The sequence below is a fragment of the Plectropomus leopardus genome, chromosome 10 (assembly GCF_026936395.1).
Source record: "Plectropomus leopardus strain MGB_pleo_1.0 chromosome 10, ASM2693639v1, whole genome shotgun sequence".
NCBI lineage: Eukaryota > Metazoa > Chordata > Actinopteri > Perciformes > Serranidae > Plectropomus > Plectropomus leopardus.
In genome coordinates, this window is record NC_142185.1 from 28,018,925 (window position 1) to 28,569,170 (window position 550,246).

The window sequence follows — 550,246 nt, forward strand, 5'->3', positions numbered from 1 at the left end:
GTAGGCGCCGTCTTAGTGTCTGGTATCGAGATATTACTGAACATCTTTGGTCGCTACAGTCTGTCAGTTGGATCCATTCCTCGTTCTTCCACAGGTCAGACTTCTCATCCAAATACAGTCGCCTCTGGCTTCAGATATCCAAGACAGGGACGTCCAAAATGCCAAAGTCAAGGCTTCCAAACAGCAGTCCACAAACCAATTAGTGATGTCAAGGGTAGTTACGTTCATTATTTTATACAGTTTATGGAGCTCTCACGTCGTCCATCTTTATTATACAGTCTATGTTTCTTAAATTGGTATAAAAGTTAACTTGAAAGCTCGAGGCAGGTGTTACTGTTTGAGGTTTTTATTTCTTTTTAATAATAAAACATTAAATGTGTCGCATGACACAACATTTTGCATGGAAAACAATGCGAAGACCTTAATCATACATGGTTACAAATTTGTTATAACATGACATAACTCCAATGGGCATACTTGCAATGGTATATATATTTTTTGAAAATAAATCATTTTAATAGTGCCTATCCTTCTCCACCGGGAAAATCAAACCAAATAACCTGCCGTGAAAGCCACGCCGTACCGAGGGTACGTGACGGACATTCCTCACTCCAACACATACTAGTGACAAGATTAAACTCTATGTGGAGGAAACAAAGAGAGGGCATACATAGTTCAGTTGTGGCATGCTGGATGTCCATGTCACTTCAAAAAGGTGGCATCAGGGGATGAGAGCTGCATTGACACGAGAGCTCAGTCACCACTTGAAAAGAGGACCGATAAGAAGTCACAAAGAAAATTTAATGTAAATTCTACTTTGGCCTTTTTCATGCTTAAACTAGCCAACCCCTCTGTTTTTCTTTGTCCCATCCAAAAAAAATGACAGGTGCAATAATATACTGCACACTATATTGCATTAAGTATGTTACTGACATTACAGTACACCTTTTATATAAATATTTTATTCAATATGTTGTATATGTGTATACAACAAACACAAACTGTATAGTGTAGACAAACTCGTTGCATATATGTATGTAAAATTAGCGGTACATACCAACAGTTCTTGATAGACATAGCCTACTACATGCAGTTCATCGATGCCATCCTCTCCCCATGCAACAGATGGGACAACGTACAAAATAAGAGGTTGAAAACAGAAGCGACAAAGAAACTAAGTTGCTAGAATATTCTTGTAACACATCTGAAGAGGGGGAGGGGGGGCAAAGCAAAAGTGATCGGTATCAGACGACATCACGCACGACCCGTATACGAGAGAAAAAAAAGGACGAAACGAAAAAATAAAAAATGAAAATAAAAGGTGGCTACAGAGATCTAAACAGAGATGTACATTTACACACCGGTCATTTACAAAAATAAAGTCAGCCTTGGAGGAGCCAGTAATCTGGAACTGCAGGGCTGGAGCAGCAGCCAGCCCAGCATGTAGAGTTTGTAAAGAGTGGAGGATGATTGGCTGTAATGAGGACAGAACATCAGCCCCAAATACAGTGGTTTCCAGCTCCTGTGTGTGTGTATCGAACGCCATTTCTGTTATTAACAGCTTTGTACAGACAAATAATGTGCTTTGATGTGCTGTAAGAAGAAATTATCACGTGTAATCCCAATAAACTCAGAAAATTAGAAATCAATTCTTAATAGTTGCAGTTTTAGCAGCACACAGCATCTACTTAATATTCTTATCTAACAAAAACTACTAGGAAAATATTTCAAACAAGACAAATGCTATAAAGTGATCAATCGGATGGAGCCGTGACAAACTGCTAACAGTCGGGATGGAGATGCAAAACAGAAAAGTGCAGTGGGTTTACCGTCAGGTTAGCTGTGAGTGTGCTGTAGCCTACAACATGCCCATTCAACTCCCAACATCAGTGCTTTTCAGCGTACACAGAGTGAATACCCATACCTTGTTTCCTTATAGAAAATACATGCATGTGATTAATTCAAGGTATACGTACTTCTTCAAAATGACATCAGTCGAAGACCTTTGGGGGGGTCTGAGCGGAGTTGATTCTCTCGGAACAAATGCTATCACAGTGAAAGCTTCGATGGATTGAATCAGAATCGGGTTTGTTTTTGAATCAGTTCGTCTCGGGATGAAAAAAAGACTTTGGTCATTTCAGAATGAGTACATCTGAGAGTGTGGTAATTCAATGGGTTATGCTACGTGTCCTCTACGTGGATGTATCGGGTGGGTGAGGCACCTTTGGCCCAGTGGGGACTGGGAACCTGTTTTTGCATGCCGGGAATCAAGGTCCAAACAGGCACGTGATAGGCCAAGATGATCAGTACTGGACTCTGCATGCTGAGCTAGGAGACAAATCCTCTCATAATAATAATAATAATTATAATAATAATATCTAGTCATTTAAAAAGTTATGATTTTTAATAGTCATTTTCCCTAAGTTTTATACAGTGAAAATGTTACAATATAAGCCATCTCTTGTATAACTGCTGCAAGAAGAGAGAACACAATAATTAACCTTGCCCATGCTTTAGTTTGCTGAACCAAATAGGGATGCAGCCAGTATAAATGTCGCCTACTGGTTTTCAGCCATGTTGTTTTCTGGCTTGAAGTAGACGCTGCCGTAAGATGGCTGCCAGTGCTGCAGTTATAGACCATCTGGGTCAAAGCCTCCAGCCTTGCCTCGTAGTCCAAAGAAGTCAGTGAGTGAGGGACAGAGGCCTACAAGGCCTAGAGATATTCCTAGAGCCCACGCTCTGAAATAAGATTAAAGAAAAATAGACTTCAGGTTTTTCTATTTACCAGAGAAGGCGGACTGAACCGCTGGTGGGACTTAGATAGTGATATGTATACACCATTCCTTACAGCGCTCTCCCACCCACACACACATCTGCTTATAAATGTGTGTGTTTGTATGTGTGTAGGGAGCTCCTCGCATTGATTGCAGTGGCGGTAATTAGCACTTCATCAACTATGATTGCAGGAGCGATCTGCCAGCCTCCAGTGTGTTTTTATCAGCTGTAAAAAGCGACAACCCCCCCCCCCCACCACAAACTTTGTGTGTCTGTAATTGTATGTGTGTGCATGTTGTAGGCAAGACGAAAAATTTGGATTTTTTTTGTATATATATGTTTGTTTTTATGCCACATCTGTGTTTTTAGAAAATCACACAACTCCCTTGCAAAATGTTTTTTATCTTTTCTAGGTTACTCGACAAAGAGAAAAGTGTGTGACTGGAGATAGAAAGAGAGGGAGAGGGGAACATACTCGTAAAAAATAGAGGACGACAGTCCAAATATTTACTCTATCTATACAGTCTCTATCCCAGAACATAGCTGGTGAACTGTGGTATAGAAAATAGATCTGAAGGTACACAGACTCTGCTGCAACAGGGCGTTATAGAGAGAGGAGGAGGGTAGGAGGAGGGTGGGGGGGGGTTTCTTGAATGAACCGTCAGCAAGCAAAGTACCACGAGCGTTATTCACATGAATTCTCACAGTTTTAGAGGAATCTAAAAGGCATTCCTTGATCAGAGGTCCTCCTCCCTCCTGTGCTGGAGAAAACTCAGCCGCCTCAGAATCCGTGCGCCCATGTTGAGACAGCTGGAGAAAAAGGAGGGCGAGGTGGAGAAAGAGGAAGGAGGAGCGAGAGAAGAAAAGGAAGGGGAGGTTTTCGCCTGGATCTGATCCACAGAAGAAAGAGGGTCTGGAGTCTAGTCGGGAAAAAAAAAGCCCTGCCTCCGTCACGTTTCCCCCCTCCCCTCCGCACGCACGCGCACACACACCGGTCAGGTGTGGCTATGTGGCGGGCTTGTCGGGCTTGCTTACAGGTTTACCTCCGTTCATCACTGCCGGCTCACTTGTGCTTTTACTGGGAGGAACTGCCGCCTTGGGCACTGTCTCTCCAACATCATGCAACGATGGCTCTCTGTACATGGCAACTGGAGGAGAGAGAGACAGGAGAAAAGCTGTTAGCAAGAACATCTTCCCTGCACTTTTGAGTTTACCTGTAAAAATATTTAAAGGTCCAGTGTGAAGGATTCAGGGAGAAATATTGGTCGAGATGGAATATAATAAAAAATATGTTTTCTTTAGAGTATCATCACCTCAAAATGAGACTTACTCTGTTTTAGTTATCTCAGAATAAACCATTTCTATCTCCAGAGGGACCGGGTCCTCATCTACAGAGGTCGCCATGATGCATCGCCATGTTTCTACAGTAGCCAAGAACAGACAAACCAAACACTGGCTCTAGATTTGAGTTTTGCGTCGTTAGCAGCCCCTTTGCAACGAAAGCGTCAGCAAAACTACTTTATTCAGTGTTTTCCCTGGTTTAAATGACTTTTGTTTTGGAAAAGAAGAGACTTCTGTGGATAATTTGGCTCCCTTTAAAAACCTCCTGAACGTCTGGATCTTAAGTTATCAAAGGAAAAAGGTGAGCACACATTAGCAGGTTCTTGGCTAGCAGCCCATCCCCGAAATACTAAACAGTGAAAAACATTGTTTTGAAACATGAAACTTTTTATCCAGTGTTTGTAATGGTTGAAATCAGCAGGCCTGTTTGTTTTTAAGAGGAAGGGGCATTTGTGTACAATTCAGCTCAAGGTAAAAAGACTTCCTGAACGCCTCCATCAGAGATAAGGTCAGCACACATTAGCAGGTGCTGGGCGAGCAGCCTGTCTCCAACATGCCAAACAGCATTGGAGAAACACTGAATTTTAACGTGAAACTGCTTTAGTCTTTTTTTCTGACGGTTTAAATCACCTGGTCCATTTGTTTTGGAAAGGAAGAGACCTCTGCAGATAATTCGGCTCCCTCTGAAACATGTGAACACTGAAGGAATTCTAACCGGGAGAAGTTTCAGCTGGTTGCAATCTACAGTCCCTACAACAAGATGCCACTAAATCCCCCAATATCTTACACACTGTAACTTTAAGATGCTTTAATCCCCTATCAATACTTAATGTTTTGCCTTTTTTTCATAAGTTGTTAAATAAAATTCCTCAAAACCTTCAAAGAAGACATCCTGCAATTTATAGATTTTAAAAAAAGCTGATAACACTGTTTCCCTTTGGGCTTCTTGCTATCATCCTGACCTGCTTCAGTCTCCATCAGGAGACTGATTCCTGAATCTAAGCACATGCTTTCCAACAAAACAGCAGAAAGTGTCTCATTATCGTCCACTTTACAACCACTAGACTACAGCTGTCTTGACAGGACACTTCAACTTGATTCCATGTTTAAATGATGGGACGCAATCAGGCTGGCGGCAGACGAGAGTGACGGTGGCATCTGCTGGACTATCAACATTTCATACTGCACTTACAGAGCTGTCCTGCCTCCAACACTGCATGCTTACAGCAGCAAAATAGAGAATCAATGCATTAATACAAAAACATGTCAAACATGTATTTCACACGCTTGTACAGTATCATTACTGTGGGGATCCTGCCTTATAGTATGGGGCATCTGTGTTGCAATTTAGCAATGGTAGTTGTGCTCATTGTTTTCAACTTTTACTGTTTTTCACCCAGATCTAATTATGTTTCCACTGAAACATTATGTGTCCTGCTGCAAAAAGGCATCGTTGTTTACAGTAACAAGGTCTCTTGCAATGTTGACAGCTTAAAAAAATTCCTCCAGGCGCTAAAAAGTGGAGAGAAAATGAGGAGGAGAAGTTGCCCCTTGAGTCCCTCTGAGTAAGTACAAACGAAAGTGAGAGCTGTTAAAGTATGTTTTTAAACTGCTTATACTATACTTTTTGTATTACGATTTTGTTATCTGACTTTCACCTGTTTTTTTTAAAGGTCACACAAAACACTGAATTATTTAAATAAATCCCTTAAGGCAACTGGAAGCCGCCCAAGCCTAAAATATGAGAAATATCTGTCGCCATCTCAGTGTAATGTTTGTATTCTGGAAGTTGTGTACCTTGCACAGCTTAGACTTGACCTTTTATAGGATAACGCTGGTGATATTCAGTGGTTTTCTTAATTTCAATAAATTCCATGAAAAGACGAAAACCAATATTATGTGAGCTCATCTTTCAATTCATTCCAACTCAGCCCCAGATTAATTGGAGACTAATAAAGATGGAAATCTTTAGAAACAGATCATGAAAGTTCACAATGATTAAAAAAAGAAAAAGTCTCAGTCATTTCCTAAAACAGCTGGGCATAAAATGGAGGAATTTTTGCTTTTGTAAGGGACTATTTTAACTTGCGGATTAATAAACATTTGGCGCTCTTGTATGGTGTTAGAACAATGACAATAAGTCTTGGAATCAAAAATAAAATTTGGCATTGCAAAATGAAACACTGCTACTACAGACAGAACAGATATTAGCTAAGTTTTGTTTTTAATGTAAAACGACTGTCATGGTTGTATTTCTTTACTCGGCAGAAGTGAAATAGTGTGGGATTGATAAACTACAGTACCCATATTTATCTGAATGAACTCTTTCAATTGATACTGTTTACATAAAGAAAAACACAGAATATCACCACAGCTATCCTGAAAATGACATTTTTTAAAACTCATATCTTTTTTTACTTAAAATAAATAATACCATAAATTAGCTCTAGAAAATAGCTACGCTTACGACATCAGATATTGTTAATTATCACTAACCCTCTGTGCAGTTTTAAAAATGTTATCTGATCTCACTCCCTCTGAGTGTTTATCACAGTAAAATCACAAGTCTCGTCACAATCTGATACTATAGCAATTCTTCAGACAATGATACGATATTTGCCGAAATCACAAAGTCTGCCACAATTAATGTTCACTTCCTGTCAATTCAGAGGCCCGATATCAATATGAGGTGATATCAGTTAATATCGTCATTGTCTTTTTCTTGGCTGCTTGCCGTCGTTTGCCTGGCGGAGGGCCGTTTGCACAGTTTAAATGTGTAGGAAGGAGTTGTGCTTGGACAGAAAAGGTGACACGGATGTGGCATGGCAATTTCAAAATAAAGGCATATCTCAAATCTGATAATATATATCAACATTTTCACCAACAACATTTGATTGTTGGTAATCAAAACGACATATTGATCTACGTTGACATATCGTTACACCTATATTGTAGTACGTACCTTCTAATGGCTTGGGCAGGAAGTGAGCAGCTGGTTTTGTTTTTTTCACTCGGTTCCCCTTCATGGCTTGGCCCTCTTTATTGAGCCCTAGGAACCAAGCTCTCCCCGACTCCTGTTGTCTATACAACATGGACGAGTAGATCACATAGTAGTTCTCAAACACCGACTCTTTGAACTTGCACTCTGCTGTAAAGAGTTCCTGCGGAGACAGACACAAGCACCAGACGCATCATAAGAACAGGCTCCTTCAAACCAAAAACAATACATGGAAGATTTCATCTGAATGTAACACGTGGAAGACATTTCAGCGGACTCAGATAAATAATTCATGGTTCATATTATGTCCGCATGAAACAGATGTCAGTTCATATTTCATATTTGAACTTTTATGGAGGTCACCGGGACAAATGCCACCGTTATGCTTGCAATGTACAGATAAATGTTATGGCAGGTGCAGAAACTGCCTCGCCAGGTGAAATGGACTTCATACCTCCACCTGTCGTGGAGAGGATTAGCGCTGCAGAGTCCATCTCGCTATAATCATGTCTCAAGCCGGAGCTAATGACCTGCTCCGATGAAATGCAATGCTCATTCTCTCCTTGGCCTTAACCTTGACATCAGATATGAGAGCACTCGTTTAGTCAATTAGCTCGTGTTCCTGGCAGAAAGTATATATTGTTAGGCACTGACCCCTACACCTAGGCACTGGAAATATCAGCACTTTCTCCTCCCAGATGTCTGAGCAGACACTCCTTGTTCCTCAAACATTGTTTTTTAATTGGTAAAACCTAAATGTGATTATTCTTTCCACATACTATCTCGTCTATTAGCAATTTGTCTATGACTGCCTTCTGAACTTTGTACGAATAATGATAGAACTAATCAAGTGACTCCTCCATCCTTTACACCTCAATCTGGCAATGATGAATGAACACCGAGGCTCCACATCTCTCTCTGCCGCTGCCCATTCATCTCCAACCAGAAGGGTAATAAAAAGCGTTTCCACATTGTCCGCCCTGCCGGGCTAAAAATAAAGGCATTCATCGGGGTGTATTAATCAAAGCACACTCATCACAATGGAGAGTTTCACCACATCTGTTGTGAGCAGTTCACACTGAGCCGGCTCAAAGAAGTACTGACGGTACATGCAAAAATCCTCTGATACTTCCTGAACTCCTGCGGTTCTCAATGTCAGGGTCTTTGAAAAGACTCTCGAGGGAACCAAAATAGGAAATACTTTAATTTCTTTGCAGTAAATAAACAAAACTGATATTGTGTCTTTTATTGTATCTAATGTCATCTTTCAACCCACAGTACATTGTAAATTACTTTGTGTGCTTAAGTAAAATGAACTTATCGCACAGGGTCTCTGATGAAGATCTTAAACATAACTTTTGGAAGTTGTATTTCACTTCACTTTAGTTGTGTTTAAATGAAATAGGTAAATGTGATAGAAGATCATGCTACAAATATAGCTTTAGCCTGTGTTGATGGGTTAAAACCTCTTAACCAACAGGGCGCTTTGGTGCGTAAACAAGTATTTCACTGTTGGGAAGATCCCCTTTCAATAAAACTAGGCTGTCTATGCAGTAGAAAGACAATAATACTTCTTAAAGTATTTGCTAAATGACCACAGAAAACAGAGAAAGGATGATATGGCTCAAGAGGTAGAAAAACCACAACTACCAGAATGCACTGCTCTGCACCAGACCAATAAACACTCCCGCTGGTGGGTGATGTTTGAAACAAAAGTGGCCGGCTTGCAAGAAATGTATCTCCTATTACAGTTAAACAGTGAACTAAAACATGTTTCTGAAAGCATTTAGTCATGAAATAGGAAACTCAGTAACAGAATCTTGGTTTATATTTGATCGGCACTGCTAAGTTTTACAGTTAGATCTCAGTTTTATTTACTTCCGTTTTCACTGTCATCATAGGAGCGCCTCTTACGTTCAGCACCATAACCGGTATCAGTAAACCAGGAAAAGCTGTTTGTGCTTTGAACACAATTCATGCCTAAACTGAAACTAAAATTACACCTTTTTCCTGCACAGAAAGACAGAACGTCCAAAAACTGCATGTATGCGCTTTATCTTTCAGCCACAGGAGGCTGTTGTTTATAGTTACATTTCTAAAATACTATCACAACTACAGCTAAGCCCTTATAGGAAAGCACAAAAGGCAGAAAATGCTAATGTCCCAAAGACAAGTATGAAAAATGGTTTCATGGTTCAGGAGAGCAGGACATCTCTGACCCATCAGATGATCCTGTGATGAGGTGTTGGGTTATCTTTGAAAGCCGGGGTCATTTATAACCCCACAGTGCCAATGCTGGGCGTCGCTTTGTACATGTTTGCGCATGTGCATTATTTGGGCTTGCAGATAGTTCACACATGTCTCAAATATGTGCTTTTACATACATGGATTTTTACTGATATCATCAGGCATCCAGCCCCAAGCTCATCTGTTACAAGAGAAGATATAATTGTTAATGTTAATTTGTCAAAAAACAGAAAGGGCACAGCTGGGTAGCATTATTTTTAGCATTTTTTAACATTAGTAAAATTATGTGTTTTTTGGGGACTATATTCAGCTGCAGATTAATATAAGTTTGATGCTTAGTAAGTCAGCACCAGGATGTAGATTATCAGATAGTCTCAAAAAAAATTAAATAAATAAATAAATCAACCAAACAATCTATGGAGGCATAAAGGGACAGTTTTTTTTTTTTTTTTTTGCAGATCGAAAATTTTAAGTTTCAGAACAAAAAATAAATGAACAAAGAGGTTGCTCATTTGCGATTGGTCAAATTCAGATCGAAAATGCAATTGCAACATTTGTCTGTCAGTCATGACAATGCAAATCAAGGAATTTCATATTTCAGTTTCAAAGAGGTGAAATAAGAAATAAATCCATTAATTCATGGTTGTCAAAATTAAATTTTCCACTGCTGTGAATTCAGTAGTGTTTCAATTTTCTGCAGTTACTGCTGCCTGAAATGCCTGATTTTTAAGCAGCTCCTGTAAAAAATTTAAATGCAAGTTGCGATATTTTAAGCCATTTTTTTTCTATCATGACAAGAATTTTTAGAAATCAATTAAAAAAAACAGCAACATAGGATGCACATCATATGGTGCATTTTCAAAAATCCACAAGGATGAAACATGAGGATTCACGAGGATCTGCTGAATTTGCATTGATTATTTTGACCGCAACATCGTAGGATCCTGGAGCGACTGATATAAATATTCAGTGGCTGTTACAGTTTAAATACTTATGTCTCTTATTTGCTTCAACAATAAAACATGTTACTGATTGTGAAAGTAGGATTTATTTATGTGTTTTTAAGTTTTTTTTGACAACAGTAGATGTTTTTAATGTATTGATGGCAATAATAAATGTATAATATATTGGCAGACTTCTTCTTTAAGTCTCATAATGTCTTGGTGAAGTTTTTACAACTCCTGGATGGTTACTTTAGTCCCTCAGCTGTAACAGGTCACCCAATAAAGAAGGGCGGCCTGAATTTCTCCACTAACAACAACAGCTACAGAAATGAAAGTAGAACTAGAAGCTCAACAAACAGCAGAAATGCCACATAAAAGAAAAGCCCATTACTAACACGAGTAAGAAGACCAACACATCTAATGTTAAAATCAACACTTGCTCTCTCCTCATGTGCTGCAACCCATTCATTTAATGAATGCTCACCGAATTCAGAGCTGAGAAGGGGAAGATGTTTAAGAACAAAGTAACGAGAGAGAGAAAGTCACAGCTAAGTGAAGACTACAAGAAGACATGCGCTTCCTCTTTCAAAAAAACTGGGACACTGTTCCTGAGGGTGTAAACAACACAAACAGAGCAGAGACGGAAACACACAGAGAGGAGAAACAGCTCCATACCTGGAGACACCTCTTCTCCTCCATCTCTCTTTCTGTATCCACACTGTAACTCTGCCGTACAATGACTATCTATTTATTTATTTCTGTGTGTGTATGTGCTTGGACTTGCAGAGGTGTGTGTGCACTTCAAGATATCAGTGCATGTGTATGTGTGTGTGACATGTCTGCTGTATGCTTGTCAGCTTGTTGCACAGGGCAGACTGCTGGCTTGCCCGACAAGAAATGACTAGCCAATCTAGTAAAAATCTGGCTGCCTTGACACCAATCTGGCACCAATTTACAGATCAACAGCAGCAGAGTGGGGACACACACACACACACACACACTGAGGAGTACTTGAGGCCCATGCGTGGGTGGTTGTGCTTTGTTTGTGTGTTTGCTCACCTACAGGCTCTCCTACAATGTTGCATGTTTTTTTTTGGTATGAGCAACATATTTTTCTCCTGCAGACTCCACATTGCTCTTCACTGATTTATTCTAAGAGGCTTACGATGTTTGACACCATCCAGGCGTGGTTTTCTTGCGGTGTTGTTTATCCAAACTGACCCCAGAGTTTGAGTTTCAAGCCTGCCTTTTCCAACCAGTTTAGGCTGATGCTTGTTTACCGTTTTTCTCTGCAGCTTTAAAATCCATCAAAACTCAACCCAACAAATAATAAAGAAATACACCATTTCAAGATTTTAAAACCAAATAAGGCAAATTAATTCAACATTTTCATACTTATTTCAGCTGCCGGTTGCCAAAGGTTCTGTTTCACATGTAAAATGTCGTCGCTAGAAATTATTCTGACAGGAATTTCCAGATTAACCGTGTATACCGATCTGATAAAAATTGCATTAACGTACCACAAACTATTTAATAGGTATGTAACTTTTTTGATTTGTGCAAAGTGGATCTGCCCACTGTGAAGCCTCTAATCTGCTGGAATTATAACATATTCATTGAAGGCAGCGTAGAAAGAGAAGACATGGTTCTGTCTGTTAATACAATTTAGTGAGAAATGTAAATTAAACCCAGATTATTTTCTGTGGTTTCAAATACAGATGTCTCCTAAACGCCTCTCATGCAGGCTACTGCCAATATCAATGTGATTGTTATGACCAGCGACTCCAAAATGCAGCTTGTATCGATGTTGCGAAACTTTGTGGAAAGAGAAAAGAATATTTCTGTATGCAATTGTTTAAATATACATTTATAAATATATATTTATTAATATTTTTCCTTCATGATTTTCCATGTTTTTCTCTCTCACTTTTACAGCAATTTTCAGGTCATTTCTTTGTTACTTTTTACTGATTTTTCCTCAGTTTGGAAGATATTTCATGCCAAATTGTGTACTTGGTTTTTGGGCACTAATATTTTTCTAAAAAGATTTGCACCATCTTCCCAACCTGAGTGAAAATTCCTTTCAATCAGGCGAGTCTCTTTGATTTTATGCTGAATATCGGTGGAATATTGTTGTCCATGTGAACGCACCTACTGAAAGTTCATTAATCAAATTACATAACTGATAACTCTTTAGCTCAATTTCCCCGAATCTCTCTCTGTCAAACTAAATCTCCTGAATTGAGTTAAATTTAACTTTAACTTTAAAACTTTAAACCATTAAATTCATTACAAAATATTTGTATATTCTCTTTGTTTAGCAGTGAACTGCAGACCAAGAGAAATAAACCCATTACACATTTTTTACACCCAGATTGTGACCTAAATCTTTACTGGGCTTTGCATGCCGCAGGTTTGTCTCCCACTGAGAGTATCGACACATCTATGTAACATTTCTTAGTGTGGACTGTGTGTGGGTTTGTGTATGTGCATGTTTAAAATGTGCCAGGGGAGCTGTACTGGGCCAGTGTTAAAGGGTCTCTGCCTTCAGGGAAACTTTATTGAACACTTAAGTGCTTCTGGTGGCCAAATACCTTAAAGGTGTTTAGTGCTTTTTTGATACCCTGTCAGTTAAAAAGGTGTATTTTTGCTCACTTGCAATAGAAGTGGTGCAACAACAGCATTAAGGCGACTGTATGCAAATAGTCTGACAGGAATACATTAAAATAAAGTCATATTTCATCCAGTAAACTTACAGTGAGGCTTTTGGGTGCAGTCTGCTGGTTTATTGTGTTATGGCTGCAGAGATGACAGCTTGTACTTGTCCATGGACTTAAATGAATAATGAAATATAATGTCTCAGTCTACAGAGTACAGAGGCGGATGGAAATTCTCTGCATCTGTATCCATGATGCAAAAATACAAAACTTGATTAAATTGCAAAGATAACTGTGAAGAAAAAAAGAAAATAAAAAAAGAAAAGAATAACTGCTATATAGTAGTTTGCCTCTGTGCACAAATGAAGTTGCACTCAGTTTATGTCCATGTCTTTGAAAACATGGATGCTTCACACACACTCTCGACCCGACAGAAGATCTTTACGATCAGCACAGTTTCAAGGTGGACGCCCAGGATTAGTGTCACCAATTCAGTAATTGACCAAAGGTCTCCCCTTCTGTTTCTGAGTTATGTTGAATAATGGCCAGAAAAGTGCTTTTGCAGAACATTATGATTTTGACATTACCGAGTTACTGTCAAAACCGTGTTTTAACCTTCAACCACTAAATTCTAAACAATTCATTCTTGAGTCCAAGTGGACATTTGTCCCAAATTTGCAAAACCTACCTCAAGGTCCACTTCAGATTTTTGGTTCATGAGGATGAGATGGGGGCAAGGTCACAGTGACCTTGACCTTTACCCACCACATTCTTTCATTGTTCAGACGAAATGGATGTTTGTGTCAAATTAAAAAAAAACAAAAAACCTTCAGGTCTTCTTGAGATATCTAGTTTATGAGAATGAAACAAATGCAAAGTCACAATGATGTTTACTTTGACCTATGACCACCAAAATCTAATAAATTCATCCTTGAATCCAAGTTAACATTTGGGCCAAAGCTGAAGAAAGTGCTCTTGAAATATTGCATTCACAACAATGAGACAGATGTGGTCACTGTCACCTTAACTGTGACCTATGACCACCTAAATCTGATCAGTTTTGAGTTTTGAGAGTATTGAAAGTGTGAAATTTGAAGAAATTACCTCAAAGTGTTCCTGAGATATCCCATTTACAAGAATGAGACAGATACAATCACAGTGATCTTTGACCACCAAAATCCACTAAAACTTTTGCGGCAAATTTGTAGAAATTTCCAAAGGCCGTTCTTTTGATACCGCACTCAGAAGGATGGAGAAGACAGACAGACGCACAGACGCTACAGTTATCGCTGGCGCTGAGGCATAAAAAGAATAAATTGAGTTGTTTGCTTCATTTTGGGAGTTTTACATTAATCATTTCTGTTTTAACATCACTGTCCGTCTTATCAGCACTAACAGCAACGATTAATTTACAAGTTCTTAAAATGTAAAACACAGACTTGACAATTCATAACAATAAGTTAAAATGGCTTTTCTCCAAGTTATTCATGAAACCTGGGATTATTTGCATGACAACATACACTAATGCTGTCTGCAGATTTAAGTATCTGTGAAGACAAATAGCAAAGTCAAATACTGTGACTTTGAAGCTCAGCCAGCAATCTCCTTTACCATGTTTGGACTTTTGCCCTTTGTTTTCATTTTCTTTCAGGCTGAAATCTGCAGCTTAATCTTCATAAAAACATAGCATAAGTGTTGTGTATTGAATACAGCCTTCAATTTTGTAGTTTTTTTTACTATTGTAATGAATTTTTATAATTTTCATAATCTTTTTATGTCAGAATTTGGCTTTCCTGTCAACATATACAGTATACTACCAGTCACGTCACCTGTTTTCAGATCATTCAATTAAAAAAAGAAAAAAAAAGAAAAGTGAAACTGTACACTGCCTGTGTACAAAATCCATCCAGCTGTTTACCGGTGACTCTCCTCATTTGGTCGCTGTCTCCTCTTCCTCCTCTGGGTTTGATAATCAGACAGGTCTGCTGAAGCCCCCATTGTCTGTGCACACTGTGGACGTGACTCTTATACATATGAGAGCGGTTTAGCATTGTGAATGCAGCTCAGCTTTCTGGAGGTTGACCTTTTTCCACGGATTAATAGGTTTTATGCTGGCAGCATTAATAAACAATTTCTTCGTTTCCACAGTGGGGTAGTGAGCAGTCACTCTGCATATTAATGTGTGTCGCCCCCCCTCTCCATACGAGCCTCCTCTCACCTACTTTCAGGCGGTCATGCTCGGCAATCACGACCCGTTTTGTGATTTTTTTTCCCTGAAGGATGTTTGTTTCAGAGTGACTCTCTTTGCTCTCTTGTCTCTTAAAGCCTATTCACTCTTTTTATTTCAAACTCCCACTCTCGCCATCTGTCTCTTTCCATTTGTGTCTTTTTTTATGTTTGATTTTTCCACACAAACACTATTCCTCCCGGATCTGCCCCTTCCCCTCAACCACACTGCTTTCAATCTCCACCTTTTTGCCGATTGTTCATCCCCCTTTATTTCCGTTGCTGTCTTTTTTGCTTTGGCGACTGGGGCTGATTATGTGGGGCTGAGCAGTTTTGGCCCTCACGTTGTCTGTGGCCAAGGTCAATTATGGCCTTCCCTTTCAGAGCAGGGAGCCACTGATGTGGAGCGCCGGGCGGGGGAGATGGAGTAGGAAGAAAATCAACCGTTTGGTGCCTCAGAAATGATTCGATTTGCCGCTGGTGTGAAAGTGTGTGCCGTGTCCGAGTCTCACTCTCCCTTTTCTTCCTCAATGTCACCCATGATTTTCATAAATATTAGTTTGATGCTGGGTTGAATTATTTGGCAAACAGCGCTCTTATTTGGATGTATGGATGTGATGGGGATGCTCGGTTGACATTGACATATTTTCAGTTGAGTGGGTTGTTACGGCAAAAAAGGAAAGATGGTCTTTTCATAAAACTGGGCTGTCTATGCAGTAGAAATACGTGAACAATCTTGAAATTGGTGCAACATGACCAGAGAAAACAGAGGAAAAGGGCTGTGGCATTGCTTTGCCCGGGAGCTGGAAAACCTACAACTACCATAATGCACTGCACAGCACCGTCCAATGAACACCCCCGCTGATGGGTGACGTAATGTGAGCTTAACCACTTAACAGGAAACAATATCTCGGCTAGTAACAAACATTCTTGCCTTAGAGTTGAATAGTACATTAAAATATGTTTTTGAAAGCACTTTAGATGAGAAACAGGCAACACAGCAACGAAATTTTGGTTCATATTTGATCAACGCCGCTTAATTTTATTTTTTGATCTCCTTTTTTTCAGCCTCCGTTTCTACAATACAGCAAACAATACAGCGCCAACTTCATGCTTACTAATTCTCATAGAGCCTAACCATGCACTAAAATATGTTCATGAAGACATTTTGGATATTAAATGGGTAAAATAGTAACCGAATCTTGGTTTATACTTGGTCAGCACTTCCTAGTTTGACAGTTTGAACACACTTTTTTTTCAGCCTGTTTTGTTACAATACAGAAACCAATATCGCCCCCACTTCTTGTTCACAAATTTTATAACACAGACAAACCAGGCACTAAAATATGTTTCTGGAGACATTTTGGGAAGGAAATAGACTCAGTAAAAGAATCTTGGTTCATATTTGATCAGCGCTGCTTAGTTTAACACTCTGATTGTGTTTAGTCTGAGTTTCAGAGAGAGGGGTGACCCTGCATCAATTTAGACCAAACTCCAGACGAACAGTAAAGCTAGACACGGCTAATCTTACCTGATCCTACCAGCTCCCAGATTTCTCTACTCATCTCTCAGCTCAAATCTGCCAAATGACACAAACATATAAGCTAGCTCTAGGGCTGTTGCTCCAAAGCAGGTCACAGGTCCATTCTGAATGGACTTGTGAATGTGTTAAAGGAATAAAAATAAATAAAAGAATAAATAAATAAATATATAAATTAAATAAAATACTTTGGAACTGTACTTACAAAGTACTTATTTGTAAGTACAGTGAATTTCCCTAGAGCTTTTTTTAAATTTTGAATTTGAAATTGAATGTGGCAATTTAAGCTATGTTTGGACCTTGAACAATTGATAAAGGAGGCTGGCTGGAGCAGTTTGGATCAGTGGGATCACTGCTCCAGACTCTCTCTCTCGATCCACGCCCATTTTTTGTGTCTGTGGTGGCGGGCGGAAGAAAATGCAGCGGATCCTTTTAACAGTTGCCTTTTTACACATCTGGCAGTTTCTGACAGGTTAGTGAAGCATTTTTTCACAACAAAGAAAAAATGACTGAAGAAAAGAATCTTTCTTGTTTTGTGACAAGATAAAGGAAGAACATGATAAAAGCATCCGGCTTGTCATTGACATTTGACACACTTACGACGCAATCAACACACAATGTGTCTCAAGCCTGCTGCCGTCGCTGCTCTGATCTTCAAATCAAACTGATTATGGTGACTGACATCGTGCATCATTCCACAAACAAACCACCTCCACTTGCTTTTTTGCCTGCGTAAACAAAAGACACTCTTTTTGTTTGTCTATGTGACGGCGTTTGATTAGCCACAATTACGGCCGCGGCACCCGCTTGTGTGATTAGTTTGACTTGAGGCTGTTTTTATGTGTGCCTTGCGAGCAATCAGCGCGAGGCTAAACCTGGACCGCTGTCAAAATGTTGTGTCTAATTACAGCAGCAAACCAACCAACCTGCGGTGCCGCTCACCTGACGAGGAAAAAGGGTAATTAATTACCTTATTGAGGCGACTCAGGGAACCATGAAGGTAAAACTGTTTGCCTTCTAATCGGCTCAGCAACAGAGTTTGTTTCAGCATGAAAAGCATGTTTAAACATTCTTTCAGGGAACAAAGGTTATTAGGTTTAACAAATGAAGCAGTGCAATTAAGACATTTGCTCTCTTTTGTAGGCAAGAAGTCAACCAAGTTAGTGCTTTTTAAAAAAATTCCATCTATTGCTCAGGATGTATTGAGTTGTATGCATTGCCTGCAGTGTGTGCTTGCAGACAGCACACAGACCTCCCTTCCTGACAACTTGGACATAATAAGCAGCCATTTGATAAACTGCTGCTCGCCGCTGACATTCAATAAATCTTAATGTGAATGATAAAATGAGTAACGATGGGGTTGAGCTTGTGCGTCGTCCAGAGGGAGTGTTTATTTATATGATATTAAACATGCCAGACGGTCTCATGGCTCACGGTTTTATCATGTAAGACTCCTTTTTCATTGCCTCAGTTTGCTGCATGTCTGCCTATCAATGGATTGCCCTGCTCAGTTGTTTTGGTCCGCCTCAGAACCAGCATTAATAGTTTTGATCCTAATCCCTACATTTGCCACTACAATAGCCAGAAGTTAATTCTCTTGTGTAATGTAATTGCTGGCGAGACAGACCAAAGTCAGGATGTAGGATTTCCCCAACACATATCGCACATAACGGATCGCCGCTCTGACCTCTCAGTGACAGCTACGACAGTTTTGGCTGTTTCTCGCTGTAATTGGAATGTGAGCGGCGTCTCAGCCAATGCTGTTGTTATGCATCATGCATTTGTGCCGTGCACTCAGAAATGCCCGTGAGTCCTCAATCAAGGATAGAGAGGACACTTAAAATACAGTCGGGTGCTCCTCAGGATCATTACGGTTCATCCCAAGTGTCTCTGCGCTCCTTCCTGCTCGGCTCTGCTTTCAGCTAAATGCTGTCTGGAGGGGAAGCTCTGACAGAAGTAATTCACCAAAGGGCTAATTACACCATACTCATAGCATGGTGTGTCCTGTGTTTAAAACTGAGCATTTAAATAACGTCCTGTGCAGCTACAGTACAGGAGATTCACCCCTTTTCCACCCAAATTGGCATGTGCATGCAGGATCTTTGAACATTGGTAAATCCACTAAAGGCTTTAGACTGCTTTTCCATTGCCAGTACAGCACAGCTGTGTACACGGCTCTACAGCAGACAACCGTGTGTGTTTTTTGGTGTGTCTGTTCCAGGTCACCCTCAGGCGTGAGAACAGATACACAGGAGAGAGCAGAGTGGAAACTGTGGAAACTTTATGGTGGTTACTTCTTTTTAAATATATCTCTTACTTATTCAAGTCTGTCTTTCAAACTCGGTAATAGGTGGTGGTGCGTCATTTCATCTGCCAGTTAAAGCGCTAAAATTAGCTTGTATACTCAGGTGTTGTGTTTCCATCAATGAAAATCTGAGCTGGAAGCGCTAAATATCCGTGACTATTTCAGAGTCTAACTTTGGAGCGTTATTTGGCACCCTTCCCAAAAAGCTATGCAGACATGCTTGGTATCAGTGGATGTCTTAGGTTGTCCAGATACCACTACCTTCCAGCTAGCTTAAAAAATGAGCATGCCATAGTGTCTTAACCCTTTAACACCTGGATTAACATCAGTTTTCTTGTGCAGCATTAAGACTCCTTTCACTATCATTTAAAACTCTAAACCCTGAGAAAATGTGTTAGATTTCTTTCTAAAACACAGGGAAAATATATAATGTAACTTGGCAAGAAAAAGACAAAGAAATTATCTGAAAATTAGCTGGGAATTATAAGATATTATGGAAAAAAAATGAGGGGAAAATGTCCACATTTTTTTGGGGGGGGGGCACTTTTATGAGGTTATTTTGTTGTCTTTATGCATGTATTTATCTATGTATTTAATTTTCTTTATATTTGCTTATTTCAGTTATGTTCTTGTAACTATTTACTAATTTCTGCACATTTTGGGGTCATTTTTTATTAAGTTACTTGTTGCCCTCTTCCCATGAGGATAAGCACAATAATATTTTTTCCCTTTGTAAACAGGATTGGTATTGTGTGCAACACCAGCATGTCTTTATGCTCAGATTTAACGTGCTAAATTTATACATATATCAAGCTCAACAGATTACAGCTGTCTGTGTTTCTCAGAGGAATGTCAGAGGTTGTCACTGATGTTAATATTATGAAATGGGCACAATGAGATTATAATTCACTGGCAGGGGTCACAGTTCAGCGCATAATCTGGGTGCTGCATTACATAAATAGGCATATCTATTTCTGCTGGCATTTTGAACAGTTTAACAGGTTATATTACACAGTTATCACCACGTGTGTGTGATGACGGCTGTAGATAAAACCAGTTATTGGAACTGCCGTGTGGTTAAACTGAAGACCTGAACAGCTGGACATAAAAAGCTAAAATGAAGCTGTGATTTCTTCAAAGTGCCTGGTTTAATATATAATAGGATTGAGGGATTTGGTTACAGAGAGTCCTGCTTTCCCATTTGTTTTTTGGAAATCTGACTGTAGAGGGGCCATTTCACAGTGTCCATCCCTCCTGAAACCCTGTTGACAAGCAGCCAGAGCACTCAGCCTGAGTGTCTGCGCATGAGGGGGAGACAGCAGAGGATTCCCCGACAGTCTGTCTCTCTCTGAGGATCAAATGTGGCATGGCTACAGCTGCAAGGCTGAGTGATTCAACCAGTCAGCCAGAAAGGAACTGCAAAGCCGACCGGCCTGCCCATCAGCTGCCATGTTTGATTTGGGGGAAACTGTGCTGAATGAAGTCAATACTTCACCTGCAGCTCATGAAAATCCAGCTGTATTGTGTGAAGCTCTTTTTTCAATACATGTCATCTGTCTCATAATCAAAACTGGCCAAACTCAATTTATGGAGAAGAATACTAATCAGATCCTTTCTGCAGCATCATCTCTGGACAACAGCTCTAAAAGTGTCGATTCACAATTTTTAATCAATTTAAATATCACAGTGAGAAACTCCCAAAGGTTCGCTGATAGTCTTCAAAAACAGCATTGTCTGCATTTTTTCATAGAGGTCATTTTCATACAGGATTTAATCAGTTTGTTGAGACTGACTGCTGTGTCAAAAACTAAATGTCAACTGTGACTTCATTTAAAGAAAGCTCTATCCAGTTCAAAACAATTTTTTGGCAGGCAGGTTTCCTTTATTGATTTGCCCAAAAATTGAGCAATATTTTCAAAATGTTGATAAAACACAATTGCGAGATTTCATTGAGTGACGTTAAACGACTTCTTTCGCAATGACATTTCAAGAAGCATGGTGATGGATGTTCAAAACATTAGCAGGTTTATTTCTATTGCAGCCACCACACTAGCCATCATTGTTTCCAATTGAAGGCGACGCAGGCGTGTTATGGAGCGATAATGGAAAGGCGGGCCCCTTATATGTGTGAGCAGCAGCATACGAGGGATTTCCAGGAGGAATTGTGGATTTTAAAACTTCTGAATGACACGCTCAACTTTTGAAGAGTTATACAATGCAATAACACCTCTTGCAGCACCTGCTGCATCATGCCCGAGGGAGCCAGTGTGACCCATAAAAAAGCCAAAAAAGTGCTTCCATTGGATTTTTGCTAAATATGGCTTTTTTGAATTGCTTGAAATACCATCTCATGCAAGAGTAGAAACTATTTTGTGATATATGGGAGTTTTTTTTAAATTGACCTATTTCCATTAGGTGTATTTTGTATTTACAGTTTCAATTTGCACAATATGAGGGTTAATGGAAACCCAGCTAAATGTGGCAAAAAGGACTGATACATTTCTTTAGATATCTCTAGTTGTTCTCCAAAAATTTGGTCTGACAGAGCTGATTTAAAAAAAATATTCCTATCTATGGAAGGGATGAATAAAAAAAGTTTTGTTTTTTTTCAGTTGCAGCTGCCTGGAAGAAAAAGAAGCACCACTTGTTTTTTTACCACAATGCCCTGATGATGGAGCAAATCCCTGCCTCCAGCAACAAACCCTGATTACATCTGGTCACACTTTTTACACCGAAATCTACAAGACAACAGTTACATTATGAAGTGCTTGCTGTGTAGATATAAACAGCTCATTCTAAGGTAACAAAAACACGATGACTGTCAATATCAGGAGATGATACACTAAAGACAACCCACTTAATATATTTTATTCATCCCACACACTGAACCTTTAATCTTGAAAGTTATGATAATGAAATTACCAGTAGGTGCATTAACGGAGAGAGAAAAGAGTAGGTAATGAAGAGAGAGGAGGAGAGAGTGGGAGATTGCTTATATCTGAATTGCATTTAAGTTATCCCTATTAGTTTGATAGTCTACCGGCTTTACTTTGTTAAAAATAGTTTTATCAACAAGAGCTGTTTTTTCATTATTTTTGCACTGGCCCCAACACCCTAAAGAATATTAAAATGGAAAGTAACTTATACTTTGAGTAATTTATTAACCATGAAATTTTCACTTTCACTTGAGTACATTTCTGAAATGGTAATTGTCAATTTTACTTTTTTTGTACTTTTTGTCATTTTTTTAAATGGGATTAGTTGTACTTCTACTTGAGTATAGTTTTTCCATTACTCGACCCACCTGTGTAGGTGCCTCTTAATCTGAGCAATTTGAAAAGTGAAGTCCTGTTGTTTGCGGTAGTTGGGGACAAATAGGCAGATGTGTAGAAGACTCTACTGGACATATAGTATGTTACAAGAAAATGTGTGCAATGGTTTTAATCAGCTGCTTGTCTTTTTTGTTGTTTTTTTATTCTGAGACCCATGCAAGTGGAAGCTTCCTTTCCCTGAGAGCATGTGCACGTTTTCTAGTACGAACAGACTTCTAGCTGTAGAGTGTGCGTGGGTGTATCACACAATAACGACTTCTGACATGCCGGCCTCTGCAGTGGAGCCACGATGGAAAGTACCGTAACCACGAGATCATACAGTACAAGCATTTACATGCACAGGTCGGGATTATTCCTACACTGCTAGTAAGAAGCTATTTCCATGCAGAATAAATCTCACACACACACAGATGTCTGATTAACTGCAGAACAAAATATTTCACAGTTTTGCATGAGGCATGACACTTATGAATAGTGCCACTTTTAGATGATGGATTCACCGTTTAACACGTTTGCACACAAACGCACCTGTCCCTGAATTTGTGGCGCTCCCACAGTATCTGATGTGTTGCCTGACTCACAGTGAGAGGAGTCAGTGGAGAGAGGATTAGCTCAGATTTAGGGGAATGAATTTTCATGATTTACAACCTTTCTGTACGAGCTGTCGCTGTATTGATTTTTACAGCTCCAGTGGTGAAGCTTGATAAAATGTTGCTTTCATTTCAGGGGTGGAAACAGGAAAGAAAGAAGCATTCTTGTGGAGGAAAAGAGAGGGCTGTGGCTATTACATCTGCAGGCAGGCTATTGAGGACTTCTTTGTCGCAACACAAGAGCCCCCCCCACCCCATCAGACACACACACACACACACACACACACACACACACACACACACACACACACACACACACACACACACACACACACACACACACACACACACACACACACACACACACACACACACACACACACACACACACTTTGATCCAGCTACAGAAAACAGCTTGAAACAGATTCGAGACTTGAATCTGCAACTCTGCAGGCACGACACAAAAGTCCGTCTAAGGTTTGAATACAATCACAGCAACCTTCAATTTTATATTAAGAATCTTTTCTTGGTGTTAAATAGTATTAAGAAAAGATAACCTTCGTTCCTAATCAATGCAATACAAAGATATTTCACAAACATTCTTTAGACTTAAATCTGAAAATCTAACGGTGACCATCTCCTGCTGAACACCGGCAGCATCATGCTAAAATCAGATTTTTACTCAAACATCATTCCAAAAAGTTGTTGAGACATTTTACTCAAACTCACAAATATGAAACTGGTCCCTGGAGCATCATGGATATCTGTATTTTACTAACCTCAGTGTGGTATTTTCACCATCTGATATTTGATGTTCCCATTTTTAAGAGAAAAGAAAAATCCCACACACTGTCCTTTACTTGCAATAATCTTTTGGCTTTACCTGATCAGGGTCTAGAGACTAAAACATTGTATTTCTAGAATAAGATTTATTGAAAGTGCAGGACAGTGTGCAGGAATTCTTTCTTCTCTTGCCTACAGACGGTTTCTTTTACACACCTGTCTACAAGAAACTGAAGGTGTGCATGAGCCTTCATAGTTAATATTCCCATTTTTCTAATCTTGTCACTTTTTTAATATTAAAAATTAAAAATAACTACCCTGGGCAAACTGAAAGTGTGTGTTGGCAGAGACAGGAAGTCACTTCGGGTTGTGGCCTTGAAATGTGATCTCACTGAAGCCGTTTCTGAAAGTTTGCTTAAAGTACACATAAAGAATATACCTCCAAAAGGTTTAACGGGTTCATCTGGATTGGCTGAATAAATCCAGCCTAAGCAAGAGTTATGAAACAGATATCCAAGAGGATTGATAAGTGCACGATCTGACATGAGTTTGCAAGCGATCCGCATCCAGTTAGTGTTTTGATATTGAGTTCCTGAGGACTACTTGTTGCTTTACGAGCCCTCATCCCTCTGCCGCTCATTTGCACATTACACTGCTCTTGAGGCAACGAGCACAAGTGTGCCATTTGTATTTGCATGGTGCTTGACATTTGCACACTGCGAAAGCAATTAGGCCAGAACTAGGGTCATTAATACAGTGAACAGGCTCGATGTGTTTGCTCTGATAGCTCCTGCAATATGTATTCGCAGAGAGATGACAATGATGCCGTCTATATTTCCACGTACTGAAATATCCTCTGAGGGTCTTGCAGAGGAAACAAAGATGAGAATCTGAATTCCCCGTTCCTCCTACTCTTCTTCTGTTTCTCTTTAAGTTCTGCGGCTCGCTGGCGTAAACACACTTACACTCACAAACAAATACATGCATAATAAAAAATGTGTCTATAGCAGCCTGAATCTAAGCAGAATAAAGGGCCACTCTTTGAATAGGCACATCTCAAGCTGTTTCAAAGGAAAACAAGAGAATACAGGCAACAGCAAGGAGACATGAGACATCAACAGACGCTCGTAGTGCTCGGTATGAATAGATGTTACTGGGGCCAATTCAAGGTAAAAGAGGAGGGGAGGATCACAGGTTAAAAAACAAAAGTGACTGAATCAGTGAAGGATATTAACTGCTGGCATGAATAGAAACTATTAAAAGGGTAAATATGAGGGTTAGAGTCATCAGTGGTGAATGATTCAAGTCTGTAATCTACTTTAAATCTAAAAAATATATTGCACAATACAGCTTTTTTTTAAGGATCTGGGAAGGTTGCTTTTTTGATGATGAAAATGAACAACCTCAAGATTTTACACCAAAAAATTTGGCATTGGTTGCTAGGTGACCGTGGACTGGGGTACGTCCCGAACCACGATGACGGTCACTGATTATGACTTGTTGGACTTACTCCCAACCAAATCACAACTGCTCCCAAAAAGTATTGTGGTGGTTTCTGGTTGGCAAACATCATCATTTGTATGTACGGGTGGGTAGACTATGTTGGCGGGGAGGTGGGGACTAAACAATCTGTATTCCTTTATTAATATTAATACTACTTTTTCCTTTCTATTCTGCTGTGTATTTGTATGTGTATATGCGCTTACACCCTAATTTATTTATTGCATGTGAGGCACATTCAGCCTATATTGTATGAAATGTACAATACAAATAAAGTTGACTTGACTACTGTGTGATTGGACACATAAGCAAGAAATGTGACACAACTATGCACGATGGGCATCAACGTAATTAACAGTGAACTGTCAGTACGGGTGGTAGCTTATAAACTGAACTCTAAAAAGAAATTATTTGGTTAAAAAAAAATAATACAATGGTTTGCATTAATCTTTTTTAGTAATGACAACTTATAATAAAATCACATGCAACAAGCACACTACATTGAGTTAGGGGAATTATCCTTTGTTTCACAATCCAAGGCATTTTTAAGTAGCGCTTCCTTAATAACAGAGTAAAACATACATTTTTTATGAAGAAAATGTCCTTTGTGTGGTCGTTGTTTGAACTGCAGGTCCCTAACACAGTCTTAACTGTATGAATTTGTCTAGCCATTTTAAGTAAAGGTGGAAAAAAAATTAAATTATCAAGCCAGTTTCCTTAATATGACTAAAACTTACATTTAGTTTGAACCAATCACACATAAATTTGAGTTTAAATAACACACAATATGAAGTTGTAATTATCTCATCAAAATGATGTTTGCAACTTTAAAGGTTATCTAGATCAATAAATTAGAAGTTTTATCCTGCAATCATGCATTAAATTTGGCAGTGAAAAGACAGGTCCACTGAATTACTTTTTAGAGTGTGTTGCTGTTACATTACTTTCAATGAGTTCCAGTTGACAGAAGTTGAACAGCTGCGAAATGTTTTAAATTTTTGCTTTGGCAAAAGGTCACAGTTGTCTCCAAAGCAACAAGACGCTGTCCTCCAGTCGGCTCATTTTGTATTTGCACTACTTTTTATCCTTTTGCATTTTGATAAAAGGGATTTGATAAAATCATTGAGTTAACTGAAAAAAATAATTTAAACTTACTTCTACTGAGAAGATAATGGGAGCACAAGAAAAAGAGGTGGTCAGTGCATCCATTCAACCAAACAAGGGAGGTACAGGGTGAATATGTTTTGGCCCAACAAATGCAGGACATGGACAAGTAGATGCATTTTGGATATTTTTAGATGTCTGCAAACCATTTCATGATCTAGTCAACCAGGTCCAGTCGTGTGTTGCTTTCGCCAGAACAAAAAAACGCTGGAACAAACAAACGCTGCAACAAATTTGGGACCTGAAAGGTCTTAAGTTGAAGGTTTTCTGTCGAAAATATATAATTTCTATCAAGCGGCCCACCATTAATCAGCCACTAGAGGCCGGCACCAAAAGCAAGGCAATCCCCATAAACCCCCATGTTAAAGTGCCCATATTCTCAGCAGAAATAAACATGTTTACATCCTGGTACAAATAAGGGTTTTAGTTTTTATAGCTAAATTCAACATTCATGACAACTGGAGGTGAATTTTTATAAAACGCACTCGTTTACATTTCATCAAGGCTTATAGTTGCGCATGTGTGAGGGTGGGGCCACTGGCTGTTTGTGAGGCATTGCTACTGTTTATGAATTGAATCCACCCCTTGCTTCTCCATGGCTCTAACCTGTAGTCAAATTATGGTCACTTTTGGCTCCAAAAAATACCAAAATGGTAACGGCCAAAATGCTGAGCTCAAGGCTTCAAAATGGGTAACGTTGTAACTACATCTATTATTTTATACAGTCTGCTCTCCAGAATGAATGTAAATTTTATCAGGGTTTGCTGCATATTATATCTGTATAAACTATTGAACAATGAGTGTTATTTGACTGTGTTATTCATTTATTAAAAAACTTTCATTGCAGTCCTTTTGACCATTAACTAGCTTAAAGTCTAGTTGTTCCCTCTGCAGCAGGGAAGGCTTAAGGACAAATCCACTTCTTACCCTTCTGACAGCTGCTGTTAATGTAAACTTACAGTGTTTTATTTTGGTGACATCCTGACAGAAAGTAATTAGTAAGCGTGCCAATCAGATAAACAAACAAAAAACAATCTCTGTTATTTTCTCTTCTTGGTGAAGAATGTTGAAACATATTTTTCACATCTCTATCAAAATTAAAAGTAATTGCAGAAAAGGCCTTTTGATGTTGACTTACAATAATTTCAAATGGCCTTTAAAAGCAGGTTACTTTCATTTTTAATTGGATTCTTATCTAATAATTCATGATTGGAAGCATCTGACTCAATAATACGAGTAATCATTTTTCGATTACCACGCAGCATGTGTGGAAATAAAATCTGATTACTTGCGGTAATCAAAACTGCAATTTAGCGTAACTTGGAACATCGCTTTATTATATATCTAACAATTTAAGCACTTAGTGTAGCAACTGGGAAGCCGGTGGAGATATTAACAGGAGGTCTCTTGGTAAACCACAGCACAGTGCATATGAATAGATTAGATATATATATTTTTTAAATATAAATGAGTATTCCCAAAGATATATCTTTTAACCCTTTGAAGCCTGGATCATCATTAGTTTTCTTGTGCTGCGTGTAAACACCTTGTACAAGCTATTTGACCCTTTGAAATCTAAACAAATTGATTTAATTTCTTTGAAAACATGGAGGAAAAAATGCAATGATAAACATGAAATGTCCCATAAACTGCAAGTAATTAGTAAAGGGTGACAAGAAAGAAAAACGTCTAAAACTATATTTATGATAATTCTATAATTGAAATAATGTTTTAGAAAGAAATTGGTGAAAAATAATTTCTTTTTTTTCAGGTCATTTTCTTGTTTGTTTTTTACTCTTGCTTATTTTCAGGTATACTCAGGTAATTTTCAGGTCATTTTCTTGTAACTTCTAAAATAATTCTTTACAAATTCTTAGGCCATGCCCCTTGTTGCATTCTCCCCATGTTTTTGGAATAAATCAAACCAATTTGCTCAGGTTTCAAAGAGTTAAGATGCTAATTACAGAACGACAGAGAAGACAAAAATTACTTCTGCATTTAAGGATTTCTTTAACCTGCTATTAATAAGTGATTATTCCTGTGTGTGATTCCACAAGACTGATGGTTTTGTTGGACGATGTGCATTTACCTTGCTTAAAATGGTAAATGCTTTTAGTGGAAAAAACAATTGCCAAATGGGGGCAACATGCAGCAGTTGCCTGCATGCTACACTGATTATATTGACCACAGCAGGGCTTTCCCTGCCAAACACACCTCCGAGTTCCCTCTCTCTCTTTCTCTCTCCATACTCTCCCACCCAGTCGATGCAGTATTTGTATTCTTTCCAGTCTCCTGCTCTCCCATTATCTGTCAGCAGAACATAATTTATAGCTCTCTCTGCAGCATCCATACCATGCGACTAACCACTGTTTTGTGTGTTTTTGGCCACTCCATTTTAATAAAGATGTACGGATTACCCCACATGGATGAGGGAGATTCAATGTAAGCTCTAGCTGACGGATCGATAGTTGGCTGATGGCCACCGTGGTGGAAAGTCGGCCCACTCAGGGAGAGAAATACAGCTGGAACACGCCTCTATGAAGATACAGATCAACATCAGGGATGCAGAAAAGGGATTTCTGGGAAGTCCACATAAGCTTGCGTGAGCTTTCAGAGCAGCCTGTATGCTCACTTCTTTCAGAGTACAAAAATAGCTGGTAGAGTAAAGGACAATGGACGTCATGCAAGAAACGACATGAACAAATCTCCTCTTATTTGTGCTTGTGTCCATGATTTGTTCTTATTTTGTTAGTTCCCATTGATTTTTGGGATTCACCAGTGTTCTCTTCTTTTTTCTCCTCTTGGATAAGAGAACATTTTTTCGAGAGGTCGAGAGCACTCTTACAAAGATAAGAGAAAACATCTCCTTTACGAAGGCCACAAATCATTGCCAAGTGCAAGGAAAACCAAGTTTTACATTTCAGGAACATTTAAAGAATGCATGAATGTCATTTAATCAAAATTAGATTATATTTCAAAATATTTACAATGGCAGTGAAATACTAAATCCTGCTATACCTGGTGCATGGATCCCAATAACTGTGTGTCCCTCTGCTGACCAGTGCTGGAATCTAACTAAGTACGTTTACTCAAGTACTGTACTCAAGTACAAATCTGAGGAATTTTTACATTAGTTGAGTGTTTTGCTACTTTCCCTTTACTCCAATAAACTTCAGAGGGAAATATTGTACCTTTTTACTCCACTACTATTACAAATTTAGATTTCTGTGCACAAACTATATGAAAATGTACAAGTGCAGCTGAAACAAAGAAAAAAAAAAAGAAAATGTTGCTGCATGAGGCCCATTGTGAAGCACTAAGGTTTGACCATCACCAAAGCAATTCATCAAAAATAAAGCAAAGAATCCAATGGTAAAATGGAACAGAGAGCTCTTCCCAAAAAACAACCAAACAAAAAACCTTACGAGAACAGCATGTCACTTGAGAATTAAGTTTTCATTCTGGTTATGTACATGAATGTACGTATATGCACTGTCCCATAACACACATGTTAAAATGATGTGCAAGTATGTTATTAGACACCTACAGTATGTTCCAGATTTCCAAAAAAGAGCAGAATCGTAACCCAATCATTGATCGATTGGTCTGCAAGGATGAGACCAGAAGTCGGGATTAGCAAGGAACATTTCAGTCACAGATGCTGAAGGAATCGTCCATTTATAGCAAACAGAGTTGGCGGAAAAGGTTCTGCTCTCTAAAGGAGCTCTAAAAGAATTCAAGCAGCAAAGAAGGTTTTGCTGGGTGAACAAAAACACCCTTAACAAACACATATACGGAAAGACGCATGGCATCTGACTAAACGCACACTCAGGCAGAGCTGCCTCTTCGCCTGCATGTCACGGCCTGCAAAACAGCTCTGCTCCAAGTGTCATATAACTATACCAAATCGGGACACCTGTGACCAAATTTGTGTTGAAGGAAACCTGTCTGAGCATTTATGACATGTGCAGTGATGCACACATCCTTTTAAAGGCTTCCTAAACTGATAAACATATCAATAAAACTGTCTCTTAGAAAGTTACAATAACTATTTCTACTAAGATGTCAAATCTGGTCTGACAAATTTACTGTCTGGACATTCGAGTCTGGAAAAGTATGGGATTTTGTAAAAGCGTCCCACCTACTGGTGCACAACTTGGCAGGTGAATGGTGACATTCTGGAGAGTGAGTGTTAAAAGACTTCATGATCCACTATGTATCCCCTGATATTCCTCAGGGCACGTTCAGCCACTCCGCTGCTACGCTGCATATCATAAATATGTGTCATGTAAACCAGTGATTCAGAAAACAGCTGCACTTGCCGACTCTTAATTGCCTTAAATAAACAGGGGAATAGCAGAGTGATTGAGGAGCACGGGGAGCTGTGACATTAATAGACCTTAAGTTGTTGACCTGGAAAGAGATAAAGGACAAATCAGCTGTGTTGTGCATTTATGATTTATTGTTCAGAGAAGCATAATCCCCAATGATAAAGCCAAACACACTGTGGGGGGACTCCCTGTTTTGAGCTGGGTGACTCACTGCTGTGATGCACAACTCTTTTTTTCCACTGGTACATCCCCAACTGCAACTCCAAACTGAAAGGATTCTGCCAAATAATATTCTGCTGGCATATGTTTTCCTGCAAGATTTTTTAATAAGCTGAGAGAGTCCATCCATTACTAAGCCATTAATAACCACTGATATTAAATGGCTGAAGGACTGGTGTGTCTATTCTTAGCTTCTCTTGGCTCCGACCAACAGTTCACCAGTTCAGCTTTGACGCCTACCTCCGACCTTGTTGTTCATTAATGCATGAAGCTGCTCTCCCTCCAGCCCTTATGACCGCCACCCTTCTTGACTCTAACACTGCATTAAAGACAGAAGAGAGCATCGCTTTGGAAATAATGAGCCCCCCCCCCACCTTGACTCTGAGCCCGACACTCCTCTGGAGGCAAAATCTTCTGAGTAATTACTATAGGTACCACAGATCTGTGGCAGTGGTTAGATTTGAACTGAGTATCCTTGTCTGCGTCTGCTGTTTCTTTGTTTTATGTGTGAGTCTGTTTGTGTGGTCAAAGACATAAACAGAAAGTTTTTAGGGAGCATGGTTAATGCCTGTTTTCTGTGAAATTCATTTACAGGTGCCACCTTTAAGAAGCAGGATTTAAGTTATTTATCAGCTAATGGCTACTCTTTTCACATTTGCAAGAAGACAGTAATCAAGAAAATGTTTGAATAATGATTTGTTTTTTTCATGTCGAAATAGTTGCAGATTTTATGTAATTTCCAAACTTGAGACAGTTGCACACTTGTGAGTAATTAACATCTAAACGCCAGAGGCTCCATTTGCATTAAAAAGTACCTTGGATGCTCATGAAGCCCCACCTTCATTATTTATCCTGCCATTAAACATGCATAGAGCTTTGAAAGAGATCATTTTCATTCATGGCACAATGGCAATCAACACCAATAAAACACCTTCACATGAAGCCATCTGTTCAGCAACGGCGCTGTATTTGGCCTAAACATCGATTAACAAATGAACACACGTGTGTTTGTACACACTTGTGAAGAGGTGACATTATTGTGTTGATGTCCATGTGTTTATATTTATGCTCTTCATTTGCAAGCACAGAGCTGGAATAACTATTCATAACTATATACATTGTCTTTTTTTTTTTCCAGTTTTACATTTAAAGGGGCTCTATGTGAAATCCAGAGTGTATGAGTTATCTAGATACAGGTGTGTTTTTGTGCAAAAGTTCACCAAGGTCGTATTTCACTGTAAGGGTTCTATTGACTTTATAAGCTTACCTATCAATAAAAGGGATCCTGTGACATTGTCAGTGAGCTTGCTTGCTAAAAGAAAGTAAACATATCTGTCTGTTGGTATTTAAATATGTGTATTGACATATGCGGGTATGTATACATCTTTATATGTGTCCATGTTGCATATATGTGTGTCTCTGTGTATATGTATGTTTATATGGAAATATGTATATATGCAGTATTTGTACTGTCTCTATACTATTCAGTGGTTCCGGTTGTCACAACAATCCAAGCCTATTTGTTTTCACATAATAATTCATAGCCTAATTCACTTAAAAAAAAACCCAAACATATTTATTTAATTATTATTGTTATTATCGCTGTTATTGTTATTATTATTACGATTACTATCATTATTAATAATATTATATTTCATTATTTATTTATCCATTTATTAATGATTTTTTTTCTCTTAACTTTTCTGGTATGCAGAGAGGTTGGATGTGTGTATGCTCCAATGCTTGGGTGTACATTTGCTGAAAGCATAGAAGTAAAATAAAAATACAAAAAAAACCCCCAAACAAACAAAATCCACATAGAGAGAGACTATACAACCATTAAAAAATCCTAATCTTTAATATCCTAATTTTCTGTGATCTCACACTGAAAGGTCGTCTTAATATCAGGCGAAACAGAACTTTCCACCCATGAAATGCCAGGTCTTTGCAAGACACCTGAAGATGAAAGCTAGGGAGCAAAGTGCATCCATGGTAGGATGTCCCTAACAGGCAGAACATTTGAGAGCAGCATTAAAAAATGCTGCAAAGGGGGTTGGAAGATGAATAAGAATGTTGGGAAGAAAATATCAAATACCCGAACCCAGGGGACTCATGGCTTCTCAAAGGACTCTCTTGGTTTCACACCACTGACTCCTGAATAAGCTGCTCTCTTCTATTCTTCCCTCCACTTCAGCCACCGCCATGCACTTTCATTAACATACTGATGCACACGGAGGGAGCCCTCACATCAAGCGCCTTGGAGCTTTCATACATTGTGAATTGGGCACTACAGGAAAGAGATGCCCTCAGTCGTCTGTGTTCATACCGGCTGATGATACAGCCTTTAACAAGTGAATCTAAAGCTGCTGCACTGCTCCAGACTGGTCCTCTCAAGGATTCCATTTCTAAAAAGGCCACTCAAGTGATGTGGCAAGTCAATTTGACAATCATGAAAGGTAGCACTAACAAGTGCAGACTCCTGATAAAGAAAGCCTGCAGTCAGAGACGCCAGTGAAGAGAGAGAACGGGGAACTAGCTCTAAAGAAAGTCAGCCGACCATGAAATGCCCAACCTTTACACTTGAGAGATGGTGGGAGACTGTATTAGCAGGACAGGAAAACAACAACAAAATCAGCGCCAGGGAGTTGCATTCTCTGGCACCATCATTTCATCATGTGTAACAAAACTATACAATGCAACTCTTCCTTGTTTGCTTTTTGGGGGATTTGCTATCACAGTTGCTAGAGAATAATTAGGTTTTTATGTTTTATCTCATTTGAATTTGTCTGTTTTTGCATAAAGACTTCTATTACAGTTACAGAGAGACTAGATTTGGGTCAGTTGATTGTTTCGCCGGTCCGGTGCCGTGTACGACCTTTAACCGGTTTGATTTATGCAAACCCGCTCACCGGCATTTGTCATTATATCACATTCTGGCACATTTAAAAAAAGCTTAAGGTTGTGTTGTAATTCGATTGCAAGCCACGGCAGCCAGTGTGGGCAACACAAGAGAAATCAAATTTCAGCAGAGGGGGGAGCGCGGCCAACATATTGTTTGTTTACTTTTTGGGGTAATGAGAGAAGACATGACAAAGTTAGTCTATTAAAGGGACTAAAGCTCCACCACTATGGCAACAGCCAAGGAAAGGGGTGTCCTTACTGGCTGCAGGCGCTGTTGTGAGAGGAACTTTTGTCGGACGCTTTGTTATTATTTATATCTGTCGCTCGCTTTGAAAGCATTGCAGTGGTCGAGGACCAGCTGATTCATGAACTTGAAATGTGGAATTATTTATATTAAACTTCCTTATTTCTCTACAGAATTCTAAACACATTGTCAGATTGCTGGAGGAAGATCACCGTGGAGCTGAAAGTTTCTGCTGAGGTAAATGACCATGCTAAAACAAGCTAGGCTAACATTACTTGCTGTTGGCTACATTGTATGTAAGTTACAGTGAATATCACAATGTAAAATGTGTGTTTTCTGTTTACAAAGTACAAACATAGGAGGGTAGCAATACATCTTTTGAGTGTTTACGTCTCCAGTCTAATCTTTAGTCTGATCTCGAGTCTGATCTAGAGCGCACAGCTGATAGCTGTGGGGTTTCTTTACATTAAGAAACAGAAGTGCATATTTAATTGATTCAGTGTGGACAGACCACTCTGGTGTTTTGCTATACAACGTGATATTAGACACTTGTTTTCTGTTGGGACAGGGTGTCATTATGTTTCATTTAGTACTGACTGCTGAATCATGTGGGACATAAACCTGTCCGATCCTGTGTTGTCTTACAATAAAAGCGGTTTAAACATTTGCACACTGGTCCAACCCTTCCAGAAACTACTACAAGTCCTGTTTCCGGTACTATCTACAACAAGCTCTCCTCTTATTACATTTCAGAAGAATTGTCTGATCCAGGGAGCAGCCTGGAGGAGAAATTAGCTGCGAGTTTATTGGCTTAGATACAAAAGGAGCAGATTAAAAAAGAGGTGAGATGATTGAACTCTCCTTTATTCCGCGGTGTGTCCTTTGTGCCGGGCTGCACAGTCACTTTGATGCTATCTCTGTCATTCGAGCCGCACGCTGTGCCTTGGGTGCCTCACACAAAAGAATATGATGCACTACCAGAGGCCTTGAATGGGCTTTCCATCTATTTCCTGAAAGAGTGGGACTCTCCTTTTGATTCACCTCATCTGTTTAAAAATTGGGTGTCACTCATTATCAAAGCACGTCATCACTGTAAAAGCTTTAGTAATGTATTATTGCGAAAGAATAACAACTGACCAAGTGAATTCTAGTTAAAAAATGACCTGGCTTCAGGGAAATGAGGCCATATTGAGAAAAACATGTTTTCCTGATAAAAACAGGTTGTTTTTCTGCAGATTTTCCTGATATACTGTGCACCCCACCGACCCCAAGCAACGCATTCTTCTGCTTTAATATAACCTTAAAAGTAGTTTCTGATAATGTGAGTGCTCTATAATCAAATGCCCTTAATGGGTAGAAAAGGTCGACTGTCAGACCCTCGCTTGCGAGGGAACAGAGTGATAACGGTAGGAATGGTTGTACCTTGCTTACAGAGGAGCACAGAAGAGGCAGAAAGGGGGAGGAGGAGGTGGAGGAGGAGGAAGAACATCTTACAAGGCTGCCATTACCGGAGTAATTCGCACACTAAGGAGCAAAAAAAGACCTCTGAGTGGGTGGCTGGGTAGTTGAGGTCTGATCAGAACCTCCATTAGCACAGAAATAAGCTGCAAATGGAGCAAGGGAGCTCTGTGAAGAGCAGAGCAGGGCAAACTGTGCTGAAGGAACACATTGCCCTGGATGGGCTCAACGAGACCCACTTCACAGCAATTCTGCTTGGACTAAACATGTCCAGTGGATAAGAACAACTAAAAAACACTTCATGATAAAAGGTCTCTGAAGTAACATTATCACTTTGACGAAGACTGCTGCAAAACCAGGACTGTAGGTTAGCTTGAATGCCAACTAGCAGCAGCATTTATCAACTATGAAGCAGATCTAGCAATTAATACCCGAATGTGAGTTTTCACAGCAATAATTATCAGCCTAACCATTGCTGATCAACTTTTTTTATAATGTGACAAGTGGAGTAGCATGAAAAACTAAAAAAAAGCATGCACAGACAATGTGTGTGGACAAACAGGTACAGTGATCACAAGGTAAATCTATCAAACAGAGATATAAAGGTCAACAGTGTGTAGTGTCTTAAATAGTGAGTCAGTCTGCATTTGATAATTTTGACTGCTTTTCACTTTACACACAGTAACACAGAATACCAATTCATTAAACAGAGAAAATTTTGGCATGGATATGTTAAATCTGTATGTCATTATGTAGGGGAGACATCAAAACTTTGCTTTTCTAACACAAAACCACTTGGTTACTGCTAGGAAAAGATCATGTTTTGTCTTAAAATACCAGTGTTTGGTAGAACAAAAGCTGCTGAAGAAAGCAGTGTCAGGTTGCTAAAAAACAACTACATTTGGCAGCACAAGAGTCGCTGTAAAAGTGGGGACATGTTGTTAAAAAACATCCTACGTTCAGCAGAAAAAAGTCACTCAAAAAGTGACAATGGGTCGCTAAGAAGCACCCAAGTTTAGCATTACAAAAGCTGCTAGAAAAGCAGTGGTGGGTCACTAAAAACATCCACATTCTGCAGCACAAAATGTGCTGGAAAAGCAGCAACGAGTTTCTAAAATACACTAATGCTCAGCAGCTAAATACACACTCCTGTATGGCAGCACTAAAGCCACTGGAAAAGCCAGGAGGGGTTAATAACAAACACCTGAGTTCAATGATACAAACGCTGCCGAAACATCTTTCACCACCAACAGCTAACAAACTCAGCTCATAAACAACTTAAGAAACGCTGAAAACAAACACATAAGACGTACAAATGTAACAATCATGTGGTTTGCAGAAATAAATAATGCCAACATTTTCTTCTGGTGACTGGGCAGTGTGTGCAATACCTTGAATTTTATAAAGACAAATTTATGACTTAAACAGCTTTAACTATTTATGTATGTGCTGGGCATTAATCAATACAGATTCTAAATCAGTTATCTGCACTAATTCTGTAAAGAAAGCAATGGACTACACAAACAGATTATATATATATTGTATGCATGCACATATAAACAATCTAAACCTTTTTTTAAACTCTTTTTCACAGGTACATCTTTGTGCTTTATTTGCAGTTTTGTAAATTTCAGTTTAAATACACTACCTTGGCTTTTATTGTCCTGTATTGTAGGTAAAATTTTAGAAAAGTATAAAGTATAAGTATAAATGTAATTAAAGTGTATATATTTATAAGCATTACATATGACAGTTTGTGTATCTGCGTGTGTGCGTGCGCAAAATGGAAAAAGATTGTGTGCAATCAACAAATTGTGCTAACTATACCTTCTTGCATGTTATGCGGTATAGTGTACCCATAGAATATATTAATTCATAATCCCTACTGCTCCACTCCTTAACTACATCCATAGGATTCTAGGTCAATCCTCCTCAAATGAATTTCATTTCCTGGCTTAAGTCAAGCAGTGATTGAGTATTAGAGAATTCCACTGGAATACTGGCCATTGTACAGTAAGAGAAGTAGCCCCTCTAAACCTCCAAGGTAATGAATGAAGAATAAGATGGCAATCCCTGCTCTGCGCTCTGAGGATTAGAAACATGAGGACAGAGGGAAGAGGAGACAGTGATTCTGATGGATACTTCTGTCTGGGAGAGGAGCAGCACTCCCAATGTTCCTCCCGCTGATTGATTTGAATGACTGGGAGAGGACAGAGTGGAGGAGTGAGACAAGAAGCACTATCTGTGCCGGGCAAAGTCTTATCACCCCCTTGGCTGTCTAGCCTGCAGAGGCCTGGTTTATTTTGGAGAGTTAGTCAATAACAGTGGGTGACCACAGAGCAAAAAAGAGTGGCTCTAACTCCGGTTAAAAACAGCTCTGCACGTCAGACACTTAAAGGCGACATATTATGCTCATTTTCAGATTCATACTTGTATTATTGGTTTCTACAAGAACATCGCTTTTCATATTGTCTGTGCTGGAACACCTGTATTTACTCTCTGTCTGAGAATACAGCTCTTGTGTCGTTAAGCCCCCTCCCAAAAATATCCCAGTCTCCTCTGATTGGTCAGCATTTTCAGGTCTTCTGCACCTCTGTATCATCACTGCAGCCGAGTGAATGATTGTCATCACTAGTAATTCTTCTCAACACAACTGGAAACATTCCAGCAGGAATATAATTCAAAAATTGATGAGAAATAACAACTTAAGCAAGATTACATGTTTCCCCGACTATAGCATGTAGCTACATCTACATTAGCAGTGTACTTGCTACAGGGTAATGACTGTAACGGAGAAAAAGAGGCCCTTCAGTTACATGACAACCTGACATCGTCCAGCAGGAATATGACCCAAAATTGGGGAGAAATGAACTACATCAGCCAAGATTACATGCTTCCCTGATGTTAGCATGTAGCTACATGTAGCAGTGTACTATCCGCTGGTGAGTGACTGTTATTTAGTGGTTATTTCTTCCATTAAAAATAACCAATAAAAGATTCTAAACCTAAATGTTCAGCCAGAATATGAGCTGTATGACCTGAAATTGCAGAGATAATGACGTTAGCATCTTTATGTATGATAACACTGTACTTGCATCCTGTGAATGACTGTGACCTTCTCCTAATAAACATCATTAAGAAGAGCTTCTGAACACAAGCAGATATGCTCTAGCAAGAAAGTGATCCAAAGCTGGGGAGAAATTAACAACATCAAGATTGAATGTTTCCCTGACATTAGCATGTGGCTACATGTAGCAGCATACATGCAGCTAAAGAATGGCTGTAACGGAGTACGGGGACATTTTCTCCTATTACAATTCACCAAAAGAGCTTCTAAACACAACCAGACATGTTCCAACAGGAATATGTTTTGAAATTTTGGAGAAATTATCAACATCAGCAAGCATGAGCACATGTTTCCCTGACATTAGCATGTAGCTACATGTAGCAGTGTGAGCTGATGACGTTCTGTAGATGAGTAGAAAAAAATGTTGAAAACAGAGTATTCACAATGGTGTGAAGCCTGAGGTTGCTGCTCACAAGGATTATTTTTACATACTTTTAACTCATTTTTTTAAACTTTGGCCATGATTAATATGAACATCTGACATTATATCATGACACATAAATGACAAAAAATAATAAAAAAGTGCAACAGGTCCCCTATGAGATATCGTTTATATTATTCTGAACATATTTGTCGCAGCATTTCTATGCTGAACATATGTTTAAGTCATTCTTTTGGAATAACAGACATAAAGATTGATAGTTTGTAATAAACTAGTGTGGAAGCAGATCCCACGTGAGAGACCAAAGTATGTGTTCCTCCTGCATTATGTCACCTGTTGTAAATGTTTTTCTCATCTGGAATGAAAACTCTTGGGGCATTTAACCTGATGAAAGAAAATCTGTATGCATGAATTTCTCCTTAATGGGATCCCTAACCTTCAGTGAAATGCAATTATCCTTTTGCAAATGTGGTAAATATCTGAGGCACGTTCAGGGACCCTTATTGGAAAAAAGGGTCCTCCTTTCCGTGACAATACATTTTTCCACATATCCATCTATATTTGAATCTCATATTTAAAACACACATAATACTGACACAAAATTGCCTTGAATCAGGTCAAATATTTAACATTATGCGTAGTGACTGTGTGTAATGCAGCTTTTTGTATGTCCTCATGTTTAATCCTTTGAAACCTGGATGGACATTAGTTTTTTGGTGTTGCGTTCAGACGTCTTTCACAGGCATTTAAACCTTTGAAACCTAAGCAAATTGGTCACGGCACCTTGAAAGGCAATCTGCAACTTGAAATGTCCTGCAAATAGCAAAAGATAAGTAAAAGGTGACAAGAAAATTAGCTTTATAAAAAGAAAGAGCGAGAGAATCATAAGAAATCATAAAATGACAAATATCAAAAAACATATATAATTATATATTTACACAAAGGTTACAGGGGAAAACATATTTGTTATTTTTATTAATATTTATTATTTTATTTTAATTTTTTTCCCAGGTCATTTCCATTTTTGTTTTTTGAACTTTCTTTTTTTTCGGTTAATTTCAAGTAATTTTTTGGTAATTTTTTACTAATTTCTTGTTTTTTGCACCCTTTATTGTTAAGTTGTTCATTGCCTTTTGTCCACGTTTATAAAATAAATAAGGTCACTTTGCTCAGGTTCCACAGGGTTAAACCTAATAAGTGCATTTTACAGACGTGTTCATTAATATATCGAAAGAATAGAAAAGCGTGCTTACTGATGTGTACAGATGGCCCTCCCCGTTCATGGCGATGTATAACCCTGTCTTCACGGACTGAATGGCGACGACTCTGAGGCCCACAGGAATAAGGTTGAACAAAGCTGAAAAACACACACACACGTGAACATACAAACACACACATAACATAAAAACATCAGCAAACATCATTACCATGGACAGACCTAACCATTAAGCAAACTTTAAATACACTGAAACGTGATGGTGTAATTCATCATCCAAATGCAAGCTGCCTGTCATTAATGCCTCACAAAGCATAGATAATACAATTGCTAGCTGTTGCATTTAGGTAATCTCTAAAGATGAATTGCAGCATGGATGGCGAACGTGACTAGCCTAGCATAGCCACGGCCGCCCAGAGCTACCTGAGAAGTAGCTGTAATTGGGGCCACCACTGGTGCGTGGCAGATCTAATAGGCCTTTTGTTGTTGCAGCAGACTCCTTGGGCCTGGTGGGTAATGTGTTTGTACTGGTGAGAAAAAACAGGACTGTGACATTAAGTGTGACTATATGGGAGACTTAAAGGCACATCATGACCTCTGATGACCCTGTAAGTAATTGGTATTGGCAGGTTTTGAGGGAAAAGCTGTGAGAACTACTGCGTGACCATTGGTTTTTGGCCAGTTTTGAAAACGTCAAATTTAATGTGGAGCAGTCAATGCCAATGCTTGATTTGATCTTGTAGTTTTAATGATATGATCCATCTCTGGTGCACACTTTATGTATTGCCCGCTGTTTCAATAAGTCCCCTCAGCCTATCAGATGTGACATGTGCCACATCTCCTCATGCTGACAGGAGTTAAGTGACACAATGTGGAGTGTCAGGCTAGTGTTAGCACCAAGCACTGGAATCAAATTAACCACCTAGCCTGGAGCGCCAGAGGAGCAGTGCCAGAACAAGCTAATAATACCCTTTTCTCCCTGTTAAGCCTACTGTTTCCTGGTCCACTTTTCCTCTCAGAGAGGAGGGTGAGTCTGTGTGATACTATAGCTGCCATTTAAGGAGACAGTTTTGCTCTAAAGGCTCAAAAATGACGGAAAGTTTGAGAAGCATGACTTGCTAGTTCATTTCCTGCACCTGAGGGATTTATCTACAACAGCAATTGAGCAAGGCACTTCCTGCAAAAAACCCTTTGTGCACAAGGAATCCACCTATACAGATTTTAAAGGAGCTGTATGCGACTTTCTGTCCTCCTCACTCTCTTTCCCATTTTCTCTCTCTCTTTCCTATATATCATTTTGTCACCTACTGTAATTGATTTTTACGACATATCGCTCTTTCTGAGGTTTCTACCATTCTTTCTTGGTCAATGTGAGGGTCTAAGGACAGAGGGATGTTGTATGCTGGAAAGCCCTCTGAGGCAAATTGTGATTTATGATAATGGGCTTTATAAATGAAATTGAATTGAATTTGAAATTCAGAGCGTGTCTATGATTCACAGGCTGAGTTGGGATAACTTGCACATGGCTCTCGACGTGGAGGTGGATGCATCAGTAGCTGGCAGCTCTCGGTGCTAACAGGGTGAACAGTGTAACAACAGCAGCAGTGCTGACAGAGCTAACAGTGTTGACCTGGAGGGGGACCCGAGCGTAGGCCTCTAAGATGTGCACTGAGCTTTGAAACCAATTTTCGTAAATCTGTAAAACCTCTGTAAATCACAGACACTGTGACATGACATCACAACCCTCCCGAAATGACCCGTTTTACTATCAGAATTTGATCGATTTGGTGCAATAAGTCAAGTCAAGTCAAGTCAATTTTATTTATAGAGCCAATTATCACATAACATTTTGAAAGTTTAAAAGAGATGCAGGATTAAATAATTTTATCCCGATTCAAGTTTGTGGAGCGCTAAACTGGAAATGCCAATCATACGGTTAATTTTATACACGGCAATTGAACGTTTTTGGCCTTATGCACCACTGAACATACGGAATGAACAAGGTCCCGCCTCTAATGCTATATCCAGTTCTCCTCAAACATCCATGCTGCAGGGTGGACATTACGCTTCTGCAAGGCTGCTGTTCCACCCCTGTGGGTATGGATGGCATTATAAGCGGTAACCGCCATATGAGCACAGAGCAGAGTGACAGCGTTTAGCTCGCCAGCGGAAAAAAATGGACACGCAGCTTTACCAGCTACCACAACAAAGAACAGAGAGGCTCAGATTACAACACACAGAGGTAGCATGACAGTATCTCTGCTCAGGAAGCCTCCAACATAACTTTCCATGGGAAATAGCGTTTGCTACTGTATCAATGTTCTGAATACATGAGGTTTTACGAAGTAATAGTAATAATAGTTCCTCCCATGCAGACACTTTCTTTGCACTGTTTAATTAATTATTTCTAATTTATTTAAAATGCCAAACATCAGCCCCAATAATTGACCAGGCCAATAATCTTTTGACCTTTATAGGAGGCCTACGGTGGCAAAAACACAAAATACATGAATGGCCCTATCTAGAGCCAATGTTTGGTGTGTCCGTTCTGGGCTACTGTCAAACAACATGGAGGACTCTGTGAGAGAGGACCCGCTCCATGTTTCAATGTAAATGGCTCATTTTAAGGTAGCAAAAAGACAACAACTTTTATTTTCAGGTGATTATACTATCATGAAAACATAGTTATGAATACTATATTCCATTTCTGCCGATAGATGCCCCTAAATCCTACACACTGGACCTTTTCGTACCAGTTACAGTGTCCTCTTTTCTTCACTACTTCCTGACAGCTATCGAGTGTTCGCTCTAGAAGGCCTACAGTCACTGTTAAGGTACTCACAGGAATTACTGCTGTCATCCTTGGTCCCATCAAGAGAGCCATCGGGGTTCATTTGCAAGTAGTATCCCTGCCTGCAATATAACCTGGTCACTATACCCTTGAGCTGGGGATCTGCAGGAGAGATAGAGGGAGAAAGAAAAGGGAGAGAAACATTAAGAATCAGCAAAATAAAAAACAGCTTGTTAAGAGGACTACTACAGCAAAGCAAATCAGCTTCAAGAAATTTGCTTTCACACAGCAAATATATTGTATTACGTTGTTTTTAACCAATGTGAAAAACCGAGCAGAACTATTTCACAGTGCTCCTGTGTATGCTCACAGGCAAATCCCACTGCCAACTTTGTGGACACATAAGCCCTGCCCTGCTCAGAGATAGGCCATCCAATTATAGGCAGCAGAATTAATCTGTGGTTGCCTGACTCCCATAATGAACCCAACAGCACCCTCTCTGGGTCCTTAGTGTGTAGGATGTGAAAGCGTCCCTTCCAGCTGACCCAACGGGGGAATTAGCCACATATCTACTGTAAATAAATCACTGCGGTGGTTAAATTGCTCAGCGCCGCTTCAGCTCAGCCAGTCATGTTGCAATTTATGTGAAAAATAGAGTGAAAATGTAAAAAAGTAAAAGAAATTTGAAAGGATACATTTTAATAAACTGGCATGTGGCTGCACATTTGGGATGTCTCTGGAAAAGTATTGCTTATGTGCTCAAGCAGTGCAACAATATTTCTTCACCTGGGTGTATGTGTGCATTGTGTGTATGTGCACGTACACGGACAACCACAGGGGTCATATACCATCAACATTAGTCTTATTGTAGAGACAGCCATCACACCAGATTTCATTCTAAGAAAGCCCTGGGGAGGTGAACAATCAGCTTCACCTGAGCCCTAACCCATGCTCCTTGCAAGCAACTGTATGTGTGTGTGTGTGTGTGTGTGTGTGTGTGTGTGTGTGTGTGTGTATGCGTGGGTGTGAGAGAGAGAGAGACAAAGAGAGAAAATGAGAGAAACCGAGAGAGAGCATGGCCACAAAGGAGAACTCGAGAGGTCTTGCTAAGGGCAGAGAAAGGCTTTTTTTCTCCTCTCGGTGTACAGCTCAAGGCAGTCTCTTCTGAAATGCCTCTGCAGGGCGATCACATTAGGTAGCTCTGAGACCTTTCCTTGCTGCCTGAAAAGGGGAGAAAATGCCTCTATGCCAGTGTATCCGAGCAATACCGCTACAACGGCATTCAACAGCGCTGCTTTGTTGCCTCAGCAGAACAATGAAAAGGTGGCTAAAGCAGAATGTGACTGTCAGAGTGCTGCCGCGACACATTGAGCAGGCTGACAGGACGGTGACAGTATCTCTGTTTTACAATAATACTCAGTGCAGTGGAATCGCCAGCGAGAGAAAGATGTCACTGCGAGGCCACCATCCTTTCACTGTTTGCTATCTGATGAACTTGAGTAGCACAAAGAGGGATTCACTCATTTGTGAACAGGACACGACTGGTTTTCCTGGTATTCTCCTGACTCTGTTAAACACCTGCAATTTCATGCCAGGGCTGCAGCTGACGCAAATGTTTCATTGAAATTACGAGAAACGACTTTTTAAGCGATTTCACTGTTGCAGACGAATTGGAGGAGACTACAGGGAGGCGCAAGATGTAAACAAGTCTCGGTTCTCTGGTACTGTGGAAAAGGAGCTGGAGATGTGGAGTGAACAAGAGACTGTTTGATTCTGCGTGCATCTGATCCACCAACAAACTCTTATTTTAGTGAGAAATCCTAGTTTTTGAAATAGTTCTCCACTCATTCCCAGTTTCCTCCCGCTGAAATAATGCAACTAACCAACAGAGGCGAGTCAAGGCGACAAAATGTAAAGTTTGTACACAAATACAGTTTAGTCTTTGAAAAATGTATTAAATTAGAAAAGAGGACCATTTCCTCCAGTGAAAGTCCTAGTAAGTCAAAGTTGTAGCTTTATATCTCATAACGTTTATATCTCATACAAGCAGTTTTTTTTAAAAAATCATGACTTATTTTCATTAATATATTTTCTTCTTTACGGCAGACATAGTTTAGTATTTGAAATGTGTGAATATAATAAAAAGAACTCCAATCACAAGTTTCCTGAGCCCAGTATGACACCTTGAAACATCTTGTTATGTTCAGGCAACAAGTCCAGAACCCAAAAACATTCGATTCACAATTCTAAAAATCAAAAAAAAAAAAAAATCTTACATCAGAGAAGCTGGAACCAAAAAATGATTGGCTAAATAATGACTTTACTGCTCATTGACTGCCATGTTGCAATCTGGTTGGCTTTTTGTGAGTTTGTGAAAAATAAAGCAAAATTTAAAAAGTAAAAAGGGAAGTATTAGAAAACTAAAAGGGAAACATTTCAATAAAAATGTCTTGTACAGTATATGGGGGTGTCCATTGGGACATCTCTGGAAAGCGTCCTTGTGTGTGCTCAAACTCAGACGATCGACCCTAATTTTCCTTCAGTACACTAACTGATTCATCTACTAAATGTTTTTGCACTTCTGTACTTCATATATCAGAAACTTAATCAGTGCCTCATCATAGAGACAGTTCAAGCCACTTTAGAAACTATCAGAGTGAGGGAAAAAAACAAAATTCAGAAGCACTACTGTCTTTACTGTATCACTCTCTCTTTTCATTATTTCTGTCTTCCAGACACTGCAAATGTTAGTGGCAGATCAGAACAATGGAAAGAGCTACATTATTGATTATTTATTCTCCTCCAATCATACACCATACAGTATATAACCTTAAAACCACACACATATACGATATAATCTAGAGCGAGCAGGAAAACACAGTCACACAGACAGAAATACACCCACGCACACACACACACAAGCTTTAAACACACTATTTCACATGGATTTTTAATGACTACACAATTCCCCTGAGCAAATACTCTTGTGCAGACACACAAAGTTGGCCAACCTGCGATCGATTAATGACTTTGATCAGCAGCATTTAAACAATGAGCGTCGCAGAGATTGATTCTGAGGACAGATCTGTGGGGGGCGATCCGTAATAATTAAAACTGCATAACTGGTTGCTGGCTGTGTGAATACTCCCCTTGTTTGTGTGTGTGTGTGTGTGTGTGTGTGTGTGTGTGTGTGTGTGTGTGTGTGTGTGTGTGTGTGTGTGTGTGTGTGTGTGTGTGTGTGTGTGTGTGTGTGTGGAGGTGAACTTGGCTCCTCCATCATGCTATAAATCATGTGATGCTGGCTGTGTTCCCTGGGGCGAGCCAGCCAGTATATCTAACACACACACACAGACACACACACACGGATTCCCCCTCCGAGCTTCAGTGTTTTTTAAGCTGCAGCAAGACTGAGCTGAAATCTGTTACATTTTAGCTAATTTATCAAACATGGATACAACTCTATAAAAACACATAAAGCAACTGAAAGAATAAGTTTTACTATATATAGTTGTTGACATATGGTTTGATTCAGAATGGCGTCTGAATTAATACTTCTTGAATTGCATCACACCCTCGAGCACCCAGCGCATTATTTATGACTGACAGTTTCACATCAGACATTCATGTATGCTAGTGCATACATTAGGGTGACATAATGGGTTTTGCAATTATTATAAAGCTGGCAAATCATCGATGCAATTCATGTTGAAGGTCAAACTTACTCATGGGTGTTAGATTAAATGTTTCCGATGGATTTGAGGTAATTTATGGTCTTGCGTACCGAGATTCATTGAATATCCCACAGAGGCACTCTCATTTATTGTGCTTTGTTTATAAAATATTGAGTAAAGAGAGGCAGTTTATCAAATCAGGACAAGAAAACGAGAACTATGAGAACGGGAGGATGGAAATGTTGTATGCAAAGATGTGAATTCAAGTGTTTTGAGAATGACACAGCGTTTTCAGCTCGGTCAGACAGGCTTGATACGGTGTATGCCCTCTTAAAAAGGACTGCTTTGCAAATGTCTCTGTGGAATCCCCAAAGTCGAGAAGGTCCTTGACTCATTCGCCTCCTTTATTCTGTTACTCACCGTCTTTTTTCTCTCTGCCTCTTCCTCCTCATCTGTCCGACTGTTCTACCTCTGTAACATACCCAAATAATATCCAGTATCTTGGACTTTCCCAGCTACACTGGTATTCGATTTTTTTAACAACAGAAACACTGTAGATGCTATTTCTTTGTTTCTAGGGAAACGGAGTGGTGGTTTGGCAGCAGCAGGGGGTTTCCTTGGAAAACAACAAGCTTCAAAACCGTTAGATCTCAAATCGGGTCACTCTGCAGCAGAAGTCCTCTCTGCATATAAATTGAACTGTCATAGAAAGGTTGTGATTTCTTTTCTTTTCTTTTTTTCTTTTCAAAAGTGGCCTCCCTGCTGCTCCCTCCCTGTCTTATTTTCTGTTGTGTCATTCCTTTGTGTGTGTGTGTGTGTGTGTGTGTGCACAGACACATGTTCAGCTCAGTGCAAAGCAAACACAGAGTATAAGGACACACATGCGGGCACAGCTGCAGCCGCAGTTGTAGACTGCTGTCAGCCCTGCCCTGCCTGACCCACTTTAGATGTTTCTGGAATAAGAGAAGGGCTTTTCCAGCCTGCGAAGGAGAAACCCCTTCATTCTGTTGTCATGCAAAAGTAGATCAAGCCACCACGCCTTTCCCTTTCCTCTTATATCAACAGCATCTCCGACAATAACTCATCTGGTGCAGACGGCTCTGAGACATGGTTGGTGACGCACTGCTGTGCGCTGTCAACATGCTCTGGAATAAACAGCCGCTGCGCTGGGGAAAGCATTCATCTCAAATAGGCTTCATGTAATCTAATGGTCTGATCTATGTAACATGATCTAATGATCTATGGATCTAATCTAGTGAGATAATTAGAGCCAGAGCGCTGAGATTACGGACGAGCCCCAGCTGGATGTGCCCACAGCTCACTTACTGGGTTTGGGTGTAATAGGATTTGCAACTCACATCTAATCCCTTAAAAAATCTGTGTGATCACTGGCTCCGCATCTGCTATCAAAATGCATGGGTGATTTGAAATTAAAGCTGATATGACGGCGAATCCCAGCATATTCCCTGAAGTGTTGTACGAGGACAGGAAGCCACATCTGTGCATTTTAATGAAGCAGACAACACTTAAGTTTTTACATGTTGTGTTGTTTGTGAAGATGGGGATAATGGCTATTGACTTTTGATACATTTTCCTTGAATTTGATCAAAACACTGTCTCACAATTTATGTCAGTGCCAATCAATACGGCCCGTAACAATAGCTAATCTAGTGTCTCTCAAGATCAATACACGAAGCCAAAGGGAATACTGGTGTTAGAGTACATTTTCAGACACCTCCACTGCTTCACTCTGACAGATCTCAGCAGGAATCTGAATGTGACTTCAATATATAACCATACGCTTGATGGTTAGAAGGCTGCTCTGTTCTCTGCAGGATGAGCTGTCAAAGGGAAGCCCAGAGCCTTTCTCACCTGGGAAATGAAGACAACTGTGTGTGTCTGCACGCGTAATCACAACACATATGCTCGGTGGCGCACTCACAAAAAGTCCTTCCAGAGGCCAATATTAAATTAAGCACACCAAACAAGCCATTAGTCTTCCTAAGCTGTGTGCTCTTGTGATAATTTGGTGAATAAGAGAGAAGAAGGGAGGGGAGAAAAGTGTGTGAGAGGTGTGGTGAGGAGAAAGAGTGTGTTTTCAAAGCAGCCCGCCCCCTCCGACAGCAAAGATATCACTCTGTAAAGATTTTCCTAATTCCCATGTGAGGGTGAAATTAATGGAGTATATTCCCATTAGGCCTCTAATCACAAATAACAAAATTAAAGCATGGAGAAAACAGAGTGCCCTGTGTTCTGATTAGAGGCTCAAAAAACGAGGACAAATCACCCATTTTTAAAAACGGCTTCCCCTTTCATTTTTGTGTTTCTTATCTTGCAGGCATGCAGCCTCACCAAACAGTTCACCAGCACTTGTGCGGGCACTGCTACTGTGGATTATCGTCACTATTCGAAAGGCTCGGGGAGGCCCCTAAGTTGCTCTATAAAATGGCCGTTGCAGGTGTGATGCTGTCAAGTCATTTCAGGGTCGCCAGTGCAGGTGTGCATATGCCTGACTCACACATCCATTTGGGCCAAATCCCAATTGTTTACATGCTCAAATATACACAAAAATTAAGCCTTGTGTGTTTTCTCTATTGCTGTGGCCGGATATTAAATCCCTGACCAAATGACAGCATCGTCTATCCCCGGCTCTGCTGTGGGGGCTGCTGGACACCACAGATGTTCAAATGAAAAAATAGATGTGCCACAAGCCAATTCCAATGTGACAAGAGGAGGACAGACAATTAGACACACAAACACATGTACACAGGGGCAGAAGCAGCAATCTGGAGGAGAGCCAATTATAACCTGGCATTCTGATGCAGCCTGACCCATGTCCAGATGTGCTACTGTATAAATCCTGTTGTATGAAAGTCACTTTAATCCATGTAATCACTAAGGGCTAGTGAAGGAGACATTATCACTCATTTAAATTCCAGCATGAAGACACAGAAGGGTATAGGTATCAAAATGGCTCTTTGTGAACAAGATGAAAGACTAAACGTTGCTTTTTTGTCAAAAACAAACACTGTTTGACATGCCTGTCACTAAATTGTGCAAATATGCAGTTAAATCAGTTGGAGTTTCAATATGTGTGATGCAACAGGTTTGATACCTGATGATTCCAAGCAGGAGCATACAGCCACCTTCCATCATTCCCTAACAAGGGGAAATAATTGGAGTGATTTCTTTCCTAACCAAATTATCCTAATTCATTTTTGGAAGAAAAAAAATATTCTCGCAGTTCGCACTGAATCCAGTTGTAAAATTATTGTTCTATTGCTCTTTATCAATCCCAGATTGTCACATGAGAACAAAAAAAAAAAATGTTCATGACATTTTCATAAGTGGAACAGAAATCAGCTGCAACAGTAAGAGCTGGCCCACGAATTCGTGGGAAAAAAAGAAAAAAACTATGCGAGAAAAAGATTATGTTTGAAAGGCATAACCTCCATTCCGCTGGAGACATTGACCTTTCTGCTTGCATATAAATGAGTTTCATTTCTAGCTTTTTATGTAATATGTAGTAAGCAGTTCTGGTGAACCGTGTATGTGCTTCATAACGATCAGGCCGCTTTTCAGAATTGCAGAGGTGACAGCTCGCTAAAGCTGTCTTAACCATTTGGTACAACTCATCAGGAGGCTGTCAGCTACCTGGGATTGCATGGAAATCAGAGGCAGGTTTGTTGCTTTCAACCAGTTGGCCCAGTGCACAAAACATACCGCTCTTTTCCCACGAATTCAACTTTTTACGCACGGATGTGCAATTTGCCACGTCTATAAAAGATTATCATTCATTTCATATCACCTTGTGCACTTTAATGAGGCAATGCAACCGTGGTTATCAAAGGTCTAATTAGAGCTATCAACCAGTGGTTGCATGTATGCACATGTTTACACTGACTGCGCACAAAAAGCAGCCACTTTGCACACTAAAGTTCCCAGACCTTGTCTTCGTAGTCTCCGTTTCCTGAGGCCGAAGATGCGCACTTTAGAGAAGATGTCGACCAGGTTCCCATTGCAGAGCCCCTTGTTCTTGTTGGGGCTCTTTCTCCGTCGGTTAGTCGAGGGCCGGTCCAAATGCTGCTCCCGTGCCTGTCTCTTCTGTCTGATCAGCCCACTCGCGATAGCAGCAGCCATGGCTCAAAATGTCACAACTGCTCAGGTCCAGTCTGCACACGGAGCACAGACTACACAAACAGCCGCCTGTCAGAGCTCGCAGCCCGGGTCACAGTCCCATGGTGGCGGCTAAGTGGTCCGCTCCGTGATGTCAAGTGTCAAATATGTAATTTTTTTCAGGAGCTGGTTTTCTGTTTTGTCCAAATACTACATGGTAACCTCGGTTTTAAAACAGCTGTTATCATCACTCGAAAAATTCTTGGACATGATGGTGAAAAAAAGATCAGTTCATGCGTAATTCCATACATGCATCAGTAACCATAGTCTTGATGAATGCCAAACTCACGCGGATTTCGGAGGATTATTCATACCTGCACAGTGATGTTTTTGCTCATTGTCTGTGACATGTTCAGTAGCATCGCCTCCTTAAATGTCCAACACCGGCTGCAGCGTCCTCACAGCACATTCACCCACTCTTTTCCTCCGCGTTTCCTCTTCCTTCCCCCCAGACAAGCTTGCTCTGTCAGAAGCCGTTGTTTTGGGGGAAACGGTAGGGGGACGCCAGTGCATGTGCGCCGCCAGCAATCAAGCAAAAATACAGGCACCTCCTACGAAGATCACCACTCGAGTGAAGGCGCAGCAGCACCGGGCGAAACGAACTCCAAGTTTGTGAGGAGCGATCCGCGACTGCGAGCCTGCGGTGACCGATCAACAGTCACACGTTTGGGAGATGGAAAGAAATAGAGTTATAAATTGATGCAGCAGGCTAAATGAACTTCCAACTACCTGCCGGATAACATATTCCCTCCACTGTATTCCACACTCACAACACAGGAGGCTAGGCGCGATAGGAGCCAGGAGGGGAAAAAACATCACCAAAGCTGATCTAAATCCCGCGGAGATGACGTCTGCATTGTGTGACAAGCTGCATACAAATATATAAACTTAACACCCCCCAGACTGATCAGCGGACCATTTTCCCCACAGAGTCCACAGGCGTGGGTAGTTGCATGTATGGCGATCGGTGCGTAAAGGGAAAGCAACGCCACTGCTGTACAGCACAATTTATTTTCCCACGCTCAAAGGAAAAAATAGGAAGCGATTCAGTCTTTATACCCCCCCAGATCAACAAATCCTTCCCATCAACAAGTCCTAACCACTCGTTAGTACACGCCTGAGTGGAGAGGATGCCCTCCCCCACTTCCTCCCTCTCGACCACCAAGCCCCTGCTTGGAGGGGAATGAGCAGCCGGGTGTTGATGTGACGTTATGTTAAGATTTTGAATGCTTTAGTTTGAGCTCTTTATTCAAAAGGCAGCTGCTATGAAACACTTTTTGCAAAATAACTGGAATTCCCCACAGAGACGATAATACTAACGACTGTCAGAGTGGCATTTTTGAGTCATTTTCAATGAAATGTGCTTGTTAAAAAAAATCTTTGTAGATGATGATAACTTTTGATGTTCTTCTTCTAAAGGGAATAACTGGTTGCTGCACATGTGTTGAAGAAACACATTCATATGGTTTTATCTCTTCAGGCTGCGCGCTCCATTTGCTCCGTGTTGTTTCAGCACCACGGACAGCGCCGCTAACATAAGCACCACACACTCATGGAGGGAAACGTTTCTTTCACTCGGACATTATGATCTTCACTTGAACGACCACCGGCAGGATGCTGAACCACAAGCAACACGGCTACCCCCTCAACAATGCTCCACTCCGCATTATCCCCGCATTTCCATCATGCATTCTCGGTTCCACACAATAAAAGAGACCCAATAATTGATCCTTCTCTTGTTTTAGAGGGTGGCTAATATCATCTTAAGTCTCAATCACAGGCACAGAAATTAAAACTCAAGAGAGCCATCTGCCGTTTGTGGCTGTAATTAAACATTTGGGTTCATAGGGGACTGGAGCGGTTGGGTTGTATTGCTTTATTGGTGAGCGTTTGCTCTTCACATGCACGCCAGACGCACCTGTTGATATCCGGCTGTAACGGACGTAAAAAAAATATAGGATGTGTTGAGCTGGATCAGCTATAGAGGGATCATTCATTTAATTTCTATCAAAACAACAAAACATGTAAAAGAGTATATGTCATTTAAAGACAGAAGATATGGGAAATTATAGCGCTGTCGCTGTGTAGCGACTTAATATATACTGCCTATAGCATTAAATGCATATCTTATAGATGCTTTTTGAATTTAAATTAATCAATGATACTGCTGTTTAAAAATCATGCTTACATGTGCACTGATGCCCTTTCCTGTCAATTCACACACCCCATCCGACTCACTCGAGGTCTGCCTGTGTGCATGAACATGAGTTTATGTTCCGTGGCTGTGCAGAAGCCCCCTGCTGCTCCTCGGTGCTGCGTGCAGGAGGCTCCGTCTGCAGTTAACGCTCCAACCAGCAGCGGACACTGTCAGCTCAACAATGGTCCCTCACCCGCAGCAACCTGCAGAGCAGCACTGTCACAGCACCGCTTCTTGCATAGGATAAAAAGCTTCTGTTTAGCTCTTCAGTTATGATCATACAGGGGGCGGGGTGCTTGAATTGCTTAAATGTAAACTCTCAAAGGAAAATGAGGGGTTACTGAATATTATCTTGCAGGTTTAGCACATTTTAAGCGGTAGAATGAGACTTTTTGTGCATTGCTTTCTAGATAATGCCAGCATAACAAACTAGAGGTGAAATATAAATAATATATGTTATGAATATGTTATAAATAACATGAAAGACCTAACATGAAAGTGTATGGTACACAATGAATTTGGACTGCAGAAAGCAGTTTTGAATCTGTATGCAGAGGCATACATTGGGGTTTGTATGCTTAACTAAAACAAGTATACACATGAATTCTACAAATGTGGTACTCTGGTAAAGACCCAAACAACATATTGGGGTTTTGGGATAATGAGAGGAGAGGAGAGGAGAGGAGAGAAGAGGAGAGGAGAGGAGAGGAGAGGAGAGGAGAGGAGAGGAGAGGAGAAGCTCTGTGGCTTTTACCATTTTCAGTCTCGCAGTATGACTTTGAATGCATTGACGGTCAGACAAGCTTGCCACACATCTTGAACTGTAGCACAGACATGCGCATGCAAAAACCTTTCCACAGCACACAGTGGAGGAGCAAAAATAAAAACAGCATTCATATCAAGCAGAATACAATGCACATTTTAAAATCTGACAATTGAAGTTTACTTAAAATATACAGTATATATATATATATATAGGAAAAGCGATTTACTTGAAAAATTAAAGTTAATATAATCATTGGTCTTAATTTATGTTTGCTTTATATGTAGTTAACTTAAAGATAAGTTATATTTACATAATTTTGTGAAGTTGTCGCTACTTAAAAAATGAAAAATCAATCTATCAAAGTTTTAGCGACTTCAGTAAATCAAGTACACTGTACTATATATCTGTATTCTGCTAGTTGCAACCTAGTCGAATATACTGTATTTGCATTTAAAAATGCTAAGAAGACAGGACTTGCAGATCTCCTAACTTGATCATTGGCAAAATCCTCTTTGTGATGATCAAGTTAAGTCAGACTAAGTTAGTTTGTTGAAGTTGTTAACACTTAGGAAGAACAAGGTAATTTCACTTGTCATTTTTAAGTTGTAACAACTTCATAAAATTAAGTACATAATGGTAAATTTTAAGTAAACGTAACAGATATTAAGTAAACATGAATTTAGATTTATAGTTTTATTTACTTTCCTTTTTTAAAGACAATCAGCTTCAAGATTACTTTGAGTAAGATCAACTTATCAGATTTTACAGTGCAGCCTAGGTGTCAAAAAGCACACTAAAACCCTGCGGATGAAGCAAAACAAGGGCGCACATACCTACATTTTTTTTCCTCCTACATGTGAACGTATGAGAGTCCATGGCGGTCCCATTCCAAAGCCCTCCATAAGCCAAGACCTTTTACTGTGACTTCTAATGCCCCATTTATACTGCCCCACCTCAGAGCTAACACGGTTAGGGTGAACTGACAGTCTGCCCCGAGCTGTTCACATTCATTTGTTCACTTTAAACACTTCATTCTTTAAGTTGAGTCACAGAGAAAGGCAGTTAAGTTAACGCATTTGGACAGTTTGTCTGAGACTAGCCACAAATGGAAGAGGACTAAATGTTGCCTTAGGAGCTAATTTGTAAGAAATGAGCCTGTTGCAGATAAAGGCATGTGCAAAACCTTCAGTGTGTACTCCTCTGTTATCAGTACATTCTTGATACTGAATATCAGAGATCATAACACCATGCACAACATGGAGATGCACAGATCGAGCAAAGCAGAATCTGATGCAGACTTCTGAAGCCACAGCCTCATCAGGTCAGAACATTTTAATCCAATCTCCTGCGAGGAAATCACATTACTGTTAGTTAGATGTCCTGCTGCAGAGGCAAAGCAAATGTCACCCAATGGAACCGGGATAAACAACCCATTTGATTATTGCTATTACTTTGCCTCGGGGCCGTGTTCTTTTATCACCCATCCTGATAGGAAAAACAGCGAGCGGGACTCAGCACTTCTCGGAGCCCAGCGAAATAAAAGGAGCTTAACTTGATTCAAATTACACTGCATTATCAAAGACAGACAGTTAATTTAATTTGAGATGAGTAATGATTTTGCTTAGCAGGGATTTATGTCATTTTCTTTTCTTTCTTGTTTTTCTCTCCCTCCCCATGCTTTCGCTGTTTAATCATCAAAAATCACAAGTCCATCTAGTGGAGCAATAAAAGCTTAGAGAGCCTGCTTATGGACTGAGTATTCTGCAGCGCGTGTATGTGTCTCATTTGTTTTGATGAGGCTAATAGTTTGAACTAATCAGAGGGGCTAAGACAGACGAGTGCACATCAAGGGGTTGTAACAGGGAATGAAAATGGAGGTTCTTTGTTAAATGGTCACAAATTAGGAGTGAACATTAAGGCCCTGAAGGGGGCTTTTGTCCAGAAAGATCAGGGAGTCCTTATAAATCATGCTCCGGGAACCAAGATAATCTGTACATTTTACGGAGATGGACAAACACCTGCTGGGCACAAAATGGTTTGTCCTTTTAATAGTGTTGGAAAAGTGTCCGCTGAGAATTATTATAGTGGAGTAAATCAAAATATGCTCATAAAGAACATTTAAAAACAAGTGATATTGGAAAAAGCGGTTTTGAAAGAAAAAAAAAACTAAATATATTTACAAATCAAAATTAAAAAAAATGTGTAAATTGTAAATCGCGCATTGCTACAACGATGGCAGCGCATGTAGATGCAGCAGGCTGCAGCTCCTCAAATCCTTGCTACTTTTTTGCTGTAATTTTCTATTTCTTGACTCCATGGCCCCCTCTGCTGAAGCACAACTTTTCTGCAATAGAGAAGCACCTATCAACATCGGGAAAAGTTGTGTGGAGTTTGGACTGAATGCAGCAGACCACGAGAAGATCCCCACCAATCGCATACGCCGAGCGGCCAGTCAGACCAGAGGGGAGAAATGAACTGAAAGCGCCGGACGAAGAAAGGGAGTAGAGCCGGCATTCTCCCGTCACATGCTCAAAATGACATACTTAATATGAAGTTATGTAGGTTAAGTTTAGGGTGAGAAACATGACGACGACGTACCTTAACAGAACTCATATTTCATGTGGTTTCAAACAGGACACAAACACAGGTCTACTGAGGGAAAGTCCTTTGTTTGACTCATCCACACAACCTTACACAAACTATACTACTTCCTTCTTTACTCCTGTCCGCACTGGTCACATGATCACAGCCTTTCTAATCAGGTGGGTTATATACAAATTATCGGCACATGATTATGTGGGTTATATAAGAATTCTGGTGCATTACTTTTCATGGTGGTACATATGATGAGTGCATGAGAAGAGACGTTTTTTTGTTTTACAGAAGGAAAATAAACAAAAGAAGTCAGGGAATCGAAGTATAAAAAAACAAAAAGTTCGGATTGAATTTAACAACAATGGTGGAAATGATACTGCAACGCATTAAAAAATAAAAAGGAACAATGCAGATACAATTATATTGCAAATCAAGAAACAAAAAGGGACGTATTTTACAAAAGGCAACAAAACACAGAGAAACAATCAGGTAAACAGATGAGGAGCACAAAAGAGCGAGGTAAGGAGCAGCCTGTGCATAATTACATCCTGTGGAGACTCAAAAACAGGTATAAAGACGAGTCCCATCAATGAGACAGTCAATACAAGCACATACTGTGCAGCCGTATTCAAAGCCACATACATTTTTTTAAATTCTTCTTTTGTTTTTAGAATCACTAGTTTTCAAAAGACAACACATGTCTGGCTGAATTTGGGGGAAATATGTCTTAAATTATTGAAAAGACTTGAGTCTTGACTTTAAATATTTTCCTCAGTGTAAAGACCATAAAGCTTTGGTGAAGGTCTGGTAGTATATATACATTACTGTGAGGCGCTGTAGAATAAGATGATTTTACAACCTGAAAAGCTACTTGAAGGAGAAACGCAAAATATCGCGATGCTATGCTGTATCGATTTTTCCCCCTTACCTCTAATGTACACTATATACAAACTTAATTGAAAATTTCTTTGAAATCGAGATCTTTTTTGCAAGGCAGACCTAATACAGCAAACAGAAGAAACTTAACCAGACATAAGAGACGATCACAGATGTTACTAAGTGGATCAAAGCATTAAAGGTTACATTATATTAATGCAAAATCTTCCACAGGTGTTTGCCTGGTTTGAGATTTGGTGACTGGACAGGCCAAACTTTATTATTGACAACATTTACATACTCATTAAACCATTCAGTGAGCTCTGGTGAACCCTCCCTCTATTATTAGTTTTTTTAAAACATTTTGTCACCTGTCTGTATATGATGCCTTGTATGAGTGATTCTAGATTCAGGTGATGCAGTACTGAGGCGGTACTGAGGCAGTACTGCATTTCCTCTGGCTATTCCCTGCAGCAGTCTGATAACATGCAGGTGAATGAATGAGCAAATGAATGAGCTCGCTCAAGTGATCAGCTGAGAAGCAATCCTTAAATGTTGCTTTATCGCCAACAAGACCGCTCCCGCTGCACCATCCATGAATAATATATTTGAAAAGGTTTGAAAACAACCCCAGAGAGATTTAGTTCCGAACGAGCCGGGAGACGATACATTAAGTCTCGTGCTCGCAAACCTTTAAATCGCTGGTTCATCATCTCATGCAGTGTGTCATAAAATAATTTAAATGTACATCACATAATTGCCGCTAGGTGTACTAAATATGCCACCAGAGAATATGTATAGCATCATTACAATATGTCTCTCAGTTGTGAGCGTGATGGAGTGTCGGCCCCCCTCCCTCCAGGGAGGAGATTAGAGTGGGCCTGAGGTGTGGAGCCCTCCGACAGAGACATTAATGAAACACAGTGGCTTCAAACTGTGAGATCCCCTCACAAATAGCTTAGTCCCAAATTAAAAAAAAAAAACAAAACTTAGTTAACACTTATGTTGCCATACTACAAACAGTGGCCGACAAAATAAAACAATTCTATTACTTGAGTCAAAGTGTAGATACTTCCGGTCAAATATTACTCCAATAAAAGTGAAAGTTGCTGAGTCAAATTCTTACTTGAGTTTAAGTGCTGGAGTACTGGCTTAAAAAAAAAACTACTTAAGTATTCAAAGTACTTATTTTCAGCTCAATGCTTCCAACAATGTTGAATATTGTCACAATGCATTTACAGAACCCAATGACTCTAAACTGTACTGCTTGTAGAAGCTGTAGAATGAAAAGCTTGTTGAATATGCTGCAAAGCCTATATTTATACCCATAAAAACACACACTGACAAAAAGACCACCACTGTCATCGTCTTCACACACGACGCTGGCAGTATGTGTGTGCTTTGTAGGCTGTGATGGAGTTCGTGTGCAGTCAACAGGGCAAACATTTAAAACAATACAAATCATTCTCCATCTCAAAAACTTCAAACATGGACTTGAGGTATGGCCATGGGTGATCTGGTGGGAAATCTTCATCGTCATCATCATCTGCTGCTGTAGGCATTACTAACACCGCATAACCAAATACAAGCGCCTGCTGATGACCTCTCCTCTGCCTCTCTACTGATGAACTGCCCAATCTGTAGCGCACGTGCTAGGTAAAGGTACAGGAACGCCACTTTGACAAAGAAGCCACATGCGGAACTGCATGATCACAGTTTTTGGAGTTTTGAATTTTAGAAAATAAAAATAAAAATATTCAGATGACTTCAAAGCAAATGTAACGAACAAGAGGAGTCAAAAGTATAATATTTGTCTTTAAAATGTAGTGGAGTGGAGTAATACATTTACAAAAAAAGTCCTCGAGTAAAGTACAGATATCCAGAAACTATACTTAACTAAAATACTCAAGTACATGTACTTCATTACCATTACTGACTACAAATGCAGTGAAACAAAATCAGCTGCAATGCAAGACCTGCACTCCTGCAAAGTGAACAAACCAGGGCAGCTGGAGGACAGGACTGCGGGAAGTTGTGGGCCTCTTGATTGAATTGTGAGTTTCTCTGCTGATAAGACCAAAGCAGTAACCTAATTAAGTTGTCTTGGCAAGTATAACTTTGGAAAGAAAGGTCAATATGCAAAAAAAAGAAGAAAAAAGCTATAGGCTTTTATATGTTGCCGGAGGCTTTTTTTTGCAATCGACTCAGACTTTTACGCATTTAAAGAAAACCTGATTACAGCAAGTGAAGGGAAGCCAAATTGGATACGAGTGCCAGTGATTAAACACAGCCCTGTGGCCCCCTCACCAGCACTGATTGGTTAACTGCAGAATAATAGCCCAAATCACAAACAACCCACTTATATGGTGCATTATTTGGGATGAAGCGAATTGAGGGTATTTAAGGGCATTAATATGAGCAAAGAGACAAATACAAAGAGAGGGACGCAGAGGCAAAATAACAATTCACTAAGGAGTCAATATGCTGGTCACACACACATCCTCTCTATCTGTCTCACACACGCACGCACACACACACACACTGCTCCATCCTTTGATCCTATTTTAAGTCTGCAGCAGTGAAGGAATGTGCCGTGTCAGCAGCACTGCAGAGCGAGGTTCCTTGGAGAAGCCCTGGGCAGTTTGGGAGAATATCAATTAGTCCGAACTCCTCTGGCAGGGCCTACTTCCGGAGCTGAAGGCTGACACCAAGTGTGTGTGCAGTAGGTGTGTGTGTGCAATATTGTTTATTTCACAGCAAGCAAATTTGCCAGTGCACGGGTGTGTAGATAAGCAAAACGACGTGTGGGTGCCAACTTGCAAATGCACGGAGTGTATAGGTTAGCACATTAATATTAATACATTTCTGATGCAGGTGAAAGACCTGGGTGTATTTCGGTGCTGGGAGGTTTAATCGAATGGTAATAAGGGTGATGTCGGGTCAGGCCGAGCTGTGAATTCAGAGATGTGATATGGGGGAAATCAGGTCAGTGGAAGCCAATTTGAATGTATATGACTTGTTCGTCGGTCATCGTTTTTTTATGTCTGCAGCACAACTTGCAAACATTGTACCACGACCGCAGGTCAGTTCGAAAGGATGCATACTTTAAGACAATACGTTTGTCAAAGAAAGTTGCGTTTCTGTTTTATCTCTCTAGCGGAGTAGCCATTGACCTTCAGGTGTGGTCAGTGCTGTTTTTCCTAAGCTGGCTCCCCAACAAGCTGCAGAGGAAGCCCACGGGTCCGTCAGAATCCCTGTCTACATTTGATAGCATCAACACAACTGAAACCAAACACATTTTACGACATTTCACAATCACGTGCATAAGCAAGTCTTATATCCTCTGAACAAGCCTAACTCATATGGTAAGAAAGATGAACAAGCCACATAAGACAGAAGAGAGACATTCTAGATACAGGAAATTTCTCCCTACACACACACACACACACACACACACACACACACACACACACACACACACACACTTACTCACAGTATCGGCACTTTGAGTTTTCTACAGCATGCTATACTATAGATAATGGTGCAACATTAGCATTTTCTTCACTTTCTTGCTGCATCATAGCGTTCTTATGACTCTGCCTGTTATTACAGGCCTGTGTTTTTTGAGTTTACACATTTGATATGTTGTTACGCTGGAGTGGAAGAGTCAAATGGCTGAAGACAGATTACAGCACTTAAGTATGTAGCTGGCAGAGGATTAATTGCAACACAAAATGAATCACTGCAACAAATCTTTGCATGTGAAGTAGTAAAGAAATATCAATAGTGTTTATGACATTCAATACAAAACATAATATCATAATACTCACACCCACTTATTCTACTGAACTACTGAAACAAGATGTGTAAGGATAATTTTGTTACAAGAAAATGATTCAAGACAACAAATAATGATTCAAGTGCAGACATTATGGGGAGCTACGGCCATTAAGGTATGAATAAGAACATTGATACAGTTGATATACTGAATGAAAGTGGTATTGTTCTTTTTTTCTGCTTGTCAGTAATTTTGGGAGTTAACATATCTCCCAAAATGCCTCATTATTCCTTTAAAGGGGAACACCAGCAAAATGATCATTTTGCATGTTATTTCCATGGCCTAGAGAAATTCAAGCAATATTTGACAACATGACCTGCTCTCTGTTAAAGCGAGAAACCAGAGAGGTAAGTCTCAAACTTGTGATGTTATCAAGTATAAAGACGGGAGCTGCTCCACATACAGTGAGTTGGAGCCTGATTTTGTGGACCCACAGGATGTTTGTTTTATTCTACTGTAGTGTTTTCAGTTATGAAACACAAAATGTACCAATAAACTCAAACTGCTCTCAGAGTGCATTTTTCTAAATTTATTGTCTATGGAACAGCTCTAGACTTTACACTCAATGACATCAAATATGTGAGTTCCTGCAATATAGTTTTGGATTTGGAGGGCATTTGTTTATGTTCACTAATATTTTTGGACTGTCTTAGACCATAGAAATAACATGTACGCAATATATAACAATATATTGAATAATAACCCGTTTAATGATACCTTTCATGTCACCTGATTCTGCATTAACTACAACAACTGCAATAATACAAATAACACAAAGCACAGTACACCCTTCACATCACAGGAAGCTATGGACTTGATTCGCTGTTTGTAGACTTTGCTAAATGGGGATTTACTCGTATAAACTGGAAAAAATGTCAAATACAAAACTATGAATGCATATAATTTATAAACTTTCTTTTATAGACTTTAATATGTCTATTAAGTGTGTTTTATATCGCTTCTATTTTAATGTTTCCTTCCTGGAGGTCTATTGAGGTGAGCTCATATGATATGCACCATAGATCTCAAATGGGACAGCGTGTGAACGGGACCTCAGACAGCCACCTCTGATTGAGAACAGCAATAAAGTTTTCCCCGAGAGACAATGAAAGACTAATGATGTCTGGAAGTGCGGCCCCAGCTAATGATGGTTAGCGTCATAACTTTGGCCGCTGTGACCCCCCTGGCCCCGAGAATAAAGAGAGAAAAAACAGATGATACCGTGCCACTGCGGAAATAATGTGTGCGTGTGTGCGTGTGTGTGTAGTATGTTTGACTGTGAGGAGGAGGTTACAGGGGGACAAGTAGTGCAGTGATTAGTCTGAAGTGACGGGGTTAATACTCCAGTATGATGGCAGTCATTAACTGGCAGACATTACCACACACTCAGACACCCATTAACGCTGACACAGATCTAATGTCACCAAAGCTCTGAACACATTGCATGCTTCACGTAGTGTATCTTAGACTCCACTCAGTCTTATCAGAGGTGCACCGCAGTGGCGCTGCTGTTAGTCTGTGATCACTTACGAGAAAACAAAATTAAGTCCCGCTCCATGTGATCTCAAAGGGTCCGAGTTAATGGAACCACGTCCGAAAAACATCATCATCTTGCACTGGATCTCCTCACAGCTGTGTGATTTCACCACTTTAATTTGTTAAAGATGTAGCTGTATGAAAATACGTCATTGTCATATATTTATTAAAATTGACACTGTATCCACGCAGCAGTACATGAAACAGTCTGTGAATGAAATCATCATGGCCTCCTCCTCATAGTGCTTTTAACGGCATTCATACATGAACGAAAACAACCAATCAGAGCCGAGGAGTCAATAATGTCAACAGGGTTCCCATATTTTCATGGACAAAATTTCCTAACTTTTCCATGACTTTTCAAGGACCCATAATACTTTTTTTTCTTGCCCCACTCAGTGTTTTTAATGCAATGAAGAAACATACGTGATGTTAAACTAAACGCTGTCACCCATCGATGCATATTACAGCTATGTATGTCAAAAGCTGCACCTTTTGTTACATTACATGGAGGGTTATTACTTTACTTTCCCAAAAAAATTCAGTTATTTTTACTAATTCTATGACTTATCCAGGCCTGGAAAATATGATTGTTTCCAGGTTTTCCGTGAGTCGATCACTGTTTACAAACTGCAAATGTCAAACTATGACTGATCAAATACAAATCAGGCTACTGTTATGTTGTCTATTTCTTGCCCCAAATGTGTTCATTAATGTATTTAAGTGCACTGTTTACCTGTAAAATGAGAATGTTTGAGACCCGGCTGATATGATGTAAACAGTCTAGCCAAAACAAAGCACCGCCCGAAAATAACTTTCTCTGTGGAGTTTGGATTATTGCAGAAAATAAGTTCTTTGGCAAATAAAGGTTTGTAATATTTAAAAGTTTTTCTCAGCAAGATACTTTTCTCAAAAGAAACACCACATTTATGATTTATTTCTGCACCGCTGAAACTTTTCTTTCTTTTTTTTTAAGGAAGTTGTTAAATTCTAATGTGGACATGACATTAGTGATGATTTAAGACAACATGCACCTGTTTTTTCACAAGTTTTCCATATTAAGACCAAATTAAAAAAGTGAAAACCTTAAATAAAATAAAGTAAGTGCTTAGATGGGTAGGATGGTATTTAAAAGGGCTGGTGTAATGACACTTTATCTGGCCCTACTATTTACTAACAGGACTGGTACTGTATTCATGCTTTTTACCAAATCAATTTACTTTCAGACATTCACCAGGTAGCCAATATTTTCTGTAGTATTTTATCTATAATCGCTTTTGTTAATTATGGTCAACACACTCACACCCTTTTTTAAATACAGTCACCAAGAATCAGCTGTTTGGGGATTTGTTCATAAGTGGAGAAAATACCCCCCATTTGCTTTTTTTGCAATTTTTTAGCAAAGTTTGGCTCACAGCCAGCATAAACACAACAATCAGCCAAATTATGTACCGCAGGCACTGATCAGATTCTCCTTAGAAGACAAAATGCTGCTCGGTGTTGACACAGCAGACTCGAAGGTAAGACAGCTGATGCTACTGTTGTCTGAGGTAATGCAGATCACTTGTACCTTGCAGATAGATGTATAATTGATGTCCAAAGTAAAAAGTGATGATAGGAACTTTAGGGAAAAGAGACATTTATCGTCTCGTCCATATATCAAAACAATGTACAGTGTGGATAAAAGTGCTGTCAGCTGAACAAAAGTGCCATGTTCTGTTTTGCTGGTGAAAAATAATTATTAAATATGTGCGTTGAAATAAAAAATCCTGATTCTACAGTCCTGATGCTTCATTACAATACCACTGAAAAAACAAATTAAATTAAACAATGGCCTATATGACACATTAACATAAATATGATGGAACCTTTTTTTGTTTTTGTTTTTTTTTTACAATGTAAGGAACTCATAAAAAAGACCTGTCATCACTCTGAGACACTGTCATATTCATACTATTTGTTTATGTGTGTATACAAACGTTTGGAGACATAATTATATATTTTATCTTATGGTTTCAAGTATAGAAAAATGTCTTGGAGATCAGCTGGGTTGATGGTAAAATTGCACATAATGTGTATTTTTCAGTTGATTAAAACTTACCAGCTCTTCATATTAACTCACTGAAATTTAGTGACATTATGACAGGCAGCAGTAAAGCAGCATAAAATATACAGTCTGCCAACACAAACCATCATGCCTCCGCAGGTTCACTATAATCACTATTCAGATGAGCGTGGAGCCGATTGCACCGCTTGCAAAAAAGAGCAGCTCACTGGCTGATTATGTTGCACACAGTATTAATTATCATGTCGATGATGCTTTTAGCTAGACGCTAAATTATTAACGTGACACTTACCCGTGTTTAGTTTGGTTGTGAGGAAAAGAGTTTAATGTCTAAACTCTCAAACTTTCAGATAAAAACATGCATTTGCTGATCAAATATCATTTTCTACATCTATTTATTATATTATTTATTATTTCATACAAACTTTACATTATCTGCACCTATGGAAGTTTTACCAGCCTTGTCTGCTGTTTTAAAATGACAGAAGCTGTCATGCTTAAATTGCTTTATTACTTATAAATTGCTTTACTACTTTTCCGCCACGAGAGGGCAGTACCGAGCTCAGCAGGACACTGCTGCAGGATCACAGTGTGGATCAGACAGAGGAAAAACTGATCTGCACACAAAATATCCTGAAAAGTTTTCTTGCTAAACAAAGATTGCGAGTGTTGTGATGGCTTCTGCACTCACAAAATACAAATTAACTAAATGGATTTGCAACACGCAGTCTGAAAAGATCCAGTGAATTAAACACAGAATTCAGGGAAAGTAACAGTTTGTCATGTTTGTATAGTGCTTTATAACGACTGTAACCACTATATTTAGATATTGAATCTTCCGCTGGTGAAACACAATAATGAACTGAAGTGCAACCCTTAACAAGAAACAAAACACTTTGTCTTAGGACAACCAAGATGCCCTCAAGTGGCTGAAACAGGCTACATCACAGATGCTGTGTGTGGACGTGTGTCTGACATTTTCATCCCCTGCTGTCCACCTCTAAATCAGTTTATCAAGTCATCAATCAATCAATCAATCAATCAATCAATCAAGTCACTCATAAAGGTTCTGACAACACGATGAAAGCAGTAGTGAACTCTAAGATATGCCCTAACCAGAGGAAGTGACGCTGTGTTTCGAGCAGTAACTAATATTAGAGTCAGCAGTGATGAGCAAAACCTTCATTGAAGGTTTCTGGGTGCTGCAAAAGACTCATTGATCTCTTACTGATGACTGGCATTTGATACATATACATGTTCTGTGTAAAACTGATAAGATTGTGAGCAATGTGTGAATGAGATGGATGCAGAAAAAGAGCAGAATAGAATGAAAGAAAAAGTTAGAAAAACAAAAATAGAAAAAACTAAAGAGGCATTTGTTGTAATTTCCATATGTTATGCAATGTGGGCACGTAGGACTCTATGATATATAGATCAGAGCCTCAGGACACACAGTTTCCAATAGCGGTCAGTGGTGCAGTGCTGCACACACTCACTGAGCTGGTCACTTTTAAAGTGAACGGGGGAGCACGGCCAGATGGCATCCTGTTTTTGTGTTTTTGATTTAGTTTAGAAAGCAGATGTTAACCTTTAACAATCAATCACTGACTCCCCAACTGCACCACATCAAAACACATCAGAATTTAACATGTGAAAGTTATCTCACTTTTATAGAGATTTTTTAAGCCCTCCTAGACTTAACTTTCTTTCTGTGGCAGTCTGCTATAGGTTAAAGGGACAATTCACCCTAAAATCAAAAGTAGGGCTATCTATTTATCAGACTGTTTTAGTGTGTGTTGCTGAGTGTTTGGGATATCAGCTGTTGAGATGTCGAACTTTTCTTAAATATAATGGAACTAAAAGGTGCTCAAAGCAGCAAAAATTTAATTTATACACCCAGCAGCAGTGTCTCTTTCCAGAAATAATTTCCAGAAATCCACAGACCTCATTGTGAGCAGTTTAATGTAAAACTATTCTTTTTTCAGCCGAGCTATAACCGCACTGCGCAGAGGGAAATGTGCATGTACTCAGGGCCTAAAGGCTCATGTTCGTGACAGCGACAGATGTAAACATTAATGCGTCTTCCTCAGCTGAGCTGCAACGTTAGTTAGCTCAGTGGTGCTAGATGAGCTAGCTGAAGATGCACGCTTTCCTCTGCGTTGTGATTGATTGGCAGGTGTTTTTTGGTAGAAAGAAAATAGTTCCTAAACGAAACCACTCACAGCAAGGTCTGTGGATTATTTTGAGTAACTGGGTCACAATTCCTGGAAAGAGACATTGCTGTTGAATGTTTATTTTGGTGTTTTGAGCCCCACAAGCCAAATGCCATCTAGCTCTATTATATTTGAGAGAAGAAAAGACATCTCTGAGGCCGATATCTCCAAACTCTGCAACTCACACCAAAATAATCTAGACTGATAAAAAGCACGACAGGTAAGAGGAAGAACTCTTTTTTTTATTTTGGGATGAACTGACCCTTTAAAGCTCTATGTTGTGGAGATTAGGAGAGAAAGAAGTCCCACAAGAAAAGCAAACGATGCAGAAAATCATAATGCGGAGAATCAGCACAATAGACAGAACAATACCAAAATCACAGGCTAAACACCAGCGTTTTCTGTTCATGCCCCAAGGGCGTTATTAACATATATGCAAATCAGGATAGCGAAATAACGACAGATATGTAGGCTTTATTTAAAAAAAGTAGGGATGAGTACCTTTAAGCTGTTTTTTACTCTGTGTCAAACTGAGAGATATAAACGAGTGGAGGAAAAGATAAAAAAGCCCACTGTCAAACAAGAGTGTTTCATTTGCATGTCTGCTGTTAGGGCCTAATGAGAAATGACACATTTGTAATTACAGTGGACTATAATTAGCTAGTGTGTAAGTGAGATGCCAGAACCCAGGTCTTTATGACTGGGTTACACATGGAGGGGTTAAAACCATTTAAATGTAAATAGAAAATTACTTAAAGTTCATGTGAAGAAAAAAAAAGCTGTGAGATTGTAATTTTCTTTCCACATGAAACAGACTGTTGGGGTGGGACTTGATTTGAGAGCTCAAAAAATTGGCAGGACAAAGCCTGCAATGTGGACACCGATGTTGGCCTTCACTGTACCGCTGAAGCTCACTCACCTCCTCCATCACGCCTACTTACAGAGGAGGTGGAGGAGGACGAAGAGGAGGGACATGTTTTTATCTTGGGCCTCGGGATATATAAGATCGAGGTTTTGGCAGAAGAGACAACTGCAGATGATGTTGATGATGATGGCGTTGCAACTTGACTTGTCTCTGACCTTAAATGATAGCTCCTGCCCATCAGCCTAAAGTGATACTCCAGCCAAAATGTGTTTTTGAGAAAAAAACATCTTTTTACTAATTTGTCTACTTCAGAGGTTGTTGAAAAGAAATAGTAGTTTACTTATTTGGAAAAAAATGTGTTTTTCTTAGATACAACTTTTGAGTATTTTCATTTTAAACCACTTGTTTCTTTTACTCTACTACATTCGAAGGGGAAAATACATTTTAAGCCATGTCATTTATCTGCAGTTATCTACTTTACAGATTCAAATTATACTTCCATAACTTGAAGGGCTCTCTGAAATTCAGAGTGCATGGGTGCGTTCCCAATCGCATACTTTTTCTTTTTACTTTTAACTGGCTCTATGGCTGCCCTTACAAAGTATGCACTGTTGCATGCAGTATGCACACAATCAAGACATACTACTTCTTCATAATACTGCATCCTGAACTTTGACCCTTTCTCATATAACTGTTACCATGGAGATAAAACAAATCGCCACTCGCCAAACAGATGAAGATTAACCCGGAGAGCTCTGCTATTGTTACTTAACAACGTCTAACTTTTAAATTATAACTGCATTCATTGTGGATTCTAACATTATATGTTTATTTTACTAGCCTACATATGCATTTCTATATCATTGTTATTTCATTTATTGTTGTTGGTGGTTATCCGTATGATTTTTTTTGTTCACTTAAAGAATATATATTGCTATTATTTCCATGTGACTGGTCATCAGTCACTTGAATGCACTTTTATCCATCTTTACAGCTTCTGTCAGCTGTCAACCAGCTGTCAAGATGTGACAAATCTGCAGCTGCGCAGAGGATTGTGGGTAAGAAAAGCCAGAAAAAATTCTGCAAAATCTGATCTGATGTAGTAGAACATCTTGGTATTTCTGGCACACTCCACCTGACATACTACGTACTGGGACCTAAATCTTTATTCTTGCATACTAAATACTGTGGTAGTATGGGTAATGGAACGCACAAGAGTTGTTTCGACACGGTTCTCAACAGTGAGGCTGTCGGAGCTAACTATGTTTACTAGGGGGCACTATCCGAAACTAACTTCTTGACTCACCAGACAAGGGGACTAAAATCTACCAGCCAGGCATATTTTTCATTACCCAAAGTGATAAACTGAACCAAAATTATTACTCATCACCACAGCTTCAGCATGTGAATAAGTTCTAATGCTCTGTTTGTCTTGGGCTTTTATTGTGGAAGGTGCAAACTGAAGGAGTAAAGTTGTAATCTGCTGCTGTAGATAATGTGGAAGGCAATAAGATTTTGCCATATTGGTCCCGCTGCCAACTCATAATCCTTGGTTACACATTAGCCTAATGGTAGCTAGCAGCAGACGATGGCATGGTTCAGTAAAAAGTGTTGCAAAATCGCACATCTAAACAATGTCGTGGCACCTCTAAAATTAACTAATTTAGATTTAATCTTCAAATGAAAAATATACTCTAATTTGGTCCTTGGCGGATGTTAAAATCAGACCCTGCCAGGGAGTAACTACAAGATATCAGCAATAATCGCCATATGAATGTAGTATAAAACAGCAGCATGAGCTAGCCAGAAGGCTGCATACATGCACTAACATGCACCAAAACAAACCACAGAGAAGCTCGAGCAACAACACGCACAGATGTAGCATGACTTAATTTTCTGCTTAAGACACCACTGTATCTTTAAAAAGCAAGTAGTGGTTTGCTCAAACAACTCAGGAGTAAAGTTGTTAAAATCAGCTTCACATCAAACACCTACACCATTAAAATGCTGCTTAAAAGTCAACAGATCAACAATAACACAATATGTCCATTAGTATAGTGCTCTGAAAGAAGGCATTCTGCATTTTTATTGCTTTTACTTTTTAAACTTACTATATTACACTTACTACACTTAGTATTTCTAGCTGGTAAGTATTTACTTTTATAAAATGTTGAATTTAGCACTTTTACAATACTTGTAGGAATACCAAAATGTTTAAATACTGTATAAGTATACCAAAAGAAATCTGAGTTCTTCTGTATTTACCACTCTACAACTCAACATGTATGAAATGTTCATTGTTTTGCCAAAATACAATAAAACTATCTCCTGCCGGAGCTTCTGGGAGGACAAAGGAGCAACAAGAAGCAGAATAATCTACATTTTTAAGAAAATCCAAGCTATTGGAATATATCGAGCATAAAGATGGACAGTAGAAAAGTTGCTTGATGCTACAGCAGCAGCTCCAGGATCTACTGTGAATGTTTTGATGCTTGAATCGACATGAAATCTTAACAAGCTTGGAATCTATTGTGGCCCCATGAATTCAAGCTGACTATAGCTGCTACTCCTGGTGGAGAAGAGACCTTTCACACACAGTGTGCAGGCCAGCAACGTGTGAGTATTTGACGAGAGATTTGGGGTTAAACCTCATTTTTAAGGACAAAGAGAGGCCGGTAGGTTTCATATAAAGGCCGCCCAAAATATGCTGATCCCATTTTATAGGGTGAAATTTGTATTTTTACCCCAGAGTGCAAAATAGGTCAATTTCAAACAAGCAGCGGTCTTTTTTATCTTGCTGGCTAAACCACCGGTGGAAATAACATCACACAGTGTCATCACTGCAAAGCATTGTTAGGGTGATGCAAAACATGTAGCAGGTGACTGAGGCAATGGCGTGCCCATATCCCAGAGGATGCATGTTTTTTTCTGTTAAACCGTTGTTTCAGTGTTTTTCCAGCCGATAAAGGAGTTGACCTTTCGACACAGCTCTAAAAATAGCAACATTCTCAAACAAAGGAGAGCTCATGGGATAAGTAAGACGCTTGTGAAGTACAGGTGCACACCAATGTCTGCACTCACAGGAGCTGATACACACATGCAGGCACATTTGCGTGCACACACACACACACACCTCATTGCCCTCTCCATCAGCCCCCCTGACACCTGGTCAATTTCTGCTCAGGGAAATGCGCTCCCTTCCTATCGACGAGCTCGAATTAGATTGGTTTAACTCATCTGTCTTATAGAGAGGTCGGAGTCTTGTCTCTCCACAGGCTAACAGCAAACACTGGTTTTTGTCGAGGATCAATCGCAACTGCTAGCATGCATAAATGCATCTGTTCACGGGATAACAGCGTGTTGGTCTCACTGCAGCTTTACTGCTGAGATTCTGGTCATTTCTGCTGGGCATGAATAGAGTTACTCTTGACGCTCAGCAGTGAGGGGAAAGGTCCTTCAAGGATCACCGATCAGCTTGCAAACCCAAAATAATGGTAAAGAATCCTCTGTTGATGGCACTGGTAATACCCCTCGTTCATATGCAATAAATGCACACAATAAATTTTATGGCAATATCTCTGATAAAATCTAAAATGTCTTTTGTGCAAAATCCACCTTAAAGCTGCACTAACCAATATCATTTTTTTTAACATGTAATATTAACAGTTGTGCTTATAAAAACAAGGCTGCAGAATGATCACCTGACCCAGCAGTTCCCTCATCTCTACAGATCATTTTAGAGTCTGTCATTTCAATGTGGTCACTTCACGGCTGCAAATTTACTGTTTTGGTTCACTGTTAATGCTCTCAGCAAAATGCTTCCTGCAACTGGTGTTTTTTATTTTTTTCAACAAAATATTACTTCAGTTTTGAGCAAATCTGTAATGGAAACCCGCCTACTGTTATCAGCATTAACGCCGCACGAGCTCTGTATAGAGCAGTGGCAATAAGCTAGCTAGCAGGATACCCAAAAAAAGGACCCATATGCATTAACACACACACATGGCTGGACCACAACAATGAACAGAGAGGCTCAAATTACAACACACACAGAAGTAGTGTGACTTCACTCTCTGCTTAGGACGCCTGTACCCCACTCTGCCTCAATCTATATAGCAAATAGTTACTTGTTGCTATATTAATGTTCTGCATGTCATATGCAGAGCCCTCAATGTCAGCGTGTCCACAAAGAGACGGTTGGGACAAAAACTAGGTAGGCCAGAGCGAGGTGAATCTAATCCCCTGAGTCACACTATTCCATTAGCTCATGTAACTCATCTGTTGATCCACCACACAACAAAAGTCAATTCAAGTCTCTCACTCTGCCTTTGTGTTTTGGTCTCTTTCTCTGTTTGTGTGCACACTGATATACACATTTGCAGAGGGACATAGGGAGGGATGGTGCTCCTTAAGAAAACTAAAACAGACTCTGCAGTGCAAGCACACCGTTGCTAAGTAACACACAGGAAGCTCCCCGAAGTACACTCCAGTTAGTTCAATGGCTTGTCACAAGCCTACACATGGTGCACAGGTAAACACACTGAGTCAAGTTTGCTCATCACTCTGCCAGAGTTCTTTATACCTATGGTAGGTGGAGCAGTAAACACCCTCAGGCTGATTTTTTTGACAACATTTACATATGGGCGTACACCATCTTAAAGTATATTGACACCATAAATTTTGGTGACATTAAGTGTGCAACAAAAAAAGCAAGAGGGGGGGTAAGGGGAGAAAAATGTGAACATAAGTGAGAGAAAAAACGAAGGAGAACGAGTGAAGAAAGAGAGGGAAGGACAGAGGGAGGGAGGGAAAAGAGAACGGCGCTGTGCTGCAGCAGCAGAAAAGCCAGGCCATGTAATTTATGGGAGCCCATACTCATAAAACATGAATCTTGTCCATGAAGTGCTGAATCATTCGCTGTGCGCACCCACTGGTCCGCCTCCTGCTCCCACATATATGCATGCGTGTACACAAGCAAATATGCACAGTAGGAACACACACACACACACACACACACACACACACACACACACACACACACACACAGAGTCAACCCACACTGAGTCCATCTCCCATTCACACACTCCAACATGATCCTTCTCTGCATGAGGCAAACTCAATATCAAAACCTGCGCAATATATCTTATTGACAAATATAACATGAACACATACTGCCAGCTCTAAGTTCTGTCTGTCCGACTCCTTCTTCTACTCCCCCACTCCTGCAGTACCCAGCCCACCCACCTACTCCTTCCTCCGACTACACTTAATGTGCTAGCCAGAGTATTCCCAATAAAACCATTTTATTATGAGCCCTCTATCCCTTTGGGTTGAATTGAGTAAGTGGCTGAGTTCAGCTCTTAAGCTCAGCAGACACTCAAAACGAGCGTTTGCTTTGACTTCATCAGGATCCTGGTGCAGCATTAGCCCATTAAACACAATGCAATCTTTAGCACTGTACACACGGGACTAGTATTACCTGGGGACCTCGTGTGGTTAGGAAATAACCCCCCATGTCTGTTATTCATGTGGCACATTTGCACAAGATAACTTAAGTCTGCATTTTATTCAAATTTACTGACAGGTTCCCCTCAGATATGATGCATACAGGCATTTGTTTCTCCACTATATAGAAGACGGAACCGATTTTGCCACATACTGTCATATGTCATCTTTTCATCATCTTTTGAGATTTCGCTCTTTGAATTGAGGGTCTCCTAAATGCGTCCCGAGATGAGCGTCCTGTACCCAAAATGCTGTCAAAACTTTCATAAAGGGATGCATTGATTAATCGGTCAATATTCACCATGTTGACTGTCATTGGTATATCAGCAAAGAAGATGACATTCAGCGATGGCAGTGGCCGATGTTTTCTGTTGTGTCACATCAGTTTTGGGCAGGATAAAAAGTGGTCAGGGCTCCAGACTAACAGCCACTGACTAATGAGCAGGTACAAGAAGAGTACCATGACTGTTTGGCATATGGGCTTTGTCATCTCACTGCTGTGTGACGAGTTGGCTAGTAGCATCCAGTGTCCCATCCAGAGATGATAAAAACATGTTTGGGACTAACAGAGATATTCCCGGGATGAAAGGACGCAATAAACTCACTGTTGTTGCCTAGGAGGAGGAAGCAGCCTATAGTTTCCCCAATAATGCTACATCGTGAACAACAAATCGGCAGGAGGAGAGCTAGTTAAGCTGAGCTGTTAGCAGCTGGTTGAACTGAGTTACATTATGATGCATTCAAGTCTAATCAGTAAAAATGAGTATTGGGTGAAGGTAAATTATAACGTTCTTATGAATTGTTCGATGTAATCTTGTAAAAATTTGTTGATGTTTTTACAGCTATATAAAACAGATATTTGAGAGGGAATTGTGATACAGTAAAAATGCTTTTGAAGCCATTTTCAAAGATGTTTTTAATGTTAAAGAAGGTTGTTTCATGAATTTTTTTGTAAAAGCTACAAATCAGTTGAAGCCTGATGATGTGAGGAGCTGCAGCTCTACCAGGACTTTCAAAACCCCCTTGAAAAATACGGTTAAAAGCTGTTAGGCTGTGTACTCACTGACGTCAAAATATAGTAGGTAATTTACTGTGGAATTTTTACTTGACAAATTATGGACGTGGCAGATTCGCACGGGATCACAGATGACCTCTGCAATTATTACAAATTATCAGAGATTCCCAGGTAATAGTAATCCCGTGCGAACTGGGCTTCACCTTTGTTAAGTGGGTTGGGGGAAACCATCAGCTGGCTACTGCTGTTTGTTTGTCTTGGATCTCCCTTTACTGTATGTCATATTCTACTGCACTCACCACAGATACACAATGTATAAGGCCCATTATGCTCCATTATTTCCAGAGTTGAAAGTAAATGATTGGCGGGAAACCAAATTGGAATTAAATTATTTGTTCTACAGTGTCACAGTCAAAGTCTGCTGCCAATTAGAGAATGAGTACAAACTCATAAACTCAATATTTATTTGGCATGCTGCAGAGGGGGAGTTGTTTCACTTTGGAGCTGTCCAAATGTTTAATTTTCAGCTTATTCATGGTGAGCATTTTATCACGAGCATTGTGTGCAGGGGGCGGCGTTTCTACTGAGGAACAAAGCCAAGCAGTGAGTGCGGGAGATCCTGAGCGTACGCAGCAAAGATGGGAAGTTTCTCTCTCCAAGGCAGCACTACAAACATGTTACTTCACTTATTATTTCTGCAGGTTCTTGCCTTCATCTCTATACTTCAGATAAACGTGTCAGCAAGAAATGCTAGCTTTGGTTCTGGCCTTTAGTGTCCAACACACCGGCTAGTACAGTAACAGAGAGATTAGAGAGCGTTCACATGCGGAGGGCACACATTGATCTTTGCTGCATAGTAAACAGTGGACACTATGCTGAATATTCATGACCCTCCGTGCACCAAGGTGATGAGTCTGGAGGTGGACAGGGGAAAAACCTGTCATTGAGAGCGCACCAGGGCATCATGGAGGGCTGTAAATCCCGTGGCCGGTCCACTCCGGCGCTCACCCACCCTCCTCCCCCTTGCTCCTTCATTTTATAAGCACTGCAAGGCAAAAAGCATCGTTCCAATATGTTGATCTAAGGGAGGTCACTCATGCACAGTGCAGGAAAATACACACTAACGAGGTCAGAGTAAAGATGAGCATGTTTTATATATGAGAGGCGCTCGCAGGAAGTGGATGAAAAAAGAAAAGGAGAAAATCACAGGGATCACATGAGGGCAAAGTGCTTCTACCAAACATCTAAGTACCAGAGGTGGACGTACAGGTTGGCATGGATCAGCACAGGCCACCCAATCTGACAGCTTGCCCACCCTATCAGATTCAGAGGAAAATTTCACGAAGCAACGTTTGGTGCCATTATAGCACTGTAGAAGAAGAGGGTGCAAAAATATAAATAAGCTCCAGTCAAACCTCAAACACTGAATAATAACCTAGATACTAGACAAGTAGTAATTTGAGAAGTGAGTCTCCTCATCATTCTCTCATCACCGATCTACTGTTTTCATTTAACGTTATTTTCATCTCGTTGCCTGGGCATAAACTTTTTTTAAAGTTTTTTTTTTTCAAATTGTCAACATATACACTGCAGAAGAAGACGGCGCAAGACGTCAATAGAACTGCAGTTAACATACAGTTAGAAATGTAACTCACATGACAATATTCACAATTTAAATTAACTTTATGAAAAACCGCCAAAGGAATACAGATAATCAAGGAATAGATACATATTCTGACTTTGACCACTTAAAAGAAGCACTGAACTTAACTAGTCTGTCTTTTTTACCTTGTTGGTAAATCTGATTAAGTATACTTTGGTGCTCATGATTTCCGTAAAATGAAGAATCATGTCCATATGGACAAAATGTATACATTTATATTTTTATGTATGATGCTAAGCTGCTTGGAACTATGCAGGGCATTGCCATGGTTACTAAGACAGTCTTGACCACAAGTGATTGGCTTACAGTTATAGCAGCAAGATGTCAAATAAGAGAAGCATCTGGAATAGATGACCCCCAAAAGTCGAGTGCCAGATATACCAGGAAACTGGTATGGCACAAATCTACAACCAGCTTGGCAAATCACCTGAAATCTGTAAGAAATAAGCTGTCTTTTTGGATATTATGGATAACGTGCAGCTTGCATGATAACAGATATGTTAGTTGTTGCGTTATTTTAGGTGCATTGATTGATGTCCTCTCTCATTTACACCACCATGTCTCCCACCCTAAACTCTGATTAATCTTGGATATTTATCACTGAAGCTTTGATGCCCAAAAACTGGTAATCGGGACAGCCCTGCTACATTACCTCATCCATTCAGATTTTTTAAAAATTTCAGGCAGACAGAGAGGGAGGGAGAGTAGCAGTGAATGGGACTGAGTACTGGTGGCAAGTGCTCACAGTCTGTCATCATGCTTTTACAAGCTTCAAAATGTTATTTATCGTCTAAATTTGGCAACGAGAGTCTAATATTCTTAAAGCCAAGACTGTATTTAATTTTTTCAAAGCCAAAATGACAAAAATGAGATGTTGACAATAATCCACATTAATCTGAAGATATTTGTTTGTTTCAAGTAGTAATTTGAGGCATATTTAGTCTCCTTATCGCTCCACACTGATCTGTTTTCCTCTGCCCTTATTTTCACATCATCAGCAGAGCCGAAACCTTCAAGTCTTTATTTCAAACTGCAAACATACAGTAACAAAAGACAACACCAGAATCACACTCATACAGATTAAATATCAAGAAAACAAAACGAAAAGCATTGTGAAAGCAGCAACAGCTCATCAGTCGTGAGTCAAATGCTTTTTGTTGATGCCTGTTGTATTCTGATATGAGTACTAGGAATACTAAATTTCACAACCAGTCCGCCAGGACTTTATCCTATAATTTATGTACATATATAAGCTTAGGGAAAAAAAAAAAGGCTCATCCAGGTTTTTTCCAGGCCCTTCCATAAGCCACGTTCTGGATCCACCACTGACGGCAACATGTGGTCATAAGCTTGTTTTCTGCTTTTCAATGCATTAACGCTTTTAGTTCAAATAGAAAAGAAAACTGCTGTGGATAATTAACGGATCTTTCTTCTGCCTGTCACTGACACTGACTCGTATATTTTAAATAAACACCTCTGATCGCTTTAATTCAGCGAGGTGCTGCAATATCGCGGTCCCTCCCTGTCACCACTTATTCTCCGTTTAGCGTGAGAAAAACACAGGCCATTGTCTTCTGTGTGTGACCGCTGTGTGCGCATTGTGAGAGTGTGACAGCAACACTTTGACATGTGTTATCTCATAACCAGCAGGTAATTCATCATGTATACAGCCCCAATAGAGGCCCAGTCCTTTGTGTTAAAAGCCTCCTAAGAAGACCTGCACTACACAGCGGTGTAAATCACCAAGACAGAATCAGGCCTGTAAGAGCTAGCCTCGGCTTTCAGAACGCTCCTATCTGTTTTAAAATATCCTCTGGCCTTCTATAATAAACCCCCCTCAATTACAAACAGCCTACTTTGAGAGGCACCTCGCTAAACAGTCCAGCACAGTTCATACTGAACTCAAATCTGTGGACTGTAGAGATTGGTGCCTTTAAGGGCCGGAAAACATCCTAGAGTTTACTTCAGAGTAAAAGTTTAAGAAGTAGAACAAATGCAGATACTGGAACTTTTGCTGGATCTGGGATTTTACCCGATGTGAAGCACAAGAGCATGTGTGTGAACCTACGTTATACTGTGCAGGTCTTAGGGATGCACTGATAGTGACAATTTTACCAACGTCCGATCTCGTTATTTGTTTATTTTGTTTTTGTTGTTGGTATTTACCTTTAGTGCCCGGAAAACAAAAAAATCTTCATTATTAACTGAACTGTTTTACTAATTAAGTAAGCCCTTCATTACACTGCCTTTGTATGAGCACAAATGTAATCATAAAAATGTATGAAACAACCTTTAATATAACCTTCAACATTCAACACATTTTTACTATAGCTTAAGGCTAATTTCCTCTGAGGCGGACAGTATATTCTATCCAATCTGATCTAATCTAATCGAATCGCCTTCCTCATATCTACCTTTATATCTTTATATATTATCTATGTCATATTGCTTTGAATACATCCATAACATTCTTCTTTAAACAGCTGTATTTACTCAAGTTTCTTGCTCCAAACTAAATTTTACAAACTTACATTTTAACACATCATGATACCATTGTAATTTACCTTCTCTCAATACTCAGTTTAACTGATAAGAGCTTGAAGGCTTCATATTGTAACTGGGTGCAACAACTCGTCCCAGCCACTTGTTGCTAACATTATTAACAATAATGTTAGCAACAATAATGATTAACAATCATTAAGTAGATCTTCTGCCAATTTCAACACAGATTTGTTGTTCACACTTAAACATAACCAAAGAAAAAATAGGATGCATCGCCTGACACATCGATAGAGGGTTTACAGCATTATTCATCCTGAACGCGTTCTGGGGAAAATCTCTGTTCATCCCAAATAAGTTTTCTATTGTCCCCAGAACGCCCTTAGTCTCAATCACTGATTTTTGGCCTTCACAAAATTGAGTGACACATCAGAAAACCATCAGCTTTATGGTGCAGGCGTGGTTTGCATGTTTTTTTTACGTATTACTTAAATAATTACTAAAGCTCTGGTGCAGAAGACATGGTAAGCTGAAAATCAACAGAATGTAGATACCTTAAAGTGCTCATTTTCCAGTTAATCTGATCAGCAAAACCTGAAAATGCAAAACAATAAAAAAGATAAGAACCATTAAATGAGTGTGTAGGTGCGCAGGGATTGGAAGGTGGGCTGGTGAAGGGCGCTTAGCCAAGACTGCTCCTGTGATGTATGAGCATCCTATATCCAACTCCATATGTTCTCCACGTGAGAACAGGTTCACGGACAAAATGCCCCATTTAAGCATGTGGGGCTGTTGATCAAGGAGAACTTTCTAAATTAAAGACTTTGCCAAACACATCAGGGCATTAAACAGTGCTTATTGCTCCTGAGAGGAATAAATACAGCATTGTAAAGACATGTAGAGCATTAGAGCGAAGTGCACAGTCAGAAAGGGTTTACGTGTTTATCACCGAGTCTCCAGAAGAAAATGTTTGCAGTGTAAGTTTCACATGTATCGTGTCAACATTTCTAAAGGGATGGCCCATATGAGCTGACTGTGGCAAGCTACAGACCACTGTTTGAGACCAACAAACACTTGCATTTTAATGTAGTTGCTGTTTTTCCAGCGCCTTTTTAGCTACACTTTTTTTTTGCGATCCTGTATTATTTTTCAACTGCAGATAGTGCCATGAAAAGCTGGTGTTTATTACCAAGACATTGGGGCATTTCCTGCTGGGATAGTCGGTTCCTCCAGGATTTTGTGGGCTATTTTTGTGATTGTTGCACCCTGAATTGCCTGATTTCACAGTAGCATTTGTAAAAAGTTGCAATGCAAGTTGCAATATTTTTAGGCTTTTTCCATCATAAGAGCTTGTACTTGTTTTTTAAAGTTACAATTATACAGGATGCATTTTCAGAGCCAATGCTGGCGTAAAATAAAACTTTAATTTTTTTTTTTTGTAATCTTAGCTGGTTCAAAGATTTCTTCGCTTCTTGTGATTTTGTGGTTGCTTTTTACAGAGACATTGCTGCATTGCCAGGATTGTGCTACTGAAACTGGGTATTTTAAAACCACACATGATCTTTGCTTAACAACAACAACTTAACCACAGCATTGTTGAAATATAAAGAAACGTAGCTCTGAACGTATCGGCTAAATAATGATATACAAATGTAACATATCCATGGCTTACAGAAATAACCAATGCAAATATTAGGGTCGGGTTGTGTTTTCTCTCTTTTTGCATGTCCATGGCACATCATGCGTGGTGTGACAGCTCTATGTTAATTTCTCATGTGATGTACTAAATTGTACTTGTAGATACTTATGGATTGTTAAAGCTACCTTGAATTGAATAGGAAAGTCTTTAATCAAAGACTCTGTTCCATCCTGTAATTAAATGAATAAAGAGGCTCTCCAGCTTTTCCAAGAGCCTCACTTAACCTGCAGGCAAGCTCCCAAGAGGCTTGCATACCTCCTACTCATGATGTACTCTCCCAGGGTGCTCTCTGTCTCTATCTCTCCATCAGTATCTTTCTCTTTATAAGTATCTATGTACTGACACAGATTAGCTATGATTGCTCAAGACAATATATTTTTAAGTATGATTACTGTAGACAAAAGTACAAATCCAGCTGTACACACTTCACTTCCGGTTTAAATGCTCAGGAGAATACACCAGCGTGACCGAAAATGAGCATGATTCAAGAAGGAAAGCACAAATTAAAAAATACAGATTTTTACTCTTACCTGTAGTGCTATTTATCAGTCTTGATTGTTTTGGAGATATTGGCAGTAAAGATGTCTGCCTTCTCTGCAGTATAATGGAGCTAGATGGCACTTGACCGGTGATGCTCAAATGCCAAAAGGAGTTCATTTGAAAAATTAAACAATGTCTCTTTTAAGAAATCATGACCTGGCTACTCCACATACCTTGTTGTGAGCAGTTTTATTTTAGGAACTACCTTCTACCAACCTACACCCACTAAGTGTATCACCTCGCAGAAGGCAGCGTGCGTCTGTTCATCTACCAGAGGCCCATGCTCGTGACAGCGCGAGATGTAAACATTAATGGTGTCCTCCTCGGCTGAGCTGTGATGTTAGCTAGCAGTGGATGCACACTTCTTTCAGTGCGGTGATACAGTTGGTTGGTATAGTTTGGTAGAAAGAAAATAGTTCCTACATAAAACAGCTCACAACAAAGTGTGTTGATCATCTTGAGTAACCTGGTCGTGATTTTTGGGAAGAGACAACGAGTTTTTCAAATGCTTTTAAGGCTTTAAGAGCAGGGTGCCATCTAGTTCCATTATATTGGAAAGAAAGCAGACATCTCTTGAGCCAATATCTCCAGCACTCTGAAACTCACCAAAACAATCTAGACTGATAAATAGCATTACAGCTAAGAGGAAAAATACTGCATGTCTGATTTTGACACGACCTGTCACTCTAAGTCTTATACTGTGTCCATTGCCATCGCAGCGTCTCTCACGGGAGCTCAGGGACGTTCTGCCTCTTCACTGCGTCATGATTCACGGGCAACAGACCTTCATCCCTTAGAGAATATGACATATCCTCATAACATAAAACCACCAATGTGTGCACAAACAAGTAAACATACTGTCAGATGTCTATGACTGTCATTCAAGCCTTGGGATATCTTCTGCTGGTGAATTAAAGGTGAGTGGACCAGCTGTGTAGTGCATTCTATCAAAATGATGATGCCTTTCTGATGAGCAGTAAAACAGTTTTATACAGCAACTGCTGAGGCATTTGATATAACACTTATGGACAGTAGTGTAGGGCAGTAACGAGGGGTCCGTGTACACTATTATGAGGAGCCCGAGTGCACACTTATGACGCACCTAAACTAGCCGTGGTATAATCTTAGCGCCTCGTCATCACATGATCAAATAGAGACTTGACATTGGCTTAAAATACAAATTGCCCAGGATTCTTTATTGGATGAAAAAATCTAAACAAAATAAGAAAATCTTCATTTAATTGACTGTTTTTTTTATGTTATAGTTTAATTATAGTTTATGTAGAATAAGCTATGTTATAACATTTTTGTCATAGACTGCTACTATTGTACAAAAAAAAAAAAAATACACGATGGAGATGAGATTTCCTTTTCAATGGAATATATTGCAAATGGCACCAGGGGTGGAAATTAACTTTTTTGGCAGGTAAGGAGAACAAATCTAGCAGCCACTTATTTTACCAGCATTTGGCTGGTGGCTGGTGCTAATTTCCAACCCTGAATGGCACCAATTATTTATAATGTGAGTTCATCTTTAAATACAGAAATATTACTAAAGTGACAATCTAACTTACTCCTCAGGTCCCATTTTCTGCCCATGTCACTAGAGGGCCAACTTCTCTATGGGCACCCTCACCCCCATTGACCCCAGCGCAACCGCTCTGCCTGCAAAGTCTATATTCACACCCCTGCTTATAGATATAAACTGTAAAGAATGCATTTAAGTCACTCTCAAAGAAACTTTCGCCAGCGACCCAAGTTTTCTCTGACTATGGTCCCTTCATAGGAAGAGAGCAAGTGACAGCGATGATAACTGGCCATCTAGCAGTCTTTTCAGATGGGCACAGAGGGGTGTAATGAAGCATGGAGCTGCTGATTTCAAATGGTAATCAACGGCGGCTTGGAAAATGACAACTAGACAAAGCAACTCCCCATCTCTCTTTCTTTCTCTCTCTCTCTCGACTGTCAGCTATTACAAGAAAATGCACCTGCAGATACAGGAATGCCTTTGATGGGAATATAACATGACAAAGCCACAGGCCCAAACTCTAAAACTCTAAAATGTATAAATAATGCACTGAAAGGCATTTTAAGCCTCTTAAATTCTTGACATTCATCACATGGCATGAATTACAATGTCAAAGTCTGTAACAGACGCAAGGAACGTACCTGACATGTCTAAAAAAAACTGAAAAAAAAGTTATGTATTAAAAAACTAAGGGCTGCAGATTGGACCAGATAGAATTCAGATAGTGAAGTTCAGCACCATGGACAGCACCACCGCTGTACACGACCGGGAGCTCATTCAGAGAGGAGAGCTTCCTTCAGCAAATAGAAAATGGTAAATGAACCGCATTTACATAGCACTTTTCAAGCTTAGCAGGACAAAGCGCTTTACAATGCCTCTCATTCACCCATGCACACACACACACACACACACACACACACACACACACGCACACGCACACACATACACACACACACACACACACACACACACACACACACACACACGCACACGCACACACAAATGGCAGAGCTGCCATGCAAGGTGCTGGCCAGATGATATTACAATCTATAAACTGCAAGCAATCTGAATGGGAAAGACTATAGACTGAAGGATCTCATGTTGGAATTTACAACTCATGTTTTTTTGGACTAGATTGTACAGCAATGGGAAAGAAGCCAAATTATTCATAACTCTGCACACTGCGTGTGATTCTGCACTGCTTCAAAAGCGCTTAGCTCACCGCGCTTTATCCTGTTCAGGAGTAACAGATCTACAAAAATACAAACAATTACAAATGTGTAGATGTATAAGCATATTATTTAAGCTAGGAGGTCACTACAAAAATACAAACAATTACAAATGTGTAGATGTATAAGCATATTATTTAAGCTAGGAGGTCAAACGTGTCTTTTCATAACACATTCCAAATATGTTAGAGAACATTTAGAGCTAACGTTGGTTTACGTGGTGTAGTGGTTAGCACTGTCGCCTCACAGCAAAAGGGAGTTTGCATGTTCTACCCGTGTCAGCGTGGGCTTTCTGCAGGTTCTCCAGCTTCCTCCCACATTCATGCAGGTTAGGTTAATTTGGGATTATAAATTGCTCGTAGGTGTGAATGAGAGTGTGAAAGGTCTCTATGTCTCGTACCCCGCCCCTCGCCCAATGACAGCTGTGATAGGCTGCGACCCTGACGAGGACAAGCGGTTATGGACAATGAATAAATAAATAAAGCTGGGTTAGTTAGTTAGTTAGTTCTTTCATTGTCATATTTTGCACACTTTTTAATGGTTTATAGTGAGCATCAGACTGAGCATTAGGTGTGGTACTGTGGGTCCAAATCTACAGTAATCTACCAGTCCAATCACAGTGACAAGTTCTTGAAGCAACAGAAGAACTTTAAATCAATATTTCACCTTAATGAGCAAATGCATATTGATTACTCATTCCACGTGTTACATCAGGAAATTGTTCTTCTCACTTACATCCAGGAGCAACGAATGCAAAGCAGAAAAAATGTTCATGAAATGAAGGCAAACAGCAGCAAAACTATATCAAAGGATGCATTTCCAAATTCTCCCATAACTCATGTAGCATAAGCAAGACTCCATTATAAGTTTGGATTTACCAAAGTGACACAATAACACCATAAAAATACCAACTGAGGCAGTGGTGGACCAGCTGATCGCTCAATCTGCCAGACAAAGTTACTGTTTATGTCAGTGGAGTTTAGCCATAGAGAGCACCAATGACTTTCACTTTCAGTTCAGCTTTCAATACCTAGTAAAAATGCATTTTGGGGGGAAATAATGAGCATATGGCTGGATAAATGAGACTTGGATGATACTGAACAAGTTGTGTGAGAGCATTTAAATGGATGTTTTGATATAGTTTTGCTGTTGTTAAACCCAGACCCCTATAACTACTAATTATCAAGAATCTTCTCCTTTTTTGGATTCTTTGTTCACCAGAGGCATGCAAAAAACAAAGTTTTCTACACCAATTCAACAGAACAGTGAGTTATTGATTAACAAATGATCATTTGGGGGTTGAAGTATCCCTTTAAGACAGTTTGACCGTTATTTCCAAGAATAAAGATAACAATGTCATTTTTAAACAGGAGCAGCAAAAGTTAAGACATAATGACAAGCAGTTATCCACATCCGCCACCCAATATCTAAATCACAAATGCACCTGAAAACACACTCAGATATATATATGCAAACACAGCTAACTGATTGGGCAAAGCGACTTTGGTGCTGATTGATGGGTTCAGATAATCAGTCAGCCATGGCGGCAGTGCCCTTCATCAGTCACTCTGACTACACACTGGCCACAGGGACCGATTAAGCTGTGACACCCATAGGACACTCAGAACTCACCACAGCGGGAAGGAGGGACGAATAAAGCTGTGACATCAATGATACAGGAGTGGAACAAATGAAAACTGTGAGAACTGGAAGACCGACAGTTTGTGACCTGAGACGCTGTGGCATCCAGCTTTCAAACCACAAAAGGATCAATGACATATGACATAAAATGAGCCCATGATAGCACTGCCTTGGACAAAATTGACTTTTGTATTTATGGACAAGTATGGACAAGTAAAGCTGTTAGCAAATAGAGTTAAGATGATTACCAGAATAAATGTTGGAATTGTATGTTTCTGCAAACCATGGATATTTGTACATTTTTTATATGGCTGATATCTTGAAACTTTATTTTTTAATTTAACGTTTTGACAAAACTGTGGACAATGTGTGGTTATATTTAGGCACAAAAATGACCTGGTTAGGGGTAAAAAAAAATCCCCAAAACTCTATAAAAAAAAAAAAATCAACTTTTATCACCAAACACACTGCTGGAAATGTCCCTGATTTTCATGAAAGAGGACCCATGTTTGTTGCTTGTAACACTCCTGGAAATGTCCTGTACTCTAGTTTGAAAAATACACCCTTTAAGTCACTACAAACACAGCTGGAATTTTCCCAAACTTAGGTTAAAAAATTACTTGCTTCTGTCGCTACAAAAATGGTTGGCAATGTCACCAGCTCTTGTTGAAAAATACTCACTTCTGTCATTTCAAACAGAGCCAGAAATGTCCCAAACCAACAAAGAAATATCCTCTTTTGTTGCTACAAACAGAGCTGGAAACGTTTAACCTCTCGTTAAAAAACACCTGCTTTTGTTACAACAAAAATGGCTGGAAATGTCCCAACCTCTTGTTGAAAAAATACATGCTTTAGTCACTAAGCTACAGCTGTAAATTTGCCAAACTTATGTTAAAAATAACTGCTTTCTTTGTTGCTCCCTTTTGTCACTACAAACACTACTGTAAATATCCCAAACTCTTTTTCCAAAAAAAAGAAAAAAAGGTTTTGTCGTTTGTTGGTTTTGCAGAGTGGTCTTTCTCCTGCTTTGCAGCTGTCTCGCCATCCACTATCCCCTCTTGATAACATATGAAATGTAAAAAAAATAGCATCTCCATGGTTTCAAGAACAACGCCAACATTTTATTCTGGCCACTGGGATGGTGTATGCCTCAACATGTACACCTGCGTGCAGGAACACACACACAAAGTGGCAAAGTACAATAGCCAGAAGGGTTAAAGTGAAGCAGGGAGCTGTAAAGAATCCAGTCTTGACCCATATTTTGACCATACTATCCAGGACAACCTGCTTAGCTTCATCCAACTGCTCTCTTATTATATTGTAAGTGGGTCTTGCCGTTCAGCACACAAATACCACTCAGTGCTTCTCAACATCCACAGATACTCAACTCTAATATGCAAAAACCTCATCTCTCATTCACACACTCCACACTGACACAGCCATCACTCATACACACTCAGCTTCACTTTATACTGAGTACAATGTGTGTGAACCACAAGCAGAGGAGAAAAAGGAAATGGACAACCAAATTACAAAATGCTTTCGTCACTGACAATACTGAATAGTGGTCTTTTAAAAGATTTCTATTTATACCTATGTATTGGTGGTTATTTTGTTTGTATTGGGAAAAAAAAGTTAAACAGCTGCACTCAAAAGACCAAAAACACTAAATAAATGAAGATCAAGTGATAATGACAACAAATAAATTATTTAGCAATTATTGTGTATACCCTAATGTAGGTCCAAGCACAACAACACATTAGGGCACTCTGTATACAACATCAGATGGTTGGTAAAAATCCCAGCCAAGTACATCATCCCCAGAAACTATTTGGAAAGTTTCAGTCTGCTTGTTGACGTCAACATGCAAATAAGAAATAGGATGACAAGTCCAAAACCCCCAATAAATAGAAATGACTTTGTCTGGACCTTCAGTGTAGTACAAACCCGATGTGGTCTGACACCTCCTCCCGTCTCTCTGGAGCACCGCCTTGTGTTGACTCTAAACAACAGATGGGCATGAATATGTCAAGTGGTTCTTAAATGCTCGACGATGTGCTACTGTAGCAGCACATGTGTAAGTGTATTCATGCTCACACACACACACACACACACGCGCGCACGGAGAATCCCTGACACACCTCAGGCCAAGGCCAAGAGCTGCCCCTCCACCTGCTCCCCATTAAACGTCATCTCTCACATTAGCGCACAAGAACTGTTGCACTATGAACCAGTAAAAATAAAATCAAGACAGTACGTGTTTCTGAAATTTTAACTGGTTTAGATCAACAGATACAGATTTAACTGCAGTCCGAAAACCAGGTCAGAGACGATGCTCAGGTTGGAGTTTATCACAAAAACTCTTGTTATCTCTATGCAACTTGATGAAATCAGTGATAAAACAGTGCCCATGGTGTTTGCAGGAATATGTCCAAAGAAATGATCAAAGCAATTATAGCAACAGAATTTTCACATCCATTTTATACACATTCAAGACTAAAAGTTTACAACACACTGAGCACCTAACCAAACTCAAGATTCCTATTTATTCAACTCAAGACTATGACTGCATGTACGGAGTAAAACGTAGCCTCAGCTCTACGTTAATTGATACCTCTCTGATGACTTTTAAGAGGGAAAATGTGAAATTCAGAGCGTATGAGTTGTCTAAATTAGGGTCGACAGATTATCGGCCTGGCAGATCATCGTAGCCTTTTGCCCATTCTCATTATATATTATTTTTATTGTAAATGCATATTGATTCCAAATATTGGTTATTGGTCTCATTAACTACTAATATCGGCATCTGCCCAGAAAAAAACAATATTGGTCATGCCCAAGTTTAAACACGGTTCCCAGCATGAATGTGGCTGAGTCCATCGCTTACCGGATAACAGTACTAACTCCATAAACAGTGCTAAATAATCACAACAGTGCTGACAGAGCTAACGGTGTTAATCAAGGGGGAACCAGAAGATGGGTGCTTGATTCAGTGACAACACCGTCCAGATATCAGCATGAGCACAGTTTTAAGCAATGACGATAGCCATGCACAAACCAAAAGACCAGATTACCACGACTAACCACAAAGAAGCTCAGACTACAACACAGACTTGACTTCAGCCTCTGCTCATGACGCCATTACTCTGCTACATCTTTACATAGCAAATAGTTGTTTGCTGCTGTCGTGATTGTCTGAATGTAACACACAGAATAATGTAGTCAGGACACTGATATTTCTAACTTCAAATCAGCACCATAATAATATCTATATGTGATACCAAACTGACCTTTAGGGCATAAAAGTTTATTTTTTTCATTTAAAGATAAGTTTAAAACGGCTTTAACATGACAAGGACAACTTTTTTTCTTGGTTAGTAGCAGAGAGCAGCAGAATAACTCTGACACTGACAACATGAGAGAGTAAGAAGAAGCAGCCAGTACCCGTGTACCAATACTGCAGAAAAAGGGGTACTGGAACTGTTTAAAATATCCAGTATCAATATGTATCAATAAATCAATATTTTTAATGGCACAAATACAAAACCTTTAATTAAAAAAAAAGACAATACCAGCTGAGTAGCTCACCTGGCAAGCTTAAGGGCAATTCCTGCTCAAAACTGAAGGTAAAGGAACAAAGTTCCTCCCTAAATCCTGCATCAGATAAAGGAGAGCAGTATATAAGTAAGTTTTCAGAATGTCAAACTACTATATAATATGTAAAAAAAAAAAAAAAAAAAAGAAAAATAGGTAGGTGGATATTTTCATATATAACTTGTCTGTATCTGTAGAAAAGCCAACTTGAATTAAAAAGCTGTATTTTTTGTAATGTTATACATATATAAATATAATTTTTGAGGACATTTCAAAGGGAAGGTTTAACAGTGTCTTCAGTCCTTGGCAGGCAGAAATCACAGTTACGGTGTTTTTGGATTGAACAGCAACATGTGCCTGTGTTTTGCACACAGATAAATGCATAATTAAAAAAAATATATACAAGCAGATTTTTTAAAAATGGACAAAATAAGCACCCGACAAACTGATATAATTCATTCCTCAAATGACTACTGAGAATTCAAAGCAAAGGCTCTGGAAAAACCTAGAAAGGTTGCTTGAGCTGGGATTGTTTTGAAAATCAATCAATGGTCCATTTTTTCTTTTCTTTCACCTCAAACAATTACAAGGTCTGCATCACCTGGATGTCAGGTGAAGACACCAAGACATCTCCTTGCAACTATCACTTAAATTTGATTTGATTTAAAAATTTATTTCGAACACGCAAAAAAGACAAAATGAGAAATGATGATACAAATTCACCCTAGATAGGCATTTTCCCCCAACATTTTGGGAGGACACATATAAGCAGAGGTTCTGGGGACCCTTCCGCATTATATATTAAGCATCACATGTCATTTCCTGCCTTCTGGTTAATTTTTATGCACCAATTTGTAGTTTTCTGCATGAATTTATGGTGGAAATGTCATCTTGTCGTCTTCTTGCTGCAGTATGGCATATTGCAACCATTGCTTTTGAGTTTGCATACCATCAACACCTACAATACTGAAGGCACTGTTGCATCAATGAGATGCGCTCTAGCAGTTTGTCAAAATTTAAGTCATCTGCTACTTTTGTGTTTTTATTAAGGGGGGGTGTCTCACTACTACCCCCCACAATCGTCTATGATGTCCGCAGTATGGTGGCACCATTACTTCCCCTGGGTATGTCTAAATGTAAGGAGGACCGTGAGGACGAACGCTACCTGTCAAACCAGCGGCAGCTTCAGCGTTTCCTTTCCTCCTCTCAGCCTCAGCACTTACAGCACATTAAAAATATATCACTGCTACAAGATTTTCTGACAACACCATCTGTTCTCTGTTGGCCATGATGACGGCAAAACAGGTTAATGGTTAATTTACTGCTTTTGCATGATAGAGAGACCCCTTCCTGAACACACAGCACACCCAGCCGCTGTGAATACAGCGCCGGTGAATCATCTGCCGTGGAGACGCAGTCTGTCGGAGACATTCAGGGCGCCACTTTCTGTCAGCGAATGAGGTATTTAGAGGAGGTGATTGCAACTGTTGTGTCTGTAACCCTGGGAAGGCTTCTCACCTCCTGGAACATGATGAGAGCTGACTCACGGGGTGGGAAAATGGCATCTGATAGTCATCTGTGAATTTATCACTTACAAGGCAATTTGGGATGTTGAGATGTGTTGCTACAGAAGATCCCTCTATTTAGGCTAAATCCGTTTTTCTACAGTTCAATGCTTAAGTCCACCCAGGTTGAACCAATGACACACATATTATCCTAAAGGGATAGTTCAGATATTTTGAAGTGGGTTTGTATTTGGTACTTATCCATAGACGGTATATTACAAACAGTAGATTTGTCTCGAATTTGGAAAAGCAGGCTGGAGTCCAACACAGAAGCCAGTCGAATATGATTTGGCTGTTAAATACAAATATTCAACAATTCGTACTGTTCTCCATACAAAGTTTTATAATCTGAACGAGGGATCAACCGAATATTGGCCTGGCTGATTATCAGGGCAGATATTTGGCATTTTTTTGGCATTTTGTCTATTATCTGTATTGGAGTTTTATTTTAATGATTGCCTATGAAATCAATTAATTAAAAAGTGTGCGTGTTACACTCAACCAACAACAGGGAAGGCAGTCTGCAATACATGCAAAGAAAATGTCAACATGGGAGGAACTTTTATTATGTAAAACCTCAGGGAGCTTTTTTTATTCATTCATTGTTTATTTAAATTTTCACTGAACTTTATAAAAAAGAACTGCAGGGAACTTGTATATAATGTTGAAAGTTTTAGTTTGGATTAACAACTGCTAAAGGCATTTAAACAAAACTTTGTGTTGGAGTTTGTTATATTCTAAATTGCAAATTTTGACAGAAATATTTTAATTTTTATCATAAATGCAAATTGGTGCAAAATATCAGTTATCTGACTAATTAAGTACTAATAATCTGTATCAGTATCGGCCCTGAAAATCAATATCGGTCAATCCCTGGTGTTCAGTGTGACAGCGGCATTCACGTAATATATTATACAAGCTAATGGCGCTAACGATGGGTCATGAATGTGCAACAACATTTTTTGCCAAAACGTCCGCAGAAGTGCACTGGTGTTTAAAAGGAGCAGGTAGAATTTATCAAAAACACAAAATAACACAAACTGATCAAAGCAGCGGTGGATAAGCAGCTCCTGTGGCCAGCGCGCTAAAATGACTGCTTTTCTCAATGGAGTCTGGTGGTTTTGACGAGAGCACAGGCTGTCTGACAGAAAGGTAAAGCAGTGAAAATACTCTCAATATAGAATATAAATAAACTGATACTGATTTTTTTAGGGTCTTTTTTAAGGTGGCTAAAATACGTGTTGTTACCAACCCCCACCTTCAGCAGTACATTGCTTAGCTTCTGTGTCGGACTCCTGTCTGCTTCTCCAAACTGAGGGCGCGCTGACTGACATTAACTGTATGTAATACACTGACTATGGATAAGTACCTCATAAAACCCCACTTAAATAAAATCCACATAATAATAAGAGCCCTAACCCCCCTGGCACAACTTCATGGTTAAAGGACTTAATGTCCTTTTTTCACTTAGAAAAAAATTAAGCACACAGTCAAAGGATCTGTGAAAATACTCCACAAAACTTGGGACCTTTTCTCTCCTATATGAACTCTCGAACCTTGATAGACACTTAATCTGATCACGGGCTTCATGCATGTATGTTTGCTTTTTTGCTATTTTTTGTTTGTTTCTTTGTTCTTGTTTTATCTTTTTTCCCCTCTTCTTATTCTTCTTTCTCTCATCTGTCACTTTATGTGTTATGTGCCCAATAGACCATGTGGATGAGAGGATGACCCCAGAGTGAAGGGCTTGCAGTATACTGGTTGATGTTATGTTTGTTTATGGGTAGGGAAAAAAATTAACATTTCAAATATCTGTCAGACTTCGGCTTTGCGATTAATATCTGTACTGTCTATAACATGTTTTGTTTAATAAACATTAAAACCACAATACTATACTACAAAATCACTACTACTACACCACTAATTTTGTTAATACATCATGTCTGATGAAGAATTTGTAAGCATCTCTAGAGTTCAACCCTTCATATGCCTGCATTTGCAGCGTTTCCCTTTCCAGCTGTTTATCCACAGCAGGAGCGAGTGTGCAGGATCAGAGGGCTAATGAGTTAACACTGCAAGGAGGGTGAGCAATCTGCTATACCTGGCATTTACCGGCTCTAAAGGTGTACCTGCAAAGACCTATCAGACACATAAAAGCGAGGCTAAGGTGTGAGGGGGTAAAGAGGAGCAAAAGGGAGGGAATCTGCACCAGGATGATAGTAGTACAACCAGAGATGAGTGTGTCAGCGAGATACAGAGTGCTAACACGAGACACAGAGTTCATGGAAGAGACAGTGGACTGCAGGGAGACTTCTTAACAGGAGCTGGCCCTCTGACAGTGGAACCAGTACGGTTCCCTGTTGCTACCATTATCTGCATGTAAAGAGGGCTTATTGTGGTTTAGCACAGCTTTCTTCTGGGACACAGGAAAAAGCTGCTGAAATGTTTCAAATATTAAAAGGAGGGTAACAGTGACAAACAACGACTTGATCTGCTGTCTGAGCTTGATTGTTTGGTTGCCTTTGTTCACATATCAAGAGGAAAAAACAGTACTTTCCTCATTCGAGATAAAGACGCATCTGATCTGAAACACCTGGTCAGATTGCTTGATTTAAAACTGTGTCACAACAAAATCCCGGCAGGGTAAAATCTAAAAATGTGTTTCACAGCTCTTTACTCTCAACATCAATAGCTCTTACTCTACAGTAAGATTGGGAAATATGGAGTAAATCGCTTACCATTTAGAAAAAAGAATCGAGCAAATTGCTGCAGCCTAGCTCTAAAGCATTGCGGTAAGGCTTTCCACTGTGAGGGCTACAATTCAACCCTTTGAAACCTGAGCAAATTGGCTTGATTTCTTTCAAAAACATGGAATGATGGTAATGAGTAACAAAAGAAGAAATTACCCAATAAGTAGCCAAACAATTATATTTTTTTAAAAATACAAGAATATTACCTGAAAGTTAGTAAATAAATAAATAAATAAATAAATAAAAATTTTAAAAAGAGTAAATTTCAAAAACACACTAACACTTAAATCACCTTAGAAAATTATAATAATTTAGTAACATAATTTATAATATGTTATTATGGGGCATCTGGTAGCTCAGTGGGTAGTGCGGCCGCCCCCTGTATAAAGGTGCTGTCCTTGCCGCATCTGCTCTCTCTACACCTTTCATGCTTAATGTCTGTCCTGTCAAACAAAGGCAAAATTCCCCCAAAAATCTTAAATAGATATATATAGAATATAGCTTTCCCCCTAGGTTTTTAAATTTTTCCCATGACATTTCCCCCAAGCTTTTTTAAAAATAATTTTCTAAATCTACTAATATCTTGAACTTTGTGAAACATTTATAACCTTGTTGTTCCTTCCCTTTTTCCTTGGTTTTTATTTATTTTATTTTTTTAAAAATCACACTAATCTACTCAGGAGTCATAGGTTTAAATACTTGTGAAAGGCACCTGAAAGGAGCACACAGAGAGTGATGTTGCTTCAGGTTGCAAAGGGTTAACGCTCCTAGGACTGAGGGTGTGTCTTGTGCTCAGTAGCGCAGGATGGATTTCAAAAACGTATTGTCTAAATAAATTCATGAGGGCAGCTGCTACACAGTATTTACTACAGGTCAACAAACATTTGTATCTGCCAAAGTAACTCTGTTAGATTATCTGAACCAAACAACAATTGAGAGTTGGAATATTGCCTATCTAAATGTTTTTTAAAACAACATATGCTACATTATTAAAACCTTAGAGAAAATGGGCTGACTCCCATCTCACCCCTTTCCCAAAGTGAAGCCTTTTTTCCTCAGATCGAGGCAGAGCTGCACTCGTTCGCCCCAATGCAGTTTCCTTGTACAGTCAACATGAATAAGGCATGTGGGGTGTACGACAAGGCCTATCCTCTGTGTCCAGTCACTTATCATTAGGGAGAGTGACACACACTAACTGCACTATGTCATAATTAGACAATACTCACTTCACTTGGAATCTGGAGGAATAACACTTGTGACAAGTTTCTACCGCGGGGTAAAACACAAGCAAAGGCTGCTGGACTGCTCGCTGCTGCCGCAACGGTAAAAAGGACCCTCAACTACAGTAGCGTTTTCCCCAAAACAAAGTTGTTTTTTGAACTTATTTTTAATCATGTTTATTTCAGGGTTTTCTAACCATCAGCTAGAAACTGGAGGGTGGGCAGCAAGGACACATGAAGGAGTCTTCCCACTGAAATTTGATTATCTACAGCTCACATTACAGTCTATGTTATGTCAGAAAGTAGTGAAAATATCCATCACAACACTGTTGTCCCTGAGAGTGAAATATGCTACACATAAAAAGGACAATTTCACATAACATTAGCAAATACAAATAACAATATAAATATAAAAATACCACACAACATTAATAAATACATACGCCTGTATGACATATTAATGCAAAAACATTAGCAATACATTAATAGATACTATAGACAACTCCAGGTATGTCTGTCCTTTAACCATTTTTTAACATTTTTTCTCTTACATTTTCAGTGTCACGTTCATGCTGGCGTGCACAGTCCAGCTGTTCTGGCCTGTGCCGGACAACAGCAAGCTTACTGTGGCTCAGACTGTCACTTTCCTCAATCCCCGGCTGCAGCTGAGGCTTTCTATGGGGCGGGAAAGTGGCTGGCGACCCCTGATAATGACAGGTCGAGATTGACTTTGCAAGGCTACAACAGCAACACCTCATCCAGAGCTTTGCATGCACATACTTCTCAGCTAACATAGACGGATGGTCATAGACGGGAATGACCAATCTGAAGCATTTACATTAACACGTCATGACCAGCAGAATGGGACCGGGAATATTAAAAATATGCTGACTCAGCTTCTCCCAAGGGCAAAATCTCCAGTCCAGCAGTCATTATATCAATGATTGCAAAATAAATATAACAATACAATTCACCGGCAGCACACTACAGCAGCCTTAATGACAATTTAGGTCCTGATTAGGCAAAGAAACCTGCAAAACGAGAGGCCCACCACGCTGGCATTTTTGTTGAAGTAATGTCCGACAAATTGTAAGAAATGAATCAAAGGTTACCAAGAGAATGACCTGAAAGTGATCTGAATATTGGGATAAAAAGGGGGTGACAATTATTACAAATTTATCAAAAAAAAAAAGTTCAGAAAACTATAGTATAATCAATATAATTACTAGTTTTAAAATTAGTTTTAAAAATAGTTCGGGACATTTGGTCATTTTCCTGCACTCCTGCAAAAACACTAAGCCCACAGAGCTGAAAAACGCAAGGCACGTAGCAACGCAAGGCAACACAAAAGCAGCGAGCAAAACATGTTACTCTCATAGAATTCAATTACAAAAAGCCCCCCCAGGCTGCTAAATCATGCTCTGTCTTATCAAAGTAAACAGTCTCTTAAAACATTTGAATAAAAACATAAAATTATGACGCTAGATGTAATTTATAAACTGGCAACGGAAAGTAAATGGCCACATCAAAAATGTTTTATTTTATTTGCACACTGGATTCTTGCCTTTACTCTAAGAGTTAAAGTAGAATTAACTGAGAGGAAAGACTGTAACATGTAACACTGTCCCTGGCCAGTCCCAAACCAGCACGGCTACATGTTGCACCATTAAGACCAATGTGAGGTTTTTCTTGTACGTCATTATTCTGTGCAAGTCACCATCACCTGCGTCACCATCAACACTGGCTTCTTATCTTGGAATGAAGCTCTCCCTGTACTGTAAATGGCACACTAAAATGAAATCATGTATCTCTCTGTGAGAAAGCGCAGCCACAGGACTTATTATATTAGCCCAGGTCTGAGTCTCTTCCTTCCAGGAAAGCTTAAGATTAACTCTGACTCAAATACAGTCTTTTCATAATTTTGGTGCTGGATTATCAGCGCAAAGAATGCAAACTGTCTCTTTCTCCCTCTGCTTCTCCATCCTCTGGTTTTCTCTGTGATAGAAAAGCACGCAGGCAGAGTACACAGTGTTTTCCACTGAATAAACCACATGTGTCATCACAGAAGATCCAGTGTGTGATCAGCGGAGGGAGGCGAGAGGCACAGGAAAAACGTGGAAAGGTTAAGTGTACACAAAGATATTGACGAGTGACTCAGAGAGAAGAAAGAGGAGTGGAAAGCTGTCGGACAGTAAGGCATGACTAAACAGCGAGAGACGGGAAAGACGGAAAGAAGAGAGGCACGTTGGTAGAGAGGGGTAGAGGTTGAGACGAAAGAGGGTTAAAGTGAGAGACAGTGAGAGACAGAGAGGTACAGTGGTGTGTCCCTAGTCCCTCTTGTGTCTAGCTGCACTAATCAGCAACACAATGTCCCCCTGGGTGACTTAAGCCCCTGCAGAACAGGACTCTGGATGTCAACAACCCACTGATCCCCCACTTCCTGGTGGGAAACTGGGAAATACACACACACACACACACACACACACACACACACACACACACACACACACACACACACACACACACACACACACACACACACACACACACACACACACACACACACACACACACACACACAGATGCGCAGGCACTCGAGCAGTCACACACTCGCTCACTTTGCACCATACACTCCCACACTGGGTAGCGCAGGGCAGTGTAGGGCTGGCATCAATACAGTATTATCAGGCCCATCAGGTGACAGGGCTATTCTTAGAGTTTCCATATGCACCAAAGAGGGGGGAGATAGAGAGGGGCTGGGGAGGGAAAAGAGAACGGGGAGGAGTGTGCGTGTGTGTGTGTGTGTGTGTGTGTGTGGGTGTGTGTTTTATAAAGAGAGTTAAGAGTGAGAGGGAAGGGGAACCAGTGCCTCTTTTGCTAAACTGCTGAATTAAAGGGGAAGTCTGGCTTTTTTTTCTGGTTTATCTAACAAAATTCTTGCAGGCCAAATGTTTGCTCAAAGAAACACCGGTTGCTGAAATCATTCCTCGTGTTCAGTGTGATCCACTTGTAGCACAACTGCACTGTAAAAGATGGATGACAAACATTTGTTCTGCGCAAAACTGCATCCTATCCTACTGTCTATTCACGGTCAGGATCAAGAGGAGGAGTGATTATGACAACAGAGAACTCAACTATATCTATACTTTATATACTATATAAACATATATTATATATAATATGCATACTATACTTTATAAAGTTAGCACACTTATTTTGGACGACAATGTGTGGATGTTAAAGCTGACTAAAGTACTGTATGTTCAGATTAATAACTCAAAAGTTACAACATAGCATAGTGATAAAGACCAGACTGGTAAAAAGTGCCTATTAAAATACGTTTAAAAAATATATTAATAATTGTAATCACCTCATCTAATTAGTAAGGAATCAGTAGTCAGATGTCAGATTTTTACGTAACTGAACAGCCCTAGGCTTTAAGCATAACTATTTATTTTATTTGTCTTATCTGTATTTATTTACCATAAGTGGAGACTCTCCACAATCTACAAACCGAGAAATGTTGATCTGTTCTGCTTGAAATACCCATAAAAGTTAAATACCAAAAAACCTAAGTTGAGATGATTTAAAATTGCATTGCTAAAAATTTCTTGCAAACCATAACATATTGCGAAAAGCTCTTGATTGTTTGGTTGGCAGCAAGCTTGGCAGTACAAAAAGATGCACATATGAAAAGTTGCAAACATGAAAAATGTTGCCTTGCAGGCATGATTTAAATTAGTATTAGAACAGATGCTGACATTGTACATGTCTCCAATCCACAAATACATTAAATTTGTACATAACTAAGTAGCAGATTTCACTTGACACTTTTTTTTAACATTTCCTTGATATTATACAACGACAACAACGACAACGACAACGACAACGACAACGACAACGACAACGACAACAACAACAACAACTGTCAGTTTGATTTAGGCATAAAAACCACATGGTAAGGAAGAGACTGTGTTGTCTCTTAAAAATACCCATTTTTTATGGCACGGTGAAAACGCATCGTTGCCTCTATAAAGAACCACCACTTTACATGGCATTGCTCGGGCAGTAAATGCGACGATGTCTTGGTAAAACTCAGCCACTATTTTTGGCAGCTAGAAACGCAGTGATGTTTCTGTAAAAAACAACCTCTTTTCATGGCACTATCCCCAATGGGAAACAGCAACAGGTCCCTAAAAAACACCCACATATGGTGCATAAAAAGCTGCTGATAAACAGCAATAGGTTGCTAAAAAAATCTGGTTTTGTTGTTTATTGGTCTTGAACAGTGGTTTGTTGTGTTCTGCAGCTTGACAGGTGTCTTACCTATTTGTCAAACCATCCATCATCCCCTCCACCTCCAGATGACAAAGTCAGCTTGTATACTACGTCACTTTCAAAATAATGATACATATGAAACTAAAAAATTAATGTTTTTGTGTTTTTCAGAAATGTACAATGCCAACATTTTCATGTGGTGAATGGGAAGTGCAAATACACTTGCACACAAGTACATGCATACAGAGAAAACTCACATACACAAACAGAAAAAGAGAGGGGGGACTAATGTAATATTCTCCGTTAGACAGTGGTGTAGAAGCTTTGCTGTGGGGAGAATCTGCACTGAAACAGATTCATCAGAGCTACAGTGCTCTGGTCTGGAAGGATGCCATTTGTATCTGAAGGCAGAACCTCCCCGCTACTATAACTCACAGAGCATGCACTCACATAAATACTGAAATGAAACGTGCCCTCTTAGACAAACTGCATGGCTACTACACTTTGATGTAGGACATGAGCGAACAAGCCGGCCGCCTTGCATCGCAATACACACACATACTCAAGTTACATAAAGTACGTGCGCATGCACGTATGCACACCAACACACACAGAACATGCACGCAAAAACACTAATGGAAAAACATTCTCTCTTAGTCTTGCCCGCTCTCTCTTAGTCCCTGAAAGATGTACAAACTGTGGTAGCAAAAAGAAATACCCATCCTGCTGTGAGAGTGCTCCACCTTTGCCCACAGTTGCTGTGCTTCTGGTGTCCACTGTCATATTGTGTTATTAGTAGCCGACACTAAGCTCATAAACAGCTAAACTAAGCTAATCCGCAATGGGCACGGTACATTTCACTACAAATATTTGACTTAAAAAATGTAAAGTGACAGTGGTGGTCAACACTCCTTATAGTCCCCACAGTCTGTTTTGTATGTTCGCTTATAGAGAGCTCAACTAATGAAGCAAACACAAGTAAATTATGAAACATGTTGACCAATCTGACAACACAGACACTGCATAAAACAGAATCTGATGCCACTTAAGGGCACCAGCGATCAGATCACAAGGACCTTGTCCTTGATTAAACCACATTTAATCAGATTTCACACCAGATTTCTCTCTTTGCTGGGTGTCAACATTGTTGAAAAAGTTTGGGATAATGTAAGTTCACAACTCAACAAAACATATAACATTGACCTTTTTACATATTTTATTGTGGAAAAATTACATATAAATTCTTTAAATAAGCTTTAACAATACCTATGAAGGAGAGCTATGAATTTTGCATGTCTAAATGTTCAAATATGCTGGAGTGCCTTGGAGGCCGAGTGGTTGCAGCACACATTACTGCAACATCTCAGGTTTTATTCCAGCCATAGGACCTTTGTTGCATGTCATACCCATGTCTGCCATCTATCTTATAAATGCATCAAGAGATAAAAAATACAAGACTTTAAAATGCACAGATTACATTCAAAAAGTTCGTTACTGACACCTTGAATCTAACATTGCAGTTAATTAATGTTAACATGACCACAGCAGATTTTTGAATTACTGTGCAGCTCCACTCTAACATGATACAGTGGCTGCCTGACTATCCAGACTGTGATTGGTTGATTTGTTCCACACTGATCAAAATAAGGATGGCCAGTTTAAATAAAGATATTAAATAAAGAAAAAATAACAATTCAATTTAACTAACAAAAAAAACAACAAAAAAACAAAAACTATGCACCCACAAATGTTTGATGACTCACTGTTTAAAGCATTTCTTTTAATAAATAATTCCTGAACATGTGACAGTTGGCTTAGACTGTTGGCCACAGCTGTGGCAACACCAGTGTCTGTTTAAATTTAATGTTTTTGTATGTATATGTGCACGGAGCATAATAGTACCTGTTGTGGGTGTATTTCAACCCCTACATCTTTGGTCTTTATCTTTTCATCTTTTACCTTTCGCCTCACACACGGCTCTCTGAGCCATACACACCGTTTCTTCACAACTACTTCATCTCTTCCGTTGTATTTGTGAAATTCTGTTCAACTATATGTTAATAGATGAAGATAAGACTAGTCTTGGCCGAGACGTTCTACTTGGAATAATGGGAGCCTCGGTATGTTTTCTAGTTGCCAACAGTCAGTGGTGATAAATCAGACATCTGAGCCAAACACCCCCTTCCTCTGCTGTGATGGATGACGGGGAGACGAAGTTGACTTGAGTTCAAAACAAACGGGCCATAAAAAAACAATTAGCTATAATTAATTCAGTATTTTGTCAACTAAAATAAAAACATAAAAAGCAACAATAAAAGAGGTTGCAAATTACATGAAGGGTTCAGAGAAATTTTGTGTACAAACATTAATAGTTTACAGCTACTGTACAAATATGTCAGGGAAAAGAAAAACTTTAATAATTTCATAATAATAGTATCTGCAAAAGCCAAAAATTCTAGAATAAGAGTCTCAACCGGTGCATCAAACATTATTTTTTGCTTGCTGACTCTCACTTTTTGTTACATTTGTGCTAAACATGCATATTTGTTGTTAGCATACACATGCTAACTGAAATACATTTAGTCTTAGGTCTAACTATGCAAAGTTACAAAAAACTATACTGTATTATAAACCAAAAACACATAGTATCCCTGCTAATACTATGTTATCTTTTTTTTTTTACCTATTATGGCATTCTATACTAACCATGTATTTTTTACTAGTAATATACAGCTCTGCATGACAAGAAGACCTAGAACTGAGTTGCATGTGCATCTGTACATACATACATGCGTAAACAGGTGCACATGCACCGATAAAAGTCGCTGCTGCTGTGCTTCAGCTTTCCTGCTGTGTTTATCTCTTTATATGCTGCTGTAATCACTGTAACCACTCAGTGAGCAAACACAGTGACTGTTCACTGACTCTATCAAGACAATAAGAGAATATATTAGTAAAAATAATCAAATTTATATGCATGATGCTCTCACTGGATGAATGAGGAATACTAACTCTTTTTCTGCTGACAAGGAAACAGAGTTTCTGAGGAACACAAGACCTGACAAACTGGCCATTGAAATAAATATAAGTCAGATTTCATAAGTCCCCATTATGGACAATGTACTCTTTAATGTACTTATATTAGAACATCTATTTTACTTTGTAATTTCACATGAATGACTTGCTGGTAGATTATCTAAAGCCAGGCCTCCGTAGATTCCTGCTGGTTTTCATTTAAACTCTTTCACCACCAGAGTGAGCACAATCAGGTGGAGTAAAAACGCAGCAGGACCAGAATTGTAACGCTACATGGACTGTTTACTTTTGGCACGTGTAGTTTCCGTTCACAATTCAAAAGCCATGTATTCCTAACAGCATTACTGTCTGTCGAGTGAAATCTATTCCTATTCACAGTCTTTCAATAAGTAAAATGATCATCAAATGCAGTGTAATTACAATATCAGCACCAAAAATAGAACAAGTCGAGGCTTGCATCCTGCATATTTGTTAGTGGAAAGTGTACATGGTTTTAAGTTCTGTTTTGTTGTTAGATCCGGTGACAGTTAAAACCCTGTTAATCACTTTTTTTCCGAATAACAGCCCTCCCATCACGTCTTACGATTTTCTTATATCTACAACTTTCCTGGTCAATAAACTGAACAGGCATCAGTGAAATAATATCTGTAATATGTTTAAATATGTATACACTATGACAGGGTTTCCCAACTGGTGGGTTGCAGTCGAAAATTGGATTGTGAGTCCATTCTGAATGGACTTCAAATGACTTGTAAACATGTCAACATTTTATAAGTACAGTGAATCTCCAGGGCATAGCTTTTACTTTGAAGTGCCATTTCTTGCAGGCTACAGTTCATCTAGTAGAAAAATCAGAGCTGGTACTTTTTAAGCACACGATGGTTATCATTAGCACCACTGCAAACCTATGACCAGCTGTTGGTGCAGGCGAAGTTTTAAATCATGATGCCAGGCTCAGTGGTAGATAACTGATAGCCATCAGCAATGGCAATGACATTGTCTATCGGCCCAAACCAAATGTCTTCATATGTTATATGACACGTAGACATGTAGATGCTATCCCATTTTTGTTTTTTCAGAAATGTTCCCTCAGTGTGTATGTGTTGATTTGCAAATGAATAGGAATACATTACAAATACACAAATAAGCACATGGCTTACAACTTTTCAAGCACTCCACTTTCATTGAGAAATCTAAGCTGCAACTCTGCAAAATGTGGAGGAGGGTGGATGAGGCTCTTTTCAGAATATGCCGATTCTCACATAAAAGCACACACACGTACAGAATTACCACTACTTTGCTTGCTGCTGTACTGTTAAGTTATTATATTCCATAATGGTTTCACTGGCACACACAAAACACAGCATGCACATGGCTTCAAAAGGAAACGAATCACTTCCTTACTGTTAACTTAAAAGCCTGCTATACCATGCGTCCATACCCACAACAGGCATTAAAAGTGCTTCCCGCTCCATGTTCTGAGAGTGGGGGGGTTAAAACCATTATAAATTTAACAGGACAGAGTGCAAGCAACAGCTGTTGTACTGTATTCAACTGTACTGGGCCAGCATGGCCAGACCAAACACACACATGCATGCACACATATGGACTCTTAAACAAACTTGCCGTGAGTGCTGTATGACAAAGCTTGTTTTATATTTGATGTGAGTTTTGAATGTGGAAAAAAATAGATTATTTTTAAGTGCCTGCTGTTCCTTATGGAATACCGGTGAAACATTGAGAGAAACATCAGGCAACACAGAGCTCCATTCAGACCTATAGGCAGCACATGTGGGAAGAGAGGACAAGTAATGTGCCAGTGTTACTCAACGAACTGCCCGCAGGCCAAATGTGGCCCTGATAGGGTGCCAGGTGGCCCCCCAACCATTTTCTAATTCACAATAAAAATAATGTAATTCACAGTGGGGTTTTTTATTGTACTTTTAGTATATATAAGGTGCCAGAGTGTATAAAACAGTACAAAAAGCTTGTTTATCACAAAAAGTGCCAGTGAAGTGCCCTGCATCCCCTGAAAGAGGTCCTAGCGGAGCCTCTAATGCCCTAGAAATGTCCTGAAGTCCTAGAAATGTCCTGAAAGCTGAGCAGCGTCCTGAAATCCCAGAAACGTCCAAAAATCCTAGAAATGTCCCAAAACGCTAGAAATGCCCTAAAATCCTGGAAATATCCTAGTCCTAGAATCATCCTAAAATCCTATAAACATGTGTAGGACTACTGCAACTGGGCCCTGTCAAGTTGAGTATCCCTGAAATGTGCTGATAAAATTAAGATAATACACGTAGCCTAGATTTTATGAGTCATACAAAGATATACACGCACACAAACACATATATATACTGTACTCACACATTATTAACCCAGACTCAATTACACCTTCTATTATTTCCCAGGCACAAACAAGTGTAGACTTGACTCCAGGTGGTAAACGATGGCACTCCAATTAAAAGTGAAAAGCAGGGCACTGGGTTTCTGTGCGTGCATGTACAAACATGCGTATATGTGTGTATGTAATATAGTAGAGATCTTTTGTTCCTGTGTGGGTCACCCTGGGTGAGGCTGGACTCAACAAAGGCATCGAGGTGTTGAATGAATCCCAGGTGAGTACAGGTGGTTCACAGCACAGGTGGAAATAAAAAAACAAGTCCTCGGACACAGGGCCACACACACACACACACGTGCATGTACAACCACAGCTTTCAGTGAAACACCCTTCACAGTTTGACTTCCTGCGTGTCAGTATTTCTTCTGTACCCCAGTCACACACACACAATCATGCACGCACACCTGCTGTACCTGTAGCTAGCCTTTTGCTGTGACAGCAGTAGTGAATTCATTCACTGAGATAACCACACAGGGGATTGACTCGGCTGGTTAAAAATAACAAAATACAAGGGGAGAAAAGTGTTCTGAGAAGGACAGAGACTTTTTATAAAGCGAAATCATCGTATCATCAAAGCATCACGAGCTTGTGTCTGTGTGAGAGCAGGTGGGACTTCCAAGTCTGGGCATGCCGCTCAGTTATCATCTATAGAGGTCACGTCTCCCCAGGCTGACTACAAACAAACAGCTTTTAACAGCTGCAACATCACTGATAGCAAAAAAAAAGCTAGCATTGAAGCTGCATGGCTACAGTAAGGATAATGTGGGACAGGGAGTGCAGTGCGAATCAAGGCCAATGCAGCTAAAGCGCTCCATAGGTTGTTCACAGGCCGTCTGTTTCTTAAGCATGTTTGCCACATATAACCATTGCATGCATTGCATCAATAAATAACACATTTCTGAGCCATGACAATTCTATTATGAATATTTCACTGTATTGTGTGGGTTTTTTTACATTACACAGTGCTGAATAGTTAATGCTTCTCCAGCCTTAACCAAGGCCTCTGCGCAAAAAACATTCAAACCCAAACAACCTTTAGAGCAGAGATTGAAGTGGCAAGTCATCACTTGGCCTTTGACACAAGTTCACATGGAGCATATGGTGTTGGTTTTGTAATCTTTATGCAGCTACTGTGCCTCGTCTGCTCCTGGGAACTATGACCTTGTTTTGTTAAAAGACTCCCAAGATTAAACATTATTAACATTGCAGGAGCAATAACTCTAAATTAATGCTAACTGATCATTTTTGGGCAGTAACTGCCACTGCACTGCAAGCTGACAATGCAGTTAAAGAATCTATGGAAACACTGTCGTCCTCTTATGCTAGCATGCATCGGTGCTCTGCAAAAAAGCTAGCTTATCAACCCAACTGCCACAAGAAATGCTTGGCATTGTGCATTTCAGTAAACCACGAATATGTGACGTTGCATGTTACTATGTAGTGCATATGTTAAAACCATAGTCTGTATATATAATGAATGTAGCTACCGAGAGATCACCCATTGGTTTGTGGACTGCTGTTTTTAAGCCTTGAGTTCGGCCATTGCCATCTTAGCTTTTTGGAGCCATAAGTGACTACATTTGAGGTTGAATCTGACTCAGATTGTAGTGACGCTTTGCAGACAGCCTGTCACTTAAGCAGCCCCACCCTTAAATATGTGTAACTTAAAGGCCTAATAAAATGCAAACAGTGAGTTATCAAAAAAATCATCTCCCAGTCATTTGTCAAGAATGTTGAAATTAGCTATAAAGACTAAAACTGTTTTTTTTTTTTATGAGGCTATTGATATGAAACAAATGAAATGTGCAAAAGTGAAGTACTGGTGGTTTGCAGAAATGTACAATACCAATGTTTTTTTTCTTACAACTGGCCTGCACTTATACCCCTTCAAGACTGTTTCTTTTGGAAATGATCAGGTTTGTCCACACACCCTTCAGTTGCTGTCACATTCATGATAATCAGACAGAAGGTCACCTTTACTAGTACATCCAAACTGGGAATGCACCACAGCTAGCGATACCTCCAGCTTAGCTGTGCATTCATATGAGCAGAGTAATGTTAGTGGGAGGGAAGCCAGCAGGGCTGTCCTTCTTGTTACTGCATTAAATTTTACTGCACTGTTTACTCACATCAACACAAAGATAAATGCCAAATGACATTAAAAAAAAAATGTCTTGACATTATTTTGAACCTTTTAATGCCATTCAAAGTTTATTAAATCTGTTGTGCAGTCACAACCAATCCTTAGAAGGAGCAGCAGTGTGATTTATAGCCATGCTAGCAGCATGGCTCCAGGCAGGGCGATGTCAACCGGCCTTTGCTCCAAACAGATGTCTATTACTGAATGAATTAAATTTTGCACAGACATCCATGTACCACAGAGGATTACTCCTATTGAATTTCGTGTTCCCTTGACCTTTTAACTAGCGCCACCAGGAGGTCAAAGTTGTAATTTGTCTAATAACGACATTCAGCCTCAGCAGTACTTTATGTTTAGTGTTTGCTATCAAATGCTAACAGGCTAAACATGTTGGAACAGTCATGCACATAAGCAAAAATAATTGATATATGTTATTGTTATGCTCTATCTGTGGCTGTATTTCTGACTAACTTGTTGCTTTTTATCTGCTAGTGTGTGTGCATGTCTGGTGCTTTATGTTTCTGTGTGTGTATGCGTGCATATGCAAATGAGTGTGCTCCACGATGCAATGACCATTGGTGGATGGCGGCGGCTCAAAGCAGAGGGATGTCTTCCTCCACTCGACCAGCCACCTGAGTATGCAAGCAGCTACAGAGTGATGTAATTGTATCCAAAAGCTGTTTCAAAATGAAAGAATGTTTACATGATTTGAGAGGAATTTGTATGTTTGAGAAAATGTTCGTGAGGAGTAATGCTAAAAATCATTCTTTACAGTCAAAGGAGTTCATCTATGGAACAGCTGTAGTGTGGAATTGAAAGCATGTAGGACATTTAATGAATTTAAACACGTTTTTAAAACAACACAATGAACGGATATGGGATAATGGAAAGGAGCGGGGAACTGGCACAGTAATACAGGGTACAAGATAGGTAGGTTGCTTTTGATAGCATGACTTTGTTTTCTGTTTTGATGTGTTTTCGTTGTTTTGTTATTTGTATGTGCTTATTCATACTGATCTGTTTTTGTTTTGTCTGGACTGTTTTACTCTTGTTTGATTTGATAGAGGTGTGTATGGTGAATACTGGGGCAAAAACTGGGAATATTCATGTTTAAAAGAAGGTTTTTTTAAGGAAATTGCAAACGGGGTTAGAAATTTTATTTTAGTATTATCGTCCTCCTGAATAGTTACGTTGTTTACTGAATATGTCCAGTGGACATTCTGGTGTTGTTTTTCTTACTTATATGTTCTTTCTATTTTCCCATTTTATACGGCATGTTTGAAATATAGATCTAAACAGAAACAGACATATGGTAGTTTGTTTTACTGGAGGTCAACTGGTCACTTGATTTACAAATGGCGGTGGCAGTGGTGATGATGATGGTGGTGGGTCCTTCTTTATCTTGTCCTGTCAAGTATGAGATTGCTTGGAGGGAGAAAGCCCCTTAGCAGACCCCTCAAACCAATTTTCAATCCTATTTGCAATTACAGTCTATTAAAAAGTAGGTTTTTTTACGAAATACTCATTATCCATGTGGGATGAAGACAGCAAATCTTTCCTTCGCGTCCCCCATTCAGAGTTGCCTGTAGTATTTTTTTTCATGTTGTGTATCTCGGAGCAATGGCTGTATGAAGCGCATCATTTAATGCCTTCCAGTATATGTTGCCTTGCTCTATACATCACATTGTACCACAAGGCAATAAGAATGGGCCTGGACATATAGCCCCCTATCTTCTGTGTGATATACTGAACCATAAATAGGCCATGATCCTTCTCTCAGCATGACATAATGTGGATAAACTGGCGAGAGTACAGACTGTCCACACAACATATATCAGTCACGTTCATATTTACTGGGTTACAAATGCCTCGTGTTGTGTGTCATTGGGTTAAACAATGAGGCGGCTTCAATTTGTCAACTCGGTTAATACTCAGGAACATGATCTGACAGCGGTGGACATATTTATGACAGGATAGTGCCATGATAGACAAAGTAACATTTTGCCTCATGTGTTGTCTATTCAGCAACAAAGACATTTGATCACACACTCACATTAATAAACTACACAGTGTTGTTAAATGACAACATGCATATCCAGCGCCTCTCTACACTGATGGATTTTTTTGCTTATGTTGTCGTTCTACTACAATACCATTAACCCTCAGGTGTCCTGTCTCCCACTTTCTCCTTTATTACTAGATACTATAACAGTGTTCAGTGGTCTGTTCCTCCATCTATTTTTATCCCGGCACTTCTAATAAGATCAGCTCAAAACACATATTAATAAAGAGAGTCTGAGGAGGCAGTTTTCTGAAGAGCTCAGCAGCAAGGAGTGGCGTGGTGCAGGGTGTGTGTGACAAAAGGACCTTCGCCGAGTGTCCTTGTCAGTTACTCTTACCTTTCCTCGCCATCAACGTTGCTGCCAACGTCTCACATCAATGGGGTAATCAAATAACGACCGGCGCGAATCAGTAAATCTGACAAGTGGATTTAGCCTGGACCCGCGCGGATGGGTGTGCCACGAACACGGAGACACTAGTACGTATGAACTAAGATTGTTTGTGATAGCATTAGACAACAAGCATCCCAGAGTTATTTATGCGGTGAGGGTTTTCATGATGAAAAATTCAAACTTTTAATATCAATGGCGAGAAAATTGCAGTCGACTCAGTGCTTGTTTTAGATCGTCACTGACAAATATTTTGCTTCAGCTATTGTAGTCATGGAAATAAGAAGGGAGGAAAAAAACAAAACCCACAATGGTAAAAACAAAAAAGAAGTATTACTCCAGGAACATTAACCTGACAAAATGACATTAAATTGGATTAATGGTGACGGAGCGGTTTGTTTTCTCAAATGAAAAGCAGGCACACAGTGAATCTGACGAACCTGCATGTTCCTTAGTCAATTTAAGGCCATTCAAGCTGCTAGACAGTCTAATTTAATAATTAACACTTTCATAGCTGTGAAACACTTCTCTTCTGTGCTACAAAAAAAAGCCCTGAATAATAAAGTACAAATCAAATGTCTTGTGTGGAACTTTTTTCCTTCATCAACATTCTGTCTGAGACACAACATGGTGGCTTGCCATTTTTTTTTTCTGATCCAGACGGTTCAACAGTGGCTCAGCTTCCCTGTCAATGCTCATTTTATTACAAAGTCTGCGATCTGGCATATTTTGCTCTTGCATGCATTGATCCATAATTGTCGCACATCCCCATTCCAACTCTATTCTCACTTACTCAAAAAGACTGCTGATTTGGTTAGCGAGAAATGCATGCACCCCTCCGCTGTCGCAACCTCCTTTGTCGGTGTCAACAGAATCTAGAGTTACTGTGGAGATATTAGGAGACCTTTTCTTGCTGCCGTGGTGCGTTAGAGGGCACCAGGAGGACATTTGGCCCCCATCAACAAGACTTTGGCATGCAAAAGACCAGTCCTGCTCATTCTAAAAAGGATCAGATTTTACTGACAGGTCATTTTGGAGCAGGTCTAGGGGAGCCGATGTCGCCCTTGCACGGTAAAGTGATACAGCAGGAGGAGGAGGAAAAGGAAATAAAGTGCACCACAAACAGATAAGAGGAAGACAAGGAGCCCACCGCGGAGGCTGCGGAGGATTAGACTGTTGGCTTAAAAAGGCAGAGAATCATCTCAAGGTAGCATTCAAATATCCAAGGCTATAGTCATCTGCAAATATGCGCCAAGTCAGAGCTCATACATACATGAAAAAGAAACCACGAGACAGTTAGTTATATGCTGTGTATCCTCATACAATGGTTCATATGTTATGTTACGAATTAACGCCCAACTAGTTAGGTTAGGTTTCGGAAAAGAATCGTTATTCACAAACGCAGTTTAAAATAACTCAATACAATCTTACGCTAATCGAGTTGTCATATTGTTTATCACTAATGCAATACAAGTTGGATTTCAAACCATTTCACCATCAGCACAGGTTGCTGATTTAGACTACTTTTTAATTTGCCACAATGTTTTATACTGACAAATACCTCTTTGCATGAAATCAAACCAGTTAAAATTTGTACACCAATTGCAAAAACAGGAATCAAGTTAACTCTAGTTATAGTATATAAATAATAGTTTTTCTTAGGTTTAAGTACAATGAGTGAAGAACAAATGCTTAAAGGAAATCAAGAGAAAGTCAAATCGTTGACTTCATCTACCAAGTGCCTGTGTTTTGCACTGGTAAAAACATACAATATGTAGCCACTACATGGCATAAACCTAGCATGCTGACAGCCCAACAGCCCTGCTCTTTTAAGTTTTATAGCAACAGAAAGGCAAGTGAACAGCGGACGTGCTGAATGCCCCGAGGAGACAGATGGAGCAGTCAGATCAATCAATCACAGGAGTTGGTTAGAGAAAACAAGATTCCAATAAAATGAACTAGTATACAAAAACAAGTACAAAGCACATTCAAGCCAAAGAATACTCAACTCAATAAAATTCACCAAACAAATTTCATATGGATCATGTTAACATATAATTGCGTTAATTATAGATCTTTTACTCTTGAAACCCAGGCATGACACGCTGAACTCAACACGCATTCAACCTGGGTTTGACCCATTCATGAAAGTGCTGTCAAAGGTTAATCCCTCGGCATCACCGTTTGGAGACTTGATTGCTCTACAGCAGATCCACACCTCACCTCTAAACCCCATGATTACACCGACTTACATTACACTGATAACCAAAAAGTTAGTGTGTCAGTTAAGTTTTTCTCTGGGATCCCTTGTTTTCTAGTAATCTGTATCTTGCTTTTTATCTTAAAAGGAATAGTTTTAACACATACTTATTTGCTGCTAAAACAATAAATATCTTTGCAGTAAAAACGGAGCTGAAGCTAAGACGTGGTTAGACTAGCTTAGCATTAAGTCTGTAAACTCTTCCCGTAGTTAAAAACTATGCCCACCAATATCTCAAATGCATGGTAGTTAAAAAGTATCTTGTTTCTTGATGTATCTCTTCACAAACACAAATGCATACCTGAGTTGGATGTTATCAGCCCATTAAATGGCCATTATGAGTTGTTTTTTTACCTTATAGATATGGGCCTGCCACAACCAGACCAGGCCATGACCAGTTTGTTAGGTTTTAGTTTCATTTGGTTTAGGTGCCTACAGCAAGTGGTTAGGTTTATAAAAATATCATGGTTGGGTGTTACAATCAATTTTACTAGCGACACAGGCCCAGGTCACCTGAGTGAAGTCCTGTGTTTGTTTGAACAATCGACAACTGCTTTTATGCTCTTTATACTATGTCTCCCATCAAAAGGCTGATAATGGCCTTCTGAACCTAATAATAGGTGTGGCAGGTCACTTCTAATCCATGTCTATGACATTCATCACTACTGATAGCTGCCATTTAATGACTAATGACAATTACAGTAGTTCAAAAGCAAAACAACAACTTGTAGATCTGGAGGAAATTAAGTGTATATAGACACACCAATTGTTCCATCACTATCCAGTATCCAGATTATAGAGGACTTTCTCCAGTCAGCTTATTTCTTGAATGTCATGTAAACAAGAAACACGTTTTCCATAATTGGGGATGGGGTCTGGTTAACTTGTACCACCAGATTTGTTTCGACCTCATCAGCATAAAGTGTTTATCGTAATTCCGAAGAAGAGAGAGGTGTGAGATAGAGAAAAGTCACATAAATCTAAGAAAATAGACAGAGAAGTTCAAATTCTGGCAACCCGGTTTTAGCAGTGCATGTAGAAGTGTTTTTAAATTACCAGAAATGTTGAAGTATTGCTTTTAGTTTTGTTGTGTAGTTGCTCACATACATCTCTTAAACTTGAACAAAACTGTCATGAAAGCTTAACAGTGGTCAATTTGCACCCAACCCTGGTTAGAAGGAAGGTTGGCATGTTGAGACGTTTGTAATCACCTAAAATCTTGGGTTTCACCCACATTTCTGAATTCTATAAAAGGACAATTAATGTGTCACGTGATGCAAAGCGCTGCCAATTATTATATTGAGCACAGAGATTTGTCATGGGATGGCTTCCATCCCGTGACAACATTAATTTACCTGCAGAGCCATTCATATTCTATGACATTTCACAAGTGATCGCTTCTCGCCACAGTGTATCCATCACTGCTCTACGCCAGCCATTTAGGAGAACTCTCCACTTTATAATGAGAGGGTTTAAACAGCACACAGGTGCTGTATCAACTGTATCAATAGCCCGGTTTGAACGATGTTCTCGCTTTACACCACAAGCGGGGCAGTGACCTCTGTGAGCTGTGAAGATACTCTGACAAAAATTTGACTCCTTGCTTCATTGATCGCTAACAAAGACTCCTCTTTCTGTCAATCGGTCATGTGATTCTCCAGAGCAGCAGGAGAGAGTCACCCTTTACCTTTCCTCTCTCATTTGCCCTCCCCGGTCTCTACTGGGAAACCTCACCACCTATCTCTCTATTCCTCTCGTTCTAAATTTAACATACGGTGAGGATAACGTACAGACTATTATTTTACACTTAAAGCAACATTAACCCACAGCAGATGTCATTATTCTCCCATCTCAATTTACTGCCAGTGGATTGTATATTATTTCATGAATGAAAAATTCAATATGAGGTAACTTTGTCCCACAATCAGTACATCTAGTGTAGAGTATTATAGTATTCCCCACCGTGAGTGCTTGAATGGTTCCTTCCCTATTGATCTCCTTGGAAATAGTGAGGAAGATATATCACAAAGATGAATAGCATGGGTAGGTCAGATAATTAGGTCAGCAGCTTAATGTTATATTCGGTTTCCCTAAGTGCTTAAGAGATTCTGAAGCAAACCACACAGTTTCAATTACAGTGTACTAGGAGGGATTGTTGGTTTCAATTTTCATCTCAGTTTCTCCGTCACACCAAAAACATCCCAACACAAGATATACACATACTCGAAGGAATGGTAAATTGGTAAATATATTAGCTAAAAATACTGGTGGAATATTTGTGCAGTTTGTCGTCTTTTTCCAACTTGTTCAGACTCCGACAAAAGAATGCTGACCTTAGCTGAAGTCAGGAAAATCTCCTTGTGTAACGACTTGTGTCAAGGCTAGTATAAATAAACTGCGTTATCATTCAAAAAGTAATTAAATTTACTAACAAAGAAATGAGATTCTATCAAATGTATTGCAACTTCCTGTTGACGTGCAGAGCTCTGGCAGTAAGTTTACAGTTCGTGTTGCGCCATTTAAGCATGGATGTATAAAGAGAATTGGATACAGCATTGGAGGTAAAAAAGTTTAACTTTCATGTGAAAAATTACCTAGAGCTCTGTCCATGCATTACACATAGGGAGGGATTAATTTGCAAATAAGTTGAATAAGTTTAAATAAATTTAACATTTAGACCAATTATTGCAGATTACCCTAAAAGTGTTCATCTGTGGAAAAACATGTCTCAAAAAATGTGTTTTGTACATGAATAAAAAAAGACACAAATGGGACAGAACAGAATTTGGACACGGATTTTTTATCAAGCTGTACGCATTTTCTTTGCAATGAGAGACTCAAAGTAAGGAAAAAAAGTATTGTGTATTTGTGCTCTAGATGGTTTTTACAAACAATTTTCATCAAGATTTTTCATTTTTACCTACATTTTTTAATATTTACAAATAGATAGAATAAAAGATAAACTCCCTTTAAATAATCAGCCCTGTGCAACTGAAGGGTTTTTTTTTTTGTTTGTTTGTTTTTAATTATTAACATCTGTTTAACATAGGTACAAAATCCAGGGAGCTACGTTTCCCCGAGATTTTTTTTTAAAAATATCGATTCAGTTGTTCAGTCACAGATTGATGGCACTAGTCATGAATCATGAATCTGTCATGCATCACAATATAGCAATGTGCTAATCAGCTCCTCTGATGGAGTCATGGGGAATGGAAGGAGTGAGGATGAAAATGAGCAACATATTTCTGTAAGCTAACGCCTGAGACTTTGTCAGAGTATAATTACTCAGCAAAAAGGGATTTCACTTGTACTCAGCTCTAGCCAGGGTCCTTGGTTATTGCCTGGGCAAGGCACTGTGAAACACCTTGGCCAGACCTCTCTTTTTCTCTCTCACTGTGCTGTAGTGTTATAACACACTCCCACATTCACACTGCAAAACTGTCCTCGCGCAGAGATGTTGCTACAGGCTCAGGGACCGTCATTAAAGCACCATGTAAAGCCTTAATGATGCAGCAGAGAAAAATGTCTATTACACAGAGGAGTTTCCAACAAAAGCACTCTGGACAAGATTTACTTAGAAAATGGCACAGAGCAAATGTGCATCGAGTTAACGTTCAAGTTCATGAACACAAAAGAGAAAGGCCTCCCAAGAGGGACAGCAGCATCAGTTGTGCAATACTGGTTGGAAGACACTGACTAATTATTTTGTCCTGCCGATAGTGGCGTGGAACTTATCTATGCTCTCTTCAAAGCCAAACTCCATTGACAAAAACAGTAATTACAGTAGTAAACCTCGCTGAACATGGGAGCTGCTGGTCTACCGCTGCCTCCGTCGGTTGGTTTGTTTGTGTTATTGTTTGACTTTGGTGTTTTTAAGGTTTATATCAGAGTCACCAAAGTCACACATTAACACAAAGTAACTGACTGAAGTTGCAGTAGACCAGCAGGTCCTGCGTTCAAAAAGGTAAAATTACAGTTTTTGTCAATGAAGTCTGGCCTTTGAGGTTTAGCAAAAAATGCATGTGTTCAGGAAGTACTGAGCATAGAGTTATTTGTGGAAGGCCGCAAAACTAAATCATCCACTGCCAAAAATAGATTTTAGGAGCTGGGCTGGTTATACGAGCGCTATTGGAATATACATACCATTCAGTTATTTATAGTGTACTTGGGGCAGAGACAGCGCAGCAGAACATCAGGCGAATTAAAATTGAAACTTAACCGTTCATTCTGCTCAGTCTTAAAGATTACTTTAACTTTTAAACAGCTCCGCTCATCCTTCCATGTGATCTGATCAACTGTTGATAGATTTAAAGATCAATTATACATCCTACAAGTTACAAACTGCTGCTGAGGAAAAAAAACACATATGCTGTCATTCTGTGGGAACCACTACATGGGGTAAGAAATACATGATTATTCTGGGCGGTGAAAAATTCCTTTAGGTCATTTCTTTTATACCATTATTGAGGTTTCTGTAAAATAAAGGATATTTCACATTTAATTTCCCACCACTACCACTTTTGTGGCTTGTGCAAATCCAATCAAAATAAAACTATTCTAGTCTAACTACTGATTGAAAGGTGGAGAGATGCAAAAATGGCCATCACAAATTGCATAACTTTAGTAAATCCAGCAGAATACACAACTGCCATTAACATAATCCCACCTATTATTTACATAATCCTCACCTAAGCACATGCCACAAGAGGACGAGTGCAAACACGAACGCAACTGACAGACAGCGACTCTATTGTCCTGTTGCCAGATAGGACCAACCTACAGGTGCCCAACCATCTTGTCATTCTGACCTCCTCTTTCTTTACTTCCTTCAGCTTCTTCAACACATACATAGCTGCAAAACAGAAGGCTGAGTAAATATTGTCATTTTTGAACAAACAAGCGTCCAAAAGAAGAATAACAATGCCACTGTATATTGATGGGAAAACGTTGTCCAAATTTGGGTGACAAACTTCCCACTTCCCACTTTCTCCATGCAGCAGAGGCATCAATCAGTCTTCACATCACATCTGGTGATTCTCTGTCTCTCTCTTAGATACAATACACTTTTATTTGTTAATTTCTGATGTGTTTTAACATTGGTTTTAAGCCATTGCATAACTATTCTACAAGTAAACTTTAAAGGAACTCTGAGGAGAGTTGAGTCTATTGAGAGCGTCACAAAAGGCAGCCTTGATGTTTGGTCTTGGAACCAGTGAATCGTGACTCTGTTGCTATAACAGCAGGTCTATCAAAGTCAGTACTTTGCTAGACATTATTACAGAGCAATTCTTGCATCATCACATGTTGGGTAAGATGTTGAGGCCTGACTGCAGATTAACTTGTTGGCTGTGAATGTCTGGCAGGTTTTCAGAGCTCTGGATGTCTCTCTTGTGTGTATGTTCTTATGTCAGTCTGTGAAGAAACGTGAGGACAAAGCTAACCAGCGCAGTAGCAAGACGACAATGTTGGCATGTGGTTTTTGCAAACCACACAGCTGATGGTGGATCATGTGTCACCCGGGCAAGACTACTGCAAAGAACTGTTTGAGACACAAATAAATTACAAACCAAGTTGAGTTTTAGTAAGTCCTTGCTGTGTTTCTATTGGCTTTTTAGGTTCCAAACATGAGTGTTTTGAAGCGAACTGTCTGTGTTTTTCCAGTTACTTTTTAGGCTCCAAACATCTGCGTTTTGTAGTGACTTTTCTGTGTTATTTGAGCCAATTTTTGTGATCCAAACATGGGTGTTTTGTAGCAACCTAACAGTGGTTGTTCAGGAGCTTTTTAGGCTCCAAATGTCTGTGTTTTGTAGCGACCCACAGTGTTTTCCCATTAGCTTTTTTGGGCTTCAAATGTGTGCTTTGTGGTGACCCATCAGTGGTTTTTTTTTCTGCTTTTTTTTAAAGTTTTTTTTTTAGGTTTTCAGTGTGTGCACAATGCCATTTTAAGCTCTAAAGGAGGGTGTTTTGTAGCAACCTGCCGTTTTGGGGATTTTTTTGTTATTGTTTTTTCCAGCTGCTTTTTAGGCTCTGAACAAATATGTTTTGTAATGTCTCGTCCGCTGGGATCATGGCACTATAAGCTGTTTGTTATTTTACCAAGGAATTGCTGCTTTTCCTGCCGGGATTATCAATCAATCAATCAATCCTTTATTCCAAACTCTGGGTCCACATAAAAAAAAAGGACAAAACATCACATACACTAAATAAAATAAAATCATGTCATAAAAATAGTTCAATAAATGCCAACAAAGAGACAACTACACCAGTGTCTCCACAGCTGAGACTGGTGACGTGTTGTGCTATACCTTATGTCAGTTCTGTTCCCAAAACCAGGTACTTTAAGCTAAAACACCATCCTTTCCTTGTACCTAAACCTAACTGCACATTAACCCCAGCGTTGTTGGAACATAAACTTTCAACAAATCTGTTACATACATAACATAAAATACATAAAATGTTACATAATGGTTTTCAGAAATGTAAGATGTCAACATTATTTTTTGGCGATAGGGTTGAGCTGACAGACCACATGTACTTCAGACTGTTTTTCACACAGGAATATAAGTTATTCCTATCGAAGAGAAGAGAAGAGAAGAGAAGAGAAGAGAAGAGAAGAGAAGAGAAGAGAAGAGAAGAGAAGAGAAGAGAAGAGAAGAGAAGAGAAGAGAAGAGAAGAGAAGAGAAGAGAAGAGAAGAGAAGAGAAGAGAAGAGAAGAGAGAAGAAGAGAAGAGAAGAGAAGAGAAGAGAAGAGAAGAGAAGAGAAGAGAAGGAGATTTTGGTGTCACTGTAGATCCACAGCCATGCATCAATCTTCTTGGCTTTCTTGCTTGGCCTCGAAATAGGTTCATATTTTATGCAGGACAAATAATACGGAATAAACTCCAGAAGCATTGCATACATAATGAAATAACCTCCTCCTCCTCTTTGGCATGCTGCTGCATAAAAAATAATTGGAAGAGTGGACCACACACACATAGACATGCAAACATACTCTCTCTCAAACACACACGCACTACAAAGTGTGACCTTCAGGTTTGATCATCTGCAATGCAGTGATTAGTTTTATTGGTGTGGAGGCAGACTGCATTGATAAGACTTTTTCCCCTTGCCCATATGGACTTCACATCATCTTCACATCATATGTCGCAGAATGTCAATCACACTCACACCGTGAATCCATGTGATATCAGCCTGAATGTCCTGCATTTAACCCATCATGATATCTATACAGCCTTTAAAAGGACAACAAGATTAATAATTGTAATTATGTGTAATTATGTCAAGACTCTTAACCAATAGCTCCGCAAGCTTGGACTCACCATGCTCTCCTTCAGTCTTTAGTGCCTTGCGTAAACGCCGCTCCACAATTTTAGCAAAAGCTGCTGCCTCCATATCTGGCTGCAAAAGCCTAAATGGAGTTCTCTCAATGTATTTTGACGAAAATTAAATTTAGAATATCCATTGCACTGCTGCTCAGGTTTTCACACCCCTCATGATGTCCCACAGAGCTTGACACAACCTTTTAACCCAATCACACGACCACTTTCTTCCCCATACGTCACCTGTCACCTACTTGTGAAGACCCCGCCACCATTTCCCGACCAGAACCTTCCAACACGCAGATAACCATATCCCACAGATAGCACCGACACTTCAGCTGGCCGAAGGTAAGAAATGTCAAGTGCTATTGTGCAATGGCTAACAAGAGTGCTGCAGGGATGACATTTTTCTATAGGCCAACTACGCTTATGTCTCTCTTTTCCCCTTATCAAAAAATCTACTGGACTTTTGCATTGGGTTTTGGATCACTGCAGAAAATAAGCTCTGTATAAAACAAACATTTATAAAAAATACACATTTTGTTCAGTAAGATTCACAAATAAACACAACTTTCGCATAAAAGCTTCAAAGTTCAAGAGTGGGGTATTTACTGTTGCATTTTTTTGTCTGTTCAGCTTGTGTTAACCACAGACCTTATTAAAGGCTTCTAACCAAAAACCTATTTAAAACAAAACACTGACTTTGAGATGAGGGAACCAGGACATGCTAAAATGCTAATGGGTTTCTGGGTTATAGGATTAACTACTGAGGTTCTGTATGGTAATTGATGAAATGGCCACTTGTTTATTGCCTGCATGTTATGCGACAGAAATCGAGGCCGTGCACGGAGTCCCCAAACAAAAAGGACTTTGGAAAAATGTTGTGCAGCTGGTGAATTTAGCAACATGTTTGTACTGAAGTGTTTTTACTATGTCCCCCGGTGCTGTATCTGTCTGCTCTGTGACACACTGTAACTGAGTGCTTCGCCGTCTCTAGCCTAGTGTGTATAACTGAAAACAACTGGCCTTTCTGCGCAGAGAGCCGAGCACTCACCACCACAAACAGGTTACTTAGTCACTGCCCACCCCATCATCTGCCCCCCTGCTCCCCTCTCTCTGTGTCGGAATAAAGGACAACAGCCACAGGGGGAGGACCAGCCTAAAACTGTGGGAATTGAACTTCAAGAGAGGGATGTGCAAGTACAAAAATAAGAACTTCCAAAAGGTCATCATAAAAATGTTGACAAAGCTGTGTAAGTGCCCAGGACAAAACACGAATGCAACAAATTGTTGGGCTTGCCGGTTGTGATGAATGAGACAGAAGCTCTTTGGCTAATGCCTCTTTTTTTTTTTTTTTTTTTTTTACAGCAAAACTGTTTGGAAGTGTTTCACTGCTCCCAAACAATGTACACAAAAATGAATGCATACGGAGAGTGAGAGAGGGAGAGAGACACAGAGAGAGAGAGAGAGAAAGCGAGAAGGGGAAAGACAGAGGCAGCAGCAGCACAATACTGCCTGCTGCACTGCAGCAAAATCTACACAGCATACCGTAGCCACCACACAACCTCCAGCACTGCACAGAACAGACCCCTGTACGGAGGGAGAGGAGTGATAGAGTGATAGACAGAGTGAGGGAGACAACGTGCATGTGTGTGTGTGTATGAGACTGGGAAACACAAGACAATTGAATGAAAACAGAGGAAGCAAAATGTTGTTTTTGTTGTTGGTAAGTGCTTTTTCTTAGATATTCAACAAATTACACAAAGCAATCACATCGATCAAAAACCTGTGTGTGTGTGTGTGTGTGTGTGTGTGTGTGTGTGTGTGTGTGTGTGTGTCTGCGTCTGTGAAAAAAATATGCATGAAACGTGACATACTGCAGTTTGAAAGAGTCCAGAGCAACACAACAAACAATGGATGATGCACAAAATTAGGCCGATTTCCGCTTTAAGTCAGGATGCAAAACAATAAAATGAACACCTCAAAGCCTGTGAGTCTGTTCTGTTGCAAAGCTCTGTGTTGACAAAATGTTGAAAAGTCACCTCAAACAGCTGCTCATTAGACACAGCTCCTGTAAGCGGGTATTCAGACTGAAAACAGCGCTGCGTTAAATGAATGCAAGAATGGGGGGGGGTCATGTTTTTTCAGGTACCGGTGGCAGTGAGACAATAAAACAACATCCAGGAAATCCAGTTTCAGTAATAGATCCCTGACTCTGATAGCTTATCATACACCGCAATACTGAGCTTTATAATGTTATAAGGAAGGATTTTACTGCTCTGGAAAGTTATCGTGACAGCAATTAATTTACTTTTCCTCATAATGAGGTATGGTAAACTATAGAGTTACAAAATAATCTACCAAGAATTTTTGCTTTTAGGTGTTTGATTGGCACAGCACCTCTATGGATGTCACATTAAAGATGTGCCAGCTTTTACTTTTTTGCAGAGAGACCCTGCATTTTTTTTTTTTTTTTTTTCCAGCAACCTCTGCACTCTGCTGCACCGGCAATCTGGCCTCATTCAAATAACAGAGAGGGCGGCACATTGCCTCAGCAGTCAGGCCGTTCTAATGCACTGATTGTACGCTTTCCTAAGAAAATTAATTCACAACAATTCGTACATAGAGCAGGTAATCATGGGCAAGTATTTGAGGATAACCCATGCACTTAGGAAGGCTGAGATCACCTGACAAATGCGCTAAAGGGAATGAAGCAGGAAGCGGTCCTTTAAGGAGGCAGGTTGTGGTGGTGGATGGATCACAAAACACAGGACTGCACTGCAGGAGACCAGTGTTCAGAATCATGAGAACTTTGATTAATTTCAAGGTACGTTGTTAATATGTTTTTTTTCCTTAAGCTCATCACAGTAACTTTAAGTGCGTAACATCATTTGTGGAGCACTGATTCATAGGATATCATAATAATCTTTGTGTTAGAATACGCTGCAGCAGTAGAGCCACAACGATTAATCAATTACTCGTTGACTATTGAATTATTCACCAACTAATTTGATATTTGATTCACTGGTTAAAGCAATTTTTTAAGAAAAAATAGTCATTATGATTCCAGCCTCCTAAATGGGAAAATGTTCTGGTTTCTTTACTCTTCTATGACAACAAAATAAATCTATTTTGGTTGTGGATATCTAGTCAACATTTTCTGACATTTCTAAGACTAAACAACTAACCAATGAATTGAATAAAATGATCAACAGATAATCGGTACTGAAAAAATCATTAGTTGCAGTCCAACTCAGCAGAACTTTCTGCACTCTGGGCTAAATTATTGCGAAAGGGGAAAAAAAAAGTTCATCAACCACTGGATATCTATCACAAACCTCAAAGTGAACTTCAAAGAAATTCAGCACAGGACGCACCATTCTGAGTGGCACATTATCTTGGTATCATGAGTGGCTAGAAAGAGATACAATAACTCTCTTTCTAGCCACTCATGGTATCTCAGATAGTCACTCAATATCATACTGAGGGACCATCACCTGTCTACTGAGACACCTGAAAAACACAGAGCGACACTGCAGCTTGGACCAAGAAATTAACAAGAGTACAAAATGCTCCAAAACCAAAGCGTATTTCAATATTTACTTTGGGAAGAAATGCTGATTGCCATGGAAGCAGAAAAATACAGTATGTCAGAGCAGGTCACAGCCTGAGGGAAAACAGCAGAACAACAAACTGTACTAAGCTCCTTCAAATTCTGACTCCTCTTCTGTTTATTTATCTCCTTTTTCGTATATATATATTTTTTACAATGTCTTTGTTGAGGTTATTCAATTATAACAGATACTACATATAATTTAACAGTCTTGGTTGCAAATATGGTATACCATGAAATGAAACCAATAGCAAAACTAACAAAAAAAACCCCACAACAACCCATCCTCTGTCTTTGCTTTTATTGGTCTTTATCGACCTTTTGTTTGAAAAAGTCCATAAAGCTCGCCCAGATACTTTCAAACACTGCCAGTTTTCTTTTGGTAATATATGCTGGTCTTTCTACAGCAACACATGTTAATTATTCCTTAATATATTGTTTTATACTTGGCTTGTTCACATCTTTCCATCCGTTAGCTATTGCTCTCTTAGCTTATAAGACACACAAGTCTATTAGCGCTCAGTCACTCTTCTTGGTAATAAAAATCACCCTTTTTTGTACAGTTAACACCATTACACGCAACAGGTAAATATATGTGCAAACCTTTCTTGTCCTCTTTCTTAAATTACACTGCGAACCTTAAACATACACATAGTCATAATAAGGTAGAGAGAGAAAGACAGAAAGAGAGGGAGAGAGCATCCTTCACAGCTTATCCCATCAGTAGGGACCACATGATGGACAACAGTAATAAATGAGCTACAGGCCAACAGTGAGTCATGAAATTATATCAGCAATCAATCATAATCAAATCATTAAAATGTACTTCCAGCACAGGCAAGACGCAGGCCAAGCCGACCTCGCTCTGTGTTTCCCTCCACCAGTCCTCAGCGCTCTAAAACAGTACAGCAGCAAGCCATCACTTTAGCAGTGTGCCTCTGGCTGTATGATTTGTAGTAACACGGTGGCTCAATAACACACACAGACTGAAGACACACCAGTGTGTTCAGTCTGGTGTGTTTGATAAAGGTTAAAGACGCCACATTCCTGTCATCGGAGCCACGGGGAACGTGACCCAACCTTCTCGCCGTACAGCGCAACAACATGCTAATGTGACTGCATCATATTCCAATCCTAGATGACGGCCTGGAAACAATATCACTGATAACATGGACTCACTGTCCTCACTCTGTCAGCCCTTAAACCCCCGTCGCTGCTGATTTTTCTACTTTAACATCAGGTGAAACATTAACAGCCTCTATTAGCATATAAATAAAAAAAATCTCTTTTGTCTGAATCAAAATTACTGTATCAGAAACTAATGACTCCTATGAATGTTGATTTCTTGTTGCTCGTGTTGTATTTTTGGCATTATCCACTTTCTATAATCCACTCCAGTGGTTTGTCAGATTCATTTTCTACAGAACTTGTTTATTTTCTGTGGGATTTATTTCATCTCATCTGTATATTTTCCATTTCTTTTACTTTGCATTTCTATCAGACCCCATCAAGCATGAAGTTTGCAGACTGTCCTCATCCTGTGTACCTGCTGTGCATCATGTTCTCAGAGCTGACTCGACTGTTTATGATTACATCCTCAAAAGGAATAATTCAGAACCAGAATGAAGCACTTTTTTGCCACTTGCTTTGAGTATTATCTGCGGATTAATAGGAGCTTTATACTATGTTCAGAGTATATCTAGCAGCTAACAGCACATACAGTGTTAACAACAGCAACAGTGCTGACAAAACTTAGGTACCATAAAACTTCAATTAACATCCCAGGCTATTATTTGCTTAAATTACTGAACTCAAAGAGCTTATATTTGTGATAGGCGTTTGGATGGGACGGCCTTTTAATTCCATTCACACAAAACTTTTCCTCAGCAAAGATGGAAAATACAATCAAATTATATATTTTTAACCTTTTGAGACCTAGGCAAATTGGCTTTATTTTATTCAAAAGCATGGGAAGACGTTAATGAGCAACAAAATTAATGACCCAGAGGTTAGCACCCTTTGAACAAAAAAAAAAGTTTATGATCAACTTTGAGTCATGCCGCAGCTTTGGCAACATTATGCTACTTCTTTGACTTCCCCTTTCCTTCTTTGTTTAGAGGGAAAAAAAATAACATTTCATCCCGCTACCTTGAGGGGAAGTCATAGTCAGAGAGTCTGAAAATATCACCATGAAGATAGTGTATTTTCTTGCCGAAAACTATACAGGCCTACGGCTTGTCATGCTGAAAATGCATGTTCATAATGTCACTAACTAATTACACCTTTTCCAAATAAAGAGATTAAATAAACATTATGACCCATATGTTCTTTGCATGCACACACATTAGCAGTGTACATGATTAATAACTGGCGACACTTCTAAAATATTTATATGGAAAGTTAATGAAGACTCATTAATTGTTGTGCAATCGTTTCACAAAAAAAAAAAACAATACACTATAGTATATATTAAATTACACTTTCAGGAAAGTATTACTCAAGTATTTGATACATCAATCCAACTTCTCGCCTCCTGACACACATTTCAATACCTTAACTCAAGGCAACAGGTGAAACTGAATACCAATACCTGTGTTCTCTTTTTTTCCCCAAAATTTTAAATCTGTGCATCACTGGCTAGAGCTCATTGTAATCATTGTTATGAATGGCAATGTCAGGGGTAGCTAAGACAATAAAAAGTGAGTCAGCTGGGTTGACATGACTGAAAATAGGCCTGTGAAACTTACAGTGGAACAAGTGGGAAATCACAATAGTTGAGACCACTTATGTGCACGCATCAACGCACTCATCCATTTAAACACACCTCACAAACACTTGTTACTGGTGCATTAATGCCTCCCTTCAACAACCAGTTCATGGGGACTGTTCATATCTGTTTGTCTTGCTGTAAAGCTTGGTCATGTAACATTAATCCATTTTGAATTTATATGCCTTATTGTTAGAGCCTACACAACACACACCTTCACAAGCACACACTTAGGTCAAAATCTGCGGCCAGAGGGTGGTCTAATGTTTGTGGGCCGATTGACAGAGCGACCTATAAAGCTGCTGGTCGTGGCTCACAAATGCAATTTAAAAATGACATTTACAAAGAACCTGTATTTAATGTTGACTGGTCACACCATGGCCAATACCTGGTCTACTTAATAAAGTCAGAATCATTTTCCTTTAAAAATTAAATTTTCACGAAACTGTTATCTACATCATCTACAAAAATAAATACCTCACATTTCTGGATAAAGCTACCTGTATGCATTGCTAAGTCCTGGTCATCTTAGGTGACACCGTGATGACGGCCTCCAGGAAAAGACATTAGCAAGATACTCTTGACATCACTCAAAATAAATTGGTGCATGCTGCCTGGAGGATTTCTATCTGCATTACCTTTCAGGCTATTTACAATGATGTGGTCTTCTCAGCAGCAGCAGCTGCATTAGAACTACAGTGTGACTGTACTGGAACTGTGCCAATGGCTTTGGTGAGCTGCTGGTCATAAAGGAAACAAAACCAAATACACTTGTATTGTGGTAAATTGTTTGTTTTCAACACGAGCATAAATCAATGTGACTGTGTTACAGTAATACACATATCTCTGTAAGTTATAAAACCACAACATTACTTTGGCTTGGATCCAGATCTGGGATAATACTGGAGAGGAGAAGAGAGGAGAAGACTGTTGCTGTAGCATGAGAATAGAAGCAAAGAACAACTAAAAACAAATTTGTGTGAGAGTATATGTACTGAGAAAGGTATAAGAAAATAAAAAGCCTTGGGAGATGGTGGAGTGAAAGTACAGAGAGCAAGATAGTGAATGTTGAAAGGCTAAGCAGCTAGTCTACAGGAGGCAGAGTTTAAGCCATACATTGTCTAAAAACATTGAGTGTGCAGTCAATCACAGGTTTCTTTGAGGCACTCTAAGGTCTTTTTGTCAGTTTTTGGGAGCTTGAGTAGATTCTGAAACCTGTATCAGTGAGGAGGAACATCATGTTACGACTGCCACACATGGATGTCTAAAGAGAAGGGGATACGGCATTGGAGAAGGGGCTTAGTTCATTCCTACTGAAGTAGTACAGTGGCGCATAGAAGCCAAAAATGTTGCAACTTCTAGACTTTATAATCCCAATAGTGAAACAGGTCATTTAAGACGGATTGTCTTTTCCTGACACAAGAAATCAAACAAAAGTCAGAGACTGTGTCATATGAAGTTGCTGTGAGATGTAAATTCACAACTTCTCAGCAGAGGAGAGAAGATACTGTTATCTCAGACACAGCGCAGAGTTCCTCCCCCTCTGTGCTGCTGCCTGCATGTCCACAACAACCTGTGTGAAAGCGTGAAAGGCAAGAGCACTCACTCTGCAGCAAAATATGGGGAGCAAACTGTCCCCTGACATACACTGCACTGCAAAGACTAACCAAAAAACAAAACAAAAGAACAACTGCTCAACTTGAAGCAATTTCAGCCGACTGAGGAGCATCCAAATTCTGATTCTGAGGACTTTCAAGGGACAGCCCTACATGCGGGGGACCCGAAAGTTGTAATAACACAGTTGGGCATCTACGAAAATTCACTTTGAAGCCCTGTGCACTGTCTGGGGGGCCTGCAGCAGCAAGAATGAAAAAAAGTTTATGGTTAATTGCAATGAATGGCGCCTTCTTGCATCAAAGAAAAACAGAAAAAATGGTGAATGGTCAAGGATATCAAATCAGGGTGAAAATGTGTCCATACAGAACTGCTCTTTACGGAAAATCTCTGTATTTTCCATCAATGGGCCATGTCGATAATAAATCACAGCTTTATGCCTCTGATGACCACTCAGATCACACCTTTGCAGCTTTTTAGATTGTGTCATGTTGACTTGTATAGCTTTGATTATAGCTCTCTGTGGTTTCTTTCAACAGAAGCTAAATACTCCCTTTAAAAAACATCTCCACTATAATCATGTCAGCTTTCATCTATAGAGGAAATGTCAGTGGTGAGAGGATTATTTAAAGTTCTTAACACTGGGTCAGCGGTGTTGCCACTGACTGAAGACAGCGCGCGAACACAAGGAGGACGCTGAGAAAGAAAGTGCAAAAATTCTTGAACGTTTTGTAACAGTTTCCCTCCATATGCACCTGATGAAAGAAAACTATAGCACCATAAAACTATGGCATTTAAGTTCTTAGAAATATATAGAAACAGGAACAAGTATGACGTTCAAATACTCATTCATAGTAGCCACGACTGTGTGGGAGTCTGGTGCTGGGACCAATTTCAGACCAGTTCTCACTACATTCTCTAAGGACCCCACTGTTGCAGGTGAGTCACTGATCTCAAACAGAGCAAAGTTTGCCTCCTGCTGTTGTGGTTTCTGAGGTTTGGATTTTTACAGTGAATGAACAAACTGCCATAAATAATGTAAAATGGGTTATCGTCACAGAAAGGGAATATTTTGTGCCTTCTTTTTTTGGTTTACTGGAAAACAAATGCATATTTTAGAATTGCTGAACATCCTCTCCATTAAAAAATACACTTAAAGATATTTTTATAATGGACAAACAGTCACTGCACAGCACTGCACCACTGCTCAGAGTTAACCATTTAGAACTTTTGTTGTTGCTCTGATAAAACAAAATTTTCAAAGAAGCCATTATGTATTTACCAGAAAAGCCTACAGAGCCAAAGTCACGACATCATGTTCGATCCTCTCTGTCCTGCTGTCATTACAGATCTCTCTGAACTAGCCAAGAGCCCTCACTTCGTCATGAACCCCAGGGGGAACTTAGACCATGCAGCAAAGTATCGCTATATTTTAATTTCAAGTATTGTTTTGTATTATATAAATTATTAATATTGCAAATATAAATTTATTTATTAAATATCCCAAAATGGTCTACAGCAATGTTTCCCTACTGGTGGGTCGCGGTCCAAAAGTGGGTCTTCGGTCTATTCCTAATGGACTGCAAGTGACTTGTGAACGTGTCAAGTTTGTGAGAAACTCACTTAAGAGGACCCCTTTGTAAATATGAAAAGAGTATTTAAGCCAACAAAAATACAGCAATTCTTATTTTTGGGTGATTGAAAGCAAAATTTTAACTATTATATTATTTATTATTATTTCTGCCAATAGATCCCCTTAAATCCTATTTATTAGTCATTTAAATGACACTAAATATAATTAAAATATTAAATTATATAGATTATTTTTTAAATACCATCTTCATTTAAATATATAGAGTAAATTACAACATACTGCTGAGTAAGGCTCCTTTCTTAGGCTGGATTTTTAGATTAGTGTTTTTATAAATTACATGGGACTTGAATGAGGTTCTCATACTTCTGAAACAGAACTTCAGCTCTGTATGGTTATTCAAGACACTGATCTGCTAATGTCACTGCATTGGCCCCTGATACCAATGACTTCTGATTTTATTATTTATTATGGTATTCATTACATGGCATACTGACTGTAGTGGCATCAAAACAGTATTGATTATTTTGATTACATTACATTACACTGAAGTGTCACAGCAATAATTGCATTCCCTAAACTCTAAGACAAAAGCTCTCTCTTGAGACAAAAGCTATTCACACACCCATTAAAATGTTCTCATCTACTTTTTCAATGTTGACATCAGAGGTATTTCTGTCACGTTAGCATGTATGTTTTTGTTATGGGGATGAACTTCAAAAAAGGTATCCGATCTCCTGTACAACCGCGCACAACTGTTCAAACTTTTGGTCCCGTAAATCAATAAGCTCATAGTCTAAGCGCGTTATTCTCTTTTGCTCTTCATCTCTCTCTCTCTCTCATCACTTTGTCACTTTATTGTAAAATCACAGCACAATGCATCATCAGCCCTCAGCAGCTCCAGCAGAAATCACAGCAGCTCCACAGCAGTTAAGTGTCCAAATCCTCTGCAGTCCTGGTAGTGGTGAGCGTCAAGACGAGTCATGTGTTAGGGAGAACCTAACACATGACACACACACACAGACACACACACACAGAGACACACACACACACACACACACACACACACACACACACACACACACACACACACACATACACACACACACACACACACACACACACACACAAACCACACCTTCACTCACAGGAGTGTGGGATATGTCACACAGCTCCTACTATTAAGGGCAGAGGATGAGCCAAATTACAAGATGATTTATGAAGCCTCCAGAAGACACGGGGAAGAAAACCATGTGGGGAAAAGCACAAGTTATACTCTCCTGCTGTGATCACTATTTTGAGATGTACCTCAATTTACCAGTGTTCCTAGAAAATAATAGAGCTTTGAAAATTATGTATGCCCTCATTAAAGACAGCTATGAAACTACTGAGGTCAGTAACACCAGGGAGTCCTTGAAATGAATGTGATAGTAATTTAAAAAGAAAAAAATTAACTTGCACCTGTGTCTTCAATTTTAAGATGAAGTTATTACAAGTAGCACATCCGCTCTGAACTGCTTCTCACTGTATGAAAGCCAGCTTTAGTGAACGAGAAAATACTGGGACTAATTAGCTCTACACTGCAATATATCCTTATTTCCATGTCTCATCTATAGATCATCAACCACTGAAGATGTTGAATGGTTGCCAGTGACATACAGCTTTAAATTTGTAGCAGAGATCAGAAATCAGAAATACTTTATTGATCCCTGGGGAAAATTGTGGTTCATTACAGTCACTCTGATGCCAGCATAGAGAATTATTGCAAGTAGAGGTAAGTACAAGCACAAGTATATAAAAATAGAAATGTAAAAACAGAAGTACAGTAACAGTAAACAATTAGCACAGTATGTATATATTTAAAAATAAAGTATCTATAGTATGCTGAGTATATGAGTGTATAAAAATGTAGATGTTAGAAACACAGCAATAGGCAGTTAGCACCAGTATGTGAATATTTAAATCTATATAATGTATTTAAATATGAATATATAACATAGCCCAACCCAATCTCCAGAATAAATGTTACCATTTAGTGCATTATTGCAAACAACGGATATGTAAGAATTGTGCATTACTATGTCAAATACGTTGAAACTTTACTTTAGGAAACGATAACAGACATTTTTAACAATTTGTGTAATTTTATTGACCAAACAACTAATCGATAAAAAAACTGACAATGAAAATGTTTATTAGTTGAAGCCGTGTAGCCCTATGTGACTAAAATGCCATCTCCTTTATCATTTGAATTATTCAGCAAAAAAAGTTGAACCTAGCTAAACTTTTGCCGGAAAACACAAACAATCATCCAGCACTAAATGACGATACAGTGAAGAAAGCTCATATTCCTGGTAGATTACCAACGTGAATGCTCTAGTTTTACTGTTTACCTCAAGATTAGCGTGAGCATAAAGAAACTGTTGCCGTGATCATTTTTCAGAGTCTTAAAATCCTGTGTAAGAGTATTACAGACTGCAGTGTTTTGGTGTTTGAGCCTTTAAATGGATAGATCATTTACTCAAACTGGACTTCCTGGGTTGTATTTCATGGCATCACCTCTACCACTGGGCTGTTCTCATCCTTAACCCCATCTTATACTAGCAATGACCTAAAATGATGTTTAAAGTCACTTCAAAGTAATTTCTGGTATCGTTAGATTACAAATTAATCTCAGTAAAGCATTTAAGGATTATGGTCAACATATCACTCACAGTCTCAACAAGCAATTTAACCGACTTTATATGACTCAAAATGATCGAGGGCGAGAAAATCCAAAGGCCTGACAATTGAGAAACAATTCATTGCATTGTATGAACTTATTCATTAAAATCTGACAAGAACGTGTCAGTGCCCGTCAGCAATTTCATCCCTCTGGGTCAAACATTACCTTAAACAGCCACAGAAACAACGCTGGTGTCAGAAACTGTGAAAAGGAAAAAATGCCATCTGCTTTTGAGCATCTGAGGTTTCTCAGTGTGACTGCTTAAATTAATACTGCTTGTACATTGCATGTAGACAGCCTAATAAAACAATACATATAAAACATTCTCTCACAAAGCTGTCTTATTCTGCCAAATCAGCATCCTTCACAGTAATCACACTGTGATTCTCATTCAGCCACACAATGTTCCTCACAGCAACCTTTCAACACTGCGGGTAGCAAACTGTATCTATGACTCAAACCACAAGGCAATCAACTAATCATCGCTCCACACACAACCTCTACCTGTAGTTCACTCTGTGGACATTTCTGTGGCCTTTAAGGCTGCAACAAATATGCCTGGTATTCAACACCTATCCTAACACCTACTTGCTTAAAGCAGAGAGTGTTGGTGTGCACCAACGTTTTGAGCAAAGCAGAAATGACATATTTTTAGCTTCAAATGTTTTGACACATTTTTCTGGGAAAGGAAGGATGCATTACGTGTTCTAAGAAAGAAAGGCATAAAGACATAACCTTTTAAAACGGTTACCAGGGCAATCACAGTTTACTCAAAACGACAACATTACCTCTAATGTCTTCAATCTACTAAGAGCAAGTAACAATAAATGTAGCCTTTTTGCACCATTAGCTAGAAACACACGAATCCATCCTCTGTGTTTTACCTCCATTTGGAAAGACTTACAATTTTACCGTGTTATTATCCGATATGCAAGCCAGTATTGACCCCGAGCTGACTGAAAATGGATAACATTAGTCAAGTTGGCTTTGAAAGCAGACAGATCAGGTCAAAAACAAGCTCTCAAATAACAACGTTCAGTCTTAGCTCTGCAAAAACTGACTCCTGTCTAGTTTGCGTAAGCTTTTTTTTTACAGTACACACACACACAATGTTTCAACCTGCAGCCACAGATTTCTTTGGACAAGCCATAAACACATCACTGAGTACATTTACATGCACACTTATATTTCCCTTTTATTTCTTTTGTGACAATTTTCTGAATTGGATATGGATCATGTAAACAACATATTTCATTTGGATATTCAAAATTAGGCATTTTTCTGAATGAAGCATCTTCTTATTAAGAGATGTGGGATATGCCAAGATCATCAGGGTTTAAGGGGCATTCTTTAGACATGTATACAGCGCATTCAGAGTATGCGTCTCAAAATTTTGTGACACACGACCTCTTGCCTGTTTACTGTCAGCTCTGTGTGTTGCACACCAACTAGCCAACAGTTTGCAAGACTGGGTGAAAGATATATGCCTAAAGGAAAAGTTTCTGGTGGGAAGGAGACACAGACCTACTTTAAAACATTATTAAAGACTTGAATATCAACAGGTTTTTGGATATGCACAAATATCACATTTCCAACCTATTTAAGAAGGTGGTTGAAGAGATAGAAGAGGGAGGCTGTGTTTGCAAGCACCAAGAAGTCCGCCACTGATGAAAAAACTCTAATATGATGCAAAGAAGCAAATTATAAGAGACTCGAGGCAATGCATGTTTCCATCTTTTGACGTAATAAACGACATACAAGGGCATGTTAATCTGAGTATGCATAGCTGTATGTCAACAGAATTATAAATGGAACATTAATTTTCATTAGCCATGTAAACATCTTAACAGGAATATAGTCTTTTTTGGAATGAGGAAAAAATTGAATATTTGGTGCAAGTAATCATAGTCACTGACATATTAGAAACTTTAAAATTTATATATCAAACTTCTTAGCAAACAGTTAACCCTTTCAAAACTGGAAGATACAGTGAAACATTCATTTGTACTACATGCATCAGGCGACTTGACAAATGTATGTCCAATATTAAATATCTGTTTAGCTCTGTTTTGGACTCTACCAACTGGGAATATCTGGTTGCTATCAAGCTACTGTGTCCACCAGCTAGTTTCTAAGTTTGTCCGTTTTATGTTTGGTGCTGAGCAGGAGTACAGTGTAGTTTTAGGAACAGTTTAGTACTTTTTCGCTACTGCCTGCTACTACTGATGCCAATGAAAACAGTGAGACTGAACCAAAACAGTAAAGCCGTGGGCCATAAAATCAAAACAATAGCTGAAAGACGCAGAGTCGGGGCATAACTATCTCTGGGTGCATCACTGTGAGCAACACTGTCATACTCATAAAGTCATTAGATCCATTGTTAATACAAAGATCTTGATTACAGCAGCTTTAAAGCCAATAATACAGTCACAGTTCAAAGCTGAAATAAAGACAATAGAGCATAATATCACTGTTTTTACGGCACAACTCCATGATGTCTTTTTCCAAAAGTGTAAGATGTATGATAAAGACATGTCATTACGCAAAGCATCAGTGCATTTTCATTTATGCGTGCACAACCCCAGTGATAAAACTAATTACAAATGTTTAACATCAGAGTATCAGACAAACAAGAGATGTTATCCATCCCAGAACCTGTGAGAGAACTGATCCATTTCACGGTGTCTCCCCTTCAAGTGAACTCCCATCAGGCCTAACCTTGAGGGAACAGAGAGCAGCTCCGTGCAGCCATCCACCTCCAGTGGCCAGTCACCCTTGGAGGCACCCTGCCAGGACCGCATGTCCCATCATTCCTCTCACCTCTGCAAACACGAGCATCTGGGAGGTATCCAGAGCATCCTGGGAGATGCTTCATGTAAATTCAGATTTATTTTCCACAGCGTTAATCCTAGACTTCCACAGCCCAATTTCTTTTCTTGCCCTCCTTTTCCTTCTCATTCTCTCTATACATACACTGCATATATATACATTTGCCCTCCTGTCTGAGCTGATTTGTATGTAAACTCAATTGTCTCTCAGAGGGAGGTAGAAAAGCAGCCAGGGACTTGAATCTCATCACCTCTGCAGGTCATATTTCTCAAGAGTAGGACAGAGAAATTAATTCACTGTGGAAACTGATGATGCTGCTTCCATTATCACGCCCAAAAAAAGATGAGAGCAACACAATGTTTTGTTGTTGACCTGTGACATGCCTCCTGCAGCAACACATAACTTCTTCCGTAGCGTAACAGTAATCACAGTATTTCTGATTTTTTTTTGCACTGCCATGAGAAGACAAACAGTCAAGGTTGAAAATTAATTTTGCTTCATACTAATGCCGCACATGTATCCTCTCTTTCTGTGTTCAATTGCATCGGGAGGATGTGTGCACTCTGAGCTATTTTTAGAAACAAAAGGTTCATCCATGTGACACAGAGTCCTGTTTTTAGAACGGCCTCTATAAAAAATATTTGCAAAACTTGTTAACTGTGATATGCCACGGTCTGCATCAGAAACACCACTGCAGTTTTAGCCATTTACAAACTTACTGCAATGTTTCTGTATGAAACCTAGCAACATGCCGCTGTGGTTGGAGGAGGATATTTTTAGCCAGCCCTGCTGTTATTCTAATTGTAGGAGTTCTTGTTTGAATCTTACCCATCCCCTTTAATTACACTGCTGTTTCTTTGTTACCACAATTTAAACTAGCGTGGGTATGTTGCACAAATGAATAAAGCATCTCTTAACTGGAGAAAAACCCCCAGCCCCTTTTGAGATTCTCAAATGGGTATGATTTTGGGAAGAGCTGAATCTGAGATATATTGCTCTTGCTCTGAGGTGAGAATTAGATGGAGAAAAGACACCAGCAGCATAAACTGAGTTATTAAAATGCATATGTAATTTCAGATTACACTATGGAAGTCTCTGCTCAGCAAAGAGCAGTGCAAAGTAAGAAGAATATTTTACACTGAAATATTCAGAATTCAGAAACTTGATATGACAGCAAACACAGCATTTAGACACACGAACATGCATTTTCTGAAGGGGTCATTCAATATGCTGGCACAGTCAAAAAGGTAATAGCAGACTAATCATGAACCTGTCAACTACAGTTGAAAGCCACAGATTGTATAAACACAAATTTTTAAAACTGTTGCCATTATCCAGACTAGGGAAGTTCCTAACAATTAATTTCCATGACATTCAAACAGAAGTTTAAACCTTTGACAAATTAACTAAGACAACCAGAAAACAGTAAAATTTAATCTGTAAGGTTAGACATTGTCAAAAAAAGAAAAAAAACGGTATAAATCATAAGAGCTCTTTAAAATTGTACACATTTTTAATAACCAAATTGTATTTTAAATGCCAGTGAAATATGTGGCACTTGGCATGACGCATTGTGAACATTGCTCATTATCCTGCAAAACATGACAACAACTGGCTAAACTAGTAAAGCACGCAGAGTGAAAATCTCCGCTAGGTGGCCACCCAGGCTCATCGCAGCCACTCTCGGCAATTCTTGTATTCGAAATACAAGAATCGAGCAGATGCGCCACAGCATCCAAGGAGCAAATACAAATACACGCCATATCGAGTGTTCTTCAAGGGACTGTATGTGAAATAGGCTTTAAAAGGCCTACCATATAATTATGAGGATGAATGCATTTTAAATGACTAAAACATAACCAGAAATCTTTGATCCATGTCATTCATAACTAAACTTTTAATAGTATTAACTTTGTCTGTAGGCTTCAGCACAACAAAGTATGACAAACACAAACACAATCGAACAAACCAAAAAAAACGCATTGGTAGAGGGATGAACAATAGCAAATGTTTTTTTCCTTAATCAAAGCTCACAGCAATATATTGCATATACTTTGACAGCAATGCATAGCCTATCAATCAATCAATTAAATTTCACATATTAACCCTAATCTCTACTTATGCATTGTTTTTATGATTTTATCAGATACAATAAATTTACATCCACAGATTTCTATCTGAATAGTGTATATGTTACAAATCAAAGAAGTTCCAGAGCTCATAGTTTCCAGCACCAGTTCAAAGTATTAGTCTTAGTCAGTATGGTTGGCTGGGCCAGAGACTCAAATTAATAATTTTGGGTCACTGCTTCCTGTGTGTGAGGTCAAGCTACAGCTTAGGGTTAAAGCTCCAGTATACCCATGGAGCAAACAAGAGCAATACAGCATTACAGTGCTGAAGCTTCGGTTCGGCCTCCTGGCTCTGTCACACACAATAAAGCTGAGTTTCACTTGATACGCTATGAACCGTCCTCACGTGGATGGCTGGGTGTTCTGTGACCTGTGCTGTCACTCTGCTGTCAATGATCCGCTGCTGCGCTACTCTGAGGAAGCCACCTACTGACTTCACACACCCACTGCAGTTCTGCTCCTTCAGCAACCTGGCTATGTCGTCCACATTTACAGCGTTCAACGCTTTATCCAAGTACAAAGCCAAAGAAATGTCAGTGAGCACTCATCAATTGTGTGTCGTTATTACGTGGCGGTTCACAACTTAACTTTTTCCTCTAACGTTTACCACCAATTGCCTTCATTAGATCCCTGTCATTCAACGCAGCTATATGACCCTTCCAATGACGTTCACAAAGTTTTAAGATGACATCTATGTGGTCATTTGCACAGTCATTAATGCTACTCAGGCTTCGGGGTGAAACTTACTGCGTCTCCATCCCTTCCACTCTGCTAGTTCATCACTTAATTGCCTTAATGAAGAATGTTCACTCAGAGACATGCACCAATGCTGGCACATGAGAGTGAACATTCAGGCCAGTTGTACGAGACCACCAACCCTGCCGACAAGCTACCACAGCTAAAACAAGAATTTAGCTAAAAAACAGTGATTGTGTGCAGTTGTTGAAACTTAAAAATTACAAGTTTAATCAAATCAATCTTTCTATGTTTTAGCAACTTCAGTAAACTAAGTGCTATATGTCTGTATTCTGTTGGTTGCAAACTAGTCAATCATATTTTTCTTTTTTTAAACATGTTAACAAAACAAAACTTGCAGCTAGAACTTAATCACTGGCAAAATCATATTTGTGATGATAAAGTTAAGTCAGACTAACTTGGTTTACTGAAGTTGCTAATACTTAAAAAGAACAAGGTAATTCTCCACAAAACTCCACAAAATTAGGTAAATGCAGCTAATTGTTTTAGTAAACTTAAGAATTAGATATAAAAGCATAATTTAAAATAATAGTTACATTAACTTTCCTTTTTTAAAGCAATTGGCTTCAAAAATAATTTTAAGTAAGATCAACCTCTCAGACTTTAGTGTATTAAGACTAAAAGGCAAAAAGCAAAAGTACAGTCTTTACATGAGACATGTTGTTGTGTGCTACAACTCTGACCCAGCTTCATTTATATCAGAAAGCAACGGTTCAAATTATCGAAAGACTCTTGAGGTAAAAGTGACAGCTTCTAAATAAGAATATGGAGGATTCAAAACTATGTCATTTCAATACCATACTCTAGTACCCATTAAGCTAAGCAGAAACAAAGCAGTTATGGCATCGGGCTTCCACATAAACCCATATGGTATATTTCAACAAATACTCTGTGAATATATCACGTCCATCAAAACAGCTTAGACGAATGCATCACCACTTAGTTTGAAATAACCGAGTGAAGATTTATTTTACGCCCCCATTTCTGTAGATTGAGCGAGATAGAGTGGTAAATGAATTTCACAATGCAAGAAATTTGAAATGGATGCACACAGACCTTAAGAATAATAATGGAGCAACACATAAATGGGAGAACAACTCTATGCAGAAATATCATTAAGTGAAATATTCTATACTTAGATGGCCTGATGTTAATCAAATACAGGAGGCCCATAAACTTTACTAGTGTAAAATATGAAATCACTAAATCATTAAGCTGTGGTACATTTAAATGTGATTAGTTTAGAGTAGAAGCCTGACATTCACAGTCTATTCTGGCTCCCAACTCGTCAAATACTGCTGTTTGGACAAAGACACCACCGCTAACAACGTAATATAAAGAGATGGAAAGTCTACAGGGTGGGTGGGAGGGGAGGTGAACGCATCCAACAAATCCCAGATTTTCACCTATGAATGTTGAGACAAACCATGATGTTTTTATCCACACCTAACCACATGCTTTTGTTACAAAAGGAACTTAACATAAATATGAAGTGTTTTATTAACGCAAGTTTATTTTGAGAAAGACTGTGTGTGCATCTAACAAGCAGAAACTGTACATCTCGTCTGAAAACACCAGTTGCAGGAGAATACCTAGCACATCATATGTTGATGTGAAAGTCCCATGGCACCCAGCTGCACACCAGCTGACTTCTGTTTGGTGTATATCATGTAAAGTTAACAACTGGCATTCACACCCAGGTCAAGTATTTGTAGGTATTCATCAGCTGTGGCTCCGATTGGCAGTGATGGAAATACAACACTTGGGTGAACACACTAATTTTAGCCCTTTTACTGGCAATATGCAATGATGCGCAACCACAAAATAGGCTACTGTCCATCTCTGTTAAAGCAGCACCCAAACACTGTTCCAAATTAGTCTGCACCAAGTTTGAAAGAGAGAGTAGCCACCATAGCATTTTTGCTGGCTTCCATGCTGTTTTATTGTTTACCAACCTGTTTTCTGTCCTGTTCGTGATGTCAAATGTGACACACTGATCAAAAAAACAGAGAGGCACACTCGTCTGCTGAAAAACGAGTTTATAGCCTGTTTTCAGCAGGTTTTCATTTTTAAAAAAAAAACACCTACACACCAACTAATTCCGGTGGCAAAGGGGTAAAAGCAATGCAAAGGAACAACAAAGAGGCACAAAAAGACCTCAAACAGATACAAAACTACAAAAAGATGCAAAACGACAACAAAATAAAGAGGCAAAACCACCATGTCTGTGTGTCATGCTCCCATGTAGGAGAGGAGGTGGGGCCCCTTGCATATTGGTGCCCAGGGCCGCATTGTCTCATTATCCGCCCATGCTGGTAGCTCTGACCCAGCTAGGACTTCTTTAAAAGTCTAATTTTGTTTATAAAGAAAAGGTTTTTGTGTACAAACACAGGTGCAACTTCTAAAAATAGAGAAACAATCACAAGCACCTATGGACAAACTCTGCACACACATGCGCTCATACTAACAGCTGATACTTAGACACAAAATGCTACAAGATCTTGCCCCCACTTTGCCTTTAACCAGTAAAAATCAACCTACAATAGGCAAAAAGCAGGTGCCATCTGCTGGAGCAGAAGGCGCTTAAAGAATCAACACCATGTTTAACCTCCTCAAAAGCATTGGTGATGTGCGGTGAGTCAGCCAAAGTTTACTTTTAGCTCTTGTGTGTGGAAAGAGATACAGATAACAATGTGTGACTTATAAGACATATGTTTTTATGTTGACAACGACTGGCAGTCTTATTGATACAGTTGGCTTAGTCTCTCTCTGTGTTCTCTCAGTTATGTTGTGTTGCTAAAAATACAGCCAAAGAGCTGGAGCACTATATCTAGGCCTTTGCAGCTCAGGCCTAGTGAGCATACTGGAAACACCTGCCTCTACTGACAGAGGGCCACACGGTAGATTCTCTGTCCTACTATGACAAAAGATGCTACAAAAGGTTGTTTGAGGCACCCCTAAAAACAAATCTGTTGTGCGATTTGTTTGACAGTGTAAATTCAATGAGTTAGCAGTTTTAAGTCATAAGAAACAGCACTGCACCCCGCTGACACACTCTACATCTCGGCCTATTTCATTTCCCAGTAAACTACTGGCTCTACCTGCTGCTTCAGCACAAACCCTGACGACTGTGCCCACACCATCAGTTTATAATTCCTCAACAGCCTCCACAAGGTAAACATGCACTACTCTCACTGTGAAAGGCACACGGCTTCAAATCTCAGACACTTGACAGTGAGTCCCAGCTTTGATCGATCGGCTGCATGGCGTTGAGCACCAGTTAGGAAAGTTAGTGTCTTGCTGCGGCTTTTCCACTGAGCAGCAATCAGTCAGTTATCACCCCAGAGTCTACTGTGGCTTAGCTCCAGATTGTGCCTTTCGTGTAATCAGCTTTTTCTTTTCTTTTTTGTCTTTTTGGGGGTTTTTTTACATTTCAAACCGTTGCACTGATAAATACAACCACGCTTTGGGAAAAGAAACTCACAGGTTGCGTGACAGTACTTACCAGTGTTTTGGAGACATTTCTAGAGTCCTTAAAGGTCCTTTAAACGTCGACAAAATCCGTTTTCAACCGTTTTTGGCTCTTTCCTTGTTGCGACCGTCGATGTAAACATTTGCGCCCGCCTAAACATGGCTAACGGAAATGACATACTCCGGGCTCCGAATCTTTTTTTTTTTTTTGATGAAAACAATTTATATATATTTTTTAATAATGTATTAACAAAGTAACGAACACGTGTAGATATAAAATACGTTTTAGGTAAATATATAATTATTCTTATTTTGTGTTTCTATGAGGCAGGCGGGAGATGCCCTTATGCCACTTCCTGCTAATGTCAGGGTGTTCATTTGGCTAACACTTAGGTAAATTTGCAACTTGGGAAACCATCTTAAAATATATTTATCGTGTAACCCGCTTCATATTTCTGTCCACGGTGTTTAAGGGAGTCTCAGAAAAATCTAGAAATGTCTACAAATTTGCGGTGAGTGTTTTTAAACGACCCGCGAGGTTTTCGCAAAGTTAAGCTAACGTTAGCTTGAAGGAAAACAGCTAATTACCGTTAGCTTTGTGACTCCGGTGTCGACAAAAAATGGTGATTTATTGCTATGTGAAAGGTACAAACTGGAGCTGGGGAGACCAAATATTATTTAGAAATAAGTTGTGATCTGTCAATGATAGTATACAATGTTTTAAATTGTAATTTATTCTTATGTGAAAGGTACAGCCTGGGGCTGGGGAGACAAAAAACTATTTAGAAAATAAATTGTGTTGTGTTAATGATAGCATATAGTTTTTACAATGGTTTAAATTGTTATTTATTCTTATGTGAAAGGCACAAACTGGGGCTGGGGAGACAAAATATTATTTAAAAATCAGTTGTGCTGTGTTAATGATAGGAAACTGTTTTTACAATGTTTAAATTTGTAATGTATTGCTATGTGAAAGGCACAATCTGGGGCTGTGGAATTAGAATGGTATTAGAATATAAATTATGTTGTGTAGTTGATAGTAAACAATGTTTTTGTCGTTGCTCCCGCAGTGTCAGCAAGGCAAAATAGTCCTGCTACAGTATGATGATGATCTACTATACTGCAGTTGCAGTGTCGAGGAACTGTACTGCTGCTGAGCACATCATTTTCAAACCCACAACATGAGGTAACAAGTAGCCCGCTCTACATGCTGTCCACCTGGGGCTTTTCTTTCATACCTACAGCAGCCTGTTGAAATAAACATTTATTGCTCACTGAAGCTCTGCAATGTTGCATCTAATTAGCTGAAGCATACAGTATAACTAAAAACTGTTGGTGTGATTATGGAGGCAGTGCTTGTGCATCGCTTTTCTACACAAAAAAGTCCAGAATTCTGAATCGAAACGATGTCGACTGCTCAGTGCAAGATTTGCATTAGTGCAGCAGCTCCTTTCTACATGCCCTATTCGCACCTCAGCTGCCCTGTCTTCTTTAACACAAAATCAACTCAAGTGCTCGTATATAATCATATTTCACCAGGCCCCGCATGATGAATATTGGCCTGCAACAGCCGAGGGGATAGACATGAAAGAATAGTCTGTCTCCTCCGGCTGGCTCGCTGAAAACATCGCGAGTAGCCCATTTAATCGAGAAGTGGTGTTGCAGAGGGGGGAATGCTGCTGCAGTAAACCCGAGGATGGAATAATCTGGTTAGGGGGAATCACGTTGGACAGAATAACTGTCCGTGGATGTGATCCACTGAAATAACATCTAGCCCCGTGTCTGTGCGTGTGTGTGAGCACTATTTAAAAAGTTAGGAGATCATGGTGCCGTGGTGATGCAGAGGGGGGCTTTTGTGTGTGTCTGTGCGCTGCGCGTCCCCAAACCTGGGCTCGCCGATAGTAGCTGCACAGAATAAGTTGTTCCCCCTCCCAGCGCCTCTGCATGATCCACTCGCTGCATAAATATGATTGCAGATCTATCACCATTACAACAAACAAACGAATAACGCAGATCCACACACACACTGTCTCTCTCACACACACGCACGCACAACGCCGGTTCACAGCGAAACGGAGGAGTAGGCATAATGGTGATGAGCTTACCACTTGGATTCTTGTTTTTCTTAAGACTCTTGCCACAAAGACACTGCAGCATATGCGTTCCTTTGCTGAAAATGTTCCAAAGAAACCACATTGATTTGGGCGAAGAGCAATCCAGTGGCTTAAACACCCAGATATAGATGAGATCCTTGCGGTTGCATAATAACACAATTGGATCAGTTCTCCAGGACAAGGCTACCAATTGTACCATAGAAAAATAGGTATATCCAAGTCCTATGCGTTTTCATTCACGTGGCAAAATATTCTGTCAGACTTCGTAATAATGGTGTGTTTTCTTCTTCTGGCGTATAAAGGATGCCTCCTCAAGTAGTCGATAATAGAAAATATACTCTATAAATTGCATGTGTCGCACCGGGAGGAGACGGGCCGCCAGTAAACAAACACAACTAACGTGAAAACAGTAAAACACGGTGGATTTCCGCGGAGAAAACCATTGCCTATTAGTTCATCACTCTGAGGAGAGGAGGGTGGATCTGCACAGCATCAAAAGCCAAGGGAGGATGCATCCTATGCACAGACTGCTGCAATGATAGCCCCAACAAAACACCACATTGCCGAATCAAGTCCAATTCGTTTCTCCTGTAAACCAGCTGCTTTGGCGAGGTCAGATAACACCAACCTCAGTTTTCATTTCTTATAGTCCCACACTGCAACGTTCCTGTTAAAGCCAGGTTGTTGGTGCGTGTGTGTGTCCGTGATTCCTGGAGTGTGCGTTTCTTCCCGTTTGTGGGGTATTTTCCTCAAGCCTTTTTCAGCACCACGCCACTGGCATCTCCAAAAAGTACGGTGCGCCTATACAAACATTTGCATGAATTTCCTTCAGCGTCGGACCTCTGTTAGAAATAGACGGGGAGGAGGGGTTAAATTGAAAGATTGGCTTTCCATTACGTAAACACGTGGTTTCTGCGCCGTCATTTCAGTGATGCTCTCGGAAATTTTTATGATCCGACTGAGACTATTGTCCCAAGCCTTTTTCAGCTTAAATTCTTGGAAATGACAGTGTCTAAGAAGTGGGTTTTCTGCATGAGGGCATGTGTTCACTGCACGTTAGAGATCCTACATTTACAGCCCTTGTCTTTATACAATTTCTACTTGACGTGGCATTTCTTTGCTCTCAGTTCTTTAAGTAGTTGCAGCTTTGTGCATCCAGATGGGTGTTAACCCAGAAATTATGCACAAAAGCTCCAAAGTCACAGGTGTCAACTCTCACCTGCGATAGGTTGATGGGGATGCTTCCCTGTGCTTGTGTCAAGTCATCTAAGCATTAGTGAAGCAGAGCTGCAGAGTACAGATCAGCCTATAGGGCACTGCAACAGATCACCATTACTCCAGCAAGCTGAATCAACTGAATCTATTAGCTGCAGAAAAATATGCATTCTTAATAAAAGTGAATGGCAAGGTGGCTTTATTTGTATGGCACATTTCATACAACAAGGCAGTTTAAAGTGATTTACAGTGCAATACCATGTGAATAAAATGAATAAATAAAAATAAATAATGTATTCATTATAAAAGTTAGTGGCAAGGTGCCTTTTTGGATATCGCAAATTTCATGCAACAGGGCAAGTGCTTTACAGAGCAATAAAATATAAATGAATAAATAATCTATCAAATACAAATAATATAAAACATCCTAAAGGATAGTGACTTATAAAAGAGTAAAGAGAAAAGATATAAAATGTCAAATTAATTTAAAAATAAATTAAAAAAAACATAAAAAGTACCAAATGTGCAGAGAAGAGATATAAAGATAAAAAAAAAGATTATTTAAAATAATTCAAAATCATGTTTAAAAGGGAATTTGCAGTCATTGGAGTGGAGTAGGCAGTGTAAAAAGGGAGCATTTTTAACTTTGATTTAAAAGGGGTTTAAATCCTTGCCAGATAGCAACTTGAATCATCTCGTGAAAACTTGGTCTTCTACAGAATATATGGCAAGGAACACATTTCAGAGCAAAATGATTTATAATTTGTCTTAATAAAACATTCAGATGAAGTATTGTATGTTTACCTTTACTGGTTGTGTTTTGTTCACCTTTCCCCGAGGACAAGGGGCAAGCTAGTGTTGCTCATGACAACTGTTTCCACTGTATGACTAGTTTTCTCAAAGGATTTAAAGGTTTTCCATCACAGCATTAGGGAGGAGAAGACATTGTTCTCCCCTGATTATGCCTGCCCTCAGCAGGCAGGGGTTGTGCAAAGAGAAAGTGTTTGTCTCTGGTGAATTGACTAGACGCACACACAGGTTTTACATCTGATTTCAGTGGTGTTTTTGCTGTTTGATGTTAGTCGTATTGTATGTGTTTTTCATACTTCACATTTAAGATTTAATCATCTGTCAGCGCCAGTCCCTCCCAGCACAAATGGCAGAAGTCTGTTTGTCTGCCAGTGTTTGGAAGTGGACCCATTTGTTGCCCGATATAGTGTTGACCCCACTCACAGGTGTTAGATACTGTTTGCCAGTAAGCCATCTTCATTAGGCTTCGGTACAAAAAAATACAAATGACCAGCATAATGGTCCCAGTAAGAACAAATGACCTGTTTGGAAACTGTATTTTTTTTCCTTTTTCTTTTAATTTTGAATTTATTAGTGAGGGAGGAGTATTGACTTCACACTTACATGGTGATTTGCTATAAATATGAGCTTAAACTGGAAACCACATATTTTTCCTCTGGACTATAGTGCTGTTTGTCAATCTAGATTGTTTTGATTTGAGTAAAGATATCAGCTGAGATGTCTGCCTTCTCTTCAGTGTAATGGAGCTAGATGGCACTTGACTTGTTGTGCTGAGAGCGCCAAAATAATATGTTTGAAAAACTCAACCGGTTACTTAAGCTAATCCACTGACTTTGTTGTGAGCAGTTTAAAGGAGGAACTATTTCCTTTCTACACTCGCCAGCCGTATCACTGCGCAGAAGAAAGTGTAGATCTACTGCCACCTCACCTCGCACAACTAGACTAGTTAACGTTAAAATAGAGGCACGCTTCTGTCTGTGTGGTGATTTGGTTGGCAGGTGTAGCTCAGTAGAAACAAAACAGTCCCTATATTAATCTGTTCATAACAGGGCATGTGGTTTGTTTTGAGTAACTGGTTCATGATTTCTGGAAAGAGACATTGGTGTTGAATTGTATTCACGTGTTTTATTGTTTATTTGTTTCTTTTTTGTTATTGGGGATTTTCTTTGCATTTTGAGTAGAGCCAGACCCATATGATTATGATTTGTCTGATATCGTCTGATTTTATCATTGGGCTTAAATGGTATGGATTTAAATGTTATCCGATATGCACAATATGAAAAGATTATTTTTAACATAAAGTAATGCAGAAAAAGATGCTTTAAGTAATTTAGAATGATCAAATGTCCAATAAATGTTGCTGCCTCAGTGCACTGATGTCTATATAGATATAGATATATAACACACAGCAACTTATACTAAAATAATCTAGATTGATAAACAGCACCATAGCTAAAAAGAAAAATTTGTTTTTTGTTGGTGGGTTTTTTTAAATTTATTTTGTTGTATACTGCCCTTTAAGGAAAAAGGCTGATCCATTCTTATAAGGAAAGCAGCGCTGCAGAGATCACTGTGTTGATCCTTCCATTTTCCAAGTTATCTAAAGCCACCATGTATGTAACATATATCACTTTGACCTGTAGTACTTTTACATTATTTGTGTGTAGCATGTAGAACCCAACCTCAGGGTTCAACCAATTTTTCATAATTATGTCTTTTTACGGCTGGAAAGTTACAGTTAAACACTGGGCGGAAGAGTTACAATCAAAAGCGTCCTTTATCCAATGTAACGTTGAGTGAGCTAAAGCCCAGGTTTGAGTAAACAATATTAACCACAGCACAGGAAGCTTGATGAGAGACTGGAGGGGTTCATTAGTGGGGTTGTGTTGTGTGTTCATCTCTGAATTACAGCTTTAATCCACTTTAATGACCTAGTTTTGTGGCGCCCAGGTCTTGTCAGTTGTCTGTGATAACTGGTTCCTCTGGGATGTGGGCCACTTTGAAACAAAATGTTTCCTGATTGACTTTCTTTATACGCATTATAATTTTGCTGTGTCACTCTTTAAAGGCCAACTGTTAAGAATTGCTTATTGATTTTGGCTGTCAATTTTTCAATTACTGATACAGTTGCACACATCGTGTACCTGCTGACACATTTAGTGCACATAGACACTTATCAGGTGCACATTCACACAAAACACCCACACACATACATCTAGTACACCACCTCAGACAAGAGGTGCAGTTATTTAAGTAATTTCCACGTGTGTGCTGTAAAAATACGTCCGCTTGTGTCCTGTGAGGTCAAATTGACTCGTTGAGGAATCAGCACAAGTCGGAGCAGTGCACTGCGGGCTCTCCAGCTCTCTCCCTCTGCTTCGGCCTCTCATGTCATCCCGCCTATCGATCTGTCTACTGTAATGTAAAGTATCATCGCACCCTGGAGGATATCATCTGACAATTTTGTCAGGGATCATTAGAATACTTCTATTTGATTGCCCAGGCTGCGGACGGCAGGAAGTGGCTCCCTTGTGAGTTTTTAACAGCCTCTTTTTTCCTGATGGGGAAAAATAACTTGATTTAAGATGCACAGAGATAAATGGACTGGTTCCAGTTTTACTCGTGGTCTCTGTGGTTTTACTGTATTCATTTGAAAGACTCATACACGGGGGAGTGTGAAGATTGCATGAAGTGCATGAGTGTTAGCATTTAGAAATATATAGACGGATTAAGGGCTGGGCAATATATTGATGTTATATCATTATTGTGGTAGTATTTTGGATACCGTCTTAGATTTTTGATATGGTAAGTGTTGTCTTTTTCTGGTTTTAATGGCTGCATTACTGTAAATTGATGTAGTTTTCTGAAATTACCAGACTCTTCCTTTACCCACTTAAACATCATAGCCACATTATGGATGATGATTATTTATCAAAAATCTCATTGTGTAAATATTTTGTTAAAGCACTGATAGTCAACCCTATAATATTGTCGTCTCAATGTTGACATTGAGGTATTTGGTAAGAAATATTGTGATACTTGATTTTCTCCATATCCCCCAATCTTAGAATGATTTATATCCAGTGGTGGAACATAATTTACTCAAGTGAATTACTTAATTTTGAATCTTTGATACTTGTACTTTACTTAAGTCTATTATTTTCATGCCACTTTATACTTCTAGCCCACTACATTTCAGAGGGAAATATTTAACTTTTTACTTGAATACATTTATTTGAAAGCTTTAGTTACTTTACAGATTTTTGGATAAAAAACATAAGAGAATTTTATAAAACTTGATGTTTTGTTAGAAATTAAACTACCCATTACTTTGTAGTACAGCTCAAATAATGAGTAAATTAACCATTTTGCAGATTAACTGAGAACTTACTGGCACCTATTTTTGATTAATATTAAAGTCAATTTTTGATTTATTTTGAATAATTTTTAGTTTTGGGGTGTTTTTTTTTCTGTATTTATTGGGTACTTTAACTCTTAATTATTTAAGTACATGTTCCTGATAAAACTAACTTTAACTTAAAAAACATTTTATGCAGGACCTGCAGTCCAGAGTGTTTTCAGATTGTTATTAGTACTCTTACTTAAGTAAATGATCTGAATACTTCCTCCACCTCTATTAATATCATATTATCAAATGTGAAAAATCTGAGAATATAAAGTGAAGTACTTGCTAAACATGGCACTTTAAACTATTTCTTACATCAAAAACACACCAAGAAGCGATAAAGTGCAGCCTGTAGCGAGCTGCAGTGTCTATGAAAAGCTGTGACAGCTCTGAGCTGCGACTGTTTGAGTCTCTGTAGTGAGGTGCAGTCAAACTAAAAGCTGGGGGTAGTTTATTAACTTTTAGCAGCAAAATTGCATTCAGAGAGTCCTTTGACTCCTATGACATGTCGATCTGCTGTATGTTACAAAATATTTCATCACAACTAAAACATGTGACATGATCATGTTGCTGGGCTGCAGATGGCTTTTATTATGCACCTGCCTGGTCTGTTTTTGTTGTTAGCAACAGTCTGGGCATGCACATAGTATATTAATAATTTGGGTGAACTCACCCTTTAAAGAAGTGTGTTTAATGAAGGTTTAATATGAATAAGTTTGAATCAGTTAGAATATTTGCTGCGTTATGTTTTGGATTAGACTGACTAATACTCAGATCAGTTTAAAAAGTTCAGTGGTGGCAGTAAGCATGATGAACATTGTTGAGATAATTGGAGTATTTTATCATTATTAATTGGTGATTTTAAATTATAAATGCCTTAAGCCAATAACCTTAACATGCTCTTCTGAAATAGGTGAGTGTTTCCTCCAGATTAAATCAATGATTAGAGGTAGCATAAATAAATGACCCTGGAAACTATACAGTTTTCACCACAGATTAATAAAGTATCATGTATCCTGGATAATGATTTAAGAGATTTTATTTGTTCTAAAAGTGTGATTGTGATAGTTGTTTATAAGGGAGTGTGACAAAGGAAATCAAACCAGGCGACGTACTGCTGTGTAAATAATAGCTGTGTAATATAATGAAACATTTTCAACAATTTAGGCTTTTAAAAGTGACGTCTCTGTGTCGTTAAATTAAAAAGCATTAAGTTTCACAGTCAGCTCGTTGTGGGTTTTTTTTAGAAACTTGTGCACTGGCCCAAGCCATGACCAGCGCTTTAAGGGATTTCTAGAATGGGACCACATGTAGTATCTGTGTTCATCCACTCCCCCTTAGCCAGCGAGCCCGCAGCCAAAACGTCTACCAATCAGAGACGGACAGTTAGCTGTGTTTGGCATTACTTTGAGCAAGTGTTCACTAGCGAATGAACAGCTGCTGTGAAGTCATGACCAAAAACTTGATTCACACTAGGTTCAAACTGCAAAACAGCATGCTGTACAGCAGTAATTTACCAATATCATGTTAATCAGAGTTGGTAGATGTGCTTCACATGCATAAAACACATGCAGTGTGGGCCTTCTGGACAGCTGATCTGTTTAACACATATTAGCATCCAGCTTTGATTCCTTGTCAGTTACTGCTCGCTTTTACTTGGCTAAAACGCAGCGCCATATGTGATGTTTAGACACCGGCTCTAAAACCTTTCCAGCGCACCCACATTGTGACTAATAGGGCAAAAGACCAATAGAACAAATTGAGGAAGCCCACACACATATTAACCAACTCCTCTTTAAAACACATTGTGACCAACAATTTTCATTATTGCAAAGAGATAAGGGCAATGACACCGGCTCAGTGAGGATTCAGGCACCCTCGTCTGTATGGCAAGTCAGCCCACATCCAGTGAATAAAAAGTGTAGAGTTGTTAGGGTACAACAATTTTAAACTTCGATGCTGTAGTAGTATAAAAAATGATACTTGATAGCATGGCAAAAAGAAAAAAAAGTCCTGTGAAAACAAGATGTTTTAAAAAAAACTTTTATTATTAATAACAAGCAGACAGTGCTGGATCAGAAAAAGTCACTGAGCAAACGCCTCCAGGTTCGTTGTGGATTCGTTGCTGGAGAGAATCTCGTTACAGCCACAGGTTGAGGACCAGTTGACTTCCTCCCTTGTTGTTTTTATCTGTGCAGCCGTGGGTTGAAAATCTCTTTGTAGATCAGTTTTTTATAATAGCTTCAGCACTTTCAATACTTTTGAATGTATAATTAATGTATAATCAATGGAGGTGGTTCCATTTCAAATATGTGGTATCAAAAAAGTATCAATAAATCAAATAGAGTGGTAGTAATAGAGTGGTGCAGGAATAAGTCCTAAAACATGGAAATGAGTTGGCATTTTTTGCACTTCTGGTTTCCTCATCTTGAAGTCCATGGGTTTTTGGTTAAATGCCTGAAATAAGATCTGTCGTTAACACGGGCTTAAAGTCCAGTAAAGTGAATTCGGAGATTTGTTTCAAAACACATTATAAATGTTGGAAACTGATTGTTGAAAAACCTTTACTATATAGTACTGGTCATTCAAATTTGGTCAGGTGTTTAATAACACATCTTTCTGGGATGTGACAAACTCAGAACACATTTAATTAAATCATTTTACACGGACTTTAAGTGATTTTTTTACGTTTTGTTTAAATGTTTTACATTTTGGCTAAATGAGACTACAGTACGTTATCACGCCAGCACGGCTTTACAGCCTCGTTTTGGTGGCAGTGTTTAAGCCACATGACCGTGTTCTATCAGTAGTTCATTTATAGCCCAACATTAGCTTTCGCTTTTGGCAATTGTATTTACACTTCAAAAATCACAAAAGTAGTGTTTGTTTGTAAAGATTATTTCGCCAAAGGAAACTTGTAAGTGTCATTAACTTTGGTTTGCCACAGAGGTTACTTTCTGCACTAATCCAAAATCCAGTGGAAAAATACTATTGGTGTTTTGTCTTGAGAATCAGGGCAATGTCCAAGTTGGCCTACCAAAAAAACATCATCCCTGCAGCACTCTGTACAGTATATTTATATCCACCAGGATATAAATCATGTTGCCATAGCCACAAAATGATGATCTGAGGCCTGTATCCAATTTCTCTCCTTTTATATGTCATCTATGTAAATGTCATGGTATGCAATTTAAGTTAAGACAGTATGGAAACAGTATGCATGACAAAAAATAACTTCACAACTTTCAACAACAAGAAAATTCCGACTTTCAGCATTTAGTAGAGTCATATACAACTGAATTTTTACAAAAACGTAAACTTAACCAGCTGCTATCAGTAACGAATAATTCTTAAGTCATATCATCAATAACAGATTGCCTATCAAGAATCTCCCCGTTTCCTCCTGGGATGCTGTATTAGTTTTGGGACTCATTTTCTCCTCCCACCAAACTTCAGAGCCAATTTCATAGCTGTTCAATAAACTCAATTTTCAGAAATATTAGGAACAGTTTGAGAAATCATCAACTTTGCATCGATTGCAAGTGCTTAATGAATTGGTTGGTGTTATTTGAGTGTCGCATTTTCAGTTCCTCTGACAATAACAATACTTCACCTGCAAAATGACAGATTACAATTACTCACTGTGTATTACCTTGAATTTGTGAAAAAAAAAACTTTGGTTACGCACAAACATCGACAGTCAACATAGAATCCAAAAAAGCCCAACGTTCTTTATAAATGGAATAAATTGGGGTCAACATTTAACAACAGCAAAACTATATCAAAACTGTAAGAGCTGTTGCTTACAGGAACACTTAGGACATACTGCTAGTAGGGCTGTGTTTCATATTGTAATGTTTTATCAAAAATGCATGTGTTTAGGGAGTCCTGACCATACGATATGACAAATAAGACTTTGCTTTACTGTAGAAGTTGTGTTAGAGTTTATAATCAGATGTTTTGATATAGTTTTTTGTTGTAATATACAGATGCAGTTTACTTCAATTCATGAAAAATATTTGCCTTTTTTGGATTCGTTGTGGAGTCATGCAAGAAAAAGTTTTCTTCCCAAATTTAACATAACACGGGGTGAGTAATTGATATACAGATGGCCATTTTGCAGATGAAGTATTCTTTTAAAGCTCTAAGCTCAACCATGGTTTCAACGCAGTCTTCCAGTATTGTCTATATTTGGAGACATCTGTCACAAAGGTGCGTGGCTGAAATATAGATGAAGATGGATGTTCTGAGTTTTGCTTTGGGGTGCGCCAAGAAGTGCCTTCACCGACTAGTCACCCAAAGCATGAGGAAGGGCCTGCAGTCGTATGAAGCAGTGAACAAGTGAGCGGATATCAGTAATGAATGCTACAGTGGTCACTCTCATGCCAAGCATCGTTCGGCGTTGGCAACTGCCCTTCCTCTGGCCTTTCTCCCCACGCCCTCATTTAAACTTTACCAGAAGCAATACATATACACACACACACACTTGCATGTTAATGATGAGCAAGGCCTAAAATAAAGCCCACTCTCAAATCATGCCCTTTTAAAATCATCTCTCTGGGAGTTTCCTGCCCAGTGAGGATTGTCATAATCAACATATTGGCTTCCTTATCATGACAGCTTTCTTTTTTTAGCCTCTCTGAGTTCTCTCCTGCTTTCCACATTAGTTTGAGCCTTCTGTGATTCTAACAGATTTATTTTTGCAGTAAAAGTTTTCTTTAATGGCAGTGAGATGCATTGCACTACTCTAGATGGCTGCTCAAGTGCAGTTACATAGTCAAGCCCATGAAGCCATAGTTAACCCGAACATACAGCCATGTGCGGTCATGCGATTGATTGGTTCCTGCAGTGCCAACAAGATAATCAATATTTCAGCTATTTCACCCCCTCTTTAGCCACTGATCTGCCATGTAGTCAACTGTTCTGTTCTGCTCCATACACTATATTTATCCTGCACATCTCGCACTGACAGTAGAGGCAGGATAAAACGTTATCTTGTACTACTTGTACCGGAATAAAATGCAACAAGTAGGTGGACAATAAATGTGACACCATCAGGTTATTTTGGGTACCAGGCATGAGGTGGATGTTTCCTCATGAGCTACTTTACTCCATGCTGGAGGGTGCAGTCTTTCTCACCACTTGACCAGCCAGGTTCAGTGAGTGTGGAAACAATCAAACTGGCTTGACGTCATTTATAAACAGAGATTTAGCAGGTTTATTTTTAACTCTGTTATGTTTTGAACGGCTTCCTTTAACATTTTGTGGTCAATAGTATACATAGATGCATAATATTCTAAATGCTTTTTGAAATAATGCTGCCTGAGGGTGACGGTTCTTTTGTTATGCACATAGTAGGTGTATTATATCATGATATAGTCACAGCCAGTGACTTTATGACACTTGTTGTCTTTGAATGAAATGACATGGCTGACCTCATCTTTTACGTGACAGCATACCGTAGCTCTTTCAAATGAAAGCTGTTTAGCAGCCAAATATTATATTTCAGATTTCTGAACCTCACAAAAGCACCTGAACAGTCAGCAGTACACTTTTCAAATAAGTTCAATCAGCCTCCAGGGCTGAAAAATGAGGCCAACATGAAGTGCCTAAAACTGCAGTTCCGTGAATGGCCACTTGAGGCTCCAACTCCAAAAGCAAGTCAATTCCCAAAGACCCCCATATTGAAATGCTACAGCACAAACAAACACAAAAAACGGCCTCTATTGCTAATTTTGCCCATCATGATAACTGTACAGGGTTGAATTTTTATATAACTCACCCATATACATTTTATTAAGGCTTAAAGTTACTCATAATTAATGGTTGGCCACGATGAGTGACCATTCTGTCGTTCTTTTTACACAGAGATCCCACTATAGGCCCATTATAAAGTCCCTTCTTTATGCTACCTTTGCATTTTGATGTAAAACCAAACAATGGCTCATTTTTGACCTGACGAAGATCCAAGTGGGATTGAAACGCTGTCTTGAATAAACTTGTTTGGCATGGAGTAAGTGTGCAGGCGATACCTTGTTTCTTCATTCAAGTTTTTAAAAAGCTTTGCACCTATGTGATGTAGAACCATTCTTTTTCAACCTGTCAAACCAAACAATGGCAGCATAATGCCGCTCCAGTGGCAAAACGTTGCAATAACAGTCATTTACCATTCCTGTTATATTGCGGCTGATCTCATTCTCTGCTAGGAGGGTGAGGAGCTCCAGAATCTCATTGCTTTCCAAATTTGCTAACGTTTTCACTGTCCTTCTTTGAGTTAGCTACTATCTAGCTAGCTGTTTTATAAATCTCCCATGGTGGGTCACATTTATAAGTCCTTGTCAAAAGGTCAAACCCCCATGATACCATCCTGCCAGCTGTCTTTTTTACACTTAACTTGTTTTTGCGCTGTTACCCCATATTGCACAATTGTACCTTTTATACAGAATCCACCCCACGCTCCTCCACTGCTCCTCCCTCTTGTTCAAAGTTGTTCATTTCTGGTTAAAAAATATCAAGATGGCGACGGCCGAAATGCCAAACTCGAGGCTTCAGAACAAGAGTTCACAAACCACTGGGTGATGTCACAGTGGCTAAGTCCATTGTTTTATACAGTCTGAAGTTAGCTCAGAAATCTGTGACGTTTTTCACACATTCAAGATTTCATAACATGAGAATATGCTTCGGAAAATGTGAGGTAGACATACAAATAATATATGATGCATTCTTGTGTAGCGCATACACTGAACAATTTGCTCCAAAGCTGCAGAGATCCAAAAACCTGGTTGAGTATATGACTACAGGCATAATATCATGAATATTTTGCATCATTCAGAAAATCTTGAGGAGAACAAGGGTTGAGTAAACACACAAAAAACAACATGTGCTTACTACCAAAACAAAAAAAAATAATTTTCTTGTCAGAGACAAGATAATTTTGAAAAATTGCTTGTTTTAAACAGAGATACAAGGATGAGGGACCTTGCCAGTAACTAAGACGCTGAGATGTTCAGAGGAGGTGAAGTTGCCAAGGGAAACAAGAGAACATTTATAGTTGTGAACAAAACCAAGGTTACATTAAAAAACACAAATTTGAGCATAAATCTACATTTTTTTTTTAGCTTTCTGCAGTCGATTAGTCCAGCATGTTCCTGCACTCGGCCTAATTTGTTATCCTCATAACTCATTCCACTGTTATGTAACAGCACTGTGGGTCTTTTTTAACTTGTAAAGACTGCATCTTCCATTATTTATACCCTTTCATAGCACAGATCTATCTGGGATATAGGCCTGTATGGGTTTGAGTATTAGAACGGGGAAAACTTCCTGCGTTCAGGAGGAAGTGCAGCATGTGTGCGCCAAACTGTTGTCAAAAGAGACACTTTTAGAAGGATAAAGCCTATTTCCGAGTGAAGGCATCCATTCCTCTGTAGCTCAGTGGCATTAATGGAGCAGCGGGGCCAAAAGTATAGTGCCTTAGAGTCGTTACCTATTCTACCATCCATTAGCAGAAAATTGTTTTGACTTTAAAACTACTTTCTATAAATCAAGTGTGAAGGGTTTTCAGATGTTGTTAGAGTTGTGGTTTTGTCACTGTTAACCAGGGGAGCTGTATAAGTTAAGTCTAGGTTTCTGCGCAAAGAAAGGAGCAGAAGAGGGAAAAAGTAGGAACTACTACCACATAATAGTCAAACATGGAATGACAGTGTTTTTTCTTGATTTTCTGATATGATTAAAGATTATGTAAAGTGCACTCTTTCATCCAAGATAATGGCATAATAGGGTCAACTCTTCTGGAGGACTAAAAATGACTTTATTATCAATAAATAGATTAATTAATTAATACAGGAATAAATGTGGAAATAATTTAAAGTATGAATAAATACAGGGTTGAATAAATATGGAAATAAAAAATATATTTAAAAAAATAAATGAATACATTGATAAATGTTAAAATAAATATAGAAATAGGTTAATGCATAAATAAATAAATAAAGGTATAAATTGATAAATAAATGTTAAAATAAATATGGAAATACATAAATGAATAAAAGTTGATAATAAACAGTACGTAAATAAATAATGCAATAAATATATTCATTTTGTTTCTACATTTTTGTACAGCTATATTTATTTATTCATGTTTTGCTTTGTATGTGCGGAAATAAGGTAAATCCTAATCTCTGCATTTATTTCTTTATTTAGGTATTCATTTCAGAATTTATTCATCCTTTTATTTATTTATTTATTTATTTCTATATTTTATTTTTTTTGTATGTGTTTATTTCAGCACTTTTTTACATTTATTTATAACTTCATCTTCTTATACATTTGTTATTTTTGGTCCTCCATAAACTTTAAAAGAAGTAAGTAGTGTGCCCAGAGATGTCTCTAATGCCTGTTCTATTTTTAAAAAAGGTCAAGAGGGCGTTCATGAAGCTTCATCAACACCAATCGGACAGATGATCACCAAGTATGGAGAGGGGAGCTTTTAAGGGTTGAGGAAAGAGCGTCTGTTGGCGAAAGCCCCCTGGCCATTTCACAGCAGATCACTTCTGAAGCCTGTTGATCTTAAAGGTATGAATAAAGTGTTGCATTTGAACCAACTAAGTGTTCATTTACGATAAATTGTACAACTAAAACCATATTCTTCCATATTTCTGGTGTGATTTTGCAAAGATCTAAGAGACCTCGTCAATTGCATGTGTCTGTTTAGTAACCCTAACAGGCAGGCTTTGAGCCAGTGTGATGCAGCCACTTCCAAACAGGATCTTCTCGTGGGACCTGTTACCGTAGTCACTTTCCATCACATAGATTAAGAAAAAATACTTGATCCTGACCTTGGGGAAATGCACAAACTGCTGCTGCTGATCTCACTGTGATTGTAGCCACAGGCATAGAATCAAAAAATATGAGCTCTGAGGAAACTCCTGGTATTTGTTTCAATCAGCGGAGACGGGGTGGCCAACAGGGGAGACGGGTGTTTCTTTTCAATGGCCATAGTGAAAAAACAGCCCAAAATAGAAAAGAAAAATGTATAAACAAGTTGAAATTTACTTAAATTACTGGATTGGATTCCTCATCAAAGAAAAATCAGACGAATAATGATTGAGTTTAGTTTTAAACTGACAAATACATACAAAGAAAATGCATTGTGGATATTGGAATAGCATGAGAATAATTTTAAAAAATTACTTTTGGCTGTATTTGACCACCTTTAGAGTGTTTTACTCTTGCAATAGCAGTAGTTTTTGTTTCCCCTTGTCTCTGTCACACTTTACAGTATATACATTAACCTGCATCTTTTCCATTAAATATGCTCATTTACACTTTAGGATTAAAAATAGCTTTGTCTGAAAAAACATTACACACATATACACACACACTCACACTCACACATAGTGTTTCTGTTATGCTGATATTTGTATCAGGTCTTCCTGTACTTTTCCCTCCCAAAGAGACCAACTTATTCCCATAATGGTGCAATGGAAGATCCACCAGTGCACCAGTGGGACTTCCCTGGAACTGATAGCATCCCCTGCCATTCAGGACATGAAAACAAGCTTCATTATCTTAAATACTTCATTATCTTGCTTCTTAATGGATGATGATACATACAGAGCTTACAAAATAATATTTTTAGATAGTACACTTAGTATGTTTAAAGCATGTTTTTTTAACCACATCCAGTGACAGTAGATATAATTGAGATTTTTTCACAGTAATCAAAAACATAAGGTAAAAGCAAATCTCCACATATAAAACACAAAATAGTTGATTGCAAGACTGTTTGTCCCCATTAAAATGAGACATTGGTGATTTAACCAGTTGATTCTAGAGGTGGAATTGGAGATGACCTAATCAAGTTGTGACAAAGTGGGGTTTTTTTTGGTTATGAAATGGAAAGTCCAACAACATCAGTAGTAAATTTCCTGGCAAAATATAAAAGAACATCCCAGACAAACTCACACCAAGTTTACCGAAAAGTATCAATGGAGGGAAGGACACAAGAACATTTCTGAGACACTGAATATTCCTTTAAATAAAGTAAGGTTAGTCAAAGGGGTCAAAAATGAGCACAGCTGTAAATCAGTTGAGAGCAGCCTTTGCTCCTACATGAGTGTTCGCATGAGAAAGTTCAAGTTGTTTTTTTTCTGTGTTGCAGGCTCTTCCTTTTCTAGTGTGGGTTTCCTCTGGATGCACCAGTTTCTACAAACTACAGGCATGCAGGTTAGGTAAACCACAGTAAAGACTATACTTCTCAAAACATGATAGTTTCAATAGCCGAGCTCCACTACAGGATTAGCATGTGCTGGGATTTTTTTTTTTAATCTTAAAAAAAAAGAAAAAGAAAAATGCAAAAAGAACAAAAAACAATAAAAATATGTACAATGGATCTTTTCAATGATGGAGCTGTACAGTTTTGGGCAAGAATGTGCAAAATATTAACTAGGAAATGTGCAATGTTTCACAATATAAAGTGTATATGTATAAAGATGAAGGTTCAAAAAATGTCTGCAAACGTAATGCATATAGACAGATATTGTATTTCCGTTATAAATAATATTGACTTGAAAGGGGGTAAATACAAAGAATTAAAAAAAATAAAAAGAATATTTTTTTTGTATCCCCACTTGAGGCTCTACTGCATACATCAACAAGGATTATTATATTTTTTTAAAATGCTATTGAAAAAGGAACCTCAAAGAAACAGCGTGGGAGATGGAGAGCCACCTAACTCTGGGTCCTTATGTTGCCACATGTTGTATTTGCCATCTGTCCCATCAACACGTCTCTTCTTATACAACAAAGTAACAAACTGGACTGGAAACATTTTATTGCCTATAATTCTTTCATGAGGGCTCTTTCTATGCGCTGAGATGTGACCGTGCTGGGGGAACAATTAATTGACTTGTGAGGGCGTCTGTGGGGAGATGTCAGACATGAAGAATCACCCTTTGCCGTGGCAGCTTTACGACAGCTCCTACAGTTATATGCACAGCTGTATTATTCTGTAATATACTCATAAAAGTATATGTGTGCAATAATATGCTAGTTGGCTGCACAGATAATGCCTTTCACATTTTGATACCAAGTTATTTTTTCCAAAGCACACTGAATTTTTCTAGCATTAAAATCAATGTTTATTATGGTGCATGAGAAAGTGTGACATAATGATCTATTACAGTTTCATGAGTGCGTTGGATGTTCATTCTGGCGTAGGGTTTTAATTATTAACAGTTAGGATCTCAGTTAGGACGGTTGCACGGAAAACCGTCATAGCCAGCTGTAGTCAGGAGGGGGCAGTGTTTGCATATAGATGTTCATTCATGAAGTCACGTCGCCTCAATGGGATTCATTCAGCAAATCTTTGATGATGTGCTGCGTTGTGTTGCACTATCCCGAACATATATCTGGTACTTTACGTGAACAGAATTTAACATGACACACTGCATAGTATATGCAGTGCTATGTTGTGTATGTGTTAGATTTAATTTAATGAAGTTTTATCATTTTATATTGGTTAGATTCTCCCGGTTATGATAAGGCATCAACCTACAGGGTGAGGATCCTTAAAAAGTCTTAAAAGGCCTTCACTGGTATTAAGATGTCTTAAGTTAATCTGTCAGTCTTTAAAATGTTTGAAAATTATTATAAATTGGCCTTTAAAAAAAAACTATACCAAATTCTTCCTCCCAATAAATGTCATGTTATATGTTAAATTAAATATTTGCAAAATCATCCCTAACTTTAAATAATTAATGTTGGTTCCTGTTTTTTTTCTTGAGTTTTTTGTAAAATTGGTCTTAAATTTAATTCTGAGTGACGTTTTAAAAAGTCCTTAAGAAGTCTTTGAAAAGGCTTTGAATTTATTAATCTTAAAAATCTCACACATCAATCTGTCAGAAGTCTTAAGACATGAGTCTTTTTTATGTTGCATTATAAAATTTCAAAATATTTGGTTACATCTTTTATTATTGCTGTTGTTTTAAATAGACCTGTATTTGGGAGAAAAAAAATAAATGCTAGTTCAGGATTTCTTTTTCTTTTATTTTGGTTATTGTAAATTTGTTCTGAAATTTCATTCCAAGTGGCATTTTAAATAAACTTTCCTTAAGCTGTAGGAACTCTTAAGTGTGGCTGCCAGCACATTTTCTGTGGGTGTCTTTTGTGTAAACTGTTTGTAGTGTTAGTTTAAGTTTCTTAGTAACTGTTACCAAGGTTGTAATTGTCTGCGTGCAGCAAGATGGAAAATACAGCAGAGCCTTCATGCCCTTGACCTCATTAATTCAATCATGTTTTTCAATTAAATGTAACAATTCTGCATTTGATTTAATTATTCAACGATCAGATCCGCTCAACTTAGACTCTACCGCAGAGTCTGATCAGTGTTCAAAAATTATCACCTTTTTATTTTCCTCGCAGGCATGAGCAGTTTAAAATAGCATGAACACGTTTAGAGAGCTCGGCTTGTATTCCAGTTCGTTTTCAGCTTTGAACTGTGTGAAACGGAGTCTTCACACAGCAGCTCATTTTACAGTCACTCTCTCGGCACCCGCCTCGCTAATTAGCCTATCTCTATGCCTGTGTGTGTTTCTCTGTGTGGAACTTGCTAAACACGCACATCGTTTGAAACCATTCATTCATCTCTGCTCTCTTCAGCTGCTGTCATGGCAACCTCGTATGACTGGCAGAAAACAGACCGCAGTGTCTGAGCTCCAGTCGACCTGGACGCTTCAGAGCACGAACACACTCTTATGGGCCAATGAGTTGTGATATCGAGGCATCAGGGCGGCCGCAGACCGTGAGGTGAGTCTGAGAGGCCTGAAGAACTGGGTTATCTAACAAAGAGTCCACTTTCATGTTAAAAAATCTGGACCACAATGCAAAAATGGTACGTCACTAAAATATCTTGCAGTATCTCACCTTCTTGTTTAATGTTTTGTCTTGACAGGACCATGACGTCGCATCTGGCATATCAACCCCTGCTTCCTGCCGGAAACAAATACCTGCAGCAGAAATGGGACAAGGCTTCATATGACTTACACAGGGGAAAGGTGAGGAGACCTTAATAACCTGCTATTACTGTTTTATCCTGTATTTTGAATGTTTTCACAAACACCTAGAGCTTTTATTGTAGTCACAACTTTAAGGACCAGTATGTAGGATTTTGGGGGATATATAGGCAAAAATGGAACATGATATAAGAAGTATGTTTTCTTTAGTGTATAATCAGTATTTTTATGTTTTCGTTACTTTAGAATGAGATGTTTATATTTAAATAGGGAGTGGGTCCTCGTCCATAGAGATTGCCATGTTGCACCACCATGTTTGTACAGTTGCCCAGAACGGACAAACCAAACATTAGCTGAGACGGGGCCATTCGCTTTGTTGCTTCAGCCACCAACTGCAGCCCCTGTCTGAAAAACACTGATCCGTAATGTGAAATTGTCATTGTTTTTATTGGTTTAAATCAGCTGGTCTGTTTGTTTTGGAGAGGAAGAGAACTCTGCGGATAATTCGACTCACATTTAAACCTCCTGAGTATCTGAATCAGAAAGAAGGTGAACACACAAGTTTTCGAGGTTAGCGTCTCATCTGCAACATGCCAAACAGCTTAAAAAAAACCCCTGCTATGTTATGTGAAAGTGTTTTATCTAGTGTTTATACTGTTTTAAATCACCTGGTTTTGAAAACGAAGGGACCTCTGCAGATAATTTGGCTCCCTGTAAAAACCTCCTGAACAATGAACACTAAAGGAAATCTAACCTGGAGCAGTTTCAGCTTGTTGTAATCTGCAATCCTCACCACTAGATGCCACTAAATCCCCCCGAATCTTCCACACACTGGACCTTTAACCTATATTTCCGGTTAGTGTGTGTTGGAATTATTTAGCAATTTACAGAAACCTATGTGTTTCTTTTTTTTATTCCTAGGTGAAGTCAGCAAAACCAACAATAAACACAACTCCACCAAAGACCTACAGTCACCTGGCTCTCAAGCTGAAGACCCAAAAGGTTTTATCTCTTATGTTTTCAACTCAGCTCACATCACGTCCACAGGGTGGCAGCAGATGCTTTAGTGCTGAAATAATCCAGAAAAGTCTCAAACTATTAGAAATAAAAAGCCCACTGAATGATTTTTTTTAAACTTCATCTCAAAATAGAAAATTGTATTATCGAACCTGAATACTGTGTTTCAATTTCGTAAGCTTGAAGAGGAATGGACGATGAAGATTCAGAGGGAAAACAACATGCTTATGGAGAAAATCTCACACATCATGAGAACAACTGGAGGAGTCGACAACAGGAATTATTACGACAGGAAAAGGTCAGTTGAGGTTTTGGCAGAACTGTCAGTGTAAATGTACATATTTAAATCAGCCAACTGGTTGTATTGCCAAGGAATACGGTGGCCCTTGAAACTGAAAACCCAGGTGTAAAGCCTGTGTTTACTCTTTGTTGTAGCCTTGGCAAGGAGAAGCGACAGCTGGAGCTGCTCCGCATTACCAAGGAGAATCAAATGATCCTGCTCCGTCTGAGCCAGTGCAGGTCTCACTATGATGTGAGGAGCTGGCATGAGGACTGGCACAAAACTCTCAAGGTGATGGACAGCATTGCACGTTACCCAAGAGGAAGGGCGAATCGGCAAAAGGTTAAAATGTTTTCTTTTTTTAGAACACCTAACAATCATTTATTCAGCACAATCTGTCGCTTCTTCACTCATAATGACCTCCTAAACTGTATTGCAGGATCTTTAGTGAATAGCATAACAAAGATGTTTTATGTGCAAATACCAGGGACAAGAAAAACCCACCAAGAAGCGCAGTGATTGTAATAAAGAACAAAACGTCAGCCCTGCAAGCAACAAGGTCAATTGGAAAGTGGAGTCTGAAGAAAATGAAAGGAGGCAAGAAATCAGCAAGAAACAAGGTACCGTGACCAAGCTACAGCAGGATGCACCGACGTACCCTGAACAAAATGCACCTCAGAAATCCATCTCACCAGATTCACCGGAAAATCCTGGCTCTTCCGACACCACTGAACTTACAATAGACAAACCTCATACTGCTGAAACATTTTCCTCTCCTGATGGATCTGAAATGTCCAACACTCATCCTCACACACCTAGAGCACTGGAGCAGGAGGCTGAAAGTCCTGCAGAGGGATAAAATGAGACTGAAGAGACTGTGTTAGTTTTTAAAAAGACAGTCTTAGCTCAAAAATAAGTGGAAGTATATATTGTATGGGACTTACATGATAATTGGTATTAGATTAGTCCTAAACAGAGCAGTAGTATTACTGTATAGGCTGTGTAGCACATTACTTTGGTAGATTACAGTGTTGGGAACGTCACTTTTGAGATATAACTTGTTGCAGATTACTAGGTACCCTGTTAAAAATGTAATAAATAATGCATCTATTTTAAGTACTCCAAAGTAATGTAATAAATTGCCTTTGGTTACTTTTCTAACAGATGTTTTAAACTGGGCAATAAAGCTGCAAAATGTTCAGAAATAGGCTATGCCAAAAGAATACATTCCTGCAAGCTGTAGGTCAGTTAAAGTTACACTAAATTATCTTGAGAACATGCAGCCTATGTATGGTCATGAATTGTTACTTGTACTTCATGGATAAATGCTTTAACATCCACAGAAAAAAGTGATACAGTTGAGTAGTTGAGTCTCAACTAATAAGGACTGTTCAAATAAAGTGGAACTACACATTTTTACTAAAAAGTGTATATTCACATCTAATCCCTTTGTAATCACCAGTATTTTGATTAACTATAATTTAATCGCCTTTTTTTCTGTTATTGTAACTGATTGCAATTTCTTTTTCTTTTTTTGTAGTTTATGGAGTGTTCATTTTTTATGAAAGAGGATAGCATGGTGCAAAACAGGAAAGGCACTTCAGAAAAGAATTTAGGCAATGGGGAGGGAGTTATGTTTTTTTATTTGGCTAAGGGGAGGGACATGCAGCTTTGATTAATTTTATTTTGTATTTAAATACCCTCAAAACCCCAAAACCTGTAAGTGGGTTTAAAAGGATCGTTTTCTTTACACAGAGGCAAGAACAAAATAAAGTTGTGGCTTGTGTGGAGGTTAATGATGTTTACAACAATAAAAATACATTTAAAGAAGAAGAAGTCATACCCCAGCAACCCCCCTGCTCTGATAAATAAAGTATTGTCCCTTAGTTACACTCAACACTTGAGATAATATTCACAGTTAGAATGATTTTCAATATGTTTCTTTGATAAAAACAAATGAATTAAATAAACAAGGTTACAAAGTGCTTCACAAATTGCATGAATATAAAACGAAGAAATAAACAGTTACAATAATTAAAACACTGTTACGAGCTAAGAAAAATATTGTACACAGACGTAAAAACAAAATAAAGTAGTGGTAGCTCTGGAGGTTGTCATAATATTTAAAAAAGAAAAAAAAAAAGGAAAGAAAGAAAGGTGACACCCTTCCACCTCACCTCCAGCTCCAATAAATAAAGTACTGACCCTCAACACTTAATATTAGCAAAAATAATTATTTACGATTTGTTTCTATGATCAAAACAATCAATTAAATAAATGTATATTTTTATATTTTTATATTTATAAATTTATTCCACATTAGGACATACTCCGAAAGTGAAAAAAGTTGACGCGGAACTGTCTATCTTGTTAGTTTCCTGCCGGGACAGTTTTGCAGAACGCTCGTTGCAGAAAGAAGCCGCGGATTTGATTTTCGTGCAGCTAGCGAGCTAGCGCCCGCTGTTCTCTGCATAGTTTGACACTCAGCTTTTCTCCGTCTCCAATAATGACACGCTTCTGAGAGTCAAACTGAAAACATTAACAAAAACAAATCAAAATGAATCTGGACAGACTGAGAAAACGAGTGCGGCAGTACATCGACCAGGTAAGAATTACGGTTTCTTTGAGTTTCCAGCTAGCGTAAATGCTAGCTTGTGGAGCGTTAATGGTAACAAACCTTCGTAGCTAACGTAAAGCTATCACCCAGCCACCCATAACAGTAAATACACATTTGAGTGAGTCTTGTTCTGTCTTTGTTTTTTGTTTTCAGCAACAGTATCAAAGTGCTCTGTTTTGGGCCGACAAGATAGCGTCTCTTTCTCACGGTGAGTGCCGTTAGAGCTGTTCACGTTAGCCAGCACGTTAGCGAGCTTAAATCTTTCACGTAAAGTTAGAAGGATAATTTTATTCAGACTGGTGCTCTATGTGGTGATCGCTCGTGTTTGTTGTCATTGTTACACACGGTCACAGCTGAAAAGAAACTTTTTTTCCAAGTGGTAATGGCAGATGACAGAGAAGTCTGCCAACAGTCGCGATGTTGTTGTTCATCAGAGGACTCTAACATCAGAAACTGACGACTTTAACTCTTTGTTTGACATGCAGAGGATCCACAGGATATCTACTGGCTAGCTCAGTGCCTTTATTTGACCTCACAGTACCACAGAGCCTCCCATGCCCTCCGATCACGAAAACTTGACAAGGTAATAAATACAGGTTTAGTTCACATGTTACGCATTTGTATATGTTCTTATTGTTACTCTAAATTGTGTATATCTCTGCTGTTCATTGTAGCATTGCACACATGTTTATATTTTTATATCTTACATGGTAGTTTTATACATTGTATTGTAGCATAAGGCACAATTTATATTTTACACACTCAGCACATGATCCATATTATATTTCAAATGTACGCACACTAGTGCTAATTGTCCTTTACTGTAGTTCTTAAATTTATATTTTTACATATTTACATACTCAGCATATTATTATACATATTTTTTTTTTATTTTTTTTTTTACAAATGTTGCCCATTGTTTACCATAACTGCATTTCTGTTTTTATATACATGTGCTGGTACTTATTTGTACTTTCTATAATTCTTTACGCTGGCATCAGAGCAACTGCAGTGAACCACAATTTCTCCCTGGGGATCAATGAAGTATTTCTGATTCTGAACAGAATGACAAGGTTCATGACAGAAAGCAATGTGCAAATGAGTTGCGTGTGAGTGTGTGTTTTTCGAAACCAAACTGATCATAATAGCCGTAGCATAATCTCACTTGTCTTCTCGCACACAGCTGTACGGAGCTTGTCAGTATCTTGCTGCTAGGTGCCATGTAAGTAACTGGAAAACACATGCTGTATCGCATCCATGTTTATAAATCACAAAATATAATCTAGAGAAACCTGTCAGATATTGCCCTTGATTTAGATTAATGTCTTTCTGTTTTGTTTTGGTTTTTTTTCTAGTATGCTGCCAAAGAGTTCCAGCAGGCCTTGGATATCCTGGACTCAGAGGAACCAGCAAGTAAGAAGCTGCTGGACAGGAGTGTGAAAGAGGACAGTGGGACACCAGAGTTAACCAAGGATTGGGACATGTCCCCTGCCTCTGTGAGTCTAAACTGCCACTGAAAGATTGGAAAATACCAAACACAGTGCATGATTTTTGAGCTATAATTAGATTATAGATTTTGGACTGGCTTGCTTATCAATGTTGCACGATCTAATCAAATTACTCAGCTGTATTGTCTTCATCTCAACACTTTTTTTTTAAATAGTCATTTTTACTTTTGTGGATGCTGCAAATATGTAGCTGATTTGTGCCAGTATTTTTTTCTTTTAGAGTCTTGATTTTTTTTTTTTTTTTTTAGCCATATGCAATTCTACTTCCTACAAATAACATTCACCACCAACTACAGTTTGGTAAAAGTGATATACATTTGCATGAAACTAACATTAGCAATGATTTTTTCTATTTTGTTAAAAAACTGTCTACAGTTTGATAATTTTGCTCATCAGTATTTATTGGCACAGTGGTGAATGTTTGTGTGGTGATGAATTATGGCGTTTGTTGTAAAGCACTTTGAGTGGTGGGAAGACTAGGAAAGTGCGATTAAAAATGCAGTCCAATGACTATTTCACATTGCTGGTCCAGTCTTGTTAATGCCATGGATGGAGCTCTAACTATATATAAAGTTATGAGAAGTATTTTTGAACATTTACGTGAGACTTTGACCTCTGCCCTCTTTCTCTTCTCCTTCTTTTCTCTCTGAAATATTTCAGATCAACAGCTCCATCTGCCTCCTGCGGGGTAAGATCTATGATGCCATGGACAACAGACCACTGGCCACCTCCAGCTACAAAGAGGCCTTGAAACTGGATGTGTACTGCTTTGAAGCCTTTGACCTTTTAACGTCCCACCACATGTTGACTGCGCAGGAAGGTGAGGCTGATCTGTGGCGAAGATGTGCACTCACCTATAAAATTTTATCTACAGATATGTGCCATTTATGATAATTTCACTGACTTGTTAAATAGTAGTTTGTACAAAATGTTTCTGTGATTTTTCAACAGAGAAAGACTTCCTTGACTCACTTCCTCTGAGTCAACAATGCACCGAGGAAGAGGAGGAGCTTTTACATTTCCTATTTGAGAACAAGTTAAAGAAGGTAGGGGGGGATTTGAAAATAATTTGTTTTGCTTGTGTTCATTGATTAATTAAAAGATGGGGCTTCTGATAGTTTGTATATTTCTTATTGTCCATTAAGCGCAAGACAAAACCAGATCAAGATCTCAAATACAAAAGTCCTGCCTTTATCCTTTAATATGAGTTCATAGAGAGCTAACAACCAAATGAAGCTCTCCAGTGTTGCCATGCTTCAGGGTTCATTTGTATACAGTTAATATTCATTGAAATGCAAATGCCCATTATGAATATTCTGGCCTCTTTTGTCCTGTTACCTCTCTCTGCCTTTTTCATGACCTTGCTTTATTTCCTCTCCCACCTTCTCACATTTATACCCTGCACTCTTCTTTTGCACACGTGCACAAACACACACACTCTCTTCTCCTTCCCACTGCAGTATAACAAGCCCAGTGATCTGGTGGTGCCGGAGATGGTCAACGGTCTTCAGGACAACTTAGATGTAGTGGTGTCTCTTGCTGAGAGGCATTATTACAACTGTGATTTCAAGATGTGCTACAAACTCACATCAATGTAGGTGTCTTTAGGTTTACTTAAACGTTTTTTTGTTCGTTTTTGTGCGTTGAATTCCTCTGCAAATTATGTAGAGTTTTGCGAAGAGCTGTTTTAGGACATTTGAGTGCATTTACATGTACATGAATATTACGTTTATGATCAGGTTTTGGAGTATCCAGTTTCTGTGTTTGAGTATATAAACACCATATTTCATTTATGAAAATCCTAAATGTAAGCTTACCATTACCACTTAGAAAAAAAGGGGGTGTGTACGCAGAAAGTGAATAGCCTGATTTCGCTGTACTCATGTAAATACCATATCCTGAATATGATTACAACTGGGAAAAAAAGGTTCTTTATGTAGATGTAACCACACCCTATGATGCCTAAATCCATCATACCAACCAACATCATACACTGTAAAAATCACACAACAAGGATAATTCTCAATTTATCTCAGTGCACATCTGTGGAGCTGTAATATATTAAAATGCCCCCCGGACACAATAACACTCACTGCATCAGCTCAGGTTTTTAAATAGCAGTGATTGGAAAGTTAGAATATTTTATTTCGGTTATAATAGATAATTTCATTCTTTGTCACCCTGTACGCATACTTCCTTGTTTCACCTGGAACCAGCCACTGTTGCAATACAAACCCAAACCCAAATCCACATCATTTGTACAATATAAACCTCATCTAGTGATCACATCTGTCCAGGTCAAATTAATCACTATAAGTGAATTATTATTCTAACCAATGTTTTGACATTTTTATGTTTGTTATGGTCATATGAAGTGATGAAACAAACAGCTTTACTATTTAGTGAATCTTAATCGACTGTTTTTAAATACAGTGAAGCTGTTTCATTAGGCTACGGATCCATCAGTGACCACCGGCATTATCAGTCCACCTGATGAGTCCAGCCTCAACCACATGTGCTTTCTTTTTCTGTCTCCATCACAAGCAGCCATAATCTTTAAGGAAACTGCTTTTTTCATTGAGAGGAAATTACTTTCTTTTTCCTGTCATGGTTTTAACGTACAAGCACCACCAGCTTCAGGTAGTCAGCCCAAAGCAAACATGTTACCATTCAGCCAGTATCATGGGAGTAAAGTTTAAAAATTAAACAAAAAAAATAACAGTTATGAATTGTTTTTTCATAAGTTGTCATCGTTAATTTAAAAAAAAACTAACACTATAAGTGGACTTCTTGATTAGCCTACTGTAACTGAATAACTAAAACAGCATTAGTATATGAATGACTCTATGCAAAGCGACAAATTGTTGCAGATGTTTTTGCACTTTTTCCTCTAGTACTGTCGAATATGTGTGGGGTTTTTTTGATTGATAAATTATAGTTCATTTAGATGTTTGACTTATGACTGCCTGGGAAATAATGAAGCTTTATGAAAACATGAACAAGTTACTGCAGTAGACTTCCTGTTTAAAAAAATGCATAACCACATACTGAAGCTCTGTTTTTGTGTTTCAGGGTGATGGTGAAAGATCCTTTCCATGCCAACTGTTTACCAGTCCACATAGGAACTCTGGTAGAGCTTGGAAAAGCAAATGGTAACATACATGTAAACGAATTATTTTTAGTTTGATTTAGTGGCCTTACAATGGTTGATAAGTTAATGTTGTTCAGTAAACATTTATTGTCTTTTTTTCCCCTGCAGAGTTATTTTACCTCTCGCACAAACTAGTAGACTTGTATCCAAACAACCCGGTAAGTGCTGCAGCTTTATCATCTTCCATTTATTTCCCTGTTTGCATCATTTCCAGTGCACCATAACCACATGAAAATGTTTTTTGCAGGTTTCCTGGTTTGCTGTCGGGTGCTACTATCTCATGGTCGGCCATAAAAACGAGCATGCTCGGAGATACCTCAGGTATGTATTTGCACACTCAAAAAGAAGCATATCCTGCTTGATGTCACATTGAAGGTAGTTTATATTTATTTATTATTGTGTATCATATGTCTCCTGCAGCAAAGCCACCACTCTGGAAAGGACATACGGTCCTGCATGGATTGCCTACGGCCATTCATTTGCAGTGGAGAGTGAGCATGACCAAGCCATGGCTGCGTACTTCACTGCAGCCCAGCTGATGAAAGGGTAGGTGATCCATCATATCTGTCCTGTCAGCCTACACTGACAGTTTTTCTATTTGTGATGACACTTGATGTCTCCTGCAGGTGTCATTTACCCATGCTTTACATCGGCCTGGAGTACGGTCTGACCAACAACTCCAAGCTGGCAGAACGTTTCTTCAGCCAGGCTCTCAGTATCGCTCCAGAAGACCCATTTGTCATACACGAGGTGGCGGTGGTTGCCTTCCAAAACGGAGAGTGAGTCATGCAGCCACAAACTCACACAATTTAAACTCGGGCCTGTAGTTTGACAAAGGTAGTATAAATGTTATTGGCAGCACAAACTGAAGTTGGCACACACCGGTGGTGTTTGTAAAAGCTGGTTTTAATGGACTCTGGAGTCAGAAGTAAAAAATGAACTGTTTGTTTTGTCCATGTACCAGCCATATAAGTGACTGTCAGCAGCTGAAATATAATCACAGAACGACCAATAACTTGCTTCACAAAGTCAGGAGCTGTTGCATTAGTTTTTTGACTAAAAGTCACATGACTGCCTGAAAAAGTTACATAAAATTACTGCAGTTTACATGGCATTACCATCTAATGAGGAGGATTTAAACTACCCCTCATAGGTTCAGATTACAAAAGGACATATTTTCTTTTATAACTGCTATTGTATCTAGCCATGCTCATACTTTTAGTTTGATTTATGAGGGTTATGACATATGTGGATTAAAAAAAAAAATTAAATTCACCTATATTATATTTTGGTGGCAGCAAAAAGGTGACAAGAAAATGTACTGAAGTAAATTAAGTTATTTGCATTTTTTTCAAGTAATTTTCTTTTTTTGGGGGGGTAATTAAGTTACTAAAGATACTTAATGTAATTTTTTTTACGGCTCATTTGCTCATTTTGGACTAATTTTTTGAGGTTCTCATTTCCTTCCTTTTTGAAAGAAATCAAGCCAATATGTTCAGGTTTCAAGGGTTGAAGCTAGGAGAGCATCTGATTAAAAGATGAGTTGAAACAGTTGCTACACAAACACAGGATACACAGATTGCAATCACAGTTGTATCTGGTTTATTTTACTAAGAATTCAGATGTGCTGTAAGGATGTTTTTCACTTCTACTGTTTCAGCTGGAAGACAGCAGAGAGGTTGTTTCTTGACGCGATGGAGAAGATCAAAGCCATCGGGAATGAGGTATCTGATCGTTTGTTGAACTGAAATGTCTTGAAAATGTGACCAAGTCTCTGTAATTAATTAATGTCTGCTTTTTGTCATTTTCTTTAAATTGAAGGTCACTGTGGACAAATGGGAGCCTTTATTAAACAACTTGGGCCACGTGTGTCGGAAATTGAAGTAAGTATGGAGCCAGTTTGAGCAGCTTTCAGTTTGAATGGTCTTGAATTGGCCCCCATAGGAGAGTGGGTTGCTCTTGCAGCTTTTCTATAAATGGCATCATGGATTTCTTTGAGCTAGTTCATATAGCTGTAATATGGGAGGCTTAATTTATCCCGAGTGGATGAATAAACAAGAGTGTTGTCTTCTCTAATTTGTTCATTCCCCTCCTTATCTTATTTTCTTTCACTTTCCTCCTATGAGCTATTTTCAAAGATGGGCTCCTCTTGTGTTGCATTCACTCAGCATAGGTAGGGCCCTCATTGAGAATTTATGAAAAGACCCTTTAATGAATTATGCATAGCCACCACTCGATAGATATAAGGGGCTCGCAGAATGTGTGTACAAGTGGTTGTTTTGAAAGGTTTGGATAGTTTTCATGCAGAAAGAGGGTTTCGTCCTTACAGAGTGATTGCCTCGCAAAGGTCTTTGGTGCATCATCAATACATCAACGCTATGATGTAAACAGATGAAATCACAGTCGCACATGTGTGCAAATGGAAAAACTTGTAGCATACTTTGTGAAAATGATCTTGGTTTTGCTGACCTTAGATCATAACAGCATCAAAACAGTCTTCAGTCACTTAATAATTATTCCTGTGCAAAGGTTCGTACATTTTCAGAAGGACTATAACTAATAATACTAATTTAGATTTAGCCATTATTTGTTAACTGACAAATCTGGTGTGAATCAATGACTGTAGACTTTGTTTTTTTAGATATATCAGCTGTTTTTGTTGTCATTTCATGACTAAACATAGTCATTTTCTAATATTAAGTGTTTATAATTACTAAGTCTTTTAGTGCCCTTTAATGTTCTGTTAGAAAAAATGTATATCGTCACATTTCTGCATGAATCTGCTTATGAAATTTAGTTAAATCCATTAATATGGACTTGCGTTGTATATTTGTTTCCGTAGAAAGTACGACCAGGCTCTGGAGTACCACCGTCAGGCTCTGGTGCTGATCCCACAGCACGCCTCCACCTACGCTGCCATAGGATACGTGCACAGCCTCATGGGCGACTTTGAGAGTGCTATCGACTACTTTCATACGGTATTGTGCCTTTTCTTCAGTCTGTTTTTTGCTTCTTCTGTAAAAAGCGTGAGTAGTGAATATTTGGCGAGAACTACCGATACAAAGGAGAGTTGATCGCCTCCTTTTCAGAGTGCGAGAAAGAAAAGGAGTTACCTTTGAAATTAGAACTTTAAAGAAAAACAGTCTCATTGGAGGTCAATTTGTTGAAAAGATAGCTGTCTTTATTTTAATTTAGAAAAACAAACCTGGGATCTATTTTAAGACAAAATAAATGCTTCTTACAAGTGCACCCGCTGTGAAAAGCTGAAATCAAAATAAAGACAAAATGAAAAAGATGTTGAATTGTATAGATTTTTGGTGGCGTGGAACTTTGTTTTTTGTTTCAGTAGTAAAAACAAATTCACAAAGGGTAAAAAGAAAGCATGACTTGTGATTGGTAGATTGATTTTTCATTGTTATTAGATGATTTGTGAAAAATGCTCAACATTGGTTTCTTCCTGTGCAGGCACTTGGACTGAAAAGGGACGACACTTTCTCTGTGACGATGCTCGGCCACTGTATTGAGATGTACATCGGTGACACAGATGCCTACATAGGTGGGATGCAGCTGTGCTACAGTTTCAGAATTGTTGTTTATGTCTAAAAATGATTTTACAAGGCTGAGGTGAAACATCTCAAACTCAGAATTCAGCTGTAATAGTGTATCTAAGTGCGCTTTCACACCAGAGCTGTTTGGCCCGCTTTAAACGGACCAGAGTTGGTTTCCTCGGATAGCCTGCTTCAGTTGGGCAGGTGTGAAAGCTAATCCAAACTCTGGTACCAAACAAGTGAACTCTGGTTCGCCTGAAAACGTGGGTCTAGGTTCGCTTGCAAGTGAACCCTGGTGGGAAATGCAAACGGACTATCCAGCGAAACCAAAGAGAGGAACTGACGTAGAGCGCAGTGTTTTTTGGGTAGAAAACAATTAGGTTTGAACATCAAAGTAAAAACAAAAACCCCAAGACTGCATAAATTTGGTGTTGCTCTATTGTTTTTGTGGTGAACAAGCCGGCTGAAGAGGATGGATTTTCATTTTCCATCTCGGCCGATCGATGGGCCGGAGTTTCTTCTTCCTCATGCTTTTTTTCTTCTTCGTTTCGGGCAATACCGCCCCCGCCCCAAACGAACAGCTGTTGTAACTGCGTGACTTTGTCCAGGCAGTTTGTCCGCCTTCAGTAGTGCAGTGTGAAAGTGAACCAAACCAAATGAAGGTGTGAAATTTTTCGAACCCCTGGACTATCCTGGTGTGAAAGCGCCCCAAGACTGTTTTTTTTTTTTTTTCTGATTTACTCTCACACTGGGGTTGTTAATTTTAGAATTGGAAGTGGGAGTGGGGGCTGAACATGACTCTTTTTTTATGCTTAAAATGTTTGACTGTAGAAATGTACATGTGGTGTTGCCCAAAATGTCAATTTGTTGTTCTGAGACACCAGCTGATACATACTTGTTCAGTGATCAGTTGTCGTTTGTTTCCTCATAGGCACAGACATCAACGACAAGGTGCGAGGCAGCTTGAACACCCCGGCGCTGATGAAGATGCTGAACACATCAGAGCCCAGTGAACTTCTGGCCACCCCGAGACTCGAGGACACCAGCATCACATCCTTGGAAACGCCGCTGTCAAATCAGGACAAGATGATGCTGGAGACGCCTCTGCGGCTCTCTTTAACCCTCGAGTGCGATATGTACGAGAGTGACGTGATGTTAGACACCTTGTCGGACACCAGCACGTGATCTCACCCTGTCAGGAGGTGGAACTGTCGTAGCAGCAGGTTGTCAAAGGTTCACATATCCAAGCCCGAGGACGACTATCAAACCAAAACTTCAGCACCAGTCCTCCACCAAAGGTTTCCTGTGGATTCCCCCTCTTGTGCGTCAGATATGGTTGTTTCTGTAAGTGACTAAACATAGAACGTGCTGTTGTGAACATTATGAGTAAAAGTGTGTGTGAATTTATACACAGCACCTGCTGTGCATCATATTAATTTTGCAAGAATGCACTTTAAAAGGGGAATTAACACGTGCCTTTGTACGGGGTTGAGTACTAGGTTTAGCATCGGATCTCGGGTTAAGCCTGAAGACACTGGGAACATGTGGCCCTCTGACGCTTGATTGAACGGAGCAAACACAGCCGCACACCTCACTTCACATCGAAAAGACTAAATTCACTTATTACTGCCTATGGCAGGACCCTCCGTGTTGCTTAACCTGTGGATTTACAAAGTGAATAAAGAGCCAGCTAATTACAGTTTTTGGTGAAAAGAAGTTATTAGCAATTCCTACAATAAACCATGCATTTATCTTAAATTATTTTACTATAGCTGTGTTTTGTGTTAAAGCCATTCTTCAATGATTTCTAACTCTGACCTCTCTGCTAATATCGTCACCAAGCTGATTTTCACCGGCTCTCGGTGCCCGCAACCACAGACACACAGACAAAAAGAAGCAGATCAAGACAGAGACTCCGCCTCCTCTTTCTCTCAAAATCAGACCAAGATTCTGCCTATTTCTCTCCCGAAATGTCTTCAGAAACATAGATTTTCTACCTCTTGAGCAAAAGCGAATGCCACAGCCCTTTTCAAAAATATTTGCATCTTTTTACTGCACAGACAGCCCGGTTTTCTGAAAAGACCATCTTTAGAGCAGTGAAACACTTCTTTTAATGAAAGTGGTTGATTTGTGAAACCAATACTGACCATGTTTTTATGGTAAAAGGGCCGGGACATTTTTAATATTATCCTTAATTTTCTACCTACTGTTGTAATATTGACACAGTCTCTGTTGAGATATTGTAGGTTATACTCTGGTGTCTCAATGGATGAGTTTCGTTTTAATTTAAAACCAGCATGACATCTTGCCTATTTAGTTTCCCACATGTTAACCACTAAATGATTTAATTGATGATTAAAGGAGTAGAGTTAATCATTAACAGGGTTCTAATGGGCCCTTAAAAGCTCTTGAATTTTAGGGGGGAAATCAAGTCCTTGACAGTTTTTGAAAATAGACATAGGTCAATAGAAGTGCTTCAAGTTATATATTTTATGCAAGAATAGGGGAAAAGTCATTTTGGTATTATCTGCCATCATTTAAACAGCATAACTGAGAAAAGCTGACACAAAAGGTGAGGTACTGTTACTGAGACTGTCATTTGTCATTATAAAAATCCTCAATGTTTTAAAACAGTAACTATCCTTGATGAATATTTAAACTATGCCATGTTAGGTCCTTAAATTTGGGGGAAATTGGCCTGGAAAGTCATTAAAAAGCTATTGAGTTTAAAGTCTGAGAAGGCATGGAAACTCTTGATTTTACAGTTTTAATACTTTTTTTTTTACATTTATCCTGATATCTGCCCATACATAAGATAATTTTTACATGTTATAGAACTAACCCAAATATTAGTCTTTTCCCTTCCCTTTAATGTCCATCCCTCCAAAGACAAATGTGCCAGGTGATGTGCATGTAGTGTGAAAGACTCAGACCCTCCTCTCAGATGTCATGCTCCTGTTTAGGGGAGGAGTGAGGTCTCTCTGCCTCCTCTCCGTCTCCTCTCTGACATTCACACACCACACACAGTATTTCTGCACTTTACCTCCCGAACTGGTTTCCCCAATGGAGAGCGTCTGTTGTACCTGGAGGAGAGATGGGCTGTACTCCGTCTAAGTCGGCCGTCATTTACACCCAGGACAAGGTCTGCCGGGACTTGGACACCTGTTCCACTTTTGTCCCCAGCCTGAAGAGCTCTGTGTCCACACCGGAGAGACCTCGGCTGTGTGTGGAGAGCTGCAGTGGCAGACAGGCTTTCCTCAGTGGTGAGTTTATGGTCCGTTTCTTAAAAAGATTTTTTTTTATCCTGCCTCTAATGCATATGGTGAAAGTATTAAATGCACTGTAGTGATCTATCCTTTTTAAAAAAGTTTTCTGCATTTTTTTAGAGTTTAATGTCTAATATGCTCTCCTAAAAAAAGGCAGTCTATTTTAATCCAGCTTTGACAAAAACGCACCACATCCAGTCTCCTAAATTAACATAATTTCTTCCTCAGTGGTGAGTTTATGGTCCGTTTTTTAAAAATAAAATACTGCTTCCAATACATGTGATGAAAGCGTCAACCAGGCGTTTAAGCACTGTAATGATCCATGTTTTTAAAAGACGTTTTCAGAAGTGTTTGTGAAAATTTAATGTCTCATATGTGCTCACAAGAAAATACAGTCTATCTTATAGCAGTTTGGACAAAAAACATCAGATTCAGTCAGCTAAATGAACCTCTTTTCCCTCAGTTCCCTGTCGGGATGTCCTCGGGCGCTCAGTGAGCCGGTCTGAAGGCTGGAGCTCAGCGGGCAGCGTCACCGCCGGCAGCTCACACTGTTCGGATCAGCTCAGCTCGAAGCCCCGCAGCCAGACTCCGGAGCTGCACGCTGACACTGAAGGGACCGCTTAACTGACAGCAGCCTGCACTAACAGACTGACTCTGGGACATTAATTGATGACCACAACAAGTGGGACTATTTTCACACAACAGTGTACTTGTTCGGTGCAAAACTGTTTATTAGCATTCTGCTTTCATACAGCGATGCAGCGGAGGGACACTGCTGATGTCTGATGGTAAAAATAAATATAAATAAATAAAAGCGTTTTTGAAATAAGTGTTTCATCATGGCTGTGATTATTGTAGCCTATTTAACACTTTAAAGTTCCTTTAAAATAATGTTTTTTTAAAAAAATGCAATGATATAATTTTATGAGAAATCAACTGTGTTCATAATTCTGGTTATTACGTATATGACACTTAAAAATTCCTTTTAATGTCAAAAAAATGTTGGACCAATTTAATTTTTACTAGTCCTCAACTTAAAAATGTGTTCACAATAAGGGTAACAGTAGGCTAAAGCTTAATTTTTATGAGGAATAAACTTAAAAATGTGTGTTCGTAAATATGGTAATTAAATACTTAATTACCATCATTATAAACACACGTTTTAAGTTAATAACCCTTATAAGTTAGTTTTTCACATTATCTAAAAAGAAATTCTAAATTATGTACTTACCATATTTATGTTAATTACTGATAAAAAATTATAGTTGTTCCAACAATTTTTTTTCACATTTAAAATGCATTTTAAAGTGTTTTAAAAGTAAAGTGGTCATGTCATAGTCATCTATGTCATGTTGCATACTTTGTTTTAAATATGAATATCTGGTTATTAGAAATGTTATAGACAAGCATGAAAAGTAACGAGGTTTCCTACATGTAGGGGAGACCGGGGTTGGTTGGCACACAGCTATTTTCTGGTCCTCTGAAAATCTTTCTTCCTTTTGTCACAGAAACAAAAATGCAACATATAAATGTTTGCTTCTTTTCACCTGCACTTTTATGTGTGTGTGTGTGTGTGTGTGTGTGTGTGTGATTGTGTACCTTAACCTTTCTTTTTCTGCTGGTTCGAATATTCTAACATAAATTATGCCAGAGCAATACAGCAAAGAATGGAAAGTGTGCCAATCAACCCTGGTCTCCCCTACTCAAGTACTGTACAAGTACAGTTAGGTACACGATGATGTACTTCACTGTAACCATTTACTTTGCAGGTTCAGATTCCTAATATGAATTGTAATCAACAAATAAATGTACTATTACAGGTTAGGATAACACTTTGTTGATTGAATATAGTCATTAAAATCATCCAAACTTTATCAGCTGCAACATTAAGGTGACTGATAGTCAATTAACCTGTTAAGAGATTTTAGAAACGAAACAAAACAAAACAAAAAACAAAACAACACCTTGGTAGCATACTTTACTTGTGTAAATAAGTAAGAAATTAGATGGGCAATATGACTTTTACTTGAGTAAAAGGACTGAATACTTCTTTCACCACTGGTTGTTGAATAGCCTGCATAAATCTTTAACTCCAATACACTGTTTGATTTTACATTTTAGTTAACCTTTATCTAACCAGAAAACCTGCTGAGATTAAAACCCATTTTTCAATGGTGTCAAGCTAGGTGGCAAAAACAATGAGTTGCAGACAAACAATAAAAGACACATAGCACAAACTATGCCAAAGAAATAAACAGAAAAACAATTATTTTTTTTAAAAAAAACATTGGTAATACAGTCAGCTTTCATCCTAAAAACAAACCAAACAACTGATCAAACCATAGAAATAACAAACCATACAAACCAAAAAAAACAAAAAAAACCCCAAAAAAACCAAACCATAATAAGAATCGTACAGTTATAAAGAGCAATGTATGCCCACTTTCTTCTTAGTTTTGCCTGTAAAGCTGCAGACTGCTCCAAATTACACGATATCAAAGCCACTTAAATCTCGCGATGTTACCAAACTCGCGCGAGTACTCAGCGACTCAACAGGGGCGAGAGGGAGATGGAGAGAAATGAGGTCTGAAAAGGACCAAATGACCGCGGGCAAGGAGAAAAGCGTCGTGGAGATACAGTTTAGAGACCTCCCCAGAGAGCAGGAGAACATTCCCGGTAACCTGAAGCAGAAAGAGGAGAAAAAAGAGGTTTTTACGAAGGTGGGTGGCCGAGCGTTTGCGGTGTGTCGCATTGTTTACGCTGCGTGGAAACAGACATGGAGGAGGCATGGAGGGAGGTGGGCTGCTTTCAGCACCGCGGACAGCGACAGGAGGAGGCAGGACATCAGGACATCGTTCACATCCTCCTCACACTTCATCTGATAAAACACTGACCATAAGAGATTATTACAATAACGTCCAGTTCATATTCTTACACCGTCCACACGCCTTCTCAGCATTTTACGTCCCGTAATCCCGGTTTTAGGATCCCAAATCCTAATCTGACAGTGCACAGTTGCCAAGGCGTCATGTGAATCTTAATAATGCTGCAGCTTATTCTCTTTTCCAGTATTTATTACACTGTTGGATAATTGTCGACAGATTATCAGCCTGGCCGATTAACGGGCCGATATTTGGCAGATTGCCGATTATCTGTATTTGCATTTTATTTTGATGATTGCTGGTGAAATTGATCCATGTGCATAATACAGTCAACCAACACCAGGAAAGGCGGTCTGCAGTACACGCAAAGAAAGTGTCAGCATGGGAGGAACTTTTACTTTGTAAAACCTCAGGGAGCTATTATTTTTCATTCATTTTTTATTCAAGTCTTCACTGAACTTTATTTAAAAAATGTTGCAGGGAACTCGCTGTGTATGATGTTGGAAGTTTTAGTTTAAATTTGCTAAAGGCTTTTTTAAAAGGTTTTGTGTTGGAGTTTGTTTCATTCCAAATTATAAATTTCAATAGAAGTATAATTTTCATTTTTATTGTAAATGCATATAGGCTCTAAATATCGGGTATAATGGTGGTTGCAATCTGCAATCGTCACAGCTAGACACCACTTAATCCCCCTAACAAAATATCAAAGTCATTTTTCATCAGTATTAATCAATATCTGTGCTGGCATTAGACCTGTCCTGAATTTTGGTCACCTGATGCCATGTCCTAAATTCAACAAAATATCATCATCTAACAACGTTGGTATCCAGCTGAGCAGAGACTTTTTTTTAAAATTTATTGTCCATCTTTTCTTTAAAAAAAAAACATAAAATCAATCAAGCCTTTGTCTTCTTTGTGCACTGAGCACCGTGATTGGCTGTTAAACACTATGATGTCACTGCTAAAATAAAAAATGACTCTGTCCCAGCTACATAAACCAACCAACACGGTAAAAAACAGAATCAAACATTTTCTAAAAATCTGATTGTTGTAGTCGAGCCATCAGCCATTTGAAATGATTTGGATTCTTCACTGTTGGTTCCAAAAACAGATTAAACATTAAACATCTACAGCAGGCTGTGTAAATCCCTGTTCTCCTTTTAAGAGCGTGGAGCAAAGGAGTGATGCAGTTTTTTGAGTTTTATCCCCTAAATTTGAGCAGAGCTTTTTCCATCTTCTCTGATATGTGGAAGCAGCTACATCTAAAGAATTGATGCTACTACAAAATGACCTGCACTGCTAACAAGGTTAAACTGAAGAAATTATATATTTATATTTGATTACAGGTGGTGATTCGAAGGCTTCCACCTAACCTTTCAAAGGACCAACTAGAGGAGCAGCTCAGTCCGCTTCCCTCCTATGATTATTTTGAGTTCTTTCCAGCCGATCAAAGGTAATCACGATAACGCTAATCCTCATACGTATGCGTATGATACTAAATCTTGTTCCTTTATTGAGAAATGTTATGACTTCTCCCTCTTTTTCTTCCTCTCCACAGTCTTTACCCCCACCTGTTCTCCAGAGCATATATCAACTTTAAAAACACAGAGGACATCCTTCTGTTCAGGGACCGATTCGATGGCTACGTCTTCATTGACAACAAGGGTATTTCTCTTGATTAACCTCAGTTTGACTTTGTTGGACATGAACACACAGTGTGACATGTTCTGCGATATTAAATGCAAACAGCGATGTGTTTGTTTTGCAGCTACACAGGCTGAGTTTTGTAGACGGAGAGGTGGCTGTAGAGCTCTTGTTGCCATTGTTACTGTTTGACGGCGGGTCTGCTAAATGATGCGCTGCCTTTTATTTCAATATTTGCTCAGGCCAAGAGTATCCTGCAGTGGTGGAGTTTGCCCCCTTCCAGAAAATCTCCAAGAAGAAACTAAAAAAGAAAGATGCCAAAGCCGGGAGCATTGAGGAAGGTAGTGGAACAAAAAGCTTGAGACATTATTTCATAATAAAATTTCAGAATTTCATCCTCGTATACAGACCAGCAGACATCATAATTTGCTTGTTCCTGCATGAGTTTAAGATTTACAGAAAACCAGGATTTGAATATTGAAACATGCTGTTATGATGTACACTCATTCTGGTTTTTAAACCCCCCAGACCCAGAATATAAGCGGTTCCTGGAGAATTACTCCTGTGATGAGGAGAAGTCAATGGCCAACCCCGAGACTCTGCTGGGAGAGATAGAGGCTAAGACCAGAGAGCTTATAGGTACAGCACCATCTCTTTTTTGTCTATTTGATTTTCTTTTTTTTCTGATTTTTTCTTTTCTTTTCTTTTCTTTTCTTAAATTGTCTTTTATTTTGCCATGTATTCTCTTTTAAACTGTAAGTCTCATTTCTTTAATCTTTTGCTTTCCTGTTTTTAGGAAGCTTTAACACCTTGGCTAATTCTGGCATTTTTATACCTCGTGTATTTATTAGTTTGCACTGTCCTGAAAACCTACCATAACTATCAAGATTCATGTAAATTTAAACTAAAAAGCTGAACTTCTGTTTATCTATCCCTTATTTTTCATTTATTTTTTTAAAAACTTTTTGGTCGATTTCAGCCAAACGGACAACACCACTGTTGGAGTACATCAAAAATAAGAAAATTGAGAAACAGGTAAGAAAAAATGCTTACAGAGAGGCTTTGCTATTTGTCAGCCAGCTTGTATCACTTCTTGAGAGAGAGAGAAAAGTGGGCGCCATACTGTTTCTTGTATTGTAAACATGAGGGCTAAAAAAACAGAGATCAAATAAGCAGTGCTGATAAAATTTAAACCAGGATTCTGTTACTGCTTCTTTCTTTCCTTAAATGTTTTGAGAAACATAATTCAGCTTACCGGTTCACCAGCTGGCCGCCATATTATTTCCTGTGTCAGAATGGACAAACTTACATTACGTCACCCACCGCTGTGAGCGTTTATAGATCTGGTGTCGTGCACTGCATTCTGGTAGTTGTAGGTTTTCTACGTCTTGAGCACAAGTGAATGCCACAGTCCTTTTCCTCTGTTTTCTCCAGTCATGTAGCACCAGTTTCAAAAGTATTTGTGTGTTTCTACAGCACAGAGAGACTAGTTTTATCTCACAGTTAAATACTTGTTTACATTAAAAGAAATTACACACACATTGCTTTGAAAAAAGTGAAGAATCTTATCTAATGCATCACTTTTTGTAGAGAATACGGGAGGAGAAGAGAGAGGAGAGGAGAAGACGTGAGCTTGAGAAGAAACGGCAAAGGGAGGAGGAGAAGAGAAAGCGACGAGAGGAGGAGAGACGCAAACGAAAAGAGGCAGAGAAGCAAAAGAAACTGTCTGATAAAGACATTAAAATCAAGGTAATCACGAATAATTGTTTTCATACATGCTTAATTCATTGTTTGACTGGCACAGCAGCATGTACTTACGGAGCTTTTTCCTGTTTTATCTGCACATCCAGCTCCTGAAGAAAAGTGACCGGGACGATGACGTGGATTCTGACCGAATGAAGGACAAAAGTGACATCGGGGAGACGGACAGAGGCAAATGGGAAAAAGCTGGAGGACAGATGAAGTCGAAGGACCCCAAAGAAAAGTAAGGGTTCTGGGACATTGTTTGAGATGGACACTATTTTAAAAATTGTTACCACATTACATTTGGGCACACTCAGGGTGGATAAACAAGTCCAACTCTCAGTGAGTGTGTCCTCTGCTAATGTGGATTGCTTTGTCTTTTTAATCTGCTCCCTTTCAAATCTGAATGGACCTTTCAATTTAATATTGCTTTGGATAAATATACATTTATATCTGCATCTTGATAGTGTAGCATAAAGAGAAAAAACTACAAGCATGAGCTGACAGCCTGGCAATAAAAATATTATTTTTATCCATTCAAATGGATAGTTTTGGATTGGGAAAGTATTAATATCTTATTTTCTAACAAGTCATGAAGCAATTAAACTTACGATATGTCATTTTCTGCCACTAGGGGTCTCTCTCTAAGCACTCTAACAAAAGATGGAGAAATGCCATCATTGCAGTCAGTTTCTCCCAGTTAGATTTCTTTCAGTGTTCATTGCTCGGGAGGTTTTTACCGAAAGCCGAATCTGTTCACCTGAAGCCTGAAGCAAGAAATGAAATGCAACATTTTGAAATAAAGTGCAACATGTAGAAGTTCAGGCTGTGGATCTCCTAACACGAACAGTGTAGAATATTCAAGTGACTGACTTTGAATTGTTCAGACTGTGTACAGCACAGGGAAATAAACTCTTAGCAAACCGAGAGGTAGCGCATTTTATAGAGCGGTATCGTCTCCCTGAGGGAAGAGGGACAAAAAGACTGGCAGAAGGATGACCTGCAGGGTCATTTACAATATTTAGGACTCGGGACAGTAGCCTGGAGCTGTAAATATCATCTTGTTCTGGCAGATCAGCAGTCAGTCTTGCGTGCGAGGTGCACAATTCAATGTTATAGTAGGAAAAAAAACATACTCGTTACTGTAAAACCAAGACTTCATTTGACTTGAACACAGCAAACCTTGATGAGAGAGCTCCAGCTCCAGAGCGACAGCTGTGTGCATGAGTCACATTCAACATAGCCTACACCAAGCATGATTTGCCGGAAAGAGGTAGTTTGAGACGAAATGTGTAAAACACAGATGTAGAATCCATAATTTATCTCTGTCATGTTGGTAAATTCATTAAAATGAAACTGCACAGACTGAAAGTGGTCAAATTATCTCACATTATGGCACTTTTTGGTATTGGCAATCGTACGTCATGCAGATCGAAAAATTATCTAACTGCTGTGTGATACTAATAATAATGTATGTGATATCTACGTCATCTCCTCTCTTCCCTGTAGAGGTCAGCCTGAGAGTGACAAGGAGCAGCGAGAGCAGCACGGCCGCAGACAGAGAGATAAGGACCACCGCGGGAAAGACGAAGAGAGGAAACGACAGAGACACCACTATGAGTTTGACAAGTTCATGCGCCGCAAAGATGAGACCAAATGGGGGAAGGGCTACTGTCAGGACCGGGCCAAGAAAGAGGGGCACCATCACGGCTACTCTTACTGTCCCGACAGCGGAGACAAACTGGGGAAGGAGGACAGGGACGACCTGGGTAACAGGAAGGAACGCCTCCGAAACAAGGTGAGCGAGAAGGTGAGCATGAGATGGGGGGGAAGGTGACGACTAATTGTTTTCTTTCTCATGATGTGAACGTGTTCATGTGGTTTAGATGCTGGTTGATATGTTGTTCTTTTTCACAGATATCAATCATCAGCTCAGGCTTTACTTTCAGTGGGCTTGTGTCATAGAAAGATCACTGTCAAGATGAAGATTGAGTCACGAATTAAAGGTCATCAGGCCAATGCAGAAGTAGCACTTAAGTAACCGTATTAGAGTCAGCTTTTTCTTAAATGACGTATGTGAAAGAAAAGGTTTCTTTGCTTCAGTTTTACGTTTATTTACATACGTTTTTTGGAGCTGCTGCAGATTCAGACACAACAACAACATGCAAATATGGCAAATGTGAAAAAAATCTGTCGTCAGGATAAAGTCATGTCTGTGATTGGCCGAAATATTACAAAGAAATATGACATTAATCTTTAGCTTTAACATTAGTTACTTTAATATTACTTTTATAATAGCAAACACACAAAAAAACAACACACAAGAAACTGAACTATTTTTCATATAATACAGGCAAAGTAGAGCTTTTTTTTAAAAATCACAGCCTGGGATATTTCAATGATTTGCCACTGCATTGACTGTGTCGGTGCACACGGAGGAAATAGCATGTATTTTCTCCATTTAACAAATATGGAAAATAGTGAAAATTCCGAATTCCAAGGTAAAAGCCATGAACGACACGCAGAAACACAATAATGCATGTTTTTATGCTTCGATGGCTGTAGGATAAAAAATTGCACTTTAAATGGGTTTCAATGGTGCAGTTTTTGATTGTTACAATTACAATTTACACCTTGTATTTTAGACTTATTGTAGGAGCTGAGGTGGAAATTCCAAGATTAAACAAAAATACACAATCTTGCCAAAATGTTTGCCATATGCCAAACTTATCACAGCAAACAGCCAAAATGATCAAAAAATGAAGAGTGAAAAGCACATAAAATGCATAAAACAGTCCCAAATGCTTAAGATCATTATCATTAAACAAAAGCTTTAGTCAAACGGATTGTTTGGATCTTTTGAAGTGGAGTTGTATGAGTTGATAGTCAGTGTATTACATACAGCAGATATCAGTCAGCAGACCACCAGTTTGGAGAAACAGGCAGAAGCACCAAAACAGAAACTAAACTGTACTGCTGTGGATGGGGGGAGCAAAAAAACCGTTATAGAGTACCATATATTTATAGTACATTCACTGCGTTTTCGTCAGACAGCACTTTCTGACGAGGGAAGCCTTTCACAGCTTCAGTTCCCCATTTATGTCTCATCTCTTCAAAGCCGCCAGACTCTGCTGACAAAAAGAAACATTTTAGCTCACTGAACACAGGAGCTGCTGCTCTTTCACTGTTTGTTTGTTTGTGTTTGTGTGTAACTTTGATGAATCCGAGCTGACCCTTTTAAATACAGTGACTAACATACTTTTTGGTGCCCCAAACAATTGAAAAACAAATGACACTAACAATTCATACCAATAAGAATATTTACAATTCAAAGAACATGAGCAATAATAATAATAATAATAATAATAATAATAATAATAATAATAATAATAATATCAGTAAAATTAAACACAATCAAGACAGAATGAAATAATACATTTAAAGACAAACTAAAATAGATGACATAAAATAGACGACATCACATCAAAGCAAGTCTATAAAAATGAAAAAACAAAACAAAACAATAGTATCTACACAGTTGTGTCGTTAATAACTCCCTTTAATAAAGGTAATTATGTCAACATTTTTCTACCATGTGTTCACTTAAAGCCCAGTGTATGCTGGGATACACTCTCGCTCTGCGTGACTCGAAAAAAAAAAAAAAATTGGTGAGTAAAGAGGGTGAACGATATGTATATTCAAAATGTGTGCTGCTTGTCTCTCCCATGTCCCTGCTCTCTTTGTCTCCCTGCAGGACCGTCCCGCCATGCAGCTCTACCAGCCCGGCGCACGCAACAGGAAGCGCATGAGCTCAGCAGGCAAAGGCTACGACTGCATCCCTGTGGGCCACTCACCCGAACCCGGGACGGAGCACTGCTTCGAGGCCGTCACCGTGGCAACGGGGCTGGAGAAGGGGTTCGAGAAAAGCAAGGATGAGCAGTGAGCAGTGTGGATGTTTATAGAAAACACAGATGAATTATTCAGCCTGCGTTGATGGTGAGGGGTTATCAGTGAGCTTTTAAGAATAATTTAGGGAGAAATGCACTTCAAAAGCAGCTTTATTCATTAGATGTAACAGAGTTCAGAGCTTTGGATGCTGGTTAATGTTTTTGTTTAGCTGGAGCACGAACATTAAATATTTTAACTGCCTCACTGTTTAGTATTCAAAGAATTCTTGGAAAAAAGAAAGAAAAATACTGAAAACAGAGGCAAATAATGATAGTTATGATAGCACAACAGTCAGTGTCAGGCAGTCCAGTGTCATTCCTTTTCATGTTTTTGAAGTGTGTCCCTTTAAGAGGCAGCTCACCTGTCGTATCCATCAGCTGTTATCTGGTCGAACGGGACCTCGTCCTCTGCAGCAGATCTTGTTACTGAGCCTTTGTAGACTCCACTGAACCTGGATGTTTTTAATAATCGTATAGATTTTATGAAAATGACGAATAACATAAGTTACAAATAATGGATGTAGAAACTTTTGCAGATGAAATCCTGTGTGTATCTTCGTGTGTGACGGTGAGCGAATGAGAGACAAGAAGAGTTATTATTGATGAAGCAGACAATTCTTTGGATCTTTTTCCTAGTTTTGATGCATCTCATTACATTTGGTCCATCTCATTCTAAGGTGTCATTAGGGTTGCAGCGATATGGCAGTTTCAAGGTATACCGTGGTATGAAAATTGACGGTTATCATGCGGTGTACGTTTGTTTATCCACGGTATTGAAAAAAGAAAGGAAATAAAATCTCACCTTTATTTTAGTTATTTTAAATAATTAGACCTTTTACACATACTTTTATTTCAAATATAATCTCTAGTTACGATATTATGCTCATCGTTTAACCCTCATGCCGTTGCAACCCTTGGCGTCATACAACAGAGATGAGAATTTCTGATCACCCATGAGCCAAGAAGAACACCTTCTCTACATTTCTGTAAAGCATTTTGTAGGAATAAAGTTGCAAAGTATGACGCCGATAAGAGAGAGCAATTAATTTTCTATGCCATGTGCATGATTTTCTATTAATTATACCGACGTAATGTACATGAGAGCCACAAATGTTGATCCTGTCTGTTTAACAAGCCTTATATTATTTTTACACACAACACAGCATTTGTCTATCATACCTCTTGTATCATTTTTTTCCTTTAAGTTCTCAGAAAATAAAGCTCTTGTACCGTTAGAAGAGACTAAATCAGTGTTTCCGTCATTCTGGTAGTTCTTTGACAGTTTGGGTGAGGCAGCATTTGTCAGCAGCACTGCTCATAATGCACATGTACAAATGCCAGATATGAATCAGTTACAGCCTGCAATATATGAATAAACAGCAGTGTTAGCACACGTGGGTGTAGACATGCCTAGTTGTTTCGTTAGTGATATTAAAGGCAGTTTATAGAAAGCTACACCGGGGTGTAAATATAGACAGTGCAGGAAGTGCAGTTGCATGGCATGGTCCCTAAAGGGAAAGGGAAATATGTCTGCGTTTAAGTCTTTGAAATCTGGAGCAACGTCACTTTTACGCGAGTATTTAAACCTTTGAACCGTGACAAAATTAGTGTGATTTCTTTCAAAAACATGAAAAAAGGGCAATGAGCTTGATAATAAATGTTCTGCAAATTTCAAGATATTAGTAGACTTAAAAAAATATTTAAAAAAAATAGCAATGAAAAGCAAAAAGCTAGGGAAAAACTATAGTTGTAACTATCATAATTACATATTTAAAAATATGTTACACAATTCTTATATTTTTAAGCACTTTTTCCAGGTAATTTTCTTGCTTACTTAAACTTCTTCACATGTTTTTGAAAGAAGGTTTCAAAGGGTTAAAGAACTCACAACAAATTGAAATCAGTGCCTTTAGCTATATAGACAACTAAAATATAAATGCAACACTAAAGTTTTCCCTCCCATTTTACACAGGTTTAAGTTAAAGATCTTTTTCATGCATTCAAAAGATAAATTTCTCTCAAATTTTGGTCGCAGTGTGTGTTACTGAGCACTTCCCCTTTTCTAAGATAAGTCATATATTATTATACCGGCTTATTACTACTGGCTCAGGACTCAGCGTCTTCACTTGTACGATCTGAGCTCAGCCACCTGGACAGCTGATGCAACAGTCGGTTTGCACAACTGAAGAATTTCTGCACAAACTGTCGGACACAATCTCAGGGAAGCTCAACTCTACATTCGTGATGCAGGTTAAATGTATTGCGAAATTAATGTAAAAAAACATTGGAGACGACTTATGGCAGTCAAAGGAGCACAATGGACATGACTGCAGTCAGCAGACCAAAGACACACTCCCTCAAAACTTGGTGCATCTGTGGCATTGTGTTTTGTGATCACACTGCTCTTTAAAGAGTGGCCTTTAAGTGTGACCAGCTCAACGCAGACCTGTGTAATAATGCTGCTGTTTAATCAGCCTCACATGCAAGGTGGATGGATCATCTTGGAGAAGGAAAAGTGCTCACCAACATGAAATTTAACAATTTGACATAAAAATTTGAGATGAATGTCTCTATTGAGAGTATGAAATAAAGTATTAGATGTTTTGCTTAAATCTGTGAAAAGCTGAAGCAAATACAAAAGCGTTTAAATTTCAGAAAGCAAACCTGTCTTTATCATGGTTTTCTCTTAGTGTCGCTTTTTTTTTTTTGTAGGGTTAGGGTTAGGGTTAAAAAGTCAATAACAGGGTCCTCACCACAGCAGTCGTGGGTTTGATTCCAGCCTTAGCCCTTTGCTGCATGTCATCCTTTATCCCTCCCCCTCTACGCTTAAGCTGTCCTATAAAATGAAGGCAAAAAAATCCCCAAAAAATCATCTTGAAAAAAAAGGTCAGTTACAATCTGCAGCAAAATGATGCTTATTCTACATAAACTTTAAATAACCTGAATAAAAAACAGTTAAATGAGTACTTCCTAATGTTCTTCGGTATATTTTGTCTATTTAAAAATACACAAAATTGCTGTGTAATATGCATGTTGATGTTGGCAATGTAGTCTCAATAGTGCGTGTGTGTGCTTCATAGTAAGTAACCAGCGTGTACTAAGTCATTACTACCTCAGGCCTCTGAATACAATTCAAATTTTTTTCTCTCTTTCAGTGTAAGTTGAGATCAGAGTGATACAAAGGACTGTTGTAATTCATGCTTTTTTACTACTCAATGTTGACGATACTGTTACGCAATGCTCTCTATTGCATTAATGTGAATAATCTCGCCGGCAGTCTGAAACACTGTAACCCAGATAAAGCAGAACCATTAAGCATCAACAGGAAACCAGCAGCTTAAGAACACAACCTGTGAATCTTGTGAAAAAGAGTGTGATCTTCTCACTTCACTTCAGTTAAAAACAGAAACCTTCATATGTTTGTGTGTATATATATCTTCACAATGTGGGGACTTGGCTGTCTAAAAACAAGCTGTCTTTTCTTTCAGGGAAAACAGAGGCCATCCTTTTTGGATCCAGAATAAAACTAGGAAAGACCCCAGAGATGAAGGTAAAGGTTATTATGGGGACACAGTGAACTATTTAGGACTTAAATTAGACAAATATTTATCATTTGAGGCCATTGCAATCAGTGTCCTCCCTAAAATCTGCCAAAAGATTAAATTCTTGGCAAGAGAGTCAGGGTTGTTCGACCGATCAACACCAAAGATGTTAGTAGTTCAATGTCATTTTTTTTTGCCATACTACCACTTCCTGCTTTATTAGTACACCACAGCACAGGAAAATAAACCCCAGAGTGCCAAAAACCAGTGAGTCCGGGTTGTGTTTAAATTCCCTTCCTGCACTCATCTTCATTCAGCACATTTTCTACAACTTGATTGTTTCCTGTTGATAGAAGAGTCATATAGATCTAGTTGCTTACGCATAAAATTGTTTAATATGACATCTCCGTATATCTGTCCAACTACATTAACAATCACAACGACTCAACAAGATGCAGCTCTGCAGATTTTATTATGTGTCCAAACTGCATATGTGTGGCCAGAACCATGGGGTGTCCATCAAACCATCCGTCACATTCTCGTGAACGTGATATCTCAAGAACGCCCCGACGAAATGTCTTAAAATTTGGCACAAACATCCACTTGGACTCAAGGATGAACTAATTTAGTTTTTGTGGTTAAAGGTCAAAGGGAAAGGTCACTGCTGTCATACATCTGTGTCATTCTCAATAATACCTTGAGGGAATTTATATATCTGATTGATTATCAGCTGAAACAGATGCGTTGGACGGATTGACCAAAAACTGCAAAAGCATCCCTTCACACTTTCTAACTTGCAAAATCACTTTTCTTTGTGACGTATTGGTACTAGATCTTCATTAGGCTCACTCTGAAATGATTGTTTTGGTGGGCAAAGGTCACTGTGACCTTGCGTCTGACTCATTCAAATGTAATATCTCAAGAAGGTCAGTCAGTCAGTCAGCCATTTTCTGTAACCACTTGTCCTCGTAAGGGTTGTGGGGGGGCTGGAGCCAATCCCAGCTGTCATCGGGCGGAAGGCGGGGTACACCCTGGACAGGTCGCCAGACTATCGCAGGGCCGACACATACAGACAGACAACCAGTCACACTCACAGTCACACCTGAGGGCAATTTAGAGTCACCAATCAACCTGAGCTGCATGTCTTTGGACTGCAGAAGGTTTTGAAAGAATTTCCTCAAATTTGGCACAAATAGCCACTTAGACTCAAGAATGAACTGACCTCACACAACATGTGCTGGGCCATGAGTCAAGAGTTCACACGCTAACAAGTGACAAAATTCAACAGAAATGTAATAGGATAGAATGAAAAAGTCAGTCAGTCAGTAAATCTTGTTTATAGAGCCCATTATCACAAATCATGGTTTGCCTCAGAGGGCTTTACAGTGTACGACATCCCTCTGCCCTTAGACGCTCACATCACCCAAGGAAAAACTCCCGAAAAAGAACCCCTGTAACGGAGGAAAAATGAAAGGAAGAAACCTCAGGAAGAGCGGCAGAGGATGATGAGGGACCCCTCTTCCAGGACGGACAGACGTGCAATAAATGTCGTAAATAACAAATGAAATACAATCGTGGCAAAAAGGAAAGAGAGTGATCCCAACTCAATGGTCAGCATCACTGCGCCATCATTATGTTGAATACTTTTCTTGCCATTACTCAATCCCATAATTCAGGAACAAAAGAGAGACTTTTGGTCAGATACTGATTTTGTGAAACTAATCTTAAAACTATGCTGATGGTGTAGATCTTGTGTGCTGTCAGGTTGAGGATGTGTGTGAAGCATCAGTGATTTGAAACTTCTTTGCAGCAGCATTTGAAGCATTGTCAACTGCCATGTGAGTCTGGACAGACGTGGATGTTATCTGTAACAGCAACTCGCCTGGTTCGCAGGGACATACAGCTGCGAGGCAGTTACAAAATAGGCAAAAATACCTTTTTATAAATGACTGCAATTAAATGGAATAAATTTTCAGTATCTCTGAAACTGATCAAATCAGAGGAAAAACACTGAGCAGGCTTTGAAGAAATGGCCAACAAAAAGTCTCTCAGAATATGAAGCTTTTTTTTCTGTACGTAAGTGTACAGAAATAATAAATCTTGTCTGTCTATGTGCATATATATGTGCGTATATACCTTATATAGAAGTCTTCTTTTTTCTTTATCTTTTTGATCCAATTTTTTTTTACGATGCATTTGTGTGCATGTGAAAGACGTTACTTTATGACAAATTTCTGTTTTTTCTCCCTATTTCAATCACTGCCATGATATGACTGATGATGAGTAGAAGTGGAACTAACGCCCCCCTCCAACGTGTCATAATTTCCCAGACTTTCAGTGTCACAGATATTTAACCCTTTGAAAACTGGATTGATGTCAGTTTTCTTGTGCTGCATTGAGACGCCTTGCATAAGTATGTCAACTTTTGAAAACTGAACAAATGATTGTTTTTTTTCAAAACATGGGGAAAAAGGCAGTGACCACTATGGCAAGAAATGTCCAACAAATTGCAAGAAATTAGTAAAAGGTAACAAGACAATGATTTGTTTATTTTCCACACTTTTTATGTCATTTTTTTATTCATTTTCTTGGCCCAAAAAATAAGCAAGAAAATAGTGCGTAACAAGAAAATTACTGAAAATAAGAAAAAAAGGGTTAAAATAAAAATAAAATAAAAACTGTATTTACTTTATATATTCTTCTTATATTTTTATGGAATATAATTTTACATATAAAATTATTTTAATTATAAATATAGTTTTTGGACATTTTCCCTATTTTTTGGGTCATTTTCTTATCCACCTTCTCTTTTTTTATATAATTTGTACTTAATTTCCTTGTAACCTTTTGCTAATTTCTTGTAATTCTTGCAAGGAAATCAAACCATTTTGCTCAGGTTTTGAAAGGGTATAACAGCTTGCAAAAGGTGTCTGAACGCAGCAAAAGAAAACTGATGTCTCTCCAGGTTAAACATTTTACAATGGCCAGTCTTCCTTCATGGACAGGTATAGTCTCATGGACTTGAAAAAATTCAAGAACCAAAAGGAAAAGTGCAATCATGCAGATGAGTAAATGTGTGTGTTCCCCTTGCTGTTTGGGGAGTTTTCGACATGTCATTTCCAAGACTGAACCTAAACAGTGACTGTTTACAGCAGTTGGTAAGACGAAGATTGTCACATGATCAACTTCCTCTCCCTGCCAGACTGTAAAACATTCAATCTCATTTCCTCTGCATTGCCACCATCTGTATCTCCATCTGCAACCGTTGCGCACGTTGTGACTACCTGCCCCTTTGTCTTATCTGCCTCTGTGTTCATAGGTGAGTGTTCAACTGACTTTTACTGAGATTTATCAGAAATGCTACCCTTATAAACATTATTGCATTTTAATTATTGATTTGAGATAGACCTAAACTGCTCCACATGTTGATTGCTTGCTGAAGCACTTACTACGTGTACTTCTAACTTATCAGCAAAAGCACTTTGGTCAGCTTTTGTTGTTTTTAAATGTGCTGATTAACTTAATATCATAAGTCAAAAGATAAACTGAAAGATAATGTGGTTTTTTTTTTTGGACAATATTTTTTTAAATTCTGTTTTTAAGGATAAACACAACAAAGTGATCACAAGAATAAAACATCTGACGTAGACACCCAGAAAAACAACTGCACACTTACTTTTACTTACTTTTCGGTATGTTTTTTTAAGCGTGAATGTAGAAATAGCAATGTGTTATCAAATGTAAACATATGTCAATATAATTGCATGGTATAACTATACTTACAGTAGGTTAAAGAAATGCTTGGTTCCATTGCAGTGATTTCACAAATAACCGTCCAGGTAGAAAGAATTGAAAATGGATCAGTAAACAAATTTAACAAAAATAAAACATTGCAGCCCAAAAGTTTCAGTTGAATTATTATCATTATTGTAATGAAATGTTTTTTTCTGATAAGTTACCAAAAAGAAAGTATCCTACCGTTATGATCATCCTGCTCCTTTTCGTAGTAATAGGTACTTTCCATTACAAAACTTTCAGTGAGAATTTGAATGGCTCATCACATTGATTTGTGGTAACTCTCCCCACAGCGCATGTTTCATGCTGAGGAAACTGTTTGTCCCCACACCATGTGCACCATGTGTCAAAGAAATGGCTTTTTTTATTCCTTTGGGGTGTTGTTGAACTTTCTCATTATGTATTCAAAATCCCATTAAGCTTCTGCTCAAATTGGAAACTTTTTATATTATAATTATTGGAGGTTGCAACTTTCCAAACACTTTCATGTGTTGATTATGCATGAGCCACATGCAGTGACAGTTGGCAGTCTTAACCACAAATCAAGCATGTCTTTTTCCTGTGTGAACACTCCACCCAACACATGTGTTCCTTGCACGCAAACAACAACATAGAGGGATGGTGTGCTTATATGAATGCTGCAGTGTCTGCTTAACACCTTTAAGATGAATCAGTTTTGCACCTCTTCATTTCCATGAAGAGGAAAGTGCAAGTGGCAAGCAGGTGACAAGGTGGTGGTGTATATTTCCTCATGTTTTATGCTTTTTATTCAAATATTACAGGATAATTACATGACATCAAGGCAGTAATTATATACTGGGGATGTATTTATCAGGATACTGGCATGTATCAGGTGGACGCGACAGGTGCTGTCCTTTTGTTGTTGCTCTATTACGTCGAAAACACTGACAGAGTGGAGCTATTTGACGATTTCGGAATGAGAACAGGCTGTTGAGTCATATCTGCCCCTCACTCCTCCGAAACCCCGGTCGCTCTTCCAAATATTGTCACTTCTGGGTACAAAAAAAACCCCAACCATGATGGCGACAGCCAAAATCCCAAACTCGAGGCTTCAAAACAGCAGTCCACAAACCAATGGATGATGTCAATAAAGCAATGTCCATTATTCTGTACTCTCTACAGACAGGCAACCACGCACTGCCGCCCCCCAAAAAATAATTTGCAAATATAATAAAATCATTTAAAAAATGTAACAAATTGAGATTATTATCTTCTAGCAATAAAATATACAGCAGCTGTGTGTGTAATTTGACCAAGTGTCATTGCTGTACCCTTGCAGAAGCTGATTTTTGCCCCACTGCAGGTACAAGGACGCCCTCTGGCAGATTTGGTCTCCCCCAATGTTGACTGTATGGCTACGGCCCTGCATGAATGCAGTATTTAAGATGTACATTATATATTTTCAAGAGTAATTTGTAAGAAAAATGACGGCTCTAACACAAGTGTCACAAACCTTTTTGCAAATCCTGACACACAGGTGATTCCCATCCAGTTCAGTCATGACGGGGAATTCCAGCACCTTCAGATTGGACAACACCACCCGGGCCATTTTTCTGAATGGAACCACCAGCATCGTCATCTCTGTCATCTATATGATCGTCTTCCTCATTAACCTGGTTGGAAACGGCCTTTCCATGTGGCTCCTCGTCTTCCGTACCTCCCCAAAGAGCCCTTCCATCATCTTCATGATCAATCTCACCTTCACCGACCTGGCACTTGGCGTTGGGCTACCCTTTCAGATCGCCTACCAGCTCCAACATTATAACTGGACTCTGGGACCCAAAATGTGCAGGTATTTTTATTTTATTTTTTACAATTGCAGGATGATTGAAATATGGATGTCCTACAAATCCACAAAAATGTGAAAGTTTTGAACTCTTGTACTTTTTTGGTCAGGCCAAACATTAATGTCACAGCTACATCCACAGTTGGAATACAGTAGTTTGATATTTTGGCAAATACACTTAAAGGATATCATATATATACTAATTGGAACAATGCAAGAATGCTGCAGCTGGCTTCAAACAGGCTTCAATGTCACCACTTGGGGCATTTGTACATCATCAGTTAATGTCCACTAAAAGGGTTTTTGCCACTGTTAGGCTCAGATTGTTAAGGGAACCTGACAGAGATAGACTTTTTTTGTTGAAGAGTAAGATCCTTTTTAAACAAACAGCCCGAAAACACTATCTCCAAACCCACCAGACTCCATTTAAATAAACATTTGTGTGTTAAATGTGTATAGAGCCGGCATATTTTCACATCTGACTGGGTAAAGTAAGGGTTATTTCAAGCAAACCAGCGTTGGTGATTGTTGGAATAGCCGAAATTCAAACCAAGGTGGCTTTTTGTGAGTTTGATTTTGTTTCTGTTAACTTTGAAGTGTGTTTTCACAATGATAAAATTACTGTTTGTTTAAATAGAGCTTTGTGGATTTTACCGTAATGATTTTGAGGCTGTTTTTGGTTAAACCAGAGGGATCCTACTCTTTAAAAAACAGGTTTATCTTAGTAGTGATGGTTTCCATAATGTCAGACTTAGAATAACAATCTGAGTCTGTCAGTGGAAAAATTAACCACTTTCAGTTGACGTAAACTGATGGTGTACAAATGCCGCCATATTTACACTGCAGCCCATTTTGCGGCTGCCAGTTGCTCTTCTGGACCAGTTTTAAAAATTGTTGTTCCAATCAGTCAGAGGTAAACACAAACATGTCCGAAAAAAGGGTAGGGATTGAAAAATATTGACATTACTCTTTAAATGAGATGATCATTTAAGATCTGAGACAGATCTGTTAGTACAATATGAAGCAATATGAGGCTTCAGCCAGTCTGTAATAAAGAAAAGTGTGAAAATGACAACAAAAGCTGTGTCTGAAACCGTCCCCTGTCACGGATATGGTGCACTACATAATGTGTTCGCCATTTTGTAGTGATGTCCGAATTCTCTACTGTTAATTTCATCAATTATATAGTGCACTATAAAATACCCACAATGCACAGCAAATTAGAGTGTACATACAATGTACACTACATTCAACTCCCGTCTACCACAATGCAATGCGGTCATGTATTTACAGGAGGAAAAAAAATCCATCATAGTGTCTCATTTTGTTATTCCCTATATAGTGCACTATTTCATACACACTACATAGTGAATAGTGAGTGAATGAATTTGGGGACGGTTTCGAACACAGCTAAAGTCATGTTTGCTTCAGGGTTGCCTGGCAACCAGGGAAGACAATAGACAGACAATAGACAGTCTCTTAAACGGCTCCGCTTGAAATAATCCAAACATAACACCCCCATAAAACCACAACTGACCGTTGTGCACTTCTATTTTTGTACAAAGCAGATATAACATTACATAGTGAGCTTTGCAGTTACTGGAAGTTTGATTATGATATTAGATATTACTTTTTTTAGAAAAATGACTTTAGTTTATGTTAACATCACCTTTTGGAGTATAAATTGAGAAAAAGTCTTAAAGTATCTGATATTTACAGTACTTATGCATCAAAAATTGTTTTATTATATCATATGTACTTAAGTTTTGAAAAAGTACAAGTAAATGATGCTGATTTTTTTTTAAAGCAAGCAGTCAGAATTTGTAGAATTACAAATGCTTTTTTTCATAATATGTACACCCCTTTAAAAATTAGGCCAAGCCGAAAAGAGAGAAGATCTTGTTCATAACTTCAAGGATGTAAAGAACAAAATCCAGTTTTTCCCTCCCTCCCTCCTTTTCTATAGTAAAAAAAAATGTGAGGGATGCAATTAGCAGTTACAGAAGAAATGATCCATTCGTTAGCAAGAAGTTAGTAAAAAGTGCAAGAAAATTACCTGAAAAAAGGAAAAAAAGAAAGAAAAAGTTTGAAAAAACAAAACACTTGGACTTGGCAAAAGTGCTTAAAATTATAATATTTCTGTAACTTAACTTTAAATATGGAATTATGATGATTATAAATAATTTTTTTCCAAGCTTTTTTTTTTTTTTATTCCTACACATTTTCCCCTTGCTTTTTTAAAAAAATAATTTTTAAAATCTGTTAATTTCTTGCAGCTTGCAGGATTTTGGATAGTTGCTCATTGCCTTTATTCCAATGATGTTTTGCTCACTTTGCTTCGTGATGAAAGGTTTCAGTACTTGTGAAAGGCGCCTGAAATCAGCACAAGGGAAGTGACATCGCAGCGGGTTAATGATCATTTTACTTTAACTTTAACTCTTCTTCTGTGTCTCCACCTGCAGTTTCCTGACCCTCGTCTTCTACACCAATATGTACTGCTCCATTCTGACCGTGATGGCCATTAGCATTGACCGCTACCTGGGCATCGTCAGGCCCATGTTCTTCAGGAATAACAGAGGGAGGAAGTCCATTGCTGTCATCAGCTGCCTCCTCATGTGGGGTTTAGTCCTGTGTGTGCTGCACCCACTGATGACAGACCTGACCTTTGAAGTTCCTGAACTTGGGATTACCACATGCTTCGACATGCTGAAGTCAAATATGCTCCCCAGTAAACTTGCCTGGGCGGGTTTTGCTGGTGGCATGGTGATTGTCCTCTTCCTCTTCCCTTTCTGTGTCACGACATTCTGCTACGTCAGGGTCATCCAAAAACTGACCAGAGACTCTAAGACAGCCCAGAAAAACAGGGCGGTGCATCTGGCTGTCATTGTTCTCCTGGTGTTCACCTTGTTCTTCGCTCCTAACAACATCCTCCTGTTAACTCACGCTGTGCTGAAACTCTTCTATGGGAAGTCTCTCTACATGGCCTACAAGCTGTCTCTCTGTTTCAGCTGTGTGAACAGCTGCCTCGATCCTTTTATTTACTATTTTGCTTCCAAGGATTTTAGACAAAAGGTGAGACAGATAATGAATCTGCAGAGCCATAGCAGTGCAGACTCAATGAAGCTGGAGCATAAAGAAAGTTTGTACTCGGCACATTGCACCTTTGAAGGACCGGAGAGAGAAAACAGCAAAGTGTCGTTGATGCCAAATCACACCAGAGCATAGAAAGACAGAATGAGAAAGAAAAAAAAAACAATACAAAAGACCGTGACAAAGGAAGTGAGAGAAAGAGAAAAAGTGTGTTAAGGGTTGCCTTGAGTGTGTCAAGCGCTTGTACAACATCTAACCATTTCAAAATCTTTTCACTTCAGTTTTTGTTAATGTGAAGTTCAGAACAAATGAACATGAACAACAGCTGAGCCGTTCTGCTAATTTAATTGTTGTTATTCTCGCATTATTCTACACTGTATGGTATTTCAGAGTATGAAAAAACATTTGTTGTAAATATATTTTAATATCTGCCACAAGTTTCATAATAGTTATTTAGATAAAAGATGTAGCATGCACAAGTGCAAATGAAATGTGAATAAAACATTTATATTATATAAGTCTTCATAGACCAGACATAGAAAAGTTTTTTTTTAACTATTTTTTTTAACTATGAACTGAAACAGTTGACTTTTCACCTTTATCTTGCTTTAAATTTCTGTTCTCATTTTATTTGTTTTATTCCTTTAAAAAATAAATGCATTATTATCATCATTTATAATAATTATTATTATTATTACAACAGAAGAAGAAATAGTGCTTTAATATTGCACTTTTTTCCCTCCACTTTTTTATTGTACACAAGTAAATGAACTGAAATACGTAGAAAAAACAAACAAAAAATATATAAAATGAGGAGACAGAAACTAAAAAACAATCAAACTATACATTTTCTAATGCCAATTTTGTGTTTACACGTCTTGTTATGACCATTAGTAACTTAAAAGTTCTAATTGTAATAATTATATATATATATATATATATATATATATATATATATATATATAGCTGAAATTCATTACTCTATGACCATTTTTCTTATGAATATGGAATTTTCAAATATAAAATGTTGTACGATATTAAACTACATAAAACATATGTATTTTAAAATTAATCTTGTTTTTTCTTTCAGAGAGTTGGCAACATCAATCCAAAACATTCAGTAAAAATAAGTGAGAAAGACTCTCTTTTTCAGTCCACAAAAATCATATTTACATTAATATTCAGCTTGAATCTTCCCTACACTTCTTCAGAATTAGGTAGATCTACAGCACTAGAGTTTCAAAGAAGTATATTAAAATTTTCTGGTATGGCATTGAAAACAAAAGCACAGTCCTTTGGTTTTGTGGGTATTTAAATTTAACCAGAAATGACACGTTGTCCCCAACAGCTTTATTTAACAAGAAATATGTACAAAATATGTCAGATAAACAAGAACACAAACATGCATGACAGCACAGATAATTGGCATTCTACACAGAACATAATAAATAATAATGATAATAATAATAATAATAATGATAATAATAATAATAGTAGTAATAATAATAATGATAGTAATGATAATAATAATAATAATAATGATAATAATAATAATAATAATAATAATAATAATAATAATAATAATAATAATAATAATAATAATAATAATAATAATAATAAATAATCAGAATATCAATACAAAAATAGAAAAACGGACAGAAACAAAAGAAAAAAATAAACAAAAATAATTAATATTTATTTCACATCGAGGGGTTTGCCAAATAACTTTTTGTAATAATAATACTGTAATACTAAAAATCTGTTGCTTTTTAAAAAAAAAATGTTTGTAAGACCAAAGATGAAAGTGTTGAGTGAAAGAGTGAAACGTTGAACTCAATCAGGTAAAGATGGAGAGAGGGTTGTGAATCTAAACATTTTTGTTTACATGGATGAAGAATTTCCCCATTAAAATAAAAAAAAATAATAACACGGTTCACTTGCATACAGCTCCTACAACGCATGCGCGCATCACCCGCTCACGTTATGAAACGTCATCACGTCAGCTCGGTCACGTTGGTCGGCGTAACAAGCCTTTAGCACGCAGCAGTTCGTCACAGTTTCTTGACAGGAGGCACTGGCGCAGGTAAGATTTACTGTACACTGCTATTGTACTGTAATATAACGCCCATACAGTCCAGCTTGTTTCTTTTAAATGACTTTGTGCATTGAACCGAGTCACTTTTTTGGGCGGTGAGCTCGCGAAACCGAAGGTTACAGTGAGTTAACGTGTTAGCCGCGAGCTAACATCAAGTTAAATGTTAAAGTATGCTAGGTTATGTCGTCTGTTATATTTATTATTTCCTTATGTGAGTAACTTTGGCTGCTTTAGAGAGGTCATATTGATTTGAAGTTACAGCAACACATTGGCTTTGTACACAGTCGTTTGGAAAAGCTTTTACTTTATTAAAAGGCTAATTTAAGCTGCAGTCATACAGTGGGTGTAACTTGGGTGTCTTTCCAGAACAGAAGCTCGTTGTCTTTTTTGATGCTTGATTATATTGTAAATGAATGAGAAATATTGACCAAGGGCTGCAACAAACGATTACTTTTATTATAGATTAATCCTTAAGTCGTCAATTAACTTGAGGAAAATAGAACAAAAATGACCATTAAAATGACCAGAATACAGAGTAGTGTCTTTAAATTCCTTATATTGTCCAAAACCAGTGAATGTTTGGTGTTTTTCCTTTATGAGTGACAATGGCAGGGATTAATTGCTATCAAAGCTGATGTTATGTAGATTGACTGTATGGACCTGTCCACTATGACAGAGCTGCACAGCTGCAATCATCTGACTCTCTATAGCTGAGACATAAACTAGGCCACATCTGTAATGTTTAACTCTGTTCACCACCTCAGGGGCAGTTAGACCAGACGGCCACCATGGTGCTGAACCCTGTCATCTCCAAGCTCGCTGGTAAACTGGTGGTGCTGGCGAGTGCTTCTCCCAGGAGACTGGAGATTCTCAGCAATGCGGTATGTGTTAAACTCATAGGAAATGTGTCTATTATGACTGCTGTGAATACATATATTGTGCATATTGAGTTGAGCAAGAGCAAGGTTTCTTTTCTGTGATCGACTCCGCTTTAGGATCCAAATATCTTGACTTCAGCTATTTTAGTCAAGCTGTCATGTGAATGTGTGCATCATATAAACGCTATTTAAAAACTGTCACAAAGTTACTGATTCTTATATACACAATAACAATAAATCAAACAGATTTAGGTGTGTATGTGGCAAGCTCACAACAAAATACAGTTGAGAAACTCTGGGATAAATTAATTATAAATGTTTTGTCTACTCATACTATTTTTTATCTATCTGTGATAATGGTTTCAGTGAAAATAAACATAATGAGAATGCAGTTTTTTTTCTTTATAACTAGTCAGATAAATCAGCCCGACAGATTGCAGATATGTCTGCATCAATGCAACATACGATTTAGAAACATCATTGCTGTTCAAAATGTTATCCATCAAAGAGTACAGAGGGTTTTTGTTCAGCTATGTATCTTTGTCACAGTTCTTTTAAAAAATTAAAAACGTTTTTGTCGTTATTATGGTATAGTGTAAAAAGGATGATTCAAATATTCAAAAATTCAGTGTGGGATGGAGTTGATGTGAAAAACCTTTTCTTCACTTTAATGAATAAGTGAAAAAAACACAGTTAGCCTTAGTGGTCTTTACTTGAATAAATTAGTCAGTTTGATGAAGCTTTACAGCACAGCATGTGTGCATGGACAGAGATATTTTGAAAAGTACAAATGTACATGTGTAAGTTCAAAGTACAAGGAATAATTGCAGTTAAAGTGTTTTTTGGTATGTCTCTGTGCACACATGATGTGTCAAACGCTTCTCTGATATCAGCTTTGTTGTAATAAAATTATATACATGGTTATATTTGCTCAAACTTACACGTCATACAGAATCCCACATAATACTTTGGAGGAATCAAAACAGTGTTATGTAATACAGACTTTTGGAGTTAGGACATCTACAAGGTCCTCAGTATATGTCAACCTCCAGACAGCTGCAGCCTTCACACATGCATGCATGCTGACAGTCAAGTACTGTGAAGCCTTTTTGTACATCAAACCATAAACATGAATAGTGCACAAATCACACATTTGTTTGGTTTTTACCACAGGAGTATCATATCATTGTTTCTTTTTTCTCTCCTATACTTCAGGGCTTACGGTTTGAGGTGGTACCATCCTGGTTCAAAGAAACACTTGATAAGAGACTTTTCAAGGCACCTTATGAGTATGCTGTTGAGACGGCCAAACAGAAGGCCCTGGAGGTGGCCAGGAGGATGCCCTTTGTGAGTTAAGCCCCTTTTTGTATGACAGTATACAGTACTGTGCAAAAGTCTTAGGTCATCTCAAACTTTGTTATTTTAGCAAGGTAATGATGATCAAACATGTTTATTTCTCAGTAGCCTTTTCACTAAAATACAACCAGAACATGCAGGAAATATAGATACCTTATTAAAATTACAAATATTTCAGACAAATAACTTCAACAGGCTTAAATTTCATGTATTTAGTGGGACCTCCCTTTCTACTTAGTATGTCTTGAACTCTGCAGACAATATGAGATTTACACCACTAATCTCCCGGTGTATTTACACCAGGTTGCATTAAAAACAAATCTCAATATTGATTGTTTAAGCTACCTTTTCTTATGGTTGTACAATTCCATGTTTGCTCTTTATCCCTTTTCTTCATTGAGCCTTGCATCAACAGCTTGTGACATGTTCTGACTTTTTGGTGTTTTAATGCATTGTACATGTCCTCTATATTCTTTGTATTTTAACAAAGAGGCTGAGGTAAATAACAAATCTATGGGGGCCTAAGAGTTTTGCACAGTACTATACATTAAACTGTTGACTGATATATCAATAACATATCATTTGCTTCAGAAACACCTGAAGACTCCAGACATAGTAATCGGAGCAGACACTATAGTGGTAAGAGGAAGGAAGCTTTACAGCATTTTATCTGCTTACTCTCTGCGTTGTATATTTTTATATATTATTTATATATATATATATGTTTAGACTGTTGATGGCATGATTCTAGAGAAGCCTGTGGATAAAGAAGATGCTTACAGGATGCTATCAAGGTGAGTAACACTTACGTCATCTAAAAATTTGAAACAGGAAACAAGCAGGATCTTGTTTACAATTTTTGTCTTCTTTATTTTTCTCTTCCAGCTTGAGCGGTAAAGAGCACAGCGTCTTCACGGGTGTAGCTATTGTCCTCTGCCATGAGAAAGGGAGTAAGTCACAACTGAACACTGATTAGATTTACAGTCTGTTTTCTTTAGAAACGTGATGAACAGTTAAATCCTTTGCTGTACTTTTTTATTTTCTGTTTCCACATTTTTTGTCTTAAATTTAATGTTAAAATGAAGAGTTTTCCTATTAAACCTGGCCAAAGTTTCTAGTAATGAGGTAAATGTATACTTAGTTTATAGCAGTTTTTTCGACCCTGGCCACAGTGTGAAGTCATAGTGCACCAGACTTCCCTTTACAGTCATCTGCTCCTGCCACACTACTGCAAGTGTTTGCATCATGTAGTGCACACTGCTACATGTTGATGCCATTGTTCATTTGTCCCAGATTTTGGATTATATTCCTGGTGGAACAAAACATGCTGTGTTTTAAAGCTTTTATCAGTGATTTTTTTGTGGTAAAAGGAGTCGCTATACTCTGTTACAGTCATTCCTCAGGCTACAAAACATGTAAAAATGTTCTATGAAAAACTTAAAATACAAGCATGAACCTGAAAAATGAGAATAATAGGTTAAATGTCCAGCATGAACATTTGTGAGGAAAGTAATGCACTGTAGGATTTCAATTTAGTTTCATATATATATATATATATATATATATATATATATATATATATATATATATATATATATATATATATATATATATAGGAGGGCCTTATTGGTTAAATGCAGTATTTACAGCAGTGGACACATTTAATTTTTAAACCTCTCCTCTCCTCCAGACGAAGAAGTGGATTATCAGTTGATAGACTTCTACGAAGAAACAAAGGTGAAGTTTGCTGAGCTCTCAGATAAAATGCTGTGGGAGTACATCAATAGCGGTGAACCCATGTGAGTATGAACTTTCACATATATGTAATAGCTATTGATTTCTCTTGGTGTAGTAACGGAGCCGAGCATGTGTCCACTCAAGGTCAATTCGTGGGTAGAAGCTTCACGAACCTGTTGCTTTTTGGACTTTGATGCTTTGAGTTTTGTTCTATCTGTGTTTGCCTTGTCTTGTTTGACCAGGAAACGTGTCAGCAAAAAATAAGATCATTACTTAGGTCAGTGAGAGTGCATTGTTTGATTAGTTCTGCATTTGAAGAAGAAGAAGAAGAAGTACTGTTTAAACAAGCAAACCGTGTGTGTAAGCGTTTTTGTATGAATTTGGTGTAAGCGTAAATGTTGTGGTACAAGTGAGATGTCTGTGTGTGTCAGGGACAAGGCCGGAGGCTACGGCATTCAGGCTCTCGGAGGGATGCTGGTGGAGTACGTCAACGGAGACTTCCTCAATGTAGTGGGTTTCCCCCTCAACCACTTCTGCAAACAGCTGGACCTTATTTACAACCGCTGTACTTCCTCCTCGGACCAAGAGCGTGCGTCTGTCCAGATGAGCCACAACAGCACTCCCACCACCTCCATTCTCCCTCAGCCCGCACCCAGCCAGCCAGCCGAGTCCAGCCGCAGACCCAGCTCTTCAGCCAAACACAGCCCCTCATACAGCCCCAGACCCAACAGTCCATCTGGCAATCATGCACGCCAGAACAGCTCTTTAGACAGTCCTGTCCATAAGGTTAGTGTTTCTTTGAGCGCAATCTGTCATCTTTTTTGTTATTATGCTTAAGTAACCGTTTCTCCCTTATAGATAAAAAGGAAAGGCAGTGAAAGTGAAGAGGATGAGAGCTCCTGGACGTTGGTCAATAGCCTGTCTAAACACACAGATGACGCAAACTCTGTTAATGCAACATTACCACCGATGACCAGCAGAGGGCAGGCCACTGGGCTCAATCTGACAGAACAGGAGGACAGTGAGCCAAAAAAAGAGGACTTGCAGCGAATCATTGATCTCATGGATGGATTCAAAGCCTCAAAGGTAATTATAGATAACAAGGTGTCTGCAGGTACTGAAAAAGTTTTCAATTCAGTTTTATAACCATTAGGCCTCATATGTCATTTAAAAGTATCACTTTTGAATTTGTTGAGTCTTAACTGCCACAGACATTTTACCTCATTTCATTTATCTATCTCTTAATATTTGTCAAGATGAGTCAAGCTCCTTTCTGCTGAAGTCCACATTTCTAATGTCAAAAATCTTTAAACCTACCACTTAACCTGATCCTGTCTTTTCACTTTATACTTGGGCTTACTTATTGGCAAAATAGCAGATAAACCTGACTCTAATAACCATGTTCCTACATAAAACCTACCTCTGCATGGGACCACACATCTATATACTATTAACCTTTTAAACTTACCTGCAATGCTTGAATAGGAAAAAGATGATTTATCCAAAAATCCATTTTAAATATGGTTAAAAAATGATCTTAAATGGTGTTTTCATTTATAGGTCAGAGGTCCATAAAAGGACTTAATATGCACATTTTCAGGTTCATACTTGTTCTAGTAGAACCCCAAAATAAATATAAAAATGCTCAATATAAAAAAATCCGTCATGATCTGATGTCATCCTGTAGCCAAAGTCAATAAAACGGAAATAGAGTAATCATTCCGGTCTAAAACCTGAGATTTTTGCTAACAGGGTTTACTTTTACATACGTTAAACTCATGTTTAATTCAAACATCCCACATTATAATATTATTTATATGACCAAAATTCTGTGGTTTTCATCTACATTTGGGGATATAACCATGCGGGGAGTGAAACCTATAATCTTATGAACCTTACTCACATTAGGCTCCATTCTATAATAAATTAAACAGCAAAAATAAACTATTTCCCATTTTTCTAGGGACCCATTGGAACTCTCTCACATTGAGAACCATTGTTCTAGAGGATGTTAATATAGCATTTTTGTTCAACGTCAAGGAATAGTCCAAAACCTAATCTGCTTTCTGACTGAAGTAGATTAGAAGAATTCAGCCACTTTCATATATGTGCATTAAATATAAAACGACACTTCAGATGTCAGCCTATCAGGCATAAAGATGGGGAGCACAGGAAAAAAGTAATCCTAGAAGTTAAAAAAATCACTTCCAATAGCACCTCTAAAGATCACTCACTAACATGTTGTAACTTGTTTGTAATATCTGTCCTAAAGTCCCTCAGCAAGCTTTGATGTCTTTGGCGTTACGTGCACGACTTATTCTTACCATTTTTCATGTGTTTCTTGATCAACACAATATGCAGCCATCAGGACGTCTAAAATAATATATCGCATTCATACAACTAAAATTGCACTTTTCTGCTGTATCCTTTCTGCCTTTCCCAAAATATTCCAGGCACTCTTCACCGCGTCCAAGATGTGTGTGTTTGACCTGCTACAAAGCAGACCAGGGCTGGATGCAGCACAAGTGGCTCAGGAGATCAAAGCCTCAGTGAAGGGCACTGAGTGCCTGCTGGAGGCCTGTGTGTCTTTGGGACTGTTGAAGAGCAAAGAGAGAAGTTAGTCAGCACTCATCTGTGTTGAGATAGCATTTAATATTTAACTCAAAACAAACTTCTCATATGTTTCATGGTGTCTGTACGTCCAGCATGTCAGAAGCCAGTGTTCGAGAACACAGATCTGGCCACGCGGTTTTTGCTGTCAGACGGTCCTTATTCGCTGCGGGGCTACATCCTGCACTGCAACGACACCGTGTGGCCTCTGTTCTCCCACCTTCAGAGTGCTGTGCGGGAAGGAGTCAACCAGCGCGAGAAAGCTTTCGGGAAAGCATCCACGGATATGTTTCAGGTAATTATCTGCAAGTTTAGCCTTGGATGTATAAAATGTGGGGAAAAACATTTGTAATATTATACCGATGCTGTCTTTTTTAATTCATTTGTTTCTATTTTAAGGATACTTTCTACAACAGTCAAGATGTCCAACTGAGATTCATGACTGCCATGCACAGCATTGCTAAAGTTACTGGAAAAGCTGTAGCAACGGCCTTTGACCTCTCCAGCTTTAAAACTGCCTGCGACCTTGGAGGTAAGGAGAAAACGTAAAGCTTTAATGGTCCAATGTGAAGGATTTAGTTAGTTAGTTAGTTACTTAGTTACTTAGTTAGTCAATCTTTATTGTCCCAAAGTGGGCAAATTGTGTTGCGGCATAGTACTAAACTTAAAAAGACACAACAGACATCAGAAAGAACACAGAACAACAAGCTCAACAGCACGACATCGATGACAGGCAAAAACATCAAATCGAAGGATTTAGGGGTACATATCAGCAGAAATAGAATATAATACAATAAGTATCTTTCTGTAGTGTTTCACCTGAAAACAAAAACTGCTGCATTTTTGTGGACAAACTAAACACCGGCTCTAGATAGGACCATTTGAGTTTTTGTGTTGGCTGCCGTGGTAACAGCCCCTCTGAGATCAGCAATGCCAGAAAAACACTTTTTTAAACCTGAAACTGCTTTATTCTGTGTTTTTCTGGCTTGAGTCACCGTGTTTGTTTGTTTTGAAAAGGAAGAGACCTCTCCAGATAATTTGTTTACCAGTAAAAAAAAACTCCTCACCAATGAACTCAGAAGGAGAAGTTTCCTCACTGCTAGATGCCACTAAATTCCCCAAAATCCTACACACGAGACATTTAACATTGTGAGTAATAAACCAGTCTTTTAAATGCCTTTTTTTTTGTTTTTTTCAAAGGATGCACTGGTGCAATGGCCTACGAGTTTACTAAAGCTCATCCTGGCTTGTCAGTGACAGTGTTTGACCTGCCTGCTGTTGTTGAGATGAATGACCATTTCCAGCCGCTCCACAAAAACACCAGGGTGTCATTTGTAGCAGGTGTGTATCTGCATCAAAATACAAGCTCGACTGTTCATGCTCTAATGACAAAAAGTTGTCTAACGCAGTCTCAGATGTATAGATTTAGATTTTTATTTCGAACATGCAAACTAAGTACAAATTTTAAATATAAGAAAACAATATCAGAACACCCAGCAGACATATTCAGTAAACAACATAAGTATTTCTTGTCTGAATAGAAGTTGAAGGAAGCAAATACTTCAATCAAATCCTTCACCTTTTTATAATTTGTCAATAAACTTGATATTAAACATGAATATTCCCTCTTTTCCGCCCGAGTTTTCTCACACATACCTTGATCAAGTCTAACAAAACTTAAACATTCAAGACAACACAAAAGCATCCCCCGAGCATGTGATAAGACACACACAACAAAAAAACCCAAAAAACAAAAACAAGATACAACAACAAAAGAAACAAAAGAAACAAAGCACGCAACCAACTCAACCTGCATATCTAATATCCTGTCTTACTGAGCCACTTCCCCTTTCTGTTTTTGTCTCATATCCCCTCAGTTTTTTTAAAAAAATGTGTTCAAAATGGTTGAATGTTGTTTTCATCTCCACACTACAGTTTTCCCGTAAATTAACAGCTTGAACTGTGAAAGAATGATATTTAGCAGTAGTTACACCAATACACTATCTGTTTCTTGAACATACAAATTCCTCTCAAATTATGTAAACTTTCTTTTATTTGAAACAACTTTTGGATGCCTTTTGATATCAAAGTAACAACTCAGTCACTCTGTGACCATAACGTATTGCTTTGTCCTCGCTATATGAACAGGAGACTTCTTTGAAGATGAGTTACCGAAAGCAGACTTGTACATCCTGGCAAGAATCCTCCATGACTGGCCTGATGAGAAAGTCCATATTCTGCTAAGTAAAATCGCAGATGCATGCACACCAGGTAAAACTCATCTTTTTTTTTGCTACATATTTTCACTGAAAAATGAATACTTGCATTATTCAAATGTATATTTTATATATAAGCATGCCTAATGTAGCACTCTCAGTGATAAACAAGTGATACTTCAGAGAAGGAAGTTATTCATTTCTTTAGTGTGAGTGTGGAAGCTAACGAGGTGCCCACATTCTGATAAAATCAAAACTAAAATCAGCTGATGAGTAGTTTGGTTTCAGCAGAACCGCAGCTGTAATTTGATATCATCAGTCTTCAAACACATCAAATTCAAAAGGTGTTTTTGTGACATGTGAAACAAGTAGTCGGCAAATTCAAAGCCAAGCCAAAATACCAACTTGGTATTTTTGTTTTCCCCTTTGATCCCTATTCTTTGCCTAAAGCAAAGGAGTGCAAGGCGATAAGGGATTACCAAACCACAACTATTGTTCTTTAAAGTCATACATCTGCATACACATCATGCACTTGCACCATGCCGCCAGGCTGCGGGCTCCTGCTGAGCGAGATCTTCCTGGATGAAGACAGAAGCGGCCCGAGTCGCGGGCTGCTCCAGGCCCTCAGCATGAGCGAGGGGAGACAGAGGAGCGCCACAGAATACACTCTGCTTTTGAAGAGCCATGGTTTCGTATCAGCACGTGTCAGACATACAGACAGCCTCCTGGATGCTATGCTCTGCATCAAAGTGTGACTGACAACACCCTCAGCAACACTATAAGGAAGGTCTTGTGATATACTGTACACTGCAGGTAACCTTTGCCAAGTGTGAGTCTGTAATGTGGTGAACAGACAGGTTAGGATATCGTTTTGTATGTCTTAGCCGACATTTTATAATTTTCCTAGAAACGAAGGTTTTGAGCAATCTCTTCTGTTGGGCCTTAGGATGCGCGGTGCTCGTAGCAGAGACCATGTTGGATGGACACACACCCTACTCTGCTCTGCAGTCTCTGAACATGCTTGCCCAGACTGAGGGGGTAGAGAGGACAGAGGGCCGGTATGCAGACTTGCTGCGCAAACATGGATTTGGGGACATGCGTGTGGTTCGCACTATGAACTTCCTTGATGCTTTTATTGCCATTAAAATGTAGCATCACAATCATGCACACAACTACTTACGTGTCTCATTTGTTTGATGGATGAGCTTTGTTCAGTTTTCAACCTTTAAACTTAAAACCACAAAAGGTAAAAACAAATTTCACTTACGTCAAAGCTCATGTGTAATATCAGGAAATGCAGACACAAATAACATGCAACTCTTTAAACCTTCTGTGATATGATGCAATGATATAGGTAAAGCCTGCAGATTTAATGATGTCACCCTAATATCAGATACATCTTGCTTGTGCTGCAGCTGCTGACTCAGTATCCTTCTTTAACTGCTGTACAACTGTGAGAAACTCTACACTACAGAAAGAAATGTTTGTTTATGTATACATATACATGTACATTCCCTTAAATTTCTTATGTTTTCTCTTAATTTTCTGTTAAGAGAAAAAATAAGAGACGTCAACTCCAGATGCCCCTAATGTTCCTAAGCATGCATTTTTTTTCTGAAATGTAGTGGAGTACAAGTGGCAAGAGATTAAATACTGAAGTATAATAAAAGTGCCTCAAATTTGTACTGAAGTACAGCACTTGAGATGCACACTAAAAGATGCTAGTATGGTAGTATTTCTTTGGCCCGCATATTTTATAACCCAGTCATTATTACTCTAAAATATATAATAATCTAAATGTGATTATATGATATTCATGCGTTCTTTCTCTCATTAAATCTTCTAAATCTCATTTTCTTTGTCTTAATATCCTCTTAACCTAAGAGAAGGGCACAAATGAGAAGTGCCCTTTAGTGAATCCCATAAATCAGTGGGTACTAACAGAACAAGAATAAATTGTGGACACAAACAAAAATAAGAGAACGCATCCAACACTTGTTTGTATGTTGCTTCCTGCATGAGGCCCATCAGCATTTAGGTACTCGTATTTGTTTATTAGAGGGGTGGTTAGGGTGACTTTGTTTTGTTTTCTTACCCTTCCCAAAGTTACAGATATTTTCCTGGAGCCTCCCTGATTGACTTGGGGAAAAGGCGCGACCCTCCCTCTACCAGGAATTAGTTATTTGACTTAAAAACCCTAACCTTTGATGTTAAAGTGATTTTGATGAAATATTACTATTTATACACAGATTTGGTTATGTTTTTTTCCTGACAGGAGTATTTGTTGCACATAATAAGTTAAAGGGCTGTCACAAATGTGAAAATCCATTTCTCATTTCTGTTTTTACAGTTTCTGGCAATTATAAATGGTGTGATTTTGGTGAATTTGTAAAGAAAGTATGCCCACCGAACCCAACATGTTTTCTTCAACAAACTGGGGATAAAATAAATACAAAATACAGCCGTTTAAAGTTGTATGCTTCTCCGCAAAGCCAAAATAAAAAAACACAACTCCTTCCCCAGTGCTTTAGAAATTATTTGACATGCCTCCCCCTATTTGCACCACCCCCTCCCCTCTCATAAATAACAAACAATCCCTTAAGACAAGGGCTGCCTATACTTGTGCATCCATTGTACAGTTAAAAGTAAAAATCTTTCCAGGATTGCTTTGTGTGACTTTCTCACTCCACTAACTCTGAATCTGTGGTCAGCGGGACGACTGGAGAGTTCATCCTGCCTCTTACACATTCTCGAGTGTCATTTCATGGTGATGCAATCTGGATGCAACGAGAGAAAGATGATTAATGAAGAAATAAAAATCCAAGCAGCGTTATCGCCTAAGTGGGATGTCATTTTTTTGTACACTGATGTTTTGCGTCTCCCCTGGCGAACATGACTTCATGTTCACTTGAACTCTGTAGGAGGCTGGTTGGCGGAAGATGACAAGGGTGGCTGAGCCTTCTCCAATGGGGCCCTGTCAAACATACTCTGAGGCATGGGTGGAGCATTCGTCTCGGTCTTGTATGCGACATTTAAACACAGCGTACACTGTGGCCACATTTGGTGTGTTTGACCATAATTGCCCCTTTTTTGCAATGTATGATCAAACTGACTACTTATCCCCTGACGTTAATCTATCCCAAATTCTGCAGAGAAAATACTTTGCTTGTCACTGTTGTATTTACAGTAGACGCACCTCCTAAGTGATATTTGATACTCTGGAAAAGTAACCTAAATATTTATTTTGCAGTTGAAAGCATTGCTTTAGTGTCCTGCTGTGGCTGTAACCCTCCTCTAGATGGCATTGCAAACCTGCAGATCCCTCCAGAAAACTCTGAGAGTTCCCTGTTATTTTTTTAAAGAAATTGTTATGCATCTCTGCTATATTTCCACAAAGAAAACATGTTTCAAAGTGAAATATTTAAGAAACTATGGATTTTCAAACACTTCAAGAACCACTATGTCACACACAGATGACATGTTCAGGTAAAATGGGACCGCTTGTAAGGTAGGATAGGACAGTCATATTTGTTTGTTTTATAAAATGGTTAAATCCATTTATCAGTTCAGTTAGTAATTCATTAAATCATTAATGTACTGAAAAAGATCATCCAAGTTTTCTGCCATGCTTTCACTGTCCTTGTGCTCTCTGTTTTCTTTCAACATTGTCTACAATTGACATGAGTATGTGCACTTGTGCGTGTTTCACAGTGACGGCTAATTCTGGAGTATTGTTAGGCTGACATGGACTCACTGCATCATTTTTTAAATATTTTTAAGCAACAAAAATGTCTAATATGACAGAGTGGCATACAATAGCATACATCATGATTTTATAGCATCTGGTAGCACAAAACCATGCTGGTTTCACTTCAGGAAAATGACATTTGTCATTTGTCAGTGACAATTGTAAAAGGCAGGTAAAGTGTATTGTGAAATAGTTGGATTATAAGTCAAACATTGAATGAAATATAACATTCTACACCTAATGTAGAGGGGGGCGATTGGATTTTTCCATTGAAGTTTGGATTATTGCAGAAAATAAGCTCTGTGGCAAACAAAAGTTAATGACACCCGTTTTGTGATGATTTTGAGTTTGATTTTTGAACTTTTCTAAACATTTTAACACTCCAGGTTACCACCTCTCAAAGAAAATGCTTTTGAATGGGATTTTTATTGTTTGAAGTAAGGTCTGTGGTCATCACAGGCTTAAGAGACTTTCATGTTTTGTTCTACAACATAAAATACGTCAGTAAATACCCTGCTTCTGAATTCAGAGGCATTTAAATGTCTGTAAAAAGGAGGTTGCTGACAAGTGGCTTCACATCCCTCAAGGTGTCTGCAGCCCCTTAACAAGTCTTAAATTCAGTTTTACGATTGTTAGGCCCTAAAAGTCATTAAATAATTTTAAATTTGAATTTGTTAAATTTATTATTATAGTTATTTGCTAAAGATATTTTATCTAACTTTATCTAGAAAAATCTAACATACTCTAATCACCATTTTCCTACATAAAACCTACTTCTGCATGGGACCACATACTTACCTGCAACCTCAAAGTAATAAGAAAAGATGTTTTGTCCAACAATCAGTTTAAAATTTGGTTAAAAGGTATCTTAAAATGCATCAAAATGCATTAAATCTAAGTGTCACATTTAGTCATGTGACCATGGTGTAGTTTGTTTATAACATCAGCTTTTTACTTCTGGCCGTTTATTCATTGGGAGTTCATTTGTAATGATTACCTCGCTGAACTAAACGTGTAACTACCATAAATGTTTATTTGCTACAGAGCTTATTTTCTACAATGATCCAAAATTCAATGGAAAAATCCTGTAGGCTTTTTGACAAGGGAACCAGGGCGACACTTACTTCCACATTGGCCTACAGAAAAAAAAAAGGTCAACCCCTCAGCACACAATTAGAGCAAATCAACATGTCACATGACTCACCTTGCAAATTCTGGGACAAGTGATTTTTTTTGTTCGACCAATCGAAATGATGTAAAGCACATTTGTAGTAACAATACAATACCATGTGATGGGCTGCAAAACTGCAAAAGAGCCCAGGATGTAAAAAAAATTCTGTCCTATTTTACCTGATGTCCCACATTACCTGACTATTATTCAACAGGCTTTGTTTACATCATTTTAGTTAAATGTATCGTCTGCTTTTTCAAATGAAACACTGAACAACTGAAGTCATGACATGATGTGTTTTCACTGGCTGTTCGACAACAGTAAACACAACATGCAGTCCCCCCGGTTCACAAACCCGGCTTATCCCCGCTATCAACATATGGAAGTGTTTTCAAATCGCTATCTACTAGCAGCAAATGGTCTTAAATCAGTCATTTTAATATCAAAGCACTTAACACTAGAATGATGATTGCTTGCAGGTGGATATCCATGCTGCTTGTCAAGACTGCATTTGAAGAAAATGACTGAGCTCTTATCCGACACGTACAGTACAGCCAGTGTTCAATAGGCAAGATCACATTACAGAAGATTACTTTGGAGTTTCAGCAATTTTCCCAAATTACACTGGCCTTTGGTCTCTGGTAAACTTGATTGACTTGAATGGTTTTCATTAGAAAAAGCCTTGCAAAGGCTTTGCTGTTGATGCTCGTACACAAAACGTCGAGGCATTTTGAGGGTGAGCGGGTGCAGATGGGACACTGGAAGTGAACGGATATGGAGATCCTTTCATGGAAACGCTTCATTGTGTTTTAAGGGAACACAGACTCTGCTGTGCCGTTTGATTTGTGACGCTCATCTGTGTTTCATGGGCCTGACGTTCTCCTGCTACACAACAACTTGGTGCCTCTAAAAAGAACCGATCAGCAATGCTATGAGAGTACTGAAACTATTGAATCAATTCAGACTTTCACAGTCATTGCAGTAGGAAAGTATTGCAGTATATGGTGTTTTGATGCATTCGGTGTGTGTTAGCAATAAAACAAACCTTATGCGATTTACACTCAGTGTCATATTTGAACTTCACCCCACCCTCCCCCTGTCTCTCCTCATCGCAGGAACAAAATCTGAGTAATGGAAATCAGTTAGATGTCACAAAGAGCCTGAGCGCAGACTGACAAGAAAATAGCCATGAATAACATGACCACCCTTATTACCCTTCTAGGAAAATACTTAGAGAGGGATCCAAAATGAAGAGTAGTCCGGATACACTTTCACTGTCACAAAGAATAAGAGCTATTTATCCTGGCTGGAGATGTAGCCTATTCCCACATTCCCATCAGCTGTTTGGCTGCTTTATCCACGGCCTCAAAGCTGAAATCCAACATGCATATCTGCAAAGAATTAAAGGATAGTGTCATATATGTTTCTATGCATGTAATACGTAACCATACATATAAAATGCACACATTAACCCTTTGAAACCTGAACAAATTGGTGATTTCTTCAGGAGAAATAGAAAGAAGGCAAGACAAAACTTAACAAGACATAAAATTAACAAGAAATTAAAAATGAAATAAAACAAAAAATAAAAATACACAAAAATACCTGAAAATTAGCACTTAAAGTAAAAGGGAAAAACAAAAACAAATAAAAAGTACCTCAAAAAGGTATTGAAAATTGAAAAAAAAACCAACATGTATGTAAACTTTTTTTTTCTGTAAAAATTTTTTTTTTTAAATATTTAATTATAAATATAATTTTCTGGACATTTTCCCCATTACAAAGTTGTCTAATAATCCCCTCACTTTTTTAAAACTTAAAAAAACTTTAATTTTCAGATGATTTTCTTGTCATCTTTTACAATTTTCTTGCAATTTTTTTTCAAATGAAATCACACCAATTTCCCCTGTTTTAAAAGGGTTAAATAGCTTGTGAAAGGTGTGTGAACGCAGCATAAGAAAACTAAAGGTTTCAAAGGGTTAATTCCCAAACTTGGCAACATAAACTTTTAAGGATATTTTTTTTATACCTTTATTGCATAGGACAGGTGAAGTGTGAAAGGGGGAGAGACAGGGGATGACATGCAGTTAAGGGCCGAGGCCGGAATCAAACCTGCAGCCGCTGCAGCGAGGACTTACCCTCCATACATGGGGCACCCGCTCTATCCACTGAACCACCGGGCGCCCCATAAACTTTAATTCTGATGGCTCACTGTTACTCAAATGATCTCTACAGCGCACATCTACTGGAGAGAATTACAGTTAAAGTAACACTAAAGGTAATCCTCAGACTTTTAGAGGGTTTTCTTGGTTATCAAACAAAAACTGTCCAACATTACCTGACTTAACCCTAATGAGATTTACGAGGCTACATGAGTTACTTTGTGATGTAAACATCACTGAAGTTTCATGCAGCTGTTATTGTAACCACTTGGGGGCAACATTGGCTTAAATAAAAAAAAAAAACTCCACCAGAGGCTGATTTTATCAAGTTGTATTGTTTGTTGACACTCTTATCAAAGTGACAGGAAAGAACAGACAATTTCACTGCTGAGATGTTTGAATTCTTGCAAGATATCCATGTCAAACTTTTGCATTTTCTCAGTTGAAAAATAAATAGTATGATTGTTTATACCGGAAGCATCCCTGTGACTTTGGGAAGGATACACAGAATCCAAATGGTTGCATGCAGAATAACAAACACTCTCTAATCAGTCCGTTTTCTGAATTGCCTCTCAAAACTGAACTCATGCTCGGGCACCTGTTTCAAAGAACAGGCTTGTTTATCAAAGTCCTCCTCTGTCAACAAACAGAATAAGCGCGATGATGGCTGGCTCCTCAACCCACATCTGATTTCAGCAAATGTGCTATTGTTCAAAGTGAGTTGTGCTTCATTGATTTGTTTCAAGGCAGAGGAAAAATAACCTCAGGGCTTCTACCAGTTAGAAATAACAATGGAGTCCTTCTCTGCTGTTTGTAGTTTTTTGGCCTGACATCAGTAGTAGTCGAACATGGAGGGATTTTCACTGCGGATTTAACTGCTGGTTGGGACTGTGGAAAAGAGAAGACTACTTGGGGCTTTATGTTGGTGTTTTAGATTAGTAAATTATACAGTCATTGAGCTCTTATATTACAGTGATTCAGCAGAGATTTTAAATTGATACATGTCTGCTTTTCTTTTTGGCAACTCTCATGATTTAAACATTTATTGATTTGTTTGACTTTAGAAATAGTCGCTCAATTTGAGAAATAACTGCCTTTTTAAGAGTTAGCTCTATACTTAGCCGAGAAGACTTCCATGTCTGTGCTTTAAAGCGGCTCTATGAGAAATCAGAGTGTATGAGTTGTCTGGACATGGTTCTCAACATGAATGTGGCTAGCAGCTAATGACTTGTTTCCATATATGTTGTGGTTGTGAAATAATCATAAAAGATACCAGATGACAAGATGTTTTCTGTTCATTCCAATGCAGTTGCTCGCCTGCCGCACGCGTCAAAGAACTTCTGAGCTTCCAGTTGTACTTTTGCAATATGTGGCCACGTGAACAAGAGCAGCAGGGTTTACACGAGTTCACATTTGGCTCATACACATAATATTGTGATGATGTCATGGATTTTTGAATTGTTTTTCTTGGCTTGAGGGAACTTTTACAAATATAAAACCTCCATTGATCCAAAATGTCTTATGGAGAGAGTCATAATTTACCTTGTTTGCAGTTCAAGGCTTCCTGTCAAAAGTTTATAGACGTGTCTTTTCAGCCAATTGTCGTTCCGAAGTTGGCAAATATCGCTGTTTTTGCAGTGCTTATGGTGTAACGTCCCCACGCTTAAAGCCACCATTTGTGAATGCGGCTGGACAGAACTGTTCACAGCATCATATACACTCAATCAGTGCCAGCATGTGTTTGTTGACATCCCGGCATTGGTAGCCATGTGCTTTTGCTGCCTAAACTTGACCACATGCAGCTTAATCCCACCATGTGCTTGTGTTGAGATCAGGGTAGTGGCATCCCAGAATTTGAACAGCAGATGCAGAAGGATACCAAGAGCGTAATATGTATACCTGAAGTCAACTGCAATGCGGCAATATGTTACGACTATTGCAATGTACTGCTGTGGATGAGGCCGCAGCAAAACATACTTTAGCCACCTAAAAGTTTACACTTTATTTGAATATTTGCTTTGATTTACATTACACAATAGCTGGTTGAGGCAGCGGCAGAAGTCTGGTGTTATTGATAAGGGCTGTCTCACGGCAAGACAAAGAGGTAAAAAAATATAGCATATATTTAACTACATATCTATATATTGTTTTTTTTTAGGTGGCTTAAAACTAATCAGTTAAGGCAGAGTTTGCTCGGTGCTGTTTGATCATATGTAGGCCTATGTGACGCTGCGTTTTTTACAGATAATGTCTTGTGATTTGGTTTATGGTTGGAACTATTTTTCGTCAACTGCGGAGTCTCCACTGGTTGCCTGGCAACCCCATGGCAACGATAAGACTACGGGAGTTACAGCAGGTTGTTCTTCCGAAAAAACACAACTTGCTGTTTTAACCATTCTGTTTTGTATATAGACTAAACAAAATGTAGCTTTAATGCGCAAATTAATTAGCTTTTGAAGTGACGGAGCTTGGCTAGCTGTGTCCTCTTGTTTCCAGTTTTATGCTAAGCTAAGCCAATAGCCTCCTGTCTGTGTGAGAGCGGTATCAATCTCCTTCCAACTTTTTGTGAGTAAGCATAGATTGCTTTAAAGTACACGACTCCCAACTTTTACTCTTACCAGCCCAGGAATATGTAAACGTCAGCAGCGTAATAGCAGACACACCACCATTCAGCTCACAATCAGAGCCCATTCGGCCCCCGCTAAAAGCCAACAACAATCTCATTAACATATGGAAATATTTGTTGCGGTCAAATACTAGAGACTGTCTCCCCTTCCTGTCTCCATGTGATGTGTGAGGTGTCACTCAGAGATACAGTAGGGGAGGAGACTCTCTGTGCTGAAATGGTTGGTGACAGGGCTTTCATCCGACCCACTGAGGGCTCTTTGTTGTTATTTTGGGAGCTCTCATGGGTGCAATCTGAGAGAGCAGCAGACAGACGGGTCTCATCTTTGCATGAGCACACACACATGCGTGTGCACACATGTTCGACAGAAACGCACGTGCACACACTAACAGGCACCTGCATATACAACAAAAAAAATGAATGGCACTGTCATGTCAATCAAATTGGCTGCTTTTTGGGGAGGTATGTGTACATATGGAAAATCCATTAATTGTCAGTAATAAAGACATAATTGGAATATTTCAAAACAGAGGAAATATTTGTACCAAGCGCTGCAGTGTCATTTGTATGAAAGCCCATTTATGACATAAGAAAAAATAAGAGAAGTGTGTCAAAATAAATTAAAAATAATTATAGTCAGCCAAAACTTTAAGACAATAAGTGGGAATTTTGACTTATAACATAATTTTTATATAGTAAGACAAAATGTGACTTTCTCATTCATTTGGCTTACTTCTGATTTTATTTCTATAATTTCTTATAAGCCTTTTAAGTTTTTTCATGTCTAAATTGATTTTTTTTCTCTTCAGTCTCAATAGTGAAAATCTTCCATTTAAAGACCTACATGAGCACCAAAGTTCATTTTGATGTTCTGTAAGATGTGTTATTTGTGTTATATGTTATTGTATAGTTTTCTGACATCTTAACTTCTAAGCCATGACTCGCTATAGAGAATGAAATATGATTTTGAATTTTCGCACTCCAGGTTCCCTCGTCTTGAGGTCAGTTGGTTTTTGGTTAGACTTTTATGTTTTAGTCAATGACACAGACACACAAAATACATCAGTAAATACCCCACTTGTGAATTTTGAAGCTTCTTATGTGTTGTAAAAAAGATGGTTGCTAACAAGTTGCTGAATAAGACTACAGAACGTCTTTACACCAAACATGGCTTTGCAGCCTCTTGGTAAAGATGATGGAGTTATTTGACTGTGGTCTAGGTTACTTATGGCCTAATGTAGCTTTTAAGTTTAGATGAATTGCATTTACACTTAAAAAATTGTAAATGTGGTTAATTTCATAAAGATTATCAATATCAATATTGCAACCCAATGGCCAAAGTCCTGTGAAGCCAGCAGTTTGGAGGAAAGGAAAGAAACAGAGCTGACCATTATCAAGATGGTTCAAGAAGCAGCCTTTTCTCAAGAAATACAGTGCCTTCAGCGTCAGGAGACGCAAGTCAAAGACAAGGCCAACAAATTCCACAAGCTATGTCCATTTCTTGATGTCCAAGGAATCCTCGCCGCGCAGAGTTCAACTCCGAACTAACAACTTCTGGGCGCGGTGGAAAAGGGAGTACCTCCTAAATCTCCAATGCAGACAAAAGTGGATCAAGGACACAGAAATGCTAAGTCAGTGATACTGTTTTCCTGCGGGATGATGTGAAACCACGAAACCACTGGAAGTTGGGTTATCGAAGTGTATCCAGGAAGGGACAGACAAGTGAGAAAGCTCAAGTTGCTTATGAGTGCCTCGACCCTGGAAGGAAAGGGAAGGTGCATCTCCAAACCTGTTCACCTGGAGAGGCCAATTCAGAAGACAGTTACGCTGTTAGAGGCAGACTGACCCAAATGTCTAGAAGTCACTCTCTGCCATCCAATCAGCTGGTGCATAGTTTCAAATTTACATTTAATTATTGTTTTTATGCTGTATATTTGTCTTTCTAAGCTGTTGAGTGTAACTGCCTCTCATAAGTTTAATTATTATTGTTTGGACTGTTTATCTTGGTATTTTGGTTGGTTAATAGTAATAATCTGAGAGGTGGAACTAATCATCGCAAAACGTGTGTTCACCCCAGAATAAATTATACGAACACCTGTGGAGCATTGCGCCAAAAATATGGCAGAAATAAGGGAACAACGACCATGGATGTATTATGGCAACAGCTAAGCAAATAAGAAACGTGAATAAAATAATAATAAATAAGAAGAATACAAGGAGAAGGAAAAGCACGGAAGATTTAGCCTCTCTTTCAGGATAAGCAGCCTATGAGATACTGCATGTTTGCAGTAGTTTAATATTACAGATATATATTTGTTTTACGCAATCTTAATGCTAGGTGTGTTTGTGTGATTTTAAAGTTCAGAGAAAATGTTTTACAAGTGAATAAACACTTAAAGGAAAGCTATAAGTTATTCTGCATTATCGGACATTTATACTTGCATTTTATTTTTTGTAGTTTGTATTTTTTCTCCTTTTAATTCAGTTCTCACTGACTGGTTTTGAATGGACTAAACCCAGTATTTTAATCAAGGCCTCATGCTTTTTTTGGAGGGTGATACAGTTATATTAAGATAAAGACTATCTTGCTGAAAAAAAACTGCAAGTAGTATAAACATTGGTTTGTCACGCTGCTTTTGTTTAGTTGTTGCAATAATCCAAAATCTAATGGAAAAATCCCACAGGCTTTTTGCTGAAGGATTCAGGGTGATGATAACTTCCTGTTTTTCCTACAAAGGTTACAGATAGATTTTAGGCCTGGGTAAAAAAAATCGATTCATCAATACATTGCAATATGTTTTTTTTCCAATTCAATATCGATTCATAAAATCCTGAAATTGATTATGTCCGCTGTAGTGCCGCCCCGCTCCTGTGGGGGGCGGTGTGAGTGTGATTGACGTTGTTCAGAGGCCCCGCTTGACCCCCAAACAACATCTGTTGTTTATTCATTAAAATGGCGACAGTGGCGCGACATAGTTCTTCCTTATAACACACCCATGGTCAAAATCAGCGCCGACAACATTTAAATCCGACGTTTGGATGCACAGAGTCGATCGTAGTTACGTCGTGCGTGAGTCGGTGTTGAAACACTACAACAATACGACGAACCTGCGTGATCCGACACCGATTTGAACCGACACCGTGCAGATGTTTTGCAACCTGTTGCTAACGCTAAAGCTGCGGATCACACACAGATGCAGGTAGATACATCTGCATACATGTTTATTACTTTTGTCAAGTTCTTCTCAGGCAAAAATGTGCACATTTCTGTACTTTAAATGTATTTTAGTTTTATTTTTAATTTTCATTTAATGAAGAATAATGTAATGGTAAAATAAGTTTTGTTGTCAGTTTGTTCTAAAGCAATACAGATAATGCAGAAGGTATTCTAATAATTAATCTGGGTATTTATGACATCAACACACAAAACTGAATCGATATCAGAGCAACTGGATCAATATCGATTCGAATCGAAATTGAACCGAATTGTGACCCAAAGAATCAAAAATTGAATTGAATTGTGAGGTTCTTGACAGTACCCAGTCCTACTTGATTGTCTGTTTGGAAAGTACATTTTGAAAGGTTATCTATCACACAGGTAACTTTTTTTTTACCAGAATACTTCTGTGATATGCTGAATCTCCGCATTTTTGGTGTCATTTATGGGCACTGTGCTCCAGGCTTTTGTATTCTGTTTGTATTTAGCATAAAACCTTATTATCTCAATGAAATATACTGAAACTAATGTAGCTTGGTTGGTTGGTTTCAACTATCAGTCCCCTCGACAGAAAGTCAAAGTTAATTTTGGACTCTTGGTTATGGTTTGTTCTGCCGTAAGTGAGATTTTGATACTTTGAGCATTAAATAAAAAAAAAAAAAGTCATTCACTTACATTATGGTAGGGTGGCAGTGATGTTTTAGAGGGGGATAATATAAAACTGTGGTGCATAAAACCAAAAAAAACATAAAAACCAAAGTTATCTGCATGGCTAGATACTACTAGAGCTGAGTGAGAAATGATGCTTTTTTTGGTAATTTGGGTAAATGGACCCTTTAAAGAATTAAAAACAGACAAATAAATCAGCATATTCCTCACCACGGTTGTGCGTTTGAAAATTACACTGCATGAATGAAAATGAAAGTCTCCAGTTAACAGCTTAAGTCTTTTTGATTTCACATTCAAACAGTAACAACGATCACAACCTCTGACAGTGTAAGATGCAAAACAAATGTTTAGCCTATCAATGGCTTGTGCCGATAAGATATTTATGGGGTTGACAAAGTTGTCTTTGTGTCTGTCTTGTTGTCTGTTATCACGAGTTGAAGGTGCCTCTGCGGTGGCCTCTGACACAGATCACAGGCGGCTGCTGTTTAAAACAAGTGAGCAGATATATTCCTCTCACTGTGCGAAGATGACCCTTGCTCTTAACCCCCTGCAGCAGCAGTTCATCCTCCAAACAATAACAATCAATTCCCTCCACATCTGACAGAGCCGGAGAACAACTTATAAATGATATGCATCTCCTGCTGGTCCCATGGCAACCGCCTTGACTTTATTGTTGCGTTTCTTTGATCCTGCCAAGCTTTGATTCATTTCTCTTTCACCCTTTTAGCTAAACATATCATGTGAATTTGAAGCTTTGTTCCTGACAGTCCCCGTCTTACCTCGCTCTCTCCACAGGCTCCTGACGCCTCCCAGAGGAGCCGCGGAGGAGGAGAGGAATTCCACTGGATTCAAAGACTTCTCCGGGTTTCTTTTGACTCTTACGCCTGCCTTGCCTCCCCCCCCGCTCCTCATGTTGACCTGTTCCTCATGATCCCCTGCCAAACCATCTTCCTGGCCCTGAGGGACTGTGGCTGCATGTGTGCAAGCATACGCATTACATGGGTGCTTTTATTCAAGACAACGGTAGGTTCCTCTGCATGTCCAGACCTTTAATTTGGTGAATGAGGAGAATGAACTTTGCTCTTATTCATTGAGTGTTTTTCATCAAGTCTGTTGACAGAGCTGCAGATAAGTTGCCAGATTTTTTTTTTGCAAAATTCTAATAGATTCCTTTGAGAAATTTATTACAGGCACTTTGACATGGTTTGGAGACTCGTCTTCAAAAGAGTGTTGGACATGATATCTAAAGGACTTTCACCAAATGAGAGCGTAATGAAAAATGAAAAGTGTGTGTTTTCTCAGTGCCATCTGGTTTCAATCATGGCAATATCCTAAACATGACCAGTTTCTTGAATCAGCTACCCTCAGCTTGCCTCCCAGATGTTAGGCACTCATTATTCCAGTCAGGCCTCTCCGACAGCTACACAAAGTCTAACTTTTGCACCAGTAGAAAAGAAGTCAGCTATGCACGCATTCACTTCATACTCACTTTACAATTGCTCTTTTCACTGTTTAATGTGGTTTATAATGGTCCAGTTTCTATCACAGGTCATGTGATGTAACCTTGTCACTAATAATACTTCAAGGAACGTGTTTTTAAGTGTTGTTCAGCAGTCAGAAAATAATCCAAATATTACAGTTTTTGCTGCTCACCTTAATTTATGTATAACTTGAACCTTGCTGTTAGAATAGTTATCACACAAAACATTGACAGAAAATAGCCTGTAGACAGTAAATGTAACTTCATAGTGACTGGCGTGCTACAGTGTGTTTGAGTCTGTAAATAATAAGGGGGTTGGTCTGACTTTTAAGAGACCTCCTCCTGGTTTTGTTGTTCTTGTCGCTTATGCAACTTTTGGACTCCACTGTACCCCCCTGCCAAAAATACATTTAGGCCAATGTTACTGTCTTTAAGAGGATTCGGGGCCTAAAGGTACTGGTATCTTGTGAAACTTGACAGCCTAAGGCGTCCATTGGTACCGACCATGTTGGCATAGCTTGTTGGTGAGGTGGCTGATTAACGCTCTGAAGTTGGGTGAAATTGTGGTAAGGGGGACAGCTTGCATGGCCATTTTCAAAGGGGCCCCTTGAACTCTCAGCTCAAGACGTCTAAATGACTAAGGGTTCTTTGAGTCCCCACAAGTCTCACCTAAACTTGAGAAGCCTTGTTCTTGTAAATGTTTTGCTCCTTACAATCAAGGTACTCCTTCAGAATAAAGCTGTATATTTTCTGTACCAGTCTATTTAAAGAATAACAAATCATCTCACATACAAAGATACATAAGATGTTCAGATTGTTGTCGGATTGATGTGGAACTGAAAACGTTAACTTTTCATCTAGCCTAAACACCTCAACACTTTAATCAAGTTACTGAAATTCAGGTATGGCTTTCGGTTTTGGTGTGCCATCCTAAATTTTGAAAAATGTCTACCACTGGTTGGGATCAATAGCATACTCAAATCCCCAAATTTCTCCCCAGCTCACTGCTGATGGTTTGAAAGACTTGTAATTCAAAAGGAAATGTGAGGTACCCAGTAAGTCCTGTGTTTATAGTTTTGGAGGTCATTCTTACAGCTTATGTTAGTCGCAGTCAGTAGGAATGATAGCCCAAACTACAAAAATAAGACGTGTAGCATATCACTCCACCAGCCTTCAGTACTCTGTTATTTTGTATCTGTATTTGTGAGTTGGCAGAGGATGTACTGAGCAGGATACACAGTCCCATAAATGTGTCAGAGTAATGATATCGAGCTTTTACCTGATATGTGAAAAGCCACAACGTAGTTAATTTGCTTGCATATCTTTATTACCTCATGTCGGTTTAAGCCGTTAAACAACATGTGACATGAACTCCAGGCTCCATGAAAGATCTAAAGCTTTTTACACAGCAATATATCTTTTTAAAAATGAATTGTTCAGCATAACAGCCATTAACAAATTAAACTTCTGTATGGTCTATATGACTGCGGGCCTCAAGTCAGCACAGATCAGCACCATATTTCCCATAAACTCCTAACGGCTGCAGAGAGGGCGTCGCCTCTAGCCAAAAGAACCCAGACCTAACATTTACAGCCTTACTATGTGTAGTTCAAAGCTATTAAAACACATCATTTCATAAACTCACACATTTACCTCCATGGACAATGAATAAGAAGAATCTTGTTATCAGCAGTTTTATAGGAACAATTTTTTTCGACTGAACTTCTCCTGCAAACCATGTCCCCGTGCAGATGAAGGCGTGCATCTGGAGCAGATGCACGCTTCCTCCTGCATGGTGTTGCGGTTGGCGGTTGTGGTTTGGAGAGAGAGAAAACAGTTCCTGCATTAAACTGCTCACAACAAGGTCTGTGGATTATCTTGAGTAACTGGGTCGTGATTTTTAGAAAGAGATATTGCTGTTGAGTTTTTCAAACATGTTTTTTTGGCACTTTGAGCACCACAAGATGCCATTATAGTGCCATTATAATGACGAGAGGGCAGACATCTTTATGGCTGATATCTGCAACACTCTGCAACTCACACAAAAACAATATGTATTTTTGTTTTTGGGGTTATTTGTCCCTTCAAGGGCACGCAGTTTCATTTATTTACTTAAGTGTGGCTCTCTGATTTCACACTTTTTATGAGTATAGGAGGTGTTGCATACATGTTTTCTTCTAAGGAAGTTAATACAGCATTTTTAAATGGCCCTGCACACCTGCACAGGTGCTTTCACGTATGTTTGCTAGTGAAGTTGGAGTTGGGCGGAGCTGCACATGAAGTAAAATCACATGTACCAATGAGAATGATAAAGGTGTGAGTTGTGGTGCATCAAAGATCAAAGCCAAAAGGAGTCTGTACATCCCCACAGAGTTAAGAGAGGAGGTCTGATCAGGCACAGTGAGAAAAAACCCACCTGTGTAACAGTACCATGAATGTGTCGAGCCTTTAAGATAGATTTATTTCTTAGAGTGATAAAAAAAAGATGTGCACATCTGCAAAACAGCTCAGTCATGTCATAGATGTGCTCTTTAAAGCAATGCAACAGAATCACTGAATCACTTTATGAATGCACTGAATCTCTGTGCACCCACACGACACTGCAGCAGCTTTTCTGCCACAAGTGCAACATAAGTCTGAGGAGCGTTTGTGACACTGATGGGGAGCTACTGGAAAAAGTACTGCTTTCCTAATACTCTTTAAGGGTCATAAGTCATTTAGATATATTTTAGTATTTTATGTTGTAAGTGCTCATAGTGCAGCATTTCAGAATGAGATAAAATAGATAAGTAAGTAACCGCTTTTACTCTTTTACTCTCATTGTTATAAACACTAAGTAACTTGATGAGGATGATAACAGTGATGAGGACCAATAAGAAATGATAATGACAGACTCAGTACTTGACATGAATGTATAAATCCAATAGACCAACTCACTTATTGACAGATTTCAGCACCTGATGCAGGGTTCCCAATGAACCTTAAAAGTCTTAAAAGATATTGATTTCATTAATCTAAAACTAAGCCCTTAAGTGGTTTTAAATGTCTTAAATTAATCTTAAATAGTCTAAAAAAATATAACATGGGAAGTTTGGTTTGAACTTTTTTTCTAATGTTGCTTTGTAAAATCTCAAAACAGTTGATAACATCTTGGTGGTGTAGGTGTTCCCTGGTTGCCATGGAGAAGTGCAAATTCAACCAAAATTGGCTATTTTAAATAAGATTTGACAGCATGACTGAAACCAGTAAAAGGCAATGTACACGAGGTTCGGTTTATTTTATGCAAAAGTTTTTCAAACGCAGCACGATGGGTTTTCAAAGTTGTAAAATGCTACACGTGAGAAAAAAAAAATCACCAAGAAAACGTGCAAACAAACACTATGTATTTTTTCTATTCCTGTCTCCACTTTAGGGAAAAAAAGTCCCGTTTCATGTTACAATTAACATCTGAATAAAATGTTAACCCTCAATATTTTTCATCCCTCTTTTTTTATATTGTAAAATTGGCCTTAAATTTTATTCTGAGTGGCATTTAAAAAGTCTTAAATCTAACTTTGCCAAAGCTTAAGAGACCGTGTAATAGATATTTATTGTTTTTTTTAATTTATCCTAATTAATCACTGGATGATTCAATAAAAAAAAAGATCTTTCAAAACAAGCTGTGATGCAGATATTTTCACAAATGTGCCATCAAACGTATCAGATTGTTATTGTTGTATCAGTTTTTCCTTCCATTGTGAATTAATATCTGAAAAAACCACAAAGCACTTAGGCAGACAGTTGGAAGAGTACGACCTGGAATTTATTGCTTATTAAAACTCCTTAGCCTCAATGACAACCATGTGTGTAACGCGACAAGTTACAGCAGTAATGTGATCGTTGCTTTTCCACGAGTAATGAGATAAAAGAGAAGAAGCGGACAGTGCTTGGATTAGTTGAAACCGATATGTCAGTGATGAATACATTGAACTATGTGTAGTGTACAATTGCCTAATGGGTTACACGAAACCACAGCTGTGCTGTTTTACGAGCTGAAATTCATCAATATTGGCAAACAGAAAGAAGTTTTGATGTGATGACCCACATCTAATGTCGACTTCTTTACAGTGGAGCTGTCATTACTTTAGACCGTGAGATTGGATGAAGAAGAAGCAAAGAAAAACCGTGTAGATTCGATGAATAAAGCAGAAAACCTTGGACAGAAATGTTATCAGATACAAACCTGCTACAGTACCTCAGTGTGAGAAAGTTTATGTACTCAGGTGTCAGAGCCTCCTAATGATTGGCAGATTTTGAGAAAATGCTGCACGTCATTACGATGAAGTCTTTGAGCGTCGTCGATAATTTGATCACACCTGACTCTAACAACCCTGAACTGCTATTAGTCAAATTGGAAAGTCAATACTGAGTCTACCCTCTGCACAGCTGGTGCAGTATGAGTTTAAACCAATGGAGGGCAGTATGACTATGATGACAGGCATCGTCACAAAGGCTAAAGCCCAAATAAGCTCTGTTCAGCACCCTGAATGCTGCTGTTTGGGTGTATAGTGCATGCTGTATAAAGTAAATGGTGAATTTGGTGGATTCTGCCATTCAGATGTGACACTCTAACAAGTTTGGCTCACTGGGATTATAAGTGATGAATAAAAACGGGGGGAAAAAAGATTAGGTTAATTAAAAACATTTTGTGATTCAACCCCAAAGTGTGTTGCAGTAACATTTTGTAAAAATGTATTTTTCTACACACACTCCTTGTGTTTAACTTTAGTAGGTTAACTCAAAAGTTGTTCCCTTTTACAGCTTTTTTCTTTGATCTGATAGATATCAGAGTGAAAATTCACTTATACCAATATAATATTCCATTTAAAATGTTGATGGATCACTAAAGTTCAAAGACAGAATTCACAGATGAAACGTGGTCATTTTATGTTTTAAGGTGCCACATTTAGACATTTTCTTCTGTTTTCTAAATCTTTTCACCTTTTACAAATATTCTGCCTCCAGGAATAAACTGATCTTTCTGACTAATCAATGTTTAATTTTTTTTCATTCAACCATTTTTTTTTGTTTCAAGCAGTGTTTGAAGAGCAGCAGTGGAGCCTGGGGATGGATGGGGGGGAGCAGAGCCTGGACGGCAGACGGCACCTGAGAGCGAACCTCAAACCTTAGGGTAAGACCCAAAACATGACCTCTGCAGGCAGAGCAAAAACACAAAGAAACAAAGACTTTTGCAGGGATTACTAGGACACAAAGGGGAACCACTGTAGTGCAGCAATTTAAAAAAAATAGTTTCACATGATCCCTGATTAATAATGGGGTTCGGTTGTGTTAATTCACGTCAGCTCCATTTCTCTTCGCACAGTGATTTTTACATCCTCATAAATGTTTAGTTTAATCATAGCACTTTTTCCAGGTCCAACAAATAGCTCAATTTCCTTACTTGATTATTAATTTAGTGTAAAATAACAATACGTTTTCTCATCTTGCACACTCACACCCACACTGAGTTATTACTGTACCTCTTCCTCTGCGTTTCTCTGAAGAGCTACAGCAAACAGCTGCCTGATTAATAAGTTAGGTCCTCTAAATATGGCTCAGAGTCATGTATCTTTAAAAACGACTTAATAATGGTAATCAAGATTATCAACAACGTACCAATTATATCTTTACACTTTCCTCTCTTAATTATGTATAGTTCTCCTTCACCGTGGATAAAAGGGCTGCTTTCTCGGTCTCAGGTGGATTGTTCATCTTAAGTGTTTATGATGGTGTATTTGTATCACAGCTACGCTGCGCTCCCTTAAAGTGGCAGTGAGCTAAAAGGGGCCTGCGCCTCTTTTTTTTTCGCACATGTGAATCAACCACAATGGTGGAGTTCCTATGTTTTATTTATTGATACGTTTTAGTGGGGGAAGACCTAGCGTTCATTATCATAAAGGCCTCTAGACATCAAGTCACACACAAAAGACCCAGCCGTCTCGCTAGTCTCTCACACGCGCAGATCAACACATGCACGAGACGAGCGGGCCGCTTTGCTGCAGCGACTCCTTCGCCAGCAACCATTGGTAGCTTCAGTGACAGAAGCTGACAGTGTCAAAGTATCTTTGTCTCTCGCACATAAACTGTCCCTGAAGCTGTCGTCGTGAGAGAGATGTAAAACACAGGCGTTTTTTTTTTCTTCATGGGGGGAAGTTGTTTTCATTCCCCCCTTCTAGTTTTTTTAAAAAATATGTCATATCTTTTCTGTCAGGGCCCTGGGGCGCCTGGTGGTGCTCGTGTTAGAGGAGGAGTGTAAGCATGTGCAAACCCAGCGGAGTCTGACCATATTGTACCTGCGCTCGTCTTCATCTTCTTATTTTGTCAAAAGCTCAAAGCGGCGAATTTTCAGACAGCCGTGTTGTCATCTGATCTGTGTGAGTGCGAATCTTTAGGAAGACAGCCAGTAGGAACAGATGTGGGGAAAGTGGGTAAAAAAACTCAATATGAACCCTGCAGAGGCCTTCCTCTCTCTCTGTTCAATTATTTAGAGTCAAAGAAAAGAGGCAAGAGTAACATATTTCCACAGAAGCCACTGTGTTCGGCAGGAATGAATAACATATTTATCTAGTCTCATCTTTGCCAAATAGCCGGAAATGGAAACAAATACCTTCAATTGGATTCTTGGCTCTGGTGTTTTCCTTCGGCTGCTGCTGTGTGTACTCATGCAGTCATATTGAAAAATTCCTCAGGACCAAAAATTATGGAAGTGCTGACAAGCAGAATTTTTCATGGTATCTAGATCGAGTACACTTGGCAGTTTCAGGCAAAGCTTATCCTCTCTCGTCTCATGTGATGGGAGGGAGAGAAGGAGAGGGAGCGAGCGCAGGAAAAAGTGCTCACCTATTTAATTTGATTAGAGATTAGAGGAGGAAAAGAGTCACATTTCCTCCCTGGCACGTCTCTACTTGGCGCACTCTGAACCTGATTTTATAAAGAGATGTCACAGCCAAGCACCACGGTAATGCCTGTAATTACTCTGAACTCAAATAAATAAATAAATTTGCTTTTCTTTGTGAAAGTCTGACAGGTTTTCCAACATCCTTGACTGGAAAAAAAATGTGTGTGTGCATGAGCGTGTGCTGTGTTTGCGTGTGTGTGTCTTTGTGTGGGTGTGTTTACATATAGTGAGGCACTTGTAAAGGAGAAATTCAGACAGGATGAAATTTTGACAGCTACAGTATAGCTTGTTTTCCCCTCTCTTCTTTTTTTGACTGTGATAATCTCCGCTCAGCCGTGCGCGCTGAAGGCAAACCTGCGTTTGAGACTGATAAGGTTCGAGGTGCAGCTTTGTAAATAATAAGGTTAGAGTTTCTACACAGTTGCTGGTGCTGCGACTGATCTCGCTCCTATTAGTGACAATTGGCTGTGACCTCACCTGCTCACCCATGCTGTCATCACCGAGGTGTATCTGCAGCAGCAGTAGCAGGCGATTAGATCATCCACTCTGGTCATAGAAGGAGACATCCAGACAAATGCTGCTCTGCTGAACCAAAGGAGGTCTGATGCATGTTGTCATGAAGGCTGGCTCCCTGACTTTTGATATTGTTCAACTGCAAAAGCAGTTTTATATTTGCCGTTTTAGAGGAAAAAAAAGACTCTGGATCTCTAAAGCTCACAAAGAAACCAGCCAATTTGCATATACAGTCATACTATCGCTTGTGGTGGCAAAAGATGGCTCGATTTGAGCAGTGTATTTGTTAATTTTAGCTTTTTAGCGAACTGTTTTAGTTTTTCATTCATTACTTTGGCCTCACTGTTTTAACCCGTTGAAACCTGAGTAAATTGGCTTGATTTCTTTCAAAAACAGGGGAACAAAGCAATGAGCAGCTTAAGAAATAACCCCAAAATTTGCAAAAAAGGCACATGGGCTTGCTATTTCAACTTTTTTTTTTTTATTACTTTCAGCCAACTATTTTAACCATTATCTATTACTTTTACTAGAGACGTTTTAAATGTTTTGACTATGGCAACCATTTATCAATCAGCTGACTTTTAGCCAACCGTTTAAGCTTTTTATCCACTACTTTTAGCTAAGTATCCAAACATTTATCCGTTTCATTCAACTATCTATTATTACTTTTGTGTCGGAAACCATTTCAAGTGTTTATTCATTCCTTTCAGCTAACTCTTAGGACTGTTTGTTTATTTTATTTTGTGTTTTTGCGAACAGTTTCGTTTTCTCTGTTGACTTACTAACTAATGCTAATACTCAGGTGTCTCAGCTCAATTTGTGGATACATAACCTCTTTTTTATTTTTGTTTTTAAATTGGAAATTCTATTTTGAGTTACTCCACAATAGTTATGTTACCCCTGGCAACAGCGGGAGTACCCCCTGGGGTACAAGTAGGCTACCACGGGTTGGGAATTGAATTACGTTGTACAGGTTTACATAAAGTGGTCACTCATCATGAGAAGCAGTACTCAGTCTGTGAATACAGTGGTATATTATATTTTTTTAAATAAACTGTAATAATGTCATCGGGGTAATTTCCATTTGGGTTTGCAGACAAACTTATAATAAAAAGGCCTACTTTACAGACTGGAAAGTGGAGTTTAAAAAGCATGGGTATTTATCAGTTTGTGGACTCCTGTTTTGAAGCCTGAAGGTCGGCATTTCGGCTGTCTTTTTTGGAGCCAGAAGTGAGTTTATTTTGCAGAGGAGCTGGTGCCGTGGAGGAGTGAGGGGTGGATTTGACTGAGAAGCCGTGGACACGATCGGCAGGCAGCTTGTCACTCAAAGCGGCTCACCCTTAATTATGTGGAATTTAAAACCTTAATAAAATGTAAACGGGTGAGTTATAAAAACATTCATCCCCGTACAGTTGTTATGAATGTAGAAATTAGCAATAGTGACCAACCCCCTTTTTTTTGTACCAGGCCGTAAACATGTTTATTTCTGCTGTAAGGTTTGGCATTTTAACACGGTCTATGGAGATTGACTGCTGGAGCCGGCCTCAAATGGTCCTTAAAAGAGCTGCAGTTTTTGCCGCCTCTGTGTTGGCTTCATTTTTTGGCATTTTTCCGGCTCTTCATTTCCAATATCTCCTCTTTCAGTGAAAACCAACCTGAGATTTCATCTTGTTTGTGAACAAGCTTTGTCTGTTTGGTGTATCATCTCATTATATTCATGGTTTTTGTTGCCCTGGCCATGATTTTTGAAGCTTCCTCTTGGAAATGTGCGGCTTACGGTCCAGTCATTTCCTTTTTTTAAAATTCTCTTATTGGCTGAGGGTTAAACACCCAGAAACACCTCAACCACAGCAAAATAGTAGGAAGATAAAGACAGAGAGCAGGGTGTCTGTAAATAAATACACTGGCACACACTTCTAGTGGGTCATAAGTGATGATTGACAGATGTTTTGTTTGAATCAATTCATTGTTTTAAAAAAAATATCTGCATAGTATACTTTAAAAAAGGGATGCCGTCAGTTACTAATCAAAAGCTCTCCTGTAGTTTGAAGTCAAAATCCTTACAAAAAAAATCCTTATTTTTGCCTGTTTTTAGGGTTATCCCTTTGCTGAACCATTAGAGAAAGTGGAAAATCGAAAGGACCATTTCTGTTAAATTACAGTAACACCTTATACAGAATCACAACCTTTCTACCGAGACAACACATCTGCTTTCTCCCTCACCTCCCCATCACTGCCCTTCATCTCTGAGTGACAGTCATGCTGATATTCAAGGCCTTCCAAACCGCTCTCTCCCCCCATCATCTCGTATCTCTGGTCAGCTAGTGTCAATCAGCAGCTCCTCGCACAATTTGGCAACAAATATCATCATGCTCACAATGCCTCTGTATCCCATGAGTCCCTCCGTATGCCACAACGGTGTCAAGCATTCACACCTCTCCGGCAAAGCAGATGTTCAGGATGCTCTTTACCGTCATCGTCAGGGAACTGCAGCTAGCCGTTTTTTTCCCAGACGAAGCCCTGCTGTATTAATTATAGATGGTGAAACAATCTTTAAACGTGTTCATTAAAGACAACGCTTTCTTAAAAAAACATCTCTTTCAAGCAACCACCCCTCCCTTCTGCCCTATCACCGTATTCTCTTTCCTCCAGTCAACTAGTACGTGTGAGGGGAAAGAGAGAGACAGTGCCTCAGCAACCTTGACTGGAGACAAGCAGGAGACACATGCGTGACTGGATCGACTTCGCCTGTGATGGCTGTTAGCTAGCTTTCCTCCAGAAGCCGCCTGCCTGCCTGCCTGCCTGCCTGCTGATGTGCTATTACTCGCTCTGGAAGAGATGCTTGTGTGGAGGATGACACATTATTATCCTTTAATCTCGGTCTCAGCTTGTTGAGCATCAAATTGAAATATCCTGAACAGATGTAAAAACACATGTGAGCCTGGGCGCGCAAGCTGTGCTGCGCTTTGTTTCATCTATCCGTGATGTGAGCCTTAAGGAGAAGCTTTTTAAAATTTCATCACTATTCAAAAGGATAATTAATACGTACCCCCAGGCTTTGATTATGCGATACCCAGTGTGTAGTGCTGGTGTTGCCATAATGAGCCACTCATCAGTGCTCTGCCTGTGCCTCCAACAAACATACAGTTTGCATAAGGTACTTAAGATTCTGCTACGGCACCATCGTGCTTGTGTATGTGTGCTTATATGCACCTGCGTATATGTAGCTTCTTGTGTATGCATGTGAAGTGCGAGTCCCCTTCTAATTTGCAGCACAATGCTATAGGTTAGATCCCACCGGTTGTTGCAGTTTGTTTACAAGAGGACCCCTGTCAGATTGTCAGCAGATAGCTGGGCCCTTTCTATAAAGCCTGCCACTGCCTACACCCACACACCCCTCCCTCACACACACACACACGCGCGCACACACACACACACACACGCGCGCACACACACACACTCTCCAGCTCGTTCCAAGCCTAAAAGCTGGCGGTGGTTGTCAGCGAGTGGGTGCCGAGGCGATGCAGCGGTGAGATGGACAGGCAGGTGGAGACTGACAGGCCATGGAATACGAAGGGGAATATTGGGAGTTCACACATAATGAGACCTGTCAATTTGAATGCCTCAAGGCTTAAGCAGAGAGCAGGCCGCGGCTGACGACTGAGGCAGCCATTGCTTCTCGGGGAAAATATTTCAGGGTAATCTCTCACCCTTGACCCCGACCGGTCTCTAAACAACGCTGTTACCACGGCAATTACTCCGTTGTTGTATGGATGTAATGATGGCTTTTTGAATGTCACTGACAATACAAGCTGTTTTTAAGAATGACCTGCGTGTTTTATAGGGAAACTTATCCGATTTTCAACCACCTTGATATCAAAATAATGTAGGTAGTATGTGTTAATGGACTCTGGTAAAGTTCTCTCTAGATATCCTTCTTCCTCTATGGCGAAACTCTACCATATGAAGCAAATCGATGCAAAACATGTTGACAATTTCGCCGTCTCTCGGGCTGTACTTATGCATTTTCATATTGCCCGCCAACCATGACGCCACAAGGAACACACTTTCAAAGTCAGACCAAAATCCAGTCAAATGCAGTTCCATTTAGTGCCCTGTAAAGCTGTAACCGCGAGATTTTGTGAACAATACTTTGATCAAACGATAAAACCTAGCAGTGCTGATCAACTACAAACCAAGATTCCTACATTGAGTTACATAATTCTTGCCTCAAATGTTTTCAGAAACATGTTTCTGTTTACCGTTTAGCTGTAATACGAGATCTTTACCTGTCAGCCAGCTGCCATTGTTTCTCACGCACAAGTTTGCATTACGTTACCCACCAGCAGGGACATTTATTGATCTGGTGCAGGGCAGTGCATTATGGTAGTTGCAGGTTTTCTACTTGTTGAGCAAAAGCATCCTTTTTCTGTCTTTTCTCTGGTCATGTAGCACATACTTAAGTATCTGTGTCTCTGTACTGTGTAGACAGCCCAGTTTCATATGAGGACTCTCTTTATATCGGTGAAATACAGGGTCTCAAATTATTGCCCACCAAACACCAAATGCTAGATTTTCTTTTTGGCAAGTAAAGTTGCACCAAAATAGTTACACATTGAGTTGTCAGAGTTTGAAACTCGGGGGAACAGGGACTTCCTGTGGTATTCAGGTGCACCTCGTAAAGTTTGAAATGTATTGCTTTGTATGGCAAAACTTGTGGCCGCCCATTATGGTGCATTCAAGTGTATCGGTAATTTATATATGATTTCTTTTGAAACATGGTAAAAAGGCACTGAGCAACTCGAGAAGAAATGACCCCCAAATTAGCAAGAAATGAGTAAGAAACTACAAGAAAATTACCTGAAAATTAACAAAAATAAATAAATAAATAACAAAAAAAGGAAATGACATGGGGAAACGTGTAAATAAAAAGTAAATACTTTTTTCATTAGCTTTTTTCTCTTTTTCCTCAGACATTTTCCCCTAGCTTTTTAAAAAAATCTCTTCTAAATTTACTATTTTTTTGCAATTCATGGAACATTTCTTCCCAAGTTTCTCATTGCTTTTTTCCCCTATGTTTTACAAAGAAATCGCACCAATTTGCTCAGATGTCAAAGGTTTAAGCAATAAAAATGTTGATTTTTGGAAATGGAAACCAGTTAATTATTCATTCAAGAGACCTGTTGTTATTTTCTCTATTTATATTTTAACTATCACTAATTTATGTATTTATCAGTAAAATACACGGGGTGTGATGTCTTTCAAAAACAGGGAAAACATTTAGAAAATGTAGATAGAAAGTCATATTTAAAAAGCTAGGGGAAATGTCAAGGGAGAAAAGAAAACATGTAGGGAAAAACTAAATAATACATTTTTTTAATTTTCTTTTTTCTTTCTTCCTTTTTTTAAACTATTTTTTTTGTACCTCTTACTAATTTCTTGCTAATTTAGGTTAATGTCTTCATTCATTGCTTATTGCTTTCTTCCCATATCTTTTAAAAAGAAATCAAGCCCACGTGCTCAGAATTCAAATTTATGTCGGCTTATATTTTCTCTTCAGGTATATATCAATAAGGGTGCATCTGTCCCCGTCAAACCGTATCCAGGTGCACCTTTCTTGTGTATCGGCCTGACAGATAATAGGACATCACTGTCACAGGAGCAGCATCTCCACTGACTCCTATTCCCTATACAATGTGCTGCTTCTGCTTAAAGATACTCGGGGATCCTGGGCCAAAGTAGTGGGGTATATGGGGAATAGAGAATGTCATCAGAGATTTGCCCAGGGCCTCAGATAGCCTGTGATGGCGCTTTACCCTGTTAGGAATTTAGCATGTTCACCCGGCGCTGAAGTGACACCCGAGAGGGACACTGGGACCTGCTGACAGCAGACGGACCCGCACAACTTTCTCTGTCCTTAAATCCAATTCCATGCTTGACACCAGGCAGAATTAGCTTTGGACAGGTGAGTGATAAGTTCCCTGGGTGCTTTTGCCAAATAGATCTGAGCCATCTTGCAGAGACACAGAGTCTCAGGTTTAACCCTTTGAAACCTGAGCAAATTGGCTTGATTTCTATCAAAAACATTGGAATGAGGCGATGAGCAATGAAAGAAGAAATTACCCCCAAATTGGCAAGAAATTGGTGAAAAGCACGAGAAAAATAACCTGAACTTTGTAAAAATAAATAAATAAATGAAAGTTTTTAAAATGACCTAGAAAAGGTGAAAAATTGTAAAAATGTTAGCAAGAAATTAGTAAAAATCAGAAAATTAACTGAAAACTAATGAAAAAACTACAACAAAGTAAAAAAAACCTTAAGATTTCTAATAATAATAATGATAATAATAATAAGAAGAAGAACAATTATTAAACTTCATATATAGAGCACTTTTCCTACAAAGAATGCAGCTCATAGTGCTTCACAATAAAATAAGTGCAACAGAAAAAACAAGAATGAACAATAAATGATAATAATTACGTTACATAATTTTAAATTTGTGATCATAATAATTCTAAATCCTGGACTTTTTCCCTTTATTTAAGAAAAAAAAGATTTTCTAAATCTGCTATTATAAATAGTGTCTTTTTTCCATATTTTTGAAAGAAATTGCACCAATTTGCTCCAAGTTAAAAGGTTTAAATTAGGGCTGTGTCCATTAATATCTGTAATATCTCGTTAATCCCCGGATGACATTCGTGTCATTCGTGTCCCTAGTTTAAATACTTGTGAAAGGCAACTAAAAGCAGCACGAGGAAAGTGATGTCTCTCCAGGTTTCAAAGAGTTAAGTTGTTCCAACAAAAGCAAATTGAGCTCTAGAGCATGCAGTATCACAATCAGTGTTAAGGATTTCTTTGATAAAGCAAGACAGGCATCTGTGTCTGTTTAAAGCGATGATCTTATCATTTACTAATCAATAGTTCTCCTGCAGCTTAAAGCGGATAAAATATACATTTCCCCCCGTAGAGCATAGGGCTGAGAAAATCATTAGGTTTGGCCGTGCTGCTTGTTTTCAGGGTTACTGCTTTATTGACTTGTGTAAATGATCATTCACCGGGGAGATCTTTTGATTTTGAAAGGATAAATAATGAAAGAGGAAACAATCAGAAAGGAAAATTAAACGAACACACGTGGAATCCCTGATTATCATGTTCCCTTTTCCCCGCTTCTTCCTCTCTCTGCTTTTTCCCTCGTCTTCCCATCGCCCGCTCTCTCCTCCACTTCTAATCTTTGAGTGACAATCGTGGTGATACTCAAGGCCTTCCAAACCCCTCTCCCTCTCTCCCTGCATCCCCTGGTCTCTCTGGTCAATGGGTGTCAATCAGAGCTTGGCCCTCACGCAGATTGGCAACAAGTATCCTCGTGCTGAGGAAACAATTATGACCGGGCTGCGGTGAAAATGGATTCCCGTGTTGACTCTCCACACTGCACTGCTCCTCTCCCGGCCGACGGGGTCCTGCCATGGGAAGCAATTATCGCTAGATGCCAGCTGACAGCCCGATTCTATTGCCAGCGCGATCAGCCCTCGTCCTCAGGCTTTCTCTAGGCAAATAGTATACTCAACACTCAAATCAAACCTCTTACCAACCATTGGCTTCTATCAGAGAAATAGATGGTTCCCTTTGTTCCCCTGGACAATGCGGTGGGAATAAGGCGTATACAGAGGCGGACAATAAAGGGGTGTTTTGATTTGGCGAGCGCTCATCTCAAACTGCTCCATCTCCCTGGAGTCCAACCCTCAGAGAGGCCTTTGCAAGGGTGGCAAAGGAGGAGGAGGAGGTGAAAGGGGATGTAGTGAAGCTCTGTGCCCCAAAATAAAGAAGCGAGAAGCGAGTGCGAGTGAGAGAGACAGAGTTTAATGAGTGCCCGTCATGATAGAGTGATGTTTGTAAACGCTCCTTCTGCCCTGTAATATGGATCTGCTGTTGCATTTATTTTATTGGCATCACACTGTTCCCAAAACACATGGGTGTGGGTTTTGGTTCAATATTGGTAGGGAACCCGTTTTAAAGGGGAGGTTTGGGACCCTCTTAAGCACCAAACACTTAATGTCCTGCATTCTCGTGAGTTTTTATGTCGCAGTTTGTGCCTTTTTGGCATCAATTTATGTTGGTAATGTCTTTAAATTTGTCAAAAGTCCACTGCTAGTTTCAAGTTTTTATTAGAGAGGGACAAACACACATGTTGAAAATATAGAGGGGGTTGTGGTGTCCCCTGCTCACCCTCCCGAAACCTACACCGAAGGTCAAACGACTCGTAATCCTCAAACTTTCCAAATTCACCAAAGATTTTAAAAATCATTGTAAGCCTAACCAGATACTTTACAGTCAGATATGTATTTGTGTAGATGACTCTAGAAAGATATTTTGCAGTCTATGCAAGGCAGTAATTATAGTATATATTAAAAAAAGCAATGAATGCAAAAATTTGGTATATGGGTAACCGTGCTCCGCCATCCAAAATAATTATTAGCAAATGTTATCATAATCATCAATAATCTTAACAAATTGCCATTGTTAACATAATACTGCTAATATTCTATAATATTACTGTTATTGCTAATATTGCTCAACTGTTGTGGGTAGGTATAATCAACCATTGTACAGTTTCTATTTCATTACTTTCAAATGTAGTAAAAAGTGAAAAAACTGAAACGTAACATAAGTATTATCACTAAGGCTATATCACTGTCATTTTTGATGGTTTTTAACTGTTGTATGTCATAAAAATGTCATAAAGACGCAGTGATGAATCTTCCTATAGGCACGGAGACAGACAGTTTTTTTTTTTGAACTTTCAAAAGAATCAAACATAAGAGAAATGTGGAGAGGATGAGAGTAGGAGAAAATTAAAAGGCAAAACCGGGGAACATTTAACAAAAAACAAAAGAAATTTGTAAATTTGCACATACCATTTTCTCCTTCTGTTATTGTAAAATTGTTCTTGTCAGTAATAAATACAATAAATATAAAAGATAATAACATATTACTTGAAATCAGAATCAGCATAAAAGATTTGGGTGGGGAGAGGCGCCAGGGGAAACTTACATAGGGCAGCGACTGTGCTAAGTCCAGCACTGTAAAAACGTCATAGAATAATAAGTCATAAAATAGTATGCTGGCTGCCTAAAATGGCAATCATTAGTCCAATTTTTGACAACCCCGATCGAAGATTTTTGTTTCAAAATGCTCTCGCAGGACAACCACTGCTCAACCCAGCTCCGTTTTGGCAAGGTGACGGAAACATTAAAAAGTCCAAACCTTTGAAAAAAAGGTTTTCGCACTCTTACATCTGTGCTGTGTTTCACTTTATTCTGAGCTTTCGCTGTGTCAGACCTTCAGAGCAAACATCTTACCTCGATTGTTGGGCTGCAGGCGGTGACTGAAGATGGGCCCCCAAATGTTAAACGGGTGATTATTGTCCTGAGTTTATGCACTCTGCTGTGATGATAATTTGGCACCGGTGTCATTTCCAGTTGCGAAACATTATCACGACTTAAAAAGGTGTAAATGGAATTAAAGAGTTTAAAAAGAGTACAAAATTAAAAGTTATTCTCACTGTTACGTGAGAACTCTGAAGGCTTAGATGTAAATAACTATGCGTAAGCAATATAAGCGTGTTAACTTGTGATCTGTAGATTTTTAGTCCGAGTTTTTGAATTGAAGATTCTGGGATATTGAATTCTCGGGGAAAAAAAGATTGATGTGATGGCTTAAGAGGATGAGTGTAAGATGAATGAGCCTAAATTAACGAAAACGGTACAATTAATCGTTATAAAAGTCAAACAGTCATCTGCCACTTTGCTTATTAATTGAATAAACACATCAAGGCAAAGTTCAGTCAATCCTTTAATCACTTTAATTAATGCACATTGTTCCATTTTCCTCTCCCTCTCTTGCTGGAGCTCACTCTTTCCCTCTCTCTGTGTACCTATATTTGTGAAATAATAAATTAATTAGAATACACACTGCCACCAACTAATTATCATGCAAATAAAGCAGCAACAAAGCATAGTGGGACTGTTAATCTGTGCCAGATCGTGGGTGAAATTCCCCAACGTGCTCAGAGATGTCCACCGTGCAATTAGAGAGAGGAGTGACTTGGGATGGGGTAAGAGAGGAGAAGAAAGCGCGGCACTGAAGGACGGGAACGGCTGTCACTTACTCACTGTCAAATTAATTCTGTCTTCTCTCCCTTGTGCCTTTGTCTTTGGAAAAGTGGCTGCAGTGTCTCTCCGTTATTTTGTCTTTGTCTCCCTCTGTGTCTCTCAGTATCTGAGGAAACGCAGTGCAAACGCTAAAAGCTCTACCAGCACAGCATAAAGGCTACTATGTTCATTGCAATCCTCAATGCAGAAGTATTTGATGGAACGGACAAAAAAGTGACGATTTTGCTATTTTTAGGGTCTAACTGATATTAAAGCCAACATATTAAGGTTTGTTCTAGAGATAAAGCCTTAAGGGCATCGTTGCAATTGAATACTAATGAGTTTATTCCCTGGAAGCGTCCATGAGCTTAGAACATTTTCAAATGGAGTTACTTACTTACACTTACGAACTAGCAGTAATATCCTCGGAGTTATACAACAAATCTAATGACAAAAAAATATTGTTTGTTTCTGCCACATACAACAACACATAGATGCATTTTCCGATCAGATAATTATATCAGTAAAACTGTCACAAATCACCTCTGAGCATAATAAGCTGTGGTTTTGGGCATAATAGGTAAGGTTTCAGCCCCAAATGACTTGGTTGAAGGGAAACTTTGCTGATTTTCAACCAGCTCTGTGTCATCGCAGTGTCTTAAATTAGTGCACACACTGGCTTCCTCCCTTTGGACAGGTTTCCAGTGTTCTTTTATACTTGCTAATATTTGCCCTATTTCATGCTGCTTGGAGACAAGGACAGATTAATGCAATGATTTTATTTCACAAGAAGATGCCAACAGCGAAACAGCTGACAGGTCATGTAACTGAAATGTTTGCTACGTCAGAAACTATTCGGAAAATGCGTTTTCATGTTCCTTTATGTGCATCAACTCTTTTTTAACAAAAACTACCTCAAGGGAATGTCAAAACGCGTTTGTGCAGAAACGTTTTTGTGCAGTTGAGGAAGTTTTGTCAAATTTGGCTGTTCTCAAACAGCTTTCTGCTTTTTGGCTTCTGTCTCTTGCTTCTTACCATTGCGCTGCTGTAATAAGTGAATTTCCCAATTGTGGGATTTATAAAATCTCGTCTTATCCTATCTTATGAGACACTTTAAAATACACATAAAAACCTTTATGATAACATAGCTAATGTCAAGTCAATTTTATTTATAAAGCCCATTATCACAAATCAGTGTGCCTCAGAGGGCTTTACAGCATGACATCCCTCTGTCCTTAGACCCTCACATCCCATATTAAAGTTGACTTTTTGTCGCTATCAGGCCTTCACTTTTGCTCTCGACATACATTTGTCATAGTTCATATGGCTGCTGGGGGCCTTTGTCATGTAAACAAATCTTTTTGGCCATTTGAGAGGATAGTCTTAAAATTTATTTGCTGTCTTTTTATGTGTATCTGGATTAGATAGTTTTTAGATTATGTATCTTGATCATTTTTTAACTTTTTTATTTATCTATTTATATTACCCTAATTATATATTACTATCTAATTTATCTAACTCTTCTGGTTCAGTGCGGTAGAAGTATATTTGTTTTCACTTGAGCTGAGGAATTTCTGTATTTTTAAAATTGCCCTTTACATATGTTTTGTGTATTGCCTTCAGGATAATAAAGCTGAAGTTAAGTTGGGTTTAGTCCAAGTTGAACTATTATGCACTTCATAACTGAGTGTGCCCTTAATGTTTCAAGGTGGAAAGTGAGGGTGTGTAGGAGATTGTGTCCTGACACAAACTTGCATTGGCATCATTAACTGTAACTTTGATTCCTGACTTGGGCCATGCGTTTTAGTCGTCTTACCTTACGCCGCTAATTTGTAATATCCATGATATTTGGCTTACATTAAACAGTTATCTATACACAGTAACATTTTCCAAAAATCCGGTGATCATTCCCAGTATTCCATGCCTAGCATTGCCATGTGCAGACAGGAAGTGAAGATTTTGAAAACATTGGTTCTGTATGAAAAAAAAAAGTTTCCCAGAATTGGCCAATTTTCTCTGCCACAGTCACCTGACCTGCTCCACTGGCTGCAAAATACACCAACTTTTTGCAATAAGGTGGTCTATTTAAGCAGTCAGTATTTACTCCCTCTTTTGCTGCTGCTGTGCTGCTCATTTGCAAACTCCTCTGCAAACCGATGGTTCTGCAGATGCTGCTGGTCATATAACATTTAATAAGCCCCTTATCTACTCCAGCATCCACCTGTAGGCTCTCCAGAGTCTGCCGTGTGCTCAGTTTATGCCTGTGGGCATCAGTGGGGTCAGAGCCTAGACGGCAAACATCAACTCTGCATACTTTTGACTCACATAATAAATCCATTCCACATGAGTCGGCTGACTGAACTTATGTTTAAATGCATCCACTATAATCCCATTACCGAGCATTTTAAACTGGACAAAGAGATCCAAAGAGGGATTTGTAGTTGATAGCTTGTGTAGTACCGGCACTGCAGCGCTGTATGCTTTGTTCTTTGTTTATGAAGCCCTCCGTGGATTAAACAGGCACACACCAAATGCATCACCTGCTCTGTCAAACCAATTGCACTTTCACTGAGTGCCTTCAACTTTCAGGCATTAACCTACTTTGGGAAGTTCTCACAGGTAATTACTTCCATAGACAACCCCCACACAAAGACAGTGATAATCCGATAAAATAAGCTGCGAAAAGGACCTTGTTTAAAAATTCAGACCCCATCTTGATTCATCCCTGGTGAATTCAAGGCACACATCAAGGGTGCTCTGCTCGGAGAGTTAAAAATCAAAGAAAAGAGCCAATCAGATGCACCCTTTTTTTATTCCTTAGCGGCGATGTAGGGTAAATACGCCACAAAATAAGAAAACAAACAAGAGCAAAAGTGCCTTATTATCAGCAGCCCCATTATCATAACGCCCTAATTTGCCTAAATCATGTCCTTATTAGGCCCAAAAGTCTCTCTGTCCCCCGTGGGTAATGAGAGGCCAGGCTGGGATTCTTCTCCCAGTTCTGACATGTCTTTTATTACCCTTACACTAAATGGAGGCAATGATGAACATTTCAGTCGCGCGATTACTCGCTGTGTACCCTTGATGTCAAAGGGGAAAAGTGGTGTGCCCTCTTTTAATATTTGATTGTTTTTTTTCTGTGTAATTTGGTCCAATTCATCATTTGAGCCTTTCATTTGCTTGCTCTGTGACATTTGTCTAATGTGGATGTCCTGATTACTGGACTCTGATATTGTGTTAGCCTTTGATATCCAATTTCTTCTTGTCCCAATTTTGGCCACAGAGAGTGCAGAAAACTTTCCCCTCGCTCCGGTCCAACTTTTGCTAATTTTTTCAGCGAGCGTATTTGCAGTGCCCTGCAAATGACATGGCTAAATTATTCACGATTTATTCACAAAATGATGATAAGGGCATAGCTAGATAATCTAAATGTTTGTTTTGAGTGTGCTTTCATTAGTGCATGTTTTAGAAATAGCTGGAATTCTTGGAATGTATTCTTGAAAAACACATGCGAGCTTTGCCGGGCGGTTCGAGCTGTAAGCAGCAGTGCAGGCTCCCAGTGGCTTCAGAAAAGACAGCAAACCCCGATGCACATGTATCACAACAATTAATGTTAACCGGAGGATTGAACCCAGGACATGAACCGTCCTAAACTGCTTGTCAAGCACCCCGTGTTTAACGTATCAGCGGCTATTTTGCAGGGAGAAACATCAGTCTTGTTATAAATGCTGAAAACAGAACAAATTAGTTTGTAAACAGCTTCGAAAGGATAAGGAAATTGTTTTGCCACATCGAAAGGAAAGAAAATCTTCAAATTATTCGCTCCCTGTGTCTGTCTCCATCTCTTTTATTATTTCCAAAAGAAAAACAAAAAAAAAGCCCCATCAATTAAAGTTAAAAATGTGAGGGAATCACATTCATTATTTTCATTACACACACCCACCAAATTGCATCAAGCTTATGAAATATTTCTTCCTCCTGTTCAAAGGCTTGTTAGAGCTTGTATTCAATTACAGCTGTGGCTGTAACATGCTGTCAGGTCTCTTTAGCCAATCATTAGTCAGGGACTATTCCTCGCCGCACAGTCGGCCCGGGCAGAGTCAAGCCAGCGAGCGAACGACAGGCCTAATTGTTGTTCGGTGGCTAAAGGTCGGCTAATGAACCAGGGGGCTGACGAGGCTGTTGGTGCGAGGGTGGCAGGATGGGGTGGGGTGGGGTGGGGGTGGGCAGGCTGAGGGCTGCTCTCAACACACAGAATTTGCAAAACTTTCCTCAGATCAAAGTGGGGAAGAAGCAGGGCATTTTAGGAATTTTTCAGCTCCAGATTAGGTCTGGCTGAGATGTAGCTTCGAGATTTTAAAAAGACGGGAAACTGAGGGAAAATATGTTTGCGTGTGTGTGTGTGGGGACGGGTAAGAGTAAATCTATTTCCTGTATTTTGCAGTCAAAAAGAGACTATTATTTATGACTGTATATTTTGTTAGAGCAAATGGAAAACCATTATTCTGATTTACAGCCACCGACATTTGACCTCCTGCTAAGATAGACTGAATGGTTGCTATTTGGAAGGTTAACAGTATTTATTTTATCTCAACTAAAACATGAATTTTATCCCATTTTCTCCTCCTGGGTGAATTTCTGCATGACATAAAGCAGTGTTACTCAAAGTACGGCCTGCGGCCAAATCTGGTCCCCTATGGAGTGGCCCCCCAACCATTTTCTAATTCACAGTGAAAAATAAATGTGATTTACATTATAGGGAATTGTTTTGGACTTTTAGTATACATAAGGTGCTGGAGTGTATAAAACAGCCTCAATTTTTTTTTAAATAAAAAAAAAAAACAGTGGGGGATCCCCCACACCCCCTGATAGACTAACTAGCTAAACCCCTACTGACCTAATATGCTAGAAATACCCTAAAATCCTTACAACTGTCCTAAAATCCTAGAAGGGACCTAAAATCCAGGAAATTTCTTAAAATCCAAGAAAAATCCTGAAATCCTTTTAAATGTCCTAAAACCTAAGAAACATCCTAAATTCTAGAAATGTCCTATAATCCAAGAAATGTCCTAAAATCCTAGAAAGGTGCTCAATTCCTAATTACTAAAATTCTAGAAATGTCCTATAATCCAAGAAATGTCCTAAAATCCTAGAAGCATGTATGGGGCTGCTGCAACTGGCCCCTGACCTCCTGCCATAAGTGGCCCCTAAGCAAAGCAGGTTGAGTATCTCTGACCTAAAGTCCGTCGTGCAGGTGAGCTCTCTCTCTCTCTCTCTTTCACATACCTTTCTACAACACTGCAGCTCCGACCGCAGCCCTTTATTCTGTATGACAGGGCAATGACGTGAGAATGGGCCGGGGTAACGTGCGACTACTCTTTGAGCCCTATTTTGGCAAAGAAACAAAGGGAAGCTTAGGTTAGCCGAGACAGTCACAATGCTGTTGATTCCCTTCAGGCTTCAGAGGACGGGTAGCATGTTGTGAGAACCTGCCATTGCATTTTAAAGCTGATGGGGCAGAACTACTGTACAGTACCCACAGCATCCACCCGCTCTGAGCGAAGTCAGGAGAATATAGAGGTTTTGATTTAAACTAATGACTGAATTGATCTGAGGAACAAGACGGCAGCCGCCATACCAAGGACTAAAGGTTTAAGTTCAGTCTTTGCTCGTTTTAAAAAATACCGCAGAGGTATAAAAACACGTATTAGCTTGTGTTTTGATTCTTCAGTCGCAGTGATCAGTGATGTCCAAGACAACTGATGAGGCGCGTAACACAAAAATCTTGCACTTGTGCAGTTTCAGTGGGCCCAACCTCTCCTTTAATACTTCCACTGTCAAGCATTTAAAAATAAAATTTATTCATCTATTTAACCGAATCAAATTTTAACATTGGAGATAAAACTAAATTCCAGGCATCGTAAGAGCCATTCTTGCATTGTGAGTCAGCTGCACCAGGTGATTGTATGTTCAAATTTAGCCTAGTTATCACATAACTGTTTACTGATATACACATCAGAGATTTACACATGAAATAAATAAATTTAGTTGCACAAACTAGTTCTTACATAGAGTTAGTCCAGGGCGAATTATGATTTGTGATAATGGACTTTATAAATAAAATTGACTTGACTTGTTGCTTTATATCAATATAGTTCGATTAACTTGACGTGACTGTTGATCAAAATATCTTCTTGACTTCTTTACAAAAATAACACAATATACCTCAAATTAAGGAAACTTCATTCTATGCGAAAAACATTAGCTTAAATGACCAAATAAAATAGGGTTAGCATTATCAGATACTTCCTAATCATCCTTAACAGCATTAATATTAAAAACAGTCTCTCTCAGAAAAGAGAGAGACTGTTTTTAAATCATCATCTGTTTTCTTCAGTATGTTTGGTCCCAAATCAGGGACCTTCGGGGGACTCGGTCTATGCAGGCCTTGCCTTTGAAGACCGCAAAGGCCGTACCCAAAGGGTTGTTAAGTGCTCCTTGTTGTCCTTGTTAATATTTGTGTAATTTAAGTGAGTTAAACTCAATACTTTAATTTAAAAGTGTATGTTTTTTTTCCTAATCTGACAACACAAAATGAATCTTGTAAAAGGTTGGGTTGCAAAGGATCCTGCCATTTTGCCTTCCAAATTTAGCTAAAAGAAGGCCCCATTTCTTGGCCCCATTTGAAGGACCCCTCTAAATGGTTGGTTGCACCGCTTCAAATGCAACCTTTGAAGGATGCGGCCCCTATCTATGATTTGTTTCCTATCGGTCTGGTTTTGCACCCATTCCCCGCTGTTTTCTTCAGTTAAGAAAGCAATAAAGACCAATCAGGGCAAAGTAGACGAGATTAAGAGTGGGGATGTTATCTACCTACATAGTTAGCAACCTTGCTATTCGTGACGAACAGCAACAGAATAAAGATGGCAAGCATCAGGAGATGAAATCAGCTGTTTGAAGTCAATCTAAGGAAATAGCTCTTAAATTGCCACATTTCTTTGATTAATGTAAAAATCATTAGATGAATTGCTCTTAACATTATGTCATGCTGAGTGAATGAAGAGACACGAAATAGCGGAAAAAAAGAAAAGTATTATGTATTTCTAATGAGTTTCCTGGTTTACCACTGGGCGGACTGGGATTTTTTAAATTTGATTTAACATAGTTACTACTGGTTGCCAAGGGCCACAACCGCACTGATTTTGCAATTCAGTCATCGCCAAACTAATATGAAAATTGTCAATCTGAGTATTAATCTAGTCTGCTGACAGCTCCTAAAAGTTTTCAGTCAAATGCTCACGGTGCTTCTACATAAATATGTACCGAAACTTGCATCTTCCTGAGGTGTTTAGATTTTCCACATTTACTCAGCCCAAACAGCAGGCCTCGTTGTGAGTTTGACTATGTCACTGCATTTCATCAGAATACCCCAGACTCACCATCAGTCTGAAGCAGTTCAAATAGCTCAGCTCAATCTCTCAGCAGCCGGCGCGGAGGCACGAGGCCTAATAAGCACATGCTAAATGTGATAAGCTGCTTTGTAGCTGCGTTTTGCCTGTTATTTTTTTCCACCATTCTTTTCTTCCACCCTGGTGATTTACTCACTCCAGGCGATGTGTGCTTTCTGTTCAGCGTCGACGTATACACACCACAGAGCAGTGCAAATAGATTTCTGTCTCAATTGGTCCCTCGGTGTCACAGTGGAAAGATACTTGGACAGAAGACAGGGTGAAAAGGGATTTTTATGTTAGAAATATTCAAGTGCTAAATCACAGTGTGTACTCTGAGGAGGTTGAGTTTAGTATTTTTAAGAGGCCCCAGTTGGAAACTGTGACTGGAGGCTGAATCCAAAAACGCGATGCAGCTCAGCACCACTCATGAAAATTCATTCACAAGTACCTGTGCAGAGGTCAAACCCAAGTTTGGGAAATGTTGCCAAAACATCTCCCACACATGAAACCCATTTCTGTCATAAGGGAGACAGATAAGTGCCATTTGGTTTCAGTTACAGCCTTAAGAGTAGACATAGATGGAAAATGTATCGCCTGAAAAGTTGTCTTACATTGATAAAATACAGGGATACTCAACTTGTTTTGCTTGGGGGGACATCTTTCCAAAATGACAGGAGGCCTGGGGCCAGTCGTGGCATCCCCATACAAGTTTCTAGTATTTTAGGACATTTCTAGGATTTAAGGACATTTGATTTTAGGACATTAATGGGATATTAAGACATTTCTTGGATATCAGGACATTTCTAGTATTTTAGGATGCTACTAGGATTTGGGACGTTTCTGGGATTTTAGGACATTCCTTGAATATCAGGACATTTCTAGAATGTTAGGACATTTACAGTATTTCAGGACATTTCTAGAATGTTAGGACATTTACAGTATTTCAGGACATTTCTATGATTTAAGGACATTTCTAGAATTTTAGGACGTTTTTAGAAGTTTAGGACATTTATAGGATTTGGGACATTTATAGGATTTTAGGACATTTCCAGGATTTCAGGATGTTTTTAGAAATGCAGGACATTTATAGCATTTTACAACATTTATAGGACTTAGGACATTTTTTAGGATTTTAGGACATTTTCAGGATTTCAGGACATTTCAAGGATTTTAGGACTTTTCTAGGATTTTAGGATGTTTCTAGGATTTTATTACATTTGTAGGATCTTAGATTTCTAGAAATTTAGGATATTAAGTACTCAGCAAGGACCTCTGTCGGGGGGTGTGGGGGATCCTCCTCTGGCACTTTTTAATAAAGATGGTCTTTGTTGATGTTGTTTTATACACTTTGGTGTCCCACATATACTGAAAGAACAAAAACAGTTCCCAGTGTGAATCACTTTATTTTAGAGTTAGAAAATTGTTGGGTGCGGCCACCCGGCACCCTGTCGGGGTCCAGATTCAGCTTGCGGGCCATGAGTTGAGGATCACTGCTGTAAAATAGTGTGTGTGGTTTTAAATGTATGCAAGTACTCACATCGCACTCGTGCTTTTTGGAGCACATAAAGACAATGAGCCACTTATGAGTACAGCACTCTGGCGTCTCCGTCCCTCTTACCAAGGGGCACTCTGACCAGCTGGTGTATTGCACAGCCAAAGAGATGAAAAGCAACCCTCCGCAACTCGCCGGAGTGGTACTGATGGAACCTTTTAAGAGCAGAATTGCTCCAGTGAGTGAAAACATGGCCAACACTCTGGCTGATGTCATATCCCAGCTGTTACCTCAATCAGAACAGGTCCCACCACGACTAAGCGAGTCTCAGTGCGACGCATTCCACGTAACGCGCAGTTGCTCGATAAAGCACAGAGAGCTTTTTGAAGCTCCGTGTCTCCGCTGGTACTCTTGTGACCCCGCTGCCAACTACCAGGTCTCCAAAGGCCTGCTGGTTAAAAAGAGCCGGGCTCAATCAGCACATGCTTAGACTGGTGATGACTCCCCTCCCCTTGTTGCTGTTAGTCTATCACTGTTCCCTTGTATCGCCCTCCATTTTCCGTCCTCCGTAACAGACGGCACTCCCATGCAGCTGTTGAGAGGTTGTCCCTGATGTCATCTTAATAGTGCCCTGCCCCCTCTGTTTAGCATCCATCTTTCAGCATGTGTACCTAAGCATTTTTGTTTGATGACATCTTCTTTGTGGTTTTCACAGTTCAGACCGTTGATTGACCCCTTTCTTTTTGTGCTTGTGCTACTATGAGGAATGTTGATTGTGCAGCGCATTGTGTTATAATGGCATGAGGGACTGGGAGTCCGAGTCAGAGCAGTGAGTTTGCTGTCTTCTCGTGTCAACAGCCATTTTAGCCTCCGTCTCACCGAGAAGGGCACCACATGGCCAGCGCACGCACGGAAAGGACAAGCAGTTATTTGGTTTTGACAACTGGTGCCAGTGAGACCTCAGCCTGACTGTCAGTGTGTGTGTTTGTAAGTGTGTGTGTTTACGAGAGTCTGTGAATGTTATTGTCTGAGGTTTCCAGAGAGAGTACCGGAGCAGAATGGCCAAATACCATGTATACTCTTTTTCTTTCTCGCCCGGGGCAAGGTAAGACATGTTAGCATTCATAGACACAAAACACTAGAGGCCAACTAGCTGAAAACAGGAAGGAGAAGTGGACAAATGACATGCACAGCACAGTACGCCTCATTCGGGGTCACGGGGACAAGGAGGTGGAAGACGGCGAGAGAGTAAAGCAGATTTGTTTGTGGATATGTCTTAGTGTGCATTGCGGGCCGACAGCTTGTTGTTTCACCATTAAATGAGAGGCATTGTTGTTTTTCTGTGTCATCAAGTATTCAGCACTAACACTCGATGGAGTGTCACGTCAGAGATACAGGTAAAAGGAAAAAAAAGAAGAAGAAAACAGAGACAGAAAGAACTCCTGTCAGCGCTGACTTGATTAGGTATCACAATCTAACAAAGCAGAGTTTACTTATTTACACTAACACTCCTCGACAGTTCCTGCAAATTCCTCCAATGTATCCAAATGCAACTGTAGAAAAAAATCCAAACCCCCAAACAAGAGGAGACTCTATTATTATTTTAATTATGCTCTTTTTTGTTTCATTTCCCCCAGCTGAAAGTCAGTAGAGGAGCGTGTGAGTGAGAGAACAAGCGTTGTGTGTCTAGTGTTAGGAAGCACCCCAGTGATTCTTCAGCAGGTACAAAAGCTGGCATGTAGGAAATAGCTCTTATTAAAGTCAATACATATACATATTCCTGATGCATAATTTATGGCTACTTCTGTAGCATTAGAGCAAGCACTGGAGAATTGCTTCACACACTACCACAGTTTGGGATTTTTCAAAGCGTTTAGAAAAAGGTGCACAAAATATGCCAAAATCAGGCCGAGGATGAAAATCTAGTTTGTTTTAGAAAAGCATTGATACTGTTCAACTGAGGTCAATTCAACACTATTTAAGTTATAAGATGGTGTATTTATCTCACACATTTTTGTAAGACATTTTTAAAGGTACTGTATGTAACTGTTTACATCAGTTTTATGAACAATGGGTAAAGGGATTGTAATGTAACATAAAACACAAAAAATCGGACCTTCCTCGATATTCTAGGTTGCCTTTAACAGCCATAGACTGTATACAAAACATAAAAGAGCATTTCAACCCCCCCCCCATTGTGCAAACAAATGAAGTGAAAATATGGATACAGCCGTTGCCCTCTTGTGCTGATGTCATTTGAAGCTTGAGTCTGCGTAATAGTGATCTCCGATTAGCACACACAGCTGTCAATCATTTCGTCAAACACCCTTTTTGTATCATCAAATAACAAATAAAACCCAAGCTTATCAGAAAAAAAGAACCTATAACAAACATCGGCTTGATAAGAACTACCTCAAATAACAGAAACCATCATTGGGAAAAAAATTATTATGTGTCCTTATAGTTTTTAGTTTGGCCCTGTCCCATTCACTAACATGGATGGGTTTTTCTAGCTTCTGGGTTTATTTCCATGTTATGCAGCCCACTGAATATGAGCAGCAATGTTTCATTGGTTTATGAAATTGCTTTTCCCAGCTTGAGAAAAAAAGTTTTACAAATACGAAACCCTCCATGGATCAATAATTCATAATAGACAAAGTCAAAATCGACCTTGTTTGCACTTCGAAGTATCCTGTCAACAGATGTCTCTTTTACAATAGTTGTCTATTGGGAAAAATGTTTTTTGAACGGCAGGGGATTCTTTTGCTGCAGTACCCCAAGTGGCCACTGGAAAAAATTGACTGCAAGGCTGAGCAGTTTTGTGGGGGTCTAACCCACCACAACAAAGAGTTCACACATGCTGTGTTTCCATTCAGTTTTTTTTCACTTTTCTTGTCAGATTTTCTGAAAGTTTTATACAGAAAAAAGTTTCCATATTATGCTTATTTTCATTTCATATTTGTGCTTTGGGTTTCTATGAGAATATATTGACATACTTTCATGTTCAAAAAACACTTTATTTTCCTCATTTTCTGCCTGAATATACTTGTATTCACCCTCTATCTGAAATGCTCCATTTTTGCGCCTGTCTCTTTAAGCCCCCCCTTCCGAAAAAGCCCAGTCTACTCTGATTGGTCAGTGTGTCCAGGTGTTGCGCAGTTGTGCTCTCTGTGTCTCAACATCATCACTGCAGCCGGGGAATGACTGTAACATCACTGTAGCAGCACTTCCTAGCTTTATGTATTATAGTTGTGACATCACAACTTGATGGAGGTCCTGACGGCTCGTTTAAAGGTGTTTATGAATACAAACTGTGTGCATTTCTTTGTGGATTAAACATTTTGATACTTTCATAGTATTTATATAGCACCTATAACTGCTTTATAATAAAAGAGGGACATGGAAAACTGACCTTTTACAACATGGGACCTTTAATATAAAGTAACTCACTAGATATTTGATCTTTTTACAAGTACTGCATGAAAACTGCACAGAGGAGAAGACTGTTTCCATTTTGGTATAAAGTAAAAACATACTTGTTCCCATCTCACGTGTGCGCCGTGTCAGACAACAGGTTAATGGGGCAAAACAACTCAATTAAATAAGTCAACAGTTTGTGGTTCCCATCATTAGTGGTGTAGCCAAGCAGGCCAGAAATATTGCACATTCCAGACTAAAGCGGGCCATCTGGTCCCCGAGTGCACAAAACATCTCTTTCACATTAAGTGTTTATTGTTTTCTTAGATTGATGCCGTTAATATCAGCCTTTCAGAATGACAGATTAGCATCACCTCCTAATCAGCGCTATTAGGAGATAAATATCAGTAATTTAATCACTGCAGCAATTTCTTTTACAATAATAAGATTTACAAATGCAAGCGATTAAGTAATTAGCTTACATCTCTGAAGATTACAATCCCCTGGACTTTGGTGCATCTGGTTATCTGAAGATTACGCAGTTTTAGTTCAGTCGGCTGCCTTCTTTTTTTTTTTTTTTTTTGTGAGTGAGGTTTGTGCTAGACCAAAGCGTAAAGCAGTTTGCAAATGACCCCCAAATCCCTTCAAGTGATTTTTTTATTCTTAAGTGCACCATTTTTTCTGAGTGGACATGCAGCACAAGTAGTGCACACAAGGGAGATGAATGTCTCACATTTATTTCAATTGTAAAATTATATACGCTTGATAAAATAAAGCCAGGCTGTGGGATGACATATCTAAACAGTTATCAAGGATTTCTTTGTTGCCAGGAGAACACTGGCCCTTGGGCTACTCCTGGCTTCGACGTTCTAAAACTCTACCTTTTTTATTTACTAAGTAATTTGTCGGTTAGTGTTAATTTCCTAAATGCAACATAAAAGGAGCGCCGTGCGGTGAGAAAAAAAATTAAAGGGGAAAATCATAAAAACAGCAGAGAATCAGGCAAATTGCTTCCATGTGTCTGTGGCTGCCAGAGCTAAAGGAAGCGGAGCGCTGCCTAAATGCCCCTGACCCGCCGAGACTGGGCCAATTCAGTTTGAAAGGCCCGGCTCTCTAATGAAGGCCTAATTTTTATTGCCACTCCATTGACTTCAAAGCAGTTCAGGTTGCCAAACATAATTTCACTGGAGGTATTTTCAGGTGCACTGCAAATAGTTCATAAATAATTTCCCCATTAGTCCAGGCGATGCAGTTTTTGGGTGAATGTTTCGTCTGTTAGGTCCCTACCACACCACTCCTTCCCTCCTCCCGGCCCTCGACACCACCACCACCAACAGCACACCAAGCAACAGCCCTGCATCCTTCCTCTATCCCTGCACCCCCGTCAGCCCCTAACCTTAGTCCTCGAGGAGCTTAAGGAGTCAAATACCGCTTAGTGGCTCTGTGAGTTTTCTGTTGAAGCAATGAGACAGGCTGGCCATGGCTTGGCGCTGTCAATCCTTTAGTAAGGAGCCCCACAGCCGCGGAGACACGGCTCTACCATTACAGGATTAGTGAATTAAAATAAATCCGACCCGAAGAGGCCCAATCACCATTGGCTTATTGGTTGTGACCATGCTGTCACTTTAAATGGCTACCTGCTATTGTGCAGGGACTGGCGTATGAGATGCAACATTGCCACAGTTTGCCAGGCTGATCAGGGGAGTGTCCAGCAGTGGAGGCTTTGTGCTCAGAAAATCCATCTGAAGCAGCGCTAACCTTATGAGTCATGATTTGTGACAATTTTAATGAATTACAGGATTTTCCTGAGTTTTGCCCTGTGACCACGAGCGGAAGAAATGGTGCAGAAAATGAATCCATGGATGGAAATGTATTGTTAGCTCATGTAGTAGGCCAGTTTGGGGTAGTAAAAAAAAAGGTCTGTGTTCAAGCTCATCTTAAGCATGTTTCTACACCAGAAATGGGCATTTGAGGTATCGTAACCTGTACCTAGGTAAACTAATAAACCATAATAGTGGTGTCTTAATAAAGTCTTAAAAGGTTGCTATGGCACGTAAAACAAACTTTTTTTCAAGCTGTTCAACAACAAAAGCGGATGTTTCACTGCGTTTACAGCGATTATTTAGTCAATAAACATGGGTGTTTGTTAATGACCTGTGATAGTGCCCCACAAAAAGTGCTTGTTTTTTACAATGACGTTTGTTGCTGCCAAGATAGTATCCCAAAAACATTTTTTTTTTATTGAGACATCACTAGGATTGTGCTACCAAAAGCAGGTATTATGAGCTGAAACAATATTTTCCTTACCACAACCAAGTTTTTTTTCTCCCTAAAGCTAACCACATGTTTACCAGATTATTGTTGAAACATTAAGTTTCAACCTTTGCGCTAGCTTAACAGTGTAACATTGTAATTGTAACATATCCGTGGTTTGCAGTTTCGTACAATGTCAACATTTATTCTGGCGATTTGGTTGCTTCATTGTGACACTCATTAAATCTTTTCATTAGCAACTGAAATAGACGAACATCTGCACTTTGTCAATTTTACTGTGTGGTTCACAGTGTAGTTTTGCAGGCTGCCATTTCTTAAAATCTTAGTTAAGTGAATAGAGAAATTGTAGTCACTATTGATGGTAGCTTAACTATTTAATATAGTGAGTTTGTGCAGGATGTCCTGTTTTATCCTCATGATTATTATCTCTGTGGTGTTTGAACTCCACCTTTTTGTGTTGGATCAATTTGCTTGAAACTTCATCAGGTATCCACAACTTTGCCAATGGAAAACCAAAAATGAGTCAAGTCGAACTGTGCTGTACCATGCAGTGGAACAGCCTGTTCTCACTGTGAACTCGTCAAATGCGTCCGCTCTGTCAGTGCTTTCAGTGTAGAAGCGTGACGCTAAAAGCCGCCTTCTGCATCCACCCGGAGCGCGGTTAGACCGTGTCAGATAAGAACGCGCATGCAGTGTCATCCTATCATGTGCATTTGTTGACATCATGGTAATGGCATCCCGGAGCGTAAACAGCTGACACAGAAGTATATCTAAAATTTCATAAGTAGACGTGGAAGGTACAGACAGATCAGCACCATGTGACGAGCTGGGATGAGAATGTATTGAGTGGAAATGTGGCATTAATGAAAAATTGGCTGTGGTTCAGCAGTGGTCATCCACTGATCGCTGGGTTTGGGTAAAAACACCAAATACTGCAATCCATTTATGCAGATAGCTTTAGGTGCTACTACAGTTAAGTTCTTATTTCAGTTTCTGTTTATCATACTGAGTGTGATCACACTGCCGGTGACCTCTGACCTCGCTGTAAAACGTCTGGGGAGAAGGAGAATTTCCCAATAAGGATCAGCATAGTATCGCATTACTCCAGTATGATCATTAACATTAACAATAGCCAGCCTTTTAAGGTGTACAGAGGCGCCTATCCAGAATGTGGTGTATTCTGTCATATCAACATTTTAATGGTTAGTGAAAGCCTCCCAGGATCCTGCAATCACAAGCCTAATTCAAAACAAACTAATAATAAAAAGAATCGATGCCATCAAAGCACATATGTTTCCCATTTCCAGACTTTCTCAGAGAAGCAGTGGAATCTTGTGGGGCCGTGCCTTGACTTAGCAAGCCGTTAAACTAGTTTTTCCCTTTGTCCAAGGCTCTGTAAAATACTTCATAAAAAACTATGAACCTTTTGATAGGTAATAACGCACAGGAAGCTGCACGGGCCAAGATGAGTTGGACAACTCTGGAATCGACTGGGCGCCGAATGTAAATCTCACAGACAGGAATACCAAGCCCAGTGCCCATTAACTGCCCCCCCCCCCCCTTCCACAACAACCCACATTTCTCCTCCTTTTTTACATTTAGATGTTATTATTGTTCTATAATTGCGTTTCCTTCCCTGCAGCAGACCCGATTCTTTGAAGAGGAAAAAATGGAACACTTCTTTATTTTAAGCAGGCAGGTATTTTTCAATAAGCTGGGATGTTGTCTTTGTACACATAACATGTTTAACGTGAAAACAGGCCATAAATCACAGCAGTGATAACTGATTACTCTCAACCCCTTTTCTTTCTTTCTCTCCCTCCCCGTCCATATGTTTGTTCTCCATTGCTCAGTTTATCTATCTGAAACCTCCACCCAACGCCCACCAATTCTGATCCTGTATACTTTCTAGTTATGATGTTGAAATGTGACAGTGCAGGCGTGTATTTTTCCCCACTTAAAGAATAGCATGGGATCAGCCGATTAGATATGAGCAGATGGATCTTAGGCCTTGTCCATATGTACATGAGAATATTTGAAAACATAACCTCTTCTTTGCTTTTGGCCATCAAAGTACTCTAAATTAATGTGGTTTGAGCTCAGGACAACTGGTTCTGTTTTAGGATGGATTTTTCCTTTGGAATCATGCAAATGTTTTGCATTTTTTTGCAGATGTTTTGTATCCTTAAGGTCTCACAAACATGTTGCCTCCTCATAAAACATCTGCATTTTTTAAAGTATTTATCCAGCATAATTTAGCTGACAAATACATTCCATGTTTACTAGCTAGCTCCTCTTCTTTGCCTGTGTTGGTGCATAGCTGCATTTCTCTGCTCATTACCGCCGCCTGTAGATCACTGGAATAGTGTGAAGCCACTGGCAGTACTGGTTATTGGGTCACCTGCATGGCATCTACATCCCGGTGCATGTTAGGCTGTTGTTATTCAGTGTTCGTACTTTTACCTATGAAAAGTAATGCTCTCTAATTTGTATATAACCCATTTAGTCGTTGGATCACGTGACCTATGCACTGCAGTCTGTCCTCCCTTATATGATGGGAGTAATGGAGAAAGTCAGGTGACACAGTATAAGGAACATTAAGGTCGGTGCAGGGTGATATTTGGGTGGATGGATGTGTCAAACAGGCACAGGACTTTGACCCAGGAGACCACTGTGTGTGTCCCCTGTGAAATAAAAAAGTAAACATTGAGTTATTTTAAGTTACGTATGTTTATCTTCCCATTATCAAGTTATGTTAAGTATTTAACATGATGATGTAACATGATGAGGAAATGCTTGGAGGACTTATTGTGTGTGCATCAGACAAAGAAAAGACGGACAAACTAAAAGAAAAACAAAATGCGTGAGATTAGAAACTCCACAAGGGGACTTACATTTTTCCTTTTTTAAAATGTATTTATTATTTTTTTGTATTTAGTTACACCACAAAAAAGTTAATATAAGACAATTAATAATCAAATATGTACATTGTGTAAAAGATAATAAGAATCCGTTTTTTTGTTCTTGAATGGTTGCCGTTTGGCACTCCATGTTAAGATCTTGGAAGCTCAAATGTTTTAGGAAAGTCTTTTTTTAAAAATGAAAGTGAATAATTGTGACCTTCTCTGAAAGATTTACGTCTTCAGCGGGAATGAGTGGACTTGGATCTGAAAGCCACAGGCAGGGTGGTGCAGCCGGAAACACATTGTTGGTTTTGGTATTTTCATGGAATTTGCTAACCATAAAAAATTGAATATGTTGAGCCTTACCCTTTAAACACTTCTCTTGTGTTTTGAATAATGGTCGCTTGGCAGTAATGTCATGCTTTCTGAGGTAAATGGTGTAAAACATGTAAAATCACACCATCACATACACATTAATACGCTAATTCAAAATGTATTACTAAATGCATTATTTAGCTATTCAGGCTAATCAGGTTAGTGAGGAGCATAATAGCCATTCAATAGTCATTCATGAAGGAATCCGGATAAATGGACACATATATAAACAGCTGTTGTTCTTCCTGCTTCTCACATTGCTGCTGTGTTTGTCTCTGTCAGTCTGGTGTTTGGGATCTGATCAATAACACAAGACTGATGTGTCTCATGATTCATGACTACAGCCGCTCTAATTCCCTTACACACACAAACCTTCATTAATGAGTTGTTATTGGAAGAAAGAGAGCCCTTGGTATCTGTTAAACACACATGGGTCCTCTTAATGAGCTCTCTCTCAACACACACAGTCGTCTCTCTGTCAGCTCTTGGGCACAGTCCTACCCCGAGGTTCAAACTAACCCCACACGCCCCGAAACACGGCGGAGGAGTGTCATTGTTCCACTATTTTCGACGAAAATGTTCTTACAGTTGAAACCATTACCTTAACCCAGTGATACTTCATTTATGGCCTGTGGGCCAAATCTGGCCCCCCGATAGGGGGCCGAGTGGCCCCCAACCATTTTCTGACTCTCGATAAAAATAAAGTGATTCACACTGGGAATTTGTTTTGTACTTTTACTATCCATAATGTGCCAGGGTGCATAAAACAGCATCAAAATACAACAATGTCCTAAAATCCTAGAGACGTGCTAAAAGCCAAGAAACATCCCAATAGCTGAAAAACATCTTAAATTCCTAGAGATGTGCTAAAATCTGAGAAGAGTGCTAAAAGCCCAGAAATGTCCTAAAATCCTAGAAATGTCCTAAAATCCAAGAAAACATCCCAATATCTGAGAAATGTCCCAAAATCACAGAAATGTCCTAAAATACTAGAAAATTCCCCAAATCCTAGAAATTTCCTAAAATCCTAGAAAAGTCCTAAAGTCCTAGAAATGTCCTAAAATACGAGAAATGTCCTAAAATACGAGAAATGTCCTAAAAATCCTAGAAACTTGCATACGGCTGCTGCCACTGGCCCCTGGCCCCTGGCGTCTTGTCATTTTGTAAAAGTGGCCCTTAAGCAAAGACAGTCGAGCCTCCATGTACCTTGAAGAAAAATAAAAAGCACCTGCTTTGGCTGCAGGGACTTTGTTCCGCTCTCTGCTGCTGGGATTGAATGGGTCCTTGAGTCAGTTTGATTTTTGATGGATGGAGATGTGTCCAGACTGGCTCTCTGTGCTCTTGCAGGCCCTAATCCAGGCCCCAAGAGGCCCCTAGCCGTGTCCTTCATCCAATTCCGCCGACTCCCAACAGGAAATGAGGGCTTCAGGGGGCAGTGGTAAGGAGACGGAAGGCTGAGTCACATGGAGGGGCACAGACACACAGCACACCCAGAGCAGATGTTAAAAAAAGAAAGAATCCAACGATAATATTTAATGGATCGCTGATGGAAAACAAGGCAGTTGCCAAGAAACGCATTTTCTTTGTCTTTCTTGCAATTTCTTTTCATTCTTTTGACATAAATCACTTTGTCTGAACCCAACACGCAGCTCAGAATTTACACCCAGGAATTACGCCGACAAAACATTTCAGTTCAAAGAAGGCTTAAAAAGTTCAGGGGGCTTTTGTCTTTGTGAGAGGCAACCCCTCCCCAAGCAGAGGCAGCCATTAGACGATCCGGACATAATTAATCAGGGAGAGCAGCACGACACTGATCTGCATCAAACACTCCCCATTTCCAGATATCTCCTCCAGATTTTCCACTAACACTTTCTAATCATAAATAATCACACACACACAAAAAAGACACTCAATTAGATTAGTCTCCAAAGTCCTGGCATTGTGGGGGGAAAAAAAAGACATTCCTCTGGTTCTTTGCTAACTATCAAGCTAAAGCGTAATTGCTCTCTGGTGACTTCATACCAGTTGCAAGCTCAGGGTTTAACTTGCCTTATTAGGGGATTCTCAGAGCGGCGTCGATTGAGTGTATTGAGTTTAGACTGACTAGTATGAAAGAGGAGATTGGAATCAGAAGATTAGATTGGCCCTTGTTTTCGTTATTGTGCGTCATGTTGTGAAGTTATCATCTGTAGCATAATGATGTCTGGAGTTTGTGGCCCGCAGTTTGTCCATTAGTCAGTCGGGTTTTCGGGGGAAAAGGCTCTAGTGAATAACAGCGAATCTTCAGATGCCTACTGAGAGATTTTATGATGCTGTAGCTGCATTTGATATGATATTCAACTTACATGTTTAATCCATATGATTGACCAGTATGGCGGTAGCCTTTAGCTTCTTCTTAGCATAAAATTAGCATGTTTTTTTTCTTTAACACTTTGAAACCTGCGCATATTGACTTGGTTTCTCTTTAAAACATGGGGGAAAATGAGTAACTTCAAAAGAAAATGTCCAAAAATTTGAAAAAAAGTACAAGAAAATTACCTAAAAAATTAGAAGAAGAAAAAATGTGGAACTCCCCCAAATCCTAACAAAAAACAATGAAGTGACTTTTAAAAAATGCTTAAGTAATGATACATATCCATTAAAATAAATTTAATATAATTTTCTAACCGTAAATAAAGTTAGTTTTTGTAAATTCTAAAATCATTTTAAGGAGCACTTCACTCTCTAAATGACTGTTTGTATATCAATTATTCACCCTGTGTTTCGCTTAATGACAGAATCCAAAAATCCTTGATGAACTGAAGCAAAAGAGGCTCATATTTAAAAACAAACTCTTCAATGCCAGACTCCGTTGACAAAAATAGTAATTTTACCTCGCTGAATAGCGGAGCTGCTGGTCTGCACTGCGTCAATCAGTTAGTTAGTTTGTGTATTTGTGTCAATTTGGTGTTTTAAAAGGTTAGTTCGAACGCTTTGATTCAGTTTTACTGTTGTTCAATGCAAACCTCAATGACTTCAATCCATCAATAATTTTTTTTTCTGTTTTCTTGTCATCAGTCATTTAGGGGATGAGGCATTCCTTCAACCTAACCAAACCTTCACCTCAACGTTGTAACATCATAAAAGTGACTTATATATCAGCGGCGATTTGTAACAGTTTTGCACTGCACAGATAAATAATGTTGTTTTCCGAAAGAGGCATTAGATCAAAAATGATGTGTTATTCTAGAGGGCTGGGCGGACAACATATTTGTAGTTCAGAGATAAAGAGAGTTTTAAATTCTAAAATCTTATATCAATTCTTGTTGTAAATAGTTTTTTCTACACCATTACATTTTAATTTTAATTGGAAATGACAGTAAATACAGTGCAGACTCATCCTTTCCCCTAATCATCTACAAACAATAAACCCCACTGTAATTTTAGATTTTTTCAAATCTTCTACATTTAAGTCTTTTATCGTGCCTCACATGCCGTCTCTTTTTCTAATTTATTATCAGTACGCCATTAGAAGAGCTACTCCCAGGGAGAGCTCGAACACGTCACCAGATCCAATCAGCAGTAATAGGAGTGATTGGAGTGGGTTTGGAAGGGGTGTGGGATTGTTATTGGCTGGTAAAGGAATCAAGGAATCACTGCGCTGAGAGGAATTCCTCCTCCCAAACCCCAGATTTTTGTTTCTTCCTCTGCCAACTGAGATTACTGCATAAGGGTTTTTCTCCCTGCCTCGTCCCCCCAGTCAAAGAAATTGCATTGACCTCTTCTATCTATTGCTTCCATATGCGAGCAGTTATCTCTCTTGCAAATGGAAATGAGACCCAAAATTGCAACAAATGGGGCCATGCCACTGAATGCAGATGTTCTCTGCTCCTCGCCCAGAGTACACATGCCCGATCAAATTAACTTTAACCCCTCCGCCGACAGAACAGACATCTCTTTTACAAACCCCGCGCTCCGGCAATTTGTTTTGAGTCGAGGCCCGAGGAACAACTGTATGTCCACACGTGGTAAATAAGAAGTGATGGTATCAAACACCTGGACCGGGCTGGAGGGGCTCTAAGTCTTCCCCCTTTTTCGTGCATGGGCCCAGTTTGGCCTCCCGGTCAGTCCCCTCCATTTCTCCCTCTCTGTGAAGGGAATCGGCTGTTTGACGGGGAACACCTGCTTGTGGGGTGATTCTAGGGGGTCGACGCTGAGAAACTACAGTGATGGAGGGATGAAAGAACAGTGAGAGAAGGGTAGAGGGGGAAGACTGTGAGAGGCTAACAGGTGCTTCCTCTCTGGGACTCTGGGAAAGGCGCTGGTAATGTATGTAAATGGGAGCTTCGTGCACATATCCCTTCATCAAGTCTCTCTATCGCTCTTGCGCTCTCTCTCTTTGCACTCCCCCCTCCTTCTGAATAATAAGAAAGCCCTATAAAAGTGGCCTCACAGATAATTTACCAAATTGGTTAAATGTTGCTGAGAGCCTGGAGTGTTAATATGCTTCCATTCAGAGCAGGCAGAGGTCAGAGGAGTCACTGGTTAGCAGGAAGCAGACAGAAACAACAGCGCTCTGATGATCCCATCCCACACAATGCCCTTTAGGGTTGTTCTGTAATGACCAGCATGTCTGAGCACATTTACCACTTCGTATATCCACACTGGGTATGAACTGTTTGTTGATTCACACACATACACTCGTGAATGCCTTGATGTTTTTATTTTTGTACAATTTAAAATTCACACAGTGACAAAAAATAACACAATAGAGTGCAGGGAGCAGCAAAAAAATGCTCTTATTGGCGCCTCCGCCCTCCATGTTAAAGAGGAACATTTGTTCACCAGGTGGGAAAAGCCAGACCATAATTTGGCACCCCTGAATCTTATTGAGAATTGACTTCTGCAAGTAAGAAATTTCAGAGGATAAAGATTTAAAAGCTGGCAAGTTGTGTAACTTTCTTGCACTGCGTATAGACACCTCTCACAAGCTTTAAACCTGGGGAGGTTGTGTTTGGTATCTTTCAGAAAGATGGGGGAAAAAGTGAAAGACAAACTTGGTAAGAAATGCTCCACAAATTGCAAAAAAATAAATAAGAAGAGAGAGGATGATTAGAGAATTATCCAAAAATAGGGAAAAATGTCCAGAGCTTTATAATTATATTCATTTAATAAGTAAATTATGTTACAAAAAACAAAAACATAAAAAACAATTACATATACTTTTTTTTATATTCAGTGCTTTTTATGACAGTTTATTGTTTGTTTTTGTATTTGTTTTCTTTTTTTGTGCTTATTTTCAGGTCATTTTATTGTAACTTTTATGCTTTTTTTGCTAACTTTTGGGCCATATCTGGTTAAGTTGCCTGTTACCTTCTCCCCATGTTATTGAAAGAAATTAAGCCAATTTGCTCAGGTTTCAAGGAGTTAAAGTAAGTCTTGAAATGCTCAGGAATATTAGATTCACTTGAATGTATCTTATAAGTTAAAACACAAATTTGAAAAATATTTATGTCCTAAATTGTAAGAATCTGAAGTTTCTGGAAAGGAGGAGCAGAGGAAGTGTAAGGCTCTGACCAAGTTGTAATCCTAACAAAACGTTGTTGGAGAACCAAAATTTTGTGGATAGAAGCAGGAAAAGTACTTGTTACAATATGAATGATAGAGATAAATTAGACCATGATACAAAGTTAAGAGACAGTTTGTGGTAATAAGATGACAAAATGTCCCTAATATACTAATCTATTTATTTATTTTTCTTCTAACACAATCGATTTGCTCTGTTCAACTCAAACTCTCCTCAACAATAATTCCTGAGAGTCTTGTGTTTGACACCCGAGGCATCTCTACAGACTTGATTATTATTTTAGATAAATCCTTGGCTTATTTTTTTTGCCAAATCATTTTTTTTACCACTTTCATTTTATTTTTTTTAATATTCAAAGATAGTTTATTTAATTCGATTCAAGTAGTCCAGACAGTTAAACCAACGTTATCATTTTTAATCAGTGAATTGAAATTTAAACGAGAGAGTTGTGTCATCTGCAAACATTATTGGAGAAAGTATATTTGAGACATTAGGAGAAACTATTGAAATAAATAAGGAATAATTGTGGTCTAAGAATGGACCCCTGTGGGACCCCACAGAGTAGTTTGGTATTTGATGCTATTGTTGTACACTTTATTCATTGTCTTTTGGTCATTTTGTGTTTTTTTTTTAAATTTTTGCATTCATACATCTATAGTGAAGCTATTTTCTTTCCTCCCTGCCACCATCTGCTCTCCTTTAGGGACCCTGATTATGGCTAATGAGTGTTTCCAAGCCCAGTCCCTCATCTATTTCCACAGACCCAAAACACAGAACATGTCCCTGCTATTTCTCCACCCGTGGCCCTTTCTTTTCTCTTCCACACACATCCATCTCTCTTCATTTCACACAGCAGCAGCATCACAGGCGGCTAAATCCATCCCATCATTTATAAGGCTGTCAGCTTAATGCACACAAATATTACATACATGTAGAAGGCATGCGGAATTGGAACATACAGGTGCTAACTTATTTGCCTGGGTCTGTTCCCGGTCCGGGCTAATGAGGAGCAGGTGAGTGGCTGTTGCTTTAATCAAGTGGAGAGTGGGCCGGGCACAGATTTGCAGCTTGTTGAAAGGCCAGTCGTACACATGGGCTTCATTATGGGGTTAGGGGAAAATCAGTCAGGAACAATTGTTTTCCCACTCATGCTGCTAAACTGGAATAGTTCGCTGTCTTTGTGTCTCTCTCACACACACACACACACAGTGACACACAGGAAAGCATGTGCTCAGAAAGATGATGGATTCAAATTTGTCCGCTTTTGTCTCTTTACTAAACACAGGCTTGAATCGGTGTGACATTAGTGACGACAGACTATTATTAACTTTGCCAGATAACAAAGTTGCAAAATAATTAAATTCAAGACTTCATGCTGGTCTGTAGATTTAAATCTCAAAAGTTTTAACATTTAAATGAATGATCCTACAGCTGTTGTAACATTTGCATCAGAAGAAAAATAATCTCATAACATCCTTTTTTTAAAAGTATACCATTAAAACTAAGTGAGTTAATGCATTTTTGTTGATTCACATACCATAAAGCCCCCGTGTGTAGCATTTTTACCTCACTATATATTTGGCAAATAAATATTTATTGCGTTATGGTAAGCTATAACAGCTGTATAAAAATGTTACTAATTTAATTTCCTGCAAACTGCGCAGACTGATTTACGGCCCAAAGAGGGAGCTTTAACGGAGAAGAGGACTGACTAACTACCTTAGATGGAAAATCAATTCATGCACACATCTGCAAGTGCTGCACAGTGTTCAAGCCGAGTGATGAAATTGTAGTTGAAGCCTACTATAATTCTAAAATTAACTCAAAGATGAATAAAGATAAAAACTGTTTTCCGGAGGAATTCCTTACTCTTCTGTATGGCTGTGCTGTAGCCTGTTAGCCAAAATGCATAGCTAGTTGAATATAAGAAATTACAATTAAACAAATTATTGTACATACCTAATTACTGAAAACTGCTGAATAAGACTTCTTGCTACTTCTGTGTGTACTGTATTTGCTTGGCAGCAATACGCTAGTGGAACCCAATGCATTCACAGTCACAGGAAATGGGATGTATGTAGTTTGTTTGCCATGTTTTGGTCGGCACATTGTGTCAGCATATGTATGCCATAGGCAGGTCTACATATAATACTGTACATAATGATGTTCTTCCCTTTGGGTGGCCAACTCTTTCTTTCTTGCTCTCTCTCTTTTTTGTCTGAACAGCTAGATTGACCCATTTTTTCTTAATTGACACTGGGCTGAACAAATATCATCTTTTAACTCCTTCTTTGGGCTCAGTTGCTTCATTTAACAGTGAATCTGCAAAAAAAGTGGCAAAATGGATGAGACCATAATCAAGTGAGACATGGAGAAATTGTGGGCCAAAATAAGACTTTTGACCAAAACTTTTCAGACCTTTTTAGTGACTTGCTGCTCAGAGTAATCTCAGTCTTGCAGTATATTTCCCTCCTCTCTTTTGTTTTCCATGCAGGCGGAGGCATAGACTATATAAATGTGTAATGGGTGTGGCTACCATCATGTTACCTTTTGGTTTGTGGATTGTATTTTGAAGCCCTGAGTTTGGCATTTTAGGCCGTCGCCATCTTGGTAAACATGTTTTCATGTGCTGTAAAGTTGGGCATTTTAATATGGGGGTCTCTGGGGACTGACTCGCTCTTGGAGCCAGCCTCAAGTGGCAGTTTGAGGAACTGCAGTTTTTGGAACTTCTCTCTTGGCTTTATTTTAGGGGCCCGCAGGTTGACACTTATGATTAGGGAAATCAGCATCACCTGGTCATTTTGTTGGAGGCCTGTTGTAATGTAAGCCTTGGTGAAAATAGCCCGTCAAAATAAATGCATTGATTTAAGTTACAGCAGGAAGAGAAGAGATGAAATAGCAGAGTGTGCAGGTCCAGGTGGAGAAAAACAACTCAGTCTTTTTGGATTTTTTAGAAGTTAGCCTATGTGGTAACTTTTTAATAGTGGTTGAAATTGCTTGTTGATTTATTATACATGGCATTTCCACCATAAATTGATGCAGAAAAAGCACAACTTAGTGCAGAAAAATGCACCAGAATGCAGGAAATAAAGTTTTTGTCTGTCAGACTCTCTGATGGGAGGGCCCCTCAGACCTCTGTTTAATATGTGTCCACCCAAAACAAACCTACGCCCTTGTATAATATAAAGCATTAATATATGACCAAAATTTCTATTTTGTACGATTCTACAAAATACCAGGATGCCAGCGCCATTTCTTTTGTCCCAGTCCAGCCCTGCATTTTATAGGAAATCAATACTTTTCAGGGGAAAAAATGTAAAGTGGTTAGCTTGCATGTGACTATGTTCACAGTGTACATTTTCTTGCCGACCCAGCAGGAGCCATGTGCACAAATCAGGGGCTGAGTTTAAGTCATATTCTAAATAATTATTGCTGTAGAGCGCAGTTTGTCTCAAACCAACAAAAGCATATAACTGGATGTTTCCTTTGTGTTGTTTATTTGTCTTATCTTTGCAGTCTGTCTGAGTGGATGATGGTTAGATCCATCTGTGGGACAGCTGATGTGAAACACTATCACGGGACTCGAGTCGCCACCAGAGTCATCAAATTTCAAATTCGACTGGTGGTAACTTTGAGTAATCAGTTTAAAGGGAAATTTACTGCACAGAATATATTCAAACTGACTTCTTGACAAATTCTGTGTGCAAGATTTGTCTCACTATGAATCAAGCTTTGAGTGACTAAAGTGGGATAAACAAAAAGGAAACAAATTATGTTGGTGGGCCACAAAGAGCTGTTTGTGATTTATGGACCACTGGGGAGGTATAAAAGCACATTCACACAAATTATTCTAACAATTCAGACAAACGAGCAAATAACTTCATGTTAGTCTTGACGGGGATATATGACCGTTTTGGAGAGTTCCAGCATGGAGCCCCTAATTTCCAGTTTAAATGGAGTGATTCTTAAGAATTATGACGTTAAGGGACTACCATGAAACTGAGGAGGCCTGTGTTTAAAAAGTTAACATCTGCATTTGATGAATCGCTACAAATATGCTCTAAATATGTCAAGTAAATAGTTACTTTAGTATTTGATAAATCAACATTTGATTCACAAATTTGTTAGATGTGGTCCTTGCTTATATTGCCACCAAAATAGGCACATAAAAAGCAATATTTCGAGGAAGATTTATTAAAAAGTTGCGGTGACAAATCCTTATATTTCTGATACACACCTTATTTGTTATGTTGCCTAGACAGAGACAGTAGCTGAATATGTAATACTTTAGTTTTGTTTTTTTTTTTTTAAAGTAAATATATACAAAATCCACAGAGACAAAAACCATCCTCGTCTGTCCTCTTTCTTTTCTCCTCGTGTTGGTTCCTTGAAGATTTTTCATCATCCCAACTCCCACAGCCTCAGCAAGGCCACAGAGCTTTTACCCGCCGCTTTTACTCATGCAAACCAAATCACTTTTTCTGTTTACCTTAACAAACTCACTTCGCATTTCAGTGTTTTTAAGTATTTGTATTCACAAGAGGAATGTGTACAGCAGTGCTGAGTCCAAACTGTAATGACTACTCAGTGCTAAAAAATCCTATGCGTTACCCCGTAGTTGAACTTTCTCGGGTGAAATTTAGAGGAAGTGTGTGTGTGTGTGTGTGTGTGTGTGTGTGTGAGAGAGAGAGAGAGAGAGAGACGATGTTTGTAACTCTGCATGCATACATGCATGCCGGTGTGTGTAAAACTCTTGGCATCTAAAAGTTGAGAAATTAAACTCGACCCAGCTCTGCATCTGCAGGACTTCGAGTGAACTTCGGAAGGTCATCTCGGAGTAAACGCGAGGCCTGGTTTTGCATAAAACTCGACGGCTGATCTATGACAAAGCTGCTTAATGTGTCACTCCACTGACAGGCTCCCATCAGTCCTCATTAAGTCCAGCCGTGTCAGGGGTGTCAGCTGGAGTCTCTCACCATACACCAACACCCCTGCCATATGAAAGCAGGTGACAGGAGGAGTTACTGTCAACTCACACCAGCCCCTCTGTCAGCCGTTATGACTGGAAAAATACGCCGCAAAGATGCAATAACAAAGAGCGTTTTGGCCGGTCATCGGCACAAAGCAGGGAACAATTAAGAGCGTGTTTTTTTTTCTCGCAAAGGTCTTTTCTCAGAGGCAGAAGGCCGTTAAGTTGTTTCAGAGACACCCTGCACCTGTAATGCTGCTCTGTGAAGCGAGGGCAAGCGTGGGAGTGTGAAAAGAACTTCTCTTTAACCTTTGACCCATGACCTTCACACTGTTTCAAAGTGTAAAATGGGTGGCAGAGGAAGACATGGCTTTGCGTTTGATGAAGAAAGCACAGGAGAGTAGGGGAAAATAAAGGAAAAGCAGCAGTTAAGGTGATGCTTGTTAGCTGCGCCGGGAGAAATGTGATAGCTGTGTGACACCTCCAGCTTTCTGTGTCAAAAGGTGCAATTTTATTTGGATTTTTATGGTTGTTTTAATATGCACAAGGGAGTGTTACTTGCAAAATGAAACAGTAGACAAGCTTTCCATAGCACTATGCTACGTTTTGTTTGCGTCGTCATTGGCTCGGATATCATTCAGTCGGTGAGATGGAGCCGCCGTCAGAATGTGCCTCTGTGTTGCCAGTAGGTGCAGCTGTAGTTCAAGTCAGCAAAAGAGTGAAAGAGACGGGGGTGGGGGTGATGTATGGTCTGAGTTAAGTTAGAGTTAATTGAGGGATGATATTAGCAGACCATGAACATTTTTGGAGAGCTGTTTTGGAGCTAAACCGTCTGTACCATGAGGAACTGCACCGCTTGGCAACAGACACATTGAGGGGGACACTGGGAAACATTTTCCCTCGTCTCCCATTGAGCCTGATCAGCTTTCCAAGTACTGAGAGAGAAAACAGACGCTCTTGTTTGATTAGTGAGCATCAGTCCCAGCTTTTTCACTTGCAGAGGAATCCTGAGTAAAGGACACTGACACAGTTAGCTCTTAACACATTTTGTTATTTGGCATCGCTACTGTATCTGACACACGAGTAAACCTGCAGGGCTGAAAATGAAGCCAATACGAAGTGCCAAAAACTGCAGTTCCTCTAATGGCCACTTGAGGCTGGCTCAAGAAGCAAATTAGTCCATGTTAAAATGCCCAGCTTTAGAGCAGAAATAAACATGTTTACAGTTTTTGTCTACATAGCTAATTTCAATTTAGGACAACTGTACAGGGGTGATTTTTAAAAAAAAATAATTTACCAGTTTATGTTTTATCAAGGCTTAAAGTTATCCATAATTAAAGGCAGGCTGTTGGGTGCCATTCATTGACAAGTTGCTACCACGGCAACATTGTTTGTAAGGTAATGTGACCATGGTATAACCCTAAATTTACACAATATAGATGTAGCCAACACATACTCAGTCTCAACTCATCAAATACTGATGTTGGGTAAGTGGCCCGAAACATTACAATATAATCTTGGACTACAGGGATAGTGTGTCAACTTATAACATGCATTGTGTCTTTTCAAAATAAACTTCCATTTTCACAGGAAATGTCCAGTTTCTGCTGATTAAATATATGCAGTCTGTCTTCAGAATAACTTAGACTGTAGGTTAAAAATGTTTTCATCTTAATAATGTAATCTTTAATTTAAGTGTAAGCAACAATAGCACATGGTTAGGTTTAGAGAGAAAGATCATTGTTCTGCTTAAAATAAGTAAATTTCTTACAAAAGTAATGTAACATCACGTTACATATGTCATATGACATACATCAGTAGCGTAGCATGCTGCACATACTACCACAGTGATTTGTTATTAAATATTTTTGCTGATTTTCGGTTTTCACACAGGTCATACACACCTGTCTCCAGGTGAAAGTCCGGAGAAAGTCTCTCGCTTTTTATTCTCATAATCACCAATAAAGGGCACCTCTGTGCCTCAGTATCTGACGCCAAGGGCCCCTGACCGAGTGTCGAAATTTGATGAGCTGGGAGTGAGACTGCGTTGGCTGCTGTTACTTTTTTCAGTGTTTTCAGCTTATAAAAGTTAATTATCATGCTTTGGTCACCTAAAAAAGTCGTGTTCTGTGTTTGGTTGTTCCACCACACCCTCTGAGAAGTCAGATATTCAGTGTTTTATATTTGGTACATTTTAGTTAACTGATTTTAAGCCTGTTTTTCACTTGAAAATGAGCATTAGCATCATTACAGTTAAAAATAGCTGTATATACATCATGATATCCAAGTCTGGTCACTTCTGGCTCAGAAAAACCAAGATGGCGATGGCCAAAATGCAGAACAGAGCATTATTTAACTTACTTTATCACAGAAAGCATTCATTTAGTCGCGGTGCATGTGTGCGTGTCAGGTGAATTTCTTTGAGACTGTAAACCTCCCCAGAGTAGGAAGCTTCACCAGCAGGGTCTGCTAGTCGTCTGAGCTCGTCCACTTCCTGTGAGTGCAACCACACTTCCTGTTTGGCTGGTGGCCCTCGGTACAGTCCTATATGATGTATAGCGGACTGAGCAGCAGAGTGTCTGTATAGGCTCCTACGTGTGTGTGTGCCTGCCATGCAGACCGTAAAGCTGTCTTAACTTAAGCAGTGATTAATACACCCATCACTTTCTAAACGCTGCCTGCCTGTTCTCCAGCCTCGGCCTCCACACAGCAGACCAATGTTTGCCTTTCCCAGAGCGCCCTCCCTTTACGACAGCGCGGGGTCAGAGGGAGAAAAGAAGCATTCTTTAATTTGATGATTAGTCTGCGGACTCTTTGGGGTGAAAGAAAAGGATTGGCCTCATTAGCTGTAATTGTCTAATTGCCTTTCATCTAAATAGCGCGTAATTTTCACTTCATGGATTATACAAATACCGTAAATGCACCTCTGTGTTATTTGTGTATCTTGCAACTCACCTCTGTGCGAAAAAGCAAATTCTGCTGTCAGGGCCTGCTGGAGTGAGAGACGAGTGTGTTTAAATAGTGAGAGGAGTGGAAGGATTGAAAATTAGACTGAAGGAGGTACAGTGACCAATAGAGCTGTTGAGTACTCCCATTTTAATTTTTTGCTTACCATATCGTTCAAATAACTTCACATAAGAACGAGGGACTCGCTCTTATGTGAAGTAATTGTATGACAATACTTAAGGTTTAAGATATGGACACTTGGTTGAAATGTTTCAGCTGTCTGGGGAATCATTATTATCTGTCAGTTTGGTATGGTGGATGACATCCTTTGGATTTTTGGTTAATTTCGTCATCTAAAGTTGTTTAATGTATTTAGTATTGGAGCCTGACTTTGAAGAGAGCATAGATAAGTTTCACTTTTGAGTTAGGTTTTAACAAAAGTGCACGTGTTGGGGAAGAACTGAGCATATGAGTCCATAGATAAGACTTGGATTATACCAGACGAGCTGTGTGACAGTTTGTAAGCAGATGTTTTGCTATTGTTTTGCTGTCGTTAAATGTAAACCCCAATCAATCAATAAATCAATAAGTTAGCTGTTTTCCATGGATGCATTTGAGCAAACAAAGTTTTCTTCATGAATTCAAAGTAACACAGCATGACCCTCTGATAAACATATGGTAACACAGCATGATATACACATAGAAATTTTGTCAAATGGGACATTAAAAAGGCAACTAGAGTTATTTTTTTAAATCTCAGAGTTAATGTCAGCGCTCACTGCTGTCATTTCCACCAGTAAAATTGATAGTCAACAAAAAAAAATGAATCTAGCTGCTTTTGTCAGCATCTGTTTGAAATGAAGGACCATTTGTTTTGAAAATCGCCACAGTTTTGGCAGTATTTTTCTTTTACTGTTTACACTGCGTACAGCACAGTGCTCGATAGAAAAGACTGACAGGCTGCAACTTAAATTAAAGGGACAGATCTTTGCAGAGGGTCAGTTATTTCATTGTTGTGATGAGTGTTTTATAAGCTTTATTTGTAACTCGGACCCTGGCTGTGCTATGGTGTGTGTGCAGAGGGTCGGGGTTTGGAGGATTAAGACAGACATGAACAGACCAGCGTGTCACTGTATACCGCCTCACTCTGAGTCCCACCTCCTTGTGTGTCACGACCACAGGAGGCATCATCCCTCCGAGGAGGATCTGGCGCTGTAAGTGAGCAGTCTTTCCTTCATTCACACCCCCGCCTCCCTCCTCCTCTCCCCAAAACAGAAAACACACTTATCGTTGTCGGGGCCACCTGCCAGCGCAGGCCTGTCCTCTGTGTGGATGTCTGTATAAGCCCGGGATTCTGTTACCCTGTTCCCCAGGGAGGCCACACTCTGCTGTAGGCAGCAAGCTACTGATGGACTGGATGCTTGAACACAATGACATACAGGCGAGTCAGTGACAGGAAGAAGTACATCACTTATTATCTGAGCAGATACAGAAGCACTAGTGTTAAGTCCCTCAACACTTCCGGGTCCGCTTTAGTTCCACTTTTGGTGCTTAAGGTGATTTCTCAAGTAAAAAAGGGAAACGTGACACTGAAGTTGTTGTTTTTTTGCGGTTATGCATGACTTGATTGAATTAGGGCTGCAATGATTATTTTGATAAGCGATTAATCGGTCGATTATTTTTTCAATTAATCCATTAATCGGATTTAAAAGAATAAAAATAGAAAAAAAAAAATTCCCATCACCACCCAACAGTGCTAAAAGTGCATAAACAGGCAGTTGCGGAAAAGTGTCAGTGCAACATGATGTGTTTAAGTGGCAAATGTTATACCAGCAAAACAGCAGAGCGATTTTTTAATTCATTCTGAGTGGCATCCCTATCATGCAGTCTCTTGTGTCCCTCTGAAACACTGCTGAATGGGTACTAATAAGAAAAGGAAAACTGTCGGCGAGTAACATCACTGGCATGCAGTCAGTGAATCGGAGGAGAGCTGCCCAGGTTTGAGTTGATTTACCATCAGTGGGCCTGACTTTGTTCACTGTGGCAACACTTGCTTTTATTTGAAGAGACACTGGAGGAAAGTTGTTGACTGAACGGAGGGAACAGAGTTGGAAACAAAAGCAACTTGACAGAAAGCAGAGAAATTGCATTTTCTCTGCCAATATTGTGAGTATTTGAAAAACTGTTTCCCTGCGTGGATACACATTTGAGATTGTCAAAAAATCAACTCAGCGTGAAGGATTGATGCATTCTCCACTTCAGAGATATCTTGAGTTAGTCGGCCTTAAACACAGTCAGTCACTGAATGTTCTTTTCAAATGTCATGTTAGAAAAGCTGGGAGGATCATAGTCATAAACAATCATGAATTATACGGCACATGTCAGGACCTCATTAGTGGTTTGTGTTTCTGGGTCGCTCTGTGATGTTGTGGTTAATTCTGTTTATACAGTTGTTAGAGTGCAGACTGATAAAGGACGTTGATGTCTCTTTCAGAGAGTCGACATGCACATACTGCAGCTCCGAAGACGGAGACAAACATAATCTCAGGCTTCACCTTTTAGACCAACTGTCAAATGTGATTGTAGGAAAGTATTCGGGGGCTATTTTCCTTCATTTAAATAGAATTATGTAATCACTGTGGATATCCAGCAGGAGTACATATACGTAAGAATTATAATGACTTTTGCATGTCTGTATTAGGGAACTCTCAATCTCAGAGGTCTGAGTGGGAAATGCAGCCCATGTGCTGAACAAGGCAGCAGGGATAGAGTTGATTGCATCACAGGATCATCCATTAGTGCTGTCATCTGGAATCCACCATGGGACCACAGTGCAGCGAGTCGCTCGGCTGGACCGGTTCATTTAGCAGCACGCAGCATTTACAGCAGTGACAGTCTATCAGCAGGTCAGATGTGAGGGAGGTTGGCCGTCGTCTCTGAGCGGCACAGCGCTCACGTTTTGATTGAAGCATTTGTTACCTTGTGATTAGAGAAGCACTAGTACTTTTTTTATGAACACGTTCCTATCCCGGCTTGTCACATGTTGCCGTTTTGTCGGTGGACTTCAGCATTTACACGTTAGGCTCTTGGCATCCTTCTGTGTCAGCTGTTCACGTTCCGGGATGCCGATACCATGATGTCACAAAATGCACATGGTGGGATGCGGCACGTTTTTTATGTTTACACAACAACAGCACATAGCAACCAGCACCGAAATGTCAACAAATGCACATGCTGGCACGGATAGTTAGGATTAGGGAGAGGAAGGGCATGGTAAGTTGTAGAAACATTTCATTCATAGCAACAAACACCGAGTTCCTGCATGACAATCTGGTGTTTGTCGGACCCATTGACCATCCTTCCCGCCCGCCCTTGAACGACTATTATGTCGATATATATATATATTTAATAACGACATAATACACTTTTTTTCTTTCCTAACAATCATCCCCTCTTTTTCCAAATTTTTACTACTTTCTTGCAATTTGTGGGACATTTGTTGCTAAGTTGTTCATTGACTTCACCCCCCATGTTTTTAGAAAGAAGTCAAACCAATCTGCTTAGGTTTCAAAGGGTTAAATTGCTTGAGAAGGCGTCTAAATGCATCACAAGAAAACAGACGTTGAGCTAGGTTTCAAAGGGTTAATTTAAGGGGCCTTAAAATAACATTGTAATACGAACAATAAATGTGATTTTTGCATACCACAACTGTATCAGCTTTACTGGACTGTAGTGATAATTCTAACATTAGTTTATTTATATATATATATTTTCATTTATTCTGTAAAGGTCCATGCTGAATTTTTTTAGATGGCATTAGAAATTGTTCTATATCTGCTAACAAAAGCACTGCTAATGGCATGAAAAGTGCATATATTACAGTCCTTGCTGCATGCGACACTTCATACATGTCGTTTATAAATTCCAACATTTCATATATTCTTTGTAGGCAAAAAAAACCTCCATTAGCCACATTTACTTCATTTCTTCTCAATGAATTTCATCCTTTTGTCAGCTCATGAGCAGTAAGCTGCTCGGCCCGCTAACGAGGTTCTAGTGGCTGTTGACTTGAATAACAACATGTTAGTTACTGAGTGCAGAGAAGAACAAAGACCTTCTCCTCGTTACTGCTGGTGCCTGATTGTTCTCAGCCTTTTCTCTGAAGACAGCTCCTAATATCATCTCATAATCTGCCATCCTCTCCTCCAGATGCCCCCGCCGCCACGCGCTTTTATGTCTGACTGTCGTTCAAAGACTAATCATTAATGTGATTTATTTCTCGCTGTGTATTATTTTGTTCCTCTAATTTGTTTGGGTTTTTCAGCACGGGTGTAAATCAGAATCAAAGCGATTGCCACTGCTTTTCCCTGTCACCTCTGTTAATGGCCTGTCTACTGGAGGCTTGCGCTGAGAAGAAGCAGACCTGCTGTCTACCTAAATCACCTTTCCATCCTCTCCCCTCATCGTAAACACAAAGAGCCCATTGGCTACAAGCACAAACACCTTCTCTGACTGACCCCTGAGCTATAAATCAGCAGCTCTGGGCAATCGCAGGGCCCAAAAAGTGAAAAACTGGCGCCGCTAGAAAACAAAACATTAATCACCATTCAGTTTGTGAAAGTTTTGATGCTGAAAATATTTTCCCAACAATATAGTTTGACACTTTTTAAGATATAAATGGGAACAAAATGTATCCCAGAGATGAGGAGGCTGAGTGGAACAATAGAGCGGGGATGATTGTCATCTGTCCGTCATGTGAGGAAGGCGAGCAGCTTCTCAGACGGCGTGATGTGTAATGTGATTGGACAGAGCTGTGACAGCGAGCTGTGACCTTCAGCTGCCTGCTGACTCTCACCCCACCTCGTGGGGTTTTGGGAGGGATGCCAATGCTACTGATCAATGGGGGCATTGGCACTCATCATGTCAAATCCACTCCTTGTCCATTTCCCGTCTCTTTTGTCATCAGGCCGGCGCGTTCCTTCCGCTAGTCAATCACTTGGAGCTGTGAACCGAGCTGTTCGCACCTTAGAGAAAGAAGTGGTGTTCACCCTCATTTTTTTTTTGCCTTATATGTAGTCAAGTTTTAAGGCTTTTTCATCATCTCAAAGCACTCTGCAAACTGTACACGCCAGTAGTACACACACACGCCAGGAGAGAATTATTCGTGGAGGCACATCGCCACAGCAGCCCTAAATGAGAATTTCACCAAACAAACACAATCAGGCCCCTATTACATTTCTCTTTCATGATGCTGAAAGGAAATGCAAACGAGATTAGATAACACAAAGGCCACAAGGCTCATTTCTCTCCTGCGTCTGGAGATGGCTAAATGCTCTAATTCCCCTCTCCGCTCAGCTCCTCAGGCCAAGTCCCCCTTTTGTTGAACCCAAACCAACTGCATTAATGTAATGTAAAATTGCCTCTCGCAGGAACGTTTTTGTTTTTTTTCTAGCACTTTTTTCCCCTCATCCCCAACCCTCTTGTTTCTGTTCGACTCTAAATTAACTGAGCACAAACCACTCTGGCTTTAAGTGGGCATGGCATTGTTTTGAACTGTGCAATTATGCTGAGATCTGTCTGTCTGCCAGGGGTTTTGATTCATGGTGCAGCCTTGGCAGTTGGAACAATCGGAGGAGTCTGAACAGGATCTAATGGATAAGTTTGGACTGAGAACAGGCAGCGAGAGAAAAGGGTGCTCAGCTGAGGGGGCCTTAACGTCACAGCTGCTCGCCGTCTCACAACGGCAGCGATAAATGGCAGCTACATAACTTCCCTTTGATTGGAGCAATCAGCCTGAAAAAGTTTCCCATATGTAGCCGAGCTGAGGGGGGAGCAACAGGAGAGAGCAGGAGTCGGCTAATTTAGAAGAGGCTGATAAAAACAGCGAGAGAAAAGAAGAGTGAGAGGCTGGATTTGAGAAAAGAAGTGCCAGGGTTACAGCCAGGACACAGGCCACAGGGAGGTTAGTATGTCTGGCTACAATTAGCCAGTCACAGGAGAGATTGAGATGATGCTTCGGGGAGCTATTGGTCCTCAGTCATTAGTGATTATTCAGTCAGAAATTACCGACTCTGAAGGCAACGTGTGGCCGCGTCTGCTAGTTTACTAACACATGTTTCCTTCCTACAGACATTCAGGGAGCTCCAAATGTAAAAAATACTTCATACAGGAAGTTTTTTACAGACATGTTTGTGGTTTTGATTTCCTCAATTTTCATATGGCGACATCGATAGCCTAAAATGACATGGGTAACACTTTCCAAATTACCGAGCGTGCATTTAAAATTGAACTTTGTGGCATATTTTGCCCCATGTCCTTCCTCAGTTTGCCAAATGCCATTCTGCCGATTTTCAAAAGCATGGCAGCGGTCTGCGTTAATGTGGGTTTGCTTAGGAAATCTTATTAACTCTGAGCACTTTATGAGATGTGGTTACGATTGTTTAATTAAATAAGCATTAGGGGGTATTTTCAAACTCATAAAGAAGTTATTCCATTTCCTCTGCTTTCAACAATCCCTGAAAATTGTGTGATAATTAAAACCCTGTAAGTGTTTCATAACAGAGAGCACATTTAGTGGCTGACACTCTCATTTTGCACAAACACATACAGTTTGTGGAGAAAACAAGCCGGCCACAATATAATCTTTGTCAGTCAGGAGTTATTCTTTAAATTATGTTGCTGAAATGACCAAAGTTAACTTAAAAAAGAAAAATGCAGCACTGAAAGAAGGCACATAAGCAAAAATGCACTCATCTCCTGAGTCTTTTATCAGGGTTCCCACGGTCATGAAATACCTGGAAATGTAATGGAATTTTACTATCACATTTTCCAAGCCTGGAAAAGTTATGGAATTAGTAAAAATCATTAATAGTTTTTGAAAAATTGTGGAATTTTTACAGTTATCCTCTATGAAAAGAATTCAAAACAGCTCTAAAAAGATACAAAACAACTCCAAAGAGATGCAAAATTACCCTAAAGACATAAAAAAACAACCCTAAAGAGATGCAAAAAGACCCTAAAAACCATGACATGACCCCAAAGAGATGTAAAACAACTCCAAAGAGATGCAAAATGACCACAGAGATGCAAACAACCACAAATAGATGCCAAGCAACCCCAAAAGACATGAAACGACCACAGAGAGACACAAAAAAAACCCAAAGAAACACAAAAAGAAACCCATGGAGATGCAAAATGATGCCCAAAGAAACCAAAATGACCCCCAAGAGACACAAAAAACCTCACAAAGACACGCAAAAAATCCCACCCCCAAATTTCATGCAAAAGGACCCCAAAGTGACACAAAAAATGCCTAAAGAGATGCCAGACAACCTTTAAAGAGATGTGTGCCAAATTGCTGACATCATGTTTGAATAGAGTTTTAATCCAATATGTTTGAAAAATACCAATAGGACAAGAAAAAAAGATATATTGAGGGTCCTTGAAAAATCATGGAAAAGTTTTGAAATTTTGTCCATAAACATGTGTGGGAACCCTGTTTTATTAATGTACATTATGACACCATGACGAACACAAAACACACAGCAGAACTTTTAATATAAACCCACATCCACTCTGTTCTGGGTTTTGTCAGCCCCTCAGTGAGCCGTCGCTTATTTGTTTGTTATTGCAGCTGATGTGTAACGTGGCGAACAAACACAACATCTGCAACTTGGCGCGCTGTGCAAAGTACCTTCAAAGCCTCAATCATGCCGTATCCAGGGATTACGCACTTACACTCATACTCTGGCACACAGATGTACACAGTTTGTAAGTTGCTGTGAAAAGCAGGCAGAGTTGAATGTGAGTGCTAGAGCTGATGATTTTACTAAAGCCATAACAGTAATAATTGGGAATGATCATGTGGTTTGCAAGCCGTTGTGTGCTCCCCTCAGCTCCACTCAACATCTAAGAGACCCGACCTGCAAAAGTTGGAGCTCCAGATGTGGCTGCAGCTCTCACCCCTGCACGCTCTCCCACACCTGATTTATATCCTGCTCCCACAGCACTGCACATGTGAGCACACACACAAACACACAAGTGCAGAGACGGCACATGCACACACTCCCACGCCCCCTGCGTTAGCGCACGCATACACGCTCACGAGCACTCGCAAATAAAAACAAGAAATCAATGTAACCTGTAATTTTTACAGGGCTGATTTGAGTGTGTGTGACAGGCCAAATCCAATAGCTGCAGCAGGGCTGACAGGCCTGACATGAGTCTTGCCTTGCCGGCCCCTCAATTATGCATGGCCCAATGTTTCCCTGGATCTTAATTGAATCACACTGTCTCAAACTTGTTATTTCTAATTTGTTGCATTTGATTTCTGACATCAGCGCTGCTGTGTCATGAATTATGCAAACAGGAGGACCTTTAATTGTGAGTGTTATTAAAACAAAACTAATTGCAGATGATTAAAATGTGACTAGGAAGCAGGATGTCGGGGGCTTCACCCTGACATGGCTGCGCTACTACTGCCAAATAATGATTAGGTCTCACGGCTGTCTGAGCTGTTGTTGTTTTGCGGTTGCGACTGTAACCTTGGGTGGAACATGTCGCGTGGTTTAATGGAGGGACATGATGCAGTCTGTCTGTGGTGGACTGCATGCTGCGCACAGGGTCGTTGAAACGCACCTCATGCACTCTTTTAACTACACACACGCTGGAATGTAGACACACGTTCGTATATCCACACAGACCGAAAAAGAATGGGTATAAATCATTATTTTAGCCGAATCAAACAACTTTTCTCACTTTTATTGATTATACTTGATGCATTTTGATTAGTTCGTCTTCCAGAAATTGTTTGACTGTCCCCTAAATACATAGAAAATTGCTTTCGATATTGCCACCTCTGAGGCTGACAATACACACACATTGACGTAAAATGAGATGCCCTTGGAATTCATTCTGTTTGTCAGGCAAAAGTAATAAGGTATTTTGATTAGATACATGAAAGTGCAACTGAGAAAGGCACATAAAAGTAGAATAAGTCAATGCGCTTGTAACATTCCTAAAAGATTGCCAAATAATGACTTGATGTTGAGAAACAAAGAATTTAAAATAGCGTTTTCTCTTTTCTAGGGTAAGTAATAACCTTTTTCTCTTGCTGTTTTAGCCCCTATTTATGCAACAATGAGCACAGCATGATTAAAAAATAAGAAACCATGTAAAATAATTGTGCAATTATTTCAATAAAGTCAAAAGCATGCATGTGTACATTTTTTTAAGTGGTAAAACGAACCCTCCCGCTCTGCTCATAAGAGATGTAACAATTGAATTGTGCCTGCAGGGCAACAGCTCAGCACCTGACTGTAAGGTAGGGATCCTCACGGCTGTGTTCCATACGGGACGTCGGAGATGTCTGGAAGTCATTTCCACATGCGAGGGGGGGCGGGAGGGGAGGGCACACTTTAGTTTCATGAATGCTCAATCAATTCAATAGGACAGCTTAACTTTCTCTTTCCCTTCTCAGAGCACATTTATAGGCCCACAGGCGTTCTCGGGCTGCATTCAAAGGCTGACTGCGCCTCGTACAAAAGCAGGATAATTTCACCTTTGGGGGGCAACAGCTGAAATCTGTAGTAAGAAGGGAAAAATAAAGGAAACAAAGCTAGTCAAAAGGTGTTTTTAGTGCTGAAAAATATGTGATCATGCTTCCTTTTTGTTGGGTGTGCGAAATGACAAAAGATTTATCTTGAGGCTGTTTTAGCCTGACTAGCAGCGCGGCCGCCAATGTTGGTCTGCACGCTGCAGGTTTATACACACAGAGGATGAAGCCCACTGAATCCTGTTTTTTTCCTGTTATTCCACAGTGAGGTTGACATTTGTGGTTTTAAGTGAAATATCTCAAAAACAACAACGATTGCCATTAATGTTGTGATAATGGAACTGTCATGACATCAGATTTTTACCACATCGTTGCAGCAAAAAGACTTGCCCATAATGATATTGCAATATCTACAGAAAATTCTGCATAATAATGATGATTTTAACTTGGTTTATTGTGCATTTTCTTATCTTTTTGTTGTATTAATTTCACCTGATATTCAGGTGTAGGAAGGTGGAGAGAGTGGCAAAGTGAGAACGGAAAAAAAGAGAAATTATTTAAGAGGCGCCAAAATACTTAGAGGATATTATCATATGTGTATTATTAGCATGATATCAATATTTTATATTTATATATGTCACGCTTGCTACCAATACCAGTATATTGCAGCATCCCTAGTACATTCAGCTCATGATAAATTGTGTTCACTTTGGGGGTTTCCCGAATTATGCTCTTGTGACATCATTCATCATATCCTGATACAACAGTTTTCATGATATCCAGTGTTTGGGGTAACTTAATACAATACATACAATACTTAATACAATAATATATTACTTCATGGAGTAATGAAGTAATAAAGTGCGTTACAAATAACATTTGAATAATAGTATTACATTTACTATATCATGTATGTTACCACCCAAAAATTAAAACATAAGAGGAGTTCATAAAATAATGTTTTGTGATAAATTTAAATGACCAAACAATAAATACAAGCACAGCTGCAATGATTAGTTGTTTAATCAATCGGTCAATTGGCAACAATTTTATCTGTCTTTTTCTGTTTTTCTATATTTTTTAAATATATATTTGTGTGTGGTTTTTTTTTTTTCATTTTTAAAAATAATTTTAAGTTTTTGAGATATTTTGTCAGTTATTTTTATTTTTAGATAATTTTAAGTTTTTGGGGTGTTTTTCAATATTTAAAAAAAAATAATTTATTTTTATTTTTAATTTAAATTAAATTTTTAGATATTCCTGCACTTCACTTTGGATACTTGAAGTACTTTTTTTCTGAATAGACTTAATGCAAGACTTTTACTTGTAACAGAGTATTTAGTATTAGTGGTATTAGTAGCTTTACTTAAGTAAAGGATCTGAATACTTCGACCACTGCCCGCCCCAGGTGGACTTTGTTGCTCTTTATGCTGCGTGATCTGATTTTTGCTTTGTACATGTGACATGTGAGCATGTTAGCATATTGCTATTAGCATTTAGCTCAAAGTAGCAATCTGCCACATTATAGCTTCACAATTACAGCGTCACAAGTTCGGCTGTAGATTAAAGTCTTAAATTCATTCTCCAGGTATTTTAGCGTGTCATATTGTCATACCATGAATCCTAGTTTGCTCAAAATGTCTATATTTTCCAGGAGAAAACAAACATTCGGCTCTGATAGCTTCCATTAGGAAAGGACAGTATAAGCTGCAGTCGAGATGACACAGCATCGGCCTCAAACTAATTCCATCGAACGCTGAACATTTGGTAAAATGCTCTACTCCTAGCTAACACAATCATCTATAACCAGCCCGGGTCCGGGAGATGAGGCAGGGAATATATACATTTCCCTTGAACTCCCAAACCCTACCTGTCAGATGCTTGTGTCTCAGCCAGGGCCTAAAAAGCTTTATCCACATTATGTATGCATGCTAAGCAGCGGGTGACGTGACCTGCCAATTCAAAAAGTCTATCTTTGCATAAAAGTCTATGTCAATAAGGTGCCTCAGTGCTTGGGTTTCTGTCTATATGATAAAGTAGCTAAGTATATTTTGCCTGTGCCTCCAGGATGGCTGCAGAACCTTGTCTGTGGAGATGACAATTAGAGTCACTTTCCACCCAGGTTAGGCCAGACAGGCCCTGTCAACCAGCAGGAGAGGAGAATGGGGGGAGACAGAGAGTAATATGTGTACCACTCTGATTCTGCTTCACCTCGTGATCCTTGCACTGACCACGAGGGGAGGGGAGGCGGCTGAGGCGGGAGAGGAGGAAAATAGAGGCAAATGCACCTCAGCAGTTACTGTGGATCTATTTCTAGTTTTAAAATGGTTATGAGCTGTCAGTGAGTCATTCTTATATTTTTCAGTTACCATGTTTCTCATATCGGCTTTCATGGACTCTCAATGTCCTCCGACCAATAAAAGTGCCAGAGGTATCATCCCTGAGATTGTAAAGACGCGTGATATATGATCGAAACGGAAATGATCCGGCGCAGCTTGCATGCGACACACCGAGCGCACCGTGAGTGTGTAAATTAAACATTCAGTGGAGCTTTTCTGTGTTTTATTGCCACGCAGTCCAGCCAAGCAGCCATTACAGTTGAAGTGCAAGCGATGATCTCAGATCAGCTTTTGAATCTGACTCACACTCAGCCCCAATGTCTTCTTAACAAATCTAAAGCAGAGCAGGCTGTCAAACGTTTTGGCACAGCAGTACAACTGTCAGGTTGGAGTGTGTTCGAGATGTGCTGCATGCCTCTGTGTTGCCCCCCCCCCCCACTATCACCATCACCTGAAAGGATTAATAATTTACATGGGATTACTCTAAAATTCAGCCATTTGCTACAAACCTGTGTAACACTGATATGTTGAACTGTCATAATAGCACATCATTCAGAGTAAACAATCATCGCCGCACCAAGAGCTGGAGGTAAATGCCTCCTTCTGAGAAAGTAAGATGGAGGAGGAGGGGAGGTTTTCATTCCTTTCTCGTGGTTTCCCATCGAGTGGCTCTCTGCGCGCTGAGAGAGAAAGAGAGAGAGGGAAAGAAAGAGAAAGCTGTAATTGCTGTCAGTCTCTCCTGAGCACAGCCTTAAAGGCAGCTGCTGTTTCACAGCTGAGGAGTGAAAGGAGTTTGGGCTGTGTGGCTTCCCCTCTAGGCCTCTGGAGGATTTGGTGAGCTCTTTCCCCCCCTCTTCTTGTTTACCTCTCATTGTCAACAACGGCACACAGTTATTAGGTGCAGGGGAATCAGAGGGCTGAGAGCCTATCGCACCCAGAAACAGAGACACGGGTAATTGAAAAGATTATCCTCAACATGCCAGCTATGATTTGGGTGGTTTTCAAGTGGGGAAAGTTTCCCTCCAAAATATTGCACACAAATATCAAAACACAAAAGGCTTTCCCAAAAACATCAATGCGTGGATTTTGACATGTCTGTGTTTACTCCAGATGCCTTGTCAACCACTTTGGCAGATATATATTCATCCAAGCTCCTCGACTTTTCCATAAAGCAGCTTCTAACCTGACAGACTGTACCGTCATTTTATTTGCATTTAGTGCATGCCCCAAATACAAGGTGTTAGCTGCCCCAATCCCTGACTACACCCCGCTCAGACAAGTCATGTCACCAGCAAAGACCTACCATTAATGCATGTTTTATGTGCCGATGTGTTAATCTAAAAATATGTTTTTTAATATAAATACTGCACTTCTATTCATACATTCTTGTATGCACATATTAATGGTTGTTAATTACGAAAGAGCACATTCTCTCCTGCCGTTTCTGCGGCTGACTTAATCCCTCCTTATTGGCAAACATTAGAATTCACTTTAAGTGTTGCCCACAGAGGTCAGATCCCCTCTTAGGGTGAAAAGCTGCAGGAAATTGCCTGCATTAGGGAGATGTATTGGTGTGAAAAGATCCCATGACATGCTGCTGAACAGGTCAGCTCTCTGCTATTTGTTCCTCCCTGCGTTCCCTCTCTCTCTCTTTCAGTCTTTCCGCTTTGGAAGAAGTAATAAGATTGTCTAATTAGTCTACTTGCATGAATCCAGTCTTTATTAAGGACATTTAGCAAGTTTCTTTAAAGGACTCTGTCTCGGGATCAGTAATCGTCTGAAGTGTTTAATATATGGATTTAACATCATGATTCACGCTAACTTAAAGGGACAGTTCACCCCAAAATCAAAAGTACATATTTTTCCTCTTTCCTGGAGTGCAACTTAATTGGTCTGGATTTTTTGGTGTGAGTTGTCAAGTGTTGGCGATATCAGCTGTAGAGATGTCTGTCTTCTCTCCAGTATAATGGAACTAGATGGCATTTGGCTTGTGCTCAAAGCACCAATAAAACCTGAACACACACATTCACACACACACACACACACACACACACACACACACACACACACACACACACACACACACACACACACACTTGAAAAACTCAATATTAATGTCTCTTTCCAGAAATCATGACTCAGTTACTCAAGATAATCCACAGAGCTTGTTGTGAGCAGTTTCATGTACTTAGTCCTCTTCTTGCCAAGTGAGAAAAGACTTTGAGGTTTCGACGCTATTTATCTTGATCTTTTGCGACCTTCTGAGCCTCGCCCCACGAAAGTTTCATTTCTCTCAGCTCGCCTTCAACTGTTCTGCGCCAGGTGTTCTTTGGCCGTCCAGCTAAGATACTTTTTGTTGCTGTCCCCATCCACAGCAGAGCATGTCTTAGCTTCAGTGTCGGACTCCTGTCTGCTTCTCCAAATGTGGATCATGCCGACTAACACCTGCTGTATGTAATCGGAAATCGGAAATATCCCTTTAAAGTGGAGAAGGCTTGTTAGGTTATTCGAATAAGACGCAGCAGTAAAATATAAGTGGCTTTTGGAAAATTTTGTTGGACGGCATATACGTGGATTCAATCCCTTTCAAAACAAACCAGCAGAGGCTGCGATGTCTTTTTAAAAATCATATTTAAATCAGCTTATCTAAACAGGTCAATTTGAAGACTTTTTCTCTCTGCAACATCTGAAAACACCGGCCCTGAGATATTTCATTCATCAATAGAAATAAAAAAAAAACTTGCGCCCTCAGATGTTAATCAACACGTTTGAATTAGTTTTGAAAGTTAATGAGTTTTTAAGCAGCCTCTGGGACTGCCCGTCAATAAACTACAAACTCATTTTATTTTCTCTTTCAAATTCCCATAAAGAGTACTTCCCCTCCAATGCTGCAAAGCTTTACTTTGAAATGCCTCGACTTTGATAAGAAATGAATTAACGCTTTGGAGAAAGGCACAGTGATCGCGGGATGTGTGATGGGGCTCCTCTGCTTCTATCTGATACATATTCTAATTGCTGAGTGCTGACCCCCTACTCCCGCTGATGAGCAGCCGGAGAGATTTTGACCTTGTGGTGTGTGTGAATCGATGGGAAGTTGATAAAGCCAAGTTCATTGCTGCCTAACATAAAACAAAGCTGATTTGTTTACCTAGCTAAGCCCGCGCGTGTCAATCCCATTACGGAATGATTTATAGACCAGCACCCAATGAAATTGTTTAAAGCAGATTAGGTAGAGCCAACGATCACCACTAATATGACAAGCTGATATGCTGTGACAGGTAACCAAGCAAACAAGTTCCTGAAATTCAGATTGAATTAGAATCCTAATAATCCTACAGGGAGCAGCAGATTTAATCAGGAGAGGAGAGGAGGAAAAGGGAAGGAGGAAAGAGGGATGGAGGATGCTGGTTCTCCAGCCACATGGAGGGGGGGGGGGGGTGCCTCCTCTTTTGTGATTTACTTGTCAGGAAGCATCACTCAGAGTGTGTGAAAGAGAGAGAGTGAGGAGAGATTAAGAGATGGTGTCTCCATACTAATATATAACCAATATTTTCTAATCATTTTCTCATAGATGCCCAATTTCCATTCTCTCTGTCTTTTTATACATACATTCATCTGTGCGTCTGTGACTGTGTTTCGGAAATTAATTCAGTTAAAAGTGGTATTATAATATCAAATATCCCAAGAGAAAATATTTGTTTTTTTTAACCCTGATACAATATGCATGTGGTGTATTGTGTTACATATGAATGCGGTGCCACAAATAGAAATATTAATGTAATTTAATGTGCAAAGACTCCACTAAAGGATACAAGGAGCCGATGTCCCTCTCAGAATGATAAAAGACTCCCTTAATGGTATGGATATTGTGTTCCAATAAAATCTAGTTTAAGGTCATAGTACAACTGGAACATCAAGTATTTAAAACAAGAAAAAGTAATCAGAGGATGTAGTTTAAACCCCACTAATATCTCGGAGAGTTTCTACATATTCATCATTTGTCTGCTCCACACACACTGTCCTGTTTATTTGAAAATAATGAGAACAAAATGAGGAATAATACTTCTTTTCCTGGACATGATTGTATCTAAATTATGGTATTAATGTTTAACTAAGGTGTATTGTTTGGACGTTTGAATATGCATGATAATCATTACATTTCGGGGACAGGAATTTCCCAGATTGTGCTACAAACACACACATATATTATGCATGTTTAATATATCTGGTTCTCGCAGAACACAATTAAAAACTTTTGATAGATATTATTCTTTCAGCTGAATATTGGTCAGCGCAATGTAACCAGATTAATCTGCTGCATTTGTGCATCTTGTGGCTGTGTTTTTGTATTTCATACACTGTAAAAATCTGGCAAGTTGATCTTACTTTAAAAAAAATCAGGAAGCTGATGGCCTTAAAAGGAAGTGAGTTAATATAACTATTCTTACATTATGTTGACTTTACATCTATTTGTAAAGTTTACTGAAAATCTTGTTATGTCATTTTGTGATGTCAGCATAAAAATAACAAGTGAAATGAACTTTTTCTAAGTGATAGCAACATAATCAAACCAAGTTAGTTTGAATTACCTGAACAGTTGTGTTTACTTGGTAGTGTTTAGGAAACTAACAAAGATTTATTATTTTGGAAGATTATTTTCATTTTAATAAAATGCCAAACAGAGCATCTCAAGACAAGGCGAGTGTTTGTGGAAACAGACAACTAAAACAAATCCACTTATATTAAAAATCTTTTAAACTGGAATTATTGAGACTAAATCCTTCTCTTTTACTTTAGATTTCAACAGTACTTCATATCACAAATATAAATACTCAGTCAAGCTTCAGCCAACTTGCAAAATAAATGAAACACTCCATCAAACTTGCATATTATGCACATGCCTGGAGCTAAAATAAACAAAACAACACTGTAGGTGTTAACCATGTGCTTTATATTTGTTTTCTGTTGGTCTCAGACTATAATCACACTTATATATTCTTAACCATGGTAACAAAACAGCTTGCAAAATTTACAGATATACTAACTCCTTCCCATGCGAAATCCTCTTCATCATGACACAAACGCATAAAACATAAAAGACTGATTACCTCGACTAACTTAAAAACTTGAGTTGCTAACAAGTTAATTTCACTTGTCATTTTTAAGTTGCAAAAACTTCATGAAATTAAATAAATACATCTACATTTAAGTAAACTTAACAATTACATATAAAATAAAAAAAATAAAACTGATAGTTTTGTTTACTTTTGTTCATCAATCAGTTGGTTTTAGAGATTTAAACGTGTGAGTCTGCAGTGTACTGAAAAAAATGAGCGATATTCTGCAGCGTAATCGTTGATAAACCTATAAAACATAGATTTATAACAGACTTTTCATGTATCACAAAATCTTGAGAAGCATTTTCATATCACAGACACAAACTGTTATCAAAACTTTATGTCTCTTCCACATTCGGTTGATTAAACTTCCTTCCATAAATGTCAGCAGTCTTCCTCCCTGTGATGAAGGGACATGGGGGGGGGTGAGGGATGAGGGGAAGACAGAAAGTTTCAGATGGGGACCTAATTAGGGAGCGCACAGCCCAGTTCTCTCCCCACTCCTAATGAGGGGGTTTGTTATGGCGCGGGCGAGCGGCAGTGTGTCACGCCGAGGCCGAAGTGGAAGAGTATAGAGCGTGGCGCGACCGACAAGCAGATCCCCTGCGCAGTGTGATTCTTACACCTGCAAATCCCCAACACATTGAAACCAGGCCTCGTTTGATGTGCTATTCTTTTCATGTTGAAAAACGGGAGGGACCGAGGAGCAGGGACCTAGTTGAAAAGAGGCAGGGGGGCTTGGGAGGAGTGCCGGGGTCTATTAGACGTTTTAATAATGTTAATTAATGAATAATAGGGTTTGTAATGAGCTACCGGCTGCATTTTATTCATGTGATTATCTCACCCGCTCTCTAATTCTCTCTATGAGCACTGTCAGGGGAAGGCAGCGATCGAGTGAAACACAAACACACAAAGTTGCACTTGAAACTGCAGGAAAAGAAATCACAAAAAAAGCGTCGCAGCTGAAGAGAGGTTTGGTACAGATTAGGACTCAGTCAGAGGTTCGGTGGAGCAGAGTCCTGAGGGACCCAGCAGGCCTCGGATGACTTATAGACCTCCTCCACAGGAAATGAGAGCATTATCAGCCACCAATTAGGCCAAGGGGCTGATTTACACACACACCAGTGCACATGTGCATGCAGAGACACACACACATGATTTATAGGAGTTAAACAGGTGGGTCTGTCTTTTTGCACAATGCTCCCTGCCGTGCGAGAGTTGTCCAGAGTGAGGGAAGGAGCACGGAGAGCATGTGGATCGACTCTCTCTGTCTGTCTCTCTCCGAGTCTTTCATCTTTCTTCTCTCCTCGTGCCTGTCATCCGCTCCATCCCTCAGTCTGAGGCGGCTGAAGAGGCACAGAGCAGCCACTAGTGGGCCCCAGGAAGACGTCCTCACTCCTCCCACCAATCTCCCCCTCCCTCTGTCGCTCTTTTACTGCCTCAGACGCACAGTCTCTTGGCTGTGGGAGGTGAAGAAGGGCCTGTTGCCAGAGACAATTTCAATAAAACAGAGTTGATAGTAATTAGAAAGACTTTGAAAAGACTATGGTTTGGATACAGTCAGCATATTAATTCACCTTTTTCAGTGCAAGTCTGGACTGAACTAATACAATTTTGAATATATATACATAATAAGTTATCATAAATCAGTCGAAATTTCACTCCAGTGTGTAAGATTTAGGAGGATTTATGGCATCTAACAGTGAGGATTGCAGATTGCAACCAGCTGAAACTTCTTCCGGTTAGACTTTTTTCGGTTTTTATCTGCAGAGATCCCTTTCTTTCTAAAACAAACACACTTAAATTGGTTAAAAAAAACATAGAATTAGGCAGTTTTATGTCATAAATCAGTGTTTTTCCTATGTGTGTTTTTGGCGTGTCGCTGACAGGCCGCCAGCCCAGCAGCTGCTAATGTATGCTCACCTTTTCTTTCTGATATCTGAAGATCCAGATGTACAAGAAGTTTTAAAAGCAGGAGCCTAATTATCCACATAAGTGCCTTCTTCTCCAAAACAAACAGACCTGGTGTTTTAAACCAGTTACGTTAAAAAAAGTGTTTTTCCAACGTTGTTTGTCACAGAGGGGCTGCTAGCTTATATGGTAGCTGTCACAACTTCCCATCTGTCAACCAATATAGTTATATACTGATATTTGGTTGAATTTAGGTGATGACATTATTCAGCATCACAACATCGAGTGCCAGCATCAGTTTGACCTAGAAGACTGATGACAGATGACTTTGATATTTTGTTTGTTTAAGTTGTGTTTTTAAGTAACCACAATCCAACGTAACTTTGATATAAAATAACAGCATTCAATTTTTAGGTATGGATCCAAAACCCTACGTCTGCAAAATGCCATAATGTTAACATCCACACAACGTGAAATTCTACATTGTTAGACATTTAAAAAAATCTGTAAACCCAATTTTCATTTCAACCAAAGCTCGCTGTTTTTCTGATTTAAGAGTCCAGCGTCTTTCTGATGTCATTCTGATGTCCGTGCACATCGTGGATGAGGCTCTTATATAGATAGGCTCACTTTAAAAAAACCAACATTTCTTATTTTCTATAATAATACTCTTGAGAAAACATACTTATATATTATCTTCCATGTCTGCCAATATACCCCCCTAATTCCTACACACTGGACCTTTAAGTGTTTATGATTGTGAAACTTTGACACTGATGTTTGACAAAAAACATAGGCTGCAAACACACACACACACACACACACACACACACACACACACTCTCTCTCACACACACACACACACACACACACACACACACACACACACACACACACACACACACACACACACACCTACAGCACCTGACACTTTCCCTGCTAGCCCAATTCCAAGCCATTTCCACCCCATCTCCCTTCACTTTCTATTGATTTTAAAATCAATAGCAGCTCTGCCGGAGCTGTCTGTGTGAAAGAGTGCTGCACAGAACCTGCTTTTTTTGGTAGAAAGAATTTGAAACTACAACTGGGGGCTGAATCTCCACACTTCAAGGCATATAATGATGGAAATAAATTAATGAGGTCAGTCTGGTAACATTATCTGCAGTGACTAAGAAAAGAAGAGTGAACTGAAAGCAATCACGGAGCTCTTCCTTCAGACGGAAAGATTCCCAAAGCTGGCTCCATCTGTTTGCTCTGTGGTTGTAATGAAGTTATCAGTGGGCGTTGGACTCCTATAAACCCCCATCCAGGTCTGTAAAGATTCTCATTAAGCCCATCCTCATTGTGAGCCACAACACAAAGTCAGCCAACATTGTTCCCGTCTTTTCTTCCTCTGCTACTCCGTCCCTCTCTCCTCTTTCTGGGAGCGGGAGAACAAAAGGCAGCCTGGGTCCCAATCAGCGCCTCATGAAGGGGGATCCCACTCAGGTCTTAATCAGTGCTCTGTTTAATAGAGCAACACTTCCCAAATATTATTAACCTCATCTGTCTGCATTAGGCCCTAATGGCCTCCCTCTCTGCGTATTGTCTTTGCAGCAGCTGGTAATGTACATATATATTAATCCACTCTCTCTTCTCCTCCGCCGAGAGATTGCGCAGCGCCATCAGAACAAACGGTGCCCTTCAGAGAGCGAGGCAGACACAGGTTAGGAAGCCACTAATTAAATGTCAGACTTGACAGATTAAAATTATGAAATTTAAAATCTGCAAGTGGCTCTTTGTCATTGTCAAATTAAGGGGTGCACTGTGTGATGAAGGGGAAGGGGACGGTGAGCTCTAATGGATTGAAAGGGAATGTGCTTTAGCAGCAAGCAGCTCTCAGTGAATAAAGATTCGCCGCTCCTGCCTTAGGTAGCATGGCTGCATGTTGAATTCCTCCATATTCTCCCAAGTCTGGAGGTTGAGAGGTCACTGCATCGCTGCCAAGCCCATCCTGACCACTTCATTTAGATTTTTCATTCCTCTGGCAACACAAATACCTGGCCAGGAAACCAACGCTCCAGGAAAGCTATTCCACCTTTGGCTTTCTGTATCTCTGCGTTAAGCACAATGTATGGAGACATCAGCAGTCGTTTTTATCTCCTTCATGACCCATCAAATCATTGAGCTTTGTGAGGAAATAGCTGATGGGAACTATATCTCTAAAAATATGCTGGAAAAGTCACGTGGCTTTGGGGTTTTAAAGCATTTCAGAGGCAATCATCTTCCAGTACAAGCATTAACTTAAAAAATGTATGTAAAAATGTAAAAAATGTACCTATTTGGAATAAGTAGGACCTGAAAAGTATAAAAAGTAAGCATTGAGTTTGAACAGTTAGTAACTTTTGAAAGGAAAATTCATCATAGGTGGAAATTGTGTGTAATTAAGTGTTAAACTATTTATTTCAATGCCTGAAAAATGTTCTTTAAAAACAAAATTAAAAACATTTGTTCAGTGTTTTGTAACTCATACTCGCTTGGGTTCATTGTTCATGTCAATACCTGAACATGACTGTGCAAAAACAAAAAACTGAAAAATCATGCAACATATCTAAAAGCCATGTGATTTTTTTATTTTGTATCTCTGAATTTTCCCTGCTCCGTATTTGAAGCTAGGAATTTCCTCTTTTCGCTAGGAATTTTTTAATAAATAAGTCGGATACAATCGGGCAAGGATGATTGTTGGGCATTAGTGCTTTTTCCCTTCTTTGTTGGTCCAAAGTAGTGGGTGGAAAAGTGTGACCTATTACCCAGGGCCCCCTAGTGGGGGGCCTTAAGGTTGGTTTTGTTCACAAGTTTTTATTTCCAAGTAACAAGTACCAAGTAAATTATAATTGGCTCAATAAATGGATTGAAAGACAAATAAATAAATAAATAAAGCTAAATAAATAAATAAAAGAAGCTCGTCATCCATCTTATCCCTTAAAACATGCAAAATAGTTTTGTCTGCCCATGCAATAGGATTCGCCTTTAAATGCAGAGAGAGCTAAATAATGCTCCTTATACTGCTAAAGCACCAGCTCACACTTTCCCCAAAAAAGAGAAATTGGGGTTCCAAAAACAGAGGAAGGGTGGGGGGCCCACAGACACTGTTTATGCATAGGGCCCAGAATTTGTTGATACGCCCCTAATCATTATGTGCATCTCTCTCTCGCTCTCTGTCTCCATCAGCTTTACACGGGCTGGTACAAAAGATGGCTAACATGATGAATAAACTGATACCTACTCTACCAATACGTCTAACAGATGATATACATTTACAGTCCTCAACATATAAACATTACTTTAAAAAACTACTTTTTTACTGAGTAAAAAGGTTTTTTTTTCTGTGTAACTCTGGTAATACTAATGGCTGATTTGCAGGTGTAGACTCTGACGTGGGGGTGTAACTCCTGTGGACTTACCTGCAAGTTGAACTTTTGAATGACAGGAGAAAAGGTCGATACCTTGTCCCTGCATTTTCCCACTAGATTTGCTCAAAGCAATAATATTGCTGAACCTGTCTAAGCGTGTTTTAACCACCTACACACATACGTCTCACACAGCGGGCGTCTCAGAGAGAATCTGGCAGAACATGCTGTTACCGCTGCAATTATAAGTCTTTATTATAGTTCAACTGTTCTATATTTTCCCTGTAATTTTAGATTGTTTCATGGATTTATTGTAACTTGCTTTCAACTCCCCCACAGTACGAGCTCAGGCAGGGGTGCTTCCGGATATTACCTAGAGATACTGATGATTTAATGCCGAAGTAGGTTTTTTAACGCTCATCCAATGATCAGAGTTTAAAGATTTTTTTCAGCCTTGACCTGGTCTAAGTGCGCTTGGCCCCGACGAGGTCGAGGGCACCTGCTGTAATAAAGCTCGGTACGTAGCTGAGGCAGCAAACACTCAACAAGGATCAAAACGCAGGCAGCACGAGAAGTGACAAGATCCAATTAAATTTAATTACTCAAGCTGTAGTTTCATTTTAACTGACAATTTTGATTAAGGTAGCGACACACACTTAGAGCTAAAAGCAGAGGCCAAATCGTATCAGAGTAACACTATTAGTGTACTTCGAACCTTGACGAGCTAATTGGGTTTAATTAAAGCAGAGCCGAGAGGACTGTAACGAGTTCAATAAGACGGAGGAGCAAGTCGGACACACGGCTCGGTTCTGAGTTGTGTTGCTGTGTGTGTGTGTTTGTGTGTGCGGGGGGGGGGGGTCATGTTGTAGGTGTTCATTTAGAAACCATAGGGAGTCTAAATCATGTTTTACACTTCATCGAATTATAATCTGTGTTTTTTTTTTCTTGCATTACTTTTATCTGTCTTTTACTGTTGCTTGCAGGGGCGGAGCAGGGGGTGGCCTCCGGGTCCTCCAGCCCTTAATGTTACGTCAAAAGATCTTTGCTTTTCCCCAAGAAATCTAATATAATTGAGTCTATGTTCCTTTGTTGGTTTAATTCAGTTCAGGGTATTAAAGACCAAATCTCGGCAGTGTTTGGGATTCCTGATTTGCAGTCAGAACGGTGGTGTTTTTTTATGGGATAGGTTCAAATGGAGCAGCTCAAATTTCATTCTGTAAACTCTACACCTGCATAGTATAAAAACAGTAGGTTCAAATAGGTTTCCTCATGAGGAATTCTGTACTATTTAAGCCAAATTCCTACCCTACCTGTGTTAAAATAAATAAATAAATAATAATACTAATAAACTGAAAATTGTGACGTTAAAAATCCTCATAATTTGTTGAGTTTTGGTTTCAGAATAATGAAGACAGTTGGAGAAAAAATAGATACAAAATAGGCTATTCAGGAGGATATTTTTATTACTTGGCAACTGTCGTGTTTTTGCCAAACGATGTACAGTTTTTTAGTTATTCTATTATTTCATATTGGTTGAAAAATTAGGATTTTGCCTGATGTGAGCCTTGTTACCAAAACGTCACAATAAAATAATTTCTTTTGCAAGTTGGACAGTGTACCGGCGTTTGTCTGCAAATTGTGTCCTACTCGTCCCTTTCCTCTTTTGAAATAGATGTTTTGAAACATTAGCAATGTAACTTTTGCAATAAGTACTGTTGTTCGTAGAAATAGCTTCGTCCCGAATAGCTAGCTGTTGGCAAATGATGTGTATGCTTTAACAGTACTTGATTGCAGATGTTTTATTCAGTACCCAAGGAAGTGCAGTGCTGAGTGTGAAGTTTAGATGAGCAGTTCCCGAGAAAGCTGCAAGCAGCAGTACCAGAGGTCAAGTATTTGGTCCCACACATTTTGAACAGGGACTGCACTAGTTGGTTAAACGTGATAATAAAAGTGATCATAAATAGCCCCAAATAATAGAAATTAGTGCTATGAATTCCAGCTTAATGTCATGGAGCTTCACTGCATTATCCCACTGAATTACCACCAAATGTGAGATGACACCTTTAAGACTGGATGGTGTGTGTTCGAAAGGTTAGTGGGGAGTGTGAGTGGCAGGAACAGCAGTTAGCCTAAGGTGCTTCACTTTCATAGTCACATGCTCTGCTCTTAACACACACACACACACACACACACACACACACACACAACTTTACACAAAGAGAGACACATCTTCCACAGGGATGAGGCTCATCTGCCTGCCCTCTGGTGCTATACACAGTTTTCAAAGCACCTGCAGCATTTGTTTTCTCAGAGTGTGTGTCAATGAAAGATGCTCCAGCCTATTTGTCAACTTACGTGCGAGCAGGTTTGTTCTTTTGGTTGAGATTTTTCCTGTTATATAGGTTTCTAAAATGAAAAGGACTGGCTGCATTCAGGTTGCAAAGGTTGTTACCCAAGAAAATTAAGTCTATTATTAAGCCCTTAAAACACGTTTATTTTAAAATGGCAAAAAGATCTGCAGTATGGTGATATATTTTCATTAGTTTGCAATAAAAATGTGTGTATTTTTTTTTTAAATATATTTTTTTTAATGCAACAGCCTGCTATTTTTTGTTATAGATGCAGAAACGTATGTAGAAAATCCCTAAAACAAAGGATTTTGCGATGGCAGTTGTGAAATTTCAAAACTGATACTCAAGGAAATGTGTGTGTGTGTGTGTGTGTGTGTGTGTGTGTGTGTGTGTGTGTGTGTGTGTGTGTGTTAATTTTTTGTTTTACATGTAGAAAGTTATGCAGAAAATCCCTAAAACTAAGGAAGTTGCATTGGTAATGATGATATTATCTTATTTCAAGATTGTTACTCAAGAAAAATGTAGTCTATTATTAAGTCCTTAAATACCATTTTATTTAAAATGGTAAAAAGATCTGCCAATATGGTAGATGTTTTCATCAAAAAAAGTATTCATAAAAAAAATTTAATTTAATGAAGCAATCTGCTTAGTTTTTGGGCTAGATACAGAAGCTTATATAGAAAATTCATAAAATAAGGGAATTTGTGATGGTAATAATGACATTATTTTTATTTCATCATTACTGAATAGAGTTATTCAATTTTTATGTATTTTCTTAATGAAAAGGAAGTCTTAAAAAGTTGAAAAAAGAGGCTACAAAATATTCAAATAATGATGTTTTTGCAGGATATCTGTATCTGTGACTGCACGCTTGCTTGTGTGAATGTAAATTTGTTGTTAATCTTGGTGTTAATCCTTTCCCATCTGTGCCGGTACCACTGCTGCTCTTTTGCAGTGGTGTGGGTGGGTGGTATGTGTGTGTATGTGTGTGTGCAAGGGGGGGGGGTGGGGTCAGCCAGGTCAGCCCTGACACCATCTTTAACTGTTATTTACTGTGATTCCACGACAAGACAGATACCAGCTCCTACGACTCCACTGATGTATGTTAAGCGCGCTCCAAATTACCAGCCTGATGGATCTATTGATGGCCCATTCCAACCTGTCACCTAGTCTCCATCAGCCTCTCAGTTATCCCCCCGTTCCTCCTCCTCTCCCACTCCCCCCCTCACCCTCTTCTCCCCACCCTCCTCGCCCTCCGTCCCTGTGGGTCTGAATAAGAAATGAGGAAGCAGGCAGATAGAGACCTTTGTAACCCACTGTGTGCTGCCTGCTACAAGACAATGGCCACCACCGACGCTGTTGCAAAAGTTAAGCAGGTCTGTGTGAGAGCACAGCTGGAGCGCACACATTCATGCATGCACAAAGACGCACACGCATGCACTCGTCCCTGGAGAGACAAGAAGGGCAATGTAGACCATGACCGTGCCTGCTAACAGCCGAGTCTTATCACATCCTGTCATTTATTATTCTCTATACAGGCTCCTGCTCCAGATAGTAGACCCTGTCATAGGGGAGATGAAGATCCCAGAGGTATCTGTTACAGGTCTTGTAATATGCTGTCACCTGTGTGCTACACTGATAATATCCTGCGAGCATTGATTGAGGGGGAATCCAGGTTAACACACTCATAGGATCGCAAACTAAAATGATCAGGGGATGAAAAATCAACTCTTAAAAGACTTGTTAGTGCTTCAAATCAACAGCTACTCAATTTCAAAACTCCCCACAGGCTTTTCCAAAAAAAAAAAAAAAAAAACCTAACACAGTGTTTCAGAGTGGAGCTGATGATGGGCCCTATGGTCCCATTAGCCGAAAGATAAGATGAAGATGGTCAATACAGTGTGCATGTGTTCTGGTGTGTGTAGTTGCCGGGGTCTGCTCTATCAGATAAATACCACACTGAATCTAGTTGCGCTAATTGACTCTCGCAGGCATTACTGGGATTAAGTTAGCAAGCGTCCAAAGTTCATTACACAGATAAATGCATCTCTTAGCCCGCTAAAGAGCCCTCGTGCAAACTTAACTCCCACACAATGCAAGCAACAAAAAGGAAAAGGTTTCTCGTGTACAGAGGAGTTAAAAAGGTTCAATCGTTTTGTTTGTTATCGCTTCTGTGTTCAAACCACCACTGGTGGAAAGTAATTACTCAGTTACCATTTAAAGGCTCCAATAGTTAAGTATTTCTGTTTATACTTATATGTATGAAATATTGTGTTTTTGTTTTTTGGGGTTTTTTTTGTACTGCACTACGTTTATGCTAGAGTGTCAACATATTTATAAAATATGTTGGATTTTATGGCTTTGGCTACTCTGCAAAGCAGTAAGAGCTTCACCTGGACCAGCTGCAAGTTTATAGAAGATTAAAATAGAGGTTAATGAATCAGTAATAAGATAAGAATCTAATTATGGTTTAACATATAAGTCTAAGAAGAGCCATTTTGCGTAATTGGTACTAATTTTGAAACTTGCATTGTAATATTGGTGTCTCCACTACTGCAAATCACAAGTTTCCATAGTTATGTTTTTATTAATTTTTTGTGAAAGGCGGGACTTTGAGTGTACAATATGTTGTGAAAAGCACTAACGTGAATATTGCACATACATTTTTCCAGGTCCTGCCTTCACCCCAAATAACAGCCATACAGGTTGTCTGTGCAAGCAGCTTTTTACGAACATTATTTATGTTTTTTGTTTGGTGGTAAGGTTTAGTGGCTTCTTTTACTAATAATTATGATGGCAACAAAAGAGAAAGTCAGTTATGTAATATAACAGTGTATCCTCATACAAGGGTATGTCTTATATCTCAGGAATTAGAGTCCCACGGATAGCGTCATCACATAACGTGCTTAAGACCAAGTAATTACATAGGTTAGGTTTAGAAAAAGACACATCATTTTTTCATGCTTGACATAAAACCATGTTCTTAACATAAAGTTATGGAGTGGGTTTCGGAAAAGAAATTTGGTTGGGCATTGTCACATTATGTGCTTAAGATATAGTTATGTGCTTAATCTAAAGAAAAGTGGTTTAGGTTTGGGAAAAGAGACATGGTTTGGCATCATTATGTTATGTGCTTAACATAATGTCACATACTTCACATAAAGTTTTGAGGGCCAGGTTTAGGAAAGTTAAGTTACGTAAGTAAGTTTTCGAGAAAGAAACATGGTTGGGTGTTGTTATATTACATGCTTAACGTAAAGTTACATACTTAACATAAAGTTGTGTAGGCTCGGTTTATGAAAAGAAACATGGTGACAACGTACCTTAAAATAACAAAGTTAATTTAGTTTCACAAAGGACACAAACACCAGTCTCCTGGGTGAAAGTCCTGTTCAGTTTGACCAATCCACTACCTTCACCTGCCTCCTGACATGGACTTTCACTCTTTATACTACTTCCTTATTTACTCTTGTCAGCAATTTGTTAAGTAATTGTACTCTTCCCGATTACATGGATTATGTACAAACTACAGGCTCATAATTGCATTGGCAACATACAAAATGTGGTGAATTACTCTTTACATACCAGCAGGTCATGAGAAAAGCCCGAGTATCAAGAGCGAGAAAGCTTGCGTGAAGCAAACACAGGACTTTAACCCAGGAGGCCACTATTCATGTCTTGTGTGAACCCAAAAGTCAACATAACAAACACAACCCAAACCATGATCTTCCATGCAGTTCTGGTGCATACCTGCCACTATTTCACATTTTAAAACACCTGTTCAAAACTTATTATTAAAACATATATATGTAATTTTGGCAGTCATTAGCAAACGGCCAATTCTGTTGTTTCAGAATGAGGATGTGCTGCACAGATCTTTCAAACTGAAATGATCCCCAGCTGTTGATTATTTTGATGTCATTATAAATCCACGAAAAAAAGCCCTGCGATGACATGTGAGTTGATTATGGCAAAGCAATTTAACAGGTGATCTCTGATTGCATTCAAAACACTTGCTCTCTCTTCCCTCTCGCTCTCTGTATATCTGCAGCGATGAGTGACACAACAGCAGGTGCTCGGAGAACCGTGGCGAGTGCTTTCATTTTGCCACTTATACGACAAATTACCCAGACAATGGACCTGGCGAGCCGGGACCCTAATTCAATTCCAACTGTTGACTCTGGGCATTCGCCTGCATGCATTCGCAGGCCTCGGGAAAAAAAAGGAGAATCCCCTTCGCAAAAAGAAAGAAAGAGGGAAAAAAAGATAATCTGAACACAGTCAAACAAAATGAAAGGTAATATTCATTATCTGGCCGAAGATAGCAGCAGATGAACTGCCCTAATATAAGCACAAATATGATTTAGGGATTTCATGCTTCAGACAGTGCACTACTCAAAGTGATTTGGATCAATAGTGTTTGCTAGCCTCGGCAGAAACACAACGAAAAGGAAGAAACATACATTTCACAAGGAGGGAGTGAGCGAGCACAGCACTGGAGCTGTAGTCAAATTTCACTGGTGTCAAATTAATTTCCGTGTTATCTGGAAATTCAATTAGAAAGGACCCCCCCCACTCCCCCCACTCTCCTCCCTCCTCTCCTTTGTGAGTAAGAGAGTGTCGGACATCCCGGTGTGACAGATTACACTGCTCAGAGTGCATATCAGGCCGAAGTGTTGAGGCCCACTAATCCGCCCTCTAATTCTCAATTAGTGTAAAATGAGGCCATAAATCACGCAGACAGGCCGATCGATGGAAACGTTGTTTTAGGAGTGATTGGCAGCCTCCCCAAAGGTTACTGTTTAAGTTGGTTTAAGGTTACAGCTCTCTCCAGGCTGGAGGGAGGCGTGTGTGTGTGTGTGTGTGTGCGTGCGCGTGTGTGTGTTGGCTTGGCTTGTGGTTGGGAGGGCTGGGGGGGTCGAACTCAATCTATATGATGCAGGGCCTTGGTCCTTTGGGGATACAGCAGAGGGACAGCACCAATTTTTAGCCCATCAGCCGTCCAATTTTTCTCCTTTTCATACCTGCTGTAGCAAATGAGAAACAAATTAAATTTCACCCCACTATCTCCACAGAAACCATTTAAATCCTTTATGGAAACCAAATTGTCCCCAGACAAATCGCCCCTGGTTCTGTGGAAATACACTATGGCGCTGCAACCGAAATAAATTTGTGTCACTCTGGATATGGCATTGTCTGTAATGCCATTCATTGGAGGATCCTGGTGAAAGAGAGAGGGGAATAAAATAAGGGGCACTTTTGGAGGAACAAAAGGGGTGAAAAAGACCCCCGGCTCCACATTCTCTTTCTTACTCTCCTCTCCCTCTCTCTGTGTCTTTCCATCCTTCTCCTCTGCGCCCACTTTTCCCCTGCGTGGTGTTATTAATTTTCGGCCAGAGTTTTTGCATTCATGAGGTTGAGATTGAAATGGAAATGAGGGCTGGCTGAGTGAGCAGCCTCAGCAGTGGCCGCGGCCAAACGGGGGCCCCAGTGCGGCACGGCGCACCACTGCTCAGCCCGACACGTGTCAGAGATGGAGGGGGACTCGGCGGCCACCATCCAGCCTCTCATTCCCCCAGATTACCAGCCCCTGACATCAATCACTGCATCAGGGAAACAATGCATAAAATGGCCCCAACAAGGGCGATGAAAAATTACTGACGGTGCAGGAGTGGAGTGTGTGGAGGGGTGGAGGGAGGGAGGAGACCCAGCGCCATTCTGCCTTCACCAAGCTAGACGATTAGTCACATTCACAAGGGAGAACGAAAGAGGTAGAGGAGAGCACGACAGTGAGAGAGGACATCAAGTGAAATGAGAAAAGCTGTTAAAAAAACAGAAGAGAAACCAGGTTGCAAAGTAGGAGGCCATATTGACAAGCCAACAGTTGAAATTGCTCTAATGAGGTGACAACAATGTGTTCCATCTGAGCGCAACTTTTGATATTAAGCTTAATTATGTAACAGAGAGAAGCAAAAGGTGAGAATCAAGCTCTGAGCTTTTCAAACCATAAAAATCTTAATAAAACAAAACGGTTAATTAGGGCTAGAGCACCTCGTGGTACGAGGACCCGCTTGGAATGCAAGGGATTATCATTTTTCTGCCAAATGAATTGCATTTTTGGAGGTCTAAACATGCTCAAAAAACTCATGAAACTTGGCATGCACGTCTGGCCTGGGCGAAAATTTTCATATTTTGGTGGTTTCCAAAATGGGCGTGGCAAAATGACTCCACAGGACCTCCCAACGTGAAGCCCCAATAGCCAGTTTCACCTACAATTACAAAATTCGGTACACTTATGTATCATGCCCAGACGCACAAAAAGCTTCTTGGACCCACCCCCAAAACCCAACAGGAAGTCGGTCATTTTGAATTTTGTTTTCCTCGTACGTTTGCAGACTTGTCCTACAGGATTACCCCAATCGATTTCAAATTTTGGTGTGTACAATCTTGGTGCTACAAAGTTATCAAAGGTCCGTACAAAGCTTTACGGTTTTCCTGTGGTGCGGCGTAGAATTTTAATGTTTCTGTATAAAACAGGAAATTATTGTAACTCTATTGTACTTTGTCCGATCTGCCTGAAACTTCATAGATTTGATAATGGTCCCACCTCGAACACATGTGTATGACAATATTCACTATCCGTTATAGCAACACAGAGTGGCCACTGGAAATATTTTTTTTATACTTTAACGATCTTGTCCTACACTATTAAACCCAAAAAGTTAAAATTCTGTCTGTGTTCTTAAGACCTTCCTGATGCACACAGTTGGGTCAGGAGGTTTGGCTCAGTATGTAAATCAGACGGTTAGTGTGCCTGAGGTTGCTTATCTGGAACAGGTGACATTTGACTTTTATGACATAAATAAAATAAAATATTGGCTGATATATGTGTCTGTTCTGCTGATATAAGTAATTTATAGCGTACCTTGCAAAGAACACTTAAAACAGTGAAGAAACACATGTTGTCTCCTTTTCTCCTGCATTGTCATGTACTGAATACTAATTTTCCCTGCTAAGGACTTAGTTTATTATCAACCTGATTCTTATAACACTCGAGTTTGCTATACAAAGGTAAATAAAATGCGGAAAAATAGGCAGTGTGTTTGGAAGTTTGGCTCAGTGGGTAAGTAAGTTGGTTATTGTTTTTGGGGTTGCTGGTTCAAGTCTTGTTTGGAACATTTGACTTTTATGGTATAAATAAAAAAAATATCAGTTAATATATGTCTGCTCTGCTGATAGAAGTCATCGATGGCATACCTTGCAGCAAACACTTAAAATAGTTTAAAAACACATCCTTGTCTCCTGCATTCTCATGTACTGAATACTGATTTCCTGCTAAGGACTTAGTTGATTATTGGCTTGACTCATATATTGATGATGTTTTCAAGCGTTCACTGCCAATATAGAGGTAAATAGAACGTCGAAAATATTTAAAGCATCTGGGTGCTTGGCTTGGTGGGTAAGTCAAGGGGTTGGTGTACCAGAGGTTGCTGGTTCAAGTCTTGTTTGGAACATTTGACTTTTATGTTATAAATAAAATAAAATATCAGTTAATATATGTCTGCTCTGCTGATAGAAGTCACGGATGGCGTACTTTGCAACAAACATTTAAAACAGCTAAAAAACACATCCTTGTCTCCTGCATTCTCATGTACTGAATACTGACTTTCCCTACCAAGGACTTAGTTGATTATCAGCTTGACTCACATATCAGTGGTGTTTTTGAGAGTTCACTGCTAAAACAGAGGTAAATAGAACATCGAAAATTTGTAAAGTGTCTGGATGTTTGGCTTAGTGGATAAGTCAGGGGGTTAGTGTGCCAGAGGTTGCTGGTTCAAGTCTCACTTAGAACAGGTAATGTTTAATTATCAAAGCAGACAAATACATCAGCCACTATTTAATTTTATTTATGCCATAAACTATCATTTGGCTGTAGATTAATACAGTTTAGACACTAATTAAGATATTGCAGAACAAATTAAGCACATAAAGTTGAGTGAAATAACGTTTTTGGCAAAAAATCAGGTGAAGTGGTCCAAAAACAGGTAAAACCAGTATCGGCAGTGACGTCTGTCGAAATCGAAGAATATCGGCCTGACTCATATATCAGTCAAGTTTTCGACAGACGTCACTGAAAAAAACTTGACTGATATATGAGTCAGGCCGATATTTCTGGATTTCGACAGACGTCACTGCCGATACTGGTTTTACCTGTTTTTGGACTACTTCACCTGATTTTTTTGCCAAAAACGTTATTTCACTCAACTTTATGTGCTTAATTTGTTCTGCAATATCTTAATTAGTGTCTAAACTGTATTAATCTACAGCCAAATGATAGTTTATGGCTTAAATAAAATTAAATATTGGCTGATGTATTTGTCTGCTTTGATAATTAAGTGTCACCTGTCCCTAGGTGAGACTTGAACCAGCAACTTCTGGCACACTAACCCCCTGACTTATCCACTAAGCCAAACACCCAGACACTTTGCACATTTTCAACGTTCTATTTACCTCTGTATTGGCAGTGAACTCTTGAAAACATCACTGATATATGAGTCAAGCTAATAATCAACTAAGTCCTTAGCAGGAAATCAGTATTCAGTACATGAGAATGCAGAAGACAAGGATGTGTTTTTTAACTGTTTTAAATGTTTGTTGCAAGGTACACCATCGATGACTTCTATCAGCAGAACAGACATATATATCAGCTGATATTTTATTTATACCACAAAAGTCACATGTTCCAAGTAAGACTCGAACCAGCAACCTCTAGCACACTAACCCCCTGACTTATCCACTAAGCCAAATGTCCAGACACTTTATGTATTTTCGACGTTCTATTTACCTCTGTATTGGCAGTGAACTCTTGAAAACATCACTGATATATGAGTCAAGCTGATAATCAACTAAGTCCTTGGCAGGAAATCAGTATTCAGTACATGAGAATGCAGAAGACAAGGAAGTGTTTTTTAATTGTTTTAAATGTTTGTTGCAAGGCACGCCATCAATGATTTCTATCAGCAGAGCAGACATATATCAACTGATATATTATTTTATTTATACCATAAAAAGTCAAATGTTCCAGGCCAGGCTTGAACCACCAACCTCTAGTACACTAACCCCTTGACTTACCCACTAAACCAAACATCCAGATACTTTACTCATTTTTAACGTTCTATTTACCTCTGTATCGGCAGTGAACTCTTTCAAAAACGCCACCAATATATGAGTCAAACCAATAATCAACTAAGTCCTTGGCAGAGAAAGTCAGTATTCAGTACATGCAAATTCAGGAGACAAGGAGACAACTGTGTGTGTTTTTTTTTAATAATAATAATTTTTCAATAACTTATATCAGCAGAGCAGACACAGATATCAGCCAACATTTTATTTATACCATAAAAGTCAAATGTCATCTGTTCCAGATAAGACTTAAACCACCAACCTCAGGCACACTAACCACCTGATTTACCCATTGAGTCAAACCTCCAAACATTTTGCATGTTTTCGATGTTCTGTTGAATTTGAACTTGCAATCTCGTGGTTTATGAGTAAGTGTTTTAACAGAGTGAGCCAATGCATCTGACACTCCCCCCCGTTTTACCTTGAAGATAGCTCTTTGCTTTGGACAACTAAATTCAGAGATCAGTAGTTTGTAGCATTTTATTTGCGAAAACTTCATCAACAGATTTTTCTTTGCCAATTTTGGGAGTCAGAAATTAGTTGCATATCCAAAATTAACATATTATCACAATAAAAAGTTGATGTGACAAACGTTTAAACAGTTTCCTCTTTACACCCTGAACAGATATGAAGCAACATAAGCATCCCTTTGGAGTTGTACTTTTGGACTCTCAACAAAGGTAAGTCCAATATTCACTCTCCCTTTAGCTCTGTTTTTGTCTCCAGCAGCTCCTGGGGTAAATATCTGGCTTTTTGACTTTCAGATCATCCTCTTTATTTAGCAGATAGTCACAAACCTTCGTCTGCAGTTTGTGTGTGGCAGATAGTTTACAGTTGCTGCTGATGTAAACATTGCTAATGAGAGCAGTGAAACTGAACTAAAACAGTTATGTTTCTGGCCTGACACAGGGACACCAGGGTGGGCCAGGGGGGGCACAGCCACCCTGATTCAATTGCTAGAAGTCAAACTGTTATTTGTAGCAATTATAATCTATGAACATCAGATCATTTGTATGTGTGGAAATCACCAGATGTTCCACAATATGATATTATCAAAATACTAAAATAAGAAACCAATAAGTATAAGTATGCGATTCTTAACTTTTGGATATAATTTTGAACTTGCCTATAAACTTCAACAACATAATCAAATTCCTGAAATTCAGTTATGGCTTTTGGTTTTGGTGGCCACCCTAAAATTTTCAGTAACTCCACCTGGCCATCCCTGGCCTGAAAATCTTAACCCCTAAACCTAGCAGGTAACTGCCGAGTTGGGTAATAATTCTCTTTTTATGTCACTATGAGCAATCCCCTTCATATTACAGATAATCATTTGATCCATGGATAATAAAACATTTTAATTGTAGCAGCTTAATTGCGTGCAGCATTAGAAAAAAATGTCAAAAAACAATTTCATTAAACTGGTATTAAAAGTTATTGTAATTCATTTTGGGAGAGGTCTGAATATGTGTTTAATTATTTTGAAGAGACCCTTTTGTGTCACATTGACTTTATCCAGATAACACTTGCTGTTTTGAAAGGTCGCGTCTTTGGTTTTGCCACGAAAGGGAGGGGGGGTCACCTTTTTTACTACGGTGTCACCCCAGGTTCACGTCTAACCCAATCATGGCTGTAATTGATGACATCACCTCTTACGGGTCCATTTTTGGGCCAGTGGAATTCCATTTCAGCAGTGCCAGACTGGTCTATTATTATGATCATTATTAACTGTGTGTTCTTTTTTTTCTTTCTTTCTTCCCCCTGCAGTTGCTCGGTGTCTGCTTTGTGTCCTCCACAGCGAAAAGCTAATGTGCTGAAAGGCTGGTTCTTGTCTCCTCGAGCTTATTGAAATCATGTGAATGCCATTTGTGCTTAATCCTTCTGGGTGTGCCATAAAGAGAAGAGAGTCGGCAGCTCCTGAAGAGAGATGAGAGGACCTCAGGGGATTCACTTTGCTTCGCCTCGTCTGCCGAGAAAGAGAGGGAGAGAGAGGGAGAGCATTAGACAACTGACAACCTAACCAAAATACGTCTCATAATTTGATTAGGTTACAATGACAATCTTTATTTATAGTCGGTCTCAGATGCAGGGAGGGGGGGCGGGTTTTTTTGTAGATTCATATTAACTGGTGCTGGTTTCATGGCTGGAATCTAAATAAAAATAATGCTCATGTAGCTAGAGGCTAATTACAGACAACAGCATGTCCATCTGACGCCTGGCCCCGGCTGCTCCAAACACTCGTTCGCCTCATTAGGTTTGTGATCACTCATTTCATTTAGCGCGGGGTCGCCTTCCCCTCAGAAACCACAATATCAAGTCACTGGAACACCTTCCATATGCATGAGAATTACATCAGAGACGGCGCTGTTGTCGAAGCTTTTGAAATAATAATGCGGCAAATGATAACGCCTCGGGACGCTACAACACCTCATTACAGCTCAGAGTAGTTCTTGTAAAGGAGAAAACAGGCTGGAATGAATAGGAAACATGGCGGCGCTTGAACAACAGTGGTATTTATATTCATCCGTTTACATCAAATTGTTGCTTCCCCACAAAGCCTGAAACAGCAGCGGGGTTTTGAACTCAGGGTTAATGAAAAAGTCCCCGGCGTCAAGTTACCTGCTCGTCTGCAGGCGAACCCCCGTCTGTCGAAACAAACATTTCATTTGTGCGCCACATGTTTCTCAGACAAGACCCTAGTAAAAGTTGTTCAATAAATTTTACCGTCTGTTTTACAGACCTCCCCTTTCCCCCCTGTGTCATTTTTTTAATTGAAAGTAGATTCTAACTCGGCTATAAACATCATTCCACCCAATCAGAGCTGGTTTAGATCAAATGGTTGTTTCAATGGGCCGCGCGCTTACAGATGCCTTCAACCTCGCCTTGTCTCCCCGGCTCTCGTACTGTTAAACACTCTGGCACTCTTTTAAGGCTGGGAGATGGCTGTCACTGTATTTTGTCAGCAAAGCATAATATTTCTTCAGGAGTTCTGAACCTGGCACTCAGCGGGGTAGAAATGAAAATAAGGCAGTACATAAACGGAGGGAGTCAGCCGTAAATCACCTAACACGCAGAGGAGGCAGCAGGTAGACGCTCTGCTGGCTGTCACAGCACTCCCCTGGAAAGCAGATTGGACAACAGCCATCATGCTTTAATCAGACTGCACATAATAGACATGTCCCCGCTCTTTATGACACACACATATAGCACCGCACACACACACACACACACACACACACACAGGCGCGTGCACGCACCAAAGAAGTGAGCTTTCAGACTTTTCCAACTTGTGCTATTTAAATGTGGCTTATGTTTGTTTGTTTGGGTGTCAGAGGTTATTCTTTTGTGGTATCCTAAAAGCGATCTTTGAAGCTTTAAAATTAGCGGTTCACACACACACACTCACACACACACATTCTTCAAAGGTCGGTTCTCTTTACTGTGATATGAAGCTGTTTTTTTTTTCTGACATGCTGCGTGTCAAACGATAATGTTATTGTTGGCAAGACTCTTTTATAGCGGTATAATTTTATTCTGACTTTTTCCTTTCTTTTTTTAATTAAACAGTAGATGTCTCGCATGGCTGTGGGTTTGCAGCAAAGTGCGGTTTGAAAGCTAACACCAAACAGATGGGGAAGTATTCATATTCTTATGAGAGCACAATTATGCAGACCACTGAAACAATAGAGGACCTCATCTTACCCCGCGTGATAAATTGTCTCAATGAGCTCAAACACGGAGGTTGTGTGGAGATGAAAGTGCACTGGACTCTTTCTTTTTTCCGTTACATGACAGACAGTATTAATACAGAATCTGCTTCTCCGCTTATAAACCAGGAAGGATATTCTTATTTTCAGCAGTTTCTACTTAACATCGCAATGTTACTTGTCAGAAAAAAACTATGTACAGCCTGGAAAAAAAAGAAAAAAAGGAATGACATCCCCCGTGTAAACCCAAACTATGTAATATGTCATTTTAGTCAAAAATAGGGTTTGAACAAAAAAAAAAAACATCTGCTGCAACACCTCCTGAGATGTTAGACTTGAACAAATCATGCAGGGATGTGACTAATGATGCTCTCATTATGTGGGTGGTTTATTCTAAGGCACTCGAAGGCTGTCTACTGAATGATTAGTGTTGAACTGAAAAGCGTCGCTGATTGTGTAGAGGCTCTTCTATGGCAAGTGTCCTACAGGTCAAAGCATCAAATTTAGCTTTGAATTCATTTTTTTGTTTTAATTCTCCACCTGCCACCAATGTATGACTGCACCTACTTAACTAAGCACTTAAACCACTTTAGGAGGGTACCTCAATTAAAGGTCTAGTGTGTAGGATTTAGGGGATTTATTGGCAGAAATCAAATAAAAATACAATAAGAACATTTTCTTTTGTCTATAATCACCTGAAAATAAGAATTGTCTATTTTGTTCCCTTGAAATAAGCTGTTTATATCCACACTGGGAAGGGGTCTTCGTCCACGGGGATTGCCATGTTGGACCTTCACGTTTCTGCGGTAAGTCATCTGTGTTGTTTTGCTTTTTCATTTGTTTGTTTCTTTTTTCTTTTTGTTCTTAATTTGGCCATCGTACTTAGTAGCCCTTTTGTACCAAACAACATAGAAGAAACACTGATTTGTAAAATGAAACTGCTTTATTCAGTGTTTATACAGGTTTAAATCACCAGCTACTTTGGTTTTGGAGAGGATGACACCTCTGCGGATAATACGGCTGCCAGTTAAAACCTCCTGAATGTGTGGACCCTAAATTATCAAAGAAAACAGGTGAGCATATATTAGCAGGTGCTAGCAGCCTGTCTGTGATGGGCCAAACAGCATAGGAGAAACACTCATTTTTAACACGAAACGACTTTATTCAATGTTTTAACCAGTTGAAATCACTTGGTGTGTTTGTTTTGGCGAGGAGGAGACCTCTATGGATAATTCATCTCCCAGTAAAAACCTTCTGAACATCTGGATTTTAAGTTATTTTTAAAAAACAAACAAACATGAGCACAGATTAGCAGGTTGTGGCTTACAGCCCATCTTTGACAAACCAAACAGCGCAGTGAAACATTTGTAATTTGATTTGTAATGTGAAACTGTTTTATTTTGTGTTTTTACAGGTTTTAATCACCTGGTCCGTTTCTTTTGGAGAGGAAGAAGACCTCTTGGATACTTCGGCTCCCGTTAAAAAAAAACCCCTGAATGTTTGGATCAGATAAAGGTGAGTACACATAAGCTCGGCTATCCATCTGACTCTGACATGCTGAACAGCATCAGAGAAACACTGATTCTTATCATAAAACTGCTTTATTCATTGTTTTTACCAGTTTTAATCTCTGGGTCTTTTTGGAGAGGAATAGACCAGAAAAAACTTCTTGAACAATGACCACTGAAGAAAATTTAACCACAAGTTTCAGCTAGTTGCAATCTTCAGTCCTCACCACTAGATGCCACTAAATCCCCTTAAATCTCACACACTGTTCCCTTAAAACCATCTTAAAAAGGTACCACAATTACTGATAGACATAAAATAAAAATGAAAATAAATCTGGCAGTGACGAACAAAACATGCAGCTTTTTAATGAAGTGCTTTTCTAATGTCGCATCACCTGAAAAGTGACAACGGCTCCGCAGCGATACACTGGTCCCTGAGGGGGAGGGAGACAGATGCAAGCTGATTTGAGAGCAGGCACCGGGGACGGAAAACCAAAACCAATTGAGTTACAGCTTCATTACATAAAGCCGGAGAAGGTGGTTTAAAGTATATGAATGATAACCCAATATATCGGACATTAGCGGCACAGATTGACATGTGACAGAGGGAAGAAAGGAGCAGATGGTTCAGCCCGTCTCTCGGTGTCTCGCCTGTAACATGGTATATCTTGTCGAGGGGCGAGTTTTATTGATTGAATTCCTGCCCTCAGACATGGGTCCTATAGCTACATGTGTCAGCACTGCTACTGGCTGTGGGAAACCCGACACCGGAGCACAGGTTGTGCAGCAGTGTGTGTGTGGGGGTGGCCTTTTATGATCAGCCAGTCCCATCTGTCATCTTAAATAGTGTTTTCCTGTTGTCTTTCGGAATAGAGCCTCATTAGCACTTACAAATAAGAGTGGGGACATTAGCAAAAAAACATCTCCCTAAATTATCTTCTTAGTTTTTTGTTGTTTTTTTCACATTTTGAATCTTTCATCAAATTACAGCTGAGATTCTTAAGAGGAAAAAAGAAAAAGAAAGGCTTTATTCTGCGGAAGATGAAGAGGTTATTAAAAAAATAATTTGAGAAAAAAGCCTTGGATGTGATCATGTTGTTTGTGTTTGTGTTTTGTTATCCTGTCAGGAGGGTAATTGCTGCGGTTGCAATAGATTAAGGTCTTGCGAGAAAACACGAGTATTGAGTGGACGCAGTCGTGCCGCTAACCACATTTTAATCACGCCAGCACAGAGTGACCCCGCTCCCGCAAACAGACCACTTAATTGCACACAGAAGGCTGCAAAAATGTTTCCCTTCAACAAACACATCATCACTGGCCGTAAACTATGAAATGATGTTATATAATGATAAGCATCATCAGTGATCCAGCGCAACCCAAAGACCTTTCTCATCAATTATCTGTTATTGGAGCCTCTGTATCCTGTGTATTGTGATATTCGTTTACGTTTGATGAATGTTGCACTCGGCGGGTGTTTTGGTCCCCAGGATATCTTTCTCCCACTGATGTACTTATTAATAATAAATTGAGCGAGGAATGTGTGAGTTCTGCCTCCCTCCACTGTGATTATAGAGACAAAAGAGTGTTTGAAGTATCCATCTTAATACAAAGACACTTTATTAGATAAAGCTAACTTGCCCAAGACAAATAGTGACGCCTCGGCGCTGGAGTAACAGCAGTTCTTTCTTTGCCTGTCTCTTTTTCTTCCCCTCAACAAATGATGAATTTTTACCCATAATTTCATCACACAGTGATCATTGTAAGAAGGGCAAGACCTCCGCAGTGTCAGGTGAGGAGAGACCAGAAGGTAGGATGTGGTCTGAGGTGAGCTAAATAAGTTTCCTGCAGTGTAAACCACCAGAGGTTTTCTGCAAAGTCATATGTCATTCATTCATATTACCACATTTGCCATCGCCCGCCCTTAATTCCCCACCTCCCCTGCTGTTCTTACACTAACAATACATAATCGTCATGTGTCAGACATTCAAATGAAAACACAGAGTGTTATTTATGCCTTCATCGCACCTCTTGGATATGTGTTTTTTCTCTCCCGCTCTATCAAAGAGCAGTCAGTCACCTCAGCCATATAAATCACCCTCGAGCTGCACTTTGTGAAAACATGCCGATTAAGTTTGTGCTCCGTGGTCGGCCGGGAAGGCAGTAAATTTCCCTAGTAACAAAGTTAACATTGATTCAGATATAAGCACTTGTCCGCGTGTAACAACGATAACCTTTTAGTAGATTTGGAAAACATATTTGACACCCATTAAAATAACGAATGATTTTTCTCCTCCCCAGAGGAAGACGCAGAAGGTGTGTTTGGACAGGAAGGAGGAGGGGGGGGGTTAACACGCCGTGACTTCACCTCGACTCTGCATCTTGAGTCCTCCGGCTCTCCGGCAGCCTGGGATAAAAAAAAGCCCAGAGCAAACTGGCCATTAAATCTTAAATATGAGAAATTATGTTGGGATTTGACAGCATTAGGAAGCAATAAACTGGACGACATTAACCAAATAATATCCGTTTTCATATAAATAAACATCTGCTGCTCTATTTCTGGTGGATATCACGTGAATCAGCAGACATTCACTTCACACTTTGACTTTTTTTATGCTTTCGCAGATTCGTTCAGATGAATGAGAGAAGAGCTGAGCGGTTTGTCACCAACGTTTCACAACGTGCACATTGGGCAAGTTTTTGAAAAAGTAAGTATATAAGTTGACAAACGTCCATTCACTCTGACACGCCACAGCCGCTATATTTCACGTGTTGTCATAGAAAATGATTTGTGATGCTGATGATGGTCAGTAAATGGGATTTACTGAGGTGCTTGTAGGAAAATATATGGACAAAGAAGCTTGAAAAGTGAAAATGAATTCCTCTGATCTCACATTGTCGAGGAGCTAAACTGTGGAACAAGGGTGTAGGTTATTTTTCATTATTAAGGGGAACACGTAAATACGGGGGGCATCAAACACTGAATTTTCTGCATTCTGGTGATTTTTTTTGCACCAATTTGTACCTTTCCTGCATTGATGCATGCTGGAAATATCTAATTTTATCACAATAAGCGTCCTTTAATGTTTTATCGGTGATGGTGGTGATGATGTTGGGGGTGATCGTCTTCTACTCGGGGGGGCATAGCCATCGATACAAAGTTTTATGGCAGCTAATGATCGATCAGACGACCAGCAGATGTGCTTGAAGTGAGTGGCTTCAGCAAAGAAACGCCATTTAAAACGAAAACTTTAAATTTTTGTAGCAACGTAGTTACTGAATTTCAAGTTGTAATCCCTTACACTACTACTAAGTAAGTCATACTACCAAGCATGATGAAAAGGTATTGTTTTATCTTATGTAAAAATTAAATTAACAGGCTTTATAACCGTAACAATTTACACGTCATGGAGGTTATTAGATAAACCTGTGTTTCGCACGGCAAAGCTTTTATGTGTTTTGTATGTGCACAAGCTGTGTAGTAGCTAATGTTGTGTTTAATGTCTTTAAAAAGTGTCTTAACTCAGTGAAACTGCAGCTTCAGTCTTTCATGATTCTGTGCTGTTCAGACCATTTTAAGTGTATACATAAGAGAGTATGTACGCGTGTCCATTCTTTTAGAGTTGATTTAGTCAGGAATGTATTTTCATAATGCCACGTTCAGGTTAGCTTCGACTTCAATGAGTTATGACAAGAAAAGCTCATAGTCTTGAATTTGTAAAAGTATCAAAGAACAAAAGAAAGAACAAGTATGCTTCTCTCATTTTCTTCTCTCCCAAAAAGCAGGAACACATGTCAGTTGGTTGTGTGTTCTTCCCGAGGTAAAATATTTTTCCTAGCAAAAGCACCAAAGTGACAACTCCATCACTGAAAGTAGTTTGTCCTCTGCAGTTCAGTGAAAATATTATGAGAAGCTGAAGAAGCAGAGCTAAGGGGGAGGGGGCCGGGATGAGTGACGGACAGCTTTGACACACCGGAGTACTTAGACAATTACTAACAGTTTCTGCCAGTCACCACATCTGACACAACACAAACACGGCGAGGATAATTTTACATTACACTGCCGGGCACGGGTCACTTTAAAGGAACACAGGGAAGCCCGTTTCAGCTTGCATTTCAAGGCCAATCATCCAAATTGGCCCCACAACACAACCGGCTGCCCGAAACTCACTCTCTCCCTCTCCACCACACAGCTCCCGTAACAGATGATAACCATGAAAGCGAGACAGCGAGCAGATCTTTGAAGTGCAGCTGTCAGTCAACGTGTTTCCAGAGTGGGAACTACGAGGGTAAAATGACGTACAGGTGTGTGAGCAGTCCCGGCTGGACCCCACCAGGTCAAACTGGACAGACGAGGGGAGCGGAGGGTTGCTGATAGTGAAACAGGCTTTGTGGAGGAGCAATAACATGTAATCTACATGCTGCAGATTCAAATTTTCTTTTTAATTTGTTGTCTTTTTTGTGCTTTTGCAGATTTGTTTAGATGAATGAAAGAAGAGCTGAGCGGTTTCCTCGAACGTGCCATGAGAGTGACGAGTGGTGCATGCAGAAAAAGAAGCACATCAGGCAAGTTTTTGAAAACTTAGTTACTCTTCTGGAAAAAGTAATTATATAACTTCACAAACGTGCCTTTAAAATTCTCCTAAGCATTCACACCGACGTGCCTTAGGCTCCATATTTCACTCTCTGTAGCTTATCTATGGCCACATACAACAGCTTCATAGCTTTATAACGTAACAGATGAGAAACCTATAATTTAGTTATTTTAGATGTTTATTATTGGAAACTATCCTGTAATTTTTTTTTCACTTACTACGCAATGATTTTTTTTTAGCTTTAAGGGAAATTTTCATACTACATTATACTACACTACACTATTTTACTATACAGTTTTTATAACCATTTAAAGTATTTTTCTGACATTCAATTCTATGATTTTTTTCCCACTTTGTGTGTAATGACGCGTCTCAACAAGCTATTTTATGTCGTTTTCAGCAGTTTTTAGGAAAAGTCAAAATTTGACTTTTTCAATCTTTTTCAATTTTTTCGACATTATGACGTTTTGGGTCTTTATTTCGATATTGTAGACTATGTCACTACAAATTATAATGTGTCCATTTCAGCTAATTCTTTGACATGTCAAAATTTGACATTTTTCGACATACTATGCTATGGTATTTTTTGCCATTTTTTGGCATGCTAAATTATGATGTTTTTGTTCTGTTTTGGCCTTTATTACCACTTTGTTTACTATGACGCATCTCTACAAGCTATTCTACGTTGATTTCAGTAATTTTTAGGAGCAGTCAAAATTTGACTTTTTCGACATACTATACTATTGCCTTGTTGGCCATTTTTTTGACATGCTAAATTATGAGGTTTTCGTCCCTTTTTGGCCCTTTACTCCCACTTTGGCCATTTTTTGGACATCGTAAATTATGATGTTTTCAGCTGTTTTAGGCCTTTATTCCCACTTTGTATACTAAGACGCGTCTCTACACGCTATTTTATGTCGTTTTTAGCATTTTTTAGGCGCAGTCAAAATTTGGCTTTTTTCGACATACTATACTATTGCCTTAATGGCCATTTTTTTTGGACATGATATATTCTAAGGTTTTTTGCCTTTTTTGGCCATTATTCCCACTTTGTGCGGTATGGTGCTTCTCTATAAGCTATTCTGTGTCGATTTCGGAAGTTTTTAGGAGCAGTCAAAATTTGACTTTTTTGGACATACTATACTATTGCTTTTGCGGTCATGTTTTTGCCATCCTAAATTATGATGTTTTTGTCACTTTTTGGCCTTTATTCCAACTTTGTATACCATGACATGTCTCTACAAGCTATTCTATGTTGATTCAAGCAGTTTTTAGGAGAAGTCAAAATTTTACTTTTTTCAACATACTATACTATTGCCTTTTTGGCCATTTTTTGGACATCCTAAATTATGATGTTTTTGGCCCTTTTTGGCCTTCATTCCCACTTTGTATATTAAGACGCGTCTCTACAAGCTATTTTATGTCGTTTTCAGCACTTTTTAGGCACAGTCAAAATTTGACTTTTTTTCAACATACTATACTATTGCCTTTATGGCCATTTTTTGGACATGATATATTCTGAGGTTTTTTGCCTTTTTTGGCCATTATTCCCACTTTGTGTGGTATGACACGTCTCTACAAGCTATTCTACGTTGATTTCAGTAGTTTTTAGGAGAAGTCAAAATTTGACTTTTTCGACATACTATACTATTGCCTTTTGGCCATTTTTTGGACATCCTCAATTATGATGTTTTCAGCCATTTTAGGCCTTTATTCCCACTTTGTATACTAACACGCGTCTCTACAAGCTATTCTTTGTCATTTTCAGCAGTTTTTAGGAGCAGTCAAAATCTGACTTTTTTCGACATACTATACTATTGCCTTGTTGGCCATTTTTTTGACATGCTAAATTATGATGTTTTCGGTCCTTTTATGCCTTTATGCCCACTTTGTGTGGTATGACACATCTCTACAAGCTATTCTATGCTGATTTCAGCAGTTTTTAGGAGCAGTCAAAATTTGACTTTTTCCGACATACTATACTATTGCCTTTTTGGCCATATTTTGGACATGCTAAATTATGATGTTTTCAGCCCTTTTATGCCTTTATTCCCACTTTGTATACTAAGATGCGTCTCTACAAGCTATTTTATGTCGTTTTCAGCAGTTTTTAGGAGAAGTCAAAATTTGACTTTTTCGACATACTATACTATTGCCTTTTTGGCCATTTTTTTGTCACATCATAAATTATGATGTTTTCAGCCCTTTTAGGCCTTTATTCCCACTTTGTGTGGTATGACACATCTCTACAAGCTATTTTATGTCGTTTTCAGCAGTTTTTAGGAGAAGTCAAAATTTGACTTTTTCGACATACTATACTATTGCCTTTTGGCCATTTTTTGGACATCCTCAATTATGATGTTTTCAGCCATTTTAGGCCTTTATTCCCACTTTGTATACTAACACGCGTCTCTACAAGCTATTCTTTGTCATTTTCAGCAGTTTTTAGGAGCAGTCAAAATCTGACTTTTTTCGACATACTATACTATTGCCTTGTTGGCCATTTTTTTGACATGCTAAATTATGAGGTTTTCGTCCCTTTTTGGCCTTTACTCCCACTTTGTGTGGTATGACACATCTCTACAAGCTATTCTACGTTGATTTCAGCAGTTTTTAGGAGCAGTCAAAATTTGACTTTTTCCGACATACTATACTATTGCCTTTTTGGCCATATTTTGGACATGCTAAATTATGATGTTTTCAGCCCTTTTATGCCTTTATTCCCACTTTGTGTGGTATGACACATCTCTACAAGCTATTTTATGTCGTTTTCAGCAGTTTTTAGGAGAAGTCAAAATTTGACTTTTTCGACATACTATACTATTGCCTTTTGGCCATTTTTTGGACATCATAAATTATGATGTTTTCAGCCCTTTTAGGCCTTTATTCCCACTTTGTGTGGTATGACACATCTCTACAAGCTATTTTATGTTGTTTTCAGCAGTTTTTAGGAGAAGTCAAAATTTGACTTTTTTCGACATACTATACTATTGCCTTTTTGGCCATTTTTTGGACATCGGAAATTATTATGTTTTTGGCCCTTTTTGGCCTTTATTCCCACTTTGTGAGGTATGACACGTCTCTACAAGCTATTCTACATTGATTTCAGTAGTTTTTAGGAGCAGTCAAAATTTAACTTTTTCCAACATACTATACTATTGCCTTGTTGGCCATTTTTTTGACATGCTAAATTATGAGGTTTTCGTCCCTTTTTGGCCTTTACTCCCACTTTGTGTGGTATGACACATCTCTACAAGCTATTCTATGCTGATTTCAGCAGTTTTTAGGAGCAGTCAAAATTTGACTTTTTTTCGACATACTATACTATTGCTTTTTTGGCCATTTTTTGGCCATCTTAAATTATGATGTTTTCAGCCCTTTTATGCCTGTATGCCCACTTTGTGTGGTATGACACATCTCTACAAGCTATTCTATGCTGATTTTAGCAGTTTTTAGGAGCAGTCAAAATTTGACTTTTTCGACATACTATACTATTGCCTATTTGGCCATTGTATGGACATCCTAAATTATGATGTTTTCTGACGTTTTAGGCCTTTATTCCCACTTTGTATACTAAGACGCGTCTCTACAAGCTATTTTATGTCATTTTCAGCCCTTTTTAGGTGCAGTCAAAATTTGACTTTTTTCATGTACAATACTATTGCCTTTTTGGCCATTTTTTTGTCACATCATAAATTATGATGTTTTCAGCCCTTTTAGGCCTTTATTCCCACTTTGTTTACAATAATGCGTTTCTATAAGCTATTCTATGTCGTTTTCGGAAGTTTTTAGGAGAAGTCAAAATTTGACTTTTTCGACATACTATACTATTGCCTTTTTGGCCATTTCTTGGACATCGTAAATTATAATGTTTTTGGCCCTTTTTGACCTTTATTCCCACTTTGTTTACAATAACGTGTTTCTACAAGCTATTCTATGTCGATTTCAGAAGTTTTTAGGAGAAGTCAAAATTTGACTTTTTTCAACATACTATACTATTGCCTTTTGGCCATTTTTTGGACATCCTCAATTATGATGTTTTCAGCCATTTTAGGCCTTTATTCCCACTTTGTATACTAACACGCGTCTCTACAAGCTATTCTTTGTCATTTTCAGCAGTTTTTAGGAGCAGTCAAAATCTGACTTTTTTCGACATACTATACTATTGCCTTAATGGCCATTGTTTTTGGACATGATATATTCTGAGGTTTTTTGCTTTTTTTGGCCTTTATTCCCACTTTGTGAGGTATGACACGTCTCTACAAGCTATTCTATGTTGATTTTAGTAGTTTTTAGGAGCAGTCAAAATTTGACTTTTTCCAACATACTATACTATTGCCTTGTTGGCCATTTTTTTGACATACTAAATTATGAGGTTTTCGTCCCTTTTTGGCCTTTACTCCCACTTTGTGTGGTATGACACATCTCTACAAGCTATTCTATGCTGATTTCAGCAGTTTTTAGGAGCAGTCAAAATTTGACTTTTTCGACATACTATACTATTGCCTTTTTGGCCATTTTTTGGACATGCTAAATTATGATGTTTTTTGCCCTTTTATGCCTTTATTCCCACTTTGTGTGGTATAACACATCTCTACAAGCTACTATATGCTGATTTCAGCAGTTTTTAGGAGCAGTCAAAATTTGACTTTTTCGACATACTATACTATTGCCTTTTGGCCATTTTTTGGACATTGTAAATGATGATGTTTTCGGCTGTTTTAGGCCTTTATTCCCACTTTGTATACTAAGACGCGTCTCTACACGCCATTTTATGTTGTTTTTAGCATTTTTTAGGCGAAGTCACAATTTGACTTTTTTTTCGACATACTATACTATTGCCTTTTTGGCCATTTTTTGGCCATCTTAAATTATGATGTTTTCGGTCCTTTTATGCCTTTATGCCCACTTTGTGTGGTATGACACATCTCTACAAGCTATTCTATGTCGTTTTCAGCAGTTTTTAGGAGAAGTCAAAATTTGACTTTTTCGACATACTATACTATTGCCTTTTTGGCCATTTCTTGGACATCGTAAATTATAATGTTTTTGGCCCTTTTTGGCCTTTATTCCCACTTTGTATACTAAGACGTGTCTCTACACGCCATTTTATGTTGTTTTTAGCATTTTTTAGGCGAAGTCACAGTTTGACTTTTTTCATGTACAATACTATTGCCTTTTTGGCCATTTTTTTGTCACATCATAAATTATGATGTTTTCAGCCCTTTTAGGCCTTTATTCCCACTTTGTGTGGTATGACACATCTCTACAAGCTATTTTATGTCGTTTTCAGCAGTTTTTAGGAGAAGTCAAAATTTGACTTTTTCGACATACTATACTATTGCCTTTTTGGCCATTTCTTAGACATCGTAAATTATAATGTTTTTGGCCCTTTTTGACCTTTATTCCCACTTTGTGTGGTATAACACATCTCTACAAGCTATTCTATGCTGATTTCAGCAGTTTTTAGGAGCAGTCAAAATTTGACTTTTTCGACATACTATACTATTGCCTTTTTGGCCATTTTTTGGACATGCTAAATTACGATGTTTTTGGCCCTTTTATGCCTTTATTCCCACTTTGTGTGGTATAACACATCTCTACAAGCTATTCTATGCTGATTTTTGTCATTTTCAGCAGTTTTTAGGAGCAGTCAAAATCTGACTTTTTTCGACATACTATACTATTGCCTTAATGGCCATTTTTTTTGGACATGATATATTCTGAGGTTTTTTGCCTTTTTTGGCCATTATTCCCACTTTGTGTGTTATGACACGTCTCTACAAGCTATTCTACGTTGATTTCAGTAGTTTTTAGGAGCAGTCAAAATTTGACTTTTTCGACATACTATACTATTGCCTTTTTGGCCATTTTTTGGACATGCTAAATTATGATGTTTTTGGCCCTTTTATGCCTTTATTCCCACTTTGTGTGGTATAACACATCCCTACAAGCTACTATATGCTGATTTCAGCAGTCTTTAGAAGTAGTCAAAATTTGACTTTTTTCGACATACTATACTATTGCCTTTTTGGCCATTTTTTGGACATCCGAAATTATGATGTTTTCTGCATTTTTTGGCCTTCATTTCCACTTTGTATACAATGATGCGTCTCTACATGCTATCATATATCGTTTCCAGCAGTTTTTAGGAGCAGTCAAAATTTGACTTTTTTCGACATACTATACTATTGCCTCTTTGGTCATTTTTTTGCCATCCTAAATTGTGAAGTTTTTGGCCCCTTTAGGCCTTTATTCCAACTTTGAATACTATGACGTGTGTCTACAAGCAATAATATGTTGTTTTAAACATGTTTTTGACCTAACCAAATCTCTCTTTCCCATCCACAATACTAGAAAAGGCACTGGCTTCCCATCTCCATGACCATCTACAACTAAACCACCTCTGCGAGAAATTCCAGTCTGGTTTCCGTACTGCACACAGCACAGAAACAGCCTTGGTTAGAGTCATCAACAACCTGCTAATGACTGATGATGCTGGCTCCCCATCTCTACTCCTCCTCCTCAACCTGACTGCATCGTTTATACGGTTGACCACTGCATCCTCCTTAACCGCCTGCAAAGTAACATCGGCCTATCTGGTACTGTCCCGAAGTGGTTTTAGTCATACCTTTCAGGACGGTTAGAATACGTTGTCATGGGAAACGCAAACTCCCAGATATGCCCTGTTACCTGTGGGATCCCTCAAGGATCGGTCCTTGGACCGACCCTCTTCACCCTCTACATGCTTCCCCTCTGCCACATCATCACCCAGCCATGGATATCCTTCCACCTCTATGCTGATGACACCCAACTATATCTCAAAGCCAACACAACCTCCACTAAAGCCAAGCCACTGAAATCCACTCCAACCACCTGCCTGGAGGAGGTAAGGGCATGGATGAACCACAATTTCCTTCAATTAAACAGCTGCAAAACTGAAGTCATTTTAATTGGCACCCCAAGTCCAGTCACCTGACATCATCACCATATCCTTCTCTGGCCGAGACATCCACCTCTCAACAAGTGACAAACCTCGGTGTTAAAATCGACTCACATCTAACCTCTGAAGCATACATCAACAATGTCTGTAAAACCTCATTCTACCAACTCAGAAAGATAGCCAAACTCCACCACTCTCTCACTCTCCCTGATGCTGAAAAACTGGTCCATACCTTTGTCCCCTCCAGGCTTGATTACTGTAATACACTTTTCATCGGGATCCCTAGCAAGAGCCTCCAAAAGGTCCAGTACATCCAAAACAGCGCGGCTAGGACCCTGATGAGAGTGCGCAAATATGAGCATATCACACCAACCCTGACATCCCTACACTAGCTTCCTATTCCACTCAGAAGAGTACAAACTCTCTCTGCTGACACATCAGTGCATTCATGGTGTTAAGAATTCTTCATGTTTAGACATGTTTTTATGCAGAGACTTTCACTTTAAAATTTCACTTTGAAAGGGCATTACTGCCACTTCCGGTTTTACGTGTGTTTCCCCGAGTAGCACCATTCTTTCTGCTGCTCTCTATGGGTGCAGATGTCATTGATGATTTCAGTTTTAATGCTGTGAGACGTTTATATGTTATTATGGTGTTGTAATGACAGACTTGTTTTACACAGAAAATTAAATCTGAGTGCTAAGCTAATTAACTAGATTGGCTGGCTTGTTCGTGTTGACTTAAATGAACAGTTAGGTTGACAGTAACACTATGCAAATGTGAACTGGTAACAACTGTTTATATGTAGTATTAATCACAGGAAGAGGCAGATATTAAGTTTGGGTTAATATTGTTTAGAAGACAGGAAAATAACAGCAAATGTATGTCTTTGCTTTGTGTTTATTTCAGATACTATATTAAAAAAATGCACCGTTCTGTAAAACCCATAATCTGCAAGTAAAGTTTCAAACTCATCTGATGACTTTGTGTTCTCTGACCATAGCACCATATTGGTCAATACCTCCAAACAGCAGTTTCAGAGGTTTAATCCTCAGCATATGGCGACGCCCCCTCCTATCTCAAAGAACTATTCACCCCTCAGACCACGACGAGAAAGCTCCGCTCCACCAACACCACCCACCTCCATCCCCCCAGGACCAAGCTCCAGACTATGGGGGATCGGGCCTTTCACTCTATTGCTCCACTCGTGTGTAATGCCCTCCCTGACCACCTGAGGTCACCACAGAGCACTGACTCCTTTAAAAAAAGACTGAAACCTTTTATCTTTTGAAGAGCTTTTTATACCATTGCCTAATCTCGTGAACTGCTTTCTTTAGTTTGCTGCATATCTGTACTTAGCTGTTGCCTTGTTTTTAATGTTTTTAATCTACAGTAGTGTCCCTATACCATGTCTGTACCACTTTGACATTTTGCTGAAAGTAAAGAGCATTATAAATAAAATCTATTATTATTAAGTCAAAATTTTATGTTTTTCCACATACTTACTATGGCGTTTTCTACCGATTTTTTTGGCATGCTAAATTAGGACGTTTTGGGCCATTTTTGACCTTTATTCCCACATTGTATGGTAAGATGCATCTCTACAAGCTATTCTATGTCGTTTTAAGCAATATTTAGGAGCGGTCAAAATTTGACTTTTTTCGATGTGCTATACTATTGCCTTAATGGCCATTTTTTTGACATGCTAATTTATGACGTTTTTTTTTTACCTTTTTGGCTTTTCTTCCCACTTTGTGTGCTATGAAACGTCTCTACAAGCTATTCTATGTCATTTTCGGCAGTTTTTAGGAGCGGTCAAATTTTGACTTTTTTCGCCATACTATACTATTGCCTTTGTGGCCATTTTTTTGACATGCTAAATTATGAGGTTTTATGCCTTTTTTGGCCTTTATTCCCACTTTGTATACCATGACGCATCTCTACTAGCTATTCTATGTCGTTTTCAGCCATTTTTAGGAGTGGTCAAATTTTGACTTTTTTCGCCATACTATACTATTGCCTTTGTGGCCATTTTTTTTGACATGCTAAAATATGAGGTTTTTTATGGCTTTTTTGGCCTTTATTCCCACTTTGTATACCATGACGCATCTCTACAAGCTATTCTATTTCGGTTTCAGCCATTATTAGGAGCGGTCAAATTTTGACTTTTTTCGCCATACTATACTATTGCCTTTGTGGCCATTTTTTTTTGACATGCTAAAATATGAGGTTTTATGCCTTTTTTGGCCTTAATTCCCACTTTGTATACCATGACGCATCTCTATAAGCTATTCTATGTCATTTTCAGCCATTTTTAGGAGTGGTCAAATTTTGACTTTTTTCGCCATACTATACCATTGCCTTTGTGGCCATTTTTTTTGACATGCTAAAATATGAGGTTTTATGCCTTTTTTGGCCTTTATTCCCACTTTGTATACCATGACGCATCTCTACGAGCTATTCTATGTCATTTTCAGCCATTTTTAGGAGCGGTCAAATTTTGACTTTTTTCGCGTTACTATACTATTGCCTTCGTGGCCATTTTTTTGGCATGCTAAATTATGACGTTTTTTGGCCTTTTTTGTCCTTTATTCCCACTTTGTATACCAATACGCGTCTCTACGAGCCATTCTATGTCGTTTTCAGCCATTTTTAGGAGCGGGCAAATTTTGACTTTTTTCGCCATACTATACTATTGCCTTTGTGGCCATTTTTTTTGACATGCTAAAATATGAGGTTTTATGCCTTTTTTGGCCTTAATTCCCACTTTGTATACCATGACGAGTCTCTACGAGCTATTCTATGTCGTTTTCAGCCATTTTTAGGAGTGGTCAAATTTTGACTTTTTTCGCCATACTATACTATTGCCTTTGTGGCCATTTTTTCGGCATGCTAAATTATGAGGGGCTTTTTTGCCTTTTTTGGCCTTTATTCCCACTTTGTATACCAATACGCGTCTCTATAAGCTATTCTATGTCGTTTTCAGCCATTTCTAGGAGTGGTCAAATTTTGACTTTTTTCGCCATACTATACTATTGCCTTTGTGGCCATTTTTTTTGTCATCCTAAAATATGAGTTTTTATGCCTTTTTTGGCCTTAATTCCCACTTTGTATACCATGACGCGTCTCTACGAGCTATTCTATGTCGTTTTCAGCCATTTTTAGGAGCGGTCAAATTTTGACTTTTTTCGCCATACTATACTATTGCCTTTGTGGCCATTTTTTTTGACATGCTAAAATATGAGGTTTTATGCCTTTTTTGGCCTTTATTCCCACTTTGTATACCATGACGCGTCTCTATGAGCTATTCTATGTCGTTTTCAGACATTTTTAGGAGCGGTCAAATTTTGACTTTTTTCGCCATACTATACTATTGCCTTTGTGGCCATTTTTTTTTTGACATGCTAAATTATGAGGTTTTATGGCCTTTTTGGCCTTTATTCCCACTTTGTATACCATGACGCATCTCTACGAGCCATTCTATGTCGTTTTCAGCCATTTTTAGGAGCGGGCAAATTTTGACTTTTTTCGCCATACTATACTATTGCCTTTGTGGCCATTTTTTTTTACATGGTAAAATATGAGGTTTTTTATGCCTTTTTTGGCCTTTATTCCCACTTTGTATACCATGACGCGTCTCTAAGCTATTCTATGTCGTTTTCAGCCATTTTTAGGAGTGGTCAAATTTTGACTTTTTTCTCCATACTATACTATTGCCTTTGTGGCCATTTTTTTTATCATGCTACAATATGAGGTTTTATGCCTTTTTGGCCTTTATTCCCACTTTGTATACCATGACGCTGCCTCTATAAGCTATTCTATGTCGTTTTCAGCCATTTTAGGAGTGGTCAAATTTTGACTTTTTTCGCCATACTATACTATTGCTTTTGTGGCCATTTTTTTGACATGCTAAAATATGAGGTTTTATGCCTTTTTTGGCCTTTATTCCCACTTTGTATACCATGACGCATCTCTACGAGCTATTCTATGTCGTTTTCAGCCATTTTTAGGAGTGGTCAAATTTTAACTTTTTTCGCCATACTATACTATTGCCTTTGTGGCCATTTTTTTTGACATGCTAAAATATGAGGTTTTATGCCTTTTTTGGCCTTAATTCCCACTTTGTATACCATGACGCGTCTCTACGAGCTATTCTATGTCGTTTTCAGCCATTTTTAGGAGCGGTCAAATTTTGACTTTTTTCGCCATACTATACTATTGCCTTTGTGGCCATTTTTTTGACATGCTAAAATATGAGGTTTTATGCCTTTTTTGGCCTTTATTCCCACTTTGTATACCATGACGCATCTCTACGAGCTATTCTATGTCGTTTTCAGCCATTTTAGGAGTGGTCAAATTTTGACTTTTTTCGCCATACTATACTATTGCCTTTGTGGCCATTTTTTTTGACATGCTAAAATATGAGGTTTTATGCCTTTTTGGCCTTTATTCCCACTTTGTATACCATGACGCATCTCTACGAGCTATTCTATGTCGTTTTCAGCCATTTTTAGGAGTGGTCAAATTTTGACTTTTTTCGCCATACTATACTATTGCCTTTGTGGCCATTTTTTTTTGACATGCTAAATTATGACGGTTTTATGGCCTTTTTTTTGGCCTTTATTCCCACTTTGTATACCATGACACATCTCTCTGAGCTATTCTATGTTGTTTTCAGCCATTTTAGGAGTGTTCAAATTTTGACTTTTTTCGCCATACTATACTATTGCCTTTGTGGCCATTTTTTTTGACATGCTAAAATATGAGGTTTTATGCCTTTTTTGGCCTTTATTCCCACTTTGTATACCATGACGCATCTCTACGAGCTATTCTATGTCGTTTTCAGCCATTTTTAGGAGCGGTCAAATTTTGACTTTTTTCGCCATACTATACTATTGCCTTTGTGGCCATTTTTTTTGACATGCTAAAATATGAGGTTTTATGCCTTTTTTGGCCTTTATTCCCACTTTGTATACCATGACGCATCTCTACGAGCTATACTATGTCGTTTTCAGCCATTTTAGGAGTGGTCAAATTTTGACTTTTTCGCCATACTATACTATTGCCTTTGTGGCCATTTTTTTGACATGCTAAAATATGAGGTTTTATGCCTTTTTTGGCCTTTATTCCCACTTTGTATACCATGACGCATCTCTACGAGCTATTCTATGTCGTTTTCAGCCATTTTTAGGAGTGGTCAAATTTTGACTTTTTCGCCATACTATACTATTGCCTTTGTGGCCATTTTTTTGACATGCTAAAATATGAGGTTTTATGCCTTTTTGGCCTTTATTCCCACTTTGTATACCATGACGCATCTCTGAGCTATTCTATGTCGTTTTCAGCCATTTTTAGAGTGGTCAAATTTTGACTTTTTTCGCCATACTATACTATTGCCTTTGTGGCCATTTTTTTTGACATGCTAAAATATGAGGTTTTATGCCTTTTTTGGCCTTTATTCCCACTTTGTATACCATGACGCGTCTCTATGAGCTATTCTATGTCGTTTTCAGCCATTTTTAGGAGTGGTCAAATTTTGACTTTTTTCGCCATACTATACTATTGCCTTTGTGGCCATTTTTTTTTTGACATGCTAAAATATGAGGTTTTATGCCTTTTTGGCCTTTATTCCCACTTTTTATACCATGATGGCGTCTCTATGAGCCATTCTATGTCGTTTTCAGCCATTTTTAGGAGTGGTCAAATTTTGACTTTTTTCGCCATACTATACTATTGCCTTTGTGGCCATTTTTTTTGACATGCTAAAATATGAGGTTTTATGCCTTTTTTGGCCTTTATTCCCACTTTGTATACCATGACAGCCTCTATAAGCTATTCTATGTCGTTTTCAGCCATTTTTAGGAGTGGTCAAATTTTGACTTTTTAGCCATACTATACTATTGCCTTTGTGGCCATTTTTTTTGACATGCTAAAATATGAGGTTTTATGCCTTTTTGGCCTTTATTCCCACTTTGTATACCATGACTGCCTCTATAAGCTATTCTATGTCGTTTTCAGCCATTTTTAGGAGTGGTCAAATTTTGACTTTTTTCGCCATACTATACTATTGCCTTTGTGGCCATTTTTTTTTGACATGCTAAAATATGAGGTTTTATGCCTTTTTTGGCCTTTATTCCCACTTTGTATACCATGACGCGTCTGAGCTATTCTATGTCGTTTTCAGCCATTTTAGGAGTGGTCAAATTTTGACTTTTTTCGCCATACTATACTATTGCCTTTGTGGCCATTTTTTTTGACATGCTAAAATATGAGGTTTTATGCCTTTTTTGGCCTTTATTCCCACTTTGTATACCATGACGCGTCTCTACGAGCTATTCTATGTCGTTTTCAGCCATTTTTAGGAGTGGTCAAATTTTGACTTTTTTCGCCATACTATACTATTGCCTTTGTGGCCATTTTTTTGACATGCTAAAATATGAGGTTTTATGCCTTTTTTGGCCTTTTATTCCCACTTTGTATACCATGACGTCTCTCACGAGCTATTCTATGTCGTTTTCAGCCATTTTTAGGAGTGGTCAAATTTGACTTTTTCAGCCATACTATACTATTGCCTTTGTGGCCATTTTTTTGACATGCTAAAATATGAGGTTTTATGCCTTTTTGGCCTTTATTCCCACTTTGTATACCATGACGCGTCTCTATAAGCTATTCTATGTCGTTTTCAGCCATTTTTAGGAGTGGTCAAATTTTGACTTTTTTCGCCATACTATACTATTGCCTTTGTGGCCATTTTTTTTGACATGCTAAAATATGAGGTTTTATGCCTTTTTTGGCCTTTATTCCCACTTTGTATACCATGACGCATCTCTACAAGCTATTCTATGTCGTTTTCAGCCATTTTTAGGAGCGGTCAAATTTTGACTTTTTTCGCCATACTATACTATTGCCTTTGTGGCCATTTTTTTTGACATGCTAAAATATGAGGTTTTATGCCTTTTTTGGCCTTTATTCCCACTTTGTATACCATGACGCGTCTCTATGAGCTATTCTATGTCGTTTTCAGACATTTTTAGGAGCGGTCAAATTTTGACTTTTTTCACATACTATACTATTGCCTTTGTGGCCATTTTTTTGACATGCTAAAATATGAGGTTTTATGCCTTTTTGGCCTTTTATTCCCACTTTGTATACCATGACGCGTCTCTATGAGCTATTCTATGTCGTTTTCAGCCATTTTTAGGAGCGGTCAAATTTTGACTTTTTCGCCATACTATACTATTGCCTTTGTGGCCATTTTTTTTGACATGCTAAATTATGACGTTTTTTGGCCTTTTTTGGCCTTTATTCCCACTTTGTATACCATGACGCGTCTCTACGAGCCATTCTATGTCGTTTTCAGCCATTTTTAGGAGTGGTCAAATTTTGACTTTTTTCGCCATACTATACTATTGCCTTTGTGGCCATTTTTTTTGACATGCTAAAATATGAGGTTTTATGCCTTTTTTGGCCTTTATTCCCACTTTGTATACCATGACGCGTCTCTAAGCTATTCTATGTCGTTTTCAGCCATTTTTAGGAGTGGTCAAATTTTGACTTTTTTCGCCATACTATACTATTGCCTTCGTGGCCATTTTTTGTCATTATAAAATATGATGTTTTATGCCTATTTTGGCCTTTATTCCCACTTTGTATACAATGACGCGTCTCTATAATCTATTCTATGTCGTTTTCAGCCATTTTTAGGAGTGGTCAAATTTTGACTTTTTTTCGCCATACTATACTATTGCCTTTGTGGCCATTTTTTTGACATGCTAAAATATGAGGTTTTATGCCTTTTTGGCCTTTATTCCCACTTTGTATACCATGACGTCTCTCTGAGCTATTCTATGTCGTTTTCAGCCATTTTTAGGAGCGGTCAAATTTTGACTTTTTTCGCCATACTATACTATTGCCTTTGTGGCCATTTTTTTTTGACATGCTAAAATATGAGGTTTTATGCCTTTTTTGGCCTTTATTCCCACTTTGTATACCATGACGCATCTCTACGAGCTATTCTATGTCGTTTTCAGCCATTTTTAGGAGTGGTCAAATTTTGACTTTTTTCGCCATACTATACTATTGCCTTTGTGGCCATTTTTTTTGACATGCTAAAATATGAGGTTTTATGCCTTTTTTGGCCTTTATTCCCACTTTTTATACCATGAATCGTCTCTACGAGCTATTCTATGTCGTTTTCAGCCATTTTTAGGAGCGGTCAAATTTTGACTTTTTTCGCCATACTATACTATTGCCTTTGTGGCCATTTTTTTGACATGCTAAAATATGAGGTTTTATGCCTTTTTGGCCTTTATTCCCACTTTGTATACCATGACATCTCTACGAGCTATTCTATGTCGTTTTCAGCCATTTTAGGAGTGGTCAAATTTTGACTTTTTTCGCCATACTATACTATTGCCTTTGTGGCCATTTTTTTGACATGCTAAAATATGAGGTTTTATGCCTTTTTGGCCTTTATTCCCACTTTGTATACCATGACGATCTCTATAAGCTATTCTATCTCGTTTTCATCCATTTTTAGGAGTGGTCAAATTTTGACTTTTTTTACCATACTATACTATTGCCTTTGTGGCCATTTTTTTTGACATGCTAAAATATGAGGTTTTATGCCTTTTTTGGCCTTTATTCCCACTTTGTATACCATGACGCATCTCTACGAGCTATTCTATGTCGTTTTCAGCCATTTTTAGGAGTGGTCAAATTTTGACTTTTTTCGCCATACTATACTATTGCCTTTGTGGCCATTTTTTTGTCATGCTCAATTATGAGGTTTTATGTCTTTTTTGTCCTTTATTCCCACTTTTTATACCATGGCTGCATCTCTGAAGCTATTCTATGTCGTTTTCAGCCATTTTTAGGAGTGGTCAAATTTTGACTTTTTTCGCCATACTATACTATTGCCTTTGTGGCCATTTTTTTTGACATGCTAAAATATGAGGTTTTATGCCTTTTTGGCCTTTATTCCCACTTTGTATACCATGACGCCGTCTCTATGAGCTATTCTATGTCGTTTTCAGCCATTTTTAGGAGCGGTCAAATTTTGACTTTTTTCGCCATACTATACTATTGCCTTTGTGGCCATTTTTTTTGACATGCTAAATTATGACGTTTTTTGGCCTTTTTTGGCCTTTATTCCCACTTTTTATACCATGACGCCTCTCACGAGCTATTCTATGTCGTTTTCAGCCATTTTTAGGAGTGGTCAAATTTTGACTTTTTTCGCCATACTATACTATTGCCTTTGTGGCCATTTTTTTTGACATGCTAAAATATGAGGTTTTATGCCTTTTGGCCTTTATTCCCACTTTGTATACCATGACGCGCCTCTGAGCTATTCTATGTCGCTTTTCAGCCATTTTAGGAGTGGTCAAATTTTGACTTTTTTCGCCATACTATACTATTGCCTTTGTGGCCATTTTTTTTTGACATGCTAAAATATGAGGTTTTATGCCTTTTTTGGCCTTTATTCCCACTTTGTATACCATGACGCGTCTCTATAATCTATTCTATGTCGTTTTCAGCCATTTTTAGGAGTGGTCAAATTTTGACTTTTTTCGCCATACTATACTATTGCCTTTGTGGCCATTTTTTTGACATGCTAAAATATGAGGTTTTATGCCTTTTTTGGCCTTTATTCCCACTTTGTATACCATGACGCATCTCTACGAGCTATTCTATGTCGTTTTCAGCCATTTTTAGGAGTGGTCAAATTTTGACTTTTTTCGCCATATTATACTATTGCCTTTGTGGCCATTTTTTTGGCATGCTTAATTATGACGTTTTTTGGCCTTTCTTGGCCTTTATTCCCACTTTGTATACCATGACGCGCCTCTACGAGCTATTCTATGTCGTTTTCAGCAGTTTTTAGGAGTGGTCAAATTTTGACTTTTTTCGCCATACTATACTATTGCCTTTGTGGCCATTTTTTTTGACATGCTAAAATATGAGGTTTTATGCCTTTTTTGGCCTTTATTCCCACTTTGTATACCATGACGCATCTCTACGAGCTATTCTATGTCGTTTTCAGCCATTTTTAGGAGTGGTCAAATTTTGACTTTTTTCGCCATACTATACTATTGCCTTTGTGGCCATTTTTTTTGACATGCTAAAATATGAGGTTTTATGCCTTTTTTGGCCTTTATTCCCACTTTGTATACCATGACGCGTCTCTATGAGCTATTCTATGTCGTTTTCAGCCATTTTTAGGAGTGGTCAAATTTTGACTTTTTTCGCCATACTATACTATTGCCTTTGTGGCCATTTTTTTGGCATGCTAAATTATGATGTTTTATGCCTTTTTGGCCTTTATTCCCACTTTGTATACCATTACACATCTCTATGAGCTATTCTATGTCGTTTTCAGCCATTTTTAGGAGCGGTCAAATTTTGACTTTTTTCGCCATACTATACTATTGCCTTTGTGGCCATTTTTTTTTGACATGCTAAAATATGAGGTTTTATGCCTTTTTTGGCCTTTATTCCCACTTTGTATACCATGACGCGTCTCTATAAGCTATTCTATGTCGTTTTCAGCCATTTTTAGGAGTGGTCAAATTTTGACTTTTTTCGCCATACTATACTATTGCCTTTGTGGCCATTTTTTTTGACATGCTAAAATATGAGGTTTTATGCCTTTTTGGCCTTTATTCCCACTTTGTATACCATGACGCATCTCTACGAGCTATTCTATGTCGTTTTCAGCCATTTTTAGGAGTGGTCAAATTTTGACTTTTTTCGCCATACTATACTATTGCCTTTGTGGCCATTTTTTTTGACATGCTAAAATATGAGGTTTTATGCCTTTTTTGGCCTTTATTCCCACTTTGTATACCATGACGCATCTCTACGAGCTATTCTATGTCGTTTTCAGCCATTTTTAGGAGTGGTCAAATTTTGACTTTTTTCGCCATACTATACTATTGCCTTTGTGGCCATTTTTTTTGACATGCTAAAATATGAGGTTTTTTATGCCTTTTTTGGCCTTTATTCCCACTTTGTATACCATGACGCGTCTCTAAGCTATTCTATGTCGCTTTTCAGCCATTTTTAGGAGTGGTCAAATTTTTTCTTTTTTCTCCATACTTTACTCTTGCCTTTGTGGCCATTTTTTTTGACATGCTAAAATATGAGGTTTTTTATGCCTTTTTTGGCCTTTATTCCCACTTTGTATACCATGACGCGCCTCTACGAGCCATTCTATGTCGTTTTCAGCCATTTTTAGGAGTGGTCAAATTTTGACTTTTTTCGCCATACTATACTATTGCCTTTGTGGCCATTTTTTTTTGACATGCTAAAATATGAGGTTTTATGCCTTTTTGGCCTTTATTCCCACTTTGTATACCATGACGCGTCTCTACGAGCTATTCTATGTCGTTTTCAGCCATTTTTAGGAGTGGTCAAATTTTGACTTTTTTCGCCATACTATACTATTGCCTTTGTGGCCATTTTTTTTGACATGCTAAAATATGAGGTTTTATGCCTTTTTTGGCCTTTATTCCCACTTTGTATACCATGACGCGTCTCTACGAGCTATTCTATGTCGTTTTCAGCCATTTTTAGGAGCGGTCAAATTTTGACTTTTTTTTCGCCATACTATACTATTGCCTTTGTGGCCATTTTTTTTGACATGCTAAAATATGAGGTTTTTTATGCCTTTTTGGCCTTTATTCCCACTTTGTATACCATGACGTCTCTCACGAGCCATTCTATGTCGTTTTCAGCCATTTTTAGGAGCGGTCAAATTTTGACTTTTTTCGCCATACTATACTATTGCCTTTGTGGCCATTTTTTTTGACATGCTAAAATATGAGGTTTTATGCCTTTTTTGGCCTTTATTCCCACTTTGTATACCATGACGCGTCTCTATGAGCTATTCTATGTCGTTTTCAGCCATTTTAGGAGTGGTCAAATTTTGACTTTTTCGCCATACTATACTATTGCCTTTGTGGCCATTTTTTTGACATGCTAAAATATGAGGTTTTATGCCTTTTTGGCCTTTATTCCCACTTTGTATACCATGGCGTCTCTATGAGCTATTCTATGTCGTTTTCAGCCATTTTAGGAGTGGTCAAATTTTGACTTTTTTCGCCATACTATACTATTGCCTTTGTGGCCATTTTTTTGACATGCTAAAATATGAGGTTTTTATGCCTTTTTGGCCTTTATTCCCACTTTGTATACCATGATCGCTCTCTATGAGCTATTCTATGTCGTTTTCAGCCATTTTTAGGAGTGGTCAAATTTTGACTTTTTTCGCCATACTATACTATTGCCTTTGTGGCCATTTTTTGACATGCTAAAATATGAGGTTTTATGCCTTTTTTGGCCTTTATTCCCACTTTGTATACCATGACGCGTCTCTATGAGCTATTCTATGTCGTTTTCAGCCATTTTTAGGAGTGGTCAAATTTTGACTTTTTTCGCCATACTATACTATTGCCTTTGTGGCCATTTTTTTGGCATGCTAAAATATGAGGTTTTATGCCTTTTTGGCCTTTATTCCCACTTTGTATACCATGACGCATCTCTCTGAGCTATTCTATGTCGTTTTCAGCCATTTTAGGAGTGGTCAAATTTTGACTTTTTTCGCCATACTATACTATTGCCTTTGTGGCCATTTTTTTGACATGCTAAAATATGAGGTTTTATGCCTTTTTGGCCTTTATTCCCACTTTGTATACCATGACGCGTCTCTATAAGCTATTCTATGTCGTTTTCAGCCATTTTTAGGAGTGGTCAAATTTTGACTTTTTCGCCATACTATACTATTGCCTTTGTGGCCATTTTTTTGACATGCTAAAATATGAGGTTTTATGCCTTTTTTGGCCTTTATTCCCACTTTGTATACCATGACGTCTCTATAAGCTATTCTATGTCGTTTTCAGCCATTTTTAGGAGTGGTCAAATTTTGACTTTTTCGCCATACTATACTATTGCCTTTGTGGCCATTTTTTTTGACATGCTAAAATATGAGGTTTTATGCCTTTTTTGGCCTTTATTCCCACTTTGTATACCATGACGCATCTCTACGAGCTATTCTATGTCGTTTTCAGCCATTTTAGGAGTGGTCAAATTTTGACTTTTTTCGCCATACTATACTATTGCCTTTGTGGCCATTTTTTTTGACATGCTTAAATATGAGGTTTTTTTCCTTTTTTTGCCTTTTTTTCCACTTTTTATTCCATGACGCGTCTCTATAAGCTATTCTATGTCGCTTTTCAGCCATTTTTAGGAGTGGTCAAATTTTGACTTTTTTCGCCATACTATACTATTGCCTTTGTGGCCATTTTTTTTTTCATGCTAAAATATGAGGTTTATGCCTTTTTGGCCTTTATTCCCACTTTGTATACCATGACGCTGTCTCTATAAGCTATTCTATGTCGTTTTCAGCCATTTTAGGAGTGGTCAAATTTTGACTTTTTTCGCCATACTATACTATTGCCTTTGTGGCCATTTTTTTGACATGCTAAAATATGAGGTTTTATGCCTTTTTTGGCCTTTATTCCCACTTTGTATACCATGACGTCTCTATGAAGCTATTCTATGTCGTTTTCAACCATTTTTAGGAGTGGTCAAATTTTGACTTTTTTTGCCATACTATAGTATTGCCTTTGTGGCCATTTTTTTGACATGCTAAAATATGAGGTTTTTTATCCCTTTTTTGGCCTTTATTCCCACTTTGTATACCATGACGCGTCTCTATGAGCTATTCTATGTCGTTTTCAGCCATTTTTAGGAGTGGTCAAATTTTGACTTTTTTCACCATACTATTGTATTGCCTTTGTGGCCATTTTTTTGGCATGCTAAAATATGAGGTTTTATGCCTTTTGGCCTTTATTCCCACTTTGTATACCATGACGCTCTCTATAAGCTATTCTATGTCGTTTTCAGCCATTTTTAGGAGTGGTCAAATTTTGACTTTTTTCGCCATACTATACTATTGCCTTTGTGGCCATTTTTTTTTTGACATGCTAAAATATGAGGTTTTATGCCTTTTTTGGCCTTTATTCCCACTTTGTATACCATGATGCGTCTCTATAAGCTATTCTATGTCGTTTTCAGCCATTTTTAGGAGTGGTCAAATTTTGACTTTTTAGCCATACTATACTATTGCCTTTGTGGCCATTTTGTTTGACATGCTAAAATATGAGGTTTTATGCCTTTTTTGGCCTTTATTCCCACTTTGTATACCATGACGCATCTCTACGAGCTATTCTATGTCGTTTTCAGCCATTTTTAGGAGTGGTCAAATTTTGACTTTTTTCGCCATACTATACTATTGCCTTTGTGGCCATTTTTTTGACATGCTAAAATATGAGGTTTTATGCCTTTTTTGGCCTTTTTTCCCCCTTTTTATACCATGACGCATCTCTAAGAGCTATTCTATGTCGTTTTCAGCCATTTTAGGAGTGGTCAAATTTTGACTTTTTTCGCCATACTATACTATTGCCTTTGTGGCCATTTTTTTTTTGACATGCTAAAATGTGAGGTTTTATGCCTTATTGGCCTTTATTCCCACTTTGTATACCATGACGTGTCTCTACGAGCTATTCTATGTCGTTTTCAGCCATTTTTAGGAGTGGTCAAATTTTGACTTTTTTCGCCATACTATACTATTGCCTTTGTGGCCATTTTTTTTGACATGCTAAAATATGAGGTTTTATGCCTTTTTTGGCCTTTATTCCCACTTTGTATACCATGACGCGTCTCTATGAGCCATTCTATGTCGTTTTCAGCCATTTTTAGGAGTGGTCAAATTTTGACTTTTTTCGCCATACTATACTATTGCCTTTGTGGCCATTTTTTTGACATGCTAAAATATGAGGTTTTATGCCTTTTTTGGCCTTTATTCCCACTTTGTATACCATGACGCGTCTCTATAAGCTATTCTATGTCGTTTTCAGCCATTTTTAGGAGTGGTCAAATTTTGACTTTTTTCGCCATACTATACTATTGCCTTTGTGGCCATTTTTTTGGCATGCTTAATTATGAGGTTTTATGCCTTTTTGGCCTTTATTCCCACTTTGTATACCATGACGTCTCTATAAGCTATTCTATGTCGTTTTCAGCCATTTTTAGGAGTGGTCAAATTTTGACTTTTTTCGCCATACTATACTATTGCCTTTGTGGCCATTTTTTTTTGACATGCTAAAATATGAGGTTTTATGCCTTTTTTGGCCTTTATTCCCACTTTGTATACCATGACGCATCTCTACGAGCTATTCTATGTCGTTTTCAGCCATTTTTAGGAGCGGTCAAATTTTGACTTTTTTCGCCATACTATACTATTGCCTTTGTGGCCATTTTTTTGACATGCTAAAATATGAGGTTTTATGCCTTTTTTGGCCTTTATTCCCACTTTGTATACCATGACGCGTCTCTACGAGCTATTCTATGTCGTTTTCAGCCATTTTTAGGAGTGGTCAAATTTTGACTTTTTTCGCCATACTATACTATTGCCTTTGTGGCCATTTTTTTGGCATGCTAAAATATGAGGTTTTATGCCTTTTTTGGCCTTTATTCCCACTTTGTATACCATGACGCGTCTCTACGAGCTATTCTATGTCGTTTTCAGCCATTTTTAGGAGTGGTCAAATTTTGACTTTTTAGCCATACTATACTATTGCCTTTGTGGCCATTTTTTTGACATGCTAAAATATGAGGTTTTATGCCTTTTTGGCCTTTATTCCCACTTTGTATACCATGACGCGTCTCTATGAGCTATTCTATGTCGTTTTCAGCCATTTTTAGGAGTGGTCAAATTTTGACTTTTTTCGCCATACTATACTATTGCCTTTGTGGCCATTTTTTTTTGACATGCTAAAATATGAGGTTTTATGCCTTTTTTGGCCTTTATTCCCACTTTGTATACCATGACGCGTCTCTATAAGCTATTCTATGTCGTTTTCAGCCATTTTAGTAGTGGTCAAATTTTGTCTTTTTTTGCCATACTATACTATTGCCTTTTTGGCCATTTTTTTTTTGACATGCTAAAATATGAGGTTTTATGCCTTTTTTGGCCTTTATTCCCACTTTGTATACCATGACGCGTCTCTAAGCTATTCTATGTCGTTTTCAGCCATTTTTAGGAGTGGTCAAATTTTGACTTTTTTCGCCATACTATACTATTGCCTTTGTGGCCATTTTTTTGACATGCTAAAATATGAGGTTTTATGCCTTTTTGGCCTTTATTCCCACTTTGTATACCATGACGCGTCTCTACGAGGTATTCTATGTCGTTTTCAGCCATTTTAGGAGTGGTCAAATTTTGACTTTTTTTGCCATACTATAGTATTGCCTTTGTGGCCATTTTTTGACATGCTAAAATATGAGGTTTTATGCCTTTTTGGCCTTTATTCCCACTTTGTATACCATGTCTGCGTCTCTATGAGCCATTCTATGTCGTTTTTCAGCCATTTTTAGGAGTGGTCAAATTTTGACTTTTTCGCCATACTATACTATTGCCTTTGTGGCCATTTTTTTTGACATGCTAAAATATGAGGTTTTATGCCTTTTTTGGCCTTTATTCCACTTTGTATACCATGACGCGTCTCTATAAGCTATTCTATGTCGTTTTCAGCCATTTTTAGGAGTGGTCAAATTTTGACTTTTTAGCCATACTATACTATTGCCTTTGTGGCCATTTTTTTTGACATGCTAAAATATGAGGTTTTATGCCTTTTTGGCCTTTATTCCCACTTTGTATACCATGACGTCTCTATGAGCTATTCTATGTCGTTTTCAGCCATTTTTAGGAGTGGTCAAATTTTGACTTTTTCGCCATACTATACTATTGCCTTTGTGGCCATTTTTTGACATGCTAAAATATGAGGTTTTATGCCTTTTTTGGCCTTTATTCCCACTTTATATACCATGACGCGCCTCTACGAGCTATTCTATGTCGTTTTCAGCCATTTTTAGGAGCGGTCAAATTTTGACTTTTTTCGCCATACTATACTATTGCCTTTGTGGCCATTTTTTTGACATGCTAAATTATGACGTTTTTTGGCCTTTTGGCCTTTATTCCCACTTTGTATACCATGACACGTTTCTACGAGCTATTCTATGTCGTTTTCAGCCATTTTTAGGAGCGGTCAAATTTTGACTTTTTTCGCCATACTATACTATTGCCTTTGTGGCCATTTTTTTGACATTCTAAAATATGACGTTTTATGCCTTTTTTGGCCTTTATTCCCACTTTGTATACCATGACGCCTCTCTGAGCTATTCTATGTCGTTTTCAGCCATTTTTAGGAGCGGTCAAATTTTGACTTTTTTTTCGCCATACTATACTATTGCCTTTGTGGCCATTTTTTTTGACATGCTAAAATTTTAGGTTTTTTATGCCTTTTTTGGCCTTTATTCCTATTTTGTATACCATGACGTCTCTATAAGCTATTCTATGTCGTTTTCAGCCATTTTAGGAGTGGTCAAATTTTGACTTTTTTCGCCATACTATACTATTGCCTTTGTGGCCATTTTTTTGCCTTGCTAAAATTTGAGGTTTTATGCCTTTTTTGGCCTTTATTCCCACTTTGTATACCATGACGCGTCTCTACGAGCTATTCTATGTCGTTTTCAGCCATTTTTAGGAGCGGTCAAATTTTGACTTTTTTCGCCATACTATACTATTGCCTTTGTGGCCATTTTTTTGACATGCTAAAATATGAGGTTTTATGCCTTTTTTGGCCTTTATTCCCACTTTGTATACCATGACGCGTCTCTACGAGGTATTCTATGTCGTTTTCAGCCATTTTTAGGAGCGGTCAAATTTTGACTTTTTTCGCCATACTATACTATTGCCTTTGTGGCCATTTTTTTTGACATGCTAAATTATGAGGATTTATGCCTTTTTGGCCTTTATTCCCACTTTGTATACCATGACGTCTCTATGAGCTATTCTATGTCGTTTTCAGCCATTTTAGGAGTGGTCAAATTTTGACTTTTTCGCCATACTATACTATTGCCTTTGTGGCCATTTTTTTTTGACATGCTAAAATATGAGGTTTTATGCCTTTTTTGGCCTTAATTCCCACTTTGTATACCATGACGCGTCTCTATAAGCTATTCTATGTCGTTTTCAGCCATTTTTAGGAGTGGTCAAATTTTGACTTTTTTCGCCATACTATACTATTGCCTTTGTGGCCATTTTTTTTGACATGCTAAAATATGAGGTTTTATGCCTTTTTTGGCCTTTATTCCCACTTTGTATACCATGACGCATCTCTACGAGCTATTCTATGTCGTTTTCAGCCATTTTTAGGAGTGGTCAAATTTTGACTTTTTTCGCCATACTATACTATTGCCTTTGTGGCCATTTTTTTTGACATGCTAAAATATGAGGTTTTATGCCTTTTTTGGCCTTTATTCCCACTTTGTATACCATGACGCGTCTCTATGAGCTATTCTATGTCGTTTTCAGACATTTTTAGGAGCGGTCAAATTTTGACTTTTTTCGCCATACTATACTATTGCCTTCGTGGCCATTTTTTTGGCATGCTAAAATATGAGGTTTTATGCCTTTTTGGCCTTTATTCCCACTTTGTATACCATGACGCATCTCTGAGCTATTCTATGTCGTTTTCAGCCATTTTAGGAGCGGTCAAATTTTGACTTTTTTCGCCATACTATACTATTGCCTTTGTGGCCATTTTTTTGACATGCTAAAATATGAGGTTTTATGCCTTTTTGGCCTTTATTCCCACTTTGTATACCATGACGCATCTCTCTGAGCTATTCTATGTCGTTTTCAGCCATTTTTAGGAGCGGTCAAATTTTGACTTTTTTCGCCATACTATAGTATTGCCTTTGTGGCCATTTTTTTTGACATGCTAAAATATGAGGTTTTATGCCTTTTTTGGCCTTTATTCCCACTTTGTATACCAATACGCGTCTCTATGAGCCATTCTATGTCGTTTTCAGCCATTTTTAGGAGTGGTCAAATTTTGACTTTTTTCGCCATACTATACTATTGCCTTTGTGGCCATTTTTTTTGACATGCTAAAATATGAGGTTTTATGCCTTTTTTGGCCTTTATTCCCACTTTGTATACCATGACGCGTCTCTATAATCTATTCTATGTCGTTTTCAGCCATTTTTAGGAGCGGGCAAATTTTGACTTTTTTCGCCATACTATACTATTGCCTTTGTGGCCATTTTTTTTTGACATGCTAAAATATGAGGTTTTTGGCCTTTCTTGGCCTTTATTCCCACTTTGTATACCATGACGCATCTTCACTGAGCTATTCTATGTCGTTTTCAGCCATTTTAGGAGTGGTCAAATTTTGACTTTTTTCGCCATACTATACTATTGCCTTTGTGGCCATTTTTTTTTACATGCTAAAATATGAGGTTTTTTGCCTTTTTTGGCCTTTATTCCCACTTTGTATACCATGAGCGTCTCTACGAGCTATTCTATGTCGTTTTCAGCCATTTTTAGGAGTGGTCAAATTTTGACTTTTTTCGCCATACTATACTATTGCCTTTGTGGCCATTTTTTTTTGACATGCTAAAATATGAGGTTTTATGCCTTTTTTGGCCTTTATTCCCACTTTGTATACCATGATGCGTCTCTATAATCTATTCTATGTCGTTTTCAGCCATTTTTAGGAGTGGTCAAATTTTGACTTTTTTCGCCATACTATACTATTGCCTTTGTGGCCATTTTTTTTGACATGCTAAAATATGAGGTTTTATGCCTTTTTTGGCCTTTATTCCCACTTTGTATACCATGACGCATCTCTACGAGCTATTCTATGTCGTTTTCAGCCATTTTTAGGAGTGGTCAAATTTTGACTTTTTTCGCCATACTATACTATTGCCTTTGTGGCCATTTTTTTTTGACATGCTAAAATATGAGGTTTTATGCCTTTTTTGGCCTTTATTCCCACTTTGTATACCATGACGCGTCTCTATAAGCTATTCTATGTCGTTTTCAGCCATTTTTAGGAGTGGTCAAATTTTGACTTTTTTCGCCATACTATACTATTGCCTTTGTGGCCATTTTTTTTTGACATGCTAAAATATGAGGTTTTATGCCTTTTTTGGCCTTTATTCCCACTTTGTATACCATGACGCGTCTCTATAAGCTATTCTATGTCGTTTTCAGCCATTTTTAGGAGTGGTCAAATTTTGACTTTTTTCGCCATACTATACTATTGCCTTTGTGGCCATTTTTTTTGACATGCTAAAATATGAGGTTTTATGCCTTTTGGCCTTTATTCCCACTTTGTATACCAATACGCGTCTCTATAAGCTATTCTATGTCGTTTTCAGCCATTTTTAGGAGTGGTCAAATTTTGACTTTTTTCGCCATACTATACTATTGCCTTTGTGGCCATTTTTTTGGCATGCTAAATTATGACGTTTTTTGGCCTTTCTTGGCCTTTATTCCCACTTTGTATACCATGACGCGCCTCTACGAGCTATTCTATGTCGTTTTCAGCCATTTTTAGGAGTGGTCAAATTTTGACTTTTTTCGCCATACTATACTATTGCCTTTGTGGCCATTTTTTTTGACATGCTAAAATATGAGGTTTTATGCCTTTTTTGGCCTTTATTCCCACTTTGTATACCATGACGCGTCTCTAAGCTATTCTATGTCGTTTTCAGCCATTTTTAGGAGTGGTCAAATTTTGACTTTTTTCGCCATACTATACTATTGCCTTTGTGGCCATTTTTTTTGACATGCTAAAATATGAGGTTTTATGCCTTTTTTGGCCTTTATTCCCACTTTGTATACCATGACGCATCTCTACAAGCTATTCTATGTCGTTTTCAGCCATTTTTAGGAGCGGTCAAATTTTGACTTTTTTCGCCATACTATACTATTGCCTTTGTGGCCATTTTTTTTGACATGCTAAAATATGAGGTTTTATGCCTTTTTTGGCCTTTATTCCCACTTTGTATACCATGACGCATCTCTACGAGCTATTCTATGTCGTTTTCAGCCATTTTTAGGAGCGGTCAAATTTTGACTTTTTTCGCCATACTATACTATTGCCTTTGTGGCCATTTTTTTTGACATGCTAAAATATGAGGTTTTATGCCATTTTTGGCCTTTATTCCCACTTTGTATACCATGACGCGTCTCTATAAGCTATTCTATGTCGTTTTCAGCCATTTTTAGGAGTGGTCAAATTTTGACTTTTTTCATATACTATACTATTGCCTTTGTGGCCATTTTTTTGACATGCTAAAATATGAGGTTTTATGCCTTTTTTGGCCTTTATTCCCACTTTGTATACCATGACGCGTCTCTATGAGCTATTCTATGTCGTTTTCAGACATTTTTAGGAGCGGTCAAATTTTGACTTTTTTCGCCATACTATACTATTGCCTTCGTGGCCATTTTTTTGGCATGCTAAATTATGACGTTTTTTGGCCTTTTTTGTCCTTTATTCCCACTTTGTATACCATGACGCGTCTCTACGAGCTATTCTATGTCGTTTTCAGCCATTTTTAGGAGTGGTCAAATTTTGACTTTTTTCGCCATACTATACTATTGCCTTTGTGGCCATTTTTTTTTACATGGTAAAATATGAGGTTTTTTATGCCTTTTTTGGCCTTTATTCCCACTTTGTATACCATGACGCGTCTCTATAATCTATTCTATGTCGTTTTCAGCCATTTTTAGGAGTGGTCAAATTTTGACTTTTTTCGCCATACTATACTATTGCCTTTGTGGCCATTTTTTGACATGCTAAAATATGAGGTTTTATGCCTTTTTGGCCTTTATTCCCACTTTGTATACCATGACGCGTCTCTGAGCTATTCTATGTCGTTTTCAGCCATTTTAGGAGTGGTCAAATTTTGACTTTTTCGCCATACTATACTATTGCCTTTGTGGCCATTTTTTTTGACATGCTAAAATATGAGGTTTTATGCCTTTTTTGGCCTTTATTCCCACTTTGTATACCATGACGCATCTCTACGAGCTATTCTATGTCGTTTTCAGCCATTTTTAGGAGCGGTCAAATTTTGACTTTTTTCGCCATACTATACTATTGCCTTTGTGGCCATTTTTTTTGACATGCTAAAATATGAGGTTTTATGCCTTTTTTGGCCTTTATTCCCACTTTGTATACCATGACGCGTCTCTACGAGCTATTCTATGTCGTTTTCAGCCATTTTTAGGAGTGGTCAAATTTTGACTTTTTGCCATACTATACTATTGCCTTTGTGGCCATTTTTTTGACATGCTAAAATATGAGGTTTTATGCCTTTTTGGCCTTTATTCCCACTTTGTATACCATGGCGTCTCTATGAGCTATTCTATGTCGTTTTCAGCCATTTTTAGGAGCGGTCAAATTTTGACTTTTTTCGCCATACTATACTATTGCCTTTGTGGCCATTTTTTTGACATGCTAAAATATGTGGTTTTTTGCCTTTTTTGGCCTTTATTCCCACTTTGTATACCATGACGCCTCTCACGAGCTATTCTATGTCGTTTTCAGCCATTTTAGGAGTGGTCAAATTTTGACTTTTTTTCACATACTATACTATTGCCTTTGTGGCCATTTTTTTTGACATGCTAAAATATGAGGTTTTATGCCTTTTTGTCCTTTTTTCCCTCTTTGTATACCATGACGCGTCTCTAAGCTATTCTATGTCGTTTTCAGCCATTTTTAGGAGTGGTCAAATTTTGACTTTTTTCGCCATACTATACTATTGCCTTTGTGGCCATTTTTTTTTGACATGCTAAAATATGAGGTTTTATGCCTTTTTTGGCCTTTATTCCCACTTTGTATACCATGACGCGTCTCTACGAGCCATTCTATGTCGTTTTCAGCCATTTTTAGGAGTGGTCAAATTTTGACTTTTTTCGCCATACTATACTATTGCCTTTGTGGCCATTTTTTTTGACATGCTAAAATGTAAGGTTTTATGCCTTTTTGGCCCTTATTTCCCCTTTGTATACCATGACGCGTCTCTATAAGCTATTCTATGTCGTTTTCAGCCATTTTTAGGAGTGGTCAAATTTTGACTTTTTTCGCCATACTATACTATTGCCTTTGTGGCCATTTTTTTGGCATGCTAAATTATGACGTTTTTTGGCCTTTTTTGGCCTTTATTCCCACTTTGTATACCATGACACGTCTCTACGAGCTATTCTATGTTGTTTTCAGCCATTTTTAGGAGTGGTCAAATTTTGACTTTTTTCGCCATACTATACTATTGCCTTTGTGGCCATTTTTTTTTGACATGCTAAAATATGAGGTTTTATGCCTTTTTGGCCTTTATTCCACTTTGTATACCATGACGCGTCTCTGAGCTATTCTATGTCGTTTTCAGCCATTTTTAGGAGTGGTCAAATTTTGACTTTTGCCATACTATACTATTGCCTTTGTGGCCATTTTTTTTGACATGCTAAAATATGAGGTTTTATGCCTTTTTTGGCCTTTATTCCCACTTTGTATACCATGACGCGTCTCTATAAGCTATTCTATGTCGTTTTCAGCCATTTTTAGGAGTGGTCAAATTTTGACTTTTTTCGCCATACTATACTATTGCCTTTGTGGCCATTTTTTTTGACATGCTAAAATATGAGGTTTTATGCCTTTTTTGGCCTTTATTCCCACTTTGTATACCATGACACGTCTCTACGAGCTATTCTATGTTGTTTTCAGCCATTTTTAGGAGTGGTCAAATTTTGACTTTTTTCGCCATACTATACTATTGCCTTTGTGGCCATTTTTTTTTGACATGCTAAAATATGAGGTTTTATGCCTTTTTTGGCCTTTATTCCCACTTTGTATACCATGACGCGTCTCTATAAGCTATTCTATGTCGTTTTCAGCCATTTTTAGGAGCGGTCAAATTTTGACTTTTTTTCGCCATACTATACTATTGCCTTTGTGGCCATTTTTTTTGACATGCTAAAATATGAGGTTTTATGCCTTTTTGGCCTTTATTCCCACTTTGTATACCATGACGTCTCTATGAGCTATTCTATGTCGTTTTCAGCCATTTTTAGGAGTGGTCAAATTTTGACTTTTTTCGCCATACTATACTATTGCCTTCGTGGCCATTTTTTTGGCATGCTAAATTATGACGTTTTTTGGCCTTTTTTGTCCTTTATTCCCACTTTGTATACCAATACGCGTCTCTACGAGCCATTCTATGTCGTTTTCAGCCATTTTTAGGAGCGGGCAAATTTTGACTTTTTTTGCCATACTATACTATTGCCTTTGTGGCCATTTTTTTGACATGCTAAAATATGAGGTTTTTATGCCTTTTTGGCCTTTATTCCCACTTTGTATACCATGACGCGTCTCTCTGAGCTATTCTATGTCGTTTTCAGCCATTTTAGGAGTGGTCAAATTTTGACTTTTTTCGCCATACTATACTATTGCCTTTGTGGCCATTTTTTGACATGCTAAAATATGAGGTTTTATGCCTTTTTGGCCTTTATTCCCACTTTGTATACCATGACGCATCTCTCTAAGCTATTCTATGTCGTTTTCAGCCATTTTAGGAGTGGTCAAATTTTGACTTTTTTTCGCCATACTATACTATTGCCTTTGTGGCCATTTTTTTGACATGCTAAAATATGAGGTTTTATGCCTTTTTTGGCCTTTATTCCCACTTTGTATACCATGACGCGTCTCTATAAGCTATTCTATGTCGTTTTCAGCCATTTTTAGGAGTGGTCAAATTTTGACTTTTTTCGCCATACTATACTATTGCCTTTGTGGCCATTTTTTTTGACATGCTAAAATATGAGGTTTTATGCCTTTTTTGGCCTTTATTCCCACTTTGTATACCATGACGCATCTCTACGAGCTATTCTATGTCATTTTCAGCCATTTTAGGAGTGGTCAAATTTTGACTTTTTGCCATACTATACTATTGCCTTTGTGGCCATTTTTTTTTTGACATGCTAAAATATGAGGTTTTATGCCTTTTTGGCCTTTATTCCCACTTTGTATACCATGGCGTCTCTATGAGCTATTCTATGTCGTTTTCAGCCATTTTAGGAGTGGTCAAATTTTGACTTTTCGCCATACTATACTATTGCCTTTGTGGCCATTTTTTTTGACATGCTAAAATTATGAGGTTTTTGGCCTTTTTTGGCCTTTATTCCACTTTGTATACCATGACGCGTCTCTGAGCTATTTCATGTTGTTTTTAGCCATTTTTAGGAGTGGTCAAATTTTGACTTTTTTCGACATACTATACTATTGCCTTTTTGGCCATTTTTTTTACATGCTAAGTTATTAGGTTTTTGGCCTTCTTTGAGTTTTATTCCCACTTTGTATGCTATAACGCATCTCTACAAGCTATTATATGTCCTTTTCAGACATTTTAGGAGTGGTCAAATTTTGACTTTTTCGCCATACTATACTATTGCCTTTGTGGCCATTTTTTTGACATGCTAAAATATGAGGTTTTATGCCTTTTTGGCCTTTATTCCCACTTTGTATACCATGACGCGTCTCTGAGCTATTCTATGTCGTTTTCAGCCATTTTTAGGAGTGGTCAAATTTTGACTTTTTAAGCCATACTATACTATTGCCTTTGTGGCCATTTTTTTGACATGCTAAAATATGAGGTTTTATGCCTTTTTGGCCTTTATTCCCACTTTGTATACCATGACGCGTCTCTAAGCTATTCTATGTCGTTTTCAGCCATTTTTAGGAGTGGTCAAATTTTGACTTTTTTCGCCATACTATACTATTGCCTTTGTGGCCATTTTTTTGACATGCTTAAATGTAAGGTTTTATGCCTTATTGGCCTTTATTCCCACTTTGTATACCATGACGCTGCCTCTCTGAGCTATTCTATGTCGTTTTCAGCCATTTTTAGGAGTGGTCAAATTTTGACTTTTTCGCCATACTATACTATTGCCTTTGTGGCCATTTTTTTGACATGCTAAAATATGAGGTTTTATGCCTTTTTGGCCTTTATTCCCACTTTGTATACCATGACGCGTCTCTATAAGCTATTCTATGTCGTTTTCAGCCATTTTTAGGAGTGGTCAAATTTTGACTTTTTTCGCCATACTATACTATTGCCTTTGTGGCCATTTTTTTTTGACATGCTAAAATATGAGGTTTTATGCCTTTTTTGGCCTTTATTCCCACTTTGTATACCATGACGCATCTCTACGAGCTATTCTATGTCGTTTTCAGCCATTTTTAGGAGCGGTCAAATTTTGACTTTTTTCGCCATACTATACTATTGCCTTTGTGGCCATTTTTTTTGACATGCTAAAATATGAGGTTTTATGCCTTATTGGCCCTTATTCCCACTTTGTTTACCATGACGCGTCTCTAGAGCTATTCTATGTCGTTTTCAGCCATTTTAGGAGTGGTCAAATTTTGACTTTTTCGCCATACTATACTATTGCCTTTGTGGCCATTTTTTTTGACATGCTAAAATATGAGGTTTTATGCCTTTTTGGCCTTTATTCCCACTTTGTATACCATGGCGCATCTCTGAGCCATTCTATGTCGTTTTCAGCCATTTTAGGAGCGGTCAAATTTTGACTTTTTTTCGCCATACTATACTATTGCCTTTGTGGCCATTTTTTTGACATGCTAAAATATGAGGTTTTTATGCCTTTTTGGCCTTTATTCCCACTTTGTATACCATGACGTCTCTGAGCCATTCTATGTCGTTTTCAGCCATTTTTAGGAGCGGGCAAATTTTGACTTTTTTCGCCATACTATACTATTGCCTTTGTGGCCATTTTTTTTGACATGGTAAAATATGAGGTTTTTTATGGCTTTTTTGGCCTTTATTCCCACTTTGTATACCATGACGCGTCTCTAAGCTATTCTATGTCGTTTTCAGCCATTTTTAGGAGTGGTCAAATTTTGACTTTTTTCGCCATACTATACTATTGCCTTTGTGGCCATTTTTTTTGACATGCTAAAATATGAGGTTTTATGCCTTTTTTGGCCTTTATTCCCACTTTGTATACCATGACGTCTCTATAAGCTATTCTATGTCGTTTTCAGCCATTTTAGGAGTGGTCAAATTTTGACTTTTTAGCCATACTATACTATTGCCTTTGTGGCCATTTTTTGACATGCTAAAATATGAGGTTTTATGCCTTTTTGGCCTTTATTCCCACTTTGTATACCATGACGCATCTCTGAGCTATTCTATGTCGTTTTCAGCCATTTTAGGAGTGGTCAAATTTTGACTTTTTCGCCATACTATACTATTGCCTTTGTGGCCATTTTTTCGACATGCTAAAATATGAGGTTTTATGCCTTTTTTGGCCTTTATTCCCACTTTGTATACCATGACGCGTCTCTATGAGCTATTCTATGTCGTTTTCAGCCATTTTTAGGAGCGGTCAAATTTTGACTTTTTTCGCCATACTATACTATTGCCTTTGTGGCCATTTTTTTGGCATGCTAAATTATGATGTTTTTTGGCTTTTTTTGGCCTTTATTCCCACTTTGTATACCATGACGCGTCTCTACGAGCCATTCTATGTCGTTTTCAGCCATTTTTAGGAGTGGTCAAATTTTGACTTTTTTCGCCATACTATACTATTGCCTTTGTGGCCATTTTTTTGACATGCTAAAATATGAGGTTTTATGCCTTTTTGGCCTTTATTCCCACTTTGTATACCATGACGCGTCTCTACGAGCTATTCTATGTCGTTTTCAGCCATTTTAGGAGTGGTCAAATTTTGACTTTTTTGCCATACTATACTATTGCCTTTGTGGCCATTTTTTTTGACATGCTAAAATATGAGGTTTTATGCCTTTTGGCCTTTATTCCCACTTTGTATACCATGACGCATCTCTAAGCTATTCTATGTCGTTTTCAGCCATTTTTAGGAGTGGTCTAATTTTTACTTTTTTCGCCATACTATACTATTGCCTTTGTGGCCATTTTTTTTTTGACATGCTAAAATATGAGGTTTTATGCCTTTTTGGCCTTTATTCCCACTTTGTATACTATGACACGTCTCTATAAGCTATTCTATGTCGTGTTCAGCCATTTTTAGGAGCGGTCAAATTTTGACTTTTTTCGCCATACTATACTATTGCCCTTGTCGCCATTTTTTTGACATGCTAAAATATGAGGTTTTATGCCTTTTTGGCCTTTATTCCCACTTTGTATACCATGACGTCTCTGAGCTATTCTATGTCGTTTTCAGCCATTTTTAGAGCGGTCAAATTTTGACTTTTTTCGCCATACTATACTATTGCCTTTGTGGCCATTTTTTTGACATGCTAAATTATGAGGGTTTTTTTTTCCTTTTTTTGGCCTTTATTCCCACTTTGTATACCATGACCCGTCTCTATAAGCTATTCTATGTCGTTTTCAGCCATTTTTAGGAGTGGTCAAATTTTGACTTTTTTCGCCATACTATACTATTGCCTTTGTGGCCATTTTTTTTGACATGCTAAAATATGAGGTTTTATGCCTTTTTTGGCCTTTATTCCCACTTTGTATTCCATGACGTCTCTATAATCTATTCTATGTCGTTTTCAGCCATTTTAGGAGTGGTCAAATTTTGACTTTTTTTCGCCATACTATACTATTGCCTTTGTGGCCATTTTTTTGACATGCTAAAATATGAGGTTTTATGCCTTTTTGGCCTTTATTCCCACTTTGTATACCATGACGTGTCTCTACGAGCTATTCTATGTCGTTTTCAGCCATTTTTAGGAGCGGTCAAATTTTGACTTTTTTTTCGCCATACTATACTATTGCCTTTGTGGCCATTTTTTTTGACATGCTAAAATATGAGGTTTTTTATGCCTTTTTTGGCCTTTATTCCCACTTTGTATACCATGACGCGTCTCTAAGCTATTCTATGTTGTTTTCAGCCATTTTTAGGAGTGGTCAAATTTTGACTTTTTCACCATACCATACTATTGCCTTTGTGGCCATTTTTTTGACATGCTAAATTATGAGGGTTTTTTTTTGCCTTTTTTGGCCTTTATTCCCACTTTGTATACCATGACGCGTCTCTACGAGCTATTCTATGTCATTTTTAGCCATTTTTAGGAGCGGTCAAATTTTGACTTTTTTTCGCCATACTATACTATTGCCTTTGTGGCCATTTTTTTTGACATGCTAAAATATGAGGTTTTATGCCTTTTTTGGCCTTTATTCCCACTTTGTATACCATGACCCGTCTCTATAAGCTATTCTATGTCGTTTTCAACCATTTTTAGGAGTGGTCAAATTTTGACTTTTTTTGCCATACTATAGTATTGCCTTTGTGGCCATTTTTTTGACATGCTAAAATATGAGGTTTTATGCCTTTTTTGGCCTTTATTCCCACTTTGTATACCATGACGCGTCTCTACGAGCTATTCTATGTCGTTTTCAGCCATTTTTAGGAGTGGTCAAATTTTGACTTTTTTCGCCATACTATACTATTGCCTTTGTGGCCATTTTTTTGGCATGCTAAATTATGACGTTTTTTGTGTTTTTTTGGCCTTTATTCCCACTTTGTATACCATCAGGCGTCTCTCACGAGCTATTCTATGTCGTTTTCAGCCATTTTTAGGAGTGGTCAAATTTTGACTTTTTAAACATACTATACTATTGCCTTTGTGGCCATTTTTTTGGCATGCTAAATTATGACGTTTTTTGGGCTTTTTTGGCCTTTATTCCCACTTTGTATACCATGACGCGTCTCTATAAGCTATTCTATGTCGTTTTCAGCCATTTTTAGGAGTGGTCAAATTTTGACTTTTTTGCATACTATACTATTGCCTTTGTGGCCATTTTTTTGACATGCTAAAATATGAGGTTTTATGCCTTTTTGGCCTTTATTCCCACTTTGTATACCATGACGCATCTCTCTGAGCTATTCTATGTCGTTTTCAGCCATTTTTAGGAGTGGTCAAATTTTGACTTTTTTCGCCATACTATACTATTGCCTTTGTGGCCATTTTTTTTTGACATGCTAAAATATGAGGTTTTATGCCTTTTTTGGCCTTTATTCCCACTTTGTATACCATGACGCGTCTCTATAAGCTATTCTATGTCGTTTTCAGCCATTTTTAGGAGTGGTCAAATTTTGACTTTTTTAAGCCATACTATACTATTGCCTTTGTGGCCATTTTTTTGGCATGCTAAATTATGACGTTTTTTGGGCTTTTTTGGCCTTTATTCCCACTTTGTATACCATGACGCGTCTCTACGAGCTATTCTATGTCGTTTTCAGCCATTTTAGGAGTGGTCAAATTTTGACTTTTTTCGCCATACTATACTATTGCCTTTGTGGCCATTTTTTTGACATGCTAAAATATGAGATTTTTTTTGCCTTTTTTGGCCTTTATTCCCACTTTGTATACCATGACGCCTCTCTGAGCCATTCTATGTAGTTTTCAGCCATTTTTAGGAGTGGTCAAATTTTGACTTTTTTTCGCCATACTATACTATTGCCTTCGTGGCCATTTTTTTTTCATGCTATAATATGAGGTTTTATGCCTTTTTTGGCCTTTATTCCCACTTTGTATACCATGACGCATCTCTACGAGCTATTCTATGTCGTTTTCAGCCATTTTTAGGAGCGGTCAAATTTTGACTTTTTTCGCCATACTATACTATTGCCTTTGTGGCCATTTTTTTTTTTGACATGCTAAAATGTGAGGTTTTATGCCTTATTGGCCTTTATTCCCACTTTGTATACCATGACGTGTCTCTACGAGCTCTTCTTTGTTGTTTTCAGCCATTTTAGGAGCGGTCAAATTTTGACTTTTTTTCGCAATATTTTACTATTGCTTTGTGGGCCATTTTTTTGACATGCTAAAATATGAGGTTTTTATGCCTTTTTGGCCTTTATTCCACTTTGTATACCATGACGCATCTCTACGAGCTATTCTATGTCGTTTTCAGCCATTTTTAGGAGTGGTCAAATTTTGACTTTTTTCGCCATACTATACTATTGCCTTTGTGGCCATTTTTTTTGACATGCTAAAGTATGAGGTTTTTTATGCCTTTTTTGGCCTTTATTCCCACTTTGTATACCATGACGCGTCTCTATGAGCTATTCTATGTCGTTTTCAGCCATTTTTAGGAGTGGTCAAATTTTGACTTTTTTCGCCATACTATACTATTGCCTTTGTGGCCATTTTTTTTTGACATGCTAAATTATGACGTTTTTTGGCCTTTTTTGGCCTTTATTCCCACTTTGTATACCATGACGCGTCTCTACAAGCTATTCTATGTCGTTTTCAGCCATTTTTAGGAGCGGGCAAATTTTGACTTTTTTCACCATACTATACTATTGCCTTTGTGGCCATTTTTTTTGACATGCTAAAATATGAGGTTTTATGCCTTTTTGGCCTTTATTCCCACTTTGTATACCATGACGCGTCTCTATGAGCTATTCTATGTCGTTTCAGCCATTTTAGGAGTGGTCAAATTTTGACTTTTTCGCCATACTATAGTATTGCCTTTGTGGCCATTTTTTTTTGACATGCTAAAATGTGAGGTTTTATGCCTTATTGGCCTTTATTCCCACTTTGTATACCATGACGCGTCTCTACGAGCTATTCTATGTCGTTTTCAGCCATTTTTAGGAGTGGTCAAATTTTGACTTTTTTCGCCATACTATACTATTGCCTTTGTGGCCATTTTTTTGGCATGCTAAATTATGACGTTTTTTGGGCTTTTTTGGCCTTTATTCCCACTTTGTATACCATGACGCGTCTCTATAAGCTATTCTATGTCGTTTTCAGCCATTTTTAGGAGTGGTCAAATTTTGACTTTTTTCGCCATACTATACTATTGCCTTTGTGGCCATTTTTTTTGACATGCTAAAATATGAGGTTTTATGCCTTTTTTGGCCTTTATTCCCACTTTGTATACCATGACGCGTCTCTATAAGCTATTCTATGTCGTTTTCAGCCATTTTTAGGAGTGGTCAAATTTTGACTTTTTTTCGCCATACTATAGTATTGCCTTTGTGGCCATTTTTTTTTTTTACATGCTAATATGTGAGGTTTTATGTCTTTTTGGCCTTTATTCCCACTTTGTATACCATGACGCATCTCTCTGAGCTATTCTATGTCGTTTTCAGCCATTTTAGGAGTGCTCAAATTTTGACTTTTTTCGCCATACTATTGTTTTGCTTTTGTGGCCATTTTTTTTTTTGACATGCTAAAATGTGAGGTTTTATGCCTTATTGGCCTTTATTCCCACTTTGTATACCATGACAGCGTGTCTCTGAGCTATTCTATGTCATTTTCAGCCATTTTTAGGAGCGGTCAAATTTTGACTTTTTTTTCGCCATACTATACTATTGCCTTTGTGGCCATTTTTTTTGACATGCTAAAATATGAGGTTTTTTATGCCTTTTTTGGCCTTTATTCCCACTTTGTATACCATGACGCATCTCTACGAGCTATTCTATGTCGTTTTCAGCCATTTTTAGGAGTGGTCAAATTTTGACTTTTTTCGCCATACTATACTATTGCCTTTGTGGCCATTGTTTTTGACATGCTAAAATATGAGGTTTTTTATGCCTTTTTTGGCCTTTATTCCCACTTTGTATACCATGACGTCTCTATGAGCTATTCTATGTCGTTTTCAGCCATTTTTAGGAGTGGTCAAATTTTGACTTTTTTCGCCATACTATACTATTGCCTTTGTGGCCATTTTTTTGGCATGCTAAATTATGACGTTTTTTGGCCTTTTTTGGCCTTTATTCCCACTTTGTATACCATGACGCGTCTCTACAAGCTATTCTATGTCGTTTTCAGCCATTTTTAGGAGCGGGCAAATTTTGACTTTTTTCGCCATACTATACTATTGCCTTTGTGGCCATTTTTTTTTGACATGCTAAAATATGAGGTTTTATGCCTTTTTTGGCCTTAATTCCCACTTTGTATACCATGACGCGTCTCTATAAGCTATTCTATGTCGTTTTCAGCCATTTTTAGGAGTGGTCAAATTTTGACTTTTTTCGCCATACTATAGTATTGCCTTTGTGGCCATTTTTTTTTTTGACATGCTAAAATGTGAGGTTTTATGCCTTATTGGCCTTTATTCCCACTTTGTATACCATGACGCGTCTCTACGAGCTATTCTATGTCGTTTTCAGCCATTTTTAGGAGTGGTCAAATTTTGACTTTTTTCGCCATACTATACTATTGCCTTTGTGGCCATTTTTTTGGCATGCTAAATTATGACGTTTTTTGGGCTTTTTTGGCCTTTATTCCCACTTTGTATACCATGACGCGTCTCTATAAGCTATTCTATGTCGTTTTCAGCCATTTTTAGGAGTGGTCAAATTTTGACTTTTTTTGCCATACTATACTATTGCCTTTGTGGCCATTTTTTTTTGACATGCTAAAATATGAGGTTTTATGCCTTTTTTGGCCTTAATTCCCACTTTGTATACCATGACGCGTCTCTATAAGCTATTCTATGTCGTTTTCAGCCATTTTTAGGAGCGGACAAATTTTGACTTTTTTCGCCATACTATACTATTGCCTTTGTGGCCATTTTTTTGGCATGCTAAATTATGACGTTTTTTGGGCTTTTTTGGCCTTTATTCCCACTTTGTATACCATGACGCGTCTCTACGAGCTATTCTATGTCGTTTTCAGCCATTTTTAGGAGTGGTCAAATTTTGACTTTTTTTGCCATACTATACTATTGCCTTTGTGGCCATTTTTTTTGACATGCTAAAATATGAGGTTTTTTATGCCTTTTTTGGCCTTTATTCCCACTTTGTATACCATGACGCGTCTCTACGAGCCATTCTATGTCGTTTTCAGCCATTTTTAGGAGCGGTCAAATTTTGACTTTTTTCGCCATACTATACTATTGCCTTTGTGGCCATTTTTTTGGCATGCTAAATTATGACGTTTTTTGGCCTTTTTTGGCCTTTATTCCCACTTTGTATACCATGACGCGTCTCTATAAGCTATTCTATGTCGTTTTCAGCCATCTTTAGGAGTGGTCAAATTTTGACTTTTTTAGCCATACTATACTATTGCCTTCATGGCCATTTTTTTGACATGCTAAATTATGAGGTTTTTTGGCCTTTTTTTGTCCTTTATTCCCACTTTGTATACCATGTCTGGCGTCTCTCTGAGCTATTCTATGTCGTTTTCAGCCATTTTTAGGAGCGGTCAAATTTTGACTTTTTTCGCCATACTATACTATTGCCTTTGTGGCCATTTTTTTTGACATGCTAAATTATGACGTTTTTTGGCCTTTTTTGGCCTTTATTCCCACTTTGTATACCATGACGCGTCTCTACAAGCTATTCTATGTCGTTTTCAGCCATTTTTAGGAGCGGTCAAATTTTGACTTTTTTCGCCATACTATACTATTGCCTTTGTGGCCATTTTTTTTTTTGACATGCTAAAATATGAGGTTTTATGCCTTTTTTGGCCTTTATTCCCACTTTGTATACCATGACGCGTCTCTATGAGCTATTCTATGTCGTTTTCAGCCATTTTTAGGAGTGGTCAAATTTTGACTTTTTTCGCCATACTATAGTATTGCCTTTGTGGCCATTTTTTTTTTTGACATGCTAAAATGTGAGGTTTTATGCCTTATTGGCCTTTATTCCCACTTTGTATACCATGACGTCTCTCTGAGCTATTCTATGTCGTTTTCAGCCATTTTAGGAGTGGTCAAATTTTGACTTTTTTCGCCATACTATACTATTGCCTTTGTGGCCATTTTTTTGACATGCTAAAATATGAGGTTTTTATGCCTTTTTGGCCTTTAATTCCCACTTTGTATACCATGGCGTCTCTATAAGCTATTGTATGTCGTTTTCAGCCATTTTTAGGAGCGGTCAAATTTTGACTTTTTTCACCATACTATACTATTGCCTTTGTGGCCATTTTTTTTTTGACATGCTAAAATATGAGGTTTTATGCCTTTTTTGGCCTTTATTCCCACTTTGTATACCATGACGCGTCTCTATGAGCTATTCTATGTCGTTTTCAGCCATTTTTAGGAGTGGTCAAATTTTGACTTTTTTTGCCATACTATAGTATTGCCTTTGTGGCCATTTTTTTTTGACATGCTAAAATGTGAGGTTTTATGCCTTATTGGCCTTTATTCCCACTTTGTATACCATGACGCGTCTCTACGAGCTATTCTATGTCGTTTTCAGCCATTTTTAGGAGTGGTCAAATTTTGACTTTTTTTGCCAAACTATAGCATTGCCTTTGTGGCCATTTTTTTTGACATGCTAAAATGTGAGGTTTTATGCCTTATTGGCCTTTATTCCCACTTTGTATACCATGACGCGTCTCTATAAGCTATTCTATGTCGTTTTCAGCCATTTTTAGGAGCGGACAAATTTTGACTTTTTTCGCCATACTATAGTATTGCCTTTGTGGCCATTTTTTTGGCATGCTAAATTATGACGTTTTTTGGGCTTTTTTGGCCTTTATTCCCACTTTGTATACCATGACGCGTCTCTATAAGCTATTCTATGTCGTTTTCAGCCATTTTTAGGAGTGGTCAAATTTTGACTTTTTTTGCCATACTATAGTATTGCCTTTGTGGCCATTTTTTTTTTGACATGCTAAAATGTGAGGTTTTATGCCTTATTGGCCTTTTTTCCCACTTTGTATACCATGACGCTGCCTCTATAAGCTATTCTATGTCGTTTTCAGCCATTTTTAGGAGTGGTCAAATTTTGACTTTTTTCGCCATACTATACTATTGCCTTTGTGGCCATTTTTTTTGACATGCTAAAATGTAAGGTTTTATGCCTTATTGGCCCTTATTCCCACTTTGTATACCATGACGCGTCTCTACAAGCTATTCTATGTCGTTTTCAGCCATTTTTAGGAGTGGTCAAATTTTGACTTTTTTCGCCATACTATAGTATTGCCTTTGTGGCCATTTTTTTTGACATGCTAAAATATGAGGTTTTATGCCTTTTTTGGCCTTTATTCCCACTTTGTATACCATGACGCGTCTCTACGACCCATTCTATGTCGTTTTCAGCCATTTTTAGGAGCGGTCAAATTTTGACTTTTTTCGCCATACTATACTATTGCCTTTGTGGCCATTTTTTTTGACATGCTAAAATATGAGGTTTTATGCCTTTTTTGGCCTTTATTCCCACTTTGTATACCATGACGCGTCTCTACAATCTATTCTATGTCATTTTTAGCTATATTTAGGAGCGGTCAAATTTTGACTTTTTTCGCCATACTATACTATTGCCTTTGTGGCCATTTTTTTGGCATGCTAAATTATGACGTTTTTTGGGCTTTTTTGGCCTTTATTCCCACTTTGTATACCATGACGCGTCTCTATAAGCTATTCTATGTCGTTTTCAGCCATTTTTAGGAGTGGTCAAATTTTGACTTTTTTCGCCATACTATACTATTGCCTTTGTGGCCATTTTTTTTGACATGCTAAAATATGAGGTGTTTTATGCCTATTTTGGCCTTTATTCCCACTTTGTATACCATAACGCATCTCTATGAGCTATTCTATGTCGTTTGCAGCCATTTTTAGGAGCGGTCACATTTTGACTTTTTTCACCATACTATACTATTGCCTTTGTGACCATTTTTTTTGACATGCTAAATTATGAGGTTTTTTGGCCTTTTTTGGCCTTTATTCCCACTTTGTATACCATGACGTCTCTATGAGCTATTCTATGTCGTTTTCAGCCATTTTAGGAGTGGTCTTATTTTGACTTTTTTCGCCATACTATACTATTGCCTTTGTGGCCATTTTTTTTTGACATGCTAAAATATGAGGTTTTATGCCTTTTTTGGCCTTAATTCCCACTTTGTATACCATGACGCGTCTCTACGACCCATTCTATGTCGTTTTCAGCCATTTTTAGGAGTGGTCAAATTTTGACTTTTTTCGCCATACTATACTATTGCCTTTGTGGCCATTTTTTTGACATGCTAAAATATGAGATTTTTTTTGCCTTTTTTGGCCTTTATTCCCACTTTGTATACCATGACGCATCTCTACGAGCTATTCTATGTCGTTTTCAGCCATTTTTAGGAGTGGTCAAATTTTGACTTTTTTCGCCATACTATACTATTGCCTTTGTGGCCATTTTTTTGGCATGCTAAATTATGACGTTTTTTGGCCTTTTTTTTGGCCGTTATTCCCACTTTGTAAACCATGACGCGTCTCTACAAGCTATTCTGTCGCTTTCTGCCATTTTTAGGAGCGGTCTAATTTTGACTTTTTTCGCCATACCATACTATACCATACTATTGCCTTTGTGGCCATTTTTTTCACATGCTAAATTATGAGGGGTTTTTTTGCCTTTTTTGGCCTTTATTCCCACTTTGTATACCATGACGCGTCTCTACGAGCTATTCTATGTCATTTTTAGCCATATTTAGGAGCGGTCAAATGTTTACTTTTTTTCGCCATACTATACTATTGCCTTTGTGGCCATTTTTTTACAAGCTAAATCATGAGGCTATTGGCGTTTTTTGGCCTTTATTCCCACTTTTTAAACCATGACGCATCTTTTTAAGCTATTCTATGTCATTTTCAGCCATTTTAAGGAGCGGTCAAATTTTGACTTTTTTTCGCCATACTATACTATTGCCTTTGTGGCCATTTTTTTGACATGCTAAATTATGATTTTTTAAAAACTTTTTTTGCCTTCATTCCCACTTTGTATACCATGACACGTCTCTACGAGCTATTCTATGCCATTTTGGGCCAATTTTAGGAGCGGTCAAATTTTGATTTTTTTCGCCATACTATACTATTGCCTTTGTGGCCATTTTTAGAAGCGGTCAAATTTTGACTTTTTTCGCCATACTATACTATTGCCTTTGTGGCCATTTTTTTGACATGCTAAATTATGAGGGTTTTTTTTTCCTTTTTTTGGCCTTTATTCCCACTTTGTATACCATGACGTCTCTCTGAGCTATTCTATGTCGTTTTCAGCCATTTTTAGGAGTGGTCAAATTTTGACTTTTTTCGCCATATTATACTATTGCCTTTGTGGCCATTTTTTTGACATGCTAAATTATGAGGGGTTTTTTTTCCTTTTTTTGGCCTTTATTCCCACTTTGTTGACCATGACACATCTCTACGAGCTATTCTATTTCCGTTTTAGCCATTTTTAGGAGCAGTCAAATTTTGACTTTTTTAGCCATACTATATTATCTCCTTTGTGGCCATTTGTAGGAGTGGTCAAATTTTGACTTTTTTTGCCATATTATACTATTGCCTTTGCAGCCATTTTTTTGACATGCTAATTTATGAGGTTTTTGGTATTTTTTGGCCTTGGTTCCCACTTTGTATACTATGACACATCTCTACAAGCTATTCTGTATTGTTTTCAGCAATTTTTAGGAGCAGTTAAAATTGGACTTTTTTTGACATGCTAATTTATGAGGTTTTTGGTATTTTTTGGCCTTTATTCCCACTTTGTATGGTATCACGCATCTCTACAAGCTATTCTATGTCGTTTTCAGCCAGTTTTAGGAGCGGTCAAATTTTGACTTTCTTGACATACTATACTATTGCCTTTGTGACCATTTTTTTGACATGCTAAATTATGAGGTTTTATGCCTTTTTGGCCTTTATTCCCACTTTGTATACCATGACGCGTCTCTACAAGCTATTCTATGTCGTTTTCAGCCATTTTTAGGAGCGGGCAAATTTTGACTTTTTTCACCATACTATACTATTGCCTTTGTGGCCATTTTTTTTTTGACATGCTAAAATATGAGGTTTTATGCCTTTTTTGGCCTTTATTCCCACTTTGTATACCATGACGCATCTCTACGAGCTATTCTATGTCGTTTTCAGCCATTTTTAGGAGTGGTCAAATTTTGACTTTTTTCGCCATACTATACTATTGCCTTTGTGGCCATTTTTTTTGACATGCTAAATTATGACGTTTTTTTGGCTTTTTTTGCCTTTATTCCCACTTTGTATACCATGACGCGTCTCTACGAGCTATTCTATGTCGTTTTCAGCCATTTTTAGGAGTGGTCAAATTTTGACTCTATAAGCTATTCTATGTCGTTTTCAGCCATTTTTAGGAGTGGTCAAATTTTGACTTTTTTTGCCATACTATAGTATTGCCTTTGTGGCCATTTTTTTTTGACATGCTAAAATGTGAGGTTTTTTGCCTTTTTTGCCTTTATTCCCACTTTGTATACCATGACGCTGCCTCTACAAGCTATTCTATGTCGTTTTCAGCCATTTTTAGGAGTGGTCAAATTTTGACTTTTTTCGCCATACTATACTATTGCCTTTGTGGCCATTTTTTTTTGACATGCTAAAATATGAGGTTTTATGCCTTTTTTGGCCTTAATTCCCACTTTGTATACCATGACGCGTCTCTATAAGCTATTCTATGTCGTTTTCAGCCATTTTTAGGAGTGGTCAAATTTTGACTTTTTTTGCCATACTATAGTATTGCCTTTGTGGCCATTTTTTTTTTGACATGCTAAAATGTGAGGTTTTATGCCTTATTGGCCTTTATTCCCACTTTGTATACCATGACGCGTCTCTACGAGCTATTCTATGTCGTTTTCAGCCATTTTTAGGAGTGGTCAAATTTTGACTTTTTTCGCCATACTATACTATTGCCTTTGTGGCCATTTTTTTTGACATGCTAAAATATGAGGTTTTATGCCTTTTTTGGCCTTTATTCCCACTTTGTATACCATGACGCGTCTCTACGAGCTATTCTATGTCGTTTTCAGCCATTTTTAGGAGTGGTCAAATTTTGACTTTTTTCGCCATATTATACTATTGCCTTTGTGGCCATTTTTTTGACATGCTAAATTATGAGGGTTTTTTTTTCCTTTTTTTGGCCTTTATTCCCACTTTGTTGACCATGACACATCTCTACGAGCTATTCTATTTCCGTTTTAGCCATTTTTAGGAGCAGTCAAATTTTGACTTTTTTAGCCATACTATATTATCTCCTTTGTGGCCATTTGTAGGAGTGGTCAAATTTTGACTTTTTTTGCCATATTATACTATTGCCTTTGCAGCCATTTTTTTGACATGCTAATTTATGAGGTTTTTGGTATTTTTTGGCCTTGGTTCCCACTTTGTATACTATGACACATCTCTACAAGCTATTCTGTATTGTTTTCAGCAATTTTTAGGAGCAGTTAAAATTGGACTTTTTTTGACATGCTAATTTATGAGGTTTTTGGTATTTTTTGGCCTTTATTCCCACTTTGTATGGTATCACGCATCTCTACAAGCTATTCTATGTCGTTTTCGACAGTTTTTAGGAGCGGTCAAAATTTGACTTTCTTCGACATACTATACTATTGCCTTTTTGACCATTTTTTTGGCATCTTAAATTGTGAGGTTTTTGGGGTGGTTTTGCATTTATGCCCACTCTGTATGCTATGAAATGTCTCTACAAGCTATTCTATGTCATTTTCAGCAGTTTTTAGGAGCAGTCAAAATTTAACTTTTGACGCATCTCTACAAGATGTAAATTGTCATTTGCAGCCTTTTTTTTTGACATGTCAAAATTCGATATTTTTTCGACATACTATACTATGGCATTTTTTGCCATTATTTTCAACATGCTTAATTATGACGTTTTTGGCCGTTTGGGCTTTTATTTCCAGTTTTTATACTATGATGCATCTCTAAAAGCTATAATATGTCATTTTCAGTCATTTTTGACATGTCAAAAATCAATGTTTTTTATCATACTATACTACGGCGTTTTTGGCCTTTTTTTCCCCACATGCTTAATTATGACATTTTTGGTTCTTTTGGGTTTTATTTTCACTTTGTTACTACTTTGTATGCTAAATTTTGACATGTCAAAAATAGACTTAAAAGGACATTTTATAGCTTTTAGAGACACGTCACAGTATATAATGTCGAAAAGAAGGGTAAAAATGTCGTAATTTAGCATGTCGAAAAATTTGCCGAAAACGCCAGCCAACATTTGTATGTGGAGCCCATATGGGCTTAAGAGTGTGTCCCACATGGGACTGTAAAATGGGTTCTGTGTGTGTGTACAGTTCAGTCCTACCGCGTTTGAAGAAAGGGTGGATTACTTGAGCGTTCCTCAGTTTGCAGCCTTCTCACTGCAGGCAGGTGGTTCAATGTCTCGGCTCGGCTTGCATTGCAGTGCTGGAAAAGTCCCTCTCTGGAATCTCCGAAATCCTCTCAAGTCAATGAATCACCGTTGTGGGCTCCAATATCTCCGTCCGAAGTCTTGGCTCAGCTTGAAAGGTCTCCAACTCAACGAGAAACCCTGACCTATAAATAAGGTAAAGATAACATTAGTTTCATGCTAATTAGCTTTATGCTACTTATATGAGCATTCCTGATCATAGGATAAAGCTCATGAAATAAAGTCAAAGCTCCAATTTGCAAGTTTTGTTTTACAACATAGGTAGTCAATTTCTAATTCAAAATTTCAATTTCATCCACAATCAGTGAAAATAATCAGTTTAGAAAGCTAATATTCTCAGTAGAAACTCAATGACAGTTCAGATGCCTAAATAGAAACACAGAAAATAAATATTAATTTTAGTCACTAGTGCACCTTTAAAATATTTTTAAACTCATAAAATGTAGAAATACTATGCACCTTTAACATATAGTTTAACTCTTATGAACTATGGAAATAGCACTAACTATACAAATTTACTAGTAACTTTCATTTTGCCATCAGTCAGTTGCAGCTTTTCACTCAGATAGTGTAAAAAGTACATGACAACACAATAAACAACAGTTTTCTTAACACACCAGGATGGCACAGCATGTCTGCTTGTCAGCAGGGTTACAGTTTCAGTTTTCAATTCACTAACACTGTCAGCATAACCACTGAGATTTCACCACTTTCACTATTATACATCTGTGGATTTTACACAGAGGATTTAGGCTGCTAACGGTTTTAGCATAAATCAATGGAGTTTACAATGGCGAAAATTAGCATCGCGGCTAACTGAAACATCCGCTAGTTGGCTACATGGTGTTAATTTGACTCACCCATGGATCTATTAGGACTCACCAGGGCGATGAATGGCACATTATGGAGGACCCTCTCTCTTTTCTTATCCACACTGTGATTTTACTTTGTCAGCATGAAGCATGAATTAACACATGAAGACATAACATTAATTTACAATGAGTTTTTCCACTTGTTTCTTTAGGTTTTATTACCACTTCGGCACCTGGCCTCTGTCCATATCCAGCGCTCAGCTGGGACTACTTTACTCAGGAGACCAGTCAGTGGACAGTAAGGGGGCGGGCTGAAGCCTCTGATTGGCCACAGTCAACATGAACTTGACTTTATTGGCTTTTCACCAAGTCTGTCACAGGAGCCTTCCTGTTTATCTTTTTAATTGTTTGACACATATGAATTTATCGTTTTAAACATCATTATATGTATTTAAAGTGCGTTTTAATCATACATGTATTTATTTCAGGTGCAACTGTATGAAATGGTGCATATTAGTATAGATATTTTATTCTTTCTGACTGTTTTGATTACACTGGGCTTCACACGCCTTGTATTTCAGTTTTAATTTTTGTTTTTTTAAAAGGAAGATCCTTCCTGAACATCAACCACTTTGAATGCTCATTAAAAAAAAAAGAAAAAAAAAAGTTCAGTTTAGTTGTGATGTTCAACTAAAGTTAATTATAGGAAAATGTAAATAACCACTATGGCACCAGCAAGGATGAATCACAAGGTTTTCAGAGCAAACGAGATTGCCATCTGTGCAAAAGCAGTAAATTCAACTGATGGTGGATGTGGATGAAGTCGGGTGTACAAGTCACATATGTTAATTCTTACTGTAAAAGTTTCTGGATTCACTTAAAGGAAAATCCTGACATTTTTTCATCCCTCATTAATTCACTACTTCACATCCACCAATGAATACAACATGTCATAAAATAAGGCACTTCAAAGAGTGTTTGCTTTCCACTGCTCACGGCCTCTCATTCAGTTTGAGCCTGCATCAAACGTCCAATTGACAGACATCCTTTTCATTTCATCATTGGCAATTCACCAGTGTCCACTTTCTGCAGGGAAATGATTTCCTTTTATTTTCAGACAACAGCTTTGATAACAGGCAGCCAGTCTTCAAAAAAGTAGCCTTTGAATTAGTCTATACAACAGAAACAATATAATCTCTGCAGGCCACTTTACCTGATAGGATCCAGTGCACATGCTGCCAGATTAACACACACATAACTATATTCTGGGACTGCTATGTGCGCCATCTAAAGTTGTGCTTCCAGCTCTGCAAATTTTAGACCTGGTGCAACTGCATGTAAAGTGACTGCAAAGACAGAAATGGATGCAAACAAATATGATTTTCTTCTCTGTGTTTCAGCTTGAGTGAAACATTTGCACACATTCCAGGGGTGTATGACTCCAGTTATGAATGTACTGAGACAAGAAGAAAAGGGTCTGTTGGGGTCTGGCACAAACACAGCACAGGCACTTTGCCCACACAGTCGATGCACGGGGTGAAAAAATAAATAACTGCCAAAACACTCAAATTCACATATAAATAACATTCACTCAATCTGCATTAGTCATATGGGAAAAGCTCCCTTTTATCAAGACTTGACTGAAACAAGACCAAGATTTTAAGGGGCAAGGACCGAGTCAAGACCAAGACTATATCCTCTGATTACTATGAAGCCTGGCAGCCGTCATCAGTGACAAAAAAAACAACAAAAAATCTGCAATCCACTATGTCCGAAACTGAGACATGACCGAGTCAAAATGCATTCGATTCTGAGACGAGACCCGAGACCCTTTAAAAGTGATCTCGAGACAAAGACTGATCTCGAGTACTACAACACTTGCACCGGCAACTTCTGAGGACAAACAGAGGAAAACTGGACCTGGGGTAACATTTCAACCAAACTTCAGATAACTGGTAAACTGTCCAAATATGTAAAATAATTGGAAATTTCAGTGTTTTCCATTGTCTTGAAACAGTATGCAGCTACAAGAGAGCTTGTACTTCTGCCAGTGTTGAGTGGACCGCCTGCCTGCCATCATAGCCGCAGACCATGGCAGCAGCAACCACTTTTGAAAACACTTTACCTTTTGAGGAAAGTCTTTGTAGGCAGGTGGTTGTCAGGGCGGTTATCGTGCAGTGGTGTAAAAGCCCCTTAACACAGCTGGAGCAAACACCACAGCGGAATAACGTTTTTCCAACTGGAAACGCGGTCTGCTTGACTGCTGACCTGCAAGGTAAATGGGACACAGCATGAGACCTTGACCGAATGCAACTGCATTCAGAAATGTTGGCACTGTCCTTAAAGTTCATATAAAAGCTTAGCTTGAATTAACTTGAAAAGGGGCCACACCAGCTAGACACCATGGGGGGAGGGCCATCGTCTGGATTGGATCATTATAATGACGTCTCTGGTGCGTTTGTCAGTGTCGTCGTATCACAATTCTGCCTCAGAGTTTTCTTTTTTTTCTGGGGTCCAAAATACTACAAATTTCACATTTACATTTATTAGTTTTCTTGCATGTTTTCATGAGGTGACAGTGGTTCCCAAGACAAAGTGACCCTTTTTCATGATGCATGTCTTTGACCTGATTTCACCCTCATGTAACTTCAATAGCTCTAAATTTGGAACAGCCCAAGTCACCTGTCAAATCTGACAATACTGTCACTTTTGTTCACTCCAGCGTGGCCGTGCATCCGGGCTAATTGTTCCCCAGATGTGAACATCCACAGCCATCTAATCACACTCCATTCTGATGTCTGTGTCGGAGTCCAGGTTAATCTGAACTGAGCGCGGATTTCAAGAAAAATCAAAAACATCCTGATTGGCTGACAGTCCTGGTTAGCTGTGTGATTTCAGAGTGACTACGCCATCTCCAATGGACCTGGACCTCCTACTGATGAGTGCTCGATGGAAATTTGTTTGAAAGACACTCCTTAGAGATCTTACACACACACTCACACACATGTGTGCATACACACAGACTATCAGAGGGAGAAAGAGTCCAAACTCATAACTGTCAATGATGGACAGGTTGATGCTGAGACTTTTTGAAGTGACAGAATGGACCAGGTTTCCGCTGCAGACCCCTTCTGATTGTTTTGCATTTTTCTTCTGTTTGGCTGAGCTTAGATGTTTGCTGGGAAATCACAATATCTCTATTGTTGATATTTTTACACAATGTCTGTCTGGATTGTTTGACTGGGCAAATTAATAGGTCTAATGGTTGGAATAATTAGGAAGGCGATGTTTTGTTCCAACGAGCACTCTGCCAAACAGCTGAAAGAAAAAGGTAAGACGCAATTCCCTCCCCGTGTATACATGCCAACACATGAAAGTCATTTAGCTGCACTTAACTGTCGAAAAACAATTAGGGCAAAGCATAACAACATCTGCATGCACGACTCCTGTAACATGCTTTCTGTATCCTCCTCCTCGCCGGCAGAACAAGTATTGGCAATCCTCGAATGCTAGGTACACTTCATGAATTTTACATTATACCTGATCATTATCATAACGATGCTATCAAAGATATTAGGAGCCTTCAACGCTGTTTTCTCTTACACAGGGATCTCTCTTAGATCTCTTGTCAAGAAGGTGGGTATCATCTACCATCATCTTAGCATATAGCACGCACGAGCCCCCTCTCCTAATGAGTGTGTATGCATGTCTGAGTGTACAATATGTAAATCCTTGTGTTGAGTGATCGAGAGGGGGGTCGACACTGTCTGTGGGTGTGTGAGCAAGTATGTCATAAATCCTTATAAAAGAGGCAGCATTGTCTCCAGCACTGTGTTGTCTGATTTATCTTGAAATCAGTGAATGCTTTTTGCTCGCTATTATTTCTTTTTTTGCTGTTTTGTCTACCAAAAATGAGCCCCTCATTTCCTTCTTCTTTTTTTTTTTCAACAGACAAACTGTATTATTCCAGCTGTTTTGGAACAAGAAACTATAATGCGCCTCCATGTGAAGTGTGCGTTAAAGACATTTAGATTTATTAGGAGAAGTGGGTGGTTTGACAGACGTCCAATATGAGGTGGAGTAATTAGCATTCTCATCTAATGGTCCCATCTCTCTCTCGCTATTGTCTCTCTCTCCGTCACCCCCTCTCTTCTTCCTGGGCGATGTGACGTCCTCTGAAGCAGTAAAATGAGGCTGCTTTCTGTGTTGTCCTCCCTCTCCGTCGCAGCGCCTCACAAACAGACTGTAATTATTTTCTGCCGGGGACAGGATCAGTGTGGAGAACAAAGTGCACACAAAACACCCTTGCGACGATCGGACTGGTTTGTACAAAATATGGTGCTGCATGCACACAGACACATGATCACAAGCGGACAGGCATGTTTCCACACACACACACACACACACACACACACACACACACACACACACACACACAAAAAAAACAAAAACAAATTGCGGACACCGAAGAATCCCAACTTTTTCCCCGGGTCGTCTTGTTAGACTGTGATTCTTCCCAGAGAGATTTGCTTATTAATGCAACAAATTCTGTCTTGTTTTTCGGCAATTTTGTTTACATACAATCACATGTTGTGCTAACAACCGCAGGACAAGACATACAGAGTCATACATACACATACTGTATGCATGCACAGCAACCAGCCATCTAACAATCACTCAGCACACTGCGGGTTTCTTCCTTCTATTTGCTGCCAGTAAATTGGATGGTCTCCCATACATATTTTCATATGCTGATGGCCACATTACTGGTGCAGGCATCCCGCTGAAGTGATTTGTGGTGCTCATTTGAAAGTGATAGGACGCAGGCAGCCACTGAACTCCTACTCAGCTGTGGCTAGAATCAGCCTGTCTTTATTGCTTTACAGCTATCGCAGTAACCTGGGCACATTGATAATGGGCTGTTGTGCTAACAGGCAGATAACACATCCAATCCATCACCAACTTCCCAGAAATGTGTGTTGTTTGCTTTTAAGTAACAAATACATGCCCGTAGCTACCGAAATATACCCGGCTATTTGTAAAGGAGCCGTCCATAAACGAACAATGAATCCATTAGATTGTGCCAAGTTCGTTTTAACTACGGGTAACAGGCGTTTCAAAGCGAGAACACACAGTTGTTACTGACAAATGATGTAGCGCATAAAGCCATAAGTGCTATGTACAAAGTTGCTCATTATTCACTCTGAACTCTTTTTCTTATCAAACTGTCAGACTGTGTGGTTGTTATAAAATGTGATTACCTTCCTCTCTCTCCTTACACCCCGTATCCCCCATTTCTGCCTGTCCCGCTCTCCTCCATGATTACCACACTGCCTCGAGCTAGTGAATTTGAATTGGGGCCGCCTATTATTTTCCCCCCATGTGATAGTAATTATTTACAAATTTGTGAGTGTTCATGTGAAATACAGGATGTTCTATTAGAAGTTATGTGTAACAGTGGGGGAAGGTGGCAAGGTCTTGATTTTGAATATGCTATTAGTGCAATCAGATTAAAACACAGCCACAGGTAGTTGGGGAGTCAGGCCGGACGAGCCCCCGAGACACTGTTAACCCAATCAGATTAATATTACAGATTGTCGTGACCGCCTTTGTTTTCCAGTCGGGAGAGGCTCACAGGGTTGGGACTTGGTGAATGTGATTACCAACGAGAAACAATAGGGTACAAGGAGAGCATCGCTTTTGGCGCTGCTGTATTCAATAACCAGGAGAACCGACCGGATTCTCGCCCATTATATTTCTTAATTTGGCGAATCTTCACGCAAATTACTCAGGCCGGCCTCATTTGGGTGGAAGTACAGATTACAGAGGGAGGATGTAATCGTAGGAGACATGGGGCCGCTCACTGGGAAGGTAGTGAGGCTGATTGCACAGGAAGTAGTATTATTGGCCGTGCATAAGGAGCCGCCGTAATGTATGTGGCACAACCGGTTCTGCAGAAATCTCCAGCGTTAAAACATTGATGCTTATCTTCACAGAGATAAGCAATACTGAATTGAGCATGTGTAATTAGATGGGCACACCACTGCGATTAGTCTAGTATAACCACCCTAATGCGGCTTGTGTTCCTCTATGGCACCCAGCAGTTTAGCTCATGGCCTGAAGCACGCCACAAGGCGTATACAAACACACGCTCAGAGCTCGCTCCTTCTCTCTGTATGAAAAACACACAAGGCACAGAAACCCTGCAGAGACAACATTTTGTTACAAAAGCCTTTGTTCGTTATCTGATACTTCAGAAAAGGACATTTTACTAGAGAGTGTGTATTCTTAGAGAGTCCTGTTTCTATCACAGCTGTTTGTCTAATATGAGCTGTGGTGCTCTGACTATCAGTTAACAATTATGACCAAGTTGTTCTTGTTCTTATTATAAAGGGCCACAGGATCAAAAACTCTTATTACTTATATAGACCAAAAAGCTTGGGACTGAATCAGTCCTATACAAATGCTGCTTAAAGATTTCATTTTAGTTGGACACACGCTGTACTTTTTGGGGTTTTGCAAAATCACTTTCATTTGCGACTTTCGGTACTAGAGCTTCGGCTTATTTTTTTTTCTGATGAAGGTCTAGTACCAAAACATCACAAATACAAGTGATATTGCAAGTTAGACAGCGTGTGGGAGTCCTTTTGCAACTTTTTGGTCAACCCGTCCCTCTCCAACACATCTGTCTCATCTGATAGATGTGTTAAGTGTTTTTTTGCCTGTATTATAGGACAGCTCAGGCGTGAAAGGGGGAAAGAGAGGGGATGACATGCTGCAAAGGACCACGGGTGGGTGAAGACCCACAGCCACTGCGGTGAGGACATAGTCTCTGTACATGGGACACCCGCTATACCAGGTTAGCAAATGGGCGCCCTGCACTTTTCAATTTAAGTCAGTTTTAATTGCAACTTCCACAGTGCAAGTAAATCGCCTGTGATGTAAAGCCAGAAAAGTCATGGTTTATGTGCTCACATTGTACAATCAGATAATCAAGCAACAACCGGAGTGCTCCCCATTAATGTTCCCCATTACTCACACGTGAATAATGGGGAACAAAGGTGGTCTGTTGACTCCTGCGGACTGTTATGACTATTGACAACTGTTAATAAAGATTTGTTAGAAAGATTCAGGGCTTCTGGCAGGTCAACAAATCCTCTTTCCAACTCAATAATACCAATGCCTTGTAAATGGACCTACACGTCAAAATATGACACTCTAGGTATCCTCCTGCGCCTGTTTTGAGTGTTTAGTAATGACGTGTGAGTTTGCACACATGCATTGTGTCTTATCAAAATACACTTCTGTATTCACAGGAAATGTACTCTTCTTGTTCATAACAATCATACAGTTTTTTTCAAAATAAACTTACAACATCGGTGAAACACTTACAGGTTACGTTACGGGACCCGGTGGCATGTCAGCAAAAGCATATGGTGGTAAAAATAGGCAACAAAAGAACGTAGCAACCAACGGCAGGATATCAACAAAAACGTGTGGTTAAAGTTTTTGGTAACAAGAGCATGTAGTTAGGTTAAGAAAATAACATCATGGTTTGGCTCCATATTAAGCAATCGCCGGCCTCCTGAGTAAAAATAATTTTTTGGACCCATTCACTGTCACTCCCTCCCACCCCACAGGGACCTTCCTACTTTAATACCACGTTGTTACCATTAGCATTTCAACCCAATGTCATCCAATGGCGTATAGTACAGTTGTGTCAGTTGCCAAAGGGCCAAAGGGTCAGAGGGCTGAATGGTGGCGCATCGTAACACCGCAAAAGGTTCCATCCAGCCACATAATAAAGTGATGCTGTCTGCTCATACCACGGCAAAAGGTGGATTTTAGTGGCAGTCTCCAACGCCAAAATCACTGACAAAGGGGCGGTATTTGATGACCTTGGTATGAGAACAAAAATCTGCCTTTAAAGTTAGAGGAAAGAATGATTTGACTTTTTTGGTAGATAGTTATCGCTATAAACTAATATAAAAAAGTTCCTAATCACATTTTAAGCCCTACAGTAAAGGATTGTGTAGTATATATATAAATGCATGTTCATGGCAGCTGCAGCAGATACCTTGTCCCTTGACCAGTGGTTGTAAATCCACAGAATCAGTAAAAAGAAAAACGCACTTTTTTTGCAAAACAAAAGTTGTAATTCTGAGCAACACACCCCCTCTTTCTAATTCCATCCATCTATCTCGATTCCTCTGGTGTATGTATGCAGCAGCTGCTGCGGCCAACACGCTGAAGGGTGTAGAAAGGGCTCGCGTGAAGTCGATTCAATATCACACGTACTACACCTTAAAACAAAACAAAAAAAGAGCTCAATGTTATTGCCTCAAAACATCCAATAATAGCCAATTAGATCATCAAAACTCTATTCCCAGCAATACACCCTCGCACAAATACACACAGCCAGGGCAGAAAAAAAGCAAAAGGAACCCTAGGGCTGTTAAACTTTAAAGCTCCTGCTTCAAAAACTACATAAAATAAATGATCTGACTAAAACCATAACCCTGGGAGACCTCGCTCACTGCCTGATAATTGTCTTCTTTCATGACACCATCCATCCAGAACATTAGGCCTGTGTTCTCAGGCCTGCTGGGTGCTATCACATAGGGCAATCGCAAATGAGAAGGGGGGTGGAGGGGCGGGGGGCTTCAGAGAGGCTGACCTCCGCAGGGAACTCTACAGCCCCCTGCATATCCGGCCGTAGGGATATGAGCCTACATAAACAATTTCAAAGACAATGCAAGATTGTTGCAAATAGGCCGGTTACACTGCTGGGCCACGGTATACGCACACAAATGTACATATACAAGATTTATACACACGTGAACACACACACGTTGGCTCTGGTTCTAACTCTTTCACTCAGTCTTTCTTTGAGGCAATTGCTGGTTTCAAACAGGATCTATAAAAGATGAAACAACCTTTGCACTCGTCTCCCTCTGATGTTGGGAGACATACCTGCAGCCAGTGTTATTAGTTACTGCTTGTATTGATATGCACCGTGCCCAGTGCAGCGTGTTGGCGGGTAAAACCACAATGTGTTTCTCCCACGCCTCTTCCCTTTGGACAAACAGACGCACTCTGGCCTCCAACCGCAGCATTGTGTGGGATATGTACATCTAATTGGGTCTCAGAATAACAGCGGAGAGGAGGAAGAGTTCATCAAGTTTAGCATCCAAACTAAACAGGTTCAGCCAAAGAATTCAAAGCAGCCTTTGATTGAATATATACATTTTTACAGAGGGGTTATATATGTCCTCAGAGTTTTATGTTTAAGCACTGGGTGTGTTGATAAATTAAATCCAAACAGATATGCCGCAGAGCGCAACTCAATTTAGCATGAGCCAATTTCCTGCTTCCCATTGAAATTCATCGGCTGTGGGTTGTGCTATTCAAATCACAATTGAATTCATCTTTCACGGCTTCATCTAATAGAAGCTTCTCCAGTCAAATCCAACTCTGTTAATTTGCTCATCAATATAGCATAAGCATGCCTGTGGGGACGCACGGTACAGTAACTTAACAGGGCCGATTCTTTTTCATCAGTGTGTCCCACATTATGTACCTGCGACGTTTATTTGCTGCGCGGATGGAAACAGTTATCAGCTGGTGCAAAAATAAAACACTCTTAGTTCCTTCTGAGGGCGATTAGACACTACATTCATTTTTGTTAGTGTGTTAATGTGTGTGTGTGTCATCCCTGCGGATTTGCGGGCGTCAATAACACTCTATAAATTCCTCCAACACATCCATAATAACTCACGATAGGGTTCTCTGCCCTTTACTTCAAAGATGTATTTTTGTGCGTATCTGATTGCCAGCAGAAAGCAGTAATATCCATGAGGCATAGCTGGAGAAGTGAAAATCCTAATGATCATCTTTATTAGGCAAGTGAATCTGTCACAGCAAGATAATATGATGCTTTACTCAGAAGCGTCCTGTAAATAAGGGTAATTAGGTACTCTGTTCTCTTCAAAGCAAGCCGCAGCCTCACTGGATTTACTGATGTATCTTTCACTGGTGGATAATCATCACTGCAGTGTCTGGAAATTGAGGGTGTCCATACAAATGCCTGTAAACACCTACTGGAGGGAATGTGATTTTTCAAAGCTGACAGATGTATGGGTTTATGTTCTTCACTGTGTTGGCTACAAGCCATTAAAATGACTGATTTAAACTTTCTAATAAGGCACCGTTTACAATGAGGTTTGCAGGATATAATAACAGCTTTATTAACAGATAATGAACCATCTACCAAATCTTTGTAGATGAGTTTTGAGCATGGATGAGAACAAGTTTTAGCAAGTCATTGAGTATGCCCAGCCAGTTCTCATTCTTAAGTCATCAAATACCGCTGCTTTTGCAGTGCTGCAGTGTGAGATCGTGACGACAAAAGCCACCTTTCACATATGCATGATATGACGGGTGGCTCCACTTGACAACATGTCCACACAGAACTTGTCAAGTCCGCATGAAATGCGGTGTCAAGTTAAAATGTTGCCAGTAATAACGCCTTTAGGGTAGGCGGGAGGGGTGATGGTTTGTTCAAACAAACCCTGGACTTTCATGCAGGAATCCGGTGTTCGCTTCCCATTTAAATGTGACAGTTTAAATGCCCCGGTATGTGACGACTTGGGATGAGAAGGTAATAGTTTGCCAGGATCCAGACCTTTGAATTTGCCCACTCTACTGAATTTGAGATGACTTTGTGGATGAGTTGTGAATATGGATAAGAACAACTTTTAGCAAATAAATGAGTTTGCCTGGGTCCACTGAGTTTGAGTTGACTGATTTCTGTTCTGGCGTTGTGACATGAAACAGCAGTTTCTCAGGTAAAATAAAAAACAACAAATGAGCACCGTGGAGGGGCTAACGATTATGAATCAGCACCATGGATGGCACTAACACTGTTTTCAAGCTGTTGTCAAGCAGTGTGCTTGAACCAGTGAGGAGTAATAACAACAATGGTGAGCGAGATAACATAGACACTGCTATCGAGGCTGTTCTGAATCAACACCTTCCAGCCATTTCTTATTCCGAACTCGTCAAATACCACTACTTAGTGTGTGACTTAGGTCTCAGACACCGACATCAAAAGCCACCTTTCATTGCGGTATAATACACTGTGGGACAGAGTCTGTTTATAATGTGTTCTAACAGTACCTGTCATTGCCCTATGGTACGTTGGTAGCACCAGTTAATAACACAGCCAGGTGGAACTTGTCGCAGCAGTAATAATGTAATATAAGGAGCTGGAAAGTCCCTACAGGATGGGCAGAAGCGGTGATGGATGGGTTCAATAAACCCTGGACTTTCACCCATGAGCAAGCTGTTTGCTTCCCATTTGAATGTCGAGCCAAACCATGATATTTTTTCTGAACCTAACCACGAGCCTTTGTTGCACAAGGAAATAAACATAAATAAAAGGTCTTCAACCGATAGTAGGTAGGTTTGTTTTGAAAAAGACTGTATGCACCTAATGAGCTTAAACTGTACATTTATTGTGAAAACAAAAGTGTATTTTGAAAAGAAACAATGCATTTAACGGGCTTAAATTGACAGTCCAAATTAGCACCCCACGAATGATTATGGTTACATCCTCAATGTTAAGTTACAAAGGTGAGGCTTAGGCAAGTAGTAAATTGTGTTTAGGTTTAGGAAAAGAATCATGGTGATGACATACATTAAAATGAGTCAAAGTTTACATGGTTACGAACACTGACCTCCTGTGAAAAGTCCCCTCACGGGGGACGTTAGTGTATTTTATGACCCATCCACCAACACAACCTGCCTCCTCTTGTCAGTGCATTGGTCACATAATCACAGCCTTTCCAAATGCGTGGGTTATACACAAATTACTAGCTCATGATTATGTGGGATATTTACAAAGGAGGCAGGTTGGGGGGGTGTGGATGGGTCACAAAACACAAGATTTTTCCCCAAGACTTTCCCTACAAGACAGGTGTTTGTAACCGTGTGAACTTTGAGTGATAAGGTCTATTCTCCCATGTTTCTTTTCCTAAACCTCACCACACTAACTTTCTTGCCTCTCTTACCTCAAGACGTCCAGTCATGTTTTGTCCATGGTAACTTTAATTATCTAAAAATAATCTCCATAGCTTTACGTTAATTACATAACTTTATGTTAAGGAAGTGATGTATTTCTTTGGGCACAAATTCTGTGATATCATACAAACTGTTGTGTGTCCATTTTCATAAGATACCATACAAAGTATTCTATGAGGATATGTTGACTCTTTATAAGGGCAATGAGAAAGTGATACTTTTTAAACTAAACCAGCTTCTCTGCATATTGTCACTGTAGCCGGATAGTGTCTGACATAGCAGAGTCCCACAATATCAACAATACAAAATGACTTTTGTGAAAAAAAAAATAAGAAAAGCTGACTGTTTGGACTGTGGCATTACACATTGACAGGGAAAGCATCCATCTGTCCACATGCAGCCTTAGTCTATTTATAAGGCTGCCATTGACTGACAACTACTCCTTAGGCGTGCTATAAAAGACCAGCGCTGGCTGCGAGGCGGCATGTGTAGCTATTGATTACCAGTCAGAAGAGCATAAAACATCTGGGAAACAGTGAGATGAGTAGCAATCAGGAAAGCTAGCTTTCCCTCAGGCAATTTATAGACCCATTTGCCTTTATTGTATGAAATATTCTCCTATTTTTCACCTTAAGGGGAAGCAATAAGTAACCCATTGTGCAAAGAGTATGTTATGGAAGTGTGGGTGCCCCCCTGAAGGCCTTGCACTTCGGCAGTAACATCCTTGCAGGGTGAAAGGTCAGATGAATGTATATGACATATTGTTACTTTACATGGCTAGAGATGACCCCAGTGGGCTGTCATGGGGATTGTTTAGTTTTCTTGAATGCATTTTGTCCCATTTATATTCATATTTATCTCATGCACGCAGACTGCAGATAAGACTGTAGCACAGAGTTAAAGGCTCTGATTCATCACCGAGGTCACAAGGTCATGCGGAAGGGTGTGATATAAATACAATACCATTGAACTCAAATGCGTATTTATGGATTTTTAATTAAAAAACTACGCCTTAATATTTAACTTTTAATTATGCAAGATCATTCCTCCGTGCATATGAAACCAAAGATCATCTCATAGATCAAACATTTAAGATTACGATCAGCGTAATCCTAGTATTGTATTGTCAGTTTTGTAAACATACATTTCAATGCATCTTGATTTGCATAAAATCATTATTGGAGTACAAACGGTCCAAGTTAATTTTTCCATCCATCTGTTTTCTATTAAGAGGGAAAACATGCATAATTCATAAATTAAGAAATATGAATTGGTTGCTGAACAAACACTGAAGCAGTCCTGCACTAAGAATCCAGAAGTGCTTACACTGGTTTAATATTTGACAGTGAAGTTGCTGTTTTTATTTTCCTAATAACCACAACAAAGATGAGGAGTCATGGTGTTGTACGGTGATATAATTAGAGAGGAGCCCCGACCCGTCTGGTCAAATGAGATCATTTTTCCTGAGCGTGCCCTGGGCCAAGTCTGATTAATTTGCTACACATTGTGTTGGCTTATTGTACCACTTGCATTACTTGTTCTCATTTTGTTGCTGATCATGATGAATCTCTGCTGAAGTGACAAAAGCAGGCAGGTTTTTCAACCCAAATGTATAAAGTAGCACAGGGTATTTTTCATCACACTATCTTTTTTCAGATTGATCAGTTTAGGGACCGTGTGAGAATTACAGAGAGCTGGGGTCAGAAAGGTGGAGGGTTATGTATTTTTCTTTTTGATTAAGGAATGTAGCTCTAACATATTTGGGTGGGTAGGGGGAGGGCTCTTTAACTTTTTCCCATCCCAGAACAAGGGGATTTCACTTGTGGTGGAAAGTAACTAAGTACATTTACACAGCTAGTGCAGACATACAATTTTAACACAAAGAATTCCTTTGAGTAGTTTCATTTCGTGTTACGATATTCTTCTTAACTACGTTTTGTGGCAAATATTTTGCTTCAAGAGTCTCTCATACTTAAATGACAGCCTAAGTCAATTTCTGCTGAATCCAAAACAACGTATATTACCCATCTAATGGGTGCAGTTTTAATAACATCCTTAATATCATGAAACAGTTCTGCTCTAAAAGTGGGGTTTAGGCTTTAAAATTACATGGTTTTAGGAAAACATCATGGTTTGGCTTTAAATAAGTACTTCTGTCATAAGTGTAAAAGGATATACTATTAACTATACAAATATATTGTACATTTGTGTGTTTTTAATGGTGTATTGTGTTTGGATGTACCTTTGCTGTGTTTGAGTGAAGCCAAAGTCAAATTTCAATTGAGGTGGACAATAAAGTCTATCAATTCCAGTCCAATCCGATCTAATCTAATATAATCTTAACAGGACAAAAATCCTATACATCACTATGGTAGTATGCTACACATACTAGCATACTAGTCAGGGTTGACATTGGGACATAAATACCAGTCTCCTGGGTGAAAGTTCTGTGTTTGTTTGACCCTCCCCCCTACAGGAATTTCTTTATTATTTGTACAACATTACACAGTCTTCATGACTTTTTATGAGTTGCCGAGTATTGGAAATACCAGAGGTGTCAAAGTGTCATTGTTGTGAGAAGACTCATGTTGGAACTATTTTGTTTCTGCCAAACTACACCTTTCCACTGTTTCACTGCGCAGAAGGAAGCGTGCATCTACTCATGGATGAAAGGCTTGTGACAATGCAAGATGTACTATAGATATTTACAAAGTCCTCCTCGACTGAGCTGTAACATTAGCTAGTTCAGTGGTGCAAGATGAGCTAGCAGCAGGTGCAAACTTCCTTCTACACTGTGATACAGTTTGCAGGTGAAGTCCAGTTGACAAAAAGGCCTGTGGATTATCTTGAGTGACCAGGTCATGGTTTCTGTAAAGACACATTGATGTTGAGAGTTTCAAAAATGTATTTGTGGCGCTTTGATCACCACAAGCCGAGGGCCCTCTTGTTCTATTATATCAGAAAGAAGGAAGATATCTCTACAGCTGATATCTCCAACACTTGGCAACAAACACCAGAAAAATCTAGATTGCTAAATTGCATAACAGGTAAGAGAAAAATATGTATTTTTGATTTTTGGATGAACTGTCCCTATAAGGTATAAACTGGTGAATATGTTATTAATGAGGAAGTGAGTTGTACCGATGTATTGGTCTTATTTTATTTTGAAACTCCAGGCAGGGTGTAGCCTTATTTTTTCTCAAAGTGAAGATCCCAAGAAAACAATTATTGCTTTTAAAAAAAGTGATCTCCTCCCTACCCAAATATGTTTTGTACAATCCCTTAATAAATGCTGACACATTTTGGTTGCAGCTCAGCGTTAGCTCAACATTAGGAGAAATTTTTCTGTCGCAGCCATTCACTCGCAAGGTCACATTTTGTAAGCTGATTCTGTTAGTGAGGCCCTTTTTACAGACAATATTTGTCTACCTTTGACTGCCAGACTATTGACATAGCTTTCTAAACTTCAGCAATTTTTGTCATAGGCACCAACTGCTGGTAAGGCTGCTTTTTAAAAAAAACAAAGAGCCTTTTTCAGGTCTTAGATGCAGTTTAAGTTATTAATATCCATTAATATCTGATCCAGATTAGGCTGATGCACAGTCCAGAAAAGCTTCAGTGATTTTTCATTACTGCACACAGGGAGCTGCTGACCGTATTTTATGTAAATCACATTTCCTACAACCAAAATGTTCCCTAAGGACAAAAATCTGAATTCACTCAGTCAGGTCTGACCTTTTGGCCTTGGAAAGTATGGGTTTAGACCAGAGACTCAAAAGCTTAATCTGTTCATCCACACTTAAATCTCTTTGTGGATTTGCAGCGGAGGTGTCGTGCTAAATGCTGAATGCCTCCATGATGGAGAGAAAATAAAGCTGAAATTTTGTCTCATTCCCCGTTTCATCTTTGTTTGGGATAAACTCTGCCCACATTTCTAAATTGCAGTTGTTTCATTGAACAGGCAACACAAAATCATAGTCAACCTTCTCTTGTTCATTTGATCCCTTTTTAGTCAGAGAAGCCAAAACTTGGCACAAAGTTGCCTGTTAGTTTCCCCAAACACGCTCCCAGTGATCACATAGTTTTGATCACAGTAAAAATGTTTTCTGCACCATATTTGCATTTTTCCATTTCATTAGCAAGACTCCAAAACTGGAAGTTGTTTTCATTTGCATCTAAATGCATTTGACCCTCACACTGGAAATGACAGATAATTATTTTCCCTGAAGTGTTCCTTGTTTGCAGGGCGAGCGGAGAAGAGTACAGAGCCGCGGCAATTGCTCAAACATGGTTTCCAGCACAAATTGCAGTGGTGGGCTGTTTGCTTTTTCATTAACATTCACCCTCTGTCTGATTGCCCCAAATCTGCAAGGCTCCTTCTGCTAAAATCTCCTCCCAGCCACCCTGCAGACTGAGGACACACAGCAACGCAGGTTTTGTCTTTTTATCTGTGCACCGAGAGGAGATGCATTGTGGGACAAATCGTAGCATGAGATGAGAAAATGCTGTCCCCTAAAAAAATAGGTTCACTGGTGATTTGTGTTCCCAATTATGTTGTGGTGAGAAACATAAGTCGCTCTCTGGACTGTGTTCACATTTTTTTTAGATGGCTGAACAAAGTGCAGGACTTTGACCCCAGAGCCAGAAGTTCAAATCCTAAGTCTTGCATGAAATTAAGGCAACAAAATCACTTTGGTTAAGGCTTGAGGAAAAATATTGTTTTTTTGTTAAATGTTACAGTAAACACATCCTTTTGGTCTTCTTTCAAAACCTTTAACTAAGTGCCTAAACATGACAATAAAAACCTTTACTAATGCTTTAGCTCATACAAGCAAATACTGTATCGCAAGATCAAATATTTCATCAATAAAGCACATTGTCAGCGAACTTTCAGTATCAACAATTTGTGACTTGCTAGATATATTTTCCCATGTTTTTTTTTGTTTGTTTTTTTTTTTTACAGGTTACAGATTTACAGCCTGTTTTAAATTCAGATCAGAAACAAACAAACAAAAACAAAAAAGTCCGTATTGTAGGCCTCTGCACACCACAATTATGCTAAATTTGTATGCATCATGTAAGCATTTTTAAAGTGGCGTATTTTATAAGCCGACTTTACCATGGGGAAGAGGGAGGGGATGGTTGTAATGCAGTGTGGTAGGGACCCAGTTGCAACACAACAGAGCAGGTTTTGCAGGTTGAATGGAGCAAAGGTGAGTATAATCAGGTTGCAGGTAAGCAGGGACAGTTAACAGTTCTGGGGTGAAGCAGAGTTCATGGGTCGAGCAGAGTTTGTAGAGAGACTGGGGTGAGCTCAAAGGTGATAGTTCAGAGTGGGGAAATTGTGAACGTGGAGAGGACTAGCAGGTGAATTTATCAGGTAAGTTGCAGAAACACTTACAGCAGGGAGCTTTTGGAAGAAGCAGGGACTCCAGAGAGGGTCAGGCAGGGCTCGTGGTCAAGGAGGAAGCAGAGCTGGCGTCAGGCAGGCAGGCAGCGGAGCAGCTGAATCTAGTAGGAGCAGGAAGCGGGATCAGCGAGGACGGGCGCAGAATCAATGAACCGTCACAACACCAGCAGTACTAACACAGAGAAGATGTTTCACTCGGTGAGAGGCTCTGAAGACAGCAGGAAGAATGGCAATCTCTCTCGACAGAGCCAAAGCAGTAGAAAAGTGCACAGCCACAGGCAGACGAGAACCAGGAAGTGAACAGGCAAACCTTGTGGTCGGAGACAGAAGGCTGTTAGGTTTACCGAGGCAGAGACGAGAAGCGGTGGTCAGAGGCGAGCCGAGTCGAAACCAGGAAAACAGTCTGCGATTGAGCGCTGGAAGGTCAGGCATGGAAGCGAAGACAATCTGAAAAAAAAAAAGAGAACGGAGTGAGGCTGCATAAATACTGGCTTGATTTGAGATGAAGAGCAGCTCGGAGCACCAGGTGGAGGTGATGAGGCTGATGAGGTGGAGTGGCCAGGTGGAATAAGTGGAAAAAATCCCACAGCAGCAGGAGAGAGGCAGAGCAGACGGTGACGATGGCAGATAGTGTTACAACTGGGCAAGGTGTCTATTAAACCACTTATTCTCAAAGAACGGTTCATATGATGTCCTACAAAACTGCACTCACAGCAGTTCATATGATACCCTACAAATTAGTGCCCCACAAATGACGTTATGTTCTAAACGTAGAGTTACCTAATTAACGTAAAGTTATGGAGGTTAGGCTTATGAAAAAAATACCAAAGATGTACCTTAAAAGGATTCAAAGTTCACACAGTTCTGGACCATGCGGCACCCCAATGTACCCCCTAGCAAGATGGCTCAGGACTGGTTCTCTGCACATTGGTTATTGGATAAGGACGATCAACCAACAAAAAACAAAACCCACCATTTATCAGCAAGTTGCTGCTTTGCTTCCAGTGGCATTTTTGCCATGAAATGGGGGTATTTTATTGGTGGTATATTTATTGTTTTTTTTTATCTAGACATGTCTGCGTTTCCTGCTGAGACAGCGCCACAAAAAGACATTTTTTAACTGAAATATCTGTGCATTTCCTGCCAGGATAGTGACACAAGTAACGGTAGTTTTTTTACATCGGTGTGCCTCCCCCCTGCCGGGATTATGCCACCAAATGCCGTTTTTCAAACCCAAACATTATCTTTTCCTTTTGTGCCTAAACCTGACTAAACTTTAACAATTGTTTTTGAACGCATGTGCTGCATAATAATGCACAAATGTAAGGAAACCATGGTTTGCAGAAATGTAAATGTAAATATACATTTTAGGAGACCAGACTGGATGAGATGAGATGAATGTTGTGTATCTCAAAACTCTAATTATGCAAAGAAAAGTCCATAATATCCCATCCATCAGTATTATAAACTCTTTAAAATCATCATTGGCAGGACTAATCCCAAACATGTTTTTTGCAAATGTCCTTATTTCTCATAACGCACAGTATACGTGCAAGTGTGGACTGAATGTTTTATAAAAACAGATTTGACTCAAAGTGCGACTGGTGTTTCTCATTAATTGTGTCACATCATACAAACTTTCTCATGCTTACAGACCAAGATGGCCTCCCTGTCAGTAGTGAGATCTTTTAACAAGGTGCAAAGTCTCTCTCCCCGTCTTTGGAAATGTATCAGAGCTAATTCTCTGTCAAACAGATGTTTTGCTGAGCCACATCAAAACAAAAAGCTTCTGAACGATCTCCAAGCGGAGCGTTGAAAGGAGAAATCATTTTAGTGACCTTTGGTTCGCCTTAGTCCAGATTAGCATAAACCACTCTGGGTGACTGAGTGTGATAATAAGCCACTAAATAAAAATGTGGAAAGTTATTCTGCAAAGGTTTGGCACAACTTTAGAGGAATCTTTCTGTTTTTTTTGTTTTTTTTTTCATGAAAAAGCCTACACAAATAAATATAGCTTTTTCTTTTTTTGATTTCTTCTCAGTAACAAAGTGTTTAATGGCCTCACTTACTGTGACAAACGCAATTAAAACTTCACTTCGGACCACCTGCTTCTTAACTGTGCAACTGGACGAACATGCACTGAGATGAGGAATGTGAATTTGAGACCTCCTGGCAATCTGAGCTAACTAAAACTAATAGTCTTGGAATTTACTCTGATGGTCTGTTGAGATGGTTCGCAAACATTTGCTGTTGACATCTGTTTCAATTTCTCAACTTAATCATATTTGCTTTCCCATTTAGATTAATCTTTTTTGTAAATATGGACATAACCTAAACTGTCTGTGCACACAAGCCAAACGGTATCTGCAGCACGACGGTGTGTGTTGTCTGCAGTGAAGCACAGCACAGATAAACAGGCAGCCCGGCTGGAAATAAAACTGCTGTTTGGTCGGGATTATTGATCACATTAATATGCAATGATTATTTTCTCTGGGTGAATTTGTTGTCTAAATACCAGTTTGAAGTTGTGTAATTAAAAAACACTTTAAAGAAGCCTCCAGTAAAGAGATTTGACATTTTAAGAAACATATTTTTGAAAACAGCTCTAAGTGAAGTGTTTGTTAGTCAGCACTTCAATGGAGGACATTTCAAAATGAATTATGGTTTTAAACTGCTGCTGAATGTTTATTTGTACCATATCCACCATGTTGCAGTGTGAAAGGAAAGAAAAAAGAGAAAGGAAAAACAATGCATCATTTATCAGGGATGTTTTTTTCCTTCAAAATGAAGCGGTTTTATTTTGAAAGAAGTGTCACTTGACAATAGAGTTCATATGTTCTCAGTGACTGTGGGCAGTTCAAAGAGTGTTTAGGAACATGAACAACTGTCAGCGAGAACAAGAGCCAAGACTCTGATGTCGGATGTCATCACGGTTTCTACAGCAACTCACACAAAAGTTATTTTCATTTCAGTGTCGAAATCGGCACAATTTCACATTCTTCACAAAAATTATCATCATTTATGTGGAGCAAGTTTCTTTTCTTTTGACTTCTGGCAGAAACCTTTTCATGTGTGTACCTCTTCACAGCAATCAGGCATCTGATTTCATTTTGAGATAAATGTCAGTAAAATAAAGGCAATACTAAAAAAGAATATTTGACGGCAGCGCTTCTCTGGGATACAATCTTATTCCATGTAATTTATGCCTGCTAAATAGATTTATTTTTGTTTTATACACCATCCTACCAATGCCAGAGGGAAACAAGGGGGTCAATTTACTTTTGAGCCGTAAGTCCAACAGAGAAAATTCACAGCAAGAACACTGCAGTTCATTATATGTATAATTATTATAATCATAACTATGGCTGCAAAATTAGTTGATTAATAGATTAGTTGTAAATGAGTCCCCAACTATTTTGATTATCAATTAATAATTTTTTTGTCATTTTTCCAAGCAAAATAGTCAAACATTTGCTGGTTTTAGCTTCTTCAATGTGAAAACGTGCTGCATTTTTGGTCATTTATTAAAGTAAATTAAGTATAATGCAGAAAATGTATGATGGTCTTTGGGTTTTGGACTTAAGACACAATTGAAGACATCCATTCGGGATCTGAGAAAGTGAGTTTTTTCATATTTGTTTTATATTTTATTGATTCAACAATTCATCAATTTATCGTAACAATAAAAAAAATTAGGTAATCAATAACGAAAATATTTATTAGTTGCAGCCCTAATTATAACACAAGTATTTAAGCATTAGATTTTGCATTTTAAACAATGTGATGAAGTAGGTGGTCTGCTAATGTAATTTTTCAGTTTCAACACAGGTTAAAAAATTAAATTGTAATTTCAATAAACCTTTTTTAGTGGGTGTCAGGTGTCAAAGAAAGAGCATTGTTTTTTGGGGGGGTTTTTTTGTGCACCATTTTTTTCCTTTTTTGCATCAATTTATGATGAAAATGTCTCCAATATTGTCAAATTAATTAAGTTCTCTGCTACTTATGTGTGCATTAGGGGGGCACATATGGGGTGGTGGAAATATGTGTCTATGAAACACTTCACGTTTTGCATGCTCGTGATTTTTTTTTTGCACCAATTTATGCCTTCTCACCATCAATTTATGGTGTTAACCTCTTTAATTTGATCAATTTTAGGGGGTTAGCGATGAGGAGGTGGGAGGGGTGACAAATGCACATGTTACAAAGAAATCTAGACCCAAAACATTCACAATGCTCACTCTATTCAAGTGTCCCAGTAAGCCCTGACAATGTGAAAAGTGAGCCAGGACCCTTAAACTGAAGCAATTTAATGGAATACAGCCATCATTCATTTTTATCATTCACACCAGCTTTTCCTACATGTGACACGCGCAAATGTTTTGTGAAATCTGTCAATTTTGTTAAGTGAATGTTTCTTTAGTCACAGTAAATGCCGCGACACAGAGACCGGAAAACTACCTCAATAAATCCATTATATTCTTTATTTATACAAGCTTGTTTGATTACTTTCGCTGTGTTTAAACTGAGAATAAACGTTGACTCAGCTTTGCCACGTGACACTAATCTGATTCTGCTCCTGAATGGATCCTCCCAGCAGAGAGAAGAGAGAGAGATACAAGGAAATGCTCGGGTCATAAATACTCTGAGCCCACTGGATGGAGCTGCAACGACGCTCCGCAACAGAGAAACCCACCGTAACCAGAGCTAACCAGACGATTAAAGCACAAACCAAAACATGGAGCTCAAAACAACCTAAACACAGCCACCACGCAGATATCTCTCACTGCATCTGTCGTTAAGTTAATCACTACATGCAATGAATATGTGTGATGGAGCTTGATAAATGACGGCACAAGATGTCGAGATTAAATTATTCCTTAATTCACATTTTTATTAATAATTTTGAGGTTTTACAGATGGAGCTGTTACATTTAGTAATGATGGGACATTACTCTGCAACAGGACATAAAATACTGTTTTTATTAGATAACTCACTTGGATTAAAACAACACAAGCCGAATGCATGATCTGAAAATAAACTGCTAATGAGTGTAACATAAACGGCTGAACGGAATGTGAACTTAATGCCCCGCTATTTTTTTTTTTTTACCTCAATTTTCTAAGTTTAAATTCTTGACACTTTCCATCAGTGCAGTGTTGACCCAGACTTAAAATGTTAGTTTTAATATAGTTTTGCACTGTTGATGACTCCAGATACATTTATGAGCATTAGCCAACAAAGCAAACCCGAGTCGAGCCCAAACAAACTGGGATGAAAGGCGGCCTTTGATCCCGGGCCGACCGGAGTGACTTCAGCACTTCAGCTCGATTGTTTTCAGCTGAGGTTTCTCTGGGTGGCTTCACTTCAAGCTACAACTGAAACTGCCGGAACAGGATTTACTCGGGATTTAAGAACCACAAAGTTGGCTCACAACAGAAAAAAAACTCTCAGCTAAACCAAGCAGACGCTTATTTTCAGAGTTGTTGGAAGTAGCCCCTGGAGTTATTGTGATATAGAATGACAAAAGCTCTAACTCCGTGTCTCTGTGCTGAATATTCACCGTCCTCTCAGGCCTACGGGATACGATCTGTCATTTCACACCACGGCCGGCTTTACGCTGAGGCTACGACAGCTCACATTCCGTCTGATCATAGTTGTGTGTGACATTTCAAAGAGGATTATGAGAATGAACTGTGATAAAAACTATTTTCACGTGACCCCTGAGCACTTGACCTCTGATAGGGTAGCGCAGCGTAGCACCGAGACTTCTGGGACCCGCATGTTGTGCAGAGATTTAAAAGTGAACAACCTCGACGATGAAGTCAAGGTGATCAGAATATACGAGAAAAACATTGAATGCGCTGCATTCACTGGAGGTCAAAACTGATACTTGGCATTTGAAAGCATTCGTCATTGTTCAAAATAAATGTTTTTAGGCAACGCGAGCACAATTCACCAAAAAACAACTACTCTAAAAACAAGAAACACACTCAGAAACAAGAAAAAGAAATGCTCCTCAGCAAGAAATTCCAGCGTCATCCCTTGACTTTTGGGGGACCTAAGGAGGATTTGGTTTGGCGGCCAACATGTTGCTACTTCACGTCAATGAACCAACTTCTGCATTGTAAATATTAGTTTAAGCACGAAAAAAAGTGCAAAAGTAAGATTTTTTTTGTATAAAGCAATAAATACATATTGCATTTTAAAGCATGTGGTCTGCTCACGACATGATTTTATAGGGAAATCACTCTCATGTTACCAAAATGTGTAATTTTTTTTTTTTTTTTTTAAATATACCCCTTTTTATATAGATTTTAAAAATATGTTTTTATTTCAATAAACCTTTTTCACAGCAGATGTTTTGGTAATGACAGGAAAAGTGTTAGTTATGACGTTCACCAAGGTGTCATTTTAACAAAGGGGTGAATACATATAAAACAGAGGGTTTAGAGGTCCTCTGTCACAAAGTCTTCATAAAACACTTATTTTCCTGCATTGAACAAAACCCAGGGCCGAACCTAGACTTTTGGGGGCCCTGAGCAGGATTTGGTTTGGGAGCCAAGATGTTGCCATGTCTTGAGTTTTGTATATTTTAGTTTGAACAAACTTTAAGTACAAATAAAAAAAGCTATAGTGAGACCTTTTCACAGCATCAGTAAATACAGTATTTGTCTGTTACCCACTAATACACTGAATGGTCCTCTTAAACCATTAAGAACAGCTTGTGAAGATACTTCTCCCAGTTAGTGATTTTTGTGCTCATCTTGTTCATTAATTTGCATTTAACTAGCTGTATTTAATAAAACCACAAAAGGTGGTTTATTTTTGTTGTTGTGGGGGGATTACCACAGAAAAGTTGCTTTTTTTAGTGGGGGACAGTAAGTTACTTTCTTAGTTTACCTAAATTTTCCATTTGGCCTGTCTCTGAGCTTATTGCTTTGTCACTGTATGTTGGCAAAAATGGCACGAAATGTTGTCAGTTTTTAAATTTAAAAACAACTTGATGAAGACTGGTTAAATGATTTAAAGTATTTTTAGCCACAATCAGAGTGCCATGTATTTTGTTTAAACAGACAACCTGTACCATGGTCTTCTGCACTAAGCAAGCAGGACAGCCATTGTTTTTAATTTCAAAGTTATCAGTTTTTGTTTTTAGGAAATTATTTTTTTTTTATTTCCCTATTGTTTCGTGTTCATTAAAAAATACTTTAAAGGGGGTAGAGGCTGATTTCAGGATTCCTGTGGGATTTCCATAGAATGGGATTAAAGTCATAATTCATCACATGACTGGGACGGGACAGGAAAAAAAGTCAACAGAAGCAGGCGGGACAGAAATCATAACAACAATATGTAGCTAACAATGTGAAGTTAATCAGCAGCTGGGCCCAGTAGTTTGTTTCCACAGAGCATGGGAAATATATGCCCGGCCATATATGTTGTTTTATGGTGAGCATGAAAAGTAAAATGGATAGTTTCTAAAGGTAATATTGTCGCGATGCCAATTTCCATTAGCATGTTAATGGTAATTTCTATATTTTCCTAATTAGAAAGTGTTTAAACAAATGGAGTTAGTGCTGGATTTTTTTTTTCCGAATGGTTGCTGCATTTAAAATGAGAATAAGATTTATAACCAAGTAGGTTTAAAGGAATTTGCCTTATTAAGAGTGAATAAAAGTACTGCAACAGTCAAGAACATAAATATAGAATAGGAAGATCATCAAAATATATGAAAAAGATAAAAATAAAAAATATAAAATAATAAATATAGCTGTTTAAGATGAATTATTGTTATTTTAGCGCTATGCCTCTGCATAGTTGATATGGCTTTTATATCAATATTCAATTCTAATATGAATAAACACCATTTTCTTTCATATTTAAAAACAACATACAGGAACTGAGGAGTCATTTCTTTCGTGACTGGGACGAGACAGGCATTTTTCTGTGGGTGTGGGACGGCACAGGAGTGAAAAATTCAATCAGGTGTCCCCTCAGCTCAGGGGCCTCCGGAGAAAAAAAGGGTCTAAGCAACTGCACTGGTTCCCAACCTGGGGTCCCAGCCTCAACGGCCAAGCATCAGGGAGAGGAAAACAATATATTTATCCAAAAAAAGAAGCCTATTAAGTATTTATGATAGTTGGGAATTTAAAATAATACATAATACAGAGAGAGAACTGTACAAAACATTACTAAAAATACTGCCAAAATTAATCTCTGATGGATTACTCACAGGAAATAATCTGCTCAAAATCCTTCCAAATCACTAATTTTACACCAACTTATGCAATTATTGTGTTCATTATGTGGGTTCATTTGACATTTTCTCAGTTCTCAAAATATGTCCTTTAGTAAGAAGTCTTCAGTTTACTCAGTGATTAAAAAAAAAAAAAGGCTGGGAACCACTCTAGTGAGCAGGGCCGGCTTTGATAAAACCAGATGTAATATCAAGCATAGCCATCCACTAAATATCACCCCACGCACGCACACACACACACACACACACACACTCCACTATTAATATATTATTGTGTGTTTCTCACTTGTGGCCAACATAAATAGCGTTATGTGCTCAAACATGTTGACAAAGCAGCCACGGCTCATTGGTGGTTGATGGATGGCCGTGTGTGCCATGCTAATTATTAGTACACATAAAAGGATGCTGTTATTTCCAGACGTGGCCCCAGCAGGTCCCAGCCGGAGGGGTCACTGGGTAAACACGGAGCCATCAGTCTACGACTATATCACTCAATCTTGATGTATGAGCAACGAGGTACAAATTAAACGCGCGGCGACCTTCTAGGGGGTACGGCACTCAACAGGACGCCATTTGGGCTAATTCCTGCATGGGGTTCAGACAATAGGCCACTATACCACATGGTGTAATTACTTTGTGTACACACATCTGGAATTAAGCTCCCAGAGGAAGCTAATACACTTGAAAAAAAAAGAGGCCGAGCATTTTAGATGTGCAGAATTTAGTATGTGCGGGAGGAACAAGTGGAGGGAGCATGCGAGCGTGTTTGTGCATGACTTCAAATGTACATGCTGATGAACATACGGCAACTCTTGACCTTCTCATGTCATCTGCTCAAAGTTAATCATCGCCGTCGAAACAAGGAGAAAAGATCCTCCTTGAGCACCGAGCTCAAAGAAGATTACATGTCATACATACAGTATCCCTCAAATCTCTGGCTTTCCTTCTATTTTCCCCCGACACTTATAGGCTTCCCGCTCCGGTTACAGCCATCTTGCTTCTATTTGACGACGCTACAGACCCACTTTCCATACCAATCCTATCTGTGTCATTTTGACGAACACAGGCCCAGAGATGTACCGTGTAGGAGGGCTCCAGATTAGGGTTGCATCTGGATTTTATAGCAGCTCAATTTTCCGTGCGGGTGTGCTTCTGGGATTGGATGTGATGAGCTGGGCTGGCGACCACGGAGTCTATACGTGAACGTCAACTCTGGACTGATATTGATATTGATCCACATGTTGAGACAGTTGGAAAGCATCAACATGATCTGGGACACGAAGAGAACGTGCATGTGCAGCAGGTCGGAAACACTCCAGCCATTCGTGGAGGAGATTTGCTCTGGAGTGCCGTTACAGTCGTGAAAATGTGGTTAATTTTGAGTCTCACTGTGTAATTCGCAAGCATTATCATCCTGTGCAACTAAGGATTATTTTCATTATCTGCTGATTATTTTCTCACTTAATCACTTAGTTTAAACCCTTTGGAGCGACATCACTTTTCTCACGCTGCTTTCAGACACCTTTAACAAGTATTTAAACCTTTGGTTAAACTGGTGCAATTTCTAAAAAAAAAACAAAAAACATGGCAAAAAAAAGATAAGTAGCTTGCTAAGAAATGTTACACAAACTGCAAAAGTTTATTAGATTTAGAAATGTATTTTTTAAAAGCTTGTGGGAAATAACAATGGAAAAAAGAAAAGCTGGGGAAAAACTATATTTATATCTATTTATCATAATTACTTTATAAAAATGATGTTACAGAATTATAATATTTTTAAGCACTCTACCAGGTTAAGTTTTTCTTTTTTATTAACTAATCTTTAGGTCATTTTTTGGTACTTTTTACTATTTTTTTCTCAATTTTTGCGTAATTTCTTTGGTCGTTCATTCTTCCTTAATAATTTTCTAAAAAACAATTAATCGAGTTTAAAATTAGTTTGGGATTAATTATCAGTTTCCAACACGTCGATTAATTGTTACCTTTGTGTGCGAAACTCAAAGTTGCTTGTGCAAGTATTTTAAAACTCAAGTACAAATATTTATAACTTTATTGATAGTTTACTTGTACAAGATGTACATTCATATTTTGCGAATCAAAAGGGGAAAAACAAACTGTACGATGATTCATGTTTAGGCATGCTTGCATATGAAATGATAATCATTTTTAATGGGTACAACAAATTCCATGGAGTATTGTTCAATTCAACCATCCCTGAAATGTTTGTAAACTCGGACACGCTACATTTTTTTTGTTTTTGTTTTAGGCAAACAATGCACTACAGCCACACCTCCTAATTCAAAATTTTTAACACTTAAAAAAACATACAAAAATAAATGCAAAGCCATGTAAAAATGTACACTTGTAGTTCAGCGATTTCATCTCTCATAAACTTTCAGACAAAAAATAATAAATAAAACACCCATATGTTTAATTTAAAATGGAGACATAGATAAACGATTCTAAATGGAGGTCTGGTAACAGAGAAAATGCTTTTTTTGGAGACTGTTAGAGGTACGTAGATCTCAAACAGATCTACATGTTTAGCGCAGCTCTGACAGCAGTGTTTAAAAAGGTTGTCAAAATAATCCAAAGTTTTGACGGGAACAATTTGCAAAATACAGTTTGAATTGCTGGGAAATTAATGATGAAAAGTCACCGGGAACATGCAGAATTAAGCTTTTCTTATTGTAAACAACTGCTCGGTTTGGATTATAATTCTGATTTGTTGATTTGATTTGAAACATTTTCCGACATTTCAAAAAGTAAATGATTTTAGAGTAGCGAGGTGTTTTTCTTTTAAATAACTTTGAACTCAACCTAAATTTCTGCAGCATCCAAAAATGTGCTCAACAAGTGACAAACGGCACCTGATGTATACAAAACTGCTTGAATACATATGTGAGATATGGCACCTGGTAATGAGCGACGTTTTTCAACAAAATATACACTGCTGTAGAAAAAACTGGTGTGTTTGTCAAAGAAATTCAACACGCCAACAGAAAAAAAAAATCATTGGGTCTCTTTATCGTTGAGGATTAACTGCTAGCTGGTTTTACTTTTTTGCTATTTACAGTATTGCACTTAAACTGCACACCATTGCATTTCAGTTTGACTGATGCTTTCTTCATATTTTCAGAATTACAAAAAAAAAAGAAAAAAGTATACCCTTTATCCAAGATAATGTCCTTTTTGCTGATCACATGACAATATCAAATCCCCCCCACCCTTCCCCCTTTAATTAGTAAAGTAGTATCTGCTTGTAGTGCCGTTTGTAAACACCCACATACAAGACCTGAAGTGCAAAGGCTATCTTCACTTCTTTACCCCGGATACAACACAACAAACAGAAAGAAACCAAGACAGAGAGAGAGAGCACACGCTGTGAGGAGAAATCTCGCCGACACATGCCCAGCAACACGTCTCTCCCCTCCGCAGCAAAGGAAACATGAGTTGTTGCTTTTGTTACAGCACAAGTCCAGAAGGATCAAACCGTAATGGAGACCTTTTGTAGGTGTAGGTGTGTGTGTGTGGGGGGGGGGCGCATGTCGAATGGCAGTGTTAAAAACAGTTGTCGAGCGTTTATGTCAGGTGTGGATGGAGGCCAGTCCCAGAACGGTCCTCCATTAGAGCTCATGCACTTGGCAGCAGCAGGGAACACAGTGGTTGGAGACAAATATGGCCTTTTTTAAATGTTTTTTCTAGTGAGGGTGGGGGCGGGGTGTAAAGGTGAGAGCCATTCCAATGCCTCGGTGAGGTGGGTTTGTCCCCCCACCACCACCCCATGCTCAAACCCTCTGCATTGTCAACATGGCGGCAGCCAGCGTCAGCGAGGCTCTGCTTTTGGCCCTGCTGCTGCCTGCCAGTTTGCTTTGTTCTAACGTCTTCTGGTCTGACGGGCCCCGGCCTGGCCCTCAGACAGACATCCACATGTGTTTGTACGGTCCTTGGGATGTGATCTGTGCCTGGAGTGGACTGAGCCACTGGCCCCGCAGAAGTCCTGCCTGTTGGGGCGAAAAGTAAAAGGTGATTTCATTGGTATTTAATTACCGTTCTCTACAAGTGGTTTGTTTTGGCAGCTGGTTTTGTGACAATTTTCTCGCTCCCTCCTTCTTTTTTTTTTTATTTTCCTCCTCCACTGTTCTCCCCCCTTTCTCTCTCACACACACTCCCTCTCCCCCCTCTCTGTATGTGTTCCTCTCTTTCATTCTCACTCAGTGTTTTTGTTTAGTTTAGTTTTAGCTGTGAGTGTCACGGCCCTTTCACAGGCTCAGTCTTGTGTGAGAGGCGATTATGGGCATCAGGCGAGCGGAGGGGCAGCCCGGTGGGGTCAGAGTCCCAGAGCCTCGGCGTGTTTTCTTGCCTTGAGTCGCAGGTCGGCGATGCTCGAGTTCTTGCTGTTGCTTTTGGCAGCTGCCGCCACCGCCGCCGCTGCAGAGGCTGAGTCGGCGAGCGATGCAATTGGTAGTCCGAACGGAGGGGGCGGGAACATCAGGTAGGGGGCGTGAGCGGCCAGGTGAGGGTGCAGGTGGGGGTGAGAGTGGGCGACCCCGTCTAACTGGAGCTGAGCTTGGACCTGCAGAGGAAGAAAACACGAAAGTTAGTGAGCGCCTCGGGCCGCGTGTGTGTGTGCGTGTGTGTGTGTGTGTGTGTGTGTGTGTGTGTGTGTGTGTGTGTGTGTGTGTGTGTGTGAAGAGGGTTGAGGATTTAGGTTTCACAGTCTGACACTATTAAATTCCCCCTCAAATTTTACCCCCTCAAAGCTGTTGCTTACAGTGTGTTTTCTAAGAAAATAGTTAAGGGCTGCACTCTGCGCTTCAGCCCCTTTTTTTCATGTCAGCTATTCTAAAAGTTAATGAATCATACATTGCTCTCAGACACCACATCCAATTTAATCGTCTAGAATCAAAGTCTTTCTAGGACCCAGAACAGATTTGTTTAATTCAGACTGAGGACTCGGTTATACCCTTGGAAATATGCAGTCTTGTTACCCTGATTATGTATTCAATTGCATAAATAAACAATTTTGCACTAAAAAGATATTCACATATTTGGAGTTATAAATATTTATCCAGACATATTCCTGAGTCAAGGGAAAAAAGGGAACCATAAGGAGCATAGAATATCAGTTTTCACATTCTTGGCAATTATTTTATAAGAAGTAGGTGAAAATTAAGCATCCACTCACTTCAGAGGGAGAGAGCTGAGCCTGTTGCCATTTCTCATGTGTTTCAAACACCACAGGAAGAAGTGGGGAAAAGTATTCGTGCTCTCTTCTCCAACCAAAATAGAGCGATATAAAGTCAAAGTTTTAACTTGACTAAATATTATTTTTCCCCCAGTTTGCTCCCTTTTCATATTGGCCTAAAATGACTGAAAACGACTTAAGCTGTTGAATGAAAGGGGGAGTTAATTCGAACCACAAATGTGTCGTTGCTCCGCAGCGTCTGTGATGGCATCCAAACAGAACCTCCCGCAAACAACGAGCGTTTCCACTCATCTCATTTACCAACAATCGCTGGTAACAGCTGCAACTGATAAAGTCCGAATGTACAGTGTGCAAACGCCTGATTAAAATGTATGAGCGCTGATGGAAATTTTAAAACTTGGTTTTGCGGAGTGTTGGACAAAAAGTGATCCGATGCTGAGAAGACAGATGTGGACATTTGACGTGCTTGTGTGTATCTTCATTAACATGTGTTTATTAGTTTGTCACACACGTACACACTCTCAGCTTGCGTATTTTTTGTTTAATAAGATGGTTTTAGCAGTTATTCTTTACTTTTTGGCAGTGGCGTAGAGGTAGTTGACGAGGTGGGTGTACTAAGACGTGTATGGGTTGTTTACGGAGGAGAAAGGGGTATTCTCTCCTATTTTTCTCTCCTATATATCACTTACTTTGGCCGATGGGTGATTATACTGTAAACAGCCCAAAAAATAGAGTAGGCATACCCCGAAAACCTGCGTATAACCTTCACCACACCACTGTTTGTTGATTGAGACTGAAAAAGGATGCAAGATTCGACCCTCAGACCTTGCACCTCACACCAAACGACTCGCTATTCACTTGTTTCGTTCGCTGCATTGTAATATCAGTGCGGTCTGTGCACGCTGCCCACCGCCTATTCCAACCTCAAACAGCGAGCCTATCTCGGTATGCAGGCCTCGAGCCTCCACCCCTGCCAGTGCAGCTCAACGCCAATATCCATCAGAGCCCACTCCATTCCACTGCTTTCATCATCTCTTTTATGTGCTCGCGCCTGCCGCACTGTTGGCTTAATTAGGCCGCCGCTTTTTTTTTTCCATGAGGGGTCAAGCAGACAAACACAGCAGCCAGGACGCAAAAGCAGATAGCAGCGGATCAAATGTCTGTCCACCTCTCGCTCTCCTCTCGCCGCTACAGCTCAACTCCTCTCCACACAGCCAGGAGGTGAAAGGTGCACTGAGGTCTGAGCTGCTCCCTCCTCCCCCTCCCTCCGACACAGTCTCTCATCACTCACATCTAATAGCTGCACATGGCCTATAGATTCTCGCGAGCATACAAATATAGAAGACCTGTACTTTGACACAGATTCCACCACAGAAAAACACACACATGCAGCTCTAGTGTACACTCACTTTTACCAATACGTGCTGAGTAATCACATTTTTTTCAGCAGCTCTGCCTGTGTATTTAGCTTTTTTATTTTCCCTGATTGGATGTTTTCTAAATGTTTGTCAGAGCTAATAAAAGCACACGGCCTACCTGTTGGAAGGGCATCCGGAGGGCACCCATATTGACATAGGGTGCTACTCTGCATGCGTCGAGGTGACTGCCGCTGCCCAGAATAACACCTGGAGAGAAGGGAAAGATGTCTGTCAGACAGCCAGACAGTTGTTGTTATGTGAGATGAGCAGTCAGTTTTGTTTTTTTTGTTTTTGTTTACACATGCAGTTAAAAAAAAGTAGCAAATTGTAAAACTTAAACACCCCCCCGCCAAAAAAAGGAAAATAGAAATAAGATTATTTAAAAGGCAATAAAAAGCGACATTTACCTTTGTGCATCTGGTTTTCTTGTTTTCGACATTTTGCTCTTCTGTTCTGAAACCAGACCTGTAATTGAACACAAGACAATTATCTACAAGAAAAATGCAAAAAAAAAAAAGATAAATATAAGTATACAATAAATAAAACATAAATAAATCATTTGAAAAATGTAATGTAATTAATGCCATTTTCTTATTTACACACAACATGTTATTTCAATCATATTAACATTCATATACAGGCCATTTATTTGTAACAGAAAAAAGAAATGCACAGGTAAATTACATATGAGCAAATTAAATCTTATTTAGCTGCTTTTATGAAAAAATGTACTGTAAATTGTTGTAATAAAAAAAAATGTATATGATATAAATAAGGCCAGAAATTGTTTTAAATTAGGTCAGAAAAAAGCAGACCACATAAAATCCTGAAACAAAAAAATAAGGTTGGTATAAACATGATGTTTAGCTTTACAGTTAAATCTTATTAAATTGTTAAATAAAATACAACAAAATGACTACAAACTCAGAACTGAGAAAACTACCACAATCTCACAGACATACTATCAGAGTGCTATGATGATATTCCGTCAAGATTTCTTTAAAAAGATACTAAAAAACCTTCGTTAGCCACCTTCCAATTAGCTGCCTGTCTTTGAAGCTGCAGGCTGCAGGCTACGGCCTATTGTTAATCATCATCAACCTAATTTGCCTCGGTGAATAACATTATCCCCCCTCCCCTCCGACCCCCGCAATGATTATCATTTACAGATACGAAATTAGCGGCTGGTCGCGGGGACCACAAAGGGCGCAGCAGACTGATGATGATGATGATGATGATGATGATGACTCAAGGTGCCGTGAAGCCATTTTGAGCCGCGTGCATCGGCGTTCAGCACTGAGTCGATGGGACTGCAATAACTGTCTATTATAGGGACTGAGAGGCACGCGGCAGAAGAGCAGAAATCACCTGAAAATTAAAAAATAGGCTATATATAGTTCTATCTTTCAAATAATAACCATATAGATATCATTTTTAAAATAAATATAACAATGTATTTTATATTTATCTATATATATATTTGCAATAATTTGTATTATTATAATTATTATTGCTATTATTTGAATTATCACATTAATAATAATATATATAAAGGTGCATACTGTAAATTGTCACGACTGTATAGGCCGTGTGTTCTCAGCTCTGCAGCGTTAAATGATGGTAGAAAAAGGTGTTTATGAAAATCCCAGGTGATTTTGCATAGACGCACAGTAATCCCTCAGATAAATCAAGGCTAATATTAGACGGGCCCAGGATCAATTCCAATTACGCGCCAGTATGTTAAGCAAAGTGAACTACACTGGTTCAGACAGTTATTTCTTCATTAAGGGCCACTCAATGATGCGCTTCACAAATACCCTAATCTCATTTCCTTTTTGATTTTTTATTAGAGACAGTGAATAATGACATTTAATTTAGCAGCGCGCCAGAAACCCAAAGATATTAGTCCTAACCGAATTACTGCCTGCTCCTCACCAAGCTCTCATAACTTTCAATTAGATTCATTGACAGCTGCTCGGAGCGCAGGTTCACAGCCTGAAACAGCCCTGCTGCAATTCACGCGCACTAAATCTGGTGATGTCCCCGTGCGTAAAAAGTGCCTTAAAATGCTTTATTTTTCAAGAGACCATCAGCGTGCACTGACGGTCGTTTTGATCACATAAAAACAGACACAGTCGGACTTTGTAAAGCATATTTACACTATGAATTATTTAAATTTTATTAGTGATAATAGCAGTGTTATCCCGTATGATACTGTCAACCCGAGCACGAGCTCAAAATGGTAGTCGGTGGGCTTATAAAGCTCCACGATGGGTCTTATTCATCCGATTAGATAGCTGAACAGCAGCAGAGTTGGGCCAGAATTGAGTTATTTCTAATCTGTTTTTATGGGGACACTACATCAAGCCAATGGCAGATATTACAAAGAAAATGAGGAGAGATACGAGTTGACATAAGAGCGCGTCCCCTGAAGCAGCCATTCAGGCTCTTCATTCATTTTAATCATTGCTGGGGTTTTTTTTCTCCCCTAAGGCTGCTCGGATCGTAGGATGTTGGCTCTGCAGGCCTACTGCTGCAAGTTCAGTAGGTTGTTACATCCCGGATCACTTACAGCAGCACACGTGTTTGATAGCACTGACTCACGCTAACCCACCGTCGTTAAAAGTTACACACATTTGCTTATATATCTTATAAATATATTTAATATCTGCGTTATTTTAACTCCCTGATAATTACACCAGAGAAGGCACAGACACACGCGATTAAATATTCAATTTAAATATGGAATAATTTCAATCTGCAAAAGTCTTTCAAAAAGATTAACACTGATCGCATAGAAATTCTTTTAGGATACAGATCTCACTCTCCAATTGTAACTCCCAGCAGGATTAATAGGACACCACGAGGAATAAAAAAACATGAGTTGTGAATTTTTAAAAAATCCAAGATTGTGATAAAATTACAACACTGAGTGCCACAGACACTTCACATATCCCCATAGGAATATTACTCGATTATTTTAGACTTTTTCCACAACGAAGTCTGCTATATTTATCTCTCAGGTGTTTAAGGTGATCCTGCACACACACTAATGGGCTATTCGTTTTTTATTTAAGAATTTATTTATTTGCATGCTGCAGGACACACTCTTTATAATCACAAAAGAAACAAAAGGAAAAAATTGAGGCTTTTTTTTTCACTTGATTTTTAAAAGCTCGGAAACATTATCAGCACGAGCTCAATTTTGCAAACTAAATCATTAATTATTAATAATAATAATAGTAATAATAAAATGTAAAAAAAAATAAACGAAAATATTTTGTGTTTATTAAGTGTGTTAATTGTTTTGTTTGCAAATAATTTCAAGGTAAATCTATAAACTTCTTTCATGGGGCAGTGGCACGCCGATTTTTGAAAATGTTCTTTTAAATATCGCAGTGATCATAGCATAAAGGACTAATTAGATCATTAACAAAACTTCACAGTGCACACACGTGCTGTATGAGCAATATCGCAATCTGAAGATATATGACTTCTAATAGAAATCATAATGTCACTTTAAAACGCCGAGATTATTGTCACACTGACACACACCAGCCCCTGCAAGAGTATTATGACAAACACACCGCTTCGTGCTCACACAGCAGCCCCGCTGTGTTTCCTCTTTTGAACCAGATTGGATGAAAAAAAAGGAAGAGAAAGGAGGAGATCTTCACCTGCACTCTGGCCTCGGACAGTCCCAGCCGCTGGCTCAGCTCCTCTCTCATGAAAGCGTCCGGGTAGTGCGTCTCGTCGAAGAGCCGCTCCAGCTCGTTGAGCTGCTCCAAGGTGAAGTTAGTGCGACTCCTCCGCTGCTTCAGTTTGCCCTGTGCGTCCTCGTCCTCCGACTTCACGTCCTCCTTTTTCTCCTTACACTCGTATATCCCTGTTAAACGGTCCACGGGTTCAACAAAAATAAAAAAAGAAAAGACGTTAAAATTCTGAACTTTACACCTTCCTGAAATAACTACATACACACACACTCCTATCTACTCATGCACATTACTGGCCCCCCCATAGTCTCTACACTGGGCCCTGTCAGGGGCCTAAGGCCTGGCAATTTGGCAGCAATACACACACATACACACACACACACACATTACAGAGCCTATTTCTTCAGAGAGAAAGAGAGAGGCCCGTGGCTGCATTTCCAGCCTCCATAAGTCAGTGTGTAATGTCAGGGAAAAGTAAATCAGTCAATACATGCCATGTAAGCCAATAAGGGTATAAGCGATTTAAAGAGCAGGGAATTAAGCTCCGGCTAAACGGAGAAGATTTAGGCCTAATTATTCGCCTCAGTAAAACAGACTGAGGTTGTTTTAGGCTATAAATTTAAAAAAAATCTCAGCCCTTACATTTCATTTCCTTAAATATCTTTGTTTAACTCAGTGTAACACTTAGACTATACTGTACTATATCACTGTGTTGTTATTATTAGAAACAAACTTGACAACTGCTGCAACTGCTGGGCTGTTTTGCTGTTAGCTGACTGTTTTTTCCACAACTGAAAGTAATTTAATATTACATATAACATTACGTAAAATGCTTCTGAAATTAATCACATGCAGAGAGAACCAGTCTTCCTCTTATTACATTAAAACAAAGTGTGAGACAGAATAATACACATTATAATGCTGACCCGTTTTTCGCTCTGCCTACAAGATAAATATAGAAACAAGTTACTCACTAAATGTCTAAAACTCTGACCAGTGCACACTATCTGTCTGCTGAGTGAAAATAGGCCTTTCCTGCTGTCGCGTTTAACCCATTAATAAATGACAAAACGGATAACCTTTTTTTCAAATGGCAGAATTTTTAATTTGCAGCAATTTAACAGCTGAAAGTGTGATTTTTCGAGTGCATGATCTAAAGCAGTAATCTACACTGGCTATAGAATTTAAAGGGGGCACTACATCACAGTAGTGTTTAAGCTAAGCTTAAAAATGCGAAATATAATATAAAATTCACCTGAATTCGTGTAACAGATAAATGAAAATAAACTGGAGTGTGAAAGATTGCAGTACGCTTTACAATGCATCCTGTAGGATTATTGTAGTCGTCGAAAATTTTCATGTTGGCGCAAAATGTTAAACTGCCATTAAAATAACGCTAAACTCAAAATTAAACGCTAAATGTATAACAGAATTATTTTACAAAAATTATCCCAGATAGGTTTTCGTTTGGTTTAAAGCCTGGACGTCTGAAAACACGCATCAAACAGTTAAAACGACCATCAGAAGGAGGGCCCGCCTCCTTCTATGTAAAATAATCATTAAACCAAAATAATGCGTTAACTTTGTAAATCTACTCCAACTAAACGCGCACTGTTGCGAAAACTATTTTTACGCGTGGATTTGTGCCGGTTCGTACAATCAAAAACAGAAAAAACGTCGCTCTCGATACCAAACAACACTTTTCTCGACACAACGGAGCATTTTTCCTTTTTTAAAAAATGTAAATAATCTTACCCTCAGTCGCTCTTGAAACATTAAAGTCCTTGAGTTTCTCCTTTTCCAGCTCGACGTGGTCCTTGAACAGATGCACCGGGCAGCCCTCCGTTATGTCCTGCAGGTTTGTCTCCGGGCTGCCCAGCTCCCTCGCCCTTGTCAAGCCGCTCTCCAAAACTTCCCTGTACGTGATACTCTCTTTGCTGCTCTCCTTGGTTTTCTGATCGAAAGATTTCGACACGAATGCCGTAAGTTCTTCCATGGTTCGGCTCTGGGCGCTCAGTAGTGGTCCCGGTCGAGGAAATCCACCGTGAATTCTCAGCGCATATACCTTTTACCGTCTCTATATAGTACACCAGCGACTGCTCACGGATACGCTCTTTTTTGGAGGCTGGCAGCAGCGATAGATAGAAGGGGTGGAGAGGAGGTGAGATCACTCCTGCTGTTGTGACTGTGTATTTGAGAGCACACTATTTATACACGGCCACCTCAGCCCAGCCCCCCCACCCCCTCTTCCCTCCGATCGCTGTGTCTTGAGCAATTACAGGCCGGCTCGACTTTGCAGAATTCAACTTTCAGCAGCTTTTTTTTCTTCTTCTTCTTCTTCTTCCACAAATCAATGATGGAGCTGATGGAGGCGGTTAATTGAATTACGGGGTCATTAAAATGCCTACGGTGGCTCACTCCTGCGAGGAGGCTGTATATGGCTGTTATGTCTAATTAATTCGGCGAAAATTTAATTAACGCAATTAGGAGATACAATTGTGGGATTGCCCCGTGATTTTTTCCCCCCGGTGTTTGTTGAGTTGACAAATGTGTTTGATAGTCCATAAACCACCTATAACTTCTGTTGTATCACTGAGTGAACTTACATTTCTTTAATGCGGAGTTTATTGTAAAAACGCGAATTAAATAGTATTAATTCAGAATTTAAAGGTGGTTAATTTTTTAAAAATGTTTTTCTGAATGCTAAATATTTTTGAAACATCATAACACACTTTAATTACGTTTAGCTGATTTCAGTTAAATCTAATTAGGCCCAAAATCTGTGTTTTTCACATTTTGTTCTGCAAATAAATAATAATGTGGGGCATTTTATTTATTTTTTAGCCTTCTTTAAACGTCACATATATCTTATGAAATGGAAACAATGAGGAAAAAGTAGCCAAACTTAACAGCAACAAATTATCACAGGATAATGCTGTAATTAATATTTGGCTCTTATAAATTCAGCTCCCTTTTGAGTATTCACTTGTAATCCTTTGTGGTTTCCGGTTACAAATATGGTGCTACAAATCAATATATATCAACAGTGCAGATAAGAAAAAAAATGTTCCCTCTATTTACAGGATTTTTCATGGGAATAAGTGAGCCCATAATGGCTTAACGTTATCTAAGTCGTTCATCAGTCCAGCACACAAACACAAAAGGCCGGGAGAGGAGTGTGATCCCCTGGGTCCGCCGCCCTGAGCGGCCCGCCACTGTGAAAGTCTCATATCTCAGCTCTCTAATGACTCGGTTTGATGTCTCTCCATTTATCAGTGAGCCCCGCTTCACATCACTGCGGCTGACGCACAAGTCGAGGTCTCTCCCTCGTGCCACGAACTGCGCCTTTTTTGTTGTTAATAGACCTAAATCCTCTTTAAGACGCAAATCTGCGCTCCCAGTCGTGTGCCTCGATATCAGACCCACAATGAAGTGGCAGTTTACAAAAGGGCGCACGTGCGTTGAACGAAATAATCCGCCAACAGGGGCTTCATAAAAATAAAATTAGGGGAAATGTCTAACTTTAACGCACGGCATCTATACGTGCCATCCAAGTCTGTGATCTAAAAAAGATCATTTATATTTATTTTTTTCTGTCATTTTAGTGCGTAATTTAAAATATATCAGCGTTACACAAAACAAATTCCTACATTTTTTTTAACAAACTGGAGAGATAACTTGTTAACCAGCATAATGTAACTACATTTATTTTTAGGAGTTTTTCTTAACTATTGTGTTTTGAGCTGTGTTTCCAACACTAAAGCTCATTTACAATTCTTCAGTGCCAAACAAAATATTCATCCAGAATAATAAAGGAAAACATATCGCCAGAAGGCCTATAGGCTGTGCATGTTTAATATGAATGACGAACACGGTGCCCAGTTAAAATAAGACTATATATAGTGATGCATATTTTCTTTTAATTTCATTTTAAATTTTTATTAGATTTCATTTTATGTTGTTTTTATTCAACACTTGCAATGTTATATTTTTCAGTTTAACTTTATTTTTTTTCAGATAAAAAAATATATATTGCTTGTAATCTGACAGACTTGAGGCATGTGGTGTCCAATCAGCAGCAGCCTGGAGGAATATCAGAAGAAATCCAGGAGGGATGCTCTTTACGCACCAACGCTGGTGTCGCTACAGTTTAGTGGCCAAAAAAACTCTTAAAGGGGCCTCAATCATATTTTCACTTGCCGTTCATTCCCCACGATCCCGACACCCCGCCTCCCCTGCAGCACGTGCGCTCCCGATGAGAAAAAAACGGCCTGTTATTTTTAATTATTCAGTTGCTTATTTATTAAGAGTATTATTGTTGTTATTAATGTGGCTGATCACGAGACAGAGAGGGGACACAGTGTGTTAAAAGCACCAGTACATAGAAATTGAATTCTATTATTATCAGTATTGATAATAATAATAATAATAATAATAATAATAATAATAATAATAATAATAATAATAATAATAATAATAATAATAATATGCTGTAGTATAATATAATTCGGTTTAATTATATTCAGGGTTTAATTTACTTTATTTCTTACTTTTATTAATAAACAGTGAGTATTTTCTACAATGGTCTCCTTATTTCCATTTTTATTTATTTAAATATCTACTTGTACTCACTACTACTAATCATCAGCTTTGATAAATTTGGTATTTACCTACCAAAATTACATTTGTGCTCTTATTGCAATACAACTTGTTCATGTTAATTTATATTTGCTTCTATTTAATTGATAGAGTACATAAATTGGGCAATTAAAGCACATAATCACCAAAGCTCAAGTGACTCACTCAAGCAAATATTGTTACATTTTTCTTGTTTTTTTTGTTTTTTTTTAGTTTGTTGTTTTATTAAATTTATTGGAAATAGTCTGCCCGTCAACTGCACTTGCACATGGCTGCAGGTTTCTTTACACTGAGTTACCAGTCACATATAGCCCTTGCAGGAGGTGACAAAGTCTTTTACTGTCCATAAACCTACTCATGCCCCCATCATCCATTTACTGCTAATTAGGGAGCTGAGAAATTCCTTCTCTACCTGCTTGTGAAGGCTTTGGAACATTATCAAGACATCAGCAGACTTAAATGAGTCTGCGCTGGCTGGAGGAGAGCAGAGAGAGAGGGAGAGAGAGGGAGAGAGAGAGGAGGGAGGGTGAAGAGACAGTGTGGTAGAGAGAAAGTGGGGTGACACGCTGTAGCAATGCAAAGCAATGAGCAAATTAGGATTGTGTTGCGCCCATTGATCACACATCTGATTTAGACTTTGGGATAGCGTGTTGGATATTAGAATTGAACTGTGTTAGTGCCCTGTAGCCTGTGTGAAGGTTTGAAATCCCTCTGGTTCTGCTACAGATTTAGAGATGAAGGAAAGAGAACACAGGGAGGGTTGTAGAGGCCTGGACACCAAATCCTCACCCCAACAAATGCCACAACACTGTATCCACCCACTGCCGGGCTAATCCGCCATGTGTGAAGCAAGGGATGATCCTAAATGCTCATCTCAGCTTCTGGATGTTTGCCAAGATTTTTTCTTTTTTCCACTTATGAGAGAAGTCGATATCTTAATCATTTAATCACTTAAAATTGGGCATTAAAAAAGCCAAAGAATGACATTTTTCTAACTAATAACCCCATACTTATGCAGGACAAATCATGCTTGTGCAAAAAAGGGATGGAAAATAACAAAAGATGTGTTTTTTCATGCACCCATACTCATTTTTTTGCAGCATGCTTCAGTAAAATCATAATATATGACAGATGTGATAGTCTAAATGTTATACTTGGCCCCGAGAGAGAAGAGCGAGTTCTGAAAATTTAACTTAAAAAGCAACTACTGCACCTCTAGCTTCTAATATAATTTCCACGACCATAAAGCTTCTTTTAGAGCATGCAGTGCTCATCTCCAAATATCATCATCTCATCCTATAGGGACAGGGGAGCAGCGAAAAAATGCAATAAAGTGGTATACTTGAATCTGATTCAGCAATGCAGAGATGCTGTACAGATGTGCAGAAACAAGAAAAATTGGATTCTTCCCCTGGTGGAGTGATTTGAAGCTTTCCTTGTGAGGAAGAGGAGGATAGGAGGATTTTAACTGGCTGTCATGTTAATGACAGTGATTGTGTGTTTGTTTATTAGGCTCCTCTGGCTTGTCTGCGGGGTGCAGGGATCTCGTGGTTGCTACATTGTCTGGTGCCTTCATTTAGGTCCTTTTCCAGAGCTGCGGCGGTCCACCGAGACTACAGGCTGTTCTGTGTTCAAAAGCCTTGTCTGCCATCTAAATGAGGCTTTCGGGGCAAAAAAAAAGAAAAAAATTCAACAAGAAAATACCACAATGTGCTGAACATTAGCTCGCACTCGACTGGGATGTTTTGGGAATATGTTGGTTCTCCTTTTTGGATTGTTATTTTTCCCTGTGTATTCTCTAACTGCTATCTACCCACAGGGCACCAGGGTCTCTTGTTGAGGAAAAAAAGGCATGAAATTGACATTATACCCTTAAATGCAGTGCAGATTTGCAGGGAAAACACAGTAATCCACTGACAATGCTTGAAAATCAAACACATACTCCTCTCTCTCTCTCTTTAACAAGCTACAGTTTGCTCTTCAGGTTAAATCCACTCATTAATTACCAGCTTCTCTTTTCATTTATGCCAAAAAAAGAGATTTTCCTCACGTCCCTTATAAGGATACTATTGTTCTTATTGGTCAAACACTCGGGGGAGTTGCAACATTTTATACAAATCAATAGCATTCAAATAATTCATGACTGATCACATGGTGTTTTAGCTCCTTATTTGCAGTAGAAAACCGTGTTTTGTTTGGTTCCCAGAGGGCAACATGAAAGACCTGGGGAGAGGCGGGGAGAATTGGGAATGGTACTGAAGAGAGTGCACGAGGATAATAGGAGGACATTGATCATTTGGTGCACGAGAAGACAACTGAACCTGCAAGCGGAGGCTAACAAGATGTATCATTTATACATTATTTAGACGTGTCTGGGCATCTCGTGCGCATTTCGTTACATCAGGTTTGCATCATCAGCTTTGGAGGGGACGCTGCGCAGTGACCTGAAAGTGCTATTTATGTAATTGTCTAATTTTGTAGTGTTCATCCACCCAACAGAGAAGAAGAGATATCGTGCAAAAAAAAAAAAAGAAAACGAGCGGCAAAGCAGTCAGTTAGATCCTTCCATTTGTGCATTGTGGGAGGAAATAAATCCCAATTTGGGCAGTGTTAGTCAGTCACAGCTTGTAATAGAAATTAATTTTGCAAATGTGGAGATGGATCAAGTTCCCTCTTGGCAGGGGGAACCATCCCACAGACATGTTAACAACGTCTTCAGAGACCAATGAGGCCCATTTACAATAAGTGTCTGTTTTAAGTCGCTTGCTTTGTGTGTGCATGTGCGCGTCTCACCACAGCAGGCTATAAGGGGTCCCTCTGGTGTCAGCCGGAGAGCGGCCATTTGAGGCAGACTGTCTTTTATGGAGTGATGCTACACTTTCTCAATCACACAATTAAAGCTAGAGAGAGAAAACGAGAGAGAGCGACCGTCTTCTGTTCACAGTGCAGAGAGCAAGAGAGAGGGAGAAAGAGGGATAGGATCTTTTACAGAGGGTGATTTATGTTGTGGTGTTGAGAAAAGAGGAGTCCTTGATAGATGACTTCATTAGATTTAATTAACAGAACCGAAGACCCGGCACAGACAGAGGAGACGGAGGGGAGACAGGAGGGGAGAGAGTGGATTTGAGGAGTGGACTGAGGGATAAAAAAGGTGAGGAAAACTCAGAGAAAGGGTCCAAGCTGGAAAACAGAGAGGTAGAGAACAGGGAGAACAGATGAATGGAGAACAGATGCCAGAGATTAGGATGAAGATGGTGATGCATGAAGAAGAGGCTTGCTTCTATGTGTGTGATCAGATGGGAGTGCCGTCTGAAGCCACTGAGTCACCAGTAAAACCAGTTCACCCACTACATCAGGTTGCATGTGGGCCACTTTTGCAAAATGGCAGGAGGCCAGGGACCAGCCACAGCAGTCCAGTACATGTGTCTAGGATTTTAGGACATTTCTAGGATTTCAGCACATTTGTAGAATTTGTGGACAGTTCTACGATTTTAGGATGTTTCTAGGATTTTATCACATTTTTATGATTTAAGGAGGTTTGTAGAGATTTTGGTTTTAGCATGTTTATAGGATTTCAGCACATTTCTAGAATTTTATCACATTTTTTAGAATATAAGGAGGTTTGTAGAGTTTTAGCACGTTTTTAGTTTTAGCATGTTTGTAGGGTTTTAGCACATTTCTGGGGTTTTAGGACATTTCTAGAATTTTAGGTAGTTTCTAGGGTTTTAGCACCTTTCTAGGATTTGAGTATATTTTTATGATTTTTGGACGTTTCAGGGACATCTCTGGGATTTTAGCATGTTTCTAGGGTTTTAGGTCATTTCTAGGGTTTTAGGGACACATGTAGGATTGAAGGATCATTAGGGGTTTGGCTAGGGCCTCTGTTGATAAACAAGCTCTATTTTGATACTTTTTTATGCCATCTTCTATGCACTAAAATCACAAAAACAATTCCCAGTGTGAGTCACGTTATTAGAAAATGGTTGGTATCATGGCACTACATAAAGCCCCGTTTAGGAGAGGGACACATGTCCGAGTCTGCACACACTTGTACATCGAACACACCCACATGTAGCCTATATGTGGGTGAGACTGATCGGGCATGTGCCGCAGGCTGTGTCTGTTGGCTGAAGGCAGGCTTTGATGGGCCAAATCACTGCCTCTCTCCTATCAGACACATCTATCATCTCATCCCTTTGAATTTCTCATCTCTCCTTCCAAAGAGACAGAGGCCAGAGCCGCAACGACTACAGTCAAACTTGAGTCCACTTTCTGTAGACCTACTTTGACGCCTTTAGATGTGCCGTTTAGACAAGTCCAAAATATCGCCTGCCACTCTTACCTGTAAGAGTGGCAGGCATATTTTTGACTTATCATGCTGTGCTTCAGCTTTGACATTTTGGGCATCTGCTGGACATATAGACAAGCACTGCCACTGCTGCAGATTTAGGAAATACATTTTTTTAGAACAGAAAGAAGGTGAGTGTCCTAAGGGAAATCTGTTAGAGTCAGATGAAGGTGGACAAGGGAGTTTGAGATAGACAGGAATAGGATACTGCATTCTTTTAGCAGTCAAAACGCCATGTGTTGGTCTTTACAAAGCACAGAGGCAGCCATCAGTTAAAGGTCCAGTGTGGAGGATTTTAGGCTGTTGTCATGCACTGCTGGTATGTTTTCCTATAAAAAGTAATGCACCAAAATTTGTACATTTCCCACATAATGATGAGCCAGTAATTCTTGCATAACCCACAATATTTAGGAAGGATGCGATGACATGACTAATGCACTGATGAGCACAAAAAACAAAGCGGTTCTGTTAGGAAGCAAGTTGGCGCGGTCGATGGATGAAAAAAACAAAAAACAAACAGGACTTCAGGTTGAGTATGAAACGTCATTTGTGGGGCACTAATTTGTAGGATTTCATATGAATAGTTTTATGAGGATAGGTTGAGGATTTAAGGCCATCTTCTGGCAAAAAACTATATATCATATTCACAGTTATGTTTTCATTAGTTTATGATCACCTGAAAATAAGAATCGTAGTGTTTTCATACCTTAGGGCCCTGACACACCAAGGCGATGGTCGAACGTTGGTCAATATCAGGCGTTCGATGAGCATCAGTCTCCCTTGTTTTTGAGGTGGGTCCTGTAGCACTGGCCCTCATTGGCCTCTGTTGACTCATTTTTGGACGACTCAGCATGTTGGATTGGCATCAAAGAAAGCAAAGTCCATCGGTGAATGAAATCACTCTGATCAGCGGTTCAGCTCTGTGGATGAAAAGAGAAATTGAAGTGAGGAAAGTAAACAAATGACTAAAGTCAAGGAGGCATGAAATTGAAACAAACATGTTATATTAGGTAAGATAACTTTTTTTTAGCTGCTGAGCCCTTTAGCAGAAACAGGTTGAAACTGTTTGTGTTCTTGTTCGCTAATGAACGGTAAATCTAATTTGTCTTTTTAATATTGAGTTTTGTTGTTAATGTGCTAACTGGCTAACAAGCATCAAGACGATCTTCCTGTTTAGTGACTGCTGTCAGCTGCTGGTATGCAAAGTTATTTCTTCTCACACAGGCCCAGAGCGTGCATGCTAGCTGGCTGTTGGCTGTAGTTTTTGCAGTGTGTTCAAAAGCAACGTTTTGGCCAGCGACACGAGGCGACGCAACAGTTGGCCTTTGATACCCCTAGTTCTTTGATGAAAGTTTGGTGTACCTGGGCCTTGAGGGGCCTTGGTCTTATGTGTCTACATACAGAGCAGGTTGTTTTACATGGATTCCTCCATGTTGTTTCTATAGTATCCTAAAGCAGACAATTCAAATACTGACTCTAGATAGGGTCATTCATGTTTTCACGTTTTTGTGTCAGGCTTGGCACAGGGGAGAAGTTTTAGTTTAGTTACTAGATGCCACTAAATTCTAATCACTAGACCTTTAAGAGAGCATAACTAGAAATTTGTAAACAAGTCAAGAGATCATAATTTTTTCCTCTGTACAATCAGTAATTAGAACAAAAACTGACAGGCCATCATTAGTAATAGACTGCATTGTAAAAAATAATGGTATTATTGGTTATTCTCTTATGTGTTGTTTCATATGTTAGTAAAAGGGGTAGTGGTATATGCCCTCTCCAGACAGTCATTATGAGCTGCCAGTTGATAGCTCAGTGAGCTGCTGTAGGCAGGGAGCACCTGTCACTCCTCATCCATCCATCCTCGTCTGCTTTAACTCAGGCCTGATGGAAGGAAGAAGACCTTCAGAAGCAGCCTCACCAGCTGAGAGCAATAATTAATCTAATTCCCTCTCAATTCATTTGATGCACCTAATCTATAGGTGCAGGCCGCGCAGATGTGAAACTGAAAAAAAGTCATATTAAATAAAGAATGTAACAAATTTGCAGTGCAAGTCATGATCTTTTTTTCCTTTTAATTACATCACCTCTCTCATCCCTCCTTCCCTGCCTTCTATCCCCCCATCCATCCATCTCCGCTCAGATGGATTCGGGCACCAAACACGTGGTCACATGACATGAATGGGTAATCAGTAGGTATTAGTGCGTGTTAACAGCCCCTAAGCTGAAAGACGATTCCCCTCTCGATATTAAAGAGATAACACAGCAGAAGAGCAAAAAAGCAAATGGCCCTAAGCCTCCAGCTATGCTCCCCTCCAAAGTTGTTTTCCTGGAAAATTAGGCGATTGACTAATGGCGTAAATGCTGTTAATTACCGGCACCAGTACCCCAAACAGTCGTCTCTGCCTGTAACTAATAAGAAATCAATTAGCTAATGAATTGGTCATTAAGTGAAAAGCTAATCTTGGCCGAGGTATTTTTTAATGATTATTTTTTGCCTATGATCCTGGCTAATTGCCGTTGTCATACGGCGCTCTCAGCTTTCAGCATGCCTAATGAAGCTTCATTAGATCATAACTGGCACTCTTGGAAGATTCGCAGGCAAACCTGCTTCCCAATTATTTTTAATTGCCAGACATTCTGCACAAACAAGTGCTGCTGCACCTTGCGGAACAGGAGAGCTCAGGCTGGCTGTGCTGCGTTTCCTTCATGACTTCATTTGAAGCGATTAGAGCGTGGGGCAGGGTCGTCGCCGAGCTGCTGTTGTCTGTGGTGGATTTAAAGAGCCCATCAGCTCAAACTGCTGGGCTCATTGTTGCGCTTCCTTCTTCACTTTGATTTGGACTGAGGAGAAAAGCTGCTGATCTGTGTCGCCCGCGTGCACAGACACTGACGGACACATTGTGTCTGCTTGTAACAGACAAAGAGAGATGCATGCATTTAACTGGCGTTTCTGTGCAATTACAAAAGCACAGACAGAGACAAACACAAATATATAAACACACACACACACACACACACACACACACACACACACACTGCCTGCAACATCGTACCTGTACATGTGTCAGCTGACAAAAACAAAGGAGAGAGAGCATCCCTCCCGGGCATGAATAATTAAGAAAAGACAAAAGAGCTTTGTTTTTTTTTCCTCCCGTATCTCCTTCTTTTGTGTGTCTAGTAAACCCCAGTGTAGTGTACTCCGAGTTCTCCACTAATAAGATGGAGGATCAGTCTCTCCATGGTGCTCACACAACACGTTTCCAATCTGACCCCGAACAAGTATCTCTGTCTAACGTGAAGAGGCTTGTGGTGAAAACAGAACTGCTGAAACTCTGTCAATCCCGCAGGTGCTTCTAGACAGTTTATCCCGAATCTGCCCTTCCCTCAAACATAAGGTCTTTTCCTCTACTATTGCTCCAGATGACAAACACAAACAATGCGGCTTCAATGGCGCAGGACTGAAACAGTGTTTTGTTTAGCTGGAACAAGCAAAGAGACAAAAGTAATGCATCCAAAATCAACTGCTTGTTCTCAAAACAATATTTGTGGAGCTCAGAGTCATGAATTAGGCGCGCAGCTACATCATGCTATCACCACCTGTGCTTGTGAAGATTTTGTGATATATATTTATCAAGCAAAGGCATATTTGTCCAATCACAATACGGTGTTTTTGCCAAAACATTGTGCCTTTGAGAAAGCAGCCAGTCTTTCTAAATTCCAGGGGCTTGATTTTGTGGCCAAGGCCTCTGATTTACGTTGATGCCAAACACCTCACCCCAGGTGTCTTTGTGTGTACATGTGCCTGCACATTTGTGTGTGTGTGTGTGTGTGTGTGACACACTATGAGGAGGCCGGGCCTACTTCACTGGCACGCTGAAGTTTGATGGCGGGTGAATGGCACTCCAGATGTCTATCAATATTTAGCAGTAAACACCCCTGGCAGGCGGGGAGACGTGGCAGCTGAGAGCATGAGGTGGTGCAGCTCTGAACTGTTGACTTTCAGTTTAACTGGTTAAGCTGGGAGGTAAAGCATCTCTGAAGCCGTCAGCCACAGCTGTGGCACTTTGCAGTCTTGGATTTGTTGGAAGCGGGATTCATTTTGTTAAAGGTCTTCACAGAAAAATAGCCAGATTTTTTTAAAAGGAGCAGACCATTCAACTAGATGTCATGTGCCGACACATGCAACAGTTGTGATTCCTTATAAATTTACAGAAAGCAACATATGAAAAGGGGGGGTTGGGGCTCCTCCACCTGAAAACTTAGAGTGTCAACCTTTAAATTATCTGTATTATGGTGATTTTTTTAAGCTCCAATTTCTTCTTCTGCAACGATTTAGGGTGGAAACGTCCTAATGATTTTATGTGGGGGACAAACACACATTTTAAATACTGAGAGGGACATGTCAATACTCTCCAGTTACATCTCATGTAAACATCTGTGGGGTGTGATGAGGTTGGTGTCTTGACACCAAAATCTAACAATGTTCTGCTGTCGTAATAAAGATTTAAAATGTGCGATGTCTGACTAAACTGGGGATAGCAAGTGCACTTAAGGTGACACTCTTTGTTAACTCGAGCGACAGATACCTACTGGGGAAAATTAAAGCACTATCCTCTAGTTTTGGCTGTGCAATGGTTGACGCACTTCCTTCATGCCGTGGATCCACCTTTGCCTCACCAAAAACCTAGTTATATAGGTCGACTGTGAGTGCAGCAAATTACGACCGATACTATAAGGAGGTGTGTAATTATTAGTAATTACCACGGGAGCAGAGGAGGAAGTGAGGTGATTATAAAACGCGACAGAAGTCTATGTAATGTTGTATAAAGATCAAAGATCAAAGAAGTCCTTATATAAAGAGCTGTAGCATTTTGGTGGATGGGTCAAACAAGCACAGAACTTTCACCCAGGAAATTGGCATACTTGCAATAATAATTGTAATAGTATTAGTATTAGTATCAGTATTAGTATTAGTTATGTATCTGACATAACTATGAAACCTGACAAATGTGACATCTGTCATGTGACGCACAGCATGTCACGTGAGTAACTGAAGTAATTATTTAAAGCCAAACAATGACGCTTTTTTCTAAACCTAACCAAATTTTTTTTCCAGCAGAACTCTGTCCATTTCATACGATAAAGGGCGTGTTGAAACTGCAGCCGTAGGACAACATCTAATGTTAAAGTAATATCTGTCATTTTGGATACGGTCATGTCGTTTTGGAATTCAGTGGATTTCAACTTATCCCATCGCTTAGGTATAAAAGAGTGTTGCATAAATAGAGACATTATTGTAGCTGTTGGCAGAAGAAGTGAGAGCAAAACTGATAGAGGAACAATCTAAACACTGATGGTGTCATTATTCTACAGCAATTACACTGTGCAATCGGAATTTACATTGTAATGATGAATTAACGCAAAACACTTTTCTGTTTCCACTTTGGTATCCTAAAAGTTCATTCTCACTCATTAAAAGCTACAACCTATAACAATCATCTTGTTTTAACTACAGCTGGAGCCTCTGGTGTCGTGTTTTTCAATTTGCTGTTGGTGGCGTACAGTGACAATGTCATCAACCAGCCAGGTAATGTTAATGTAGGTAATGAAATAAGATTGCATTTCCAAAACAGGTGCAACCTGACAAACCTGCTCGGCAGCCTAAAGTCTGCATGATATTGGTTGTTTTTAGATTCACAGATTATCATATGACTAACTTGTGTCTCTTTCTGCCTCTCCATAAACCTACACACTTGGACTTACACACACACACACACACACACACACACACACACACACACACACACACACACACACACACACACACACACACACACACTCTCAAATCACATTACAACACATCTAATTGACGTTTATGATGCAGAGGAGAGCATATGCTCATTGAGCCAATTGAATCATTAGAAAAGCACACAGTAGGCCGAGGACCTGCCAGAACTGCAGCTGAGGAAAATATGTGAGAGCCTGGATTCCCTGTCCAAGACCGTTACTGAGACGGAGCATGTAAACATGTCGACACAGACACACACACCGAAACACACATTTCACATGCAGTATGACATTCTTCCGTTATGCAAATCCAAGCTTTGGGTTGTGTGGTTGTAGCCAGGTCTGTGTCGTGACATCTCCCCCCACATCTCGCTTCTCCCCCCTTTTTCCTGAGAGCCGGTTGAGCTCTGACATCCACACACGTCCACACATTCTGTCTGACATCGGGCCCCGTGGTAAGATGCTCCTTGACCGGCCTTGATCCACACAGGAGGGAGTAAGTGGAGGGGAAGTAAGATAGACAGGAGCAAAGACAGCCCGTCAGAGTTAAAGGCAAACAGACATTAGGCTTTCCAGAGCTGCAGTTGCTCTCTCTGACTCTCCTCCGCTCCTCACTTTATAAAATTTACATGACGCATCAGAAAGGCCACAAGAGCCTCTTTGATTGTGGAACTATGCCTGAAAAATACATCAGTCGCCATCTTTTCTGGCGGAAAAGCTGGGAGACAGAGTGAAAATACACTTGGCGCTTTCACACACGCCCTCGTTCGCAAACAACACGGCACACACAAAGGCGAAAAACGGAGAAATAGTGATAGACGCGGCGCGCAGAGACACACATTCACTTGCATGCAGGCTTCGCCCTGCGCGTCTGTGAAACAGTGGGATGTAGCTCCTCAGTGTCATCTCTAATCGCTGTGATCTAAATGTATAAGAATTGATGGTGCCTTCCACCAAATGCTGTTATGGGGGACCTGGTTTGTTTATTTAATGAAGCCAGTGTCACAGCGGATCTGCGTCCTTGCCTTTGGAAGCAGTGGCAGGTGTTGGTGGCAGATTTCCCTCAAACAGGGCCACTGAATTAACAAATCAAATTAACATAACACTGGCGTCAGATCTGGGGGCCTCTTTCTCTGGCACGGCTGTCCCTGTAGTTTGCCTGTACGGACGCTCCCCTCTTGTGTCCAGATGTCCCCACAGTGCCAGTTTCCTCTGCCCAGAAACCACTGAACTGGGCCCAGGCTGGAACTCAAACAAAATCACGGGCAAGGACGAAGCATTTTCCTCTCCACTTGAATTAAACTTTTTCTTTGAAATATCATCACAACAAACACATCCTGTCGCTGCATCTCTGACTTGTTAAGTTTTAAACAACTGCAACACAGAGGGACATACAATTATCACTTGATCTGATTGGATTCATGACAAACTTCCCAGTAACTGGACAGCTGATTTTAGACAGTGTGTGCCGCTGGGGCTACTGGTGAACTGTAGCTGGATAGGACGAAGGTGGAATTAAATTACCAAAAAGGGATAAGTGGATTTGAATACACTGGAATGGATGAAACTGGACTGTGATGGACTGGGCAGCGGTGGAGTTAAATTAAACAGAAGGCTAAATTAATCTGTTTTACAATCTAGTCCTTGATTATCTTAAGTAGAACTAATTTGCAATGAATTCTGGGTCAATTAAGCCTTTTTTCTCCAATATAAAATCACATGGCTGACCGTGCAACTGCGTCAAACTGCTTGGTACCATTCACTCTAGAGTCAAATGTTGCTGGAAAAATTCAAGGAAATTTTACAGGGAAAATTCAGTGAAGTAATTGAGAATACAGTAAACTTCCAGCAGCATTAAAATTCCAGAGTGCAAACCTGTAACAGCATCTAATTTTTCATATTTTCCTTTGGTATATGGTGTATGACAGTATAAGTGTACGAGACTAACCCCATGAGTTTAACAGAAAGAGGAGCGCCTGTATTTATGACGATATTGAAAAATATACCTTTGGGATTTCTAAATGTCCTGGTATAATGTAATACCATGATACCACCAAAGCCTAGCGGCCTCTGAATGAAGCAGGGCTCAGCACTCGAGCTAACTCATCAGTGGGGCTCAGAATAATTTCCTCACGCAAATGAAAACAACTGCTCGTCCTCTCAGCCGTATATTTGCAACTGTTTAGTGCACTCTCTGAAAACACATTTCATTACTCACTCCATAATGTTGTCAGCAACGATTCCTCTTTCATGATGTTTTGTGCCACTGGTCAGGGCTGAAAAATAAAGCCAAAGCGCAAGTACCAAAAAAGTTAAGTTCCTCTGATGGCCACTTGCGGTTGACCCAAATGTTAAAATGCCCAACTATACAGCAATAATAAACATATTTACAGCCTGGCACAGCCAACGTGTTTGGTCTCTATAACTAATTTCCCCATTGATACCAACTGTACAGTTTAATTTTATCGAGGCTTGGAGCTAAGCATTATTAGGAGGCCGCTTTAAGGGACAGGCTGTCTGTGAGGCCTCACCACAACCTATGAGTGCGATCCACCCTCTCGTCCAAATGGTCACTTCTAACTCCAAAACTCAAGGCTTATAAAGATAAGAGTCCATAAATGAACGAGTGACGTCACATTGGCAATGTCCATTATTTTTACACACTCTATGGTGCCAGCTCAGAGAGAAGTGTGCGTGTAGTGAGGTCGAAAGTTATATAAGAGTTCAGAGGTCGAGGTGTTGGACAGGATGGCAGGATGGAGTTTCCGTCTCTGCACAGACCTGCAATTAATGTTCATGTTTTTAATAAAAGTTTTAGTGGCTTACAAGCCCAGACTGACCACTTTTACATCAAAGCTAAAAATGTTCCTTTTCTACACTGCCTACTCCACCCTGTAATGACTGGAAACTTACTTTTAATCTTTATTTTCAATTATTTATAATATATATATATATATATATATATATATATATATATATATATATATATATATATATATATATATATATATATATATATAGTAATATTTGCACTTCTTGTCTGCACTTTTACTATTTTAAATGGTGATTTTTTTTTAAAATTGCAACTCATTTATTAATTAATTTTACCTTTTATATATTTTTTCTTTACTATTTTATTGTAAGTCTGTATTATTAATGTTTTACATTTTAATGCTCTGGAATTGCCCTGTTGTATGAAATGTGCTATACAAATAAAGTTGCCTTGACTTAACTCTAACTTCATATTAACCATAATAAGTTTGACATAACCACAATCTTTTCCAAACCTTAACCATATTGAAGTGCGCAGATATACCACCTAATGAATTTAAGTCCTGCAGTCACTCACTTTTAACTTTGCTTTTGTCTCTACCAAAATATCCGGCTCTTGGCTCCAAAATTCTTGACTATGTTAACAAAAAAAACAGATAATGTGCAGTTTTATCAGAGCTTTTTTAATGAAAACAGCTGTCTGATGAAAATAGTGTTGATGGGATCAATGAATTAAACATTAAAGTTGCAGGACATTAAACCAAAACAATAAGCTAAAAAATAACTAACCACTTAGTATAATAAGGTTAATTTCTTCATTTCTTTTCATAAACGATTTAAGTTATTTAGGTATTTCCATAAGCCATTTTTGGCTTCTAACCTCTCCTGCACAGTGATTAAACTTTTTAAAATGTCTTTTTTTACATGTGTATGCACAGATGAACTTAACTAAAACTAAACTATAAGGAAAGTGTAGAGTAATATGATGATGATTCTCTGTGGGTTCATCATTACAACTAACAGCTTTTATATAACACAGTGATTAAAACCAATGGCCACATGTACATCAGTAATAGAGGCCAAATGTATGTATATATCTTGTAATATTAACAAGAGTAAAGGCAATATTTTGTACATTAGCTGGCATGTTTGTTACTGTTTGGTAGTTAAATCTATAGCTTGATGGGCCAATTGTATTTCTGGAACATAAAATCATAATATATTTGACTCGACTGAACTGAACAGGACTGTGCAGCTGAGTGAATTTGGATCCTCCTGCTCACAGACGTAATGCAGCTTTACGGAAAAGCAGAAGCGTGTAAACTGACTGTAAACTGGCTGTCACAGTCATTTATGGCCTCCCTATCCATCGACCTGATGTTGTGGATGTGCTGGCAGCACAAACACAGACAGCCCACAGACTGTCTCCCAGTGTTAAAAACAGTTAGCAGCATTTAGCCGTATTAAACAGAATATTAATGGATTTAGAATGAGACTACCGAGCACCATTAAAACCTCAAAGTGAGTTGATATGCAGATATAGATTCCATTACCTCCATTTACCTTGGCTTTTATTCACTCGTTGACAGTGGTAAACAAAAAGCAAAGAGCTTAAAATGAACGATTCTCTCCCTCTCATACAAAACATTTATTATTACGTGTAAAACCGATTGTGACGTTACATTTTCTAATCACCTGATCTCTCAGCGTACTGCCTCTGCCAACAACACTTCAATGACACTACCTGTCCCGGAGAAAACATTCAGAGTGAAGGCACACGTCCGACTGACTCAGTGTAACGCGCGCCATCACAAAATGAAGCTGGACATTGGAGCTCAAGTCAGCTGCGGCATAAATGACACCAGTTCTGATAGAATGCGGGAAGAGGAGGGTTTTTTTATTCATAATTATTGGTTTCAATCTCCTACATAACATGCCTCTGCGGCGCGTGGATAAACAGTGACGGCTGGGAGAGTTATGCTAATGGATGTGTACAGTGACAGCGGATGGCTCAGTCAATCACAAACACCTCTCATCTCATAATCACAAGCCAGAAGCAGGCCAGGGATGCCTGCTAGATACACTACGGCACAACTCTGACAAATATAATGATCAACAACTGCCGCACGAGCAAGCACACACACATACTCAGATCCACAAACGTGACAGAAGATGCAAACTCTGAAATGTGTCGTCACCGCCGCTGTGAAGTAAGCAAATAGGGAAGATTGCCGGCATTTAATGACAAAAGAAACCTCAAATCAGGCACAAAATGAAAGTTTGCCGATCCCTTTAACAAAGGAATACCAAATCTGTCAGAATATTCTCTAATTCCCCGCTGTTGGGTGTTTTTTGGGGGGGAGGAACACAGCAGCAGCCACAGTGCCTCCCTCAGCTCTGTCCATTTCCATAAATGCTGCTGGCTGTCTCACCTACACCAGAAACACTGCTAGGCTAAATGCCCTGGCATATCATTTCCCTCTCTCTCTCTCACCTATTCTGAACCAAATGTTCATTACCATGCAGCCTGCCTCGGAGAAAGAGGAGGAGAAAACGACTAAGAGTACAGAGCTGAGATCATTGACAGCTTGATGTGACGAAGGTCAATTGAAATAACAGGTTTTTGTGTGTTTATATTTAAAATGGGCCACTTGTGTCGGGGCTGTTCTTGGCTCTCTGCAGAAGAGGGAAGCTAGGGAGCACTGTGGCTATAAGGGCTGCGTTGAAAGTGTGAGGCCGACACACACACACGCACACACACACACACACACACACACACACACACACACACACACACACACACACACTGTAATGAGCAGGTTATGCTAAGGTACAGGCTGCTAAAATCTGTAATTATAATCAGTCTCTCTCTCCACCTCTCCCTCTCCCCCTCATCTCCATCTCCCTTCCCTCTCTTTCTTTTTTTTCTGTCTACATCAGTGAGCAGGCATCAGGGAATCCTTCACTAAGCACCGGAGGTAATGAGTTTATTGATTAACATGCAGAGATGAAGCGGCTCTCTCAAATTAGTGTTGTTTTACATTATTAGATGGACTCGGGGCACTTCTGAGCGCTACAAGACCATTACCTCATCGCAGTCCCAAAACTCACATAACGCATTGACTCTATTACTTAACATTAAGTGGGAAAATCTTTGCCGAACTGTGTGCAAGGTGTGCTGAGGCTGCTTTGTTCACAGCTCACTAGTTACTGCTAAATTAATGGTTCTGTGGTGATTTCTTTTTTTTTTTTTCTTTTTTTTTTTTTATGAATGCGGCTCTGTGTTTTTAATGTGTTTGTTTTGGTATGCAGGTAGGGTGTGTGCTCTGTCAGACGACTGGCAGCTCTGCATCTGGTAAACCATCTGGATGAGGAAGATCACATGTGACCCACATAACTGGCGTGACCCCACTCTGTGACATGTCCCAGAGTCCTACAGTAACTGCAACAGAGGTTGTAAGAAGGGGCAGATTATTGGTTGGATTTATTTGAATGGATGGATGGATGGATGGATGGATGGATGGACGAACTAATCAAATTTTATAACACTGCTAAAACATGTTTAAATTTGTAAATTTAAATTTTAATTATTTGGTAAAAAAGATTATCACCCTCCAAAATACTAGAAAAGTCTTCTGGGCTTCATCTAACTGACACAAAGCAGGTCAAAGATTTTCTATGACATTGTTGATGTGGAAGTATGCTACGGTAATTATGTAAAAAATGAATTCATAAAAGAAATCAGAACAGGACGCACACTGAACACCAAGAGATTCTAGACACAAAAAATCCAGTTTTGGAACAATAATACCTGAGGAAAACATGGGTTTGTTTTACAACCAGGTCAAAGTTCAACTGGGAATACTCATGTTTAACAGCCAAATCTAATTCAATTGACATAATTCTGAGTTGGGTACAGCCCTAAATGTGAGCTAAATACGTTATGTTATACTGTATATGCCATTCACAATAATTCAGTATTGACTTTTGGTTTCACATGGAACACAAACAGCAGCCTCTGTCAAAGTGTTTGTTTTACTCATCTATCCACCCCAACCTCTGTAAAAGGACTTTGTTGCTCTGTATACTACATCATCTGACTTCCTCCTTTGCTTCCCTCATAATTACTACAGCCGCTAGAGGTAGCCACCAAACAATAAAAGTAAGTATGGGTCGCAATAAGCTGTTTGTACAGTTGATTTCTGGGGTCATATTTTGGCACAGGCCAGTCTTGATACTGGCTGTGGTTGTACCGGCACGCCTCAGGTGTGAATGTGTGAAGCTGGGCCTTCCGAAAACAAGAGAGGATTTCAACAACATGTCTCTTGTTATGTCTCTCCCGCCTTCTCTAAACCTGCCTTTTCTAGTCACACTGCAGTATGACCCCCACCCCTCTTCAAAACAGCCCCCCCCCCCTCAACAGCACAAACACATAAACACAGATCCATTTAAACAGCCTGTCATGTACTCTCAGAGCATCACACACTCATCCTCCAGGAAGGTTACCCATGCTCACCACTCAGCCAGAGGGGAGTCCCTCAACTCAGGCTTCCCCCTTTTTGCCACCTGGATACTTCCTCTGAAGGTTCCTGGTGCGCAACATGTCAGAGGCGCTATGAAGATACCAGCGAAAATGGCAGAGCAAAGGAGTGGCGTCAATCTCTCACCGCCAGTGCCTTTCTCGCGCCACTTTGATGTGATGGCTGCTCTTTGCTTTGTGATGCGGAGGAGCTGTCAGATTAGTGGGCCTGTCACGGCTCTGTCTGCTTGTCTGTTGGGCTTGACAGAGCCTGTGATGGAGCTCAGACTAAACAAAAGGGTTATCACCTTCCCTGCGCTCGGCCGCACGGCTCTTTCATATACGGGAGGAAGGGAGGAGAAGGCTTCCATCCTCCATGCAGAGAGGAGAGGAGGAGGAGAGCATGTCACCCTTCAGCCACCATCAAAAAAGATGTGAGCGAGAGGAAAGATGCAAGCGATTACTAAACCTATCTGTATCTACAGCAGTCTAAATGCACGGACACATCCTTACTGCGGGGAGGGGAGGGGGGGTAACAATACACGTATTTGTATTGAACCGTTCGGTATGAGGTTTTCAGTTTGATACACATTACGGACGGAACAATAGGTTTAACTATCCTATAGCAATTGGAAAATAAAACACAGTTTAAACTGTTTTATAATTTTTTTTTCAGTGTCACTGCACTCAACAAGGCGGCCTGAAGGCAGCACGTATGATGGAGCAGGTAATCGGCTTCCTGCCCCTGTAACCGCCAAACCAAAACATTTATTGCAAGATGGTTATTAACACCAATTCTAGAAATAGAAGATGCCCTAATAATCTACAGGTCTGGCATTTTCAGCCACTTTTGTTTCACTGTGAATTATGAGGATGGTTGCAAAGATGTGGTAGATAAAACAACAACTGTACACACCAAGCTGAACCACGAGCCACCACCAGATACAGACCGTCCATACTGCTAACCCTGGAGCACAGTCACAGACAGCCCGAACACGATCTCCAGAGATGTTTATTCGTTTATTCATTAGATTGAAAGAGCAAAGAGAGCTTGGGTTGCAGCAAACTGGCTGCCTGGACTTCAATTGACTAATGAGTTTGAAACCACAGACAGACCTGGTGGACCCTTGTGGACTATAAAGATATATTCTATTTTATTCAACTCTAACAAGCCCAGTTCAGTCAAACTATATTTTCAGCTTTGCACAAAATAAATAAATATATAAATATTGTTAGTTTTATTAAATTTTGTTTTTTTTTAAACAAGTTAATTTCTCTGGCATGTCAGAAACACAATTCTTTCTTTAGTTTGTATTTGTATGATAATAATACCACATTTTATTTGTAGGTGCCTTTCAAAACACTCAAAGTCACCTTACAAAGCAGTTTATAACTACAATACCAAATTTTGTATTTTATAAGGATCTGTTATTGTTTAATATGCTGCTATGGAATATGGGTCACTCAGATAAGGCTCAATCACCACCACCACCATTCAAAGTCAAAAAAGATCATTCTTTGTCACGGTGGTATTAATAAATAAATGAATTACAGTAGCAAAAAAAAAAAAAAATATCAAGGAATTTCTCTGGCATTTCTACTTTTTTGCTGCCCAAAAAGTACCAAACTGTGACACAGCCGTACCATATCGAACCGAACTGTGAATTTTTGTAAACCATTACACCCCTAACCCTTACATACATACACCAGTACTGTTAGGATATATATACAGCACTCATACATGCATAGAGGACATATTCACAAGGTTTAAGACAGACTATGTGAATTTGTACATTAACCCCCACGCATCCTTCCACAGGAAGTCCCTGCTGCATGGACTTCCTTTTAAACACAGCTGTTACTTGAAATGAGCCATAGAAAAAGTGATCCATTCTCCGGACACCTGGCGCCCTCAGTCTACAGGTGCAGTGTGTGTGTGTGTGTGTGTGTGTGTGTGTGTGTGTGTGTGTGTGTGAATGTTTCAATGAGGTGAAACAGCACACTAATGAGGAGAGAGTGATCACTGCTGACACAGCCAGGCTCGCACGGTAATATGAACTTCCTGTTTCAAGTAATTTTTATTTCCTGTTTGACTTGTACTGTAATTAAGAGGCCGGGGCCCTGACTGCAGTAACTGCAGCCTGCATTACTGCGCGCCTCTGTGGACGAGCTCAGTACAAAAATGCACGGTCCACATTGAACACATCACCATCTGTAAATCAAAACAAATGATTAGAGAGATTGCCTCCAGCAATGGATAAATATGTGCCATCCGGGTACTTGTGAAGCACAGCTCACTTGTTAGAGATGCTTCCATTTTCTATTAATAACTGCTGGCAATGCAAAGTTATTAATTCTTAGCCTTCTAACAGTTTGTTGACATGGACATGGTCAAATTTTCTAACATCACTAACGACATGACAAGCTCAGAGAAATGCATCATGGATTTTTAGATTTGGTTTCTGGGCCCTGATGCATGGCGAACAGTGTTTAAACCTTAACACAGAAATGTGAATCAACTGAAACATCATACATCAAATTTAAACCAGCAAATCAAGTAAATTATGCCGCTCAGCTTCACTCTCATTAAACTGGTAGGATACTATTTAAATAGGTCCTCAGCAGCACCCCTTGTGGCTGGTCCCCTCAAAAAATGCCTTGCTAGATAATCTGAAGAACAGACACTTCCTTTGTTTTTCCACAGCTGACTTTGTTTTAAAGGTTCAGTGTGAAGGATTTAGGGGCATATATTGGAAGAAACAGAATATAATGTAATATGTTTACTTTGGTGTATAATCACTGGAAAATGAGAATTGCTGAGCTGTTTGTATTCATATAGGGAGCGGGTCCTCTTCCATGGAGACAGCCGTGTTGCACTGCCATGTTTCTACAGTAATCCAGAATGGACAAACCAAACGCTTCAGACAGGCTATCTGGATTTCTGCATTTTCGTGTAAGCCACCATAGCGGAAAAACACAGGTTTTTTTTAACGTGAAACTGCTTTATTTAGCGTTTTACCCATTTAAATCACCGGGTTTGTTGAAGAGACCTCTGCGGATAATTTGGCTCCTGGTAAAAATGGATGGATGTTAAGTTATTAGAGAATAAAAGTGAGCACGTATTAACAGGTGCTGGGTTAGCGACCTGTCTGCAACATGCTGAACAGCGTCAGAGAAACACTGATTTGTAACGTGGAACTTCTTTATTCTGTGTTTTTACTAAGGCTGTGCCTGACTCATCATGAAAAATTAGGAAAAAAATGGACATCTCAATATATGTACAGGTTATCAGCCAAATAAGTTGTTCTATATTAGAAAATTGGATATCGTCAAAAAATCCAATATTGTGCATGTGTAATGTAAATACAATCAATCTTGGGTTCACTGTTACTTTGGCAGCAGATACTGTGTGAACGTTAAAAGTCTGAAGTCTGAACGTTAAAAACAGTAGTCAGCACTTCCTGCAGAGTACCTCTAACCTTAATTTAACAGATCAGTTCTGTGGTCGTCCCCTCTACAATGCACAACACCATATGGTCTGCTAATGCCTGAGAGGCAGCTGAGGGGTTGATGAAGATCATTAAAGCCACACATTCAAGAGGTCTTTTTCACCTGACAAATTATGAAAGGACTCAGCAGCGCGAGTGTGCGCGCTTTCTTCTCCCGTCCTCCACTGGACGAGACATCTGTTATTTAAATAACGTTTTCAAACGAGAAGGAAGAAATTGTTACCCAACACTGTCTCAGCATCTGATGACAGAGAGAGCAGAGTGAAGAGGAGAGACAAACAGCGTGAGTAGGAGAGAGAGAGAGCATATTGAGTAGGTTAATAGTAAAAAAAGAACAGTCTGAATTCCAATGACAGAGGAGGAGATAATGAGGTGTTTTGATGTGACACGAAAGACAGAGGGATCTAACAAAGGTAGTCAGCTTGTGCTGCGCAGCTGCACTACAGGTCAGCTCGTTCACACACGCACACATTCTCACACACAAGTGCGCAATCACAGCCACTACAAACTAGTTGCACACGCTCACTGAAATTCATGTGCACAAACGCACACACACGGACCAGGACTCTGGCCTCCTCTGTCACATCTTTCTGTCTCTACTTTCTAGCTTGACCCGCTGATCTGTAAAATACACACATTCATACCAGTTTCTATTACAACTGTGTATTCCTGCAAACCGCTTAGATATGCACACGTTTATAATATACAATATGTGTGTGTGTGTGATGTATGTCTGTGCATCTGCGGCATTTCCATTTGAAGGTGTCCATCTTGGCAGAGATAATAAGGAGCGGTGTGCAAGTGTCTCCCCAGAGGAGTGAGTGACAGTCTGAGGAAGCATGGCGATACACTTATTCACACTGATGGAGAGATCAGAGTGAAACATGGCAGACGTTGTCATTGCAGCCTTACACCAGAGAAAGGAACGCTTCCTAACATTGATGTTACAGTCCTGCCTGGCAGACAGCGACGCTCTGAAGACAAACAATTGCGCAGGACAGCTTGAAAATGGCAGGATGAAGAAGGGGAGTAGGACAGATAGGCAGGACAGAGGAGAAAAGGGAGGACAATGTTGGATCGCTCTAAAATGAACTTTCTCCTTTTCTGTCATTAATTTACAACTCTTTCTTTTCACACCTTGTTTTTGTATTTCATTCATTCACAGATCCATTATAGTATATATGTGCATGAGCATTGTTAACCCATATTCACAAACAGTATTGAAAGCTCTTGTAATCATTAGAATTTGGTGACTGACGTATAGAGGTCAATATTCAGTTAGTAATATTTATTTATATAAATAAATATTCATATACAAGAAAAGAAAACAAGTCACTGAAGAAGTCCTAATATGATTGATTGACTGCAACTAACTGTAATTTCGGTTGGGCCCGACCAGTAGCAGAACATTAGGTGTAGGTAAAATATTTTGGTTCACGCATCTTTAAGTAATATGCACTAGTGCATGTAAACAAAAAAAGTATTTTGAGCCCTGCTGTGCATTCATGCACAATGGTGGTGGAAGGCACTGAGCAGAAAACTATGGCACATACTGAAAACTGGCAATAATGACTACTTTAAAAATGATCAAGTTCAGATAATCCAACTTATCTGGAGCCTGGTGATGTCTTGTTAGCTGACTTTTTGTTAGTCAGACACTGATATAATCACTTTTTTAAAACAAATGCTGAGAGGGAATGGTGGAGGAAGTAGAGGTTAGGAGGAAACCATACCTTAATTTGCCTAAGGCCTCCAACACACCAAGTCCACCCCGGGCTGTTTTCATCATTAAACAAGTAGGTTGACCAACAATCTCCTCTCTCCCCCTTCTGTTTCTCCCTCCATCTCTGCTTTAGCCATGTGATTAGCGTTGACATGTTTCACCAAGGATACTGTGCTGGGACCATGACTGGCTTTAGATAGGATCTAATGGGGGTCTAATGGGGTCAGGCTCCCAATCAACAGTCTATTCATGAGAATCAATAAATACACCATGCATGAGATCCAGAGGAGGGTGAGGTGGGCACATACACAGATACCTGTTAGGTTAAAAAGGAAAGTAAGGAGGAAGGCAGAGGGAGGAAGGAAGGATGGAAGTATGGCAGGAGATTCAGGCTTTAGGGGATGCAGGGCCTTGGCATGCTAACAAAGGCACCAGCGCTCTCTCATCTGGTACCCCATTAGGACTTTCATAAGTTAGCTGTGTAAGCATTGTAAGCATTACTGTCGGATCATAATGAACAGTTTGATCTTTGGGATTTAATGTATTTTTTGGCTGGTTACTTGAGACATTTCATCAGTGTAAACATTTTGCAACTGACAGATCACAATCGTCTCTGTAAGTAAATAATTGGTACGATATAATACGCACATATCGGTGCAGGGAGAGTGTGTTTATGTGAGTGTGAGAGAGCATGCATGCCTTAATTCCAGGCTGCTGTGGGACAGTGAAATAAATCAGGCCCAGCTGATGTGTGTTTACCTTCCCTAAGCCCCAGGAGACTTTGGGTAATTGAGCATGAGCAGATCAGCAATAGAAAACCCATTTAACACGGAGATAGACACGCGCCTCCAAAATGCTCCACTGACCTAGCTAGCACTGACACACACACACACACACACACACACACACACACACACACACACACACACACACACACACACACACACACACACACACACACACACACACACACACACACACACACACACACACACACACACACACCCTTGTTGCTCATTGTGCCCTCAGAGGTAACTGTGCATTAAAGTGTTTTTAGTTGTGTTCATGTATAAAGGCGGATGTGTTGTGATAATATTCCCCCTGTGGGACAACATGGGTTTTATATCATGTAACTGCATTAAGTGTATGAGGGCAAGTTGGACCATATTCTTGATGTGAGCAACACCATGATGTCAATCACACAGGTAACTAAGCATTAATAATACACACTGAAAGCAACATTTTTGTGATACTGATATTTGCTTTTTTGCCACGAGTTAGATAACAAGAATTACATCACTCCCATATTTGTCAAATACAGAGATGCAATTCTGTTACTGCATTGCCTGTTTCTCACCTAAAATGTTTCCAAAAGCATATTTTAGTGCACTGCTATAATACAGAGTTTGTCAGCAGATAGTGGACACCATACTGCTTCCTGTGTTGTAAAAACAGAGGCTGAAAAAGCTGAGATCAGACTAAGCAGCGCTGATCAAATGTGAACCATGATTCTGTTACTGCGTTTCCTATTTTTCATCTAAAACATATTCAGAAGCATATCTTAGCTCACTGTTTAACTGGAATACAAATTTGTTTGTTACCACCACATAATTGCTTACAGACTGGCAACTGGCATAGAATCACCTACAAATACCAGTGCTAGAACGATACTTTTAAAATGGCACAGGTGAATGCAGATAATGCAGATTACGGCACCAAAATGACGCACCGAAATCTGCATTATGATTCTGTCTAGTCGGTACCGGTCGTATAGGAACGTTTCGTTACCCAACCCTAAGTAGGAGCCTTTATTGTGTTGCGTTAAAAGGAGGTTGTGGGTTGCCCAGTAGCTCAGTTGGTAGAGCGGGTGCCCAATGTACAGAGGCTACGTCCTTGCCGCAGCAACCGCTGGTTTGATTCCAAACTCGACCCTTTGCTGCATGTCATTCCCGCTCACACTTAAGCTGCCCTATCACATAAAGACAAAATAGCCAAAAAACCCAGAAAAAAGGAGGTTATATTTCCTGTATTCACATGTGAGCATATGAACGCACCCCTGATGTGGTGGAAATTTTCTGAATGTTCCAAGTTCATGACTTCAAGTACACGCCGTAATTATTTTTAGTGGCAAAAATTTCATGTCCTGCATTTTTATACAACAATGTGTTCCTTTTCTGCATCAATTTGTGGTGGCATTGTCTTTAATTTAATCAAAATTAAACTCCTCTGCTACTTTCATGTTTTGATTGGGGGGCAAATGCAAATGTTCTAAATATTGAGGAGGAGTTGTCCCCTGAGTCCCCACCAAATTCTAAATGTAGACAAGAAGGCGAAAAATCATATTTCCCATAATGTCAAACAATTCCTTTAACCAAGCTTCTTACCGCAAACTGTAGTGTTACCAATAATGTAAGACAGTTGTGTTTCAAAAAGCTACATATATCACACATAATGCAAAGCAGAGTAATGCTGAATCTCTTGGTTTGCATTGGTTCATCTGAATAAATGCATGTGTGTCTGAGGTTTCTGCGTCTGTGTGTGTGTTTCTGTCAGTGTGTGCATGTTGATGGCATCCCTGTAGTCACAGCTCCCCTGCTCTTGTAATGTACCCATGTAATGGTGTAATGAAAATTCATGATGAGAGCATGTTAACTGCATTAGCCAGTCTCCCGAGTTCCAGCACATGAATAAAACGAACAAGGGGAGGAAAAAAAAAATAACAGGGAAACTCATTTTGATGCCTAATTATTTTTGGACTTGACAGCCTGGCAGCAGCCTGGCCTGTGTATATATACGTATGTGTGAGAGTGTGTGTGTGTGTGTGTGTGTGTGTGTTTGTGTGTGCACGAGTAGGTCGTCAGTGTTGCTGAGTAGATGCACAGCGGTAAGCAGGGCCCTTCATTATGGGCCATAATGAGTACATCCACCCCAGATACAACAGCCTGGGAACCTTTGTTGCATTGTTTTGTTCCGACACCCTGAGCAACAAATCAACACATTTTACATGGCTCAAGTACCTGCAGTTTTTTTCCTCTAAATATGTAACAGGGACAGATCTTTCCATGGTGTATGTTTTTCCTTTCATTACGTTTGCATACACATTTTGACATGCAGAAATCATCATTATCAGAGTATTATGCTGTAAAACCATTACTTTACTGCAAGGAATGTGTGTTTTATAATAACTGTGCTATTATACTCATGTACCCATTGCAGCTGGTTGCAGTTAAAGATACATTGTTAGGTCTGTGCATGTAACCAAATAGCAATATGTAATATGGGAAAAAAAAACCAATTTGCTTAACTAGTTGAGTGCTATTTCACAACTTATAAATGTTTTAAGGTATCAGTGTTTGCATTTTTGTTGCTGTCACGGGTTTCTTCCTGTAGTACCTGGGTATTCAACATGGGGTTCGTGACCCCTAGTGCGTCCTCAGAGTGACTGCAGGGCGGTGCCAAATTATCCTGAGTACCCCATACAACCCAATGTAAAAAAAAAATCTGAACTATTCCTTTAATTTCTATTACTTACAATGATAAGATATCTATACCCATAAACCCTTTTGAGATCATGTGCGCTAACTAACTCTAAACCACCGTGCAGCACTTATCCATAGGGTGAGGAGTTGGTAAACATTTGCAAACCACTGAAACATTTTAACTCATTAGCTGTATTATTATTCCAAGTATACGGACAGTCTTATGAACCACAGTGGATCGTTTTGTAACTTTTTGAGGACTTACTCTGACAACCGTCCAATTCAGAAACCAGCAACGAAAACTGGTGCTGACTTGGCAGCTACAGGCAATCGCAAATGAGCAAAATATTCAGAGAATTATCTCAAGTGCAACCCAGCTTTATACAATATATGTAGCAGGGGGTCCGTCTCTCTTTGAGCTAAGGGGTCCTCGGCCTCAAAAACGTTGAAGACCCCTGGTCTCGTATCATCGTGTAAGACTGTTGACTCAAGGGTTGAGCTGCATTCAACCGTATCGAGTGCTTCTTTGTGGTTACTGACACAGATCTCTGTAATCCTCGCACAGTCGTTGTTAGTTTAGTGGAGTCAGATGTTGTCCTCAACTTGTTTCACTCATAACAAAAATAGATTCTCCTGGAGACTGCGGTTTGTTTGATTTCAAGAACGACGTCTCAGAGAGAGAACCAAAAAGGCAAAGTGCTGAATATGATCACTTTGTAAGGACTGGGAGACTGTGACTGAGATTTTTTTTTCTTTTCAAATAAACCTCTCTTTTCTTTTCATTTTTGCTCTCTATTCACTTAGAAAGGCAAATGCCCTTCATATGGCTAATATTCAGCTGACCAAAGGTTTCCTACCTTAGATAATCAGAAGCACCTGTGTGGCGCAAATCACTGTGTGCATGTGTGTGTGTGTGTGTGTGTAATCAACCCCAGGGGACTGACTGAATCCTTCCTGCCCATGATGGAGACGCGCTCCAGTGCAACGGATACGGCGCAGGATTCCCGAAATCACAATCTCCCAGGATTAGACGTGGAATGAAAGAGAAACGGGGCATCCGGATGGCCTTTATTGGTTTATGATTGCCCTTATCCTAACCACATTAACCTCCTGATTGCTTTAACAGACATTATTAGATACTTCCATTGGAACAAAAAAGAGAGGGGGGGAGAAAATAGAGGCTAAACGGCAATCATGCCCACCGGCCCATGTAAGGAATTTAAGGCCAAGGACACAAAGAGACAGAGAGAGCGAGAGAAATGAAACAGAGGAGAGAGAGAGAGAGAGAGAGAGAGCGAGAGAGAGAGAGAGAGAGAGAGAGAGAGAGAGAGAGAGAGAGAGGAGGAGGAGGTGGGGGAGGAGGGTGTTCGATCGTCGATTAAAGTGCAATTGTGCAATTTCATTCCTGTTCCAGCACAATGAGGAATGAGATTAAGCTCAATTTGGACCTGTTCAAGAGATCTCCTCACCTCTGTCTTGAGGTGCACTGTGCAACACACACATACACACACACTAGCAAGCACATGCATACACACACCTACACACCCCTGGAGCCCCTCACCATGTCAGCACCCCTCCAGGGAAATCAGGCGTCTGGAGACAGGTCAGCCCTGGCCCATGTATATATTCATGGGCTTAATCTGGCATCATTTCTCTCTGCTGCCGGAAAAAGAAATGTATTTAATTTACACAATCCCCATTTGGCCTGCTCACCAAGGAGAAATACATAGGGAAAGTAGGCCCATAGTCAGAGCTTCACCCCTTCAGCAACTATTTTGCAGGAGCGTGTGCATATACAAGTGTCTATACACTGTATGTCCGCAGCAGTATTCTGTCTGTGTATCGCAAAGCAGAGGGAAAAAAAGCATCTTATCATATTCCAGGCCGGTACAGTACACCCAAACAGTGGCAGCTGTGCTAGTCAGTTTGAATGGGAGGATGGGAGTTGTACCCAGCAGATGCTGTGTGTGTATTAAACAGATTAATTATTAAAACATGCTTGACAGATGAAAAGTGGGTCCTCGGGCTATAAAGGAAAATGTTTATTCTTCTGCCATAGACTGTAGTACACTTAGCTTCTGCTCTCAACTTATCCAGCGCCTCAATGAAGAGAGTAAACACTTTCTGTGCTCTGTGTGGTTGGAATCACATACATAATAATTTGAAATGGCCGCCTGGGATAAACCTTCAAATATGAATGTGTGTTTAGTGATTGGGGTGAAATATGATTAGCATGCAGTGCTAGCATGTGTGTGTGTGTGTGTGTGTGTTTGTGCGTGTAGTTAGGTAGCCCGAGGACAGACCCAATCACCTTTTTTTCTAACTGCTCACCTAATCAGCTAATGTTACCCCTGTTCTTCTCACCACCTCATTTTAACTTTCTTTCTCTTTGTCTTTTCCCTCAAACATTTGGATTTTTTTCTCACCACTACAATGCTAAATATTTGACTCAAATATATCTTAACAGGCAGTGAGGAGTGGCTGTTATGATTATTAATTATGTTCAGTAAAGTTAGTTCAGATCAAGAGCTAAAGTAGAGATAAATGATTGTTACACCGTGATCACTGTGATATCCAAATATGTTGTAAAATCTAAGAGGCTGCTTACACTGTCAGTCATTTTTAGCTACCTGTTACTGTGATCTGTTGCATCAGTTGGACATTTGTGGTCATGCATTCTTGTTTAGAAACTGCGGAAATTAGTCTGTATGCAAAAGTCTGGGGAAGAATGAAGCTTAAGGCTAAAATCTCAGTTATTTTCCTTTGTTTTGTAGTTGGTCTAAATTTTGTTCACTCTCTGTAATAAAGTAATCGAGATGTCCAATAATGTCTCACCATCTTCTTGCTGTGAGCAAGCTACAACACAAAGCTACTATCTGTATCTGTTTACAAAAAAATGTCTTTTTTGCACCAGAAGTGAGTGGGGCCAGGATTGTAAACTGTTAGAAATCATCAGCTTAATTTGCAGTGTTTAATTGTTTTTGTACTGCCATTTATGCTTCTGATGCAAATGAGTAAGTATAACTGCTTACAAAATCTGTGAATGCATACTCAGAGTTGTCAAAGTGAGCGCTCAATTCTACATGTGCAGTACATTTTACACATGCAAATGAATCTGAAAATCTGTGCCCAAAAAGCTTAATATTAAAAGCCTTTTTTAAATTAAAGGTGGAGTCAGAGATTTTGGAGATGGACTGTTGAAAACACACTGTGGAGTTCAGATTTACCGTCCCTCTCATTCTTGTCTCTTCATACATCCATGGCCTTTCCCCTGTCCTGTACATGTGCACGAAAGCTCCATGTTGCTGATTGGCTGAAATAGTGTTGTGCTGCTCATTTTGAGACACTGTTTCCCATTTACAGAGCCAAATCTGTGTATGAACACTGGCTTTTTTGCAGAACACACAGACAGCGAGGGGACCATGCAGATACAGCCATCGAGTTTGACAAAAAGTGTATTTGATTAGAAACGCTGACTGCACCTTTAATGGGTGAAAAGTCAAGGTATTTAGCTGCAAGACTGTTGCCTCACTCCTTTCATGGCTGATATCTGTAAATGTCTCTGGCGATCTGCTGCAACTTAACCAATAAATACTCAATCATATAAACCAACTGTCCGTCCCTGTGTCGTCCCCACAACTACAACACTATATTGGTTAATTTCATTTATAAAAAAAACCCAATAACAACAATTTCTCATATAGGGGGCTTTACATTCCCCTTCCTCTTTTTTGTATCTCGCAAAAGTCTTATTTTCTATACATCTTTTAAATTTTTATCTGCTTTGGTGGTGCTTTGATGACTTGTAATGTTTTAGGCTCACTGGAAATTAAACTAATAGGCTAATTTTTTAACATCACAACGTCTAATGTCAGAAATCAAACATTTTTTTTTTTTGGCTGACAACATTACGATAAATTTGCATGATTCTAATCTATATTGTATTGTTGGTGGTTTGCTAACTTTAGTAGCTATGTAAAAAATGTAGGCCTATGTTATTTTCCAATACAGCCTGCATGTTAAACTTTATTTTAAGTAAGCAACTTGCACCAGACACTAGTTGAAACTTTGGCTGGGTGATAAGGACTGAAAATTACATTGCAATATTTTTAGGCTATATCTCGATACACAATATATATCTCGATATTTTTAAACATCCTCAAAAGAACTTACTTAATGCTAGAACTTGTAATCGAACATTTTTTTTCTCTTTTTTTAACTAAATTCCAGTTGTGAATATTGCAGGACTGACTATTGGAACTTGGAAAATATTACCACAATTCAATTTTTGATCATTTGATCATTAGTAATGTAGTAATGTAGATAGAATGACTAAGTGGGTAAAGGCAAGTATTAAAACAAGTAGAACTGTCTCGTAAGTTGAGAAAAGTACATCACTTTACTGTAATGCAACCTATAAAATCAGGAAAAAACACCATTTATTCCCTATCACAAAATAACAATATTCAGAATCAAAGACGATATATAGTCTCATATCTCGATACGATATAATATCTTTATGTTGCCGAGCCCTAGCTGAAACATAGATAAATGCATTAATAAATTATAAAGATTCACAAGACCTTATTATTACATCATATGATTTTGAGATAAGTCCTGGTGGTTGCATGACAAAGCCTAGGCAGTGATTATTTGCCACCTTATTTTAGAAGACTACAGTGCAAAAGCATTGAAAGAGAGCCTCAGGAGAAGACGAGAGGATGGGGGGATGTTTGCAGCCAGACACATCTGTCTATGGCACAAGCAAGAGGGGGAGAGAGCGAGATACCACCTGCTCATGCCATTTCTCCAGTTCTTGGCTCCATGTAAATATGTGACAAATTATTAAGTCCAGGATCTGAGCATCCCAGCCCCTTCTGAAGGTGGAGGCCAAGAAAAACGGACCAGTTACCCTCCCAGCATCCCTTAAAGATAGCTCCACCCTCGCTTGCACTCACATATAAACACTCACACACTGAATGAAATAATTTCTCCCATCCCCCCACACTACACACACACAGACACGGGTTGCTGGGCCCCCTGTTGCCTCATCTGTCAGCCCCCCCAACAACCACACGCAGCAAAATCACGCACACACACATAGACTCCCAGGGGAGAGGGTCTCAGATGCAGATCATCAGTATTAGTGGGCGGCTGAGGGATTAGCATCCCCCTGCAGTGACCTACAGGTGTAGCCCTGGGTTACGGCAGACACTTGTCTTGCAGAGCATCGCTGGGCTCTGACCCCCAGCCCCTCACCACACACACCTCACAGGAAAAACAGCACACAGATGGGGGAGGAGGTGATGTGGGGTAAGGAGCGATTGGGTACGTATTGAGATAAAGACTGACAGGTTTAACAGACGTATAACAAAAGCAGGCAATAAAAATGGAAGAGTCATCCAGATAAGAGGAGAGTTATGAGGTAAAACGTGATTCAGCTTTAAGATTAAGTCGATGCTGTTAAAGCCTGATAGGTGACAAGAAAAATAAATGTGCCGATAGTCTAATATTATGAAAGATCCATATATCTTCTCACCTCTCCTTTTTTGGGAGAAACTGTCATGGAGTTTAAGATAACAGATCTGAACGCAGATAGTTAGATAAACTGTAACTAGTGATTTAATTATAAACAAAGTCCACACACTAGATTATGATCACATAAATATTTAATTCAATTATCAGCCAGCTGACGTTTCGAGCTACATGCCGTCTGGTGAAGACGTAGCTCGAAATGTCACCTCAGTGCTAATTGATTTAAATATTCAATAATCTAGTGTGTCGACTCTGTTTTACCCTTTTTTCTGTTATCAATGGTCAATATATAATTTGCTGACTGCTTATTAGACAATGTTTTGGGTTTACATGTTGTGAAAAGTCCAATTTGTTGGTCTTTCTTTTCTATTTTTGGTTGTCATTAGGTGATCTGAGGGTGAAAAAGAGGGGAGCACTATCCCACTTGTTAGCAATAACCAAAATGCATCTAAATCCCTGGCATGCCATCTCTCTCCGTCTCCCAGACGCCATATCCGGATCCTGACCTACAACAAATTAATTATTAAGAATTATGACATTTTGAGAGAGTGTTTATCATTTTACCGGTGCAGCATTTGCCTTCAAGGCAATGGTTTAGAAACCCAGAAACTCACAGACGACTTGCATGTGTTAAATCACCTCACATGAAGCTACTGAGCCAATCAAATCTGTGCATTACAAAAAGCATTGTGATTTGAGTGAGTGAGAAACACACACAGTTAAAGGCAAGAGCCAGAGAAAAGTCATTTCACATGGTGTTTTTGAAGACTGAAGAGCAGACTGTGAAAACAGCGCTTTTAGTCAAGAATGGACAGACTTTAACATGCTCATTCTTCCCACAGGCAATTCAAAACCACCGGCATTTTCATCATATGTTTCAAGACCATGGCAATTATTGAAGGGGCAACGTGAAGCACCACTACGAGACACAGCACCAAACAAATATACCCACTCAAATCCGAACTGAGGAAACAGAAAATAAAATATTTCATATAAATCAATCAATTTTTGACATGAGATCATGGATTGTCCTCAGAGCAGGGACGGAAGCACTCGGGGATGGTTGCAACACTTTTCTCTTGCATTACAAAAGTCAGGAATTTGGCAGGATGTCCGCAGGAGGTATGGTAATGCTTATTTTTTTAAGACTGTAAATGTATATCATTTTTTAGATCTATCTGTAAACTGAGTACCTGTGAATGTTTAATTTATCATCGGCATCTAACTCATTTATCAAAAATTATAAAAAAAGAAAAAAGGGTGGTATTGGTAGCGGAGATGTGTATATTGTTCACACTGAAATATATTTACTTGAAATTAATGCACCTCTGTGCAAAGAGGGACATACGAAAGGGTTATAATTTCATCCCTCCCCTCCCCTTGCTAATTTGTCAGCCATTAATAAAGATTATAGTTAGAAACTCTTATTAAGTTGTACATAATCTAACTTTATTAACTACACAGGTTTAAGTACAGAAATATGTCTTTAAAGATCTGCCGAGTTAAGTCAGATCTCTCTGTGAGATTTCAGGGAAGAAGGTTTGCTTAAATTATTATATCCTTCTGATTTTTAACAGCAGAGCTGAACTATACTTCATAAAAAAATCTACTTTCTGTAAGTGAAAGTCAATATCAAGTATAATCAGTTGAGATAGCAGCCACAAGAACTGCAGCACGGGGTGAAAAAAAGGTGAGGGATCGAAAAAAACGAGAACAAATAAATAGATTTTTCTTCACAGATGAATGAACATTTATCATTATTGTGTTGGCTAAAATGTTTGCCTTTCTTTCCTCCTTTCATCCCCATGTGATCCCTTTGTCATGCTCCTGTAAGTTAACAGATTCTTGATTGAGCGCGGGAGAAAAGGGACGGCTTGATAAACAGACAAAGTCAAAACAACGCAAAGATCGAGGTAGACAAGCAAAGGGCCTTTGGTGGTTGACGCTCATGTTTTGTTCGCCGTAATATCATCTGAACCTGGCTCGTGTTGTTGCCTCCCGTCGGACTCGCCTCGTTCTGTTGACATTTTGCTGTTATTTGTACACTGCAAAGCGGTCCATTTTCCCCGCATCAAAAGTGCTTTTACTTGCGTGTGTCAGGATGTCTTTGGTGCTTACCTTCAGCTCCTGTCAGAGAGCGAGAGCAGGGCCTGTGCTCAGGAGCAGAGGGGGGAAGGCTGCTTTGTGCCCTAAGCGTTTTTAGTGAAGGCGAGAACTGGCTCAAAGGCTGTCAACGCACATGGAAATACACATCAATACACACGCACACACCAACAAGCAGTGTTTTCGCTCTCAGCTGCACTCCCAGTAAGAACCAAGTGTTTGAAATGAACTCGGATTCATAAAGCGCACATACACACACGCACACTATGCTCATTACACAGGTTTCTTGCCTGTGTTTGTCTTTCTCAAAGGCTATAGAAACATGAGGGTGGTGAACGCAGCCCTGATCAAAGAATATAGAGTTAGGACTTAGGACCTGACAAAGGAAAACAACCCACAGTGTGAAACAATGTGTGTGCAGCGAGAGCGGCGTAACAAATGACACCGCCGTTCTTTATGAAACCGCAATTACGAAAAGATGTTCACACGTCTTCCTGTGTCGCACGGCAAATCCACCAGATGGAAACTGCAATCTGGTGCTCCGAATGCTCTTTTTAGTTTTAGCTGTTACCGCGGAGAGGACAACAGGGTCAAACTTGCACTGTGAACCGGGAATTCATTTCATTAGCGGGCTTTCTGAAAGACTGTACCCTTATGCTACTCATAATAATTACTTAGTGTTTCTTTTCCGCAAGAAATGTCCATTTAAAATGTGTCTTTAGATGTATGTTTGGATCTTTCTGACATCTTTTGATGTGAAAAAGAATGGAAAAAAAAATCCTGCACACTGTATCCAATTTATAAACAACACTGTGGTCCTCAGTCTTTCTTTACGTATATTCAAATGCATCAGCGTCGTATTTATATATATACACAACCTAATAAACATGACAAATCAGAGAGTGCAGACACAATTCTTTCAGAGTCAGAGTTTTTGATTTGATGCTCCTGTCTTTCTAGAGTTCATTAACTTTGTAGTCAACATTTACTGACATCTTTCTTTGGTATAAGTGGTAGAGCAGGTTTGTATTGTACTGGTGTCTCTTTATATCTTTAGAAATAACTTGTGTAAGCTGTTCACCAGTTTAGGGGCTTTATTTTATTGAAGAATGCAGTCCATGAGGGTAGTCCTTGCAATGCCATCTAAGAAAAAGTGGAGAGGACAAACACCACATGGACGGGAAAGATCAGCTCCGCATCGTGGGAGGTACTGGGGTGGACGCGGAGGGATTGAACAGTGGCTGCTGTCACGGTCATATGGTTCTTCTTCAGATCCCAAACAACTTTTTCTACCTGCTGCATTTGAGAGGAGGCGCCGGGAACATGGAGCCGCTGCTGCGGGCCCCAGGAGGAGCTTCTACTCTCAGGCCGCTGTGATACTGGTTAGGGTAACTCCTGAGGACTGGTATTGTTATGTGTCATTTATTTAGGTTGCTTTGTTTCAAAAATTAAAGAGGCTGGTAGGATTGCATTTCACTGTGACTACATGTTACATTACATTACGAAGATTAATTGAAAAAAGATTGATTGATGGTTCAGCTGCACATTTCTCTCTCAAAATGATGATCTAAGCTCAAAGCAACCGAAAATCTTTTGAAGTCAGAAATGTCCAATTTTATCACCACAAAGAGGTCATCACGATTTCCTTGATCACATGGTAAGTGGAAACCTCTTAGACCTGCCATCACCAAATGCTGGACTTCGGTCTGGACTCCAACCAAGTCCTGATAAAGTCATCAGTGTAAATAATTTTCCCTCATGGAGTGGGTTTTTTCAGTTTTTTAGTAACTGGGCCACTTTACACATTCCAATATTTCCATTTTTTGGTATGTGATAAAACAATTCAGGCTGCTAACAGCCAATGGTAGAGCAAATGGTGGAGATTACACCATCTATTATTTGCGTATTAAATTGTGTTTTTGGTCTTGATCAATTGATATATCAACCATTGACTACGGTCATTTAAGGGCAAATACTGAGACATAATGTGATTTGTCTCAACAGGTTGATATGGCCTGCCTGAATCTTTCATTAGGCAACTTACCAACCATCACTGGAATGTGGGTTACTGAGAATCACAAGGTGTCCCGCAAATTTGGCTAAACGCGTTCTGGCTGCAGTTTAAATTACCACTTAACCAAATAAACTACCTCACAACAGGTACTAGTCCTCGAGAAGGTTTATGAAACCTTTAAAGCACAACTCACATATTTGCCCGGGTGAATACCTCCAGCTTCTCTTGGCTAGCCCACCCTGACTCAACTCCAGGGTTTCAAATTCATTTTTGAAATTTCAGCCATGAAGCAGCAGCAATACCTGCAGACTATCATCATCCAAGCCCAACATTACGTATGCAAACTGGGAGAGTGATTTACCCGCTTCATTCCAAGTAACATGTGCCCTGTCTGTGGAATTTGGGATCTCAAGCATTTCTTCCCAGCGAATGACAGCAGTGTACCCCTGGTGTGTTGGAGGCTGCCAACCACTAAGCAGTCCTGGCATTCTGCAGACAGGCCAGACTTGTGGTTGTTGTTTTGCTCGCTCCTCCTCAGTCTTTGGCTGCAGGCTATATGCAGAACACAGACAGCTAGCCTGTTCCCACACCAGGGCTCAACGCTGAAAGCGCTCAACCCCATACTCACTATGCACTCCGGGTGCATTAGCAGGAAAGAGCTAGTGGGCAAAGTGAGGGGAGAAACAAAAGGAGGAGTCGAGGAAGAGGACAGTGAATAACATAAATCTATCACACAAAAATCTATGTGATTATTCAGAAGCATTCCCCACATGGGGTCATGTGTGAATGGGAGCAGGTATCCATATTTAAGGAAATATTAATACCACCAACATCCAACCTCAAAACCTTGTAACATTTCAGGAAAAATGCCAGTACGGCTATGTTGTAAATGAAAGCAGAAACACTGCAGGTACAAGAAACAAAAGTGTTTTATCCGTCTCACAAAAGATGCTGACACAAGGCCTGAACAAAGCAATCACATGACTCAACTGACCACATTTGTGACCCCGAAACTTGTTTGTAATCACATTAAATGTGACTTTTTTATATCTTTATTTATCTTTTTGTATATATTTCTTTGTATTTTTTGTTCTCCTTTTTTACAGTTTTTATTCTATGTTTAATGTTGCACTGAGTCACTGTAACTGGTGTGTGGACCAATAACAGCCATCATAACTTGTCTTAAATATTAAATGCATTATTATATGCATTACTTTATCCGCCACGTACATCCAACCTTCCCTCATATTGTTCTTTTGCTGTTAAATGTAATGGCGGTTGGCATGGATAAAGGCCTATTTATAGTTGTGTCTAGGCTGTACGCAAGTACACCTGAGCAATACTTGAGCAACAGTGTGTCTGCATCACTCTGCAAATACACCTCCAAAACAATAGCTGGGATTTCTCTGTTTTTGTGAAGTGCAGTTAAGTCGAACTGACCAAACTAACATGCCTAAAAGACACATTAAAATTGGCTTAATGGTGACAAAAGTTAACAAAACAATAAAATTTAGCTTCAGTATAACTCAAAAGGTTCACAGACATACACTTGTCTTTTGCGAGACACATATTCCCCACAAATACAACATGCTAATTTATTAGCATAAGCCTATAACAATTTACATTGCATAAATTAGTAGCTAGCAGAGTTTTTCTCTACTCATTCTACTCAACAAAGAACAGCATTCAAAAAGGGTAACATTAAAAAAATTTGCCTCCAATAAAAGTCACAAGGTTCACCGACAAAACAACTGTCTCACACTAGACACTTTTACCCCACATACACAGCATGCTAACCTCATTAGCATTAGCCCATAACATTTCCTAGGCATAAATTTACCCCACTGGTTAGCAGACTTTTACTCTACATATCTAAAGCCAGGATAAATCACACATAAGACTTAAAATGCTACTTTTTGGAGCTTTATTGACGTTACAATTAATTGCTTCTTATCTGTGAATTAAAAGCATGTAGAAGCTTTGTTTCCACTGAGGGAAATAGCTTTCAGTTTAAACAGAAGGTCTGCATCACTGTGACAAATAGTTACATTTCTGGGTAGGTGCACGTCAAACTGTATTGTGTGTCAATTTCAGAAGTATAAATCGCGTTTCAGTGTTGCATTATCGCTATCTGCTAAGTTGTCCCTTGCCCCATCTATTTCGGCATTGCCATAGCATGAATAAAAGGCACAAGACCAAAATTTTAGTGTAGCACATGTGAGTATACTGAAACTCACTATCAGTTCCTAAAAGGTCACCCCACTAACTTACCAGGAACTATGTGTGAAAGAGGCTTTACTTCAAGCTCTGTCACATCAGGCTTATTGCTACAGTCCACTTTCTCTCCCTCAGCATTTTTCTTTTCCTCTGCTTCGTTCCATGCTTTTGGTTTCTGCCATCAAAAATGGCTGACCACAAACTCACATTGTCTCATGTCATTCTCCACATAAGGAACGTTCGAGACTATGTTTGGGTTCCTTGGTGAGCCACGGGCAATTGTGACTCAAGCTAACCATCCCCTGTCATATTCTTTCAATTAGGAATGACAGAGGCCAAAGTGTTGTCTGCAATAAAGTATTTTTTGGCCTGCAAAGGTGCAGTCCCCAAAAATAGCATTTAATACAAGCAATGAAATATCAAGACTAGATTTTCAGCTGTCATTTAATCCATGTTAACATTTGGAAACAAAGCATAATCACAAAAAAGGATTACTTTTCTTGAGCGCAAAATAGCCCTTAATCTCTTTCTAATATCTGGTAATTATTTATCAGAAGTCCAGCTGGTATATTATGTCTTTCCTTGTCACAATCATACACCTTTCTGATTAGTAAGTGTACTCTAACCCCTGTCTGTCCTGATCAGTCGGTGTTTCCCACTGTGGCCTCCCTCCCTCCTGGCTTCGCTGTTCGGTCACTGGGCTCAGACAGTCTGAGGCCTCTTCAGCCCAGGCCTGTTCAAATATGCAGTTTTAATTGAGTGATAATGAAGAGAGCATGTCTGAGATGAGGTTAACAGGAGTGTATTAATTTGAATAGGGCCCTCTGGATTATCCTTCGCTCCCCAGCCTCTCCGAGCTCTGAAAACAGGGCCGCTGTGCTGTCCACACGGGGCACCTAGAGCACGCTGCCTTTCTTAATGGACCACAGGGCAACATAAGGGTCATTAGCATGAGATTCAGACCAAGTGTTTATGTGTGCATGTGTCATGGATCCAGCACGGGTTTATCCACCTTGACACAAACTTCGACGGACAAAAGTGCAAGAGGTGACCAATACAGAGGAGAGCTAATAACCAGAGGGCAAAGACAAAAATCTATATCTCTCAATCATGATGTGGATTTCTATCTTTCTTCCTATTTTTCTCCCCGTCTGTCCCTCTCCCTTTCTCTCTCTATCCTCCACCATTGTTGTTATCAAATGATACAGTTGCTCAAGCGCAGCGTTTGAATCCTAAGGACCTCTGGGAGCGGATTTGTCTCCACCAAGCCCCTTCTAACGGGGATTAAGAGGATTAAAAACCATAAAATGACCCCAGCTCCAAGTCCCCAGAGCCAGGCCCAGCTTGCTTCAGCCTGGCCCAGCCAGGAATGGAGCGCAGGCCGCAGGCCTTCTTTACCAACGGCCCCTTAAAGCTCCCAGTTAGCATGACAAAGGAGAGAGCAGTCCCCTGATCCGCCAAGAAGGCAGCACAATGGAGTGGCTGCTTTCTCCTCTGCTCATTTTCATGGAGACAAACAGCATTACACTTGGCAGTGACATTGTTCTAAACTCCAACATGGAGCCCCTCTTTCTCTGCAGAGCTCAAGGTGTCATATTAATTATTTAAATCTGATGTGGATTTTCAGCAAGGGATCCCTCCAAGGCCTTACCCGCAGCCAGAAGGTCTGGGATCTGCATTCGTTTGGTTAATTAGACCTGAAACCACACTTTGATCTCCACCAAAATCGGAAAAAAGGGAAACTTCCAGAATGAATTATTTTAGCCCTAACCTATTTTTTCATTATAGATCTTTCCTTCCCATTTTTATCCCCTTTATGATGTTGTGAACACAAAAGTGTGTTTGTCGCCCTGTGTGTGTAACACTGAATTAGAGCGCACAATGACTGAGTTTAGGGTTAAGGATTTTGCAGTTAACCAGCTTCATAAGGTCAATGATGAAGGTAATTGAAGGCCACTTTAATCCACTCAGGAGGCCTGACAGAAGCATTTACTCATGTCGTCTCACCGAGAAGGTACAGTTGGACTCAGATGAAAGGAAAAAAATAGAGGGGAAGATAGAGAGAACAAGACAGCGGAGGCTCGGGTGGTCTCTCTCTCACAATCTCATTTAGACATGCAAGACTTGGAGAGGGGAGAGATGTAAATGCGCTAAACCTCGGAGCTAAACATATTGATTCAAACACTTTGTACCACGATAATAAAACAACAACAAGGCTTTGAACAGCATGGGGTTTGCCGCAGCTTTAGATAATGTTGATTTCAACAGGCTGGTGGAAATCTGAGGTCAAAAGTCCTGCAGGCAGCTTCATTCAAGCCCGACTAACGATGGAGCCCAGCAGCAGCAGCAGCAGCAGCAGCAGCAGAGCTGGCAGATGTAAAAATATATCATGGGGGTGTATTGTGGCATCTCACTTGCTGGCTCGGTTTAAGTTCTATCACATATGTTTAACAGTATGATTGCGAGGATGGGTCACACGGGAGTGGGTGTGAGAGACAGGACAGTCACTAAGACATGCATTAAGCTTCCCGTTGTCACCGGCTGAGATATATCTTCAGACAGCCCTCTCCACTGGATTCCATGTCATTCCTCTTTGAACGGCCAAATTGACGAGTTTATGCATAATTGAGGCTTGTATTACGAAAAGGAGAATGAGGGGAGCGTCTCTCCTCTGACTGTGAAAAGGTGTGGGGGATGAAGGAAGCTGGAAGGGGGGAGGACAAGAGATGCAGCTTCTCCCCCCCGGTCCAGAGGACGAGATGGGGGAGAAGAAGGAAGGGGAGTCGGGGGATGACAGAGAGAGATGTTTGACGCACGGAGATGGAGAATGAAGACAGCCAGGCTCACCGAACAGGAAGGGCTCTGCTGGATCTCCTCACCCAGCCCAACAACACACTGAGCCCCCTCGCTGTCTCCGCTGAGGCTGGCCTATGGTGAGCTCTGGGGACTGTAAGTGAATTAAGCCCTCTGGTCTACGTGGAAAATTAATTTACTCTCTCAGTAGCGCTCACGGCTCAGAGAGACGCCTCAGAGTGCTAAATAACTCTGGTGAGGGACGGGAGGAGAGATTTAAGTCGTGGGAAGAGGACGAAAATGGAGAACATGTGTCTTTGACTTTGATTACAAAAGACTGCAATTCCTTTGCTGTTTCAGTGTAACCACTAAATACCACATTATCAGGCATTAGGTGACTGATATATTGGTTATGTCAGGATCACACTATACAATATCTACGTCACTCAAGATTGTCACTATTGGAGCTGCAACGAGTAGTATGTTAATCAATTTGTTGATCAAAAGCAAATGATCTGCTCATTTTTTGATGATTGACATTTGCTGGCTCTAACTGCTCAAATGTGAGAGCTTTTCTGTTTAAATCATGGTAAACTGAACATTTCTAAGACACCACTTTGGGCTGTGCCATATTGCAAAAAAAAAAAAAAAACCTTTTTTCCACAATTTTCTGACAATTACGGATAAAACCATTACTCTGTTATTTGAGAAAATAATCAGGAGATTAATTGGTTAGCAACATAATTGCTAACTGCAGCAGTGGTCACTGTGTCAGTTTAGGTTGGATAATGCTGCATTAAAGGGTCAGTTCACTAAAATAAAAATGAATATATATTGTTTGTTTTTTTTATTTATTTGTATGTCTGTGAAGAGTCCTCATCTCTTCATTGTACCTGTTAACTCTGGATAATCCATAGACTTCACTGTAAAAAGTTTTTTTAAGACTTTCTACTGAAGATATTCACTACAAAAAGTTTATAGTTAATGCTGATGAAATTTTCAAATTAACTACTAATTTACTATTTACCTTCATTGTACTGTATTTGAGGCAGAGATCTCGGACAGATATATAAAAACCTGGGCCAATAAAACAAAAATGATATGCACACCTGTTGGTGTGTTCAAGCTTTTAGGCTCTTAACGCAGGTGTTTTGTAGTGACCCCTCTGTGTGTTTATATCAGCTTTTAGGCTCCAAATGTGGGTGTTTTGTAGTGACCCGTTGGTGTGTTTCCATCAGTTTTTTCTTCAAGAATGGGTATTTTACAGCAACCCAGAGTTTTACCTCAGAGTTTTTCGAAAGACTGGCTGATTTTCGAAAGAAGTCCAGAAGGGGTATTTTGTAGTAGCCTGTGGTCATGTTTCCCTCAGCCTTTTATGCTCCAGATGTGGGTGTTTTGTACCATTCAGTCAGGGGGGATAATGCCACAAAAAGAGGTTGTTTTTAACTGAGACATCTTTGCTTTTCCTGCCAAGATTGTGACTCAAAAACCAGGCATTCTTAGCCAAAACATGATCTTTTTCTAACAATAACCAACTGATATTTGTGCCCAAATCTAATAACACATTACCAACTTATCCACTACATAATAACTTGCAAATTACCCATGGTTTGCAGAAACATGTGGTTCCACATATTTTCCAACAACTGGGTTGACTTTCAAGAGATGTAAAATCCTGTCCAATTGTATTAAAAAAATCTGTGGAGTGTTTTGGCAAATGGACAAATCTATACCAACTTTACTTTGTGGAACAGCACACTACTGACAATGCAAGACTGTTTTTTGATCAGTTCCTCTGCTAAATGCAGAACTAGCCTTCTTCCAGTATCCCACACTAAATGGGATAAAATGGCACATAGCTATGCCCTTTTCTCATTTTTGTTCTGATGATGTTCAGGGTTGGTATGATATTGTTTCATCTGATGTCAACAGATCTTTGATTTCTTAAATGTCTTGTTAGATAACACAGAGGGGTACCCAACAAATACAATAACATTTGCCGTAACAAATTCATAAAATTCAATTTGAAAGTCCAAACTAAGTCACTCGGGGCCTCTTGTCAGGTTTCTTGCCACCATTTCTTCCCCTCCTGTACATGGCCAATTTAACTTGCTCCTCTTTGCTCCAGTTCTCAGATGTAGATCAAACTCACACAACAAATGTGTCTCACTCTAATCTCCCGTTTATTTACAAGGGATACCCCCCTAACCCAAGCATGTGCACACACACGCACGTGCACATCGCCCGCACACACTCACACAAACGAAGACTTAATGACAGTGAGTGAAATAATCACCCGCCTCGCCTGTAGCACTGCAGGCTTGAAGTTGACCCCCTGCCCTCAAACACACACACATACTCGTGCACATGCACACACAAGCAGCGGGGCCCTCTCCTCAGGCCCATACGACCAGCCCTCGATGAATACAAAGGATTGTGGGGATTAGCCAGACATTTGGTCGGGCATTGTTCTGGCTTACTAAATGAGGTTTGGCCGGTGGCAGCCGGTACGGGGGCCGGGTCCTGCGTGAAGCTGAGGCAGAGGTAGCGGCCGCCCCTCGGAGGAAGAGTGATAATTACCTCTTCCTGAGAGAGATGACAGCTTTGGCCTCTGCGTCCCTGAATCTTGGACATTAGCAACTGAATAGAGAGCTTTCATACTGTATATCATTTTAATCTTTCATGTTCAGATCCAGCAGATGGCTTATTACTGGCCTGGGTGAGGAGGCAGCTAGGGAGACAAATGGCCCATGTCTCTTTTAAGGAGGGATGCCGGGGAAATGGCATTCATATAGGGCAAGAGCAGCAGATAATTGTATATCTGGCTGTTTGGAGGTGCAGCGCTGCTCACACACTGCCAGCCTATAAATCATAAAACTATTAATCTTAGACAAATCCCACTCGGGAGGCTTGACGGAGGGCAGCGGGTTTGGAAAAATGAGATCCATCCAAAATATGAAGGATTCTTGTATGACATGCATGTTAAGTCTTCATGCATGCTCATGCACGTTTTCATTTGTTTACATTTGCATTTAACCTTCCCCCATATAAAAAAAACAAATCTGATAAACAAGATATCCCATAATGCACAGATTAAAGGATTATGTATACTGTAGTCATCCTGTTATTCACCCCATGTATATAAATAATCCACTTTTGAGTTATTTTCATCACTTTTTTTGTATTTCATGCATTCAGATCTGAAAATTGACTTATTCATGTTTCCTGAGTTATTCATTATCTGATAATGAATATTAACTGTATTGAATTCTGCAGGGAACCGCACTGCAGGACACTTTTGATTTGATCACCAGAACCAGAAGTCAGCAGTATAAATCACAACAAAGTGGCCAGAAAAAATGCACAGGATCCAAAAAGTAATAAAAGTCTCAAACTGGCTGATTTTCTATTATTTGTGGAGGTGTGTGTGAGAAAGATGTCGAACATCTGATTCGTATTACATTTCAATGTACTTTGCATTTAGAGAACATACTACACCTCTCCTTCTCTCCTCCTCTCTCTCTTCAGCCTGCTGTCTCCCCATTGACATCACCCATCCAACGAGAAACAATACGGCTTCATCTCCCGCACTGACAATGATGCATGAGCCCGATGGAAAACACTTTTCAGGTGTTGTCATTATAAAGCCATTTTTTTCCATAGGCCCCATGTGAAAGAAATACAAAGACAGGGCCCAAAGTGTAATACTCTAATATCTCTGAAGCTTTTCATTGGCATCTGTGGAGCCTTGGCTGCTGGATTGTCTCCTTTTCAATTACCTGATCTTTTCAACTCGGTGGGAAATGAAAAATGTGCGGCGCAGTTGGAGCTCTGGAGCAAAAAACCTTCACTCTCTCTCTCTTTCATTCTCACTCTCTCTCTCCAATCACCTCTCTCACACATGTTAGACATGTTTCAGCGAGTGTGTTCGCTGTACACTTGGTAAAAAACGTTCAAAGATTAACCCCAACTTCTGGCTACAAACGGTTAAAAAACCACGACAACGCCACATTAATTTACCGTTGATACTAACCACAGATCACAGTTAGCGCAAATATATGAGCATCCAAATGTTGTGATGAATGGTTTTATTCATTCAATGAGACTTTTTTGGGTTTGAACATCGACTGGGGCACCTCCAATTTCTGACTTCACTCTCCTGTCCAGCTGCATTGCTAAAGACGTTGCGCAGTTCTATATTTATCAAGACAAGATGTTCTAATGTTTTTCAGTGACACGGCACTGAAAAGGAGGAGGAAGAGGAGGAGGAGGAGGAGAAGCTGGTTATTAATAAAACTATTTGCCAAATGAGTCATGTTAGAAAGACGGTTTGAAGGGGGCCAAAACAACATCTGCTTTGAGCTCATCCTGATATCCTGATTACATCAGTTACATCATGTGAAGTCATGCAGTGATAAAAATCCTGGTTCAACGTGCCATCACTTTATCAAATGATTAGATGAAAAATGCTACAGCTGATTCAGTTAGCCTCTAGTTACCATATTACAAATCAATCTCCACCCACAGCCCCACCCTCTGCTTTAACACTTTACAGGTGTACTGGAAGGCTGCCCCACAAAGGCTTAACGCAAGAACTACAATTTTGGTCAAAACTGACTGGAATGCATCTGTTTTATCTTGAGACAAAATTCCCTGGTTGAATCTTATTCAGTTCTTGGGAAAATAGGGTGTAAAAACTGCAGCGACTAAAAACATCCAACCAAAATCCAAAGATAACCTGCTGTGCCATCGCACCTTCTATTGTGGCCTCGGCCACCACTATATGAATGTGTGTTTGTGAATTGTCGAATGTAACACATAGTGTGAAAGCACTTTGAGTGGTCAAAAGACTAGAAAACACTATACAAGTGCAGTCCATTTACCATTTAAATGTAGTTACTGTGTTCCGCCTTGAATTCCCAGAGATTTGGGTGCCAACGACAAAATAATTTATAAATAATTTACCTTACCTATAACCTATTACCTATCTTACCTATAACACACTTTGCTGCAGTCAAGAAACTCTGAAATAACTCTCCGCAGTTTTGTGTTAGCATAGTTACTGCAGTTTGTATTTGTAGGGCAGCAGTGAAGGATGCATAAAAGCTACATCATGCAAGTTATATCAGACATATGAAGCACAGTGGTTTACAAGCATCACAGCTTAGCAAACGTTTGACAAATATTTGGCAACAGATGGAAAAAAATATAGGTATATGGTCGTTTTGTAAGGCACGCTCTCTCCTTTTCTTCTTTTTTTAAAAAACATCGTTTTGTGAAGCATGTACATCGCCACACAGAAGAAGAGCATGGTTTACACCTCTGCATTCCACCACCAAAGCAGCTACATGCTGATTAGGGGCAAATAAAGCGAGCTGCGTCTTTTGATTTTTAACGGAAAAACAAAACTGTAAGAAAAAGATCCTCACTCTCTTGTCTTGTCAGTGCTCCCGTCAGAAGCAGAAAAAGATTTGAGATTTCAAAGTGCACATGCAACCGCGACTGCATTGTCTTTTAACTGCGGTTGGAGTTCAAAACCTTGCAGCTCCTTCGATTGTGGCAAAGTGAATTCACTACACAGGGTGTACACAGGCAGATGTGAGGGGAGAGCAGCTTGGCCTACTCTCCGTGGAACTGCCAGAGTGGGATGAAAAAAAAATACAGCCTGCTCGCAATAAATAGCAACATCTGATAAATACAGTACAATCATTATTTTGTTTGTGAATTTCTAATGACTATCCCAACAGCCTCATTGTATCCAACCAAAAAACACAATGAGTTCCACTTTAAACAAAAACAAAACAGGCCTGAAATAAACACATCAGTCAATTTTGCATATTGATAACTTTTTTTTGCTTTTGTTCTTTGCTGTTCCTGCCTTCACATGCCATTGTTCATGTTAATTCAATACCAAACAAGTCATTTTATTTTTACTATGGACTCTCCCTCGTGACTAATTACTACTCTACTCTAAGTGATGTTTCACCCCTAGACAATAAAGAGGAACATGCTGCTTTCACACAATGAACCAACACATTTACCCTGTATCAAAAAAAAAAAAAAAAAAATGCTCCTGTTGGAGTGATTTGGCCACAAATCAGCGAACACGTGAGCCAGTTATTCAGATCACAGTGTGAGGAGGTTACCTCCTACTGCGCAGCTTAAAGGAGATCTGAGGGACAAGAAAGCGTGGAGCCGGCTGGCTGGTCGGCCTGCTCGCCGGCCGAGCTACAGGCTGAGTTTTCAGTCTCCTGTGTGCGAGTCATTAGAGAGATGCAGCAGCAGGAGCTGTAGGGTGTCTCTGGTCTACAGGGCGATCCAGCAACAACTCTGAAACAGAGCAGGACCGTGGAAGTACAGCAGATGGAAACAGAACAAGACACAGAGGAAAAGAGAGAGAGCGAGAGAGCAAGGCGCGGCACGCCTCATTAGCACTATCCCAGAGGTGAGGGGAAGGGGCAGGGAGGGCTTCCCACTGGCCTCTCTGTGACTGGTGATGTCATCAAACTGTTCCCATTTGTGACTGGGACTGAACAGGGATTGAAGGGGAACAGCTGGAGCGGGGTTCGAGCCGGTGACCCTCTAATCATGAAGCTGCAGGCCTACCACCTAAAGGTCACGGCGAACTGCTCCATCGCACTCAAACAGGAAGAACACAGATAACGTGCTAGCGTGAAGCATGTGTGCAGGTCCAATCATACTTTTAAAGTGTGCACTGCCTCGCACAAAACCCCCTAATCACACACAGATACACACACACACCTTGCTCTTATCTGCCATCACCATCGCTATTCCGACAGACCAGAATCAATGGCGCTACAATGCGAGGATGAAATCAAAGGCTGAGGTTGGAGGATTGGCATATGACCCCCTGTCACTGTGGAAACTATGTCAGGGATTTCCTTAATTGGGCCACAGCCAATATGGCTCACCAAAGCTAAAGAAAAATATCTAAAAGATGAAAAACATAAATATCTGTAAAAGCACAGCAAGAAGTATGCTAGTGTGCGCGTGATACAAGTCTGGCTTTTGAGAGTGATCATGCGACAGAGAGGGGGCTACATGCCACCAAAAGCACTGAGCAGGTGTTCTGACAATTGTCCTCAGATCAGCTGACAACTGTTGCTCTCAAAGCACCGCAGCCGGTGAAATAAATGCTGCGTGTCCTTTTAGGTATTCCAGCCGTCATGGCCGCTTCTCTCTCACGTTCTCCACAGCTGACAGACACCAGTGATAGAAGACTGCGAGTCACATTATAACACGCTGCTAAAAAACACAAACCCTTTCCCACAGGTGTAGACTGAGCGGGGCCAGGGTTACGTGTTTGAAGGCTGCTGCTCTCCGGTGAGCCGCCAACTCCTCCATTATTCACATTGCTCGCCTCTAACCGTGGCCTCCGCTTCATGCACTGACAGCGCTAATCGTGGCCGCCGTAATTGCATCTGATTGAGCCGTGCCAACTGTCCCGTTTGATACGGGCCCAGACGGAGTCCTCTCACTCAGCTCCCCGGAGGTCAAGGGGTCGGCAGGCGCAGACAGACACACGCAAACCGTCCCCAGAGCACGGGCAGGTGACGGAGGGATGAAGTCAGATGAGAAAATGGACGCAGACATTCAGGCAGGTGGAGGGGAGATGAGAGGGAGAGTTTAAGAGAAGGATGGAGAGAGGACGGGTCAGAAAGGTCGGAGAGGGTGATAGTGATTGATTGGATACATCACCAAGAAGCTATTTTAGGCTTTAATCAACCCTACAAACACCCCACACATACACAAGAAGATACATGCACACACACAAGTAAGACATGTGCGGCAAAGAAGACAACCAAGATTTAATTTAAGCTATGTGTGGATCAGAGAGTGTGAGCTCAGACAATGCCACACCTCAAATCGCGAATAGAAATGGAAACATTTCAGTTAAAAAAAACTCTCGTTTATAGCAAAAAAAGTTTTTACACTCGCATGAGGTGGTATTTTAGGCAATTTGAAAAAGCCATATATCACAAAACTTTCATAGATCATGTTATGTGCAACACCAGGTGGCGCTGATGCGACTTTACGGATGCCAACCGCCATAAAAACCCAAATAAGTAGAAGAAGAAGAAGGAGGAGAAAAACAGTACAACAAAGTCACATGACATTCTACATAGATATTACATCGGCTTTATTTAGTGGCTGCAACAGAAACAAACCTACCAATTTCTGAACATCCGTCTTCATGCTTCATGGAATGTTGTCAATGTTATCAAATTCAAATTCATATCAAAAACTCAATTGAAACGCAGTCATTTCGCAATAGAGTTTTATCGAAATTTCGAAAATATTGTTTAAGTTTTGCACAGATCTGTAATGGAAAGGCGCCTAGTGAAATAAAAAATGTTCCGCAAACAATAATATTGTGAAATTAAAAGAAAATTTCAAGTATGAACCCAAAATCTGCTATTAGGGTAATTAAAAGTTTTTACTAAAGTAAAATAAAACATAAGGTCATACCTCACAAGGTGGTGCTCCCATCCCACATGGCATGACATACTTTCACATTCTTTATACTAAACTAACTCCAACTGGCTCGAATCTAAAGATTATTACTTTAAAACTTGATATTTAAAGATTTTTATATTGAAGATTGTGCTTTTTGCAGCACATCAGATACTATAACAAATCCCAGTAGCTCGAGGAGATGGAATATCAAAGTACAATCATAGTTACAAGAGGTCATCATGTTAGCCTTTAGTTAAATGGCTTTCTGCATGACTTGATGAGGCCAAGTGTCTTGTTTGATAATTGAATTTAAGCTTTTAAGCTTTGACTGTCATTCAATTATGTTTCAAATAATGTGTTTGTTTTATGGTTATGAGATGTAAATATAATCAGGAGCATCTGTTTTGTTTATAAATCAATGCAGTTAATGTACAGAAGGCAGGCTTTTGTTGTAGCTCCAACACACACACACACACACACACACACACACACACACACACACACACACACACACACACACACTCACGCACACACACTCACACACACTCACGCACACGCACACGCTCACACTCACACTCACACTCACACTCACACTCACACTCACACTCACACTCACACTTCACCCAGTATTGCATTGCTTCAGGAGGCAGGTTGGACACATCTTACTGTATATCTTTATCAGAACTGAGCTGTATTATCATAATTGTCAGCTTTTACTGTATCTTGTCTCTTTAACATTATTTTGGTTGTATTTTTAGATCTGCAGCCTGCTTGAGATTCAGCACTGCTAATTAAATAGACAGAGGCGCTCACCATGCCAAATAAACTGATGTCTTTTCCCAGGAACTCTACGAAAAACTGTCAGATGAACCTAAACACACACATGCACAAACACGGACACACACTTCAAAACAAACGATCCTGCCAGCACGAGATGCAAGATCCGTCCTGATTACTGCAATTGTCACCGGCTGACCAGCCAAGTTGTGAGAGAGCTTAAAGGGATGATTACTGAAATGATAAAAAGTTTACCTGTCTGATAAAGACAGAGGGAGAAAGTGAGAGGAATACAATGTGTGTAATTGAGTGTGTTTTCTGTGTGTGTGTGTGTGTGTGTGTGTGAGGGAGAGAGAGTCAGCGAGATAATGACCTACGTGATTGATAATCGATGGCCTCCCTCTCCTCTTGTCTCGTGTTTCTGTTCTAGGGTTGTGTTTTAATGTCGCTCCTCTGCTCACTGACCTCATTAAAGGATCTGGTTACCCTCAAACAGCTTTTTAATTTACCCTAATGATTTTTTGCATAATAGATCAGATACTTGGTAAGCCCCAGGGAGCGGCCCTCCTCTTCAAGGTGCCTTTATAGTGAGAGGAGCAGAGGTTTGGGAGGTTGTTATTGTGCTATACGTGTTTTTGTTTAATTCTGGGTTTCTTTCTTTGGATGGTTAGGTTCTTATTAAATATCTTTGTTGGTAATTGATTGTGTCTGTGAAAACCCAGAGCTCTGCCTAACTCCCATTTCTCTTCAACCACACTGAACTATTCAATAAAAATATACCACTTAGTTATTGACCAAATCTTTAATGGCATTAATCTGTCATAATCTGCATCTAACATACTATGCATGTTTTGATATTAGAAATTCAGGAGCACAAAAAAAATGAAAACAAAACCATAAATCCTATATACTTAAACATACATTCTATTATCAAAACTTTAAATTAGCTTTGATTTGAAATGGACTTATCGCTGACGATCTGCTTTAAACACAAAGTACTTGTCTTTACGAATTCATGAGATTTATGGATGAGAAAATAATTATTAATATAAGGCCTACAGTATATTAACATGTGTCCTCTCCATTGTTGTTGTTTGTCAGAAGTTGTGCATGTAAGATGTGATGGTAAGCCTTTGATGGTAGGGTATTTGTCTCCTCTGCTGTGATTGGAGGGCTAGGTAAAAAGTGACAGCGATGAGTGCAGCATAGTCTTGTCTGACTACAATTCCTTATTGTTTGTAATCTTCTTACCACCCAACCCTGACTGTTTACTCCAGTCTGAGTGGCATTTGCTGATAACTACGGTGCCCAGCTGTTTTAGAAAATAACCTAGACAAAAAATTAAACCATATACTTGTGGTTTCTTGATTTTAAAGATTTGCGCCCTCAGAAGAGACAAATGGTGCCGAGTGAGGAAGGACTGAAAAGTCTGACAAACACCGTTGTTTTTGGTCTTCTCATGGGATTGGTCAACAATAACAAAAACACAGAATACTGTGTGTGCTTAGCCTTTGAATTCAGATTTCTCACGTTGTATGATTTTTTTTTTTGTATCTAAAATAAAAACTGATATGGTTTAAGGTTGATAAGGTTTAGATTTTTTTCAATAAAGCTTTTTATGAGCCCTGACTTTCAGTAATAGCCATCTTAAGGTGCTGTAAGAATAAGCAGGTGGGGGTATTAGCAATAGTTAGGTTGAGCATTGTCTGTTTCCATAACTGTGATGTAGCCCAATAGCACAAACCTCTGTCATAAACAACCATATCATCAGAGACAAAATTATGCACAGCACTCAATCTACGGTTCATATGCATTTCTTAGAGAACTGTCTTGGGAACTTAAAGTATGCAGAGCTCATAGCTTCCTTGTATACACAGTGAATGAACTGTCACACACAAAACCCAAGTGATGAATGGAACTCAAAATCAATTTTCTACAAATGTCTTGGGAGGGATCCATCCTCTCCATATATAGCAGAGCGAACTGTAATCTGTGCAGTTTCCTGCAGCACTGAAACAACCAACACAAACATATTCCCTTCCCACACCCACAACACAAGCCAAATCCACAGTCTCGCACACAAACACGCACCAGCAGTGAGTGTGAGGGGAAGAGACAGGCTCTGTCCCTGATCAGCAGTCACCCAGGCCTCTTCGTCTCGACATGATCACTGCCTGTCATTAGTCAGTTACTCTGTAAATTATTTAACCATGCACATGTTTGGAACCGTCTAAACACACCAGACACAACGCCATGCAAAGTGCTTTCATGCGCCGAGCGACGCGCTGACACACTCTCAGAAAATCGGACTCTTGGAATGAATGAATAAGTAAGGCGGGAAATAAATAAATAAGCGAAACAAACAAAAAACAAGCTCGGATAGGGAGGGGAGGGGGAGCCTGAGCAGGGGGATGACGGCGTAATTTAGCGTTCGACTTCAATCCTAGTCAAATTAAAAGGGAATCTTAATGCATGTGTCTCTCCCAGCATTGATGTGTTTCTCTCTGTGATATGGCGCTGAGATGGTAGACGCAATATGCCTGACAATCTATTCCCAGACTGGCCTCGCTGCCACTCAAACTAAGCACAGCGCTACTGTAGCTATTAGACAGGCTCTTTTGGGGAACTGATGGCTTTTCAGTGGAAAGAAAACTCTTTTGTGTATGTTTTTGTGGGTGTGTGTGTGTGTGTGTACACGCATGCCTAACTGTATACGTAGCCGTGTTTCTGCATGTGCTTAACTGCAGGTCTATGCATGTGTGCGTGTTCTGTATGAGTGTCAGAACTCAAGGGCCTTGTAATCAGCACTGAGCGAGTCCCCGACAAGGCCATTCCCCACCGCTGAGCATTATGAGGCCTCGGCAGCCAGAACTTAACACAACATCGCGCACAAAGTGGGTAAACAGTGTTTGACATGTTTTCAATATGGTTACATTAGAACAAGCTGCGTTTGATTGAAAAGCTAATATTCAAGCCATGCAAATCATCAATCATGGGAAAAGGCCTATTAATTATTCAATAAAACAGTCTAATTCAAGAATCAATGTAGGGAAGCGGAGAGAGGGATGAGGGGGCTCCCAGCAGAGAGAGAGAGAGAGAGAGGGAGTGGGTAATATAAAGGAATAGGGAATTACCCCTCTCTCTCTGAGCTGTGGCCCATCTCGTCCCGAGCTGTCAAAAACAACTGCCGCTCCCGCGTTTCATCTCGCCAAGTTTAAAGACGACTTTGGAAACACTTCATTTTCCTCGCGAAACTCGTTAGGTCTTTGTTCCTCATTAGTTCATCTTCTTTTCTCCGTCTCTGTCTCTGTTACTCCTCCTCTGTTGTCCCCCCCCTTCCTATATCACTCCTTTCTTTTTTCTTCGAAGTCATCGTTATGGCTCTTACGACCGCCTGGCTTGGGCGTTTTGAAGTTTTGGTATTGTGCCGTCTGATCTCCGGCAATTACAACTGGGCCAAATCTCTTCCTTGGGAATTCATTATTTACGTTCAATTAAACAAATTCATCAGCGGTCTCCTCAGTAGAATTCGGGGTGTGTAAGTGGTCGGCTGTAACGAAGCCGGGGCACGGACCAGCTCAATCAGCTCTAATACAAAGACTTGTAGTGTTTCCTCCAGCCAGGCCCCCCGGCCCCCAACACCTCAAAGGTGTTTTCACAGGGTTCATTAGTCACTGGGGACTTCTAAAGTCCAACAGTACACCAGCTTCAAAGCTCATTAGTATCTATTATTAATGAATTAATATCCAATATCTTTGATAGACCTAGGCTATCGTTAAAAGTTCTGGACTGAGCGTTAACTTCATTCAAACCCTCATTTGGGTGGCAGTGTCTGAACTTTCACTAGTGATTTTTTGCAGATAATTTGGCCTACGCTGGGCTTTAGCAGCTCTCTCTGGTGTCGGCGCTGTGAACTCTTTATCCTCTCATGCTCATAAAACTCATGAGGTGTCTATGAGGCGTTTAAAGCCCCTCAACCGCACAGCCACAGCCAGCCTATCTGATAACAACTGTGCGGTTCAGGAACAGAGGAAAAGTCAATAGAAAGTGGTTGTGGGGGATTCAGGGAGATGCTGGGTGGAACTGTGAGCTGAGGAGGATTTCTGTGTAACCACAGTCAGACGAGATGTAAACCTATTTACACACACAAGCTGCAGTCGCACGAAGCCAGTCAGTTTAAAAACCTTCCAATGATTTCACTGTTTCAGTGGTAAATAAGAAATATTCTATTCACTAACTATAATTGTATTAATAACTTAATAAATGGGAGAAAAATTAAATTATTAAGCTTCTATTTCTCTTGTCAAAAAGAAAAAGTCCCAATACAGCTCATTCCTGTGTACCATTGACTTCCACTGTTAACTAAAAACTTTCAAAAGCACAAAATTGATAAACAGTAGACAGGTTTCCATTAGAGATCTGTGCAAAACTTCAGCGATATTTTTGAAATGTTTATAAAACTCAATTGGAGATGACTGTGTTCCCATTGAGTGATGTTATGCGACTTCTCCTCTCAAAGTAACATTTCAAGAAGCATGACGATGGATTCAAAACATTAGTAGGTTTATTTCTATTGCAGCCACCGCACTAGCTGTAATTTTTTCCAATCAAAAGTGACGTAGTCGTGTTAAACGAGCGATAATGGAAAGGCAAGCCCCTTATAGGTGGGAGCAGCCACATATGAGGGATTTCTGGGTGGTGATAGTCCACAATTTCACAGAGGAATTGTGGATTTAAAACTTCCAGATGATCCGCTCAACTTTTGAAAATTTAATTTGATGCAATAGCACCTCTTGTAGCTCCTGCTGCATCATGTCCGAGGGAGCCAGTTCCTACCTACAAGCAAATAGCCATCATAAGACTTATAAAACAAAAAAGTGTTTCCATTGCAGTTTTTGTGAAATATGGCTTTTTCGAATCGCCTGAAATACCACCTCATGCAAGTGTAACATTTTTGCGATGATTGGGAGATTTTTCGAAATTGAAGGGTGTCCAATTTTATATTCCCAATTTCAATTTGTGCATTTTGAGGGTTAATCAAAAGCCGCCTAGTGTTGCACTAAGTGACATACTCATTCATAACGAGCTAATGTTACAGCTCAGCCGCAGAGGTCACCTTTAACGTTTACATCACATGCTGTCATGAGCACAAGCCTCTTGTCGCTGTCTTCTGCGGTGATTTGGTTGGCAGGTGCAGTTCGGTAGAGAAAATAGTTCCTACATGAAACAGTTCACAAAAAAGTCTGTGGATTATCTAGTAACCGGGTCATGATTTCTGGAAGAAACATTGCTGTTGAGTTTTTGCAAACATAATTTTTTGGCGCTTTGAGCATCACAAGTCAAGTGCCTTCTAGTTCTATTATACTGGAGAGAAAGAAGACATCTCTACGGCTGAAATCTCCAACACTTGGTAACTCACAGGTAAGAGGAATCATATGTAGTTTTGATTTTGGGATTAACTGTCCCTTTATGTGTCAAAGTATCCTGTAACAGGTGAAGCAAGCAAAACTGGTGACAAGGCTGGAAACTAAAAACTAAAATGAAAAAGCGAGTTTTGTGAATGACCAAAGGGTATCAGTGAGAAAAGGCAGCGGATGCACTTCAGACAGAATCAGTGTAACTGTATACGTCACTTCTTAACCAGCAGGGTCACAGACACAGAGAGGAGTAAGAGGACAATCGGGGAAAACAAGGAAGCACTGCACGCACACACACACACACACGCACACACAAACACACACAGCAGCAGCACACACGTGCACAGGGAGGATCATGAAACACAACACCAAGGGCCCTCTCTGTGCATGTTAAACAATACTCTGACTGTCAACAATCAGGCATAAATTAGCAGCCGTGGCCTCTACTGTATTTATTCTGGTAATTACCTCCCAGGAGGGCGCACACACACACACACACACACACACACACACACACACACACACACACAAGCAGACACCACAGCATGGCACGACACACTCGAAGAGCACCAGCTCGTCGCCTCAGAGTGGGCGAGGGAGGGGTCTGTAGACATCCCATCAACACTGTGTGTGTGTGTGTGTGTGTGTGTGTGTGTGTGTGAGAGAGAGAGAGAGAGTGTGTGAGTGTGTGAGTGTGTGTGTATGTGTGCAGAAACATATGCGTGCAAGAAGACTTATTCGTCCCTTTGATTGCGCGCAAGAGCTTTAAACCATATAAATCAGTGCGCTGATAAAAGCTAATCATTCTCTTCCATTAGGGGACAGCAACCTCTGAGACAGATAGTGACTGATTGATAGACAGTTCTGAAAACATTACAGATTGGGATATCAGAGTTCAATAAAAAAATGACAAAGAAGAGTGAAGCAGCGAGACGGACAGAGAGCGGAAGAGAGAGACAGGAAGGAGGAGGATGAGAGACAAGAGAGCAAGAGAGGGAGACAGAGAGAGACAGGGACACAGGCAATGACAGCCACATGAAATCTCATCTCCATTTTTGACAATGGGGGAACCATCTGAAGAGCAGAGAACAGAGGGAGGAATTTAACTGCTTTCATCTTGTCATAATTATCTCCAAGAAGCCACATGAAAGGGAAAATCTGTGTTTTTTGTTTATAAATTAGAGAACAAGGACATTTTCTGTGTCAACTTTGATGGCATTTTTCCTCTGTGCATGGTTGAACAGTCCTGGGCTAATGATCCCTTCTCTTCTTAAAGCGAAGAAAAAAAGCACTGATGAAAATTGCAATAAAAACGACACTAAACACAATTTAGCAAATGAACGGAGAGCTGAAGTGTCATAATTCAGAGAGCATCATTATCAAAATTACTTCAATTGTTGTGCACTCATACAAATTCATAAGTATTTCCCAGTTTCTTTGCATCGCTGCCCATCGGCGTCCACTGAAAACAAACATAACACAGAAAATGCGGCGTGGCTGGCCTGACTGTTAGTGGGTGAAGCAGGTTTTTTCTCGGAGGCTCAAACATCATTAAAAAGAGCCGAGGTCATTTCTATGATCCATGCAGTTGGGCTTTCATGGGCAGATCAACAAATGGAGGCTGAAACCAACGGCAACAGCGATCAATAGTTCCCTTCAAGACACACAGGAGCACTCTGGGTATCCATCAATCTCCACCCTCGGACAGGAAGTTAACCACAAACTGGAAATAATAACTGCATGGGTTAGTTGGCGCCTCGTTGCCACAACAACTCTTCTCGGTGACACCGTACATGTTACATCTCTCTCAAATGCTCATTTATTCTACTGTAGAGGCGTTTTGTTTACAGATACAACTAACAATAAATTTAAGGGTCAGTTCACCCAAATATTTGTTTCCAATTATTCCTGCTTTCTAGTTTCTATCTTGTAATAATGGGGATATTATTATGGGAAAAGACATTGCTTTGATTTTTTTGAAATATAATTTTACAGGTTTTAAGCACCACAAACAAAATTTCTTGGCACTATTAAAACTATCGAAACGACTAGGAGCCACTTGAGATAACAGGTAAAATGCAGAGGTCGAGCGACATTGTTTTTTCTGGGCTGACACCGATAATTAATGAGACCGTTAACCAATATTTGGAACCGCTATGCATTTACGATAAAAATGAAAATATTTCTGTCTAAATTTAGAATTTGGAATATAACAAACTCCAACATAAAACTTTGTTTCAATGCCATAAGCAAATGTTTAATCAAAACTGAGACTTCAAACATCATGTGTTGGGGGTTAGGATGGAGTTAAATGTTCATGTAATGTTAATGTAATTTCATGTTTTTATTTTTAGTAATGTGTCAAGAGTTTTTAGTTACATTCTTGGTGCAGTTGTCATTACTCAGCACATGGCTTCATATAAGCCTTTTTGTTTTACACACATGGGTTGTGGAAATGCTTAAAATAGCCTGGCAGTAGCAGACAAGCGGAAGACAGACTGATTACTGGTATGTGGACATGCAGAGGACTTACGTTCTGTACAGAGACATGTTGCTTTCTTCACTCAGCTTTTACCAGGAACTGCAGTATTGATGCATACATCTGTACCCTTTTATTATCCTTTAACCTTTTATTTTGCACTCTGTTTTCTGAATATGTCCACTCATTTTTTCATCATTGGAGGAGACTGAAATGGTTGGCGTAAAGGGAATATTGTGCTGGTGAGTTAAGATAATCAAACAAAAAAATAACAAATAAAATAAAATGAAAACTGATACAAAATATCAAATCATGTTTTCTTATTGTTATTTCATAATGTTCATAATGTAAAGTCCTGTAGACACTATAACAAAATTAAGGCATGCAAATGAAATGTCCCTTTTCAGAGTTGTATTGTTGCTCAGATTTACTCAGAATTTCTATTTTTATTGGCACTGGTGTATTCTTAATCTATCCTCCAAAAATGTAGCTACTCAGACATCTTTTCAACATTATCTTGTTAATCAGTGGGTTTACTAATTCACTTTAGTCTTTATTTGATCCATTTAATACACATTAAATATCCCATAAAGAGCTGTAACTAATAGTCGATGAATTGATTAGTCAATCAAAAGAAAATTGAATCTATTTTGATAATAGATTATTTGTTTCATTCATTTTTCAAGCCAAAATATCAAACACTTGGTGGTTCCACTTCTTAAATCTGAGAATTTGCTGCTTTTCTTCGTCTTTTATGTTAGTAAATGAAGAGTTTGGGGGTTTTGTACTTCTTTTGACAAAAGAAGCAATGTGAAGATGTCACTTTGAGCTCTGGGAAACAGTGATGAGCATTTCTCAAATTTTCTTTTACATTTTACAGACAAAACGATTAATTGATAATTCATGAAAATAATCTCCACATTAAATGCCAATTTAAAAAAAGTTACTTGCAGCCCTAATCCCCATATTACGAATAGATTTGATAACCACCTGGGAGGTTTCTCACAGTTTTGTTCGAAATGTACACTGCAAAATGTAGGCATACTGTACAGGCTTACACCAGACAGAGCTAGCCAATGCTAACCGACCCAAGCTCCAAACCTGTGAAGCCCACTTCCCCAGTCCGCCTCCTTCAGTCTGCCAGCTGCTGAGCCGTAGCTAAAAGGTAAACCAAGAATCACTTCATAAAAATGCCTATCATCTATCACCTAAATCACAAGCAAACATTCCCTGTTTATTGACTGGTTTCCAGCTAACACTGTGAACTGGATGTGTTTTTTCTCATACAGCTGAAGCGTTGTGAGAGCTGCAATCAGCGACTGCAAGCACAGCCTAATGTGGCCAAAGAGGATATGAAGCCGAGCCAAAACATGCACAAGGCAGACCGAATCTAATTAATGTTCATTAAAAGTTAAAGCAGGGGAAACGGCCAGGTTAATTTCTGCTACTGTGATCTTAAAGCCCGGATGACTCACATAAAACCACGCCGGCCTCTATTTTGAGGCAGTTGCGGTGTTCTGCTGCGTGCAGCGCTGTGCTGTTGTTTAAAGAGAGCGAAGACAAGGACAGACCAAACTGTGCCATATGTCCTTCCACGCTGCACATTAGGCAGAGAAATCTCTAGTCATCCATCACTGCCTTGTTAGTGAGGAAAGAAACAACACATTGCAGCAACATATTGGAGGAATGTCATTACATAGGCTGAGGCCAAATGTATATTTTTGAAGATCTATTTCGGACTCATATCACCTCCTACTGTGAGATTGTGAAGTATCTGTCCCTCTGTCCTCTCTGTCCTGGCTCTCTGGCCATCTGTGGCCCCTGTCACCTTTGACCTTTAGCAGAGGTCATTGGGGGTCAGGCGTCTCAGGTTTGGCTATTGTTTCAGAAAGGACAACGTCTGTCTCATTATCAAAAACTCACTCACACGCCTTGAAAAAGGAAAGTAGATATAACTATTAATCTTAATTTTAAACTTTATATCTAATTCTTAAGTTTAGTTAAAATTGAGCTGGATTTACTTAATTTAGTGAAGTTGTTGCCACTTAAAACTGACAACTGATATCACCTTGTTACTCTTAAGTGTTAGAAACTTCAGTAAACCAAGGTAGAATGACTTAACTTGATCATCACAAATCTGATTTTTCCAATGATGACTTTAAGAGATCTGCAAGTTATGTTTTGTTTACAAGTTCAGTAATATATAAATATAATTGACTAGTTTGCAACCAGCAGAATAAAGATATATAGCACAGTAAACTTGTTTTACTAAGTTGCTAAAACTTAAAAATATTGATTTGATTAAATTTGTCATTTTTAAGTTGTGACAACTTCACAAAATTAAGCAAATATATCTTAATTTTAAGTAAGCTTAACAATTAGATATAAAGTAAACATAAGTTTGGATAAATAGTTATTTTTACTTACTGTTTTTTAAGGAATTCGGTTTCCTAGACTTTTTAAGTAAAATTTTACAGTGTGCACAGCTTTATCCAAAACATGTCTAGAAATCCAAAATGAATAAACTTTTACAAGGCTGTTGGTCCACAAAATGTTCTGCTAAAATTCTGCTCTTTCCTGACCAAAGTAAATATATAGAGAGCAAGAAAGGATTGCATAGTGCACGGAGAACTATCCAGAGACATCATGCAATATGTTAATCACTCTACAAGAGGGAGAGCGAGGGGCCACGAAATCTGCGGGTGTTATACAACCACACAGAAAACCAAAACAACTCTGCAAAACACCACGGAAAAGTTGTCTGTGGAAATTAGACAAACAAGCAGCCGTAAAACCAGCGAGGGAAAACGCTCAAGGTTTTCCTCTTCACTTGGCGGTCATGCACGTTTTGTTTCTCCATCACCTCTTTACTGCTTTTCTTTTTTAGCCTTAATTGTAGTTTACAGCGAAAGGGTAATCACTTGTGAAACAGGGCGTGTTATTTTCTTGCCCAGAGTGTGAATCCTAAGCAGGCCAATCGCCGGCTCTATCGCTCCATCTCTCCGCTGGCTGAATCCTAATGGCTGGATGGAGAGAAGGAGCACAGGGAGCGGGGAGAGAGAGAGAGAGAGGCTGACAGCGGGGCTTGACATGGGCATTAAATCATGCCCCGAGGAATCCTCCATCCACGGGCTCCTGACAGCCGCGCTGTCATCACGGCCAGGCCACTTCCTATGCCTCTTGACAACACTGGAGCAGAATTAGTCAGAGCATCAGATGTAAATTGGCGCTGTTCAAGGATGATAATGAGCACCAAGATACATGTCGGTGTCACTGACGGGACGCCATCATGATTGGCTGTCCCTCACACCGTGCTCCATTAGGTCTAATGGTATTCAGGCCAGGTATGGGCGGAAGGCGGCAGCACGGGGGGGGGAGAGCAAGGATGGACAGGGAGAAAGTTTGCTGTTGTGATCAGTTTGTTCCATGTGTGCGTGTTGGATTCTCTAGGACCCTGTGGCCAGAGAGGAAGACATTTACACAGGGTCCAGGCAGCTGTCCACTTACTGACATGTCTCTCTCTCTAACACACAACTGTTTTATTATGTGGCAAACTTCCTAAAAGGTAACGCAGCTTTTACACTCTATGAATATACAAACATGAGGCGTCAGTTACTCTAAATTCATCATGTATTGTATTTTTTATGTACTATGCTGCCATACGCAATAAACCGCCTTTCCAAAAATGGCACCCAGTCTGAACTCATGAGAAATCCACACACACACACCAAGTCACTTCCAAAATTTTTTCCAGCCCATTCAGTAAAACTCTTGGCTCACTAGTTTCCCTCTCTCTCTCTCGGTGCAGTATGTATGCATGCAGTGTGTACAGCTTGCTAACATAATGCAGTAATAGTTGCCAGCGTGCCATTTTCCCTGCCCATGCTGAGGATGAGCCAGCCAGAGCCTGCCCCAGATGCATACATTTCCCATAATGAGGCAGGTGGCCTCGACAGACGGCTCGGTCGTGTGGGTGACACCGTGTACACCGCAGCTCTGGGCATCTGACTGACAGACAGTGCCAGTCCCTTCTCTCCTCTGCTCTCTCTCCTTTCTCTCTCGCGCTACATCGCTTTCTTGCTCTTCCACCTTTCTCTCTTTCTTTTCCCGAGTTTGTGTAAGTGTAAGTGTGTGTGTGTGTGTGTGTGTGTTTGCGCGTGCGTGTTTCTGCTGCTTTGTTTCACTGTGGGGTTTGGGTAAATTCCTCCGCTCCACGGCAATTTCAGATGAAGATAGCTGAAGGTCATTAATTGAACTGCCGCTGCTGTAACAGGGTAAAACTCACTGTAATTAAGAGTGAATAAATAATTGATTATGTATATTTTCTTGTAATTGGCTCCTCGTTACCCCTCTACATGCTGAATGCTAATTGACGCTGGGAGTTAATTATCATTTCACTATGAAGTTGGTCGTATATCCAGAGAGATGGTGAAGATGAAGTGCCAAGGTCCCATCATGGCCATACATCCATAAGACCCGAGGTCAAGCCAAAAAAATTACCTGGGAAAAAAAGGAGGAGCGGTCAGAACGTGGAGTGGTACAAAATGCCCCACCAGCCACCTAATTGAGAGTATTTAGCAAACTAGTAGTGGAAGTGGTAAATGGCAAGGATTAAGCCAGAGGCCCTAAGCAAGAGGATCTATTAACAAGGATTCCCCAAGGCCTAACTAAAGACTAAAGATTAAGACTCCAATCTGAATGTAGGTCTAGCAACAGAAGCCGCTAGCTGATTAAAATATGAGAAATCACATCTTCAGAGCTTCAGATAAAATTACTTGCAGCGAGACACATTTAGTTATATTGATAAAAATCAGTATGAAGAATTTGGCAATCCATCAGTGACTATTAAGTCCATCATATAAAGGTAGAAATAAAGAACTGATCCTCTTATACTGACACTTTAAGTACACTCAGTTTTTGTGTAATACAATATAAATTAAAATGAAGCAGCAAGCCTCTGGTGGACTTTGCAGCTGTTCATAATGCTGTACAGACCAAATCATAATGTTTATTAACAATAACTTCCAAATAGAAAATCTCTATGTCATATACATAGCAAAGCCACGGCCCTGAGCAAAAGTTGCCTCACTTGGTTGGTTTTTAGCCACCCAAAAAAAGGCCCACCAGAAAAAAAAAACTGGTATCAAATAAAACGTACATCATATTTACAATATTTTTACTCCTTTACTTTACCATAAAACAGCCTTTTTTGATGGGGAGTTGATTCAGTTTTGTCAGTGTAAAGAGCCAGAGAGTAACATGGGAAGTGTTTAAATAACACAATTGCAACAACTGAAAACATCGACACGGTCCAGTCGGTCAACTGGCTGTTGGAACTGACATGGTATTACAAATTATTTTTGGTGCCTGTAAACATAGTTACTGCACTGATCAAATTACCAAAAACTTTATCTCTCTAGAGAACAACAGGGGGCGGAGTCACTAAAGAAAAACCATAGACAACATGAGAGTTCCCCAAAAGTGTAGCTTTTCAATCTCACTCGCCCTCTGGTGTCTGACTGCAGTATAGGTCATAAAGCCCGCCCCTCTATGTTAATGTATGGGACATAGGCCAAACTAAAAACTCAAAGTACAATACATTTTTCCCAAAGATTGTTTCTGTCCCTGATGTTTGTTCAAGTGATGTTGATGGTGTTTTTTTAAGTTCTGTTTTAATGAGTTATTAAATTATACACAAGGGGGATTTTCCACCATGATTGACAGCTGTGACAGCCAATCCATGCGCTTGCATTCAATGGAGCTGCTCGCGATTGGTTGGACGGCTGTTTTGGTGGGAACTCCCCCACCACGGATATCACTACTGCACAGACTCCGGCTTCTGAAGATGCTTCAGTGCAAGATGGCAGCGACCATATCCGGGATATTTTAGCCTCATTGAAGCATGGTGGGGGTAACTGGGGGCACGTCATCCATCTTTACCAGTCTATGGGAAAAATGAATAGAGAGCAAAATACCCCTTCCAGTGGCCCACCACAGGACCTTATTTGGGTAAAAGGATATTTAACAGCACAAGACAAAAAAAAAGTTTTATCCTCAAGTCTTCAAATCACTTGTTTGTCTGGCTCATATCACACAGTCATCATAGTGCTGTGAGCCAAATAAATAAGTGAAATGTGATTATTTTGTCCTCCTTGATAGCAGGGACAGCATAAGGAAGGGTCTTCCCCTCCCTACAACAATTTCTTCTTTTTGGTGATTAGAATTTTGATCAAATAAAAACAAACACAGCTAAAGGTTACACTGATTTCCTGGTAAAAATGAATTTTAATATGAGTTTGACTATAAATATTGCTGAGACAGGGAGTAAGAGAGAGAAAGCAAGAGAGAGCAGAAGTCCCACTCCTCTGCTAAGTTGCTTGCTCAGTCAGAACAGAGACAGCCGTCGCCTCGTGTGTCAGGCTTCCTTAATGGAGTCTTAACGTGTCCAGCAGCGAACAAAGACCAGAGACTCCTCTTCACACTGCCTGCCTTACAGGACCCCTTCTGTCTGTCTGTCTGTCTGACTGACTGAGGTGTCCTCTGACTTGCCTGAATTAATTTTCTACAACAGGGCCAGGCCTAGGGCAGCTGTGTCAGCATTTCACGAGCATGGTGAGGACTGCGGATTTTTAGCGCGTCTGGTCTAAAGGCCTGCGTGTACTCTGACAGTCCTGTCAGGGAACTAGAAGGCAGAGATGCTCCTCAGCTCCTCTTACAAAAGCCTGTGTGATCAGATGCCTCTCTGGAATAGCTTTCAGAGCACGGGAAGGCGAGAAAATGCTCACATTTGCAATGTCAAACATTGCTGGAATATTACAGAGACACAGAAATAGATTCACGAGGAAGCTGGGAAAAAAACTAGGACAATCAGGGAATTCATAAGCCACTTAAATGGCTGTTTAAATGAGTTTGTTGGCATTTATTTTGGCTCATTTCTTCATTTTTGTCTGTACAGTAAACTGCTTTCTGTTCCTGGAAAGAATAGTTTGCAGCACCAGACAGCTGCATTGTACTGTATTGTAGAGAGTAACATATTTTTCTTTTTTTTGTTTTTGGATGTGTTGTTTTTGTCTTTGAACGCTCCTTCCCTAGTGTCCTCCCGCTGCTTTCTGCATGTTTAATGTATCAGTCATTCAGGTGGGGAGTGACTGGTATGGCATTGTCTTTTAGAAGCGAAGAACTCTCTGTTTTCCAACTGCTGCGCCAGGTGTAACTGAAATTGACACGTCTTTCAATACATGCAGGAAATATGTTATTGGAAGAGACATCTTTTATTCTCCAGAACTTTACATCACACACGATCTTGGCCGAGCACTCTGATCTGGATCCCTCTGTGGATAAAGGGGAGGGTAGGGCTGCACATGTATGAGTGCAAGTGTGTGTATTAAATAAATAAGTCCAAAAGACAAATCGATTAACACAGAAGCGTAGAAGTTTTCTGGGGAAACTAGGCAAGAAAAGAGAATAGAAGTTCTGTGGAACTACTACAGCAAAAACACAATATTAAATGTAGGACTGCGGTTGTACACACTGCTACTGCATGCATCAAATGCACTGAGTCCAAAGTTCAAACTGCAAGAGGCAGTGAGCTTTTTATAATTTGATAATATCTTGCAATTTTGAGACAGATATGCAAGAACAAAGCATTTGACCTCCCCTCCTGTCCGCCACTCGGCACTCACACTCCTGATATTATGTCATTACCGGCAGTGTTATTACCTGACGCTATCCTTCAAAGTTTAATGAGCATGCTACTGTTCAGAGCGCATCCTCAAGTCACGCCGCCTGTGCACGTTACATGTGGACACGCGCTCTCATCTGATGCCATCCAGACGCGTTCCAGATGAACGCGGAAGTTGGCTTTTGGCGTCACACTCGTACGCTGAAAGCACTGACAAAGTGGATGTATTTGATGAGTGAGGAGTTGCTGGATAAAACACATCGAGTAAGAATGAAGTAAGATGTACAAGCTGTTGGTACTTGTGATTTACAGTATATCGTCCAAGACAGGAGATGTAGTTCACTGAGTGGTTTCACACAAAACTGCATGTATGAGCAAACACCCTTCTATATTCAGCATGTTGTCGTAATGCAATATAAGTTGGACTTGGTGCTGTGACATTGTCTGCACAGATTGCTGAGATAGGTTACTTTTTAATTTCCAAGAATGTGTTAAAATGACAAATGTCGGTTCAGTGTGTTTGCATAAAATCAAGTGGTTTAAACTTGTACACCAGACCAGGACCCCAAAACCAAAAAAATACTCAAGTGTTGTTTATAATATGTGGTGCTTTTGTCAAATTCAACAACAATATTCTGATTGAATACCATCAGAGCAGAATAACCAGAAACCACACATCCTCATGTGCCAACGTCTGGTCTCGTTTTCTGGACATCACTGGCGTTAGTGCCCTGGGCTCTGGACCTGGCTAACACCTGGGCCAGGGCCTGAGCTGCTGCAGCGCAGGCAGGTGAACCAGGCAGGAAATGAGAGAATGCTTGCTCCTGGAAGAGTGACACTGAACTTGGATCTACACGCAGGGTTTGTAGCTCAGGATGTTTGAACATAATGTCATTCAGAAAACGCATACTGGCTTCTATTAGGAGCACGTCCCTATTGGAATGTGTCGGAGCTCTCTCGGATGTTTCCTGGCCCTGATCATCTTGCTTAGATGTGTCCTTTCTGGCCTGGTGAGTGTGAATTTATCTTGGACTGGCTTAATACATTTGAACGCAGGCCGGGGTGTTTGAACTTGAGTGCAGTTTGGCTCTGTCCGTCCAAGGCCTCAGCTCACCATCTCTCTCTCTCTCTCTCTCTCTCTCTCTCTCTCTCACTCACACACAAACACACACACACACACACACACTCACTCGCTCACTCTCTCTCTCTCTCACTCTCTCTCTTTCCTGGTCTTTCTCTCGCTCCCTTGCGGCCCTTCATCCCTTTGTTGGAGTATGCATAACCGTTGAGGGAGTGCCAAACTGGGCTGAGCCTGAGATGCTGATACAGTAGAAACCTGCGCTATCCCTTTAATGAGTACACACACACACACACACACACACACACACACACACACACACACACACACACACACACACACACACACACACACACACACACTTTTCACTGCTTGGCTATTAGGCACCAAGAACAGGAGGAAAACTATTTGAAAGTGAATTTTAGATTTCCGGTCGTGGAGCTTTGCCTAGGAGTGGCAGCCGAGCAGAGGTGCAAGCACTGCATACACACACACATACACACCTCATCCACACACACACACACACACACACACACACACACACACACACACACACACACACACACACACACACACACACACACCTCATCCACCTCAATGTTTCGGCTCCAGTTGCTCTCGCACACAGCATGGATGATCAAAAGAGGCCAACGGCTGCCGACCATTATGCCAATGACACTTTGAGTAAGAGTCCAGAGAGCGCAGCGACATGACAGCCATTAGGGATTGAAAGTGGGACTTTAAAGGAGGGCTGAAGGACAACTGTCAGCGCGGAATCAAAGGCAGAAAGTGAAATCTTCATAATGTATTGCACTGGAAAATTCCTGCTCTGGCTGTCTCGCTCAAAAGTATCCCATACACAGCTACGCCGTTCAACTCCCCCCAAAAAACATGAAACAGCCAGGAACAAAGGGTTGATGAGGGGAGTTCAGAGACTGGCACTCTGTAAATGAAAGCGAACAGCGGTGTGGGCCATTGTGCGGGTGGTAGACAGATAGATCATTAAGGACTGGACTGGGTTACATTCAGAGCAGAGGACTACTAGCTAGCAACTCCAGCACTGCACCTCTGTTTCCCCCCAGCTTAGATCCAGCTGACAAATGTGACTGAACCAGTATGGCAGCACAATTAGAGCTAATGGATCACACTCTGTGACAGTTACAAAGAGGACTCAAACTTTTTTCAAAAGCACCGGCAGATGCTTTGTCACTGCACGCCCAAAATATAGCTTTCTGTGTTTACAATTGCTGCAATACTTGAAAACCAATAAACTGTGACCAGACAAACTCCCTGTCTTCCAACTTTGATTTGTCCACTCATCGTTAAAATTGACAAAACAGAGGGCGGCTTTGTGTGTGTTGCTTTAGTGCTTTTCATTGGTAAAATCAAGGCCTGCTGCTGGCACTGACCAAACACTCTGCTGCTCTCTCAGCTTGGCAGAAAACTGCCTCTAATGTGTCTCTCTGTCGCATAATCAAGGATTTCACACTCTAAATCTTTGATCTGAGAGAACCCTCTCTGATGGGAGAACCCTCCAACCGCTACCACACACACACACACTGCACACACACCCCTCTCGGATCTCTGATCTCCCTCCAATTAATGATGTCAAATGAGTGTGTTTACAGGCTCATTAGATTACTGCTGCAGAAGTAGAGCACCGCCCTGCATCGCCCAACACGCACACACACGCACACACACACATGCATGTATGCACACCCACACCAAGACTCTCTGTCTTGACATGGCCCTTGGAGGGAAGCCTGATGGCAAAGCACCAAAGTACCACTGCCACCACGGTCATAGCTGTGGCTCTCTGTGGTAACTGAGCCATGATGGCACAAGTCCACACACACACACACACACACACACACACACACACACACACTTACATACTAGATGTCCAACCCAGCTGGACCAGTTTGGAGGCTGTTCAGGGCCGGTTAGGCCACAGCCAAGCAAATCCCCTGAAGAGCTCCAAGAGCTCAGAGACGCAGACTGAGGCCAAGGCCTGGGGACAGACTGACAGGTGTGACAGAAGCAGTGTTGTGCACGTTCACATTTCACAAGAGAAAGCTCAAAGTTCAGTCCACACAGTTTAAAGGGGCTCTACGTGAAATTCACAGCCTATGAGTTGTTTGGACCATAGATACTGTGTTGATACGGCTTGACATGCATCTGTGTGGGTGCAATATTGGGGAGGTAAAAGATCCACTATTAAACAAAAACATGTGTATTAAGAAATGCAGATTTCACTGTAAAATCAACTGAAAGTCGCTTAATTCTGAACCGATTTTCATAAAATTTGTTTTGTTATAAACAAGTGAACATGATAATAGTTACTTGTTTGAGTTAACTTCAGCTACTGGGGGCAATCTAATCAGCTCTATGACAGAGCAGTAATCTTCTGCATAGCCACGACACTGGGACATGGAGGCTCCGACATATGATTGGTTATGTAAAGGAAAAGGTGGTACTGACTTAGGTAGAAGGAAACACAAATCAACATGGAAACAGTCTTCAACACAGCATTAGCATGCCAGGTGCCGTAAATCCTCGGGTGCCATAAAGCAGTGCGTGAGCATCGTTAACTGTCGTGAGAGTTGCAAACAGATATATTCAGTTCACTGTTTACCAAAAATATAAACATGTTCTTTTAACATGCTTTTTCAACACAACACACAACGGGATGTACATGAATGCATGGTTGGATGATAGAGGAAGTAGAAACAGTGAGAAAAAGCAGCAGAGCTCATCAATTCTATCCAGTATTCTTCATGTTTCATTCATCAACTAGTTTTCCCTTTACAACAGCTTGTTACCATGCAAATCAGCATGCAGCCTTTAAACAGACCTCATGTGCAGAGCTGTGGACACCATGCAGGCTGGGTTCAGTACATCTTCACTGCCCCCACTGGGTTGGAGGTCATCCTCAACCCCCCGACTGAGAGCACCACGGGCCCGCACTCTCACCTTAGCACACACCAAGGGGTTCGCTCAGGCCCTCGCTTTTCAACCAGCGGTAATTATGACACTAATGAGAAGAGCGTGAATCAGAGGGTTACATGCGGACAGGAAGACGGCTTTGACACACTGCTTCAATTACAGAACAGTCTGTCTTTGTAGAGCCCAAAGACGAAAGGGTTTGAGAGGAGTTAAGAGGATGAGAGAGTGAGGGGAGGAGGAGGGGGAAGATACGGCCTCTGTAATTCATATTTAATATCTGCATCTGTGTTTCACAGCACCTAACAGGCCACCAGTGACGTAATCACCCCCTTAATTGGGTAGTAATGATTGTTAATGCATGAATCATGTGCAGAAACATTTCCCCATTAGGAAAAAAAGCACAAGAGAATGCAATGAATGCACAAACTGGACATGGAATAGGTTTTTTTTTTAATGAATAATCAAAATGTTGCTGTTAAACACTGACTTTGAGCATTGTTTATGGATGCAGTGGACATATTCCAGTAAACTCTGTGAGTCTGTTGTCTGGGTTACTTTACTTTAATAAGGACAAGTCCACTAAAGATGCATGATATTAGATTTTCTTTGCCGATAACTGATACCAATATCGATATCCACTTTTTTCCCCACCTAATTTTAGTGATCATTAAGACTCTTTAGTGGAATTAACATCATACTGTGCATGCATACCCTTATCGTGATGATCCACCAGCAGATGGACATGAAATACAATCCTTTTCATTGTATGTAATATTCATTCATTGTGCAAAATAAGAAAAAGCATGTTGTCTGACTCTGATATTTTATTTCAAAGCCGATATTGGCCGATAACAATTACGTGCTGATATTACCATACATGCCTAGTGTCCACCAAAGCTGAAAACGACAGTTGTTGTTGTTGTTCAGCAGTTGTATTTGTCCTATGTGAGGGTTGGTCTTTGTGGTATGCGTCCCGCCACTTCTCCACTGTGATTTGACGGCTGGTGACAGTGATGAGTGCAGCGTTTCACCCACAGTTAAACGTTCTTCAACTCAGAAAACGGATCGATAATCACAAAAGACATTCAATGTCAGATTTATCGCAATGGATTTATTTTACAAAGTCTCCAAAAAACACTGCAGTTCAAGGCTGGATTACAAAGCGTTTGAAGGGCATGCACGTTGGAGCGGCAGGAACGTTAGCTTCTGGGCGTTACAGAGATATTTAGTAATGTTATGTCGTATATGACATTGTCAAACCTAGAGTTACCCTCTACAGAGTGCCCTAGGGATGATGTTTATCTGCAGGTCAATGCAAGTGTTGGTAGGCAAGTACCAGCACTGTTTTGTAAGTATTGCTTTAGCACCAGTATCACAAAAATCAATAAAAAAAAAACAAAACTCCAAACCCCTTTGGGAGAGTGCACTCTGTGCAATGTGGCGATTAAGTTAATCTAGAAACAACGTGCAGATTTTTTTTATCCCTGATGACTAATTCGACTGGTTGAAGAGTAGGTAGAATTTTAAGTCAAGCAAGATTTTCTTTGCTTGACTGAAGCCCTACTGTTTTCTTCTTGAGGAATCCAGCTACAAAAAGCATTTCCTGACACTCTGACCTCAGCTGGAGTGACATAACCTGTGGCTAGAGAGAGTGAGTGAGAGAGAGAGTGAGAGAGAGTGCTGGCTCAGCAAACACAGCTCTAAACAGTCACTCAAAACATCACAACACTCGCACGGCCCGAGGAAAACACACATTCACAGACCAGGAAGTGACACTGACAGTGACAAATACCTCTTTGAGATATCACATTCAGCCGGTCTACAGTCTCACACACACCAGGAGGAAGTACACAAACAGGGGGGGACTGACACACACACACACCCACACACACACACACACACACACACACACACACACACACACACACACACACACACACACACACACACACACACACACACACACACACACACACACACACAAGCCAAGGCTTGCACATTACTATTCTATTGAGGTTTAGCAGCACTACCTTTTCCTCCCACTGGGAATTCGATAAGCTGGAAAATCACTGCATTTTTCACACACACGATTTTACTCTTCTGCTCATCTTCTAGTCCTCTCCCCAAAAATCTTCCCCATCCTGCTCTGAAAAAAAAAAAGGTGGCAAGAGTCCTCTCAGGCGTGCTCATATTAGAGCCATTACAGCTGAGGCTTTTTTTTTTTAGTGGGCCTGTATGTTTTAGCCCGGGCATCTTTTTTTTTTCTATCCTCTGGTCCTCTCTTATCTCGTTACACACTCTTCAGGCTTTGTGGTTAAATTATGTATTAAGGTCAATGTCAAAACACGGAAGATGTGTAATCTGCAGGGAGTTTCCTTTTATTCATTATTACAGTGAAGGCTGAGCACAACTGTCAGCCAGCCACGGTTGTGCTCAGCATGGAAGCTTATGTGCTCAGCGGGGCCCCACCAAGCCTCTCTCCCTCGCTCTCCTCTACCCCTTCTCCACCTATCCCTTGGCTCTCCCCTCCCGTACACACGCACACCCTCTTCATCCTCCTCCCCCCTCCTCCTCCTCCTCTTCCCAGACGGACCCCTGATAGATTTACCCAGCTAACCCGACTCACTTTGGGATCTCCCTCTTCTGCAGCGCCAATCTGAGAGCTGTCAAGTGCACCTATATGCCGATGTCATAAATCTGAAGGAGAAAAATGTGCACGCCGGAGACCAAGGGGAGAGAGAAGGTAGAGGAGGGGAGCAGGGAGAGAGGAGGAGGAGGGGGGTGTCATGCCATCCGCTTGTAGTTTAGGGAATTTGTCTAATCTGGAATCATGTCAGGATACAGCGAGGCTATGCAGCGCACTCCCTCACCCCCTCTCGTGTATCCGCACTTGTATATGTGTGAACGAGAGGAAGAAAAACAGAGAGAAACAGAGAGGAGCAGAGAGAAAGAGGTTGTCTTTGTTTTAATTCAAGGTAAACTGACGCTATGTGCTGACAGGACAAGCTATCACCTCCTCAGATTCTGCCATCCTCCACTGGGATTTGGATCTGGGGGGTTCGCACCTTCCTCTCTCCTGTCTCACAACAGCTCAACACTTGACCCCTTGTTTGCTCAATTGCTGTCAGTCAACGTCAAAGCCCCTTTTCAGTGTCAGATATGTACTGACAGCTGTAGCACAGCCAGCTTTGAGGTGCGCCGGACGCCTTTAACCTCGCCGGGCTTGCAGATCTCTTCCTTTAATGGCTCACAGGGGGGGAGGTAAACAGTTTGATAAATCTGGTCCAGCCAGTGTAATTATCTTCTGATTAGATTAATTCAGTTAGGCCTGAGTCGCATTCACAACAGCATTCCTCGGAGGCAGCCACTCTGTCATGTTAACCGTTACACAATTACATCTGTAAGTGATAATAACTGCTGTTATTATCAACCGTGCGACATGCAAAGACCCATAAATAAACATATGCAACAAAGGCGGACACATTAGAATGAAATAAACAAGATCCAAGGTAATTTCAGTGCTTTGCCAGAATCTAAGAAACTGTGATGCATCATCTACAATGTACATCAAGACGAAATGGAAGAGGGAGCTAAACATTAAAACTACAACAAAAGAATGGCTTAATTTGTGAAAATCACAACACACCACTACAAAGTCAATGACATGGAGAGAGTTTGGGTAAAAATTTAACCTGATTCTTCATTACACCTCAAATAAAAACTAAGCAAACACAACAATCTTGTTGGCAAATATTTGGGCGCAAACCAAACCATACACACTTTTTCTGGGAATGTCACAAGGTACACCAATTCTGGGAAGATGTGAATGTTAGAATTAAAGAAATTCTGGGATATGCAATACTTAAGGAATGCAAAGTAACGTACCTCGGAAGTATAAATGATTGTGTCATGGACTGTGATAGATATCTGACCAAGATTATTATTTTTATTATTATTATTATTATTATTGATGTCAAGCAAGAAAGCAGTAACAAGGAAGTAGCACAAGACTGGACCCCGTACCATAGAAAATTAATGAAAAATTATAACAAAGATTTCCAACAGAAAAAAATGACCTACCAGCTTAGATCGAGAGAAAATGTCTTTGATAGCAAATAGAGGAAACACATGATCTACGACACAGTTGAAAAAAAATTTGGACTAAACTTCATGGGACTGGTTATATACGTATGTTTGTACAGTCAGGGGCGAGTCAAATTAAAGGACTGTCAAGTACTTTTCAATAACTTATTTTACTTACATATTGTGAAAAGACAGTCATCATGAAGAAAACTTGTGGTTGTATAAACAAACTAAAAGTCAATAAACATTTAAGTAAAAAAAATGAAAGAATTAAATAAACATGCACATATATGCATAATGGAGAAGGGAGGCTTCGAACACAACAAAAAAAGCTTCAAAGAAGAGTGCAGAATAACAGAGAGGGCACAACACAAACAAAGCGGACAACCAAGGTTATCACGCACTTTTGCCTCTGAAGGAGTGAGTGATGGAGAGAGGTTAAGGAACTCAACGACACCCAGACAGGGAAGCAAGGAGGCGAAGGTTGGCTTTCTTTTGAAATATACACACCCTGTCTCTCTCTCTCTCTCTCTGCAGCCCCTCTCTCCTGGTGGTTGCATCTTCTCGCTCTCAACCTCACGTGTTGTGCTTAGGAAAATGCCTCCTGACTGGTGGGCCTAATTACTGGCTCTTCGCTGACCCGCGCCGGGCCGAGGCCTCGTCAAAACACTGATTCAACATGAGCCCCGCACCGGCCAGCACCTCACACTAATGAATACTAATGAATAATTATCACTGGCTTGCTGGTGCGCTGGCCCACTGCAGGGACACATGTTAACACACCCACTTGTAGAGCACTAGGAGAGGCCCTTACCCAGAAAACAGGCTGCTCAGCGCCCGTGTACAAGGCTAGGCAGGAATATGCAACTCTCCCCGAAGGGATGCAGAGGAAGCACAGAAGCCCTCAAGGTTAAACAAAAGTAACAGTGAGCGGACTGGAGTGCGCTGACCCCTGTGAGGACTGTTTTGATTGTCATGACCTGTATAAGGCTTAATGTATATCGGGGGCATGCTGTGGCAGTTGATCTGGGTTAACCTGACGCCCAGAGAGTGTGAGCAGCAGCTTGTTTGGTGATATGATGAAACATGTCAGCTCAAGTGTAGTGTCAATGATCGGAGCGATGTAAACCTCTCCTCTGGTTCTCCCAGCTGTACAGTAGGAGAGCTATACTTCAGTATGACTGTGAAGGTTATTGGATTTCATGCAGCGACAAAGTGGTGAATAAAAAAAGGCTGGCAACCTATGACCTCAAGTCGACCATCATCAGAAAACATCTTGTAAGAGAAAAAATGTATCGACATGTTTTCCAGCACTAAGATAATACAGTCATTTGAGTTATTGATACATCTGGACAAAACTGTCAATAAATATTGATGTTTTTACTTCATTTGAAAACAGTGCTTAACAGACTACGTGAATATCCTGTAAATAACTTATATGGCATCGCTTCGGTCTGTACATAAGCACAATTTTGGGGTACTTGCACTGAACTTGAGCATTTTTATTTTATACCTTTACTCTGCTACATTTTAGAGGAAAATAATTGTGAGGTTATATGAATGTTTTTTCATTTATTGGGATTTTTAGAGTGAATGATTTCGTACACTTCTTATCTTTCAAATGTTACTGTCTGACTATTAACACATTTTGTCTGGAGGAAGTTTTAGCCAAACAAATATCCATTGTACTCTGATTGGATCACCAGATCACCGAGGCAGCTCTTTGTGTATATATTCATCAAATTGTGGTGATACTGCTCATATGCCTGATGAGGGTCTGATGGACCAAAACGTTATGTTAAAAAATAAAAATAAGTAATAAGTGAGACAGTGTGTGAGTGAGCTCTTCTCTTTGTCTTCAAGAGGGAAACATTGTACAATTTACTCTATTACAGTTATTTGAGAGATGAGTTTCAAGTTACACTGCAGATTCAGATGCTCCATACTCAACATTTGATCTATGAAACATAATTCATCGTTATAGATTAAAATACCCAGCAGTCTATAAAGTAGTTAATATCAGCTCTGCCTACACAGGGCACTCTGGTAGCTCAGCTGGTAGCTAACCTGGTAGAACATGCACTCCATGTACCACTGCTAATGCTCAGTCCTAAGCAACGGCACGGGTTCAATTCCTACACAGAGCCTTTTGCTTCATGTCTTCCTCTCTGTCTCTCCAATTTCCCATCTACACTCAGCTGTACTATCAAATATAGGAAAAATATACCAAAGATTATCTTAAAAAATGCTGGACACTTGAATGCATCAATAAAAATAATAATAATAATGATAATGAAAGGGATATTTTACTGATAATACTGATAGCACTTTTACTTGAGTACACATCTTTTACGAGTATGTTTTAAATGGAGTTGCCACTTCTACTTAAGTAAACTATCAGAGGTCTTCCACCACTGGTCCTGAGTGATGCATCACTGCACAAAACAGCCAATCACTGCCAACAACTAAAGTTGTGTATCTCTCACACTGAGTAACACTTTGAAGTTTAAATGCTGTCATCATGGTACCAGTATACCAGTACAGGTTTAAAACAGTTACTGAAGCACTTTGATATGGCATAAAAAATTATTTCATGACATTAGTGACACAACCTTTTAACATGCTGTCCTCATATGACTTTAGTAGGGGTGGAGGAAAAAATCAATACAACATAGTACTGGGATATTTTGTGTGGCAATATTATACTGATACACAAGAAGTATTGATTTTTTAAATTTATGTAACTTATTAATATTGCAAATATAAATTAAAGTGGGGTTTTTTGGCATTCTAGAATATTAACATCTATTGCTTTTTCAGATACATTTTGCTGCAATTAAAATGATAGAAGTGAGATGAACAGACGGGAAACTGCAGTTTAAAACTGGTAATAAATCACAAAATATCCCAATATATGTTAACACAATAATCAGCATATCGAAAAATGTTTAGAATTGCAAAAATAGTCTATCATGACTAAGAATTGGGATAATATTATATTGGGGGGCCTCCGGGGATCCCCACACCTAGACTTCTGTACCACTCTGAACAAAATTTGCAAATAATTTTCATCATTAAGAAAGTTGTTTTTTCAGCCTGTTTTGCAAATAAAAAGCAGTGAGTGAGTTTACGCCTACTCCTGGTCTTAACTCACTGTCATAGCATCAATATTCGTATCTTGCAGATTTTTTGGATTAAATTACACCAGACTACCTAATACTGTGTGTATGAGTGTGTTCCCATGTGCATGTGTGTGTGTGTGTGTGTGTGTGTGTGTGTGGGTGCAGGAGTGTGCACATGCTGGTTTTTCCCCCTTGTGAGGAAATGTAAAACTTCTTGGTGTGTTATTTTTCTCCCCACCGTTTGTTCTTTTGATCTGTGTGTACATTATCTCCAGCTCTTTGAATTTCAATTTCACTGTCATGTAAGCTCTTTTCATCACAGCCGACGGTTGCAGCTCTAATAATATTCAACTTTTAGGTCACAGTGGAATGCTAATTAGATTGCTATTTTAATTAATATGTCCCTGCAGGTTTCCGTATCAAATCAGTTTTAACACTGGATCGTGCACTTTGAGCCAATAAATTACAATGAAAACCCCAAAATAAAACCACTTCAAAAAAGGGAGGATTTTAAGGTGTACAGGAGCAGGAGCTCGTTTGAACTGTGTTTACATAAATTGCTTATTGTTGCTTAATAAACTGCATAATTCCAACCACATTTGGGTGCGTTTGAAACTGTTTCAATAAGCCATAATGGATGTTTCTATTTTCTGCTAATAAATCCATACATGAACCTGCACACAGCACAAAAGCCTCAGCTTAGCTGGTTATTTTCAAGGGCAGCGCAGTGTTAAATGTGCTTTAAACACGAGGACATAAGTGTAGGTGTTGTAATATTACAGACTGGGTGTGCTGCTAGTGGCATTTAAGGACTTAAAAGTGCTTCACTTTCCATCAGAGTGTCATTTGTCTGTCAGCATTTCTGTGTGTGTGTGCACGTGCACGTACATGTGTGTGTGTGTCACCTAGGATCCTCGAATGGTTGTTTTGTCCTGCAGCTGAGGGTGTCCCATTCATCATGTTGAGAGGAAACGGAGAGGCCCTGGATATGAGCACCGCTGTATTCCTCTCATAATCAAAGGTCATACTGCGGGCCAGTGTTCAAATTGCTTTACTTCACTGCAAAGCGGACACACACACGCAGAGACACACACACATACAAATTAGTCATCATGCCAAAATTACACCATGCCAAATACGCTGTCCTGAAACAGGTTTCAATCTAAACCTGCATTAGTTTTGTCTTTAAACAGGTTGTGTATTTCCCATAACAACATCCTGCAACACCTGCACACAAAAACAGCAAACACAGCATCTTTCAGTGACCTCTGAATATATTCACCATCTTTAATTCTCCATCTTTATGACTTTTTTTTCTGAATAAATGATTAAAGTTTTCGTCCAGTGTTCACTGTAATTATTCTCTTAATGTATCTCTATTTGTAAAATTCTTTCTGGACAACATTCACAGCCCGCTTCTGTACTTTTTGCACAACCTTCTTAAGAACAGCAGAGCCAGGCTTTGCACACTAACAAAAATTGATATTCATGGACGGGGAAGAGGAGGGGGGGGACTATTTGGATGTTTATTATACTTTAAAATGAAGTGATCCGCATTTCGCTGCCTGCGAGGTAATTAATGTGGGGAAATCTTGAATTAAAGATGTAAATCCTGACACTTTGGCAGGGGGGCCGGTAAGGGACAGTGGTCTCCAAGGTCTAGATTATTCTTAGCGTATACCAATTAACACCATGTATCTTCTTTTATGTTCACTTCAATTAAGAGCCTTTACAATTTTTAAGTTCTTTTCTTCTCAGTAGTTAGAGAATGTCAGAGAGGCTGATCAAAGGCGTGAGCTGCCGTCCGCGCACCATAGGTAATGCTGCTTTGCATAAAGAAATCTGCATATTGCTAAGAAGGTTTTCATTTCATTTTGCATGAATTACAGAGATGCAGCGGCAGATCGAGATGTGGAGGTGTGTACGTGCACGTGTGTACAAACAATCCAGACAAAGCACAACTAAATCATTAAACTTCTGTAAATCTTGAAGGGTTTTGATTTGAGCATCATGGTGACAATATGAAGATAAAACAGGCCGACACCAGTTGAATGAATGATTTTTTTTGTTTTGCTTCCTGTTGTTCCAGCTGTTGGATTGTAAAAAGACAGATTGGGGTTATGCAAGGCTTCTGTTACAAGCTGCCGCTTACTATTTAAGAGTGTTAAAGAGCATGCACACCATTGTTAGCACCCAATAACCCCAGCTCCTGAAGTAATCACACGCTGATTTATGTGGGTGATTTTGTTGCAACTGTCTGACAAAGCTTTGCTTGTTTGCTAGATCACCATCTTTTGATAGGGCTGCAAATCAGACCGGGCCTAATGGCCTTCCCCTCTATACTCCGCTGCTTCACTCATTTGTTTTTCCTGCTATTTCTTCGTATTACCTGGCTGTTAGCCTCGGGAAGTTCTGTCGTCAGTTGAGGGTCAAATGAGAAATCACATGATGTGACCAGCACATGGAAACTTCTTAATTTCTTCAAATACTGCAGGATGTGTTTTATGTGCATGTGTGATTGCATTTGCAGATTTAAATGCATGTGTGTTTTTTCTATCTCTTTGTTGCCAAACTCTCAACAGTTGCAAGAAAAAACAAACAAACAACCTGCTCAAGTCGTGATAATCACTGCTACTTAATTCCATTACACTGTCAGCTACCAATAAATCAATGAGCAAATGAACTGGCCGGCTATGAGCAATCGCCGTCCAGTGTGTGTGTCTGTATTATTCTATTGATGTTCTACCAACGGTCGTCCTGGAGATATTGAATGCTCTTTAAGCGAAGTGCTGACATCATAATAAAAGGCCACCGCGAACTGGCCGGCTGTGCGGTTTGGGAGCTTCGGGCTAAAGAGACGGACGGCCTCTGAAGAAGAAGAAGAAAGGCAATCTTCAAAGTCAATACTGCAACCAAGTGCTCTATGTGGTCGCATTTACTGCACATAATGAAACTACAAATAGCCTCTCCTGCAAAACACACACGGCAAATACACTAATATGCAAGGAAAAAGGCATGGAAAAGGAGCTGGAATAATTATACGATAACTGGAATGATAAATAATGTGTTCAGTGGTTGCTTTTGACACTAATAGCACCCTTGACTTGTTTTGAGATCTGTCAGTGTAATTGAAGTCTTTCCTGATCCGCCGGAAGATTTGTGGAATTTATATTAAAATTGACATTGCATAGAGTTTATTTTTAAATCTACTCAAATGCACTTTCACCCCACTGAGTGTGCATCTGTACCTGACTTTTGTGATGACAGTATATTTAATCCATTGTTCGTGACTTCATACAAAAATGAAGGGTTGGAAAATTCAAACATCAAAACATTAAGTTGGGTGCTATGTCTGTGCAGCTGTGTGTTTTCATAACCCAAGTGTCTCAAAGCATTATTAACAAAAATCTTTTGCTCAGCCTTGCATTTCCAGGGCCAATAACAGCAGCACGGAGAAGCTGCACCGGGGCAGACACAAAGCAGCACAGACAGCCATCTAGTGTCGGAAAGCAGCAGATGCATGGATCCAGTTCAGGGGGGACAGGCGCTTCATTGTAACCTGTGTTTCTACCTTCATTTAGTTTTAAGGGCCACAAATGAGGGATTTTAGTTGCTGCAGAGGAAAAGAAAAAAACATTACAGTAAACTAACAAAGCCTGGATTAAGCACAGAGTTATTTGTTGTGTGTCATCACTACACCCACAAATTGGAGGAAAAACTCTCATGTGCTTTTATACTCCAGAACCAGGCGCAGAAGGTACGCTAATGGTCAGAACTTGTCTTTTTCAGCCTACACAGAACACAGCGCACCCCGGTTTACCGTAATAGCTAGCCTGCTGCGAGAGCTTAACCTCTCCCAGGGATACTACTGAAATAACAAGGCATCGGCTCCTGGAGGCTGCGTCCACCTCTTTTTTACGAGAAACCTTTCTTTGCCGTTACCTTGTGCCCCCTGTTTGCATCACAACCGCCAAAAAAGAAAAAAAACAAACGAGTTTTCGTTAATGTATGCAACCCAAATAAACAAAGATTATAAACAAATGTGTGCTATTGTGTGCATATTGGGAGCATGAATATGTATTTGCTGAGCGTTCAAACAAAGACACAAAGGGAGGCCCAACCTGTTGTCGGCTCAGCCCCCTTTTTTCCCTGCTGTGAAAACCCTGCTCCCTTAATAATCACACATCATTATGACAATAGATGTTAGGCAAAACACATAAGCCAAATCACACAAGGAGACAGAGGTGCATGCAGACAAGCACACATAAATACTGTACACATGTGCATATCATCACAGCTGCATAGATTCCTTCACCTCATGTGTGAAGATCAAAAAAAAAAAAAAGCTGTCTGACACATTTTTACAGTTTATCCCCTCGTTCTCCCCGTTGCTGTAAAGGTCTCGGCCCCTGCAGTCGTGCGCTGCTCTCACAGACTTATCATCTAATTGCTTTTCATTGATCCTGTCCGATCAGGTGCTTAATGTTCATCCTTTTCCGCCGCTGTCTCTCGAGCACTTCTGCCAGCCCTAATCTGAGAAGTGTGCGTCCTTTTTGGTGCTCAGACACAAAAACGGCGAGACAACAGAGGATTGTTTTCATTCTGCATGAAAAGGAAAACCTCTATGTGAGGCAGGGGCGTCGTAGTGGGGGGAAAAGTGGGACTGATTGTCATAACTAGTTTTTCATAATTAGTTCTCTTAGTTTCATAACTAGTGCCACAGCTAAATTAAAATTGGCTTAATAAATTGGTTTAAAGACTGAACTTTGTATAAAAGCATGAAAGGCGCAAAATGGTTTAGTCTACCCGTGCACTGGGATTTGCCTCTAAATGTAGCTAAAGCCATGTGAGTTACTGCTTTTGCTGCTGGAGCACCAACATACATATCTTTCTCCAAGAAAGGAAAATTTAGGTTCAGCAAAAGAAAAAAAAAAAAGAAAACTTACTTTATACAAAAAAAAAAATCCTAAAGGTGCACGAGACTTACATGGATCAGAAGAGGAAGGCTGGGGAGCCCTACAGAGACTGCTTATACATTGGGGCCCAGAATTTGGTGCTATTCCCCTCGAAAATGAAACACCTGGTTTTGTTCTCTTTTTTTTTTTTTTATTTTGTAATTAGTGCCATAACTAAATTAAAATTGGCTGAATAAATGATTTGAAAGACAACTTGCATGAAAGAGATAGTGGAAGCTTTCTCAACCCTAAAAAGTGCATAATGGTTTAGTCCATCCATACACTAGCTAAATGTAGCTACAGCAGAGTGAGTGACTGCTTTTGCTGCTGGAGCGCCAACAGACACATCTTTCCCCAAGAAAGTAAAATTAGAGTTTCAAAAAGAAGAGAGAAAAAGCAGACTGACTTGGAAAAAAAATCAAAGAAGTCAGGGGGGCCCACAGAGACTGTTTATGCACAGAGCCCATAATTCAGTGCTACGGCCCTGATAACGGGAACATTTGCTTGTGTGTTTATGTGCGCACATGTAGTGCTTGCATGAAACCGGATATCTCCTGGCCTGTAGTCTGTTCCCATGCAGACCAGATGAGGACATTCAAATATTTTTAATGCACTGTAGATGGGCTGCAACAGCAAGAGAGGCTTCACTACCTAAAGACAGGAGGACAGTTTTGTGTGCCTCGGACAAGAGGGAGTACAATAATGAGCCTGTTTATTTTGGAAGACGGACAGTGAGGCTCTTCCTGTAAGGTGAACCAGATCAAGGATTTGGGACAGAAACCTCCAAGCTCCTCCTGGAGATTATATGATGTCAGCATCACAAGTGAAGGCCAATGTGTTGGCAGGCGCTGAGCTGGACTTCTGAGGGATATTACAGTTTGTATGACTATCAATGGACAGCACATAACTCTGAATACATTTTTTTTTTTTACTCTGAATCTGGACTATAGCCATGAGCCTCCACACTGACACACACACAGAACTCATCCGTCTCCGAGGAGCTGTATCACAGCGTCGGTTTAATATGCAGGCCAGTTCTTGGTGGTATCAGATCAATGGAGAGTTTCAAATCAGACACAGCCGCTGAGACAGACAGAAGAGACCATCTTTGGCGCACATTAAGAGAACACTTTCCTTCCCCTCAAGATCACAGTTATTCCTTTTTTTTGATGGAGCCATTGAGTAAGACTCAACTGTCTTGTGATGCTCATTAAAAATATTAACGCCGAGAGTTTTCTGCTCCAAATTGTGAGATTGGGTTACTTTGAAAGTAATGGGCTAATTACAGTAACTTAAAGCTTTATTTTACAAGCCTTTATCTGGAAAGATGTAAAATGGTCTTTTACAAAAAGACAATTTGCTGTTAATAGATTCCACTGTTCCGAGAGTAACTTTTAACAATTTGGTACAAAACAGCAAGACGAGAGCTGCAACTAACAATTATTTTCATCGCAGATCCATGTGTTTATTGATTATTTTCTCAGGTAATCCAATAATTCTCGACTGTATATAAAAGGTCAGAAAATGGGACATGGGACAAAAGGACATTACGTCAAAAACTGACAAAAAACAATGTTTCAGCATTTTCAGAGATTTTAGGAAAGATGTCTCAAACGTCATTTAAAATGGTGATGGGCATTTTTCAACCATGGACCTTTCTATAAAATGTCAGAAAATTCTGAAACACTTTCACCACATTGAAAAATGTCAGTGTTTCCCATACCCGAAAATGACGTTCTTAAATGTCTTCATTGTCCACAGACCAAAGATAATCAGCTTGCTGTCATAGATGAGTAACAAAACCATAAAATATTCACATTTATAAAGCCAGAATCAGAGAATTTGACCTTTTTCCTTCAAAAAAAAAATCCTCAAACTGATTATCAAATTAGCTGGCGATTAATTTAATAGTTGACAACTAATCAATAATCGTTGCAGCTCTAAGTGAGGCACTCCAGTCCTTTTGCTCAAGTTTTTTTTCCGTACCTTCTTGATTTTTTGTGAATGTAAGGAGACAGAGCCTGACTATAGAAATAAAAGCTTTTATGATTATCAAATCAATGCTCTACCATATTAAACTGAGTCTAAACCCCACAGTGCTGCTGCAAAACACCTCATTCTAGTTTACCTTGTAGCCTCTCGATGCAGATTCCAAGCAGCTCTATGATCTATTTATCTCGCTTCATGTATACTCTAACTGTTTCATATATATACGGTTCGAGGAGATGATCATCAGTGCTGTTGCCGACTCCCTTCGAGCCTTCCTCTGCCTTTTCCCGTGCATTATTCAGTCTTTTCCTGAAGTAACAACCGCCCTCTATATGCAGGCACGCCGACCACTAACACGCCACGCTAATGTGATGTAAAAATGAATGATGAAATTCAAGGAGGCCAAATGAAAGAGAGACCGATGTGTGTTTGCGTGTGTGTGTGTGTGTGAGAGAGAGCAGATTCTGGCCCTGGTGTGAGCTTGTGTGTGTGTGTTCAAAGGTGAGGCCTTGGGTGATGGAGAATAGGATTCCCTTACCTCCTATAAGTACAGAGGAGGATAAAAGCCAGCTGTAATGACCTTGGTATAATGAAGGCCTTGCTGATTTCCATGATTTTCTTGCTTTCATGCCACGAATCTGCTATTCCATAGGAGGGGTGCGAGGGGAAAAGAGGGAGCTTTGTCTGGCCAAACATGAGCAGCCAACAACACTCGCCCCGAACACAAACAGTTGTTCCCATGTTCAAGTCATTATGTAAACGATTATTATCTTGAGGCAAATTAATACATGAAACACATTTTTCTTAATGGGCTACAGCTCTTTTTTTTTCTTTTTGAGATGACCGATTTACGTGCAATTTCCTCAATCCGTGAAGTTATTTAGAAAGTGATGTAATGCTTGTTTCTTTTTATCTTGAAAGCAAAGGCAGCGTGTTGTCTAGGGCTGCTCAGTGCAGCTAATATGGCACAACGAAATGAAAGGCTTCAAAAGAGCTTTTCCACTTGGAGCTGATGTAGTGCTGTGGCCGACCTCCAAATGTGATTAGACTGCAGTAAACACAACAATAGCAAACAATAAACAACTGGTAATTGGTGTGATCCTCTGTTCCAAAAAAAAAAAATCTTTCTTGATTTGCTATGAATTATGAGCGTTAATGTTTCCGCAGCGACATGCCCCTCTGAGGATATCAAAAAGCTCCTGTTCCGTCTTGACGGGCCTGTCTCATTAAAGGAGAGACGGAGGGCCAATGTGGGAAAGTGATGTTTGGTACAGTCATCAGAATAACTGGCATGAGCTCACCTCTAATTCATACCGTCTCTGCACCTGATATAAGATGATTATACCCAAATGAATATTGTTTATGTGTGTGCAGAAACAGAGAAAGAGACTGGAAAAGGTGACGCATCCCAGGTGAAGTGTGCCCTCTACAGGCTGATGTTATACATGCTCGTGCTGCATGTGAGGAAAACGTGCAGATTTTGCAACAGTGAAGTTTCTTGAGACACAACATACACCATGTCACATACACATAACGTATGAGTCTGTCATAAATCTGTGAACATGAAGGCAGCTGCGCAGGTTTTTCCTGCTCAAGCTCTCCAACTCCATACATGCCACCTCTTTCATTAATATGTGATGAGAGAGAAAATCTCCAAAGACCCCAATAGGCAGAGGCATTGTTTCTCTTTTAAAGTCATCTCAGATGGAAGGAGCAAACTTCAGAGCATTAGTGAAGTGTCTAATGAAAGAAGTCTCCTCCTCTGCGGCTCCATTTCGCACAGCGTATTAGGAATCTAAATGTTGACTGAAGACAGTTTGATTCTCCGCCTGTGATTTTCTTAAGGAATAAAAACAGTGTAGCGTGTTTACAGTGTAGCCATGAAAGAGCTATGAGAAGGCTCATCACTACCCGATGCCATTTTGGGAGGCGGAAAGTGAGGTTCATACCACAGTTCATTTGAAAGCCATATCAAACAGAGAAATGTTTAAGACCAAGATCAAAGCCATTTCTGGTCAAAAATATCACTAGACCAGCTACATTCTTGTAAAATTGTTACTTTATGCTAGCAGTTATTTCAACAATGTGAGGCTATTATTGGAAATCAGACAGAGAAAAATCTACACATCTATCCTGCTTCTGAACTTTGGAGTAGTGGTGTACGCCGACTTTAAGAGGTGCGGGAAGAAATTGTGAAATTATGGACCACTGTGGTGGCTCAGGTAAGTCAGGTGTGCAACAGAATAAGAGTAAGTTTGCATGTAGAGAAATGTGCACACCGCTTTAGGGTCATTTTAAATATGCTTTGGGGGCAATTTTGAAAATATTGTAAAATACTTTTTTAACTTTTTGAAGAAAATACATGAAATATCATGGGTAAGTCATCTCTTTGCCTAATATGATTCTATTTCCAGCTTTCAGAGGCTAAGCAAATATTCTGGAATTAAGCAATAAGTTATTTTTAATATATTCTATTAAACAAAATTGCTTTTGGACGCATATTTGAGTAATAATTGAGTTTTCACTTTTACCCACAGATAACAGTTTTTGTCGATAACATTTAATGGAAACATCTTTTTGAGGTCTATACAGAATTTCCAGCTAAAATAGTATCAAAATGTATGTCAATAGGCAAATAATGCTAAGCAGAGCTGCAACTAAAGTTTTTTTTTTCATTGTCAATTAACATGTAGATTATTGTAACAATTAGTACATTAGCTGTTTGGTCTTTAAAATGTCATAAGATGGTAAAAAAATAAAAACTAAAAATGTCAATCAGTTGTTTATCGGTTGTTTATCCACAAGCAAAATATATTCAATTTATTGTCATAGAGGAGTTAATTAAACAGGAAATATTCACATTTAAGAAGCTGGAATCAGAGAGTTTTTGCTTTTCTATTCAAAAAATTACTCAAACTGATTAATCAATTATCACAATAGTTGCCGATCTATCTAATGGTTGACAACCAATCAGTAATTTGTGCAGCTCTGATGTAAAGTGCAATATAAGCAAAAGTTCTCCACCAGTTAAGGCAGCAAAATAAGATAATTCAAATAAACTACTAACTGTAAAATTGTTTTCTGGCCCTAATACCACATCTCATGGAGGTTTGTGTCTCTCGCAATTTCTCTTTTTTCCATTCAAAGGAGCTACAGACATTTTTTTCTGCACAGTCTGGATAAGAGAAGGAGACGACTGTGGAAGATGAAAACATGCAGCCCTAAATGCTCACTAGTGGCTGTGAGCTGTTCAAAAGAGGTAAAGCACTGTCTCTACGCCACTATTACTTTTACACACATCCACAGGTAGCTCACATATAACAAAGTCCAATATATACAATCATAAAAACAACAGTTAATGTAATTTGCTGATGTCCTTTTCACTGCTTTTACAGTAAACTACTGAAGAAGGAAGAAGGAAATTTATCCTGTGCAGTTGGTGATGAGAACATAGCTGCAGGGTGTTGTTTTAATAGTTAACAAACAGTTAAAATGATGACTTTAAAATACATCTCAGACTTCTCGTCATACCCAGTTTTGTAAACAGTTCCTACATCTGTCTGTTTTTTTTAGTTTTAACCACAGAGTACTTTTCCCTCTCTTGATGTTGTTTTAAATGAACAAAATGTGTAAGAAATAATATAAGTTTACATAACAGATTGTTTAAGGAAAAAAGTATTTAACATCTACAGAAATTTAACTTTTTTCACACTGAAATAAATTCTGAGACTTTTTGCATACACCACCACTAACTGCAATGTCACATGAAACCAGGGCTAGGCAACATATTGATATTATATTGATAGTGTGATATTAGACTAGATATTGATTTTGGATATTATAATATGGTAAGTGTTGTCTTTTCCTGGTTTTACAGTAAAGTGATGTAATTTTCTAAACTTAAGCAGATTGTTCTAGCTGTTCTATCATTTTCCATTACCCACTTAGTCATTATATCCACATTACTGATAATTATTTATCAAAAATCTCACTGTGTAATATTTTATAAAAGCACTAACAGTCAAATTGACAATACTGCCATGATATCGACATTAGGGTATTTGGTCAAAAATGTTGTGATATTTCATTTTCTCCGGATCACCTAGCCTTACGTGCAACTGCATATTTAGTACAAAGACATAAATCCTAAAATTGAAAAACTAAAATCAAAGTTTACAATGATTTGTGTATTTTGAGTGTCCAGTGTTTGAACTTTATTCTGTATGCATTTTATATTTTTGTCAAACCGGTTAAAACTGTTCAAATAATGTTGGAATATTTGAATCAGATATGTAATTTATTTCTTTGTATGACTGTGTTTTGTCTTATGACTGGCTAGCTCACACAAACATGTAACTAAATGCCTAACAACGGCTAAGAGACCAGATCAGACAAAAGTGGCAAAGCGAGCGCAAACCGATGTCACTCTGAGATCTCTATGTTCGATTCAAACAAGAGTTTGTTCTTAGAAAAGTTCCTATTGTCTGAAAACATAAATTGCAGACTTGTAACTTCAAGGTCAGCAGCACCAGAATCCACAGGATCATTTGAAGATATAAAGGCTTGGATCAGAATCAAAGGATCTGCAACCTTTACAATGACAACCATCTGGGAATCGAGTGTCACATTTTGTTTGACTGTTAGATTGCAATGAGGGAAAAGCACTTGCCAAAGTACTATTTAAACCATCCATACATGTTTAAATCAGTTTCGTTAATGCAGCTGAACAAGTGAAAAGTAAATTCAGTGAGTTGTTAAGGAATGTTGTTTCAGTAATTGATGCACTTCAGTGGATTCAAAATCTAAAATCTGTATCTGGAAATCAGAGACAAAGAGAAAAAAGTTTTGTCTTAACTTATTCAACGTGAAACAAACTTAAACCTCAAAATAACCATGGCCCATTGCCTATTCTATTATGTGCATAGACTATAATACGGTCCAAATAACTCTCTACAGAGCACAGCTACAACACAACACTTTCAACTTTATTCACTCTCCTTATTAGAGCAGATTGCTTATCGCCTACTTCACAGAGCGCCCATATAGCATAGCTGACAGCAGTAAGGGAGAGCTGCACACATGAACTCCTCACTAACACTTTCCTACGCTAACCAGCTGTCCCCCTGTGGTTTCAGCTTCGGCCAAACCTTTGAAATGTCCTTCAAGGCGTGAAAAAACAACATGCACACTGCTTTGGGTAAAATCCTATTTGTACACTGTAATTACACTTTGAAAAGTTGCAAAGTTTAAAGTTTCAAGACCTTCACTTTTTCTCTTCTCATTTCTGATATTGATTAGGCTCTAAAACACATGTAAGGCTCGCTGTTCTAAAGAACAAAAGAGGTTTCTCATTACGTGCTGCGCCTCAGACAACTTTGAATGTTTCAGACTTGATTTGCTGGCGTTATCAAGGGAAGCAATCAGGCGAATTCAGTCAATAATTTTCAAAACCCCACAACCGCCATTAATTTGCTCTTAACAAAAAGGCTACAGGCACTTTAAAAGCGGTTATTAACGAGATAGAGGTTTCGGGTAGATAGGTGTCCCTAATGTCCTTCATGCTGAAAATACAGACAAACACATCAATAAAGTCCATGTCAGGTGATTTTTTTTGGTAAATCAGCAAACAACTGCTTGATCCCTTCATCAAAATGTAACATTTTCATTTTTTTGCATCTCAATAATAATACTTGTGCAAAACAAAATAAATGCATTGGCAACAAATAAATACATAATAATTGAAGCACACATAAAAACTTGACTTTGATTTTGTTTAGGGCTATAAATTGTCATTGCCAAAAGGGACAAATTAGTCTAGACTGAATTTGTTATTTTGCCCAAATGATAAATATAATTACCAAGCAACACTGAATTTGCAGAGACATGAAGTAATCAAGTTGTTGTTTTTGGTTTCAATGCTTGTGTGAGTGAAAATAATTCCAAGTGAAATTGTTATTGTACCATTAATTCTTGACCCTGTGATCAATCATAAAATCTGTTTCGGTGATTTTCATGTTACATGTTTGCCACTCAAGTGCAACCAAAATTAGTTTCTTCATCTTTTAAATGTGCATTCAATTAATATGTTTGTGGTTGATTTGGAATGAGATACAGAGTTCGGAAAGTACCGTCCTGCTGAAAACAATCCACTTCATTTTTTTTTGCCCCAGGTGTCAAATATGGTGCCCATTATTCAAACTGACCTCTCCCTGTGTTGCTTGCTTTCCACGCCGGGGATGCAGCGAGGGAGCCACGATGTCTCCCTGCAGTAATCAATAAGGGTGTCGAGCTCCATACACACCAGGTGCTCGGCCCAGCTGCTTCGAGGAGTAGGGGTATGAGGAGAGAAAAGAGAGTGGAATCAGGCACAGATGTATCATTGTTATTCATGCAAAGAGAGTCAGGATCAAGTTCATAAGAGGCTAAATTGAACACACAGGATTAGATTCCTGGAAAAGAGTACTGCAATGATGACCAGTTTGAATTTGGATCGTGCACCGCAGAAAACAAACAAACGTAAAATGACAAAAAGAATTTAGATGATCATTACAGATGTGATGAATGCTGACTCAACTCTGTGTACGTCTCAACTTGCAAAAATCAAGAATGCCTGCATCACATATTTCATATCAGTCTCTTGTGGACTGTGTTTATGCAAGATGGACTTGCATAGTGTTCAATATTTGAGTGCAATTTGGTGATGATTCACTGCTTCTTGAAATATGGTAGTTTTTACTTTACTGCATTTATTTTAAACTTTACACTACTTTAAAGTTCCAACTACTACTACTACTTAATGTTTTACTTAAAGGTCTAATGTGGAAGATTAAGTGGCATCTAGCGGTAAAGTTGGAACCTCTCCTGTGTGCCTAGTATGTCAGAGAACTACAGTGGCCGACGCGAAAACCCGAATGGCCCTATCTGGAGCCAGTGTTTGGTTTGTTTGTTCTTGGCTGCTGTCTAAACAAAACAGTGGACTCCGCAGAAGAGGACCATGAATGCATAAAGACAACTGGATACAGCACTGGAGGCAAGTCAGTTCAGGGCATCTACAGGTAAAAGACACAGTAGTTAACTGTTTTTAGACCTTTTCGAGATATTTTTTAACCAAATTTAAGACTGATTTTTGTTCAAATCATCTTTATCTTATTCAAACATTGCAACCAAGTATAAAACTAAGTAGTATATACATACTGTATGTGGCCCTGTATGTAAAAATAGTGGAGTTAGGTCGATCTACATTTTGCCAAGTAAGTGCAAGTTTATAGTAGAAAGACAGTAACAGATTCAGAGGTAGGTTTAAAGATTTTTAAAGAAATGAGGACTTTCCCACAGAAGAGCTTGACTCATGTTGACAAAAAGAGACAAATTAACAAACAATGTATGGGGCAATTAAATCCTCACCAATTCAAATTTAAGACCATTTCATGACTTTAAAGACACTATATTTACTGAATTTGAGACATTTTAGGATTTTTAAAGGGGCTGCAGACAACATGAGTTCATATCATCCAATATATCCCCTAAATCCTCGACCCTGGACCTTTAAAATACACATGTATCTTAAAACTGTCAGACTGTCACATATTAAATTGCAAACTTTTGAGGTAGTTAATCCTTTTCCTCGATCAGCTACAACATTAAAAGTACTAGTAGTGGCCTAGTAGCTGTGGTAAGGCCTAGTAGTAGTAGTAGTAGCAGTAGTAGTGCCCTAATTTAACACTGTCATGGGCAATTCTGCAACGAAATGTGTACTTTATTTGGGACACTTTTGAAATATTTTGCTGATATTACTCACCTACCTTTACTTAGGGGGGATTTCGGATGACGGACTTCAAATTGCGCGATTTAAACTGTAGTTTTGCTACTTTTACTCAGGTAAACGCTCTAAATACATCTCCCACCAACGAGGATTTGGGCTTACAATGGAGAAAACTGTAGCAGTGGACATGGAGATGGAGTAAAGTAATATTTTGTGCACTACAGCGAGCAAACAAGCAGAGTTTAGTTTTAACAGGTGGGCGGTTTGGTACATTTTCCTGGAGGAAAAACCGTTGGGGGGGCATGAACTCTCACCCCGCGGAAGATCTCGCGTTAACTCTCTCTGTGGTTACCAGGGGAACGAGAGCCGAGAAGTAGTGCTTGTGTGCCGTGCTGCTGCTCAGCGAAATGAACACCGGAGATACAGCGTTTCTTTTGTAAATCACAGATAAACACAAACGAGTGCACCATCTTCGCCTATAGAGGAAGTAATGTAGAGTCTCATCAACGCATTTGGTCTCACCGTCCGTGCAATCAAAGGTTGGTGCCTTAGTTAGCCGGCTAGCGTTAGCTTGCTACCGTAGCTAACAAACTGTTGTTGCCTGCTGATCTTAAAACTAGCTAACGCCAACTTTACAAACTCTGTCGACCCTGGCTCCTCTTTCCGAAATAGTCTGTCAGCTTTAAGTGACGATCGCTAAGTAAATGCTGGGTTTAGGCGGCTGTATTTCTTACAGGGATGTTAAAAAATAGCTACCGGGGTCAATATGGGTTAACGTTCACTTTTGCCTGTGGGCTACGGCATTGACGGTTCGCGCTAAAATCCAATAACGTCAGTGAGTGTTTTGGTGTGTACTCAAAACAAGAACGGGTGACACCAAGCTATTGCAAGTGCTATTTTCTGTCAGTCACTTCATTTATAACAACTCCGTCAGCTCATCGGTTTTACACTGTGGAAGTATTCATTTAGGGTGTGCTCGAAGTACAAAAACAGACAGGTGTACTGTGATCAGTGGTGTATATGTACCAAAGTAATAATACTTCCTTAGAGTACAGTACAGTACTATTTTCAACTCTCACATTTTCTCCACTACATTTCCCCTAATTTTAATTATTTACAACAAAATAGTAAAGGAAGGGAAGGGTGGATGAATGAATGAAAGGAATAACGGGATTTTGTTCTTAAAATGCTTCAAATTATATTTAAAATTTAAAATTTTCTTAAATTGTAATGTAGGCTCCATTTTTAGGATAAAATAACTTTTGATACTTAAGTATAGACATCAGATACTTTAAGACTTTTACTCAAATAATATTCATATATTCTGGTAAGAAATCTGTGCTTTTACTTAAGTATGGCTTTTTGACAGTTGATCACCACTGACTGATTTAAACAGCACTCTCTTTTCTTCACAGGTACGTTTTGTCAGAGCCAAAAAGCCATATTTTTCAAAATGCCATCGCCACCAGTCCTCCAGCCAGTCCTTAAAATGAAGGTGGACGAGCTCTTTCTGAACTGGTTGAGTGATCCTGCAACCCAGTCCCTACTCAAAGATTATCTTGACCTAATCAAAAGTGGACAGTATGTTGATTTGAGCAGTGGGGATGCCCAGGAAAAGAGGTCCCTGACCTTCAATGAGAACAACAATGTGGCATCTCAAAGAAACCTGGCAGAGAAGAAGCCGGCTCCTCTTGGCACTCCCTCCAGCCCCCCATCTGCGAGTACCCTGCCCTCTGGCAGCAGCAGTAACACCAGAGTGACTGGACCCAATGGCCGAGTACTACGGAGGTCTGTCAGCACAAAAAAGGTTAGTTCAGTTATTGACTGAAGGTGTAAATCAAAAGATTTACGACAGTTGTCGTTAGATTTCTGCAAGAATGCAGCCCACAATTCATAATTCAGACCTCTTATACCAACTGTTATGTAACAGTGTTACAGGTTTAAACAAGATTTAGAGGTACTTATGAGAACATGCCACAGGGCTTTCATATAACATTGCTGTTTATATCACCAAAACAGGGTGTGTCCTGCAGTCTCAGTTTTCTTCCAAGAGCCACCTGAGGTACCTATGACTTAAGGGTGTGTTGCAAAATCTCAGTCTCTGTCCGCCCTGTTTGTTTAGCAACAGGTAATGGCAGTAAATTCTAAGGTGCAGGTGCAGGATTTTCTGATGTGTCGCAGTGTAAAACGCCCCTAAATAATACATTTTATGATGGCTGAATCAGATATGGCTACTTCTCTTCAGGGTCCTGGTGTTGTGCCTGCTAGTTGTGCATGCCGGTCCACTGTCACCCTGTCATAGCTGAATAGAATATTTTCATAAAATGAAGCCAGCATTATTGTTATTAGTCACACTGGTGCTTTCCCTGGTGCTGTTATAGATTATGCTTTCATGGCTTTACCAACAGGTGCACCTGCAGTATAGCCAAAAGCTGCACCTCATCAGACACAGCTTTAATATCTAATTTTAAATGGACCGAGTGTATGGTTGAGCTTTTTTCCATGTGATTATAGGATCTTTCATGTTGGTAGCAACAACTGCAGTGTCTTTCTTAAACACTAACACCCCCAAAGCTTGAATGTTTTCAAATCCTACACACAGAGTCTTTCCTCTACTTTGAGAAATTCTTGTCTCTAAAACTTGGCCCTCAGTATCCTCTGGGGGCTTTATTTACCCAGGCTGGCCACAAGAGGCTGCTGAGTAGCCTACAGGATCAAAGGCATTGAAAGGCTGTCCACTCTGCACTATCATAGTGGAGCCTCCATGTCTGTAGGCATATGTAGTGATTATTAGTCAAATACTTTCCAAATGTTCAGGCCTCGCCTGCGAATTAGTGTGGTATGAGAGGTGGGAGTGTCTGAACCTAGCCTATCCCTGGCACTCTGCTTGCTCCTCTCAGCCTGTGTGTTGCAGATCTTATTATGTCTTCAGAAGTAAATAGGATTCTTGCTTTGGGCTGCTTCTATTATGAAAGAAATCAAGCCGCACAAAGCGGTTAAAAGGCTTAAAACGTTTTTATGTCTGTTCAAGGACTATGTCAAAATGAGAAGTTGTGAACATGGTGAGTGTGGTGACAGCCAGAGGCACGTGCTTTTAAAGACCCTTCCTTCTACATGCTGTTGACATACTAAAGACAGGCATGAGGAGGCGTTCAAGTGGTCACTGGTGAGACATCTGTTCTCTCTCTGCCTGAAACAACAGGGCTGGAGAGGTAAACTCAAAGTTAGAGCAAAGTAATGCTGAACTGAAGACTATCATTAGGGTTTTTTTAAATATTGTGTAATGCATATAACTATTGTATACTCAACCCGCACAAGTTTACAAGTGACAATAAATGAATATAAACCAGATCCACAATGCATTTTCTATTTTTACACTATGCCTCAAATGCTACTGCCAGTAGTCCAAAAATAAATACCAGTTTGCATAACTCACATACAGACTTTCAGGGCTTCGTGTCCACAGCATATTTCATAGATTTCTCATAAAGCACACATCGTTTTAACCCTTTGAATCCTGAATCAGTGTCAGTTTTTGGGTAGTGAAATGCCTCTCACAGGCATTTAAAACCTTTGGAACCTGAGCAAATACTTTGATTTCTTCTGAAAACATGCAGAAAGGGCAAACGCTATATTGGCAAGAAATGTCCAACAAATTGCAAGACATAATTAAACGTGACAAGAAAAATGGCCTCAACAAAAAGTGAGAGAAAATTACAAAAAAAAATGAAGTAAAGTAAAATAAAATGATGCCAATTAACAGAAAGCCACATTTAAAATTATTATAATTATGTATTTAAAATTGTGTTATGTATTTTTTAGCTTTTTTTTTCTTCTTTAGATTGTTTAATTTTAATTTTATTTTTACTTATTTTATATGTGTGTGTGTGTGTGTGTACAATTTTACAGGAAATTTTCTTCTAACTTTTGCTAATGTCTTACTACTTTTTAGGGGGTTATTTCTCATAAATTTGCTTATCGCCATCTTTTTATGTACTTGAAAGAAATCAGGCCACTTTTGTCAGGTTTTAAGGGGTTAACAAACTTGAAGATGGAAGTAAAGACAGATTTGAAAAGTCCATTATGCCTAGTTTTCCATTCCTCTCATACAAATGTATCTAACGAATGTTCAAGTAAAACTGCAACATCCATTACAGATTCTGTGCACCAGAATATCCGAGGCCTAGGTGAAGATACAAACATAGTCTTACCAAGGCCTTTTTTTGACCAAATGAGACATGAGTAGTGAGTAAAACAGACTGAACACAGAAGGAAGAGGATATAAAAGACAAAACACTGCAGCAGCACGCTGGGTTCCTATGGTGGGTTTCGGATTTTGATGTTTCTCACAAGATCAGTTGGCTTTGGATCTTTACCTAAAGCTTTCTCTCTTACTGCCTTACCAGTTTAACGTGAGCCCATCTAACAGAAGGAGGTGTCACAGACAGATCTGAACTCTTTGATTTTAACATCCACGCCTCTTTCCTTCCTGTGATCATATTGACCCCTGATGCCACCCTCTCACCCCCAGATTCATAAAAAAAAGCATCTACTGGACAGTTTGTGTATTTTGCAGTGATGTGTCACGGCATATGTCCTCACTGTGTCACTCAATATTAAAGGGATTGTGCGGTTGTATAAAGTAATACTTCTATTTTAAGACGACAAAATGAATTCCAGCATACAGATGCATTCTTTAAAGGATTACTCAAAAATTCAATTTATGTCACACTGATGCAGCCCACAACAGCTGGTCTGACTTTGACATCAGACACCGATATAGATAGCCTTGGTTCCCTCGTGTTGGCATTAGATACCCAGAACTCTGCCAGCGAGATGAGGTGTGGCAGCACATTCATGCTCTCTGTAATTTACTCTGAAACATCTTCTATTAGATGCTCCTCATTGTCAGAATATGCGGTCATGTATTTATTTATTGACACCATGTACAGTAAATATCAGCCTCCTCCGTAAAGGATTGGCTCGCCATCTCTGCAGTGTAGCTCAACACCTATAATTTTGTTGGTGTTATGAGTGCATTATGCACACACGCACAAACACATAGTAGTTTTAATGATTCGGAACAGCAGAAATAAATTTACTTTGAGGGTTTTGCTTTTCCTTCTGTTCTCTGTGTCTGCATTTAGGATCACAGGTTATTTCGCAAGATGTATTTTTATAGCATGCTTGGTCGGGCTCAGCAACATTGAGGCTATTTGAAGCAGGGGTCTAGGGTCACATTATCAGTTGCCTGACCTGTCAGAGAGAACCAGGTGTTAAACTGTTTCCCACAAGTCCTTTTATTTTGGAGGCTTGGTAATTTTATGAGCATAAAGTGTACAATTGCAAACGTTGGGCTTTGACTCAGCCGATCTTGGCTTTATGTGAGATTACACAAAGAAATATGACATGTCTGTCACTGCATATTAAGAGTAGTTCTTGAGCACAATAGCAGGGCTGTGTATTGTTTAAAAGATTACTATACCAGCACCATTACAGTGATATCGATAACAATAGAGTATATAATTTGATACCTTTCTTTCTACTTTCTTCAATATCCATGATGTGAATGGAAACGTTTAGTTGCAAAAAGTGCCTCCATCAATCGTCCCCATCCAAATGATTTTTACACAAAAACATTTTTGAAAGTGCACAGACAACTTTTTCAATAGGTTATGGGGTGTAACTGCTGCAGTCATGGACCAATATACACATCCCATTAAAGAAAGAACGCTTTCGGTGATTTGCTGCAAGCGAAATGGTACAAACAGCCCAGTCATTTTTCTATATCTGGGTACAAAAAGGATCAAATGGAGGTATTGTTTGACTGGAGAAGTGCATTATGTATTATTTTAGTCGATACCTTGAAGGAATACAATAAACATTTTTAAATTTCTTTACCCTTCATTAGTCTCAATTGGTCTGTTTGTGCAGCTTAATTCCATTACAAACTCATAACTAAATTAAGTAATATGTATAAACTCTAAACACAAATATCTCAGCTTGTTTATTACTACACAGCCACATTATTTGTAAACCCTGGAAATATGAAGGTAATATGAAGGTTTATATTTGTTTTGCGGGACAATAAATACTTTACGGAAGTTGCAATGTCATTATAAAGTCAAATCACAGCTTTGGATATCATCTTATAAAACTAAATATCTTAAATAATAATAAAATATTTAAATATGACAATAAAAAATAGGTAGAATTTACTCAGTGTTTTAAGCTGTTGTCTCTAACATCTAACTGTTAGGCCATAAATTGTCAGTGTATACACAGTAGTTACATGCAAACCTGTGAAGTAAGTGATGGGGGCCCTTTGTACTGTCACTCTTTATCTGCAGCCTCTTTCTTTAGCTTTCTGACCCTTTGCTCCACTTCTGGTGCCATGTAGACTACATAGATTTTCCAACAACCACCCAGCTCTGCTTTTACAGTATTACTCTTATGCAAGCCAGCTGATCTGCTCACATCATGTTCTGCTTGTTAGCCTTCCCTGAGCCCACCATGTTGCCAGTCAATCAGGCCTATTTTTGGCCCACGTTCACATGTATCCCAAATCCCTGTCTCAGACATCCGATTGTGGTGGATTGAACTGGATCTTTCTGGATTTCACAGCAGCATCGGTTCTGTACTGACGCTGTGAACCAGCTGTGGCTTTCACCCCCCGCTGTCATGAACTGGTTTGGGTCACCTCTGTGAGCTGTGGTATGTGTCACTGGTTCAGTCATGTTAGTAATGCAGATACTGAAGCCAGCTGATTGTAGTTTTTGTGGGACATCGTGCATGCTTGTATTGACAGTTTGGGAAAGCCCTCTGGGGAGTTTTGATCGGTTTGCCCAACCCCCCTGTAATATTTCTTTGCTGTGGTTGCCTCTCTTCCCTGCATGTTGTCTCTTGAATATCACAGATTTATATCAACACTATCGAATGCCATTTTAATGAAGCAAAAATACAACATCAGCATTTCGTGAAGTGATCTGAATGTGGAGAGTCCTAACATATAGACCTGCCAAGAGCCGCTAACTCCAGACAGCATGTTTCATAATCTCATGTTATGTAATGAAGTGAACATGACTGGACACATCTTTTCTGTGCAAATCAGATTTAACAGTTTACAGATTAGACATATTGTGAGGTCAGTCTGAGTTCTTGCTGTTTTTCTGTTTGTCACAGTGACCCATTAGAGCAGGGGTGTCACACATACGGCCAAAGGGTTGAATCGGGCCCACTGGATGACTTTACAAACCTAATATTGATACATGTTTTAAACATGGAGTTATACTTACACTTTACACAGGTGGGCCCCTGACCTCTGTGCCCAGGAGTCCAAAGTGTCAGGGGCCCACCTCGCCTTCAACTGCAAAATGACACACATATTAACATGTACTGACAAGAAGGAGACTCAAAATTACCACAAAAAAGGAGCACAACAACCACAAAGAGGCACAAAATGACCATGAAAAGGATCAAAACAACCGTGAAGACACAAAATTACCACAGAAAGGGGGCAAAACAACCACAAAGACAAAAAATAACCAAAAAAAGGATTTAAAAAAAAAAACACAATAGCGCAAAAACAGGCAAAACAATTACATAGAGACATATTGTTGAAATTAGTCTCTCAATTTTTTTACAAGATGGATGAACATTTGCAGAATGGACTTGTACTTAAAATTAAAAGAAAATAATTGGGAGGTATTTTTAATTACAGGTTATTATGCATTGGTTTTACTGGTCTGGCCTACTTGAGCTCAAACTGGGCTGTTTGTGGCCCATTAACTAAAATGAGTTTGACACCCCTGCATTAGCGTGTGGACATAGTACTTAAGTAGCCTGTCTGACTAGTAGTTGCCTCAGAGGCTGATGTTGTTTGGATAACCTGCCTGCCAAAGGCCCGAAGATGATTTGGTTAGTGGCGAAACTCGCTACAGTTTGTCCATTTTGAGTATTTCAAAGGCACACGCTTCATATTGTCCTGTAGGAAGCTTATGTTCAGAACCTATGAGTGTTTTGGTGTCCGTATTGTTTCCTCAGTCCACACTGCTGCTCACAACATGTGTGCCTTGATTTTAAAACACCAGCAGGGCTGTTGCTACATATGTAAACCAACACATCATTATCCCTGCTGTGTTGTGAACCTCTGTTTATGAAAGACATTTCTTTTTAATAACTCAAACACAAAAATGTACAGAGCGGTATTCCATGGGAGTTGACAGTTTCATGTGTGGGTTTTGTTTTTGTTTTTTTTTTTTGTTTGGCCTTGGCGCTCTCCTTTCCATATTTGGTTTGAATTGACGAGCACGAACAAAAGGCAGCCAGTGTGAAAAAACCCTGTCATACAAACAGCTTATCAAGCATGTGCAGTGTCCTGTGTGGACGATAACAGGAACTGGGTTTGAGCAGAAACCAGTGGAAAGCTGTGGACCCTGTGATCCTGTCATCTAAAAATAATATGGGTGTGCTTTCACTTTCTATGTAAAATAACAATAACATTAACAAACATAGGGTTATTTATGTAGTCGACTGATGTGGGCATCTCTGTACCATTTCTGTTTAATTAACATTTACATCGGCAGGTATATACAGGGTTGGGCTCTCCCTGCGTCACAGTCAGTGCAGCGAAGGCAACCCTAGCGCTGTTAGATCAGCAGATTTGTGAAGAATTGATGTAATTGCCATCATTCTGGGACAACCGGAAGTGGATGTTTGTTTGAGGACTAAAGATACACTCCTGTTTTCCAGATCTAGTTTCTTGGATTGCCCAAACAGTGCTTACTGGTGCTTTTAATAGGCGCAGACTGGTTCGGTCATCATTCTTTGAATTTGACATGTCCCCCCCCTCCTCTATTGCCCATCAACTATAATAAGATGTGGAATGGCTGGCAGCCCGAGCTTGCAAAGGGAAGGCAAAATAAAGACGACCATTAGATAAGATGCAGAATAGTTGAATATATGTACTGAAGTTGTGTACATATCATTGGGTGTTTTTGCATACATTCTTGTTATCTATTATTTAGTAGTCAAACTCCGGCTGTGTTCTTTATTTGCCAATGCTTTGTTAATTTTGTGATTTATACTTTTAGACAGATTTAGTGACAGATGTAGCAGAGGTAGCATGTGGCTTCACTTCAGGGGTTTTATTTTGAATTTTCCCATGAGTGAATGTCCCGATCAAGTTTTTTTTTTGCCCCCAATCCCAATCCGAGTCATTTGATAATGAGTACCAATACCAAGTCCAGATCTGATAATACAGCTGCACTGTGCTAACTTCAAGCACTTTTTAAAATCAATCCAGTGTGTATGCTTGACGGTTAAATAGCTCTGCAGTGCAATACAAGAAAGAAATCTGCAAAAAAAACATGCATCCAAATAGTTCCTTGAGATGTTTTAAATTTTATTCTTACAAAAGTAACAAGCTAAAATGTCTCAAATTCACTCAGTGCAGCATTTAAATAAAAGTACAGAACACTATAAATGAGCAATATAATCACGAGTTCACTTCAAGTGGTGCAGCAGCTTAAAGTTGAACAAAAAATATTTTATCCCTATTGTAGCAGCAGCATTACGATAAAACCTGAATATCTGCCGCAATGTCCTCTGTTTACAACACCTGTGTGATGGTGGACTTAAATAAAGGTCAAATAAAAGATGCACTGATCATGCCTAATACCAATCCTTACAGTCTGACTGGGACATCCCTAATTGGTGTCTGTCCAAACAAAGAGGGGTCCTTTTTACAGGCTTTAGAGCAAAAGCAAAGTTCCCCTGAAGTATGTGGCTGTGTGGGGTGTTTTCAGAAAGGAAGCGAGCGAACATGAGCAGTGTGATGTACAGGTGCATCCCTTCAATTGGCTCCTGAGGCTGCTGCGAGCTGCAACAACAGGTCTCTCTTTACATAACCTTCCACGAGCACTGAGGAATGCAAACTGGAAAGGGCAGATCCATTGCACACACCCCTCCCATCCCACACATACACTAAGTGACTCCCGCACATAAACACCCGCCGCTTCTTATCTCCCCACCAGCTTTGAGGCAAGGGCTCCCTGACCCTGTGCAGTGTGTGTGTGTGTGTGTGTGTGTGTGTGTGTGTGCATGTGCATGTGCATGTGCATGTTATGTAGAGACTGGGACAGAGCAGCAGGCAGGCAGAGCTGAGATTGTGCGACCAGATCTGGAATGGGAGAGAGAGTCGTCACAGTAGCAGCTGCTCCCCTGCATTAAGAGGCTCTCACTCTGACAGAGGACAATCACAGGGACACAGACACAGAGGACTTCCACTGCCGCCACTGCCTTTTGCTCACAGTGCTCACTGGTACTGAGCGATTCCTACGGTCAGGAGGATAACGCTGGATTGAGAGTTTGTGTTTGTGTATATGTCTGCCCCGTCCCGTCTGGAGCGAGGATGAGGATGAGGGAGCTGTCTTTGCGTCAGGACCCTGACCTGAGGAAGGAGTTGGCCCTGCTGGCACGCGGCTGTGACTTTGTTCTGCCCTCGCGTTTCAAGAAGAGGCTCAGAGCCTTCCAGCAAGGACAGGCAGGTGTTTGTATGAGTGTCCCCTCTACCACACAGGCTTTTCTGGCCTGCTGGCCAGGGGGCATGTCTATTAATGTGGACTGGTATTTGTGAGCCTCATGTCTTGGTCTTAGGGTTGCATTAGAACAGATCTGAGTATTACAGGCCTTAAAGTTCAGTAGTTGTAGCCATTCTTCACATTTAATTTTTATAAAGAGGAACTATAAGAGTTATTGGAGCCAGCTGCAAATCAGACCAGTGAGGACAAACGAGCAGTTACATCACTTTCTCTCTGCATGTTTTACATTTTTTATCAAAAAGCTTACACACACTACTGTGACATGATTTGTGATTGTTGTGCAATCATATCCACTTTTTGTGGGTTGTTTGGGGGCAAGGTATTCTTCATTTGTACAGTGACACGTGACATGTGAGCCATGGTTATTGGATGATGTTTCAGCTTGCGTGGTATGTTGCGCTCAGCCGCTTTACTGTCCTCTTTGAGACCACATCATTGTGAATGTGCAAAATGTCATGGGGCTTAGCAGTTGTGCTCAAGAGATCTGCTAGCGGTTAGCATGAAGCAAGAGTGAGAGAGACAGAGGGGACAGTGCTGGGCAGGGCAACAGGAGATGTTTATGTCCTTTTATAGCCATGGCTGACACCAACACACAGGACGGAGAAGAGCAGCAGCATTTATCATTTATCAGGTTCAAAGAGCCGATTACTGCTGACAGAATACAGAAAAACAATCTCAGTGTTGACGCTTGTGGAAATGGACATGGCTGGATTTAGCCTCCATATGTTCTCCTCTAAAATTAAAGCTCCACTCCAGACACTTTAAAACATGTAAAATGACTCTGCTATGATTCATATTTTGTTTAACATGGTTTTACCCACAAAAAAGCTCTGGAAAGAGAAATGAAGATTTGCTTTTTCTCCCTCATTAAGAAATCCCGTATCTGGCCTCCGCCAGCTCGCCCCAGGTTTTGCTTTCTGCTTCTCTAGTGTTGCAAAGTGCTAAAACGATGTGTGGAGATAGATCTGGCTATGGGAGACTAGCACTGTGTGCATTCAGATGGTTAGAGCTGGCTTTACAGGAAACATCAGAAAGATGTTTGAGCCTCAGCCAGTCCCAGACTCAGATTAGGAGCCTGTTGTGCACTACAATCAGCAACTAGTAAACGTATTAGACTTGTAAGTGTAGTTAGCATATTTCATTTGTTAATGTTGTTAGCTTGTTAGCTTGTAACTGGCAGCAGCTGACACAGAGTTAGTGGTTGTGAAACACAGAACTGTATCTGCTCCGATGTTACAGAGTGTTTACGTGTTCATATTTTTACAACTTAATTGTCTACTACAGTTTTGATCAGAAGTGTGCAGGCAGATATATTCCATTTGGCTGAGAACTGGTATTACACATAATGAGTCCGGTCTGTGCTGGAGGTTTGAGGTTTCTTTGCCAGAGTTATGTCGAAGTGTTTCCTCGTCGGTTAGTGTTAAATTTGGGATCTACCAAATCTAGCTTGCCCAGGGCACATGTGAATGTCAGATTTTAGGGGAGTGCACTGAAATCTCGGTCTTTAGAAAAGGAATGTGGAAAAAAACCTTTGCACAGATACAAGTACGAATGCAGTTAACAGTTTCAAAGGTACACCTTGGTATGATAATTATTATACTGTGTTTATTTGCTTATCTACAATACTGGAAAAAAATCTGACCTTTTAGTTATTTTAATTATATATACCCATTAAAAGAAATGGTTTATACTTCAGTTAATGTTATGAAAAGCTTGTTCAACCAAAAAGAAAACAAAACTTCTGTTTTTATTCCATTAGGGTCACTGTGACTGATAATAATAATTCTATAACACTGTGACACTGTGATACAGGTCAGTATAGTCAAGGCCAGACATTTTAGGGAACCTAAATTTAAGAAAAACACATTTTTGAGTGGAGGGGATCTTTAAGGTTTTTGATTGTGATGAAAGTTTTATTGTTCCCGACATTGTAGGCCCTGTCAAATATAGCTAGAGGTGAGAGCAATTGGTAGGATGTGTTAGAAAACAGAGTGGTGTTTTTAGCTCCTAGCATTGGTCTGTGTGGGTTTGTTTGTGATTATTAAGGGCTATGGAGACTGATGGAGTCAGTAAATTCTTGAGTCATGTAAATAGTCTTTGAGTGTGAGATGAGAAGTGACGCATGCTCTGCTCAAGCTGTTTTTAGTAGCTGGTTAATATGAGAATCATAACACATTTTGATCCAAACGCATTCTGGCTTTTTATGCGTCACTGATTCATGTCTTGTGCAGCATGGTCCTCAGAAAAACACCCGGTGGAGATTTTATCAATGAATGTGATCGCCTCACAGTGTGTCAGCTGAGCTTGTTGTTGTATTAAATCATCCTGGTTTGGAATTTAATTTATCATTACACATGGGCCGACTGTTGCATTATGTCATTGTCATTGGACTTAAAAGGATGCACTGGTTTCCATCATGATTGTAGAGCTTAATAGCATTTACCTCACACAGCTATTAGTTTGGGTTCTAGGCAGAAGTGGTTTTAAGGATAGAGAGAGAGATGTTTTCAAGCTCTGAAAGATTTCTTTTAAAATAAGCTCTTAGAACTGCAGCAATATACCAGTTTTAAGGTATACAGTGACGTGAAATTTAACGATTGTCATACTGTGTACATTTGCTCATCGACGATATTGAAATAAATGGATGGAGAATCTCACCTTTATTTTAGTTATTTTCAAAAGGGAGACGTTTTTACAAATGCTTCATTTTAAAAAATGGTTTCAAGTAGTGATAAAACATTTGTTCAACCAAAACGAGTCCTTCTGTTTGGATTCCCTTACAGGCCATTCAGACTGATAATAACAATGATTATGTTATACCATCAAACCGCAATATTTTCTGGGACAGTTAGCACCATGTAAAACTTAATACCATTGCAACTCTGTCAGCTTTATATCCTGCAGTGACTCAAAGCTTACAGACCCTAAACCATTGCTGTACCTCTGCAGTTCAAGTCTAACACACACACACACACACACACACACACACACACACACACACACACACACACACACACACACACACACATTCATACACACACATGCATGCATCACACGCCAGCCCTGCTTCTGTCTCCAGGGCGGTCACTACTGTTTGCCTGTAATCACATACTTCAGTTGGCTCGCTCAGTCTGTCTTTCTTTTGAAGAGAACATGCCTGCATAATGACATTACATTTGTCCATTCCTTTATTGGAGCCGTCAATTTTTCCAATATTCAGAGTCAAATTTATTGCAGACGAGAGCACAGGTGTGATTAATAATAAGTCCCGTATTCGACTGAGGTGTGTCGGTTTTGATGCTATGGAATTTTCTATGCTGGCTCATTGTCAAAATGCTTACTGGGATATTTGAATGAGTCATCAGCGATGTTGTTTATAATGTGTAATGTGCGATTCCTTCTGTGTTGATCATATTATTTCCAAATATACAGTTTATATACAGTTGCATATGGATCATAACATAAATAGTTTGATTTATACATGAAATGTAAGAATTCTGTGTTTTCCTCAGCTGAGGAGTGGTCTGTTTTAAACGTTAATGAGAAAGAGTGATGCTGATTGTGGCGTCATAACATACGTCATGTTGTTTACAGTTAGATCACAGATTATGCTGTTGGAGACCAAAACATTGTGATGCCACAGATGTGATGATAATTTCCTATAGTGACTGATGACTACTACTCATTCACAGTTAATGTAGCAAAACAAAACACCCTTTAGACTGGTGGTTCCCAAAACGTGGGTCTCTTAAACATGTCAAGTTTTTTTAAAAAAAAAAAAAAAAAAGAGCTGGCAAAGAGCTCTTATTCTGAAGTGCTGTTTTTGGTTTTTCTTAAAATATGTTTATTTCTTTGTGCTCTATGCCAATGTGTTGCTCACCGTTTGTGAGATGAAATTGAATATGTGGTAATTCAAGATTTCTAGTGTTAGCTTGTTATTATCTTGTTCTGTATCGCCCTCAAACTCCTGACTCTTGTCTCTTAGTTTGATAAATAATTTGATAATTGATAACATAAACAAGGTGCAAACACTTCAGGGTCACTTCTGGTTTTCACTCAAACCAGTGCACACAGATTAAGCCCCTGAAACCTGGACTGGCATCAGTTTTCTTGTGCTGCATTCAGACGCCTTTCACAAACTACTTGACCCTTTGAAACCTGAGCAAAGTGGTTCAGTTTCTTTGGAAAATGTGGAAAGGCAATGACCAACTTGGCAAGAAACATACAACAAATTGCAAGAAATTGGTAAAAGGTGACAGGAAAATGACTTTAATTTATTTTATTTTTATTTTTTTTTAATGAGGGGGCTATTGGAAAATTATCTTAAAAAAAAAAAAACAGAGAAAAATATCCAGAAAACAATATTTATGATAATGTTTTTATATTTAAAATTATGTTATAAAAAACTCTAATATTTTCTTGTTTCTTTACTTTTTTCCCTTATTTTCAGGTAATTTTCTTGTAACGTTTTTACTATCTTTTGCGAATTTTTGGGCCATGTCTTGTTAATTTGCTTGTAGCAAACCAGTTTGCTCAAGTTTCAAAGGGTTAACGTCACTCTGCACATCTTAATTTAAAGTCTGAAAGTCTGTCACAGCTATTTATTACAGATAATATCTGAAATTACTACAGCTCTTCCCTGATGGGCCCCGGGGCTGTTGAGAGGTGTGGCGGTTATAATGCGTCCAATGTTGAATCCGTGTTGAGGCGAGCCGCAGCACACGCTGGAATGCTGGAGCTGCGAGGTGTTAGCGTTCAGTAGCATCAGTGGCTAACAGTTTATTCCTGTGTGTTTGTCTCAGGCCCAGGTGAGGACGGAGGAGCCCGTCACCACAGCGCTGAGTGAAAGCATTCCAAAGTTTTACTTCCCACAGGGCCGGCCCCAAGCCAACCTCAACATCGACGGCCTCATTTCCAAAATTGAGAAAATATTTTCCCAATTCCCAAATGAAAGAGCCACCATTGAGGACATGGGGCAGGTCGCCAAGGTGAGAATGTGATTTGTAGCACGGCGGTTCAGCCGCCACCCAGCAAATTATTTTCATTAGTGGCGTTTAGCTCCTGACTTTAAGAATGTTTGCTGATTTTAAACCTCTTCGGAAAATATTATCTCCGTCTCCCTGAGGAATGTGAGCAATGGCCCGAAGGGAAACCTGAGTAAAGAGAGAAATGACAGCTCGGTTTCCTCTGGGTCTTTAAGTGATGCAACACTGCTCCTCAACCCAGCAGTGTCATATGTCAGTGACTATGGTTACATGCACACCAGTATTCCCCTATTATTCCCAATATATTCATATTTTAAATTTGATGTAGGCCATGTAAACAGAAAATTGCATTTAAATATTCCAAATTAGGCCGATTACTTTATATTAAGACGTGGGAGATGCCGGTATTATTCGTAGGGATTCAGAATATCGATTTTTTGCTGATATCCAACAATGTATAATAACTTTTAGTGATCAAGTCTCGTCTATAGTGGAATTAGCATTATATTATACATACTCCTTTTTGTAATGCTCCACCAGCAGATGGAGACATAAAATACTGTGCTTTCCAATGCATGTAATAATTATTAATTGTGTAAAATAGGAAAAATACTTCAACTTAGGGTTGATGTTTTGTGCATGTTCACCTTGTCAATCAAAAAAATGTCTGATAGCTGCAGAAATCGGCATGTCGGCCGATTCAGATATTTCATTTTTTAAGCCAGTATCTGCCGATACCTGATGATGTGCGGATATTATCATGCATCTCTAATTATTTCCCCTGCAGTTTGCAACACACGGCCTGTTGTCTGTTTACAGATGGCTCTGTGCGTTGTCATGGACATGTTGTACATATATCAAACCGCTAACTGTTTGCAAAGCTGTGGTGTAGAGATGCATGCAAAACAAATCCCCACATTTCTGGTCAGGAGAAGACACACACATGCTTTTAAACTTTACAAAAGTCTTGGATATTAACAGGTTTTTGGATATGTGCAAATCTGACAGCACAGACCTTTACAAAAAGGCAAAGGAACGAAAGAGTTCAACAAGTCTGCCACCAGTAGGAAACTGTGAAATCAACTATATTAATGCAAAGAAGCGAAACGACAAGCGGCCCCAGCTGTTCTACTACTGTATACGCAATATATTAGAGCATATTAATCATAATATGCACAGCTGCATGCAAACAAGAGTGTTGGAATATTAATTTTCAGTAGACAAAATGAACAGCTTAGTAGGAATATTATTTTTTTCGGAATAACTGGACTATTTTGTGCATGTAAACATACTCATTGTGCTGTTCCTTTCTGCATGAGAGGTCACATGAGTATCTAGGAAGATTAACTTTTTCCCATCTCTCTTCTCTCTATATACACCACACACTGCCCCATCTCTTCTGCTTATTTGTCTCCATAGGCCTGTGAGTGTCCCCTCTACTGGAAAATGCCATTGTTCTGCTCGGCTGGAGGCGACAGGACCGGCTTCGTGTCCGTTCACAAGTTCGTGGCTATGTGGAGAAAGTAAGACAATGAGTGTTCTTATTCTCACTGGTATACTCACAGCCAAGTGGCTCATACAATCTCCTTTTGAACAATGATGACCACTCGCCGAGATTACAGACGCTGCATGCAGCTCTCTGCTATCATGACATTTTCCTTTTCAATTCCAAACAGAAATCATCGATCACAGAGGCCTCACAAATGCTCACAAATGCTCACAAGGGAATAGTTGCAGTATATAGTATTTGAATAAAAACATCTATTCAGTGTCTTTCGGCGTGATATTGAAAGGAATACCATAGGGCTTTTGTAATGGCGGCTGTGCTCTTGGCTGTGTGCTGTTGTATGCAGTAGGCATGCTCTTGTATTAATGCGTGAGCCTCCAGAGAACTGGATAGACCTGGCCTTTGACTTGAGCTCATGACTGAGCCATTCTTAGATGAGAGGCCACAACAGACGCTCGCGTTATTTCCCCGTCGCTACCATAACACTCAACGCTTATAATCACCAGGCAGCAATTCAGAATCCTAATTTCAGAATGTATTATACCTGCTCTTTCACTTTTCACGGGGGCGATTTGAAACTCTCGAAAGAATGATAAAAAAGAATAGAGGGAGAGAAAGAGGGAGTAACCTTGCAACCATCTGTTCTCTCTTTTCTCCTCCAGAACTCTGCAGACCTGTCACGACGACGCTTCTAAATTTGTGCACCTCTTGGCCAAGCCTGGCTGTAATTACCTGGAACAAGACGACTTTATTCCATTCCTGCAGGTACTGGCTGCAGCACACCCAGGGAGAGGGGCCGGACTTGGCAGTGCCGGGTGGCAAAATTGCATTGGCTAGTGTGGTGCGAACTGGACTTAATTTTAGGACTGCCCTGCTGAAGCGGTGGTTTTTCATGTGGCGGAGGACTAATTCAGGGACGTTACTGTAAGCCAGTAACATAGTGGAGAGGAGTATAGTGAAAGGACGTGCAGAAATCAAGATCAGCGGAAATTAACCAAGCGAGATGTAGATGTAACACACGCATTAAAGCACCAAAATAATCATAGAAAACATGGACGCAGTTGTATCTTTTTTTTCATATGAATTGTCTAATTCAGGGGTGTTTAACTCATGTTAGTCCATGGGCCAAAAAGAGCCCAATTTGACCTCAGATGGGCCAGACCAGTACAACCAGTGCATAATAACCTGTAAATAACAATACCTCCCTTTTTTTCTTGTTTTAGTGTAAAGAAGTATAAGTCCATTCAGAAAACATTCATCCATTTACAAAACAAATGATGAGCTTCCTGATAAAAAAGAACAAGACGTTTGTTTGTGGTGGTTTTGCCCCTTTTTTTGGTCTTTTTGAGTCTTTTTCTGGTCAGTACATGTTACTTTAAGTGACATTTTGCCGGTGAAGGCCAGGAGGGCCCCTGACACTTTGGGCCCCTGGGCTTGTGCCCAGTAAACCTGTTCAGTAGTAAATCCACGTTCACAAGTGCATCAATATCAGGTGTGCAAAGGGACCCAGTGGGCCTGATTGAGACCCTTTGGTGAGCCGGATCTGGCCTGCGGGCCGTATGTTTGACACCCTTGGTCTAATTGTTGTTTGGTCAGTCTTAGCATGTGGACCTGCTGTGCTGGCTGTTTGTATCCTCATTCCCCCTGACAAGCTGTTGGTGCTCCACCCCACACCTGATTCATTTTCATGCTGGCTGCCGGGCTGCACTGCACACCCGTTAGCATACCGGCAGAGATGCCTTGTGGCACACGCCGTTTAATTTGTACGGTTCCGCTCAGCGAATCGCCTTTGACTGTTTTGATGAATGAAAGGCGGATTGCAGTGGAGTAGATTTGACTGTCCCCGCCTGTTTCCTGTGCCCCGTGATTTATGTGTTTCTCTATGATTTAATTTCTCACACTAAGAGTCAAAGAGGCATGACGGCTGCCCTGAAATAAGGCCTTTTAATTTCATTGCCGCCTTCGCATTTATGTCAACAACCCCCCCCCCCCCAACAGAAAAGGGAAGGGGGCAGAATAAAGAAAAAGACACGGGGGAGTTTTCATGGCGAGGATATAGCTACAGTTCATTTAAAATGCAGCACACCCCCTGTGACTTTATGGTACGAGGAAGGAGAGAAGGTTAAGAGCAGTCACTAGCAAACGTCTTCTCTTTGGCCCTCCCTGCACTTCACCGTCAAATCAGAGAGACCTTAACTTATCCCAAAACCAGCTGACCCAGTGTTTTTTTGACTTCAAAGAAACATTTAAATTTGATGGCCTCTCCCAACACGGCCCGGAGCCTTTTCTTTACGTAGCGCAATTTATAAAAGCATATGGCATGACAGGCTGATGTAGATAGACACTGACAACTTCAAATGTTTGAATAAGCATGCATTTTAAATTCCCCTCTGAATCTCATGTGTACATTTTACCAAAAAAAAGACATGTGGTTTGCCATTTGAAATATTTCTGAAAGTCACTGCAGGATTTGACTGAACATGTGTATTTGTTATTGTTGCAGGCACGGCATGTCATGGAGTTGTTGTTTTTCATTTGTGTTTGTTAGTTTTGAGGGGTTTGTTATGGAAATGAGGCCGACACGGAGTAGAGAAAAAGTGGGCTGACTTTATGTTTTGTTTTTTTTAGGATGTGGTGAACTCACACGCAGGCCTGGCCTTTCTGAAGGATGCACCAGACTTTCACTCACGATACATCACCACGGTACGCTACCATGACACGAGTTACAGCACATTACTGCTGCAAAATTACAAGTTGTGACGCTTTAAAATGGCACTGCGTTTATGAAGTTCTGGTTATGCATTATCTGTTTTTAACATGATCAAGTGTTTTGCAGGTGATTCAGAGGATATTCTACAATGTGAACCGTTCATGGACTGGAAAAATAACATGTTCTGAGCTCAGGAAAAGTAACTTTCTTCAGGTATATGACTAAATAACATTGCATTCTGTTTTTTTCTTTATCTCCTATGCTAAAAATATTTATGTTACTAAGGGTGTTTGTTCGTCATTTAGATGTCTAATGTCTTAAATGCTCTTGACTAAAATTCATCAAATTTTATCTAAAATTTATGTATAAATTCTTTTAATATATTCTTTTATCATAAGTCACACATAGTACTGTGTGGCAAGTATCTGGCAATGACACGTGGATCATAATACAAGATTTAATAAAATGATAAAAGCTGATAAATCAAAACACTGAAGGATTTAGGGTTCAGGGGTTAAAACAGCACAATAAACTACTGCTGCCACAAATCTTTGCATGTAAACTATTAATTAAAAATCAATGGTGTTTTTAAGAATCAATACAGTATCACAAAACATTATGTATAAAATTCTTAAGTTTATCAATATATTCTTTCAACCGTAATTACTCAGTCACAACATTTAAAAGATGGTTAAAGTTGAACCTAATATACTTAAATACTTAACACTTGTTTTTACATTAATTGCTTTACTTACTTTTTTCCTGTGTTAATAAGTTATGGTTTATTAAAGGAAAATTCAGTTTCATATCAGCTTAGGTCTTATTTTTGCAGTTTTGGTCATCATTTTTCTGTCTGTTATAACACTTTTGTCACCTAGGTAATAGCAGAATTTATTTATCCTACTTACTTTTAGACCACTTTTCTCTTTTTTTTTGGCTTTTGCCTTTATTGTGGTAGGACAGCTGAAGGGGGTGGGAGCGAGGGGGATGGCGTGCAGAAAAGGGCCACAGGTGGGAGTTGAACCTGCGGCCGCTGCATCGAGGACACACAGCCTCTGTTCATGGGGCACCTGCTCTACCAGTTAAGCTACTGGGCACCCCTAGACCACATTTTTCAAAGTAAAACTAAGAGCATGTGCACCCATAAAATTAGTAAATCTCCTCATTTCACTGGAAAACTGTTTCCTCGTACACTTACACCAAGTACAGTAGGTCAAAGTTTAAGACAGGGAGTCAGTCTGTAAACTATAATGCACAGTTTGGCTAATATTCAAAATAAACTGAGCATTGATAGTAGAAAAACTTTACTCTAAAGTTTTTATGGCAACTTTTCTTTTTTTTTTTTTCCCAGAATTTAGCATTGCTGGAGCAGGAGGAGGACGTGAATCAGCTGACAGAGTTCTTCTCCTACGAACATTTCTATGTCATCTACTGCAAGTTCTGGGAGCTGGACACTGACCACGACCTCTACATAGACCAGAAGGACCTGGCACAGCACAATGACCAAGGTGCACAAGCACACCTCACTTTTCTTCAAGAAAACACACCAGACTATGATCTACAGAACTTTTGGTATTTGGATAAACTTTATATAAACACGCACAGTTCAAACGACAAAGGACAAGTGCTGATACCTCGTCAGAGCACAACTTTCCTTAAACCCTCCTGGCACTTGTTGGCACAGCCAGTAGGCTAAACTCCATGTAACAATAAAAAGCATTAGTGTTATTCAGTCCAGCTCTACTGCTCACACACAAACACACACTGAGGAGAAAGACTTGTCTTTGGCGCTTCCTCCCCACACACTCCACACCACATGTTCCTGGTTGATGGTCTGCGAGTGAGGAAGGGGAAATGAGACACAAGATCAATAAGAAAGCAGCACATATACTCTGCTCGAATGACGCCACGTCTGGAACAATTTCTGCCACTATATGGTCAGAATGATGACCAGAGGATTTATAGCACTGTCGAGATAAAACGAGAGCTTACACTAGCCGGTCTGGATTTACAGTCTGTGAGAATGGATTACATGTGTTGTGAATAAGTTGTATATTAACTGAGAGAGCTGTAGTATGAGAGAAAACTTTATTTCCAACAGTCTGGATTATGAGTTATCTCTTTGCTGTTTTCCAGCCATTTCCCATAAGATGATTGAGAGAATATTCTCAGGAACAGTAACAAGGTAAGTGAAGATTTAATAAAATGTAAAGGATGCATATCGTAAATATTGAGCATTTCTGTGTTTAGATTTAAGATTTTAGCAGTGACCGTGTGATTTATTCTTCAGAGACAGAAAGGTGTACAAGGAGGGGCGGCTGAGTTATGCTGATTTTGTCTGGTTCCTCATCTCTGAGGAGGACAAGAAGACTGACACCAGGTATGTCTGACTGCATCTTCTGTTTTCTTACAGCCTTTATAGGATTCTTTTGGATCCCTAAAAAGTCTTAAAAGGCAGTAAATCCAATCATTTAAAAGTAAGGCCTTTATTGGTACTAAAATGTCTTAAATCAATCTTCTAAAAGGTTTTAAAAAGCTAAAACATGGGAAGTAGGATTTTATTAAGTTTTGTTTTGTGTTTTTTTTTCTGACTAGGCATAATAACTAGCGACATCTTTTTTTTTTTTTAATAATTTACTGAATGCCTCTCGCATTAACATCACACAGATCAAGTCAGTAGAAACATCATTTATTTTAACTTGAATTAAAAAAAAAACCTCTTTAGTCTAACAAAGTCTTAAAAGGCATTTACGTCATTTATCTTAAATTAGGCCTTAACTGGTACTGAAGTCTTTTAAATCAATCTTTCAAAGGTGTTAAAAATGGCTGAATATTGGGAGGAGACTGTTAAAACTCTTTTTTCAGACACTGTATTGTAAAATCTAAAAAAAATAGGTAATATCTTTTTTTTTTTTTAATAATTCACCAAATTTATAGTCACGCAGATCAGAATGGAGGAACCAACAACACTCATTTATCTTAACCAGTCAAATGAGAAATGAACAAGCTTTTGTGAAGGAGAACCAAATGTTTTACTTTAATTATATAAAAACTCATTGTTTTCCATGTGTTTCCATGTTTGTTTTTTTTCATCATTCGAATTAGATCATGTTACTTTTTAACTTGACCAAAAGTTTTATGTTGATGTAAATATTTGGGCAAACTTGTCTCATAAGTGACTGATGTTGGTTCAGTTGGTACAGTTTTTGGTTATTGTAACATTAGTCTTTAAGTTTTCTTTGAGTAGCAGTAAAAACACTTAAAAAGTCTTAGATCTATTTTGCAGTTGGCTGTAGGAACCCTGTTTATGTCTTTCCTCTCATGCACCTCTGCTACGTCCCTTCCTCTGCATCCAGTATAGAGTACTGGTTCCGCTGTATGGACCTGGACGGGGACGGAGTCCTCAGCATGTACGAGCTGGAGTACTTCTATGAGGATCAGTGTCAGAAGCTGGAGACCATGGCCATTGAGCCTCTTCCCTTCGAGGACTGTCTCTGCCAAATGCTCGACCTCGTCAAGCCCGAGGTCGAAGGTCAGACCCGTTTTTACATTTATACACAATCTCAGAAGTTCACACACCGGGAAGTCTTAACTGTGACGGTCACAGACGCACATTTCCAGGCCGGCTCATTGATCATCAGCTGAGTGAACCGTTATAGATGAGACTGACTGAGGCCAGCTGTTGGTGTCATCCACACTGTCAACAAATTCCCGCCAGCACTTAGCTTTACCGCCATGCCATTTAAAAGACACTAGTCCGCAGTGAGGGAATGCATGTTTAGTATTGATAGCTACAGCAAGAATGTGACCCTCAGTCGACCTGCTGGTACGCTGTACGAGTGGAGCTGTTTAATAGAACACGTAATATGAGATGTAACAACTTCGCATTGGAGACCGAGGTTTCCCTTTCCTCTCCCCAACAGCACGACTTTTACAATTTTAAGACTGTGTCATGCAATGTCGTATTAAATGTGATATTCTGTAGGAGTCACGGGCATGTGAGCCTGAACATTAGCTGCAGATAGAGATGTTACATCTGATGACAACATAATATGCAGATCAGATGAGTACGGTGGAGTTTTTTATAAACAACTGTTGAGGAATGCCAAACTTTATTCTCTCATCAACCAAGTCTCTTTTCTGCTCTTTCAAAAGCAGAAACTGGGACTTTTGAGTGCTACAAAGATATAAAAAATCACATCACTTCATTTTAGGCATTAAATAACAAGTTATCTGGTGGGTTAAGAGTTGATTTTAGATTTGGCTCATCACTTTTAAAGCACATCTATGTCTTAGTGTACGGCAAATAAGACACGAGCAAACAGCAGCCTCTAAACATCAGTGTAGGAAGTTCCATCTGAAGGCTTAAAAGTGAAGGTGATTGGTCTCTTACTGTCAGCACCTCTGAGCGTTACAGTCAGCTACACGAGAAGCTGGAAAATCTGTGAGATGTTTAAAATCAGCCTTTCAGTTCATCCAGGTTTTACAGTTTCCAAACAGATGAAATAGATTTTTTGATACGCGATCAATCATTTCATTTCACTGATAAAGTCAAAAACATTTGCTGGATTTTATATCTGAAAATGTGCTGCTTTACTGTTTCACATCTTTATAAACAGAATTCGAATTGTTTTCAACCAAAACAATGAGAACTTCACAGTGGACTCTGACAACTTGTTACACAGATTAATAAATATTAAAAGCAAAAATTAGTTGCAGACCTGGTTTGAAATATTTTGGCCCAGCAGTTTTGTAGCTAGTTTTTTGTGGATTCATGAATACAGCGCCGGCAGAACTCTTTTTTTTTCCTCAGCAACATTTTGTTGCTGGAGTTTTTTAGTCGCAGAGTAAAGAATTGATCATGTGATTAGTTTGTGGTCAGCACGATCAGAGCTGATCAGATTAGAGGAGCAGCTGATACAGAGACGAGTGAAAGGAAACTTTTATACCCAACACTGGACCACCTGCTGCTCAGTTTCCAAACTGGTTTCAAAAAGAATAGACAACACTTCAATGAGTGCTGTTCTGTGAAATTAAGCAGTCTGTTTATATATATATATATATATATATATATATATATATATATATATATATATATATATATATATATATATTCCAACAGCGCTCTGAAAAACTGAAAAAAAAAGTATTTGGCGGCACATGCTGATATCATAGTGGGGCACCCTGCTGTCAATGCCAAAAACTCAATATTTGCTGAGTCAGCTCAAGCTAACTTGAATTCCACAGTCAGGCTAAAAACCTCATAGTGGTCTCACTATGAGGTTTTTAGCTGAATAACTTAGCCATAAATCACCTGTCACTGTCTAAAGTGCCCATTTCATCCCATCCAGGTAAGATCACTCTGCGAGACCTTAAAAGGTGCAAGTTGTCCAACATCTTTTTCGACACTTTCTTCAACATCGAGAAGTACCTGGACCACGAGCAGAAGGACCCATTCTCCGTTATCAGGGTGAGGTTAATCCCTGACAGGATGATTGCTTGTTTTCCTGTCAGAGGTAAAGTGGGTCACAGAACTTTGTTGTGTTTTTAAGGAGATGGAGACAGATGGGCAGGAGGTGTCGGACTGGGAGAAATATGCTGCGGAGGAGTACGACATCCTTGTGGCCGAGGAGGCCGCCAACGATCAGTGCAACGATGTGTAAGTCTGACTTTATGCACGTATCCGTGAGATGTCATTCCTCATTACAGAAAATATCCTGACTGCTGTGCCTATCTTAAGTTTGTTATATAGAAAAATTCCCATCTTCCTATTTAAACAAAAATCCTTAAACCTTTGGCTGTTTCGTTTAGTTTTCTTTTTGTATAAATTCAGACAGCTTCCTACAGTTTCAGCCTTCTGCTTATACTATCAGTAAATTAGATTGTTGTTAATTGAATCAAATGTAAGGATTTATTTGAAGAATGAACAATATGGCAGATTTAGGGTAAATCCTTGTCTCTAATCAGGTACTCCCACTTGAAACAATACATGTGATTAATCATGTGATCACTTTAAGTTGCTTTTAAAGGTTATTTCTAAGTATTTGCAGTAGGTTTGTTGCTTGATTGTGTTTTCTGTTCCTTACACGGCTCTCTACAGCAAGTGTTATTTTTAGACATTTCATAAATACAGGCCCTGATTATTTTGTTAGCTGCTGTAATTACAAAAAAAAATATTATTAGTGCCATGTTATTTATTTATGTAAGTATTTTGTGGCTACCAGGCTCAAATAGGCTTTTTTGCAGCAGCTATTTTGACATGTCATGGCATTAAAAGCACAGTTGTAACTGATTGGAGAAAGTCTCTTTTGCAGTCGGACAGTGACAGCTTAGTTCGTGTATTATGTCCAGCAGCAGAGCCCCTCTGAGAGCGAGTCAGTGATAGATGAGGCTGTTGACAGGTATGTTGTGTGGCGGTTTTAGGAGCACCACCGAGTTCTAAAGACAGGCTGCTAACCAGAGCAGGTAAGACTCTCAGGGTACCAGCAGGGGCCAATGTGTTCTCCTCCTCCTCCTCCTCCTCCTCCTTCCTTCTCTCTGGGCGAGTCTAGTCCTAAACCCACTCCTGGCTTCTAACCTCACGCCTCCGATCTGAGCGTACTGTGGACAGCAGATAGTTGTTTTCCAGACAGCACAGTATCATGTGTATGTTGGCATGTCCAAGAGCTGGGAGTCTGTTTTTGAACCAGACAGTTTCTGTTTTTATCCTTCCTGTCCTAAGAAAAAAGAAAGCTCTAATCCTGCACCATTTCTGTCCATGCCTTCACATGTTGCTCCTTCCTCCCCTCCAGTTCAAATCTCCTGTCTGTTCGGAGCAGTAATTTGACATTTTGGTAACGCTTTCACTTTCTTGCCAAGAGTTAGAGCAAAAGACCAACACCACCTTGTTACCTGTATATGAAGCTACCACCAGCAGCATAAAGCCTGAAGACAGGGTAAACAGCTAGCCTGGCTCTGTCCAAAAAAAACCCCCAAAAAAACTAAATCTGCCTTACAGCACATCTGAAACTCACTAATTAATTAAGCACTATCAGGAGAGAGGGTGTGATGTTGTACTGTATATCGCCACTGTGATTCGGTTGGAAGCATGAAGTTGCAGGTCTAGTGACGAAAATAATCACAGGCGTGATGATATCCAGTAAAACAGTATAACCTCGAGTGAGCTTTTATACATCAGTTCAACATGCCTCATTTATTAATTAACAGTAATACACATCAACAGATTATGATTTGTTTGTTCTAGTGGTCAACAGATTATCGGCCTGGCCAATTATAGGGGCAGATATTTGGCATTTTACTGGTTATCTGTATCAGCATTTTATTTAAATGATCACTGAGAAAGAAAAAAAAAGTGTCAGCATGGGAGAAAGCTTTACTTTGTAAAACGTCAGAGCTATTTTTATTCATTCATTTATTATTTTAAGTTTCATTGAACTTAAAAAACACTTGCAGGGAACTATCAGTATATGATTTTTAAAGTTTATGTTTTTATTATATATTTGCTAAAGGACATTTAAACAAAGTTTTGTGTTGGAAGTTATATTCTGAATCCCAAAATTCGACAGAAATATTTTCATTTTCATTGGTTCCAAATATCACTTATTAAGTACTAATAATCAGTATTGGCCCTGACAATAAATATAGGTCGACCCCTAGTTTCTTCATCTAATGACTGATTTTTTTTTTTTTTGTTCAGCTGACACAAATAGTTCCGTCACCACTGGAGGTGATAGCTGTTGCCTAGCAACACAAAACTTATTCCTGCAAACTAGTGCACCAGAATAAAAGGGCTCTGCTGCAAACTAGCCTGCAACAAGTGTAACCAGTACCATGTACAATTATTTATGTGTTTCCAGTGAAGTAAGTTGTGTGTCTTGAGGCGAGTAGGAGGAATCCTTACCGGCTCACAGCTGCAGTCTCCGCCGCCTCCCGCACTCGCGCTGACAGCCGCCTCCAGCTGGATCCCCGTGCCGGCTTTAAAAGGGTCCCGTCTCCGCGCCACATCTTCGTAACGTAGTTGTGCGCAGTCTTGAAGCACCAGACGGGGGTTAGCCACTTAGCTATACTGAGGCAGCTAAGCTAAAAACAACAGCGAAGGTAACGGCGCCGTACGTCCACAGAAAAGCCCTCACAGCAGCATGTTGAACTCCGCTGCTAACAATGTAGCCGGGCGTCCCGGGTTTGCCTAACGGGATAACTAATAAAACAATAAACCGGATGGAAGATGGTGTAGCAGCTCCAACAACTGCTGCTTAAAACTCCCACACAACTCAAAAAAACCACACAGAAGGTCTCCATAAGAGTCTGTTACACTACAATCTGCCCACCGGCCTAATTAACGATTTGGAACAGCTGTGAAGCGGAGGGATACATGAAGAGTTAAAAGTCCCAGAGGTGTTTCGACCCCGGATGGGCGCGGTTTGTAGCGCGCTCATGAGTTTCTAGGGAAAGTGAAGTTATATTAGTACAAGTAATGTATGTTAAAACTTATAATTTTCAATCTCCAGTCGTGCTGACATCAGACTGTGCTAACAAGTGCTATATACCATGTGCCATGAAAATGCTGACAATTACAAGCTAATGTAATCTAACTGTTGAGAAGCTAACTTTACACTGACAGGTTTCATTTGGAAACAAACGCTTGGCAGCATTTATGTTAAACTGGTTAACCAAAATGTTAATGTTACATCAGCACTCATGGAAAATAAATGTCTCTCGACTAATGAAAATCCTTGGTCGGACCTAACTGTTAACATGTACTGTTTTTGTTTAATCAATAGGAACGCCAGTGTAAACAAGACAAGTTAAAGTTTCAGGGGGGTTATGTGTGCGACTTTTTCTTTGCTGAGTGTAACACCCTGGAGTCTTGTTACCGTGAGGTTGCCACAAAAAACTCCCTAAGGGGCCGATCACACCGAGATGCGTGGCTAGAAAAGCTTAATATAGAAAGAAAAAAGATACATAACATGTTAATCAGTGAGCTTAAAGGGTCTAGATCTTGCGTTTGCTTTTGAACTAAGTCAGTATTTTGCGTTAAGCTAAGCTGATCGGCTTCTGGTAGTTTCGTTGTTGCACTGATCTTCTATAACTCTCAGCAAGAAAGCAGATAAGCATATTTTCCAAATTGCCAAACTGTGTCTTTAAAGGGGATATTTCATCCCCCAAATGGTAATTTGTATATCAGTTGCTCTCCCCATATTGAAACCGGGAAGAAAACCCTCAACAGGGTACGAAGAATCCAAAAACTGGGAAAATTCTTGCTGAGTTGAAGTCACAGGGGTCCATGTTTAACAGCAGCAAAACTATATCAAAACAACCATTAACAAACTCAAAACTGGTGCACTATAATCCAAATCTCATTTATTCAGTTGTTTGCTCAGTACTTCATAGACTTAAAATGAAATCTGTCTATGTACTCTTCAAAACCAGACTCCTTTGACAAAAACAGTCATTTGATCTCACTGAACACAGGGGTTGCTGGTCCACCACTGCCTTGATCAGTTATTTGTGTTTTTATGTGACTTTGGTGAATCTGAACTTACCTTTTAAAACACCAAAGTCACACAATAACACAAAAAACAACAGACTGAAGCAGCGGTAGACCAGCAGCTCCAGTGAGGTAAAATTACTGTTTTTGTCAATAGAGTCTGGCTTTGAAGAGAGTATAGATAAGTTAACTCAAAGTTCAGCTCCCTGTTGGAAAGTGCTGTCTGTCTGAGAAGGTCTGAGTAAAGGACTGGATAATTGAGACTTGGATTATACTGTCGGAGTTGTGTCAGTTTATAAATGGATGTTTTGATACAGTTTTGCTGTTGTTAAACGTGGACTTCTGTGCCATCAGTTCATCAAGAATTTTCTCCACAAATTCAGCATAACACACTGCGAGTAGTTGATGTACAAAAGATGATTAAAGAGGTGAAATATTCCTTTAACATGGTTATCCCCTTCAGCACATCACCAGAGCAAGTAGTACTGTTGAACATGTTTTAATGAGCGTATTACTGATCTTTTCCACCTTGTGTCTGTTTAGGTACGATAATCCTCTGAGCCCTCTGGGGCAGCACATCTCCAGTGAGCTGGGTCTGACAAAGAGACACTTCTTTGAGATCCCCAGTCCTCACTGCAACCTGGACCTGGATGAATATGAATATGAAGATGACTTTGAATGACCCTCGCTCATGTAGCGCTTTCTCACACGCCTGCTGAGCGCTGTGCGCTCCCGGAAACAGAGCTCAACCAGGAGTGTCGGTGGATGAATCGCATCAAGCCAGAGATTCGCAGGTTCAGGTCCGGGTTCAAAGAAACAGGACACACCTCAATAAACGGGAAGTGAATGCAAAATACTCAGAGCACTGGTGGGTCAGACGTGCTGGAGCACACAGTATCACACATGTGGCTAACAGGAAATGTTTAGTGGTTCTTTACACCGCTGATACAAGATGTTTTAATATTTTCACACTTTAAGACTTCACGATGTCACGTTCAGACCTTTGCTCAATCCCGACACTTTAACACAGGAAAGACGACGTGTTTGTGCACATGATGCTTTGTATAAATAATGTTCGGGGCGAGTGTTTTTTCATCTGATCAGCGCTGTTATCATGTGAGCTAAATCCTTTTCTTTGCACACCGCAGCTTCCTGGACTGTTGGACAGAAACCACGTAGATCTGATTCAGGTTTTGAACTAACTATCATCTGACGTCATTGGCTAAAGTTACATTCCAGTGATCATAACGCAAAGTTATCTGTAAGACTGTAAATTCATTGATAGTTGTTGTTTTATTGACAAGTTGCTGTAAATGCCAAACACCGTTGAGCCTGCTGCACACACACGAGCACACAGTTCAGACTGCCACACACACACACACACACACACACTGTATATTGTACAGGTCTGTACTCATTATGATTTACTGTATGTGTGAGATGGGTTATTATTATTATTATTAAATTATTAGAGATGGATTTATACATAACTGTAAATATTTATTTGGTGCTTGCTGTGTTGTAAATGTTTTGGGAAAAGTGTTGTAGACAAATTCTTTTTTCTATGTTATCAAGAACTTAATTTGAATGTACTTTGACCGAACAAAAGGAACCAATTTTAAAATGTTTTGCTTTTCTTTAAATAATAAAGCTTTGGTTAATGGAAGAGTAAAGAAAACTGACTGCTCAGTTTAATTTGATCTTTTAAAAGCTGGTTTTGATGAGCTTATTATAGATGTCTGACAGCTAACTAGCACAGACCACAATGTTTTTGTGAGCTGCTGCTGCTGCATACAAACATAAATACAAATGTTTCAATGCAGTGAAATACTTTTAAAAAAAAAAAGTAATCCGCCTTGTTAAATGTCTTCATGGGTTTTAAGTGGGACAAGATATAAATGCATTTGTAGAAATTCACATTATGAAAATATTACAGCTTGGAGAAATGTGCTTGCTTAATTTTTTTTAATTGAAATTAATTTACAATAATACATAAATAGTTTTTGGCAAACTTAAACCCAACCATTTCCTATAAGGAGCAATAATAAAGTGGCAGGCGTGATAATAAAGCAGATTTCTTAATATTGATAATAAAAAAAATCCTGGACCTGAGTGTGATCCAACAGTAAAATTAAAAGATGGATCTTTTGTCAAGTACAACATGGAAATGAACATTAGGGGGGAAAGCTGTACACATACTGAAGTACTTGGTCCTCAAATGATGAGGTCTTTGAATAAAATATATTTGAGCTTAATCTGACATTATATGAAGATTTAGGTTAGTGTTATCCTATAGTTTTCTGTCTGTTGACAAATCCCATGAAAAAAAACTCTAATTTCCATTAATTTTTTACCTAAAATGTTAAAACTAAAAAGATATCACTAATACTGTACATAGTTTAAGCTTTTTAAAAAAAAAACAAAAAAAAAACTATCAGTTATTTATTACACTCAATAGGAGAAAAAGTGCATTTGTTGGGAACTATTTTCAGACACATATTAACCCTTTGAAGCCTGATTTCTAAAAACATGGGAAAAAAGACAATGAGTAACTTGGTAAGAAATGTCCCACAAATTGCAATATATATAGAGAGAGATTTTTTTCCTTTTTTTTAAATAAATGATGGGGAAATTTTCCCAAATAATATATAAAAATAATCATAATGACATATCTAAAATTATTTCAATAAAATTATTACCTTTTTTTTTAAATATTCACAACTGTTTGTATGTTCATTTGGATTTTTGTTTAATTTTTTGTGAAGTTTCAGGTCATTTTCTTGTATTTTTTCACTAATTTCTTGCTAATTTTAGGGTAATTTCTTTTGTTGCTCATTTCCTTCTTCACATGTTTTTGAAATAAATCAAGCCAATTTTCCTCAAAGGGTTAAAACTTATTTTATTTATTTTTATTTGTACTAGGGGACGTTTTACAGTTATACTCGTTACCTGGACAGGCTGGACGGTGATAGAAGTTATTACTAAATTAGCAGTTTGAAGTTACGCAAACTACTAAATTTATACACATGGCTGCTTTTGCTATATATGAATAAAGACCCACTTTGCTGCAGGATCAGCGTTGCTCCCACAGACATTGGTTACCTTTAAATTTTACTGTCTTCTGGTTAACTTTACTGCTAGGATCTGTCGGTTTTTAGTTTGTTTTTAATACTTTGTTTTATGGCAGAGAGGAATAAGATATAACAGATTTGGCACACGTAATTGTGGTATTTTTAGTGTAAATTCTTGATCTGTCTTTTCATGAGATTTGTCGACAAAAAGAAAAATATTATCCTTTAAAACTACATCCTCATACGAAACATAACGTACTGCATTTTCAGCAAACCTGTATGAACAGGACGCAGGGACACATCAGAACGGAGAAGACACAGGAAAGTAAAACGTCTCACTCAAAGTTTGTGACGTCCAGTGTGAGGTCAAACAGAAGCGCCAGTCCTCCTCCAACCTCCTCATAACCGTTACAGCTCAACTTCCACAGTGTCGTCGTTCGCCTCGCCGCCGGCGCTGAGCACGGATCCCTCGATGTTTAATTTCTTTGCGGGAGCTTCCACAGGGACAGAAAACGGGTCCGTGTCGGCCGTCTTTTCCTGTTGGCTGAGAGGTTAGATGGGGTTATTAGCACGAGCGAGGTGGAGACGATTTGCTGTGTTTATGAAGAGTAAGAGTGCTTCACCTTGGACTGAAGCTGGATCTGTGAGCTTTCCCAACTTTGGAGTCAACGGGGCTGAACGGGCAGGGGGACTTGCTCCCTAAAACAAATAAATAAATAAAAAAAAGATACACACATGATGCAGCTGGTACTTTTTAATTCTGCGCTTAATTTTGTTGTTTAGTATCACACCTTCTAGTTTTTGTTTGGAGAAAGGAGAGCGATTGGGCTTCCTGTCAGAGCTAACGTAGGACGCAGCGTCTTCTGCTTCAGCTGCAGCCAACAGAGAAGCCCGATAGTAGATGAGCGGCTGCCAGCACTCCTCCCTGAGGTCAATGATGTGCTCCGCTGTGTGTTTCTGCAGGTAGGAGAACCTGCGCGGACAAGAACGAGACTTTCAGAAAGCCGGGTTTAGAAAAACGTGTTAATGACCCTGAATGTCGGTGCTTCCTTTACAATGTTTAAAAAAAAACAATGCACACGCAACCTTTCATCTGTATATTTGGACTTTGACCTGAAACGTGCTCCTGCAAGGGCAAATTTGCTGTTCAACAAGCACCTCCTCGCTTCACTGGATGGATTAGAGACAATATATTTATATATATTTATTATATATTATATATTTCCTAAAACTTGACATAATCAGATACACTCTTGAAGGCTCCTTGCAAAATTTAAGAACAATCTAGACCCCCTTTTTAGAGTATTATGAGACTTTACAAGTACCACTGAATAAGGAAATAATTGATTTTTTTTCTCATTGCTTGTTTTTTTTAATTCTCAATATATCTTACTATTATTTATTTAAATGTATCTACACATTATATATTATATTTAAATTATTATTCTATTAACTATTTGTTTTTTCTCTCTCTCTCTTACTGCTTTTTTAACTCATCTTTCCGTGATTATTGTGCAATATTGTATGTGTCTCTTCTGTAATCCTTGCCAAATTAATCATCTTAAAATTTGGACTCAGGTGTGGGATGTTCGGGAGGGTTCGGCTGGGTGGTGGGTGGGGTGAAGGGCAGGTTATCCTCACATTTATACTCATTCATTTCCAATGTATACTGCATACAGATAAGCTGTCAAATGAAAATCCAATAAAAACTGACAAAAAATAACCCTGAATGTTTGATGTGCCGCTTACACTGTTTTCTTGTCTGGTTTGAGGAGTTTGCTGGAGAACTCGCTGAGGATGGTCAGGTAGGAGAGGTACGGTGGCGTCGGTGTTTCTGGGGTCTGACTGAACTCTTGGAACACAAACTCGATGCCGTTCCTGCTCGTATTAACACAAACTTTAGGCACAAAAATCTGCCAAAAAGCAAATCAACAAGTGGGAAACAAGAGCCTGTGCTGACCTGTGGATCATGACGACGCACTCACGAAACTTGACGAGGTCCCCGCAGGTGAGGGCAAACCGCCTGGCGAGCTCTTTGATGCTCGTGAAGGTCTGGATTCCTGGGTGAGCCCTGCCGCCGCTCTCCTGCTCTCGCCTCAGACGAACAAACAGCTGAGGAGAGACGACAAGAACGCGTCAGCAGCTTGCCGATTTTGTAGCTGAGGTGCATTTTTTTTAGGATGAATGAAGCGATTCTACCTGCTGCAAACAGAGCACGAGAGTACGAGAGCTCTCTATCTTATCGATCTGTCTGGTCCTGTACATCGTCTCCTTGATGATGTCTCCAAAGTCGTTGTGGTACTGCGGAAAAAAAGAGAAATTAGCTCCTGTAGCACACAAGCATTAACCCTTTAAAACTGGAACAAATTGGTTTGATTTCTTTCAAAAATATGGGGAGAAGGCACAACACATGGCCCCAACATTTGCAAAAAAAAAATTTAAAAAGTTTCAAAAAAATGTAACTGAAAATAAGCATAAAAAAAGTTTAAATAAATAAATAAAAATAAATAAACTGACCTAGAAAGTGCTGACAATGAAAAAAAATATATACAAGATTATTTAATACATTTTATTCTATTTTTTATCTACCATAATTTGAAATATAAATAATAATATTTATAATTTTCTGGACATTTGTCCTTTTCTTTTTGGGATAATAATCCGATAATCCTTCCCTCTTATTTAAAATTAATTTCTAGGTAATTATAATGTCAATTTTTGCTAATTTCTTGCAATATGTGGGATATTTCTTGCCATATCCTAAGATTCAAATAGCTTGTAAAAGGCGTCTCAAAGAAGCACAAGAAAACTGAATGAAAAAAAGGCATTTTAACTTTTTTCCTAAAGATGTGTGCCTTGGTTCCTTCCTGTTTTTCCCAAATCCCTTTAACATGTTTATATATTGTGTGTTTAATCAGTACAAAACTGTGTGAAAACAGGTTGAGGTTTTATGACGCCATATTTCTTCTATTTTGTCGGTATGCAGATTTTGTTACCTTTGGACAGAGCCAGGCGAACAGTTTCCTGCTGTTTCATGTCTTCATGCTAAGCTAAGCAAACCAGCTGTTGGCTGTTCCTTCATTTTTTAAAACTGTATTTTATATCATTTTAAATTATCTTATCTTTGCTTTTGCTATTTTAATAGCTATTTTTATTATTTATTATAATAATTTAGAAATGAATCCTATCTCAGTACTCTTTAATTGTAAATCTGTATCCTTTATTATTTTTTTTAGATTTTATTGCTCTGTAAAGCACTTTGAATTGCCCTGCTGTATGAAATGTGCTATACAAATAAAGCTGCCTTGCCTTCATACTTACACCCTACAGACATGAGAGTGGCATCAACCTTCTTATCTAACTTTTGGCAGGGAAGCCGAGAAACCTGTTTCCCAAAATGTCAAACTGTTCCTTTAAGGACTTAACCTTTACCTTCATGTAGTACATGAAGACCTCAGCTGCCATGCTCATCTCCAGCACCCCGTGCACTATCAGTTTGCAAAAGGCCGCCAGCAGATTTCTGCGTCTGTGAAGGTCCTCCAGCCGCTCCAGCTCTGAGTTTTCACCGACTGAAGGATCCAGACGGAGTTGGAGCATGAGGTTGGATGTGAAGTGGTTTGAGAAAACGGGAAGAGAGTGATTAATCATGAGAAATCATATAACAGGAAAGAAAAAAGGAACAAAGCCGAGTGTTTTAGTTAGTTTGAGGACAATGGCTTTAGCAGGTGGAAATCAAAGATAACATAAGACTAGAGTTATGGTTGTGACACCATGTGGCTTCAATCTTTCACGAGGCTAATAAAATAGGCTCAGAGGTGAGCCAGAGTTAATGGAATTTTCTCACGGAGAGAGATTGCCCTGATTTTATGATTTAACTCAGTGCCCTTGCCCTCTGAGTGATCTCTGATCCAGCAGCTAATAGAAAACACTGTCTATATAACAAAAACGTTACCAGGCAAATCCAATAAAACAATAGCTTTTTATTACATGTTCAAAAACCAATAATCCTGTATTGTATTTGGTTGAACATTTAAGAGATTCCCACCCGGACCGCTATTGACTTCTCTGGACTATCCCCATATTTGGATGTAATATGTCTGTGAAGTTATTGTAAAGACAATAAAATGTTTTAGTTGCAGTCAGCCATGAGTGGATTCATAAGTTTACCTGCAGGACTTTACGGACTACGTATTTCAAACATGTCAATCTTTTTTTTCTCATTTCGGAGCGGCTGGGAGCACACACTGCCGTCATCAGCTTACAAGCTGCATCGCTTTGCATAACAAAGTCTAACGTGCTCTCGTACAAATTAGTGCCGCCAGTTTCAGTCGGAGGATATTAACAGGGCTTCCTTTGTAATTAAGGGTCAATTGTCAGGTCAGGTTGGAAATCAGAGCCCGTTTACATTCAGCGGGCAGCTCTGCAGTGAGTTATTAAGCCAAATGTGTGGCCATGCATTTAATATCTGCATGTTTTTACCACGGAGAGCTGCTGCACTCAATCAATGCTTCACTCAGAGCACAGTTGCCACAGAGAGAGATACTACGCTCCTGCAGGGTGAGAGTGCCATCTACTGTGTCAGTGCTGCAGTCTGTGTCCAACATTATACACACACATTACAATGCAGCTGTGTGAGAATGCAAATGTCACAAAATATGCTAAATAAATCTGAACAGTTTATCTATTACAACCAGAGAGTGAAAAACAAATTCAAATGTATCATCAACTTGCGATTAAGAAACCTTATATGGTAGCTGCAGTGTTGGAGAATAGTGATCTACATGTAATTAAACCAGTAGGTCGGTAGCACAACTACATTCATATTTGCAGAGTAATTAAATCACCTTTTTTGGCATTTTTTGTGTCGTTAACCATTGAGACCAAGTCGCTGTTTTGCAAGTCAAGTAATTTTCGAGTCTTTGCACTCAAGTTCTGAGAAAAGACAGGCAAATCCCAACTGAAACTTTAAGTTTCATGGCTTCAACAAGTCATACTGCACTCCTCATGATGCCATTTTAACAGTTGATTAATAATATAGTAATTATACAAAAATCACAAAAAAATTTGATCCTAATGCTTTTGCTAAAAAAAAAACACACCTGTTTATTCCAGCTTATTATCTGCATTATTGTGCGTTTCATACAGGAGCCAGGAGCTGTTTAAATCTGCACACATTTTGTGGTTATTTCTTCTATTTTTATTCAACTGTTGCTCAGATGGATCTTTGTCTCTTTCTGCCCTTTCAGTTGTTAATCTGATTGAACCATTGCACAGCATTTTGTTGTCCATGTGCAAAAACAAACTCCTCGTCAAATACATATGTTGAGTCTGGGCAAAGCCTTGTGTCAGAAAAACTGCAGCAATCCAGGAGTTCAGTCAACAAACTTATATATTATAATTTAATTTAATCATTATGATATATAAAGGGAATTTTTAACCTAAAAGTATGAAAGACCACTCAAACATAAATTAGGGGTCGACAGATTATCGGCCTGGCTGATCATCAGAGCCGATATTTGGCATTTTGCCAATTATCAGTGTTTTATTTTAATAATCGCCAATACAATTTATTAAATAAAAAAGTGTGCGTATTACACTCAATCAATACCAGGGAAGGCAGTCTGCAATACATGCAAAGAAAGTGTCAGCTTTGGAAGAACTTTTTCTTTGTAAAACCTCAGGGAGCTATTTTTATTAATTCATTTTTTTAGTTAAATTTTAACTGAACTTCATTTAAAAAAAGTTGCTGGGAAATGGCTGTTTATGATGTTTCAGTTTTGATTAAACATTTGCTAAAACCACTTAAAGTTTTGTGTTATATTTGTTTGTTGTATTCCAAATTCTTAATTTCGACAAATATTTTCATTTTTATTGTAAATGCATATCAGTTCCAAATATTGAATATCAGTTTCAATAACTACTAATAATCGGCACACGTATCAGCACCAAGAAATCAGTCGACACTGACATAAGCAGCTGTTCTCTCAGCCATCTGACTGTATCCAATCAAACTTTTGTATCAGGAGATTATAAAACCTCAGCAGTGTTCATCACGCTGCACACTGAAGCTCAAACATCCGAGTGAAGTAACAATAAGCAAAAAACATTTGCACAAACATAATTCATGTAAAATACCTGGCGTCTCACCACTGCTCTGGCTGTCACACTCCGGTCCGACAAAGACGTGCGTGCATACAAAGGTCAACAGCGCCCTCTGCAGTTTGGGACTGGGTGTGTAGAGCAGCGGACCGAAGCAGGTGGGATCCCACACGTGAAGCTGGTAGGAATGAGCTGTCAGAACGTCACACACACCCAGAAACGCCTGTCGTGGAAAAGTAGAGAGGAAGTAACAAAGGCGAGAAGAAAGAGTAAAAGTTAACGATAAAAACACCAGTTTACCTGCTGCTGCACTCTGTGGTCTGAGTGGGAGAGACAGTGATGACCCCTCTCACAGAAAAGACGCAGCTGGAGTCTCTGAGACATAGCTTTGTCCTAAGACACAGACACACACACACACACACACACACACACACACACACACACACACACACACACAGGACACACTGATAAGAGAGAAATTGTGCAGCATTGTTCCAACAAATATGTATAAATACATATAAATTTAGTCCATGAACAAGCTTTCTGGAGGAGAACAGGCTACAATTATGCAGAAATTCTTAATAATTCTAACAACAATAATACAATAATGATAATAATAATATATAGGACTTAAATAGCACTTTCTAAGAACTCAAAGACACTTTAAATGAAATGCAAAAAAACAATACAAATGCAAAATACTGAAAAACGCTTACATGAAACTGAAATTTTAAGTTTAAAGATTGCCTAAACAGTGAATCAATTATCAAAATAGTCAGTAATCAACTTATCAATTAACTGATTAATCATTTCAGCTCTCGCTGTCTGTATGAGGGCTATTGTGCTGTTTGCTTATAACAAACAGACCATTTATCAATCAATAATGCAGTAAAATCAATCAGAAAGTGACAAAAGATTGATTTTTATGCATTTACACGGGTCACTAATTCAAAACACACCGCAAATTTTTTTAAAACATTAGTTGAAACATTGTCATGTCTCCGCAGGCACGCTCCAAAATCAAAGCTCTTTAACAAATTATATTTACTTTTTGTTCAAATAACACAATTTTAAATGTTATTAGCTTTTATAACATTTAATGGTTATGCTACTGAAGAGGATGCAAACACTTCCTCCAATTTTTAACTATATTATGTTGCATATATTACACACCCACTGATGGTACAAGCATCATCTTAACGCCTTCAAAGTAAATCAGACGTAACTCACTCTGGAGGTTAACGTTTCAGTGCTGGTGTTGAGAGACCAGAGCATGCAGAAGGACAGAAGCTGCAGGACCTCCAGCAGCACCTTCACACGGAAATCAAGAGAGAAACATAGGACACTTAGAAAAAGAACAACGCTGGATAAACAAGACCAAAAAACTTGGTTTTAAAGAGGCAGTGCTGGTACCTCGGGCGGCACTGCTCCCTCGCCGCTCTGCACTGACAGGAGAGGAGACAGCAGCTCAAACAGGTTCCACCCGAGGAGGTTGTGACAGCTAACAAAACACGAACAGAAACAGATTATCAGCAGCCAATAAATATACATCACTGGCAGAATACTGTGGGCTCCAAAATCTTACCCAGGGACTTAAATCTTACTTGTGGAAAGCTCGGAGTTTCTTTAGCGTGGCTAAAATTTCTGCAGTTTTCTCCTCGTCAGCTGAGAAACTCGGACTCTCACCCTACAACAGAGAAATAGGAAATCTTTTTGGAAAAACTAACATATTACAAAAAGAAAAGCTGGCAGAGAAAATATATGTGGGAGCTTCACAGACTTTTGAAACAAAATGATAAAGACCAATAAAATCACCGATGAAAGTGGGGTTGGGACAATCAGAAATGAGAATTTTAAGTGTTGTAGACCATGTTATTTTTTTTTGGCACAGCCGTGATTTCTGTGAAAGAACAAATAAAGTCAGCACACTAGTGCATGCTCCCATAAAAATGTACTCGATTACTTCCACACGTGTGACGTTTCGGGCATTAGCCCTTCCTCAGACATGACAAAGTACAGAGACACTTAACTATCATGAACGGGTCACCTGACAGGTCATGTGATACCGAGAAGTTTACAACTCTACAATACAACATAAGTGTCATAAAACAAGATAAAAACATTAAAGGCTCAAACACTAATAAAAAAAGGATTAAACAAAAATAGTCCAAAAAGGGGGGGGGGGGTGTACAAGTAGGTAAGTAAGCAAGTAAGCAAGTAAATAAACAAATAAATAAAACTAAGTAAAAGATAGTGAGAAAAAAATCTGGATTAAAAAAGAAGAAATAAGTCTGTAAATAAATAAGTAAGAATAAGTAAAAGATACTGAGAAAAAAAAATGGATTTAAAAAAATGGATGATCATTATAATGATAATGAAGGAATAAGTAAAATTAAATAATTAAACAAAAAGTAATAAGGGACAAAGAAAAAAAAGTGTGATTTCTCCATCTGCTAACTCGTAAGTGTCTAGGTGAATAGATAATTCATAAGCAATGTAGTTTTCTTAAGTTTTAATCATTTCCTCAGCTAAAATAATTAATATTTGCGATTTGTACACCTGACACGAGTTTTTTTTCCAAATGTCCTTGCAACTAAATACAATTATGACTTTCTTGAATAAATAACAGAGACAAAATAACACCCACAGGTTCCAAACACACACGCATACATCCTCGTACTTTTGGCTCTGCAGAGTGACGGAGCCGCTCACCTTCTGCGAGGCTCCCAGCAGTGCTGTCAGCTGATCCACCCAGCGCTGCACCAAAAAGTCTCTGGCGGCTCGGGCCTCGGAGCTCCAGGCCGTCTCCTCGCCACACAGACTGAGGTAGGTGCGGGCTGCAGCCTCCAGAACAGCGGGACTCGAGTGTCGGTCCAGAGCCGCTCCCAACTCCGCCATCAGGGAGGATAACGCCTGAGAGGAAGGAACGAGAACACGGCTGGTGACTATTTTGTGACCATACTCAACAACTAATAGCAGTTAATGCAGATAAATGCTAAAACAATTACTTAATTAAGACATTAGCTGATGACATATTTAATTAATTACATCGATTTATTAATAATTAAAAATGCTCGTCACAGGCACTCAGACGTGACAATTTCCTGCTTCTCTCTTTTTTATGTCATCATTTCTGTTTTAGGACATCTTTATATTTTTGGATTTTGAACAAAATGATAGACTACAAGCTGAATGATCTAATAAAAGTATAAACAGTACATATAGCCAAAAAAAACCCAATATGTTCTCTGGATAAAGAAGTTGTCTCAACTCAAATTTGCTAAAATTATTCCATAATTAAAACCTCGTCCAGTTCAGTCTTCTGGCATTTAACCTTTATTTTCATAATTAATCTATAATAAACCATTCAATTTAACTATTCAAAACTGTGGTATCGCCTTAATAATCATTATTCAATGGAAATATCATGTTTAATGGTTTGTTTTTTTTTTTCAGGCTCTGATACTACAGTTTTAATAGTGACAAAAACACTTATCAAAATGTGAAGAAACTATGTCTCTCTATTATCTCTCGAATGATATTTATGCAAGTTGAAAGCTCAGGGTGCAGACCCGTGTGTTTTCAGCTTCAGGACACTCTGGGAGGAAGTACTGAGGAATCCTCATCAGGGAGGCAACAATGTCACAACTACCTGAAAACTACACAAACAGCAGAGACATTATAACACTGTAAAGCCCAGAGTCTAAATGTGCAGAACAGAGATCTGAATGCTGATAAATGAAACAATTATTACTGTTGACGTGTGGAATAAATAAATACCTTGGACAGTAACTTGGGAAGCACCACGAGCAGATGATCAGTGAGTTTCGTACAGTCATCAATATGAATTTTCTTTTCTCTGGCGTTCATTACCTGAAACGTCAAGACAAACAGACTTTTCTTATTGAAATATAGTTTAATATTTTTGCCTTTTTAAGTATATTGAGCTGATTTGTTTATATAGTTTTATTTTAGTAGAATTTTGAATGCAGGGCATCTACCTGTAGTGGTGTGCTTTTTTTAAAAAAAATTTAAGATTATTTTGGGGATTTTTAGGACAGGTTTAGCAGGAGATGGGGAGAGAGAGGGGGAATGACATGCAGCAAAGCGTCAAGGCCGGTATCGAATCTGCAGCTACCACCGAGCCACCAGGTGCCCCAAGTGGAGTGCTTTTACATGTTTTATTATACTTTCACTTAAAGTTATACTATGCAAGATCCCCACCCCCCCAAAAAAACAATGCATAGTCTCATGCAGAAGTAATGCCTCATCACTTAAGACCCACAGTGGTGTATTTGTTGCAGCAACTCTGTCCTCTGCTTGTATTTTCTCATTTTCTTCTTATTTTCTGTGTTTGGGGCGTTTCTGGGCGTGTGCCCCCCCACAGTGCTCAGGTAAGGTCGTGGCTTAATAAAAATGTAGCGACCATGTGCAGGACCGTATGCAGCATGCATCTAAGAGACACAATGCTGAAAAAGGGCAAATATAGCGAGATGTGATGAGTGAATCTGGGGTTGGCTTTTCTTTTCGCTGGCAGGCATTTACAAACACTAACCTGCATTGTTAACGTTTACGTAAAAGATTTTAATACTTCTCTGCTCATAAATAGGAATGGATCTCTCAATGACCTTCTTGGCTCCGCTCCTTCCTGCCAGCGCTGGTCCCTCTGCAGCCTGACGCACCGACGCCACCAGGATCTCCACCAGCACCGCTTCTTCAGCTGGAGTGAGACCTGCACACATACACAAACACAATATCTCACCTGCAGATGAACTGAGACTTTATTTTATAAGATACAGTTAGGTGTTCGGATATTATTTAGTCACAGTGTTTTGTGGTGGTAACGTACTTTACTGCAACCAAAGCATGTGAGTCTGTTAGAGGCTAAATCTACTTAATGAGAAGCAGATGTTGTATACAAAAAAAAGCTTAAAAAATCTATAAAAGTATAAACGAAGATACACTGTGCTCTGCATTTCTTAAAAATATTACAATTACACTGAAATAAAAATACAGATTTGTTACAAAACATAATACAGTTTTGGCTCATAGATGCTCTTAAACTCACATGGGTACAAAACAGGCACAAAATCTTCGGAAAAATATTTGAAAAGCTGTTTTCGCTTCGGGCTTTTACATATGCACTGAAACACTCGTGTTTTTAAGCATCCAGTAGACAAGAATATATAGGGTGCTGGTTGACAAACACATTTTCCCATTATTTTACAATAATATGGAGCATCACAATAATATTCACAAATATGCTTTACTGCTCACTATCATAAGCGCTCCATTCAACGACCACTTTGTCCTTAATACAAGACAAACTATTTTAACCAAATCAACAAAATTATTAGTCAAACTAAACTTCTAGTGGTCTGACAATTTTAAAGACACTTTACTAAACTTCTGCCTGCAGATACACAAACACACACACTAAGGATGCACGATAATATAACGGCATGTCATCGGTATTGGCAGATACTTCCTTTAAAATTCAATATTCTGATCGGCCAACATGCTGATTTCTGCCGATATCACAAACTCTTTTTCCTTTTTTTAATTGACAAAGTGAACATCAACCCTAAATTGAAGTATTTCTCTTATTTTACAATAAATATACAGTATATTACATACCTTTAAAATCATTGTATTTTATGTCTCAATCTGCTGGGGCGTTACAATAAGATTACGTATAATATGACGTTAGTTCCACTACAGCAGAGACTTAATGATCACTAAAACCAGGTGGGGGTAAAAATTGGATAAATTGATATCAGTGTCAGCCAAATGAGTTGTTATATATGAACATATTAGATACAGCATAAAAATGAGATATCGTGCATGCCTAACACACACATCACAGTTACCTGAACAGTGTGAGGAGGAGTCCTGCAGCAGAATAGACGTGAGTGTGGGCCAGTCCTTCAGCAGAGCTCCACCACAGTCCCACAGACTGTCCACCAGGTACGCCACATGCTTGTGCAGCTGCAAGCGTACGCAGACAGACGTGTCAGTACGCCCATGTGGAAGACAAACAGATTACTTTCTTTGCCTTGAACAGAGACAGCTGGAGTATTTTCACCTCAGACTCCTGGTAGAACTGCAGCAGAGCCTTCAGTCTGGCAGATGTTTGTTGTTTTTGAGCCTCCTCCTCATTTGTTTCATCCTGAGTATCAGATGCAGGGGCTACAGTGTTGAGAAGCCTGACAGAGAGCAGCAACATGCAGGGAGAAGTTAAATAACAGTTTGTTTGAGGAGTTTTTTTTGTTTTGTTTGTTTGTTTTCCTCAAGTGGCGAGATGAACGTACCGGGAGAAGAGCAGCTCCCCTGCAGTGGCCGCCAGAGGTCGCTGTGATGAGTAAACAAATTGGAGCAGCTGCTCGTAGTCCTCTGGACTGAGGATATCGTCAGATGTTCTGAGGAGGAACACGTAGTTTGATGCAAAGAAAAATATCAGGAAAACATTACAGATGATTGGAAAATGACAAACAAACTCACTTGGAGATGAGAAGCAGTAGTTTCATGGTCTGCACCGCCACTTCGTTGTCCTTATCCAGAGTCATCGAGATCATCCGGTCCTGGGACACCAACAGTAGATGTTACAGCCTGAACCCATGAACAAGCATGTTTTTCTGACTCCTGTTAGCTATAATCTGTTAATGCAGATTTAAAGGGATACTTCGCCTATTTTTGACCAGCTGTGTAACAGGTGGATAGTATGTGTAAATGAACTGCGGTAAACGGACCTCCATCTAACCAGTGCCTAGATATCCCTCCTCCCCCCAGATGACACACTAATGATCTCATGGCTGCTGCTCAAACTACAAGCTGTACTTCTGCATTGTCGTATTGCCCGCCACTTATGCCGCCACCGCTGAGACAAAGAGAGCATTAAGAGACAGACCCACCCCTCTCTCTCCCTCACAATTGAACCAAAATCCAATCAAATGGTACAACTACGCAGTGCTGATGGAATATAAATCAAGATTATGTTTTCTGCACTGCCTATTTCTCGCCTTAAATGTTCTTAAAAATATATTTTAATGCCTGTTTAGCTGTAACAGAAAACACTTGTGAACAGGAAGTGGGTGCAATACTGCTTCCTGCACAGTGAAAACAGAGGCCGAAAAACTTTGATCAACATAAAATCATGCAACAGAATTACTATATTTTTAAAACTTCTTCCTGGTCATCTCCTTCTTTTTTAAACTTTAAACTTTTTTTTTACATTTTCAGATAATTTTCTTGTACTTCTAATTTTGGGGTCATTTATTCTTTTGTTGCTCATTGCGTTTTTTCCAGTGTTTTTGAAAGAAATTATGCACTTTCAACTTCTTAAGCAAAAGTGTCCCTTTTCTCTTTTTCTTTGGTCATGCAGCACCACTTTCAAATGTATTTGTGTTTTTCTACTACAGAGACGGCAAAGTTTTATTAAAAAGCCATCTTTCCAGCAGTGAAATACGTCTTTCAGCAGAATCTTTTACCTTGAAGCGGCTGGTGAACAGGTCCAGTTTCGGGAGCAGTGGAGGATCTCCATACAAACCCTGAAGACCTAACACACACTTGAGACGCACATCTGGTATCTAAAACATGAGATGCATGCCAGAGCATAGTCAATTTTTTTATGTAAAACATATGCATCTTGTTTTTAATCTTATAAGAGTTGATTTCTAGCTGCAGTCACCAGTTTCACAGCAGACTATCTTTGTGTTATTTCACATCACATTATGCTGCATCACGTTTGTGGTCGTTTACCTTGTCGTGCATCATCCAGCCCACGTACTTGAGGTAGCTATCATTCAGAAAAGCAGAGCTGTAGAGCTTCATCCACAAACCCAACTCCTCCATGCAGATGGAGCGGATTTCTGGAAGCACGTCACTGCACACACACAAATCAGCTCCACACTCAATAAGATAATACACATTGAAAGTTATGCTGAAACCAACAGCGTCAGAGAAACACACATTTACCGATATCTTTTCAGAAAAACTCCCTTAAAGATGGCGTCCATCATGCTCTCTATCTCCGCCCTCTTCTCCTGCAGCTTGAAGGGAAACGGAGGAAACACAGTGAGTCAGATGTTGTTCACACGCAGCAAAGATAAATTTAATTACATGAAATTGCGAACATACAACAAAAGTATATCACAATATACACACAATAATAACAACAGTTAGAGCTGATGCCACAACAGATATAAATGTAAAAACAACTGGGGAGAGGGAGAGGAAGGGAGCAGAAGGAAAACTATTACATAAAATGTAACTAAACCAAATCAACCTATTTGTTCATTTATTCGTTGTTTTTCTTTTCTTTGTTTTTAAGTGTCTCTATGTTCAATATTCTTGTTGCTTTCTTACTTTATCCAATCTAATATCATCGCTATGTTTGACTTTGTATTTTGTTATATGTAAGCACTAAATGGTGAATAAAAGGTTTAAAAAAAAGGGTCGTAAATCAACTTTAAAATTATAGAAAATATCCTTTGTCAACTAGAATTTATCATTCCACGCTTTTATTGAAAAAAGTGTGAAAGCTGGTCTCTCTTTTCAGAGACACACCTTAGTGGAAATAATTTTAAAGAGTTCTTTTCATATCTATTATATATATTTTATTTTATTTTATTTTTTTTACATGGACAAAAAATCCTAAACAAAGAGACACTGGTCTTACCTCTGTGATCTTCTTCTGTATCCTCTCATGTTGCAGAGTGCTTTTCTGTCTCATCGTCTTCCTCTTCTGCACCTCGTACAGTTTCTGACTGTTCTCAATGCCGACGCTCAGACTCAGAGCCACGGCCACCAGAGAGCTCAGCAGCTTCACCGCTTATCAGTTATCAAACCCACAAAGAACAGATTAGTTTACTGAATTCATTCACGTATGTGTTTACGTCTTCTGTTTCTTACCTGCGAGCGTGCAGGTGTGTCTGAAAGCCCGTACGTAAGAGTCCGACAGCTCTGTGAGCAACGAGATGAGGGTGTTCATCAGGTAACTGTCGAATATGACGCTGTGCTGACACTGAGCCACCAGCACCGACACAAAGTCGCAGAACTCAGAGTGGAACCAGCGGCCGTACGGTCCGGACTGAATCAGAGGATACTCCACACTGTCCTGCAGAGCGGGGAGGGAAAGACACGGAGAGACAGAAAACACTTTGAAGGGCAGCAAAAGTCAAGAGAGACACAAATACATTAAACAGTGAGGTGCTGACCGTGTCCATGGGCCACGTGACTGTGAGGATCCACGGAAAGGCCAAAAACTTCTTATACTGCAGACCAGCGACCTGAAACACACAAAATCAAACAGTCTTGGTTCAACGAGTTATTTAAAAGAGATTTTTTTTTTTTTTAAAGAAAACAAAACAGGAGGAAAGATGATGTCGTACCTCATCCAGCTCCTCCACCATCTTACTCATGACCTCATTGTCCTCTTTGCTCTGACACATCTCTGCTGTGACCACACCTGAGAGACAGGAGAGAAACATACACCTGACCGTGTGTACCATGTGTAGTACGTGTGTGTGTGTGTGTGTGTGTGTGTGTGTGTGTGTGTGTGTGTGTGTGTGTGTGTGTGGGCACGCGCTTGCCTTTGCACCCAGAGCACTGGATGAAGAAGCTGATGAGATCGAGGAGAGAAGAGTCTCTGTCCGTCACATAAGCCTCGATCCAATCATCAATCACCGCCTGCTCAGACACACAACAGTCAATTAGTGTGTTTAAAGTGATTGATTATTAATTATTAATTAACACTCCAATAATGAGATTACTCCTGATTACCTCATCACTGAATCAGAAGAATCAGAATCAGAATCCGGTTTTATTTAAGTACATTTACACACACACAAGGAATGTGACTTGGTGTTTTGGTGTAAAACAATTAACCATAAAGGAAGAATAAAAACAGTGAATTTAAATAGAATAGGACATAAAAGGAGATTAAAAAACACAAAATAACATTTAAATATATAACATGAAAAAAATGAATATAAAAAACACAAAATGTATGTACAAAAGGAGCAATGGAGATTTTTAGTTTTGGAGATTTTTCATAAGTATAGTTACAGTGCAAATATCTTAAGTCTAAATAATTCAGTTGACCTACAGTGTGCAGTGTACAGAAATCCAGTCCAGTGTGTGTTAATGTAACACATAAAAACAGATTTATCTTAAAATTCATTAACCCTTAAGGGCCCGCTTTAATATTCTACACACCTGTATTGCTCATATCCAATTACAATTATACATTATTATTATACATCTTTTTTTTTTTACTTTCATTGAGTTTATTTTTTAGCCAACATCAGTACTAATCATAAATAGCAAATTTTCATTAATTTTCAGAATTTTAACCCTTTAATTACCAGGTTTTTGTCATGATGCCACTATGCAGCCTTGTGTGTTGTGATCTTTTTACTGTCTACCACTTAGAGAGGATGCATTGAAATTTCATTGTACATTTATGCAACGACAATAATGTATTCTGTTCTATTCACTGAGTATATTTTGGGCTCATTCTTGCTTTTGTAAACAGTTGTGTAAACATTGTTTGCATGCTTTCTCACACACATACAAGTGAATATATCACAGCTGAGTGTTAGCTCATCTCACCTGCATGGCGCTCCGGCCCATGGTGACCACCTCGAACAGGGTGACGGCCTCCACGTGTCTCTGTTTACCGTGGCTGCCTCCTGCTCTGCCGACACCACTGCGACTCGCTTTGGCACTTTTGCGTTTGACATTCTCGGAGCCCTCGTGAGGCCTTTTTCTACGTCTCTGTGGGTTTTCGTAAAATAAGACAGAAAATATTAGAGTTTACACATTATACCAGTGTGTCCTAAACAGGGCAAATACACGTTTTGCAGGCAGACACCGGAGCCTTCCCTCCTCCAGCTGGGTGCTAACGAGCCTCATCACACTTCGGTGAACCAGCTTTAAACACATGGTGTCTATTTTATTTTCTTTCATTAATAATTGAAAGGATGGTTTTGCTTTTTCAACAAGAACAGAACAACTTTAGAAAAAAATAGGAAGGATTCAAGGCACTCGTCTTTAGGAAAAAAGTTAAAATGCCTTTATTGAATTTATTTCTGAATGCTTACACCTGTTGTTTTAATTACCCTTTGTGTCATTACAGGTTTGTCTGTAACTTCCTAAAGAAGGCCGGACGCCAAAACTCGTCAAAGAATTAATCGTTTTTAGTCGTGCTCTACTTTAAGAACCTGCCGATGCAATAAAGGCATTTTAACTGTTTTCCCTGCCATGGCTCCTTCCTGTTTTTTTTCTAAATTAATTCACGCCCTTCACCAAAGAGCACTGTCTTTTTTATTCTATTACTAGTTTCAAGAAGCTCTCCTGTTTTTTGGCTTTTATTTATATAATTAATGAATATGCCAATTATTCTCTCAACTACACAATTAAGCGTTTTGTCCATGAAATATCGGAAAACGCCGAAAGATAATTTACACATCCTAAAATGACTTCTTAAAATAATTAAAACGCAAAGATTTTCAGTTTACTATCATATATAATGAAGAAAAGCATGCAGCATTTTTTTAGAAATATGACAGGAATTATTTAATTATTCTTCAAAGACAGTTAACTAATGTTCTAAGTTTTTAAAATAGCCAATCAATACATTATTTTGGCTTTTCTCACAGGAGCCATTTGGACTTCTCACAGCAGGAGAAGCACAGGTGTTACTGATGATGTTAACGACGGCTCTGTTAAGTTTCCCAGTTATTCATGTCAGCGTGAATGTAAGCTGGCACGCACAATAACAGGACCCCAAAACTGAAGCTGCTAAATGTAATTCAGTCGTCATTCATTACATTATTTTCACCTGTGCTCATTTTACTGTAACATGTCCAAATGTCCTCTGTAAAAAAGGCAAGATGTGAAAATAAAATGTACTTTAAAAGGCCTTGCATGCATTATGTGTGTGTATCATCACACTGCTGTTGAACTGCTGCTCTTCTTCTGTTCTGTAACTTTTGCTTTTAGACTGTTTTTGGAGGAACCCCGAAAAACACCTACCACACTCTTTTGTCTGTTCTCGTTCCCCGACTCGTCCTCTGAATGATTGACAGCCTCTGAAGAGTTCGCCTCATCATGAGAGTTATTACTGGGAAGTCAAAAAATATGAATTCACAATTATTTGATAGAAAAACCAAATTAGCACCTATGGACCAGTGGCGGAAAATAACCATGTACAATTACTCATGTACTGTACTTACAGTGTGTAAAATTTTGAGGTAGTTGCACTTTAAGTATATCCACTTTATGCTACTGCTGTAGTTACTTTGATTTAACATTCAAAACATGCCAAGCTTATTAACCCTTAGGGCCCGCTTTAATATTACACACACTTTTGTTGCTTAGAGCACAAAATGTGCTTTTCAAAATTAAGCTTTACAAAATATTATGAATTAATTTTTTCTTCATTAGTATTTTCTACTTTCATTGAGTTTTTAACCAGCATCAGTCCTAATCAGAAATATCACTTAATTTATTTTTAACATTTAACCATTTATGCAAGGTTTTTGTCAAATTATTTTCAATATACTACATGCAAAGTACATTTTTATTGTTATTATCACAGTCTGGGACATGTCAATGATTTGCATCAACACTGACTGTGACAGTGCACCCAGTGGAAATAGCATGTATTTTCTCTATATGCCAAATATGGTAAAAATTATGTAATCAGGTGGAAAATAGTAAAAAATGATGCTTTGGTGGCCAGCGGTTAAAAAACTGCAGTTTTACTGGGTCTCAATTGTGCATTTTTTGCACTTAACAGTATAGATGTAACAATTCTGTCCACACAGTGTATTTTAGACTTATTGTGGGAGCTGAACTGGAAATTCCAAGATTTAACAAAAATACACAATCTTGCCAAAATGTATGCCATATGCATGAACACGGACAAAATTTATCAAAAAATGCAGAATGAAAAGCATGTAAAATGTGCCATACAGTAATGGTTAACAACCAACACTTACAGTAACTTCATAAAATATATATATTGTTCCTAATACTTAAGTAACAGATCTGAGTACTTTATCCGCCACTGTCACTTTCTTACTTCTGCTCAGAGACTCTGGATGCAGCTGCAGCTGAGGGCTCAGGTATCATCTCCTCCTCAGATCTTTAAACAAGGCTCAGGTGTGTGTTTCCGCATCTGGAAAAACAGTATGATGAAGCAGGGTTCAAACAGGAGATGTTTCAGATTGAGCTCGCCCAATGTTGGTTTTTCAGGGACAATACCAATATCGGTTATTGTTAGATAATAACACACACTGCAGACATTTGGAACCGACATACATTTACAATAAAAATGAAAATCTTTCTGTCAATATTTAAAATATTTGGAATATAACAGCACAAAACTGTGTTTAAATGCCTTTAGCAAATGTTTAATAAAAAGTGAGACTTTAAACATATACAGCAAGTTCCCAGCAACTTTTTTTTACAACTAAAATTTTAAATTAATAAAATGATTCGATAAAAATAGCTCCCTGAGGTTTGAGAAACTAAAAGGTTCTCCAAAAATGCTGATACAAATAATCTGCAAAATGCCAAATATCGGCTCCAATAATCGGCCAGGCCGATAATCTTCCGACCCCGAGCTTCAGACACAGTGCAACCAAAAGTGTGTCTAAATATGAGCCCTAACAGCTGTAGAAAGAGAGAGTATACAGGGATGTATGTGCAGTCAGACGGGTTTCTGCTGCATGCATGCATGAGAATGATGTGTCGCATGTTTCCTGTCCTCAGGGAGGAGCTGACAGGGGATTTAAAGGGTTGCTCAAGGACACTCCGGCAGAGTAGACGCTTTTAGCCTCATAAGGGTTTTAGAGACAAGTAAAAGACAACAGTCTGCTTTCCTAAGACACTGCTAACTAACACATATTTTCCTAAAAACTCAAACGTCAGTTAGTTTCCTGAAGTAGCTCTGTGGTGTGTCACAAAGATGACTGACAGGTAA

General features: G+C 39.3%; 11 protein-coding genes and 4 long non-coding RNA genes across 32 annotated transcripts in view; 9 read left to right on the forward strand and 6 right to left on the reverse strand.

The window, feature by feature from the left end:
* Positions 1-674: 674 nt before the first annotated feature.
* fgf14 (fibroblast growth factor 14) lies at positions 675-142,659 on the reverse strand. Of its 3 annotated transcripts, none has more exons than XM_088083492.1 (5): positions 141,800-142,659; positions 43,123-43,233; positions 40,318-40,421; positions 7,079-7,277; positions 675-3,923 (listed from the first exon to the last, which is right to left on the reverse strand). In XM_088083492.1, exons 1-5 carry the CDS (start codon positions 142,005-142,007, stop codon positions 3,781-3,783), a joined length of 765 nt encoding a protein of 254 aa, XP_087939618.1. In that variant the 5' UTR covers positions 142,008-142,659; the 3' UTR covers positions 675-3,780. The 3 variants fall into 3 exon arrangements, with proteins under 3 accessions (XP_087939618.1, XP_042351015.1, XP_042351014.1); XM_042495081.2 differs by lacking the exon at positions 141,800-142,659 and adding an exon at positions 118,200-118,408; XM_042495080.2 differs by lacking the exon at positions 141,800-142,659 and adding an exon at positions 50,690-51,945.
* Positions 139,730-163,404, forward strand: cfap97d2 (CFAP97 domain containing 2). 2 transcript variants are annotated; one of them, XM_088083491.1, is made up of 10 exons: positions 139,730-140,206; positions 140,765-140,880; positions 155,655-155,813; positions 157,402-157,471; positions 159,900-160,046; positions 160,192-160,294; positions 161,174-161,254; positions 161,449-161,567; positions 161,705-161,891; positions 162,037-163,404. In XM_088083491.1, exons 5-10 carry the CDS (start codon positions 160,003-160,005, stop codon positions 162,406-162,408), a joined length of 906 nt encoding a protein of 301 aa, XP_087939617.1. In that variant the 5' UTR covers positions 139,730-140,206; positions 140,765-140,880; positions 155,655-155,813; positions 157,402-157,471; positions 159,900-160,002; the 3' UTR covers positions 162,409-163,404. The 2 variants fall into 2 exon arrangements, with proteins under 2 accessions (XP_087939617.1, XP_042350718.2); XM_042494784.2 differs by having other exon boundaries at positions 157,402-157,466.
* Positions 163,405-163,921: 517 nt separating this feature from the next.
* On the forward strand, positions 163,922-174,134 carry cdc16 (cell division cycle 16 homolog (S. cerevisiae)). The gene is made up of 18 exons (XM_042494558.2): positions 163,922-164,154; positions 164,320-164,374; positions 164,652-164,749; positions 165,350-165,388; positions 165,522-165,662; positions 166,335-166,494; positions 166,626-166,720; positions 167,135-167,268; positions 168,747-168,826; positions 168,934-168,983; positions 169,073-169,146; positions 169,246-169,371; positions 169,452-169,604; positions 170,486-170,549; positions 170,647-170,708; positions 171,668-171,803; positions 172,291-172,381; positions 173,305-174,134. Exons 1-18 carry the CDS (start codon positions 164,107-164,109, stop codon positions 173,556-173,558), a joined length of 1,860 nt encoding a protein of 619 aa, XP_042350492.1. The 5' UTR covers positions 163,922-164,106; the 3' UTR covers positions 173,559-174,134.
* A 1,105-nt stretch (positions 174,135-175,239) lies between these two features.
* Positions 175,240-176,456, forward strand: LOC148188542 (uncharacterized). The gene is made up of 2 exons (XM_088082710.1): positions 175,240-175,636; positions 176,103-176,456. The coding sequence occupies exons 1-2, from the start codon at positions 175,468-175,470 to the stop codon at positions 176,261-176,263; spliced, it is 330 nt and encodes a 109-aa protein (XP_087938836.1). The 5' UTR covers positions 175,240-175,467; the 3' UTR covers positions 176,264-176,456.
* Positions 176,457-178,172: 1,716 nt separating this feature from the next.
* upf3a (UPF3A regulator of nonsense mediated mRNA decay) lies at positions 178,173-187,950 on the forward strand. Of its 2 annotated transcripts, none has more exons than XM_042494663.2 (10): positions 178,173-178,359; positions 179,868-179,974; positions 180,080-180,186; positions 180,408-180,506; positions 180,694-180,804; positions 181,145-181,200; positions 181,756-181,914; positions 182,016-182,149; positions 183,418-183,718; positions 185,663-187,950. In XM_042494663.2, exons 1-10 carry the CDS (start codon positions 178,219-178,221, stop codon positions 185,849-185,851), a joined length of 1,404 nt encoding a protein of 467 aa, XP_042350597.1. In that variant the 5' UTR covers positions 178,173-178,218; the 3' UTR covers positions 185,852-187,950. The 2 variants fall into 2 exon arrangements, with proteins under 2 accessions (XP_042350597.1, XP_042350598.1); XM_042494664.2 differs by having other exon boundaries at positions 183,418-183,706.
* Positions 187,951-192,562: 4,612 nt separating this feature from the next.
* p2ry8 (P2Y receptor family member 8) lies at positions 192,563-198,612 on the forward strand. Its single transcript, XM_042494815.2, has 3 exons — positions 192,563-192,716; positions 194,691-195,005; positions 197,462-198,612. The coding sequence occupies exons 2-3, from the start codon at positions 194,713-194,715 to the stop codon at positions 198,222-198,224; spliced, it is 1,056 nt and encodes a 351-aa protein (XP_042350749.2). The 5' UTR covers positions 192,563-192,716; positions 194,691-194,712; the 3' UTR covers positions 198,225-198,612.
* Positions 198,613-200,041: 1,429 nt separating this feature from the next.
* Positions 200,042-211,822, forward strand: asmtl (acetylserotonin O-methyltransferase like). 3 transcript variants are annotated; one of them, XM_042494540.2, is made up of 15 exons: positions 200,042-200,172; positions 200,949-201,065; positions 202,278-202,409; positions 203,010-203,057; positions 203,148-203,212; positions 203,304-203,368; positions 204,109-204,217; positions 204,587-204,941; positions 205,014-205,241; positions 206,609-206,771; positions 206,861-207,060; positions 207,165-207,297; positions 207,966-208,106; positions 208,914-209,036; positions 209,928-211,822. In XM_042494540.2, the coding sequence occupies exons 2-15, from the start codon at positions 200,973-200,975 to the stop codon at positions 210,131-210,133; spliced, it is 2,061 nt and encodes a 686-aa protein (XP_042350474.2). In that variant the 5' UTR covers positions 200,042-200,172; positions 200,949-200,972; the 3' UTR covers positions 210,134-211,822. The 3 variants fall into 3 exon arrangements, with proteins under 3 accessions (XP_042350474.2, XP_042350473.2, XP_087939620.1); XM_042494539.2 differs by having other exon boundaries at positions 209,531-209,974; XM_088083494.1 differs by lacking the exon at positions 209,928-211,822 and adding an exon at positions 209,432-209,522.
* A 9,805-nt stretch (positions 211,823-221,627) lies between these two features.
* On the forward strand, positions 221,628-308,793 carry LOC148188543 (uncharacterized). 2 transcript variants are annotated; one of them, XR_015777687.1, is made up of 5 exons: positions 221,628-221,888; positions 223,370-223,597; positions 229,129-229,224; positions 307,514-307,568; positions 308,656-308,793. It is a non-coding gene; the product is annotated as an uncharacterized LOC148188543 (long non-coding RNA). The 2 variants fall into 2 exon arrangements; XR_015777686.1 differs by having other exon boundaries at positions 229,132-229,224.
* Positions 308,716-365,779, reverse strand: LOC121949278 (uncharacterized). Its single transcript, XR_006106223.2, has 3 exons — positions 365,555-365,779; positions 364,590-364,819; positions 308,716-308,854 (listed from the first exon to the last, which is right to left on the reverse strand). It is a non-coding gene; the product is annotated as an uncharacterized LOC121949278 (long non-coding RNA).
* LOC121949277 (uncharacterized) lies at positions 309,011-325,120 on the forward strand. Of its 4 annotated transcripts, XR_015777684.1 has the most exons (8): positions 309,011-311,401; positions 311,547-311,668; positions 312,010-312,110; positions 313,855-313,892; positions 314,726-314,808; positions 316,294-316,405; positions 316,574-316,666; positions 323,053-325,120. It is a non-coding gene; the product is annotated as an uncharacterized LOC121949277 (long non-coding RNA). The 4 variants fall into 4 exon arrangements; XR_015777682.1 differs by having other exon boundaries at positions 313,855-314,808; XR_015777683.1 differs by lacking the exon at positions 313,855-313,892.
* A 17,209-nt stretch (positions 365,780-382,988) lies between the features above and the next one.
* Positions 382,989-411,491, reverse strand: LOC148188544 (uncharacterized). Its single transcript, XM_088082814.1, has 3 exons — positions 411,285-411,491; positions 383,342-383,444; positions 382,989-383,098 (listed from the first exon to the last, which is right to left on the reverse strand). Exons 1-3 carry the CDS (start codon positions 411,429-411,431, stop codon positions 383,046-383,048), a joined length of 303 nt encoding a protein of 100 aa, XP_087938940.1. The 5' UTR covers positions 411,432-411,491; the 3' UTR covers positions 382,989-383,045.
* shox (shox homeobox) lies at positions 395,033-403,760 on the reverse strand. Of its 2 annotated transcripts, XM_042495018.2 has the most exons (6): positions 403,348-403,760; positions 401,557-401,765; positions 398,287-398,344; positions 397,998-398,107; positions 395,616-395,828; positions 395,033-395,256 (listed from the first exon to the last, which is right to left on the reverse strand). In XM_042495018.2, the coding sequence occupies exons 1-6, from the start codon at positions 403,586-403,588 to the stop codon at positions 395,167-395,169; spliced, it is 921 nt and encodes a 306-aa protein (XP_042350952.1). In that variant the 5' UTR covers positions 403,589-403,760; the 3' UTR covers positions 395,033-395,166. The 2 variants fall into 2 exon arrangements, with proteins under 2 accessions (XP_042350952.1, XP_087939622.1); XM_088083496.1 differs by having other exon boundaries at positions 395,114-395,828; positions 397,998-398,086.
* A 72,493-nt stretch (positions 411,492-483,984) lies between the features above and the next one.
* Positions 483,985-498,006, reverse strand: LOC148188545 (uncharacterized). The gene is made up of 3 exons (XR_015777688.1): positions 497,837-498,006; positions 496,238-496,351; positions 483,985-484,149 (listed from the first exon to the last, which is right to left on the reverse strand). It is a non-coding gene; the product is annotated as an uncharacterized LOC148188545 (long non-coding RNA).
* A 163-nt stretch (positions 498,007-498,169) lies between these two features.
* On the forward strand, positions 498,170-528,764 carry ppp2r3b (protein phosphatase 2, regulatory subunit B'', beta). 4 transcript variants are annotated; one of them, XM_088083500.1, is made up of 15 exons: positions 498,170-498,335; positions 499,212-499,603; positions 513,200-513,385; positions 514,802-514,905; positions 515,552-515,654; positions 517,518-517,592; positions 517,726-517,812; positions 518,951-519,107; positions 519,736-519,784; positions 519,890-519,979; positions 520,956-521,131; positions 522,951-523,069; positions 523,152-523,258; positions 524,023-524,064; positions 527,630-527,767. In XM_088083500.1, the coding sequence occupies exons 2-14, from the start codon at positions 499,250-499,252 to the stop codon at positions 524,039-524,041; spliced, it is 1,626 nt and encodes a 541-aa protein (XP_087939626.1). In that variant the 5' UTR covers positions 498,170-498,335; positions 499,212-499,249; the 3' UTR covers positions 524,042-524,064; positions 527,630-527,767. The 4 variants fall into 4 exon arrangements, with proteins under 4 accessions (XP_087939626.1, XP_087939627.1, XP_042350919.2 ...); XM_088083501.1 differs by lacking the exon at positions 527,630-527,767 and having other exon boundaries at positions 523,914-524,042; XM_042494985.2 differs by lacking the exon at positions 524,023-524,064 and having other exon boundaries at positions 498,177-498,335; positions 527,630-528,764.
* A 272-nt stretch (positions 528,765-529,036) lies between these two features.
* The window catches only part of LOC121949250 (cohesin subunit SA-2), a 21,403-nt gene continuing 193 nt past the window's right edge, over positions 529,037-550,246 (reverse strand). The window contains exons 2-32 of one of the 4 annotated variants that reach the window (XM_088083498.1): positions 549,344-549,439; positions 548,293-548,380; positions 546,868-547,032; positions 545,847-545,943; positions 545,646-545,722; positions 545,472-545,543; positions 545,167-545,371; positions 544,934-545,085; positions 544,231-544,304; positions 544,015-544,138; positions 543,744-543,842; positions 542,758-542,837; positions 542,568-542,675; positions 542,342-542,462; positions 542,127-542,244; positions 540,885-540,988; positions 540,037-540,129; positions 539,829-539,915; positions 538,969-539,169; positions 537,861-537,943; positions 537,670-537,757; positions 537,487-537,567; positions 536,557-536,649; positions 536,293-536,434; positions 533,590-533,726; positions 532,357-532,458; positions 532,118-532,269; positions 531,907-532,035; positions 530,949-531,130; positions 530,781-530,856; positions 529,037-530,701 (exon numbers count right to left, since the gene is read on the reverse strand). In XM_088083498.1, coding sequence (XP_087939624.1) covers positions 530,566-530,701; positions 530,781-530,856; positions 530,949-531,130; positions 531,907-532,035; positions 532,118-532,269; positions 532,357-532,458; positions 533,590-533,726; positions 536,293-536,434; positions 536,557-536,649; positions 537,487-537,567; positions 537,670-537,757; positions 537,861-537,943; positions 538,969-539,169; positions 539,829-539,915; positions 540,037-540,129; positions 540,885-540,988; positions 542,127-542,244; positions 542,342-542,462; positions 542,568-542,675; positions 542,758-542,837; positions 543,744-543,842; positions 544,015-544,138; positions 544,231-544,304; positions 544,934-545,085; positions 545,167-545,371; positions 545,472-545,543; positions 545,646-545,722; positions 545,847-545,943; positions 546,868-547,032; positions 548,293-548,380; positions 549,344-549,393 — 3,516 coding nt within the window. In that variant the 5' untranslated portion in view covers positions 549,394-549,439 and the 3' untranslated portion in view covers positions 529,037-530,565. Of the gene's footprint in view, positions 530,702-530,780; positions 530,857-530,948; positions 531,131-531,906; positions 532,036-532,117; positions 532,270-532,356; positions 532,459-533,589; positions 533,727-536,292; positions 536,480-536,556; positions 536,650-537,486; positions 537,568-537,669; positions 537,758-537,860; positions 537,944-538,968; positions 539,170-539,828; positions 539,916-540,036; positions 540,130-540,884; positions 540,989-542,126; positions 542,245-542,341; positions 542,463-542,567; positions 542,676-542,757; positions 542,838-543,743; positions 543,843-544,014; positions 544,139-544,230; positions 544,305-544,933; positions 545,086-545,166; positions 545,372-545,471; positions 545,544-545,645; positions 545,723-545,846; positions 545,944-546,867; positions 547,033-547,914; positions 548,024-548,292; positions 548,381-549,343; positions 549,440-550,246 lie in introns of those variants that run through there. The other 3 variants (XM_042494886.2, XM_088083497.1, XM_088083499.1) reach the window with 3 other exon arrangements.

What these genes read in the sequence shown, in the direction of transcription:
- p2ry8 (XM_042494815.2), top strand. Translation starts at nt 194,713, where the DNA reads ATGACGGGGAATTCCAGCACCTTCAGATTGGACAACACCACCCGGGCC. An exon ending in CTGGGACCCAAAATGTGCAG is followed by an intron (nt 195,006 to 197,461) that starts GTATTTTTATTT and finishes CTCCACCTGCAG; the next exon opens with TTTCCTGACCCTCGTCTTCT.
- upf3a (XM_042494663.2), top strand. Translation starts at nt 178,219, where the DNA reads ATGAGGTCTGAAAAGGACCAAATGACCGCGGGCAAGGAGAAAAGCGTC. An exon ending in AGCCGGGAGCATTGAGGAAG is followed by an intron (nt 180,507 to 180,693) that starts GTAGTGGAACAA and finishes TAAACCCCCCAG; the next exon opens with ACCCAGAATATAAGCGGTTC. An exon ending in TAAGACCAGAGAGCTTATAG is followed by an intron (nt 180,805 to 181,144) that starts GTACAGCACCAT and finishes GGTCGATTTCAG; the next exon opens with CCAAACGGACAACACCACTG.
- LOC148188544 (XM_088082814.1), bottom strand. Translation starts at nt 411,431, where the DNA reads ATGCTGAGTCGTCCAAAAATGAGTCAACAGAGGCCAATGAGGGCCAGT. An exon ending in TGGTGTGTCAGGGCCCTAAG is followed by an intron (nt 383,445 to 411,284) that starts GTATGAAAACAC and finishes TTTTTTTTTCAG; the next exon opens with ATTGTCTTCGCTTCCATGCC. An exon ending in CGCTTCTCGTCTCTGCCTCG is followed by an intron (nt 383,099 to 383,341) that starts GTAAACCTAACA and finishes TGCTCCTACTAG; the next exon opens with ATTCAGCTGCTCCGCTGCCT.
- shox (XM_042495018.2), bottom strand. Translation starts at nt 403,588, where the DNA reads ATGGAAGAACTTACGGCATTCGTGTCGAAATCTTTCGATCAGAAAACC. An exon ending in TGTTTCAAGAGCGACTGAGG is followed by an intron (nt 401,766 to 403,347) that starts GTAAGATTATTT and finishes ACCGTTTAACAG; the next exon opens with GGATATACGAGTGTAAGGAG. An exon ending in TGTCCGAGGCCAGAGTGCAG is followed by an intron (nt 398,345 to 401,556) that starts GTGAAGATCTCC and finishes GTTCAATTACAG; the next exon opens with GTCTGGTTTCAGAACAGAAG.
- LOC148188542 (XM_088082710.1), top strand. Translation starts at nt 175,468, where the DNA reads ATGGGCTGTACTCCGTCTAAGTCGGCCGTCATTTACACCCAGGACAAG. An exon ending in CAGACAGGCTTTCCTCAGTG is followed by an intron (nt 175,637 to 176,102) that starts GTGAGTTTATGG and finishes CTTTTCCCTCAG; the next exon opens with TTCCCTGTCGGGATGTCCTC.
- fgf14 (XM_088083492.1), bottom strand. Translation starts at nt 142,007, where the DNA reads ATGGTACAATTGGTAGCCTTGTCCTGGAGAACTGATCCAATTGTGTTA. An exon ending in GAAAAACAAGAATCCAAGTG is followed by an intron (nt 43,234 to 141,799) that starts GTAAGCTCATCA and finishes TCTCTCCTGCAG; the next exon opens with ATCCCCAGCTCAAGGGTATA. An exon ending in GGATGACAGCAGTAATTCCT is followed by an intron (nt 40,422 to 43,122) that starts GTGAGTACCTTA and finishes TGTGTTTTTCAG; the next exon opens with CTTTGTTCAACCTTATTCCT.
- ppp2r3b (XM_042494985.2), top strand. Translation starts at nt 499,250, where the DNA reads ATGCCATCGCCACCAGTCCTCCAGCCAGTCCTTAAAATGAAGGTGGAC. An exon ending in GGCACAGCACAATGACCAAG is followed by an intron (nt 519,108 to 519,735) that starts GTGCACAAGCAC and finishes GCTGTTTTCCAG; the next exon opens with CCATTTCCCATAAGATGATT. An exon ending in AACGATCAGTGCAACGATGT is followed by an intron (nt 523,259 to 527,629) that starts GTAAGTCTGACT and finishes GTGTCTGTTTAG; the next exon opens with GTACGATAATCCTCTGAGCC.
- cfap97d2 (XM_088083491.1), top strand. Translation starts at nt 160,003, where the DNA reads ATGAGTTGTGATATCGAGGCATCAGGGCGGCCGCAGACCGTGAG. An exon ending in ATGACTTACACAGGGGAAAG is followed by an intron (nt 160,295 to 161,173) that starts GTGAGGAGACCT and finishes TTTTATTCCTAG; the next exon opens with GTGAAGTCAGCAAAACCAAC. An exon ending in AATTATTACGACAGGAAAAG is followed by an intron (nt 161,568 to 161,704) that starts GTCAGTTGAGGT and finishes TCTTTGTTGTAG; the next exon opens with CCTTGGCAAGGAGAAGCGAC.
- asmtl (XM_042494540.2), top strand. Translation starts at nt 200,973, where the DNA reads ATGGTGCTGAACCCTGTCATCTCCAAGCTCGCTGGTAAACTGGTGGTG. An exon ending in TGGAGATTCTCAGCAATGCG is followed by an intron (nt 201,066 to 202,277) that starts GTATGTGTTAAA and finishes CCTATACTTCAG; the next exon opens with GGCTTACGGTTTGAGGTGGT. An exon ending in GTTGAAGAGCAAAGAGAGAA is followed by an intron (nt 206,772 to 206,860) that starts GTTAGTCAGCAC and finishes CTGTACGTCCAG; the next exon opens with CATGTCAGAAGCCAGTGTTC.
- cdc16 (XM_042494558.2), top strand. Translation starts at nt 164,107, where the DNA reads ATGAATCTGGACAGACTGAGAAAACGAGTGCGGCAGTACATCGACCAG. An exon ending in GCAGCCCAGCTGATGAAAGG is followed by an intron (nt 169,372 to 169,451) that starts GTAGGTGATCCA and finishes TGTCTCCTGCAG; the next exon opens with GTGTCATTTACCCATGCTTT. An exon ending in GTTGCCTTCCAAAACGGAGA is followed by an intron (nt 169,605 to 170,485) that starts GTGAGTCATGCA and finishes CTACTGTTTCAG; the next exon opens with CTGGAAGACAGCAGAGAGGT.